General features: G+C 43.3%; 9 protein-coding genes, 1 long non-coding RNA gene and 2 pseudogenes across 34 annotated transcripts; 8 read left to right on the top strand and 4 right to left on the bottom strand.

Annotated features, from left to right (window-relative positions):
* Positions 1–10,981: 10,981 nt before the first annotated feature.
* On the top strand, positions 10,982–14,341 carry LOC141570757 (disintegrin and metalloproteinase domain-containing protein 25-like). The gene has a single exon (XM_088796403.1). It carries the CDS (start codon positions 11,187–11,189, stop codon positions 13,197–13,199), a length of 2,013 nt encoding a protein of 670 aa, XP_088652529.1. The 5' UTR covers positions 10,982–11,186; the 3' UTR covers positions 13,200–14,341.
* A 15,633-nt stretch (positions 14,342–29,974) lies between these two features.
* Positions 29,975–32,113, bottom strand: LOC109439724 (disintegrin and metalloproteinase domain-containing protein 21-like). Its single transcript, XM_019719985.3, has one exon. It carries the CDS (start codon positions 32,111–32,113, stop codon positions 29,975–29,977), a length of 2,139 nt encoding a protein of 712 aa, XP_019575544.2.
* Positions 32,114–55,481: 23,368 nt separating this feature from the next.
* Positions 55,482–58,395, top strand: LOC141570758 (disintegrin and metalloproteinase domain-containing protein 21-like). The gene has a single exon (XM_088796402.1). The coding sequence runs from the start codon at positions 56,119–56,121 to the stop codon at positions 58,354–58,356; it is 2,238 nt and encodes a 745-aa protein (XP_088652528.1). The 5' UTR covers positions 55,482–56,118; the 3' UTR covers positions 58,357–58,395.
* A 19,289-nt stretch (positions 58,396–77,684) lies between these two features.
* On the top strand, positions 77,685–78,504 carry LOC109448228 (large ribosomal subunit protein eL8 pseudogene; annotated as a pseudogene).
* A 9,199-nt stretch (positions 78,505–87,703) lies between these two features.
* On the top strand, positions 87,704–120,204 carry SYNJ2BP (synaptojanin 2 binding protein). The gene is made up of 4 exons (XM_019733543.3): positions 87,704–87,896; positions 105,157–105,293; positions 114,891–114,986; positions 115,758–120,204. Exons 1-4 carry the CDS (start codon positions 87,833–87,835, stop codon positions 115,896–115,898), a joined length of 438 nt encoding a protein of 145 aa, XP_019589102.1. The 5' UTR covers positions 87,704–87,832; the 3' UTR covers positions 115,899–120,204.
* Positions 120,205–127,913: 7,709 nt separating this feature from the next.
* COX16 (cytochrome c oxidase assembly factor COX16) lies at positions 127,914–143,412 on the top strand. Of its 3 annotated transcripts, none has more exons than XM_019733544.3 (4): positions 127,916–128,143; positions 130,379–130,450; positions 135,261–135,323; positions 143,130–143,412. In XM_019733544.3, the coding sequence occupies exons 1-4, from the start codon at positions 128,075–128,077 to the stop codon at positions 143,244–143,246; spliced, it is 321 nt and encodes a 106-aa protein (XP_019589103.1). In that variant the 5' UTR covers positions 127,916–128,074; the 3' UTR covers positions 143,247–143,412. The 3 variants fall into 3 exon arrangements, with proteins under 3 accessions (XP_019589105.1, XP_019589103.1, XP_019589104.2); XM_019733545.3 differs by lacking the exon at positions 127,916–128,143 and adding an exon at positions 128,758–129,322; XM_019733546.3 differs by lacking the exon at positions 130,379–130,450 and having other exon boundaries at positions 127,914–128,143.
* A 10,845-nt stretch (positions 143,413–154,257) lies between these two features.
* Positions 154,258–321,166, top strand: SLC8A3 (solute carrier family 8 member A3). Of its 13 annotated transcripts, XM_088797386.1 has the most exons (14): positions 154,258–154,492; positions 155,500–155,631; positions 157,454–157,652; positions 167,631–167,740; positions 195,320–195,571; positions 198,192–198,323; positions 198,456–199,221; positions 217,501–219,346; positions 302,250–302,356; positions 309,985–310,002; positions 314,005–314,129; positions 314,654–314,753; positions 316,480–316,755; positions 319,060–321,166. In XM_088797386.1, the coding sequence occupies exons 8-14, from the start codon at positions 217,563–217,565 to the stop codon at positions 319,434–319,436; spliced, it is 2,787 nt and encodes a 928-aa protein (XP_088653512.1). In that variant the 5' UTR covers positions 154,258–154,492; positions 155,500–155,631; positions 157,454–157,652; positions 167,631–167,740; positions 195,320–195,571; positions 198,192–198,323; positions 198,456–199,221; positions 217,501–217,562; the 3' UTR covers positions 319,437–321,166. The 13 variants fall into 13 exon arrangements, with proteins under 13 accessions (XP_088653512.1, XP_074183382.2, XP_074183380.2 ...); XM_074327281.2 differs by lacking the exons at positions 155,500–155,631; positions 157,454–157,652 and adding an exon at positions 167,314–167,472; XM_088797387.1 differs by lacking the exons at positions 155,500–155,631; positions 302,250–302,356 and adding an exon at positions 304,908–305,011 and having other exon boundaries at positions 154,259–154,492.
* A 7,369-nt stretch (positions 321,167–328,535) lies between these two features.
* Positions 328,536–469,078, bottom strand: SMOC1 (SPARC related modular calcium binding 1). 7 transcript variants are annotated; one of them, XM_074327290.2, is made up of 14 exons: positions 468,685–469,060; positions 405,012–405,177; positions 403,756–403,868; positions 382,166–382,265; positions 380,051–380,098; positions 372,639–372,704; positions 365,271–365,327; positions 363,245–363,325; positions 347,504–347,696; positions 346,859–346,941; positions 344,956–345,061; positions 335,741–335,985; positions 331,097–331,150; positions 328,536–330,582 (listed from the first exon to the last, which is right to left on the bottom strand). In XM_074327290.2, the coding sequence occupies exons 1-14, from the start codon at positions 468,781–468,783 to the stop codon at positions 330,566–330,568; spliced, it is 1,428 nt and encodes a 475-aa protein (XP_074183391.1). In that variant the 5' UTR covers positions 468,784–469,060; the 3' UTR covers positions 328,536–330,565. The 7 variants fall into 7 exon arrangements, with proteins under 7 accessions (XP_074183391.1, XP_074183392.1, XP_074183393.1 ...); XM_074327291.2 differs by lacking the exon at positions 372,639–372,704 and having other exon boundaries at positions 365,271–365,360; positions 468,685–469,059; XM_074327292.2 differs by lacking the exon at positions 331,097–331,150 and having other exon boundaries at positions 468,685–469,058.
* A 4,325-nt stretch (positions 469,079–473,403) lies between these two features.
* On the top strand, positions 473,404–473,973 carry LOC109448218 (armadillo repeat-containing protein 10 pseudogene; annotated as a pseudogene).
* A 20,399-nt stretch (positions 473,974–494,372) lies between these two features.
* Positions 494,373–511,312, bottom strand: LOC141570818 (uncharacterized). Its single transcript, XR_012495271.2, has 4 exons — positions 510,872–511,312; positions 507,707–507,829; positions 502,976–503,085; positions 494,373–494,587 (listed from the first exon to the last, which is right to left on the bottom strand). It is a non-coding gene; the product is annotated as an uncharacterized LOC141570818 (long non-coding RNA).
* A 5,771-nt stretch (positions 511,313–517,083) lies between these two features.
* Positions 517,084–532,657, top strand: SLC10A1 (solute carrier family 10 member 1). The gene is made up of 5 exons (XM_019733652.3): positions 517,084–517,571; positions 521,990–522,200; positions 528,448–528,626; positions 530,118–530,314; positions 532,146–532,657. Exons 1-5 carry the CDS (start codon positions 517,216–517,218, stop codon positions 532,247–532,249), a joined length of 1,047 nt encoding a protein of 348 aa, XP_019589211.1. The 5' UTR covers positions 517,084–517,215; the 3' UTR covers positions 532,250–532,657.
* A 2,991-nt stretch (positions 532,658–535,648) lies between these two features.
* SRSF5 (serine and arginine rich splicing factor 5) lies at positions 535,649–540,467 on the bottom strand. 5 transcript variants are annotated; one of them, XM_019733644.3, is made up of 9 exons: positions 540,325–540,464; positions 539,534–539,873; positions 539,290–539,434; positions 538,900–538,970; positions 538,677–538,775; positions 538,326–538,395; positions 537,027–537,100; positions 536,548–536,658; positions 535,649–536,466 (listed from the first exon to the last, which is right to left on the bottom strand). In XM_019733644.3, the coding sequence occupies exons 3-9, from the start codon at positions 539,413–539,415 to the stop codon at positions 536,193–536,195; spliced, it is 825 nt and encodes a 274-aa protein (XP_019589203.1). In that variant the 5' UTR covers positions 539,416–539,434; positions 539,534–539,873; positions 540,325–540,464; the 3' UTR covers positions 535,649–536,192. The 5 variants fall into 5 exon arrangements, with proteins under 5 accessions (XP_019589203.1, XP_019589202.1, XP_019589207.1 ...); XM_019733643.3 differs by having other exon boundaries at positions 540,200–540,436; XM_019733648.3 differs by lacking the exon at positions 539,534–539,873 and having other exon boundaries at positions 540,329–540,467.
* Positions 540,468–542,394: the final 1,927 nt, after the last annotated feature.

The raw sequence follows: 542,394 nt of genomic DNA, 5'->3' as shown, positions 1-542,394 counted from the left end.
GACAGAGCACACCCATCCTTGGGTGAAAGCACTTATTTCATGACTTTGGAGAGAGCATGATAAGCAAAGACAAAACCACACATACTCAGACTTATAGTAGTAAAAATTAAACAGCTTGAGGGAAACAGAAAGTCCTTAACAAATGCAGAACAGATTAGTAATCAATACTGGATGTGAAACAGATATGAACCAATACTGGAAAAGGGGAGAAAGAGAAGAAGAATGCTACAGGGCCCACACCTCTCATGCTTTGGTAAACAGGTTACTGAAACAGAAACAAAATGATGCTCCTCCTAGGAAGATACTACTAATTGCAACAGTTGTGTCTGAATCAGCAAGAAATAACCGTGTTAGTAAATCGTCATCCAGCCTCGATTTTTGTAGACACTGGTGACAATTGCGAATGCAGCACCCATGTTTGATAAGAGGATAGTAACCAGGGACTCAGACCTATCCTGGATGAAGATAGAGGTCCCCTAGCTAGGTTACCTAGACAAGAAGTGCTGGTTAAGAGAACTCTATAAAAGATGGATAAATTATGTCTTAGGGTGGCGATCCCATTGATGCTCTACTGCTGCGTCCCTCCCCTCCCTTTGGTGGCTGCCCCCATCTGGACTCCATATTTTTAGAAAGAGATTTGATCTGAGGCCTGAGGCATCTCAATAGCACAAGTGTAACATCACTTCTCAGAATTTGTTCTAGTGCCGTTTCTGAAGTGATCACTTCTTTTACCTAAATTTTTGTCTTTCTACGTATATCAGACAGTCAGTTCCATTTGGTAATGTATAGACAGGCTGTGATTAGTCAATTTCTGAGATGTTTTAAATGTGAGATACTATGACTTCAAAAACCAGAGGCCTTAAGAAGTGATATATCCGTGATCAGTGGCTCCTTATGTGATAGTTTTACAAGAAAGATGTAATGCTGAAGTCATCATACTTGGAAAACCCCAGGTTTAGCACTACCAAAGAATAATAATGAGAATAAGGAGAATAGTAGAGTTAGCATTATAAGTGCTTATAATGGGCAAGCCCTTCTTAGATGCTTTCTTTGCTCATCATAAAACCTTAGAAAAATAGGTTACATCTCTGAATGTAATGGTGAACCTTGAAAGCCTAAAATTCTAAGACTTCTTCCAAGATCACATACCGAGCAGGTGGTTGCATTATAGTTGATATTCACATGCCTAGGACACAGAAATTTTTGATCTTCCTGCTGTATCTGTATCTGTCAAAGAATTCTTTTTATGCTTATTTTTTTCACACTAGCAATAAAATGAACACATAACAAATCTAATATATAACCAATTGGGAACAAGCTTCTTAAAATTGTTAAAACAAGTGCATGCAAGTGCAAATAAGAATTTCTACAGGGCCTCTGCCCATTTAAAAATAGGATTGTTTATTTTTGTTGTTGAATAGTATGAGTTCTTTATATATTTTGGATATTATCCCCTCTTAAGGTATCATTTGCAAATATTTTCTCCCATTCAGCTGACTGCCTTTTTGTTTGTTGATGGTTTCTTTTGCTGTGCAGAAGCTTTTGTTTGATATAGTCCTATTCATTTATTTTTGCTGTTACTTCCCTTGCCTTTGGGGTCAAGTTCACAAAACCCCATTGAGACCAAGGTCCATAAGTTTAGTATGTCTCTTCTATGTATTTTTTATAGTCTCTGGTCTTATATTCAAGACTTTAATCCATTTTGAGTTAACTTTTGTGTGTGGTATCAGATAGCAATCTGGATTTATTCTTTTGCATGGAGCTTTCCAGTTTTCCCAACACCATTTATTCAAGAGGCTTTCCTGTCTCGTTGTATGTTTTTGGCTCCTTTGTTGAAAATTAATTGCCCATATATGCAATTACTTCTGGGCTCTCTATTCTATTCCATTGATCTAGGTCTATTTTTATGCCAATACTATGTTGTTTTGATTACTATAGTTTGAAATCAGGGAGTGTGATACCTCCAGCAGAATTTCTTTCTCAAGATTGCTTTGGCTATTTGGGGACTTTGTGGTTCCATACAAATGGATTGTTTGTTCAATTTCTCTGAAAAATGCCATTGGAATTTTGACGGGAATTGCATTGAATCTGTAGATTGCTTTGGGTAGTATAGACATTTTAACAATATTAATTTTTCTAATCCATGAGCATGGAATATCTTTCCATTTATTTGTGTCTTCTTTAGTTTCTTTCATTAACGTCTTACGATTTTCCAGTGCACAAGTCTTTCACCTCCTTGGTTTAATTATTCCTAGATATTTTATTCTTTTTGATGCAATTGTAAGAGGGATTGCTTTCTTAATTTCTCTTTCTGATAGTTTGTTGTAGTGATAGAAACACAACTGATTTTTGTATATTAATTTTTTTCACTATTTGATCTTATTTATTCTTGCTCCTTCTCCATGTTTCTTTTTTACATCATAACCACCAGTTATTTTTTAAAATTTATTTGTTTCAGATGTACAAAGCAACATACTAATTAGACATTTAAACCCCTCATAAAGTGATAACCCACTCCCCAAACTACTACCCCTCTTGATATCTTACATAGCTGTTACAATACCATCAACTATCATCCCTATGTTGTACTCCACATCCTGTGACTATATATACCTGTATATTTAGTTATAGTTGACATTCTGTATTATTCTAGTTCAGCTTCCGGTGTACAGCGTATTGGTCAGGCATCTACACAGTCTATGGTGTGATCCCCCTGATAAGTCCAGTGCCCATCTGGCACCTTACATGATCTTTAAAACATTGTTGATTATATTCCCCATACTGTATTAACTATCAATTTGTATTTCTTAATGCCTTCACCTTTTTCACTCTGACCCCAAGCCCATTCCTATCCATCACCCTGATATATCTAGTACCTATCTGGCACCATACCTAGTTATTACAATATTATTGACTAATATTCCTTATGCTATACCCTACATCCCCATGACTACTGTATAAAAACCAATTTGTACTTAATCCCTTCCCTTTCACCAGTCCTTAATGCCCCTCCCATCTTAAAGAAGTCCCTCTAAGATTCCTTGTAATTCTGGTTTGGTGGCGATAAACTCCTTCAGCTTTTTCTTGTCTGGGAAGCTCCTTATCTGTCCTTCAATTCTAAATGACAGCCTTGCTGGGTAGAGCAATCTTGGTTGTATGCTGCTTTTCATCACTTGGAATATTTCCTGCCACTCCCTTCTTGCCTGCAAAGTTTCTGTTGAGAAATCAGCTGACAGTCTTATGGAGGCTCCCCTGTAGGTAACTGACTGCTTTTCTCTTGCTGCTCTTTAGATTCTCTCTTTGTATTTAACCTTTGGCATTTTAATTGTGGTGTGTCTTGGTGTTGGCCTCTTTGGGCTTATCTTGTTTGGGACTCTCTGTGCTTCCTGGGCTTGTATGTCCATTTCCTTTACAAGGTTAGGGAAGTTTTCTGTCATTATTTCTTCAAATAGATTTTCAATTCCTTGTTCTCTCTCTTCTCTATCTGGTCCCCCTATGATGCGAATGTTGGTATGCTTGATCCATACCAGAGGCCCCTTAAACTCTCCTCAGTTTTTGGATTCTTTTTTCTTTTTGCTATTCTGGTTGAGTGTTTTCTGCTACCATATTTTCTACATCGCTGGTTGAATCCTCTGCTTTATCTAATCTACTGGGTTCTTTTTGTTTTTGTTTATTTTTATTTTTTTCTCCAGCACTTTTAAAAAAAATTAGTTTCAGGTGCACAAAACAAAGTAATACTTAGACGTTTATCATTTATATCCCTCACACTGTGTCAGCCCCCCTCCCCCGATCCACTATCCCGCTGACATCGTACACAGCCATTGCATTTCCACTGTCTCTATTCCTAATGCTGTACTCCGCTTCTTGTAAGTATATACATATATATGTGTATATATATATATATATATATACACATATATATGTATGTGTGTATATGTATATATATGTGTGTGTGTATGTGTGTATATATATATATATATATATATATATATATATATATATATATATAAACTTGTAGTTGACATTCATTATTGTTCATCTTCAGCTTCAGGTGTACAGTGCAGTGATCAGGCATTTACATCATCCCTGAGGTGGTCTCCCTAATGAGACAAGTGTCCATCGGATACCCTACAAAATCTTTACAACATTATTGATTATATTCCCCAAATTAACTTTCGTAACTCCGTGGCAGTCTTGTGGTTACCGACTGCTTTCTAATCCTCTCACCTTCTCCCTTATCCCCACGCCCCCTCCCATCTAGCAACCCTCAGTTTTTCCTCTGTCTCCAAAACTGTTTCTGATTAGTTCATTCACTTATTCTCTTCTTTAGATTCCACATATAAGTGAGATCATATGATACTTGTCTTTCTCTGTCTGACTTATTACACTTAACATAATGTTCTCTAGGTCCATCCATGTTGTTGCAAATGGTAAGATTTCTTTCTTCTTTATGGCTGCGTAATACTCCCTTGTATAAATGTACCACAGTTTCTTAATCCAGTCGTCTACCAATGGGCATTTCGGTTGTTTCCATGTCTTGGCTATTGAGTATAGTGCTGCGATAAACATAGGAGTGCATAAATTTTTTCGAATTAGAGTTTTGGATTTCTCCAGATAGATAGCTAGGAATGGAATTGCTGGGTCATAAGGTAGTTCCATTTTCAGATTTTTGAGATACCTCCATACTGTTTTCCATAGTGGCTGCACCAATCTGCAATCCCACCAGCAGTGCACAAGGGTTCCATTTTCTCCACATCCGTGCCAGCACTTGTTGTTTGTTGATTTATTGATGCTAGCCATTTTGACTGGGGTGACGTGGTATCTCGTTGTTTTTATTTGCTATCTAATCTACTGTTGATTCCCTGTAATATATTCTTTGTTTCCATTATTGTATCCTTTATTTCTGACTGATTCTTTTCTTATGGTTTCCATCTCCATTTTTGTGCTTCCTATCTCTCTGTTGAAGTTCTCCCTGAGATCATTGAGCAGTCTTATAACCAGTGTTTGGAACTCTGCATCTGATAGATTGCTTATCTCCATTTCACTTAGTTCTTTTTTGGAGCTTTTATTTGGGAAATGTTTCTTTGTCACCCCATTTTGGCTGCCTCCCTGTGTTTGTTTCTATGTATTAGGTAGGGCTGCTATGTCTTCCAGTCTCAGTAGAGTAGCCTTATGTAGTAGGTGTGCTGTGGGGTTCAGTGGCGCAGTCTTTCTGGTCACCTGAGCCACACACTCCAGGTATCTCCCATGTGTGGGTTGTGTGTGCCCTCCTCTTGTAGTTGAGCCTTGATTGATAATTGCACATCAATGTGAGAGACTGACTCTTGGACTCACTGGTTGTGAGGACTCGCCTTGACTACAGTGGAAAAGTTGTTGTGCAGGGGCTGATCCTACGGAGCAGGATCTGCCTCAGCAGGACTCTGGTGCCTGCCCCTTGGGTGTGTTGTATTTGGAGGGAGCTGGGTATGCTCTGGCTCATTTTGAAGCTGGCCACAGATGAATATGCAGTAAAACATATGTATTCTTGCAGGATTTTTCTGAGCTCCAAATTGTCTGGTCATTTTTCCCTTGGAGGGTGTTCGCTGTAGGTCTATTTCAGCCACAGCCTGTGCCCCACCCAGGGTCACCAGTGGGAGTCAGAAAGAAATCCACAGATGGCTGCCATCCTTGCTGTGCTTGGAAGTGCCTTGAGAGGCCAAGCTGTGAACCAAGGCCGGCTGCCACTAGTGCTGGCTTAAGGCTGCTCAACCAGAGGTACAGGACATGCTGAAGCCAGATGCTGCTTGTCTGGGTTCCATGAACCTTTGAGAGTCTAGGAAAGTCTGCAGCTTGAGCCAAGGCAGGCGGTCTACACTGAAAAGCCATTGAAAACAGCCTGGGTGTGCCCAAAAGTTGGGCGGGGCCAAGGTCTCTAATCGCCAGGGCGTGGCGAACAAAGGGCTGAGACTCAGATATAGTGGCCGCCTGTGTTCCCACGCTAGGAAGGGGGCAAGCTCAACAAAGAAACGATGGCCTCCGCCAGCTCCCCCGTCCAGGAGAAAGCCATCTCTCCAGTCCCCGTCCCAAACCAGACAACTCCCCACCATTTGTCCCTGCCACCTCTCCAGCTGCTGCCCTACTGCTGGAACACATAGCCAGTGATTCTAATGGTGGGTGAGTCCGTGCGCGGTCCCTTTATGAGGAGTACCTGTGAGTGCAGCTGCACTCCATCTCACTCAGTCACAACCTCCGCTGGTTTTCACAACCAGAAATTATGGGGACTTCTCTCCCCGGCACTGGAACCCTGGGCTGGAATCTCTAGCTCCTCTAGTGGATGCGGAGGGGACTCCCACAGCCGAAATAGCCCTCCTGATCTTTAATGGTCACACACGGGTGTGAGACCAGCCTATTCCACGTCTCTGACCTTCCAGTCTGGAGGTGACTTCTGCAACTCCTTAGTTGAAAAGCTTCAGTTCAGCTTGACTTTAGGTGATTCTCAATAATGGTGGTTTTGTAGATTAGTTGTAATTTTGATGTGGTTGTGAGCGAAGGTAAATACAGCGTTTACCTACTGTGCCATCTTGGTTCCCTGTATATTTTTATCCTGCAACTTTACTGAATTTATTTACTAGTTCTGACAGTTTTTTTGTGAACTCTTTGGAGTTTTCTGTATATAGTGACAGTTAAATAAATACAAGTCCTCTTTTTGTGCATATAAGAATTCCTGCCATAACTTATAATTTACGTGATATATATATTCACATATATATTCTTATATGTATATGTAACAATATGAGCAGACATGAAACGTTAAGTGAATGTAAACACATTGGCCCTTGATAAATTGCCAACTCATTTTATTTCAAGATGGCAACCATCTTGAATAGCTATTGGATCATGTAATTATCAGAGTGATTATTGATCATTTGCTTCAGTAAGTAACATTGTGATTTTCATCATTTTGTGGGTTAGTATTTATGCAGATTAAACTAGTCTGAACTATTCTGTTGTATATGTGAAACACTTTCAGTGAATGAAACCAGTAAGGGAATTATACAAACACTGAAGTTAGTGCCTCATTTATATTAACAAGTCTTACTGCACAACTACAATATTCTTGGGCAGTTGGAGGACCCGTATCTATTCTACCATCTGATCTTCTGTCTTCACAAGATGATGGTGTCCAACCACACTGGCAGTGACAATATTTGCTGTTGTTGAACTCCCCTCTGAAATTACATTTCTTCACAGCACATTCATACTCTTAATAAAAAAAAAGTACCATTCTGTTGAAAACAGTATTTTCCTGGGCCACATGTCACATTATACACTACATGCCCCATTTCTGGCTGTTATGTCCCATGATGTACACTGTATCCAAAGCATTTTTGTCGTTAACTTTTGTACTATTATAAGATGTGATGTAGTGTGCGCACCTCCACTAGGAATTTAGTTCAAATTATCACAGTGTAACATTCCCCCCAAAACATGATTGTTTGAACCTCTCCTCAGTTTAGAAATTGGTCACCTATTATATTCACTTTTCGATGCAATGCTGATGAAGCATCCCTTACTTTGTAGCCAAGGGATCGGAACTACATAATCAGCACTCCATTTGAAAAGCTGGTATCATAGTGGATTAAATAATCATCAGGTATTTGCTATCTACAAGAAAAACATGAAAAACAAAGTAACAGAGAAAAGTAAAATGATATGGAAAAGAGGTATTATGAATACACTAATCAAAGAACACTGGGAATGGGAAATTAATGTTTGAAAACTAGATTTCAAAACAAGGAATGTTGCCTGGGATAAAGTGAGAAAATTCATAATGACAAAGGGTTTAATTTTTCACGATATAAGAATTCTGCATGTATATGCAACTACTAATAAAACTGAAGTTATCTGAAGCAAAATCTGAAAATCGAAGAGGAAATAGATTAGTCCACCATTATAAGTGAATATTTTAACATTCCTCCCTTAGTAATTGATAGGACAACTGGACAAAAATCACGTGTAAGCCATGACCAACATTACCAATTGACCTACTTGACATTTGCACAGCATGCCACACAATGACGGAACATATGTATATACCGATATGTATTTTCTAAGGTGCACACAGACCATTTTAAGACTGATCATGTCCTGGGTTATATAACAAAAGCCAGCAAATTGAAACAAACTGAAACCATTTCAGTTATACCCATTTAATATAGTGGAATCAAACAAGAAATCAGAAGTAGAAAGCTTTTTGGAAAATCCACAAATACTTATAAATTAAGCAACTTGTTTCTAAACAAAAAATCCCCAAAGACACAGGAAATATTTTGAATTGAATGAAAGTTAAAAAAAGCACATCTACATTTGAAAGATGCAGTAAAACAGTGCTGAGATGCAAACTTATGTCATTAAAAGCTTATATAAAAAGGGAAGTTATGTTTCAAGTCAATATCAGAACTTTTACCCTAAAAATCTAGAATAGACTATTAAAAAAACAAAGTAAAGTGAAGAGAGACAATAATGAACACTATAATGGACATAAATAAATAGGAAATAGACTATAGAAGAGAAAAACCAAAGAAACTGAAAGGTGGTCTTTGAAAAACATGAATAAAATTGACAAATGGCTAATCCGACAAATCAAGAAAAAAGAAGAGATAGCTAATTACTGTTACCCACAAAGAAAGGCTACATTAGCACAGATCCTTATCTTATTAAAATAAGACAATACGAACAAACTGACAACAATAAATTCAATTATTTTAATGAAATGGACTAATTTCTTGAAGACAGAAGCGTTCATAGGTCACTAAAGAAAGACAACTCAAATACTTATAATAATAATCTAAATATGTGCATATATTATATGAAAAATAATAGGTTTTAAAATATAAGTATATGTAATTTTAAATTATATACTTACTATGTAAGTATAATACATACTTATACATATATGTGTGTGTGATATATATGTAAAGGAAATTGAATGTATACTTGGGAACCTCTGGTCCAGTTTCTTTCATCAATAATTATACCAAAATTTAAATTATAAATAATATAATAATACCAAATCTGTACAAAGTCTCCCAGGAAATACCAGTAAAGGGAATCTTCTCACCACATTTTATGAAGCCAACATCACCTTATCACCAAAAGCAGACAAAAATATTCTAAGACAAGAAATCCCCAGACCCTTGTCCCTTAAGAATACAGGAAGACACATGCATTAGCAAATCAAATCCAACGACATATAGAAAGCATACTACTTCACCAAGCGGGGTTTATTGTGGGGAGGAAAGGTTTATACCAGTCAAAATTCAATCACTGTAATTCACCATTTTGAAAACTAAAAAATGAAAACCATGCAATTATCAAGTGTGGTCAACCTTGCCTTAAAGGTTAAGTGCTTCCATCCATACCCCATCATTCTTAGTAATACTATAGAGCTCAGTACTGTAATATCTCTGATCCTTTGGCGTCAGAACCCGCAGTAGCTGGTGGAAAGGCAAAATTACAGAACTGGCCAAAAGGAACCCCGAGGATATGGGCAATTGCTACCCAAGGTAACTAAACAAGAAGCCACGTTTGAAAGTATAGCAGTAAAACTGGCCCCATCTTGGGGCCTCTTTTCTGCTTGAGACCCACTGGTGTTTAACCAGTTGCACCGGATCACACGAAAATCTCGTTGTAATCTGAGTCAACTGTGTCTCTATGGCAAATTTTAAAAGCATAAATAGGTGCGATAGCCGTGAAAACATTGAAAGTTTCTACTGACCTAAAAAACGAATGTTAGGCCAATCACAACACATTGCTAGGAATGGCATAGGAATTTACAACTACTCATTTTGTCACAGATGGCCCCTTATTCCTGTAGCCCCACATGGCAGAAGGGCTGAGAGATCCCTCCGGAGCCTCTTCTATAAAGGCACTAATCCCATTCATGAGGGCTCTGCTCCCATGACCTAATCACTTCCCAAGGCTTCACCTCCTAATACCATCCCCCTTGGGGGTCAGGAGTTCAACCTATGAATTTTGGCGGGACGCAGACATTCAATCTTTAGGACACACCAATCAAGATACGTAAGTTTCCCATCACACCAGGAAGTTCATTCCATTCCTCCATTTTCACATCAGGAAGCTACTGATATAAATTCTATTGCCATAGCTTATTTTGGACTATTTTAGAACTTCATAAAAGTTAAGTCATATATCAAGTTCCTTTGGTCCGATTTCTTTCTGTCATTATATCTGTGAGTTCTATCCATGTTCTTAACGTATGAGAAGTCTGTTCTGATGTACTGAGGATTACTCCACTGGATGAATACACCACTTTGTTTATCCATTGGATTATTAAGCACTGGTTGTTTGTTTCCAGCCTGTGGGATACATTCATGGACAAAGCTGCTCTGAACATTCATGTACAAGTTTTAGTGGGATATTTCCTGGGACTGGAATCACCAGGACATAGGGTAGGGATAAGTTTCCCTTTACAAGAAACTATTATCATACACCTTAATTTTTCTACTCATGACATCTATTCACTCTTTCTTTCCATGAATCACCCCTCACTGCATTCAGTTTCTACAAAGTATGAGAGAAGCGACTTCTCTCCTCAAAATTCTTGTAAGAAGAAGCTTCCACTTTCCCCTCCATTCTTTGTTTTAATTCCATGTGGATGCCTTATCTCCTCTAAGCTTGAGGAAAAAGAAGCCGCAAGGTGTCTTCAAACTGCACCAACCCCACTTCTTCTTCCCCTGTGATTTCTCCAGGAGACCAGGGGACCTTTCAGCCCAGGATGCCCACCTCACTGAGCACAGCCTCCCCTAATGAGCACACCATTGTTATGTAATAGCTCCCCCTCCTTCCTCCACCTCTCTGCTCTCCTCCTGACTACACTGCTGGCAAAGCTGCTGTTTCAGAGTTGGTCTTGCCTGCCTCCCACCTGACTGCAGTTTCCTTGGTCATAGGCTCCCTCACTCATGGGGCCTGCCTGGGCCCGGGCCCACTTGACTGGTGACCTCTGGCTGCCTCTGCTCTGGCTACTGCTGTCCCAGGTGTGCTGCTCCCATGCCCTACCAGGATGGCGCTTCACTTCCTCGGAAGTTGTGATCCCCAGGAAGGTGTCCCACAGGGTGGTTGGAGCTGGGCTGCAAAACCAACTCTCCTACAAGATTCCCCTCAGGGGCCGCAGACATGTGGTTCACATGAAGGAAAAGAAGAGCTTGCTGCCCAGACGTTTTCCTGTCATCACCGACAACGACCAAGGCGCCCTGCAGGAGGACTACCCCTTTGTCCCTCGAGACTGTTACTACTACAGCTACCTGGAAGGGGTTCCTGGGTCCAGGGGCACACTGGACACTTGCTATGGGGGTCTGCGTGGCATGCTACAGGTGGATGACTTCACTTACGAAATCAAACCACTGGAGGCTTCTTCCAAATTTGAGCATGTGGTTTCTCTGCTTGTGTCAGAAGCAAGATCAGCAGAGGTTGAAAGGTGTAAGATTGAAGGGGAAGACACCAGTCAAGCCTATGGAGAGGCAGGACTTGCTGAGACCCCTAGAGCAGCCCCTGTGTATTTGTGGTGGCCACACCGGAAATATTTAAAACTTCACTATACAGTTTCTCATTCATTATATAAGATGAGGCCTAATACGACAGAAGTCATAGAGCGTATCGTGATGTTAAACAGCATAGTACATACCATTTACCAGCATAGTCATCTAGATGTCATCATACGTGTTTTGTGCATCTGGGAGCATTGGGATTCGATGGATTTATCAAACAAAAATGTTTACAAGCTTACAGAAAATTTTGGGTTGTGGAAAGTGCACAGCGTTTTTTATCACATTTATCATGACACTTCACTGCTTCTCACAGGACATAAGGTCGGTGGATCACTATATTATGCCTTTTTCGATGGAGTATGCAACCCCAACTGGGGTGCAATGTATCTATATGTAGCAAATTTTCATGTATTTTTAGCTGCTACTCTTTCTGCACATGCATTAGGTCATAATTTAGGTATTAATCATGACGGACCTGATTGTAAATGTTTCCGAAGAACCTTCTGTGTCATGGCTCCTACGCCTAGTGTTAATGATATGCTGAGCAATTGTTCTTATGAGCGACTGCTTGCTCGGACTCATGGATCGGCGGATGTTTGTTTAAGTGTGTTTAATCAACCATACAGTAATTTTCCTTATGTCGCTCCTCGTTGTGGTGACAAGATCATAGATGAGAGGGAAGAATGTGACTGTGGCCCCTTAAAAGATTGTGCTGAGGATAAATGTTGTGAGACCAACTGTTCCCTCTCCACTGGCTATAAATGCAGTGAAGGAGGTTGCTGTGTGGACTGTAAATATGCCCCACCGGGATGGATTTGCAGAGACACGCTCGGCATTTGTGATCTACCAGAATACTGTAACGGACAAACACCTGTCTGTCCAAGTGACTCTTATATCCAGGATGGAACCCCATGTTCAGCATTAGCTGTTTGTGTGAGAGGAAACTGTACCGACCGTGACGCGCAGTGTCAAGCCCTTTTTGGCTACCAGGTAAAAGATGGTTCACCAGCATGCTATAATCAATTGAATATAATGGGTGACCGATTTGGCAACTGTGGGGTGAGGACTATCCGAGGAAAAGGAAGACCTTATCGATGTGAAGCAAAGGATGTCTTTTGTGGAATGTTGCACTGTAGACATGTCCAAGAAGTTCCTGGAGGGGGCGAGCACACTACATTTCGTCATATAATAGTAGACGCTGTGCGACAAGAAAAATGCTTTGGATTTGATGCACATTTTGGGGCAGAAGTGCCAGAATTCGGACTTGTAGTGGATGGGGCCACGTGTGGGCCAGGAAAGTACTGTTTTAATCAGAATTGTACTTTTTATCAAGATATGGGTTTTGACTGTGATGTGAAGACGTGCAGTTTCAGAGGGGTGTGCAACAACAACAAACATTGTCACTGTGAGAAAGGATGGAGCCCCCCGCTGTGTAATAAAGGAGGATCAGGTGGGAGTATCGACAGTGGCCCACCACCCGGCAAAGAACTAGGTGTCCGCAGCAAAATCGTTGTTAGTGTAAACCATGCACTAGTTCTAATGTTCACTCGTTCACTACTTGTAGTACTTGCAATCATTGTTGGAGGCGTTTCACGATTAGTTACAGTTGAGGAGCAGAAAAAATTAAACCTGGCAAGAAAAAGAATCCCTTGAACCTGCCTGAGTGCTAACTGGTAACTGCACAATGGAGAAAATCACATTGGCACTTACTGGTAGAAATGATCAATAATCACTCTGATCATTGAATAATGCTATAACTCTTCTGAGGTTGTCATCTTGAAATAAAATGACTTAGCAATTTAAATTCATTTAACATTTCATGTGTGGTTATATTGTTAATATTCTTGCGGATGATAGTAGGACATTTTAGATTCACTAACAATAGGACCTGTACTTATTTAAGGTGTTGATTCTAAGGTTTTATAACTGCGCCTGTAGCAAATCTCGTGTGTACCGCTACGCACTTTTTCATAAGTTTTCCCGAAATGGTTAGGTCCTAGATTTTTGTTATTTGTTCATTTAATTGCTAGTGTTAAAAAAATAACATAAAAAAGTAACCAGTGGCAGATATTATAGAACGATCTAATTTTCTGCCATTAGCCACTTGAATTTCAACATATGTACAGCTTGCTGAGTTTATGATCTTAAACAAAATCTTCGTCTCTCAAAGTTTCCAGATCTAAATGCTACATTGAGAGGTGAAATGTACTTTTCTGGGGTTTTGTGATGATAAAAGAAAGCAGCTAAGAAAGGCCTGGATTTTTTTAGGCAGTTAATTCCTGCCAGCTGCTAGCATTCTCATCATTCCTGGTTGTGCTAAACCCAGGTATTCGAAATATAATGACTTCAGCATTTTATCGTTAGTCTAAAACAGTCGCATAAGGAGCCATATATTACTGATATAGTTCTTTATTTTATTTTATTTTATTGGGTAGCAGTGTGTTTTTTACAGGACGCATCAGCTCCAAGTCAAGTCATCCTTCAATCTAGTTGTGGAGGGTGCATCTCAGCTCCAAATCCAGTCGCCGTTTTCAATCTAGTTGTAGGGGGCGAAGCCCACCGTTCATGCGGTAATCAAAAGGGTAACCTTGCTGATAAGAGCATGTGCTCTAACCAACTGAGCCATCTGGTCGCCCACAGGCAACTCAGTGGCAGCTCGTTGTCTTCAATCTATTTGTGGAGGGTGCAGCTCTCTGGCCCATGTGGTAATCAAACAGGCAACCTTGTTGTTAGGAGCATGTGCTCTAACCAACTGAGCCATCCGTCCGTCCCCGATACTCTTCTTAAGGCCTCTGGTTCCCGTGTTTCCCCGAAAATAAGACCTAGCCAGACAATCAGCTCTAATGTGTCTTTTGGAGCAAAAATTAATATAAGACCCAGTCTTATTTTACTATAATATAAGACCGGGTTTTTATAATATAATGTAATGTAATGTAATATAATATAATGTAATATAATATGATAATATATAATACCGAGTCTTATATTAATTTTTGCTCCAAAACACGCATTAGAGCTGATTGTCTGGCTAGGTCTTATTCTCGGGGAAACACGGTATTAATGTCATAGTATCTCATTTAAAATCTCAGTAATTGCCTAAGCACAGTAGGTCTATAAATATATGATACTGACCGATATATGTACAGAGACAACAATTTACGTTGAAAGAAATAGGAAGCAATCACTTTAGAAATGGGGCCCGGCCCGGCCCGGTGGCTCAGGCAGTTAGAGCTCCATGCTCCTAACTCCGAAGGATGCCAGTTCGATTCCCACATGGGACAGTGGGCTCTCAACCACAAGGTTGCCAGTTCAGTTCCTCGAGTCCTGCAAAGGATGGTGGGCTGTGCCCCGTGCAACTAACAACGGCAACTGGACCTGGAGCTGAGCTGCGCCCTCCACAACTAAGATTGAAGGACAACAACTTGAGTTGGAAAAAGTCCTGGAAGTACACACTGTTCCCCAATAAAGTCCTGTTCCCCTTCCCCAATAAAAGCTTTTTTTTTTTTTTTTTTTTTTTTTTTTAACGAAATGGTGCACTAGAGAGGGTCTGATAAGTGATAAGTGCAATGTAGATGCCTCAGTCCTTGGATCAAAACTCATTTTGAAAATGTGCAATCCAGATGTGGGCAGCCACCCAAGGGAGGGGAGGGATGCAGCAGTAGAGGATCAATAGGATCGCCACTCTGCGGCCCTGTGTGGTGTCCATACAGCTCTCAGGACCAGCGCTTCTTGTGCAGGTAGCTTATGTGGTGGATGGGTCCGTATCTCCATCCATGACGGGTCTGAACCCATTTACTATGCCCTTGTGAAATATGTGTGAATGCATTTACACTTGGTACCACAATCTACTAAAATTGAAGTTGGATGACCATTTGCTAAATGATTAGTTAGTGTTAATCCAAAGGCAATTGTGGAAAGTAACATGTGTCTTCCCAGTAGAGTCATTTTGTTTCTATTTCAACAACCTCTTTGCCAAAGCATGATAACTGGACTTGTAGCCTTTTTCTCTATTTACTTTTATCCAATCTCTGTTTATATCCGTATTAATCTCCTGCGCATTTGTGAGGGAATTTTTGTATTTCCTCAGGCTGTTTTAATTTGTAGTACCATAAATCTGAGTTTGTGTGGTTTTATCTTTTCAACATTGTTGCAGGAACTGAACATGGATCATGATTTTATATTGGTGCAATCATTCTTATCTCCTGCTCCTCCATTGTTGCGTTCTGCTGATTGTAGATGTTAAGCAGCCCACTCTTTGGCTACTCATCTATTTGCCACTAGAGATCCCATGCTCTGTTCCCACCTCAAAAGTCCCTACAGGTAATCCCCTAGCTGCCTCTCCAACCCTGACAAATTTTCGGTGATGGTGGTCCCTTGGTTTGGGGCTGTAACGTGCAGCCACTTGGCCTCTTATTTTGTAAGACCTCATTATCCCCAGAGCTATTAACAAACACTGATCTGTGACAGTCTGTCCCACCATCAAACTGGCCTACAAGAGGAGAGACACAACTGAACTCTTTAGAGAATGATTCTGTCTCTGAGACCAGTGCATTTTTTAAAAAAATTTATTGGTGTGACAGTGTTCAACAAAACTACATAGATTTCAAGTGTACAATTCTATAATACATCATCTATGTATTGCATTATATGTTGACTGCCCAGATTCAGCTCTCCTTCCATCACCATATATTTGCCCTCCTTTACCCTTTTTTACCATCCCCCCTTCCCTTTCCCCTCTGGTGATCACTAGACTGTTGTCTGTTTCTATGAGTTTTTGTTTCTTTGTTTGTCATCTTCCTTTGTTGCCTTCAGTTTTATATCCCACATATGAGGGAAGTCATATGGATACGGTTCTCGACTGTCTCTGACTTACTTCACTTAGCATAATAATCTCAAGATCCATCCATGTTGTCGCAAATGACAGTATTTCATCTTTTCTTATGGCAGTGTAGTATTCCATTGTGTACATATATCTTGTTTATCCAATCATCTATTCAAGAACACTTTGGTCATTTCCATGTCTTGACCACTTAAATAATGCTGCAGTGAACATTGGAGCACATATCTCTTTATGGATGAATGTTTTCAGAGTTTTTGGGTAGATACTCAGGAGAGGGATTGCTGAGGTCATATGGGAATTCTATTCTTAATTTTTTGAGGAACCTCCATACTGTTTTCCATAGTGGCTGTACAAATTTCCACCCCCACTAACAGTATATGAGGGTTCCTTTTTCTCCACAGCCTCTCCAACATGGATTATCATTTGTCTTGTTGGTGATAGCCATTCTAGAGGTGCGAGGTGATAGCTCATGGTGGTTTTGATTTGCATTTCCCTAATAGCTAGTGAAGTTGAACATTTTTTCATACATCTTTTGGCCGTTTGCACTTACACAGTGGAAGTTCATGAACGTAGTTGTGTCCGTAGTTAGTCGGACAATTCTTCCCCTAACTCTTATTGGGAGAAGTTTCTGTTCATGTCCTCTAGCCCATTTTTCAATTGGATTACTTGTCTTTTTGTTGTTGAGTTGTATTAATTGCTTATATATTCTGAGTATTAGCCCCTTATCGCAGGAGTTGTTTGCAAAAATCTCCCATTCGGTGGTTGCCTCTTTAGTTTGTCGATGGCTTCTTTTGCTGTGCAGAACCTTTTCGTTTGATATAGTCCCATTCATTTATTTTAGCTTTTACTTCCCTTGTGCTTGAAGTCAGATTCATACAATCCTCTTTGAACCCAAGGTCCATAAGTTTAGTACCTATGGCTTTCTTTTATGCAGTTTGTTTCAGGTCTTATGTTTAGGTCGTTGGTCCAATTTTGAGGTAGTTTTGGTACATGATGACAGCAGTCTAGTTTCATTCTTTGCATGTTGCTTTCGAATTTGCCTGGCACCGTTTATTGAAGAGGCTGTCTTTTTTCCATTGTATGTTTTTGGCTCCTTTTTCAAAAATGACCTGTCCATATTTATGTGGGTTTATTTCTGGGTTCTCAATTCTATTCCATTGGTCTGTGTGTCTGTTTTTCTGCCAATACCATACTGTTTTGATTATTGTTACCCTGTAGTACAAGCTGAAATCAGGGAGCGTCAGACCTCCAGCATTATTGTTTTTTCTTAGGATTGTGTTGACTATTCGGGGTCTTTTGTGATTCCATACAAATCTGATGATTTTTTTGTTCTATTTCTTTTAAAAATGCCATTGGTATTTCGATGGGGATTGCATTAAATCTGTATATTGCTTTGGGTAATATGTTCATTTTGACTATGTTGATTCTTTCAGCCCATGAACACGAAATGTCTTTCCATTTCTTTGTGTCTTCTTCAATTTCTTTTCAAAATGTCTTATAGTTTTTAGTGTATAGATCCTTCACATCCTTTGTTAGGTTTATCCCAAGGTATTTTATTGTTTTTGTTGCAATTGCAAAAGAATTTTTTTTTTTTTACTTTCTTTTTCTGAAATTTCATTGTTAGTATACAGGAATTCAATGGATTTTTGTGCATTGATATTGTGGCCAGCAATTTTACTGTATTAGCTGATTGTTTCTAATAGCTTTTTGGTGAAGTCGTTAGGGTTTTCTGTATAAAGCATCGTGTCATCTGCAAAGAGTGACAATTCAACTTCTTCATTCCAAATCAGATGCCTTTCAGTTCTTTCTCTTGCCTGATTGCTCTGGCTAAGACTTCCAATACTACGCTGAATAGGGGTGGTGCTATGGGACAACCCTGTCTTGTTCCTGAACATAGAACGAAGGACTTCAGTTTTCCACCATTAATTATGATAGTAGCTGATGGTTTGTCATATACGGCCTTCATTTGTTTATTTTATTTTATTTTATTTTTAAGGAAACTGTGTTTTTATTTTTTAATTTTTGTTGGGGAATATTGGGGGACAGTGTGTTTCTCCAGGGCCCATCAGCTCCAAGTCGTTGTCCTTCAATCTAGTTGTGGAGGGTGCAGCTCAGCTCCAAGTCCAGTCGCCGTTTTCAACGTTAGTTGTAGGGGGCGCAGCTCTCCATCGTATGTTGGAATTGAATTGGCAACTTTGTTGTTGAGAGCTCGCACTCTAAGCAAGTGAGCCATCCGGTTGCCCTATATGACCTTTATGATATTAAGGTATTTTCCTTCGATACCCATTTTATTAAGTGTTTTAATCACAAATGGATATTGTATCTTGTCAAGTGCCTTTTATGCATCTATCGATATAATCATGTAGGATTTTATCTTTTATTTTGTTTATGTGGTGTATCACATCGATCGATTTGTGTATGTTGAACCACACTTGTGTCCCTGGGATGAAGCCCACTTGATCGTGATGTATAATCCTTTTAATGTATTGCTGTATTTGATTTGCTAGCATTTTATTTAGGATTTTTTTCATGTGCGTTCATCAGAGATATTGGTGTGTAATTTTCTTTAGTTGTATTATACTTGCCAGGTGTTGGAATTAGGATAATGTTGGCCTCATAAAATAAGTTAGGCGGTATTGCCTCTTCTTGGATTTTTTGAGGAGTTTGAGGAAGACAGGTGTTAGATTGTCTTTGAACGTTTGGTGGAGTTCTCTAGTGAAGCCATGTGGTCCTGGACTTTTGCTTTTGGGAAGCTTCTGAATGACTGAATCAATTTCCTTATTGTTGATGGGTCTATTTAGATTTTCCGGTTCTTTGTGATTCAGTCTAGGAAGGTTATATATTTCTAAGACGTCTATTTCTTCTAGGTTATTGAATTTGGTAGCATACAGACCTTCAAAGTATTCTTGTATGATCTTTTGTATTTCTGTGGTATCCATGGTACTGTCTCCTCTTTCACTTCTGATTTTGTTTATTTGCGTCTTTTCTCTTTTTATCTTAGTGAGTCTAGCCAAGGGTTTGTCAACTTTATTGACCTTTACAAAGAACCAGGGCTTTGTTGCATTAATTTTTTTCTGTTGTCTCATTGTTCTCTGTTTCATTTACTTCTGCTCTGATTTTTATTATTTCCTTCCTTCTGCTGACTTTGGGTTTCATTTGTTCTTCTTTTTCTAGTTCTTTAAGGTGTAATGTTAGGTTGTTTATCTGGGATTTTTCTGGTTTGTTGAGAGAGGCCAGTATAGGTATAAATTTCCCTGTTATTACTGCTTTCGCTGCATACCAATAATTTTGGTAGGATGTATTTTTATCCTCGTTTGTTTTTATGTAACTTTTTGCCTCTCTCTTATTTCTTCTTTGACCCAGTTTTCAAAAGCATGTTGTTTAATATCCATATATTTGTGTTTTTTCCTGTTTTCTTTTCGCAGTTGGTATTCAATTTCAAAGCCTTGTGATCAGAGAATATGCTTGTATGATTTCAATCTTCTTTAATTTGCTAAGTCTTGTTTTATGTCCCAATATATGGTCTATCCTTGAGAATGTTCCATGTACACTAGAAAAAAATGTATAGCCAACATTCTAGGATGATGTGCTCTTTAAATGTTAGTTATGTCCACGTTGTATAATGTGTCGTTTAGGGCTGATATTTCCTCATTTATTTTCTGTTTGGATGACCTATTCATAGCTGACAGTGATGTATTTAGGTCCCCTACTATAATTGTGTTTTGGTCAATTCCACAATTTAGTTCTGTTAGTGGTTACTTTGTATATTTCGGTGCTGCCTGATTGGGGGAATATATATTGACGAGTGTTATGCCTTCTTGTTGTATTGTCCCTTTTATCATTATGAAATGTCTATCTTTGTCTCTTGTAACCTTTTTTATCCTGAAGTCTGTTTCATCTGATAGAAGTATGGCTAAACCTTCATTTCCCTGGATATTATTTGCTTGGAGTATTAATTTCCACCATTTCACTTTGAGTCTATATTTGTTCTTATAGCTGAGATTCATCTGTTAGAGACAGTATATGGTTGGGTATTGTGTTTTGATTCAACCTGCTATCTGTGCATTTTTATTGGTGAATACAATCCATTTACATTTAGGGTGATTATTGATATATGAGGATTTCCTATCATTCTATTACTGGTTTTCTGGTGGCTAGGTGTCTCCATTGTTTCTTTGCCTTTTTGTTGCTCTCTGTTATTTCAGTGTGGTGGTACTCTATGCTTTTTCCCTCTGTTTCTTCTTTTTTTACGTTATATATCTCAGTTCTGGATTTTTTTTGAGTGGTTACCATTAAGTTTATGTAAAAGAAAGTTTCATATTTACAGTAGTGCTTTTTCTTCAGCATGTTTCTTCTCTCCATTCCCCATTTGCAGGTTCAGACCTTTACTCTCTCCCCATTTATGTTTTTGTTGTCTCCAGTTATACCTACTTAGACCCTGAGTTGATTTCTGGGTTGCAGTAGCAAGTTGTCTTTTTCCTTTTTTTCTCTCTTTTTAAAATATTATTTTCTTCTTTACCCTTTATGTTATGTTTAAGTGTATAGTGTCCTAGTTTGTGTAGGGGTTGTCATTTCCTGCTTCTGTCTGTCTGCTCGTAATACTACTCCTGGTTTTGTATTCTTTTGATTTTTTGTTTCAGGTCAAATAGCCTCCTTCAGTATTTCTTGTAATGCCGGTCATGTGTCAGAAAATTTCCTCAGTTCTGTATGTCTGGAAAGGTCCTTGTTCCTCCTTCATATCTAAAGGATATCTTTGCTGGATATATTATTTGTGGCTCATAATTTCTCTGTTTCAATAGTTTGAATATTTAATTCCTGTCCCTCCTGGCCTGTTGAGTTTCTGCTGATGATTCTGATGATTCTGATGATTCTGATGATAAGGGTTTCCTTTGTAGGTTACCGTCTTCTTTTCCCTGGCTGTCTTGAGAATTCTTTGTCATTAATTTTTGATAGCTTCAATACAATGTACCTTGGAGATGGCTTCTAGGGATTGAGGTAATTAGGTGTTCTATTTGCTGCTTGAATTCCAGGATGCAGTTCTTTCCACAAGTTTGGGAAGCTCTCTTTGACTATGTGTTTGAATATACTCTCTGTTCTCTTCTCCATTTCTTCTCCTTGCTGTATGCCCATTATTCTTATGTTGCTCTTTCTGATGGAGTCAGAAAGTTGTTGTAGAGTTCTTCCATTTCTTTGAACTCTCAAGTTTCTCTCTTCTTCCATCCGTGTCATTTCCAGATTTCTGTCTTAGATATCACTAATTCTTTGCTCCATCCGGTCAGCTCTACTACCTAAGCTGGCTCTTTCCTTCTTCATTTCTTTTATTGAGTTCTTCATCTCCAGAATTTTTATTTGGTTCCTTTTTAAAATTTCAGATCTGTTTGGTAAAATGTTCATTCTGTTCTTTGATTGTGTTTCTGAGTTCATTAAACTGCCTACCTGTGTTTTCTTGCATCTCGTTCAGTTTTTTTAGAACTGCAATCTTGAATTCTCTGTCATTTAAGTCACATATTTCTATATCTGTAAGTTCAATTTCTGGAGAGTTTTCATTTTGTTTTTGAGCTGTGTTGATACCTTGGTAATTCATGGCAACTAATGACTCTTTTCTCTTCCTGGGAATCTACAGGAGTGGGTTCTGCAGTAGGTTGATATAAAGAGGTATTTCTTTTGCTTTCCAGTATGTGTTGCTGGAATGGTTCATTTTCTCTCCCACTGCAGCCTTTAATTTTCTCTCATGCTGTAGCGTTATATTTTCTTTTGCAGTGTTCCGGCTTCTCACGCAATGTGCGGTTCCCTGGAAGGTAGGCGAGTTCTCCTCTGTGAGCAGGTCCCCTCAGTTTCAGGGTACGGCCACCATGGGAGCATGTAGAGGGCGATAGAGTTCCGAGCTTCTGAAGTCCCAGTGCCACCTCTGCAGCCCGATGCGGAGCCTGTGTATCTCAGTGGCTCTGGTTGCCCCAGCGGGGATCTGGCCTGAAAGGTGGGGGTGGATGGGCTGTGAGAGGGGGGCTGGTGCATTTGTGTCTCTGAGCAATGGCTACTACCAGCCCACAGTTGTCTTGCCCTTACAGTTCCTTCCCTTTCGCCGGGATTAGTTGCGCTGTGAGTCTGTGGCTGCGGGATTGACACTGCAGTTCCCAGGGCTCTAGATATTCTGTTCTTTAATCTGACACTGCTACCGTTTCTTCAGGAGACCGCTTCTAACACTGGGAGGGTGGGGGAAGGCAACCAGGATCCATGTCTTTGTTTTCTGTTTTCAGCGTGGCAGTGAGGGCATAAACCACAGTTCTCTCCCGAGGTCTCTGCCCCAAACGCTGGCTTCAGCCATATTATATGCTGATCCCTCAGGCAGGACTGTGCTACAGGGAGTGCGCCTGCAGCCTGGATTCTTCTCTTATCCGAGAGCACAGTGAGCTCCAGTCTGTATCCTGTGGCCCCGTGGCTGGTGTCTCTGCACTTCCCCATTCCCTCTTGCCCCGCTTGCCGGACTTGCACCCTTCAGGTGATTGCATATGGGGTTCGCTCAGGTGTCCTTGTGTGTTGCGCAGGGAATCCTTTGTGGAATTATAGCTGTTCAATTTGGTGTAGCTTCCCGGGGAGATTTCAAGAAGCACTCCTCACACTGTCATCTCCTTGATCCTCTATCCAGTTGCCTCTTGATGGACACTTAAATTGCTTCCACGTCTTGGCTATTGTAAATAGTGCTGCAGTGAACATAGGGGTACACATATCACACATATCTTTTCAAATTAGTGATTTGGATTTCTTCAGCTAAACACCCAGAGGTAGAATTGCTGGATCATAAGGCAGTTCTATTTTTCATGTTTTGAGGAACTTCCAAACTGACAAACAGCACTTTTGGGTCATTGTGTTTCCATTTTCATCTGTCTCAATGTATCTTGATTTCTTTGATCTCACTGTTAAGCCATTCATTGTTTACTATCATGTCATGTAGGCTTCATGATTTGTGTTTTTCAATTTTCTTTTTTCTAGTTGATTTCTCGTTTTATACTGTTATGATCAGAGAAGATCCTTGATGGGATTTCAGTCTTCTTAAATGTATCGAGATTTGTTTCGTTTCTCGTTTTCTACTGTTATAATCAGAGGAGATACTTGATGGGATTTCAGCCTTCTTAAATGTATTGAGATTTGTTTTGTGGCTTAACATGCGGTCTGTCCTTGAAAACGTTCCATGTGCATCTGAAAGTAATGTATATTCTTCTGCTTTTGGGTAAAATATTCTAAAAATATTAATTATCGATGTGGGCCTCCTTGGGTTCATCTTCTTTGGGACTCTCTGTACTTCCTGGACTTGTATATCTAGTTCCTTCACCAGGTTAAGGAACTTTTCAGTCACTACTTCTTTAAATACATTCTCAATCCCTCGTTCTCTCTTTCTTCTGTTTCTGGTACCCCTATGATTTGAATGTTATTACACTTGATGTTGTCTCAGAGTTCCCTTAAACTATCCTCAATTCCTTTGCATTCTCTTTTATTTTATTTATTTATTTATTTATTTGGGGGGGCAGACAGGGCTTTATTGGGGAACAGTGTGTACTTCCGGGACTTTTCCAAGTGAAGTTGTTGTCGTTTCAATCTTAGTTGTGGAGGGCGCAGCTCAGCTCCAGGTCCAGTTGCCTTTGTTAGTTGCAGGGGGCGCAGCCCACCATCCCTTACGGGAGTCGAACCGGCAACCTTGTGGTTGAGAGCCCGCACTCCAACCAACTGAGCCATGTGGCCACCTGGGAGCGGAGCGGAAGCTCATTGACTTCAATGTCGTTGCAGAGGGCGCAGCTCGCTGGCCCACGTGGGAATCGAACCGGCACCCCTGTTGCCCCAAGCTCATGCTCTAACCAACTGAGCCACCCGTCCTCCCCTCTCTTTTCTTTTTGATGTTCTTATTGGGTGTTTTCTGATTTGTGTTCCAAATGAATGATTCGATCCTCTGCTTCATGTAATCTGCTGTTGATTCCTTCTATTGTAGCTTTCGTTTCACTGATGGTATTCATTTCTGATTCTTTTTTATGGTTTCTGTGTCCCTTTATATGCTGACGGTCTCTAGTTGAAGTTCTCAGTAATATCTTTGAGCATCCTTATAACCAGTGTTTTGAACTCTATTTCTGGGTGGTTGGTTGCCTCCATTTCGTTTAGTTCTACTTCTGGAGTTTTCTGCTGTACTTTCATTTGGGACGTGTTTCTGTTTCTTCTCATTTTGGCTGCCTCTGTGTTTGTTTCTATGTATTAGGTAGATCTGCTAGGTCTCCCAGTCTTGCCAGGGTGGCCTTATGTAGTCGGTAGGTTGTCCAGTAGAGCTCAGTGACACAGTTTCCCTGATCACCTGAGCCAGGTGCTCCAGGAGTGTCCCATGTGTTGGTTGTGTGTGCCCTCCTGTTGTAGTTGATCCTTGATTGATGTTGGCGTGTCAGTGGGTGGGATTGACCCTCAGGGTGACTGGCTGTGTGGATTGGCCACAGTCAAATCGTATGAGCTCCTATGCGGGTCTGACCCCATGGAGCATGATTCACCCCAGGCGGGCTCTGGTGCTTTCCAGACCAGCTTTGGGTGTGCCACTTGTGGGGCTAATTGGGTGGTGCTCTGTTGTGGTTTGAAGCTGGCCACTGAGTGTGTTGGTTCTGGGGACTCTTGGGAGGGTCTCTGGAGCAGGACAATTTTTGCTGCTGTCTGTGACCAGCCTGGGGCTACCTGGTAGGAGCTACAAAGCAATTCGAGGTTGGTAGCTTCCTTTGCTGGACCTGGAGGTGCATTGGAGAGGTCATGCTGTGAACCAGATCTGGCTGCTATTAGTACCTAGCCTGTGGCAGCTCACCAAAAGTAACAGGGCACCCTGAGGCCTGACCTAACCCTGCCATCAACCCTGACCTACAAAGACAGCCACCACTGAGGCTCCAATGATGACTGCTTTCCTCTGACTGACTACTCATGTATTTCGTGTGCTTGAGTGAAGACATTGTCCTCTAGGACCTCCAGAGACACAGGGTCAGCAGTGTTTTCTCTGGCCTTTGTAATAAATCTGTTGTAACTTGCCCGCTTCCCTGAATATCCTGACCCTCAAATTTACTTGTCTGCCAAAGTAGTTCTAGCATCTCCACCTCAATTATTGTTGTCCGTCAGCATTTCAAATCTTAAAAGATGCAATAATTCCAGTAGCACATTAGGATAAGCTCTGGGCATCTTTGCAATGATGTTAAATCCTGAGCACCTCTGTATGAAAAAGCTTCCCGCTGTATAATCTTATATTCTATTTCTCCTGATACAGTATCCCAGGATCAATTCCTACACATGTTCTCTTAGCTTGTGATGGCATTTATTAGGCAGCTCCCAAAGCTCTCTTGACCAGTGATCCAGTTACTCTCCTACTAATAATGGTACTAACCCTAGTTAGTGGTCTAGATGCAATGAGGGGAAGTTAAGAACAGATCTTCAGGAAGATAAGCATAATCTTTGGTGAAACAGGGTCTCCAGGTCATGAGAGGCTTCTGTCTTTTAGCAAAGGGTAAGAAACAAGTTCTGGTGGTCCAAGGTGTTCACGAGAATCTCAGAATTCAATTTTTTAAGTGCATCCACTCAACTGTCCTCATCCAAAATCTCAGGATAGCACTTCTTCCCTAATAGGACCTCTGATTTTTACATAGGAAACATACTAGAGCTCTGAATTCAGCAATCGTTATAATCTTGCATATTTATGAGAAATCTTGGGTATTATTTTCAACACGGTCTATAGGATGAGATTCTCTTCAAACGGTGTCACAGAGATCTTATGACTTTCACACCATGCCTGAGTTATTTGACCCGAACCTCTCATTTTCTTTCTTCATGTCTTCTTCACCAGTTAACTAACTTCATCATTCTCATATTCCTAATTCAAGTACGAGAGCTATTGTATAAGCCAGGGCAGCACTTCTATGTGTACCTCATCCTAACACACCACAAGTGAGTCTTAGCTTCTGATGCTGCAGCGAATCTTCTGGCTGCACTATGAGTCCTAGTTGCCATCTGACAATTCACTGACCCAGTTCTAGAGTCTCACATCCTATGGATCTGCCTTTTAAGGATCACTTCTGGTCCCAACGGTCCCTGACCCTGAGGCCCTGAGACAGGATTTATCTGTGACGAGTTTATTTGGGATACAATTCCAAGATGTGAGTGCATGGTGATGAAGTAGGAAACCGAGACTGGAAATGGTTAAAAGCAAAGCAGGTATAGATTCATGGGTAAGTGACCATGTGAGGAACCAGGATTCAATTCTAATGTGGCCTGAGAGACACTGTCAGATACCTCAGAATTGTCCCCTGAGGACAGAGGAAGCTGTGAGATGTATTCACAAAACACATCTTGTTGGTTAAGAGTTGCTTCCAGATGTATTCACTCCGTCTTGCTCCCAGCCTGTTCCATGAGTGGACCAAACACACTCCTATAAAGTAGAAAGCCATTAGTGTTGGTAGGAATTGTCACCCTTACAACAGAAGATATATTTGCATTTAATCCTTACCCCAGCATCTGTTTTCTAGGGAACCTGGGTTCAGTAGATGCCGATGGTTCACCCTACACCCCCCTGTCCAACCTGAGTTCACTGGCAGCTGTAATAGACAGTGTCCATTCCTACTTCAAGTGTTGAATCTCCCTTCTTTTCCTGACAGCTTTCTCCTTCCCCAAGGAGGAATACTCCGAGTTGGGTTCTCAGAAATTCTTAGAGTCCACAGGGGATGACCCCAGTAGCTCACAGGGGAACCTTGCTCATTAATATGCTCTTGTATGTGCTTCCAAAATAAACTAATCCCACTTAAATCCTGGAGTCAGTATCTGCTTTTTGGGGAATCCAGATTAAGACAGTACGTAAGACTATGTTTGTCATAAGGGGCTTAATCCTACAAAATTACAAAAAATATAAAACCCAGTATCAAAGAATATTAGATTGATATATTTGACTATAATCAAATATAACTTAATGAAAAAAAAGCCAAACAAATTTCAAAAGAGAATCAATAAATTGGAGCAGCTGCCTTTTGTCTCCACACGGACATATACACTTAAAACACGTGGATCTCAGGTAAACTGGGATCTTTGTCCCAGTTTAATCAGATTGTGTTCTTGATTCCCGTTTCCCTGTTTCTATGGCTCCACTAGACATCCTTTTCTTCTTTCTGTCCCTTGCTGGTACATTGTGAGACTCCTCATCTATTCGTAGAGTGCCTCAAAGGGATGTCCATATAGTGACAGGAGCACACACGTAGAACACATAACATTTCACAAGGAAATGCTTTTCCAAAGATATGATGTTTGAGCTCTATTGAGAGTAAAATTGGAATTTTCTACGGCAGGGGTGGAGTGGGTGTGGGGGAGGGTGGTAAATGTAGTCACACAACCGCCTAGCCAACTGTCCCCCCGTGTCTTTCCTTAAGGAAAGAAGAGTCTGTGAGACTGTGCCTTTCTGGGACTCTGTTCCATCCTTGTGTTTACACCTTATGTCTCTCTGTCTGGTCCCCAAAAGATGGTTTGCAGCCAAAGACAGGTAAGATAGCTCACGGAAGATACAACCTAAGCCAGGCGGAACCGAGTGGGGACCCCCAATGAGCTGCCTTAGAAAAATATGGGAAGGAGCCTTGCCTCCCCTTCCCCCTGCCTGGGAAAAGCTGTTGCTGGCTCTGGCTTTTCCCTTACACATGTTTGTGAGAGAAGTCATGAGGAAAACAAAGATCAGTTCTCTCCACTTGTCTCAATGGAGCTGTTACAATAGGAGAGACTTGACCCTGAGAGGGTACATACCTTAGGTAAGACATCATGGGACCTTGTGCTCCGGCTGTTTACAGACAAACGGTGATTGGAATAAACATTTTTCTGCTATGATGTATGAGTCTCACAGACCGTGTAAGAAACAATGTTACTTTCTTGTATTTGTATATCTATCAATAAAAACCTTCAGTCGGCCTTATTCTGGGCTCCAGTCCTCTGAGACTGAGAGACCCCTGGCCTTCTGAGAGATTTAACTGCATTAAGTCTCTGTTTGTTTTTTTCTTAAAAACTTAACCCAAACCGCCCCTTCTCGCACCCTCACTGCCCGCGTTGCGCTGGATGCGACAGGTAAACAGCGTTTTGGGAATAGGAATTGCCTGTACAGATGTGTAGTTGCAAGACACAGCAAGTATAGTCAAAACAGAAAATAGCCAGAGGATGCAAAGTGTGCAAAGCATAATGGAAAATGTATCAAAAATGTTGCTTGACTCAGTTTACAAAGGGTGGTGTTCAGAAATTATGTGGACCATATAGAGAGGTTATCTGGTTAGATACGTGTTTTCAAGAGACACGATTTCCAAAAACACTGAGAATAGACTGAGGAGAAGACAAACTGGGGACACAGAGACTGACGAAGGGGAAGTACCAAATGGAGCATTATAAATACACATGTTTTAAGGTTTCAGTGTTCAATTTTGAGCAATAGCTGTGATAGTTTTAAAAACAGGAGGAAGGTTTATTTTCACTTTTCCTAATAAATTTCATGCAATTAATAATTCATTTATATTAATTCATTGAAATATTTTTGTGTATTAGGCAATGTTCTCGGTATTGGATACAACAGTGAGCACAACAGATAAAAAGAACTCTGCCCTTAGGGGGGGAGTATATTCTGGTATTCAAAGAAAATACTCCAAGAGGATATCCAAACGGCCAAATTAAGGCAAATAGAGCACACAAACCTGGCTAGAAAGCACAGAGGGAACAGGGTCAGGAGTTTTCATTAAACAAACATCAGTTTGGTTACATCTTGACGGGAAGTTCTCTCTTTTTTTTTACTTTTCTTTTTCTTTTTTTTGGTTACCAAAGAAACCCAAGAGGTTCGTTGGGACAAGCAATATTATCATCTTCCTTTTCAGGATGTTAGAAAATTTAATTTTCCCATCTTCCTTACATCTTTTGATAGCAGTAGACGATGTCACTGCAGGGAATCCCATCCCGCACATATCCGTCTTCTGGGCACTGATGAGATGTCCCATTGCACCACTCTGGAAGGTCATGTTCATGACCTGATGTCTACAGAGTTCCCCCGGTAGCATGAACTTGCAGTCTTGGTTTGTTCTATGCTTATCATTGGGAAGATACTTCCATGATTCCAAATTCCAATCCCAATCAAAATAAGTACCCAACTGCTGATAAATGGAATCCACTATGGGGACAAGAAATGTATCGTCTGCACCTTTGAGAAGTTACTCTGGGAGTAAGTAAAGAGAGGCCAGACTCACCCTGGGAACTCCTCATATGTCCGTCTCCTGCCTTTCCCATGAGTCCCATCTGCGCTCAAGAAACACAAGGAGGACTAATTCAGAGGGAAAATGGAGCTTTATTTGCCGCTTACGACAATGAACAGAAGTTGGGAAGATGTTAGGAATTACTTTTGCTTGATGGCAATGTTTGTCATACTGACAAAAGGAAGGTCTGTTAATTTTTCTGTAAACTGTCAGAAATGTGCTCAGTTTCACCCATGTCAGATTTCTACCTCCAAGAAACTAAAAGTTAATAATGCATAGGACATTAAATTAGAAGCATTTTCTTAGTCTGAAGGGTGAGCCTTGGTCTCCTAGAGAGCAAAATGTTTTTGAAGGTACATAAATGCAGTTGTCAACAGCAAAAGAAAAATAGACAAACTGAGAATTATAACTAGTGGAAAGAAAACTCCTCTTCTGGCAGGTGCTGGGCCACTGTCAATGCTACCTCCATAGCCTCTGTTTAGGCAGTAGGGCGGGGACCACCCATAGCCACAGTGGCAGTGATGTTTATTATTGCAGACCCCCTTCATGTTGCAGGTCTCAGGCAGGCAGACTTGTGACAGAAGAGAGAGACTGACACATTTCTTGTGTATGCAGATCTTTCTTGAACCACACACAGTGCCATCTTTCACTTCACCAACCTGAGGTGTGTGCATCCCTAAATGGTACCCGATTCCCCAGCAGGAGACACCATTGATGTGAGTGTGCTGCAAAGCAGAGTGATCTCTCAGGTGGGGAATGTCTCCCACATTCTCACACTGAACTCTCCCACAAAAGGTATCTGAGGTATTGCATTTTAGGTATGCCGTGCCATTTATACCACAGTGGCCAAAACGGTTTCCCTGGGAGTTGATTTCTTTATAGCAATTCTGAGATGCACTCCTTGCACCTTCACCAAAAATCTCCCTGCACTGTTCGTCATGGTCATTACACCTCTTTTGATAGCAGTAGGCATTGTCACTGCAGGGAATCCCATCCTGCACATATCCATCTTCTGGGCACTGATGGGATGTCCCATTACACCACTCTGGAAGGTCACATTCATTGACCTGATGTCTACAGAGTTCCCCCGACGGCATGAACTTGCAGTCTCTGCAACAAAGCCCAAAAGCACAGGCAGCCCCAGGCCTCAGAGTGCAACTCAACAGACAGCAGGGATCTTGTTCACACTGCTTTGTAGATCCACAGTCACATTCCTCTTCCCCTTCAACCACACCATTCCCACAGCGCTTCAGCGTAAGGACTTCCCCGAGACTGGGAGGAGTGTGCAGACACCACCCCTGGTTTAAAGTGGTCTTTGTAAAATCTGCATAACTACAGTTAGTGAAGCTGTCTGCTGGCACTCTGACAGCATTCATGATGCAACCCCTTTGCCCACACAAACAGAATTCTTCATCATGCCTCATCCCCAAAGTGTGACCTAACTCATGGGCCACGGTGAGGGCAAAAAGAGACCAGGGGTCTCCTTGGAAATTGTTAACTCCACAATCAATAGGCGGACGACATATTCCGGCAACATAGGCTATCCCAAGTGTACTTATAAGTGGATTTTTAATGAAAATATGTGCAGCGTCATACTGTAGCCGGGAAAGACTGATGTGTTTCCACTGAGCAAAATCCTCCAGAACCTGCTCTATGCTAATCATTTGGAAAACATTTCCGTGATTCCAAATCTCCACCCCAATCAAAATCACGTAAGTGCCCAACTGCTGATAAATGGAATCCACGATGTTGACAACAAGAACTACATCCTCCTGCACCATTGAGAAGTTACTTTGGGAGTAAGTGAAGAAATTTTGATCTACCACGACAACCAGCTCCAGAAACCATGAGTGGGTCCACCGGTTATCAGTAGAATTTTGTCTCAGAGTCATTTCCTTAGCTTCTTCAAATTGTAACTGCTGGCGTGCTATTTCCTTCTTTGTTAAGCCACATCTAATAGGTGGGAATTGTGTCTCACTGGTGTTGATCTTATAAACCCAGTGTTCAAATGTAGTAGAGTGCGTGATGGGCTCGATTTCATAAGCAAGGTCATTTATTTGTAGCATTCCTCGAAAGCCCCCAGAACAGGTACTGAGGGCAACCAGGGACTCGGGGACCCCCTCCACATAACCATGATAGAAGCAGTCGTCAGGAACAAAAGCCTGATCCTCATGGAGGGCACGCTGGTCCGTGTAGGTGAACACCGAGAGGTGTCTGGAGACCAAGAGCTTCTTGACTCTCAAGTGGACAATATGTCTCCATCCCCCAAACTGAATGCTGTAGGAGAGGCAGCCTGGAGCCTTTGCACCTCTGCCCCTGCTGGTCACCTTCAAGGGGATCACCACTTCTGGGGAGCTGAGGTGTTGGGAGGGCCTAGCCAGGGAGAGGCCAGAAGGGGGCAGAGACACCCCAAGCCAGAGCAGCAGGAGAACAAGTTTCACTGACACTCGGGCCTCACCAACTACCATTATGGAGTCATCTATCCAGAGCAAAAGAGTGGGAGGCACTGCTGTTCTGACCCCTCCTTCTGAGCTGCTCATTGTGTAGATCTGACCTTTTAGGAGCTGAGTCCTGGCAGAACTGTCCATTAGAGCTGCGGTGCTGAAATTGAAAATAAAAAGAAGGGTGGGGAAGGTGGTGGGATTGGGTGAGGAAAGTGGGAGAGGGAAAGAAGTTAGTGGAGAAAAAGTGATTTTGAGTCACGATAGTGCTTTGGATTTGCTTTCACTAGATGGGGGTGGGAAGTTAGAGGGTTAAAGATAAGACAGCATTGGTCATATGTCGATAATTATTGAACTTGGATGATAGGTACTTGGATTTTCATTTAATCTGGGAAGGCTTGCATTAGGAGATATGAAAATGAAGATGCCTGACCCACTACCAATAATCTGGACACTGAATCCATTCCTAGTCAATACTTCCTTTACCCTGATTCACATTCCTCTATATCATACTTCTTTATGGAGCTTTCTATACCTACTTACCTTATGGAACTTGAGCTTCAACAGAATTTACTGCTTTTCCTAAAGTTCACCCAATTCTCAGAAACCCTGTGTACCTCTCGGTCCAGAGGCGGGGTTCCCATTCTTCACAGCCCACGAAGTCGTTTCCGAATCATTTATCCTGCTACATTTGACTGCGCTGATTTTCAAGCTTTCTTTCTCAGTCTTCCACTAACCACTCCCCCTCATTCTTCTATAAACTGAAAAGCCTTTGACACCTGACTGAGAGACTTATTCTTCACCGAATGTCCTACCTTTATCATGAAAACTGCTAAGAAGCATATCAACAACTCATCTGAAAACCAGAGGGGTTTTCATCATTTTTTAAACCTGTCCAATTCATCTTCAATGCACTTTAGATTACCCACCCACAGTTATAATATATACCTTTTTCATCACCAAACCAAACCAAACAAAACCATTTCTTACATCCTAAGCAATTGACCAGTCATGTTAATCCTTCCAGTTTCCCTTACTCTTGCTATGCCTATTTCTGAAACTCAAAGAACCCAAATACTTTTTTGTCTTTCATTATCTTCTATTTCTCTGAATCTCATGCCCCTGTCTTCAATTCCATTCCATTTGAGACTGGGCAATCTGGTTTTTTCACTTAAACCACCTTATGCCAAAACCTTTAGCTCCCTAAAGCTCAACTATAACACTAATTTGCAAGACAAATAAACCAGCAAACAAAACTGGATTAATTCTGCCACATACTTTTCCCACTTCTACATCATAACTACCATACACCGCTTTGGTGGTGGGGGTGGGGGCGGGGCAGCAGAATCTCCAAACAGTGTGTCTGTGAAAATCTTAAAAAGTCACGAACAATCGGAACTGGCAAGGTTTATGTTGGCTCCCCATCCTGAGGGACGGAGGCAGGAAGTCAGCTGATATTTCAAACGCTCCTATGTCTTACTGCTCTTCATTCATTATCCTGGACATTACACAGCCCTAATATTCTGAATTCCTCATTTATAGTGCCAGTACATTCTGGTTGCCTTTCAATCTCAAAGTCAAGTAGTTAACCAAATAGACTTCGTCTTTTCCTTTCTAATGTACAGCATTCAAGTTTATAATTTACCCTAGATTTGCTATGTGGGTGCTGGGAGGTGGAGAGGACTTATTTCAGATATACTGAGTTAACCCGCCTAGAGAGCGTGGATCTATCTGAGCACATTCCATTGCTAATGGATAGGCACTTTATTCCAGGTGCAAGTAGCTTACAAGAGAAAAGCAAAGTTCATAGACAAATTGAACTATGTAAAAACGTCCAAGGACAGAGATCTCTAAATTGGGTAAAATCCTAACTTCTTGATTTACTCTCTGTATCTCTTTTGCTATGTTTGCTACGTATCATGGAGTGAGAGTTGTGGATGAGAGGGTGGAAAGTTGAAAGGGCTAATAAAAATAGCCCTTTATGATAAGCTATATAAATGATGTTTTCTTAGAGCTCATGTTGAGAGTAGGCAAGAACAGGAAAATGCTTCAAAGAATCTTTGAACCACACTCTTTGCCTTCATTATATTATTCCTAGGATCCCAGAGACCCAAATTCCTAAAGGAACATCAGCCTACTGTCAACATTATAAAATGGTGCCATTAAAAATCCATATGCTCTAACATTATTGCAATCTTGAAGTAGACAACATCCCTCCTCCATATGTTTTATCAACTCTTCCTTCTTTCCTCACAGCTATTTCAAATTCCTCAAGACCTCTACATACCCCATCTCTCCTCTTATTCTATCATGCTCAAATGTACTATTTTCCCATCTGTCTCTCACTAATATTGACTCATTAGCAAGTCATGAAATCTGTTTAATGGATCATGAACTGCATATTTTTCTTTAAGGAAATCAAATAAAAATATCACAGGTCATTCCTACAAATTCCTTAGCAATTCTTACCCATATAGTTTCAAACTGGGGGGCCGGGGGGGTGGCGGCGATGGTATTTGTGTGTGTGTGGGCACTGGGGCACAATATAAAATGGATTTCTTATCCTGGAACATGGTAAAAAACCTATATCAATAAGTGATGGCAAATTCCAAGACAAAATGATTTCTAGGATTTTCACCATTGCAAACCTATCTGAATTCATCCCAATTTCTACCTCTCCTCTACCCCAGTCCACATCCCGGTTTCACTGGAAAAGTGATCCCCAGATTCAGGCTGTATCTCCTCATATTATGTTCCTAGATCACATCTCCTACCTACTAGAGGACTGATCCTGTCAATTTTCCCTATTCTCAACTCTGTTTTCTCCTATTTTACCTGTTCTTAACTGGCAATTAGGGTAAGCAGTTCATTCTGGTTTGTCCAGGACTGTACTGCTTCCTGGTTTTTAAACTGCAAGTCTTGTATCCCAGCAACCCCTTCAGTTCTTAGTGGTTACCAGAGGGTAAAGGGGAGGGGCAGATGAGGGTCAACGGGGTCAAATGTATGGTGATGGAAGGAGAACTGACTGGGTGGTGAACATGCAATGTGGTACATACAGGTGATGTATTACAGAATTGTACACTTGGAACCTATGTAACTTTACTAACCATTGTCACCCCAATAAACTTTAATTAAAAAAAAAAATTGGAACAGTTAGTCACCCTACCTGCGACAACTTATCGCACACATACTCAAGTCTGTCCCATCTTTAAAAAGGAAAACAAAACAAATATTAAGGAACTTCACATTATTCAACATACTATTCTGGCTACCAACTTATACATAGAGCCAAACTTGATAAATGGCTTATCAACAGAAGAAACAGTAGATTCCATGGCCTTTTCTTTCCAGATGGTTTGTACTACACTTACCAATGAACAAAGTTGGTAGTTGAGACTCACATAACAAAGGGAAGCTTAAGCCCACCCCCTTTTGTCTCTCCGGTGATGAAGTTCTAGATTTAACTGCTTAGCAACAAGATCTTTCCCTTGTCCAGAAACAACAACTGGCTCTCAAGGATATCTTGCTCCAGCTCCCCCATTTCTGTAGAACTTTATGTGTGACTTCAATATAATTGGAATTGGATAGCCTCCTCAACTCCATTGTATGTCTTCCTACAGTGTACATTCATTTCTGCTTCAAAATTTTGCGCATGCTATTGCATTGGCCTGCACTGTTAATCGCTTTTCACTATTGGTCTAAATTATAATAACTTTCTAGGTCAAGATCAAATTCTACATCCAGCATCAAATCTTTTTAAGAAATCAAGACAACTCTGATATTCTGTAACTTGCTTTATAATTGCCACGTTCAATGGATTTTTGTATTATACAATTTGTAATGTTGCTATTTTGTCTTATATTACAAGTTTAAAAATTGCATTGCCTCTTAAACGAAAATGTTTTTGATCAAAATATGCTCATAATGGTTTGGTTGAGAATTTATAGTATAGTATTTGGCAAAAATACTTACCTTTAAGATTTGAACTGTGTGAATATTGCATATGATAAAAGCTAATTCAGCAAAATATTAACTCTAACTCTGGATAGATTCTGTTTTAAAGGATTCATGGCTGATGAGCCTTGCCACCTCCTAATTTAACTAGTAGATTCAGAGCTGTGTGAGATAACTATTAATGGGAAGGATTTTTAATGGCAGCCCCTTTTGTTTCCTCTCAGAAAACGTTTCTTCTATCCATGCTGGTTTCCTCAGAAATCTGTTTGGGAGGTTCCGTTTCATAAAGTATTTTGTTCACACAAGCAGAACTAGAGACACCTCTTTCCTAGGACTGGGAGATTTGGAGAGAAAAAAAAGAGGTCTGCCTGCAGCTAAACTCTGTGGACAAAATCTACTATACCAGAGATGATTAACAATGAAGAAAACATACCCCAAGAAATGAAAGAATGGGAAACTACAGAGCTCAATCCTGAAAAAGTTTTAGTAGCAAGCCAGTAGCACCAGTAAGAAGAGGAAAGAAACTCAATCCAGGAAGATAGATAACTGAGAAAGACTAAAGTGCCTGCTCCCCATCGGACAGTATCCTGAGAGATCTAAAGGTGGGAAAAGATCGAAAGCTTCCAAAAGTAGTTTTGGCTTGTTCTCTCTTGGTTTAAGAAGGAATAATATTTATTTGTTTTTAAAATAGCATTAAGGCTTTTTGGTTCCAGAAAAGAGAGAATAAACACTCTTATCCCTATTGCTCCTGCTCAATACAGGTTAAATCACTGTATTTTATATGTAAAATAAACACAAGAACGTTAAAAAAATGTGGAGCAAAGAATACAGACCAGTTAGGGACATTTGGACTTAAGGAACAACATGGTGGTGTCTGCATTTTCTTTTACTCTCATTGCAGTCTGGATAAGCCTTCAATCCTGAAATGCAATGGACAGATTTTCAAAAGGCTCCAAGACAAGTTTTCTCTCTCTACTCAACGGACCAAGAAATGAACAGCCTGATAAGGCAGAAACCTTTTAGAAAAGCACTGTCCTACTCTAGCGAAATGTGCTGGGAAAAATTGTAGCCCCACATGCATCTTTACCAGCAAAGGCCACATGGAAAGCTTAGACTTCCCATCTCACCCTGCTCTAATGAGGTGCCTCATCCCCCACAGTAGAGTGGTGTCAGTGAAGGTCAAATAGAGTTCTGGGTCTTCATCCTCATCATGTAGTACTGAGGCCCCATTCCACAATGTTAGTGGAGGCCATTTGGGCAGCGGTAATGAGGCATCCTTCAATTTGCCAGCCAGGGTGGTATCAGCAGAGGCCAAGATCGGGAGAATGAACTTCCACACCTTACACTATGAGGTTCCCCTTCCCCCTAGCATGTCAACAGACACTGAGTGGAGAACCTGGACATGTACCACCATCCAGCAATAACAATGCAATGCTTTTGTTTCTCTGGTAGTACAATGTCAGAGGGTGCCTGATATTTAAATAAGATCTAGAGCCTCAAAATATAACACCAAAATTTTTTTTAGAATACAATGGAAATGCACCTGTCATACAAACAACTAGGAATGTTTTAACTTGAATGAGAAAATACAATCCACAGATGCCAACTCTGAAATGATGCAGCTGTTGGTATTATCTGATAGGGATTTTGAAACAGCCATCGTAAAAATGTTTCAATGAGCAATGAGAAATATGAGTGAAATAATTCTTAAAAATAGAAACTTGCAGAAAAATAAAGTCTCACCAAATATATGTGATATAAAAATGAAAATAATGGAAATTTTGTAAGTGAAAAGCACAAAACCCAAAGCCAGAAAGTCACTGGATGTGCTCAACAACAAAATAGAACAGAGAAATTAATCACAGAACTCAAACATTGAAGAAGAGTTATCATCAAATCTCAAAAGCAGAGATAATAGACTTGAGAAAATATGAAGAGACTCTGGGTCCTGTGGGACTATAACAAAAGATCTGACATTCAGGTTATCACAGTCAATCAAGGTAGGAGAGAAGAATAGGGCAGGGCTGAAAAGTACTCAAAGAAATAATGGCTGAAGTTTTCTTAAATTTGTCAAAAGTTATAGCCTACAGATTGAAGAAGCTGAGAGGTCCACAAACAGGATATATCCAAAGAAACCCACGTCAAGACACATCATAATCACATTTTGAAATCTAAGGGCAAAGAAAAACAGTCTTGAAAGTGCTTGAAGAGAATGAACATCTTGCCTAATCGTACCTATGGGGAGAAACATTTGAAAGACAGATTTCTCATTAGAAACCACAGAAGCCAGAAGGAAGTAGCAAAATATGTTAGAAGAGTTCAAAGAAATGTCAATCCAGAAATTTATATCCAGTGAAAATATCCATCAGGAATGAAGAGGAAATCAAGGCATTCTCAGATGAAGGAAAACTAAGAGAATTTGTTACCTGAAAACAATGGCTAAAGAAAATTCCTAAAACAAAAGAAATTATAAAACAAGGCATCTTACAATGTTGGGAAGGAAGGAGGACAATGGAAGAGTCAGCTCATGGGTAAGTACAATGTACTTTTCCTCCTGAATTTTCTAAATTACGTTTGATAGCTGAAGCAAAAATATATTATTGCCTCAGTGTATGCAGTGTATGCAGAGGAAGTATTTAAGACATTGATACTATAAAGAAATGGCAAAGAGGCTAAAGGGAACTCAAATTTTAGGCTTCATTTGAATGAGAAAAAATTTTCAGAATTAAAACCACAGGAGCCAAAATGAAGGAAGAGTGGAAAACAAAGAAACAAAGAACAGAGCAAAGAACAGAAGACTTTTAAAAATATGGTAAATATTAATCACATATCTATAATCACCTTAAATGTGAATGGTCTAAATAAACAATTTAAGAGGCAGAAATTATCAGGGCATACAAAGTACAAGACCCAACTATATGTTGTCTACAAGAACCCTACTTTAAACCTACAGATGGATTAAGAGTAAAAGGATGGATAATGATATGCCAAAACTAGTCAAATTTATGCTGGAGTGGCTGTATTAATTTCAGACGAAGCAGAATTTAGAGCAATGCAAATAATCAGGGATACAAAGGATCATTAAATAATCATAAAGTGGTCAATTCTCCAAGAAGGTATAACAATTGTTAATGTGTATGTGCCTGACAGCAGGGTGGCAAAATATTTAAGGTGAAAAATTACAAACCTGCAATAAGAAATGGATGAATGCACAAATATTTGGAGACATCAGCAACCCTCTACCAGCAATCGATAGACCTAGGAAGCAGAAAATCAGTAAGGAAGAATATAGCTGAATTCGACAGCACCATCAATCAACTGGATATAAATGACATTTATAGAATACTGCATTCAACAACAACAGAATACACATCCTTCTGAAAGTCACATGGAACATTTACTAAATAAACATGTCCTGGGAAATAAAGCACGCTAATAAATCTCAAAGACTGGAAATCCTACAACTTATCAAACTTTGTGGGGTGCAGCAAATCAATGTTTAAGATAATTTATAACGCTGATTGCATATATTAGAGAAGAAAAATCTTGAATAAATAGTCTGCCATTTAATTTAATCAAAAGAAAGCAGGAGAAGAAATAATAAACATTAGAGCAGAAAACAGTGAAATTGAAAACTAGAAGACGGTGACAGATAGCAGTCCAGTTTCTCTCTCTTGCACGTGGCTTTCCAGTTTTTCCAGCAGCGTTTATTGAAGAGGCTGCCTTTTTTTCCATTGTATGTTTTTGGCTTCTTTGTCAAAAATCATCAGTCCATATTTATATGGGTTTATTTCTGGGTTCTAAATTCTATTCCATTGCTCTGTGTGTCTGTTTTTCTGCCAATACCATGCTGTTTTGATTATTGTTGCCCTGTAGTACAAGCTGAAGTCAGGGAGTGTCAGACCTCCAGCATTATTCTTTTCTCTTAGGATTGCATTGACTATTCAGGGTCTTTTGTGATTCCATACAAATCTGATGATTTTTTGTTCTATAAAAAATGCCATTGGGATTTTGATGGGGATTTCATTAAGTCTGTATGTTGCTTTGGGTAATATAGCCATTTTGACTATATTGATTCTTCCAGTCCTTGAACACGGAATGTCTTTCCATTTCTTTGTGTTTCTTGCAAAATTTCTTGCAAAAATGTCTTATAGTTTTCAGTATATAGTCTTTCACATCCTTGGTTAAGTTTATTCCTAGGTATTCTTATATTTTTGTTGCAATTGAAAAAGACTTGTTTTATTATTATTATTATTATTATTTCCTCTTCTGTGATTTCATTGTTAGTATATAGGAATGCAATGGACTTTTGTACATTGATTTTGTAGCTGGCAACTTTACTGTATTCATTCATTTTTTCTAATAGCGTTTTGGCAGTGTCTTTAGGATTTTCTAGATATAGCATGATGTCATCTGCAAAAAGTGACAATTCAACTTCTTCATTCCCAATATGGATGCCTTTTATTTCTTTCTCTTGCTTGATTGCTCTGGCGAGGACTTCCAATACTGTGTTGAAAAGCAGAGGTGATAGGGGCCAGCCCTGTCGTGTTCCTGAACATAGAGCAACATGCTCCACTTTTTCACTGTGAATTATGATAGTAGCTGAGGGTTTGTCACATATGGCCTTTATTATGTTGAGGTATTTTCCTTCTATACCCATTTTATTAAGTGTTGTAATCATAGTTGTATCTTGCAAATGCTTTTTCTGTGTCTATCGATATAATCATATGATCTTTGTCCTTTATTTTGTTTATGCGGTGTATCACATTGATCGATTCACGTATGTTGAACCATTCTTGTGTCCCTGGGATGAACCCCACTTGATCGTGATGTATACTCTTTTCAATGCATTGTTCTGTTCGATTTGCTAGAATTTTGTTTAGGATTTTGTGTCTGTATTCATCAGAGTTACTGGTGTGTAATTTTGTTTTTTGGGCATTATCCTTACCAGGTTTTGGTATCACGGTAATGTTGGCCTCGTAAAATGAGTTAGGGAGTATTGTCTCTTCTTCAATTTTTTTGAGTAGGACAGATATAAGATCTTTGATTGCTTGGTAGAATTCACTAGTGAAGCCATCTGGTCCCAGACTTTTGCTTTTGGGAAGGTTCTAGATGACTGATTCAGTTTCCTTACTGTTGATCACTCTTTTTAGATTTTCCAGTTCTTCGTGATTCAGCCTAGGAAGGCTATATGTTTCTAAGAACTTGTCCATTTCTTCTAGGTTATTGAATTTGGTGGCATATAATCCTTCATAGTATTCTTTAACAATGCTTTGTATTTCTGTGGAATCCATGGTAACTTCCCCTCTTTCACTTCTGATTTTGTTTAATTGTGTCTTTTCTTTTTTATCCTAGTGAGTCTAGCCAAGGGATTGTCAATTTTATTAATCTTTTCAAAGAACCAGCTCTTTGTTGCATTAATTTTTTCTATTGTCTCTTTGTTCTCTGTTTCATTTAGTTCTGCTCTGATTTTTATTATTTCCTTCCTTCTGCTGACTTTGGGTTTCATTTGTTCTTCTTTTTCTAGTTTTTTAAGGTGTAGCGTGAGGTTATTTATCTGGGATTGTTCTTCTTTCTTGAGATAGGCTGGTAATGGTATAAAGTTCCCTCTTAAAACTGCTTTCAATGCATCCCCACAATTTTGGTAGGATGTATTTTCATTGTCACTTGTTTCTATGTATCTTTGGATCTGTCCTGTTATTTCTTCTTTGACCCAGTCGTTCTTTAAGAGTATGTTGTTTAATCTCCACATATTTGTGGTTTTTCCTACTTTCTTTGTGCTGTTGATATCCAATTTGAAAGCCTTGTGATCAGAGAATATGCTTGGGATGATTTCAATCTTCTTAAATTTGCTGAGGCTAGTTCTATGTCCCAATATGTGGTGTATTTTTGAGAATGTTCCAAGTACACTAGAAAAGATTGTATAGTCTGATGTTCTAGGATGAAGTGCTCTATAAATGTCAATTACGTCCATTCCATCTAATGTGTCAATGAGGGCTGATATTTCATGATTTATTTTCTGTTTGGATGATCTATCTATAGCTGTCAACGATGTATTCAGGTCCTCTAGTACAATTGTGTTTTGGTCAATTTCTCCCTTAGTTCTGTTAGTGGTTGCTTGGTATATTTCGGTGCTCCCTGACTGGGGGCATAAATATTGATGACTGTTATGTCTTCTTGTTGTATAGTCCCCTTTATCATTATGAAATGTCCATCTTTTTCTTTTGTTACCTTTTTTATCCTGAAGTCTGTTTCATCTGATGTCAGTATGGCCAGATGGGCTTTTCTCTGAATACCATTTGCTTTGGAGTGTCAGTTTCCACCCTTTCACTTTGAGTCTATATTTGTCCTTGTAGCTGGATGTGTCTCTTGGAAACAGCATATGGCCGGGTTTAGTTTTTTGATCCTATCTGCTACTGTGTGCCTTTTTATTGGTGAGTTCAGCCCATTTACATTTAGGGTGATTATTGATATATGAGAATTTCCTGTCATTCTATCGCTGGTTTTCTGGTGGGACTGTGTCTCCATTGTTTCTTTGCCTTTTTGTTGCTGTCTGTTATTTCAGTGTGGTGGTATTCTATGATGTTCCCCCTTATTTCTTCTTTTTTTATGTTGCATATTTCAGTTCTGGATTTTTGTTTGTTTGTTTGTTTTGAGCACTTACTGTTAAGTTTATGTAAAAGAAAGTTTCATATTTAGAGTCTTCCATTTTCTTCAGCATGCTCACTTTCTCCATTCCCTTGTGCTGGTTCAGACCTTTACTCTCTCCCCTTTGATATTTTTGTTGTCACAAATTATCCTTATTTATGCTTTGAGTTGATTTCGGTGCATAGTAGCAAGCTGTCTTTTCCTCTTTTTCTGTGTTTTTTGTTTGTTTGTTTCCTTCTTTATCCTGTATGTTATGTTTAAGTGTATAGTGTCCTATTTGATGTAGGGGTTGCTATTTCCTGCTTCTGTCTGTTCGTAATACTAGTGATGGTCTTGTATTCTTTTGCTTTTCTGTTTCAGGGTGAATAGCCTCCTTCAGTATTTCTTGTAGTGCAGACCATGTGTTAGAAAATTCCATGAGCTTTTGCATGTCTGGAAAGGTCTTTATTCGTCCTTCATATCTAAAGGATATCTTTGCTGGATATATTATTCTTGGCTCATAATTTCTCTCTTTCAATAGTGTGAATATTTAATTCCACTCCCTCCTGGCTTGTGGAGTTTCTGCAGAAAACTCTGATGATAATCTAATGGACTTTCCTTTGTAGGTTACCATCGTCTTTTCCTGGCTGCCTTGAGGATTCTGTTTGTCGTTAATTTTTGACAGCTTCAGTACAACGTGCCTTGGAGAAGGTCTGTTGGGATTGAGGTAATTAGGTGTTCTATTTGCTTCTTGCATTCGATGATCCAGTTCTTTCCACAAATTTGGAAAGTTCTCATTGACTATTTATTTGAGTATACTCTCTGTTCATATACATTGTATCCAAAGTATTTTCTTGGTGACTTTTGTACTATTATATGATGAAATGTGGTGTGTGCACCTTCACGAAGAATTTGGTTGATATTATCACAGTGTAACATTCCCCCCAAAACATGATTGTTTGAACCTCTCTGCAGCTTTGAAATTGGTCACCTAGTTATATTCACTTTTTGATGGAATGCTGATGAAGCATCTCTTTTTCTGTAGCTGAAATTGGATCGCAACTACATAATCAGTACTCCATTTGAAAAACCTGTATTATCATATTGGATTAAAAAATCACGGATCAGGTAGTTGTTATCTACAAGAAAAACATGAAAAATAAAGTACCAGATGAAAGTAAAATGATATGGAAAAGGGCTATTATGAACGCACTAGTCAAAGAACACTGGGAATGTGAAATTAATGTTGAAAAAGTAGATTTCAAAACAAGGAACATTGACAGGGATAAAGTGAGAAAATTCATGACAAAGGGTTTAATTTTTCACGATGTAAGGATTCTGCATATATATGCAACTACTAATAAAACTGAAGTTATGTGAAGCAAAATCTGGAAATTGAAGAAGAAATAGATTACTCCACCTGTCATGTGGGGCGGCCTGCGGGGTGTCAGCTCCCGTTCCCCATACAAGAATGCAGGATACGGTGAGGCCAAAAAGGAACACCCATGGAGCCATTTGGTAGGGGAGTCATACCACTATATTCTCTCTGGCAGCTGGGTTGGAGACACAGGAAACAGGAGCCACACGAGCCGCAACCCTCACTCCACTGCTTGCTAGCTCAGCCACCATCTTCTTGCTAGCTCCCATTTTTTTTGCTAGCTTAGCCACAGCAGTTATATTAATGGCCAATGGCTCACTGGTTACAGCTGACAGTCAACTAGCCACAACTGATAATCATCCAGTCACAGTTGGTGGCCATTTACTACCTGAGTGAGCACCTTTGCACATGAGGCAAGAGCCTGGAAACTGCACTCCTGGCTCTGCCTCCACACTCCACCCCTACAGGCTCTCGCCTCACAATCTACGCGACAAGCGTCTTCTGCGAGGGGCCCTGTGCGAGGAGCCTGGAGGTGAATGCAATATCCTGGATGCAGCCAGGCTCTCTGGGCACAGCCAGGGTTCCTCAGGGCACCATCAGTCCTTCTGGGCACAGCCAGACTTCCTGGGCTTCTTAGGATACCACCAGTCTCCCCCGACACAGTCAGGGTTTCTCAGGGCACTGCCACTCTCTCTGGGCCTCTCAGGGTACCATTCTGGAACAACAGCGACTCACAGTCAATGTGCTTACATATTCTCAATGGCGGCCGGTCAAAACACAAAAGCAGATAATAGGAATGGCGGCAGCGGGGCACACTTTTTGAGTTCTCCGGATCTTATCACAAACGGGACATCTATAACCCATCAAAGGACTCTCCGCTCATCACGCAGAACAGCTAAGAGACTCATGCAAGAATTACTTGAAGGTGGGCAAATTGGGTGAACAAGGGAAGAGGGAAGGGAGTGGAGTGGAGACCTGGCCCGCATCTGCAGCGGTGGAAATGCAGTCCGCATCTGCGGCGGTGGAAACGCAGCCGGCATCCACAGCGGCAGAGACATAGGGGATCCCAGGACGGAACAGAGAACACAAAAGCCAGGAGGTGGGCTCTTTCCCTGCGTCCCACAGCTGATCTCTCCCGCCAAGGGGGCAGCATATCCAGCATTTGAGGTAATAACCTCAGTGAGACCTGCAGTTGGGCCCTAGATGGACAAAGGACACAAACTCCATACCTGGGCCCCTCTCCCCGCTCTTCCAATCCTACCCCCACCCTTCCAGAGACTTAAACTGGCCCCTGAATTGACGAATAGTGTCAGATTACAGAGGAGCCTTAGTGCTCAGGCTCTGGGAAGACCAGTGTGCCGCTCTGACCCAGGGAAGAGGCCGGGAAGACTACAATTTTTGCTGGGCTAGGGGAGAAGAGACTCCTCCACCCCCAGCCACCATCTTTTGTGGCCTGCGGGAAGAGTGTGACATGGCTGACCTGGGAGAGAGAAGACCCTTCCATCCCCAGCCCCCACCCTTTCTGGCCTGCCTAGGGCGGGGCAATTACAACTGCAGAGGCACTCCCAGGGATCAGCTGTAAGCGCAGATGCAGCTCTGGACTTTCAGCAGCTCAGAAATCTCCCACCCGCGCCCACCCCCCACCCCCCACACACACGGAAGAAGTGCCCTAAGACTCAGGAGAACTAGACACAGGGCTGGTGGTGCTACTCTCAGTGCGCATATGTGCAGGCAAGAGTAGAAACTGCACTGACTTTGTAGAAACTACCATCCAGATCCCTCAGCCCCACGCAACTAAATCTGCAGTTCCAACGTCACTCTGGGCACCAGGTGACCAGCTCTGCCTGCACAATACGCAGAGGACTCTTTGGTACAGCAGAGGAAAACCTGGAGATTACTTGGTGGGCTTACGCCAAGACTGGCGCTGCTTTTTGTTTTGTTTTGTTTTGTCTTTATATCTTTGATATCTTTGTCTGTGTTGAGTGGGGATTGTCGGTTGTTTTTACATGTGAAGGTATTTGATTTTTTCTTTGTTGTTGTTGTTGTTGTTGTGCTTGGTGATTTGCTTTGTTCTGAAATTGCCCTACCAGGGCTCAGCTTAAGAGGCACAAGATTCAACACACCCAGAAGCCAACTCCAGACCAAACCAGAGTACAACCGGGTTTGACCTACAACTGACACACCCAGAGGGAATTCTCTACAGGCACAAGAGCCCACCGAGGCCAAACCACATTTAAGTGGTCAACCCTCAAGCAGCAGAACGCCCTGCAGTGGGCAGAGCCAAGTCTCACAACTAATCAGCCTAGGAGTTAACCCCACCTACTCACAAGCGAAAAGCAATTAAAGATCTTCTTTAACAGGACAATATACACAACACAAGAGTCACCTTTGGAGCACATGCAGAGGAGAAGAATGAAGTAGTGCAAGTCAAATATAAAGGGCACATACTACATAAGATACCCCAGCAAGAAATAAGAACTCTAGGAGATCTGCCTAATACATCGAAGCAAACACAGAGTCAGCCAGAATGGGGAAACAAAGAAATATGTCCCAAGTAAAAGAATGGAAGAAACCTCCAGAAATGGAACCAAATGAAACAGAGGTAACCAACCTATCAGAGACAGAGTTCAGAACACTGATGATAAGAATGTTTAAGGAGCTTAGAGACTACATAAAGAAGGATGTAGAAATCATAATGAACAACCAGTTAGAACTAAAGAACACAATTACTGAAATAAAGAACTCACTTGAAGGAATTAACAGCAGTTTAGATGAAGCAGAGGATCGAATCAGCCACTTAGAAGACAAGTTAGCAGAGATCACCCAAACAGAACAACAGAAAGAAAAAAGAATAAAAACCAATGAAGATGGTTTAAGAGACCTCTGGGATAACATCAAGCGCAACAACATGCACATCATAGGAATACCAGAAGGTGAAGAGAGGAAGTAAGGGATTGAGAACATATTTGAAGTAATAATGTCTGAAAACTTCCCTAACCTGATGAAGGAAACCAACATACAAGCCCAGGAAGTGCAGAAAGTTCCAACCGGTATAAACCCAACAGGCCCACACCAAGATACATTATAGTTAAAATGGCAACAGTTAAAGACAAAGAGAGAATCCTAAAAGCAGCAAGAGAAAGACAGAGGGTTACATATAAGGGAACTCCCATAAGACTATCAAATGACTTTTCTACAGAAACATTGAAGGCCAGGAGGGAGTGGCAGGAGAGACTCAAAGTGATGGAAAAAAAGGCCTACAACCTAGATTGCTTTATCCAGCAAGGCTATCATTTAAAGTTGATGGAGAGATAAAGAGCTTCCCAGAAAAGAATAAGCTAAAGGAATTTATTACCACCAAGCCAGCCTTGCAAGAAATACTAAAAGGACTTCTGTAAATAAAAGAAAGATGAAAACAGTCTAACTAAAAATTAAAAAATGGCAATAACTATGTACCTATCAATAATCACTTTAAATGTAAACGGATTAAATGCTCCAATCAAGAGACATAAGGTAGCTGAGTGGATAAGAAAGCAACACCCTTGTATATGCTGTATACAAGAGACTCACCTCAGATCAAAAGACACACACAGGCTGAAAGTGAAGGGTTGGAGTAAGATATTTCATGCAAATGGAAATGAGAAAAAAGCTGGAGTTGCAATACTTATATCTGACAAAATAGAATTTAAAATGAAGAACATATTAAAAGACAAAGATTTGCACTATATAATAATAAAGGGATCGATCCGACAAGAGGACATAACCCTAGTAAACATCTATGCACCCAACATAGGAGCACCTAAATATATAAAACAGATATTGACCGACATAAAGACAGAGATCAACAGTAATACTATCATAGTAGGGGACTTCAACACACCTCTGACAACAAGGGACAGGTCTTCCAGACAGAAAATCAATATGGAAACAACAGCGTTAAATGAGACATTGGACCACTTGGATTTAATTGGTATTTTCAGAGCATTTCACCCCAATGCTGCAGAATACACGTTCTTCTCAAGCGCACATGGAACATTTTCCAAGATAGACCATATGTTAGGCCACAAAACAAGTCTTGATAAAGTTAAGAAAATTGAAATCATACCAATTGTCTTCTCAGACCACAGTACTATGAAATTAGACATGAACTACAGGAAAAAAACCGGAAGACACACCAATTCATGGAGGCTGAATAACATGTTACTAAATAATGAATGGGTCAACCAGGAGATCAAGGAAGAAATCAAAAGATATCTCGAGACAAACGAAAATGAAAACACGACGACCCCAAATCTATGGGATGCCGCGAAAGCAGTCCTAAGAAGGAAATTCATAGCGTTGCAGGCCTACCTAAAGAAACAAGAAACATCACTAATCAACAGTTTATCTTCACACTTAAGGGATCTGGAAAAAGAAGAGCAAAATAAGCCCAAAGGTAATACAAGGAAGTAGATAATAAAGATCAGAGCGGAAATAAATGAAATAGAAACCAGAAAAGCAATACCAAAGATCAATGAATCCAAGGGTTGGTTCTTAGAGAAGATAAACAAAATTGACAAACCTTTAGCCAGACTCATTAAAAAAGAGAGAGAGGGGACCCAAATTAATAAAATCAGAAATGAAAGAGGAGAAGTGACAACAGACACCACAGAAATACAAAAAATTTTAAGAAATTACTATGAGCAACTATATGCCAACAAATTTGACAATCTGGAAGAAATGGACAATTTTCTACAGGCATACAACCTTCCAAGGCTAACTCAAGAAGAAACAGAAAACCTGAATAGCCTGATTACCACCAGGGAAATTGAATCAGTAATCAACAATCTCCCAACAAACAAAAGCCCTGGACCAGATGGCTTTACAGGTGAATTTTACAAAACATTCAAAAAAGAATTATCACCTATTCTCCTCAAGCTCTTCCAAAAAATCCAGAAGGAGGGAAGGCTCCCAAACACTTTTTATGAAGCCACTATCACCCCGATCACAAAAGCAGACAAAGACACCACAAAAAAAGAAAGCTACAGGCCGATATCTCTAATGAACATAGATGCAAAAATCCTCAACAAAACATGAGCAAACAGAATTCAGCAATACATTAAAAAGATCATACACCATGATCAAGTGGGATTCATCCCTGGTATGCAAGGGTGGTTCAACATCCGCAAATCAATTAATGTGATACACCACATTAACAAAATGAAAAATAAAAATCACATGATCATATCAATAGATGCAGAAAAAGCATTTGATAAAATCCAGCAGCTATTTATGATAAAAACCCTTAAGAAAGTGGGAATAGAGGGATCATATCTCAACATAAGAAAGGCCATATATGATAAACCCAAGCTAACATCATACTCAATGGGTAAAAGCTAAAACCATTCCCCTTAAGATCAGGAACAAGGCAAGTATGGGGGCAGAGCCCCAGAAAGTAGTTTCCAGGCTCTCGGCCTCACATGGACAGGTGCTGGCTCAGGTAGTAAATGGCCATCAACTGTGATTGCATGGCCGTCAGCTGTGGCTAGTTGGCCGTCAGCTGTATCCAGTGAGCCATTGGCCACTAATATAACTGCTGTGGCTAGGCTAGCAGAGGATGGGGGCTAGCAAGAAGATGGTGGCTGAGCCTGCAAGCGGAGCAGTGAGGGTTGCGAACAGTGTGGCTCCTGCTTCCTGTGTCTCCAACGCAGCCGCCAGCGAGAATATAGTGGTATGACTCCCCTATGTATGGCTCCGTGGGTGTTCCTTTTTGGCCTCACCATGTCCTGCATTCTTGTGTGGGGAGCAGGACCAGAGACCCCACATGGCACCCTGCACAACAGCAAGGTTGCCCACTTTCTCCACTTCTATTCAACATAGTGCTGGAAGTTCTAGCCACAGCAGTCAGACAAGAAAAAGAAATAAAAGGCATCCAAATGGGTAAGGAGGAAGTGAAATTGTCATTATATGCAGATGACGTGATACTAGATCTAGAGAACCATAAAGACTCCACCAAGAAACTATTAGAGCTGATAGATGAATTTAGTAAAGTAGGAGGATATAAAATTAATATTCAGAAATCAGTTGCATTTGTATATACCAATAATAAAACATCAGAAGGAGAAATTAAAAAAACAATCCCATTTACAATTGCTCCAAAGACTATAAATACCTGGGAATAAATTTAACCAAAGAAGTAAAAGATGTGTACTCAGAAAATTATAAGACACTGAAGAAAGAAATGAAAGAAGATACAAATAGATGGAAACACACACCATGTTCATGGATAAGAAGAATTAATATAGTTAAAATGTCCATACTGCCTAAGGCAATATACATATTCAACGCAATTTCTATCAAACTACCCACGACGTTTATCACAGAAATAGAACATATAATCCTAAAGTTTATATAGGACCATAAAAGACCCTGGATAGCCTCAGCAATCTTGAGAAATAAGAACAAAGTGGGAGGTATAACAATACCTGACATCAAATTATACTACAAGGCTACAGTAATCAAAGCAGCATGGTACTGACATAAAAACAGACACATGTATCAATGGAACAGAATAGAGAGTCCAGAAATAAATCCATGCCTATATGGCCATTTAATCTACGACAATGGAAGCAAGAATGTACGGTGGGGTAAAGACAGTCTATTCGATAAATGGTGCTGGGAAACCTGGATAGACACATGCAAAAAAATGAAGCTGGACCACCTCCTTACACCACATACAAAAATAAATTCAAAATGGCTTAAAGACTTAAATGTAAGATCTGAAACCATAAAATTCCTAGAAGAAAATAATAGGAAGAAACTTCACAGACATTTCTCGGAGTAAGATTTTTACTGATATATCCCCTCACACGAGGGAAGTAAGAGAAAAAATAAACATGTAGGATTACATCAAACTAAAATTTTTTTCACAACAAAGGAAACCATCAATAAAACAAAAAGGGATCCTACTGAATGGGAAAAGATATTTTCCAATGATATATCTGATAAGGGGTTAATATCACAAATTTATAAAAAACTCACTCAACTCAACTCCAAAAACACAAACAACCCAATTAAAAAATGGGCAGAGGACATAAAGAGACATTTTTCGAAAAAGGACATACAGAGGGCAAACAGACATATGAAGAAATGCTCACCCTCACTAACCATCAGAGAAATGCAAATGAAAACCACAATAAGATGCCACCTCACCCCAGTCAAAATGGCTATCATCAATAAATCAACAAACAACAAGTGCTGGCATGGATGTGGAGAAAAGGGAACGCTTGTGCACTGTTGGTGGGATTGCAGATTGGTGCAGCCACTATGGAAAACAGTATGGAGGTATCTCAAAAATCTGAAAATGGAACTACCTTATGATCCAGCAATTCTACTGCTAGGTATCTATGCAGAGAAATCCAAAACTCCAATTCAAAAATCTTTATGCACTCCTACGTTTATTGCAGCACTATACACAATAGCCAAGACATGGAAACAACCGAAATGCCCATCGGTAGATGACTGGATTAAGAAACTGGAGTACATTTATACAATGGAGTATTACGCAGCCATAAAGAAGAAAGAAATCTTACCATTTGCAACAACATGGATGGACCTAGAGAACATTATGTTAAATGAATTAAGTCAGACAGAGAAAGACAAATACCATATGATCTCACTTATATGTGGAATCTAAAGAAAAGAATAAGTGAATGAACTCATCAGAAACAGTTTTGGAAACATAGAGGAAAAACTGAGTGTTGCTAGATGGGTGGGGCGGGGGGGATAAAGGGGAAGGTGAGGAGATTAGTAAACAGTCAGTAACCACAAGATGGCCACAGGGTTTTGAAAATTAATTTGGGGAATGTAGTCAATAATGTAAAGATTTTGTAGGGTATCCGATGGGCACTTGTCCCATTTGGGAGACCACCTCAGGGATGATGTAGATGCCTGATCACTGCACTGTACACCTGAAGCTGAACAATAATGAATGCCAACTATAATTTTATATATATATGTATATGTGTGTGTGTGTGTGTGTGTGTGTGTATATATATATATATATATATATTTATTTATTTATTTATTTATGTATGTATGTATGTATATACTTACAAGAAGCGGAGTACAGCATTAGAAATAGAGACAGTGGAAATGTAATGGCTCTGTGCAATGTCAGAGGGATAGTGGATAGGGGGAGGGGGGTTCACACAGTGTGAGGGATATAAATGATAAACATCTAAGTATTGCTTTGTCTTGTGTACCTGAAACGAATAAATAAATAAAAAAGCAAACATCCACCAGTTCCACTACATGGTGACATGTTCCCAAGCAAACAGTCAAGTGGTCCATTAAAGTAGGGATAGAAGGCAATTCCCCATAGTCCATAGTCATTTGAGACGACCTTGACCTTACCCTCATCTCCCAAGGAGGACTCAGCAAGCTTTTCCTCCTGGGACTATAAGTCCTGCGTCCGGGCTGCCTCAGCAAGAACTTCCCAGCCCACAGGGTCGCAACAACCTTCGCTTTCTCCGGCCTATGCTGGTTGGGGAACCGTCCATGTCTTTCTACCGTTCCACAGGGGTCGAGCCCTCCGGCAGCCGCTTCTGGTCTTCCTGAGACTGAGTGTTCATACGCACAAACTGCTCCAGCGCCCTTCCGAGAGCTTTGGCCGGCACCGTACCCTGCTCGCTGCACCATTTGTCATGCGGGGAGGCCTGCGGGGTCTCTGCTCCCGTTCCCCACACAAGAACGCAGGATGTATGGCAGCTGGGTAGGAGGCACAGGAAACAGGAGCCACACGATTCGCAACCCTCACTCCGCCGCTTACTAGCTCAGCCACCATCTTCTTGCTAGCCCCCATTTTTTTTTGCTAGCTTAGCCACAGCAGTTATATTAGTGGCCAATGGCTCACTGGTTACAGCTGATGGCCAACTAGCCACACCTGATGGCCATCCAATCACAGTTGATGGCTGTTTACTACCCGAGTAAGCACCTTTCCACATGAGGCCGAGAGCCTGGAAACTGCACTCCTGGCTCTGTCCCCACACCACCATTATAGGTGAATATTTCAACACTCCTGTCTTAGTAATTGATAGGAAACTGGACAATAAACACATGTAAGACATGACCAACATTACCAATTGACCTACTTGACATTTGCAGAGCATGCCACACAATGACGGAACATATGTATATACCGATACGTATTTTTTCCAGGTGCACAAAGAACATCTTAAGATTGATCATGTCCCGGGTTATATAACAAAAACCAACAAATTGAAACGAACTGAAATCATGTCAGTTACACCCATTTAATATAATGGAATAAACAAGAAATCAGTAGCAGAAAGCTTTTTGAAAAATCCACGAATATTTATAAATTAAGCAACTTGTTTCTAAACAAAAAATCCCCAAAAGACAGAAAATATTTTGAATTGAATGAAAGTAAGAACAGCAAACCAACATTTGAAAGATGAAGTAGATGCAAACTTATGTCATCAAAAGCTTATATTACAAGGGAAGATATGTTTCAAGTCAATATCAGAGCTTTTACCCTAAAAATCTAGAAAACATAGAGTATAAAAAAAATCAAAGTAAAGTGAAGACAGACAATAAGGAAGACCATAACAGACGTAAAGATATAAATAAAACAGGAAATAGAAAATAGTAGAGAGAAAGCAATGAAACTGAAAGGTGGTTCTTTGAAAAAGATGAGTAAAATTGATGGCTCGTACGACAAATCGAGAAAAAAGAAGACATAGCTATTTACCGTTATCCACAAAGAAAGGCTACATTAGCACAGATCCTTATGTTACTAAAACAATAAGAAGATATTAGGAACAAACTGATCTTAATAAATTCGATTGTTTTAATAAAATGGACTAATTCCTTGAACGACAGAAATATTCATAGATCACTAAATAGACAATTCAAATACTCATAATAATAATATAAATACAATGTGCATATATTACATGAAAAATATATTACAGTTGTTAAAATATAAGTATATGTAATTTTTAATTATATACTTACTATGTAAGTATAATGAATACTTATACGTATATATGTCTGTAATATATATGTATAGGAAATGAATTTTATAGTTGGAAACCTCTGGTCCAGTTTCTTTCATCAATAATTATACCAAAATTTAAATTATAAATAATATAATAATACCAAATCTGTACAAAGTCTCCCAGGAAATACCAGTAAAGGGAATCTTCCCACCACATTTTATGAAGCCAACATCACCTTATCACCAAAAGCAGACAAAAATATTCTAAGACAAGAAATCCCCAGACCCTTGTCCCTTAAGAATACAGGAAGACACATGCATTAGCAAATCAAATCCAACGACATATAGAAAGCATACTACTTCACCAAGCGGGGTTTATTGTGGGGAGGAAAGGTTTATACCAGTCAAAATTCAATCACTGTAATTCACCATTTTGAAAACTAAAAAATGAAAACCATGCAATTATCAAGTGTGGTCAACCTTGCCTTAAAGGTTAAGTGCTTCCATCCATACCCCATCATTCTTAGTAATACTATAGAGCTCAGTACTGTAATATCTCTGATCCTTTGGCGTCAGAACCCGCAGTAGCTGGTGGAAAGGCAAAATTACAGAACTGGCCAAAAGGAACCCCGAGGATATGGGCAATTGCTACCCAAGGTAACTAAACAAGAAGCCACGTTTGAAAGTATAGCAGTAAAACTGGCCCCATCTTGGGGCCTCTTTTCTGCTTGAGACCCACTGGTGTTTAACCAGTTGCACCGGATCACACGAAAATCTCGTTGTAATCTGAGTCAACTGTGTCTCTATGGCAAATTTTAAAAGCATAAATAGGTGCGATAGCCGTGAAAACATTGAAAGTTTCTACTGACCTAAAAAACGAATGTTAGGCCAATCACAACACATTGCTAGGAATGGCATAGGAATTTACAACTACTCATTTTGTCACAGATGGCCCCTTACTCCTGTAGCCCCACATGGCAGAAGGGCTGAGAGATCCCTCCGGAGCCTCTTCTATAAAGGCACTAATCCCATTCATGAGGGCTCTGCTCCCGTGACCTAATCACTTCCCAAGGCTTCACCTCCTAATACCATCCCCCTTGGGGGTCAGGAGTTCAACCTATGAATTTTGGCGGGACGCAGACATTCAATCTTTAGGACACACCAATCAAGATACGTAAGTTTCCCATCACACCAGGAAGTTCATTCCATTCCTCCATTTTCACATCAGGAAGCTACTGATATAAATTCTATTGCCATAGCTTATTTTGGACTATTTTGGAACTTCATAAAAGTTAAGTCATATATCAAGTTCCTTTGGTCCGATTTCTTTCTGTCATTATATCTGTGAGTTCTATCCATGTTCTTAACGTATGAGAAGTCTGTTCTGATGTACTGAGGATTACTCCACTGGATGAATACACCACTTTGTTTATCCATTGGATTATTAAGCACTGGTTGTTTGTTTCCAGCCTGTGGGATACATTCATGGACAAAGCTGCTCTGAACATTCATGTACAAGTTTTAGTGGGATATTTCCTGGGACTGGAATCACCAGGACATAGGGTAGGGATAAGTTTCCCTTTACAAGAAACTATTATCATACACCTTAATTTTTCTACTCATGACATCTATTCACTCTTTCTTTCCATGAATCACCCCTCACTGCATTCAGTTTCTACAAAGTATGAGAGAAGCGACTTCTCTCCTCAAAATTCTTGTAAGAAGAAGCTTCCACTTTCCCCTCCATTCTTTGTTTTAATTCCATGTGGATGCCTTATCTCCTCTAAGCTTGAGGAAAAAGAAGCCGCAAAGTGTCTTCAAACTGCACCAACCCCACTTCTTCTTCCCCTGTGATTTCTCCAGGAGACCAGGGGACCTTTCAGCCCAGGATGCCCACCTCACTGAGCACAGCCTCCCCTAATGAGCACACCATTGTTATGTAATAGCTCCCCCTCCTTCCTCCACCTCTCTGCTCTCCTCCTGACTACACTGCTGGCAAAGCTGCTGTTTCAGAGTTGGTCTTGCCTGCCTCCCACCTGACTGCAGTTTCCTTGGTCATAGGCTCCCTCACTCATGGGGCCTGCCTGGGCCCGGGCCCACCTGACTGGTGACCTCTGGCTGCCTCTGCTCTGGCTACTGCTGTCCCAGGTGTGCTGCTCCCATGCCCTACCAGGATGGCGCTTCACTTCCTCGGAAGTTGTGATCCCCAGGAAGGTGTCCCACAGGGTGGTTGGAGCTGGGCTGCAAAACCAACTCTCCTACAAGATTCCCCTCAGGGGCCGCAGACATGTGGTTCACATGAAGGAAAAGAAGAGCTTGCTGCCCAGACGTTTTCCTGTCATCACCGACAACGACCAAGGCGCCCTGCAGGAGGACTACCCCTTTGTCCCTCGAGACTGTTACTACTACAGCTACCTGGAAGGGGTTCCTGGGTCCAGGGGCACACTGGACACTTGCTATGGGGGTCTGCGTGGCATGCTACAGGTGGATGACTTCACTTACGAAATCAAACCACTGGAGGCTTCTTCCAAATTTGAGCATGTGGTTTCTCTGCTTGTGTCAGAAGCAAGATCAGCAGAGGTTGAAAGGTGTAAGATTGAAGGGGAAGACACCAGTCAAGCCTATGGAGAGGCAGGACTTGCTGAGACCCCTAGAGCAGCCCCTGTGTATTTGTGGTGGCCACACCGGAAATATTTAAAACTTCACTATACAGTTTCTCGTTCATTATATAAGATGAGGCCTAATACGACAGAAGTCATAGAGCGTATCGTGATGTTAAACAGCATAGTACATACCATTTACCAGCATAGTCATCTAAATGTCTATATACGTGTTTTGTGCATATGGGAGCATTGGGATGTGATAGATGTAACAATCGGAAGTGCTTACCATATCACAGAACATTTTGGTTTGTGGAAATGGCACGGATGGTATCTCAGCATTCCTCATGACACTTCACTGCTTCTCACAGGACATAAGGTCGGTGGATCACTATATTTTGCCTTTTTCGATGGAGTATGCAACCCCAACTGGGGTGCAATGTATCTATATGTAGCAAATTTTCATGTATTTTTAGCTGCTACTCTTTCTGCTCATGCATTAGGTCATAGTTTAGGTCTTTATCATGACAAACCTGATTGTAAATGTTTCCGAAGAACCTTCTGTGTCATGGCTCCTACGCCTAGTGTTAATGATATGCTGAGCAATTGTTCTTATGAGCGACTGCTTGCTCGGATTCATGGATTGGCGGATGATTGTTTAAGTCTGTTAAATAAACCATACGATAATTTTCCTTATGTCGCTCCTCGTTGTGGTGACAAGATCATAGATCAGAGGGAAGAATGTGATTGTGGCTCCTTAAAAGATTGTGCTGAGGATAAATGTTGTGAGACCAACTGTTCCCTCTCCACTGGCTATAAATGCAGTGAAGGAGGTTGCTGTGTGGACTGTAAATATGCCCCACCGGGATGGATTTGCAGAGACACGCTCGGCATTTGTGATCTACCAGAATACTGTAACGGACAAACGCCTGTCTGTCCAAGTGACTCTTATATCCAGGATGGAACCCCATGTTCAGCATTAGCCGTTTGTGTGAGAGGAAACTGTACCGACCGTGACTCGCAGTGTCAAGCCCTTTTTGGCTACCAGGTAAAAGATGGTTCACCAGCATGCTATAATCAATTGAATGTAATGGGTGACCGATTTGGCAACTGTGGGGTGAGGACTATCCGAGGAAGAGGAAGACCTTATCGATGTGAAGCAAAGGATGTCTTTTGTGGAATGTTGCACTGTAGACATGTCCAAGAAGTTCCTGGAGGGGGCGAGCACACTACATTTCGTCATATAATAGTAGACGCTGTGCGACAAGAAAAATGCTTTGGATTTGATGCACATTTTGGGGCAGAAGTGCCAGAATTCGGACTTGTAGTGGATGGGGCCACGTGTGGGCCAGGAAAGTACTGTTTTAATCAGAATTGTACTTTTTATCAAGACGTGGGTTTTGACTGTGATGTGAAGACGTGCAGTTTCAGAGGGGTGTGCAACAACAACAAACATTGTCACTGTCAGAAAGGATGGAGCCCCCCGCTGTGTAATAAAGGAGGATCGGGTGGGAGTATCGACAGTGGCCCACCACCCGGCAAAGAACTAGGTATCCGCAGCAAAATCATTGTTAGTGTAAACCATGCACTAGTTCTAATGTTCACTCGTTCACTACTTGTAGTACTTGCAATCATTGTTGGAGGCGTTTCACGATTAGTTACAGTTGAGGAGCAGAAAAAATTAAACCTGGCAAGAAAAAGAATCCCTTGAACCTGCCTGAGTGCTAACTGGTAACTACACAATGGAGAAAATCACATTGGCACTTACTGGTAGAAATGATCAATAATCACTCTGATCATTGAATAATGCTATAACTCTTCTGAGGTTGTCATCTTGAAATAAAATGACTTAGCAATTTAAATTCATTTAACATTTCATGTGTGGTTATATTGTTAATATTCTTGCGGATGATAGTAGGACATTTTAGATTCACTAACAATAGGACCTGTACTTATTTAAGGTGTTGATTCTAAGGTCTTATAACTGCGCCTGTAGCAAATCTCGTGTGTACCGCTACGCACTTTTTCATAAGTTTTCCCGAAATGGTTAGGTCCTAGATTTTTGTTATTTGTTCATTTAATTGCTAGTGTTAAAAAAATAACATAAAAAAGTAACCAGTGGCAGATATTATAGAACGATCTAATTTTCTGCCATTAGCCACTTGAATTTCAACATATGTACAGCTTGCTGAGTTTATGATCTTAAACAAAATCTTCGTCTCTCAAAGTTTCCAGATCTAAATGCTACATTGAGAGGTGAAATGTACTTTTCTGGGGTTTTGTGATGATAAAAGAAAGCAGCTAAGAAAGGCCTGGATTTTTTTAGGCAGTTAATTCCTGCCAGCTGCTAGCATTCTCATCATTCCTGGTTGTGCTAAACCCAGGTATTCGAAATATAATGACTTCAGCATTTTATCGTTAGTCTAAAACAGTTACATAAGGAGCCACTGGTATATTTCTGAGGCCTCTGGTTATTAATGCTATAGTATCTCTCATTTAAAATCTCAGTAATTGCCTAAGTACAGGTCTATAAATACAGGAAGCTGACTGATACATGTACAGAGATACAAATTTAGGTTGAAAGAACAGGAAGCAATCACTTTAGAAATGGTGCACTAGAGAGGGTCTGATAAGTGATAAGTGCAACGTAGATGCCTCAGTCCTTGGATCAAAACTCATTTTGAAAATGTGCAGTCCAGATATGGGCAGCCACCCAAGGGAGGGGAGGGATGCAGCAGTAGAGGATCAATAGGATCGCCACTCTGTGGCCCTGTGTGGTGTCCATACAGCTCTCAGGACCAGCGCTTCTTGTGCAGGTAGCTTATGTGGTGGATGGGTCCGTATCTCCATCCATGACGGGTCTGAACCCATTTACTATGCCCTTGTGAAATATGTGTGAATGCATTTACACTTGGTACCACAATCTACTAAAATTGAAGTTGGATGACCATTTGCTAAATGATTATTTCTTGTTGATCCAAAGGCAATTATGGAAAGTAACATGTGTCTTCCCAGGAGTAGAGTCATTTTGTTTTAGCTGCCTCTCCAACGCTGATTACCAAATCCAACAGAATTACCAAATTTTATGGTAATTGTGGTCCCTTGTTTTTGGGCTGTAAAGTGCAGCCTCTTGTCCTCTTATTTTGTAAGACCTCATTATCCCAATAGCTTTTAACAAACACTGATCTGTGACAATCTGTCCTACCATCAAACTGGCCTACAAAGAGGAGAGACACAACTGAACTCTTTAGAAAATAATTTTGTCCCTTGCACTGGTGCATTCTTTAAAAATTTTACTGAGATAATTGACGTATAACATTATATTCATTTCCGGTGTACAACATAATGGTTTGATATTTGTCTATATTGTAAAATGATCACCACAATGAGTCTAGTTAACATCTGTCACCATCTATAGTTAGAATTTTTTTCTTGTGATGAAAACTTTTAAGATCTCTTGTCTTAGCGACTTCTAAATACATAATACAGTATTATTATGACTATAGTCACTATGCTGTACATTGTACCCCCATGGCTTATTTATTTTATAATTAGAAATTTGTATCTTTTGACTCCCTTTATTCATTTCACTCACCTCCAAACTTCCATCTCTGGCAACCGCCAATCCGTTTTCTGTATCTATACCAGTGCATTCCTGATGGGTTCTCTGTTTTCACATAATTTATGCAATGAGCATGCCTAATTCTCTCAGCTTTGTTCTGCTAACTTCCATGAAAAATTAGGCATTAACACTTTTCCCAGCATGGGCTATTGCTTTCTCCATGCTTCTATGAGTCATTCTAGAAGTGAGTTTGCCCCATCTCTTGGGATGGTGTCCTTGCCAGGGTGATTCTTGATGCTACTTCAGTGCGTAATCTCATTCCTTTCATAACATGGCTTATACATGTCTAGCCAGGTTATGCTCAGTATGGCACAACAGCCAAGTAAGGGAGGGCAGCCAGGAAGAAAAGTGGGGACAATTCCTTGTGGGGGACAAGCTATGAGAGGGTTCACATGGATCCGCAGAGCTAGTACCTTCAGAGTGACCTACCCAGATGTCACCATCTCATGTTTAAAGTTCCTGTGTTTTCCAAGCATGGCAGACTTGCTCTGGATGAGCATGTAAAAGTCTCTGGAGTTCTTGGACTCTATCTAATCCTGTGGTTGCTCCTTAGCTACAATTTCTCTTTCCCTATCTCCCCCCCCCCTGCTCCCCTCCCCCGTTATCCCGGGAGATATGGGCTGTTTGTAAGCAACCAGAAAAGCTTTCTGGAATTCACAAAAAGTGTTTCTTGTGTGTGAATTTTGCTTTTTTATTTTTCCGGTTTCGTTAAGGTATAATTGAAATATAACGTTGTATATGTTTAACGTATACAACATAATGATTTGATGTATTATATATTATGAAATAATTATTACATAAGTGTATTCAAATCCATCACCTCACACAGTCTCAAAAGTTTTCTTGTGGTGAGAACTTTTAAGATCTATGCACTCTCTTTGCAAATTTCAAATATACAATACAGTATTATTAACTATTAAACCATTCATATATAGTCAACTAACATCTACATGGGAACCAAGAACACTCTATGGTGAAAAGACAGTCTCTTCAATAAGTGGTTATGGAAAAATTGGATATTCACAAGCAAAATAATGAAACTAGACTTCTATCTTACCCTACCCACAAAAATTAACATGAAATAGACTAAAGACTTAAATGTAGTACTTGAAGCCATAAAACTTCTAGCAGAAAACTGGGGAAAAGCTCCCTGACATTGGTCTTGGCAATGGTTTTTCACAAAAAGCCTTTAACTTTTAATAAACTAGGGAAGTTACCCTAGTTCTCATTACCTTTTTCAGGTCATCAACACAACTTAGTAATAACCAGTCAACTTTGCCATCCTGTAGACATTGCTGCCTCCATATCTTTCAAATGCCTACATCATTACACATGAAAGAGTGTTGCCCTCTTCCGGGACCTTTTCCTAGGTGGTCAGTGGTAAATTCTTCAGCACTGGGCTCCACCTTGTGCTAGGGATTATCTTTTACCCACAATCCTCTTTGATAGGGTTATCCTTGCCAGCTGAGTGTTGATTGAACTAGTCCCCAAACCTCATCTCACTGGTTTTGTCAGGCCACTCTCAACACCACTTGTGTCATTTCAGGTTCTTTGAGAAGCAGATGTCAAGACAGAATTAGACATTTAGGAGGTTTATTGAGGGAAATGTCTATAATAATAAAGAATGAGTAGGAGTAGACAGAAGGAGAGTTCAGGCTGTAATGCCTTTCCTGTGAAAGGAGGGAGAAAAAAATAAGAATTGTGTTGGAAGAGTCTCAGACTACAGAGTAGGTCTGAATCAGGTTCATCCAGGCCAGTGAAGAGCCCTTAAGCCAGAGTGACTCATTACATTTCTTATGGGTAGCAATGGCTCTGTTCAAGTCCTACCATGCTCAAACATGTCTGGAGCTTCCCAAGAGAAACATGGCTTGGAGTGAATGTCTCCATGGATTCGAAAGTGCAGGAACTGCACTTTTGGACAAGACTGAAGAGTAGATAAACATTGTACTCACCTTCTTCCATGACCACATCAAAATTATAACTAAATTATAGAAAAACTGAATTAAGCAATACATTAAAAAGATCACATATCATGATCAAGTGGGATTTATTCCTGGGATGCAAGGCTGGTTCAATATCTGCAAATCAATTAACACGATGCACCACATAAAGAAAATGAAGGATAAAAACCATATGATCATATCAACAGATGCAGAAAAAGCATTGACAAAATCCACATCCACATTTATGATAAAAACACTCAGTAAAGTGGGGATACAGGGAACATACCTCAACATAAAAGCCAATATGACAAACCCACAGCTAACATCATACTCAATGGTGAAAAGCTGAAAGCTTTTTCTTTAAGATCTGGAACAATATAAGGATGTTTACTTTCAGCAATTTTATTCAACATAGTATTGGGAATCCTAGCCACAACAATCAGACAAGAAAAAGAAATAAAAGGGATCCAAATTGGAAAGGAAGAAGTAAAACTGTCATTATTAGCAGATGATATGATATTATATAGAGAGAAACCTAAAGAATCCACCAAAAAACTATTCGAACTGATAAATGAATTCAGCAAAGTTTTAGGATACAAAATTAACATTCAGAAATTGGTTGCATTTTTATACATCAATAAAGAACTATCATAAAGAGAAATTAAGAAAACAATCCTGTTTACAATTGCATCAAAAAGAATCAATTACCTAGGAATAAATTTACCTACAGAGGTAAAATATCTGTATTCTGAAAACTATAAGATATTGAAGAGAGAAATTGAAGAAGATACAAATAAATGGAAGGATATATCATGCTCATGAATAGGAAGAATTAACATCATTAAAATGTCCTTAAAGGTGTGGCCAGTTAACTCAGTTGGTTAGAGTTTGATGCTAATAACACCAAGGTTGCCGGTTTGATCCCCACATGGGCCACTGTGAGATGTGCCCTCCTTAAAAAATATATATGTATAATGTCCTTACTACCCAAAGCAATCTACAGATTCAGTGCAATCTCTATCAAAATACCAATGGCATTTTTCACAGAAGTAGAATAGTCTTGAAATTTATATGGAACCACAAAAGACCCTGAAGAGCCAAAGCAGTCTTGAAAAAGAACAGTACTGGAGGTATCACACTGCCTGATATCAAACTATACTACAATTTCTGAATGTTAATTTTGTATCCTAAAACTTTGCTGAATTCATTTATCAGTTCGAATAGTTTTTTGGTGGATTCTTTAGGTTTCTCTCTATATAATATAATGTCATCTGCTAATAATGACAGTTTTACTTCTTCCTTTCCAATTTGGATCCCTTTTATTTCTTTTTCTTGTCTGATAGTATAGTAATCAAAACAGCATGGTATTGGCATAAACACAGGCATGTAGATCAATGGAACAGAATAGGTATCCCAGAAATAAATCCACATCTATATGGTGAATTAATCTATGATAAAGGAGCCAAGAATATACAATGGGATAAAGATAGTCTATTCAATAAATGCTGTTGGGATAACTGGACAGATACATGGGGGAAAAAAAAGGAAACTAAACCATGTTCTTACACCAGAGACAAGATTAAACTCTAAATTAATTAAAGATTTAAATGTGAGACCCAAAACCATAAAACTCCTAGAAGTAAAAATAGGCAGTAAACTCTTTGACATCGCTCTTAGCAATATTTCTTTTTGGATATGTCTCCTCATGCAAAGGAAACAAAAGAAAAATTAAACAAATGGTACTACATCAAACTAAATAGTTTTTGCACAGTAAAGGAAACCATCAATAAAACAAATGACAACCTACTGAAGATATTTGCCAGTGATATATCCAATAAGAGGTTAATGTCCAAAATTTATAAGGAACTCATGCAACTTAACACCAAAAAACTCAAACAATCCAATTTAAAAATGGGCAGAGGACCTGAATAGACATTTCACTAAGGAGGACATACAGAGGCCAACAGACATATTAAAAGATGCTCAACATCACTAATCATCAGGGAAATGTAAATTAAAACCCCAGTGAGATATCACCTCACACCTGTCAGAATGGCTATCATCAATAAGTCAACAAAGAACAAGCGTTTGTGAGGATGTGGAGAAAAGAGAACTCTTGTGCACTATTGATGGGATTATAAATTGGTACAACCACTATGGAAACTAGTACAGATGTTTCTCAAAAATTAAAAAAGAACTACCTTATGACCCAGCACTTCTACTTCTGGGTATTTATCTGAAGAAATCCAAAATGCTAATTCAAAAAGATATGTGAACCCCTGTGTTCACTGCAGCATTGTTTACAATAACCAAGATATGGAAGCAACCCAAGTGTCCACTGATAAACTACTGGATAAACAGGAAGCAGTACATATATGCAATGGAATATTACACAGCCTTAAAACAGAATGAAATCTTATCATTTATGGCAACATTGATGGACCTAGAGGTATTATGCTAAGTGAAATAAGTCAGAGAAAGACAAATATCATATCACTTCTCTTATATGTGGAATCTAAAAAAAGAATAATAAAAAATAAACAAAACAGAAACAAACTCATAGATACAGAGGATGGTCGACAGATTGGGGGTGGGGTGGGACGTGGGTGAAAAAGGTGAAGGCATTAAGAAGTACAAATTGGCAGTATAACAATAGTCATGGGATGTAAAGTACAGCATAGGGAATATAGTCTGTAATATTGTAATAAATATCTATGTATGGCGTCAGATGGGTACTAAGTTACCAGAGTGATCACTTCATAAGTTGTATAAATGCCTAATGACTATGTTGTATACCTGAAACTAATATAATATTTTCTGTCAACTGTAATTGAATTTTTTTTTGAAAAGGCGGGGGGGGGATTATGATGGTTGGAAGCTGTTGATCAGCCATGCTCCCTCAAATGAATGGATTCCCCTGATCAGTGTACTCTGTGGTCCACAGAATAAGCAGCTGCCTGTAACCAGTAAGGTTTTTTTCAGGGGCTGCACAGAATTTTAAATGGTAATATAATATGGACCACCAATCTTAAACCCTTGAGGTAAACATTATCTCTGCAACTTTATTATATATTCCTCCTATGTTGGTGAAGGAGGCAGTTTAAGGGGCTTTCTCTTGGATTTTGCTGCTTTAATTGTTATCATAGAGTGGGCCCTTCTCGGAGCAATGTCCAACCTTGGTTTCCACACCAGGGGTTGAACTTGGTGGTATCCAGGCTAGATTCCCAGACCTGGGGTTGAACCCGGCCCCCCGTGCAAAACTGGGAATCTTAGCCATTACAGCTTGGCTCTCACATGGGGCAGGGTGGGAGGAATGGGGGGGTTGAACCTGGTGTACTCTGGGCGGAGTGTAGGCTAGCTTCCCACACTGGGGATCCAACCAGGGTGTGGGGACAGAGCCCCAGAGAGTAGTTTACAGGCTCTCGGCCTCACGTGGAAGGGTGCTGGCTCGGGTGGTGAATGGCCGTCGGCTGTGGCTGGTTGGCCGTCGGCTGTGGACGGTTAGCCGATTGGCTGCTGGTATAACTGCTGCGGCTACGAAGGATTGCAGAGGATTGCCGAGGAGCCAAGCAGAGCCGAGCAGAGCCAAAGAGAGCGGAAGAGGAGGGCCGAGGAGAGCGGAAGAGGAGAGCCGAGAGAGAGGAACAGAGGAGAGAGTGGAGAAGAGTCGTCGGTCGGTTGGCAGAAAGGCGGACGGCAGGTGGGCGTCCGGTGGGCCCAGCCTCCAGTGAGACCATAGTGGTATGATTCCCCTACCTATGGCTCCGTGGGTGTTCCTTTTCGGCCTCACCATATCCTGCGTTCTTGTGTGGGGAGCGGGAGCAGAGACCCCGCAGACCGCCCCGCCTGAAAGATGGCGAGGCGAGAAGGCCTCCGCGCACGACACGGGGCCTTGGGGAGGAAAACTGGGAAACTTAGCTGCTAAATTACCAAAGAATGGGCCCTCCTTGATGCTGTGTCAAGGTTCTTGGCGACTCGAGCAAAGAATTGAACGAGACATAGAGGTAAAGTGGTAAGAGAAAAGTTTATTAGAACAGACAGTACACTCCAAAGAATTAGGAGCGCTGAGAAAAGCGGTTCAAGGTGGCTGTGGGGACAGAGTCCCAGAGAGCAGTTTCCAGGTTCTTGGCCTCACGTGGAAAGGTGCTGGCTTGAGTAGTAGATGGTCATCAGCTGTGAATAGTTGGCTGTCGTGTCCCGCACGATGAGGGTTGTGGGGAGCGAGGAGGGTGGTACAGGGTTAAGAAAAGACAGTAGACATGAATAGAGTTTAAGCTTCAAGGACTGGACGTCCAGAATCGGGCCCACGCATCAGCTTTTATTAGTTAGGTGGGGAAGTAAAGGAGATAAAGCTTGTCAATCTCAAGATCTGTGAATCCCATACATCATAATAGGAAACTGATTCAAGCCAATCACCCTTGCCTGCAGGCAGCTGAACCGTAAGTCTCAGGGTGTGTGTAGTTTCTCAAGGGACAAAACCTATATGCATATTGTTGTCACACAGCAGCATAGCAGACTGTCCCCCCCCCCCCCCCCCGCCCCTCCGTGTCTTTCTTGAGGAAAGAAGAGTCTGTGAGACTGTGCCTTTTTGGGACTTTGTTTTATCATGATGTTTACACCTCATGTCTCTCTGTCTGGTCCCCAAAAGATGGTTTGCAGCCAATGACAAGTAAGATTCCCCACGGGGGGGCGGAGGGGGGACAACTCAAGCAAGGTGGAACTGTGTGGGGACCCCCCCCAATGAGCTGCCTTAGAAGATCTGGGAAGGGGCCTTGCCTCCCTTTCCCCCTGCCTGGGAAAAGCCACTGCTGACTCTGGCTTTCCTCTCTCACCTGATTGTGAGAGAAGTCACGAGAGCAATAAAGATCAGGTCTCTCCGCTTAGCTCAACGGAACAGTTTCAACATGAGCGGCTTGTCCCCAGGGATGTGCATACCTCACCTAAGTCATCATAGGGCTTTCTGCTCTGGCTGCCAGTGGACAGGGATAATTGGTTTGATTCACTTTTGTGACATGATGGATGAGTCTCACAGACTGTGTAAAAAACAATACCACTTCCTTGTATGATTATCAATAAAAGCCACCTGTTGGCCTGATTCTGTGCACCAGTCTCTTGTCAGATTGTGAGACCCTTTGGCCCTCTGAGATTTAATTGCATTAAGTCTCTGTTTCTTTCTTTCTTAAATCTTAACCTAATGCTGCCCCTTCTCATTCCCCCACTGCTTGTGTTGCGCTGGACGCGACACATATGAATAGATAGAGAGCACATCATTGAATCACTTCCCCTGCAGGTTGTGGGAAGGAATGCAGCCACAGAGGCAGAGGCTCTCCTTACTCCTTAGCCGGGGGAAAGTGGGGGGCTGTGCCCACCTCTATGAACCCTGTGAGTTCTCCAGTGGGTCCCCACTCGACTGTGCCTGTCTTAGGTTGCTTTCCATGTGGAAAGTCGTGACCGTCTTTGACTGTCCAGTCATCTTTGGGGCCAAACAGGGAGACATAAGGTGCAAGCACAAAGGTGAAGCAAAGTCCCTGAAAGGCTCCGTCTGACAGATTCTCCTTTATTTAGGGGCATGTACAAGGAGACAGACGGGTAGGCTGCTGCATGGCAACAGTTGGCCATCAGCTTTACTGGTTAGCCATTAACCACTAATATAACTGCTGTGGCTAAGCTAGCAAGCGCGGAGTGTGGATTGTGGATTGCAGAGAGGCAGATTGCAGTTAGCATGTAGGATTGCAGTTAGCAAGTGAGGTTGGTTGACAGAGAAGCAGACGGTGGGTTGTGGATCGTGTGGCTCCTGCTTCCTGTGTCTCCAACCCAGCTGTCAGCGAGAACATAGTGGTATGACTCCCCTATCTATGGCTCTGTGGGTGTTCCTTTTTGGCCTCACCATGTCCTGCATTCTTATGTGGTGAGTGGGATCAGAGACCCTGCATGACAGCCTGCATGACAGTGGCATTATTAGGAGAGAAAGTACATTCCAAAGAATTTGGAGTGGGCCCTGAGCAAAAGCAAGGCTCAAGAGGGACTCAAAGCTCAAAGAGGCTCAAAGCGCTCAAGGCTCATTATTAGAAGAAAAAGTATACTCCAAAGAGTTTGGAGCAGACCCGAGCAAAGGTAAGGCTCAAAAGGGGCAGGGGCTCATGGGAGCCTGGGGGTTTTATCTTTTTTTCTCTGGGATGAGCTGCTCCCCTCCAGATGCAGTACCACTTGATTGACACCTGTGATTGATGTGTGATTATTACCTCATCCTCTTAGACTGCGCAAGTCTCTGTCCAGAGTTCAGTCTGTTTGTCGTGCAGGGCGGCCTGCGGGGCCCTGGTCCCGCTCCCCACATAAGAATGCAGGATGTGGCTAGGCCAAAAAGGAACACCCACGGAGCCATAGGTAGGGGAGTCATACCGCTATAGTCTCACTGGAGGCTGGATTCACACAACATGCGACCTGCCGTCCGCTTTCTGCCCACCGACCGACTCTCTCCTCGACTTCAATCCCTAACACAGCCATGGCAGTTATATTAGTGGCCAATAGCTCAAGGGCAACAGCTGATGGCCATCTACTACCCGAGCCAGCACCTTTCCACATGAGGCCGAGAGCCTGGAAACTGCTCTTTGGGGCTCTGTCCCCACACTTCACCCCTACAGGGTTTCACCTCACAATCTACGTGAGAAGCGGCTTCCGCGAGGGTCCCTGTGCTATATTAGCCTATCGGCACCTACGGGCGAAAAGAAACAGTAGTCTTAAGAACCAACAATGGCAAATCCCTTCCATCTGGGAGGATACATGCTAGCTTTTTATCCTGGGAAAGGAGGGTCGCTGCCACTGGCACCTTTCCCAGTTTGTGGTACCAGACCTTTATGGCAGTGCTTGGGGTCCCTTGCATAGTTTCAACGTGTAACAGAACAGGGGACCCCATAATAGGCCATAGTGAGAGCACATAGGTTCCCCGCAAAATCTTCCTGGTATCGGGACCTCCGAATACTATAGTTACTTGCGGTGGCCACTCAGTCACCATCCTTAGTGTCACTTGCAAATCATGAGTCAAACCGGACCCCATGGGGCTATCAGACCCAACCACCGACAGTGGGGGCTTTTGACCTGCCAGGGTCAAGTCCATTGCTGTCATTCCCCTGCTTTCAAGCATGTGGGTGCTGGCAGCAAAATGTTTCCATTTCTGCCATAGCTTGGCTTTAACAGAGTCTCACTGGTGGTAACTTGTAATTGAATGGGAGCAGCCGCCCGATGTAGCAGAGCTTCTACTGGCACGGGCCCTCCCTTCCATGGTCACTCATTCAGGACTCTCAGGCCATCCCATAGATGCAAGGCCCAGTCACGCATCGGAGGGTGTTTCGACACCCGGAGACTTTGCTTCAAAAGGCCATTATAGAATTCAATCATGCCAGCTGCTGTGGGTTATACGGAGCATGAAACAACCATTGCACGTCCATCCTGGCAGCCCAGCGCGGCACTTCTTGCCCCGTAAAATGGGTAGCTCTGTCACTTTCAATGACTTCGGGGCGACCATAGAGGGCGCACAGCCATGTAAGAGTGACTACTGTATGCCGCTGATCTGCAGCTGGACGCAGCCAAGCAAACATCAACCCCGTAGCAGTATCCACTGCTGTGAACACGTATATTGCATTGCGGGCCTTAGGCAGGGGTCCAATGTAATCCACTTGCCAGCGAGTGAGGAGCACCCTCCCTCGCGTAATCTGCTATGTCTCCCAGGGGAGCCTCCGCCTTTGGGGGCTGCCCTGGGCACAGACGGCACAGTCATAGCAGGCATCTGCTATCTCCTGCCATTTCAAAGGCAGACGCCAGCATCTGCTCACCTGCCACATGGTTCGGCTTCCAGCGTGCTGCAATTTCCTATGCAGCCAATGGGCCACATCAGTGGCAGGAGCCTGTTGTAACAATCGGACCCGTGCTAGGGCATCTGCTTCATCATTGCCTGGGGACACTAAGGGGGAGTGACCTGTGACATGCATCCTTTCTCTGCCTTAGGTCCCAGAGGTCCTGCCACATGGCTTGACCCCACAGTGGAAGGTGTCCCACCAACCAGTCTTGGTGTTTCCATGTAGGGAGCCACAACGTTAGGCCCCGGAACACCGCCCAGCTGTCAGTACAAATAACTAGGGGCCCAGGCTCGTGGCTGCTTACCATCCACACAGCCCGTAATTCAGCCCACTGGCTACTCTGGCCCATCCCAGTATCAAACCAAATGGTGTCTGTTTTGGGCTGCACACCAATAGCCGTCCAAACAGCTGCAGCCCCTCGGCTAGAACCATCGGTAAACCAGGCATCCTCAGGTACTGGGGGCTGTCCTTCTTTGTAGGACGAGGGCTCCAAGTCCTCCCCTCTAGGCAGAGTGCTTGGCTCAGCCTGAGCTACAAGCTCCACAGGCCCCAGGACCTGTTGTAGCTCTGTGCTCAAAGGGCTTGAACTAAGGGTGTGATGTTGCTCCAAGTAGGCACCTCATTTGGCGAGGATGGTGGTCTGTGCCACCCCCGTTTTGGGTCCCTGGGTCCACGTACGGACCCACCCCTGGACAGGATGGGTTGTTCGAACCAAAACCCATGCCATTCCTGTGATGGCTTCTGTGGCCACTAGGACTGCATACACAGCGGCCAGTTGTTTCTCTATTAGAGAGTAGTGGACCTCCGCTCCTTTCCATAATTGGGACCAAAATCCCACTGGCAACCAGAGATGCTCATGCCGTTGCCAGAGGCCCCATCCGTACCCCTCTTGGGTTACGTGAACATCAAGTTCAAATGGGCGGCCGGGGTTTACTACTTGCAGAGCCTGTGCCTGCTGCACTGCCCATTTTGTGGCAACAAAGGCTTGCTCTATAGCCTCTGTCCAATCCCATGAGACCCCCCCCTTTTTTTTATCATATTGTACAAGGGCCTTGCCATTTGTGCCAAATGGGGTACAAACACTCGCCAATATCCTAGCAGTCCCAAATACGTCTCCAATTGGGAGACCTTGGTCGGCGGGGAAAGGCTTGCATCTTATCAATAATCGCCTCAGGTATGACCTTTGTCTTACAAGACCACACAACAGCCAAAAACTTGACGGATAAGCCAGGGCCTTGGACCTTTTCCTCATTCACCGCCCAGCCGTGTGACTTCAGGTGACAGAGAAGAGAGGGAGCTGCTTGCTCTAAATCAGAAAGAGAATCTGATGTTAATAGAATATCATCGACATAATGAAACAAGGCCACAGAGGATGGGCGATCCCACTGTGCCAAATCCTGGGCCATGAGCCCGTGGCAGATAGTGGGGCTGTGCAAGTATCCTTGTGGAAGGACTTGAAAAGTCCACTGCCGCCCATCCCAAGTAAAAGCGAACTGCTCTTGACACTCGGGTGCAATGTCAATGGAGAAAAAAGTATTGGCCAAGTCCACTACATAGTGATATGTCCCCAGGTGGACAGTCAGATGATCCATTAAATCGTGAATTGAAGGTACTGCAGCGTGCAAGGGTGGCGTCACCTTATTTAACTCCCTATAGTCCAGTCATTCGCCAGGTCCCATCTGGCTTCTTGACAGGCCATATTGGGGAGTTAAAGGGACTGTGCTTTGGCCTCACAATATGTGCCTTCTCCAATTCCAATATTGTACAACCAATCTCCTCCTGCCCTCCTGGCAGGTGGTACTATTGCACTGTAACCACGCGCCAGGGCTGTGGCAACACATGGGGAGGGAGGTGAGCATGCCCGCATGTCACCGCTTTCACCACCCGGATCCGGAGACGGAACTCTCCCACCAATGTCTGTAAGCTGAGGCCATGTAGCATGTCCACCCCTAGAATATACTCCAGAACGGGGGAGACATAAACCTTGTAGGTACGAGGGGGAAGCCTTCCTATACCCAGTGGTAAGGAAATGGCTTTCACAGTCACAGTCTTTCCCCTGTAGCCATCAATGCAGATTGCTGGTCCGGGGAACAGTTCTGGGTTCCCATAAACAAGACTGCAGTCGGCGCCAGTGTCAACTAGGGCCAAAACCCTCTGCATATTAGAAGGGGACCAATGTATGGACAGTTCCATGTGGGGCCTCCAGTCCCTGCTTGTCCCCTCTGACCGGATACCTTGGCCCCACCCCTAATCAAGCTGGAAGGAGTCGGCCTCAAGCGGATGCATGAAGTCCTAGAGGGACACAGGTCGCGCTTTCCCAGACTTCTCCTTTAGGCTTCTCCGGAATTGCTGTTCCTGATGCAACTGTTTCCAAAGTTCCAGCAGGAGTGCTTTGGGTTGTTGGTCTATTTTCTTCCAATCGACCCCTGCTGCCATGAGATCACACCACATCTGTGTGCGTGTTACTCTCTGAGGCCCGCGACCTCGCCCCTTTACCTTTGGTTTGGGCTTCCAGGTCTCAACTGTGCGGACCTCCTGTCTTAACTTCCTTCACCTCCGGCTTTCAACATCCCCTAGGGTGGCCATGGCAGTTGTAACTTCATGGATCCGCCGCCCCACATAGGGTGTAAGAATAGGATCCAAAAGCACTCGCAGGTGCAGTGTCCAAAACCAGATCTCTCATGCTGGCTATAAAAAGCTCATCATCCCGCCCATGCATGTTAAGGTTAAAAATAACATGTCTCATACCCATTTCACGGATTATTTGCGTAAGTTCCGTATATGACTGCCATTGACTCACAGTGTCTGGCAGCTCGCCAGCCTGTCCCCATACTGTGCGTACCGCAGCCGTGAGCCACGCCATTAGAGAATGGTTGCCCTGGTCGTGGGCCAACCTATGGCAGTTCTGTAACCTTTGTCGCAGGGACGGATGCACTGTCACGAAGGTTAGCTTTTCCATCTCGCCTGGGGAGCAGAGAATGCTGTCTGCTCCCTCATCCCATAAACGTAACAGCCAAGCCGAGACTGGCTCTCCAGGGTTCTGTCAGTACCACCTCCCCAGCTCCTGCAACTCAGTGGGAGTGTATGGGGTGTAGGTAGTGAACTCAGTCACAGCTGGGTTGCCGGCAGCAACACCCCCAGGGCCCAAAGGTGGCTCATGTTTTACCCTTTGCTTCAAGATTGGCCGGGCTTGGAGGTTGGGAGCTACATTGTCTCCACTTGCTTCCTCCACCTCTGCCTCAGAGTCTCCACCTTGGGGCCCCTGTTCTAACAGGCGGACCCGGGCTTCCAGCACTTCCAACCGGAACACCTGGTCCGGGACCTGTGCTATTTCATTAGGCGCGTTTTCCGTGTTCATACTCAAGGCCGTGAGGAATATCCAGCCCACACGGCCGGCTGTAGCCTTCTCCTCCTCCGGCAACCGCTCAGCCAGAGCCTGCAGGGCCCTCTCTACACTGGCCAGAGAGCTATCCATGTCCTTCCACCCCTCCTTGGGGGCCCTACTCCTGAGAACAGTGGCCACCGGACACCACACACTGTGTGGGGGCCACACATCCTCCTGCCCAGAGTCAGACACCATTCCTACCTGGCCGGAATCTTGCTCACTGTGCCAGGTGTCTGAGTGGGTGGAAGCTTCAGTGTAAGATGTCCGCAACCCTTGGAACCTACAGCACCAGCCCACCAAAAAGCCGGTGATGCCTGCTATGGCCAACAGGGCAGCATGCCATCCGGAGGCTCGAGAGAACCACCAATTCACCGAGGGGTCAGGTCTCTCCCAGGCAGACTGCACTCCCCGTCTCTGGTGCAGCTCCTCATGGGCTTCCCAAGACTGCGTTTTCACATGCACAAACTGCTCCACCATACCTCAGAGAGCTTTGGCTGGCGCCATACCCTGCTCGCTGCGCCATTTGTCTTGTGGGGTGACAGGCAGGGTCTCTGGTCCCGCTCCCCACACAAGAACACAGGATATGGTGAAGCAAAAAATGAACACCCACAGAGCCATAGGTAGGGGAGTCATACCGCTATAGTCTCACTAGAGGCTGGATTCACACGACGTGCGACCTGCTGTCCGCTTTCTGCCAACCGACCACTCTCCTCGACTTCACTCCCTAACGCAGCCACGGCAGTTATATTAGTGGCCAATGGCTCAAGGGCCACAGCTGACGGCCAACTAGCCACAGCTGACGGCCATCTACTACCCCAGCTAGCACCTTTCCATGTGAGGCCGAGAGCCTGGAAACTGCTCTCTGGGGCTCTGTCCCCACACTGTTATAATAATATTAATGAACTGCCGGGCATGTGTGTATTATAATGATCGTATAATGAGGCTAGGGTGAGGTTGTTGTGGCCTCTACCAGTGGTTAATGCTTAGGGCAGATAAGCGAAGAACTTGGGAGGTCTCCAGGCGATGCTGCCCATAGATTGTGTTGGACGTGCAGGAATGCAGAGACCCCATTACCTGTTTCTGACTGCCTGCTTTATTTCTCCTGACAGACGTGATCCCCATAAATCTCTGTGGGGAGTTAAGGGACGGGAGGTCTCTTCTTCTGTATCTGCTTCAAGCTGAGAATGGGGGTAGAGCTGTCCCTACCTCATGGGGATTCACAAAACTCTCACCCTATCTGATCTTAGATAATAAAAAGGAGGTCTTTTCTTCCTTGGTCAAGGTGCACCGGGAGCTTCACTGGGACATAATTCGTATCCTTACGGCCCTTAGATGAGGAGAGACAGATATTAGTTAATAAATTAAAAGTGCTGGCTCCTGGGATGGGACTCAAAGCCTATTTATCTTAACTTTACCCAGGGGTTAGGTATGGACTGGCCTGGAGGAGTGTGAAAACTCATTTGGTCTCTGGGATGGCATTTATTTATCCGAGAGTTAAGTCTGGAATGGCTTGGGAGAACGCTGGGCTATAATGATTACAGTTAACAAGCTTAAGTCACAGGTTTTTAAGTAGTTATCTGAAGCAGTGATTAGAAACATTTTGTGATTTAGGCTGGGAGCAATCTTTAGTTTAGATTTAGAAACTGATTAGAAGAGTGATTAAAACCAGGGGCTGAGGAGCTAAGAAACTGGGGAAGAGACTTAAAATTTCTGTAGTGAGGGGGCTCTCCAGTATCATAATGACCCTTATTCCGTTTATCAGGGAACCACTGAGAGCATTCTGCCAGCTGCTAATTATGTCCATCATTGTTTCAGTGAAGGACCAGAAAAATTACAACAGACAGGTCTGTCAGCCTTTGCATAGATTGGGAGGACTGTGCCAGCAATCTTGCCTTGCCTCCATATGTGCCCACACTAATGGAGGATCATGATAACATTTTGTTTCTCTTGTTATCAATGTCAGGTCAGACCCTGTATGTGACAACACTAGGAAGATCTGAATATCTGCCTTTCTCCAAGATCTGAGTATCATTTGAGGAAGATATGGGAGAATGGGTTCTAGAAATACATTTATTATTGTCTTCAGAGTCTTTCCTTGAGGAGATCCTGCTTCCACTTCAATCAATGGGTCTGAGTCTGAGAACTAGCTCAGGTCTTGCAGCTGGGTGAGGGGTCACGATTTTCCACTTTGGCTATTAACATCATGCCTTAGATCTTTTTACCTACTTAAGTCATGTTACACCCTCACTGACTTCCTATCTCTCTCTCTCATAGGAATATCATGTTCTATTAGACATCATCATAGACCCCTGTGGGTCAAAGTGTACTGGGTTGACATTCCAACCTTATTAATATTACATTAATTACAAAAGCTTTGCCTTTGATGATTGAATGCAGTCATCTAGCACCTGCCATTCTGGAATCCTGTCATCTCCAATGAGACTAGGAAGCCCAGTTCCATAGCAGCATCAACCCATGTCTACAGAAGATAGACACTACTGAGCTTCTCAGAAGTGACAGAGCCCCTTTCACTAGCCCATTCCTGATAGATTTAGTGAAGGGATGCCCTCGGGGCCCTCCCAGGCAACATGTCCAGCTGGCAGATTTTGTAGTCTTACACACTAAATTCATTCTAACATGCCCACCTCTCTGAGCGTTAGGCCTGATTTCCATCACAATCTGCCTTCTTTCAGCTGCAGGAGATGAGTCCCTCTTTAAATGGAGGCTTTCTGGGTTTTATGAGATACTGCAGCTTGATAGCTGGCTGATTTGAACCACCATACAGGGATTCTATGGCAATTAAAATAGGCATACAATTCACAATTATTATAGTTACCATTGCTCCAGGACTTTTGAGAAATAGAGCTCTTATTTAAACCATTGCATCTCCTTCCACCTGAAACCTACGTGAATCCACCATAGGTGACGGAAGTAGTTAATACAATGGCCCAGGTATTATCATCACCCCACTTCCTGCCATAAAAGGGTCCTTCAAATGGCTATTGAGTGATCCAATTTCAAAATGTCATACCTGGAATCCACTTCCTAGGAGCACTTCTGGTACTAATTATCTTAGGTAGCTTTTCTCCTGAGGCAAACTCAGAGAAAAAGACTTCAGTTCAAGTAGTTCATTTAAGCGATGCCTCCAGGAAGTACAAGTATAGTAGTGGGAAAATTAAAAAGGGAAGGGAAACAGGCAATGCAATGTATGTTAATGAGAAGACTATTGCCGTGAGCAAACCTGTCAAACATGCGTCAGAATTGTTCAGTATGAGGAGTGAGGATCCTGGTTTATCTATGAACTCCTACCAGTCAGTGGTTGCCGGCTGCTACTGGGAGCACTGACTCCATAGCATTGGCTGGCTTGTCTTTCATGCACACTGAGCAATCTTCTGTAGCTATAAAAACAAACAAACAAACAAACAAACACCCAAAAGACCCAAGGCAGAGAGTCACAATTAGATGTCTGCATGCCCTGGAAAGATAAGAAATAAAACGCTAGAATGCAGCATAGACCTAATAGATCTTTAAGAATTTTCTAGCTGGTTTATATTAATTTTTTATGTAGACTTTACAATCAAATCATCTAGCTCTAGAAAAGTTATTGATTTTTCTGTTGCGATTGTGTTGAATTAATGTCTTATATTTGGAAGAAATGGCATTTTATGGACTCAGAAAATGCTGTCTAAGAACAACAGATGTTTGTCTATGTTGAACAAGTTTTTGTTTCATAGGATTTAAATTTCAACGCATATATGTTGACATATCTCATTAAAAGTGCTCCTATCTTTCATATTTGGTGTTGCTATTGTAAGTGGGAATTTCTCTTCCATTAAACTTTGTAAATAGTTCAGAGTTCATATATATGGAAATCATATGTTTTGGGGTTAACTTTTCTCATGCTGAATAACTGAATTCATTGCTGTTTGTGTTTACTTTTTAATCATTGATTTAATCATTAATTCCCCTGGGGTTTCCATGTAGACTTTGACATCAATTGTCAATAAGGATGTTTTCATTTCTTACTTCCTAGTTCTTCTGCTTCTCACTATGTAATCTTGCCTGATTGCTTAGGAAAATAATTTTTTAAATGTTAAATCATGTTGAAGATAATGAGCACCTAAGTCTTTTTCCTGTCTTTAGTGGGAATGCCTCCACTGTTTCCGCCTTTATGAAGATACTGGCTTGACATTTCCCACAATTCTCTTTTCTTTCTCACTCCTTCCACTACCCAAGATGCCGAAAGGGAAGAAGGCTAAGGGGGAGAAGGTGGTGCCAGCCCCTGCTGTCGTGAAGAAGCAGGAGGCCAAGAAGGTGGTAAATCCCGTTTGAGAAAAGGCCCAAGAATTTTGGTATTGGACATGACATCCGGCCCAAAAGGGACCTCACCCGCTTTGTCAAATGGCCCGGGTACATTCGGCTACAGCGGCAAAGAGCTATTCTCTATAAGCATCTGAAAGTGCCTCCTGCCATCAACCAGTTCACCCAGGCCTTGGACCGCCAGACAGCTACTCAACTGCGTAAGCTGGCTCACAAGTACAGACCAGAGACAAAGCAAGAGAAGAAGCAGAGGTTGTTGGCTCGAACTGAGAAAAAAGCTGCTGGCAAGGGGGATGTTCCCACCAAGAGGCCACCTGTCCTTCGAGCAGGGGTTGATACTGTCACCACTTTGGTGGAGAACAGGAAGGCTCAGCTGGTGGTGACTGCACATGACGTGGATCCCATCCGAGCTGGTGGTCTTTCTGCCTGCCCTGTGCCGTAAGATGGGGGTTCTCTACTACATTATCAAGGGGAAGGCCAGGCTGGGGCGTCTAGTTCACAGGAAGACCTGCACCACCGTCGCCTTCACACAGGTTAACTCGGAAGACAAAGGAGCGCTGGCTAAGCTGGTGGAAGCTCTCCGGACCAATTACAACCACAGATACGATGAGATCCGCTGTCACTGGGGAGGCAACGTCCTGGGCCCCACGTTGGTGGCTCGCATTGCCAAGCTGGCAAAGGCAAAGGCTAAAGAACTGGCCAACAAGCTGGGCTGAGTGTACACCGTTGGTGTTTTCTGTACATAAAATAAAAACTATCCTTTAGAAAAAAATACTGGCTTTAGGGCTAAGATAAGATTGACTATTGTACTAAGGAAGCATTAATCAATTGCAATTACGCTGAGGGATTTCACTTTTAAATCAGGAATGGGTATTGAGTCTTGTCAAAAACATTTCAAGGGGCCGGCTGGGTGGCTCAGGCGGTTGGAGCTCTGTGCTCTAATACCAGAAGGCTGCCAATTCGATTCCCACATGGGCCAATGGGCTCTCAACCACAAGATTGCTGGTTGGACTCAACTCCCACAAGGGATGGTGGGCAGTGCCCGCTGCAGCTAACAACTGGCAACTGGACTGGAGCTGAACAGGGCCCTCCACAACTAAGATTGAAAGGACAACTTGACTTGGAAAAAAGTCCTGGAAGTACACACTGTTCCCCAATAAAGTCCTGTTCCTCTTCCCCAATAAAATATTTAAAAAAAAACAAAAAACAAAAAACATTTCAATGTCACTGAAAGTAATTGTATATTTTTATTCTTAGATATTTTAATATATTGAATTATATAATACTAATGTGTCTCATAATATATAATCATCTTCACATATTCAGAATGAAATCTACTTGATCATTCTGTATTATATTTTAATAAGCAGTTGGTTTCAGATTGCTCACTATATATGTAATTTTTGCATCGATATTCATAGATTAGGCTGTATTTCCTTTTGTGAACATTTCATCAGGTTTAGCTACTGATGTTATATTTACTGTTTATTTCATCAAATGAGTTAGGTATAATGTACATAAAATAAAAAAGATATTTCAGCATCTAGTTCTGTGAGTTTTGAAAAAAAATATATACTCATGTAACAACCACCCCACATGAGATAAAAAAATATGTCTATCACCCCCAAATCTCTCATTCTCATTTTCAAGCAATCACCCCACTCCTGACCCATACAATTACTGATGTCTTTTATGAAAGATTAGTTTTACCTGCTCTAGAAGTTCATATAAATGCAATAATACCATACCATATGTAATTATGTGTGTCTAGCTTCTTGCATATAACCTAATGTCTGTGAGATTCATCCATATTTTTGTGTGCTTCTACATTTGTTCATTGTTATTACTGTGTAATATTCCATTTTATGGGTATACAGTGTTTTGTTTAGCATTCCATTTGTTGATGAACATTTGGGTTGACTCCAGTTTTTGTCAATTACACATGGAGCTATGATAAAAATTCTTGCTTAAGATGTATTTGGAAATAATTTCCTATGGGATGAACTGCTGGGTCATAGGGTCATATAAGTTTGACTTTAAAAAAACTGCCAACTCTTTCCAAAGTGATTGTACCATACTACAATCCCACCAGAAATGTACATGAATTTCAGTTGCTCCACATCCTCACCCAAACCTAACTAACCTTAGGCATGCTATGGAATGGCAAGCAATATCTCATTCTGATTGTAATGTGCAGTTCCCTGATAACTAATGACGTTATGCATCATTACTATATTTGTTGGACAGTTCTATATATATCTTTTTTTTTTTTGAAGTGCAAGTTGAAGTCTCTTTTACCCATTTTTGTTTGGGTGATTTGTCTTAGTGTTATTAAATTATGAGAGTTCTTCATATATTATGGATACACATTTCTTTGTTCTTATGTGTTTTGCAAATATTTTCTCCCAAAGCAGTAGTTCCAATTAAAGAACACAAACACAAATCCTAGCGACTTAAGAGATGGAAACTAAAGGGACAAGTTCCCCAAAAGAAATAAGTTCTCCCTTACTTTACAGTTTTGTTTTGTTTTTTTAAGCCAACAGTCTGGCTAGAGCTATTATTTATTTATTTATTTATTTTTAGATTCCAATTATGAGTGAGAGAGTGAGATCATACAGTGTTTGTCTTTTTCCTATCTGGCTTATTTCACTTAGCATAATGTTCTCCAGATTCACCCATGTTGTCACAAATTGCAGAAAACAGCATATTTAAGAAGCAAGTGGTAATACCTCTGGGTGTAATATTGGAATAACAAGATTTTATCTGCCAACAGCAGCATCTGATAAGGCCAATTACCATGAAAGCATGAAATGGTGTCTGTAGAGACCAGAAGCAACAAGTTCTAATTTTAAAGAGACTATTGCCAGTGTACATAAATGCTGCAAACAAGCATGCAGAATATATACTTTAACCAGTTGTTAGCAATGGGACAAAATTTTCTTTTGACAGTCTGAAAATAATGAGGCTGCCTTTTGGAGGCAAAACTTCTGGATTCATTTTGAGGGCTTCAGCAACATTGGTGGGAACAACTGAAAGGAAAACAGGCAGCAGAGCTAGGACACAGAGCTAGTGGGAAAAGCAGGGGATGAGAGCAAATGACAACTACGGTGTGACCTTCAGCAAATGACTGAGTTTAAGTTTCATCATCACTGAAATACATTCGTTGAAGTCCTGCTACCAACTTTTCTAGGTAACAGAGATAAAGCACTGAACAAGAAGCAGTGGGAGTAGATGGGACAGGAAATGCAAAGGTCTAAAGCAAAAACAAATTTGTGTGAGGAATAAATAAAAGCCCAGGGAATATGCAAAGTAGTGAGTGGGGGAAGAGGGTTGTGGTAGTAAATGAATGAGAGAGCTAGATGGAAGCCCCATCATGTGGGATCTTGTGGGCAATATTAAGGACTTTGACTTTTATTCTAAGTCAGATGGAGTTGATTGAAGGATTTCAAGCAGGTGCATGGCATGATCTGATTTAGTTTTGCAAGATTGCCCTAACTTCTATGGGAAGAATGGATTGAGGGTGGGCAGTGGCAACAGGGCAAACTGTTAGAAAGAATAGCAGAAGTCCAGGCAATAAATATTGGTGATTTGGAATAAGATGGTAGTAGCAGAGATGGTCAGATACAGGCTATGTATTTTTTTGTCTGTAGAGACAATTGTACTTTCTGATGGGTTGTATGGTTGGTGTGAGGGAAAGAGTATGATCAAGAATGATTCTGGATGTTTTTCTGTCTGACTTATTTCACTTAGCATGATAATCTCAAAAATCGAGAACCATATAACTTCACTCATATGTGGATATAAAACTGAAAACAACAAACAAAAACTCATAGACACAGACAACAGCTTAGTGGTTATCAGAGGGGAAGGGAGGAAGTGGGTAGTAGATGAGGGTAAAGGGGGTCAAATATATAGTGATGGAAGGAGAACTGACTCTGGTGAACACACAATGCAATATATAGATGATGTATTATAGAATTGTACACTTGAAACCTATATAATTTTACTAACCAATGTCAACCCAATAAATTCAAGTTAAAAAAAGAATGGTTCTGTAGATTTTTATTTTAACTGGGTAAATCAAGTGACCCAAGGAAGGGGAAAGACTAAAGGAGATATAGGTTTGGAGACATGGGGATTAAGAATCTATTTTCATGATAATTTAAGAAAATTTTGTCCTATTGCTAGCCAAATTTTGAGATAACAGGTAGACAGCTGGGTTATACAAGACTGATGCTAAGTGAAGAGGTGAGGGCTGGCATATTAATGGCATTTATAGCCATGGGAATAAATTAAATTTCTTGTGAAGAGGATGTGTGTGTGTGTGTGTGTGTGTGTGTGTGTACCAAGGGTGCCAAAAAAATGTATACACATTTTAAGAACTGTTATCGATGCTCAAGCAGTAGTTTGCCATCATCAGAAGTGTCTGGAGGTTGATGGTAACCACTTTGAGCACCTCTTGTAATTGCAGAAGTCAAACATGACTTGTATTCATCTTTTGTTATTGGTATATATTGAGTATTACAATTAATACAGTTTTTTCCTTTCTTAAAATGTGTATACATTTTTTTGGCACCGTGTGTGTGTGTGTGTGTGTGTGTGTGTGTGTGTGTTCAAAAGAATGAAGAGTACCAATTAAAAGGGCTGCTATAAGGTGAGATCATTGTAAATACCTTGCTGGTAATTGCTGTTATCAATAGTTAAGGTCTGCAGTGCAATTTTCCCCAAGAACTTGGAAGTTAAAGAAATAATACTGCTATCAGGGTTAAACTGTAAAACCAACTTGTAATAGGCTGGAGCAGATATGCAGTACCATCTTAAAGATATTGAGCAGTTCTAAAGTCTGTAAGACTTCACTGTAATCTGTTTTATGGGATAAATTGTGTCCCCACAAAATTCATATGTTAAAGCTCTAACCTTCACAATATAACCATATTTGGAGATACAGTCTTTTTTAAAAAAAAGTTTATTTAATTTTTTTGACAATATTATTTTATATTAATTTCAGTTGTACAGCACAGTGGTTAGACATTTGTATAATTTTATAATTTAAGAAATGATCCTCCTGTCTAGTCTAGCACTCACCTGACACCATACATAGTTATTACCATATTATTGACTATATTCCCTATGTTTCACTTTACATCCACATGACTGTTTTATAACTACGAATTTGTACTTCTTAATCCCTTCATCTTTTTTATCCTGCTCCCACAAACCTCCTCCCCTCTACCACCCTGATAAATCTAGTACCTATTTGATACCATACATAGTTATTACAATATTATTAACTACATTCCTTATATTCTACATACCCATGATTACTTTATAACAACAAATTTGTACTTCTTAATCCCTTCCCCTTTTTCAAAGTCCACCCCTTCAACCCCCCTCCCATCTGGCAACCATCACAATGTTCTCTGTATCTATGAGTTTGTTTCTGTTTTGTTTGTTTATTTTACTCTTTAGATTCCATATATAAGCAAAATCACATTGCATCTGTCTTTCTCTGTCTGACACTCCACTCAGTACAGTACCCTCCATGTCCATCCATGCTGCTGCAGATGGCAAGCACCCATTCCCTTCCATGGCCTAGCAATATTCCATTGTATATATGTACCACCTCCTCTTTACTATTCTTCCATTGACAGACACCCAGGCTGCCTCCATATCTTGGCCATTGTAAACAATGCTGCAATGAAAATATGGATGCACAGGTCCCTTTGAAGTAGCATTTTGGGTTTCTTCAGAAAAATATCCAGAAGTGGAATTATGGGTCCTTCTTTGTCTCGTTATAGTCTTTGTTTTACAGTCTGTTTTGTCTGGTATAAGTATTGCTAACCCAGCTATTTTTTCCCCCATTTTCATGAAATAATTTTTTCTATCTGTTAGGTAAGCTGCGGGCATGGTCAAAGTGGCCAAAAGCCAAAAATACCCCTCTGCTAAGTCAGACCCCTCCTTGCATGATAGAAACTGGGACCCCTGGCGTTTCCCAGAAAAGGCAGCAGACCCTGGTGCGATAAACAGCTCCAGATGCAGCCGCTCGCGCCCGATCTGCGCTGGGGGTGCCTGCTCATCTGCCACCTCACTCAGCCAACCCCCACCCCAAAAATCGCATATATAACTCCCTCCCTCTACCTTGGGCCCCGACTTCACTGCCACCGTCCGTGGACCGGTGAACCTCGCCCGAGGCGCAGAATAAAGCACTCACTTTGCTCAACCCACTTGACTCTCTCAGTCTCATTATCTCACCGCAAGCCATACACTATCCCTTTACTTTAAGTCTGTGTGTGACTTTCTATCTGAAGTCTCTTGTAGGCAGCATATGTAGGGGTTTTGTTTTCTTATCCATTCAGCCACCCTATGTTTTTTTATTAGAGCATTTAACCCATTTACATTGAAAGTAATTGTTGATAGATATGTAGTTGTTGCCATTGTATTATTCATAGTTTTGATTTTTTTTTTTCCATCTTAAAGAAGTCCCTCTAATAGTCCTTGTAATACTGGTTCAGTGAACTCCTTTAGCTTTTTCTTGTCTGGAAAGCTCTTTATCTGTCCTTCAATTTTAAATGATAGCCTTGCTGGTAGAGTAATCTTGGTTGAAGTTCCTTGCTTTTCATCACTTTGAATATTTTGTGCCAATCCCTTCTGGCCTGCTGGAGATAAGGTCTTTAAAGAAGTAAGTAAGTTAAAATGAGGTCATTAGGATAAGCCCTAAATCAATATGACTGGTATCTTTATAAGAATAGGAAATTTGGACACAGATCTGTACACACACGGAAGATCATGTAAACACAGAGGAAAAAGACAGACATCTACATGCCAAGAAGAGAAGCCTGAGAAGAAACCAATACTGGTAATACCTTGATCTTGGACTTCTAGTCTCCAGAACTGTGGGAAAATAAATTTTTATTGTTAAGTCACTCAGTGTGTGGTATTTGTTATGGTAGCTCTAACAAACGAATACAATCTGATTAAATGTAATAATACAACAAGTAAAAAAAATGTGTCAATCACAAAGGGGTTTAATCACCTAAGAAAGCATAGAAAAAATAAAATATGTAAGAGTTTGAAGACAAAGAGGTCAGTTATAGGGCAGCAAATTGGAACTAATGCCTATCAAAGGAGAGGTGGTTAAGTCCTAAATACAAACACATCCATGAGTTAGTCATCAAGAGGTTGATAGAATAAAATATTGAAGTAGGAGGGGGTAGAAGCAGACAGGCGATTGGAAAGACAAAGTGAATACATGATATGAAATGTGCAAAAATAGAGCAAGTTATGGGTAAAGAACCTCAAGGTATGAGGTAAAGTTTCCACTAATCTTGTAAATAGTAGGCTGAAGTCACCAAGTTTCATAATTTTTATGTACCTCAAGGTCATAAAGCCTTAAATAGAAAGGCTAATTCAGACAGAAAGTGTCTCTTTGTGTGTCAGAGACTACCAATAGCCTCCCAATATCCGTTCTCACCCTTTAATTTATAATAGCAACCCTGATTTTAATTTTTTTTTTTAGTTGGCACATTTCCATTCCACTAAAATATATCCTAGGCCTCCCTTATAGTTACATATAACCATAAGACCAGGCTTCTGGTTAATGAGATATAAGAACTGCATGAAACTTCCAAGAGGTCTCCATTAAGGTATAGAGTGAACCTTTCTTTGCTCTTTCTTCATTACTTTCTTGGAATGTGAAAATGATGGTTGAAGTTCCCAAACCCATCTTAACCATCTTGGACCATGAAGCAAAGGCCACACTCCAGGGATGGGGCTGGGTGGAGACAGAAAGGAAGGAACTTGGACCACAATGACTGAGCAGCCTCAATATCAGGCCTGAACCATCTATTTCCAGAGTTCTTTAATATGAGAGAAACAAACTTCCATCTTAGCATATTGCATATAAAATTAAGTGTATATTTCTGCATACACTTCCGCCACAATCTGTTTTCCTCCACAATCCATTTCTAGCCTAATTTTTCAGTGTCATTACCTACCATCCCATTCTGCTTTTTCATCCATGAACTCTATTTGCTATTCCTTAACTACTCCCATCATTATCCTCATTCCATAATTTTTGTCAATTGTTTTCTCTGAGTGGAAATCCCTATGTCCTGTTTTCTGCTTCTCTAAATATTAAAGTTTCCTCATTCTTAAAAAAACTATACTTACATTAAGATATAAAGGCAATTTACACACCTAATCTGTCACTCCACTTACAGCCAGCATTTCCTGAACTTATTTAGTATCTATTTTCCTTTTACTGCCCTATGTGTTTCTGCTGAAGCTGTGTGCCCAGGTGAAAAGGGCACTCTTCCCAGGTACAGAGTAGTGATTTCCCCCTTAATAGTCTATAAAAAACTTTTTTCCTCCAAATTTCTTCATTGATGACTTTCTTGATTTTCTTTTCTTATTTCTATTTGATCTCTCCTCTCTTGGTATTCCAATGTTCCTTAGTTATACCTTAGTTTTGTCACTTATCATACTCTGCTTTTCATTATGATCCTGTTATTCACTCATTCAACCAATATATGTTGAGGAGGGTTGGGAGTGACAGTAGTAGGAATATGAGTTTGAAGTCGAGACATAATTTTTAAACTTCTGTCTCATTTAATCCTTTCAGCAACCCTTTAAAAATCTGTATTATCCCCTTTTTTCAGATGGGGCAACACAGGAGATATTATGTTCCCTGCTCAAAGCCTGACAACTGGAAGAAGATGGAACCAAAACTTGAGATCAGGTCTTCTGACATTACCTCCTGTGTTCTTTCCACTATTCCATATTAACTTCTCTCAAGATTAGCAAATAAGAGGCCTTCCTGAGGAATCTACCTCTTTCTTGTTTTGTTGCTAAACACAGTAGCTTCTGTTTTGATTATTTAACCTGAATTTGAATTGCATTCATTGGAACTGCACTTTTTGGTCCTCCAAGGTCCCCACCACTTCCTGTGGTCTATCCAGGTTTCTTCCCACATTTAGATCACCTTCCTGGCCCTTAAAGCTTGTAAATTTTTGACCCTTGACAGTTCCTTAAAGCCCTGTTTTGGAATTCTACCTCAAAAGTCAGGAAGCTGGGTTGAAGTCACAGCTAGTTCATCCACTAGTCTTACTGTAAGGATTAAAAAAAAAAAAAAAAGATTGACTTTGCCCTGTTACCAAAATAAAGAGACCTCTACCCCTTTTCCTTTAAAGGATTTGCTTGAGCAAATCTGTAATTATAAATCCTTCCACTGTCCCATTGATATGTCTATAAATCTTTTTTTAAAGTTAAACAAGCCTCTAGTCAGGGACAACTCAGGAAAGTTTTTCTCAAAGTCCTGGGAGCCAACTCTTTGAAATGTAACTATCAGGGAAGATACTGCTCCACCCAACTTTACTATAGGAGTTACCCTAGATGCCATGCTCCAAGCTGTATGTACCTGCTTGTCATAGAGATAGTTTTATTTCCTTTCTTTGGATAATGTCAAGTAACAGATTGTAACCCCAAGGGCGACTTACCAAAGAATGTATATAGCAAATGGTGTCGTTAACTCTTCTTACATGGGAATATGCACGTAATAGATTGTTCTGCTTGGCTACATAAATGGGCGAGAGTTCTGTCTTTGTAATCCCATTAGCGGATTTCCTGAGACACCCAAACCAGGCTGGTTTAATGCTTACTGAATAATAGAGATTTTGTCTTCTTTTTTTCTTTTCTTCATTTGTGGAGATTTTCTGAGGTGGCAGGAGAGTTTATTTTTAATTTTTCCTCAACAATATCAATTTATTTATGTCTCTTAGTTTTACTGTCCTTCCTTCCCCCACCCCCAAAGCAAATTAAAAGGGTATCTCGCTCCTCGCTCACTTCACAGTTCGCTTTGAGGACCGGGTGAGGTAACGCAACGCGTTCCGCGCCAGAACCACGACTCCCAGCATTCCTGGCGCTCCCAGCGCTCTCGGCTTCCTCTTCCGGTCCCAGGGCAGCTGAAATCGAAAGTGGTGTGTTTTGGGCGCCGCGCCGAGATTGATTCACCTTCACCTGTGCGAGCCCTAGTTGACCCAGGTGGGAAGCCAGACAGGCAGTAAAACATGAACGGAAGAGTGGATTATTTGGTCACTGAGGAAGAGATTAATCTTACCAGAGGACCCTCAGGTATGTGCGGAACAGGTCATCTTTGGTGGTAGGTGCTTGAGGTGTAATTGCAGAGCAAACACCTCTTTTGCTGAGCCAGATTCTTTTGGCTTTGGAGCAGGCAGGCCCCAAGCTAGAGGTTTCCTGCAACGCTTTTAAGCACGTAGAAGAATATATTGGTATCCATCGTTAGCCTGAGGATCTGAGGAATCCACCTCAGTTTTGAGTCGGATACCACATGTATTTATAGTCATGACGGGTTTTCTTTTTGCTAATGGTACCAGAAAATCCTGGGGGAAAGCCTGCTTTTTAGCCAGCATACCGTGAACACCACACCCCTCCTTCCATTGCCTGCTTTATACCTGTTCCTATGAGAGACTGTTTAGTAAAAATTGGAGCATAAATGGTGTGGACTGTAAATACTCAGCCGTTTTCTTGGTGCTTGTATCCCTGCTCCCCTCTTGTTTCTGGGAAAATGTCAACTAGAATATTAAAACAGAAAGAGGTCTCAGTGATCTATTAAAGCAGTTCCCAAACCTGGTTCTGCCTCAAAATTACCCAGGGTTTTGGGGTTTGCTTAAAAAAGCACAACAAAACAAAAAAACCCAGCAACTTAATTCCTAGATCCCATCTCTAGGAATTTGGACTCAATGCAGGTGTTTTATGGTGTGGGTTTTTTTTTTCCTTTTTCTTTTTTTAAACAAGTGCATATGCTCTGGAGTGCCAACAGTTTTCTGTTTCTTGACATGGATAGTGGTTACCTGATTCTGATATGACCAAATCCTCATTTACCCCTACAGTCCTCTTACCCCTGACTACTCTTCACTCACTTAACATTACTACATGATAACATGTTAACATTACTACATGCTTCCTGCCTAGAATTTTGTGCCTTTCCTTTACAACTCTCTAGTGTATAGATTCAGAGCTTTAGCTTTGGGATTATGTAGGTCCAAACCGGTACCTAATCTCCTACTAGTTCTTTGACATTTATTCTTTGACCAGTTTTACTGACGTAATTCTTAGTTTCTGGTCTGTAAAATGTGCATGATAATACAATGCACTTCATGGAGTTAGGAGAACAAAATGAGTTAATCTGTGTAAAACATGCAGAACATTGCCTGACACTTGGTAAGCACTACATAATTGCTACTGTTGTTATTATTTTTAATAGATGAATGGCTAGATAAACAGTAAATCCCACTAAATACTGTTATTCCAAGAGTCTCCAATAAGTCGTCAAGTACCATGAGCTCTATCTCTGAAATGTTTCTATAAACCTTCCACTCCTTTCTGTTCCCATCACCCCTACCTGGAACAGTCCATCATCTTTTCTCACATCAAAGATTATCTCCATAAAATATGGCTTTCAGAATCATCCATACTTTGCCTTCTTTCTTGTTATAAAACATTGGAAGTTGACTTTATTTATGAGAATATAATTCATTGCTAATCTGCATGGTTTAGTGTCATGCTCCGTATGAGCTCCTAAACTTTTGTCAAAAGCTCTTATTCCCGTCTCTTAGATTCATTTTTTTCCGATTTTATGTAAATTTCTCCTCTCACACTTAATTTTTGTTGACTTTACAGGCGAATATGGAAAATTATTGTTAAACCAAAATCTGTTTTTCTATACTTTTCATCCATTGGTGCTTGTTTTCCTAGGGTCCATTAAAACAATGTGAATACATTTTCTGGTTGCCTTGCAAATATTTAATGGCATTTAGCTGTTCTTCTCCTGTTTTGTCTCTTTCTTCTATAGCCTAAATATGCCTAGTTATTACATTAGCTCTCTTGTGATGTGGTTTGAGGTTTGACTCCTAGGAATTTAATGTACTTTGACAGAGTCCTTTTGCTGTGGTATCCAGCAGTATTTCCAGGATCTCCTAACTAGAGCAGAGCAGAGCTCTGATATTATTTGCATGTTCTAGTCACTAAATATTTTTAAAGTTCAGTAGTATCACTTCACCTTTTTTAGTATTTACCTAACAGTGTTGCTTAATGTTCAGCTTACCATTTACTAAAATTTCTGATCCTCTTGATCTTGCAGACCTAAAGTTCCTAGTGTTAGCATTTTTCTGAAGCACTGGAGTTAGAACAAACTTCAAAGGACTAATTAAGAAAAATAATTGTACTTAGCTAATATATTTCACCCAGAAGCTGTTTAATTTCTGGATTGTACGTGCATTTATTCAAAATGAATGAATGGATTTATTCACTAGGTGACTTCTTCAATTTTCCCAAGCACGTTCATGTCTTACTCACATAAATTGATAAACTTGAGTTTAGGAGAGTAGAGCCACAGATTTTGTATTGAACTTGGATTAAAACAGTCATTTGACGTTTGGTTGGTTCAGTTAACGGGAAACGATATTAAGTTTCTGTTTATCACCTCACAGCTATTTACCAGGTATGTGGTACTCCTAAGAAGGCTCACAGTCTAATTCAGCTTTTCTTCATTGTGTTATCATGGAGAAGTCAGTTATCACCACTAGAAACTTCCAGTAATTTTGATAGTTTTATAGAAATCTTTATTTTAATAGAACTATGAAAATCCTTTTGTTCTCAGTATGCATTTCTGTTTGTAGAAAGTATTGTCACTGTTTGTACAACTTCCCATGCAGCGACCTGATAGTTTAATCAGGTAACTGCAAGAATGTATATACCTTTGTTTTTTGTGCCAATGTTGTCAGGGGCAAGAGTGTTGTATATTTCCAGTATTTGGGCCCATTTTACAAGGCAAATGAACTACTCTTTCTGATCTTGCTTACCGCAAGGAAAATAATAAAATCTTAGGAAAATTGGGACAATGAAGTGAGTATCTGGGGAGGCAAAAAGAAGCTTGGCATAAGCTTTGACTTCTCTCCTGTACCAACTTCCTCAACTGAACAAGGAGAGACTTAGGCCATATGACTTTGGAGGTTTTTTGTTTTTTTTTTCCAAGCATTCAGGATCCTTTGGCACATTTTACATGTTATTTTATGATTCCTGCCATTTTGGTCCAACAGTGGGTGCTCAAATGCCTTCAAGGGTTTGAAGCATTCATCTTTTATGCTTTATGGAACACTATTTATCTTTTCTTTTTATAGGAGTCCAGCTTGATTATAGTCTATAAGCCTCCCACTTTTTCTTTTGTCAAATTGAATTCTTAATGTTAGAAAGATTCAGTTATTCTAAGAAATATGACAAGAATCTAAACTAGCTTTTTTTCCACTGTAGCAGGTAGAGATTGTCCATAAAGACAACGCTACTGTACACTGAGTATTAGAATTAGAATTCCTTTTTCCTGAGGCATCAGTAGGTTTTAGCAAGGAGCCTGATATACCAACTTTAAAAAGGAAAGAAAATCTCTATTTTTCTACTCTATTTAAAGGAGTTTCAGAGAATAAATGGGTTGATATAATGTTTTAATAATGAATAATTAAGCAAGTGTTATCATTCCGGCACTGTGTTAGTTACGTTATATATATGTATTAACTCATTTAATTTTCACAGCAACCTTGAGTGGTAAGTGATTAATCCACATTATTAGAGGAGGAAATTGTCTCTTGGAGAGGTTAAGGATTTGCCAAAATTCTAAAGCCAGTAAGTTTCAAGAGTCAGGAATTTAACCCAGATTTATTGATTCTACTATTCCATATGCTACCTCCCATTATAGTAGCCGTATCTAAGAAGTTGACTGACAACCTTTCTCCTGACCTTTATTTTGTTACATTATACCTTATTCCAGGAAGGATTTGGGGCATTTTAAATGACTCACATAATCTGCAGTGGAAAGTTTTTATAGTTTGCTGTTGATAGAGCTGAGGGCATATCAAGGTGAGAACCTAAAAACAAGAAACCCTATTAAGTCCAAGCATTTAAGCCTCTACAGACCTGTCATGGGCTCTATGTTTAACCCTGAGATGGTTGTTAGCAGTTTTCTGATCTGTTACTTCATGTATTAAATAGATCTGAGACCAAAATGCTGTATCCTTGTGCTGTTTTCTCTTGATTACATGAATTCTAGCCTCCATGGAAATTACGTTCCAATGGAGACATGGCATTCACATGTAAAAAGTTAAATCTCAGTGCAAAGGTGCAGATTAAGGTTATAGACTATGACGGGCATGTATGTAGTGGGAGGGCAAAGGAAGTGTGGAGGGGAGTGTGTTAATCTGCCCCTGTGATGGAAAAATTCAAAGAATGGAGCTGTTGCTAAGGGTTAGACTAATCAGTTACAAGAAGATAGAACGTATGTTTGTTTTATAGACAGGCTTTAGGCTAGTGTCAGGAACAGGGATCGATATGGCCTAAGCAGTAATAGAGAAAATAAAATAAGCACATTCTGAGGTCAGTGATAAACCAGCCTAGATAGAAGAAGAGTTAAGGGGGAGGAGGTTGCTGAGAGAGGTAGAGACTGGATTTTGAAACTTTCTCAATGCTACTCTGGAAATTTAACCTTTCCCTAAGGTTCCATCTTGATTCCTTCCCCTTCCTTTTCATTGGTTAAGACTCAATTCAAGAGTCACCTCCTCCAGGAATCCTTCCTGACCCAGGCCAGATGTCCTGTTATGAGTATCAGATACCTCTTACTGAGTGCCTCTCATGTATTTCCGTATTAAGCACTTTTGTCTCGTCTACTCCCAACAAGGAACAGATGAAATCATTATTATCCCATTTTACAAACGAGAAAACCTTGATTCTCATGTCACATAACTCTTTAGGTGGTAGAGTTGAGAACTGGATCCAGGTCTGCCTGTGTGACTTAAAAATCGAGGTTCTCAACCATCATAGAAATTTTTTTTCTCCTTTTGCTCCCAGAGGGCTCTGTGCATATTCCTATCTTAGTGTTTATTTTTATATTTGCTTCCTGACTTGTGTCTCTTCCCTCTATTATGAGCTCTTTTGATTCAAAGGATATGTATTTCATCTCTTGTTTTCCTAACACCTTGCCTGGTACATGACATAACATGTTCAGCAAATGTTTATGAAATGACTAGGCATGTTGTTTTCATCTAGTAACATGTGTTTTCATCTTTCAAAAAATCATAAACAAGGTTCTTTACTAAATACAATTTAAGAGTGAAAGAATGAGTTTGGACATAATGTGTAATAATGAATAGGAAACTAAAAATACCAGAAACAAGGAAATGGAATAGATGGAAAACCCCAGTGAGAAGAGTATATGGTACAAGTCTTTAAATATTGCTTCAAAGATCAGTCTTATTAAGGTGTTTTTTTTTTAAAGACAATCCTTAAGAATAACTATAAAGTGTAAAATATCTAGGAATTACTCTGAAGAAGTAGAAAGCAAGCTGATAGATATTCATCGGTAGAGACATTATATAAAGCCATGTGACTAGACAGCAAAGTAGCCAATGACTATATTTGAATAAATGAAAAATTATTTATTGAGGAAAGAAATTTATACTTAGACTATAACCTGAGAACAAACTGTTGGTTTCAGGAGACTCAAAAATGAAAGGAAGCTTCATAAATATTCATTTAATGTTTACTTTGTGCCTATACTATGATTAGGAATCATGGATACTAGAATAAAAAATGAGAAATGATCCTTATTTTTAAGAATGTTGTAGTCCAATAGGAAGGCAATTATGATATGTGTTAAGTACCTTTAAGAGGCAGAATAGTGAAAGAGCTATGGACCTTTATAAGCTATGTTGTGTTCCTTACAGAGTCAGACTCAGTGGACTATTTCAGGCAAAAAAGACCTAATAAAATACTAAATGCCTTTAGGAACTGTTTGGGAAACAAATTAGATAATGTCATTCTCCCCTTGTACAAAATGAAGGCATACAAGGTATAGTTTACCATATGTTGTGGCAAGAAGCAGTAGAGTAAAAGAAAGTTGAAAAAAGGGCAATGAAGGGGGTAAAGATTGTAATATGAGACACAAATGAAGAGATTGAAACACTTCAAAAGCAAGGGAGCAAATGAAGACATGTATTAGTAGAGACCAGGCATTTACCTTCAGTGCTTGAATAAGGGCTTATTCTGGAATGAGAAAATAAGAATGCCTACCTAGATATTTGAAAGAGAAGTTTAGAAACAATAGTAAGAGCCCTGGTACACATCCTGGCGGGCACTGCCTGAAACATCTTTGGTAGGCCATATTCTTTGTTGCCCTCATCAGATGAAGCACTGAGATGGGGAGGGACTGACCATGGTCATAATACATTTTCTTTTTTATTGTTGCATTGTCTTTCTGTTCCTTTGAGGTGAAATATTTTCCCTCTTTCTGCCTTGGTATATTTGTTACTGTCTTTTGGGAGAGGTAACAAATGACAAGTGACATATTTCATGTTTGGACCAGAGATTTTCTCCAGAGAATAAATAGTTTTGGGTGAAAAGATGCCGAGTCAGTTAACCTCTGGAGTCACTCATTTGACTCATTCAGTCATTCTCTCAATCCATACATATTTATTGAGCAATGAATGTAGGGCAAGTTTCTGTGCTAAGCACTGTGGGTACAAAAGAGAATTGAATTTTAATATATTGCAGTGAGCAGCAGAGCCTAGTGATTAAGAGCCAGTATGTCTCAGTTACTAGTGCTGTGACCTTGGGCAAGCTACCTAACTACTCTATACTTCATTTTTTCTAAGCTATAAAATGAGAGTATTAATAGAACCTACTCATAGAGTTGTACAACTTAAATTGTGTTTTGTTATACAAATACTTTTATTTTGTTGACTGTATCAGGCACTGTTCTAATCATCTTACCAAAAGATAACTCAATTGATTAATTTAAAGTGCTTAGATAGAGGCAGTCTGGTGAAGATGGCAGAGTAGGTAAACTCTGTTAAACTCCTCCCATGGTCACATTAAAATTAAAACTAAATTATAGAACAATCAACCTGGAGAATCATCTGAAAACTAGCCAAACGGAAGTCTTATAACTAAGGATATAAAGAAGACACCCCATCGAAACTGGTAGGAGGGGCAGAGATACAAAAGAGGGTGTTGTATCTCTGCCCCTGTGTTGCCATGTGTTGATTGAAAATCAGGGGGGATATCTCAGCTGCAGAGGAGCAATGGATGTCAGCTCCACACTGGGCTCCCCAGCCCAGAGCACCAGTACCGGGAAGAAAAGCCCCCACATCATCTGGCTATGAAAATCCACAGGGATTTTGTTTGACCAGGTGAGACAGAAGGCTGCTGGAAACCCTGGCATTCTCTTAAAGGGCCCACACACAGACTCGCAGGCACTCATCCTAGGCTGCAGCCAAAGGGCAGCAGCTCAGGGGGCAAGAGAGACATACAGGGAGAAACTCAGTTGTATGGCTGCAGGTCGAGGGCTGGAAGGATAGCTGCTGTTGACCATGTGTTGAACCTTCCTCCCACACAGTCGGTGAGTGGGTGCCATATTCCTATGTAGAACCCACTCCCCAAACAGCCAAATCTGAGTTTGCATTAGCCTGGTGAGCGCCACTTGAGCCACCTTGAGTACTCCCTGAGGCCCTGCCCCATCCAGCACAGCTACCACTGGAGGCTCTTTCAGTGGTGGGTGACTAGCCTCAGTGTGGCATGTCCTTCTTACTGAATGGCTCCAGGCTTGGCATTGGCACCACATCTGAATCTGCACTAACTGGATGAACACCACTCACGCCACCCTGGTGACTCTCTGAGACTGTACCTCTGGAATACTGACCTAGGCTCTTTTAGTGGCTGAGCCTTATGGGTAGCCAGCAGGCAGCAGCAGGCCTCGGGGTGCCCTGTGCCTTTTGCTGAGTTGCCCCAACCTAGGCACTGGTGGCAGCCAGCCCCAGTTCACAGAGTGGCCTCTGCCATTCTCCTCCAGGTCTGGAACAGGCAGCTGCTAACCTCAGATCACTTTGTAGCTCCTACCAGGTAGCCCCGGGCTGGTCACAGGCAGCAGCTGACCTTGGCCTACAAGGGAGCCCTTCCCAAGAGGCCCCAGAACCAACACGACTGGCGGCTAGGTTCAAACCACAACAAAACACCCAATGAGCCCCACAAGTGGCACACCCAAAGGTGGTCTCAGCAGGCACCAGAGCCCGCTAGGGTGAATACCACTCTGTAGGGCCAGCCCTACACAGCAGCTTGTAGGCTGTGGTTGTGGCCAATCCTCACAGCCAGTCACCCTGAGGGTCAGTCCGACCCACTGATGTACCAATAGCAATCAAGACTCAACTATAACAGGAGGGCACACACAGTCCACACAAGGGACTCTCCTGGAGAACTTGGCTCAGGTGATAAGAGAGACTACACCATTGTACCCCACAGGACACCTACTATACAAGGCTATCCTGCCAAGACTGGGAGACATAGCAGATCTACCTAATACATAGAAACAAACAGAGAGGCAACCAAAATGAGCAGAAAAAGCAATGAAAGAACGGGAGAAAACTCCAGAAAAAGAACTAAATGAAATGGAGGAATGCAATCTACTAGATACAGAGTTCAAAACGCTATTATAAGGATGGTCAATGAACTTAGCGAGAACTTCAACAACGAGGCAGTAAGCATGAAAAAGGACATAGAAACCATAAAAATGAACCAGTCAGAAATGAATAGAATAACTGAAATGAAGGATACCCTAGAAGGAATCAACAGCAGATTACATGAAACAGAGGTTCAAATCAGTGATTTGGAAAGCAAGGTAGCAGGAAAACACCTAATTGGAACAGCGAAAAAGAAAACCCAAAAAATGAGGCTAGTTTAAGAGACCTTTGGGACATCAACTGTAAAACATTTGCGTCGTTGGAGTACCAGAGAGAAGAGAAAGAGCAAGGGATTGAGAACCTATTTGAAGAAATAGTGACTGAAACCTTCCTTAACCTTGTAAATATACAAGTCCAGAAAGTGCAGAGAGTCCCAAACAAGATGAACCCAAAGTGGCCCACACCAAGACACATCATAATTAAAAGGGTAAAGATTGAAGTCAAAGAGCGAATCTTAAAAGTAGCAAGAGAAAGGCAGTTAGTTACCTACAAGGGAGTTCTCAAAAGACTGTCAGCTGATTTCTCAACAGAAACTTTGCAGGCCAGAAGGGATTGTTACACAATATTTGAAGTGATGGAAAGCAAGAACCTCAAACCAAGACTACCCAGCAAGGCTATCATTTAAAATTGAAGGTGTGATAGGGAGCTTCCCAGAGAAGAAAAAGCTAAAGGAGTTCATCACCACCAAACCAGTATTACAAGAAATGTTAAAGGGACTTCTTTAAGAATTGGGGGCATAGGGAGGGAATAAATATGAATAATAAAATGGCAATAACTACATACCTATCAGTACCATTTTTAATGGATTAAATGCTCCAATCAAAAGACATAGGGTAGCGGAATGGATAAGAAAACAAGACCCATATATATGATGTCTACTTCACATCGAAGTAGACCCATTTTAGATACAAAGACACACACAGACTGAAAGTAAAGGGATGGAAAAAGATATTTCATGCAAATGGAAATGCAAATGAAAAAGAAGTTGGGGTAGCAATACATATATCACAAAATAGACTTTCAAACAGAAGTTATAATAAAAGACAAGGATATTTCATAATGATAAAGTGATCACTAACAATAGGATATAATCCTTGTAAACATTTATATACACCAAATAATAGCACCTAAATATATAAAAGAAATACTGATGGACATAAAGGGAGGGATCAACAGTAATAGTAGGGGACATTAGCAACCCATTGACAACAATGGATAGATCTTCCAGACAGAAAATCAACAAGGGAACAGTGACCTTAAATGACACATTAGACCAGATGTATTTAATTGATCTTTTTAGAGCATTTCACTCCAAAGTAGTAGAATGTATGTTCAAGTGCATGTGGAACATTTTCCAGGATAGACCACATGTTAGGCCACAAAACAGGTCTCAATAAATTTAAGAAGTTTGAAGCCATATCAAGCCTGTTCTCTGACCACAGTGATATGAAACTAGAAATCAGTTACAAGAGAAATGAAAAACATTACACATGGGGGCTAAGTAACATACTACTAAACAGTGAGTGGGTTAATGAAATCAAGGAAGGAATCAAAAGATACCTTGAGACAAATGAAAATGAAAACACAATGAGTCAAAATCTATGAGACAGTAAAAACAGTCCTATGAGGGAAATACGTAGCAATACAGGCCTACCTCAAGAAACAAGGAAAATCTCAAATGTACAATCTAATCTTACACCTAAAACAAAACAACAACAACAACAACAAAACAAACAAAAACAAAACAAAACAAAACTAGAAAAAGAACAAAGAAAATCCAAAGTGAGGAGAAGGAAAGAAATAATAAAGATCAGAATGGAAATAAATGAAATAGAGTGAAAAAAAAATACAAAAATCAATGAAACCAAGAGTTGGTTCTTTGAAAAGATAAACAAAATTGATAAACCTTTAACCAGACTCATCAAGAAAAAAAGAGAGAGTACCCAGATAAATAAAATCAGAAATGAAAGAGAAGAGACAACTGACACCACAGAAATATAAAGGAATATAAGAAAATACTACAAACAGTTATATGACAACAAATTGGACAATCTGGAAGAAATCAATAAATTCCTAGAAACATACAATCTTCCAAGGCTGAATCAAGAAGAAATAGAAAATCTGAACAGACCTATTAACTACTAACAAAATCAAATCAGTGATCAAAAAAGTCCCAACAAACAAAAGTCTGGACTAAATGGCGTCATAGGTGAATTTTACCAAACATTCAAAGAAAATTAGCACCTGTCTTTCTCAAACTATTCCAAAAAATTCAAGAGGAGGGAAGGCTCCCCAGCTCATTTTACAAGGCCACCATTATTACCCTGATTCCAAAACCAGATGTTTATGGTTAGATGATTTTTGACAAGGGTGGGGGAAAGGACAATCTTTTGAACAAACGGTGTTGGGAAAACTGGATATCCACATGCAAAAGAATGAAGTTGGATCCTTGCCCTGTATCATAGACAGAAGTTAAAAATGCATCAAATACCTAAACGTAAGAGCTAAAACTGTAAAACTCTTAGAAGAAAAGATACGGAAAATTTTTTCATGACACTGGATTTGGTAATGATTTCTTAGATATGACACCAAATGCACATGCAACAAAAGAAAATTAAGTTGGGTTTTAGCAAAATTAAATTTTTTGTGCATCAAAAGATACTGTAAAGAGAGTTAAAGATAATCCACAGCATGGGAGAAGATATTTGCAAATCATTTATCTGATAATGGACTACTATACAGAATGTATAAAGAACTTTTACAACTCAACAACTACAAAGCCAATTTGAAAATAAGCAAAGGACTTGAATATAAATTTCTCCAAAGAAGGTATTCATATGGCCAATAAGCTCATGAAAAGATGAGTTCAATATCACAAGCCTTAGGGAAATGCAAATCAAAACCGCAGTGAGATACCACTTCACATCCATTAGAATAAGTACGCGTATTATCCAAAAAAATCCAAAATACAAAAGGTGAAAATAAATGTGAGGATGTGGAGAAATTGGAACCCTGGACATTGCTTGTTAGAATGTAAAATGGTGCACCTGCTGTGGAAAACAGTTCCTCAACAGTGTGGGCAGTTCCTTAAATTGTTACATAGAGTTACCGTATGATCCAGCAATTCAATTCTGAGATACTTACCCCACAGACTTGAAAGAAGGAACTCAAGCAGATACTTACTTGTACACCAATGTTATAGCAGCATTATTCGCAATAGCCAAAATGGAAATAATCAGATGTGCACTGACAGATGACTAGATAAATAAAATGTGGTATATACTTACAATGGAATATTATTCAGCCTTTAAAAGGAATGAAATAATTCTGATACGTTACAACAAGGATGAACCTGGAAGACATTATGCAAAGTGAAATAAGCAAGATACAAAAGAACCAATATTGTATGATTCCACTTATATGAGGTACATAGAGTAGACAAACTCATAGAAACAGAAAGTGTAACAGAGGTTACTAGGGGCTGGGGCAAGGAGGAGTGAGGAGTTATTCTTTAATGGGTACAGAATTTTTGTTTTGTATGATAAAGGTTCTGAATATGTATAGTGGTGATGATTGCATAACGTTATGAATGTGCTTAATGCCACTGAATTAATGTCACAGACTTAAAAATGGTTAAAATGTTAAATTTTATGTTACATATGTTTTACCGCTAAACAAACTGAGTGTGTGTCCAATGCAGTTTGATTTTTATGTTATGTATGTTTATTTTATCACAAAATAATTAAATAGTGTCCAATAGAGTTGGATTGCTGTCTAGGGGAAATTAGTAAGATTATCTTGGGACAGAAAAAGCCTGCAAGTAGATAGGGGGAAAACAAGGTGTTTGTCGATCTGGTGTTTATAACTCAACAAGTAGCTATCATCATTGATGTTAATTGACTGTTTTGTTTCATTTATGTCAAGAATTATTTCCAGAATAACAGATTGTTGAATGCTGGTCTTTTATTTTATAACTTTTAGATTTAATAAACAAAAATCTGAATGAAATGAAGGGTTGTTCCTTCTCTGGCCTGAAAGTAAGCACTAGGGACCCTGACTAAGGTGACAGATCTCCAGAATGACCCAATTCTTCCTTTGGAATAGATTACCTACCCTTTGGGGCTGTTCTACAGCCATTATCCCAACTTTACTTATTCAGAGCCATCCCAAAGACAAATGGACTCCCATGATACCCAGCAGTGCTTTGCAGACTTTTTTTTCTCAATCAGTTGTTCATGTTTTTTACAAAGATACGGTATAGCAAAGTGGTTTAAAACTCACACTTTGTAATCAAACATCCTGACTTTAGTGTCTTGGCTTTGCGCGAAGAGCTAACTGTGACCTAATCTCTTTATGCCTCACCTTTTAAATTCATCCCTAAAATATGAGCAATAATCACTTCATATGTTTGTTGAGAAGATTAAATGAGATAATGATGTCAAGTACATAGCATAGTACCTGGTACATATTTAATGCTTGGTAAATCTTAGGTGTTGCTGCTGCTCTTATTCATAAAGAAGCCCGAGGTCCAGGCCTGGAGACAGGAGGCGTCCGCAAGAAGGCATTTCTTGTTTAAACTTTCCAAAGCTCTTAACTTAGGCTCACTTTCTTTCTTTCCCAGTACTACGGAGAAGGAGGTGTCATCTTTACTTTTCGTGTGTTTAGACTTCTCTTCTAAATTAGAAACTAAGCAACCCATTTCAATCTTGCCACTATAAACCAAGTTAATTTTAGACTAATAAAGAATAAGAAGTATTTATATAGCAAAAGAAGCTGCAACTCGGGATACATAGGTGGCAACCTAAATTGTGCTCGGGGAGAACAAAGAAAGGCAGAGTTCATAAGGGCAAAAACCACAAAACGTAATTCTTTCATGCAAATGAAGGATTATTGTCTAGGTTAGTTCCAGTATGCAAACAAGGGAGGCAGAAACTACCAAAAAGAGGTAAAGTCCCTATGTGTCCATGTAGCAGTTGTTGCAGGATGTTTATGGCTTAGCCTTGAGCTGAGTTTAGCAACAGCTTTAGCGCTTCATAGCAGATCTGAGAACTGAGGCACAGGACTCACATAGGCTGCAGAAGCCCCGCTTTCTTAACCGCCTCCTGACTCCATTTTTGGGTCCCCTGATATTAGTGACTGTTTTAGATATTTTGGTTCACACCACATTTTAAAATTTATTTTTTAAAAAGCCTGTTGAATCCAGGTCTTTTCCTTTGTCCTCTCTCATCAACGCCTTCTGGATTATAGATGCTGAGGAATGAATTAATTACATTCTTTCGCTCTATAATATTGTCATCATCAGGACATGCAAAGTCCCTTTCTGGTTTTATTTTTACCCTTCATTCCTCATCCTGTATCCTTCCCCCATAGTTACCCATTCTAATGGGTCTTTACATGTCCTTAAATATGCATGCATTTTTGTAAATAGGTAATATTGTTTTGTGTGTATGGGTTTTAATTTATAAGAAGATACCGTGCTATTAATATCAACGCTACATTTTAAAACTTTGTTATTTTACACATGATTTTTCAGTGCTCCTAACTTTTAACTATATTTTATTTATCCCCCAAAGAATGGATGCCTGAATTACCATTATATCCACACTATTACAAAATGTACTGCAGTTAACATATTTTTACATTATCGTTTATAGATAGGATGATCACATTGGTCCAAACTGAAATGCTTTTGAAATTGAAAAGGAATATTTTGATTACACAGGGACAACAAGGGTATATTAAGACTCCCAGACAAACCAGGATATGTGGTCCAACCTGTTCATGGAATGTCCTAGAATACAACCCATAATTAGCAGATATGTACTGGGATAGCCCTTCTGCTTCTGGTTGTTTCCATCCGACATCTGTTGCAGTTGGTTGGTGCATGTGCTTGACTGATTGCTGCTTATTTTAAATACCACATTTACTAGAAACTACTAATGAGGGCGGATGTCTGGGTCACAGGTTATAGACATACTTAATTTCAATAAATTTGAGGTCTGGTTCAGTCTTGTCCTATTAATAGATGGACAGACTTTTTAATCTCTTTGTCTTCCTATATTTCAGGACTTTTCACACTTGTACTGTGTAGTTATTCATCCTTTCTCCATCAAACTATCTGGTTTGCGGCTGTAGTCGGTATTGCTAGTTTATTGGCAACTACTCGTAGTGCGGCTACTCAATAGAGCAACCACTATGTAGTTTATAAAGATTTTTTCAGATTTTATGTAATTGGACCCTAACAATTACCTTCTGGGGTAGAGTGGGCAGCATTTGTAACCCTTATGTTACAGAAAAGGAAGCTGAGGAGCAGAGGTACCCTGACTTGTTTTAGGCCACATATCTCATAAGTTATGGAATTAAATTTGTGACCAGGTCTTCTGACTTCAGCGTGCTTCTGCAAAATTTGAAAGGGACAGGGAAAAGGGTAAATTTTTGTTCATGGTTAAAGCAGGGCATGTCCTGTTTACCTTTATGCCTTTCTCAGATCATAACACAGTCCCTGACACATAGTAAATGGTCAGTAATTTTTAAATGAACAAATGAACTAGGGATTATGTAGGTAACCAACCATAGGGCCCAGGTTTGAATTGGTAATGCTGCTCACTCAGTGCCTTGGTGATTACGGTTTATTACAGCAATGCTTTGAATTATAAGTGAATTCGGTTCTATAAATGTTCTGGCTGAAGAAAGAGATTTCACGTCAGTCCAGGAGTTCTTATGTTAAGTGGTGTGGTTCATTTACATCTGAAGTAGCAGTAGGTTATAAAAATGCCTATGTAAAGTGATTTCTCAGGGAAGTAGAGTGCATTTGTTTATAGGAAATTTCGATAAGATTTGTTCTACTCTACTTTTTTAGACACTGTTCTGTAGGTTTAAATAACCAGTAGCAAAGTTTCCTCCTTCTAACTAATATATTACATTCAACTGCTGAACACATGCTTCCTACCCAAGGTCCCAGGGGCAGCTGTAGTGTTTGGTGAGGATGTTGGATTTCATTGAAAGATTTTCTCCAAATAGTTCGTCCCAGTATTGAAAGAGGCTGCTTGGCCTCAGCCACTTTGCTCAAACCTGTCACACTTTTGAAGTCATTTCAGAAGCTTCCATAATCAGGTTCCATCTATCTTTCCATCTTATCTCAAATAACTACGCACCATCCCCTTTCCAAAACCTCCCACCCACTATAATACAAATTAAGTGTTCTAAGAGAAACTATTTAGTAACTTACATTTTTCATACCCTACCCTTCAAGGAAGTTGAAATAGTCATCTTCCAGAAGTTGTTCTTTCTATCGTATCTTAAATCCCTCTTTTCATTCTCTAGCTGCAAATACTCTGTGCACAATGTGTGCTATTTAAGTTAAATGTCCCCTGCTGCTTCTCTCTTTAGCCATACGTTTCTTTAAAACACAGATTGCTTTGCTAGTGCTTGTATTAATACTATGAGCTTTTCTTGTAAGCTTTCAGCCCCCCAATGGGGAGAACTTTTAGAAAGTCCACATGTCTCTGTAAGTATGTTTTCTATTGAAACCAGTATTAGTCTAGTGATTATGGCTGTTCCTTCCAGTTGTGCTACCAGATTTTTGTTTTTTAATTGTTTTGAAACTATCTTTTTTTCTCTGCAATCTGGCTGTGAATTCTACAGTAACTGACATAAAGAAAACCCTAGAGAAGTTCCTTTTTTCCCCCTTTCTTTTTAATGCATAGGTAAAATCTCTTTATAACAATGGTTTTAGTGAAGTGAAATTCTTCCCACAACTTAGTGGTTGGTCCATGGAAATAGTACTTTGGTAGTCAGTTTTAATTTTTTTTTAATTTAATTTTATTATGGTAAGAACACCTAAATGATATTTACTCTCTTAACAGATTTTAAGTGAACAGTACACTTTCTTATCTATAGGCACAATGTCCTAAATCAGATCCCTAGAACTTACTAATCTTGAATAACTGAAATTTTATGCCCATTTAAAATAGTCACTCTTAGAAGAGAAAAATAGAATGGTAGTTGCCAGGGGCTAGGGAGAAGAGGAAATGGGGAGTTGCTAATCATTGAATAGTCAGTTTTCTACCATAAGTAAAATTTGGCAATCACTATACCCAAGTATGTGGTTGTTTGCACTTGAGGTAGAAAAGTAAGGAAGATTGAATTTGGTGACTTAGTCCGACTATGAAGCATCAGTTACCTTTCCATTTCCCAGGTTTCCTGCTAACACCTACACTACTGCCCCCTCAACTCAAATTAGAAAAAATAAATGAAACTCGCACGACCGTTTCTTCCAAAACACCACATACACAAATTCTCCCAAAGGTTTGGAGAAGTATGGAGGGGAAGGTTTGGTTAGGAATCTCTTGTCCACTAAATTAGGAATAGTACATTTGCCAATTACTTAAAAGCATGGCTTCTTCTCATGAACACAGCTAACCCTCTTATATTAATAATAGTCAGGAATTATTGGGTCCTCTTAATGGCACCAACAGAATCAGAATCAAGTGTGAGCAGAAGCACACCTGACAGGAATCACTGTTCTTTCACTGAGTCAGTATAGCTGTTTTTTGTTATACTCAACAAACCATGATGATCACTGTGTTTGTATTTCTAGTTCTACCTGGTCTGACAGGGCATCTCTAGGTGCTCTTGACCTCTGTTGGCGGTAGTACACACTGACCTTGCCATGACTGTTCACCAGCTGCATCACAGACTGACTCACTAGTCTCCCCTCTCCACCAGGCCTTTCCTCTCTCTTCATCCTACTCTGCTCGGATCCCTTTCTTTCTCTTCACCCCGTCTCCTTCACACCTCCTCCCCGATTTTCTCAGGGCTGGGCTTCAACATCATCGGTGGGACAGACCAGCAGGATGTCTCCAATGACAGTGGCATCTACGTCAGTCGCATCAAAGAGAACGGAGCTGCGGCCCTGGATGGGCGGCTCCAGGAGGGTGATAAGATCCTTTCGGTGAGAACTGGCTTCGGCCTCCCACACTGTCCCTTGCTCCCTAGACCCTCGTTCCTACTCCTCGCCCTTCCTGGGGAAGATTCCTGCCTGCCTTTTTGGTTCTGGAAATTCCAAATTCTAGAATTCAGCGGGAGGGACCTTGATCATTCACCTTTTCCATCCCTCCCATAGAGTATGGAGGATACTACCTCACTTGATAGACAAAGCAAATTAAGTCCAGAATGTGAAGCTACTTACCCAAGTTCAAAAACATGAAACAGGGAAAGCTGAGGGACTGGCAGGTCAGTGGAGGCATTTAAAACCCACAATTTTTGTCATTCTTCTGTCACACTTTTATCACCTCCCTATTGTCAATGAAAACACTAATATGCCTTCCTTTACTCCAAAAGTGGCAAAAAAAGGAAGGTAGGAATTGTTCTTTTTAGACTTAGAGCCCTTTTTTACCCATTAAGATAAAGAATTGGAATGCAGTCTGATTTGGGTACCTGCCCACTGTGCTCCCGTGTCACACTGCTAATGTACCTAGTGGTACCCTTACTACACGGTCAGCATTCGTTTATTATTTTCTGGAAGTTCCTCAAGGGCAAAAACCAGATCGTTTTCTAACCTTTCACCTTCTAGCACAGCGCTCACTATATATTTAACAAATTGACAAGTTAGTCGTTCAGGGAAGCTCAGCAAGCTTGGCTGATCCACTTTAGTCCTTCTCACTGACCATTTTGCCTCTTTTCAGTCCATTAAGCTTCTAGACCCCTGTTAATCTGTTGACATAGAGGCAGTGATAATCTACCTTTTATTTCTAAGGATATGTAGAAGTTAAAAAGCAGATTATTTCCTATAACTCCTAGGAGAAAGACATTCTACAAACATGAAATCACCCTGAGTGGTACATTAAGGAAAACTTGAGAATGGGTTGTTACAGTAAGGTATGGCATGTAGTTAGAAACTATGCAGCCTAATACTTTGACATAAGAGGGACTCGAAAAGTATAGGGGTTAAGACGGGAGCCATATTCAAACAGCTTTGGTTAAAGGTAGATTACGGGAAAATGAGAATGGGTAGAAGTTTTTGTGAGCTATATGCTAAGCAATGTTCTGAGAACTTTAAACTTATTTAATATTGTAGTAATTCCATAAGGTGGGTACAATTATTATGCTTATTTTGCAGCTAAGGAAGCTGAGGCTTGGTAAGGTCAAGCAGCTTGCCAAAGTCACATAAGTTGTGAGTGACAGAGGACTAAAACTTTGGTCTGTCTGAATTTGGAACCTGTACTCTTAACATACCATACTGCCTCATAAAAAGTAAATGAGGAGCTAGGATTAGTTACCCTAAACAGAACGTTGCATGGTGAATTAATAGTAGATTTTATGTAGGTTTTATATAAAAACTGAAATTAGTGTTTCTATGAAGGGTAGAATTAGACAGGGAGAAAAGGACACAAACCTCAATGCGAGAGAATTTATTAGACATAGGCTGAGATGAGGAGCCTTTCTTCATTGCCTCCTAGAGAAAGAAATTATTGAAAGGCTACTCAAGTTTTTAAAAGGGGTAGGAGATAAATGTCAATGAAGAGAAAAGTAGATGTCTAAAAAAACTCAGCTCACTTGACCTTAACATTTATAGCAAAGAGGATTTCACTTTATCAAAATACAAGAAATATTACAAAGACCTATACAAGATATTAAATATTACAAATATGTATATAACACATTACAAAGAGTGATTCAAGTTTATGTTCTGGCCAATTAAGGAAAAGACGTGTGAAAGAAGAGGAGAAAATGCAAGGCAGATACAGAGAGAAAAAAAAACAGAGAAAAAGTTGGAGCATCTCTTGTGTAGAAGAGAAAAAGCTCAGCATATCCTCTGCATTCTATCTAGCACTACATTCATTGACTCCAGTTTCCCTTTCAAGGGTTTGCTCCAAAATTCTTTCTAGATCCCATTCCTTAAGAAATAGTGCCCCTGTTGCCTCACTCACCATCCTATTCCCTCTCTACCCTTAAGTGAACTTGTTAGGCATTAAGCATTAAACGGTTACGTCCATGCTTTAGCTTACTTTATCCCTTTTATGTACTTAAGCATTCATTTATTATTGGCTTTGGAGTCTCTGTAAAATGATACTAAAGTATTGATTAGCCTATATTCCCATTTATTCTTTATGGGCTTTCCTGTTCTCCTCACGTGGAGAATTTTTCCATGTTATAAAATATGCCCCAACTCTTTCTTTTAACTTTTGCTAGATAATCAAACTAAGAATATGTCCCTTCCTTAGCATATACCCATTTTGGATAACTAATAGAAGTATCATTAAGTGATCTAGATTTCCTGGGAGTTGTTACTATTAATGTAATCTTTCCATTTCTCCCGAAATACCCATGTTTTGTCTTAATTTCTAGTTCTAAAATTAAATAACTCCATGATTTATTATGCGGTTTTCCCTTTCTCATCAAAAGTGAAATTTAATTTTTTGTAATCATGGTGGATGATTTAAACTAAAAAAGAAAAGAAATTTCTTTAATGAATGTAAATGACATTTAAGGCCCTGTTATATCTGACAAGCATGAAACAAAAACAGATATTACCAATAGCAGAACAGACCTGAAGTTGAGATGAGGGCTGGAGATTCCTCACCCAAAGTTCATTTTTTGTGTGTGATGGTGAAGATGGTTTAACATTTGTATAGATTATCAGGGAACCTGGGGAAATTTTATTTTTGTGGGAAAAAAAACTAAACTGTCTAGTTTTCTCATTCCTCCCATATGTCTGCCTAAATGAAGGGAGGTGGATAGTCAAGAATAATCCATCCTCGGTCACTGTACTTATTATGAAGCTCAGGGTGATGGGAGCTGGTTATTATGCTGCACAGATGAACGTTCCATTTTGACCAAACCCCTTACATAACAAAAATGGCACAGATTGGGCTGTTACTCAGCTGCATTTAATATTCTCTTCAAATACAATTAGTAACTTGGTGAATGAAAGAGTTGAGTAGTCATCAACATTTATCAACTATTGTACTTGATGGCCTGCAGAGCACTGTGCTAGGTGCTATGGAAAATTAAGACTTGTCTCTGGCCTTAGCTAAGAAATCAATGGGAAAGACCCACTAAAAACCCTCATCCAATCAGCTGCAGAGACATTGAAATATACGGACCCCTTTAGACAGTGTACCTCTAAGGAGGAGCCTTTGTCTTCTCATCTCCATATTCCCAGCACAAAGGCCTGTAGCTGGCACAGAGTAAGCATCTAGTAAATTAGTTGTTCTGTGAATGAATTATCGCATAACTGACTTTTTTGGTTGGGCCTGATTAATTGGAACTGGATCATTTTATTTCTTCTTTCAACTTTGATGAAAAAAGAGACCCCTCCCCCCAAAAAAAAATTGCAGTTCATTTCAGCATCTTCGTTAAAAATTAAAATATCCAGAATGTAATCTGATCAGTGCTTATTAAATTGAACCGATTCTTTCTCTACATCTTACACATCTGCATTTATATTATCCTATAGTTAGAGCTCTTGCAACGCTAACATTATCCTGAGATAATCTTAGATTATCCTGAGGCAATTCAAAATTATTGATCATCAAAGAAAATGAATTTAAACTCCGTTTACTCATTTCTTAAGGCAGGAAATAGGAAATGCATTTTTAAAGACTGCTAACAACCATAGTTAAGGCAAAAAAATTGTATGTTTCCCCATCAGTTAACTAGAACACAGCCATCCCAATTCTCTGAACATTTAATCCGCAAAATTGTCTAGCATATTGCAAATTTGCCATATCTCAGGTTCAGTAAAAGTTACTATTCCATAAGTTAAGGAAGCTGAAGTAGCAAGTTTAATAGTGTTCTAAGATTTCTAAGTTTAGTAGCTGAAAATGCGGTCTAAGGACCATCTGGCCATTACCTGGGAGCTTGTTAGAAATGCCGAGTCTCAGGAACCTTCCCTGACCTGCATTATAACAGGATCCCTGGGTAAGTGTGAATAAAGTGAGAGAAGCACTTCAGTAGACAAGTGTCTTTCAAACCTTTTAAATTGTGGCCTGTAATAGGAAGTACATGTGTACATACACACACAACACACACACACACTTGAAACAAGGTTTAACAAAATAATACTTATTTCTTCTATATGTGATGCCTTCTGACATGTTTTGTTTTCTTCTCATTTCATTTTAAAACAATTCAATACTGGTCTTGACCCACTGGATTGACGTCACTATCTTTTGTAATGGGTCACCAGACCGATACCTGAAAAATCACTACTCCAGTAAATGGAAAATCATTGATGAAATCCGTGGGTGCACAGAATATGTATTAAGTAGGGAAAGTAGGCTGGATACGGGGACCAGTTAGAAGACTGTTTCAGGCAGTTTAGGTTAGAGCTAACTCAAACTTCAGAATCACCTGGAGGGCTTGTTAAAACATAGATTGCTATGATGGGGCCTACTAATTTTCACTTTGAACAAGTTCCCAGGTTAATGCTAATGCTGGTGATTTGGGGGCCACACTTTGAGACCCTCTGGTCTATGTTAGTAAAAAGATGGTAATAAAGAGTGGATTCCACATATATTTAGGGGTAAAGTCTACAGAACTTGGTGGTTAGTCAATATGAAATGAATGTGTAAAAATGCTTAGAGGAGGTAAATGTTGGAGAGCAAATTTGGCTTTGGAGTAGAGATGACATTGTGAAGAGAGAAAGAATCATGATTTGTTTTATGGGGCTGGTTTAAGAGGCAAAGTGAGAAATGGTTCTTTAAAAAAGAAATTCCCTTTGCATTTCTAAAAGGACTCTTGTTTGGGTTGTATTTTTTTAAAAAAAAAAAAAAGCAATTAGAGTAACAGTCCTTATATTAGAATACCTTTCGGCTTAACTGGGAGGGTTGAAAGGCATAACTGGCATAATTTGCCTGTGTCCTGTATAGCACCTTCTTTTTTTTTTTTTTTTTTTTACCTGATGTCACCAATGTCTTTCTTCCCTGTTAGCAGAAGGAGGCTCAGGTGAGGAACAAGATTACACACTAGTCATTGGCAGGTGAAGCTGCCGATGGCGTACAGGCCTTTCAGCTCTGTGTAACACTGAGAATATGGCCATCAGGCTTTGTGTAGTTAAGGTTTTTGCATGGTGTACTCTGCAACCAAACCTCAGGAATCATGTGACATTTATTATACTCACGTCTTGTTCAAAGCACTATTCAGGTATGATAGGGGCCATAATGATGAGTGGAGATACAACCTCTCCAGGTTATTTACGGTAGAATGTAAAGTGGTGTGGTGTAAGGCAGAGTTCAGCTTGAACTTTAAGATGGTTACTTAGCATGGAGATTCAAAAACGCAAATCAGTCACATCCAGTGGAGTTTTCTAGAAAGGCCTTGTCAATGAAGTGGCAATTAACTAAATTGCTTTTTTTATTTTAATGCTACTTCAATATATACAAATAAGTAAAAAATGTTAACATATAAACACCTTATATTTTTATACAACTCTGAAAATTTTAAATGTGTTACGTTATATACAAATTAAACTGCAAAATCAGTAAAAATTCAATGTACAGCATTAAAGTGTTGGATAGTGGTATGTTACCAAAATAAAATCCTAGCTTACAATGAAAATTTCTATAATTTAGTGTTTGAAAGTGAAGGTTTTGGGGCTGGATGGCTTGAGTTTGAATCCTGGCTTTGCTGCTTTCGTTCTGTATGCCCATGCACAAGTCGCATAGCCTCTCTAGTTTTATCACTTATAAACTGGGGATTCCTAACTTCTATGACTATTGTGAAGACTAAATAAGATAGTGCATGTAAAGTAAGTATCAGCTCCAGACATAATAAATACGCAGTGATTGCTGGCAATTATTACTGACTACTATGGCAAAGATTATTTTGAACTCAGTATTCCTGCCATTGAATGTCCTATTAGTGACTCAGTTACCCCACTTGCATTCACATTACTTTGAAACTTGGCTCTGATATTGAGCGATGACATCTTGGCATCCGTTGACATGACGGCATCATTAACTTACTTGTCTGAGAGAAAATAAGTACCTATTTCTCTGCAATGAGAAATGCAGTTATCACATGGGTTAGGTTAGTTAAGTGAGTATTCTTACTACAATCAGCAATCTCATGCCTCTTCTCTTCCCCAGGAACTAACTAGAAAATTGAGTCATTGAGAATGACTCAGTTGAGAGAGCCTAGATTTCTTTCCCTGTGGCATATCTATCAAAACAACAACAACAACAAAAACAAAAACAAAAAAAAGCGCATCCTATTTAAGATCAACCTTGGAAGATAAATACAGTTTTTTAAAAGAAAAGTGTATTCAGATGGCAGATACAGCTTAAGCACAAGTATGAAAATAAGAATATATGTTTTTTTATACCACAGGGTCAGTGAGTTACATGATTTAGCTACAGCATAGGATATATGAAAGGAAATAATGAGAGATTAAATTGGGAAGGTAGATTTCAGTCATTTCCTGGAGGACTTTGCATACCAGGATGAGAAATGAGGTATGCACTCTTTCTTCCCCTGCTCCTACTTTTGTTTTTGTTTTTGAGCCATAAAGTGGTATGAACAGAATTATACTTGGGGAAGATTGGCCTGGAGACATAGTGTTGAATAGGTTAGAATGGGGGATTACAGTAGTTCAGCTGAAAGTATCCATAGCCTCAAGGGAGAGGTAATAGAAGGAACATAGCACCTGAGGACAGTCATTATGTTAGACCACAGGGTTTGGCAGTATATTGTATGTGAACATTGACAGAGTGGAAAGAGTTTTAAAGTATTATCAAAATTTTAGTTTGAAGGAATGATAGTGGCAATAAGAAGGAAGTTGGAGTAGTCTGGTTTTGTGGGAATAAATAAAGAGGCTGTGGATATGTTGAATTGGGGTTTAGCAGAATATCCAAATACAGGCACCCAAGCGGATGGCAAATCCAGAAGTAGAAGTAGGGATAAAAATTTGAGAGTGGTCTTGCAGATTATAGTTGAAATTGTGAAAGATCACCGTGGAAGAAAAGATACAGAGAACAAAGAACAACTGACATTGAGGAATATTTACTTAAGAAAGAAGGAAGAAAAAAAGGAGTCAGGAATAGTTCAAGAACTAAGAGAGCTATGTATTCATAAGCTAAGACAGGAGGTAACTGCAAAAGGGAGGAGATGGTCTGGAGACTGGAAAGGGCTACAGGACTTGGTGATTGGCATTTACTGCGACCTGTGGGACAGCATGCTCTTCCCCTCCCGCTTCATATATTATGAGATTACAAGGGAATAAAGAGTGAATGGGTGCTGAGGAAGTGGAGACAGTGTGTACAAACAGTTCTTTCAACAAGTATTGCAATGAACGAGGAGAGAAGATGGCCAGGAGGTAATGGTGCATTCCAGGAAATATTTGGATTGTTTTCTTAATAGATGAGGATAATTTTAGTTGCGACGGAGCAGAGGGTAATAATAAGTAAGGAATCAAGAAGAGTAAGTGACTACTTAAGTCTATAAGGAGACTAGAAGGACTATGATCTAGAGCACTAGGGGACGGTTTAGCCTCGATAAAGGAAATTGATCTAACTCCGAAACAAGGGGGACGGAGCAGTGAGAGGCTATCAAGAAACTTTGAGGTGGGGGGAGAAAATGGAGAGCATTTTTGTAAGAAGTTCTCAACATTCTCAAGAAAGATAAGACAAAGGAATCTGATGAGAGGAGAGATGGGCTTTGAAGTTGGGGTTTGCTGGTAGAAAGGTCCGGAGCGGCTGCCACTGCGTCCTTCCTAGAGAGTTCATCAGATGAGCGGGAGGGTTGTGAGGACGTAGCGGGCGTCAGCTGGCACGGCTCCGTGGTGGAGAGTGTGACTGTGTATTTGTCTCCAGGAACATTAAATTCAGTGCTAACAAGGAAGGCCTGGAAAGATGGCAGAAGATCATGGAGACAAGGAATTCTAATAGTTTACCAAGTGCTTGTTGAAATAACAACAGTGTGTCTAACCACTATGCTGTACACCTGAAATTAATATAAAATAATATTGGGGGAATAAAAGCAGAACAAAAACGTAGTGATCTTCCAATAAAAAAAGAACAGAAAAGCAATAATAACAAGAACTCCTAGATAGATAAGGATGCAATTAAAGTCTAAAAAGTTTAAAGGCTTTGATGAGAATAGAGGCTCCTCAGAAGAGGAACCGGAAATGTGACGGGAGTAGAAATTGTGGTTAGTTTTTAAGAGTTTGAGATATTGGAGCTGAAGCATGCCTAATGTTGAAGTCCAAGGCTTATGCCAATTGATGACTAACATGGATAGAGCTGGAAACTTAATTTGGGAAGGCAGACAATCTGTAAGTCCAGAGTGTTGGTAGATTAATTCACAAGGATATTGGCAGGAGATAGAGTGAAGGGACTATTATGAGCCTGTAGAAGGAAGACTGACAAGGAAGTCGAGAGGCTGAGTAAGACAACTGCTTGAGTTTCAGCTGAGCAGAGAATAGTTGGTGGGTTAAGGTGGAGGAATAGTACAGAAGGAACAGTAAAACGCAGGGCACTTTGATCTTCCTTCTGGTATTTTAAAAACCCTAACCCTAGCTCCTACACGTACTATGCCTTTTGGCAAATCACCTAACCTTGCTAAGATTCAGTTTCTTCATCTGTGAAAACAAGATAAAAGTAATGTCTGCTTCATAAGATTATTGTGAGAATTAAGTTAGATAATTTATAATGTAAAGCATATAGCACAGAACCTACTACATAAATACATTCGATGTCCTTGCTGCTGTTGCTGACATTGCCATGTGTAAAAGATAAGTAGAGCTTACATAAAGTGGGTGCTGCCGTGTCACTGAGTGCAGCGTAGGATAGATAGCACTTGTGGCCAGTGTTACTCCTGACACTAAAAAGTATTAGGTTGGTGCAAAAGTAATTGCGGTTTTTGCAATTTTTTTTTTAACCTTTTAAACTGCAATTACTTTTGCACCAATCTAATATTAATACCAGTAGTCCTTCCCATCTCTCACTTCTAAGCCTGACCTACACTGAAACATTTTTTAGGAGTTTGTATCATCACAGAAATAATGATTTTTAGGAAACTTGAGGAGGATAGGAGTATCCATGGAATCACGGGAAATTGTTCACAATAGAACAAGACCAATAGAAGGGGCTAGTAGATTTGTACCACATCAAAATAAATTGTGGGTGAATTTCATAGACTTATATTTCTAGAATTGAAGGTGGCAGTGTCAGGCATTAGGAAGAAACCTAGAAGACCATGTCAACTACAGGGAGCCAGGCTGATGCTTGTGGAAGACATACGAATACAGTAAGCATAGCCCAAGTGCCAAAACAAGACAGGCCATAGGAGCTACTAAGATGAAAGAAAAAAAACTTAGGTGCTCTTCAAATAGCCCACAGAACCTCAGTTCTAGGAAAACATAGCTTTGAAAATGAAAAAAGTTACATTGGGTTCTAAGTAACTTTACCCATTCTGCTAACTCTTGGAATTTGCTCTGTAGGAGTTTGGGTTTTTTTTTGTTTGTTTGTTTGGTCACATGAGTGTAAATCTTGGACTTAAGAGAGTTCGTGTTCTAGCTCTTACTGCTTTTCCTTGCTGGTTTTGACAGGTGAATGGCCAAGACCTAAAGAACCTGCTGCACCAGGACGCTGTAGACCTCTTTCGTAACGCAGGCTACGCCGTGTCACTGAGAGTGCAGCACAGGGTAGGTGTCTCTGCAGCCAGCAGCCTGGCTCCCGGCTTCTGTGCCTTCTTGGGAGTAAACCCTGTGGCGTAACCCTCAGGGGTGTGTTTAGCTTCTTCTCCTTTTACTTCCACTCTTTTGAAGAGCTTGTCTGGCATAAGAAACGGTCTTCTGGGACTTCTGCTTATCATTAAAGGAAATTCATAACAGTATGCTTGCAACCCAGGTCCTCGCTTCAGGATAATGTGCCTTAAAGTTAAAGTTTGACAACCAAATTAAAATAAAGGGGGAAAAGGTACAACCAGAGTCTTTTTTTTTTTTTTTTTAAGTAGGGAAGGAAACATGTGAAACATGACTGATAATCTTCCTAAGTAAGCATTTCTAGGAAGATGGATGTCCCCTGCCACACCGAAGAATTTCCAGGTTTCCTGTAGGATCAATAGGCTTCATCTCATATCTTCATTTTCCTGATATGATTGATACACAATAGGTTGGTGGAGGTAGTACAAAAACAGAAAGTGAGAGGTTGTCTGACTTACCTTCAGGGGTCCCTTTAGGTCCGAAGCCCAGTAAGGTTAAATGCCTCCCCATCAGACTTACTTTGTTTCCAAAGAATCGGTGATACTGATGTTGTCAACTGAGGACAAACAGACAGGATGCCCTCTGCTAGACGGTGCTTGGGTCTGCAGCTTTGGGTGGTCTAGAGACTCCAGAGCCAGGTAATGTGTCAGCTGAACATTTCAGTTGTCAGCACATATTGTCACTAGAGTTAACACTTTCTTTCCCTTCCAGCTACAGGTGCAGAATGGGCCTATAGGACCTCGAGGTGAAGGGGAACCAAGTGGTATTCCCATAGCCATGGTGCTGGTGCCAGTGTTTGCCCTCACCATGGTGGTGGCTTGGGCCTTCATGAGATACCGGCAACAACTTTGAAAAGCGTCCTTTCTTCCCGCGCTCCCGATGAAGACACATTTCTTCCTTCTCTCACGTCCTCCCCTGCCATTCTTCCGTATCTTTCCCTCTCTCTGCACAAGCTAACACATGATTGAAAGAAATTCCTTCCCATCCAGACCTTGCTGTTCAAAATCTCCAAATCCTCGTATTCTAATGGGAAAGTAAAGGCATTGTTTGAAGGAAAGCTGAAGAAAAGACTTGCTTAGAACAAATGAGCAGTTACACATGTTACTAGGACTGCCAATAGAAGTTCAGCTACAACCCAAAGAGGGAAAGGTCCAGTCTTCCCATCACCACGAGTGATACCAGTTTTCTTAGCTGGCATGCCTCAAAGGCCAGTTGTGTGATATAAGAGGAAGAGAGGATTTTTCTTTTTAATGATCTTCCTCAGGAAGTTTTTGTGGCCTTTATTTACTTTCTAACTACATACTTGGGTGCCTGTATCAAACAAAAGATAATGAGGAGAGCATTTTTACTTCTTTAAAAAACATATATACACACATATGCATATATGAAAGTATAATAGTAATGCCTTATGGAGAATTAAAGATGTAGAAAGCTATTCTGGTTTCTAGGTTTCTGTGAGGTATGATCTCAAAGTATGATGTAAGGTATGATCTTAATTGAAGTATTTGATACATAGTGGGAGTAAGAGACAGTGAGCTTTACAGGATGCCCCATCTGAGTCATTGAAAAAAAAAGAAAATCGAAGCAACTAATTTAAAATCTTAGAAATCTTATTTTCATAATATTAAGGTGAAGTTGAGGTAAAATGCCATAATCCAGCTTTGCACAAGTCAATCTGTTAAAAAACCTTTGAGATTTAAAGATAAATAAATCTTACCCTAGTGACTTTTTTGCTACCTCATGTCCTGTGAAAGAATCAGCTGGAATGATTGTGGTCAAAACTATAGTGATGGGGCCAAACCAACCCAATGAAAATACTCTAAAAAGGAAAAAGTGTCTCCGTGGGGGCACCTGAACCCTCTCAGGCTGTCTGCTGGTCTTCTCGGGTTCTAATAACAGGCAGAATCCAAGAGAAGGAACTGCTCCCTGGCAGGATGGGCATGACATCTGCCTTGCTTCTGGTTCAGTTAAGTTTAGAGGGTTTGGATTGCTAGTTTTTGAAAAGCCTCTACGTAAGGGTTATGGCTTTTAATGAATAAACCATTTTGTGGGAAAAGGGGGGAAAAGAGTTTTGTTTGCTTTAGGGGGTAAGGAAGTTTGGTGGGTGTTTCATAGGGAAACCTTGAGAGAAGGATACAGATGAGTGGGTGCTAGGAAATACTAAGATTATTAATGAGATGGGAATTGAAAGTTGGTTTTCAAGCACTAATGGGGGCTCCCAAGGCTAATTTTCTGGCTTCAAGAAAATCATTTCCAAAAAAAAAATTATTTTCATCCTACAAACACACTGGCAAGACTATAGGCCTTATAGAATCTTGACAGCAAGAGTATGAGGTAAGGAGTTGTGTCTAATTTTTAGCAAGGGTTATCTAGTGAGTATTTTACAAATGTCAATTGCTTATCAGCTTTGTTAAGACATTTTTGCAAAGAAGTGAAATACATATAGCCTCCACCCTAATGGGGTTTTTGGTTCCAGTTGGGACAAGAAAACTTACACATATAAAAATGAAATTAGCTGTATAGGCAGGGCAATGTAAGTTGGTGTCGCATTTATATTGCCGACAGCAAAAGAGAATGGTTACTGAATTTGAGACACTTGAGAAAGTTCCATGGAGGAAGGGGACAAGTTGAGGACCCTTGAGCTCACAGTCTAGTAGGAGAGTTCATAAATAGATGAAAAATTAAAAGTATATCATCAGATTAAATAAAAGTTGAAAACAATAAAATAAATGGTACAGAACACGATGCAGCAGCAAAGACGTGCAGACAACCATCACTTTTTTAGGAATTCAGAAAAAGAAAGCTGTCAGGTAATGACATGAGGCCAGAGTAGAAAGGGAAGGCTTTTAAAAATAAAAATCCCAGAAAGACTTTGCCCTCTTAGTCAACTATTCGTATAGGGAGAAACTTGCTTTAAGCAATCCTGATGTGACTTACGCCTTTAGACCTGAACTGTTCAGTGCCTTTGAGATTCACTCGGACGATTGCGCTTGTAGGTTCCACAGAGAAATGCTGACAGTATTCTAGTTCCCACTGCAACCCGCCCCGCTGTGGAGGCACAGCCCGATGCCCTCCCTGTATCTGGAGGTCTGTGCAGTAGCTTCTGCAGTGGGTCTGCTGCTTCCAAGATTCAGCTCAGGGTCTGGACATTAACTCCTGAGAGGACCCGACACGTGCAAAATGAAGCACAATGGCAAGCAGGAAGGAATGCTATTTAGTTTTTTATTTGTTGACATGTATGTAAAAGAACACCCATCCCATTGTCGGTGGAAGTTTTGATTTGGTTAATAATAGGGATTCTGATGCACTTTAATAATTTAGGTTTTTTCTGGAATTGAATAGCATTTAAAGATCAACATACTAAATTTTTAGGCAGATATGCTATTATATTATTTCTCATTCTCTAGAAGACTTATAGATAAGATATCGGAGTCCATTGTAGGTCATTAAAAACATTCATGCTCTTTATAAATTCAATCTAATATTTCTGGCACTTTATAGATTGTATCTTATATTCCTACCACCTAAATTACTGTATTCAAAGTTTTAAAAAATGAATGAAAGTATTTTTAAGACGATATACTTAAAACACTTCTCTATATCACATTGCTTCAATCATCTCTTTCCTTCTGCCAAGTTTTAATCTGTGCTATTGATTTAACTTAATCACAGCATCTAACCATGTATAATGGAAAAAGGAAATTAATATTTGTTACTGCATTCTGTGCCAGGTACTGTACTAAACCCTGATTGGTAACACTGTTTATGCCTCACAACTCCGATCTAAGTATTGTTATAAAGACACTAAAGAAAAGATAAAATTACTTTCCTAAGGTTACATCAGTGGTAATAATAGAATCAGGATTTAAACTCAACTTCAGGTGCCACCATCAATGATACTTCCTCACTGGCAGTGGTTGTCAAAGTGAGGTCTCTGGACAAAAGTATCAGCATTATGTGAGGACGGGTGGCCGGTTAGCTCAGTCGGTTAGCACGCGTGCTACTAACACAAAGTTGCCGGTTCGATCCCCACCTGGGCCACTTTGAGCTGCGCCCTTCTTTAAAAAAAAGGGGGGGGGAGCATTATGTGAGGACTTGCTAGAAAAGCAAATTCTTGGGCTTCACCCCAGACCTGAATCAAAATGGGGAGGGCACCCACCAATCTGTTTTAATAAGCCCTCTAGGTGACTGATTCAGCTAACGTTTGAGAATTACTGCTGTATGCCAGTAATTGTCCCCTTTTCCTCAGGTTGGAATTATCTAGAGAGTTTGTAAAAATTCTCATGCGTGGGCTGCACCTAGATGAATTCAATACAATCTCGGGGATGGGACTCGGGCCCTAATAAAATTAATTTCATCACGTGATTCCAGTGTGCAATGTCAGTAAAAAATGCTGTATGGCATTTAAACCTAGACACTACATAAGTTACAGACAGTGCTCCAGCCAAAAATGAAATTTCTCTAGGGCCTTTTTTAGAGACCCTCTCTTCGTGAGCTGCTTTCCCAAGCATAGGTGTAGAATAGGAAGTGGCTTCTGATTTGCTAAGGACTGACCAACCTCCAGCAAAATGTATTAGTGGGTGTTTCAGGTTGTGCATCTGTTAACGAACCAAATGTAGAACATTGGCGTCAAAGGGAACCAGAAAGATTCTAGGATGAATCTGTCCTAGAGATGAGAAAATCAAGGCTCAGAGAGGTGAGCTAATAACCCAGAGCAAAGACAGTTTGTTGCAGAGGTGCTCTTTCTGTCTCATTTATGTCTTGAATGTGTCCACTACATGATCATATGCAAAACTATCCTTTTTATCTTAGTCCATTTCCATCTTCTCTCTTTGGACCTTAAATAAAGACCAGGAGAACTGATTGACAGCTTAAGTGTACTGCAAGCATCATGCAAAATTGGGAGATGCCACAGAATAATCTGAGGAAGACCTAAGACCAAGTTCAATTAAGTGAGCTCTTCTGAGACTAATTCCAGTAGTTCTAATCTAGAGAAGTATGTTTTTTGATGTTCGACATTGTTTTTATTGTGTAAATAAGCAACTTAAGATGTATTTAAGAAATGAAACAACATAAGGAATATTAAGCTGTCAAGTATGTATGGGAGTGGAGTTTATGTAATTTCATGTGGAGTCAATAAAGATTTTATTCTACTCAACTTGAGTTAAAATTTATCTTTGGACGGGTGAGGGTTTTTCCTTCATTCAATAAATGAGTGCGTACTATGTGCTGGGTGTTGAGGATACAAAGATAAATAAGATATAGTCACTCTAAGCTGAAATAGCTCATTATCAGAAGGTGGTGGAGTATTTGTTGGTAATCTCGATGTTAAAGTATTTTTCTAACATCATCTAGAAGCAGAAAGTTGAGTGATGAAGCTCTCTACCTCTCACCTATAATAGGTTTAGAGTTGATTATCTTGGGGTAGGGCTCTTTGCTGTTTCTTTTTAATCGGCAAATCTTTCAGACCAGCACTTACATTCCAAAGGGCAATTGTGATGCAAAGGAAGACAGTATTAAGGAATTATGTTCTGGTCAGAACCAGGTTCTTAACAGCTGTAGACTCCTGATGTTGATATTTGTATGTGTAGACTACGTAGCACTTGATTTGCTTACCTGATGCACTTGATGATACTGTAATAACATCCACTATAAGAAAGTATTGCTGTGTCTAAGGAATCAAGTTAGAGCAAACACTGTGTCTTGTTTCTAAATTTTGTCCTTACTGTTCATAACCACCTTTTCGCATGGGGAAAGGAAAAAGAGAAGGCTGAAGTATGTTTTCAAATGCAAGTCAATCATTAACGAACAGAGTCATAAAAGAACTTTGTATTTACCGTAACCATTAAATTTGTTGATCAATCACAGGAAATGGGATGATCCTTCTTAGTTTGCAGATTTGCAAATGGAATCACAGAATCGAATTCCATTTTAATTCTGTGTCTGCAATTCTGATTTGAATATGAATTTCTTATTACTGGATATATGTCCATTTTACCCCTCAGCCATGTTAGTTCTTACAAGATTATTTTCCTTATGAACCTTGTTTTGCTTCCTTTCTACTTTGATCCTAACATTGCATGCTTGGATCTAAACAGCAATCTGTTTCTCAGACCAAATAGATGCCCCATAGCAACTTGGAAGACACATGGGCATAAAACCGTATTATCACTACAGATTACATATGTTAATGATGCCATGAAAATAGATGATAATTTCCTAAACTTTGCTATTTGATACTAGATACAACAAATGAGATAATAGTGTGTCTAAATGTGTCTAGCTCAGTATTCACATTCAATAAAAAGTTACTGCATTTGTCAATAATCTTTGCAATCTTTTTTTTCCACCTTATTTTGGAGATTGATGAATAAATTTTTTTTTTTGCCAACCTCTTAGAGTAGCACTTCTGACAGAACAATGGAAAGAGGAAAGAAATCTGATCAATTTGAGGCTTAGCTTCGCCACAGGAGAACAGTAAGGACAAAATAAGGGCACTATCACGTACTACTACTACTAAGAATTGACTAACAATTATTGAACCTTATCAATATTTCAGCTACTGTTCTAAGCATGTGGTCAAGCCTCACAGCAGCTGCTGTCATCATCCTCATTTTACAGATGAGATAAACAAGGCATATAGCGATGAAGTAATTTGCCCAAGTCACACAGCTATTAAGTGCCAGAGCTGGGATTTGCATCCAGGCAGTCTAGCTCCAGAACCTGCATACATAACCATGGCACTACTGTCCCCATTCTCCATGGTGGCAGGCACTTAACTTCACTGGGGTACCCTTTTGCAAAACTAATGTCGACAAATTCTCACGCAAGACAGTATCAATAATCCTATTTTTCTAGATAAGGTAACCCAGGTTTTAAAGAGGTTAATAACTTGCTCAAGATACATAGCTAGTTAGTTCCAGACCTGGGAATTCAAGCCAATGAGAAGTCCACTTCTCAGCATTCCAGAAAAATTGAAGTTTATTATACTGAATTTGGTTCATGCTAGCCCAACCTTTCATTATGGATAATAGGGAATTGACTATATGAGGGACAACAATAACGGTAACAGTACCGTTCTGTATTTATATACAAAACTGGAAAGCAATTGCCAATCTTTAGTATCGTACTGTGGCCCCAAAGCCCTACAAGATACATAGAAGGCAGAAGTGGGTTTGTGCCACAGGATGAAAAAGGACTTGTCAGAACTGAATACTGACCTTTTGCTGAAGTTAGTCAACACATAGCTGACTTGGATATGAAGAGAAAAAGGCAGTTTACATTGGTCATCATTGCTCTGTCATGCAGCTTAAGCAAAGTTCAGATCTAGAGTCAAAGTGCTAGTCTATAGCGTGTACAAAATGGCCGTTTTCTCCCTTGGTGGGCAAAGAAAGTATGTCAATTACCAATTATATAACAAGCCGCTGCAAAACGTAGTGGCTTCAAGCAACAATATTTTAATAATTTTTAAAGATCCCATGGGTTGACTCTTTCTCCTGATATCCCCTGGGGTCACATGCATCTGCATTAATCTGGTGGCAGAACAGGGGTAAGTCCTAGGTGGCCTCTCGTCCCTGTCTGGAAGTTAGTGCTGGCTATTGGCTAGGATGCTTTGGTTCTTCTCCACATGGCCTCTCATCTTCCAACAGACTAGATTGGGCTCTTCACAGCATGGGGGCAGGGGTGTCTTAGGGAAGTGTTCCAAGAAGGCAAGCCCCAGTGTGGAGAGCACTAATCAAGCCTTTGCATTTGTCACATTTGCTGATGTCTTATCGGCCAGACCGAGCCAGGGCCAAGCCCAGAGGCATTGTGGAAGGGCACCTAAACTCCACCCCTTGATGGGAATAGTGCAAAGAATTGTGGTCATTTTTAATCCATCACAGAAAGAAACCAGAATTTAAACAGCAAGGATCAGGGGTCAGCAAACTTTTTCATAAAGGACCAGATGGTAAATATTTTAGGCCTATGGGCCTTGGTTCTTTTGCAGTTATAGTGTGAAAGCAACCATATACATATATACATATATACATATATACATATATACATATATACATATATACATATATACATATATACATATATATACATATACATAAATATACATATATATATCCAAAAAATGTATACACATTTTAAGAAAGGAGATAACTATCAAAAGTGTAATAATCAATATATAACGATAACAAAAATGAATACAAATCACATTTAACTTCTGCAATTACAAGAGGTGCTCAAAGTGGTCACCATCAGCTTCCAGACATTTCTGATTATGGCGAACTACTGCCTGAGCAACGCTGAACAAAGTGTCCACTTGTATACATTGTTTTGGCACCTCTGGTATATGCAAAAGTGTATGGCCGTCTTCCAGCAAAGCTTTATTTACAAAAACGAGTCCCTGCTGGTTTATACTAGTTTGAGGACTGCCAACAAAGACTATTGCAGGTTGAGATGAACTTTTAGGAGTAAAACTGAAAGGACAAAGCTCCCAAATGTTGATCCCTTTGAGTTCCAGATTGAAGAGCATTGACACATTTCCTAGGAATGAATTTTTAAAAAATCTCTTGTCCTCTAAGAAAGAGAAGCCAGGGAAAATCCAATAAATATTTACCCTGGTGCAATTTTGGAAATTAGTTGAAGAGTGACCATTGTCAGACTTGACTGAGCACCTATCATGGCCAGGACACCACCTGAAATGCAGGATTCACCTAAAAATACTAGTGATATTAAGTACTCGCCAAGCACTTTACAGTAGAAGTCCCTAATGCTTAAATAATCTTATTAGATTGAAATTCCCCCATTTTCAAGATGGAAAAGTAGAACTTTAGAGATGTGAAGTGACTGTCCCCAGTTAACGTCGTTAGGTTTTAACAAGAGTATTTTAATCTGGCTTTTGTTGGAGAGGGGTGCTGGTGTACAAGGTGCTGGTGTTTAAAGAAATTTAACAGCATCACTACAGGAATCATTTAATGTTTGTCTTGGCCAGAAAAATGTGAATGCCAGATTGCTGAGATAAGGAAAGTATAAAAAGCTTTTTCTTTATCTCAGCATTATTTTAAAGGGTCAGGAAATTTAGACTTGAAATAAATCTGGATTTTCTGTGGGTGTGTTAAGCAAAGGTTAATTTTTTTGGATAATGAGTATGAGATCATAAAGTATCTTTCCGATGGAACTTGTGCTGTGATGAATGTTGAGAAATAAGTAAAATATATTTTATTCCCACTGTTAAGCCTTGTCCAATGTACTCACTCTGCTGTTTGCTAAAAAGACCAGTTTTTCATTGGACTTTTGAAAGATAGTTACGATTTGGTTCACTTACGATGAATGTTTACTCCTGTGTCACAGTCAAGGGCCTCTTCCTAGTGGTAAATTTCTGATTTCCTTAGTAATTGATATAATATGTATGACTTTTAAATGATCATTTAGGTTTTATCACAAAACCATGAATTTCTCTAGCTAGTCATTGTTTTGTAATGAATAGAATTTCAAATTCTCATATAATCCCTTTTACTTTCTTATATATGTTTTTATTTTCGGTATCATTCCTAACAAATTAAAATTTTTGTCTTAATATAGTAATTCTTTCTAATAACCAGCTTTTAGCTTTATATTAATCCATTCTTCTGATATTGTTTGTTTTCCACTTCTTTTATTTTAGCTTTCATTTTGACTATAATTCTTTCTTTGTTTTTTTGTTTTTTTTTGCGGGGGGTGGTCTTTCTTTTTTATAAGTTGAATATTTATTTTTTGTTCTCTTAAGTCATAGGATTTCATGTGAATTTTTTTCCCTTTTGATAATATTAATTGCCATATAACTTATCATTTTTATTTTTATATCCTTGATTTGGGTGTTATTCAAAATAGTGTTACTAATAGTGTTATAGTAGATCTTGAAAGTTCTCATCACAAGGAAAAAATTGTAACTATGTGATGTGATGGATGTTAACTAAATTTACTGTAGTAATCATTTCACAATATATACACATATCAAATCATGTTGTAGACATTAATTTTACACAATGTTATATGTCATTTTAATTTGTAAAACAGTGTTACTTGATATTGATATTGTAAAACTTGTTACTTTAGGAGGTAGATTCACCTTTGAGGTGTCAAGTTCTAGTTGTATTGGATGTGCATTGTTTTTGTTTTTTTTTCATTAAATTTGTTGGGATAATATAGGTTAATAACAGGTAAATTTCAGGTGTACAACTTTGTAATAGGACATCTGTATACTCTATTGTGTACTTGCCACCCAAACTGTAGTTTCCTCCCATCACCATATATTGGACCCCTTTACCCTCTTCTTCCTCCTCCCACTCCTCGGCCCCTCTGATAACCACCATTCTGTTGTCTGTATCTATGAGTTTTGATTTTTTCTTTTCGTTTAGTTTGTTTGCTCGTTTGTTGCTTTTTGTTTTATATCTCACATATGTGTAATCCTTTTCCATCTGACTATTTCATTTACCGTATTTCCCCAAAAATAAGACCGGGTCTGATATTAATTTTTGCTCCAAAAGGCGCATTTCCAGGAGGTGTCTTATTTTTTCATGTACAACAATCTACATTTATTCAAATACAGTCATGTCATCTTCTTCTGAAACATCGTCATAACGTATTAAATGTGTCCGTCTGGCTGACTATCATAACCCGGGCTTATTTTCGGGGTAGGTCTTATTTTGGGGGAAACATAGTAGCATAATACTCTTAAGATCCATTCACATTGTTGCAAATGGCAATATTTAATACTTTTTTATGGATAAGTAGTATTCTATTGTATATATGAACCACATCTTCTTTATCCAATCATCCATGGAGGGATGCATTGTATTTTGATTTATAGAAACTTTACATGTAGAATGATATTTGACATTTTTTTAACCAGTGACAGACAACAGATATTACTCAAGCACTTAAAACAAAGCAAAACATACACATGGACAGGCCCTGCAGGGCCATCTCAAGGTCCTCAATAAATGCTTATTTGAATGATTGAACAAATGAGTGGCTGAATATATGCTCATCTGAAAAGGGTAACAGATTACTAGCTATAGCATTACCTAGAATATATGTATATTATTTAATCCATTATTAACTACTAGCTGAGTATAGGGCTTTATTGGAGTCAGATCCAGTAAGGTGATGTTTTAAGTAGTTAAAAGATAGGGAAAGGTCCAGGCTTTTAGAATAGTGCCCTTGGCATCCAGCATATGACGGAAAATGGGAGAAATAATTCACTTAACTAACCTGGATGCTGTATGAGTTCTGAAATATCAAAAGGAGATGAATAAAGAGAGTGGCAATGCCAAATTTTGCATACCTCATATACATTTTTAAATAAACTTTATGGCCCTATATGGTTTCTTCTCTGCACACAGATTAGTTAAACACATAACAAAAAGCATAAGTCAAACAATCAAAAATAAAGTACAAAAGCATCACAACACTAAAGGAGATCCTATTTATAAACCATAGCAACCCTGTTTATAAGCCCATCCTTCTAACCCAAAATTTCTCTGGCATTCTACAAATGCTCCACTCTTTCTCATAAATCTACATTATTTTCTCCCAGCACTCTCAACTTTGCAGACTGACTTCACTTCTCATGTTAAGTTCTCCCACCTTTCTTGCTGCTCCAGTCCTTAGGTTTGCAAGGTGTCTTCTTAGAGAGACTGGAGTGAGGGAAGACTGGAAAAATAGGGATAAGGGAAAGAATTAGCAGTCTTACTTTTATGAACCTTGCCCTGATTATTTCAAAATCTCCGTTGGCTAAGTTTAGGTGATGCTTTTTTGGGGGGTGGGGTGTGACTCATTTATTCAGCCACAGAATCAAAAAGAAAACCCCAAGTTTCAAACTCAAAACAAAATAATCTTCCCACTCTCCTATCTTCATTTTGTTTATATGCTATTTGGAGCAACAATGACTTTATACACTAAAACTATACAGTGATCGTGCTCTGTGATATGCATTAGTTAAAGGCTGCTGGAGCTCCCAGCGAGGAATAATTTGCATTGCCTGTCGAGTAAGGGAGACTTCAAGAAACTGGTGTCCCTGAAGCTGCATTTTGAAAATGTGGAAGTTCATGGAATACTCAGGGAATACTATCTCCTCCAGGGTGGAGTATGGAGTGAATGAGGAAAAATAGCAGAAAAGGCAGGCCAAAGTCATATTACAATGGGCCTTAAATTCCTTGCTAAGAAAGTTGGGAGTGACTATGTAGTACTTGGTAGGTGAGGCTTCTCTGACTCACCCTGACAAATGGCCCTGGGGTGGGGAGGGAGGGGGGGAGAGGGGAGACGTTCCAAGCCATCACAGTAGTTAGACACACATTCATTTGTGTACCCATTCGATTGCCAGCTTCTATAAGGCAGGGATATCTTTTCATCTATGTGTTGCTGGAGCCTTTTGTAATGACCAGTAAAAAGGTGTGCTGGATAGCTTGAGTAAGTGGAAAATCGACATTCATAAATGACTGAAGATTACAGGCCATTTCACAGTAAAAGCATCAGCATTGAAGGTTCCATGATAGCAACACATTGCACTGATAACCATTCAACCTAACCTTGGTGGCGATTTATTTCTAAAAATCTTTATTAAGCTGGTAAACTCTCCATCCATAGAAGCTAGCACCAACCTATTTTTTTCCTTAGCTGATTTTATCGACCGGCTATGTTCCAGGGAATGTTCTAATAAGATGTTGATCAAAACCCAGAACTAGGGAGGTACCGGTTACCATATGACTGGACGACGAGTACAAACACGATTTAAATGCCTAAGTCCCTAGCACAAGCCAGCGGCCGGAACCAAAGCTCCGACACCTGAATTTCTGGGCGGACGCGCGAGTATGTGACGATGGATCGATTGCTTCTGCCTGGCGGAGGCCTATCAGGAGCGGACCAAGCGCAGCGGGGCCAACAAAAAGGAGTCAAGTCTCAGACGTCTTGGTCTACGAGGGCGCTTGAGTCACTGAGCTCCGGAAGGCCAAGCTGCCTGTTTGGCGGGGCGTCCAAACGGGTCTGAGAGTTCAGTCATGTTTACACACGCGTTGACGCGCGCCTTGCGCAAGAACAAGACCCTTCGCTACGGAGTCCCCATGTTGGTGAGTGCATTGAAGAAGAAGTGTGGGGGCGGGATTGCGAAAGGGGTGGGACCTCAAGTTTGGCTGGGTGGAGACTGCGGGGAAGCTGTCATGCCTGAGGTGGGGCCTGGGCTAGGAAAGGTCTAGCGATAGGTTGAGAGCCTCCTAGCCTTCTCTGGTTGGTGGTGGTATCTTCACTCCCCTCTGACCTTCCCTGGTGCTTCAGAATTATGTCAGAACCAGATTTTAACCCAAGTCTGGATGGTTTCTAAACTAGCCCCCCCAACCCCCGCCGCTACAGCTTGACAGTGCTCCGGATCATTGGAACTAGGTGTAATTGCTTAATTTAACTGTACAGTTTCGAGCATCTCCATATTTCAGCTTCCTAGTTTGGGAACCAGCTTAATTCTTCCAAGGTTGCTGTTGAGTTAAATAAAACCTTGTGAACTGAGTGTTTGGCACGGCTCCTGCCACATCGTAGCAGGGGGGAGAGGGGAGATGTTCCAAGCCATCACAGTAGTTAGACACTGTGATGTAGTAGTTAGCGCCCTCAAGAGGTCGCTGTATTGTAGTTTATATTTTTAAAGCACTCAGGAAATTCCAAGTTTACTAAGAAACCCGGGACAAAGGCTAGACGATGTTTTTTAAATGTAACATGTGGGTACTGTGATGGCAGTAGTCTAGGGAAGCGATGACAATGGCCTGGACCACAGTATTAGAAGATGATATAGCCAGAAATTGTCAGATTCAAGAAATATTTTGAAAGTAGAGGTGACAGAACTCAGGGATGGATTAGAGATGTGAGCTATATGAATGAGAGGAGCTAAAGAAGACTCCAAAAAAGTTTGCTTGTGTAATTGTATAAAAGTAATTGACATTTACTGGGATGTGAAAGATTGTTTAGGGGCAGATTGGGGTAGAAAGAGTGTTGGGATAAAAGTCAAGAAGTTTTTCTTATGTTAATTTGTATGTACCTGTTAGACTTTCAAGTGGAGATTTCAAATTGGAAGGCGCATCTTTAGTTCACTAGGATATTTCCTGTTGAAATTGTACATTTGGAGGTTGTTGGGTTATAGAAGCTATATTTAAATCCATAGAAATGGATGACATAACCTACGGACTCAGTGTTGGTTGTGAATAGGTGGAAGAGGTATGAAGACTGAATCTTTTGGGGTACTCCAACATTTCAAGGTTGGAAAGGTGAGGAAGAATGAATAGAGGGAAACTGAGCAGGAGTTAGGAAAACCAGAGGTGTGTGTTTTCATTGAAACTAAGAGACAAGAGTTATTTCCCTTTATAAATAATTCTTATATATTGACATTGCAAGTATTAGCTGCTTGTATATAACAGAAATTTGCCTGATTGGTATTGTCTTTTGATTGTTGTCTTTTGATTTTATGTTGTTTTTAGTTCGTTTATTTGTCAGAATAGATGTTTTAAATTTTTATATGGTCAGATTTGTTGGGTTTTGAAATTCATAGCCTCAAGGTTTTGTTGGTATTCCAACTTCAAAATTATAAAATTTTATAGTGTTTTATATCTTTTTGTATTTACTTATGTGGTAATATTAATGTATTGATATAAAAAAGGAAGGTAGGGATCAAACTTAATGTTTTGCCAAATTGTTAGACTTTTGCAGCTTTAGGATGAGGAATTAAAACCCATTAGATTATTGGAGGAGATGATAAAGCAGCAATGACAGTTTGAGAGCTCCTTTAAGATTTACCACATACTTAAAAGTGTGGCATATTTCATAAGATTCTTTTATCACTTGGTAAGAAAATGAAGAAAAATGCTCTCCAATTGATTTATTTTGTAAAATCATAAAATTGAAAGAATTTTGGTCTTGAAGAAACAACGCCAGAATTTTATTCCTGGCTTTAGCCAGGGTAATTATGGACAAGTCATTTAGTTGGCAGTGCTTATAGTTCCTCATCTATTAAATTGATTTTTTTTCCCTTAGCTCATAGGCCTTTTGTAAGGATCAACTAATATAATGCTTGTGATGATGTTATTTAAACTATAAGGTCAAGTACAAGTATGGGGTACTGATTTTGGTATTTGGTAATGTGCTAAAATGTTTCCCAGTTTCAGTATATACTGCATCTACTCTGAAAGATGAATGGTAACTAACCAGGAAAAATAATCTATAGAATTTTGTATAATCTGTCACTGTTGGCATTTAGATAAGTAATCTATAGATAGACTGAATTCTGCCCTTCTATTTTGTTTAATTGTTTCCTTTCTTTGTTTCAGTTGTTGATTGTTGGAGGTTCTTTTGGTCTTCGTGAGTTTTCACAAATCCGTTATGATGCTGTGAAGATTAAAGTAAGAACTGTACTTGGAGTTTGACGTGTGTGTATTCTGGTTTAGAGATGTGTATATTCAATATGCTAAGCAGTCTGAGTTTTGTCTTGCTTTTCATAGCTGATACATGATCTTTGGGCTCTTTTTTATTCTTTGGAATAGCATTAAAGATCACATGGAAATGTATCATGAAATGTAAATAATTTAGTAATCTTTCTCCTAATTCACTAGAAAATTTGTAATATTGTTAGCTTTCTGCCACAACATATGCCCTGGTGTAATTGTTTAAAGAACATGGGACTGCAATTTCAGTCCATTTTATTACTTCCATTATAAATTAGCTATTTCATATTAATCCCAGTAATTTTATAAATTACATTATCTTTAGTAACTAGTACTACAAGAAAGAAAAATTATTTTTCATTATAAATAGTGATACCTATCTTTTTATAGGTATCTTTTTCATAGGTATGCCTTTGTGGTGGGACTATACTGATATCTGTCTATCTATCTATCTATCTATCTATCTATCTATCTATCTATCTATCTATCTTTATTTTACAGGTGAGTAAACTTTCTCATCCTGGATCTGTGGTCATAAATCCCATGGCTATTTAGGGGTAGAGCCAGTACTCTCACCCTCTGTGATTACACAATTACTGTCAAATTCAGGCCAGGTGTACGTAAAAATTCTGGTTCATTCATAAGTATGTAGTTTTTGTTTGTGGAACACATTTGATATTGGAGATTTTTTCCCAAGTAACATATGTATTTCATTAGCAGACCTCAGTAAAATGTGTGGTAAAGAGTATTAAAGGCCTATTCAATTTTCTCAGTTAATTTTATAGTTTAAGAGAAACACCAACTCCAGCTAGTCTTAAAGACAGTAGGTATTAGAATAAAAATTACATTTAAAAAGAATATGTAGTTTCTGTGAGGGAATAAAGCAATTATCAACTGAGTTTAAAAGTTTCTGTTAGCATCCCAATTATTTCATTAAGAAATTATTTCCCTTTTGCTTTAAGATGAAAATTATAATAATCTGACTTGTGGAAGAGGGGTGACATGTACATATTTAAAAAATAATTGAATATTTGTTATGTTTATTGTGGTAGATCCTACAGATAAAGATTTAAGAAACTGGTTCTTATAGAGTTTGTAACATAATCAAGGCTGGAAGACATGTAATATAAATATGTACCAAACACATAATATAACAATGCCCAATAAAGTGCTATATTAGAATTTTGCATAAAACATTACAAGAACTTCAAGGAGAGGCATACAGTTTAGACTTGGAAGAGGGGTATCTGAGAAGCTTTGCGAGAGTTATCAAACTTTGAATTCAGGCCTTAAGAATGAGTAAGAACTAAATGGTGGAAATGATTAATATTCTAGAGGGAGTATATACTAGGAGTATGAGGCATATGGTCAGATTTTCATTTTAGAAATGTCCCTCTGGCAACAGAGTACCGGGTGGATGGGGATTGGCAGAGCAATGTAGGAGGGAAGAGATTGGAGGTGAAGAGACCTTTTAGGATGCTTTCTCAGTAATACAGATAAACAGTAATGGAATGTGAAATAAAACATTTGCAGTGAAGACAGAGAAAAATAAATGGGTTCCATAAAAATTTTTAGCAGTAAATTGATAGTATTTGATGACTAATGTGATGTATATTATATAAAAATATGAATAAATCTCAGATGACTCAAGGTTTGGGTTTTGAGGACTGGATAAATGGTGGTGGTAATCACTTAGTTAAGAAGAAACAATCAGGGACATTGGGATAACAGGATAAGTCTAGAAGATGGGTTTAAAATAAGAGAACGAAGTTAGGCACTAAGTTTAGAGAATGAGGTTGATTGAAGTTGAGATGACAAGGTCAGTTAAAATCAAGAGACCAAGGTTGAGAGTTATGGTTGGTCAAGGTCTGTGGAAGGAGGCTGAGAAGACAAAGTTCAGGTGAAAAGGGTCAGAGGGCAGGACCTACTGAGACAGAGGTCCAATTTGGTTGATGTTGAGAAGTCAAACTCAGGTGAAGTCAACAGTCAGTGTTTGGGTGAGGTTGAATTCAAACAGGCTAGAGAAGATGAAGTGGACTAAATCTGAGACGGATTGAGAGGTTAAGATTGGTTGAGGTTGGCAGGGGTTATAAGGCTTGAGAAATTGGGATCTAGGGGGAGTTAAGAGAGCAAAATTTCTGAGGTCAAGGGGGTGGGGGTCAGGACGGATTGAGAGGACAAATTTGGTCGAGAAGGAGCAGGAGAGGGTAAATTCAGTTGAGAAGTTTTGAGAAGGATGGAGAAAGATGGTATTGATTCAGAGTGACCAGCCATCTTAGTTTGCCTGGAACTGTCCTCATTTTTAGGACTGAAAATCCAGCATCCCAGGACACACAAATTCCTGCTTTTCAGTCATGTGTACAGAAGGTTGAAAAGAAAGTACAGAAACTGTGAGGTGGGCTAAGAAAATAAACTGAAAGGAATAGTTTTCAATTTTAGTGTGAAATAGCTATGACATAGTTTGTCTGCCATCCTTACTGGCCATTGCTCTTTTTTCTCCTAATGCTGACAACCGTGGTTCCACAATAATAGGTCATCCATTGTTGCATCACCCCAAGTAACATGATGTAAATGTGCAGTGAAGTGTGTTGTGATCTGGAGCATTACCAGTCTTTTTTTGGTTTTGCTTGTCTGTTGTACTTTGCAAGGAAATAGTGCTAGTTTAATTTTTAACATTGTAAATACTCATATTGTGACCAGGTTTTCTAAGATTCAGATAATGGAAATGAGAACAATTACAGTACCAATGTCAGTATGATCCAGACATCACTGAAAAAGAAAGCTAAATAACTGTGTTTATTTTAATGATAGATGGAAGGACACATACAACTGGATTAGGCAGTTAAATAACCAAAACAGATCATACTACAAAATATGTGAAAAAGAACTTGAGATTGGGCATGGTGGAGACAGGGATGTGAAAACACAAATGAAGACTGTATCTCACGGGTCCAGGATGAGAGAGGCAAGTACTTGTAAATCCATCCAGTTTACTTGTCTCCCCTCAAAACATCAACACTCAGTTGAAAATAGCAGTTGCTGAGTGACTTTGTGTATATCACACAAATGAGAACATGCATTTTCATACTATGTCCTTGATTGCTCTATGAAACTGAGCACAGTTACGTTTTTCTGATCTAGAGGTTAAAACTGAAATAATCCTGTGGGCAAACAATAGGGATAATTTCGGTAACACAGCTATATCGACCCCTTACAATATGGAGCTGATTCTACTAAGTCTTACCAAGGATCGTGCTTTCTATAGTGTATCAAGTGATGAATTAAATCATGGCAACAAAAATGTTCATCTTAGCTCTTTAAGTACTCTCATGTGAAAATGGAGTTTCAAATTGTCTTCTTATTTCTTTGAAGATTTCAATAAAACTGTGAAAATATAAATAAATTGTTACTCTCTTGTCAGATGTGGCTTTTGCCCAATTTCTCTCTGCTTCCTTTATGGAATTCCAATCGAGATGTATATTATGAACCATGTCCAACATTTCCATTATGCTTTTTTTTTATTATTATTGGGGAAGGGGAACAGGACTTTATTGGGGAACAGTGTGTACTTCCAGGCCTTTTTTCCAAGTCAAGTTGTTGTCCTTTCAATCTTAGTTGTGGAGGGTGCCGTTCAGCTTCAAGTTGTTGTCCTTTCAGTCTTAGTTGTGGAGGGCGCAGCTCAGCTCCAGGTCCAGTTGCCATTTCTAGTTGCAGGGGGCACAGCCCACCATCCCTTGTGGGAGTCGAACTGGCAACCTTGTCGTTAAGAGTGTGCGCTCTAACAAACTGAGCCATCCGGCTGCCCCTCTTTTTTGTTTTTAAGAGAAGCATTCTATTTATTAGTATTTTAATAATGTTTCTATATAATATAATTTAGGGTGGTGGATAATAGCATGGCAAGATTCAGAACCAAGTTCTGCCTCTTAGCAAGTTATTCACACTCCCAGTGTCCTATTATTCTTAGTTGTGATCATAATAATAATACTTATCTCATAGGTTTTTGTGAGGATTCAAAAGGTCAAAATGCCTGGCACATAACAAGTGCTCAGTAAATAATAGCTGCTGTTAGTGGTGGTGGTGATGATGGTGGTACTGTGTTAGTTATCATTATGCAATTAGACGATGGATGGTGGAGGTTTTGCCATGTGTTTGTAATCTACCATACCATCCCAGCCATCCTCTGTATAACTTTTTATTTTTTTTTACAGAAATTAAATTTTTTTTTAATCTGTTGGTTTTGCTTTTTTTTTTTGAGTAGTTTTTTTGTTTTGTGTTTTTGTGTGTATGTTTTTTAACAGGACTTTATTGGGGAACAGTGTGTACTTCCAGGCCTTTTTTTCCAAGTCAAGTTGTTGTCCTTTCAGTCTTAGTTGTGGAGGGCACAGCTCAGCTCCAGGTCCAGGTGCCGTTTTCTAGTTGCAGGAGGCACAGCCCACCATTCCTTGCGGGAGCTGAACCGGCAACCTTGTAGTTGAGAGGACGCATTCCAACCAACTGAGCCATTCGGGAGGCAGCTCAGCTCAAGGTGCCATGTTCAATCATAGTTGCAGGGGGCAGAGCCCACCATCCCTTGTGGGACTCGAGGAATTGAACTTACAGCCTTGTGGTTGAGAGCCCACTGGCCCACGTGGGAATCGAATCGGCAGCCTTCTGTGTTAGGAGCATGGAGCTCTAACCGCCTGAGCCACCGGGCCAGCCCTGTATAACTTTTTAAAATGACAATTAAATCCAACAGACTTATGTAAGGTTCCTCTTTATTTTTTTGCAGATCGATCCTGAATTAGAAGAAAAACTGAAAATGAATAAAGTGTCATTGGAATCAGAGTACGAGGTACAGTATGTAAATATAGTCTCTCTTTTGTTACACTCTTCCTAGTCAGTGACTGGTTCTGTCTTCCTTAAGATAAACTTAAATTATTAAAAGTGCAGAAAAAAAATTTTACCTTAAACAAATGGTGTTGGAACAACTGTGTAGTCATTTGAAATCAATATGGAGAAGTTCAAAAATTCAACAACAAGTTGATCAGTAGGAACATGGGCAAAGCATGTAAAGAGTTCAAAGGAAGGGAAATAAATATCTTTCTTAAACATATGAAGAGATGTTCAACTTATAAGAATGTTACTTAAAATTATAATGAGCTGTCATTTCTCACTCATCTGAATAGCAAAAATCAAAGAGTTTAATAAATGGCACATTGTATTATAGAATGTGGTGAGAGAGGATGTTCTGTATCTCTTTTAGTTTGTTCATTTTTTGGCTATGTATTATTTTTTTCTGTTTCTTTGTATGTTTGGTCATTTTTGATTGAGAGGTGGATATTGTGAATAATACATTGAAGAGATTTGAACTTTTAGTAGGCTGTTCAATTACTGGCTGATCATTTTGAACTTGATTTTGTACTTTATAAGGAGGAACTGTGGACAAGCTTTGGAGTTTCCTCAGCCCCTCTTTGTGCATTTCATTCTCCAAATCATCTCCCCAAAGGATCTTGTCAGAGCTTGGTTTTAAGCTTTCTTGGCTTAGTCTCAAGTAGGTCCTATTCTTGGCATAATCATTACTCTTCAAGAGCAGCCTTCTTGGTGTCCCAGCTGGATGTTAAGGTAGCAAGTAGGTGTTAAGTCCACTCTGATAGGACTGAAAATCCTCAGCACTTGTTGACTCTGTTCCACACTCAGTTCTAAAGCAGTTGGCTGATACTGAGTAAGCCGTAAGTGGTCTTGCCCAGCACATGGACAGCCTAGTCTTCAGAGACTCTGCCTGGTTTGCAGAATTCTACAGGGAATCTTTCTGTCACCAAAGATCTCTGAAGACTGGACCATTTTTACATGAAGTTGTTCTGCCAACTTCGCATCCTATCTGAGAATTATTCTGTTTTTTTTCTCTTTGAATTAAAGTTTATTGGGGCGACAATTGTTAGTAAAGTTACATAGATTTCAGGTGTACAATTCTGGACTACATTATCTATAGCTCACATTGTGTGTTCACTACCCAAGTCAGTTCTCCTTCCATCACCATATATTAGACCCCGTTTACCCTCTTCTAGAGCCTGGCTCTCCCCTCCCCCCTTACCCTTTGGTAACCCCTAAACTATTGTCTATGTCTATGAGTTTTTGTTCTTTCAGTTGTTTGTCTTGTTCTTTTGTTGTCTCTGTCTTATATACCACATATCAGTGAAATAATACGGTTCTCTACTTTTTCAGCCTGACTTATTTCGCTCAGCATTACACTCTCAAGATCCATCCATGTTGTCACAAATGGTCCTATTTCATCTTTTCTTACCGCCGAATAGTATTCCATTGTGTATATATACCACAACTTCTTTATCCATTCATCTATCGAAGGACATTTTGGTTGTTTCCATGTCTTGGCCACCGTAAACAAGCTGCAATGAATATTGGAGCACACGTGTTTTTATGTATAAGTGTTTTCAGATTTTTTTGGGTAGATACCCAGGAGAGGGATTGCTGGGTCATATGGTAATTCTATTCGTAATTTTTTGAGGAACCTCCACACTGCCTTCCATAACGGCTGCACCAGTCTGCATTCCCACCAACAGTGTATGAGGGTTCCTTTTTCCCCACAGCCTCTCCAACACTTGTTACTGTTTGTCTTGTTGATGATAGCCATCCTAACTGGGGTGAGGTGATATCTCATTGTGGTTTTTATTTGCATTTCTCTGATGATCAGTGACGTTGAGCATTTTTTCATATGTTTATTTGCCATTTGTATGTCCTCTTTGAAGAAATGCCCATTTTTCAATTGGGTTGTTTGATTGTTTTCTTTTTGAGTTGTATGAGTTCCTTGTATATTTTGGATATTAGCCCCTTATCGGAGGACTGTTTGCAAAGATCTCCCATTCAGTTGGTTGCGTCTTTGTTTTGTCGATCATTTCATTTAGTGTGTAGAAGCTTTTAAGTTTGATATAGTCCCATTCATTTATTTTAGCTTTTACTTCCATTGCCTTTGGAGTCAAATTCATAAAATGTTCTTTGAACCCAAGGTCCATAAGTTTAGTACCTATGTTTTCTTCTATGCAGTTTATTGTTTCAGGTCTTACTGCTTAAGTCTTTGATCCATTTTGAATTAATTTTGGTACATAGTGACAGATAGCAGTCCAGTTTCATTCTTTTGCACGTGGCTTTCCAATTCTGCCAGCACCATTTATTGAAGAGGCTGTCTTTTCTCCATTGTATGTTTTTATTTCTTTGTCAAAAATTACCTGTCCATATTTATGTGGGTTTATTTCTGGGTTCTCAATTCTATTCCATTGGTCTATGTGTCTGTTTTTCTGCCAATACCATGCTGTTTTGATTATTGTAGCCCTGTAGTACAAGCTAAAGTCAGGGAGTGTGATACCTCCAGCATTGTTCTTTTTTCTTAAGATTGCTTTGGCTATTCGGGGTCTTTTGTGGTTCCATATAAATGTGATGTTTTTTTTGTTCTATTTCTTTAAAAAAATGCTGTTGTGATTTTGATGGGGATTGCATTAAATCTGTATATTGCTTTGGGTAATACGGCTATTTTAACTATGTTGATTCTTCCAATCCCTGAACACGGAATGTCTTTCCATTTCTTTGTGTCTTCTTCAATTTCTTTTAAAAATGTCTTATAGTTTTCAGCATATAGGTCTTTCAGATCCTTGGTTAAGTTTATTCCTAGGTATTTTAATCTTTTTGTTGCAATTGTTGCAAAAGGAATTTTTTTTTCTTCATTTCTTTTTCTGAGATTTCATTGTTAGTGTATAGGCTTGCAATGGACTTTTGTACGTTGATTTTGTAGCTGGCAACTTTACTGTATTCATTTATTGTTTTTAGTAGCTTTTTGGTAGAGTCTTTAGAGTTTTCTATGTATAGCATCATGTCATCTACAAAGAGTGACAGTTTAACTTCTTCATTCCCAATTTGGATGCCTTTTATTTCTTTCTCTTGCCTGATTGTTCTGGCGAGGACTTCCAACACTGTGTTGAAAAGCAGAGGTGATAGGGGACCGCCCTGTCCTGTTCCTGAACGTAGAGCGAAGGGCTTCAGTTTTTCACTGTTAATTATGAGATTAGCTGAGGGTTTGTCATATATGGCTTTTATTATGTTTAAAGTATTTTCCTTCTATACCTATTTTATTAAGTGTTTTAATAATAAATGGATGTTGTATCTTGTCAAACACTTTTTCTGTATCAATTGATATTAACATATGATTTTGGTCCTTTATTTTGTTTATGTGCTGTATCACTTTGATGGATTTGCATATGTTGAACCATCCTTGTGCCCTGGGATGAACCCCACTTGGTCGTGATGAATAATCTTTTTAATGTATTGTTGCATTCGATTTGCTAGAATTTTGTTTAGGATTTTTACATCTGTATTCATCAGAGATATTGGTCTGTAGTTTTCTTTTTTTGTGTTATCCTCACCAGGTTTTGATACCAGGGTAATGTTGGCTTCATAAAATGAGTTAGGGAGTATTGTCTCTTCTTCAACTTTTTGGAACAGTTTGAGTTGGACAGGTATTAGATTGTCTTTGAAGGTTTGGTAGAGTTCACTAGTGAAGCCATCTGGTCCCGGACTTTTGCTTTTGAGAAGGTTTCGGATGACTGATTCAGTGTCCTTACTCGTGATCGGTCTATTTAGATTTTTCCAATTCTTCATGATTCAGCCTCTTTGTTTCTAAGAACTGTCCATTTCTTCTAGGTTATTGAATTTGGTGGCATATAATCCTTCATAGTATTCTTGGATGATCCTTTTGTATTTCTGTGGCATCCGTGATAACTTCCCCTCTTTTATTTCTGATTTTGCTTATTAGTGTCTTTTCTCTTTTTATCTTAGTGAGTCTAGCCAAGGGTTTGTCAATTTTGTTAATCTTTTCAAAGAACCAGCTCTTTGTCACATTAATTTTTTCTGTTGTCTTTTTGTTCTCTATTTCATTTAGTTCTGCCCTGATTTTTATTATTTCCTTTTTCTGCTAACCTTGGGTTTCATTTGTTGTTCTTTTTCTAGTTTTTTAAGGTGTAACGTGAGGTTATTTATCTGGGATTTTTCTTCTTTCTTGAGATAGGCATGTAATGATATAAATTTACCTCTTAAAACTGCTTTTGCTGCATTCCCAAAATTTTGGTAGGATGTATTTTCATTCTCATTTGTTTCTATGTATCTTGATCTGTCTTACTTCTTCTTTGACTCAGTTGTTCTTTAAAAATATGTTGTTTAATCTTCACGTATTTGTGGTTTTTCCTGCTTTCTTCTTGCAGTTGATATCCAATTTCAAAGCCTGTGATCAAAGAATATGCTTGGTATGATTTTAGTCTTCTTAAATTTGCTGAGGCTAATTTTATGTCCCAATATATGGTCTATCCTTGAGAATGTTCCATGTGCACTAGAAAAAAAATGTATAGTCTGATGTTCTAGGGTGAAGTGCTCTATAAATGTCGGTTATGTCCATTTCATCTAATGTGTCATTTAGGGCTGCTATTTATTTATTTATTTTTTGTTTGGGTGATCTATCCATAGCTGTCAATAATGTATTTAGATCCCCTACTCTAATTGCGTTTTGGTCAATTTCTTCCTTTAGTTCTGTTAGTAGTTGCTTGGTGTATTTCGGTGTTCCCTGATTGGGGGCATAAATATTGATGACTGTTATGTCTTCTTGTTGTATAATCCCCTTTATCATTATGAAATGTCCATCTTTCTCTCTTGTTATCTTTTTCACCCTGAAGTCTGTTTCATCTGATATCATTATGGCTACACCTGATTTTCTCTGGGTACCATTTGCTTGAAGTGTCAATTTCCACCCTTTCACTTTGAGTCTATGCTTGTCCTTGAAGCTGAGATGTGTCTCTTGGAGACAGCAAATGGTTGGGTTTAGTTTTTTGATCCAATCTGCTACTCTGTGCCTTTTTATTGGTGAGTTCAGTCCATTTACATTTAGGGTGATTATTGAAATGTGAGGATTTCCTGTCAGTCTATCTTTAGTTTTCTGGTAAGGCTGTTTCTCCATTGTTTTTTTGCCTTTTTGTTGTTGTCTATTATTTCTGTGTGGTGTTATTCTATGATGTTTCCCTGTTTCTTCTTTTATTACATTATATATGTCTTTGGATTTTTTTTGAGTCGTTACTATTACATTTATGTAAAAGAAAGTTTTATATTTAGAGTATTCCATTTTCTTCAACATGCTTACTTTCTCCATTCCCATATTCCGGTTCAGGCCTTTACTCTCCCCTCTTTTATGTTTTGGTTGCCACATATTATCCCTATTGATGCTGGTTGAATAACCTCCTTCGGTATTTCTTGTGTTGTGGGTTGTATGTTAGAAAATTCCCTCAGCTTCTGTATGTCTGGAAAAGTCTTTATTCCTCCTTCATATCTAAAGGATATCTTTGCTGGATATATTATTCTTGGCTCATACTTTCTCTCTTTCAATAGTTTGTATATTTGGTTCCACTCTCTCTTGGCTTGTAGAGATTCTGCTGAAAAATCTGATGACAATCTAATGGGCTTTCCTTTGTAGGTTACCGTCTTCTTTTCCCTGGCTGCCTTGAGAATTCTTTCTTTGTCGTTGATATTTGCTAACTTCAATACAATGTGCCTTAAAAAAGGCCTGTTGGGGTTGAGATAATTAGGTATTCTATTTGCTTGGATTCAAGGATCCAGTTCTTTCCACAAGTTTGGGACGTTCTCGTTGAGTATTTGTTTGAATATACTTTCTGTTCCCTACTCTCTTTATTCTCCTTTTGGTATGCCCATTATTATGTTGCTCTTTCTGAGGGAGTCAGAAATTTGTTGTAGAGTTCTTTCATTTATTTTAAGTCTCAAGTCTCTTTCTTCTTCCATCCATGTCATGTCTAGGTTTCTATCTTTGATGTCACTGATTCTTTCCTCTATCTGGTCAACTCTACTACCTAAGCTGGCTATTTCATTCTTCATTTCTTTTTTTGAGTACTTAATCTCCAGAAATTCTATTTGGTTCTTTTTTAAAATTTTAATCTCTTTGGTAAAAATGTTCATTTTGTTCTTTGATTGTGTTTCTGAGTTCATTAATCTGCCTGTCTGTGTTTTCTTGCATCTCATTGAGTTTTTTAAGAACTGCAATCTTGAATTCTCTGTCATTTAAGTCACATATTTCCATATCTTTAAGGTAATTTTCTGGAGACTTTTCATTTTCTTTCTGAGCTGTCTTGTTGCCTTGGTTATCCATGACAGTTAATGATTTATTATTTCTCTTCCTAGACATCTACAGGAGTGGATTCTGCAACAGGTTGATAGAAAGAGATCTTTCTTTTGTTTTCCAGTAGGTGTTGGCAGAATGTTTTATTTTCTCTCCGACTGCAGCCCTTTATTCTCTCTCACACTGTAGTGTTATGGTTTCTCTGAACTATTCCGGCTTCTCACACGATGGGAGGATTCCCTGGAAGGTGGGTTTCTCCTCTGTGAACAGTTCACCTGGGTCATAGTGTGCCCCCTCTGTGGGGGGATGTGGTGAGCTTCTGAAGTTCCAAAGCTCTTCCTGCACCAGATTCAGAGCTGGTGTGTTTCAGCAGCTCTGTTTACTCCTGCAGGGATCTGCCCAGATAGGTGGGGTCAGGGGCGGGGTGAGTTGTGAGAGGTGGCCCAGAGCAATGGCGGTGACCACCACCACAGCCAGTCCTGCTTCCACAGCTCCCTCCCCTTTGCCAAAACTAGTTGGGCTGCAAGTCCGTGTCTACAGACCACAGTTCTCAGAACTGCAAATATTCTGTTCTTTTGATCTGACACTGCTAGTTTTCCACTTCTAGCACTGGGCAGGTGGGGGCAGGGCGAGCTCTGGGAGGGTAGGGAGGGGGCGGCTAATATCAGTGCCCAAGTCTTCCTTCTGTGCGGCAGTGAAGGCTTAAACCACCATTTTCCACCTTCTTCCTCAGTCTTTGCTCTGAGGTCTCTGCTGTGAGCATTGGGTTCAGCTGTGTTATATGCTGTCCCCTCAGCCCTGTGGGCCATAAGCGGAGCCCTAGCAGTCCGAGTTCTTCCCTCACTCGCAGCTGCGGTAGTTCTGGGATGCAGCGAGCTCGGAGCACTGAGCTAGGTCTGCGTCCTGTGACCGAGCAGCCCTGTCTCCGCACTTCTCCCTTCCCTTCTCCCCCGCTCGCAGAATTTGCCCGCCTTTAGGTGATTTCAGTAGTGCGCCTCTTATTCTTGTCTGTCTGCTGCGCAGGGAGTCCTTTGTGGAGTTACTGTTCAATTTGTTGTAAGTTCCAGGGGAGATTTCAAGGGGCTCACCTCTTGCTGCCATTTTTATGATGTCACTTACTATAAGGATTCAAGAATTATTTTTAAATTCTCTTAGGCTTCTCTTTCTTTGTACTCTCAAAAACAGCATGTAGACTCTTTTTTAAAAGAATGGTTTTATTCTGATAGGGGAAAAGATTGACATTAACATCAATAGCAAGCAAGAAAAATTCAAAATCCTAAGAAATATGTCATTTTTTCAATTATTGTGCTTGATATGCAGTTGATTTATTTGCTAAAATTATATTGAGGACCTATTTGATTCTTTCCACTCGCTCATTCATTCATTCATTCATTCATTCAGTGATGTCCTAATCAAAACCTCAGGACTCCTAATCCTAGTATATGTACTAATACATATACTTCAATTTTTGTGGCTCTATAGAAAATAAAAGACTCTGCTTTTGACGATTGGAAGAATATTCGAGGACCGAGGCCTTGGGAAGATCCTCAGCTCCTCCAAGGACGAAATCCAGAATTCCTGAAGACTAAGACAACTTGACTATGCTGATTTCTTTTCTTTCTCTTTTTTTTTAAAAACAAAATGTTATCAACTGGAATGCCCACTGTATACTGACTCCTCTCCAATGGAATGAAAATTCCAGACCTGCAGAAGCCTGGATGTGAATAATTTGATAACAGATAATCTTAATAAAAAGTCAAGTACAGGTCTTTATACTTCCTAACTCTCCCATTTGCAGATGAAAGTAACAATGTAGACCACACATATTTTATACCATTCACTAAAAATCTGAACACTGCTACTTAAAGAGTGTCATTTATTCCACTCTCAACTACCCACCCATATTCCTTTTCTACCAGCCATTGGGGCAACATTTTGATACTTCAGTCTGATTCTTAATGACAGTAGTAGGTCTGGATCCAAATTCTCATAGTAACATCAAACAGTGATTTTATGTCACTGTTTTAATTGCCAAAAGTTATAAATCCACCTACCTCATCCCCAATGAAAATCCCTATTTTCAGTGCGTTAGTGTTAGCAAAAAGGAAAGCAAACTAATTATCTAGTGATGATAATTTGTGATAGAGGGGATTCATAAGACTTAGTTATCTGAGGGAGCAATTGGATTTCATAGGGAAAAGAGAAAGAAAAGAAAGACCCTCCACCTAAGCTTTCCTCCTTGTACAAAACTAACTCCAAATGGATCAGATTTAAATGTAAACATAAAACTATAAAACTTTTAGGAAAAAAACAGTCTCTAGGATCTAGTGTATAGTTCTTGATGAATAGTTTGTACCAAAAAATTCATTAAAGAAAAGCTTGGTAAGTTGGACACTTCATCAAAATTAAAAACCTTTGCTCTCCAAAGACCCTGGTAGAAGAATGAAAAGACAGTCTCCTGACTGAGAGAAAATACTGTAAACCACATATCTGACAAAAGACTCATATCTAGACTATGTAAAGAACACTGAAAACTCAACAGTAAAACAAACAATCCAATTAGATGGGCAGAAGACAGAGACGTTTCACTGGATGGCGAATAAACTCACAAAAAGAATGTTTGACTTCACTAGCCATTAGGTAAATATAAATTTAGACACATTGAGAAATCAGACACCTGTTAGAACAGCTAAAATTTAAAAATTGTGACAATACCAAATGCTGGCAAGGATGTGGCGAAACTAGATCTCTCACACTTTGCTAGTATAATGTCAAATGGTACAACCAGTCTGGAAAATTGTTTGGCAGTTTCTTAAAAATCAGCATAGGAGACTTCTGGTTTCCAGTCCAACATATAGGAACCTTGGAAGTCATAACTCCCATCCTAACACAAAGAAAAGCTGAAAAATGGAAAATTCATGACAATTCTTTGATCTATGAGAGAACTGAGGTCACAAGACAAAACCACTATCCTGAACATTTGAGGCAAATACCAAAAATCAGTTTACCTGGAAGAGAAACCACCTGGAAACCACCACGGGAGCCAGCATCAGGTAGGAATATTAAAGGATAATTAACTAATTACTAGAGACTGAGCATGGACCAAGTTGAGAGTTAAAAACTGGAGACTGGGCTGGGAGCACACTTGTGAGTTTTACTTCCTGGAGTCCCACCAGGTTCTCACAGTATCAGAGAAAAATTTCCTTGTGTACCCAGCAATGGGAGGGGAAAGTAACCTTTTAGAAATATGCCTCCCAAATTCTGTTCTCCTTAAAAGCCTGGCCTCAAAGGAAATTATTTTGCTAGAGTCAAATGACATTGGGTTTTACCAGAGCCTGACTAAATGGGGTGAGGGAAATACCCAACTCCAGCTCCCTCTAGCCTTCCTGTCGCACCTAAATAGAAGTGGTGGGGAGGAAGACTGAGAAGCAGTTGTGAAGGTCACATCCCAGGGGCCCATGACCACTAAGACAGACCAAGTCATAAGACTGTAGACACATTATTGCCACATCAGTAAAGTCCTATTCACTGGAGTTTCTTGTACCCAGTCCACCTGGGTGTCATGTCCAACTTTGAACAATAACAGCAAAAAACTACATACGAAAAGAAAAAGCACAGTTTGAAAAAGCAAAGCAAACATCAGGATCAGATTCATATATGGCAGGGATGTTAGATTGTCAAACACAAAATAACTGACCAATGTGCTTAGAGCTCTAATGGAAAAAGTACGCAACATGCAAGAACAGGCAGATAATTAAGCAGAGAGATGGAGGTTTTAAGAAAAGGAAATTCTAAAAATAAAACTAACGAAGAATGTCTTTGATGGGGTCATCAACAGAGTAGACATGACACAGAACAAGGAAGGGAAGGGTGGGTGGAAGAAAGGAAAAAAGGGGCAGGGGCAGGGAGGGAAGGAGTAGTAAGCTATTTAATTTCAGGCAAAGCAGACTTCAAAACAAGGGAAGCTCAGGGATAAAGACGATACAGGAGTGATAAAGGAGTCAGTTCTCCAAGGAGACAGAACAATCTTTAATATGTTCGTACCTAATGACAGAGCAGCAAAATACATGAAGCAATGAAAACAAAAGTTTAAAAAAAGATTGACAAAATTGACAAGCTTTAGCTAGATTTACCAAGATAAAAAAAGAAAACTTACTAAAATCAGGAATGAAAGAGGGACGTTAATAGAATCATTACAGAAATAAAGAACTATCGGAATTCTATGAAAAATTATATGCCAATAAATTAGATAGATTAAATAAAATACTGGAAGAACACAGACTATCAAAACTGACTCAAGAAGGAATATCTGAATAGACCTATAACAAGAGAAGAATTAGGGTTTTAAAAATACCCACAAGAAAAGCCCAGACCCAGATGGTTTCGTTGGTGAATTCTACCAAATATTCAAAAGAAGAATTAATACCAATTTTCGCAAAATTTTCCAAAAAATAGAAGAGGACAGAACACTTCCCAACTCATTCTATGAGGCTAGTATCCTAGTACAAAAACCAGGTAAAGACATGATGAGAGAGTTACAGACCAATATCTCTTATGAATGTAGATACAAAAATCCTCAACAAAATACTTGCACACCAAATGCAGTAACATATAGAATATGTTATGCATCATGATCAAGTGAGTTATCTCAGGATTGGAAGATTGATTTAACATTCAAAAATTATATAATAATAGATTTAAGAACAAAAACCACATGATTATATCAAGATGCAGAAAAACATTTGGAAAAACCTCAACACCTCTTTATGATAGTAAGAATAAACAGAATAGAAAGAAACATCTTCAACCTGATTAAAGGCATCCGGGTGCACGCACACACACGCACACACAGCTAACATACTGAATAGGCAAAGAATGAGTGCTCTCTTATGATGAGAAAGAAGACAAGCATGTCTGCTCTCACCACTTCTATTCAACATTGCATTGGAGGTCTTAGGACTATTAGGAGGGGAAAAAGGAAATAAGAAGCATCCGTGCTGGAAATGAATAAGTAAAACTATTTATAGTTGACACGATCCTGTACATAGAGCCTTCGATGAATCCACTAAAACTATTATAACTGGTAAATGAGTTCAGCCCTGGTAGGTGTATTAGACCCTTACGGAGTGGCATTAGGATTTGGTAAGACTGTAAGCCTCAAGGGCAAAGATTGTTCCTTTCAATTCTCCTCTCTCCTGTCTCCACCACAACACTAAAGACAATGCTTTCTGAGCTGACTTAACGTGGAGTCTTTTTCCTGGTCTTTCCTGGTAAAAAGTGAATATATTTAAGACCTTGATATCTTTTGCCTTTGAGAATCCATGGGAGCATTTCAGTTTACAATGCAGTTGATTGGTAATGTTCTATCATTGTCTTTGAGTTCCCCACCCTAAAGAAAACTCAGCTTTCTGACACAAAGTATTAGTAATCAATGTAAACTTTACTGAAGACTTCGTAGAGAAGAGAAGGTTTGCACTGCACACCATACAATGACTACCTCAAGAAATCCCTTTCCTAAATTTCCCATGAAGTCCATCACAGGCACCCCACGTCCTTCGCACTTGGCCATTTCCCTACGAGGGGCCCAGCCTCCAAGGGTCCCTATTTTTCTGTTTCTGGATCGTCTCTTGCTCTTAAACAATACCTCCCAATGCATACCCTTCTCTCCCTCTCCCTCATACTCATTATTTTCATATGCACAGCAAGTTAGCTTTTCCCCAGCTCCTGCAAACCAGCGCACCCATCCCCAAATGCTCTGCAAATAAGCTCGTTTCTGTCACAAGGAAGTAGTGAGGAATCCTAGTGAAGAGCAGGATAGTCTATAAATTAAATATGCATGTATTATCTTGGGAAAATTATTTAGCAACTTGGTGCTTCAGTTTCCTCGTGTGGAAAATGGGAATAATAACAGTAATGACATCATATAGTTAATGTGATTTAATTATGTAAAGTTCTTAGAACAATAACTGGCATAGAGATAGAACTCAACAGACGTTCGCTATTATTAAGTAGGAAAGGATCATTAGTGAGAACAAAAGTTCTTATAAAAATGACGCATCTAAAATAGCATTGCTCAACCATCTCTTAAGTTAGTAGCAATTAATCCTGAGTGGAAAGACCTATCAGAGTGATCTTTTATGTCTCCTACAAACAGCAAAGTTCAGTGGGAAAAACATGCAAACTGATAGACCTGAATTGGAATCTTGTCTCTGTCAGTTTGTCAGATTATAAACTGTGTAATTTACACAAATTATATAACTCACTCGAGTCTCAATTATCTCATCTCTGAATTGGAGTTTTGTATAGCTGTCTGTGTCAATTAGCCTAGGTGAAGTATGCAAGGAAGTCAGTGAAGAAACAGGCAAAGAAAAAATAGATGATAAAAGTAGTGGCTATTATTATTGACTAGTAGATGAAAAACAATCTGTTTCCAGATGATAAATATTCTGTACTAAGTCATTGCTTCAAATAATTCATTGAAAAATTTTTTTTCTCTGGTTTGTTTTCTGTCTTTTGATCCTTAAACAATGTTTAACCTGCGGGAAGCATTACCAAATGATAGAATGAAAGTGGGCAAAAGGTTTCTGAATGGGATTTTCAATTTCCTTTAGATGGTGAGAGTAGAGACTAGACTTTGAGGACAAAAGGATTGAGAGGCATAACTTTGGTTTGTGGTGCTTCTGAAAGAAATCATCCTGGTGTGGGAAAGCCTTGGAGACACTGCCTGACACCACTAGGGGGCGTGCTAAGACCACACAACACTGAGTTTTGGGGGCGCTACCTCTTGGATGAAGTCCCCCTCTGGCGTAGGGCCGCACTCTCCACAGGGCTCCCACAATCATGAATCCTGGCCTGTTCTCTCTCTACATTCTCCTTTTAGATACTGTGCGGCCAGGTGATTCCAGGCTGGGTGGATCCAGTCCTCTGTGCAGAGCTGCCTTCCCAAGGAGAGGCTGATGTCTGCAGCCCAGCAAACCACATCAGTCACCTGGACTCCACAAAGAGGAAACATAAGAAACTATAGATGAGAAAACTCTTCCACATCTGGTGTTTTGAGGAGCTGCCACGCTCCTGTCTCTGAGCTCTCTTTCTTATGTCCTTCTGCGTCCATGCTTCTTGATCAGCTTTCTCCTATTCCTTCTCAGCTCCCTTTTCCTTGCCCAGATGTATTAACCACAAGAAACCAGGGCATAAGGTAGCTCCAGGCACTAATGATCAACTCCTCTTGCTGGTCCTTCGAACCTGCTGCTTCACAAACATACTGACACACGTGTACACACATGTGTACACACATGGGCACACAAGCCAATTTCCTGATAGTGGGTGCCTGAGTGGGAAGGGGCCATCTGGGACAGCCGTCTGGGAGGTAGCTCTGAGGCCTGCCTTCAGCATAAGTTGCCAGTCTGTATCATACCCCCAGGGGGTGTGTTTGCCCCTGTGCACTGAAGGGGCAACGTCCTTGCAAAGAGCATTTCTCTTGACTAAGAGTCTCTTGGCAAATCAGAGTTTTCCTCAGCCATTGGGAGAACAAGACAAGAAACTCCAAGCCCTCTAAATGGACACTGAATGTGAGAAGATGCCCAACTTTGAGGAATTCCAGCACTTCACCAGGAACTGGAAGTCCAATATTGCGAAGACCCCGAGGGCAGCCTTCTCTCCCTCCTGGCTGGCTTCCCCTTTCCTCCCCATCACGGGAGGGCAAGAGGCTACCACCGTTTTTCCCCCTTTCCCTTCTTTGCTGTGCTATGTTAGCTACTTTTACCATGAGCTTTCTCTGAAGTTCTGGTGTGTGAAGAGCAGAGAGGCCTGCTAGCCAAGTTCTGTAATATTCCATAGGCTCAGGCCACAGTTCCTGAGTCAGCCCCCAAAATATAATACTACCTCCTACAATTCACTAGAAAATAAATCTAGGCTCTTCATCAATTTCCCCCAACTAATAACCTCAACTTTTCTTAAATGATATAGGGCCTACATTTATTAAAGTGTCAGAGAATTAGAGAATGTGAAATTGAGTAAGAAGCTTAAAGATCACCCATCTTCGACTAACACCCTTATTTTACAGAAGGGAAAAATGAGGCCAGAGAAGAAAGGCAACTTGTCCAAGGTCACGCAGCTGGTTAGTGGAAGATTCTGGACTGAAATCCAGTTACCTTGACTACTAGTTGAAGACAGTCCTTCTGTTCACTCTCAGTTTAAAGGGCTGGGTAGGAACCACTATTCTTTTCCAAAGGTGATAAATTCTGCGTGTCTCTATTTGTGAATGTGGGTGAGGACACAGACCTGAGAGCAGGCACAATGTTTTCAGCCTCTATAACAGTGTTAGGTGAATACATGCTAAAACCCACTTATTGAATTAATGGATGGATATGCATGAACAGGCAGATGGAGAGTAACCATATGCACAGTGTTACCCATGACTCAGTAAAAGCAGACAAGTCAGGGATCCACAGGTGTTAGGGAGTGTGTTGTCCCCTGGGTATGAAGTCTGGGTGAGGGAGAGCATATCTGTGTTGAAAGGATGTCTGTAAGCGCCAGGTGTACTGAGAGTCCAGTCTGTGATCCTGGGATTAGATTAAACCTCCTTGGGCTCCACTTCTTTATCTTCCTTAATATAAGAAACTACAGTAAATCTTAGGGATTGTCCCAGATCTGTGTATGTCAGACCACAGGTCTCAAAGAGGGAATGGATTTCATGGGAAGGTCATTTCATCTTGTGACACGGTGGTGTGTGTGTGTGTGTGTGTGTGTGTGTGTGTGTGTGTGTAGGGGGTTCTTCCTGGAACATGTAATTGGTAGAAAACCAGCCTTCCCGCCTTTTACCTTACATCTGGCTCCACTCCCAAATCCCAAGCCCCATTTCTTTATGATAAATGAGAACTTGGAAAGGAAAAGAGATAGAGGGTTTCATTTTGATGTAGCTGGCGAGAAAATCTTGAGACAACCTGTGCGCTGTTTAATTTTTTAGTATCTAGTTGGTCATTTATTTCATTTCATATCCTAGTCCACATCCAGTGAAATCAAAGTCCTGTAACCACTTATGCTTCTTTTATATATCATGGAAAATGTTCCAGAAAACCCCAATGGAGTTGGTTTCATACTGCCATCCTCAGACCACCCACCACCCCTTTGAATAGGTCTGTTCCAAGGCCCCAGTGCTGCTGTATTGGATGGATAATGATGCAGGCAGGAGAGGACAGGAAGAATACCAGCACAGAAGGGCTCTTCTCATTTGGAGACTAGGCACTTGACAAGTCAGTCAACGGGAGTAAGTCTCTGAAGGTTCACCGAGAAGACTGTGGTCCACCTCCCGTAGCCGAGCGGGCTTAGTTACTCCAGGTCGGTCTCTGATCCCTCACATGAGGAATTATATTACCATGGCTAGAGGTCATCACGGGTGCAAATTATAATCTGTTTCTCTAGAAATGAGAATTAACCTGAGCTTCATTCCTATCTCTGTAAAATAAACATCAGATGAATTGAAAGGTTAGATACCCTGGCTCATTACTGAATTTTGTGCAGGAAATGGGCTCATTTAAGTTGTCTTTGATCTCAATAACTAATGGATATCAGATTTAAATTCAGGTTCCAGCCTCTTTGCTCAAATCAGCTTTATGGTATGTTGCAATGCACGAAAGCACCCATGGGCACTAGGGGTTAGGTTCCTGATAGGTACAAGGGTTACAGTGGGAAAATAAGTTCTATGAAGGAAAAAATACTAGAAATGGAAGGACTTATAGTTTGAGGCTGGTGACAATGAGGATGACTTATATCTGGTTCCCAGTTACGGAATAAAAAGCAGCCAGTGATCAGGTTTGTTTGTATCACGTTAGAAGCCTAAGGAAAGGCACAGAGTGCTTTGTTGGCAACAAAAACATTACAGATCCTGGACTGTAAAATGTTAGGAGGTCACCAGTCAGGCAGATCAGGGCGTTTTCCATTATGGACAAATTCTAGCAAAGAAGAGATGGCAAAGATTAATTCATGTGACAACTATTTATTGAGTGAATACTATGAGTCAGGCAACAGTCTATCATTTGGAATACAGCAATGTTAACAACAGAAAAATATCCCTGCCTTCATGGACCTTGTATTCTAGCAGCCAGATGTAGACATTACATAATAAGCAGGGAAATAAGTAAATTCTACGGTATGTTAGAAGTTGATGAGTGTTATAGGGATAAAAATAAAGAAATATGACAGAATTTGCGACTCTGTAGAAGGGACAGCAGGTTATACTTTTAAATAGGGTGCTCAGGATAGGCCTCATTGAGAAGATGACATTTGAGTGTACATCTGAAGGAATTAAAGAAGTATGCCATGTGCATATCTGGGGTAAGTGGGCTCCAGGCAGAGGGAACAGCCAGTGCAAATGCCCTGAGGTGGGAATGTGACTGGAGGTATATAGGAGGCATGTAGGTAAAGCCAAGTGAACCATGGGGAGAGTAACAGGAAAGATGAAGTGAGAGGTAAAGAGAGGAGGGGAGGAGTAGATCATAGGCTTTGTTGGCCATTTTAAGGCCTGTGGATTTTCTCTGAAGGGACTGGTGAGCTATTAGAGAGTTTTAAGCAGAATGATATGATCTGACTTACATACAAGTATCTCTCTAGTTGCTGGGTTGAGGCATGGATCTGATCTGACTTGAGCCAAAGGCCTCTTTCAACTGTTCTTACATTTCACATCTAGATAAAGAAACAAGCAGGTGAAATACAGAGATGTGGCACAAGGCAGCAAAAGAAGTGAAGTTAAAGGCAGCTAGGAAGTCAGTGATGAAGAGGATGGTGATGGAATTCCAGAAACATTTCCCAACACTTATTAAGCCCTTTTGCAGTGACTGTCCATTTTTGTGCCCTAGAGAATGTGCTTACTCCAAGTGTGCAACTCCAAGGTTGTTGAACAGGCCCCACTTGGTATAGTTCAGGCTCCTGTAGTGGGCAATACAGAGCCAGAGGTCCTAAAACTTTGGCTCACCTTCTTTGGCTCACTCCAGCTGCCTTTTAAAAAAAAACAAAAAAAACCCCCCAAAAACAGGGAAGAAATCACATTTGAACAAAGTATGCCTCATAACTCCTTCACAGCCTTAACTTGATCAAGACAATGGCACAGAAGACTTTTATTAAAATCATCTATGTCATAAAAAAATTTATTCAATGTACATTAAGCACTTGCTACTAGCGACTTTACTAGATGCTGGGAATTCAAACAGTAAGACCCTCTCCTCTTTTCATGTTTCTCATATTCTTATATACGGTCAACAACACTGACTTTATATGTACATTAAAAGTAATAGACTATGATAAATATAAATATAAATGTATATATGTATATATATGTGTGTATATATATATATGTGTGTATATATATGTATGTATGTATGTATATATATAATTCTGAGGAGGGATTAACTGACATTGCCTGTAGAATAGGGGAGATTTCATAAACCTGGTTTTCCTGGAGCTGCATTTTTGAAGTTGTGCAAGTTCATTGAATACTCAGAGAATGGTGTCTGCTCTAGGATGAAGTATGGAGTGAATAGGGGACATTAGTAGGAATCAGGCCAAAGTTATATTACAAAAGACCTGAAATTCCTTGCTAAGAAAATCAGAATGAACACTGTAGGCAAAAGCAGGGGAATCCCATCATCACTTATATCTTTTAGATAACGTTCAGCAGTGTCAAAGATAGACTTGGAAATTACAATGAAGTTTCTTCCCTGTTTTTTTTTCTTTCCATATTTGACCCTGTAGTCCTGTAGACATGGGTGTTAGGAGTTTCTCCTGTGGAGACCACTTAGGGGCTACTTTAATAGATGGAAAGATAATAAGAGATTAAATCAGAAATATTTTAGTGGCAATAGAGAGGCAAGGGCAGATGGAAAGATTTCAGGATACCATGGGATACGCTACTCCATGTCATCGGCACTCTATACTATTATGTCAGCTCAAATAATACTTGATAAGTGAGGCTTTCTTTGCCTCACCCTGGTGAATGGGCCATGTGGGGGCTGTTTCCTAAGCTACCAGTGTACTTTAAGCACACATTCAGTTGTGTGACAATTAAATTGTCAGCTTCTTTAAGGCAGGAATAATATCTTTTAATCTCTGTGTTCCTCCAGCCTTCTAATGTCCTACAAAAAGTGTGTTGGATGGTTGTTGAATGAGTGGAAAATAGGCATTTGCAAATGACTGAAGATTAAAGGCTACCTGGCACTAGCATTAAAGGTTCAATGATAGCAAGACAGTATGCTGTTTACTACCACTCAACCTCACCTTTCGTAGCTCTTAATTTTTTATTTATTTATTAAGCTGATAAACTCCCCATACCTACAAATAGCCACAGAGACTAGAGCACTAGCTTCAAAATAACTTTTTTTCTTGGCTGAGTCCATCGAGCGACTATGTGCCAGGGGGTGATCTAAGAAGACCTTAGTCAACAACTAGAACATGGGAGGTACTGGTTTCTCTATCAGTCTGATGGCGAAGGCGAACCCAATTCAATTCTCTAAATCCCAAATGCACGCCGGCGGGCCGGAACCAAACCGTTGGCGCCGCAATTTCCGGGCGGATACCTGAGTATGTTACGATGGATCGATTGTTTTTGCCTGGCGGAGGCCTCTCGGGAGAGCACCGCGAACTTGGGTGTGCGTCGAGGCACGTCCTGGGCTGGGGAGCTTGAGGTCTGGGGTGGCGGGAGTCGCTGAGACTCGGAAGGCCGCGCTGGGCCTGCGTTAGAGGGCGTCCACGTGAGTCGGGGAGTTCAGTCATGTTTGTACACGGATGACGCGCGCCTTGCGCAAGAACAAGACCCTTCGCTACGGTGTCCCTGTGTTGGTGACAGAGTGGGAGAGGTGAGAGCCGGGAGGCTTGAGGAGAACGCGTGTTGCAGCGGGATTCCGGAAGTGGCGGGGCCGCCGGCTTGGTGGGATGGAGAGCGCGTGGTACCTGTACTACGTGAGGCTGGGACCCTGGCACTAACCGGGCGGTGGGTATATTGGGAGGTCTTAGTCCTACTCCCACTCCTGAAGGGTGAAAGGCTTGCAGGAAGTAACAGAATTAACGTCCATCAGAGCCAGATTTTAACCCAAGTCTGGCGATTACAAAGTCTGCATTCTTTTACTTACTATATAGCATGCAGCATCTCAGGATCACTGGAACCAAATGCGGTTACTTAGTAATTGTACAATTTGGGGCATTTTCCTGCATCCGTTTCCTAGTTTGTGAAAAGGGCTTAATTCATGTTTCACGTGGTTGTCAGGATAGATACATGTTTTAGCACAATGTCTGTCGAATGGTAGAGACTCACAAAGTGGAACCTGTGTGCTCCTTTGTGTGTGTGTAGCTCTTTGTACGTACCCTTAGTACATTGCTACTCCCAGGATACTCGATGGTGTTCTTTATGTGTTTGTGTCCCATTCTACACTGAGTGCCCTGAGAATGGGGACTGTGTCCATTGCTCAAGGAAACCGGCGTTAACGTTGGTATAACAGTGGAAGGATTAGGCCTTGAAAGCCATTAGACCCGAGTTGGAACCCAGACAACTTCCTTTATTGGCTGTGTGACTTTAGGCAAGTTTTTCCTTTGGCAATCCTCAGTCTTGTCCATAAACAGCATAATTTGGAGAAAGCTTTGGAACACGAGATAGGCCTACTGTCTGAGTTAAATCCCACTTCATTTTAAACATAAAATAGTCTGGGGGAAGGATTATAAGTCTTATCTCTGGTGGTCTGTCAGATATCCAAATTGGCTTATGGGCACATTTGGAGTCAGGCAGGCAGAAAATATATGGACTCAATGCTCTTACACCCAACAAAACTACTGGAATGAACTCAAGTAATATGTCCTCTTTCCCATGTAGGAATGTTATGTAAAGAACATCATTTTATTATATATCCCATAGTTATCATACTTCTTCAAGGTGGATTATTTTCTCTTGATAAATATTAGTAATCTTATGGAACGACGTACGGAGAGGATTTTAAAGTACCAGGTATACACAACAATTTTCTCCTTTCCTTCTCTGATAAACCTCCCCACAAAATAATGAATTTGCTGCTTGAAATTCTTCCCTACGCATTCCCTCAATTTCCTTGGCTGTTATCATCAGTGACCCACTACTTTCTAAATCCAGTGCTTTCACATCTTTATCCACCCTGATGGTTCTATAGTATGTGCTAGCAATGCTGACTTCCTGCTTTTCAAAAACCCTGTTGTCTTACATAAACCCATTGTGCTTCCATTTTTCTTTTTTGCTAGCTTGCAGCTCTTTCTCATTTTCCTTCCTGGTTTTCTTTGGTGTGTCCGTTAATCTGTTTTTTTCAGTTGGAAATTCAAAGGGCCAAGATTTGCCCAAGACAGTAATTAAAATATATGAGCAAGGATAGAAAAATAGACAAGATTAAAAATAATAGAGATTCCTGGGGAAAAAACCTCATGTATATCAATACCTGATTTATGGAAAAAAAATTAAGACATTATGAAGTACTATGTAAAGGAAGATCTTTTAAATATATAGTGCTGGGACAGATAAATATTCGCATAGCAAAAAATAGAATCCTCTGTCCCACACCACAGAAAATCAATATGCCATTAACTATACATCACATTTAAAAGATTAAACAATTTTTAGATAATCAGAGCAGAAAAGTAATTCTTAGATGGGATATAAAAGTCTTTATAAAGGAAAATATTAATAAATTGGACACTTAAAATTAAGAATTTATATTCATCAAAAGATAAATTAAAAAGAAAAAAGTCAAGCTTTAAACTGGGAGAAGGTATTTGCCACACATACAATCAATAAAGGGCTTGTGTCCAGAACATAAAATGAACTTCTTATAAATCAGTAAGTAAGAGGATAAAGCCTTCACAAAGAAGGATATCTAAATGGCCAATACAAATGTGAAAAGGGCTCAGCCTCATTAATAAGAGAAGGAAATACAAATTAAAACTACAGTGAGATACAACTACGCATCTGACAGAATAGCTAACATTTAAGAAGGAGGAGAAGAATAGCAGGAATTGACAAGTATATGAACAGTTACAACTCTCACACACTGCTGGTGGAGTATAAATTGGTACCATTAATTTGGAAACAGAAATGTGTGCCTTTGCATCAAGATACATATGTAAGATTGTTCATAGCTGCATAATAACGTAATTCATAGCAGTAAAAAACTAAAATCAACCAAATATCCATTATCAGCAGAATGAAAAAATATTTGTATAATGGAATACTCTATAACAGTGAAAAGCAACAAACTACAGCTAGATGTAGTAACATGTAGATATGTAGAACTTCACAAATATAATATGGAGTGAAAAAAGTCAAATATGAAAGAATATGTAATGTACAGTTCCATTTATGTAAATATCAAAAATAAACTGTTTAGGGGTTCATGCTTCAGTGTTAAAATAATGAAGAAAAACAGCAATTACTATATATCACAATAGTGAGAGAGGTAGAAGATAGTCGTTAATTATGGGTTATTCAGGTATTGGGGTAGGTTAGGGGTCTGCACATTACCACCCACAGGCCAAATCTGGCCTGGCTCCTGTTTTTGTCAGTCAAGTCTTACTGGAACACATCCATATCCTTTTGTTTACTATCATCTATCACTACTTTTATGACAACAGAATTAAGCAGTAGTGACAAGAGTCTGTATGTCTGCAAAGCCCGAAACATTTACATCTGGTCCTTTACAGAAAACGTTTGCTAACCCTTGCTCTGGGTGACGGTTACGTGAGTGTGCTTTGTGATCACTGAGATTTATGGTTTTCACGTGCATGTTTTTGTATTTTATATATCGCAGTTTTTTTAAAGGAAAAAGATAAGCAGTGGAATGTAGTCGGTGCTCTAATGCAGACATTTCCAAATCACGGTGAGGGATCAGCACGCTTGAAGACGGAGAGTATGAGGAGTCCCAGAGAAAGCGATTCTGAAGTTGAGGCTGGAAGCGCGAATGAGATTGTCCCAGCTGCCTGCAAGGAGGAAGGGCATTACCAGCGCAGGTACCCACATGTGCGAAGGCAAGAGGTGTGAAAGAAGAGAGCACGTGTTGGAGAACGGATGTGGCTTGGCAAGGTGGCATGGGAGGAATGCTAGGAAATGAGGCCGGAGAGGCAGCTGGGACCTTGACATCAATTGATAGGGTCATTTTTACAGGTTTAGAATTGACCTGGTGGAGTGGTAGGGACTAAAGGGCATCAGGCAGAGATGTGAAAAACTCAAGCTTGCGTTTTATTGAGATGATTTTGGCAACAGTGTGGAGGATGGGTGGGAACAGGACAGGACTGAAGGTGGGGAGAGGCAGCTAGAAGACGGGGGTTGCCCAGAAAGCAGCAATTTTAATAGGCCCCTGTCCCGGCAGCTTAAGCCAAGGCCATTTAAAAACCACGTTTGCATTCTGCTGTTACTGTGTTCCCTGGTGCTGTACTGAACTGTGCTTCACAATCTGTCCCTCACATCTTGCTCGATTTGGCTTTTAACTCATTCAGTAACTAATCTTTACCTTGCTTCTCAGATTTGATGTATTAACTTGACTTCTCAAATATGGCTTTGATGCTTCTCAAAAGCGAAACTATTAATAGCTTAGGTGACACTCCACCAGGGTTAACCTGGCCACCAAGGCCCTCACATCACCCACCCTCCCTTCGGCAGTGTTCTCACCTGGCCTTTCTGACTGAAATAAGACAGCAGTACAACAGATGAGAGAGAAATGGTGAGGATGCTGGCGGAGGCAAGCAGCGACAGAGCAGAATAGAAGAGAGAGTCAAGAAAGATTTAAAAATGGAACTGACCAGATATGGTGGCAGAGCAGATGTGGCAATGAGGAAGAGGGAAGAACTGAGTGAGGTTCTAAGGTTTCTAAGTTGTGCTGGTACCAGTAAAGGGGAAAAAGGAGACAGAGCAAATTTATGCACACACACAAGTGTATGGATTTATGCATTCAGAACATAACTGTACGCCAGTCCTGACAAGATCATCTGAGCAGTTTGTTCCTTGGTCTTCAACAGCCCCCGTCTGGCAAATGGCCGGACCTTAGGCTTTCCTCATTCATGTCTCTTAGGTGTCCCCAAAAGGGCAGGGTCTTGGTACACAGGTCAGAACTTGCACCAGCTCTGGAGGACATCGGCTTAGACTGCTGGGCTCGGGCCTCTGCTCTGCATTTCTGTCCTGGGGTCATCTTGAGTCTGTCAGCTCTCACCCGTCTGTACATCTCTGGTCTTCGGTTGACCGACCAGCTCTCCCAACATTCCTGGTGTGGTGGTGCTGGCTTGCTGTCCTCCAACTCTGGGTGGGATTTGGGCACCAGCTATTCACATTGCTGTCACCTGCAGCTACCCACCTCTGCATCAGCTCCGTTTATAAGGAAATACTTGCATTTGTATTCAGCTCTTTTGGAAGGGGAGTTGCTTAGACCCTGGTGACACAGACTTGAATGTTTCCCACAGTCCATTCGTCTCGCTGGGTGCACAGGTGCTTGCTTAAAGGAGTGGAGGTCACTGGGTGAAGGCATGTTCAAGGGGAGACCCATTGCCATTGCCACTCAGATATCACTGCTGACTCCACCATAGGATGTCTTGTTCCTTTATCACTTATGGGGGACCTGCTTTTCCTCCCTATAACTTGGGTACCTAAACCATTGGGGAGGTATTGCTATCTCCCACCTGCAAGTATAAACCCTAAGAAGTTATTTCCCATGGGTCTTAGAGCCACCCTCGAAGCCAACAGTGGTTAAGCCTGTGTTGCGTATCCTCATCGATTCAGTGACAATTAAGAAGCTTTGTTGGGAAGTCCCTTTTAACTTGACGCTAGTCAACTACCTAGGGTAAGTTGCTTAATCACTTTGGGTCTCGTTTTTCTTTACTGGTGAGGGTGAAAACAGAAAATACAGATAAAGCCCCTAGAATGACGCATCTCATTCAGAGCTGGCGTCTGATCCAAGTAAGGGGTATGTGTATGTATGTAAGCACATTTGTATGCGTCATATCAGACATTTACATACACTTCAGTGGAAAGATCCTTACAGAAGTTAAACTGGAGTTTCAGTGAAGATATTCTCAGATACTGCCTCTTTCTTTCATTTATCTTTCTATTCCTGGAGGCCCAGAGTATGGGTGCTGCCTGCAGGAAGATTCTTCACTCTTCTTAACCAGGAGAGAGAACGCAAGGGACATTGGGGCAGGAAAGCTGGCTGAAGAAGAGAGGCAGGGAAAAGTGGAATGCTTGCGGCCTCGGATTGATCTGTTTGAGATCTCCATCTCACTTTGGACCTTATCTGCAAGGTTGCTTTCTGCACGTGGACACCATGTGGTGGGAGTAATGAGGCCTTTAAGAGGTGGGCTGACACCTGTGGCAGATAGCAAGCGACCCCTCTGAGGCAGAGACTAAACAAAAAGTATCAGTATGTAACCAAGGAAAAGCACAAAGAGCCTCATCTGGGGCTTTCTTCACATGCGAAAGATGGATAGAACCAGAGCTCTAGGTAGAATGCAGAAGTGTTTAGAAAGTGCAGACGCTCAGCTTGTATTTGCTTATTAATTCTCAGAGCGATGAAAATCAAACAACTTAAAATTGAAGCAGGTGTGTGTGTGTGTGAGAGAGAGAGAGAGAGAGAGAGAGAGAGAGAGAGAGAGAGAGAGAGAGAGAGAGACGGAACAAGCTGGGATGATCCTATCCTTCAAGATATGGCTAAGACTGATAGAAAGCCCCCCATACTTGAATTATGAAAATACTAAATTTCTCCCTAATATTTCTGTGAATTTCTAGAAGGGTCCAGGTCCCTCCGGACCCTCACTGACCCACACTTCTCCCACTGAATGCATTCAGTTATAGATTATTTCCACACCCTGTTTATCAACCTGCCTAAGTTGGAATCCAGTTTTGCCTCTTAGCTGCTACATGACCTTGAACAAATTACTTAACCTCTTTGTGTTTTTGGTGCCTCACTTACAAAATGGTGAAAATATTACTGCTTACCTTGAGTGTTATTAAATAAGTTAATTACTATAAAGCACTTAAATACATTAGTGTATATTAAGAGCTTAGAACACCACTTGGCACATAAGTATTTTTACAATACTACAGTTATTCTGACCTGATGTTATTAATCATATCAGATGTTGACTGCAGGCTCTTTTCTCTTCCCGCCCAAAATAGCCCTACTCAAAAGAGTGCTTGTGTGTGTGCCTTTTCTAAAGATTGGTGAGATGAAGGAATTTGCATTTCATTTGTGCCAACAACTTAAAATTTCAGGATATACAGTTCTCTTCCTAAAAGTTCCTCAAATGTTTTCAATTTGAATTTACTCTCCTCTTACTCTCCACTTATCCCACGTTTCTGATCATCGTGAATGCAGCATAATTTAGCTGTTTCTTTACCTTTAGCTCTACTGACCTATGATTTCGGGGTCTGTTTATTAAGAATCTTCTTAAGCATAGATATTTCCTTCTTCTATGAACATATATCATGCAGTAGATAGAATCCCTAATGGTTCTCAGGAATTTAATACTGAAGTACTCATATGTTGGAAGCAATCTGATTAATTATTTTATCATTTGAGCTATCAGTCTGGCTATAGGTTTTGTGTAAATCCACATTTTCACATTTGAGACTGCAAAAGTAATACAAGAGACTGTGAGCCCCTAAACAGCAGAGTTTGAATCTTACTCATCTTTATAGCCATAGCGGTACCCAGTAGGTGGCTCAAAAATGGATGTACACTTGTAATTTGTCGTCTGTCTCTTTTCAGTAGGAATGGAATACTTTCTTGTGGGAGAAGGCTTGAAGCTGCTGTTCGTTTGCAGTTAGTGGGTGTAAGTTGCAGAACTTCTTCACTTCCATGATGGTAAAACAAATGATTCCTTTTGGGGTCAGAGACCCAAACGATATTTATTCCACTGCATAATCCTAGGAATTTTTAAACATCACGAGTAATTCTCATTCTGTTCCGTTCACAGGACTTGATATCTCACTTTTTATGTTATTGTAATAATCCCTCTTGATGTTCAGTTTCTTCTGTGAAATAGTAAAGAATTTAAATTTTCTACCAAATTTAACAATTTGATTAGTTATTCCTCTGGTGGGGTATTCCTGGGAGAAGAAAGAATGGGAGAAGAGGAGTAAATGGGAGAGGTCACATTCTTTTCTCTGCAGATGTGTTATTTCTAAAATGGCAGCTATCCTTTTGTTTCCTATACAGTTTTGATGAAAATACTTTTGTAATAAAGAGTGTGACTCTATTTTTTGATGTTTGACTTATATCTCATAAGGCTCACCTCTCTTTTCACCCTTTGTCCCACATGTGGGCCCGCTGATAAAGCCCAGGTGATACTTCCTTTGTGTCTGTGGAAGTTCAAAGCTCGCACGGGAACCTTTGTTCTAGTCACCCTCCCTAGTCACATACAATTCCCACGCCAATCTTCTTTTCCTGCTCTCTCAAGCCATTTCTAGGCCTGCTTGGGAGCTACCGTGCTCTCATTATATGAATAATAAATCTTTCATACTTTCTTGTGTGTGTGTGTGTGTGTGTGTTTGTGTGTGTGTGTGTGTGTGTGTGTGTGTGTGTGTATGTATGTGTGTATGTCCAAACCAATTTTGAATTGGGGTTCATCCTGACAATGTGTCTGCAACAATTTTATTAAGTGTTTAATACAAAGGAATATTTATATGTTTAAAGTATAAAAGTTAACAGTTTTAAGAAGTTCTAGACCTATCTCCCAACCTAAGAAATAGAACACTACGAATATGTTTGAAGTGCTTTTCCCTGATTTCATGCCCTACTCTCCGAAAAGCAGTCCCCCAGCCCAGCTAATCAGGGGATTAATTACCATGGATATTTGATTGTTTATCACTCCCCTTATTTTATTTTCACATTTTAACCACAGATGTAAGTATTCCTAAATTATATATTGTTTTGCATTTATTAACTCAGTATAGATGAAATCATACTGTGTATACTATTTGAGTACTTTTCTCAATATTTGAAAGATTTATTCATATTGCTGTATGTATTTATTTTCTCTACTATATTGTATCTCCATTGTATGAATATATTACAAGTAATTTATGGATCCTCCATTCAGTAGAGATTTGGATTTTCCCCCTTCTCTTTTGATCTTACAAAAGATAATATTGCTGTGAACTTTCTGGTATATAAGCTCTAATGAAAATGTACAAGAGTTTCTCTAGCATGTTTGACTGAGCAGATTTCTGGATTATACAGTATCCACAGTTTTAACTCTATTTGATGGTGACAAATTGATTTCCAAAGTGGCTGCAAAAATTTACATTCTAATTTTATATCTATTTGGATAAACAATTTCCCAGCACCATTAACTTAAAGGTTCTTAACCCACTGATTCATGTTATCACCTCTGTCGTAAGGCAAGTTTGCATATACAGGTATTCCTCGATTTACCACGGAGTTATGTTCCAATAAACCCATTGTAAGTTGAAATTATCACAAGTTGAAAATGCGTGTAATATATCTAACCTACCAAACATCATAGCTCAGGCCTAGCCGGTTTCTACTGAATGCGTATCACTTTCGCACCATCATAAAGTCAAAAACTCCTAAGTCTAATTGTCTGTATGTGTGGTCTGTTTTCTGAGTTCTCTATTCTGACTGATTTATTAGTCTGTTTTTGTCTGTTTCTGGGCAAGTATAATTTTGGCTTGTGAATATAGCTTAGTTATAAGCCTTGATATCTAATAGAACAAGATTCCCACTTTATTCTTTTTCTTTAGGAGTGTCCTAACTATTCTTGGTCCTTTGTTCCTCCATAGAAATTTTAGAAACAGCTTTTTGAACCACCAACAAAAAACAAAAACAAACCCAAATTGGGATTGAATTTAATCTATAAGTCAATTTGAGGAGAATTGACATATTTGCAGTATTGAGTCTACCTATATATGAATACGGCATTCTCCCCATTTATAGAAGTCATCTTCATTGTTCTTCAAGTATTAGTTTTCCCAGGAAGAGTGTGCACATTTTTGGTTAGGCTTATTCTGAGCTACTTCACTTTTGTATGCTATTGTAAATGCAGTCTTTTTCTAAATTAGGTTTTATATTTAAACAGCTGTGTTTTGATGGTATATATAAAAGAAATTGACTGTGTATCTTGGATTTGATTCCAAATTCAGTAACCTCATATAACTCTCATTCCAATAATTTCTCTATAAATTATTTTGATTTTTCTCTGCATCTCTAAATAGTAAACAGTTTTAATTCTTCCTTTCCTATCCTGGTACTTTTAAACTCTTTCTTGCTTTTAACTGGCTAGAACCTTCAATACAGTGTCCTGATTGTAAAAGTGAAACTTTTACCATTAAGTAACTATGTAGACTCTTTATAGATACTCTGCGGTGACTGATGGCGATCCAAGGAGTGCCCTTTGGTTGCCTGACAATGAAATAGTTGGGACTGGCTACAGTGCCTCTCCCCAGCTAGGCAGGAGGGATAAGCCTGAATCTAATTCCACCAGGACTGGAAACTCTCCTTCCTCGAGGTGCCTGAATTCAGTTTCCCCAAGATCATCAGTAAAAATGAAAACATAATGACCATACAAAGGCTTGGACACAAATTTTCATGGCAGCATTTTTCATAATAGCCAAAAAGTGGAAACAAGCTAATGTGCATCTACTGGTAAATGGACAAACAAAATATGGTATAGTCACACAATGGACTATTTTTGGTCAATAGAAAGGAATGAAGTATTGATACATGCTACAATGTGAATGAACTACAAAACCATTATAACTCAGTGAGAGAAGCCAGTCACAAAAGAACACATTGTATGATTCCATTTATGTTAAATGTCCAAAAAAGGCAAATCTATAGATAGAAAATAGGTCAGTGTTATCTATGGGTGGGAATGGGAATGAAAAATGGCTGAAAAGGACATGAAGTTTCTTTTTAGGGTGATGGAAATGTTCTAAAATTAAATCGTGGTGGTGGTTTTACAACTAAAAATAAAATTCATTGAATGATACAGTTAAAATGGGTGAATATTGTGGTAGGTGAATTATTATCTCAATGAGGCTGTTTAAAAATTAAAAGAAATCAGTAAAACAGCTGGTGTTCCATGATAATTATCTGACTGGTTTCTAAACCTAGCCCCTTTGGTATCTAGGTCCTGACTGATTATTACCTCCCTACATACAAGGCTGCTCTGCTTCCACAGAAGCTAGAATAGCAAAGAAACAGGAGGTCATCACAAATGAATCACTGAACAGCTGCCATCTATTCAGATAGCTACCTAAATCCTAACTGTGTTTCCTACACCAAAGGCCACTCCTACTCTTAAACAATAATAAGCCTTGTAGCAAGGCTACAGTACACGTATCCCTCACCCCCAGGACAGAACCACACCTCCATCCAACAGTCCTCTGCTTTGGATTATGAGAAAAAGGAGGAACTGGGCCTTATCTTGCTGAAATGTTCCAAGTTTCCCCCTAAAACAAAACAAACAAACCTGTTCCATACTTGTATACACGTATCACATGTCACCGTAGTGTTTTCCTTCACCTACTTCCTAGTTTGCCCACAGTGTCACTGTGGTGGATATTGAATATTGAATGATTGAAATTTTTTCCCATCTACAGAGGTGATTATGATATATTTCTCCTTTAAGATGTGAATGTGAGTTACATAGATTAGTTTTAGATTAATTTTCTAATATTAATGCAATCTTGCATTCATGAGACAAATCCACCTTGGTCAATGTAACAGACACCGTTGGTGCCCCGCCCAGATCCCCTAGGATCCTCTTTCCCAGTTTGGCATGCCCATCCCCCAGCTACTGCAGGTGATGCTAACAGGTCACGTCCGCATCGTTCTCAGGAGACCTGCCCTTGTTCAACTGAAATTGCCTCACTAGAAGGTACTTACTTAGAAGTTATACTCTACAGTGATCCTAGAGATGTCTGTGGTTGAGACACTATATGGGGATCTAGAAAGCACCAGAAGGAGATTTGCATTCATTGGTCACAGTGCTGACGTAATGGGCTCATGAATGGAGTAGCCATGACGGCAGAGATGAAGGCTACGCATGGGCACAAAAGCATTGCATCCCTCACCCAAGCTGACCTTGCTGCTGCCTCTACCCTACCTGTCAACAACAGAGACTGATGTTGAGCCCTTGATAGTGCATGACTTTTTGAGGAGACCAAGCAGCCACTTACTGGCATTTGATTACATAGGACTCCTTCTACCATGGAAAGGGCACCAATTCATTTTGACGAAGATAGACATGTTTTTTCAGTATGGGCTTACCTTTCCTGCTTGCATTGACTTGGTCAGCACCTCTATTCAGGAGCTCACAGAGTGTCTGATTCACTGATACGGGATCTTCCACATACTGTCACTGCAAATCAAGGGACCCAATTTATGAAAAAATTGGTTCAACAGTGGGCACATATCTGTGATTTCACTGGTCCTGCTATTAACTTGGTGCAAAAGTAATTGCGGGTTTTGCAATTATTTTTAACCTTTTAAACTGCAATTACTTTTGCACCAACCTAATACGTGCCACTTCATTTTCATAAGCTGCCAGCCTGATGGAGCAATGGAATGGCCTCTCAGAAACACAGCTGACGCAACAGCTTGGAGATGATACCCCACAAGATGGAGCACTGTCGTTCTGAACACAGAATATATATTAAAGCAGAGATTCGCAAACCATGGTGCAAAGGCAAAATCTGGCTTGCTGCTGTTTTATAAACAAAATTCTTTGGAACACAACCACACTCATCATTTACATGTCCTTGGCTTCTTTCATGCTACATTGGCAGAGTTGAGTAGTTGCGTCAGAGACTGTATGATCCACAAAACCTGAAATATTTATAGTCTGGCCTTTACAAAATTTGCCACTCTTGCCTTAAACCAACGATCATTGTATGGTCCTGCGTTATGGTCCCACTGGGAACCAAGGAGTGGGAAGGAGGACGGCCCTGTTCCAGCGACCCACTTGGGAAATGTTTGCTTGTAGTTTCTGAAGCTTTAGGCTGTTTTAGAGGTCCCGGTTTCTACAAAGGGGACACTTTGACTAGGGGACATTAATAGTTCCACTAAACTTAAGGCTGTGGCTGCCATTGATCATTTTAGGCTCATTGTGCCAGTAGACCAGCAAGAAAAGAAAAGAGTTACCATTTTTGAAGGGGTAATTGATAATCATGAGGAGGTAGAGTTGCTGCTACATAATGGTGGCAGCGAAGAATATATTTAGCATTCATTGTGAACCAATGGGGTATCTCTTCGTACTCTGAATCCTAGTTTCCACTGTAAATTGGCAAGTAGACCCCATCTGTCCAGACAACAGCACAGTAACCAAAATCTCAGACCCCTCAGGTGACACCACCAGGCAAGCCACCTAGACCAAGAGAATGCTGGCGCAGGATGACGGGAAATAATATCATTTGCAACATCAGGACTGACGGCAGCTGGGGAGGATATAGTTTCATCCCACTAACTTTTCTATTAAGTTTTCCTAGAAATTGTGATCAACCAGAATCCTGGAGAAATTGTAAAAGAATGGAGTGAACCTAATGTGCCGAGCAAGTGGACCTGAGTGGTACAAGGGAAGGAGCATAGCAGGCACTGTTGGTGCTCTATCCAGATCTCCTGGGTTTCATTTACAGTGGTTCCGTGTACTCATTCCCCTTCAGCTGCCACATGTGGTGCTCCTAATGGCTCACACCTGCAACATTTTCAAGAGCTTGCCCTTGGTACACCGGAGCAGCATCCCCAGGAGGTGTCTGGAAGTTGTGCACTGTTCATCGCTGTAACAGTCTGTAAACAGTGACTGCCTAATGCTTGATATAAAGGTACAAATCCTCACTCTCTTGTAATGTGGGAAAGCCCGTGAGGCAGTGTGTACACCAGAGCTCTTGGAGATTTTAGGGTGAGGCTACACTGAGCTGAAACTACAGTCTTACTTTGCTTCTTCCCTTAACCTCTTCTGTTTTCCCTCATTCCATTACAGATTTTCTTTTTTAAAATACAGTTATGAGGATGGACCATAAAATATGTTGTTGATATGGTGACTGACCAAAACAGGCAGCCCAGGGATGTGTTTGGCCCAAGATTTCTCAGGTAATTATGTAATTTCTTCCTTAATAAAAACTTGATTATATCTTTCCTACTTTAGTAAAGTTTATTTTTTCCCTAACGTCTAAAGTTGGAATGCTTATTTCATTAATTTTGAGCCTCTTTTGTGCTTACTTAGGAATACGCAATTGTCCATTGTCCTCAAAATAAGACTTTAGCAACATTTCACAAGTATTGAATATGACTTTTTAAAAAGATTTTTGTTAAAAATATAGCCAACATACAATATTATATTAGTTTCAGGGGTACATAATAATTATTCAACTTTTATATACCTAAAAAGGTGACCACCATGATATAAATCCAGCAACCATCTAACACCGTGCCACACTACCACAATATTATTGACTATATTCCCTATGCTGTACATTACATCCCCATGACTTGTTTAATACCTAGAAATTTGGACCTCTTATTCCCCTTCAGCTTCGCTCCCCCTTTTTAATTTGTCAATTACAGTTGAAATTCAATACTATTTTGTATTAACTTCAGGTGAACAGCATAGTGGGTAGACATTTATATAATTTAAGAAGTGATCCGCCTGGCTAGTCTAGTACCCACCTAGCACTATACATAGCTATTACTGTATCATTGACTATATTCCCTATGCTTTACACCCCCATGACTATTTTGTAACTACCAATTTACAAAATAGTAAATAGTACTTCTTAATCCCTTCACCTTTTTCACTCTGCCCCAACCCCCTCCCATCTATCACCCCAATAGATCTAGTACCCATCTGACACCATACACAGTTATTACAATATTATTGACTATATTCCTTATGCTATACCCTACATCCCCATAACTACTTTGTAATGACAAATTTGTACTTCTTAATCCCTTTCCCTTTTTCAAAGCCCACCCCTTCAACCCCATTCTCATCTGGCAACCATCAAAATGTTTTCTGATCTATGAGTTTGTTTCTGTTTTGTTTGTTTATTTTGTTCTTTGGATTCCATATATAAGCTAAATCACATTGCATCTGTCTTTCTCTGTCTGACACTCTACTCAGTACAGTACCCTCCATGTCCATCCATGCTGCTGCAGATGGCGAGAACCCATTCCCTTCCATGGCCTAGCAATATTCCATTGTATATATGTACCACCTCCTCTTTATCTATTATTCCAGCGACAGACACTCAGGATGCTTCCACGTCTTGGCCATTGTAAATAATGCTGCAATGAACATATGGGTGTACATGTCCCCTCGAAGGAGTGTTTTGGGTTTCTTTGGATAAATATCCAGAAGTGGTATAACTGGGTCCTTCTTTGTCTCTTCTTATAGACTTTGTTTTAAAGTCTGCTTTTTCTGGTATGAGTATTGCTACTCAGGTTTTTTGTTTTTATTCCATTTTCATGAAATAATTTATTCTCATCCTCTTACTTCCTGCCTGTGTGTGTCTTTTGATCTAAAGTGAGTTTCTTGTAGGCAGCATATGTAAAGCATTTGTTTTCTTATTCATTCATTTCTCCGATGTCTTTCGATTAGAGCATTTAAGCTATTTACAATGAAAGTAATTGTTGATAGATATGTAGCCATTGCCATTTTATTAATCATATTTTTGATTTTTTTTTTCCATCTTGAAGTCCCTCTAAGATTCCTTGTAATATTGGTTTGCTTGGCAATGAACTCCTTTTGCTTTTTCTTGTCGGGGAAGCTCTTTATGTGTCCTTTGATTTTAAATGATAACCTTGTTGGGTAGAATACCCTTGGTTGTAGGTGTGTGCTTTTCATCATGTTGAATATTTTGTGCCAATCTACTCTGGCCTGCAAAATTTCTGTTGAGAAATCAGCTAATAATCTTATGGGGGCTCCCTTATAAGTTACTAGTTGCCTTTCTCTTGCTGCTTTTAAGATTCTTTCTTTGTCTTTAGCTTTGCCATTTAAATTATAATGTGTCTTGTTGTGGCCTGTTTGGGTTCATCTTGTTTGGGACTCTCTGCGCTTCTTGACTTGTATGTCTTATTTCCTTCTCCAGGTTAGGAAAGTTTTCAGTCATTATTTCTTCAAATAGGTTCTCAAATCCTTGCTTTCTGCCTTCTCCTATTACACCCATGATGCGAATGTTGTTATGCGTGATGTTGTCCCAGAGGTCTCTTAAACTCTGCTCATTTTTTAAAAAATTCTTTTTCTTTTTGCTATTCTGATTGGGTGTTTTCTGCTACCTTGTCTTCTGGATTGCTTATTTGAGCCTCTGCTTCATCTAGTCTGCTGGTGATTCCTTCTAGGGCATTCTTCATTTCCGTTATTATATTCTTCACTTCTGACTGGCTCTTTTCTATGGTTTCTATGTCCTTTTTGGTGCTCATTATCTCTTTGTTGAAGTTCTCACTAAATTCCTTGAGCATCCTTATAACCAGTGTTTTAAACTCTGTCTCTGGTAGGTTGATTGCCTCCATTTCGTTTAGTTCTTTTTCTGGAGTTTACTCCTGTTCTTTCATTTGGGGCGTATTTCTTTGTTTTTTTCATTTTGGTGGCTTCTTTGTGTTTGTTTCTATGTATTAGATAATTCAGCTGTTACTCCCCATCTTGGCCAGGTGGCCTTATGTAGTAGGTGTCCTGTGGGGCCCTGGCATAGTTTCCTGTCACCTGCTCCAGGTGCTCCAGGAGTGTCCCTTCTGTGGGTTTTGTGTGCCCTCCTGTTATAGTTGAGCCTTGATTGCTATTGGCATGTCAGTAGGTGGGATTAGACTTCAGGCTGATTGTCTCTGGGGTTTAGCCACATCCACAGCTTATGGGCTGCTGTGCTGGGGGCTTATCCCACTGAGAGGGATTTGCCCCAGTGGGCTCTGATGCCTGTTGAGACCACCCTTTGTGTGTGCTCCTTGTGGGGCTAATTGGGTAGTGCGCTGCTGTGGTCTGAAGCCAACCTCCAGGTATGTTGGTTCTGGGGCCTCTTGGGAGGGTCTCTGGTGTAGTCCCAGATCACCCACTACCTGTGACTGGCCGGAGAGTACCTGGTAGGAGCTACAAAGTGATCCATGGTTGTTCACTTCTTGTGCTAAAGTTGGAGGTATGTGGGAGAGGCCATGCTGCAAATCGAGGATGGCTGCCACCAGTACTGGGGCAGGGGTGACTCTGTAAAAAGCCAGGACACCCCAAGACGCTGCTGCCACCTGCCAGCTCCCTTACGGTTCAGCCACTGATAACGCCTCATGGGATATGTGAATTGGGTAAGGCAGGATCTCAGGGAGTCACTAGAGTGGGAAGAGTTGTGGTCACCAGGTTAATGTAGACTCTTGTTTGTTACTAGTGCTGAGACTTGAGCTACTCAGCAAAAGTCTCAAAGCACACCAAGGCCGCTCACCTCCCACCTGAGGCCCGTAGACTGATAGTTTTTCAAGAAAAAGTGCAATGTTGGTGGGGCTGGCTACTCCTGAGAAAGTGCCTCCAGCATTGGAGCGGGGTCCCAGCGGAGCTCACCACAGTGGAGCAGCAGAGCTCACCAGGCCAATCAGATTCATATTTGGCTGTGTGGGGGAGGGCTCAACACAGGAAAGAAGGCACCCAGCTGTCGGCTGTAAGGGAGAAGTCTCCCTCACAGGGAAAATGGCAACTGTCTTCCAGCTCTTGCCACAAAACCACACACCTCAGTCTGCCCCCCGTATGCCTTCAATGCCCCTCGAGTCACCATCCCTCCGCTGGAGCCCAGGGTGAGTGCCTGCGAGCAAATGAGTCTGTGTGCTGGCTGTTTAAGATGATGTCTGGGTTTCCCGCAGCCTTCCATCCTACCTGGATGGTTGGAATCCCCACTGTTTTTCACAGCCAGATGTTGTGGGTGCTTCTCTTCCTGGCACCAGTACTTTGGGCTGGGGTCCCTTGCTCCTCTTGGGGGAACCTCTGTTGCCATGATATCCCTCCTGATTCTCAACCACCACATGGAGGTTTGGGGCCAGTCATTTCATGTCTTCTCCACTTCTATCAGTCTCAATGTGGCTTCTTTATAACCTTAGTTATAAAACTTCTGTTCCATGAGACTTCATATGGTTCTCCAGGTTGATTGTTCTATAATTTAGTTGTAATTTTAATGTGTTCATGGGAGGAATCCAGCACAGTGTTTATCTACTCCACCATCTTGGATCTGTCCCCATGACTTTCTTTATCATTCAGTTCTAAGAGTTTTCTGATTTCCATTATGACTTTTTTTAACCAACAAATAAAAATTTAAATTTCCACACTCGGAAGTAGTTCTACCTGTCTTTTTGTTATTGATTTTTAACTTAATTTTATGGTTGTCAAGTAAGTGTTCTATATGATATGAATTCCTTGAAATTTACTGAGGCTTGTTTTACAAACTAAAATAAATATTTTGTGCTTGTAAAGAATGTATATTCTGAAGTTGTTGAGTGCAGTGGTCTATACTTATCTTTTTTTTAATTAAGCTTGTTAATTGTGTTGTTCATATTTTTTATATCCTTATTTTTTGGTCTGTTTAATTTACTGTGAAAAACTAAATCAAAATCTTCCTCTAAGATGGTCAATTTGTCCATATATTATGAAATTATGTTATTAAGTGCACAAAGTTTAGCATTCTTATATTTTACTGATGAATTGAAGTTTTTATTATGATGCAGTGTCCATCTTTATCTCTAGAACTTCTTTTTTTGTTGTTCTAAAGTCTATTTTCTATGATACTAGTATAGCTACACCAGATTTCTTCATTTAATTTTCCTAGTGTATTTTTCCCATGTTTTGACTTTCACACCTTCTCTGTCCCTCTGTTTTAGGTGAGGCATTTATAAAGAATATAGAGTTGCATTATTTAATTCAGTCTGACAACCTTTGACTTTTAATTGGATAGTTTAGACAATTTCTATTTATTGGGATCAGTTTTATTTTTGACATGGTAGATTATTTTATTATAAAAATATTCATTGATCCTTCCTACAGCTCTTCCTTATGAAGCCCTTTCCTTCCAGAGTCCCTGTTAAAATATACTTCTAACCCATTAACATATAAGGCTTGGCCACGTGAATTGATTGATTGATTGATTGATTGATTGATTGATTGATTTTTAATCAATTAAAAGTGAATAGAAGTAAATGTACCACTTTTGAGTAGACACTTTTAGAGTCACCATACTGTTCTGAATCGTTCTCTGCCACAATATTTGTGGTATTCCAGTCTGAAGCTATTCCTTTGGTCTGGGTCCCAGATTGAATATCTAAAGCTAACCAAAGACTGGCATGTAAAGTGAGTGAGAAATAAGTGGTAGATTCTGTAAATCACTGATATTTGGGAAAGACTTATTAATGTAGTATAAACTTACAAGATCTGATTAATATATTAAAATGTTTTCTACCATATTATTGCTTCTCTCTATTGCTTTTTCTCTGTATTCCTTTTTTTCTCCTGTTGTGCTTTATTCTTGATTGATTTTTCAATTTTTTCATTCCTTTTCTCCCCTAACAGTTTGAAATTACATTCTATATTCTTTTAAGTTATTTCCCTATATATTTTAACTTGTATACCAGTATCCATAAAATAGACTATATTATGCACTGGGAATAAACAATTCCAAATTCTCAGTGGCTTAGAACAATAAAGGTTTCCATGCTTTCTCTACAATATAGGCTCGTGGAGGATCTACCATTTGGGGACATCAGTTGTAGAAGCAAGATGAGCAAATAGATAGTTTGCAGGGGTGCTTAAATGAATCTGTCTTGGATCATTTTTCATAATTTATTGGATAAATCACATGACCACCGCCAAATTCTTGAGAACAGGGAAGTACAATTCTCCTGTGTGAGTAGAAGAGGAAAGCTTGAACTATTGGTAAGGAGATATAGTGTCTACCACAGTTTGCCCTTCTGTTCACCAAATATTTGGGTGACTCTTTCTCCCAGGTAGATTACACGTATTCCCACCTCAATGGAGACAGCCCCAAAGTGCCATCTAGTTAGAAAGTTTAGCTGAGTCAGGTTTCCTCTTTGTTGTGGATGCACAGCCATCTCTACAATAGATTTTGATGTGGTTACTCTTGACACAAGCTAATTGAGCCAAAAAGACAAACTGTGTTCGTTACATACTCCCAGTGTACAATGGTGAAACAGGCACAGCATAACCAGAATAATACTCCCATTTGGAAAAGAAGAACTCTGTGATACATAGCAATCAATGGTCCACAGCAATTTTGATTTGAAATTCTAATGGGCAAATATTGGTAAGGCCCTCCATCTTTGAGGTGGGAAATGTTCAGAGAGTGGAGGGGCTTCTTTTTCCATTGTTCTCTGTGGCCCTGACTACTTTCTAGAAAGTTCTTCCTTCTCTATTATCTTCTTGGCCATATCTGAAATAGAGGGCAACAGAACCTCCTTGTAGGTCATGTAGTTTCCTCAGCCCTTTTCTTGCCCTACTTCCTCTGGCAATAAAACTCACCAAAACTTAATAGACCTCCTGTCTATTTGATTCCAATCAGCTGTATGTGCCAGTATCCAAATACACAGCTCTTTAAAAGATGTGCTTTCTTAGGGTGTTATATTTCTCTTTTCTTACACACATGTATTTCTATATCCCCAACCCCTTTAATATCAGGTAACTTGAGTCTATTACATGTCACTGGGAGAGATACATAACTTTAGTTCTTAACTCTGAGTTATTTTATCTAAATAAGCAATTTTTGGATACTACATCTTAATTGGCTTTTTTGCTCTGAAGTCCTTAATCCATCCAATGGTTTTCACAAAGTTATAATGTGCACAGCTTTAATTTGACCTCTGCCTCAAAGCTGAATCATAATTAGCCTTTGTTCCTCAAAGATTTTCTTACATTTAATTTTTGCATTTTGGGGTGGTGAGATAGTTTTCCATCTCTGAAAGTGCATGAATTTTTATATTCTCTCTACTCTCTTTATTCCTGTTTGTAAACATACAAATTCTTTCCTGAATTCAGCAAATAGTCAAATGCAGTCAATTGTTACCAACACTCACTAGCAAAGTTTTGTTTTCCAACTTCTTCCCCTAGATAGTTACTGGCTCTAAAAACTTGGACAAGTTACTTAACCTCTCTGCATATTGGTTTCTTCAGTTGTAAAATTGAGGTAATAATTGTATATTCTTCATAGGTGTTTTTGAGAATTTAAAGTAATAATCCAAGGAAAACCTTAGAACACTCTTTGGCATGTATAAGTGTTTTCTATTATAATTATTATTACCTGTCGTAGTGTAAGCACTTCAATTTGTATCTCCTGCTGTAGACGAAACTCCATCCCTCCACCTTTAGAGATATGGCTTCAGTCAATCAGGTCAGACCACAATAACATAGCAGTTGTTGCTTTCTGGGTTATTCTGCCCTAAGTAATTCCACACATGAACATCAATCATCCAGCCCATGTTCAGCTCAACCATGGCCAGTACGATTACTTTTTATAGTCTCTGTTCTAAAGGGAAGATCCTGCTTCACATCCTTCCTGCAGTTTTCAGTTTCCCAGCTCCAGATATCCTGCACATAATTAACCAAAAAGGAACAAGCAACACTTGGCAAGGCATTGCTCTCTAAATTCACACAGGCAAGCAACATTTTTTCCACCTTCACCTTAAACCTCACCCCAAAGAAGTTACATCTCAGAAACAGCTCTAATTCAAGCACACTTGAGAAGGCGCATTAACAAACAGGATACTGCCCACTCAATCTAAATCATCTGAATCAGGTTAAGGGTCACTCCCTCACCCCCACCCCCCAAAAAAGGTGAAATCAACTCTGCATCTTTCAAGACTGAAAAAAAAGCTGGCAATTTTTAAAAGCTCCCCAAGGAATCCTAAAGTCTGGCTTTAAATAATTATATCTAGATATAAATATAGATGATAAATATAATTTACATATAATTTTAGCAAAATAGAGTCTACTGTCCATAATATCTTAAAACCTGACCTGCTCTTTTCACTGAGCACTGTATTACTAATATATTTGATGTCAATATGTTTACTTTTACAATATTGTTTTTAGTGGTTTTATGGTATTCAGCTGTATGAATATAACAGGTCCCTATATGTGGCCATCTGGATTGTTTCCTGAGGTTCCCTAAGACAACAATGATGTGGTAAACACCCTTGTAAATTAAATTTGGAGAGCAGCTTTATTTGTTTACCCTGGGAGTGTTTTCTAGATATGTTTCCTGCCTACCTTTGGAAATAATCCATTTGTAAGAAAAAAAATCTTAAAATATCTTAATTTAAATGTGCTATTTTCTGTTAGACCCTAACTGGCACAGAAGCTACTACTTATCAATATCTACCATGTGTCCTATACTTTATATTCCTCACTTAAATCACCCAGCAGCCTTTTGTGATGTGCATTATTATCCTCATTTAAGAAATGAGGCTCAGAGAAGTAAACTAATCTGTCCAAGGTCACAACTCTTAGTATCTAATGGCAGAAAGTTTGAATTCTTTTTGGTCAGACCTCAAAGTTCAGGAACTTTTCCTAATACCATATTCCTGAAGAGATTCCATAATTAAATTTTTGTATAGATCCAACAATATTTTAGATGCAGTGAGGAAGATGATCATTTAAAACTGTCAGTGCATTAATTTGCAAAATGGATAACTATTCACTAAAAATTGATGGAAATTAAAATGTTTAATTACAAGGTAACTGAAATCAAGAGGTACTTCTAATTTCCTTTGGTCCTAAAAACAATTTGTACTCCCTGCTCTGAGATGGGTGCACGCTCAGGCTAAACTCTATGCTCTTCCTTAGTGCCAGTCCGAAGCTCTTAGAGAAGTCTCTATTCATGAGTCTAACTCTTTGTTCTTATACTGTGTAGGTTAACTTTTCTCCATTAAGTGTTGTCAAAAATGTAAATACTAATGCCGCCATGTTTTAGATTTAACAGAGAAAATGTTTAAAGAGTATGCCACATTCCCTATACTTAAGGTATTGTGGGATATAGAGTCTGGTTGGTTCCCTTTTGCCCACTCTTTGATCTAAATCTGTCCATCATCTGGAAAGATCAGCTTCTACCTGTTGAAAGATAAATGTATTTTGCTCCCCCAGTTGGTCCACTCCAGAAATTGAATTTGTTGCTTTGTGGTTTTGCAGTTACTACAGTATTGAGGCTAACCTTCAGAAAAGTTGAACATCTCACTCATTGGCCACCCTTGGCATGCATCAGTTAGGATAGGTTCACCTGCAAGAAAGCGTGCCTTAAACTGTAATACAGTTTCCTGTTTCTTAAGAAAGATCTTCAAAGTGAGCAGTTGCCAGTTTTTTATTGACAGCTCAAAAATGTCATCAAGGATCCACTTTTTTTTTATTTAAAGTTTATTGGGTGACAATTGTTAGTGAAGTTATATAAATTTCAGGTGTACAATTCTGTATTATGTCCTCTACAAATCCCATTGTGTGTTCACCACCCAGAGTCAGTTCTCCTTCCATCACCATATACTTGATCCCCTTTACCCTCATCTCCCACCCTCTCCCCCCTTACCCTCTGGTAACCACTAAACTATTGTCTGTTTCCATGCTTCAGCTTTAGCATGCCAAGCTTGCTGTCTTTTCATCTTCATGCTTCTCACTTCTCTGTCACAAGATGGCTACCACAGCTCTAGGCATTAGGTCTTCACACTATGTTTAAAGATGAGGAAAAAGTGGCTAAGGAAAACACCTTTCCTATTCATCAGGAAGGAACTATTTTCTAGATTTTCTCCTATGCCCGTAATGGAAACTAAATCACATGGTCATTGCTAACTACAAGACATGCTGAAAAGTGAGTATTTGGCTATGGCATTTAAAAGTCCTATGATTAGCTTAGGCTGGCCACAGTTTATGTTTATTCAGCCTTTTAATTCCTGCCTTTGTAGTGCTTTCTCTGATCTTTCACTCTTACAGTGGCCAAAGCTGAAAAAAAAAAAAAGACTGTTGCACAGGGAGCTCATGTGATATGGATGTGATATGGTAGGTCATATGATCCTTTGTGCTCTGATAAGTAAGAAAGAACAATAGGGTTACCTATACAATAGGCTATGATTAGGGCTGGCCAAGTAGTGGGCTTGGTCAATGCTTGGCTCTGGCAACCTTGGCTATAGTAAGAATGAAAAAGATAACCAACATTGTAGGAATACAAAAATCGTCCATAGGCTGAACTCATTACGAATACCATTAAGAGGCTCAGCTGGGCCAAAAATAAGGAGGCAACGGAAATTGTGGTTTCAAGTCAGGCCCAGAACAATCTCTGATAGTATCTTTGCTGAAGACAGGTCTTCTTATCACTTAAGACTAGGAATCAGCCAATTTTTCTAGTTAAAAGGGCCCACTTATTAGGGCAAAAGTCAGGATGTGTTTGCAATGATATGGGCAGTCAAAATTATTTAAAATATCATTTGTGTGGGTGTGTCTGTGTTATGTTCTTCAGCAGCGCGTTATGGATTGAAATAAGTCTGATTGGCAGCTACATACCAAATAAAATAATCTGCTCTAAAAACCAAGTTTTGGTCTCTGAGTCTCCCTGTCCTCTTTGTATGAGACCCTCTTATGAATTGGAGAGGAGAGCCAAGAAGTTGCCTCGGTTGTAGCATGGTGGTGATTACCTCAGAAAACAGCTGCATGGGACATACATTTGGCTTTTGCCAACCCCAACCTCTCTGCACTATTTCTCTTGGAATCACTACAGCTTAGAGCCCAGTTTGTGGAATTAAAAGGTAGTGTCAATGGGAAAGTAATTCCTAAATTATGCTAAATTTAAAATTAGGATACAAAATTATAGCTACCAAATGACCTCAGATATACCCAAATATATATTAAGGGTATAATTATACAAAATTCAAAACTTAGCTATCTCCAGGTGGTGATATTTTGATGATTTTTCTTCATACTTTTCTGCATGTCTAATTTCCCAACAATAAATATTGTTTTCATAATTAGGTACATATCATTTCTTCCCTCTTTTTAAAATCAGTGTCACAGAGGAAGATGCTATTAAAACAGCTGGTTCTGATCACTAACTAGAGAAGGAGCAAACCTTTCAAGTGGTCTTTTCATTAAGAAGTGCATTTCTCACTGGCGAAAGGGAGAGTAATCAATAAATCAACACCAGAAGTTTTGTGATGATTTCTCAGGGAAGAGACTGCCTGTTGGGGACCTGTTCTGTCTGTCTCCCTGCTGCTCCTGCTGGCTGCAGAATTTAGCAGATTAATCATGGTGCTCCATCAAGACTGTTAGTTTTAGCTCTGTTGACTTCTAAACCGTAGACAAACAAACATGCAATAGACAAAGCACCTTGCTGGTGGGCAGTGGAGCTTCCTGGAAGGAAAACAGCCCTCCATTAGGAAGAAGACTACTTATACCAAGAGGAAGAATGATATGGTATCTTAGGTAGAAAGTATTTAAAGAGATGAAATCAAGCTAAAATCCTCAGGGATTCCAGCCTGCCTGGCTTCACCAGCAGCCAGCGCTGTAGGTCTTCTCTCATGGTCTGCTACTCTCCCCTACCATCCATGAGGCTCTAGCCAAGGTGGCTTCTTCTTCCTCTTTGAACACAGCCATTGCTCCTCTGCCCCCAAATCTGCACATGGCTCACTCCTTCACTCTGTTGCAGTTGCTACTCAAATGGTACCTCTCCTGAGAGACCTCTGAGAATTCCATCTAAATTGCTACTGGAAGATTCCCACTACAGCCAGTCTAACCTTTCACCTGGCTTGAGTTTTCTTCATCTCACATATTCTCATCTCAAATGTTATAAAATGCACCCTAGTTTACTTGTTGATTATCCCCCTTCTCCATTATAATAGGAGCACAGTGAGAATTGTTGACTGCTGAATCTCCACAGGTAGAACACTGCCGTGTACAGTCAGTTGGCTTTCAAGAATAATGATGTCATCAATGAACAAACAAACCATCCCCCTCACCTCACTTGTGAAGCTGATTTTGTGGCAGCTTTACCACTCCTCACTACTGTGCTGTAACTCCCAGTCTGATGCTGAATGTGTCTCCCTTTTGTCTCCCTCCCTCGTGATGGTCACTGAAAAAAACACATCCCTGTCCCTTCCCTCACTTTCTTTTACTTTTACTTACGTCTGGTTTGTTTCCTTCAACCTTTCCTCTGCGGAATCCTCTTAGAGCCTCAACTTTTTCCTGGGTTACTCCCTGTGCTCTCTTTTTTTGCCAGCTTTATTGATGATTGACAAATAAAAATTGCATAGATTTAGGTTGTACAATGTTATTTTTTAAAGGTGTGCAATGTGATGACAATATACGTATACATTTTTGAGTGTATAGTGAGAACACGTAAGATCTACTCTCTTAGCAAATTTCAAGTACGCAGTACAGTATTGTTAACTATAGTCACCATGCTGTACATTAGATCCCCAGAACTTATTCATCTTATAACTGAAAGTTGGTACCCTTTTTTTTTTTTAATTTTTTTTTAAAATTTATTGCGGTGACAATTGTTAGTAAAATTACATAGATTTCAGGTGTACAATTCTGTATTACATCATCTATAAATCCCATTGTGTGTTCACCACCCAGAGTCAGTTCTCCTTCCATCACCATATATTTGATCCCCCTTACCCTCATCTCCCACTCCCCACCCCCCTTACCCTCTGGTAACCACTAAACTATTGTCTGTGTCTATGAGTTTCTGTTTCTCATTTGTTTGTCTTGTTCTTTTGTTGTTTTCGGTTTATATACCACATATCAGTGAAATCACATGGTTCTCTTCTTTTTCTATCTGACTTATTTCGCTCAGCATTACACTCTCAAGATCCATCCATGTTGTCACAAATGTTCCTATATCATCTTTTCTTACGGCCGAATAGTATTCCATCATGTATATATACCACAACTTCTTTATCCATTCACCTATCGAAGGACATTTTGGTTGTTTCCATGTCTTGGCCACCATAAACAAAGCTGCAATGAACATTGGAGCACATGTGTCTTTATCTATAAATGTTTTCAGATTTTTTTGGTAGATACCCAGGAGAAGGATTGCTGGGTCATATGGTAATTCTATTCATCACTTTTTGAGGAACCTCCACACTGCCTTCCATAACGGCTGCACCAGTCTGCATTCCCACCAACGGTGTATGAGGGTTCCTTTTTCTCCACAGCCTCTCCAACACTTGTTACTATTTGTCTTGTTGATGATAGCCATTCTGACTGGGGTGAGGTGATATCTCATTGTGGTTTTTATTTGCATTTCTTTGATGATTAGTGATGTTGAGCATTTTTCATATGTCTATTTGCCATTTGTATGTCCTCTTTGGAGAAATGTCTCTTCAAGTCCTCTGCCCATTTTTCAATTGGGTTGTTTGCTTTTTTGTTGTTGAGTTGCATGAGTTCCTTGTATATTCTGGATATTAGCCCCTTATCGGAGGCACTGTTTGCAAAAATTTTCTCCCATTCAGTTGGTGGCCTCTTTATTTTGTCGATGGTTTCTTTTGCTGTGCAGAAGCTTTTAAGTTTCATATAGTCCCATTCATTTATTTTAGCTTTTACTTCCATTGCCTTTGGAGTCAAATTCATAAAATGCTCTTTGAACCCAAGGTCCATAAGTTTAGTACCTATGTTTTCTTCTATGCAGTTTATTGTGTCAGGTCTTATGCTTAAGTGTTTGATACATTTTGAATTAACTTTGGTACATGGTGACAAATAGCAGTCCAGTTTCATTCTTTTGCACGTGGCTATCCAATTCTCCCAGCACCATTTATTGAAGAGGCTGTCTTTCCTCCATTGTATGTTTTTAGCTTCTTTGTCAAAAATTATCTGTCCATATTTATGTGGTTTTATTTCTGGGTTCTCAATTCTATTCCATTGGTCTATGTGTCTGTTTTTCTGCCAATACCATGCTGTTTTGATTATTGTAGCCCTGTAGTACAAGCCAAAGTCAGGAAGTGTGATACCTCCATTATTGTTCTTTTTTCTTAAGATTGCTTTGGCTATTCGGGGTCTTTTGTGGTTCCAAATAAATCTGATGATTTTTTGTTCCATTTCTTTAAAATATGCCGTTGGGATTTTGATGGGGATTGCATTGAATCTGTATATTGCTTTGGGTAATATGGCCATTTTAACTATGTTGATTCTTCCAATCCATGAGCACAGACTGTCTTTCCATTTCTTTGTATCTTCTTCAATTTCTTTCAAAAATGTCTTATAGTTTTCAGCATATAGGTCTTTCACATCCTTGGTTAAGTTTATTCCTAGGTATTGTTGGTACCCTTTGACCAACATCTCTCCATTTCCTCCAACCCCCAGGCCCTGGCAACTACTGTTCTACTCTCTGGCTCTATGAGTTCAACTTTTTTAGATTCTACATATAATTGAGATCATACAATATTTGTCTCTCTGTGTCTGGCTTATTTCACTTAGTCTAATGTCCTCCAGATTCATCCATGTTGTTGCAAGTGGCAAGATTTTCTTCCCTTGCACTCCTCATCATAACAGAAACCTGATCTTTCTCATCTGGACCCAGCCTCTGAATCTCAGAGATTATAATTAGCGTCCAAGGGAAGTGACCTACAGAAGCCCACAGTGGCATCCTCGTTGCTGCAAAAGTTCCTCTGAGACCTATTTCATCCCTGACACCTAATTCAGCACTGTGAATTCAGCACGGTGATAACTTTTTCTCCCCTAATAAAATGGAACAGGTCATCCTTCATTAAAACTTCTTACCAACTCAGGCGCTTACAAGCCATGACGGGGAAAGTCAACATGCCAAGGACAGTTGAGTAGAAAGGTCTTAACATCCATCATCCTTGATGATGTTACTGAGCTGCTGAATTACCCTGAGATCACTTTCCTTTGGACTTCTTATGCTTTAAACTGATGTTGGTTAGATACCCTAGTACTTAATCTATGGAAGAAATCCTAACAGGGTTGTGGGATTGAGCAAGGATTTCTTTAAGGATGGAAGATAATTGCATAAATGAAAGATACTTGCATTTATTTACATAAATCCATTCATTTTTTGCTACCTAATGATTTTTATCATTATTATATCATTATTTGGAAACATAACTCTTTATCCAATTACCAGTATACATTTGGGTTTACCTATAATTTCTATTTACAACAGTTCTATTAAAATCAGGACCAAGACAAAAATGCCTATTATTTCTTCTGTTATTCAACATTGTTTTACAAGTTTTAGCCAATACAATACGAAAATAAAATGAAACAATTACTGTAAATATTGGTGAATAGTAAAATTTTTCATTTTCAGATTAGAAGATTGTTTTCCTAGAAAAACAATTTCCTAGAAAAATTATACTTTAGGTCTCACTTTTCTCATCTGAGAACTGATATAATAGTATCTACCTTGTAGAGCTATTATGAGGATTAAATAAGCTAATACATGTAAAAGACTTAGAACAATGCCTAGCCCATTGTTAGTTCTCCATAAATGTTAGCTTATTATTGTTTCAATATTTGAATAAGGTGACTGGATACAAAGTTAACATACTTTTTAACAAATTAGTTTTACTTATTTATTTTTATTATTAGCTTCATGTGCATAAAACAACATAATGATTATACATTTACACACCTCACAAAGTGATAACCCCAACAAGTCAACTACCCATCTGACACCGTTCATGGCTATTACAGTACCATATTCCCTATGCTATACTTTACATCCTGTGGCTATATGTATTTTTTAAAATTGTAGTTGACATTTAATATTATTTTATATTAATTTCAGGTCTCCAGCACAGTGATTAGGCATTTAAATAATTTATGAAGTTATTACCCCTGATAAGCCCAGTAAAAATTTTACTTGTAATGAACAAAAATTTAAATGTGAGGAGGAAGGAAATCCCACTTTTAATAAAAACCCAAATTATAAAATGTCTAGAAATAAAATTCACAAGGCAAAGATCTACATAAGTAAAACTATAAAATCTTATTAAAATGTGAAAAAAGAGATCTAAATGGAGTAAGAACTTTCTAAAGTAGAATGATATAATGTCATAACAATGTCTACCTTTTCCAAATTAATTTATATATTTAATGAAATTTTAACCAGAATCCCAGTTTGTTATTTTTTTTACACCGCATATGATGATTTTAAAGATCAATGGAAGAATAGCTGAGAATAATAGTCAAGTCAATTTTTACAGAGTCAAGCCAATTTCTACTAAGGCAGTAATGACCTGAAGGACCAAAAAACATGAGGAAAGTGAAGTTCCAAAAAATGAGCTGAAATTCTTCAGTGCTTTTCTCCTTGAAACATTCATAGATCCACAAACGGTGGTCTACTGAAAAGCTAAACAAGACATAGAAACTAAGAGATTGAGAAATTACATAGAATTTTGAGCAGTCTAATCTATGTGGAGACACAAAGATTGAGTTGGAAGAACATAGCAATGAGAAAGTCTTCAAAGGCATGTAATTCAGGGCCTCCTCTTAAAGAGAACTTTTCTGTTCCATAGAAGATGAACAAAGTTCTTCTATCCTTTTGAGTATTTTCAAGGTCATAGTGCACTGGGAGGAAAGGGGAAGGATGTGAGGGCTGAATCAAGACAAAAGAACCTGAATGAATAGAGAATTTAATGACCAAGAATATTTTCTTTTAAATTATTATTGTGAAAACACAAGTCTTTTCACTGTTCCAAAACGGAGGTGAGCTGCTTTCGTGTCTTTTATGATTTTACTTAGAACATAGATAATTATTTGACATTTATATAGCATTTTACAATTTTTATTATGTCCATAGCTATGATATCCTTAGAAACTAATAATAACCCTCAAAGGTAGAGGTTCTCCAATTTGACAGATAAGCAAACAGAGGCCCATAAATGATTAAGCAATTTACTTAAGGGCATATGGTTAGTGGGAATGTTGGGACCAGAACATATGGCCTCTGATTTCCAGCTCAGGGTCCTTTCTTCCACTACATACTCCTTTCTGTAGAGCTTTTGTTCAGTTTTTGGTATTCTATATTGGTTGAAAAGAAAGTAAATAAACACAGTCCCATTAAAAAGACCATATAAGCACTAACCAAAAGATGAAAGCTAGAGCTACGGTAATATCAGACAAACACTTTAAAAGAAAGAAGCAATATAGAGATAAAAAGGGAAGATAATAGCAGTTCTAAATATATATGCACCTAATAATGTAGTCTCAAAAACATATAATGAACAAATTGTCAGACCTAACCCATAACCATAGATATTTGAACATATTTCTCTTAGAAACTAATAGAACATACAGATAGAAAAATACATTAGAACAATACAATTAACAAATTTGACTTAACTGAAATATAGAACAGTGTATCCAATAGTTGCAGAATACACATCCCCCCCCCCAAGGCATATGGAACATATGAACTTTCAATACATTTGAAAGACTTAAGTCATACAAAGAATGTTTTCTAAACACAGAGGAATTAAGTTAGATATCAATAACAAGACAAAATCTCCAAATGTTAGAAATTTAGAAGTACACTCCTAAATAACACATGGGTTAAAGAAAAAAAAAATCATGGCGGAAATAATAAAATGTTTTTAAATGAACGAGAAATAAAATTACAACCTATGAAATGTTATGAAATAAAGCTAAAATGGTGCTTCGAGTGAACTTTATAGCTCTATAGGCATGGACTTAAAAAGAAGAAAGATTGAAAATCATTGGTAAAGTATCTACCTCAAGAAATGAGGGGAAAAACAGTAAATCAAGCTAAAAGAAAAAATGACAAGTAGTGGAGATAATAACAACAGTCAATGAAATAGACAACAATCATATTAGACAAAATCAGCAGATCTAAACATTGTTTCTTTGAAATTTTTAAAAAGACAAATTATAAATCCTAGCAAGTCTAATCAGGGAAAAAAAAGGAAGTGGGCATAAGTTACCTATATCAAAAATTTAAATAAAACTAAGCATTTAAAAATGCAGATCCTTACATTAAAAACATTAAAAGAGGGCCAGCCTCGTGGCTCAGGTGGTTGGAGCGCCCGCTCCTAACGCCAAGGATGCGGGCTGGATTTCCACATGGGCCAGTGAACTGCGCCCTCTATAGCTAAGATTGTGAATAACAGCTCTCCCTGGAGCTGGGCTGCTGTGGGCTGCCATCAGCTGTGGCAGGCTACCCTGTGCCGGCAGCCAGCGAGAGCTGCCGTGAGCGGCTGACCAACAACTGGTGACCGACTGCCTCAGCCATGGGGAGTGCAAGGCTCATAATACCAGCCTGGGCCAGGGAGCTGTGTCCTACACAACTAGACTGAGAAACAATGGCTTGAACAGGAATGGGGGAGGGGAGGCTGAAGAAGGGGGGAAAAAAACATTAAAAGAGGACATCATAGGAATGGCGGCAGCGAGGTGGTCTTCTTGAGTTCTACAGAACTTACCACAAATTGAACATCTATAAGCCATCAAAGGATTCTCTGCTCATCACACAGAACAGCTAAGAGACTCGCATGAGGATTACCTGAAGGTGGGCAAACTGGGTAAGCAGGGGAAGAGGGAAGGGAGCGGAACAGAGACCCGGCCCGCATCTGCAGCTATGGAGACGCGGGGGTGGGGGGGTGGGGGGAGTAGGACAGAACAAAGACCACAAGAGCCAGGAGGTGGGCTCTTTCCCTGCGTCCCACAGCTGATCTCTCTTGCTAAGAGGTATCCAGCTTTGGAGGCAGTTACCTCAGCTGAAACCTCCAGCTGGGCCCTAGGTCAGACAAAGGACTTAAATACCTTACCTGGGCCCCTCCCCACAGTCTCCCAATCCTACCCCCACCCTTCCAGAGACTCAAGCTGGACCCTGAAATGAGGAGTAGTGTCAGATTAAAGAGGAGCCATAGCGCTCAGGATCTGGGAAGACCTGGTTTGCTGCTGTGACCTAGGGAAGAGGCTGGGAAGAGTGTGACACTGCTGGGCTGGGAGACAGAAGACTCCTCCATCCCCAGATCCCACCTTTTCTGGCCTGCTAGGGCAGGGCAATTACAACTGCAGAGACATACGCAGGGGTTAGCAGCAGCTCAGAAATCTTGCCCACTCCACAACCCCCGCACACACATGCACACAGAAGAAGTGCCCTAAGACTCAGGAGACCTGGGCACAGGGCTGCCTGTGGTACTCTCAGTGCACATATGTGCAGGTGAAAGCAGAAACTGCACTGACTTTGTAAAAACTACAAACCACACCACATAGCTCCAGTCATTTAGAACTGCAGTGCCAGGCTCTCTTGGTGCTAGGTGGCTGGCTCTGCCTCCACAAGGTGCAGAGGACTCTTTGCAGCAGAGGACAGCCTGGAGATTACTTGATGGGCTTAAGCCAAGACTGGCACTGCTTTTTTTTGTTTGTATTTTTGATATTTTTGCCTGTGTTGAGTGTGGGTTATTGGTTGTTTTTACATGTGAGTGTATGTGGTTTTTTCTTTGTTGTGGTGGTGGTGATGGTGGTGGTGCTTGGTGATTTGCTTTGCTCTGAAATTACCCTACACCAGGGCCCAGCCCAAAGAGGCACAGATTCAACACACCCAGAGGCCAACTCCAGACCAAACCAGAGTACTACCAGGTTTGACATATAAGTGACACACTCAGAGGGAATTCTCTATAGGCACAAGAGACCATAGGGGCCAAGCCTCATTTGAGCGGTCAACCCTCATGCACCAGATCATCCACTGGGGGCAGAGCCAAGTCTCACAACTAGTCAGCCTAGGAGTCAATCCCACCTACTGATAAGCCAAAAGCAATTAAAGCTCAACTTTAACAGGAGAATACACACAACACAAGGGTCACCTTTGGAGCACACGCACAGGAGAATAGGGAAGTGGTGCAAGTCAAATATAAAGGACACATACTACATAAGATCACCCAGCAAAGACCAAGAACCCTAAGGGATCTACCTAATACATCAAAGCAAACACAGAGAGTCAGCTAGAATGGAGAAACAAAGAAACGTCCCAAATAAAAGAGCAGGAGAAACTCCCAGAATTGGGACCAAATGAAATAGAGGTAACTAACCTATCAGAGACAGAGTCCAGAACACTGATGATAAGAATGTTTAAGGAGCTTAGTGACGACATAACGAAGGATAGAGAAATCATGAATGACCAGTTAGAACTAAAAAATACAATAACCGAAATAAAGAACACACTTGAAGGAATTATCAGTAGGTTAAAAGAGGCAGAGGGTTGAATCAGCGACTTAGAAGACAAGTTAGCAGAGATCACCGAAGTGGAACAGCAAAAAGGAAAAAGAATAAAAAACAATGAAAATTGTTTAAGAGATCTATGGGATAACATCGAGTGCAACAACATGCGCATCATAGGAATACCAGAAGGTGAAGACAGGAATCAAGGAATTGAGAACATAGTTGAAGTAATAATGACCGAAAACTTCCCTAACCTGGTGAAGGAAACCGACATACAAGCCCAGGAAGTGCAGAGTTCCAACCAGGATGAACCCAAACAGGTCCACACCAAGACACATTATAGTTAAAATGGCAAAAGTTAAAGACAAAGAGAGAATCCTAAAAGCAGCAAAAGACAGCAGGTTACATACAAGGGAACTCCTGTAAGACTATCAAATGACTTTTCTACAGAAGCTTTGCCAGCCAAAAGGGAGTGGCAAGAGGTATTCAAAGTGATGAAAAGCAAAGGCCTACAACCTAGATGACTTTATCCAGCAAGTCTATCATTTAAAATTGAAGGAGAGATAAAGAGCTTCCCAGAAAAGAATAAGCTAAAGGAATTCATTACCACCAAGCCAGCATTGCAGGAAATATTAAAAGGGCTTCTGTTAGCAGAAGAAAGATGAAAACAATCTACAAATAACAAAATGGCAATAATTATGCACCTATGAATAATCACTTTAAATGTAAATGGATTAAATGCTCCAATCAAAAGACATAGGGTAGCTAAGTGGATAAGAAAACAAGACTCTTGCATATGCTGTATACAAGAGACTCACTTCAGATCAAAAGACACATACAAGCTGAAAGTGAAGGGTTGAAGTAAGATATTTCATGCAAGTGGAAATGAGAAAAAAGTTGGAGTAACAATACTTATGTCTGACAAAATAGACTTTAAAATGAAGAATATATTAAAAGACAAAGACAGGCACTACATAATAATAAAGGGATTGATCTGACAAGAGGACATAACCCCAATAAACATCTATGCACCCAACATAGGAGCACCTAAATATATAAAACAGATATTGACTGACATAAAGACAGATATCAACAGTAACACTATCATAGTTGGGGACTTCAACACACCTCTGACAACAAGGGACAGGTCTTCCAGACTTAAATATGGAAACAGAGGCCTTAAATGACACATTAGACCAGTTGGATTTAATCAATATTTTCAGAGTATTTCACCCCAAAGCTGCAGAATACACATTCTTCTCAAGCGCACATGGAACATTTTCCAAGGTAGACCACATGTTAGGCCACAAAACAAGTCTCAATAAATTTAAGAAAATTGAAATCATACTATTTGTCTTCTCTGACCACAGTGCTATGAAATTAGAAATCCACTACAGGAAAAAAAAAAAAACACTGGAAGACATACAAATACATGGATGCTGAATAACATGTTACTAAATAATGAATGGGTCAACAATGAGATCAAGGAAGAAGTCAAAAGATATCTCGAAACAAACAAAAATGAAAACACGATGACCCAAAATCTATAGGATGCCGCGAAAGCAGTCCTAAGAGGGAAATTCATAGCAATGCAGGCCGACCTAAAGAAAAAAGAAAAATCACAAATCAACAGTTTATTCTTACACTTACAGAATCTGGAAAAAGAACAGCAAAATAAGCCCAAAAGGAGTACAAGGAAGGAGATAATAAAGATCAGAATGGAAATAAATGAAATAGAGACCAAAAAAACAATACAAAAGATCAATGAATCCAAGAGCTGGTCTTTAGAGAAGATAAACAAAATCGACAAACCTTTAGTCAGACTCATCAAAAAAAAGAGAGAGAGAACCCAAGTTAATAAAATCAGAAATGAAAGAGGGGAAGTGACAACAGACACCACAGAAATACAAAAAATTTTAAGAAATTACTATGAGCAACTATATACCAACAAATTAGACAATCTGGAAGAAATGAACACTTTTCTACAAACATACAACCTTCCAAGGCTAACTCAAGAAGAAATGGAAAACATGAATAGACTGATTACTACCAGGGAAAACAGTCCCATTTACAATTGCTTCAAAGACTATCAAATACCTAGGAATAAATTTAACCAAAGAAGCAAAAGATCTGTACTCAGAAAATTATAAGACACTGAAGAGAGAAATTAAAGAAAATACAAATAGATGGAAACACATACAATGCTCATGGATAGGAAAAATTAATATCGTTAAAATGTCCTTACTGCCTAAGGCAATATACATATTCAACACAATACCTATCATACTACTAAGGATGTTTTTCACAGAAATAGAATATATAATCCTACAATTTATATGAAACCGTAAAAGACCCCGGATAGCCTTGGCAATCTTGAGAAATAAGAACAAAATGGGAGGTATAATGATACCTGACATCAAATTATACTACAAGGCTACAGTATTCAAAACAGCATGAAACTGGCATAAAAACAGACAAATAGATCAATGGAACAGAATAGAAAGCCCAGAAATAAATCCAGGCCTATATGGTCATTTAATCTATGACAATGGAAGCAAGAATTTACGGTGGGATAAAGACAGTCTATTCAATAAATGGTGCTGGGAAAACTGGACAAACACATGCAAAAAAATGAAGCTGGACCACCTCCTTACACCATATACAAGAGTAAATTCAAAATGGATTAAAGACTTAAATGTAAGATCTGAAACCATAAAAGTCCTAGAAGAAAATATAGGAAGAAAGTTTACAGATATTATCTGGAGTAATATTTTTACTGCTATATCCCCTCAGGCAAGTGAAATAAGAGAAAAAATAAACATGGGATTACATCAAACTAAAAAGATTTTTCACAGCAAAGGAAACCATCAATAAAACAAAAAGGAATCCTACTCAATGGGAGAAGACATCTGTCAATGACATATCTGATAAGGGGTTAATATCCAAAATTTATAAAAAACTCAACTCCAAAAAAACCAAATAACCCAATTTAAAAAATGGGCAGAGGACATGAAAAGACATTTTTCTAAAGAGGACATACAGATGGCAAATAGACATGAAAAAATGCTCAACCTCACTAATCATTAGAGAAATGCAAATAAAAACCACAATGAGATACCACCTCACTCCATTTAAAATGGCTATCATCAATAAATCAACAAACAAGTGCTGGCGAGGATGTGGAGAAAAGGGAACCCTTGTGCACTGTTGGTGGGATTGCAGATTGATGCAGCCACTATGGAAATCAGTATGGAGGTATCTCAAAAAACTGAAAATGGAAACTACCTTATGACCCAGCAATTCCACTCCTAGGTATCTATCCGGAGAAATCCAAAACTCTAATTTGAAAAAATTTATGCACCTCTATGTTTATTGCAGCACTATACACAATACATGGAAACAACCGAAATGCCCATCGGTAGACGACTGGATTAAGAAACTATAGTACGTTTATACAATGGAGTATTACTTGGTCATAAGGAAGAATGGAATCTTACCATTTGCAACTATAAGGATGGACCTAGAGAACATTATCTAAGTGAAATAAGTCAGACAGAGAAAGACAAATACCATATGATCTCACTTATATGTGGAATCTAAAGAAAAGAATAAACGAACGAACAAATGAGAAACAGTCTCAGAGATATAGAGGAAAAACTGAGGATTGCTAGATGGGAGGGGTGGTGGGAAGAGGGAGAGGTGAGGGGATTAGAAAGCACAATTGGTAACCACAAGACTGCCACAGGGATATGAAAGTCAGTTTGGGGAATATCGTCAATAATGTTGTAAAGATTTTATAGGGTATCTGATGGACACTTGTCTTATTAGGGAGACCACTTCACGGATGGTGTAGATGCCTGATCACTGAACTGTACACCTGAAGCTGAATAATAATGAATGTCAACTATAATTTTATATATATATATATGTGTGTGTATATACACACACACACACATACAGTCACAAGTGGAGTACAGCATTAGGAATAGAGACAGTGGAAATGTAACGGCTGTTTGCGATGTCAGAGGGGTAGTAGGTTGGGGGAGGGGGGGTGTTATCATTTTATAAGGAGTATAAATGACAAATGTCTAACTATTACATTGTTTTGTACACCTGAAACTAATAAAAAAAAACATTAAAAGAGCATATTATGAACAACATTATCCCAATAAATTTGACGATGTATATGAAGTGGAGTAATTCCTTAAAAAACACAACTTATACTGAAATAAGAAGAAATAGAAAATCTAAATATATGTTAAATTTAACTAAAATATCTGTGCAGTAGACAGAATAATGGCCTCCCACAGGTGCCGAAGTCCTAATCCCTGGAACCTGTGAATAAAGTTACTTTATATAGCAAAAGGCCCTTTGCAGATGTGATTAAATTAAGGACCTTGATATAAAGAGATTATTTTGGATTATCCAGGTAGGCCCATTCTAATCACCATGGGTCTTTAAAAGCAGAGAACCTTTCCCACTTGTAGTCAGGGAAAGATGTGACTAAAAAAAGAACAATCCGAAAGATGCAATATTGCTGGCTTTGAAGATGGAAGAAAAGGGTCATGAGTCAAGTGAGTCACCTTAGGAAGCTGGAAAAGCAAAGAAAAGGATTCTCCCTTAGAGCCACGAAAAAGAAGTGCAGCCCTGCCATACCACTGAGAACCATATTTGATGTCTATCCTTCAGAACTGTAAGATAATAAACTGACATTGTTTTAAGCCACTAAATTTGTTGTAATTTGTCACAGCAGCCATAGAAAGCTAATATAATTTATTAAAGAACTTGAATACCTAATTAGAAAATAATTTCACATTAAAAAAACTCCAATCCCAGATTTGCTTCACCAATGTCACACAAACTCTTCCAGAAAATAGAGAAGAAGAAATACTTCCCAACATATTTGATGAGGTCAGAAAACCTTGATACCAAAATCTGACAAGAACATTACAAGAACAGAATATTACAGACCAATTTCTATCATGAATATAGATACAGAAATCTTAATACATTGTAAGCAAACCAAATCCAGTAAACACATAAAAGGATAGTACATCAAAACCAATATAACTTTATTTCAGGAATGTAAACTTAGTTTAACATTAAAAAAAATGAGTCCATATAATTTACCACTTTATTTAATTTACCAGATTAAGAAAAAACATAATCGTCTCAATAGATGAAAATAACGCATTTGATAATAATATTCAATACAAGTTTATGATTAAAAAAACTTAAGGAACTAGAAATTAAAGAGAACTTCCTTAATATCATAAATATTTCCTATAGAGAATATATAGCAAACATGATATTTAATGGGAAAATGTTGAAAGCATTTCCATTAAGATCAAAAAAGAAACAGATTCTCACTGTGTCCACTTCTATTTATCATTGTATTTGAGATGCTAACAGTACAAAGAAAAAAAAAAAGAATTTGAAAGGAAAAAATTTTCAAACATGGTGATATATGAGAAAAATGAACAAACAAAAACTACAAATAAACTATTAGAATTAAAAGTAAATTTAGCAATGTCACTGTATACAAAGTCAGTATAGAAAAATCAATGTATTTTTATTTACCATAAAAAACAATTTAACATGAAATTTTGTTTAACAACAAAAAGAAAACAGTACCATTTACTTGGCATCATAAAACCTAAATACCTAGGAATAAATCTAAAGAAATATGTGCAAAACCTGTACATTGAAAAATTTAAAGCAGTATTGGGAGAAATTAAAAACAATCTAAATAAATACATAATTTATGTTCATGGGTCAAAAGACTCAATATTGTAAAGATGTCACTTCTCTTTAAATTGATTTATAGATTCAGTGCAATCTTAATTAAAATCCCAGCAGGCATTTTTGTGAAATCTGACAAGCTGATTCTAAAATTTATGTGTAACTGAAAAGGGCCAAGAATAACCAAGATGCTCATGAAGAAGAACAAAGCAAAAACACACATTCTATTAGATATCAAGAGTTCTTATAAGCTACAGTAATTGAGACAGTAGGATGTGAATAAAATAATAGAAAAATAAACCAATAAAACAGAATAGAGTCCATAAACAGACCCATACATACACAAATACTTGGTTTATATCAAATGTGATATTGCAGGTGAAATGATCTCTTTTTAACAAATTGTACTGGGTCATTTGTATATCTATATGAAAAAAAATGAAATTTCACCCCTACTTAAAGTTAAATACAAAAATGAAATTCCAGGAGAATTCTAGATCTAAATTTGAAAGATTAAAAACTAAGAATTCTAGAAGCTAACAAAGAAAAATATCTTAATGACCATGGATACACAAAGGAACAGGAATCATAAAGCACCTGGGATAAAGAAAAAAATGATAAATGTATTATATGAAAGTTAAGAATTTTTATTCATCAAATGACATAATTAAGAGAATGAAAAGGCAAGCCAATATCTTCTCCAATGAAAAGAAGATAGATATTTGCAATGCATGTAACAACAAAGGTCTCATATCCAGAATATGTAAAGAACCTCCACAGGTCAATAAGAAAAAGACAGACAACTTCATAGAAAAATAAGCAACAGACTTGAACAGACACTTAACAAAAGAGGATATCCAAAAGCTAAATACATGTATGAAAAAGCTATATACATGTATGAAAAATTTCCCACTTTAAAAGTCACTAATAAAATGCAAATGAAAATCACAAATTAAAGTTAAATACACACCCACCAGAATGGGTAAAATTAAATAGATTGACAATACTAAGTGTTGCCAAGAATATGGTGCAACACTGCTGGAGAGGGGAGGTGTAAATTCAGTGTACAAACAACTGAAAAATGTCATTATTAATTAAAACTGCAGATTCACAAAACTTTTGAGCCAGCGAGTCCATTCCTAGGTATATATACCCAAGAGAAGTGAGTACATATGTGAAGCAGAAGACATGTATGCAAATGTTTATAGTAGCATTATTCAAAATAATAAAAAATTGGAAACAAGTTAGCTGTCGATCAAGAGCCGAATGAGAAGTGGTGGCATATTCATTCAGTGGGAACACTACAGCAATGAAATATAAACTGTTACTACACACAATATGGATAAATCTTACAAGTATAATGTTGAGCAGACACAATGATACATTTTATGCTTCCATTTACATGAAGTTCAAAATCACATCAAGAAATGGTTTTAGAAGTCAAGAAAGCAGTTACCTTTGAAGAGAAGGAGGAAGTGTGACTTGTCAGGGCATCAGAGTATATGGGACACTGGTAGACTTATTGCTCTGGGTGATGATTAAGTGAAATGTATTCAGTTTGTGAAAATTCTTTGAGTTTATACTTAATGACTCGTGCACTTGTCTGTATATGTTCTACTTGAACAAACAATTTTATTAAAGAAAAAATAGGAAAATAATTAATGACAAATTTTGGAAATAAAAGTTATAAGAAGGTTAAAAATGATATAACATACAGGGAGGAATTATGTCTCACTAAACTACCCTAATATCAAACTTTGCTTATGAAACTTTTGTCTCCCCTACAGAGCTGCTCCAGAACGTAAACTTCAACTTGATTGTCTGCTCCTGCCTCCTCTTAACTGCTGTCAGATTATACAGTCCTGGGGCGGTGAAATGCTGGCACCTGGGTACAGCGGCACCTGTGACCAGTAACACTATGGCTTGTGTGGAATGAAGAGCGAATGGTGGCAAAAGCAGTCAGGGCTGCTGCTTGGGAAGTACCTGAGGCCCCACGTTTGCAGAGGCACCAACTTATGGAGTCCTGGGACATAATAACGGTAAGTAATGGGGAATAACTGAGAAGCCACATGGCATGTTCTATTATTATTATTATTATTATTATTATTATTATTATTACATGGCCAGTTCTTAACTATTCATTCCATCAGCCCCATCAACTGGCAGCCTCTGGAGACAGAAGGGTTTTACTACTTCCTGTCTGTATGACCTTAATGGGAGTCACTTGACCCATCTGAGATTTCTTCTTCTCTAGATAAAGGTGCAATATGCTCTTCTCCATGTGGAGGTGAGTGCTAAATAAAATAATTTTTCCTGAACAGGTCTGATAGACTCCTATTTGAGGGCCTTGGCAGCTGCTGTTCTGGAACCGTCTTCTTTCAAATGGTTCCCTCCCCCATCTCCTTTGGGTTCTTACACAACCATCACTTTCTCAATGAAGCTTCCAGAACAAACTCCCCAGCTCTCTTTAATTAAAAAGTCTAACAATGTCCCCTCCCTTCCTCAGCTGTCCTTGTCCTCCTTATCCTTCTCTCTTCATTTTTTTTTCCATAGCACTTACCATTTAACATGCCCCCTGGATTTTATTTTTTTTATCATCTGTCCCTTCCTTTAGAACGTAGGTTCCACAAGGGCAGGAATTTTTATCTTCATTGTTCACAGCTGTGTCCCCAGCACTTAGAATACGTGTTTCCCTGAAAATAAGACCTAACTGGGAAAATAAGGCCTAGCATGAGTTTTCAGGATGATATCTACTGAATATAAGCCCTAGTGTGTCTTTTGGAGCAAACCTTAATATAAGACCTGGTCTTACTTTCTGGGAAACACGGTAGTACGCAGCACCCAACAAATATTTATTGAGTGAAATAACACATGTAAAAACACATAGCACAGTGTCATAGCGGGCATTCAATAAAGCTGCTTTCCTTGCTTCCCTTTTGTTAAATTGTAAAATCCAGGATGCTTCAAGGTTCCAAATAACCCTAGGTAACTCCTTGAAGTTGGACTATAACAAGGACTCACAGATCAGCCAGAATACTTGGATTCTGTATTAGTTTGCTAGGGCTGCCATCACAAAATACCACCAACTGGGTGGCTTAAACAACAGAACTTTATTTTCTCACACTCTGGAGGCTAGAACTTTATTTTCTCACACATCAAGGAGTCAGCAGGTTTGGTTTTTCTGAAGCCTCTCTTCTTGGCTTGTAGATGGCTGCCTTCTTGCTGTGTTTTCACATGGTCTTCCCTCTGTCTGTGCACTAATCTCTTCTTATAAGGACACCAAGTCATTCAATTAGGGCCCATCCCTAATGGCCCCACTTTAATTACCTCTTTGCAGCCACATTCTGAGGTACTGGAGGTTACTGCTTTGATATATACTTGGGGACGTGGGGGAGGAGGGCACAGTTCAGTTCATAACAGATTCTGTCCCTTGCTGAGTTCTGTGATTGGGTCAAATCTCCTCACTTCCTTCATTCCAAGTTTCCTCCCAGCTTGAAAATGAAGTTTGTGGCTCTTGTTCCTAATACTAATGATAAATATCTTGCTTGCTGGCTTTTCTGTGAAAATCTCCTTGACTTCTAGCACAATCAGAAATAAAGGAATAAATAATGGAAGAAACTGAAGGTAGGTTGTCATCAAATTCACTGTCTTCCATCCCTGCATGCATATAGTGGGGTGGGGCGAAAGGAAAGTGATACTCTAATGTTCAAAGGAGAAAAGTCAGTTGTAGAACTTACAGTGGGAGAGAAGCAGGGTTGGGAGGAGAAAGAAAATTAACATACTGTATTAACATTTGGGAATTATACCAGAAACTGTAATCTCACTGAATCCTCACAACTCCATGGGATGAGTATTATTATTATTGCTTGCATTTTATAGGTGAGGATTTGGAGGCTCGGAATGCAGAGTTGGGTTTTGTTATTTCAGTTTATCTAAAACTCAGAGAACCCACACAAGTCCCTCTGCCTCTAGCAATGAACATATTCATTAGCAGGGCGCCTGGCCCTAAGAAGGTGCCGATACTTCTAAGCATTATTTTGTTGGCCCCTCATGTTTGGCTTTAGGCAGCAGAGGCTGGAGAGGAACAACTTCCCACCCTTACATTCTGTCCCAGAATCTACACTGGTGTCTTTACAAAAGGCCAGCCACCACGATCATTTTAGATCTGCCTAATGCCATGGATAAACTAGGGAAAGCGAAACCCCTTTCTTAGGAGAGGCCTGCCCACCTCTCATGCCTCCAGGACCCAGCCAGACAAATATAGCAGAAATTACAGTCATTTGATTTAAGACTACATGTGTACACTTCGCCTGAGCCAAGCCCCAAACCCTAGTTCTGCTACTGCTTCAAAGGACCATCTCTCTTCCAGGCTCCAGGCCCAGAGTAAGCAGCAATTTGGGAGACAGCCCCCTCTTATTTTTAGCCTTAAAAACCTAAAACCAACATACCAGTGCTCACCCAAGCGTCTCTCACAAGCTGTTGTTTCATTTGGGTTGAGAAAATGACAGAGTTCTGCACCAACAACAGAAGAAAAAAAGAGGGGGAAAAAGGGAGTTTTATTTTCCCTCCACTGCCAACCTCCTTCCCCCTCAACCCCTCCCCTAGGCCTGGGTGGACCCTGCCTGGGTAATCGTCCCCTGCTATATTTAAAACCCACAGATGTGTTTGGTGGAGACTCAGTTTCGGAATTGCAGGCGGCGTCTCCTGAGGACAAGGGGTGCCGGTGCCGCGCGCCCTCCTGCCTGCCCTCCCCGCCTGCTGCCCGGGAGCTCCGGACTCGGCGGAATCCAGGTCAGGACGTGCCGCGGTCTTGGAATTGCCGCTGGCCGGCCGGCGCCCGGCGCCAGGCTCCAACGATTGGGTGGGTGGCCGCCGGCTAGGGGTTTGGTCTGCATTCGGTACTCGGGTCTCTCTGGACTCCAGGAGGTGCCGGCTCGACTTCCCCGCTGCTGATCTGAAAACTCCCCCCATCTACGGGCGAAGATAAATACGCGCGGCTTGTCATTCCGTGCACCTCGCTCTCTCCCAGCTGATAGGGTGACGTTCGGTTTGGAGGCTTGGAGATTGGCTTTTTGATTTGGCTTCTTGCTGCAGCTTAGTGGGCAAAGCTCTCGGCTCGCCCAGAAACCAGCCCCTCCGCGCGCGGCGAGGCCGAGACGTCGCCCGCGGTGACGGCGTGCGAGGCAGAGAGCCGGCGCTCTCCCAGCCCCGGGAAAGCCCCCGCGAAGCGACTGCAAGCCGGGGTCCCTCGGAGCCGCCAGGGCGCGCCGGGCTGCTCGCCTTTCTGCCCCTCCCGGCAGGGATCCCCCCGCTCCCGGCGGCCGGGACTCCGGGTCTCTCCCGGGCTTAGTCCCGAGTCCGTTCCCCCGGTCAGGGATTTCCGGGGGTCTTCGGACAGGTTTTCTCTGCTCCTAAAACCGGCGCCGAGGGACCCCTTCCTAGGCCCCACCCCCCGCCCTGGCCCCAGCCCTCGCGCTCCAGATGCGCTTCCCCGCAGCTCCCTGATAGCTGCGAGCCCACAACCGGCGGGCAGCGACGGACTGACATGCCCCCGACGCGGCTGCGGCCGGCGGGCAGCCCGCGGGGGCGATGAGCCGCGGCGGCCGGTGAGAAGCCAGGTGGCGGGGGCTTCGCGCACCTACCTCACCACCTCACTTGCCCACTCCGCTCGGGAGACCGAGAGGAAACGGTGAGTAATGAGGTGAGCCTCCTGCCCTTCCCCCTCAGCGGGCGGCCGAGACGAGGGAGGCTGAGGTTGGGGGCTTGGGGGTGTTCCCCAAGAGGGTTCCTAGTTGTGAATAATGGTGTCTATTAAGTTAGTTCTCAAGATCGTTAATATAAACTGCCTTCCTGAGGGCTTAGTGTCTGAAGAGGTGGGGGGAGGGTGCCCCGGAAAGTCTACGTGGTGTATGCGGTTCTGGAGGGGAGGGTGTTGCGTTCTGGCAGAGTGAGTGTCTCGCAGGGGGTTGGTGAGGCGGGCGCAGAAAGAGATGCCTGGGCATGTGTGTGTGCAGTCGGGTCGCGGATTTGCTAGGTTAGCGGCGGGTGCGCATCGGGAAGGCTGACTGCTGTGTTGCGTGCTGGATGCATGTGTCCGCTGGCTGTGCCAGGGCGTGTTGTGCTCCTGGGCTGTGAGTGCCCACCGGGTGTGGGGACTAGGAGGGCAGCGGGTTTTCACGAGGCGCGCGCCCGCGTGCGCACAGGCACGCGCGCACCCCAACGTCCGGACGCCACCGCCGCGGGTCAGGAACTGCAGCCCCAGCGCATCAGCCCGCGGCGGCCAAGGGGCGGGGAGGAGGGTTTCTCCTGTTCTGTGCTCTCCAGACCGCGTTGCTCTGGGCGATCTGGGGCCAGGTGGCAAGAAGCGAGGGATGTAACTACCCCCCCCTTCCGCGCGCCGACAACCCCCCTCACCAACCACACACACACACACACACACACACACACACACACACTCACACACTCTCACACGCCCTCATTCAGAGGTTGGAGCTGCTCCAGCAGACTCTGCCTGCCCTGCCCTGAGGACCCGAACCACTGGGGGAGATAAAGCTATTTGCTCCGGGAGGGAAAAAGCAGCTTTTGGTCTTTATTCACTTTTATTTTTAACCGTGTCGGGAGGGGGGGCTGGTTAAATAGGCAAACCCCTTTAATGCAGTGCCTTCAATTTACTCATTTGCTGCCCGCCTTTACCCCCATATTTCCTCTCTCTTCTGACGATTAGAAAACCCAGAACGTTTGGTTGTTTGGTCTCTCGGGCAGATGGATTGAAACGGGACAGGTTTTCAAAAACGCAGGCCGCAGCTGGGAGCAAGGCGTGGAGCTCCTGGATGGTCAAAAAACACCCCAAGCGGAGGGAGTTGTGAGTGAGTTACGGGAGCACATCCGGCCTACTGGTGAGGCACCAAAAGGGAAGGAAGCCTCGGGCCTCTGGTAACCTGGTGACTTGCAGCCGTGTGTTATTAATCTTCCACAGCTGTTGTGCCCCGTCCACTTGAGCTAGCTCTTGTTTACCTCGATTTTCAAATATAGCTGCTGGGCCGTGCTCTTCCTGAAATAGGGGGATCACTTCACTCGGTGGTATGGCCCTTGGCCTCTCGCTGGCCCTTCCTTCTGCCAGCCGCACTGGATCCAAGTTTGAGAGGAACTTGCCCCTACAGGCTTTGCAGTTCTTCAAATGAGGATGGTTGATGATCAGAGAGCTTGGGGTGACTGGGTGGGGGCTGATTACCCCAGCCCCTCACTGCAATCTACATTTCTTTTTCCTATTGGCAGTCCTCACACAAAAGTCCACTCAATAACCTCATTTTTCTTGAAATAAAATATAGTTATTGGGTTGAGAAGAAGCAGATGGTGCCTACAGAACTGAATTTGGTTGAAGTGGTTCTTGAACTTAACGAGGATAGGAAAGCTGTTCATGCAGTTTCCTCTACCTGGAACTCTTTATTGTTCTTCCAACACTCCCGAAGTCCAGCCCTGTCTGTGTCTATTGTCCTCCTGTTCGCCCTTCAGTTCTTACTTCATCAGTTACTTCCTTAAGGAAGTGTTCCATACCCTCCTTGCCTAGGCCAGATCCCCCTGTGTTACATACCCATAACCTGAACCGGTTATTTTTGAAGTAATTTAAAGATGCACGTTTAAGTTTATTTAAGTGATTGAATAATGGCAGTCACACATGTAGATAGTAAGCTGCGTGAAGGCAGGACAGATAGACGGTAAGTTTGTTCACATTGTATCCCCAGGGCCTAGCACTGTGCCTGGCATAGAATAGGCACACGGTAAATGTTGGTTAAATGAATGGGCTTAGAAGGACGAGGTACCTCTCCTCTCTGCTCCTGCTCCTCTGATCTCCACTTCAGCATCTCTTGTACTGCCCTCCACAGCCTCCTGGGCAGAGAAGGGGGAAGAGGTTTGTCAGATTGACCCTGTACAAACATTCCCTTCCCTTGGGCTCCTCCCTAGGCTGGGACCCTAAAGCTAAGGCAGTGTCTTGTTGCCCTAACCCTGCCCTGTCCCTGTGTAAGGCAGTCCCTGGTACAATATCTGGGCATAGTTTCTGGTATTGTCCACGAGTAGTCGTTGTGGGCATTGTTCCCCTGTCTGAATTGCCCACAATCTGGATTTGGGGGAATGTGTCACACATCTTGGCTTCTTTTCAAGCTACCAAGGTCAGATCAGAAGAGAAGAGAACTCCCTTTTCACTCAAGCCTGGTGGCTTTGCCGAGAGTTTCAAATATTGGGTTCAGAAATACGTTGGACTGCAGAAGAAAAAACATTCGTTATTTATTCAGCCAGTTATTTATTCAATAAACGTTTAGCAACAACCTACTGTGTCTGGAATTTGCTAGGTACAGAGACAAATAATAATGACAGTGATAATAATAATAATAATAATAATAATAATAGTAGAATGGTCCCTTTCCTCCTAAACATACATTCATTCCACCAGGGATAAACAACTAGTGAACAGACAATTACCATCCACATAAGGTGATTCCTTTCAGTGGAGAGTAGATCCCAGGTGCAATGGCGGCATATAGGAAGGTCACTTCTCTAGAGGAGGACTCCTAGGGACAGCTCATCCCAGAAAGAAAGGATGGGTAGGAGTTGGCTTTGGTGAAAGCAGGGAGAGGAGCCGTGGGGAGAAAGTGTTATGAGTGAAGGCATCAGTATATAAATGCTTAAAGTGGATGAGAGCTCTTTAAATGACTGAAGACAGAGGCTAAAATTCGGGGAGATGAGTTTGGAGAAGCTCTGGGGGCCAAACCTTGCAGGGCATGTACTCCACACTAAAGATTTCCGTTGAGTTTCCAGTGGGGCTTAGGAAGGTTTGTAGTACTGAAGTGTATGGTCAGATTTGCATTTTAGATAGTATGTGGAGACTGAACTGTAGGAAGAGAGAGTCAGGGAGTTAGGAGGCTATATTAGAAACTGGGGTGTATCACTGCCCTGGTCGCTGGTGAGGGAGGGGTCAGGGGTTTCCTCTTTCTGTTTTAGCATACAAACCAGAGCTGCCCTTCTAGGAAGAAGTTCCACTATTTTCTTTAATGAGATTGGTTTATGTTTGGTTGTCTATTTAGTTTTTGAATGGGTACTCTAAACCCAACACTGGGCAGGGCACCTCAGGGGAAAGGAAAAGCGGCTCCAGCAGGTGTAAAACACACTTCCTGACCTACTGAGCTGCAAAGCAAGGAGAACCCCAGAACATGGGGAAGGTCTGAAGAAGAAGCCTGGAGGGGTAAGGATTTAGATCTATATTTAGATCCATAGAGACCACTGAGCAAGACATCTAGATAGAAAGAATCGCATGTGTATGTATATGGGTATTTTTTTGATAATGTGCAGAGTGAATAAAGGCTAATTCCAGAATCAATGGTATTTGGATATGGTATACAGAATCATGTTTACTAAGGAAACAGCTCTATTTCATCCTGGATATAATTTGGAATGGCCCAAGTAGCACTGACTGAGTTGATATTTGGAATGACAAATAGTGCTTTCCTGGTTGTATGCAAGAACGCTGGGTCATGTGGGGACTGGACCCAGAAGTGAGAATGGAAACAATAATCCTGCCCTGGCGCCCATGTGGTAATTTCCAAATGACGAGAGGAGAAGACCTCGTAGTCCCGCACTGCTGTGTTCGCCCTAGGGAATGAAGCCAGAGAGTGTGAGCTTGGTTGATGTTCTTCCTTTGCACCCTGACCTCCCCACTTTGTTCTTCATCCTTCCCTGTCACTAGTCTCAGAGTGAAAAAGATCTCCCTTTTCCTCCTGTATGGTGCCCAGGAGTCACCCGTGCCCTGCCGTCATCAACTTGCCCCGGGCTCTTTCTCCTTCAACATTGAATCCCTCCCTCCAGTTGTAAGCACGCTCAACAAACCCCATCCTAAAAAGTGCATCACTTGTCCAGTTCCTCCCACTCCCATCATTCTCTCTTCCCATCTTGCTTTCAATAAACTCTTGCAGTTTTAGAGTAATCATCTGTCTCTATTTCCTCATCACTCATTCATTCATTTAGCCCCTTGCTTTCCCATTGTTCCCCACCTTCTGCCCAAGTCTCATCCACCAAGGACTTCTCATTCCCCAAAATGTAACTTATTCCTGATGTCTATCTATAGCTCCCCCCTCTGCTTACCCCCATCAGATAAGATTGACCATTAGCTCTTAAAACTTTCTGCTCTTGGCTTCTGTCACACTGAATCCTCCAGGTCCCACTAGTCCTCTAGGTGGTCCCTCTTCCACTTCCTCTCCAATATTTTCTCCTTTCTCCCATCTTCTCCTTGTCCGTTAGCGCTCAGCAGTCTCTGCAGTGGTTTGTGCTGTTTCTCCAGGGCGGATAGTTCAAGTCGATGACTCGAGCTCTCCAAGCCCAGTGTCTTGTTTCCAGCCACTTTCACAGTGTCTCCAATAGGATGTGCCACCAGCAACTCAAGTGGAAGTTTCACTAAACTGACCTCATCTTTGTGCTAAGGAGTTGTTCCTCCTGACTTCCTACTTTTCTATTGATGACACCAGCCAACTTCCGGTCACCCTGGCTCCCAAATCCCCAAGTTAATCTTGGACTCCTCTCCCTTGTCCTTCAAGTATCATGAATGTTGGTTAAGTCCACCCCCCTCTTCTCTATCTGTACTTCTACAACCGAAGTACAGAGCTGATAACCTCTTACAGAATAGCAAAGATAATAATATTTACTACTATTAAAGCAGCCAACATGTGTGTGTTTACCACCTGTCAGCTACTCTGTTGCAAAGTGCTTTTCATTGATTTTCCCACTGAATCCTTACCTACCTGTGTAAAGTAGTTACTACGATACTGTGACAAATTGCTTTCTAACATCTTCCCAACTTCAACCTCCTCCTCCTTCAATTCATTTTAATGCCTGTGACAAGATTCCTCTCCTAAAACGCCCTTATGGGCTGGTCATTTTCCTACACCAAAAACCTTTGAAGGGCCTCCCATTACTTGTGCCAGTCCAGCTCCACCGGGGCCTGATCTACCACTCATGTCTAGTCTCACGTTTTACACCTTCCATGCGGGCACCCAGGTAAACTTGTCCTTTCCTCTTCTGCGCTTTTGTTCGTGGTTTACCTTTCTCTAAGAATCCTACCTGTACTTTAACGTCCAATTCAAATGCCTCTTCCTGATGGGAAGGCTTCCTTCCTCTGAATTTTGATAACACAGCATCTGTTTTTCATGAGGCCCTTATACTTATTAAAGTGTGTGTGTGTGTGTGTGTGTGTGTGTGTGTGTGTGTGTGTGTGTGATTATTTTGTTTTTTGCATGTGACTTACCTCCCCTCCTGGACCAAGTGCTTTTTCTCCCTCTACTCTCTGTCGCATGATACCTGAAACACAGTGGGTGTTCAATGAAAAATGAATGAATTAGTAAATGAGTAACCTGCCTCACTTTTGAGGCAGGTGAAACAAGGTCAAGAAAAGGGGGTCTAACCCATTCATCATAAAAGAAGCTGTGGTGGAGTCAAAAATCAAACCAGGAGCAGGCAACATTATGGAACAGAAGCAGCATTGAACTGGTGGTGAGAAAGGTATATTTTGGTTCTTGTCACTTATGACAACCACAGGCATGACCCACTTCTGTGCCCCGGGCCTCACATTCCTTATCCATCAAAGAAGGTTATGTTGCATGTGTTGACTTTTAAGCTACCTCCCTGGCCTGACAATTCTGTATTATGAGTCTTGTTCCACACCCTGTGGATTGCCTCCTGCTAAGAATATTTTTAGTACTGACAGTATCTTTCATTTCAGAATCTTCTAGCTACAGTTTGAAGCCCCCAGTGTATCTGTTGTCACATTGGCTCTCTAGTGGTCAACATGACCAGCCAACTCTACTCTCTGGATGTCTGGCTTGCGAGGCACCCTGAGCTGGTTGAGTGCCCTGATGGCCCTAGGTTGGCACTTCTGTGTGGAGTCACGTCCCACTGCAACACTCCAGGGCATTCATAGAATGACAGGCAATGCCCTTGGCCCTCAAATGCTCCAGCCAGTCCTGTCTCAACTCCTGCACTTCTACCATTGCTTTTCCATCCAGGAAGGATGTATTTGAGCCGTGTACGCTCTATTGAGAATCTCTGTGGAATCACTCTGCTCAGTGGCTTTCCAGAGGCTCTGCCCACCCCCTACCAGACCACTGGACTCCTCCCCTCACCCCCACTATGAGACCAGAAGAATCATCCTGAGCCTGTGCCTTCCAGCCCCTCAGAAGGAATTAATGGGGGAGTCAAATTTGAGGGAACTCATTAGAGAAGTGGGGGGAGAAAACACAGCTGCAAAAACAGTGGCTGGATCCGCTGGAAGTCCTAGGCATCTGCTCCTAGCACCCTCTTGTGGAAGGGGGACCCAGAGCACCCCCAGAGCTGATATTACAAGAGAATTCCGTAGCACACTTCAGAGAGATGACTTTCACAGCTTGCCAGAGCCTGTATTTCCTTCAGTCAGGCAACAATATGAGTTAATTCCATATTTCAACATTTAAAAGTTAAGAGAAATTAAATGGCATTAAAATAAATCAGGCTCCTGGAGAATGAGCTGAGGGAAAGGGCCCTAAAGGCAGCTAATCACCAGCTTCCCCTTGATGGGTGGGTCACAGGGCAGGAGGATGTCAGCCCTCTCTCCATGGGGAACCCCAAAAGATAGGGCCCCGATGCTTCTCTCTGGGGAACAGGCAGGGGCAGAAACAGTGCCCCCTCAGCTGCCCTGGGCTTCTCACTCCCCTGACCCAGCCCTGATTTCCTTTCAGTGGCAGGGAATGTTTTCTCTTGGTCCTTGCTGACATGACACTCCTTCCAGCCTGGTAGAAGGACACCTCTGGCAACCATAGGACCAATGTTTGGTTCTGGCTCCATTACTTATTGGCATGGAAACTCTTGGCAGTTCTCCGAGCCACAGTCTTCTTCATCTGTATGAATATCCTCACAAGCAGGATTAAATGAGATCATATGAGCGAGAAGGCCTTTGTAAGCTGCTGGCACGTAGTATTGCTTAATACTTGTTGAATGGTGCACTATAAATGTTGGTCATCATTATGTCACACACTGGAGAAAAAGTCAGGTGCCAATGAGAGGGCTATGGTAGAAAGAAGGAATTTTGTTCAGAAACAGCCTCACAGGGGTCGTTCAAACACTATGTGGTCCTGTTGGTTCTTTTGAATGAACAAATCTGCCTGTTCTCTGAGACCATTGGCTTTAACCATTTACCTCTCTACCCAGGAAGTTTGAAGTCTCTCCTCACAGGTGCATCTTTCCACACTGAATCTTGCAGATTTATCATTGATCCACTCAACAAATACTGACACTCAGGTCAGCACCTTACGAATACTGTGGTGAACAACAAGAACAGGTTTCCTGCTATCCTGCAGTTCATATTTTATGATAAACCAATGATCAAACAAACAAAAACAATGATGATTTCAGCAAATGCTATGTGCTAGAAAGAAAATGAAAAATGATGTGACAGATTGTGCTGGAGGACAGGGACATGACCACTGTTAGTAAGATGAGCGGGGAAAGCACCTGAGAAAGGGGCATTTGAGACCTGAATGAAATAAAAAAGTGATCTTTTGGGATCTCTAGGGGGAGGGTATTCCAAGCAGAGGGAACAGTAAATGCCAAGATCCTAGGGCCAGGTCCATGCTTGGCGTGTTCTAGAAGCTTAGAGAGCTCCGCCTTAGTTGGAGTGAAGCGTGGAAGCAGCAAAACAAAGTGTTGGGAGTTAAAGGCAGTGAGTTAGAAGTCAGTAAGGAAGCAGGAGTTTCTGTAGGAAGAGAAGATTGCAAAGAATTGGATGATCTGATTTACATTTTAAAAAGACTTATTTGGCTGTGGAAACTAGACTGTAAGAGATGGGGCAAGATTGGCAACTATTGCAGTAGTCCATACAAGATATAATATTGACTCTCCAGTAGCGAGAACAGAGTGTGACACATATTTAGAACTCAATAAATGTGAGAACATATCCAGGCAGAAATAATCCTCAAAGAACCTACAACTGTGGTGGGCATAGAGTAAAGTGCTCAACAAATGAACCAATGAGCAGAATCAGGCTTTTCTCTGGTCACTCTAGGATATGAGTTTATCTCAACATTTTGGAATTTTTAAAAAATACTTTGTACTTTTTTAGCTAGCAGTATTTCCTTGGGACAGTGCATCATCCCATGAGTTAATTTTCTTTTATGTGAAACTGCATTTTCATTGGACATAGACATGAGAAATCCAACTCCGCTCCCTCCATGATGCTCTCATTCCGTGTTCATGAATCCCAGAAGCCTTTGCTCACATTTACATACTGATCTTCTGTACTTGTCTCTGCACTGCTCCACAGCAGGGACCAGACCTGCTTTATCACTACATCTCCAGAGCTTATCACAGTCTGGACTGTTGAATCCACAAATAGTTACTATGTTGACTCTGGTGCCTTGGTTGAATTCCAGGACCTTCCTGATCTCTTTCTGGAGAGCCCAGAACTCTCACTGGCCTCATTTGTCTCACAGGCACAAGATGTCCCTAAAACTAAGCATGTGTCTAAATTCAATGGTTTTGTGTTGACTCCTTTAACTTCCATTTCTTTGGGCCTGTATATCCCTGAATCAGGAGGAACTCTGCAGGGCCAGTGGCTGAAGAAGGTGCCTGATGTGGTTTGGTCCTTGCTTTGCCTCTTCTTTCCTATCATCTATTTTCAGTTAGTATCCAACATGTATTGAAAGAACTCTTAAATCCACACCTTCCCCAGCAGGCCTACTCTCCTTGCCTCTCATCCCATTCTGATCCCCTCTCACTCAAATGCCTGGAGAGTCTCTGAACTAATCCTTCTGCCTCTAGTCTTGCCCTGCTTTTGTTCATTTATCCAGTTTCCATGTTGTCATCACTCTAGCTCTGCTATCCAAAGGAAAAACATTGATCTTGTCCCTCCTATGATAAAAACTTCCAGCGGTTCCTTAGTGCCTCCAAGATAATGCCCCAGTTTCTTAGCTGGGTGTACGAGGCCTTTTACAAGCTATTCCTCACTCATCTGTGCAGCTTCTCTCAAGTGCCCTGTTTTTGGCCACATTGCTCAACCTTCTTTAAACAGACCTGCTCATTCAAGGCTGCCATGCTGTTTAGCATCAGCTTTCTGTTACCTTTGTTGGACATTCGCTGGCTTTTACCCAGTTACCTCCTGTTCATTCTTTAAATCCTAAATCTAAAGTTGCCTGGTTCATGAAGCAGGCCCTGAGGATCCCACGCAGCACACACCTTGCATCTTCTGTGCTTCTTGCACACTCCACGTGCTTCCAAACCTAGTACTTGTGTTGTTATAATTATTTCATTTTCTGTCACTGTTCTCCAGTGAAGTATGTGCTCCTAAAGGGAGATTATATTTTGTTCATATTGCTCATATTTGAAAATCCTTGCTCATAGCATCCCTGACAGATGGGATGCTTCATTTGAACACTGCCAAGAGTGGGAGAAATCACTGGATATTATGCCTTCTATTTTTGCACATTTATTCAGTGTATCAATTTAATCAATACATACCGAGCACCTACTATATGCCAGGCACTGGTATAGGCACTGGGGATACAGAAATACCAAACAGATAAAAATTCCTTCCTTCTAGGAACTTTTATTCTCTCTTTCTTTTTTTTAGTGTGAAAAAAAAAAATGAGTTGGGTACAGATCAGAGTAATCTTCTCACCATAATTTAGTGAAAGTCAACCTGTGATACATAGACTGGGTTTTATACAAATGCATGCGTGAGTGAATAAATGCACAAATGAGGCCCTGAGGGAACGTGTGGACACAGTCACCTAAGCTCTCATCACTGAGAGGGAAAACAAGTATAAACATGTCTGCTGAAAATGGATCGGTAACATCATTTTCCTGTGAAGATAAGGGAACGCTGGATCTTTTACATTTCCTTAGTAAAAGTGTAAACCAAGCAGGCAGCGGGTTAGGGAGAGAGAAAAAGGGAAGACCTACTTATGTGGGTAGGGAGTTGAAGCTAACTATCCTTGGCAAGGTATGAAAGTAAAGGAGAGTCCAGGAGGGTGGGGTGTTTGTCGAGTGTATAGGAAGGCTTTGTGGTACCCACCTGTGAGTCAACGCATGATACCCTGAGTCCTTCTCCTGGTCCAAAGAAAGTCCCTATTGGTTGAAATCTCTGAGATGCAAATATCATTGTCAGGCTATGTTCCTTGTCTTCTTTCCCAGGATTCTCCGCCTTGGCTGTACCTCAAAATCAACTAAAGAACTTAAAAAAAAATCCCCCCAAAACACCTAAATATCTAGGCTCCACTCCCAGTGAGTTCAAAACTTAGGTCTGGAGAAGGATCCAGATGTCTGTACTTTTTAGATCTCCAACGTTGTTCCAAAGCACAACCCTCTCTAGCACGTGGTCCTACTTCCATTATTGTGTCTGCCTTGGGGAATGACTTAAATGCAGGTGTAGATCTAGCAGTGGGAGAAGCACAACTTAAGTGGGCAAAGCCCTTCCTTTTCCTGTCTCTCAGGCCCACTGTCATTGTTTGTGACTCCGCAGATCTGTCAAGGAGTTGCAGAGGGCAAAATCCTCCGGCTTCATAGAGTCTGGTAAAGAATCAACAAAGCCTTAGAATAATAGAATCCACAAGCCTTTGAATCATAGAATTTTAGAGGCAGAGAGGATATCAGAAGGCAGGTCCAACCTCTGAGCCCTATCAATAGATTTTCACCGAGTGTGACCACTTTTGTTCCTCTACCCCTCCCCCACATAAATAAATAAACAAACAAAGCTTCCCTATATTGAATTGAAATCTCTCAGGGAGTTTACATGAGTGTAGACAATGGACATATAAACAGAGAAGCCCAGGTCAGTGTGACAAGTGCTTCAGTGGTGATCAAAGTGCTAGAGGAACACAGGGCAGTAAATGACTCATTTGGAAAGTGGAGGAAGAGGGTATTATCAGGGAAGGCTTCCCAGAGGAGGTAGAGGTTTCTGGGACTCTAGATGCTTGACCTCAGGGCTCTGGATTCCTACCCTGCTCTTTCACCTCCCCTTTCACTCCCTGGGGTTGAAAAGCAGACTTTGGTATTTGACACACCAAGTTTCACAGCCCAGCAGTGCCACTTGCTCAGCTACTGGACCTTCAGTGAATTATTAATCTTGGAGCCCAAGTCTCCTCATTTCTAAAACAGGTAGCAAGACCTGTCTCATTGTGGGGTCCTTACATAGTAAATAGCAGCTATAAAAGTGCCTAATGCAGTGCCAGCCATAGAGTAGATACTCAATGAATAGATGTGATTATTGTTGTTGTAATTTTTGAAGTCCTTGGTTCATATAAAGCATGAGGAGAATGAGGTGTGTTGGTGCCTGGACTGTCCAGAAGGCTTCCTCTTCTTGTGAGATAGTGCCTGGGAAAATGTCAGCAGGTTTCATGAAGTTATCATACGGTTTGGGTGTTGTTAAGGGCTTGAGGGGCTTCAGGGAAGGCAAACTGTGACAATCGCATGAGATGGAGAAGCAAGAACAGAAGACTACTGTTACCACATACGACTGCAGGATTCTCTCACAACGCTGTGCTGCATTGCAGCCGCTGCCCACATGGTTTAAGGAGCTGAGTGCTTAGAGCAGAACAAGAAGAAGATATTACTTCCCATGACATCATTGTAATCCATGATGTCTCTATCCCTCAGAAGATAAACTCTATAAGGTTGGGGGTTTGGTATAGCTCGGCCATGGCTGTACTCCCAATCACTAGCACAGTGCGTGACCTAAAAATGGTCATTCAAAGAGCAGTTGTTTAAAAAATGGATTTAATCCAAGGTGCTTTTGGTAAATCCAAAATGTAGGCTCGCCTTGACTTTCTCTTGGGTTTGTTTTCCTGCCGCCCTCCCTTAACTTACTCTTTTATCCTCTGAGATCTCCTTGGGAGTCTAAATTTCGTGCGCAGCTCACACTACTTGGGCCCAACCTAACTCAAATGTGTCCCTTCACTTCTTTGCCTTTTGAAAGACAGGCCTGCCTGCAATCAAAGTATCTTTGTCTTAATGAAACTTTGGAGATCATCCAACCAACATGAATTTTCTGGACGGGGAAGCTAATGCTCTGAGAAGTTCACTGACTCTTCAGAATCTTACAAGTCGTTGAGGCTCAGCTAGGAAGAAAGTTCTTGCCCCTGCTTTCAAATTTGGGGCGCAACAACTGCTCCAGGCTGCCCTGGTGTATGTAGCACCTCCAAGCTTGTGGTGAGGGCTCCATGTTCAGAAAGACTCACCCTGCCCTCCCTAGGCCCTTGCTCAAAGGGGTCCCCAAACCCAGGGTACATACCACGCACAATGGTTACCCCTGTGTGCTCCCGAGTCAGGCTTCCGGAATTCAAGTGCCTATTTTTCTACTTACTAACTGTGCTCTTGGGCAAATGCATTTTAATCAGTTCAAATTGGCTTATCTGCAGAATGGGCATGATGATAATAGTACTTTCCTCACTATGGAGATTCAAAGAGGTAATGCATGAAAAACAGCATCATTATGTTTTCCTCCTGTGATCCAAGTTCCAGTTGTGACAATCAAACTGTCTAAGCAGCTGAGGTCACATATTTCCTACTCTTGAAGTGCTGGGAATTTAGTTCCTGTGTTTCTTGGGGGGGTGGGGGGAGAGCATTGCCACAGAGAAGCCTCTGCACTGCCTCTCATCCCCTGTAGGCAGAGGAAGCACAGGAGAAGATGCCGTGCTCTTGGACTCGAGTGAAACGTTGGATCCAGTGCAGCTTGGCTGCACCTAAAATTTTAATGTAAATTGGCTGTGATGCCTGTGCAGGGGCCCAGATTTAGAAGCAGAGCAGGACGACTCTACCCAGGCTGGTGACAGGCCCGGAGCAGTGTTCCCATTGGAGAAAGTGGAGGGCGTAGCAGGAGGGAGAATTCGCTCCGTCTGGCCTGGTGGCACTGTTTTATTAATGATCTGGAAGAGCAGCGGAACAGTGACTTTAATTAAATTTGCCAGTGATATTAAAAGATGTCAGGAGCCACTGCTGAGGACACAGACACCTTGCAGATGGCCCTGGGGGTGTTAGGAAAATAGTCCAGGAGAGAGATGAGAGGCTGTGGGCTGAGCTGGGGCTTCAGTTTAGCGTTGGAAGAGGAATGTGACATGGGGACAGAGGGACATCATATGCAGAATATACCCTAGGCCCATCCTCTTTATCTGTGTCTGTTCTGTTTCCAACAGATTTCTAACTGATCTTCCTGCTCTGGTCTTGTTCCTTTTCAGCCATCCTAAGCCCTTTAGCCAAATTGCTTTCTCTGAACTACAAATCAGACCATGTCATTCTCCTGTTTAATATCCTATCATTGACTTTCCACTGTCCCCAGGATACAATCCGACCTTCTCAGCCTGGCATATAAGACTTGCCATAAATTGAGTCCCCGCTACATGTCCAGTCTTCTGGACGCTTATATTCTTCCCCTCCTGCCTCACACTCAATTCCTTGTAATCCCATGCACACAGCGGGATGGTCCATGTCTCTGTGTCTCTGCTTAGGCTGTTCTTTTTGACTCGAATGCCCTTCCCACTTCCTTTCTTCCTCTTCCTCTTCCTCTTCCTCTTCCTCTTCTTCTTCTTCTTCTTCTTTTGACTGAAGTTCACTCATGCTTAAAGACTCATTTCCGGGATCACCTCCTCCGGAATGCCTTCCTGACTCCCCAGGCTGGCTCAGTGCCCTCTTCATGTTCTCTCAGCTTTCTGCCCTTACCCTCACATATTATAGTAAAAGTGAAGCAGGAGGCAAGACATGTTTCATTTGTGCAGCTGTCTACCTTTGCTAGGACCGCATCTTCGAAAGAGAACGTTGTGTCTTGTTTTCCATTTTGCCCTCGAGCAGCAGCTAATACCAGGCCTGGCGAATCACTGGCTTTTGTTAATTTTTGTCAAACTGAACTTACGGAAGGAGAATATTCGGGGGGGAGACTGCATTGGGCAGCGAGGACACCCCCAGTAAGCCTGGGGGCTAGAAAACTTGACCAAGTGGCTAGTCTCTCCTGTTAGGCTGTGTGGGGCAGTCATGGTTCCTAAGTCCACAGAGGACTGGACTGGGGGTCATGGATGTTCTGTCACAAAGTGGGATGTCTTCGTAAACTGGAGTAGTTAAAAATCATACATTTTATGTCATCTGTGTGTGAGTTCTGGCTTTGCTACTTCCTTGCTTTATACTCTCACTTAACTTAGTTTCTCAAAACGTAAAATAGGGATTAAAAATAGTACTGCTCTCATAGGGTTGTTACGAAGATTAACTGAGGAAGTACTTAGCATTACCTCACAACAAATGCTTCCGAGTGTTAGCTACTATTCTTAATATCTGCATTTTTTGGGGGTGGTTCTGGAAGTTTCAAGCTGAGTCATATCCGAGTGTGCCTTAGGGCTGATTTAGAGCCTTCTGGAAAGATTTGGGTATCTAAAGCGCTGGGGTGGACCCCCAGGAGGTTGGGCTCTGTCTCAATTGGTATCTGGGGCTGGGGCAATGGCACAAGAAAATGACCCTTGGCTTGATCATCAGCGGTGTCCCTCTCCCTCTAAAATCTCAGAAAACATTTCCTGGCAGGGCTGGAAAGAACAACTGGGAATTCACAGGTCGTTTTCCACCTTCAATTCCAAAAACTTTGTGCAAGCACTTATTAGCCTTCTTCTTACCTTGTTTTCTTTCATCCTGTCCTTCCGTTCATTTGTTTTCTCAGGGAAAAGTCTTCTTTGACTGGCCTCTGATTCTGACCACATGATAGCATATTTCCCATAGAAAACCTGTTGCCATAGGTATTTGTGAGGCTGAGGAGAACAAAACCTCCTTAGTTATCCTGCTGGGCAAGAGACGCAGGAGTCTTTGTCCCCATTAATCAGGATAATTCCATGTCCTTTAAGTGCAGCAGGCCAGCCCTCATCCCTAACCTGTGGATAGCCCACCTCCTTGGGGTTGGCTAACCCATCCATGCAGCTGCCACCTCTTGTCACCATCTTGGCTCTTGATCAAAGAGCTGCTCCAGCTGTGCCCACCTTCTGTCTCCTCCTGCCTGGTGCTTATTAGAATCCACAAAGTGTCAGGTTTTCAGAGGTCAAAGCAAGGTGCCAAGATCCTTCTCTGTCCATGTTTCTCCAGGGTGCCAAACCTGTGAATGGGGTCTCTGAGTATAGCGCACATTATGAGAGCTTTGTCCACCTTTGAATATCGATGCTGGGCATCGCCTTCCTCTTCCACAGTCATCCTCGTAACCTTTACTTTCCTGAGATCAAAGCCCCAGACACCTGCTGTGATGACCCCCAGTACCTGGAGTAATGGGGAATGTGGGCCTCAGCACTTGGCTGCCATTCTGGGGAATATGAAACCAAGCTAATCCCCAGAGCCCTTTGGGAGGAAGGCCTTCAAGATTACAGTACGCACCAAAGCATACTGTGTCCCAAAGAGAATTTGTCTTTGAGGACAAGCCTTGGGAATTTAAAGAGGTCCTACAGAGCCTCTAAAATCAAGTCAAGATTTGTTTATGAGATTTATATATTCTTTTTCTCAAACAAATGGCTGTAATTCAGACATAAAATGACTTGAAGAAGGCTGATGTCAGAATGTGTTAGTCTGCTCAGGCCGCCATCACAAAATGCCATAGACCGGGTGGCTTACACAATAGAAGTGTATTTTCTCACAGTTCTGGAGGCTAAGATGTCCAAGATGGAGGTGCTGGCCAGTTCGGTTTCTGGTGAGTGCTGTCTTCCTGGCTTGCGGATGGCCACTTTCTCACTGTGTCCTCACATGGCAGAGCGAGTTCTCTCTTCCTCTCCTTGTAAGTCCAACAATACTGTCAGCTTAGGACCCCACCCTTATGTCCTCGTTAAACCTTAATTACCTCCTTTTTACCTCCATATCTTCCAATACAGTCACGTTGGGGCTTAGGGCTTCAACGTACGAGTTGGTGGGGGAGACACAATCCATACCACTGAGGAAACTTCCTTTCTGGCTGCGTTTATTTATTTCAGAAGCATACATTTACTGAGCAGCTACTGACTAAGTAGTTACTTAGGACACCATGATAAACAGAATAGACATAGTCTTTGCCTTTATGTCATTCACAGTTTAATGGATGAGTTTGACATTAAACATATAATCTCACAAATTCAAAGTTTATAAGTGTCATGAAGGAAAAGTAAAAGAGTGTGGTGAGAGGACATAACAGAGGGAGTTGACCATTTCAGGGGGTGAGGACAAGGTTTTCTGAGAAAGTGACACTTAAGCTGCAATCTAAAGGGTTGTTGAGAGTGGGGGTACAAACAAAAAACAGTCATTCCAGCATGTATAGATGATGTCATGTGCAATGGTCCTGAGGTGAAAAATGACCTGATACGAAGTCCATTGTTGCTGAAAGGTAGCAAGAGGGAGAGTGCCGGGAGATGAAGGGGAAGAGGAGGAGGAAGATAGCTCCTGCAAAGCTTTCTAGGTCATGGGAAGGAGTCTGGTCTTTATATTAAGAACAAGAGGAAACTACTGAAGGGTTTCAAACAGGGAAGTGATAGCATAGGCTTCGGTTTTTTAAAAAAGATGAGTGTGGCTGTGTGAGGAAATGGCAAAGAGAACAGCAAGAGTTGGAGAGGTGAGTTCAGTCTGGCAGTTACTGCACAGGTTTATCAGGTGAGGAGTAATGGTGTTTTGGGCTATGATGGTGGTGGTAGAGATGTAAGGAGAGTTGATAGGATTTAGTGTTGGATTGGATAAGGAAAAGGTGGGAGAAGAAGGCTTGCAGACTAGCAAAGACCTACCTTTTGGCACGAGTAACCGGGTGGGTGGAGGTGCTATTTCCTGAGATGGGAAGCCGTGGAGAAGGAGGAGCAGGTTAGGAGGTGCAGGACCTGAATCCTTTAAGATGCTGTACAGGTGTCAATCAGCATTCTTCTGTTACTAAAAGTATCCCACACGTTTACAGCAGAGGGGGGGAAATTGGCAAGTAGTTTTTGGTTTGTTGTTTTTAGCTATCGCGTGGTTATTTGTATTCTCATTCTAGCTGAAGGAGGCAATGAGTGGAAAGATGAGACTAGTTTCCGTTGAGTTTCTTTCCATGCTTCTGAATTTATGCTCACCTGTTAGTGCTTTGAGGCTAGGAGATGAGGCTGCATTTCACCCCCAAATCTTGTCTACAGTTAAAAATAAAAACTTATTTGAGAGCCACTTGCACGTCTTATTAATAGTGATTTCTACCACTTGGCCCTCTCAATGTTTGGGTCTGGAATTTGAGTGGCTGACTGAGCTTCGTTTTCTTGTAACTGGATACCGAAACGGTTTCATAAGCATGTGTTGCTGGAGGGCGAAGGGGTGCTGTGGACATAGCTTCCAGCCCTTTGGTGTAGCTACACGGTAGGTAGCATTTACTACAGCATTAACTTGCTTCCTCTCCTAAGCAATCTCAGAACGATAGCTCACCTGCACAAGTTTTGCATTGGGGGAAGGAGTTTTTCCCTAGGGGGCTCAATTGCACACAGACAACGTGTTCTGTTTTGGGGGTTATCTCATGATAACAGTTTAATTCAGTATGTGCTCTTATAAACCCATGTTATACAAAATTCTTGAGTATGATGATAGTGAGGTAAAGAAGGCTGAAAACCCTAGAAATAGTGTAAGTGGTTGAAAATTCAGACCATTCTTGGCCTATTTTAAGCTGATTTTTGAGAACTCTCACAGATAACAGTAGGTTTGGGAGACAGGACTAGACGGGCATCATTTGTTTCCATTACCAATATCCCCAGCTATTTTAAGCCATTCTTCAACTGAGTCTCCAGCAGATGGTCCTGAGGACAGACCAGCTATTTGTGCCTCCCACTAACATGTATTTTTCCAAGTGAGAGACTGCCCCATATGGTAGTGCAATATGTCACTCGAGGTGAAATATCAGTTTGTATTGGTGGTGGAAACCTGCCATTTGCACCTCCCTTTTCCTCATGCCTTTTCCTGCCTCTCTGATCTTTTTTAGGTCTCTGGCCTGTCAGGAGGACCATTGGTGCTGCAGTGGAAGCCAGCGGCTAAGTCTTGTGTATGGCGTGGTTAAGGTTGCAGCCTCTCACCTCTGCCTTCCTCCATTTTGGGCTGATTACCTTTGTGCTCTTCCTGAATGGTCTTCGGGCAGAGGCTGGTGGCTCAGGGGATGTGCCCAGCACAGGGCAGAACAATGAGTCCTGTTCAGGGTCATCAGACTGCAAGGAGGGTGTCATCTTACCAATCTGGTACCCGGAGAACCCTTCCCTTGGGGACAAGATTGCCAGGGTCATTGTTTACTTTGTGGCTCTGATATACATGTTCCTTGGAGTATCCATCATTGCCGACCGCTTCATGGCATCTATTGAAGTCATCACTTCTCAAGAGAGAGAGGTGACTATCAAAAAGCCCAATGGAGAGACAAGTACAACAACGGTTCGGGTATGGAACGAAACTGTCTCTAACCTGACCCTCATGGCCCTGGGTTCCTCTGCTCCTGAGATCCTCCTCTCTTTAATTGAGGTGTGTGGTCACGGGTTCATTGCTGGTGATCTGGGACCTTCCACCATCGTAGGCAGTGCAGCCTTCAACATGTTCATCATCATTGGCATCTGCGTCTACGTGATCCCCGAGGGAGAGACTCGTAAGATCAAGCACCTGCGAGTCTTCTTCGTCACTGCCGCTTGGAGCATCTTTGCCTACATCTGGCTCTATATGATCCTGGCAGTCTTCTCTCCTGGTGTGGTCCAGGTTTGGGAAGGCCTCCTCACTCTCTTCTTTTTTCCAGTATGTGTCCTTCTGGCCTGGGTGGCAGATAGGCGACTGCTCTTCTACAAATACATGCACAAAAGGTACCGCACAGATAAACACCGAGGAATTATCATAGAATCAGAGGGTGACCACCCCAAGGGCATTGAGATGGATGGAAAAATGATGAATTCCCACTTCCTCGATGGGAACCTGGTGCCCCTAGAAGGGAAGGAAGTGGATGAGTCCCGCAGGGAGATGATCCGGATTCTCAAGGATCTGAAGCAAAAACACCCAGAGAAGGACTTAGATCAGCTCGTAGAGATGGCCAACTACTATGCTCTTTCTCATCAGCAGAAGAGCCGCGCCTTCTACCGGATCCAAGCCACCCGTAAGATGACTGGCGCAGGCAATATCCTGAAGAAACATGCATCAGAACAAGCCAAAAAGGCCTCCAGCATGAGCGAAGTACATACTGATGAGCCTGAGGACTTTGTCTCCAAGGTCTTCTTTGACCCGTGCTCTTACCAGTGCCTGGAGAACTGTGGGGCCGTACTCCTGACAGTGGTAAGGAAAGGAGGGGACACGTCCAAGACCATGTATGTGGACTACAAAACAGAGGATGGTTCTGCCAATGCAGGGGCTGACTATGAGTTCACAGAGGGCACTGTGGTTCTGAAGCCAGGAGAGACCCAGAAGGAGTTCTCTGTGGGCATCATTGACGATGACATTTTTGAGGAGGACGAACACTTCTTTGTGAGGTTGAGCAATGTCCGCGTAGAGGAGGAGCAGCCAGAGGAGGGGATGTCTCCAACAATACTCAATTGTCTTCCCTTGCCTCGGGCTGTCCTGGTGTCACCTTGTGTGGCCACAGTCACTATCTTGGATGATGACCATGCAGGCATCTTCACTTTTGAATGTGACACTATTCATGTCAGTGAGAGTATTGGTGTCATGGAGGTCAAGGTTCTGCGGACATCAGGTGCCCGGGGCACAGTCATCGTCCCCTTTAGGACAGTAGAAGGGACAGCCAAGGGTGGTGGTGAGGATTTTGAAGACACGTTTGGGGAGTTGCAGTTCAAGAATGATGAAACTGTGTAAGTAACCTTTTGGAATTCGGTCCCCCTCCATCCCTTGCCATATCCTTCTACTCCCCTCTTTACAACTTTTCCTTGTATTTGTGTTAATGTCAAACTTTGGTTCCATCACAGGTGTGCAGGATCAGCAGACGCTACTGGCAAATTCTGCTTCCAAACTGTCCTTCAGTTTTCTCACTTTACATTGTTTCTGGGCAAGGAATCCTGTAGCAGGATCTAAGGACACAGATTTTGCCCACCGAAACTCAACATGATGGCTGGTGGAGGTGTGGGGTGACACAAGTTTTGATACCAACTTTTGGAGAATTCTTGGGACTAAGCAAGAGCTAGGAGACCACTTGGATGTCTCCTTCCTCCTCTCCTCATACTAAGGGCTTATATGAGCTTTGAAGCCAACCCTTTCCATTCTGAGACAGTGATAGCCCAATCAGGACATCCTCAAGAAAGCAATTGGCATTGGCTTTTTTCCCCCCAGTGCCATATTGCAGTTGTGTAACATGACAGATTTCAGGCACCTTTCCTTCAATTTTGAAATTGCAAAATTGATTGAAACTTGGCAGTCTGTTTAAATGCCCACAGGCTATTTCACGAGGCTTGCCCGGTCTAGGTGAGATGAGTCAGTATGGCTTGGGTACTGGATGTATCTTGGAGAAGCAGAGCTCCCAGGGCAGCAGCCACCTGTCTTTAGTCACAGGTCTAAACTCCACAGTCTGGCTTAGCAGTGAAGGAGAAGCCTCTTAAGAATTGTGGAAGAAAATACATCTTCTGTGTGGTCATCTCTTTTTATAGTCCAGAATTCTCCTGCAGTAGTTCTCACGTCACTGCCCCATTTAGTTCTTGTCACACTGTGAGTATTGCACTTGTTTGGCCTCCATAACTCTAAGGCCTCCCTCCATTAAACCTTCTTGTAATGGGTGTTCTGTCCCTTTCTCAGATGGGTAGCTTTGAAGAAGAAAGCAGAATTACTTTCCCCAGGATTCCCAGCTTATGAGAGGGGAGACTTTCCAGGGTGGCCAAGAAGGATGGGGATGAGAAATGGGAAACTTGTCTCTGAATTCCTGCTCATATCCAAGCAATAAGCAGTAGCAGGAGAAGGTGTGACAAACAAAAGGGGGATATCAGAAGGCGGGATGAGAACATGCTAAAAATACTTTCAGTGGGAAATAAAACCATACAACTTCCAGAAGAGGGAAGGAAGGCGCTCATGGAAAAGGGGGTCCATAGAACCGAGGGAGAGAGATTATAGAAGTGCTTCTTTCCAGGTCCAGCCTTGGGACAGAGCTCAAAGGGAGTTCGGTTCTGATGACAACAGAGCTGAGTGAGTCATTCAGGGGACTCTGCTCTTGTCCTTCCTCAATTTCTTCCTAATAATGTGACTTTGGGCAAGTCATTTGGTCTCAGCTCTGGAACTAAACTGTCTCATCTGTAAAGTGAGAATAACGATACTTTCCTTGCTTAGAGGCAGAGTTGGATCTTTTTGTAGTTCCTCTTAGCTCTAGGATTTTCTGAGCCATAGACATAGGTGCACAGTGTAGGTCATATTTGTGCTAGCCAAAGATGGAACAGGGGATATTGTCTCCTAAAGTGAAATAGCCATTGACAAATTGATGTATTAGAGCTCTGTTTAGTCATTTTGTTGGGAAGAATAGTCATTTGTTAATGTAAATAGAAACCTGTGCCTTCTAGAGAATACTATCGTTTATATGTGCTCTGGGGAGAGTGTTCATTCATCCATACAAATGAAGGACAGGCCCTCTCTGGGAAGACAAACTCTGTGAAATTTCCTATACGTTTATGCAATGTCAGTATATAAGCGCTTATTGTCAGGCATTAAATGACATCAAGACCACAGCATCGGCCATGATTTAACAGACATGCGGTGCCTCCTGTTCAGTACCTATCCTACCGAGGGCACTGAAGGGTAGTTTTTGAGAGATCAGAGACTTGGCTTCCAGTTTCTTTGTCCCATTAATAATCAGTCGTGCACCGAAGATTTCTGAATATGCTAAACCTTCATATTTGTGCTTTCAGCTTGGATAATACCTCAGTGTAAATATGCTTTATGAATGATCACTTCTGGGTGATATTGGTTCTAAATGTATGTCAACCTCCCCATGACTGAAATTCTGATCCAGGTATTCTAGGGTTGGGTGAACAAGTCTATGTTCCCAGCTATTCCTTTGTTTTATTTTTTAGACTTCAGTAGACTCAGACTACCCTTTTGGTCTTCTTCATTGCTGGAAAATGAGTTCAAAATCTGCTGGTCTCTCCGTACATCGGTTCCCTACACTTGATACTTTAAATTGTAATTTTACAACTAGAGGCAGTATGATGTAGCAGGAAAACCATGGACTCTAAATATTCTGGGTTAGATTTTGGCTCTACTACTGAGTTGATCATGTAGTTTGGGGGACTTATATTAATGTATGAGATTAGTTTCTCATTGTCAGAATGGGGACAATAATGTCTCTTGCAGAGCAGTTATGATGATTCAAGATATGGTATATGATGTTCCTTGTACATGGTATACGCTTAGTAATTGAGGCCATTAATAGTATTAGGTTGGTGCAAAAGTCATTGCGGTTTTTGCAGTTATTTTTAACCTTTTAAACTGCAATTACATTTGCACCAACCTAATAATATCGATGAAATAGCAATATTCTTCAAAGATATCGTTAAGAGGATCAGGTCACTTGGCTCTGTATGTGACCCTATTAATAAGCATGCTAGTTTTTTGGTTACCATGAGGATTCCTAATCTAAACTCATAAAATATTAGAACCAGAAACGACCTTAGAATATCTTTGAGGCATGTTTCTCAGATTTTAATGTGCTGATGAACCACCCACGGATCTTGCTAAAATGCAGATTATGTTACAAAAGGTCTAGAGTAGGGCTTGAGATTCTGCATTTCTAATAAGCTCTTGATGCTGCTGGTCCCAACTGAGATTTGAAAGGCCCGAAAGCTCTTGACTAAACCATGAGACCCAGGAAGGAAAGTGGCTATTCAAATGACTCACTTAATTGAGTCATGAATGCTTGCTTTCCAGTTCCACCTGAAATTGCAAGCTCCAGTCCGATTCAACTTGAGCTTAGCTAGAACCCAGTTCTTTCCTGAGACCCTGCTAATTGCGGTACTAATCTGGAAACTGGCACTGAAAACCTCAGGGTACCTATGTAGAAGTTGTGTGATGCCGGGAACAAGTCCACTTTCTAATCCTCCTCTCTTTGTGTAGTTTTCTTTGCCTACCAAGCCGGGTAGCAGTACCCATTTTGCCTTCACCATACTCCTCTAAATCTATTAAGGTTGAAGCCAAGCCGATGCTCTCGCAGTAATATTGGGTCCATGAATTCACTTATTTGGTTTTATGCTTTGCTTCTTCAAAGATGGTAGGATGGCAAAACACGAACTTTGGAGTCTGACGAACAGACGTGAGTTCTTCACTCACCAGCCGTGTAACTTTGAACAAGTCACTTCACTTGTCTTAATCCCAGATATGTTGTTGGAATAATAGGAATAATAATATCTATCCTGCTGCTGTGTGACCAAGTGCTACGTACAAACGCAAAGAAAATGCACTGTTAACACAGTGCCTGCTCGTGAAGGTGCTCAGTCATTCAGTAAACATTAAATGTCATAGTAGGTACAGTACTAGGTACTGGAGATAAATAAATAAGAAAAGCTGGCAACTCAGCTCTCAAGGATCTTCTCCGGTGGAGAGGGTGGAGAGGACACAAGGGTTACAGACAAATCAAAACACGTGGGAGAAGTGCTATGGTTGAGAAAAGTTCAATAAAAGAGGAATGAAATCTCCTTGCTGTGTGTATGGCACCACTAAAGTTTTTAAAGCAGCCTTCGTTTATGGTGTAGTGGTGAAGTAGATGACGTGGGGGTGGGGACATGATTACTTTAAACCCACATCACAATCAACTCTTGACATTTGATTGGGATGCTATTGACAACTTCAAGATCTAGAAGAATCCCCACCTTTGTGACTGCAGCACATCACGAGAATTGTGGCCTTTGAGCCTGCTGCCGGCAATAGCAAAACCTCACGGAGATGTGGGTTCTGCTGGCACGTTCATCTCACTCACCAAACACGTGCCTGGCTCCTGTATCCCAGGCTCACAGCACGCCTCTGCAAAATAACAGATTATTGCAGCTGATGGACCTTTGGTGTCTCTAGGACTACTCAAAGTCACCGATGTCGAGCATGTAAATGCCAAGATCTACTATACTTAAATAGCACAGGCCTCCTTCGAAGAAGAATGGAATATTAGCTATGCAACAGATTTCCCAACAAAATTAGAATGTTAAAGCTGGAAGGTATCTGACCTCCCATTTTTACAAATTATGAAGCTGAGATTCAGAGAGGGAAAGTGACTTGTCCAAGATCACACAGTTGATGTGAAATAAAGTTGGAGTTGGAAAGGGCTTTCTAAAGGCTATAGATTTGATATCTCCTCCTCCCTGTTTGAATTTTTTATTTTTCTTTTTACCCATCAGGAAAATGTTAACTTTGGAAAGAACATGGAAATTCTTGGGTGGAAGATGCTCTGGAAGTGCAAATCCAAGAGTATTATGTGGCTAATGACTAAGAATAATAATGTATTATGGACTATTTTTAATCCCTTGGTTCACCTTGAGACTGTTGAGGAAGGAAAACATTGAGCAGGTAGAAAAAAACAACACACAAAACCTTTATTTTAATGATCTCTTACTGAGGAAAGGTGACAAGCAGAGCTGGGACATCTTTCAGGCAGTGCTGGCAAACTACAGATAAGACCTTGTTCCATGAAATAATGAATTTTTTTCCAAAATGTTGCAGGCCATTCTCTTCCAGGGGTGCTTTCTCCGTAAAGTTTCAACCCCAAGTAATCTTTCCGTCAGAATCTATAAAAATCTGGAGTGCTCCAGGGCACAATGTGCACATCCTTCAATTTGACTAAAACACAGTAGGCCTTTTCTTTTTCCTTTGGCTCAGCAAAGTGTTAGGATAGTCTCTTTCCTGCCACCAAGGGAGATTGTTTGCCTCCAGAATGCCTTTGCTGTGATTGAGAAAAGTTACAAGGTGCAAGCCTAGCAAGGGTGTGAGTTGGGTGGAGGTCGTGATAATTCTCCCTTAGCTGGCATCCCTCCCTTTCTCTTTTCTTCTGCCTTCAGTGCCTGACTTCTAGTAACAAAATGTCTCCCCAGCTTTAGGTAAACAATCAGTTACCAGGGCCCATGGCTTCATGGAACTCCCAGTGGATCTGTGTACTTGCTCAGGGTTCCTGAAGAAGGGATTCCATATCTAAGCCAGTTGTTGAATGGGGGAACGAAACAGTACAGTGGAACATTTCAAATAGGTTGTTCAACTACAATTCTCCCTCTTCTGGACCCAAAGGAGTGACTCAAGACTACGTGGCCTTTTTAGCAAGAAGCCTTTGATATTTTGCCCACAAAAGCCCCATATCCCAATGATTTTTTTCTTTTCTTCTTAATTACTGAAATTACTGAAATTATTGTCAAAGAGTATATCAAAGAAAGACGTATTTCAACTCTAGGATCCATAAAGCACCCAAGTCTACTTAAACCTTACATGTCTGCAAAAATCTCCCAAAGTCCAGAGCCTTCCAGGTTAACTTGCTTTGGGCCTAAAGGTACAGTATCCCCTGGTAACACCCCCTCTACCTGATTTAGTCAGAGCATCAGTGTGTCCAGCCTTGGTATTCTCATGTTGGTTTGCCCTCCAGAAAACTCAGTGTTACAGGGATGGAGATTCCACCAGGGAGAATGTCGGGATGGTTTTAGGAGAAAGGCACATTGTGATTGGAGATGATCACATGACTGTCCAGTCAGAAAATGAAAGTCTTATCCTCAAAGCAGGTTCTCCTGTGCACTCCTTGGAGAGGTGCTAGTTGGGATACTGATGGAGAGCCTGCCACCGCCTTGCTTCTTTTGTCTCGACTTCTGGCTCTTAAGGTCAAAGTTTCCTCATTCAGTCACAAGGGCGACAGAAAGGGACACTTGGGCCACGCGAGATGGGTGAGTGGGGAGGACTCTTCCATGTTGTCCAACCTGTCATCAGCTTCCCAGACGCATTGGGTGGTGCGTCAGCACTCACTGCTTGTGTACCCTTTGGCTGTTCCCCGTCAACTGCACAGGAAGGTAGAATTCAGAGCTCGGTCTTCAGCTTTTTCAAGGTGTTGTTTTCCTTTTTAAAAGAAAAACTAAGTTGTGCTTTGAGAACGCAGTAGGAAGCCCTGGCACAGAGTCAGTGGTTAGAGGGAGGCGACTCCTTGTTCTGCAAATAGAGCAAAGTCCCCCTATTTAACTTCTGTGCAGTCCGGAAGCATTTTGCAGGAATCAGTGCTTTGAGAGTTTTGCCAAATGACCATGAAGGAAAGCACATAGGAAACATTCTCAGCTGGCATGATAGTTATCATTCATAGGAATTATATTCCCACCACTCCCACCTACCAGGTACTCAAGTAGAGAACAAGATAAAATTGAAAGTGGAACTTACTCATTATGGAAAATTACGCTTTTATGAAAACTGAGTCATCACTAGGTATGTGCGTATAGGTCAGTCCAGCGATACACGGCAGCATCCTGACCCTTTCCCGCTACGGGCCAGCAGGCACAGACACAACCTGGTTAACGTGTCCCGGCCTGAGCCCAGCTCACTTCCCACTTGGTGGTTAGGGCTCATGGAGAACCCGTTAGTTATGACACAGACATTTGTCCCTAGTAGTCCATCTTTTTCAGAGCTCCTGGTCTTGATTTGTCTACCTTTTGGTTTTCTCCTCTTGCAACCCACGAGTTCTCTTTGCGAACCCCACTACCACCTGCCCTCTCTTCCTGAGCTGTGGTGATGTGGGGTGTACTCTGTCACCGTCACTAGGGCTAACCATGGCCCTGGCTGCAGATTTTCAAAAGCGTTCACTTTACTTTCCTGCTCAGACCTTATTTGTTGTTTGTATACTCTTCTCTTACACTTACTCTCTTTTCTAAACATCCTCTGCTGCATCTTTCCTTTCTCTACTGCATTTGCTGCTGGTACTGCAGACACTGGTGCTGTGGTTTCCACTCCTGCTCACACGCAGTGCCTTCCTCCCCGTTTCTGTTAGTCCCGTCGTCTCCTCTTTTATTCTTATCCTATTCCCTATATCCCCTTCCTTCACACTGTTGGCGTCTGTACTTGGATTGCCTTCTGTCTGCTGTTTGATCTACAGTTTCTTTGAGTGATCAAGAACGAGCTGTGTATCCCTTAAGAAAGCCTGTCATTCGGACAGAAAGAGCTAGTTCACGATAATACCAAGAAGACAGATACCTCCCAGGAAGCAAACCACTCACTGTGGTACTCTTTTCTCCTTCACCACAAAGGGTTTGCCTGACTGTACGTTAAGACAGGAAGGTTGAATTGTAGGGATCCAGCACAGCCTGGAACTGGTATCAGGAAACCAGCAGAGGCTGAGGGAGCCCTAGGGACTACCTTCTCTTTCTGATGCTCTCCCTCCTGGGCCACGTGGACTCTGTCTCTTGGCATCTCCGCATCTCTCTGTGGCCATCTCCCTTATTGCTTCCAGCTTGCGATGATACCTCATCGACCAGTGGTCCTATCTCATGGCTCCATTGTCCATATATGCTTTCAGCTCCTACTTGAAAAAATTTTTCTGTTTTTCTAGCTCAAATTCTCAAGAGAGAGAGAATCTGATGGGTCCTCTCCACCCCTTTCCCCCCATCTTGGCCCTTTAACAGCCACTGGCTAGATGCATGTTGGTTGCCCTGTGTCAAGCCAAGCTCCTCTCCACCCCAACAGTTAGTCAAGCCAAACTCCTTCCACCCCTGGAGAGAGGGGTGGAAAAAGGAACTTGCCATGGGGATTCCATGGTAAGCTTCCCTCAGCAGTCGTGTCTATACATGGTGGGCAGTGTCACTTAGAAGGAAGTCGTCTGTCACCTCAAAACTGACAGTGTCTGAGGTTTGCAGTGCCTCAGAGAGAAGCACTGATTTTACGGTGGTCTGTTCTGAGGCAGTAGGCTGGAGAATAGGGGAAACAGCCACCTCTGGAGCCCCCAGCCCTATCAGATTCATCAAGCTGACCACAGACTCAGCAGCCAAGATTAAGCTGGACTCTGCCCAGATAAACAGAAAACATTCTGAGGGGCTGATGCTCGGTGACACAAATCTCAAGGCTACCAGGGTCATTTCTCCCCTTTACCCTCTTCTGCTCTGTCCTCTCCAGGACACTAGCGTCAGAAGTTAATCTGCTATCATTTTCAGATGCACTATTTGTGTACTGAGTCACTTTCAAAGCCTCTTTCTGGGTTTGGGTTTCCAAAACAGCCCGTGTTCCAGACTGAGACGGAAAGGTTCCCTGCCACTCATGCTTACCAGGGATAGAATGGCAGCCTTTCCCACCCCTCCCCTCCCCTGCTGGACAGCCGGTCAGTTGGACTGAGCTGGAGCCAGCAGGCACCTTTATCTTTGGGGCTGTAACTTGATGCCTTTCCAGGAACTCCTTGGAAGCCAGAGCATTCTCATCTCCAGGTGGCACAATGTGTGACTCTGTCAGGTGCCCATGTCGCAGAGCACAGGGCTGGGGTGTAAAATAGGACTTCTTTTGTGTCACCTCCAGTCAGTTAGTAGTGACTGTCCAGGGGCCATCTTGGAAAGGATTGTTGAGGCTGTATCTGGGCTCAACTGTGGTTGTGAGCAAAACACAACCAAATATCTGTCAATGCTAGCTTAGGTATGAGAGATGGAAAGAGCCTCATGGGATAAAGAGACCAGAGTCTCCATTTCACTAGGGTGCATTAGCATGAAGTAGCCACTCTCCCTCCAATACTGGGCTAATCCTAATAGGAAAAACTCATTAAATCACTCTTCTTCATCCTACATAACACAGAACCTTCTTGTATTCCCTGGATGAAGCCACAAGGACACACATTCCCATTGGACACATGAAGCAGATCATTCCCTTATTAGACCAGAATCTTCCAGAGACCCTGTTGACCTAATGGGTTTCATAAAGTTGACCAGTGGTTCCCAAGCTGATCCCTACCATAGGCCATTTTACTTATCTGCCCCTCCTCATAGAACCTGTGGTTTAGAAGATTACTAACTGAAAATTAATTAGAGTTCCTTTTACCCCCCATAAAATACAGCAAAAGATACCTAGTGTTACAACAGTGAGTTAATATAATTCTAGCCAAAGCAGAGAGAAATGACATTTTAATTAACCTATGTGGACGGTTCGAAGAATATATACTTTTTCTTTTGGAGGTTGGGGGAAAAGTAGAAGGAACATACCCAAGGGCCAACTTTCAAAGGAACTAACTGATGGAAAGTGCTTTGAAAATACTAGGCACTTGTTGTTTAAAGTTGTTTTGATGACAGTGACCGCGTGGGAGATCAGAACATTCTAGAGAACATGTGAGAGTATAGGGCACAGTGTTGGTTACCTGGGCTTCACCATTGTTCAGACCTTGGGGAAAGAATACTATTGCTGTTATTTTTCTTACACAATAAACTTCTAATATTTATATGAAAATATAAAAAAGTGTAAGAATATTGTCATAGCTTTAGGGTTACTATTACTACTTTCTTGAGACTAGGTAACAGAGTCTATGAAATATTAAGTAATTTACCCTAGAACACAGAGCTTCTAAGAGTATGTATCAAAACCTAGACCTTTTGATTCTAAATCACCCCTTCTTCCTACTGTGTTACATATTTCAGCATCACAATAAGATCATAACACTGAAAACAGCAGGCTTTCTTCTCCTCATATGGAAGAAGCTAAGAGAACATTCCACATTTCTTCCTTAACAGCAAGAGTTGGCTTCTTTCTTTTTAATTCAGGGGGAACTGGGCCCAGGCCCAGGGAGTTTGGCAAAGGCCTAAAAAACTCCTTAACGCCGCCTGCCCTGCTCAGAAATCTGGATTCGTCACCCTTGACCTCTGGCTCAGACCCACCCTTGCCCAAGCCTGTGCACAGAGGATTCCTGTTTGTGTCACTTCACCATCAGGAACTACCAACAGATGACACTTTGGCCGGCTGCCTGGGGAACAGGGCAAGGCTGGCTCAGGATCCTGTGTTCAGATGCAGGGAGCCTCCTTTGACACTGTGTACGTGGTGTCTGAGGGCATCTAAGATCAAGGGTTAGAGGGCCTGATGATGAGAGAAAGCACGTGGCTTTCATGGCAGCCCCTGGGGAGCCTATGAGACCCCCAAATCAATGAGGCTGGAAGCAACAAGAGAGCGGAGACCGGGAGGCAGGTGTTGGTCGCTCAGCATACAGTTAGCAGACATTTTCTGAGCTCATGCTGTGGGCTGAGCACAGTGAGAAAAGGTACTGTCCCTGTCTTCAGGGAGTTCCCAGTCTGGAATGTGTGTGAGAGTTGCTATAGAAAAGGGGACCTCCCAGGGCCGTGGCCACATAGAGGCACTGTCCCCTGCCTTTTGTTGGTATTCAGTTTGGAGTCATTAAAAGTGACTTGCACACCCCCTCCTCCAGTCAACTCCGAAGGACTTGTTAAGAAAAAATGGCTGATTGGCTTTGGCTTGTGGGACACACACAGCTCTAAGAAGTTGGCCTTAGGAGGAAATGGTCCCCAGGCCAGAGCAGCACCCGGTTCTTCCTGGTGTCTGTCAGATGCCTCACCCATCGTAGGGACACAAAAAACGTCTGTTGAATGAATGAATAAGTGAGTGAATGGAGTGACTTCCTGGCATGTCCTCTGGCTCTGTACCGGCTCCAAGTTGCAGCAAGCCCAGGGGGTATGGGACTGGAACACTCCCCTCAGGCACGAGGCCTAGGGCGTGCCCGCTATCACCCACTTTCCATGCCTTCCTCCTCTTCTCTTCCCATTTCAGGAGATCCACGGAGCCCCATGGCCTTGGGGATCCCTGAGCTCCTCCACAGGCTCAGCCCTGCGCTGAACCACCTCCTCACAGGGTCTGTTCCCGGGCTGCTGCTCGGCCACCTCTGAGCACTGGCTTCTTTTGATGCTCAGGAGACACCCTGTAATTCAATTAGGAGCTCCCTCCAGGAAGCATGTCATTATGTCCTATCTGGTCCTTGTAATGACAGCCCCCTGCCACTGTGCCCTGCTCAGCTGCCCAGAACCTTTCTCTGCAAGGGAACTAATCTGCTTAGCCCAGATTGGATGCAGTTCTGCACAGCGTTTCCTCGAAAGCCTCAGAAATGAGTCCCCACTAGCAGAAAGGGCCGCCTGGGGGGACCGTGAGGGCTCACTCGGTGTCACTCTGCTCTTTGCCAGGAGCTGGGAGTGGCTGAGTGGGGGCTGAGCAAGCTCCATTCTTCTCTCATGGCCAGGTCCCCGGGGTGGCCCCCAGCCTTCCTGGGGGTTAGAAGGGAGATGAAAGGAGGTTGAAGGTATTTGCCTGTTTTCCATGTTAGCTTGGGGGAGCGGGTATAAGATGATTAAGTTACCTGGCATTTTACCTACATTAATTCAAATGTTGCACTTTGGGGGAAGTCCGGCTGCTCTGTTTCGAGCTATGGGGGAGGTTGCCTTAGTTGTCTGCGTGACTTTCTTGACTCCTTTGGGCTTAACTTCTGTGAAATGTTTTAGATGCAGGGGCAGTGCCTCAGTCTGCCACGGACACCGCTCAGGGTGGCCTCTCCCCGATGCCTCCCTGCCTGCATTGAGGTTTACGTGAGCCCTCGTCTTGAGGAACCCAGATCCTCTCTTTGCCATTATGTGGGATCTGCCAGAAATGCCACTGACAGTCTGTACTGGGTTGAATAGAGGCCCGCTGCCAAATTCATGTGTTCCCAGAACCCAGAATGGGACTGTATTTGGAAATAGAGCCTTTGCAGATGTAATTACTCATGATGAGGTTATACTCAGTTAGATCCTATGGCTAGCATCCTTATAAAAAGGCATGTGACCACAGAGATGAAGATACAGAGTGATGAATGAGCTAAGGGCCTCCAGGGATTTCTGGCAAACACCAGAAGCTAGGAGAGAAGCATAGACTAGATTCACCCTCAGAACTTCTGAGGAAGCCATCAATCCTGCTGACACCTTGATTTCAGGCTTCAAATCCCAGACCATGAAAGAATACATTTCCGTTGCTTTCAGCCGCCACGTTTGTGGTAGTTTGTTACAGCAGCTACAGGAAACTAATACCCAAGCTCTGCATAACGCTGCGGTAGACTTCCGTGAGTGGGGGACCACACACTGACGGTCAACACACTGGTAGAGAAGAGCACTGCCTCTGGGGTTCACTGTCCTGAGGGAAGTTAGAGGCAGGAGGAAGCCAGCGCTCATTTAACAGCTTTGTTATACACGGGCTGTGATCATAAACCTTTCAATTCCTCTTTGCAACTTAGACGAGGATCCAAAAAAAATAGAACGGCCGCTTTCTCTAAGCCACATACTCAAATCAGTTTAGTTACGTTATTACAGGTTTTTTAATGGCCTCTTACCTTCCAGTGTCCTTAGTCCTGGTCCATTGACAACTGCCCAGGGGCTCTAGCTGATGCTCTATGAAGCACAAGCCCATTTCTCTTTCCCAGCCTTTCAGTGGCTGAACTCTGGGCCATTGACAACAATGCCCTACTGTGTAGTTAGGAGTGTTTCATCTTTTGACTGGGGAGGTAAGCGAAGGCCCCATTCTCTAGATCCTGTCTCCCTTTGGAGTTCCCTGGTGCCTGACAGCTGGTCCTGAGATGCAGGTGTGTTATCTGTTTGTCCTGAAATGCAGGTATGTCACCTGCTTCCCTCTGCAAAGCTGCTGGCTGTGCAACGATTGAAAATGCCGTGGCTGTTTGTGATGAAAGGAGGGGCACTGATAGGTGAGTAGGTGTCACTGAATGAGCGTTGGGCAGCTGGAAGACAAAACTTTGCTTTATCATTTGCACAATGAGATTGCCAGTGACCGAAGTGTGAGAGCAACAGTGTGAGTAAAAGCCGGGTAAATAGGGCGGGGTGATGGAACGCTCGGACCAGGTGTCACACAGACCAGGTTGGAGTCCCAGCTTGGTTACTGATTGGTGACCTTACTGATTGGTTAGGTTACCTAACTTTTCACTTTATTTATCTATATCACGTGGATAATAATAGTACCTACCTCATAGGGTTGTTGTAACAATTTGACTATAAGACATTTAACGTAGTACTGAGTCTAAATTACTCATCAAGGGTATTATGTGCTAGTTATTAGTTAATTAATAGAATCCTAGCTATATTACAGCCACACTGACCTATGAGGTCTGGCGTTTTACTCAGTTTCCCCATTAATAATTATATTCCCTCCCTGAGCCCAAGGTGAGCTTTTAGGAAGAGAGACTGATCTAAAGATAGAAAGTCAAATAAGTCTTGTCTGGGGGAAGGTGGAGGGAAATATTCCAGCTTTCTTTGACGATGTCACAGAACATGACAGGCAGCTCTCCAAGGAGAGAGCAGCCCCAGGCCGGGATAGAAGGTGACCTTGAGGTTGATTCCTCTGCATCCTGATGTGGCCTCTATTGGACTTGTTTGGGGAAAGAAAGAAGTAACATGGAGAGAGAAGGCGAATCAAAGGAGAGGGAGGAAGGAGGGCTGGAAGGAGGGTGGGTAAAATCTTTGTCTCAAGGATAATTACATGTGAAATCACTTGCCAGTGGGACTCTGGGGCTGGGACGACGATACTAATTACAGTACAGGATCCGAGGGCCCTTGGGCCGTCTCTGAGCAGCAAGCAGGCGGTGTTGAGGCCTCTCGCGCTTGATCCGCGTCCCAGGCCCCCGGGAGTACCATCCACCCCAGAGCCTCCTGCTGATCAGGACGCCGACACAGAACAGTTACCCTTTCAGAGTGGACTTCCATCTGTGGGCTCAGGTGATGAAAACCACGGCCTGTGGGGCCTGGACTCCTCTAGGTGGAGAAGCCTGTTCTTGACGGTCAGGTGACCTGGAGTCAGGTGAGCAGCTCTCTCATTGTGCTGTCCAAGTGGCTGTCCCTTCTCCCCCTGTGCTGCCCAGAAGAGGAAGTTCCGTGACCGAAGAATGAGATCTTTTCCAGCCTCATTCTAGTTTTCCCAACTGGGGCCTCATACCTTTTTTTCTTCTTTAATCCTTGTACTTGGAGATGACTCATCCCTGCCTTCATCTTAGCAAGCAAGGCAGTTTTCTGACATCTAATGTGAACGTGGTAATGGTCATACGGCACAACTAGGTTACGGGGCAAAGGTGGAGGGATTTTGCAGGTATAATTAGCGTCCCTAATCAGTTGATTTTTAAGCCTTGACTTTAAGGGAAATTATCCTGGTGAGCCTGACCTGATCAAGTGAGCCCTTTAAAAGAGGTGAGTGTCTCTCTCCTCTTGGCCTTGAGGAAGCAAGCCGTGAGTTCTGCAGGGGCAAGGAAATTAATTCTGCCAACAACCTCCGGAGTTTGGAAAAGGACCCTGAGCCTCAGAGAAGACATCAGCCTCAACTGCCACCTTGACTAAAGCTAACTTGTTTCTAAACTTTTGATTCATGGAAACTGAGAGATAATCAGTGTTGTTTTTGGTAATTAGTTAACCCTGCAATGTCTGCAATTTGAAATACCCAGACAGCCACTCCAAGTAGTCAAAATTATGCCCCACAGTAGTCAGTTCTCATTATTTGCAATAGTTGTGTTCCATGAAGTCACTGAAAACACTGAGTGAGTGAATACTGAAGCATTGCCGGGGGCGAAATACGGAGTTAGGTTTCTGTGAGCCTCTGCTCACAACCTTTCATCAACTGATGAAACCTTGTTTTAAGTGTGTTTCTGTTTAAAGACACCTTGCTTAATATATGCTGTGGACTAACTAACATTAAACTCACAGCAACAGCACTATAGATCACGCCGGAACAAAGCTCATCTAACATGCATGTTTTCTCCGTAGGGCACCTCACGGCCTTGCTTTTAGGAACACGTCAGCTCTGTGCTTGGGGACCATTTTAAACAGCAAAATCACCACCACCACCACCAAGAAAACCACCAAAATGTGAAAAGAGGGCAGGAAGTAGACTGCAATAGGCACTTGTTTACAGTATGAGATGAAGCAAGAAGGCAGAGCATCCCCTGTCAGCCTCACCTGGGAACGTATAGTCAGGTGACCCAAATTTTAGAAACGTGTGTGTGTGCGTGTGTGTGTATAAAACAGGTGGGTTATTGTTTTCCTCAAATCTTTTTCTAGTGTTTTTTCAATGACTTCACTGAGGAGCTAGAGAAGGATCAGAGGTCAGGGCCCTTCTCCCTTTTTCTCTGTGGGGCCCCTTGAGAGAACATTCACCCCCCTCTGTGAAATAGATTTCACAGCTCTTCTAGGGCACTGTCGTAGTGTGGGGACAGAGCCCCAGAAAGTAGTTTACAGGCTCTCGGCCTCACGTGGAGGGGTGCTGGCTCGGGTGGTGAATGGCCGTTGGCTGTGGCTGATTGGCCGTCGGCTGTGGCCGGTTAGCCGATTGGCCGCTGGTATAACTGCTGCGGCTACGAAGGATTGCCGAGGAGCCGAGCAGAGCCGAAGAGAGCGGAAGAGGAGGGCCGAGGAGAGCGGAAGAGGAGAGCCAAGAGAGAGGAACAGAGGAGAGAGTGGAGAAGAGTCGTCGGTCGGTCGGTCGGTCGGTTGGCGGAAAGGCGGACGGCAGGTCGGCATCCGGTGGGCCCAGCCTCCAGTGAGACCATAGTGGTATGACTCCCCTACCTATGGCTCCGTGGGTGTTCCTTTTTGGCCTCACCATATCTTGCGTTCTTGTGTGGGGAGCGGGAGCAGAGACCCCGCAGGCCGCCCTGCCTGAAAGATGGCGCGGCGAGAAGGCCTCCGCGCACAACAAATGGCGCAGCGAGCAGGGTCTCCCGCACGACAGGCACCATTAAAAGAGGGAAACAGAATCACTACTGATAAAAAAAGCAAAAACAAAAACAACAACACAAACCACATTTGTTTATCACACTGTACTAAGAAGCACACTGTGCTAGCGGATCCTTTGGAAAACAGAAATTCAGTCCCCAGCCCAGCCTCTTGTAGACTCAGGTATTCCTGCCAAAGGTAGTTTGGCTGGAACTTCCTGGCCATGGCATGGTGGATGTTACAGATCTTCTTCTGCCTGTAGTGGTGAGACATCCACAGTAGCCATTCTATTTTGAAGAATGCTGAAGGGGTGAAGCCCGAGTGGCTGGAGCTGGATGTGGGGCAGACACACCAGACGCCTTTTCCTCTCTTTCTCCTGCCTGTGGTGAAGGATTGCAACCAGCCCTGGCTGGTGGTGGCTGTGAGACACACGTGTAGTGCTGCAAAGGACGCCTTATGCATAGCCTCTAATTCCGACATTGGGACACACTGACTTCCGGCTCTGCCTTCTTTATACTCACCTGCTTTAAAACGAGCTTTGCTGAGCGCCTGTCTTCACGCTTCCTCATTAGTGACACAGGAGCCCTTCCTTTCCCCCTACCCTGCTAACTGTAGCTCATTAGAACTCCGTAGCATCAACTGTGTGTGCTGGGCAGCAGCAGCTGTGAAGCCAAAAATGGGGCTGGGATTTGGTATTGGGCAACAGGGCGGTGGAATGATTTTCTGGGGCAGGTGAGCTCATTTGTTTCTTTTGTCCCCCCTCCCTCCCCACCCCTACACTTTTACTGCACCGAAGGAAAACAGAAAACAATGATCTCTTTGGCAACGTGGCTGCCTTTGGGTACCGAGCCTGCCATCTGCAGGGGACCCTCCTCTATCATCAGGCAGCAAAACAGAGCAGAACCCTGTGCTTTACAGCTGGGACAGCAGAGCAGCCTCTCCACTGAGGGGGCTGGGGAGTCTGTTGCTTTCACTAAGAAATTAAATAGCAGAGCTGATTCCATACTTAGAAGTCATAACTAGGTGCACGTGTGGGTGTGCAGGCACCAACCAGCCCCGCCGGCACCACTGTCTTTTATCTGCGGTGACTTGTTGAATTTAATAATGAAGATGTTTGAAATCCAGAGTGATTTGAACTGAAGGTTTAGGGGCTTTGTGTAAAATTGATATGAAAGGGATTTGGAAGTGGATTAGGGATTCTTCCCTGATACTTCTATTCAATTTCGGAGCCAAATAAGCATTTACAAAAAGCGAAAAAAGAAACCTTAAATAAGCTTTAATCTGAGAATGCCTGTGTATCGTATGAACCACCTCTTATAATAAGAATTCTGCTTTTTCACTTCATACCCAGTCAGCAACTATGATTAGTGAGTACCTAGTAAGTTCAGGGCACTAGGCAAGAGGGGTTCCCAAATGTCCCCATTTAACAAAGTCCGCTGGGCTCCTACCCTGTGCCAGTACACTGCCTGGGGCTGCCCTCTGAAGAGCAATGTCAGGAGTGCCGGGCCTCAGAGAGCTTACCGTTTGTCAGGAGATCTCCAATAAGGGAGCCAACAAAATGATCTACCATCTTAGGGATAGTCCCTAAGTTCGTGGAATTTACAGTCTTGTTAGAAAGGTAAAACATAAACCTATGCACATTATAAAAACAACGATTGAAGATAGTAACAGAAGAATGCAATTGACAACTGAATTATGTATACTGTAATGACTATAAAAATTCACTAAAAATAATTATTACAAGCTGGGGACAATTTCTTTTTGGAGATAGATTTCGAACAAAATCTTGAAGGGTGTATTGCTTTTGTTTTTTGCTTCCTATAAAGTCTTTGTGTCAAATGGAGGTGGAGGGAAGGAGAGTCTATGGCAACAGAAAGAGAAAGATCTCTCTAAAGATTTTTCTGATATCAGAATCCAGCTCTTCAGGTCTGAATGCATTCTTTCAACCAACATTGTTTGAATCCATCCTCTGTGCTAAGAGCTGCATGGCACAGGGGGATACAGGGACAATTCAGGCACAGCCCCACTCCCTGTGTAGCTCACAGTCCAGAGGGGGAGACAGACATATAAGCAGATGGTGACAATACGAGATAAGTACGAAGCTTATGATCATGGTGGTGTGGGGCCTCACAAGAGGGAATGAGTAAGTGTGGAGGAGGGACAGTGAAAGGGGCATGGGTGCAGGGGAAGAATTCACAAAGGGTAAGTAAGCCACTGGGTGCTGTGAAATGCGTACACAGCTAACTGCCATGTTCCATTTTAGAGCCCAGGTAGGACGGGATCGACCTACCAGTTCTCTGGAAGGCAAAGGTAGCCGTGGGATTCTAGAACAGCAGCAGCAAAACCAGCAAGTTACTGTTGCTGTTAGACCTCACATCAGCTCTGGGATCTTGAATCCAAACACTCTCCTAGGCATGAGTTCAGTTCTTTCCTGTGGGTGAGTGGTCCTTTGCCTGGCTTCTCATTAGAATGACCCAAGGAGCTTAAAAGAACATTGATGCCTGGGTCCCCCCTGCAGAGATTCTGATTTCATTGGGCTGAGGTGGGGCCCGGGCATCAGTATATTTTAAAAGCACCCTAGGCAATTCTAATACACAGCTAGGATTGAGAACCGTTGCTCTAGAATACCTACCTGCACTGCAGAAGTGCTCCCGGACCCACCTCTTCCTGTGTTGACAGGCTCTTTGCAGTAGCAAATGGAGAGAGTTCTATGCCAAGGCCCTGGTCCGAGCACACCCAGATTTGAGACTTCATGCCACCACTTAGTGACCTTGGGCAAGTTATACTACCTACACTTTATAAATCCTTAATTTGTAAAATGGGGACAGTGATAGTGCCTCCTTATAGGATTATTGCAAGGTTTAAACAGAATAATTCCCAGCTCACAAATAAGTACTCAACACACGTCCCATGGGCTGTCCTTAGCACTTAATGTTTTAAACCAGAGGAAACAGCTAGACGGAAGGACTTCCGTGCCATCAAGCCAAAAATCTGTGACCACTGTTCAGAAGTAAAAACCTGTCTCCAACAGTTCTCCTTTGGGGGATGTGTGAGCTGCAGAGGGAAGAGTAAGACCCACAGGGTTACCTGGAGGTGGCTGGGAACAGAACGAAGCTCAGGAAAACACTTGAATGTCACTCATATCTGTGCTCAATGACAAAATAATGATATGAGTACAGATCCTAGACCAACATTTTTTGGTGAGGCAAAGTCAATGAGTTAATTTTGCATCCATTGAAGAAAAAGTCTACAACTGTGATTTTTTTTTTTTAATTGGGGAGCAGAAGAATCTAGATTATATTTAATATAAGTCAATGCATGGGACAGAGTCTTGCCCTCTAGACTTGATGGGGAAAAAAATCAAATGAGAGCAAGAACAAAAGGACCAAAATATTAGCATTCAGATAAGTGCTTTTGAGTTAGGTCTCCTGGAAAGTAGGTTCCATTCATAAATGAATAGATTTCTATCCAGTCCAATCATCAGGAGACAATACTGGATTTAAATGTGATTCCCAGGAGAAAATCCAAAGTCATTCCTGTGTTTGTCTTTGAGAGACAACAGCGGGCCTATGCAAGATTAGATGGGTCGGTGGGATACTAACGCTAGCAAGAATTCATGAGTACTTGTGTGGAAGTGAAAGCATATTTCAGGGAGTCCTGTGGTCGAGTGAAGAATCTTTCAGATACACTAATGACTGTCTGCTTCTCCGCCCCCATCTACCCCTCCCTACTTACACATGAATGGAATGCTCACAGAGTTAGCGTTCTATTTTGTTTGTTTGTTTATTTTGCCCTTTTGATTCTACATATAAGTGAAATCACATTGCATCTGTCTTTTCCTGTCTGACATATTTCACTCAGCACAATACCCCCCAGTTCCATCCATGCTGCTGCAGATGGTGAGAACCCATTCCCTTCCATGGCCGAGCAATATTCCACTGTATATATGTACCACTTCCTCTTTATCCATTCTTCCCTCGATGGACACCCCAGGCTGCCCCCACATCTTGGCCATTGTAAACAGTGCTGCAATACAGTATGTGGATGCATAGGTCCCCTCAAAGTAGGTTTCTTCAGATAAATACCCTGAAGTGGGATTGCTGGGTCCTTCATTGTCTCTTCTTATAGCCTTTGTTTTATTTATTTTTATTTTCATGTTTTTTAATATGCCAGCAGGTTTTATTAGTGATAACATTCTCAGGAAGAGAACTGGCCTAGCTGAGTTGGGGGAAGGGAAAACGGGGAGAGGGGAAGAGGGGGAGAGAGGAAGAGGGAGAGGAGAAAGGGAGCGGTGGGCGAGAGAGCTGGTGCAAAAAAAAAAAAGCTTATAGCCTTTGTTTTAAAGTCTGTTTTCTCTGATATAATTATTGCTGCCACAGGCTTTTTTTGTTTTGTTTCCATTTCCATGAAATAGCTTTTCCCCATCCCTTTACTTTTAGTCTCTGTGTGTCTTTTGACCTGAAATGAGGCTTAGAAGAGTTCATTTTGAAGTGCCCAGAGCCCAACCTGGAATCCCCAAATCCCTCTGCCCTTTCTCCAGGACACACAGTGGGCCTTCATATAGGAGAGGCGCTTAATACCAGTTCTGTTATCGTAGACCTTAGGTGACCCCCGCATATTCCTTGCTGCACTCTCCTCTCTGCCGAGACAGCTCTCTTCTCCCCCTGCCCTGACATAGTCTGCGGCTCCACAGCACTTCGTGACTTTCTCAGGAAAGCCGCCTCTGACCAGATCAGATCTCTGCGGTCTGCTCCCCTCTCCTCTGTAGCTCTTACTGCAGTTTGTAATTCTATATTTGATTTCTATCTACATCCCCCTCGAGAAGATAAGGTCATTGACGGCAGCAATTCTTTTTCACCCACCATCACACCCCAGCACCCTGCTCAACACCTGGTCCACGGTAGAAGCTCAATAAATATTAGTCTCCATTTCTATGTTTCCTATCTCTTTGTTGAATTTCTCCCTGAGATCATTGAGTATCCTGATAACCAGTGTTTGGAAGTCTGCGTCTGACAGATTGCTTGTCTCCATTTTGTTTAGTTCTTTTTCTGGAGCTTTGCTCTGTTCTTTCATTGGGACACGTTTCTTTGTCTCCCCATTTTGGCTGCCTCCCTGTGTTTGTTTCTATTAGGGAGGGCTGCTATGACTTCTGGTCATAGTAGAGTGGCCTTGTGTGGTAGGTGTCCTGTGGGATCAGTCTGAGTTTTTGAAGGTTTCTAGCTCCTTTCTGGGCTCTGCAACAATGGGGGATCGCATCTCCCAAGAAAGCCCAGGGTTGATTGTCTGGGACAGATTGGAAGCCTGTCTGTTCATAGCTGTAACGTGAATCACTTGAAGTCACTCTACATATCAGACCCGCTTCTCTCTTGGGGTTTCTGAGTCAGCCCAACTCAGGAATGAGCAGCAAATGATTTCTCCATTCTGACTCAGGCGGGGCTGCATTGGTCGTTAGGCGCTGTCTGGGCTCCGTGGAGCTGGGTTCTGTGACAGGGCTCTTGTCATTGGTAATAGGGAGGCCATTGGGAAGGATCTACAACTCCCAGGGGTAGCAGCTAGTTGGACACCCTTTTTGGAGAAAAGAATGGATTACAAGGTGAAAGAAAGTCACACTGTGAGGTCACCAGGGAGAAAGAGAGAGAGCAGGTCTAAGAAAGGTACTGAGTCCCTGGGTTGTAAGAGGAGGGCATCAGAGATGTCTCTCTGGGATGGGAATATTCCTAAAATGATAGCCTTTAACGTCGGCTGGTGTACATTGATCGGTTTATGATCAATGGAAACGAGGGCACATGGCCTTCGGGTCTCATTCAGAGCCTCCCCAATCTTCCCACTAAGGAGAAGAGCTTGTCCTGTTGACAAGTACAAGGGATTAGGAGAGGCCCCCATAAACTCTTTTGTCCTCTAGAAGAAGTCCAAAGATTGAAGCAAACAAATGTTCCATTTATGAACTGCTGCTTTGGAGTCCTGTTTCTGCTGCCAGACATTGGACCTGACGGAGTCCTAGAGTCAGGGAGTTCAAATCTCCAAACTGTTATTTATTAGCTACATACACTTTACCAAATCACCTAACCCCTCAACACTAGAACACAGGAGTTAAGACTGGAGACACGTTTTCAAGGATTTGAATCTTAGATCTTTCATTTTCTAAGTACATGACTTTGAGCAATCTATTTAACCTGTCCATGCCTCTATTTTTTCTACCTATAAAATGGGCATAGTAGTATTTGTCATATAAACTTGCAGTAAAGTCTAAATGGAATAATACACATTGAATACACTTTGAACAGTGTCTGTGCATGTGGTAAGCTCTTGCTAAATGTGAAAGTCCACCAACAAGCTAAAACTTTTAGCCGGGGTTGATGGAAGGAGTCCATGAGAGAATTCAGTTAAAGCACCTGGTACCATACCTGACGTAGAGTAAGTGCTCAATAAATGAGTTGTTATGATCAGTATTATTATCACCATCCTCTTTCCCCAATGGAGGCCTCGGTTTTTCCTAGCTGTTCCACAGACAAATAGCTCAGCAGAGGCACGGGTTTAGCGGAAGCCCTACTTTGTGTGTGGCCAGATGCTCTAGAGCACACTGAGAAGTGTGACTTGGCCCCATCCTTAAGTAGCTTATGGTCTAATTAGGAGGCGATGATGTGATCAGATGGAAAGGAAACTAAACAGATGCACAGCAGTTTGTGGGAAGTGCCTAGTGGTGCAGGTAAAGCATTCAGCTGGAAGATTTTACTGATGCTCTCGCTAGGAGACAAAGGAGAAGGCTTTAAAGATGCGCCTTAAGCTAGGTTTTCAAGAAAAGGGCTGAAAGAACTCGTTATTAATGTGCACCTGCATTTCCTGCCAGGCCCTGTGCAAAAATGGTACCAAAATGATGGTAGGTACTATGCCCATGTCATAGAGGAAGAAAGTGAGGCTCATGCTCATTAAGTCGTTTGCCCGGAATTCCAACGACACAACGCCGTTGCTGCCTCGCCCCCAATCCACGCTCTAAATCCCCCATAGTGCCTGCCTGTGAACACGTCTGGAGCTCAGTCCACAGGGAGGAACGGGGAGGCGCTGATACCTACTCCAGTGTGGCCCTTGGCAAGTTATTTTACCTCCGTGGCCCCCAGTTTCCTTGTCTGTTCAATGAGGATCGTATATTACATCTTAGATAGTTGCTGTAAGTATGCAGTGACATAATTTATGTGTAACTAGTTTACTCGGCAGTCTGAGCTCAGAAAGCATATGGGGCAGTTTTATTATTTTCCATGCATTGTCTCCAAAAGCCTTACATTGAATTGCCCTCCCTCTCGGGGGCGTGCACCTTAAGCTCATACTTTAATGGCATCTTGGACAGAATCCACAATTTCCTGGAAACTTCTGTTGTTGAAACGATTCTGTGCGTCTAGTTTACAACACTAATCTCAAATCTCATGTGAAGTTCCCTCCTCCGATGTTAGTCAGGTCCATGACTCCAGGGGGACTGCAGGCGGGACCCACGTGGGATTCCTCCCCCCAGCACACTGGGATGTGCTGGCACCAGGGCCCCCTTCTAGGCTGCAGCTCCTCTGCTGTCTGGGGTCAGGGAGGGGGACTGGGAAAAATGTCTGGGGTTGTCACTCACTCTGGCTTCTGTCCTCTACTGACAGCCCTGCAGTCACCATGGACCCTCTAAGGGAGGGGCAACTACACTTCCCTTAGGCCAGGCCCGTTCCCCTAACCCTCTCCTGGGGGCATCACCTTGATTGATCCAGCAGCTGCCTGGGTAGCCTCACAGCTCCTCCCCACTCTCTCCTTTCGTGGAGCCACGGGAGCCGCTAGATTCCTCTTTCTTACCCTCAGACCCAGGGCTACCTGGAGCAAGGGGAGCGACATTAGGACATTGCTCTTCCTCCTCACCTCGCTGGCTCCGTGGGTCCCGCAGGCGTGAATCCCTGAGTTCTCCTATACCCCTCCCCTCACCCTTGTGGTCTCTCAAATCGCTGCTCTGCTCGTTTTAGTGGCAGCACCAGAGAGCACATGCACATTATCGCCTAGGGGTGAAATAGCAGTGACCCCCTTTTGGAGGCACCCCGAATATTTCTGAACAATTTTCTTGGTGCCCCTTCACTTGGCTTGGTGGGGGACGTGGGGGCAGGTGGAGAAAACACTTTTTCCTGAAAGGAGAGTGAGAAGCCCCAAATCTCCCCAGTAGACAACCGCCTCTCCTTGTCTCCTTCTCTGTGTTATAGACCAGAAGGGGTGTTCCGGGAGTGGTGGTGGGGGGAAGGCGTGGCCAGAGCCACTTCAGCTGCCTTTTGCAAAGTCCTAAGGGTGGTATCTGGCCTCAACTGCTCTCTTTAAATCTGGGGAGACTTAAGGCCTTTATGCCTCAGCTCTGCACTCCAAGTGCCAATGTTGGGACAGCAGGAAAAGTTCCGCCCAACATCCTGTTAAATATGTAACGCATATTAGCACAGGGCCTGGCACTGGGCAGGTGTTTTCTAAGTGGTAGCCAACAGGAGGCCTACTGTATGATTTTCCTCTTTGCTTAGCCTCCAAGGTGGCTGTGTCCCGCATAGCAAGGTAAACAGAGCACTGAGACTGGCGCTCTCTGCCCCGTGTCCTCATCCCACCCGGGAGTCTGGAAGGCACAGCGGAGACATGCTCATTCCGCAAGTAGCTGTTGGAGCCTGCTCTATGCAGAGCACTGCACTAGGCCACGGAGACCATCTTTTCTGAATTCCAAGTCAGGGCACATGGTTGGATAACTTCAAATATGGGGACCAAGGAAAGAGATGGTTGTTGTAAGCAGAGCTCCCCACCTTTCAGGAGCTGATAGTTGGTGCAGTGATGGGAGGGGTTTGAACCAGGATTCAATCTGCTTGATCTAGATGCATGGTGGGCAGTGGGCAGAGCTATGAGCTCAGAGCAGGAAGAAACCACTGGTTCAAAGAAGGGTCTGTCATATTAAGCTACTTTATATGGCTGGTGGGAATCATGCATGATCATTCATTCCTTCTTTCTTTCCTTCAGTCAGCAGCAGTGAGCAAAACAGGTAAAACCCCTGCCCTGAGGAGCTTACATTCTAGAGATTGAAAGTCCTGTTCTCAGTGGCCGTTCTCTTTATTGGAGAAAGCACAGGCTGTTCTCCTCCTGTCCTGGGGCCAATTGCTCCAAGAGTCACACAGACCATCAGGAAACTCTGCCAGCCAGCCAGCCACCCCCTCAAGGACAGGGGCTGCAGCTACTGGCAATATTAGCAGGGCCACCCCCTCCCCTGCTGCCCCCCTCTCCTGAAAGCAAGGTCTCAGGGAACATCTGCCATCCATTTCCCCTTCCTGCAGAGCGCTGGGAAAGGTGTGTGAGGGGATTGAGAGGCATGATGAATTGAGGCACCGTGGAAGTGAATCATTGCCCAGCACAGAGAACAAGGAAACTGGCTTAAAGGACAGCCCATGCTAAGTTATCCATTGTTCTCTCCCATGGAGGTGAATTGAAGATCCCATTTTCCTCAAAGAGTCAAATTAACAAGGCACTGGAAGATTTCCAAATTGGCAAAAAAATTGTCACCACCAGCTCTCAAATCAGACAGACTGTTGGGTTGCTTTTTGGAGCAGATCATTATATTTGGCATCCAACCCTGTAAAAGGGGCGACAGCAAGGAGTGTGTATTGAAAATGCATCCACCTCTGAGCACGTGGCACAAATAAGCATCACGGTGTTTTCAGAAGCAGGAATCACGGTTGCAGCTGAATACCAACCACCTCAATAGTCACAAAGCTGAGTTTTCACCAATTGTGAGTTAGGAAATCGCTGCTCATTTTACAGATTGGTTTACCTCAGGATTCCCTTTAAGTGGCCAGTTCCCTCAGTACTTTTAAAATGTGAGTTGATTTATAAAAACTTTATACATAACGAGATTGTTATGGTAGTCTTAGCATGAGCTGGTAGAAGTCTTAGTGGCTGGGTTACTGATTCTGTTTCTGATTCCCACAAAGGTATGCTGTCACCTACACTGATTAGCCTTCTGTCTTCATAGTGGGAGATAGAACAGGATGTGCCTTCAAGGTAGCATTCATTCATTCATTCATTCATTCATTCATTCATTCATTCATTCATTCAAAACATACTCAGTGAGTAGCTTCCATGTTCCAAGCACTGTGTGAAAAGCCAAGGTTGTATTGGCGAACGAACTCTTTCAAGACAGTGACAGTGAGCTCAGCTTAGATTAACAAGCCTACTTTAATGGTCCATACCCTTATGCAGTTAATTAGTGGACGAGTAGGGAAACAAATAGCTAAAAAAAAAAAAAAAAATTAACCATTTTAGGTCAAGATTGGTGCTGTGAAGGAAAGACGCAGGCTGACCTGGAAAGGCCTCTCTGGAAGTGTTGACATTTTAAAGACCAAATAGGTAAGATAATGCCAGTTACATGAACAATATTCTATGGAGAAGGACTAGTACATGCAAAGGACTTACAGGCGACACGGGCTCACTGTGTTTTAGAAATTGGGGGAAAAAGCCAGTGTAGCTGGAGTAAAGGTGAGATGGCATAAGAGGAGTACGGTGAACGAGGCAGAAACCTCATCACACAGCTTCTTAGGAGCCGTGGGTATTAGCTTCCTAGGGCTGTTATAAAAAAGTACCACCAGCGGGGTGGCTTCGAATAACCAAAATTTATTGTCTCACAGTTGTGGAGGCTAACAGTCTGAAATGAAGGTGTCAGAGGAGCCGTGCTTCCACTGTAGAGGAATCTTCTTTGCCTCTTCTTAGCTTCTTGTGGGTTACTGGCAGTCTTTGGCGTCCCTTGACTTGCGGCTGTGTCACTCCAACCTGCCCTCGTCATCCCATGGCATTCTCCCTGTGTGTTTCTGTGTTCGTATGGCCATCTTCTGATAAGGACACCAGGCATCTTGGATGAGGGGCCCGTCCTACTCCACTATAACCTCATCCTAAGCTGATTACATCTGCCATGACCCTATTTCCAAATAAGGTCACATTCTGAGGTACAGGACCTTAAGACTTCAACATATGAATTTTAGTGGAACATGATTCAACCCATAATAGTAAGGACTTTGAATTTTATTCTACATGCAAGTCCTGAGTGGTCTTAAGCAGGTGGATGGCATGATGTGATTGATGTACATCTTAAAGGCTTCTGTGTGGCGATAGACTGGTGGCGGTGGTGGTGGAAGGGTGGTGAGGATAGACATTGGTGACTAGCTAATGACTTGGAAGAAGTGGTCCAGGTGTGAGGTAATGATGGCATGGACTTAGGTACAGCAGCGAAGGTGGGAGAAGGGAACAGAGTTTAGCTACTGAAGAACAGAAAGAATGACAGGACATGCCTGTGGATTGTATGTAAGATGAGGAAAAGGAAGGGCTTGGGGATGGTGTCCAGGTTTTTACGTTAATTGTGAGGGGGTCATGGTACCACTTACCTTGTTTGGACAGAGCTGGAAAGGACCAGGTTTGGGGCTGCAAGTGGTTTGGATGGGAAATCAAGTGTGGGAAAAATGCAGGGAGGAAAATTAGAAAGACCTGCCCACTCCCAATCCCTACCATCTTGCTTTTGTCTGAAATATCATAAGTAAAAAGAAAAAGCATTCTTTTGTCAGAAAGTTCAATCTGCTGTTAAAACGCAAACATCCCTGGGAGGAAACGCAGTCAGTCAGAGCACCTTTCCCAGACACAGCTGGTGACTGTGAGATGAGACTAAGCAGCTAATACGACACGAGAGAACGTGTTCAGGAAAGAAAGAGCCATGAAGGTCCAAGGCAAAGTTTCTCAATGTGGCCGTTTTGCCTCAGACTGGCTGCAGGTGTGTGTGCTTAGTTTAATTCCATCTCAGTGCTGGAGCAGGACCAGCACCCAAAAGCAAATTAGTCAAACGTGCCAGCAAAATGGCATAATGTGTAGCGAGTTTCCTCCACAGGAACCAGCTAGAAGAAGGTAAGACAGTGGTTTGGAGGTGGGGACAGTAAGAGAAGTCCATAACACTGAGCAATGGGGCTGGGAGTAAAACGTAGGCTGAAAGCCAGGCTTTTAAAAGAGGACTGTTCTCTGGGTTTGACCCACCATCACCATGGCTTTCTCTTGCCTCGATTATTTTTGATACCCCATCTTCTTCTGCATTCCCAGCTCTTCTAAACCCCAGAATTTTGCTTCTACTAGAGCTGGGTTTTGTTTGCTCTGTTTTGTTTGAATTCCTGTCGGATCAGCTGAATTGGGCATCTGGGATGATACCATCAAGAGTGGCCTCCTGGCTTTGGCACCTAGCATAGCGTGACCGCGTTGGTCCCCACCATTTGAGGTGCTCTTGCCCCATCCTGGGTTCTCCCTCTCATACGTGGACTTAACGGGAAGACATGTTGAGGCTCAGCTCCCCGCCAGCCTCAATGCACCTTACTCTGAATAGAATTTTACCCTCCAAGACAATAGTAGGGCATTTACCTATACTAGAAGGGATCCCCAGCCCTCTTGTCGCTTTTTCTGGGTGACCAGGAAGGAAAGGGTGGCTGCAGGGTCTACCATCTTTGAACAGACCACCTCAGAGCCTGTTATCGGGACCACTTGACCAGCCTGTTGAGTAGAGGTTATTCTGCCTGAGCTGGGAGCACAAAAGGGTTTTAAGCATCACTTACATCCCATTGTTTCTTTGCTGTTTTCCTTCAAGGCCTTTTTTTTTCTTTTTTCTTTTTTCTTTTTTGGCTTGAACAAATGGCAAAGCCCATTCCATTAAAGGTGCCAAGCAAATGCTAGGTGCTATTGCCACACTAGTGGGGAAGGAAGCTCCCCTCTCCCTTGTGTAACTTCAAAAGACATTTATTTGGATGATTAGAGGAGGGGGCTGTAGCTGAAGGAAGGAAGGATTCCTAACTCAGGTTTTCTTGGCTTTTATTATATGTCAATCCTGGCAGTAAATTAGAATCTGAAGACAGCAGTCAGTGACAAGCAGAGGCCGAAGGTGTTGCCAGGGGCAGGCAGCAGAGACAGGTGAATTGCTGGCTGGCCCCACGAAAGGGATTTGAGGGTCTCATTCTGTCCTGTGGTGAATCCCCAGATGCCCGAGGATGGGCTGAGATTACCTGCGCTCCTGCATCCACTGTCTCATCTCACCTCCCTTGGGACTGACGAACAGCACACACTTGTTCACAGAGGCCAGGTACTGAGCAACAAAGCAAAGAGCTGAATTTATCTGGTCAATCTAGATAGCCCTCTCTGCATACCACGTGGTTACCAGGCTCATCACCTCATAAGGCCGCCATGAGAGGTAACTGGAGAATGGGACAAAGGGCTTCCTGTTTCCTCCACATTTGCCTTCTGAGATACTGAGAGCAGCAAGTTAAAGCTGCTAGAGCTCCACTTGCTGGACCACACTGCACACACACAATGGCCTTCCTGTGGCTGGAAGTCTGAACATCTCAATTCTAGTCTCAGCTTGGCCATGGATCCCCTGTGTGTCTGGCAAACCGTTTTCTTCATCTGTAAAATGAGTTGGCTCTTCCATAACTGGTTTTTATTTTTTTTTAGCACTAACATGCTAGGAGTCTCACTAATAAATTAAAAGAGTACATAGTGCAAGAGGGTGGGCACCTAAATATTACAGTGAAGCCTGCAGCATTTCCTGACTTCGCCATTTTCTCTGATAGGAGGGTTTTCATTTCTTACTTGGTTTCTTCTTTCCCATTCCAACCCAGCAAGAAGGGGTCACCAAAAGGGGAACTCACCAAAACAAGACAAACGAATTCTTTCGTTTTTGATTCATTTCAACCAAACAGATGCCATGGAAAGCGGCAAGGGACCCAGGTTCTAGCTCCAGCTCTACAATTAACTGTGTGTAACCTTTGTAAATCAGCTGTTCTGGACTCCACCTCTTCCTTTGCATGACAAACAGGCGACCGGGATGATGCTATTCACTGTTACCCTCCCTCCCTACAGATGAGAATTGGTTCACTTGGGCACTTTCCCATGAGGCTTAATGCCAGGGGATGTGACCTCCTCCTATTTAAAGACAACTCTTGACCCCACCCTCTCCTTCCTTCCCTGTGACCTTGTTGCATCTGCCATCTTGTTTCTCTTTCTTCAGTTGTTCTCTCACTGTGCTTACCTGTTTCGAACTATCACTGTGATCTTTATTTTCTATTGTTCCTGAACTTCAACCTGATTTTCACAGAGTGCCTTCCTAAACAACTACAGACTGTTTCACATTCTGTAACTGACATATCTCTCTTCATCAAGTGCAATGATTTAGGAAACCCACAATTTCTCCCACTTTCATCAAGAGAAATTAGTGGCACTTGAATTACACAACCTGACATTATTAGGGCCAATGTCTGAATTTGTCCTATCTGTCCCTATCACTTCTGTTCTCTCCTTTAAGAAACGTTTTCTATGAACCCGTGTCCTCCAGCTCTATTTATTGAGCACCTACTACATACCCTATAGTCTAGCTCTTATTATTGCTCACCTTCCTAATGAAGAAACAGGACTGGGAGATAAATTATCTACTCTGGGCCACAGAGTAAGGGAGCTGAGTGTCTAACTAAGCCCCGTCTGACTCCAAAGCATCGCAGAAGCTCCACGCTCTGCCTCCTCTCCAACATCTTCTCTGCTCCTTCCCTCACTCACCTCCAACTCCCATCCAGACTTCTCAAATGTCTCAGTGTGTCTGAGCCCCCTTTTCCCTTCACTCCTTGGCCCTCTGCCATCTCTGACATCATCCATGGCTTCTCTGCTGTATTGGACACTGTTGATCACTGGCCTTCCGGAAGCTCCTTACTCCCATACACTCCACAACAGGGCATTGTCCTGCCTCTTCTCAGTCTGTCTGCCTCTTTTCCTGGTAGCTTGTTCTCCATCACACCCCATAAATATTGGTGCTCCTCAGGGTCTCACCTTTGCTTCCTTGCTGTCTAGTCTCCTTGCTCTATTTCATCCCCCCAGGTTTTGTTCACAGTTTCTGTACTGACAAGACCCAAATCTATATCTTTAGCCATATATCCCATTATTTGCTAGACATCTCTACCCAAATATCTCCCAGGCATTCCTTACAGTTATTTTCCCCTTGTAACTGCCTCCTCCTCAATTGGTAGCATCATCCTTTACCTTGTCACTGGAGCTAGGAACCTGGGATTCTTTCAAGCCATCGTACTTTGCTCTGCATCCAAGCAAATCCCATGTTCTTCTTCCTAACAACTTTTTCTCATAGACCTACCTCAGGATGGTCTCCAAGAATCCAGCCCCTTCTTTCCATGTACCTATCACTAACCCTACATCAGGCCTTCGTCAACTCCATTTCTTAACACTACAATGGCTTCCTAAATTGTCTCTGTGTCTTTAGCCTGTCCCCCTCCAAGTCCATTCTCCACATGGTCACCAAAGTAAACTTTGCTCCTAGGAAATGACAGAGCCTGGACTGCAGACTGGAATGCAGGCCTGTCTGATTGCATTGACACTGCTTCATAGTCAGGCCTCAAGGCAGATGGAGCGAATGCATAGGAGCAGAATGGGGGATGAGCTACCAAATACCAGGAAACACAACTCCAAGTATGAGCCTTATAGATGATGGCTGCATTGGTCGGGATAGGCTGGAGTGCGCTACAGTAATGAAGAAACCCTGAACTCTCACTGGCTTAACACAATACCCTTCTACTTCTTGGTCACTAGAATGCAAAGCCCAGTGCTGGACCTGTTGCCCTCCTTTATCTCATGCCTACTCCATCTGGAACCAGTGGCCTTCAAGATCACCATTGAGAGGCAGAGAGAGGAGCCACATAAAATCTTAACTGCCTTGACCGTGAAATGGCACATTTCACTTTAAATTATATGTCATTGTCCAAAACTGGTTACATGGCCCAAGCCAACTGCAAGGGAGTCTGGGAAGTTTAGTGGAGGGCATTGGTATGGAGTGAGCATTATCTCTGCCAGTGCTTCAGTGGCGTCTGCCTCTTATCCCCAAAGACTGTTAGAAGATGTGACTTGTTAAAAGACGGTGAGGGTATGAGCTCGGCATGCCTCTAAATCTCTCCAGTGCAATTCTCAGGGCTCTTTCCTCCTTTGTGAAAGTGAATCCCGTGTGAAAGAGAGACCAGGAAGTTCTCAACAGGACAAATTAGCAGATGCCCTTTGGACCTGGTGCCCTCTGGTTCTGGGTCTTGTGAAACTCAACGTCATCCATTTGCCCTCCCAGGAGAGAAAATGCACTGCAGTGAAGCCCACCTATGAAATGCACGGCCATATCTTCATTGCCCAAGAGGCAGAAAAGAGGAGGCCTGGAGATGGGGTGGGGAAGTTTTGGAATGGTGGGGGGAGTGAAGACAGGAGGGGGACTCCAGTTGCCCTCAGCCCACGGCTGGATTCAGACTCCACAGCAGACAGCAGTCCTCTTTTATTAAGGCATAGTGCCTCTTTCAAAATAATTTACAGCACATAACCAAGCCCGCTGTGCGACATTATAATTTGTCATTAAAACTCCATTCCTCTTGCCAGAGTAAATGAGCCATTTACAGCCAGGGCGCCAAGATGGACTGTTGTTATTTTTTCTGCCTTTGTTATTACGAATGTTCATAGCTCTTCTCAGACAAGCCCCTGGGGATTCCCAGAAGGCTTGCCTTGCCATTCATGTCAGTTAGTCAGGCATGGGTGTGGTGTCCCAGATAGAGGTATCACCTGTGCAGAGGACGCCAGGAAACCAGACCTGGCTTCCTCCAGTGTGGATGGTGAGCCTGAGAAGTATTAATTCCTTGTACCTACATGTGCAATCGCACACACACACGAGCTCACATGTGCACACACATGTGCATACACAGGACAGAAGCAAACATGGCAAACCCAGTATCTCCTCCTTCCCAGCTGTCAGAGCTGTGGGCCTCCATCAAGGGTGGGAACATGGGGATTGGCAGGTGAATTTCAGGCAAGTTGAGCATCGTTAGCCCAGGAACCTGACTCTCGGTGACTGAGGTTACAGTGTAATGGTAGCCTCTAGGGGAAGTTGTCTCAGCATGATTTCCCCCTCCTTTACGTCCATGAGTCCAGCTCAGAATGGTCAGATTCTAGGACACCATGTTTCCTGTAGGCAGTTCCCTAGGAATAGAAATAAGGTTATTTGGGTTCACCTGTGCTCTGTTGAACTCTCGTCTTCTACTCACAGGCATTGAGTATGGCCTTTCCAAGCTTGAGAAGGGTGTGATGTGAGATTGGTTTGAGTACAGAGGGGAAGTATAGTTAGGTTTACCTTGTATAGGAAAATGTGCCTCCCCAAGCTTTGTTGGGCCTAGTGTAGAGGAATTACACGTGGGTATTTAGGCCCAAGCCAACAGTGGGACCCACTTCATACGTGCAGCCACCTCCTACTGTCACCACCACAATGGCTGTGCCTATAACTACAACAGAGGCGAATACCTGGTGATAACATTGACAAATGTCAAGGCACCTAATGTTCACACTTCCTGGTGCTCTGCATGAGCTTTTAGACTGGTAAGGAAGGAAAACTGCTATTCTGACACCTCTCATGAAAGACAGATGATGAGAGCTAAAATAGAGGTACGTACAAAGGAAAAATTACAGGGTAGAAGGATTGTAACAGCCTGTGGCCTGGCCTATTGATTGGGAGAAAGAAAACATGTTAAAAGAGGGCACCCTCTAACCACCTTCTCCAGGTTTTTCATGGTTTTGCTTTTTGTACTGCTTCTTCTAACATCTTTTTATTATAGTCTTAATAACCAGCATGCCATCAGTTTAACTTTAAAATGTTAAAAGTCATCACTCTGGGAGAATGTGTGGGATAGGAAGTGAGTTCATTACAGAAGTGACTCTTAAAAAAGAAGTAGGGTTTTGTTAAGGTGATATGGAAGGAAGGACATTTCTAGTCAGGAGAAGGAATTTCAGGGTCTATTAGGAAGGGATGAGTAGTGAAATGTGGCTGGAACAGGGTGTAGAGGGAAAGCACTTCAGAGTACGAGTATGGCCAAATTGCAGAGTGCCTTGACAACAGGCTGAAGGGTTTGCACACTACTGCATAAGTCATAAAGCAACCACAAAAGCTCATTTTGATTAAGAGAATGACATGACAGATCTGTGTTCTTGCAGGGTTAGTTCTTGAAGGGCAGCATTATAGAGGACAGATAAGGGGCAGATGGGGAGAATCCAGAAAGAGGGCTACTAGTTAAGAAACTATCACAGTACTGGTGAAGGATGGTGGCGCCTGGGTTGTGTCTATTGAAATAGATAGTAATAGATGGAATAAGGCATTCTATGCTGAGAACCAATAAATTCAGAGATTGAGTGGCAATATAGAGGGGAAAGAAGAGGGTGGAGTCAAAGATGACTGCCCACTTTCAACCCAGCATGACAGAATGGATAGGATTGCCCTTAGGTAAGATGGAAAATCTAAAAGTGGGGAACAAGTTTGTGAGGTCTTTGAGGGCTAATGATGAATTTCATTCTGGGTGTGTTGTTTTTGAGACAGTAATGGGACCTCCATGGGAAGATGTTTTAGACACATGGAAATATGGACCTGGCATTCAGGGTAGGTTCAGGGCGAAGGTCACTAGAGTAGAGGTGAGACTGAAGCCAAGAGGGTGGATGAGATCACCAAAGGGGAGAATTTAGAGTTTAAAGAAGAGGCCAAAGGCTACCTCTGTGGTGTCCTTGTGCTTCGTGATACCTTCAAACCTGAGCAGAACCCACCCGAATGTCATGATGCTAAGACCACCTAGTGGGGGACCGTGGGCAAGTAGTAGAAGGGCCTGACTTCCTCAGCTGGGAGATCGGCGGTTGGGCTGGATGGTCCACATTCTCGGAAGCCATGTTTGGAGAGAACGTAACAAAGCGGCTGCTGTCAGAAAAGGCCATTCTGAGGCAGAACTGAGCAAAGAAAGTCTAGCATAGGGAAGACACTTGCTGGTGCTGGTCCCAGGTAGGCAGGACTCTGCTTAACCCATCACCATCACTATCTGCAGCCTGCAGCTAGGTTGGTGCAAAAGTAACTGTGGTTTAGAAGGTTAAAAATAATTACAAAAACCACTATTACTTTTGCACAAAGCTATCCTACTGATGACACTCACAGAATGAGAAACGATGAGAGGTGAGAGTTAAACCTTGGGAGATGGCCAAATGACACTGGTCTGTAAGATGTGTCAGTAAAGCACTACAATACCTGGGAAGGCTCAGAAAGTGCATGCTCAGTGCATGGTGCCTTTACCAAGTCCACATTCACCACATTTTTTATGGACCTAGTCTTGGCACCATCCAGGTTCTGTTTTCAAGGAAAAAACATCTGGTTGTCAATTGTAGGTATCTGGGATTCAATTTACTTTCTGTCTACCCCATGACCCCCAATTCTTTCTTCCTCCTTCTAGTCTAATTTGCATGTAAAATACTTGGGAATGAATTTGGGAGCCATTATAGGGGACTAGAAGGCAGAGATGATGGGAAGGGTGGAAGATGGCTCTTGCTACTTCCTGCTGTGCTCAACAACTAAGAGGAATCCTGGTAGTCCCTTCCTATGTCCAGGGATTGGTCACGGCATGAATCAACTTGATTGTAGGTTTGAGATGATACCAGCACTCTTAAGGTCAAAGAGACATAGCTTGGAATGGTGAAAGGAACATGGATCTTTTCCTTCCATTGTAGTACATGAAAACTCTTCCTGTCAGGACCCTGTATTTAGTTCTAAATTGTGTGTGTGTGTGTGTGTGTGTGTGTGTGTGTGTGTGTGTGTGTGTGTAATGTTCTTTCCTCAGTTATAGTCTAAGTTTCTCAGAACAAAAGTATTTCTTTGTACAATAGTCCCCCCCAACCATGGTTTTGCTTTCTGTGGTTTCAGGTACCCATGATCAAGCCATGGTCCAAAAATATTAAGTGGCAAATTCCAGAAATAAACAATCCATAAGTTTAAAATTGCACTCCATTCTGAGTAGATGATGAAATCTCCCACTGTGTTAAGTGGCTGTAGGGAAATTAGACTGGGGAAGAAAGGCAAGGTTATGGCCTAGGTGAGCTTCAAACTAATAGGAAAGACAAGAGATCAGAAGGGAATGCCATCTTCTGCCACCCCTCCTCCCCATTGTTCTGACTGGCAGATTTGGCTCATTGATTTTGGCACCCTTTTTCCTGACCCAAATATGGTCTCATAAGCCTTTTCAACCCAGGACGCTAGGCAGACATCACTTTTTGATCTCTTAGCACCGGAATAAACCCATTTACTCTTCTTGGACAGGTCATGCATGTATGGATAGAGCTGAACACTAAGTAGGGAAATAAAAATTTAAGGATTATAAGTTTAGGAGATAGAGAAGGGTCTAGTCTGTCAGGCATTAATTTTAAACTTTGTTTTGTAGGCAATCAAGAGCAATTGTGGTTTTTGGGTAAAAGACTGTAAATAAGATTAACCTGGTTACTGTGAAGAACAAAGAGATTGCAGTTAGTGAGACCAGTTGGAAGGCTATTGCATAGTTGAGTCATCAGGACATATAAGAGGCAGCAAGGGGTCTGAACATGAGGGGATCATAGTGGAAATTGAGAAAAAAGGGACAGTTTGAGACATTGAAAGAGAAGAGTTGGTCGGGCTTCATGATTAATGAAGTGCTGGAGAAGAGAGTGAGGGAAGTCCGATGATTATCAGGTTTGGGGACTGGGGGAGTGAGGAAACGGTAATGCCATTGCTGAAAAGAGAGAGGCCGGAGGAGTCACTAGGTTTAGTGGAGAGATCATTCGCTTGGGGTGTCCAGACGTTTCACCCGTCGTGCAGTGGCACCGGCATACCTGGGTTGAAATTCCTAGCTCCATTATTATCTACTGAATGAAATAGAAATGGAGCCTTTTAATTCATCTCAGTTGTTTCTTCTGTAAAATGGGGGTGATGATGCCGATAGTCATATCACAGGGCTATTTGGAGGATTCAATAAGACAAGTGTGGCAGAGCTTTGTAGACAGGAATAAGCCACAAGCAACTGATTCATTGTGGGTTCTTCTGGCGCATCCACATGGATGTAAGCTGGCCCAGGGGGACAGAATCTGGCAGGGAAGTCAGGCCCGGAGAGGGAGACTTGGAAATATTCTCAGTGGAAGAGGTAATTATTAAGTTAGGCGATGTTTAAGACCTCAACTAGATGTCAAAAAGAGAGTAGAGATCACATGGAATGTTGAATACTACCATGTTTTAAAATATTTTATTTTTATCATAAAAGAAAAAAATCATTCCACATAGTCTCCAACCACCAAATACACTGTTCACATTTTATTGTATTTCTTTCTTTGTTTTTAGCATAAATAATTTATAGAGGAGACTAAGAAAAGGAGAGAGCAAAGAAGACATTTAAAACATAGTTGAAATAATCCTAACCATGGAAGAGAGTCATAATACACTTGTTTTCAAGAAGTGGGATAGAAATTGCAGACTCCTACAGTTGGGAAAACTGTCAAGGTCATTTAGTCTAAACATTCTTTTTTTTTTTTTGCCAAATCTACATTCTTTACATTGGCATTATGCTCCAAGTCCTCAGCTAAATGCTATCCATGCAATGTCATATAATACTCCCAGTGATCCTATGAGGTAGATAGTATACTACCCATTTTACAGATGAGGAAACTGAGGCTCAGAGGCTTAGTATTCTGACTGGGTCACAGGGCCAGGCCTGTCTGACATCAGAACTCACGCCTTTAACCACTGTGTCATCAGAGCCCTCCCCACTGTCCTTGACCCAGTAAAGCTGGAGCTCTTCATAAGGGACATGGCTCCCAGGGGTGTGTCTGAGTCAGAAACAGCTGGGAGTGAGCTGAGAAATTAGTCTTCTGTGAAACAGAGTGAAAGAAAAACTGGACAGGGACCAATCATTGTCAATCTTTGTGTGAATGTGTGGTGTGGGAGTGGGGTCATAAAGGATTCCGAAGTCACATCGAAGAGACTTGTGGCTGCTCACTGTCTCCATTCACATTCCTGCTCCCCACCAAAAGCTTCTCTGACACGGTTCTCTTTCTGGTTATCTTTGGCTTCTTCAGACAAGGGGTGCCCAGTCATCCTGTCCTAGTGGGACTGGGAGGAGGGTTGAGGGGGGACAGTGATACGGCTGTACCAGTGGAGATGAAGAAACCTCTCCTCCTCAGTGAGTTTGAGTCTTTAAACAGAGAACCTGACTCTATAATTATCTGGAGTGAGCCTTGGGCCATGGCCCCTTTTCTGGCGATGTTATGAAAAAAGATGCCCGAGGGCTAGAGGCGGGGGTACCTTCCCAGCCCCTGCAGGAGTCAGAAGAGCTGGCAGGATTGCTTTTTCACAAACAGCCTTCCTCCCTCTTTGGAAAGAAAGCCCTCTCCCCAGCTCCTAGGCAGCCTCCTGCAGAGCATCGATAGCATGGCTGAACTGTTCCCATGGCAACAGAGGAAGGGGCTCTTTGTTTTCCTCAGAGGGTTGAGTCTTTTCAACCAGAAGGTGGCTGTTGGCTCTTCTCCCTATTCTACACTTCACCCCTACCCTTGGTTGGTTGTATGACCAGTTTTGCATTTATGGAGTTTTAAGCATCATTGAAACAAATATTCTATGTGGAAACTGAGGCTGAAAGGCTTAAGAAGGCAACTGGTCTGGAGATTTCTCAGCAACTGCATGTCAGAGCTATGGATGTTAGACCTGATTAGAGCAAGACTCGTCAGAATCTGGGGGACGGGCATCAGGAGGCTCCCAGCTCCTTCAATAGCATCCATGAAAGGAAGCCAGAGGTTTTCAAAGCAAGGAATCGGCGCGGTGTTACAGTGGGAAACACTCACCTGGCCTCTCCATGGGACAGACAGTGGAGATGCTTTTTCAGATTCTCCTTCCTTTCCAAAGCCGACTCAAGATGACTGGCATAGAGCGTCTGGGCCTGATCTTGTCTTCAGATCAGTGACCTCACATGAGCTATTCAATCTCTCTGGCTCTAAGTTTCCCTTGTAAACGAGGGAGTATGAGTATAGGCTCCGTTGGGGTCTAAAAATACAGTCAGTGCTTTTGAGTTGTTGGGGGGTGGGGGGAAGAGACTTCTGAATTGTTGCCATGTTGCAGATTCTGGGCTGTTCCAGAACGAACATCTTTCTTAGGGTACTAGCCTTGTGCATAGTCCTTATCCCTTTCCTCTTCTATTTTACACCAAGGTGAACGAAGTCTCTAAGTGGCCACAAAGGCAGAGCACACTGCACAGAGACCACCTCCATCCTGCCTGACTCCAGGACAGGCCAGGCCTCTCCAGACCGAGGGCACGTTGAGGCCAAAGACCGTATCTTAAAGCTCTTTGTACCTGCAGCACCCAGCCCGGTGCTCAGTGAATGTTGGTTGAGTGGATAAACCTGTAAAAGCCCCAGATCATTAGAGCTGAACGGATCCTTTGAGATCCTTCAGTCCCACGTTTTATAGATGAGGAAACGAAAGCTGAAGACGTTGTGTGGCTTGGCCAAGGTCACACAGTAAGCTAAAGGCAGAGGGAAGCCCAGGCCTTGCTGCCACCCTTCCTGCAACGTTTCTAATTCTTTTACCATTCCTGCGAGGAGCACACTGCCAGGGCTGACATCATTTAGAATCTTCTCACCACACTCATCGGGAAAGCTATGTCAGCCCCCAGGCAGGACAGAGCTGCTTGGACTCTGTGTCTTTGCCCTCTGCTGTTTAATAGCAGGAGAATTAGGTCTTTGAGTGTGAGGATTAGTGTAAACTGCAAATGCTCACCTTTCCCACCTTCAAACCCAGAAGGTGTAGCCAAGAGTCACTCTTTTTCCTTTTCACTTTTCTCAAACACTAATTTTCCTTTTCACTTTTCTCAACACATGTCCTACTTTCGTAATAATAGAAATAACATATTAGTCAGGGTGCTTCATGCTAGCCGCCGTGACAACCCCCAAATCCCATTGACTTACACAATAAATGTTTGTTTCTTACTCATGCAAAGTCTAATATCCTGGTCAGGCAGTTCTTCTTCAAGCCATTACTCAGGGTCACAGGCTGTTTCCATCTTGCTCTGCTGTGTTGGGGCTACAGAGCTGCTCTGGCATAATCCAACCGATAGAGGAGAACAGACTTTGTCCCTGTCACTTAATGGCCTGGCCCAGCAGTGGCACACATCACTTCTACCTGCACGCAGGCGTGTGGTCCTACCTAATGCACGAGGGACTGGGAAATGTAACCCCTGGCTCTGGCTGGTCAGCCACATCCCAGCAGTAACTCTACACTCTAGAAGGGGTGCTGAATCCTTATTGGTCTCCACTACAAGTAGCTGGCATTTATACAACACTTTTTATTTGCCAGGCAATGTGCTAAGTATTTACTTTATTTAATCTTCACACTCTACAAGGGTATTATCCTCGATGTACAGATGAAAAAAACTGATTGTCGAGATGTAACATAACTCTGTTATAATTCATAATACAAGGCTACACAAGCAGTTGGTGGCAAATCTAAAATTCAGGCTGTAACTCCAGAGCCCAGGCTCACATCTGCTACATTCCACTGGCTTTAGCTTCTGGCCTGAGAAACGATATCAGACACTAAGTAGCCTGTGTCATCTTCAGCAATTTACTTTTACCCTCTGACCCTTGGTTTCATCCTGTGAAGTGAGAATGTTAAACTGGATGAGGTCAGCTGGGACATCATATGATTCTTGGGGTAAACAGATCAGGTGTGTGTCTTAGTCAGCTTGGGCTGTGATAACAAAATACGAGAGACTGCGCACAACAAATATTTGTTTCTCACAGTTCTGGAGGCTGGGAAGTTCCAGATCAAGGTGCCAGCAGATTTAGTGTCTGGAGAGGGCCTGCTTCCTGAGTTGCATAGTCACCTTCTCACTATATCCTCACATGGTGGACAGAGAAAGCTCTGGTCTCTCTTCCTCTTCTTATAAGGGCACTAATAAGTGTCATCCTGGATGTTCCACCCTCAGGACTTCATTTAAACCTCATTACTTCTCCTTTAAACTTCTTAATAGTATGACTCGGGACGTTAGGGCCAAGTCTGCAAAGTGCATTTCACATCAGCCCTGCCTGGTTATGACACCTGGTTATGACACCTGGTTATGACACCTAGGGAGCGGCTGAGATAAGGAAGCGCCACCTTTCCCACTCTTTGGAGCAGCACCTCGCTAACAACCCCCCACCCCCACCCCCGGGAATCTGTAGGTCTGCTCTATAGGTCTGAGCTCCTCCACGCAGAGCATCTGCGTATTCCAGTAGGGATTCGGCTGTCCTCTCAGGTTTTGGTATGATAATGCCTTCAGTTGAGGGCTTATATAATTTGCAGAATCAAGAATAATCTCCAGGCCACTTTCAAGTCAAAGCTATTTTTAATGGAATTGCCAAAGGATGGCAGGGATGGGGGCAGGGAGAAGACATGTTTAGAGAATGCTTTTTTAAGCCCATAAATCTCCCCAAATTTCAGCCCTCGCATTTCTGAACCTGCATTTCCAGGAGGGGGATTGAAGAAGGCCAATTAAATCATAGCAGATATATGTAAGAACTGGGTACATGTTCCTGCACCTCCAGTTTTCTTTCGGATGCTGTTGCATAGAGTAGAAAGACGACTGGGCCAAGACTCAAGATCTGAGTCTATTCCCAGCTCCGCTAAAAGCCCTTCATGTGTCCTTGAGCTCGTTACTTCCCCTGTCCATTTCCTCATCTGAAAAATGAGAAGGTTGAACTGAATGATTTTTATGTCCCTTCCAACTCTAAAGTCCTAGATGATCCTCAGATGACAACAGTGCTAAAGCCCTAGAACTGAAATGTCATATGGTCCACAAAGGCTTGGGTTCCTCCTGTTTCACTTCTTTCCTCCACCCAAGACTTCTCAGTTACGTTTGTTGATACAACCTCATCGGTCCTCCTAAGTATATAAGCCCAATATAATATTGAACGTCAACTGTAATTGAAAAACTTAAAAAATGGAAAGAAACAGACAAAAAAGAACTTAGGGCTTTGTTTTATAAACTTTCTTGGGGAAGAAGGCAAGGTTTTCCTGGGTTATGAACATTGTCTAGGAAGGGTGTGGGGGGTTCATGGGGCTTCAGAGAAGAAAATTTTACCAACACCTAACAACAACAAAAAAGAAAAACCCAAAAAACAAAAAAAACACCCACAGTGTCCCTCTGCTATGGTCATGTTAGGCTGCTAAATTCTGCTTTGACCTCGAACTTGTTATAACAGAACAAGACAGACAAGTGAGCTAATGAAACGCTTTAAAATGTGTTGCTTCCATTGGCACAGAGGTGGATTTCTGAACCAATCAGGGGCAAACCTGCTTCTATCTGTGCATGTTGATTTAGCCTGTGGTTGTAGTGCTAACAATTTAGTAATTTGCCTCATTTTTAATCTCCCCTTCCCTTTAGCAGGATCATTTTCCCTGTTAAGGGATTAACACTGAGGTAAGAATAGCTAAATAATAGCTCTTTCTGGACTACAAATGACTGTATAAACAAAGGGTTATAAAAGGAAGGAGTAGGAAATGCTCTCGGCTCTCCTGCAGTTGGCAAGTGCTGTTCGCGTTCTCCCCTGTGCACTAGGCAGGCCGGTCGTAGCATTGTGAGTTCAGGTCTAGACACTATATTTCAAGGTTATCCCCATGCTTGAGTCTCCACAGGGCACACAGACCAGTGTACTTAGTTGAATAGTGTTCCCCAAAAGTTCATGTCCACCTCACAATGTAACCTTATTTAGGAATAGTGCTTTGCAGATGTATTAAGATAAGATTCTACCAGAGTAGGGTGAGTCCTAAATCCAAGACGACAGATGTCCTTATAAGACGAAGAGAAGAGACAGAGACACAGAGACAGACAGGGGAGAAGGTCATGTGATGACAGACAGGGATTGGAGTGATGCATCTACAAGCCAGGGAACACCAAGAATTGTTAGCAACCCCCAGAAGTTAGGAAGAGGCAAGGAAGGAGCCTCTCCCCTGAAGCCTTCAGAGGGTGCATGGCCCTGCTGGCACTTTGATTTCCAACTTCTAGCCTCCGGAACTGTGGTACCATAGGTTCCTGTTGTTTCAAGCAACCCGGTGTGTGGTCTTTGTTATGGCAGCCTTAGGAAACTAATACAGGATAGAGTGCTGTCTCGAGTCACATGAGAACAAACTGAGTCGGAAACCCTCAGCCTTCGGTAGTTCACTGCCCATTTCCTTCACTCCCACTTCCAGGCTTTGAGATGACAGGAAGTTGTTAAATCTGCTGCTGATCTCGCTGCAAATCCTTCTTTCTAGTCCCAGCCAGACTACCACGGCTGTGCAGCAAGCAAGCCTTTTATTCCTCTCTTGTTGGCTGCTGTCCCATCCCCTCAGTGACCATTCCAAACCTTCCTCACCTTTCTCAAGGCTCCAAACCCACCCACCTGCCTTACTCTCAATGGATGATTTCCTCGGAGACATTGATGAGAGCACTTTTCACTTCTCTCTTCACCTCAGAACCCCTCTATGCATCTTGAGTCTGAGGGAACGTCCGCAACTCTGGCTTGTCAAAGAGACTGTCTTCATCTGTGCTCTTGACCCCAACCCTTTTGGCAACCTCAGGGACCTTACTCCAGCAGCTCTTCTCATCCTGGCTGCTGGTCTCAATCTCTCCCTCTCCATGCTTGCCTCCTCCTACCCCCCAATTCTCAGTGCCTTTTAATAAGCAGGCTTAGGTCTCTCTTAATAAAACCAAACCAAACCCACAAACAAACACAGTCCCGAGAGTACTACACCCTCCATCATAATGGCCCCGTCTGACCCCACTCCTGTACCATCTAGCACTACCCATCAAGATCCAAGACATGCTTTAAAATTTGTGTCCCACGTCATCATTGCTGTCATCACGACTGTCACCTTGTTTTATGTTTGAATAGTATTTCACAGTTTCCAAAATGTTTTTACATGCATTTCCCCAATTGAGCCTCACAAAAGCCCTCTCCCTGTGAAAGGGGAAATACTTATTACTCCTTTGACAAATTGTGGAAACAGATCAGAACAGGTAAACTGTCACTGTTCTTGGGCTCCTTTTTCTATTTCTCTTCTTCCCCATCACCTGTTGCCTCCTATTATGATTATTTCATACTGGTCATCGCTTTCATTCTATCTTGTGAATTATAGCAGATCTAAGAATAATGTCATTTCGTTCACTTTTGTTTCATTATAAGGTTGATGAGATGATGTAGGAACTTCATTCTTGTTTATGGCAATTAGCCTGTGGTAAAATTGGTTTCGTTATACTTTGTTTTGCGTCAAGTAGCAGAGCCTATTGAGGACATTAATGATGAAGAAAGGACATAGGCCGTAGGATGCAGCAGTATTTTGGATTGTCACAGTGGCTTAAAAATCTAGCGCTTCAAAACTCTGACTGATGGAAGAGCAAGAGGTGTCTTAGTTTATGTGTCCCCATATTGTAAGACTCACACCGGTCAGTGGACTTCAGAGGGAGGGCATTGTGGGCTTGACGTAAAAACAACTTGTTTACACTCAGAGCAGCCTCACTCCGAAACTGTCAGAAGACGCAGTGAGCTTTGTATTCTGTCAGGCATGTTACACAAGTGATTTCTGCATTCAATATTTATTGAGAATCATCTATGCAGCAGTAACTGTGCGAGGGGATGAGAGTGCAGGGGTAATAAAAAAGAAAAATCCCTCCTCTTGAAGAATTTTCAGCTCCCTAGGAAAGACTGATTTAAGTGATAAATAGTTATATAAATTAAAATTTGTGAAAGTAAAGGGTGCTAAGATGAAAATAATGGACACATTTTATATTGAGAAGACCCCTGGAGAACAATCGTTAAGGTGTAGAAGTTAAACAGGCCGATATTGAGGAAAGAACAATCCAGGCAGAGGGAAACATCACATGCAAAGGCTCCAAGGTGGAAAAGGGCCTGGAGAAGAAATGAAAATGAGGAAGGCCCGTATGGCAGGGCAACGGTTAAGTGCAGAGCTAGGCAAGGCTACTAGTCCACAGTAACTAGTAGATTTTTCTTCTTAATGGGAAATTATAAGGTACTTTTGCATTCTAAAATAATAAGATTGCTGTTTAAAAGCGAATTTATCTAAGGATGGCAGCTTCTTAAATAAACTCTGGCAACTTGGACTACAACACCATGAGTGGCAGCTGTTCTAATTCAGAATGGATCCTTGTGCCAAACACTGTGCGAGACAGAACTCTGTATTCATAAAGGGGGCATTTTACTCTGGGAGGAACCCAGTGATCTGTCTGGTCTCAGAGGAAACAAGACAGCAAAGGAAAACAGCCTGTTGTGATAGGGATATTGTAGGACAAAAAGAGGAAAGGAGGTACTGAGTCCTTTCCCCTAATCCACAGCCTTCAGTTGGTCACACGGAGGAGCCTGTTTTCACTGTTTCCATTCAACGGCTAGAGAGAATTTGGAAGAGAATCTCAGAAATAACTCGAGCGGCTCATGCACTTTGTTCAGTGACTTTTATTGAGCTTCTACTATGTACCAGGCCTTAGAGATATGACAATGAATCAGACAGGCAAAGCTCTTGCATAGTAGTGGATATGAGGGGATGCAAAGCAACCCCTTAGGAAGTCGTTGTTAGCATGTCCAAGAGAAGAAGGGCTAAGGGCAAACACATCCATTGATGCCAAACATCTGTCAGAGGCAAGAGAGAGAGAGAGGGATATTTTAAGACCTGACCTAAATGACGAAAGCAGGTTTTTGGAAAGGAAAATAGAGAGGAAGAACAAGGGAAATTACCTGGGGAGCAAAATTTATCTGCTGTGGTACCTCAGTCTCTCTCTAATCCTTTTTAACCCCAGCCCCAAATTTGGAAGGATTGCAGGAAGCATCTGCGGGAGTCATTTCTGGGATAAGCAAATGTGCAACAATAAAAACTTCTGTCCTGAGTTTGCAGACGTCCTCATCTCTCATCCCCATTGTATAAATCAGCTTATATAAAGGGATATGATATGGCCCTTTGCACTGTTGTGATGTTAGGATGCCTCTGAATGGCATTGGCATGAATTGACCTATTGCAGTATCGCTACAAACCAAGAGGCTGACTTCTACTGGAAATGTCCCAAGGGTTTTTGCACAGGGCAAGCCAAATGTCTTCCCACACTGAGACTGGAAATGCCCTGGGTGTCCTTGCTGATAAGATCTGAAGTCTAGATGTATGTCCACTAGCACTCAGTGGATGCTGGCAACATTTATTACAACCTGAGTGTGACATGTGCTAGTCTGTTCAAGGAGTCTGATAAAATTTATCATCCACAGTAGATGTATAAGGAATCTGGCTTCACCGTGACTCACTTCCTATGTCTATACCACCTTTAATCTGGGGACCAAGCAAGAAGTTGCTTACCAAATGAGATATAAAACAGTCAAATTAAATCATATTCTGTTGAGGTCAGACCAACTGGAGCTCACCTTCCTTACCAGCCTCAATGCCTATCTTTTCTCTGTTACTCTTTATTGCTCCTCCAAACTATACTACCTGTGGGACCCTGAACGTGTCATCTTTGTTCAGTCTGGTCCTTTAGCCAGTATGCTCTTTGCCACCAGGGGCGTTTTCTGGCATCGTTTGTGACCCAGCTGAAATCTCAGTGTCTCTGAAAATTCTTACTGCTTCTTTCTTTTGGGTTCCATAGATCAGGTCATGTGCTTGGCATTGGGGGTACAAAGTCAAGTAACATAGCGTCTCTGTCCTCAAATTCTCACAGTCTGGCAGGGGGCAGACATAAGTAGATACACCATATGCAACTTGCTATAACAAAGGTATAAAAAGGATATAGAGTAAAGAATTGAATCAAATCAAGCCAATCAAACGTGGGCCCCAACGCTGAACTTTTTCATCATTGTGAAATTCCTAGTTTGCTCTCGTGATCTCACGATTCCATCCTGGCCCTCTTCTGGGCACATTAGCCTCCTTCCTATAAAGGTAATTACCATTCTCATTGCGATCAGCACCATCCTAATAATAAAACCACCATCATAATTTTAAAACTAATAAAACAGAGTTAACAAGATGTACTTTCCAAATCAAAAATGTATGGGATGATTATTCATATCATAAAGATGATTCTTCATTTTCTAAAGGCATCTCTGAATAAAATTTAAGTTAAATTTGCAGAATTGAATATACTCTACTTTTTTCAGAAATATTTCTTAATTTCATGAAATAAAATTTGGAATGCATGTGAGAGTATTAGCACAAAGGGGTTGCAAAATAAATTTTATCTACAGGTATGAAATAAGATGCACATGCATTGAGAATGGGAATAATGATTGTCACTGTCATATACGTAACACTGATATATCCCTTTCAATGTTCTTTGTAGTATTAAGAGTTATATATGGTGATGGAAGGAGAACTGACTCTGGGTGATGAACACACAATGGGATTTATAGATGATGTAATACAGAATTGTACACCTGAAATCTATGTAATTTTACTAACAATTGTCACCCCAGTAAATTTAATAAAATAAAATTAAAAGAAAAAAAGAGTTATTGCACAGAGTACCAACTGTTCATGTGTATTAGTGGCTTTCTTCTTGTACTTCAGCTAACCTAATTATCTTAGAAAAATTTTAGGTATCATCCATCCATCCATCCATCCATCCATCCATCCATCCATCCTTAATGGAAACTAGAATTCACTCTTCTGTCACATCAGTCTGGCTATCCTTAACCAGCACTACACTGGCTTAATTACTGTGGTGTTTTAAGTAAGTAGTGTGAGTTCTTCAACTTTGTTTTTCTTGTTCAAAGATTATTTTAAGTCCTTTGCAATTTCCATATGCATATTAGAGTCAGCTTACCAATTTTTATTGTAAAAAACCAGTTGTTTCTTTGTTTGTTTGTCTTGTTCCTTTGTTGCTTTCAGTTTTGTATCCCACATATCAGTGTAATCATATGGTTCTCGATTTTTTTCTGTCTGACTTATTTCACTTAGCATAATAATCTCAAGATCCATCTATGTTGTCGCAAATGACACTATTTCATCTTTTCTAGTGGCAGAATAGTATTCCATTGTGTATATATACCACATCTTCTTGAAACCCATGTAACTTTACTAACCATTGTCACCCCAGTAAACTTTAATTAAAAAAAAAAAGGACAGTGTGATTATAATTGGAAATGTGGTGTTGAATGTATAGGCCAATTTGGAGAGAATTGAAATCTTAATAATATTGAGGCTTTCAATCCATGAATGTGATGTAGTTCTCCATTTCTTTAGATCTTTAATTTCCCTCAGGATTGTTTCATAGTTTTCAGTGTAGATGTCTTACATATATTTTCTTAAATTGATTTCAAAGTATTTTTTGTTTTTGATACTATGTTAAATAAAATTTTAAAATAGTTTTTTAATTTTCATTTTCCAATTGTGTGCTAGTGTGTAGAAATACAAATGAGTTTTGTATATTGGCCTTGTGTCCTGTGACCTTGCTAAATTTATTTACTAGCAACTAATAGTTGTTTTATATTGTTCTTAGGATTTTTTATATAAACAGTTATGTTGTCCACAAGTAGTTTTACTTCTTTTCTATCTTTATGCCTTTTATTTCTTTTTACTTGTTTTATTGTACTAGTCTCCCATTCTGTGGGGTTATTTCTAACCTTATAAGGAAAAATGTGTACAAAGCATAGTCCTCTTTTTGAAACAGGTTTTTCAGTTTTTCAGATTGGAATCATGTTGGCTTTTGAGGCCCTTAAAAACATCAGTGAGCACAGAGGAAACTCTATGTCGGTTACAATCATTTTCTCCTATCAGCTCTCATACTGAACACTTTCTCCATGTCCATTCTTGGCCCTGGGGGACTCTTTGCCATCCGGTTACAATTTAAAGTTGCTTGGGCCTTTTTGTGGCAAAAATATATCTCAAAAATTCGAATGGCTTTTAAAATTCAATAAGCCAATTGAAAACAGGGCCAACAGTCAGCCAACAATCTGGAAAGCCTATGGTCATTTGCATGCTTGATAGAGTCTGCGCTCTCCATCTGGCTACTTTCTGTGACCAGTGTGGTAGTCGCATGACACCTTGCTGGAAATACCATCTGAATTTTTGACCGCACAAGGCTAAATGGGTGATCCAGGTTTAATCTTGACCTTCTCAGCACTACTTTGGCTCTGTAGCTCAGTTATTTAATACAAGGGATAAACAAACAGAGCGTTAGTTTCTCTTGGGGGCTTTTCAACTCATTTATCTATTTCATCTTTTATAAAAGATGAAGACGAGGAGAAAAAGGTAGGCCAGAGGAGTTTTACACTATGAAAGACTGTCTGATTTCTCACTGCACGTTCTTTGCCACTTTTCTGCTGTTGCACGATTCTGAAGACCATGGTTAAGTCAGCCCAGGGATGTTCCCGTGATGGTGTTGGCTTTAGTAGGTCTTGTGCATAATAGGACCAGACTTAGAGCGCAAAGCTGTAAGGTAATGATTTGGCTGAGGAGCAAATTCTGGCTTTAGGTGTCCATCATCAGAGCCATTGTCGAACTCGTGGCCCCAAAACCCTGTACCCATGGAACATCTTAGAACTCTGGGAATTCTAATTCCTGAACCAATTGTGAGGATGCATATCTGATGCGTAGTCCAAACCAAGGGGCAGAATATTTGCAATTGGAGTAATCCTGGAGAAGAATCTAGGTCATTTTCCGCCATACTTCAAACATACTTTTTCATCCTTCCCAATGGTAGTGCTAACTACCATTTCTAGAACATTTATGCGACCAACACTGCTAAGCTGGTATCTTCATTGTCTATGAGATAGGTACTATTAGCCTAACTTTACAACTAGGACAACTCAGACACAAAGAGATAAAGTAAATTCCATCAATTAATTGAGCTAGTCCATGGAGGAGCTGGGATTTCAACCTAAATCAGTCTGTCCGATTCTATAGTCTTTGCTCTTCATTAGGGCTTGGCAAAGAATTTCTGTAAAGAGAAGATAGTAAATATATTTGTAGGCGATAGGTCATCTCTGTCACGTATTCTTCTTTCTTTCTTTTACAACCCTTTAAAAAACTGAAAGTCATTTTGAAATCACAAGCTATACAAAAACAGGTCATGGGCCAAATCTGGCCCAGATTTGGCCTGCAGGCCGTAGTTTGCTGACCCCTGCCTTTAATCAGTACACACACTATTTCCCAGGATGTGAAAACTCAGTGTTTCCAGTGGAAAATGGCCAGAAAATCCAAAGGGCCTAGGAGAGGTAGAAAGATTACAGTAGGTGTTGTCCTTGCTCTGGTGAGATGAAGTCAGGGGTCATTTAACCGCCTGACAGCTGTGCCGTGGAAGAGCTTACCTTTCCCTTTGAGATTCTCTCAGGAGCCTCATGCCTCCAGCAGCCCAGAGAAGCACAGGCTGGAGGGAAATACCTCCTCCTGGGAAAAGGAAACCTGCAGGGCAGAAATTGTCTTCACATCTGCCTGACCCTTCTCAACCTTTCTCCTCTTCACCCTCTTGGTTATAATCAGAGCACTGTCGGGAACCCTAGAGCTTTTGATGTTTATGTTGTAATTTATTTCTTTTCAGCTGCCAAGTGTTTGACTGTTTAAGGGACTCCCATGGTAAATATTTATCTCCAGCCTGGAAGAAGCTGGAGTTCCCTTTGCTGAGCTCACACAGTGTGGCCCTTTGACCGGGACAGCTGATCATCTCTGGTGGGTAAAGTCCCAGCTGTGGACTGAACCCCTTCCAGAAAAGGCTGGAAGGCCACCACGCTGCCTGTGACTCCCCAGTGCTCCCGTCTAACCCGCATCTTCATCTCCTCGCCACACGTTTCCCCGCCTGCCCCCTTCTCCTGGCACAGACACATCTTCTGCCTGGCACAAGGCGCCTGGTTTCCATGGAAGCCTCATTAAATCTGCATCTTGCTCAGTTTGGGTTTGATCAGGGCCGCCAGAAGTATTTTTAGCGCATGCAGTTGCGTAATGAGATAGGGACTAGGGGAGGGACAGCGGACAGTATGGATAGAGAGAATAAAAATAAAAGAAGGAAAGAAAAGAGGTAGGAAGGGAAGGGAAATCTCAGGAAGAGAGGGTTTCACCAAAGTGGGGAAGGATGAAACACTGCTCTTGGGCGGCTGGGGCCGCTGCTCCTGGCTAGCTCCATCCCACTGGAAGGCTGTGGACACTTGCCACGACAATTATCCTGGTCACATGGCAGGGGAGCCTCTAATCTCCCTTTCCATGAGCTCAGTTGGCCCCAGCCAGGGTGTCACTTAAACCAGGGAGTATGACTGACTGATGGGGCTGCTCACGGGGTTTCCCCTCCCAGGGGGCGGGAGGGGCAGGGAAGGGAGCATAGCAGAGCCAGGGCCAGTGTTCTCGTGGGTTCTGCGGCGTGTAATGGCCACAGAGTGACAGCGGAGGGGAGAGGGCGTCTCAACACACTGGAGGTTTACACCCAAAGACAGGATTGGGAGGTCAGAGAGGGCATGCGGTGTGATTGATGCCGGAGCCTGATACCCAGTCCTCCCCTTGGCTGCTCAGGCTCTCAGAACTTTTGCTTCTGCTCTTCAGACAGGCTGTGCCCTCACCCTGCCCCTGCACTTGAGAAAGCTCTCGATAACTAGGTCAGTTATTTGCATTGCAGTTGTTGAAGTGTGTGTGTGCGTGTGTGGTGTGCGTGTACACATCCATGAGTAATACCGCATAAAGAGACAAAAACTACAGGCAGAGATAATAGCTAATGTACATCGAGTCCTTGCTGGGCCACACAACATTTTAGGCATTGTATCCCTGTTAACTCATTTTTTCTTTCCCTAATTCTCCACTTACCGTCTCTATTCTACAGACAGGGAAACTGAGGTACAGAGAAGTTCTGAAATTTCCTCAAGGTCGTTGAGCTAAGGAGCGAGGGCCGACTTTTGTGCCCGAGTCACCTGCTTTGAGGATCTGCGGTCCTAAATCAGTAACGTATCATTGGCCTGTCATACATTTTCAACAACTTTCTGTGCACAGACCCGTTTATAGTAACTGTATTGATGAGCTGAAAGTAGTCTGCAGATGTGCTTCTGGGATTTCATTCATCCTCAAAGACTTGTTTTGGGTTTTTTTTCTTCTTCACAGGTTTTCTGAGGGTGGTATCCAAATTCATAAAAATCTTTCCAGTCAAGATTTTCACGAGCTTCATTCTGACTCTGCTGCATTGCCTTTCTTCCCACATTTCCAAACTGGTTTTTATTGCCTCCTTTCTCTTGAGCCCCGGTTGCCCCCCACCATGGCTGTTGGTCTGTGCCCCACCTTCAATTCTCAGGCAGCTGGGGTTCCTTCTCATGTGGCCCCACAGCCCAGCTCCCCCCCGCTCAGGGCAGCACTTCATTTCCCACTTTTCTCTCTGGTTGCTTCTCTGAGGGGTAGCTCTGGGGCCTTCCTCGAGCTTGGCAAGCTCCTTCCCTCTTTGCCTGCCAGTCTCTTTGTTTTTCAGCCTCTGTATCTTCAAGGACTTAGTATTCTCTAAAGTTACCAGCTTCCTTCCATATCCCTCACAAAACCAAAGTGGAGCTGATGAAACCAAAATCCACTCACAGCCCACCTGCCAAAGCCTCTCTTCTAAATGCTTTCCCTGTTCTGTTTAGGATGTGAAAACCATAGGGGACATGTACTGAGGTTTTATTTATTATACTGTATGCCTCAATCGTTACAGTATCCCTATGGGGTAAGGACCATAACCATCCCCCACTTTACAGAGGAGTAACCTGAAGCACAGAGAGAGAGAGTAACTTGCTCAAGGTCACACTGCCAGTAAATGGTTGGAACTGGGATGCAAAACTGGGCAGTGTGGCTCCAGCACCTGTGCCCCTAATCACCACTCTGTATTGCCTCCCACTTGGGAATATCCAAGGAAAAGTTTGAGATAGGTCAGCGGCAATCTTCTAGCACCGTAAAACAGGCCGGCTGTCCTGGAGATACACTGGCCTGACTGTTCATTGTCAATGGCTTGTGTTCAGTAAATCCCAAGGTCTTGCCTGGGTATCTGACAACTGGGAACCACTAGGAACAATCGCTGACTGTGATTTCATCAGCAATGTAGCCCATCTAAGGTCAAGGTCAAGAGCACACATATATTATCCTTGTTGCTCACTCTCTTTTGGTTACCAGAAGCAGGAACCCACTAAAGCTAGCTTATGTTAAAAAAAAGAAAATAAGTTAAATGCATAAGATACAAGGGTGTCTTACAGAATGGAGCCAACAGGCCTGAGGTGCTGAAAACCAGAAGTGGGACCCTGTTAGTGCCTCCCTGTGTTTTCCTCTGGAACCCAGTGTTTTCTTACCTGCTTCTATCTGCATCTCTGCCTCGTTTCTCCCCATCTCTTCAGACCACCTGTCATTGAGTCATCATGCACACGGAAAAACCCGCATCAACACTCCCAAGTTTACGTATCAGGCAGCTCTATGTCCGTAAAACCTCACATTCCAGACAGAAAGCACGGGACGGGGGCCTAGCTGAAGGGCAGGGAAATGGAGAAAAAGACACAGCTGCCAGGCCCATGGGCAATAGGGAGACCAGGCAGGACGCTGTTGTCAGGGCCCAAGGGACAGTTTAAAGGGTCAGCGCAGAAGTCAGTCACAACCTTTTCACAGATGGAGAAACGAAGGCGCAGAATGAGCCTGATTGGGGACTCAGAGCTCTGCCCTGTGTGTCAGTACCTGGGCCACTGGGCATGTTATCCAATCCCAACAGGAAGTGTGTTTTCTCTGCTTTGACCCACAGCCACCCACAGCACTGGGTGGCCAAGGCATCTTGGGGCCTCTTAGGATAGACTCAGTTCTAGAGCCCCAGGAAAAAAGCACCGAAAGAGAAGTTCTAGGAGAGTGCCGGCTCTGGAACAAGGACACCTGGGTCCTGGGAGCAGCTCTTTGCTGATCTGCCGTGAGGTGCCCTCGCGGAGCTAGTACCTCGTGCTCCTGGGCTTAAATACAAATCTCTGGAGCCTCTCTTCTTTGTACCAGGTGATCAACTGTCTTAAACCTCACAACAACCCTATGAGACGCGTGCTTTTAGACCCATTTCACAGACAAGCAGGTTGGGACCCAGAGGGTCAGCAGCTAGTTCAAGGTCACACAGCTGAGCCAGGATGTGAACACAGCTCTGTCTGATTCCTAGGAGCCACTCGTGATATTCTGTTCCCTGCTTCATTTCCTTGTCTGTCAGATGGAAATGATAATGCCCATCTCCCATGGATATTGTAGGGGGAAACACAGAAGAAAGAAGATAAAATGCTCTGAAAATGTAGCAGCCCCTGCGGATGGAAATTATTCTTGTTGCTGTCATACATATGCCAGCCCCGGGGCTTGGCTGAGCTGTACCCAGCATGGAGCTCCTCCCACCAACAGCAGGTGGGACAGTCCGTCTTCATCCTGAGACAGGCTGACAGAGTGAGGCCCACTCCCCCCCTCCATGCCCAGGAAGGAGTGGAGCTCGTGCTGTGTCCTCTGTTGTTCGGGAGATGGGGGGTGCAGAACCAAGAATTTATGTCTCCGCAGGTTGAGGAGATAAGGAGATGGATTCCCCCCTGCCACCACCACAACAAAAAAAAACTTATTTTTAAAATATTTTTATTAGTGGATTCAGGTTTGCATGCACAGTTCTGCCAGAGATATGAGATATCCCAGTGATGGGAACTGTTTTATACCTGAGGGATGGGAAAGGAGACGTCAGTTCCTGAGAACCTACTATGCACTGGACAGCTATACTGGACAGTATAACTTGGTCATCCTTGCAATGTAATATAGGTTTTATTGTCCCCATTTTCCAGACTGAAAATATGACCCAGCAAGATTGTGTTCTATGTGCTGGTTCTCATGGTGGTGGCAGGGGTGGCATTTGAACCCAGGTCTCTAAAGCCTCTGTCTTTCTACCACAGTCTCCCATTGGAGGGAAGGTTGTCAGCGATGTCCCTTTCCAGTCAAGCAGACTGGGAACCAGCTGGAAGCTATTTATGCAAAGGTCAGCAAGGAAGGAAGCAAAGTTGGAGCTGGATGGAGCCCCCAGGCAGCTGGCCCACACCATCTGGCCAGCTGTCATCACAGGGTCTTAGACAGGACTGGCATTCTGGATATTGCACAAGCTGGTGGGAGCCTGTGAAGGAACAGTCTGTCAGGTTTCACAGAGGTTCAGCCCAACTCGTTAGCTAGGGCACATACCTGGGGGCATGTTCCAAGGGGTGGAACAGGTAGGCGGGAGATTCGGGATCTATTTTCATGGCCAATGGTGAGCTGAGGGGGTTTCTGAGCAGTGGCAGAAGGCGAAGTGTCCAGAAGCTTTGTTTGGCACTGGAGCCAGGAGGAGGAGAAAGAAAGAAAGAAAGTGGAAGTCGGACATGAGGGCTCACCTCAGCTCCTTGATGAAAGTACACTGGGCCAGCTCTCGAAGCAGTTGACCCTGCCTTAGGCCATGTGTTTATCAAAGTAGACCTGTCAGCCCTGCAGTGGCCTCTGTGTTTAGAGAAGGTCCTAACACGATTCCTCTAGAAAGGATTTGACAGCAATAACAAAGTGCCACCATGTGTGTTTTCTCGTCTCATCCTCTCAATAGTCTGGTGAGGGCTGTGAGGCAAGTCTCTTCACTTGGTGAATGGGGAGAGCAAGGCTCAGAGAAGTTAAGATGCTTTTCCAGAGCTACACAGCCGGTAAACAATGTCCATCTCAGCTATCTTCTCTCCCACATCCAATGGTCTGTGCACCATGCAAATAAAAAGCCAACTGGGTAGCCATCTAGCCCACCATTGAGTATGCATACTACCGTCTCCCTCATTTTTGTCTTTCAGGGCTGTATCATGGAGCTAATTATTCTTGGTTAGGCAAGTAATAAGTAGCCAACACTTCTGTAGGATGGTTGATCAAATACCAATAGAACAAACTCAAACCCAAATAGATGCTCAGAATGTGTATGGAGTCACCTTTTCACCACTATGCAGCTCTTAGGTGTGAGTCTCATATTCCTATCATAGTATGGTGTGTGTTCACTCTCACCTCAGTCATGGATTCCACATGACAACAAACACGATTTCAGGCTTTGAACTGACAATAGCTAGGTTTATGGAGCCCCTTTTGAATGCCAATCCCTGAGTCAACAACTAGAGATAGAAACATTAAGGTCGTGAATATTACTTTACCTATCTTTTGAGAATTTGGGTTTATGAAACTCAACTTGCATTCGCTTTAGAGAAAGAGGGATTCATTTGCTTAGGTAAGCAAAGCATGAGAAAGGCCATCCCAAGGACGACCACAGCCAGTAGTTCACATTCCTCCAGGCTTCATTCTGTCTTCTCCGTTAATGCCAGCTTTCTTCTCTCAGGCTAGTTCCCTCTATTGGGCTGGGAATATGGCTGCAAGCAGCCATCAGGCTCACATCTTAAGCTCAAACATTGGAGATGGACTCTCCTTCTTGTGTCAGAGATCGCTTAGACCATTCACTCCTCCGGGAGGTAGGATATGTAAGAAGATGGCAGCTCCCATTTGAACCACGTGGTTAGAATTAGAGGGATGAATGTACTCCAAAGAAGAGGGCTGGAGGAAGGAAGTCTGCCCTCTAGGTGACAAATAATTCCCAGTCCTTGACCTGAAGGAGCTTTCAGTCTAGTGGGAGATGTGGGCACAGACAAGTAAATCAGCAGCTGTAGCAGGTGCCAGCTGTAGCGGGTACTCTCTGTGACACAAGAGCCTTGGGTGAGGAGGGGCTTCAGGAAAGCATTACAGGACAGCTAAAGGACACTTGATGACTAGAAATCATCCAGTATACAAGGGAAGAAGAGCTTTCCATTCAGAAACAACCACATTAGCAAAAATCCAGGAGAGTGTGAGAAGCTGGGAAAGGCAAATCGCTGAGTCTTGTTGGAAGCCCAGGTACAAAAGGCAGGGCGGTAAGAATATGATGTTAAGGATAGAAGTTTCTTCGAACATATTTGTGGAGTTAGGATCTCAGGAACCCTGAAAGGATTTGTTTAGAGTAGAATCAAAGAACAACCTGAACAAAGTATACAGGTTGGGAGGTATTGGATAGCAAGTAACATGGTGGGAAATGTTGGCTTGAAAACTGTATCTGAAACATGATGATGTTTTCGAGGATTTTCCTTTGGAAAGAGAGAAAGATCTCAGATTGTCTCAGTGCATAACGAGCTTCCCTGTACATATAAAATCTTAGTAAATGCATTTATGAGGATGAGGGTGACATAGGCAAAGTTGATCACGGCATAGTTTGTAATTAGTGATTACTAAGTTGGCACATTCTTTGGATCATACTTTTAAACATGATTTTGAAAAAGTAAAGGTGCCAGGCTGCCCCTTAGGATTCAAGGGAATGGTGTGCAACCCAGAAATCAGATATGTGCTAAGCCATATGGAATGAGATAAATACCAGACATTTGAAAGATTGGGACTGATATAGAATTTTCAGGTGCCAGCTTCAAGAAAATGAAATGAAATCTAATAAAGGCGAGTAGAAGTCAAGGGAGTATAATATATTAGAAAAAGTGAGGAGCGAGGCTTTTGTGGGAAGGAAGCAGGATGAGGCAGAAAGAGCAGCTCTTTTAATGCAGGAGTCTCCACCTCTCCTCTCCCTCTTGCTAAAAGGGGGGTTTGTTTTTGCTGAAATGACTATAAGGCAAGTTTTTGTTTAGAAAAAGGAGTTCTTTTGTGCTGACTTCCATCGTGAAGTCAGAGATCTGCTGCCATAAAATAAAATCTCCTAATAGAATGGGTATAAAACGTGATATCCTGCAGAAGGAAAGATGGCAGCCCACTCAATGCCATGCTGGGCATGGTTGTACACAAGCCATGCATCTCCTGCTGGGAGTTGTAGCTACTTCCCAGCAGTTCACATTTTCATTGCAGCTGTTTTCTGCGCATTCTGAGGTTGCTGAAATCCCTCTCCCATCAACAATTGATCTTTAGCTCTTAGTCTAGGGGTTATTAACCTGGAGACCAACTAGGGGACCAATGGCTGGGTTTTCATAGGGTCTGTGAAACCTGAGATTATATACAAAACACTGTTTGTGAGTGTGTACAACTTCCTGGTAAAAGGCACCTGAATTATCAAAGCAGTACATGGCCCCCAGAAGGCTAAGACCCATTCCCTAGAACAAAGAGTTTTGCTACACTTAGAGACTTCCAGATTTGACCAGAGTAGCTCCCACTACTGGGATGCACTTTCACACTTCGATAGCAGCTCTGTGTCTAGCTGTAGAAATTCATCAAGGCAATATGGTAGTAACTCTATAAGAATCAGAAATTTAGAATTTATTTAGAATAAGGAGCACTATATACAAGACCAAAAGACCAAAGATTCTTCCCTTGGCCGGAAAGAACATTATCAGATTCTTGAAGTTCCCTTGTATTTATATGTCAACCCCCCACATTAATTGTGGTTTCACTAAATAAAACCTTTACACTTCAAATTGGAAAATGGTGGCTCATTTTGGCTTCTAGGGGTAAAATGCAACCCTTGGGCAGTGCAAATGTGCTGTACTGTCATCCACTAACAGGACTGAGCTTTTGAAATTGACAGGTAGGCGTAAAGATGTGCCCATATTATACGACATGTTTACGGGACCACACATATTCACTTGAGATGGGGGAGGAGAAAATTCAGAGCATGGACTTTCTTATTGAAAATCCACTTGGAGGAGGCAGGAGGTAGAGTGAGCGAGAATATTTCTGGTAAAACGTGAATAGATCAATAGCCAGCCAATGTTGGTCACATAAATTATCTTTTGGCGGAAAATAGTAGAAGCCAATTGAAGAATAATCACCATGCTGTATAAAAACAGCCAACATAACGCACAATGACCTGGTTATATAATGAGGTAATTAACAGCTGGAGTTAGCAAAATATGCTCCAAACAAGAGAAAGACTAGTTGGGGGCGGGAGAGGATACACACAGAGTAGATCTCAGAATCAAAAACAATGGAGACAATTATTCAGAAAATTAAGGAAAAAACTCACTTAGACCTGAATTATCCGGGTAATTGGTAAAACTTCCTTCAAGAAGAAGCCTCTGTCCTCTGCTCTTCTCTTTATGAATTCTACATTGAAGACATCATCTGTATAGATTGCTTCAAAGATACCTTCTTTGTGTATAAATCCCAAATCTGTGTCTCCTGGGCTCTGTTCCCTTGTATACACCCATAATCTTCCAGGCAGCGTGCTCAGATTGAAAGCATCATTTGCATTCACCAAAACCAGCTCCTCTTCTAGACGTCCTTCTTTCTGTCCATTGCTCCATCACCCCCATCTTCACCCAGTATGAAATGTTAAATTTATCTTTTACTTTGTTTTACCTCCCATTTAAGGATTCAAAATGTTTTCTCATACATCCCTTCATTCATTCCTTCATTCATTCATTTATCCCTTCCTTTGTTCACTGCACAAGCATTTATGAGCTGCTACATTCTGGAAACTGCTTGGTGCTGGAGATGGTCTTGTAAACAAACAATTTCAATTGAGTGTGACAAGTGTCATCACAGAGGCAAGCACAGCGTGCTGGGGGAATGCATGAAGGACTCACCAAGGCAGTCCGGGGAAGTGAGGAAAAGATTCTCAGAGAAGGTGGTGTCTGAAGTCTGGAGGATGTGTGGGAACTAGGCAAGAAAGAGGGCAAGTAGTAGCATTCCAGAACAGGGCCTTTTACAGCATGCTAGGAAGTTTGGAGGACAGTGAAGAACCATTAAAAAGGGAAGGAGCGGCCTAATGAGATTTGCATCTTGGACAGATGGCTCCAGCTGTGTTGGGAGAAGGTCCTGAGTGGGCAGGAATTAGGTCAGGGAGATGAGTTAGGAGACTGTTACTGGAATCCAGGCCAGAGGTGATAGCAGCCAATGAATATGAGTTTTATGGGAGAATGGAAAGAAGAAATTGTAGTCACAGGCTGTCAGTAGGTAGAAACAACAGGATCTGGGGGCTGATTGGAAGCAGCAGTATGGCAGAGAAGCATCCAGGACGCAGGAGTGAATGGACAGTGGTATGATCCACTGACATGGGGATTAAATGAAGAGAAACAGCTTTGGTAAAGAATGTAAGTTCAGCCTTGGGATGAGTGAATTTGTATTTCAGAGATGGAGCAGTTGTAGGGGATGATAAAGCTTAGGTCATGGACTTGAGAGTGGATGGCTGAAGCAGTGGTGAAGGTCACTAAAGATCAGAAGGTCAAGGGACCACGGCGCAAGGATTTGGGATTAGTCATCTAGGGACCACTAACATCACCTGGGATGCTGGTGGGAAAACTGAGCCAGGTACTAAGTCTTCAATGTTGAGGCAACTGGCTCAGATGTCAGCAGACAGTGGCAGGAAGCAGCAGGAGAGGGTTCAATAGCCTGCTGAGGAAGGCACCGTGACCTGAGGATACAGGGAAGACAGGATTATCACTGGCTGATGCAGCTCTGAGGGTTATGCTTCTCAGCCGATCTTTAGGAAAGAAACAGCAGTATCCATAGGAGGTGGTGGGCACTGGGTTCCCCAGAAAACCTGCCTAGATGGATTCTATTCCTAAGGGACTCCTAGCCAGAGATGAGGTTTTGTTGTTTCTCAGAATATCACCAACCAGATATATATGTCATCACTTTCTTGTTCCCATAAGACTTCTGCTCTGGCCACATGGGTCTACCCATGGTCTGCTGAATGCACTTTGTGTTTTCTTCTTTCAGTGCTGCGCTGTTTGTAACCTTTACCCCTCATCTTCACCTCACCTACCCAAACCTGTGTGTTCTTAATGAGCACCTTATGTGTTCTTAATAAGAAGTGATGATCATTCTTTCCACTGCCCACACTTCTGTGGCACTTGTTCTGTAGCTATCAAACACTACTTATTACGCACATGTATTGCAATCTCTTGGCAGACGGAGAATCGGACTTGTAATTTGTCAATTTCTAGTACATTTCCATGCATACAATGCACATACATACATGGATGCACCATGAATATTTGGAAAACTAGCTAGGTAATGCCTACTTGGAGATTACAGAGGCTGCAAAACTCTGGCCCGTGTGTTTCTTTTGTAAAATAGGAATGATAGACAGTACGTGGAGCTCAAATTCAATGAAGCAAAAACATGTAAGAGAGATGGTGCTGAATTTTTTTTCCCCTTTTAGTTCTTGTAGCCATTGTTTTGAATTTGTTTGATTTGTCTAAGAGCTGGAATTGGGAATGGCAGCTCAAGGGATTTTCTGTACATCCAGAAAATGGAATTGAGTATTTGATAGAGAGTAACCGCTTAAGACAGGAAAAAGAAGAGAATGCAGCGCTCAAGATTTTTTTTTTTTAATAGCAGAGCAATAAAAAGTAAGTGAAGATAAATGAGGTCAAGTGGCAAGTGTCTGAAACTGTTGGACATAAGCCCCTGTGGCCATTGATGGACGGTGTTTATATGACTGCTGGGCCATCGATAGGTAATGTGCATCAGTGGCCAATGTTCCAGGAAGTTTAAGGAGATGAATGGAAGTTGCACAGCAACCCAGGACTCCTTCAGAGCGCCATCTGCCTGTTCTCTCGTCTTCACATCAAACTGTCTTCCTTTCCTCATTTTTATGATGGTTATCTGAATAAAACTCTAGCCTGGACTTGGGCCAGGACATCTAGAGATAGGATAATCCTGAATTATTTTTCCCTTTGAGCAATGATTTCTAAAATTTATTAGATGGCTGGAGATCCTTGAAGAATTTCTGTTTTCTTGAATAGACATCAAAGGTGGTACCCGTGGAAGCTGGCATCAGGAGTAGCTCCCAGGCTCTTGTCGGTCAGGACCTTTAGAACTGCAGTTCGGCTCCTCAGCTGATCCCCCATCCCCTTACCTGCAGCACTGCTAACTGGGCACTGGCTCCGGGCAGGACAGGGTCTGGTTTATGGAATCTGATTCAGACTCAGCAAGAGGTGGATACCAATGCATTTCTAGGGTAGAGGGCTTGGCATGGCTGGTCTTAGGCTGAGGGAACTAGAGAAACGTATCCTATGGTTCTTGAAACTCCAGAGTTTCAGGAGGTCGGTCACACCATCCAGTCTGTAACAAGGTGTACTGCTAGCACCTGCCTCTTCCAGTTGTCATGAGGGTGGAAGCAGGTGTGCTGAGAGAACTTAGCACACTGCTTGGCATATAAGGAACACTTGATAAATGCTGGGTGTAAAGAAGCCAGAGAGATCCAAAAGTGACAGTGGATGACAGAGGCCAAAATCTCCTTCAGTCTCACAAAGCAGCTCTAATTATCTCATTTGAAGGGCCGTATAGTAGATGGTTAAGGGCATGGACTATGGACCTGATCACCTCAGTTCAAATTCTATCTCTGTCATTTATCAGCTGTGTGACCTTAGGCAAGTGACAACCTCCCCGTGCCTCAGTTTTATCATCTTTAAAAGAGGATAACAAATAAAATAACAGTTCCTACCCTGTTGGGTTGTGGAAATTTAATGAGTTAATACATGTAAAACACTTGAAACAGTGCCTGGAACATATTAAATTATATGTATTAGCTGCTATTATTATTATTATTATTATTATTATTATTAAATGATGAGTGTCTTAGGACATATAGGAACGTCAAAGTCTTTGAGTCCCTCCCCAGTTTCATAAACCAGGCTGAGTTTACAGTGTAAATATCTGCTGACATGTTTGCCTTCCTCATTGGACTGTGAATTCTTGAAGAGGAGGCCAACTTATTCATCTCTGTGTAGCACAGTGTCTTATTATGCTGTGACATTTATGACATATAAATGCCTGACATTTCCTAGTTGCCAAACACATTCAGTCATGTTGGTCAATGTAGGTGGGGGGGTGCGCAGGTTAAAGGTGAGAAAAGGGCTTCAGGAGTATCACAGTAAATAATCACAAACACTAACTACAAACATTGTTATCCGGGATAAGTCAGGTCAATATTTCACCTTAGTTTCAACACCAAAAAAATGCCTAAGGAGGATGTGTGGGAGGAAAGAGAAAATTACGATCTGCTTGCACATGTCTTAATATTATTATTACTACTATATGGTTTTGTGTGTGTGTTTATTTGGGCGTGCATGGAAAATGGGGTGCTGATCCACTCCCCTTCCCAAGACTAGAGCTCAAGAGAAATTGCCACAGACAGGAATCTGTAAGCTATGAATTTGGCCGTGAGGGCTTCTAGGTCACTCTCAGCGTTTGTAATCTGCGTCATGCCAAGCTCCTTTGGGTAAAAAACAGTGTAACTCTTTCAGCCCCTAACGCTTATGACATACTTTGTCCATAGATGCTCAGTAACCATTTATAAATGCAATTGAATTTCTGAACTCCAAGAAGCCCTCGCCTTTTCTCATCTCTCCCCTACTACAGGGTTCGTCCAGCCATATCTTCCCCTTTATCCTCTACCTTATAAACAACATGTAAGTATTTCCCAGGCATCTTCTTCCTCCACTGCTTTTTGTCTCTCAAAAAACTTCAAGTGCCACTTGGGAAACAGAACTTGAGAAATCTTTGCAGACTCTGCTATCCAGTCTGCTGACCTGAGGCAGGTCCCTAATTTCTCTCCCCAACTCCATTTCGCCTCTTCCTCAGTGACTATTTTCTGAGTCCCCATGAGGCATATAGCAGTTCTGGAAAACATTCCAGGTTCCCTTCTCTTAAATGCCATGCTCCTGGACACCACATTCCCTCTAGAGACTGAACGCTGGAGAGAGATGGAAAAGTACTTTGAAAGCGTGTGTGTGAGGAAAATGCTAAGTGTTCTGTCTGATCGCTTCAATGACAAGTTTGCTTCTCTAGAAACTTGACTAGACAGAATGTGAGGGAAAAAGTGAAAAGGCAGCAATGTGTTAAGCTTGGCTGAATAATGACCAGCAGGGTGAAAAGATAAGATAAGCACCTACTCACAGGATTGCTATCCTCAAGCCCCAGAAACGATTGACAACAGCCATTGAAACTACTTAATAGAGGGTATGCTAAAAAAGCAACTTTACAGCCAGGAAGTTTGTGACACAGAGAGGATGAAGCCTAAGCATGTGGGACACCACTTCCATCTTGGAAAATAACCAAGATGAGAGGCTCTTATTCACGATCATTTAATTAAAACAGGTTCATTGGTTAATGACAGTGTTGGTGTCAGCGATCACAACAGCAGTGAGTATAGATGGAGCATTTTGTGGGAAGCCATTTGCAGGAGGACACCTCACTCAGTCCTCATGTCACCCTTTTACGGATCAGAAAATCGAGGCTTAACAAGGTGATTTTCCCAGTGGTATCCAGTGGCAGAGCTGTCAGTCTAACGCGTAGGTCAGTCTAACGGCAAGATTGCTCCTTTCTTATGTTATGATATACCCGATCAACTGTTAGGGACCATCTTTGTGCACTGCTTCTGTTACCTTCAGAATGCTTAAGTATGGTGGGTAAAGCTCGTAGGCAGGGAGGAAGAAAGAGTACTGAAAAGATCCTTGGCCTCATTAGCTGAAGACATGAGCTTGACCCAGGCAGTACCAGTTACCAGCTGTGTGACCTCAGGCAGATCCCTTCATTCCTCCCTCCTCAATTGTCACACCCCGAAAATGCGAGTGATTGTAACTCTGGAAACCTCACCGGGCTGTTGTGAGGATAAAATGAAGTAAACAGAAGTGCCCAGTTTCAATGCAAAGGGTCGTTGGCACTTCCTAGCCTTCAGGTATTAGACATTGTTACTAAGCAACTGGGAACATGAAACATGGTCCATTGTCTGCCAACTGGTGCTATAGTTAATTCTGGCTCCTCTCTTACTCTTCCTTGTCCAAAACTTAAGACATACACTAACTGCCTTTCCAATAGGTTTTGTTTTCCTTTGGGAGAGAGGAAATCAACCAAGATGCCCCAAAATTAATCTCATAATTCCGTTCTCAGCAATAAATAAAATGGGGTCCCTGATAACTGCCCTGCCCACCCCACAAGGTGGTTGGGAAGCTCTTGAATGGTCATGAATGAGACTGCATTTCATAAATGGTATAAAGCGCTATCCAGAGAGAAGAAAACTCAATCAGAGGGCTCCGTGCTTGAGGGATGGATTCTTGGAAAACTAATTACTCTACATGTGGCCGGAATCTGAAGGTGGTGATTCTGGGGAGAAGAACCAGGTCAGTCTCCAAAATGGAGAAGCAGAAACCAGTCATGTTGAATCTGAACTTATGAAAGCTTTAGAACCAGAATCAGCCATCTTCCTTTGGACCATGAGCTTGTGTCATGTGTTATTGCTAGGTCATGTTTATTTCCTGCCCCTATTCCCTTCTTCCTCCTAATCCCTCCTGGGCCCCAGGACAAATGATAAGTATAGTAGATTATGACCCCAGGGAATTGTACAAATGGGAAAGGAAGGAGTGTATTCAAGAACATTTCCACTTCTGTTGAAACTGCACAGGAAGCTGGTGAATTCAGGCTGCCCTTCCTCACCTTCTGCTGTGCGCACAATTCTTTGGCCTCCTTCAATGTCAGTTTCCCTTTGGTTCAACTTCCTGATCCTGTGTGAATGTTTGGTGGTTCAAGCCAACCTCACTCTCCCAAGTGCTGGAGAAACAGAGAGGTGTACAACATGGCCATGCCGCCATGGAGCTCACAGGACAATAAGGATGAGAGAGAGAGAGACTGTGGGAGATGGATGCCAAGTGGTTGCTACAAACTGGAAATGGGACGAGGCTCAGAGGACAGAGAGGCTCTGTAAGTGAAGTCACTGCCAGGGGGGAAAGCTTCTGGAGGACATGGGACCTCAGCTCTTCCTTAGAGGCAGGACTTACATAACAAATGTGCTGCTGTCCTTTGTTGTTGGGTTTTTGAGGGGCTTTTTTTGTAAATAACATTTTAAAGACAATTTAAAAAATGCAATCTGCTGAAGGAACAGGAAGCAGAAGGGAGAAAATTGGGAAAATGACCCTCTTGGAGATATTCCTTCACTTACTCGGTGCTGGATTACCCAAAAACATCAGCTAAGTAGGGTTATCCCCCTAAAAAAATTAGGAAAAAAATTGAAATAAATTTGGGATTTTTAAAAAAATCTGATCATGGAAGTTTAATTGGTGTTGATACACTTATTTTACGGGTTTGTTTGGGGTGAGAGTATACATAAGCCTTGGAATCACACCACTGGGATCAAATCCTGCCTCTGTCACTTACTAGCTGGGTAACCTTGAGCAAAATTACTTGTCTTCTAATAGTCTGTTTCCTCACCTGCAAAACAGAAGAGCTAATAGTACCTCCTAGGGTTCTGGGAAAGGTTAAATGAACTATTGTGTAAAGCACAGTGTCTGACCTTGAGGACGCTCTTGCTGATGTGTCGTGGGTCATCATAAGGTCTTCAGAACTTGAAGGAGCTAAAAGCATCATCCAGATGTGACTGCCCCCTTCCACAGCAGCGTCAGAACCTCCTTCCTTGTCGTATAGTTCCCTCAAACCTTCCATGAGTGAGAAATAAGCATTGACATTCTTATATATGTTTCCAGACTTCATGGTTGGCCAGTATATATATTTTCAGCCCAAATATCACATGCCCTTTTGGGACTTTTCACCTGAAAGACATCCCTTCTGTGCTCTTGAGTAAGGTAGCCTTCCTCCCTGCCCCCGCCCCAAGCGACCTTGCACGGTCAGCTGCTCCGTTAGGCACTGTGGTGACTCCACTCAGGTCACACATGGCTGTGGCCTCATCTGGACCCTGATGGCCAGTTTGTAGACTAACTTCCCAGAGGGCAGTTAGGAAACTAAGAAAGAGTTCAGCCTGATTGTTTTGGGATGCTTGACCTCCAAGTATATGGAGTTTTGCACATGCATAAAGGACCTTCTCTTCCCTTCTGCCCTTGTGCAACTTTGGTTGCCCATGGACTGAATTTGTGATGAGACGGGGTCGTAATGTGGCTTACTGGACCTCGTGGTTTCTTCCTCCAAACCCTCAGCGCTGAGTGGCACAAGAGTTTCCCCCACTTTCTTCTTGGAAGAAGTCTGGTTTAAGCATCTTCCAAACTCCAACATCATGATGTCATTCCTCCACCCAACCCCATTTGCTATCTCCTGACTTGATTGATAGAGAAGCCATTTGAGGAAGGCTCCAGGAGCAAAGGATGTGGCGGGGCCAGGGGAGTGAGCAGCTTTCCGCAGTCAGTCATCTTTATTGTCTCTTTTCTTAAGAGCCTTTACTAGACAGGGCCTCCTCCTAGCTCTTGGTGGCCTCTCCTGACAGCATGCACAAGCAAGCGTCCTCAGGAAGCACCAGCTCACCAGGAACCATCCCCAGCCCGATCTGCTGATCTTCATGGCTGAGCTCCATCCTTCCTTTCCGGCCGTCCTCCTTGCTTCCCTCCCAGCCGTCACCATAGCAACACAGTGGTATAAAAAATAAAAGAGCCAAGGCATCTAAATATAGTCTGAGTCTCAACACTTCCAGCATGGAGCCTAAAACGTAGGGGGTGACAGCTAGAAGTATCCGAAGGATGAACGGCAGCCAGGAGGGAGGATGAGTCAAGGAAGGGTCGAGGCTAGAAGGGAAGGACAGGGAACTGTCATTTACGGGGCCTGGTGCCTGTGTCTTCTCGTTTAGCCCCCACACACTACCCAATGTGGATGCTGTCTTGTCCATGTTCCTGCTGAAGATCCAGAAACTCAGAGGCTAGGAACGTGGCCAAGGTCACACAGCTGTGAGCGATAAAGCTCAGATTTTAACTCGCATCTCTGGGATCCCAAAGTTTGTCTTTTCCCCGCCATACCACGTATACAGGTGTAGGCGAGAGAGTTCGCTGGCAATGCTGGGTTTTGTGAGGTCAGATAAGCCGAGGCCAGACTTCCACTAAACCACTGGATGAGACTAGGCCTAGTGAGGTGGGGCCAGGGAGAGGAGGCTTCCGCTTAGCAGCCCTTGTGTGCTCCCTGAGGGCCGGGAGAATGAGGGGGTGTGTTGGTAAGACTGCATGATGGTATGCAGTGGGAGTGGAGGCCCTTACAACACCCTGAAATGGAACTTAAGCAGTGAAAAAACGGACACAATTAGGAGCTCTAAACCAGAGAATGCTCAGTGGGACTCATACCGTCACTCATTCCCTTATCTATTCAGCCAACAAATATTTTTATTAAGCATCTGACATGTGCTTAACTCCGGAGATACAGAAACAATGAAAACTAATATAGCCTCGGTCCTTGTAGAGCTTAGGACAGTGGGAAAGACAAATAAGGAAATAATCACACACTTGATTGATTCTTTACAACCGTGCCACGTGCTGTAAGTACAAAGCAGAAGAACACCTCCTTGATGGTATCAGTGGAAGGGAAATACATGAGCTCTTACAAATGAAAAATCCACTTGGTCTATTTTAAAGGTAATGTGCATTTTCAAGGTGAATAGAGAGACTCGACTAGTATTTTAGCCTGGACCATGGGCCTGTGTTATCAGTGCACCCTGTAAAACCATTCCCTGCTTTGTATCTTCGTAATAATCGTGAAGTCCATCTGCTATCCATGCAGATGAGGCTTTCACAACCCAACAAACTAGACCCCAATGCAATCTGGCAGGAAGGAAGTGTGTGATGGCTCCTTCCTACACTCCTTGCTGTCAGAGGCGTGAAACCCAGTGTGTGATATGTAGGAAGGTTAGTCAGGCTGTGGTCCTGACCCTTTAGGGTGAGCAGGAGCAGCACTGAGAAATACCTGTAAATTAAGCAGGAACAGGAGGGGCAGGAGTAGTCATTAAAGTTGTGAATTTCTGTGGATCCAACGCTTTTCCAAACTACCTGCAAGGCAGCAAATATAGGGGATGCTGTATGAATGGGCTAGAATTAGATAATGTGTGTGTGGAGCTCTTTAGCTCTTCAGAAAAATGCTGTCTAAATATATATGTTCACGTCAAAGCTAACGACACAGCACTCTGTTTATAGTGCTCTGCTACCTACCTGCCAGCTCTTTCCCAGGGATGTGGTACAGATGAATGGGCAAGAGCTGGGGAATGTGCTTGGAAATCCTTGATTAAAGTCCCTCCAGGCAGATGTAGAATTTTAGAGGGATTATGTTATTGGCATTGTCGTTATGTTTTCTTTTACCACCCTGGAGTGTCACCGCCTTCCATTTCAGGTGAACGACTCTGCCTGACTGTTGCGAGCTCTGAATGTCATTGGAAAGGCAGCAGCCCACAATGTGCAGTATAAACAAACATGTTTTTCAATGAGGGTCCAGGGTGTTTTGGGCTGGCTATCGCCTCTCTGTTGAACCCTGGCTTTTCCAAGCTCATTTTATTTCCACCATTAGGACAGAAATATGTAAATGTCGTGCTCAAAATGAGTATTGACTACAAACCTTCTGGCCCTGAACACAGTTCAGAGGTGGCAAATGGAGGAAGGGCAGATGTGTTATGAAAGGGAAACAGACGCTTTCCACACCTCACCAGCTTGGCCAACAGAGTAAGAGAGCAGCGCTCAGAAGTCATTGAGGTGAGGGCTGGATGGAAAAGGAGCTTGAGAAATTGGCACAGAGTGGGACACAAAATCAGATTCTTGCATCACTGGGAAATGGAAAGGGTGTGAATGGGGGTGTTTATCTGTCAACAAGAGAACTAGGATCAGGCTAAAAGGAAGTCAGTTCAAATGCTGCTCCCACCCGCTGGGTCTCTGTAGAGATCTCCTCCTCCAAGGTTGAGGAACCTTTTATAGGATAAATTAGTATCATTGGTTCTTCCACACATACTCCCTTCTGGAGATCAGAGAGGATCTTTGAAGGCCCTCATCTAACCAATGGGATGAAAATATGCAAATAAACTGCCTCTGCAACCACCTCTGAGCTCCCACCCTAGGAAAGAACACAGAGCAGTTTTGGATAGTAGAGAAGGTTACTCTCTGAGAGGCATGCAGCTAACATTAGGGCAGCAGGTGCAGGGGAAGATAATAACCATTTCCAAACAGACTTCCTAGGACAGGCCAAGGTCAATATGCAGTGAGATGAAAATGAGGAATGAAATGCAAGCCCTCTCTAGGCATACCCCTGTGTCTGTAATTCTTCCTCAGGCCAGACCATGGGGTTCAAAAAATTCCCTGCTTGGTTCCAAACTGGCACTTGTCAATCTCCCAACTATCTTGCCCTCTTTGGACCCTATCCTGGAAACTAGGGAAAGAATAATCCTTTTATTGGTTGTTCTAGTTATAACTTAAAAAACAGACCATCATCAAATTGACATTTATGACTGCTTATTTTTTAATGTTTACATATTTTATGGAGATAATTGACATGTAACATTATATTAGTTTCAGGTGTACAATATAATGATTTGATATATGTATATATTGCAAAACGATCACCACAATAAATCTAGTTAATGTCCATGACCACACACAGTTATAAATTTCTGTTTTTGTGGTAAGAACTTTTAAGATCTGCCTTAACAACTTTCAATACACAATACAATATTATTAACTGGAGTCACCATGCTGTGCCTTACATCCCAGAATTTACTTATTTTATAACTGGAAATTTGTACCTTGTGACCCCTTTCACCCATTTTGCTTAGCCCCCACCCCCACCCACTGTCTCTGACAACCACCAATCTGGTCTCTGTATAGATGAGTTCATTTTTTCCTCTCACATGTAAGTGAGATCATATGGTATTTGTGTTTCTCTGTATGACTTCTTTTATATGCCAGTTACTATTCTACAAGTTTTATTCACATTGTCTTACTTAATCCTCTCAAAACCTTATGAGATAGGTTTAATTATTATACCCGTCTTCATATAAGGAAACTGAGGCTCACAGAGATTAAGTAGTTTGTCAGAAGTCCTAAAACTCTTAGGTACTGAATCCAGATATCCCTGATCCTGGGGCCTATGCTCTTAGTCACTAAGTGACAGAATGGATAATTATTTTCGTGGCATCAGTCACCAGAAGGAACAGTGGAAAATACGCTTAACTGGAGTCATGACTGAATAATTGAAGTGACAGCAGAACCAGGTTGGTTCTAGCCAAAGGTGACTCCTTTTATGTGTCTTTTGAAAGCCAAAGGAGCTTAGATTTGTTTGGAATGGGAGAGAGGAGTGATTAAAGTGATATTTTGTAAGAGTAGTCCAATAATAGCACTGTAAAGGGAGTAGCATGGCTGAGAATGGAGTCGGGAGACCGTCCCGGGCCTGCACAGCACACCTGCCGGTACAATCACACGTTAAGTGTTAGGTTAGGTTCTGCAGTCAGTGACTCGTTCAAATCCTGGCTTCACCACTTGGTAGTATTCATGCATCATTCACTCTTTCATTGAATAAACACATATTGGGTGCTGTCTATGTGCCAGAGATTGTTCAAGTGCTGATAAATGAGACAGTCATGGTTTCTGCGCTCAAGGAGCTTGTGTGCTGGTGTGGAAACAGACCATATATAGATAAACAAATACATAAGATAAAAACAAAACAGGGTGATTTGATGGAGAGCAGCTGAAGGGACAATCAGATTGGGCGGACAAGGAAGTAACATGTAAGCTGAGACATTTAAAAAGGACCTGGAGATAAGACTATGTGGAGGAGGAAAGTTCCAGGCCAAGGAAACAGGGGTGCCAAGGCTCTGAAGCAGGAATGCGGTGGGTGCGTTAGAGGAAACAGAGAGGAGGCAAAGACAGCGAGGGCCGTGGATGGAGGCACAGTGGTAGGCCATGAGCTGGGGGCAAGCAAGGCTGAGCTCTGCAGGCTCATCAGGTTCTCAGGGTGGTTCCTGGACCAGCAGCCTCAGTGTCACCCGGGAACTGGATCAAAATGCAAACTCTTGGGTCCCACCCAGACGTCCTGATTCAGAAACTGGGGATGGGGCCCAGCGTTCTGTGTTTTATCAAGCCTTCTACGTGATTGTGAATGTACTGAAGTTTCACAACTTCTGGGCTCGATTACATGGTTTTAATTTTATCCTTAGTGCAAGGGGAACCCACTGAGGGTTTCAATGCGGGCGTGGCATGTTACGATTTTCTTTAAAGAATTTTAAAAAGCACTCTGGCTGTTGAGAGGGAAATGGACTGAAACAGGACAAGAGAAATGGAGCCAGATGCGGTGGCTATGGAAAGGGTCCTGGCCAGAGGTGACAGTGGTTACAGCAGGGTCGTGTGGCCCAGAGGAGAGATGGACCACTCCTGACAAGAACAGGGAGACAGAAGCCAGAGCCACAGAGGACTGGCTGCCAACTGTTCAAAGCACAGTTCAAAGGCAATGTCCTTAGAGAAGACATTCCACCCTCCCCGTCTCTGCCCTGTTGTCTGATAATAGAGAGATCTGCCTGTCAAAAGGAGGGGGGTGCTTCCTCTGTGGAGGAGGAGGGGCAGGTGAAGAGTGGAGGGCGTGTTGAAGGGATGGACTCTGAAACATTGGCTGGTTTCCTGAAAGGCTGAAAGGGTTTGCCCTGAAGGGTGAAGTAGGGTCCTCCTTACATCACACACACACACACACACACACACACACACACACACACACACACTCAGGTGAGTAAAACCTGCCGTGTCCGAAAACAAGGGTTGTGGGGTTTTGCTCATATCACTACTCACAGAAATCCCAAGAAAGAAAGAAGGGCTCTCCTTGTTAGGCTCAGAAAGGGTAACCGGCTTAGCGAAGGCCACGGTGAGAAGCAACGGCAGAACTCACACTCAGGTCTTTTGCCTTTTTGTCTGACGTCCTCTCCATTATATCTCAGGCACCAAATGACCCCTAGAGGGGGTTAGGATTGGGTGAAGTGAGTCGTGCAAGTGCAGGTTTGGGTCCTGTCTTGATGTAAAATTTTGATATTTCGTCGTCCTGGATTTTTTGCATTCATTCTGATTTTTGAAAATATTGCATTAGACTAGTATTTGTCTTAATTACTGAGTAGTTGGTGTGCCCTTAAGTTTCGCACACATGCCTCGCTTGCCTCACCCTGGTTCCGGCCCTGGATCTCTTACTGTCTGTATCAGCCTCTTCCATCAACCACTTCAGACCTTTAAACACAAAGCAGATAGAATGGTCATCCCCCTCACTGCTGTGAAAATCTCAGCTTCTGCTTTTAGTGTCTCCGTTCCCCAGGAGGTCACCAGCTCTGTGGAACCAGTTGCAGGCTAGATTCTCGCATTAGAGCAGAGGATACAGTGCTCAGCACTCCTGTAGCTGAGCGGGGACCTAGGTCGCAGCCCCGCTGGCTCAAACCCCTCACAGCGGGTCCCATTGTGTCTCTAGGTGGCGCAAAACAAGAATTTGCCCTTTGGCTGGGAAGATGGGAAGAACCCTGAAACGGAAAACAGATCATCTGGAAGTCTCCCAGGCAGAAATTTCTGACACCTCCTTTGGGACCCACATGACAAGACACCTAAAATGGCAACAATGGCTGACACACCATCCGCAGGCTGCCCTTTCAGCCAAGGCCCCTGCCCTGCACAGCCCCACATGAAGCATTCCCGTTGACGTCCACATAGATGGAGCGCATTGCAGCTGTGCAATGCTGCTGTGCAATGCTGCAGCGCTGCCTGTTTCGTCCTCATTGATTCAGTCAATCAAAAGTCTACAGAATCAGCTAATATTCCACATAGTTAAGTCAGTCTCTAACGGAGGATTTTCTCTGCCCAACCCAAGGACAGTAATCTTTCCTGGCCTTGCTGTTCCCTGGGATCTCTGGAAATTATCCACCAGAAATAGGGGCTTCGTAGTGCCCCAGGGCCCAGGAAATCAAGGGGGAGGCAGCAGCTTGGGCTGCTGGAGTCAGGTCCTGGGGAGCCAGCTCTTCTCTCTCCATAATTATTAGAAGGTTTTTCATGGACCTGAAGTTTCATGCCTATACAATGTAAACTTCTTTCTGCTTGGATCAAAAGCATTCTTAAAAAATGAGATCCCCAGCAGAAAGAGAAAGCAAGACAGAGAGCCCCAACATCTCCAAAGCCATGAATCAGATAACCAGCCATTTATTCTCCTCGGTGCTGATAGCAGACACACGGTTAAATAAAATGATTTTATAGATTATTTTCATTGCCTTCCCAAGAAGGGGATTTATCACCTTCAGGGCACTGAAACTGTTTCTGCCCAGACCATTGGTGTGTTTTTTTTAATATCCCCTCTTGACTTAGATGACAGAAAGAATTGGAGCTATGTGTCATCCTTCCTTTCCCACACCAACTCCCTCGAGGGAAGGCAGGGCAGACTTGGGGTTCAAATAGGGTTTTAAAAAACTGAGTTACATATAGATCTGACACCTGCAGAGGCCCACTGCTATGGGGATTGGAAAGTTAACTCCCGTTTGGGAATAACTAGTCAAAGCTCCTCCAGATAGCACTTTCAGGAAGCCTAGACTGTCCCTCTAATGTACAGTGGACTGTCCCCAGCCCTCGCCCCATGCCTTCATGCCCCCATTCACATGTATTCACATTCAATCAGGAATATGAAGCCCTCCCCACCATAGGGCAGCAAAGAGGAAGGGAAATCTTTATTGTGGCTAAAAGAAATGAGAGCCCTCTTGTACTAGCAGAAAAATCATAGTTAGACAATGGGTGTGCACCTTAATTTTCCCATGTGCGTGACCACACACACACACTTTTATCTCTGTGTGGTGCCCATAAGCAATAGTCAAGCGTAGGAGCTTCTTGTGGTTTGTGGTGTCCTTACACCGAGACTGATGTGAGCTGCCTGAGGAGTGTAAGTTGATTCCCTCCGTAGAGGTGCTGAATTTCCTAGAGCTTAGTATTACTCCCTACCCTGTGCAAGTTCCACAACGCAAACAAAGGGGAGTGGCCAAAGGGATGCTTCCTGTACATGTTGACACCACTCAGTTTTCAGTTTCATGATAACTGGAACGTGCTTCTAATAAACACCATGTTTCCCCGAAAATAAGATTAGGTCTTATATTAATTTTTGCTCCAAAAGATGCATTAGGGCTTATGTTCAGGGGATGTCATCCTGAACAATCATGCTGGGGCTTGTTTTCTGGTTAGGTCTTATTTTCGGGGAAACACAGTATGTGGGTGGGTGGGTGGATGGATGGACATTACAGAGAGCTTACAATTCCTGGGATGAAGGGTTTAGTCTTTATCCTCCATGAAACGGTGGAGAGGATAAAAATTCGCGATTTAAAATCTCTTCTAGCCTGTACAGCTGCCCTGCAAGGCATGATAACGTCCAAAAGGGAGGGTGCTACGTTAGAACACTGCTTGTCTAAGGAATAAAAACGTCCCTCCCTTTACCCTGACCTTTGGGAAACAATGAGTGGCCTCTTTGGGGTTTTTGATGCCACTTTGCCTCTGACCATATCTTGAAGCCTAGGTCCGTAATCACTCAGGCGTCTCAGATGCCCTTTTCCCTTTAGCCGCAGGTGTGAAGCTCTTCAGCCGTTGGGAAAAGGGATATTTAGGACAACAAAGGAGTCGATCACGTGCTATGGTGCCAAGGAATGATCCCAGACCTTCTGGAACAGACAGAATGAGCATCAAGTCCTCAGACACATGGGTGTGTGCCCAGGGACAGGCCCAGCAGTCAGGTCTTCATTGTTAGTGGAGACAAACTGTCCCTACATTTTGCCTAGGAGTAGCCGCGTCCTTGTGGGTTTTCTGTGATCATCTCAGCTAGTCATAGGGATGGAGAAGCTGCAAGCAGCGAGGTCTTATCAGAAGGGTCCAGAGTAGATGCCAAAGGAGCAAAGATCACACTCCTCCAGACACACTCAAACACCCTTCCCTCCCTCTTCGTGCCTCCCTTCCTACTCATCCTCCCACCCATCTGACCACTCCCCCACCCCCCAAGTTGCAGAAAGTTCTTCGGTAAAACTCATCTCTCTGCCTCAGCCTATCCCATATTCCTGTTGGTTCAGCGCGTATGTCTGGAATAGTGACTCAGGCAAGAGTCTGCTAAACAGGGCTGCTGCTCCCAGTTGTACAGGTTGTGCACTGTGTGAAGACCTCTGGGTGGAGGCCCAAATGCAGCCAGTGCTTTCTACGCCAAGCCAGAGGAAGGCACCTTGTCCGTGCCAAGCGGTCTATCTCTAAGGCTGTATCTTTTCTCAGCCTTGCACAAAGGTGCTGTACATAGCCTAGCAGTGGCCCTGCCACCAGGACAGAGTATTCTGCTTACAAAATAGATAACTGCAAGACACTTCCAACAGACCGTGTTGCTCAGTTCCTGGCTTCATAAAGTCAACAAGCCTCCCGTATTATTATAGTCAGTCATTGCTGAGTAACAAATTGTCACAGACTTAGAGGCTGAACACAAGACCCATTTATTATCTCACAGTTCTGAAGCTCAGAAGTCCAGACATAATGTGGCTGGGTTCTCTGCTCTGTTCTCACAAGGCTGAAAACAAGGCCTTGGTCAGCTGGGTTCTTATCTGGAAATTCTGAAGAAGTGTCTGCTTCTGAGCTTGTTAAGGTTATTGGCAGCATCCTGTCTCTTGCGGCTCTAGGTCTGAAGCCCCATTCTGTGATGTCTGTCATCCAGGGACCACTCTGTTCCTAGAGGCTGCCTACACTCCTGCTCATGTGACACCCTCCATCTTCAAGTCAGAAAGAGCGAGCTGAGCCCTTCTCATGCTTTGAAGAGGTTCTGGTTCCCCTTCTTCTTCAGCCAGAAGGTTCCCTTTTTTCAGCCAGAGGAAGCTCTCTGCTTTTAAGGGCCCATGTGATTAGATCAGGCCCACCTGGATAGTCTCCCTATTTTTAAGGTCAACTGTGCCGTATAACACACCATATCATGTAACATTGTGGGAGTGATATTTCGTCATAGTTAGAGGTTCCAGGTATTAAGGCAGAACATCTGAGATGGGACATTTTAGAAATTCAACTTAACACAGCTTCCTCACCCACCCACCACATTCCTTTTGAAAGCCAAATCTTTGAGCCTTTTTTCCCCAAAGACTTGTTTGATTAAGCATATGCATGCCTTACTTTATCAGATAGTTACCCATTTTGCGCACATGCTAGTAGTATGTGGTAAAATAATTTGTAAATCCATCAGAATTACCTTTTCTCATCATAACCGCTCTCAAACATTTTGGTGGAATCCGACTTGGTCAGTGGTATGTTAGAACTGGCTCCTACTAGTTCACAAGAGCGATTGTTAAAAGTAGTAGTAGCTTGAAATTGACTATAGTGGGAGTATTTAACACCATGGTAGGCATACACCCCAAATCAGAGTTCCTTTTTATTCTCTCTCTCCCAAACAGCTGGTTTACCAGCACACCACTGGGTATAGACCTTTACAGGTCGTCTACTTGACCTCCTGTAGAATGTAGGAATCCTTTCCATGGCTGTTTTCATACAGGGTCATCCTACTTTTTAATACCACCAGGAATGGGGCGATCACTCCCCTTATAAGCCAATTCATCTCACTGGTACGTGAGAGAGTTGAAGCCTGCCTCCCTGCCAATGGCCCCAGGCCTTTGGAAGCAGCACTTGTAACAGCCCCAGAACCATTTGGAGTGAATGCCATCTACCCCTGCAGACAACTCTCCTCTGGATACACATCAGATCCCAGTTAGAAGCATAGTCTTTGGAGCCACACTGTTTGAATTCAAACCCCAGCTCTGCCACTTATTTAGCTGTGATCTTAGGCAAGTCTCTTAACTTTTCTTGGCATCTGGTTCTTTATCTATAAAATGGGGTAAAGATAATACCTATCTCACCAGTTATGGTGAAGATTAAATGAGATAACACACGCAGAGAGACTAGCACCTTGCCTGCCATGTTCCTACCTCACGGGTTTGTTGTGAGGATTAAATTAATATTAGTACAGTGCCTGGCACAAAGCAAGCACTATAGAAATATTAGCAAATTCAGTTAAAATGTGGTTTATAAATTCTTCATCATACTAGTCACACTATTCCGGGTGCACTCTAGTGTCTAGTGTCCATCTTAATAGGTAGTGTCGGAACAGACCTAATCACGCCAGCCTTTGGCTGAAATGCTAGATGTTAATTCAGCCTTCTTTCTCTGACTGGCAAGAGCATTTGAGCTGCCTTCTTTTCCCTAAGTTTTTAATAGAGTCAGAGACACTTCTCCAAGGAATGTTGGGCCCTGGACCAGCAGTACAGGCAAAGCCTGGGAGCTTGTTAGAAATGCAGAATCTCAGGCCCCACCCCAGACCTGCTGAGCAGAATCTGCATTTTAACAAAATCCCCAGGGGGCACATATGCACACCAAAGTTTAAGAACGACTGTTTTCGGGGACCCTATTTTCAAGAGAAAAATAAAGAACCATATGATTTCACTGATAGGTGGTATATAAAACTGAAAACAACAAAAGAACAAGGCAAACAAATGAAAAAACAAAAACTCATAGACACAGCCAGTAGTTTAGTGGTTAGCAGAGGGTAAGGGTGGGGAGGGGTGGTAGATGAGGGTAAAGGGGATCAACTATATGGAAGGAGAACTGACTCTGGGTGGTGAACACACAATGTAATATATAGACGATGTAATAAAGAATTGTACACCTGAAACCTACATAACTTTGCTAACCTTTGTCACCCCAATAAACTTTAATTTAAAAAATCAATAAATGAAGCACCCTAAGCCTCCTCATGAGACGAGCCTTTCCCGCAGACCTTGTAGAGTCAGGGCAGTGTCAGTGTTGGCTGTCCGGGTATGGTTGGAGGTGACAGGGGCTTTCCTGCCCCAGTTCGGAGCCAGAAACCTGCCAAGGCTTGATGAGATGGGGGCTACTAGTGCCCAACTGTGGAGATAAAGACTAACAAAAGAACCCAACACAGAAATATGAGGCTGCTGAAAGCTCCCACAGAAAGGCTAAAAGCTCCACCACCAGCTCTATTCCATAGTCCCAGGTCAAGGAAGCTTCTTGAGCATTAGCTGGTCAGGAGCAGCCAGGATAAATTTAGAAGTGATGAAAAGGAGCCCTTCTTGATATGGTGAAAATGCATTTAGTGGGAATCAGGCGGGAAGAGGTCACTGAGTCAGAGATTATTTAGAGAATGTATCTAGCAAGGGACAGCCAACGGGTTAGGATACCACCTACTCATAGCACAGTGCAGAGGCAGATCCACGTATTATCTGCCTGTGCTGCCTGAATTTAAATGGGAGAATTCTGTGGTTCCTCACTGTGGCCACGACTTGGGAATGGCACTCAGAATTTGCCTGCCTGCTTGTAAGACATAAGCTGTAGGAGTAATAGGAGACATATGCTAAAATCCCAGCTCTGCTGCTTACTATAGCTGTGTGACTCTGGGCAAGGTACTTAACCTTTCTGAGCATCTGTTTTCTTCTCTTTAAAGTAGAAATAGTAATACCCATGTTTCACATTGGAAGTAAGGATGAAATAAGCAAGTTCTTCTCAGGGTGATGAATGTAAGATGATGTTATGTTAGATTCTTTTCTCGCATAAAGGGTCCTCCTCCTACGTAGTACTCCTTCATCCACGCAACAAATGAATGCTGCTTCCTTCCCCTTTCACCCTAGAGGAACTCAGTGGTTAAAGATGATCTTTCTCTTTGCAGTACCCTGAGGACCAGAGGCTTAATTTGGAATTGGGTGTCCTCGAAGCAAAGAAATGTTCTGAGAGGCCAGCCTGATGGCCCAGGAATGTGTTCCCTGTTCCCTTCTGGGTTGTTGGTGGGAGATCTCCTGGGAGCACCTTTCCCAAGCAGCACAGCCGGGCCTCAGCTTTGACATGTCCCTCCGCAGAAGGCTCAGGAAGGGGCAGGGCAAGCCTTGGAATCTCTGAAAGCATTACTGGCTCTCGGAACAGCTCGTCAGGTTAGGGTGACCCCATAACCATTTAGGAACCGCTACTGGGCCGGAAGGAGGAATTGGGAATAGGAGAGATGTAGGGTTCAGAGTCCCTCGCCGAAACCCGTGAGGTAGATCTAGGCTGTTGTCAGAAAGCTCTCCTGTGGGCTGGACCATAAAATAGGCTAATAAGCCGAGGGTGTAGTTCAATGACGTCGGGCTTCTGGTCTCTTTGTCTCACTGAGAATCCTCAGGCATTCCATCAAAATCGCCTTCAAAATATTTTTTTGTCCCTAATGAATTATATTTTTATGCAAAAAGGCAGAGCAGAGTGATTTCATGTAGCCTCAGGTGTGTTAGGAATTCACGATTAGTTCCTCAGTAAGTCACGATGGAGGCCCCTCTGCGCCAGGCACTGGGATGACAGTGGCAAATAAGAGACGAGTTTGCTGTGCTCATGGAGCTTACAGTCTAATGTGGACACACAGACTATAAACAAGTAAGTTCATAAGCTAACCAGCTAACTTCAGGCTGTGATTAGTGCACTGAAGGGAATGAGCAGACGGAACAAGATGGAACGTGACCCACGATGCAAAGGTAGAGATGGTGGGGAGGAAAGAGATCCAAGGAGATAATGTGGCCATGGAAGGCCTCTCCGAGGAGGTGATGTATATGTGGAGACTCAAAGGATGAGGCTAAGCACAGACCCAGATACAGAAAACACCCGGGATGATGCCCTAAGTGGGAAAGGACTTGATTGGAGGAACAGAAAGACCAGTCTGTCTGGGACCCGCAAACAAGGAGAGAACACTGAGTGGAGTCAGTGAGGTCAACAGCACCTGGCTCATATAAGACCCTATAGGCCGTGTGAAGAATTTGTATGTATCCAATTACAGGGGGTGTGATTGGACCTGGATTGCATTTTTAATAGATAAACCCCAGTTGTTGTGTAGGGAAGGGTTTATGCAGGAAGAGGGCAAAAGCGAGAGCAGGAAATCTCTTAGGAGGCCATTGCAAAGTCCAAGTGAGAAGCAATGGTGCTGTGATCTTGGTCTTGAAAGCAGAAGGAAAGATGGTGGTGAGTTAAATGGATTAGGGTTGGAGGTGGGAGCAGGGAAGGAGGGAAGAAAGATAGGAAGGAATCGGGGTGATTCCAGGTTTGGGGCTTGAGCAATTTGATACTGAATTGGGGGAATTAGTTTGGAAAGAGAACTTAAGACCTGGCCGGTGACTGAATACATTTAAATGTTCTTGGGCCTCATCTGTGGCTTAAGCAGAACTGAGAACTTTCTCAGTTTTCAAGATCTGGAAGGGCTTTCTCTAGCTCCAGGCAAGGTGACGTCTTAAGTTCAAACCGATGTGATACCTTCCCCATAAATGATCTCAGTAAGGGGATCTCACACCTGCCTCCGCCACTAGTGGCTCCAGCTCACTCAGCTAAATTCCTCCTGCCACTCTTTAATGTCTGCCCTTATTTCCCTGTCTTCAGTAAGTTGCCGATGGCTTCTCTTATTCTGTTTATCTGTTCACTAAACTTCACAGCAAGCACCAGTCATGCTATGTTTTATGACATGTCGTCTGTTCAGCCCAGAGCTTGTTGCTGACAGGGGCACAAGGCCAGACTTCAGGAGAATATGAGAGTTGCTCTCCCTGTTACCACCCTCCGCTTTCTAAGCCCCTCAATAACCCCTTTGGGATCTAGCATCCTGTTTCAGCCCATGCTTTCTTGACCTGACTTCTGTTTCCAGCCCCTACCACCGCTTGGGTCACCAGTTCTATTTATCGATTTCCCCTTTTTTTCTGATGTAATGACTGAAGATCGTAAGACTCCCTCATATATTACTCTCAAAGCACCAAATGGATCATACTGCTCTTAGTAATAACGGTTGCTGTTTATTACACACTAGGGAATAAGTACCCTGCCAAGGGCTTTGTGTGCGTTATCTCATTTAAGAACACTATAAAGTAGGTCCTCGTATTCCACTTTACAAATGAGACTGGGAGAGCTCTAGCAAGTGCCCAAGGTCACCCGGCCAGTGAGAGGTGGGGGGGCCGGATTTGATCCCAGGCATCGGTCGCCATGACCAGTGCCACTGCTCTGAAGGCAGGAAGGCCTTTGGAGACTGAACACTCTCCTTTCTATGGTGGCTAGCCGAGTGTTTCCATGACGGGGATGGGGATGGCAAGCGATGAGGCTGTGGAGTCTTGGTTTTTGAAGCAGTGTGTAGTGGGGGCTGGGGTGTGTCAGTACCAGCTGTTGCATTCACTTCAAGAATGATGGGTCCACATCTGCTTCTACAGGAGCGACAGTGTGGACAGAGTAGCTCCATAGGTGTCCATCTCTAACAGTGACTTGAGAAAGCTCAGGAGAGCAGAGAGGTGGTCCCAAGTCAGAATGTAAAGATAGTCTTACTTTATTAAAAAAAATAAAGAGCGTTGCTGAGGACCTCACTGTCCTCAACAAAGGGCAGGGCTCCGGGCACCCCAGTCTGAAAGAAGGTGCACCCACAGGCTGCTGAACAGGCTTCTGCTGGGTCCCTTCTTTCCTAGGGCTGAGGGCTGAGGGGAGGCTCAGCTCCATGCCGCTCTTCATCCAGCAATGCCTCACATCCCCTGGGAGAGGCCGAAACAGCTTGACTGGGGTCTGGTCCTGAAATGTCCCCATCACAAAGCAAAGGTTGGGAGAGGCTTGGCCCAGTTCCATCTCCATTTTTAAAGCTCCTAGTAATAGTAAAAAGAAGAAGAAATGCAAAGCAGGGTTACTAAAATGGGCTTATAGTTTTTTCAATGTTTAAATGAACAGAATAACACCTTTTAACATAAAAAAACAACATAGATGTGCTAGTCACAAGGTCACTATAGGATTTATAAACTAATAATAAATTCAGACTTAATATGATCTGGTCAGTGTATGCCTGTGACTACAGAAGTTCGCTTGGAGAGCGCTTCAGCAGTTTCTGAGGCCCGTCGTGAATGACAAGAATGTGTGGCTTGAGCCAGGTGGCCCTCCTGGCCTGCCTGTGACAGTCACTGCCACAGAGAAAGAGAGAAGTCCTACTATTCCAGGCAAGACTCCCGCAGGCCTACTTGCCCCGCCCCTTCTGCCCTTTCTATAAAATAAACATTTCAGATCAACATCGGCTGATTTTAAAAGTCAAAAAAAATTTTTTTTAAATCTTTCTTGTCTCAAAAGTAAGAGGAATAAGGAAGCAAACATTATGGGAGGACCTAAATCTCTAAGGCATTACATGTATCATAGATTATTTCATGCTCTCAGAACTGTCCATGTCTGTGTAGCGGCGAAATTATTCGTCCAAGGTCACATAGCATGTCCAGGTTCAGAACCCAGACCCTTTGACTGTGAAACCTGTGCTATTTCCTATCTTCAAGTCTGGCCATGCCATGAAGCCACAGGAAACCCAGGAGGAGCCGAGGCTGGAAGAGGTCAAAGTAGCCCCTCTCCTCCCTGCCCCTGTGAAGTTGGGGCGAACTTGGACCTTTCTGGACTTTTCCACTGTCTCCTTCTCATTCTGTTTCTTCTCCTGGCTGGCTTGCCCTCCCACTCTACTCCTTGCTTATGACACTTATTTTTCCATCCACAGCAAAACAATTCACATCAAGGTAATTGATGATGAGGCGTATGAGAAAAACAAGAATTACTTCATTGAGCTGATGGGCCCCCGCATGGTGGATATGAGTTTTCAGAAAGGTGTAGTACCCTGTCCCCACACTAACGTTAACTTCTTCTCTTCTGTTTCTTCCTTTCCCCAGTCTCTTTGCCTCCTTCTCCTCCCCTTTCGTCTACTTATCCAGTTCACTTTCTCTTTGTTTTCTTTCTTGTTCTCTCTTTTCCTCTCTTTTCACCACTCGCTCTCCTCTCTTCACTCCCAGCTGTGTCCTAACATCTGCCAACCTGTCACATGGTATCCATAAGAGGGGTGTGCAAGAGCCAATGGTAATTTTTGTAAGATGGGGAAATGGATATGGGGAAAACCAGAAAGAGGGGGAGAGGGAGAGAGAGAGGGAGAGAGAGAGAGAGAGAGAGAGAGAGAGAGAGAGAGAGAGCGCTACAGCCCTGAGACTTTCGTATACGAGGCTCTCTGCCTCTCCTGAATGGTTTAATACACAGAAAAGAAAGACCAGATAGCACAATGCAAATCACGACTTGGAAACTCGCCCAGGCTCTCAGCACAGATTTCCAGGCAACAGCTATTCTCAGGGCTAAACTATAGTCCCTGGGCATTGAGAATCAATGTATTTAGATTTGGGTTCTGTTTGTGGCTCATCCCATTGCCCAGAGCAGGCCTTAGGCTCCATCTTATCTGCCATATCCCTGCTATCAAGGTGTGTTTCTCTCCCCAGCCTTGGCTGAGCTGAAAATACAAGTTTGAAATACAAGTAGGTCTAGGTCAGAGACCTACCGACAGTATTCTGTCTTCCCCGTGAAGAGCGCCTAGATGTGGAGGCAGAGTGTTACAACAGTGGGAGAGAGATTCTGACCTGAGCAGATGCTTCTCCAAGAAGTCACAGGACCCTCAGATTAGATAGAGCTTTTGCCTTCAACTTAAATGACTCTATACCCTCCAGGCCTCCGATAAGCAAGTCAGAAAATCCTCTTCTGGATGGAGGACACTATGGACGGGGGAGCTGCTAGGATGTGAGGCAGCAGTCCTTCCCTGGCAGAGCTGTCAATCATATCACTGCAGGCCACGCCCAAGGTCTCAGAGCAGCCCTTCCCATCCGACAGCTGAGTCCCTGCAGTGGAAAAACAGGCCAGGCTCACATCTCCTAGACAGCCCCAGGGCCTGGCACCTCGAGAGCAATTCCCAGAAAATGTTTCTTGAAATCAGTGAGCTTTGTCTTCTCCTCTGAGCAAGGTGTCCAAGAAAGTGCCAGAAAGTTGACCAAAATTATACTCGTAACACACACACACACACACACCCCACACAAATGCACAGCAAGTCCTGTGCCCAACAAACTATCTCAGATCAATCTACCACCTCGTACATAGCAAAGCTGAGCCTGCTTTTAGAATGGAATAGATATATCAGAGGCTCTGATTAGGCTGAACATTTTAGGCTGTTTTTTGTTAGCATTTCTTTGCCCTTTCAGAGAACATTTAGGTCCCAGGCCAAAAAGCAGGGGGGGGGGCGGGGGGGAGAGAGAGAATGAGAATAATCATCAGGGTTCACTGTTGGGACCCACCGACCGCACTGTGGTTCCATGAAGGACCGGGAGAAGCCACACAGGGAGATCCAGGCCCACACAGCAACTTCTCCGATGACCATAGGCCTGAGCCAGGCTCATGTCTGGAGGGGAGTGATTTTTCAGGGAACTTTGATTTCCTGATGATTTGTTTTTAAAAGACACTGCTTCATTGAGATACCCAGAAATGAGCAGAAACCTCCATCACCTTGTCCCTTGGAGCCTTGCTAATCAGCATTGAGGGAGGCCAGCCTTGGGACATCGCCCCGATACGATAGACGTCGAAAGGGCGGTTTAGAATTTCATGATTTACATCGTTTTCTTCACACTTTCCCAGGAATGCGTCAGCTGTCAATATCAAAGGAGCCCTATGTTATATTGTGATTAATACATGTGTATTTCAGTTTCCACCATGGAAGCCCTATGAGATAAAGAATGAAAATGGTAATAGAATTCCACTTTCCTTGCTTTCTCTCTCTCTCTCATTTCCCTTCCTCATAAATACTTTCCTTCCAGATTTTTATTTATGGGGCTCACATGAGAAGTGGGTATAGACGCAAGGAAGGAAAGCAGTCCCTAGTTAGGTACTGTTGACATATTTTCTGTTGTAGAAGGACCGTGGACCAGTAGTTTATCTGCTGCCCAAAGAAGTGCCACTGTTACCATGTGACACCCAGTGGAATGTGCTGCCCAACTCACTTCCTACTAACCTTCCGCAGGATCTAAAATGACTCCTCCCCACCATCAACCCCTTCTCTCTTCCATTTCCCGGCTGTCCTCCTGGATCCCTTCCTTTGCCCACTTTTCTTTGCCTCCTGGCTCCCTTTCCCTCTCACCCATAAGAACAACTATGACCAAGGAAACAAGAAAAGCTAAGACTATTTTTTAAAATATAAGAACAATACAATCCACCATAGTCCTGTCAAAGCCACCATGGCGGGACTGGGCTGCATGTGCCAAGAGTGATGGGGGATGATGTTAAAGGCTGTGCTCCAAGTGACCGACCAATCTGCCGACCCAGTCGACACACACTCTCTCTCTTGTTGTCCCTACAGGAAAACCATAAGGGTTAAAATAGTAGATGAGGAGGAATACGAAAGGCAAGAGAATTTCTTCATTGCCCTTGGTGAACCGAAATGGATGGAACGTGGAATATCAGGTGTGAGATTCTTTAAAAAAAACGAACAAAATAAAACAACAAAAAGAACGAAAAAATTTAAACAAACCGAAAAGCAACAACAACAAAAAGCAACTATATTTTTTCTCCCCCTTTTTCGTCCCTTTTCCTTCCTCCTTTTGACCAACAGACTTTTTTTATTCTTTTCCCTCCTGTATTCTCGCTCTCACCCTGTTTCGGTATCATCTCTGCCTTCTTAGCCTTAGCTTATTTCCAAGTCCTCCTTTCCCACCTTTTGGGCAGCGCTGCAGCCTCTTCATTACCCTCACGAGTTACTTCTGCCTTGTGCTCCAGTTATCTAATGACCACTGTCCCCTGCACTCTCCCGCACAGCCCACACACATACACAATAACCTGTAAATGTGGAAACTCCTTGGTGGGTGGGGAGGAGAAGAAAAAGAAAGGAATGTGATGCAATGCATGCCGGTGCCCCTTCCCTGCTTTCTTCCCCTCCCACCCCTCACTCTCGAGCTTGGATTGAATGGGGGATGGTCTGGAATGGGGGCTGGGCCCATGTTGCAATGATGCTTTGACAGTTTTCTGCTGCATTCCCCAACCTCCTCCGTTGCGTGCTTGCCAGGTTATTCACTTGCAGTGTCCCATAGGCCCCTCTGCCCTTCATGGAGGTAAGTGTTTTATCTGGCTATTTCACAGTTGGGTAGACTGTGGCATGGAAAGGTATACCATTTGTCAGAGGCCACAGCTTCTGAAAGCTGTCTGAGAAAGAGCTGGATTATGTGGCAGTCGTGTAATTTGCAATCCTGAGCTATTCTTCCTCCCCTTAGCATCCTACCCCGTCGCATTCTACCTCTGTTCCTAGCCCAAGGTAAGTTACTTTATTCAGGCTACTTTAGGATAATGCAATCCCTAAAGCAGAAAAATGGAGAGTCTGCAAAAGGAAGGAAGGAATTTTGAGTATGGAAATCTCCCTAGCCAGAGGGCCCTGGAAAAGGACTGACATTGGGCAGCCCCAGAGAATTGACTTACGAGTTTTTCAATTGGAGAAGGGACTCTGAATGCTATAGTGGGTATTAGTCCTTGGGAAACAGGTGTTGGATGGTTCACAGAAGCCTGCCTTCCCTTCACATTTGCAAATGAGCACATCGCCCAGACCCCAAAATAACACATCATCCCACACCAGAGAAATGGCCTCATCTCCTCTTTTCCTCCGGACATTCTTCTTGGAATACCTTCCAGGGTTTCATTCCTGTGGGACTGATTATGTTGCAACCAAGAGAGATGAAAGGAAAGATTTCTTCCCTTGAAGAAAATGATTGGAAGCCACTGCTTTGAAAGTGGTGGAGGAATACATGTGGGAATTGGTAAGGGTGCACTTGGGAAGTACCAAGCGGAGGACATTCACACTCCCCTTTGGGAGATAAATGCTGCTGAGAGCCTCATGGAAGATGAAACAGTGAGAGCCATTTGTTTGTCAAAAAGGGGTGATTATTCTGCAACCACTTCGTATTTACACGGCAAAGAGCATCGTAAAGACTTTCACCCAAGGACAGATCTAAGAGATTCAGCAACTACACTCCCAAAGGCTCAGCAACAGATCTTCTCAGACCCATATGACTGAGCAGTTCTCATTGTCTTCTGTGGACTGTCTCTGCAGACCTGACCAGTTCTATACCACACTGGTTTCAACACACCTGATGTTCTAGAAGCAGAAGTCCCCTCCATCCTCTATTACTCATCCTCTCCTTGGCTACCTAATAGGGTGCTGCCATGAACCTGACTGCCAAAGAGTGCTGGAAGAAAGAAAGAGAAATCTGTGGTTCCATTGCTTCCCAGGCTGTATTCTTGCCAGTCTTCCAGCTTCTGCCACTGAGCATATTCTCAGAAATTATCTCAACGTCGGCGCTACCTCATTCCCACCTCCCTTTGCATTGACTCCACATCTTCATGATTGGTTGGATGCAGCAGACACCTAAGGTCATTGTAAACCAGCTTCATCAATTTTCACAGTCCCAACTACTTAGGCGCCAATGAAAGCAGCACAAAGAATCATACAGGGTAGCTGGAAAGAAGGCAGTGGCTCCGGATAAGAATAGGTTGGAAGTCTGTCCATGACTTTATTCCACTGGTAAAAGGGCTCTTCTTTCCTGCCTCTTCATCAAACCCCTAGGACAGAGAGTGACCTAAGATAAACCTTGTGCTCTTCAAGAGGGTTGGTCAAACGCGAACACCTATGGCTACTCCCCATTTGAGGACTCCTTTTTGCTGTACTGAATTCTCTGTCCAAGAAGATATCAGCAAAGCCCAGGTGGAGCCTGGTCCAGAGGGAGGGCACAGGTAAGAAGACAAGGATGTCATCAAGTCATTGGTGTGCTCTGCCCTGCAGATCTTCCCAGGACCAAGATGGAAGGTGTCAATAGGAAATGTGTCAGTAATTTTCAGTTTCTTCAGGTCTTCCCATATTTTGTCATCAGACCGTAAGGTGAAAGGTCTTAAAACTTGATTGTCTAGACTCAGAATCAAATGAAAACCCATCCTGATTTCCAAATTCCCTGCTGTTCTTGGAGTGAGAAACAGTACAGTGGAAATTGCTTTTCATTATCACTGCTGCATGGGAGCGTCGTAGGCATTCAGCACAGCAAAGTCTCTGCATGGCCAAGATGACAATTGCATTACAAAAAATAAAAATAAAAAAAGGAGTGGATTTGAAATAGGAGATTCTATTCTTGGTAAACAAAAGAGATTTCAGAAGTGAGATTAAAAGTTTTGGACAAGCTTGGGCGGGGAAAAGGGAGGATGATTAGGAAACGTGGTTATGCTGGAGTCAAGTAAGCACTGGGGTCTAGACCTGGTCTCCTAAGAGCAACACTGATGGCAGAGTCAAGGCTGTTAGGCCTGGGCATTGAAAGTCTCGGGGGGAAGGAAAGAACTCTCCCCCAACGATGGGGTCTTTTGGTTCCTCCTCTTACCATATCCATGGGCTCACCCTGACAAGATGCTTCCGATTATTTACAGATCTATGCTGTTTCCTTCTTGTCCCAGTGCAATCTGAGCAGGGATAGACGACTCTTGCCTGACCCTGAGGATCAATATAGGGGAAGGGTCAGCTCCAGCTTCTCTCATAATCAGTAGCAGGAAAAACTCCCTGGAAGTATCGCGTCACTCAAAGTTGATCCAGGGCTACCTGGATCTCACTGACCCATCTGTAACTGCTAGGTGGAACAGCTCAGATTCATGCAGACACTGAGCGGAGAGTGGTGCCATTCTAGCTGACTGCAAGCCCTCTCACTGTGCTAGGATGCTCCTGGTGTTGGGAGGTACGTCTGAGTGAAAAACAGGGCAGCAGGGACCTTTCGGAAGAGCTGCCCCTTGTCTGGCCGACCTGGGTACATTGATGCATTTGGGTCTCTGGTCTCCACTAGAAGTTGGGGTCAAGATGGAGCTCTTCCATGCAGATCCATAGAAGGAGCAGAATTAAACAAGCTCTTTTGCTGTCATCTATCTATCTATTGATCTATCTATCTATCTATCTATCTATCTAGTCTGTCTCAGTAGTAAGGAGATCCATTGATCCATTACGCCTTGTAATTCTATATAGGAGAAACCAGAAAAAGTCAGTTGCTGCTTATATACCATAAAGATTCTGGATCCACATATGTCTTCAGTGGCTGTGAATATGGGATCACAGGCCTGAGTTGCATTCCTAGATATTTTTAGAAGAAACGATTCACAGACACCCCCCCCCACTCTTTCTTCAGCAATCTCTACCAGTCACCAGCTACACCAGGAGTATGTGGAGTATGTTCCTAGACTTGTATTTGACAAGAGCCAAGGAGTAAGGGGATGTACTAACCACCGAGATGAAAATGTAGTATGTCACAAGAATGTTTTATTTTGGGACCTTGAAATCTGAAAGAGTTTAGCGTAAGTACACATTTAGGGACTGGGGACAACCGATGTTGGGTCCATCTTTAATTCAGCTTCCCTGTCCATGCAAGGACCTTGTATGTGTCATCTCCCATCTATGAATAACTCTCAGTCTATTTCAGTCTATGAATATGAGAGCCTCTCTGGTCCAGAATATCTGGGTTCTGGTTTAGCCTGTCCTTTCTGGAACAAAAGGCCAACGATGTAGCACTACAGGATTTGTGAGAAACACGATTGCCAAAATTGTCAGCAAATAACAAAACCTTATTGAACAACTACTAGTTGCAGTGATTTAGCTATGCACACACGATACAGAATGGGACGAGTGCGTGGCCCTGACCTCCAGGCTATATCTATAAAAAGATAAACCATTCAAAGAAAACATTCTGCAGGACTTACCTTTTCACTGGGTCATTCTTTTCAGGGAACTCAAAGTTCTAGCCGACATGGTAGCCACGAAGCCCTTTATGGCCAAGGAAGTGTTATGGGCCCTGGGAGATGTGAGCATGATCTGATTTAAAAATTAAGGATAGAAGACATAGAACTGGGCACTGTTCCGCTCTTGTACACCATGGCTCAGTGCCCAGAGCTCCTATTCAAGCCCCAGGGTCAGATTCTCCACCGATAAGCCAGCTATTCAGGCTGGGTTGCAACCTGTACAGTTTTCAAGGTAACTGATTCTCCTTTATAGAATGGATGTGATAACTTGATTCCTTAGAAAATCACGAGTGACCAACTTCTGTCTCCGCTCCACCTCCTTGGTTCCCCTATCCTCATCCCTCGCTCCCTAGCCCTCAGAGTCACAGGGAAGGTGTGGGGAACACTCTCATAACTGCAGGGACCTGGTGCTCAGCAGTCTCTTCAGTGGCCCACCCCTCTTGCTGCTGCTGCTGCTACTGCTGCATGCTTTAAATGCTGCCTTTCGCATGTGGCTGCAGAGCTCTCACCTACTAAGCTCACTGCTTTCCTTATGCTGCTGCAACCACAAAGCCTGGGGACACTTTCAAGATGGGACCTTAATGTTCTTTCCTTTTCTTTCTTCCCCTTGTCTGGTATCCATTTGCAAACAGCGCTCCTGTTGTCTCCAGGTAAGAAGTGTCTTGCCCCCTCTTTTCTACTTCTTGCCAGTGCTGTTACTTAGTTTAAGACCAAAGTCCTTTGATTTATTTAATATGAACTGTAAGCTCAAGTCAACCTGACAAGTTCTCCTAAAGCCTAGGAGGCTTATTTCCCACTTGAAGTAATCATGAGGAATAGACAATTCCTTGAGCACCATTTTAATCAGTGGATGTGGGTAAAGGCAGAAGCTGGTCCTCTCTGGAACCAGGAAGGGAACTAAAACTTACCAAAGAGATGGTGGGTCATAGACTTCTCCTGAGTTAATTCATCTGTCGTCTCATGTTGTGGGGCAAGACAGGATGAGACTCAGAGCCGAATCTCCTAATGAGAGGATTTGAAGGGAAGTTCTATGATCTTGCGCAATCCAGGGGAAAATAACCAGGAGCTGCTGTGAGGACACGAAAAGCAATTGTTAAAGAATCTGGAATTTTACTGATCCTGGAGATGTTCCATCTTATCAGCTGAGGTCTAAATTGCCAGAACTTTGGTTTATTTGTCACTGAGACTTGAAGTCCCATGTGCCATGAACAACAAGAAGAATGAGGATATTGTGGCAGGTGGAAGTAATCATCTGGCTGGAACTAGAAATGTTAGAGAATTTATTTTGGAGAGATGCTCATGCAGAATCTAGATCGTGTTGTGGGACAGACACCTACCTTGAGCGTCTGCCTGCATCAGTGGAATCCACTCAAAAACAACATCCAACTTTGTGAGCAGATAGCAAAGCACGTCCATCATATCCAGCAATACTGTAGCTTTTGGTGCAGGCAGAGTGAACTCTATAAGACGTCTCAACATATTTTAAAAGAACATCTTACATTTCATAAGTTCTTTGAGCATATTTAAAAAATTAAGATAACTTTTAAGAGGCAAAGCATCTTACATAATTCATTGGTGTTCAAAGTCACCTATAGGTTATACCCTGGGTTTGAGAAGGGGCAGTGCACATAGTAAGGACCTTTGCCTCCTTGGAGCCTCAAACAAAAAAAATGTAGATAAACCCCTATATTTTCCCTTTCTGAAAAAAAATTACACCAGCTTCCTTGGCCTCTTGCTTCCTCTTTATAACAACAGGGTAAGGGCTACCTCCAACCCATATATTCCACTATTCTCCCTGGGTATCTATGTCTAGCCCTGGGTGTTCCTTCTCCATTTCACTCATCCTCTTGCCTGAGAAGGTATTTGTGCGTCTTCATTCCAACTTTTGCTTCCTCCTCCCACCAACCACATACATCAAAGATTGTGATTTAATTTAAGCTTCTTTATATTTTCAACATATTTGCACAAATACCAATAGAAGACGCTGAAAAATAAAGAAGGCATCATTTCCTAAATATTTCAATCTGTAAACCTTTAATTTAGGTGTCCTTGGTTAGACTTTAAATTCACTGGAAATTTTAAATCCTTGTTTGAATTTTCCTGGGTGGACAGTCAAACGTGATTAGCAATGCCTGGTGGTGAAAGATGAGGAGTAAGTATGTTCATTCTGAGCCACAGCACAGAGTTCAGGGACCTGGGAGTGAGAGCTGGCTGCATCGCCCCACTTCTTTCTGAGGGTGTCGGTATTGCATTCATGGCAATTTATTCCTGTCTGGTCTGGAAAGCTCTTTGTTCCTCCAATATTTGCTCAATCTTGCATCCTATTCTCTCTCTGTCTCTGTCTCTCTCTCTCTTTCCCCTCCACCTCTCTTTCTCTCTACCTCTGCCTCTTTTTCTCCCCCCCTCCTTTTTTCTAGATTTGAGTTTGTTTAATCAGTCTGAATATCAACATTACCTGCCATTTATCCTCTTTACTTAAAATGCTGAAGAGTCACATAAACAAGTGGTCAGAATCACTATGGTCTTTTAGCTTTGAGACTGATCACTCTCTCAAGAAATTAAACTTCATTTGAATTTAAGGAATGATTATTACAAAAATAGAAAAAAGAGAAGAATTACTACCAAACCAAGACACCAAATCAGAGTTGATTTAAATGCAATAAGTGAACCAGATATATAGATATGAAACCTCTCTGGGGCTGAGGGAGATTCAAAGATAGAGGACTGGTCATTTGTCAAAGACATTTCTGCAGAAAAGCTAGATGGAAAAACTGACTGTCACCACAGGGGTGGACAGGTCAGCAGGTTGATCAATATCCTGCCAGATGGAAACAGTGTTAGATTGATTGCTAGACAAGGGGTTAGACAGGTACATTTATATGTCACTGGAGAGCTCATTATATTGGTATAAAGTTCTTGTGGCACATGTAAAGTATGACATGGGGGAGTTCGAGATGGGGATGGATAATAGTGTCGCTGCTAGGATAGTCATTTAAATATGGTTCCAAAACCCAGAGGTAGAGGAAAAGAGTACCCATGCTTTTAAGGAATCTATGTCTTTTTCCAAAGGCTTTTTCTCAGAGTGGCTTGTAGTCTGGCTTCTAGGATCACTGACTTCATAGCTAGAATCCTGGATATACCCAGATTTACTTTCAGCATTAACTAATAAGAGACTCAGAATTAATTAATTAAATGAAGGCAGGCTGTTAGAGGGTGATTGCTAACTTAGAAATATACAGAAGAATGTAGAACCTTGAGAAATCATTGTTTCTGAAAGCCGTCTCCAACACTAACGGGAGGACAGCACCACGGACAGCTCCCAAACATTTTGGGATTGCCTTCTGTGTTTGGTGCCAGAAGCACTGAGTAAAAACAGCCAGCTCAGGAATCCTCTGCACACTGTCTTACCATCTTCATTCGGGCCAACTAAGAAAATCCGTATATAAAATAGGCTCTCTGCTTGGTAAATTTCCACCCTTGGCTTATAGTCCTTTCAGTGAATTCCTTTCCTTGCTTGCAACCTCAAGAACTCAAGTCTCACCCCTCCACATGCTTCACCAAGTTCCCAAGATAGAGAGAAAAGAAGACCTTGGCCTCTGACCCAATTTGTCCTTCAGATTATCCAAAGACTAGAGGATTTCCCTAGGAGATTCACTGTGTGGAATGAAAGCCATTAAGGAGCCGAATGAAAGAATTAATTGCATGTCAGAATGTGGACTTGGATGGGAAGATACTTAGACAAGCCCTGAAAGAAACAGGCTGCCAACAGCAATTTTCAAATCAGAGGGGAATAAAAAGATTCAGCCTCTATTTCACTGTAATCCAGAAAACATGTCTTCATGGTGAAGTGGTCTTAAAATGGACTCACCAGCCAAAGTGGAAAAAACTTCTAACTGTCCAACATGAGAAGGGACCACTGGCAAATGAGTCAAGACGCGGAGGGACACAGGGAGTGCCTCAAAATAAAGTAAAGGAATCTCTTTCTTTGGTTGTTTTTCAACCAATATTTGTATTTCAGAAGAAATATGCCTGCTTGCTGTAGAACTCCTTGGGATCTTGCATTGGGAATTCATAAAATTTGGGGGGAAATCTTCCAAGTTACTTTCTTATTGTGAGGGTAATGTTCACTGCTATGAAATGTAGATATTCCTGGAAATATCCCCCCTTTCTCCTTTATAAAAGGAGTAGTGCCAAGGGTGTTGGCAATAGATGTTAATGTGAAGCAGTGGACATTCTCCTTGAATTAAATGCACCTCTGACCTCCCAGAACTCTTATCTGAAGTAGCTGAGCAGTCAGACGCAGCGTTTAACATAGCTAATGATCAAGAGCTGTGCTCCCAGCTCTCCAATATCTCACCAGATGACTTGGGGACTTCATTTTGTAGTATTTCTCAGGTTTTGGGGTCAGGTTGCTCACCAAGGTATAAAACGGAAAGAGGAATATTTATTCCAGGTCTACAAGGAACCCTTCCATGGTCTGGTGGTCATAAAGTGTTCAGCGCTTTATAGAAAGAGGCACTAAAACGTACACAAAATCCCCACTCCCAAGAGCTATTTGCTTTATGCCCACTGCCCAGGCCTAATAGTCTGATCTTTAGACTTTTAGGGAATGGAGAATGTGCTAAAGCTAGTCTGATTTTGTTTTGTTGCAGAGGTGACAGACAGGAAGCTGACTGTGGAGGAAGAGGAAGCCAAGAGGATAGCAGAAATGGGAAAGCCAGTACTGGGCGAACACCCCAAACTAGAGGTCATCATTGAAGAGTCCTATGAGTTCAAGGTCAGGCCATGAGTGAGACCTAATTGAATAACAGAGTAATAGGGTGGGAGGCAGGAGACCTGGAGTTTTGTTCCAGTTTTACCACTGAATACGTGAAGTTGAAACTGAACAAATCACTTACCCACCCCAGTCTCAGCTTCCCCACTTGTGACATGGAATGAATAGCGCTGGCCATTCTGTATCTGAGGAATGTTGTCAGGAAACATAACATAGCATATGTAATAAATGGGCTATAAAGCCCGTAGCTGTGTAATTGCTATGGTTTAACTGTATTTTAAAACAAAGATACTAAAATTCACTACGCCAGGGCAAGGTTTATTGATATCATTACCATTGTTCTCTATTGTCAGCAGTCAAAACAAGGGTTTCCCAGAAGATACCCCCCAAGGCCATCCCATGCATAACTTTCAGAGCACAGGGAGCCCCTGAGATGCAGGGTATCTTTCATTCCCTTGAAACACCAGACTCCTCCATGGTTCTGAGCATTCTAACCTCATGGTTCCAAGTTTTTATCTCCCTGACAGAGTACAGTGGACAAACTGATCAAGAAGACAAACCTGGCCTTGGTTGTGGGGACCCATTCCTGGAGGGACCAATTCATGGAGGCCATCACTGTCAGTGCAGGTAAGAGGGTCTCACGATGGGCACAGGCTTTGCTGGGAGAAGCAGGTGACACCGGAAAAGGAAGAACACAGCCACACCAACAACCCACCAATTTCTGGGAAGGCCTCAGTGCCCAGAGCTCCCCAGCTCTAGTCTTTGATGTCTGCCTATTTCACTCGGTCACTTTGGAAAAGAATCATGGGGTAACTAAAAGAGCATGGCTATCTCTGATTTCAAATCCTGGCTCTGCAGTGTGAACTGGGACAAGTTATTCTCTCTAGGCCTCCACTTCCTCATCCCAAAAGGGAACTATTGCTACCTTTCTCAGAAAAGTAAGTAGAATGTTGCAGAGTCTGGTACCAAACATGAACTCAGTACATTCTGGTTTCCATCCTTCCTTCCTCTCATTAATTTGGTCCTCATTTTTGTAAAATGGAAAACTAATTTAACTTAAAGATGTGGGGGTCTGGAGTTTATAAAATCTTTGTACTGCTTGACAGATCCCCACCCTGTATGCTTCCCAACCTCTCCTTTGGCAGTGACTGACAGGGTCCCTCAGTGGGGACCCACAGCCCAGCCAGTGTCCCAGAGGCCGCAGGTGTGTTGCAGGGGGATGGGAGGCTCCCACCGCCACCACCCCCGATATTACTTCTCAGTACCACTGAGGCCCCTTGTACTGCAGATCACTACCAGCCTTGTCTCTTTTCATGAGGCTTTGTTGTCATAACAACGCACAGGGTCATATCCTCAAGGCCCCAGAGCCACTACAAAAGTGCAGCCAGGAAGACAGGACTGCTGCTGCTGCTGCGGGTGCCCCACTTTTCACATCGCCTGCTTCAGATACTCCCAGTTCTCCCTCTGATGACCTTCCTTTGTCCCTAAAGAGACAATCATGGAATGTAGGCCACATAATCGAATGCTCTCCATTTTCAAATGAGGGAACTGAGGTTCAGACACAAGAGGTGATTTACCCCAGGCTACAGATTCTCTTCATGGCAAAACTGAAATGGGAACCCAAGTATCGTGACTCCTGCTTTTTTTAAACCCAGCTGCCATAGGCTGTGTCAAAACATTACAGCGGTTGCCCTTGATGAGACACCAGCATGCTGCAGCCCATCCTTTCCTCCTGGGCTGCTGAATGGGCAAGTCTGCCCACATTTCCTGACAAGGACAAATGGTGCTCATCCCTGCTCTGTCCCATGGGATATTTGGAGGATGGCACTGGCTCTCTGGTATGCTCACATGATTTGGAATGACAGCCATCCCTCTGGGTATGGATAATGACCAGACTCACGAGGTTATTGCAGCCGTCGTGTCAGGAAAATTAGAGAAGCACCTCCCTGGCATCTAGTGAGGAGTGGGCACACCGCTGATTTCGCTTGTTTTCGCCTGGGCAACCAAATGCAGCCTGCTCCACCCTCCTCTCGCTCTCTACCACTGCCCTGTTCCTCTTGTGGTCCCCCATGCTTTCCCTTAATCTCTTTCCTCTCTTCGTTATTCTTTGTCCTCTCTCTCCCACTCTCTTTGGATGCCCTACATTCACATTGATCAGTGGGGCACCCCAGCTTGATTCCCATTTCACAGCTGTTTTCTGGTGCCCACGCCCTGGCCTGTCCCAACTGTCCGGGGGGAGAGCAGGAGCTTCCTTCCATCTCATGACGTTCGTGATGTGGGTTAGACTCCATTTATTGGAGAATGGGGATCTGACCTCACTGCCCTTTCCTGGGCCTGTTTATGTTGCCTCCAGCAGGGGACGAGGATGAGGATGAGTCAGGCGAGGAGAGGCTGCCATCCTGCTTTGACTACGTCATGCACTTCCTGACAGTCTTCTGGAAGGTGCTGTTTGCCTGCGTGCCCCCCACAGAGTACTGCCATGGCTGGGCCTGCTTCTTCGTCTCCATTCTCATCATCGGCATGCTCACAGCCATAATCGGGGACCTGGCCTCTCACTTTGGCTGCACCATTGGCCTCAAGGACTCAGTCACAGCTGTTATTTTCGTGGCGTTTGGCACCTCTGTGCCAGGTGAGAGCGAGGGGTATTTGGGTGTGCAAAGAGAAGAGTACTGGGTTTAAGTGACCCCTATACTTTGCTTCATTATCTCCCTCACCATCCAGACTGAGCTTAACAGCCTCTCTGCCCCAAAGGTACACAAAAGTCAGTCAACGGGATTAATGATGGCTAACATTTCTTGAGCACTTTTAATGTATCAGGCACTGTGTCTGCTAAGCAATTTACATGTTTTATCCCTGTGATGCTCACCAAAACCCTATTCAGTAGGGACAGTTATTATGCCCACTTGACGGAAGAGGATACTGAGGCCCACAGAGGTTAAATTACCTCCCCAAGTAAGTGGCCCAATTTCTTAGCCTACACATTATATGAATAGATATTGTTCTCCTTCCATCTCCCTCCGGCAGTCTCTGAGAGGCTCAGGATGAGCCGGCTTGAAGATGTCATAATAGAAATGCCCACAAGCATTCTTGCCTCCTCTACTTAGAAGGACACCTGTGAGTACAAAGTGTCTCCTAGCAAGACAGGCAAAGAAAGCTTAGTGAGCTCTTGTCCTTTCATGTGATGAATTACATTTTTTTTTTTTTCACAAACACCTAAGGATGAACAGGCATGAGCGCACATTTATTCATTCATTAGACAAACATTCACTGAGCCTGGGATAGTCCTGTGCTAGTTGCTGGAGCTATACTCTGAGGCAACACAAACATGCTTCTCCTCTCCACATGGAGTTTATAATCTAGTGATAGAGACGACACTCAACTACTATAATGAAAATCATCTCAATGAATTCTATGAAGAAAAAGTGCAGGTGCTATGCAAGTGTAAAACGGGGACCTGGGCTAGGCTAGGTCAGGGATGGCTTCCAAGGAAGGTTCCATGTAAGCGGGGCTGGAATGAGGAGTCTAGGTTAGCAGATGGAGAGGGGCTGCAGTAACTCAGGTTCCTTACTTAGTTCAGTTGGGATCTCTAGGGCGTCTCAACCCTGAACTCCTGCTGGCCTTCCAGTTGCTACAGAAAGAGAGCGCATCCTTCTACAAAAGGATTAGGCTGAATCTCATCAAACGACTCTGCTGGCTGGACCCGGGGAAACCATTCCTGGACCAAGAAAACAAATCCTCTGAAGAATAACCGAATCTGCGTCACACTCTAGGAAAACCTCTTCCCAAGACCCCAGCACTGACCAATGGGATTGATTACTTATACATTATTTATTATATCTAAGAGGTTTGGTTATTACAGAAATGCATCGGGTGGTAGAAAATTAAATGGATGATTCAGAAAAGGCTTTGTGGAGGACATGCCCTGTGATCTCTGTTCTCCAGGCCTCAAGGGACGGGAACTATTAGAGAGGAAGGAGTAGATATGGGGAAAAGGAACAGACGGAAGAAATTGTAGAGGGTCAGAGGCAAAAAAAAAAGCCAGAGGTTTTCTCTGGGAGAGCTGAGAAAGTTGGCAATGAGGAGGCAAAGCCGGGCCGCGGGGGGAATGCTTGGGGCACTTCCAAGTCCTTGCAGTTGATCCAAGGAACAGCTGGCAGCCTTTGGGGCTGGAAGAAGGTTATGCTGTGGTCTACTCAGCTGATTTGGGGCTTTGGCTCAAACTCTTTGGATGCAGGGCATACAAAGGACTTTCGTGTGAGGGCTTTAGGGTCAAATCTCTTGCTAACTTCCCATGTGACCTTAGGTAGATTCCTTGACCCTTATTTTCCTTCGCTGTGAAATAAAAGGGTGGCTCGATGCCCCTGCCAGTCCCTCCAGTGCTCACAATCCATGTCAACATCTAACACCGAGCAGCCTCCCGGGCCCATGTACTAACTGCAAAGGCAGAGCCCCTCTGTCTTGAGTCCACAACTCACCCTGCAGGCCCTCCCTGAAAACCCAGCAGCACCTAGCACAGTGAGGAATTGCTGAGGCATTGAGCAACAACTGCCTGTGTGACGTGAGTAAAATGCCCCCATGTGACAGCTACAATCAGCCACCTACTACTCTTAAGGAGCTTCCCAGGATGGCAAGACTCCCTGGTGAGATATTACAGAATAACAAACTACCCTCACTTAAAAAAGAAATAGTCAAAAGGGAACAGTAAACCCACCCGGTAAATATCGACCAGAAAAGCCCTTAGCAATCTTTCAGACTCTGCATGGGAAGCTCAGAGAAGTGGAGGTGACTGGTCCAAGGCCACACAGCTTGTGAACGGCGGCTCGCCTCTCCTTCCTGGGCTCCACCTGCTGGCCCCAGCGACCTTTTACACTCAAAGGTAGGCCCTCCACGTGTCAGCTCCCGCCAGCTCCCGTTTGTGTCTGCTCTTTTCCAGATACATTTGCCAGCAAAGCCGCCGCCATCCAGGACGTGTATGCAGATGCGTCCATTGGCAACGTCACGGGTAGCAACGCCGTCAACGTCTTCCTGGGCATTGGCCTGGCCTGGTCCGTGGCCGCCATCTACTGGGCCCTTCAGGGACAGGAGTTCCATGTGTCCGCCGGCACGCTGGCCTTCTCTGTCACCCTCTTCACCATCTTCGCGTTCGTCTGCATCAGTGTGCTCCTGTACCGCCGGAGGCCCCACCTGGGCGGGGAGCTCGGCGGCCCGCGTGGCTGCAAGCTCGCCACGACTTGTCTCTTTGTGAGCCTGTGGCTCCTCTACATACTCTTTGCTACGCTGGAGGCCTACTGCTACATCAAGGGGTTCTGAGCCACAGACCAGGCCTCCAGCAGGGCAGACCTAGGACCTCTCCTGAGAGAAGGGCACTCCCCTCCAGGGACCTCTCGGGGATCAGCAGCCCTGGAGAGGCAGCTTCGGGACTCGAGCCCCAGGAACCTCGCCAGACCTGGCAGTGAACTGAAAGGGCAGAGTCTTATTCAGTCAAACAAAATGGAGGAAGCACCCACCTTCCCAAGTATTTAATTCAATACAAACCAACAACAGCAACAGATCCACTTCCACCCACATCCCTGACCTATAGCAAAGATCAGACCCTTTCGCCATCTTCTATTTCACCTTTTCTGATTATTCCTGTGCTTCTACTTTCCTTGGGGGCAGGGTTTCTCCTGTCTGTCCAATTTGATGCATCACTGTTCTCACTCAGCTGGTAGGGCTTGAAAATTAGTCATAGCCATGTGGCTGGTTTGGGGTTCTCTTTTCATTGTAATCGTTATTGTGGTTGCTTTCTTTTTCCATCAGGTTTTGTTCATTGTTTGTTTGTTCATTTTGTATTTTCTTTCTGAGGTTAGTAACAAAGGTGCTGTGAAGGAATTCAAGGTCTGAGCCAACGGATAGAGGCATTAATTTTTAGACACATACTCTCCCCCTCTTACTGGGTAACAGCTGTTTCTTGCCTCCGTCAAGGTCCTGTTCCCTATGTCCTTTTTTTCTATGAATTCTTAAGTAAACTGATGATGTTTGGGTGGAAGTAAGTTTGCACATTCACACAGGGCACTAAAGAATGGGGTGGGGGTGGGGGTGGCAGTGGCTGGAGCAGGAGGAGCTTTATATGCTTAGGTCAAAATCAAATCTAAAAGAAAAAGTCATTGTTCTGTTCCCTGCCCAAGCCTTTCAAATTCTGTCCCGTGGTGTCAATGTTTATCCTTCTTCAGGAAGAATCACCAAGTGGGAGAGATGGGACAAAAATAGGAATGGTGATGACAGAGGGCAGCTGGGGAAACAAAGGGACTTTTGCCTTCTTGAGTATCTTTGGCTTTGAATCTGAGGCAAGAGAGAAGGGATGTCCCACTAGTGAGATCTTTAAGGGGAAAGATTATATTTAAAATGTCAGTGCTCCTGAGAAAGGTCAGCTGCACCACCTCTCACTGTCTGATGCACCATATTAAGAGGTCTGACTACATTTCTTGAGATAATACAAAAACTTAGAGGTTTATAAGAAAATAAGGGGCTCCTTCCTCTCTCTTGGACCCCCAGGTCATGTTTGAAAGCATTTTCACAAGATAGGAACTGGAATTCCTCATCTCTCCCACATTCCTGCTTGTTTTTAAACCTCCTGAAGCTCTTTTTCCAGCCTGTGGGCTATTTCTTGCCCCAGTAGGAGGAATCTTAGTTGCCATAATATCATGGAACCTGGGTTTGAGAAAAAGAGATTGCTGTGCCCTACAGACCTTTTCCCAATAAATTTTGAAGGGACCTGGCTTTAAAACACACACACACACACACACACACACACACACACACACACACACGAAATCACCACCAAACTGCCCACAGATCTTTAGGCTTTCTGCATTGACATAAATGCATTTTTTAAGGGAAAAAAATAAAACACCTGTTTAATTTTAAACACATTTTATAAGAAAAAAATAACTAAAAAAGAAGCAGTGCTCATGTCATAAGCTATGTTGACAGTTGCCAGTGGAAATGTTGGGTTGGTTTAAAAAAAAAATAAAAGCTATACTTATATCTCTCTAAATACAGCTTGCTTCTCCCCATGTTTCTTCAGGAAAAGGTCTAGGGGGCCACCTTGGGTTTCTTCTGGAGCAGATGCGGTTGAGGCGAAGCTGTCATCTCCTATTTGTATCTTCTATTTGTATCTGTCGTCTCCTCAGATGCCAATGTGCCAGACCCAGTATTTTTAAAGCAAAAAATACTTCAGGGAAATTTCACTTGTGAAAATGTGAACTTTAAGACGCTGGAGGACATAAGCAGTAAAGCTGCAGTGCCTAAAGAGGAAACAGCTTTTTGTATTAGAAAAGCACGGTGGTGCAGGGTTCCAACTAGGCAAACGGTGCCCTGTATTTGTTACCAGTAGGCATATTCATTCATTTGTATACTCATCATTCACTCAACAAATGTATTTGGAACACCTTCCGTGCTTTGAGCTACATTCTGGTGATATACGAAGACTAAGAAAAAGTTCCTAACCTTCAGAAACTCGCAGTCCAGAGGAAGAGGTAAAACATCTTTTAACCAAGGCTCTTTTGGTTACAAGAAGCAGAAACCCATTAAACTAGCTCAGGCAATGGAGGGAAGCCATACTATGCAGGCCTGGGGTGGTGTCCTCTGGAACCCGAAGCAGGAGGCACAGCAGGCCACAGGGGCCTGCACACTCTCAGGGACCACGGCCGCTCTCCCCTCCCCAAAACCACTGTCTCCCGCATCCCTGCTTCCTTCTCCCTGTGGGCCTATCCCCTTCTTCTCCCTTCCAAGGTGCTTCCTGGGCTTTGCTTGTCTTGCACATGGCCCAGCACAGCCACCACCAGCCCCGACGCTGTATCATGACCTCACGGCTCCATTCCCAACTAGCTGGACCATCCCTTTTTTCCCCGCTGGGTGCAAATTCTCAGTGAAGACAATGTGCCCAATTCCGCATCCCCAAAGGGCCATTCCCGAAAGGTAGAATCCTTTGCTGAAGGCTGTGTCCTGGTGCTTGGGGTGCCTGTGGACTGGTTGCTTTGTATCCACTCCTGGTCTGAACAACTCAGGTAAGGAGAGGAGGATGGCAAGCACATCATATGTCCTATTGCCCTTTCCAAAGGGTAGTGGCAGAGGCACACATTCATAGAATAATTCATCCTTTTGTAGGATAGAGTGGTCACTGGGAGGCGGCTGCCCAGCCAGGACTGTAGTTCCCAGTCTCCTTTGCATTTGGCTGGGTTAAAGGGACCAGCTTTCACTAATGGAATCTGAACACAAGTGACGAGAACCACTTCAGAGCCAAGGCAGTTAGACGTGTGTGTGCCTTCTTTAGCTTTCCTCCCATCTGTGGCTGAATGAAGAGGACTCCCAGGCTTCAGAGAGTGGCAGAGTCGCAAAATGGAAGGAAAGTGAGTTCCTGGATCACCACGTGGAAGAAAGCCACCCGCTGGCTGGGACCATCCTAACTGGCTTACTACATGAGTGAGAAATAAGCTCGCATTTTGCTAAGCCACTGAAATACTATTTATGACAGCAGCTAACCTTACTCTAAGTAACAAATGAATCCAGGGGCGGAATGGTGTGGCTCAGTCAGTAAAAAGTGCTGAAAATGAACACGTACACAATGGCTGGCAAGTTCTTTTTCACGCTGACTAATATACAGGCCATAGGGCCAAGGAATTGCAAAAGGACCTCGGCAGTGCTCTGTCAGATAAGGTTGACAAGCAGTTTGATTACACACACACACACTTTTGTATGTATCATCTAGAATCCTAGTGTTAAGCTAGACGTAGTGGGCTTCAGAAGCCATCTATTAAAACCTCATTTGTGGATCAGGAAACTGATCCAGAGAGGAGACGGCAGAACTAGTTAGTGGTGGCATCTAGATTAGTACCCAGTTCCTCTCTTCAACCCTCTTTCCCATTCTCTATGGTTCATCCCAGCTTTTCTTTGGACAAAACCTGACATCTGAATAACCCAGAAATGACCCCCAAAAGAGGATACATGGGCATAAATGGATTTCATGATTTTGTATTTACCATTTAATCGCCTAAACGGCATTTTTCATTTTCAACTTAGTTGCTGGCACAAAAACACTAAAGGAGCCTTTTAGCAGAAGCCTCTCCCAGCCTGCGTTTTTGTGCTGCTCCCCGTGCTGTTGAGCTCCATGCTCCGGCCACGCCCACTATTGTTACTCTGTGACTGTGCCACATCCTCACTCCCATCGCCTTGGAGCTCTCCCTTTTGTCTTCCTTCAACACCAAGACCCCTCACCAGGGCAAATCACTATTTCTTCTTTCTTCAAGATCTTCCTTCAATGTTACATTCTCTGTGGAGTCTGATTCCAGGCTGAGTCAGTGTTTCTTTCCATTGTGTTCCCATGGTGCTCTGTTTATGCCACGCTCAGCGCACTCGTGACACAGAGCTACTGCTTTTATTTGCACCTTGGTGGCTTGCATACTCCAGAGGCTCTTCCCCATTAAAGGCAGATACTTTTAATATCAGTGGCCAAGAGCAATGTGACCTGTACCTATGAGGAGTTGTGTCGTTTACAAATAGCCTTCCATATGCATGTGTTTTGGTTGGGTGAAAATAACAGGGGAGACCTGACATCTTCCCCAAAGATAACATGAAACTGGAAATAGCTCTGCGACTAGCCACCCAGCCCCCATCCCAATCTATAAAAGAAGGTTGGCAAAGAGATAGGAGGGGGAGAGGTAAGAACCCCTGGCCTGCTTGCTGCCCTCCTCCTTGAAGCCGAAAAAGTGGGGAGGCTCTGAGAGAATTGCTCCGAGGGATTTCGGCTGGCTGCAGGCCTGGCATCTCATTTCCCAATTGGACATCTGTGAAGCCGCAGACTTGCTGACCAGCTTCTTTTACCTAGTGATGCAAGAGAGAAGACAGAGAGAGGCAGAGCCAGGACAGGCGGCCTTGAGGATCAACCTGGACCCCACCATTAGGTGTGGCAAGGCTGTGTGAGTTTCCCATGGATGAATGGGTGAGTCAAGCATGAGCCAAATTACAGGTACGAAACCACAGGCAAGGTCCTTAGAACAAAGTGGATGTGGGGTATGTCGGCGTGGGGAAGCATGGAAGAGCTCGAGCCTGAGCTGCACTTCCCACAGAAAGGTCCTGTGCAGTGCGGAGGCCCCACCCGAGGACCCCACATGGGTCCCATATGAGAGCCAGCATTTGGGCACCTACAACAGAGAGAGAAGCCAGCACTGTCTGAGGAGCTGCCACATGTGAAGAGGACTACAGCTGCTTGTTAAAGACCCTCGCGGTTTTTCTTCCCTCCTCCCTCCCCGTCACCTCAGAAGAGCTGAGTCTTGCTTGATAAATGGGGGAGGCATTGTCTCAGAGCCTGGTCGGAGTACCCCTGCTCTCCTGCAAACAGTCAGGGTGGCCAACTCAAGATGGTGCCAGGGCAGACAGGAAAGGAGGAGCCCCATCAAGCTGGAGACTGAGGTTTGTCCTGGGATGGAACTGAGCTTGTAAATAGCTGAAGTCACCAAGAAGTTAGGGGACCTGCCCAAGTTGTCCTAGGGGATCCACCACACAGTGGAGGACAATGTAGCCGAGCCCAGCGGAAAGTAATGCCTGCAGAGGAAACGTTTCATATTTGTACCTCAGTGCGCTCAGATTCCTCATCCGACTATTTTCACCCAGAGGCTCCTGTGGGGACAGAGTCCCAGAGAGCAGTTTCTAGGCTCTCGGCCTCCCATGGAAAGGTGCTGGCTTGGGTGGTGGTTGGCTGTCAGCTGTGGCCAGTTGGCCAATTTGCCACTGATATAAGTGCCGTGGCTGCACTGGTTGGTTAGTTGTTGGTAGGTTGACAGAGAAGCAGATGGCAGATTGCGCATCAAGTGGCTCCTACTTCCTGTGTCTCCCCGGCTGCCAGCGAGACTGGGGTGCAGGAGGACCCCTTGTTGGGGTACTGGCAGACGTTTTCTTCTGTGTCTCCAACCCAGCCGCCAGCGAGACTATAGTGGTATGAACCCCTTATCCATGGCTCCGTTGGCGTTCCTTTTTGGCCTCACCATGTCCTGTGTTCTTAGGCGGCGAGCGGGAGCAGAGTGTCTGCATGACAGCTCCCCCCTGCCCTCTCCAAGTTCTCCAACACTGGGGGTGTGACCAGTTACTGCAGGGCCACAGTTGCCTTAGATATAGTTTCCAGGTGGGGTCTGGGAGCTCACAGGAGGGCAGGTGCATTTTCCTGGGTGGGAGCAGTAATTCTCATAAATGTGATAGGTCTGTCAGAAGTAACGTACAGAAAATATACCATGTAAACTGTGAGAAGCAAGTCTTTTGGTTCTTGGACAATGTAAAAAGAGCAAATTTTCACTCAATATAGAAGAGAAAACGCAAAGATAATCTACGTTGTGATAGTCACCAGAGTTGTTCACCAAATATTCTAGTTCTGGATACTTACCAGCTGCCTTTGAGTTAGGTGGGACCATGTGATTCGCTTTACTTTAGTCATTGAAACGTGAGTGAGCAGTGACATATATCACTGCCAGATGGAAGCTTTGTTTTTGGACCCTGCAATCATGGAAGATGTGGAAGATGGAGCCTCCCTCCGCCTGGGTCCCGGAATGAGAACAATAAAGAGAAGCGCCCTGCTGACATGATGGATATGTTGCACACGATAGATATGGAAGAACACCTTTGTGATGGAAGCCATTGAGGTTTGGGGAGTGTATGTTACGCAGCCTGTCCTGGTCTCTCCTGACTGATTCTCATGAGGCCCTTAGGAATGTGCCCATCATCTTGTGGAGAGACCCCATCCAAGTATTCCACCATCAACCATGTGAATGATCAGGGTCACCCTGGTCGGGGGTGCCACATACAAGATCGTGGACCATTAGCTAGAGTCAAAGCTTGGGCTAGGAAGACGCCAGGCAAAGGGACCTCCCCCTTGTTAAAGAGTGCACCTCATTAAAGGAAAAACAGGTAGCACAGACAGGAGGGCTGAGGCTGCACTGATGAGGTGTTGGGGGGGGGGGCAAAATACTCTCCCAGAGGTGGCAAGAAATGACAGTCGATACCTGTGCCCTATCCTTAGCACAGGCATTTAGTGGGCTGGCATATAACCGAGGTCATGACCCTTCTCCGTATCAATTCATGAAGTCACACAAAGGGGAGTAGTGATCCACGCCCTAGCATTGAGGGCTTGATTTGGTAGCACTCCATGAAGGAAAAGGTCAAGTTTTGCCTGTCCTCACTTGTGCAATGGAACAAAAGCCAAATACCACAGACCAGAAGATCAGGGTGCCTGAGAAGATCAGCCTCCTTGGTGGGCACACCTGTAACCTTATGGGTCATTCAGGAACTTGGGAGCAAGTGGCCAGAGAACCACAGTAGCTCTTTGTGAGGACAGAGTCCCAGAGAGCCATTACCAGGCTCTCGGCTTCACATGGAGGGGCGCTGGCTCCGGTAGTAGATTGTCATCAGCTGTGAGTGGTTGGCCATCAGCTGTAACCAGTTAGCCAGTTAGCTACTGATACAACTGCCATGGCTGTGCTGGTTAGTTGGTTGGCTGGCAGGCAGAGAAGTGGACGGTGGATTGCCGATCATGTGGATCCTACTTCCTGGTCTCGCCCGGCCGCCAGTGAGACTAGGGTGCAGGAAGACCCCTTGTTGGGGTACTGGCGGATGTTTGCTTTTGTGTCTCCAACCCAGCCGCCAGCGAGAATACAGTGGTATGACTCCCCTATGGCTCCGTTGGTGTTCCTTTTCGGCCTCACCATGTCCTGCGTTCTGGTGGGGGGAGCGGGAGCTGAGACCCTGCATGACACTCTCTCTGGGCTTTTTTCTATAAGGGGGGGTGGTGCTGCCAGCTGCCCATCCTACCCAGCTCCTCTTGGGAAACAGAGGTGGGTCCTGGCCTGGAGGCCCCTCCTCTGATAGCATCATTGGGGTTCTGACAAGATGCCTGGCCCCAGAAGCAGTCATCGCATGACATCCTGGCTGAAAATGTCCCCAGTCTCCTCCCCAAAGAGGCAAGGTGTGGCTCAAGAGCTTCTTGGTGAAAGAAGAAACAGGATGGACCTTGCTTTCACTTCTCCTTGACTCTTGGTCTTACTATGGAGAAACGAGCTCTTTTTGGAGAAAGCAGAGGAAAGCCAAATGGGGGCTGCCGGCTGGCTCTGAAGTCAAGTGTGAACTCAGACCTGCCTCACACCACATTGGGTCTCTCTGCTGAAGACTAGGTCCACCCTGAGTCATTCCCTGAGGTCCTACGTGGGCAAATGCCTCCCTCATTTCTCTTCCCCAAATTCCTAAAGCCTATGATAGGCCCCTGCAAATTAGCGGCTTTTAATAAGACCCTAAACTGTGCAGAGAACAAACGCACTCACGGCTGAATGAAAGCACCTGGGGTCTGAGCTGGAAAGACGGGAGAAGGTTGCTGTTCTAGTCCCTTCAAGGAAGGCGGCTGGGGGAGTTGGTACAGCTCTGGGCCTGGACTCAGAAAATCTGAGGGTGATTCCTGGCTCTGCCTTTCCCAGCCGGGTGCACCCAGCAAGTGGCTGAACTCCTGAGTTTGAATCCACACGTCTGAATGGGGCTGCCTGTCTCACTGCGCTGGGGTGAGTATTAAATATGACAGATCCTGTGACACATCAAACAGCGTCAGTCAGCACTGGAGGAGGAGGGACATGTGTGACCACATTCAAGGGATGAGACCCTTTCCCAGGAAAGCCTCGCTGGAAAAGAGGCTGGGGAAGAATTCTTCAAGGGGCATTGCCTTCTGTTCATCTGCAAAGGACAAGGGCGTAGAGTGTGGCAAAGGAATGTGGAGGAGGTTCTCAGAGGCTGGTGAAGAAGCCACTTCCTGAGACAGCTGTGTGTGTAGAGAGAGGGGGCAAAAGAAAAAGAGGCCAAGATCATTGGAGGAAATCTAGAGCGTCATCCCTGCTGCCAGTGCTCACCTGAAGTCCTCCAGCTCTGAGAGTCAGGCCAGCAGCCTCAACTTGCGTATGTGTCCCACAAACCTGGGGCACAGATGGCATGAACCCCATTGGGGGCCTGCTCCCCACCTACAGCTGCTTCTCAGCCTGGGGTCTTGTGATGTGGGCTGGGGCCAAGGTGCCCACTCCCACCAGCCTGAAGCCATGGAATGGGCTTCCCCCCAGTCCCGCCCCCGAAGTGCTACCGGAGACAGTCCAGTGATGGTATGGGTGGAGGTAAGCGGGAGAATTACACAGAGGGCACAAACACTGTAGGCAAGGGCCAAGAGGATCAATGTCCTCACAGCAAAGCACAGTGCCACCTCGTGGCCACATTTGGCTTCTCTTCTGGTCCAGCAACTCGGACTTCCTAGGATCAGAGTGGAGGGAGCCAAGGAAGACACCTAAACCTTGTAGGGAATGAAGTCTTTCCTAAAGGCTTCAGAGGAAGCCACCCAATGAAAGAGGCAACAGCCACCAAGGTTGACGCATTTTTATTTTTTATAAAACAAGCTACAAATAGTCTCCCTCCCTCTTCACAAAGGAAAACCACACAACACAGCCTACACACGAGAAAGAAGATGACTAGGGGAGAGTCTGATTTCTACAGGAGGTGCCTTCTCTATGTTGACACGCTTCCCCCAGGCCAGAGAAGGGCTTGGGGTCTCCTGGGAGGTCCATCCAGCTCCAGCACACAGTTTTTTGGGCCAGGCTAATGGGCGAGGGCTCCCTTTTCACCTTAGTAGGGGGCCTCCAATCATCCCCAAGACAAGCACTAGGACTTTCGCCAGGACAGCAAGAACTTTCAGATCAAGTCCCAGAAAGGCCATGCTTGTCCCTGAGGGGCCCTCCCCAGAGCTGGGCCTTGAGAAGGCCAGTGTTCCTGGTGCCAAAGCTCTCCAAACCAGGGCGGGATATAATCCTGCAAGGTCATGCACTTATGGGGACACCAGGAGGGGCGACAATGTGAGGCCACATTCCCAAGAGCAAACTGACAAGGGCACCAGTCCTGGGGTCCCCACCCTCCCTCCCTGCTGCCATGGCTGCTCATGGGAAGAGGCGCTAAGTGTCACTTGTTGCTCTCTGTCTGAATAGACCTTGTCACCTGGGCAGAGGAAGCTGTGCATCTGACCCAAAGGCTGGGCAGCCCCCATTGGAACCCTGGTAAAACGTCTGTGGAAAGACAGGCCAGGATTTCCCCCTCCTTAGGTTATCATCTTTGCATTTCCAGGGGAGGCAGAAATAGGAGGCCCAAAGTCAGGGCTGCTCTGGAATTGACCTCAAGCCTAGAAGCCCTTACGAGCACTGGAGGGAACAGGAAGAATGTCAGTATTGGGTTAAACAATCAAACCAGTCAGTTACCAACAAGGTGACTGACCCAACTCCTCCCTCGGGCTTGTGTTGACCACAGCGGAGTGCGGGTGGCAGTGGGGGGGAGGGGAGGAGGAGGACGTGGAGGTAAAAAGCCGTATGACCTGGCAGCCTAGGTCTCCGAAGCCTCATCTGTGGGAGACTTCTTGTGGGCACCGCACTCACCAATAGCGCTTTCTTTCCTCTTCCCTCTGCTGCTTAAACATGAAACATCTACAGATAAAAGGCGCCACTGTGTGCCTTTTTCTTCTTTGCCTCCCCTCTCATGCTTTACAGAGTAGATGCTAAATGTGGGTAAAAATGTTTCAACTGACCTAATGCAAATCTGCTGAGGATATTTGCTCTGTGTGTCACTAGGGTCCTGGGGGACCCCCCCTATCCTGGGCCACCTGGGGGTCTGGATAACAGGAACACACGGGAGTGGGAGGCATGGTGCCTGAGCTGGCTACTGCCCTCCTTCCAGGGCGACTCCCATCTCTCCCCCAACCCAACCTCCCTTGAGGAGGCCAACCGTTACTGGCTTGTCAGCCTTGGTAGCTATGGCACAGGGCAGTACCCTACTCCACCAGGAAGGAACTGAGGGAGTCTGCAATATCAAAGGGCTCCCGTCCATATACACACAGGGGGCAGTTTCCAGACATAATGCAGGTGGGCTGGGGCTACAGTCCTGGGTTCTGGAAAGCTGGGCTGTGTGTCCAGAACTCCCACAACCCAGAGCAGGGTGAAGGAGGGGAATAAACAAACAGCAATGCCAATGCCTGTACAAAAGAACTATACAATTTACATATATATTTATATACAGTATATAAATCTCTTTCTTCTCAGTCCCAACAATATCCTCCCCCCACAAAAAAAAACCCTAAAAGTTGTCAGTAGCAGATCCAAAAACTTACAATAAAAGAGAAAATAAACAGTCTTTCTTCCCTTTCCTTTTCCCACTGTGGTATTAGATATTGGTGTTTACAAGTGAAACCAAAAAGAAAACACGCAGATAAGAGTTATTAAAAGTGCAAATACAGTGGGCACCACTCATGTTACATGGGCTTTGGCTGGGCCACGGGCAACGTCGAAGGTTAGGTGTCTGATGATTCGTCCTGCTTCCCTGGTCTCTCTGCCTGCCCTGTGGTTTTCTGCTCCTTAGACGAGGCGTCCTACTGAGAAGGCGAGGTATAAACAAGAAGTTAGAGCTGGGTTTAGGTTTCAGCGAAATCCAACTACATTTATCAATTTTCCCCAAAGAGCAGTCTTTTCCACCTGCTGTTAGATATGGGGCTGGACGGGACACAGCTAGCCTAGACTTGCAGATAAGCCCATGCTTTACCTGCCTATCTCTTACCACCAGGAGACATCATAATGGCAACTGGAACAAGTCTGGCATTCCAGAAAACAGGCTTTGCCTAGGAAGCCCATTGGGGGCGTGCACTCTGCACAAACCACACTTCTCCCAGATGCCAGCCTTTCAACCTGGGGCTGGAGCAGAAGTGGCAGCTGCTTGTTTACAGGTGGGGATGTGAGGCTCCTCATAGCACTAACCAATCTTTCTCTTGTATCCTGAGCAAAAATTAAAAATGGGAACCTAAGTAACTCGGCCAATCCCTCCACACCTACTGCACTACCAAAGCTGCATGAGGGGGCCCAGAGAGGGGACCCCAGAAAGAGGCGACTTACTGAATGGGTTTGTGCCTGCTTGTTTTCCCTGGGGGAAGCTGCCAAGACTACGACCTGCAACAAACAGGAACATACGACACTCGAGTGGCCCTGACCCAGGGAATTGGTAGAGCTTCTATGCCTTGGTCCCTGTCCCCTTCAACCTCCAGAATGAAGAGTTGCCTTGGGAAAGAGCCAGAGGTTGTGGGTCGTGCTTCCTGTTCTGTGGGTGTCAGTAGCCCTGTTCTGCCTGGGGGACCCATTGCTACCCATCACTTTGAAACAAAGTCCCTTTTCCATGAGGCAGGTCCCCACTGGGGCCTCTTTGGTGCCTCCCCTCAGCTACTAGACAAGAAGGGCTTTGGTGCTGATGGACATTTGCAGAAACTTCTGGGATCTGGTTCTCCAAGTCACAGAATGTCAGAGGCGGAAGGAATCTTAGCGATCTTCTGGTCCAGCCCCTTTACTTGACGAATCTGGAAAGTGAGACTCAGAGCAGTTGAGTGACTTAACCAGGGTCCCAGGTGTGTTCTGTTGACACCTACTGCACCCCATAGGGAGGCACCTGCAGGGCCCAGGTTCCTAAAGGAAGGAGGAGGAGCAGGGGGGCAAGCACATCAAGAGCCGGGCCAGCTCCGGTGACCCCTGGAGGCTGTGTGGCTTTGGGCACGCCCCTTAACCTCTCTGGGTCTGTCTATCGAAGGGAGCTGGGATGACAGCTGTGCTGCTTCTGCTCTGCCTCTGTCACAGGATTGCCTTGAAGACTGACTGAATTCATGGAGGTGGACAAAGGGCCTTTGAGGGGTAAACAGTGTTGTGGAATCCACGCCCACTCACTGGTCACGTGAACCTATCGCTCAGTGTGCCCCAGTTATGCTAACCTTCCTTAAGACCTGAGAGAGAGAGAGACAGAACATGCGGTGGGATGGGGTGCAGGGTAGATATCAGTATATCCAATTTTACAGAGGAAGAAACAAACTTGGAAAGATAGGCAGCTGAGAAGTGACAGAGCCAGGTTGCCTGGCTCCAGATCCCATCTTCACCTGCTCCATCCAGCACCTGCCTCTGTCCATGGTGAGCAGACAGCTCTAAGCACATATAGAGAGGGACCTAGCACAGCACTGCCCAGGAGCTGAGACTCGGAAAAGAAAACGGCTCTCCTTCGGGAAGGCTTCGTGCACTAATCCCTTTACCTGAGTCACGTCAGGTAATCCTCAGAGCAATTGTATACGATCGTTATAAAATGATCAAATTACCCCCATTTTATGATGATAAAACTAAGGCTTGGAGATGGCACAGCTTTAATGTGGTGAAGCAAACTCAGACCTGGCTCAGCTTCCAGAACCATGTTTTAACCACCAAGGAGGGCAGGAGGGACCCAAGCCTGAACCCAGGGCAGAAAGCATCCTTGGGCAATTCAAAGGGAGAGCTGGCTTTTTTTTTTTTTTTTTAATGGAGGAATTAGTATCCACCCTGCCTCCATCACGGGACGGTGACACTAATCCTGATGAAGGTGCTTTATAAACTGGGAAGGACCGATTAAGAAAGAGGCCCCAGCCCGCAGAATGTCTGGCCTTTTCATGCTGCAGAGAACTTACCTCCCCAGTGAGGAGTCTGGTTGCTAAAAATACCTGTGTTCAGGAGGCATTTCCAAAAAATTAGGTCCCTCAGACAAAAAGCTACATTTACCCCCAAACACCATGTCCTCCCTGGCCCCCTTCTGTCCCCCCTCCTGGCATGCAAGCCCTTCTCAGCCCACCAGAGGGCACTACATGATACCAGATGACCAAAGCATGGGGTCCATTCCCTACATACCATCTACCCAAGTGGCTTTCTGCCATTCCCCAGAGCAAGGGACCAAGGGGACCTGCCTGTAGCTCATGGGTATGTTCCTCTACTACCACTAATTTGCTTTTGTGCATTCACCATGCACCCGGTACTGGGCTAAGTCCTTCACACGCACCATCTTGTTAAATGTTCGCACCAAATCTGTCAGGTAAATAATATCTCTTTCTTGCACATGAGGAAACTGAGGCTCAGAGAGTTTAGGCAACTTGCACAAAATTACAGAGCTAGTAAGAGACAGAGCTGGGGGAGACCTGGTGCCCGGCAAGGCTTCCAAGGAAGGTTAGGAAGCCTCCCAAAGCTCTGTGGACCCAAGGTAACCACACTCAGCCTCCCCTGAGCCTGTGTGCTGCAAGAAGCAGAACTACCAGCACGGGAGAGGACCGATGGCAGCGTCTCTGTGAATTCATGCCTGCTCAGACCAGAAGTCCTCCTGGGTAGGCCTGGGGTCTACACTAACACTAGGTGGTCTCTTTCCAGTATTGGTCCCCTGCCTGTGCTCTGAGATAAGCACAGGTTCCAAGTGTGTTAAAGTGTGCTGTCACCACAAGGGGCAACCCCTCATCTCATGGGTTGCTATTAGGCGCCATGCACTGTGCTAGGTGTTAGGGATTGAAAAGACAGCCCATGGCTTCAAGGGGGAATCAGAAAAATAAACTGCAATACGTTGTGATAAGCGCTGCTGACAGAGGCAATAATCTTATGAAGAATAGCAATATTGAAATTTTATTGAGTTTTTCCAACATCTCGGGCACTATGATAAATGCTTTCACTCATTGTCCCCCTGACTCAGCACAAGAGCCCTATGAGGTAGATACTATGGTTATTCCCATTTTACAGATGAAGAAACTGATGTCCAGAATGGTTGAGTAGCATGTATGTGGCACAAGAGCTAGTCTGTGGCAGAGGCAGAGTTTAAACCACGATGTTGCACTATGTCTCAGGGACTCAGAGTACTGTGCGAACAGAGAGGCATCCTCATCAGACAGGGGTGCCCAGAGCAACAAGGTTGCTCAGCCCAGAACCCAGCCATAGAGGGCGCAGATCTGAACACTGCGTACCTTGTGGTCACTAACCTCTGCCCATGCTACCCTCTGGGATTACACGGCCAACCTAGGGTTAGAACAAGGAAAAGCCCTCAGGTCTCTTCCTAAGCGATTCCAGCTTTTCCAAAGCTTCCGTTTCACACAAGTCAGCATCACCCAAATCAATATCTTCAGCCCAGAACCTTCACCTGCATGACAGACCCACTCATCCTTCGGGTGCTTCCTTTAGGCAACTTGATATGTTCTAACCACACTCATGTTCTGCCACGTACCCTCCGCCCGCTCTGCTCTCCCTTCCATGTTGCCATCCCAGGGATCCACCCTTCAGTTGTCCAAACCTTCATCCCTATATCCACTCAGTCGCCGAGGTCTGCAGTGCTACCATCTCTTTATCCCCAGATGTGTTTTTCTCACACGTGGCCCCTATTGGATACTATGCCTTGCTCATCTCCGCTCTATTTCCGATAGTGCAGCCAGACTAATTTTTAAGCAAAACTGATCCTATAGTTTCTCAGACTGGACCCCTTCGACAGCTTCCTACTAACCTTATAAAGTCTAAACTCTTTCACCTTGCCTCCCGCACCCTCCCCTCTCCTGCCATCCTCAAATACGCACTTCAGTCATACTCACATCTTTCACTTCCTCTAAAACTCTGTTTCCTCATCTCTACATCTTTGCTCTTCATTTGCCTCAGCATAGAACATTCTTCCCTGGCCTGACCTCTCTGCTTCGCCATCGCTTACTCATTCTTCAGGTACTGGTTTAGATCAGGATTGGCAAACTTACCTGTAAAGGGCTCGATGGCAAATATTTTAGGCTTTGGGGGCATGTACAAACTCTGTCATTTCTTCATCTTTTTTAAAAAAAATTACATTCCTTTAAAAATACCAAAACCATTTTCTTGCCCACAGGCCATACAGAAACAGGCTATGGACTAGACGGGGCCCACAGCCAGGGTTTGCTGACCCCAGGTGTAGATATCAGTTCCTTCATGAAGTTTTCCAAGCTGATTAGATGCCTCTACATATGTCCCTACAATACTCAGCACTTGCTTGCCTGTTGAGCAGAATCCATGCTCTCCTCCTCTTCCAGGGCTCCCAGCCTTCCTTACTGTTGGGTGTGGTCTAGTGACTGAGTTCCAGCCAGTGAAATTAGATCATGTGTGTCACTGCCAGACTGGCTCAAAACTCCCCCACACGTACTACTCCATGCTTTACTCCAGCTGGCTGGCTGGGGATGAAGATGACCCCCAGGGTGACCTTGGAAGTCACATGATGAAGATGGTGGAGTTACTCTTAGCATGGATCTCAGAGTGACTGCACAAAGCAATCCCCACTCCTTCCTCCTATCCCCACACACATGCACGCACGCACACACACACACACACACACACACGCGCGCGCGCACGTGCGCGTGCGCACACACAATGACCTAGAATCACACTGAACTACTACACGGGCAAGATGAACAAATCTCCACTATGTTGAGCCATTACCTGTGCAGGTCTACTTGTCACTGCACCTGGCCTATCCTCATACACTCTCATAGCACTTACCACAATGTATAGAAACACTTTCCTATGTGTCTCCTCAGTAGACTGAGGAAGGATAGGGACCTTGCCCTTCAATTCCTCCACTGTACCAGGCATTGAGCACGAAGCATAACACACTCCAGGAAATAGTTGAACAAGTGAGTACCAGGGGTGCCATGTGTTGGGCCCTGTGCCTGGTGGGCCGCGTACTGGAAGGCCAGGAGCACAGGGACGAGCACCCACCTTCTTTGCTCACACCCAGGCAGCCCTTCAGCTCAGCCAGCGAGATGACCTTGTCTTTATTCAGGTCGCAGTAGTCGGTGAAACGCCGGGCGCACTTCTTGGGCTTGGCTTTCTTCTTCACGTAGCGCTTGAAGGGCTTCATCTCCCGCTTGTTGATGTCATTGCTGCTGTTACTGTCCAGCTGGCTGAAGTACCAGTGCACAACTCGCTCCTCCAGGGTGTGACTGGGGTCTGGCTCTGAGAACCTGGGCCATAGGCAGACACCCCGCCCCAGAAAACACAGCTCAGGCTCCTGCAGGAACTGCCAGCCCCACCTCGGTTTCCTCACCACCGGTCAGGTGCCTGGGCACTCGTGCTGGGCTGCTGGCGGCCAGTTAGAAATGGCTCCTCCAGCCAGACCTCCCAGACCCGCCTGGCCTGTGGCAGAATCAAGCCATCCTCTGCAACGTGAGCCTCAGGACTGGATGATTCATTTCTCAGGGGTCGCCAAGCGGGCAACTCTTATTACATGAACCTGCCTCACCCTCTACATAGCTTGGAATGTTTTTATACAAGATGGGTGCTCAAGATCTATTGGCTGGATTTAATTCACCTGAGAAAACCACAGCTGGGATCCAAATTGTCCATGTCCTGGCCTAACTTCAGTGCAGGAAGCTGTTCTCCACACATGAATGTGTACACTCACATCAACGAGGCCATGGGAAAGTGTGCTCTGAGCGCACGCCACACACCCAGCCCGGGCCAGGTCCTGGGAGGGCTTCCAAAGTCAGAGGGGAGCCCCGACTCAAGCTGCTCACTGTCTCAGCGACACAGAGCCCAAAACGTGAAACCAGGCAGGGACAATTCAATGGGAAGTGTGAAGTTCCCATGGTCTGTCACTGTCAGCTACTGAGTGCAGTAGGAATTGAGAGACGAAGGCAATTGAGATGGATACAAACAGAGGTTCTAAAACTGACAAGTCCCAGACCTACGAGAGGTGAGTCTCTCCAAGACGTTTTAAGTCCGGAGGTCTAGGGTAGGCGCAGGAAGCCACACGTTAACTAGAACCCCCAGGGGATTCTGCTGAGAAGCACTGGACTAGAGTAACCAAGAAAGTTTCCTGCTGTCTGGATGCTCTGTAATGACAGGGACTAACACAACCCACATGTGTGTCGTGACCCTACAGTGACAACGTCTACATGTGTAACTACACATGTCCTACCTAGCCATTTTCTTTACTTATGCCTCATCTTTCCCCAAAAAGGATTCAGGGTGCTAGCTAATACTTAAAACTTTTAAAACTAATGATGGACCTGGGGAGTCCCATGGCTCCCGCCCCCAGAGATTGACACTGAGTGAATGTGGGCCAGGCCCTTGTGTCCAAATCCTGGGCAACTTTCCCTTGGGAGGGGGAGTAAGACTGAGCTTGGGAGCTCCATACATTCTAATACGTAGCATGCAGGGCACTGGGACAAACCACGTGACTGCCACGCTCACAAGTGTGGCAGAGGGACTTGCTGCTCCACAAGGATCCGAGAGCAGTGGTTCAGGGCCTGAAGCTGTACCCAGCAAGAAAAACACTCAAGGCACTCACCAGTGCCTTGGGGTTCTTCCCTGGGGCTTGCTGAGTTTTCCAGAGGGGAGGGGACCCTCCCTCCCCCCTCCCCTATGAATAAGCCAGCAAACTCCCTCCTCTTCCTACCCCCAAGTGACTTCAATGTTTAGGGAACAAGAAGTTTCAATACCAGAAAGAGCCTGCTAAGTGCCCAGGGCTCATTAAGCACATTGCAGTCTTAGGCGGGCCCCCCTGGGTACCCTGAACTGATTCCAGGAGAGTGCAATTAGTGGACCTGCCAGTGGGACCTCATCCTGACAGGTTTAATGCAGGGAGGACCTGGGGAAGGCGGGAGGGACCGGCTGCTTCTGGCTCTTTGGGAATCTGCTTCATCTGTCATGGAAATCAGGCTTGGGGGGCGGGGGTCTTTGTAACAGGCAGGCAGTTATTCAACGCGCAGTTCAGATTTTTGTCTCTGCCAGTACACGGGTGTCTTTAAGCGTCCTCTATTTTACCTACAACATTCACTGTCAAGCCTGCTCCTGCAGGGTATACCAGGTGGGCTGCAGAAAATCCCCTATCAGGATGCTCGTGGCGCAGGAGCACCATGCCTGCCTCTGCCTTCTCCTAAGCTTGAGGGAAGACCCTCAAGTGGAGGAGAGCCAGGAGGAGCCCAAGGGAGCTGCTTCAGCTATTCCCACCGGAGGCTTTCTAAAGCAGCCAGGAGTGGGGGTTGGGAGGAGAGGCCCCCTCCAGTCAGGGGGCCATGAGAGTCCCAGGCAAAGGCAGCTAACCTTTAGGCTCAGCATAGCGTAATGTCTACCTAGAGGCTGGAATAATAAAGCCTCAGTCACTGAGACGGGAAGGGATGAGGTCATCCGTTTGGACGCCCTGCCAGGAGAGACTCGCTGCCTCCAACATGTATTCCTGGGGCTCGTGCCTGCCCAGTTCTCAGTACCCCCAGTGATGGAGCTCCCTGCACCTTCCTTTGGGTTAGTTTGCAGCAAGAAGCCTCTCTTCTCCCCACTTTGCAACCTCTAAGAGTTTCCTCCCACATGGAGTGACTGTCATCTGGCTCCTGCTCCCTTTTCCCTCCCTTTCTTCTGACTCTCTTCCTGCCCTGTCTCTTTCCCAGAGAACCATGTTCCTGACCTCCTTACTCCCAGCAGGACCTCAAGCCCAGAGCACCCGTAAGTTCTGACTACTGGCCTCCTCTCTTCCCCTCCTGACCCGTCTCCTGGGGGCTCCAAGGACACTTCCCCAAGAGGGGATCTCGGAAGCCTCTCCAAGCAGTGCCTCTGGATCTCTCTAACACTGACACAGCCCACAGCCCTCCCTGTGGGGCCTGAGAGGCTTGCCTCTTCCCCAGTTAGGGTAGGACTCTCTGCTCTGAATGCCTGTGACCTCCAGAAACCCATCTCCCCACCCGCACCTCCCCCCGTAACAGAGCCCAGCTCCACGCGTGAAGCTGGCAATGCTAGGGTCCTACTTGGGAACCCAACATTTTGTTCAGGGCAAACTCCAAATGCATTTAAAGCAAGAATTTCTTAGCTTGGGGGGATCACGGACCTGTCTGAGAACCTAAACAAGCCATAGTCTCTCTCTAGAAAAATGCACACACACAAAGAATTCTGCAGACTGTAGAGGTTTAATGGACCCCCTAAACTTCAGCCAAGGTCATGGACTCAGGTAAAGAACCCTTGATTTAGAGGAAAGGAGATTCTTGCCATGACCCAGAAGAATGTTTAAGCATGAACCTTCTGGAAGAAGATGGGGTGAGACAAAAGACAGGAACCAGGAAGGGTTTGGGGGAGGTTCCCATATTTCCAACAAAATGTAATAGAAGAAAGGAAACTCCTGAAAGCATCTGGTTTAAAACTCTGTAAATCAAGTTTTTGGTTTGATTTACAACAGTCTTAAGTCCAAGACCTACCATGCTTCGTATAAGATCAAGGTAAGACTGAGATCTATTGGGAGTCCTGGTTTACCAAGGACTGGGCATGTGTGAAAGAAGACACAAGAGGCCTCTGTTAAATAAGAAGCCACGACTTTCCTGGGAAGCGCTGGATGGGATGGGGCAGGAGGCCCTCCCTGAGAGTTTCCAGGAATCTCTCAAGCAACCTTGACTAGAGTCCTTGCCATCACGGTTAGCTTCCCCAAATTTATTCCTGACCTCAAAGCCATACCCCACTGATCCCTCCAGCTCTTGTAGCTTTCTAGAAGGATCCTTTAAACACTTCGGCAACTTTCACTCGCAGCTCTAGGCTTACACTGGCATCAAACTTCCAACCTTCCCCTCACACCTGCACACATAATCCCCACTGGAGACCAGGACTGCTGGAATTCAAAGCTGGTCATCAGGCAAGGGCTGGGGACCCTACATTAGAGGGTGCAATGGTTCCTTAAGATAACTTAACCGTGATTCACTGGTCCATGCTACGGGCCTCCCTGCAGGGGAAGTTCCACTCCTACTAAAAAGGCTCACTGGGTACATAGAGCATCCAAGTTTCCTTGGCTATGGTGTGAAAGACACAGTAAAATATTGGTGTCTGCCCTTCCACTGGGCTATTTGGTGGCTGTCCCGTTGACTCCTGCCTCCAGGGATAAGGAAACTGACTAGAGCCAGGGCCCCCACTGGACTGGCCTCCCTGAGTCTTCTCCCAAACTGAGAGGTGGCAGGTGCCGCCCTTCTCCTGTAGCACTTTCAGTTTTGCTTCTGCAGCCTGAACCCCGCCAGGCCTTGGCTGCAATGCACCGCTGGAGAGCCAACCCCATTTACCACAAGGAAACTTGCTTCAGCCAAGATCTTGGGCCCAGTTCTGCTGTCTCAAGCAGTTTTAAAGAAGGTGAGGTGTTACGGCCTAGAGGCACTAGCCAAACCAAGCAGACCAACTGAGCTCCATCTGGACTCGGGTCCAGGCCCTGCCAGCTGTGCGGGAGGGTGGGGCTGGGAAATGCCAAGTCAGCCACATTCCAGCCTCTTCCTTGCAAGGCCATCAACAAGTAACCAGTAACCACACTGGGCAGGAAGGAGGAAGCCACAATACAGATGGTCTCTCCTTGGGGAATCACGTGAAGGGCCAGGAGGTTCTTATGGCCCATCCCATCTCCCCTCAAAGTTGCCTTTCTCTAGGGTGAGTGAAAAAAGGGGAGGATTCCCCCGCTGAAGAAGATTCTTCCAGCTCATATCTCAGAACTCTTCCTTTGGGACTGATAAAGGGTACAGAATTGTACACCTGAAATCTATGTAATTTTACTAATAATTGTCACCCCGCTTAAATTAAAAAAAAAAAAAAAGGCTAATGGGTACCATGAGACGACTGATTCAAGGGAGAGCTCTTCCCTGGTGGGAAGGACTGAAAGGATAATTCAGTCATCCAACAGATCTTCATTGAGAATGGCTGCCATGCAGGCTGCCCTCGCCATGCACCAACCACAGATGGGTCTGTGGACACCCCATGCTACTTTGCCTATTTTTAGATTTGGGTGGCACTGCTTTCCCTCCACCCCCACCCCAAATCAGGCTAGAAAATCAGAAAAGGAAGTAGATACCTTACTCTCTTCCATTCTCTCCATCTAAGAAGTCTTCAAACCCTATTGATTTCATTACTGAAACTTCAGGAAATCATTCCTTCCCCCATAGCTTTAGTCCATGCTTCCTCGCCTTTCACTCTGACAATTGCTGCAGCCTTCCTGCCTCACCTGGTTCCCCTCCCGTCTGGCTTCCGTAGGAGTGCCCATGGAATCACGTGGCCCCCTGCTGCCCTCTCTGGCCTGAATCACAGGGCCCAGCATGACCTGGGCGCTGTCCAACTCTACAGCCTCTTCTCCTGCCTGTCCACAGCCTGCCTCCCAAATAGAAACCACACTTCTTGCAACTCCTTCCATAGGCCGTACCTGGTTCCTACCCCACTATTCCCAGGGCCCCCTCTGCTGGGATGCCCTTACCCCTGGTCCATCCAGGTCAGGTCACTTTCCTGTTTGTAAGTGAAGCTGTGGCTTAAATGTCGCCTCCTGTGTAAAGCTTTCTCTCATAGGCCTTACCTCCCCCGAGTCTCTGTAGCACTGATTCTACGATCATACTGACTATAGTGCAATCACTTGATTAGATCTCTCTTCTTCCAGGAGCTCCTCCAAGCCAGAAATTATGCCTTTGTCCCCAGATGTCTCCAGAACTCAGCACAGAGCTTATATAAGGGGAGGGTGAAGATATAAGAGTTTGTGCAAAACTAAAATCTCCATGGCTGAAAGGGGGTAGGTAGAGGGGAAGACACCCTCTTTTCTGCACTGCCCAAACATCCTCCCTGTCCCTTCTTCCCATGGTCCCTGGGTACGACAGTTTCCCACTGGCCTCAGCTGATGTCCAGCTTTAATTGCCAGACCTTGAGAGGATGCAAGAGGGACTAGAATTGGCTTCCTTGACCCTCTCACGTGTGCCAAGATAAAGAGGTCTTATCAAGACACATATCTCTATCAGACAGTGATCCATCCACCTATCCACCCATCCTTCTAGCTGTTTATTCAGTTCACCAATATTTATTGAGCATCTACGATGGGCCAGGCACTATTCTGAGTTCTGAGAATATAGCAAGGAAGAAGGCAGAAAATGTTCCTTCTCTGATAGAACTTCAATTTTCATCAGGTGGCGTGAGACACACACTAAATAAACAAAAGAGCAAAATATCAGACAGTGGTAAGCCTTAGGCTAAAGAATTGAACAGCGGTGTGGCGACCGAGGGTAGCTGGGCGGCTCCTTTAGACCGGGTGGTGTCTGAGAAGGTACCATTTAAATGGATAAGCAGGAGCCAATCACGGGAAGATGGGGAATGAGGGTGTTTCTTTGTCACCAGGGCTCTAGAGTTCCAGGCTGAAGGAGCAGCTGGCATGGAGGCCCTGGGGCAGGCAAGAGCCTGGCCTGTTTGAGGAACTGAGGAGGGCCAGCTGCTAGAATGTAATGATGGGAGGGAGAAGACTATGAGAGGCGGGGGCAAGGCCAGCGAGACCATCCTGCAGGGCCAGGTCAGGTCAGTTAGGGCTTCCTCTGACTATAATGGAAAGACCTGGGAGGGCTTTGAACCCAGGAAACCTGGTAACCCTGGCCAGCCACCTCCTCTTTCCCTTCCCTCTTACCCCTACCCACCCCCTTCCTTGCTTCCTAAACTATTTCCTGGTTCATCTTGTCTACCTTTTAATTGCACGAGGCTATCCAGCCTCTAGATAACACAATTACCAAATGCAGGTCAACCCTTTCATTCTCACCAAAACTAAACACGGTCAAATCATATGAGCTTAAAATGAAAAACATGTTTAAGAAAGATCATTTTTTTTAAACTTCTCCCAATTCTAAATTACACCTAAAAGGTTTTTGTTTTTTTTTAAAGAAAAATATCCCTTCCCTAAGGACACACTGGTATTTAAAGCATTTGTAAACTTCTTAGTTTTTATTTTCTGTAAAATCCCTGCAGCCCACGATTCACGGGTGAGGCCTCATCTGTCATAACCACCTCTGGGCCCCTTGCCGGGGGGTCAGCTGCACTCTTGGCCCCACCGGCCCCTCACCTGCTGGCCCAGGACTCACGTCCTTTCCCGGCACCCTCAGCCTGCCTGGAGCAAGGCCACGCAGGACTCCAGCTGGGCTCCCCAGGAAGTAACTGTGATGGAGCTTGAAGTCCTGTCTCCTTAGCACGAAGCCTAAGTGCCAGGAGGCTCCCCAAGTGGCTGGCCAGAGCCAGCAGCCCTGCACGGGTGGGAAGCACCCAGACATGGAGGTTGTAAGCCCATGCTTTTTCCCCTTTTCTGTTTTCTCTCTCTTCCACTAAACATAAACATCTCACATCCATTTTTGCATGAAATGACAGGTATTTTTTTTCATATTCCAAGCATAAATAACATAAAGGCACATAATACTGAATACGCCTTTTCAAAACTCACACCTTCTTGGAGATCTGGACACAAGCCTCTCTGTTTTAGACACCTCGTCACCGAGCATCCTGGGCTGCGCCCAAGCAGTCCCCATCGGCGGGCCTGTCAGACCCTGTCTCCACCGCTCCTCACGGAGGAGAACTGGCCCAGCCCACAGGGTGAGCAAAAACAGAGCCAGGGCCAGGAGCAGCCTCAGAGCTCCCAGGACCATGAGGCTACTGAGAGCAAGCACCCTGGACAAGCATTTCCAAGAATGGCAACCCATGAGGCAAACACTGTGCTCACTTTGATGCGACATAAAACCGGGTTTTCAGGATGGCTGCCTTTGTGAGCCTGGGGACGCAGAACCACTGGCCGCTGTGCTCGCGGTCCTGGTCCCACCCACCCGAGACACAGGCTCAGGGTCCTGCTGGTGGCCGCTGAGGCAGCTGCACTTGGGCCCTCTCCGGCCCTGGGGGCCTGGGCCTGTCATCGTGGTGGCACTCCTTGCCTTGTTGACAATAGTTCTGCTTCTGGGCAGATGTGGGGCGACTGGCCCCCTCCTTGGTGAGCCAAACAAGCTCAGAGGCAGGCAGGCTGTCCATCCCTTTCTCCGCTGCTGTAGGATCCACAGCACTGCCCACACCCCTGTTGTGCCTCCCACCCTGGTTTCATCATGGGAAGCAGCCTCACGGGCCCTTAGAGACTTGGTTCCTGCCCGCCGGCCTCTTCTGTCTCCTCTGTTGCCACCCCGCTCTCCCCTCCGCGCCCTCACCACCCACCCCAGCCCAGCCTTACTGAACTATGCACGTGCACTTTCTTGAAGTCACAATACTCCTTCCTTTTAACCGGGATGGCTTTCCTTCTTTTACTGGCTAAGTCCTACTTATCCTTCAAAACTCAGCTCACTATCTTGTCCTTCCTTCTCGGACTCCTCCAGTCTGAATGAGCACACCCTTTTCTGTTCTACCACCCCTGTGTTAGCACTTACCACGCAGCTTACTGGTCTCTGTCTACAGCCTAGTATCCCCATGAGGTTGCATTCTTTGAAGGCAGGGACATGACTCAGATCCCTGGATTTTCAATCCTTAGCCAAGTGCTTGGCATGCCATGCACATTCAGTAGGTGCTAAGCAAATGGATGGATGGATGGATGGATGGATGGATGGATGGATGGATGGATGGATGGATGGATGGCTGCTCCAACCAACTGACCTAATGGGGCCAAATGAGTGAGCCCCGCTGATGCTGGTCACTGGGGAGCACGTGCATTTCGGCTTCATGTCAACATATCAGCTCCTGATATGGCTATATAAGTGTCCAATCCCACTGCCCAGAGCCTGTTGGGATTCTCAGGAAGCCAAAAAGGCACATGGTTCCTGCTGTCTCAGAAGAGAAGAGAACCAAGTACTCTGCACTCCCTCCTTCCCCTCCCTGTCCCCATAATATGTCCACTACCCTTTCTGCCATTCAGGACTCACACTACAATGCATCCACCTCTGAGACTAAAATGCTGGAAGTCTCCAAACACTCCTGGACTTGCCTGTAATCAGGTAACTACAAGCTACAGACAAGCAACTCCCAAAGAATAGGGACGGGGCCAGGGCAGGGAGATGTTTGATGGAAGATGGGACAAAGCGTAGCTATCTGGTCTCAGGAAAACAATTAACTTCCAGCACTGGCTCTACCTCACCCTTCCCTCTACTCCCAGCCTCCCACAGCGTCTGAAAAGTCCGGGGCCCCACATTCCCCACGGGCCTGAGTCCTGCTCACATTCTCACCTCCCACCTCCAGTGGGCGCTGCTGAGTTAATGGCCTGTACCATGTCAGTGGTGAGGGCATCCAGTAGGCTGGTGATAAATTCCATTTTCTTCCCTTCTGGACAGCCTGAAAGATAAGGTGAGATTTGAAGGCAGATGCCAGGTAAATAGTGAAGTAAACAGTTTCCTCAACGACCACCATTTCCCAACCTCTCTAGATCCTTCTTGTATAACCAAGTCCACTTAGGAGAGCATTTACTGCTCAGACGATTCTCATAAAACCCCACAGTTCCTCTCTATCTGTGGCCCACAAGGGACCATCAGACCAAAGGGATAACAATGCTTTCAGTTTTCATCCATCCCACAAATGTTTGCTGAGTATCAGCTCAGACACTGTGTTAAATGTTAGGGATATAATACGGGGTTATAGGGTCCTTGTCGTTGGAAAGTACACATCTGCTGGGGAGCTCCAGCTACTTCTGGTATAGTACGGCCAAGCGGTCACACTAGAGTATGCAACTCTAGAGGTAAGGACGAGGTACTGAAGGGGCATGAGGGACAAGACAACCCGCAGGGGTCAAAGTTGACTCAAGTAGACCTATCAATTTATCCATCCAAGAACCTCCTCCTTTTTTCACTTCTCTTCTCACCCAGCTTAGATTACAATGATCAAATCTCCCTTATAAATGCTCTCAAATCCTTTGTTTCTCTTTTCCTCCACTGCACTATTCTAGCAAAACCCCAAGCACGGATGAACCTTCTCACAGACGTGCCCTTTCCAAGTCTACACCCATGTAGCTCAGCATTGCTGGTGTACACACCACCACTCACTGGACACATGGATATCCCTGTAAATTCATGATAGCCGGCCCCACATGGACCCTCAACATTGCCTACAGTCTTCTCTGCAGCGACTATTTCAATCTCTCCGCAAATCCTCCAGGTCTCTATTTCAATGCCACCTTCACAGAGAAGCCAGACTCTGCAGTTGACTCTCCCTACCCTTCTCACAGCACCTTGCTCTTTCCCTTCAGAGTGCCTGTCACCACTGTGTATACGTTTGCATTCATCTGTGTGTATACTCTCTGCCTCTTCCACTATGTAAGCCTTATGTCAGTTTCGGTCACTAGATTATACCCAGGGCCTGGCATATCTGAATTCCCATTTGCTAAGGGGGTGGCTAGAAGGAGGTATCCAGCCTCCACGATTTCATTCTTGTGACAGGGTGATTTCTACATACCTCACTTGGGAAGCCCTTGACTTTCCTCTGTTTTCAGCTCTCCCTTTGGAGTCCTGATGGGGAATGGAAAGGTGGGCCCAGCTCCCACCAACACTGATCCACATTTATGTTAAGATTACAGTATTCCGAGCTATCAACATTTAATAATCTTCTTGTAACTCACTGGCAGAGAACACTATAAATAAGGGGAAACCCAGCACAGAGGCCATTTAGAGATCCGGGGTCCCCTGCTTGTGAGTCTTGAGTCATTCCCCAGTGACAGTTCTGGATCACCAAGGATCATTGCAAAAGCACTCTGCAGGGCAGGCAACAGACACTGCCCAGGCCCCTCAGGACAGCCCCTCCCCATAAGCTGTCTTCTCTTCCGTCTTGGGTAAAAGGGCTCACCGCCCCCAGAACATCGTCCCAATCCCCAAAGAATAAAGAAAGAACTGTAGGATTGCAGGGGTAGGAACTACATTTTAAAGACAAAAAGTAAGGGCAAGGAGGAGAAACAACGTGCTCTGGGCACAGCACTAATTAGAGGCAAATCCCAGACTGGATGCAGCTCCCACAGCTCCTGGCGATGCCCCTGCCCAGCTTACAGACAGGAAACAGGCCCTGAGGAGGGAACTCGTCATATGATAAGGAAGGTGAGGAACAGAAAGAGGTGAGGTGCCGGCAAGGGGCAGCTCCGCGTCCCACCTGGCAGCTCCCTGTCCTTGAAAGGGTCATCCACCTCCGCACTCTTGGCCCTGGCGTCGCTCTCACAACTGGGCATCACGTAGCTGCAAAGAGAGAGAGAGATGGGGTGTGTGGAGGGGATGGGAACTGAGCTGACTTCAGCCACTACTGCCAGCAACGATCTGTGTTGTCACAAAGCCTAGAGCTCCCAGGGCTGGCAGCAGAATACCTCCTGCGCTGTCCAGCAGCTACAAGGCAATCCCAGCATCAATGTTCCCACGGAGACATGTTCAGGCGTGTCCTTTTAATCACTCAGGCATACTGATGTCACCTACGTCTGCACATGGCCTCTTTTCTGAGAACCTAGTGACTCAGGCAGAGCACTAACCCTTTCATCAGAGAACTGTGGTTCAGAGAGGTTAATTACTTTTCCAAGATCTCCCAGCTGGGAAGGCACAGACCAGTGACCATCATCCAGGACCCAGGTCTTTCTACCAGAACTTCATCTGCCCGTGAATGGAAATGCTGTTCTCCTAGTGCCTCGACTCCTACCAGCCAGGACAGTAAAGCCGGGAGGTGTGAGGAGCCAGCCTAACAGGAAGCTGGTTCTCTTGCCCCAGGGTCCAGCTGAGGGGCAGGACAGGCTCGGGTGGGAGGGGGACGTACCGCGTGGAGGTCCCAGGCAGCGGTCGCCCCGTGTCCACCAGCACACACCAGCAGTAGCCAGTGGACTGGTGGCACTGCACTGGCTTATAGAGGCCCCCAGGGGCACACTCTGGGATGACAATGCCCTCACGAGGATTCTGCCGGGCCTCTTCCAGGGCACTCTGCCTCTCCTGGTCACACGAGTGGACTCTCTCTGCAAGAGAAGACACACACAGCCTGTGGTGACTGTTACTCCAGTGACTTATCAGTGCCGCCTTCCCTGCAAGGACCTGGCCTGGCCCCCAGGAACCGAAGGCTTGGTTGGTGACTCAGCACAGAGAGCTCTGTCCCACCCCTGCCCGTGGAGAGTGCTGGAGGCCCAGAGCCATCTCTGCTGCCCGGTTCATCAGCATTCACACCCAGCGGGCTCTGGCTGGGGACTGAGGGCTGCTCCTTATCAGAGCAGCGGTTTGCCTCAGGGCTGGATTTCCTGCCTTCTGAGTGGTTCCTGCTGATCGCTGTCTGCTGGCTTGGCAGATGAGGGTGCAGGAGCCTGACTGCCCTGCGAGCCCTGGGAGCTGACTCGCTGACGCAGGAATGCCTGTGTGTGGACACTCTCCCAAGCCCAGACACAGCAGGACAGAGCTGCAGGCTGCCAGCCTCAGGGGGAGTCATGGTCAGTGTCCAAGAGGAGCAGAAACGAGGCCCTACCCACCCCACTGCTTCCCAGCCTCCAACAGGGCCGGACAAAGTAAGCTGAATGGGCTTTATCCTATTACACAACACGGCTTCCATCCAATGGGAGAGAGAAACGGGCCCACAGGAAGGTCTCTGCACTCAAGGGCCTCAGGAAACATGTGAACGTGTCTGAACAGCCAAACTTGGTTTCCCAGAGCCAGGCGCAGGCTGAGGCAGTGTGTGGTGCCCCGTGCCAGGCAACGCCAGCTCAGGGGCCCTCAGACCCACACGCCCCCTGACCTGAAAATTCTACCCAGTCCACCAGTCAACCTGCCTCACTTCCCTTTCTTATTCTCTGTTGTTGTACTATACTTTCTCACATTTTGTGGGGTTTTTATTATTATTATTAAAGATAAATAGCACTGGGTTTCTTTTCTTGTTATAAAGAAAATTTTGAACAACCCATATCCCATCGAAGTTAAACACCACCTTCCATGTGCTTTATTATATTATTTCGTTCATGAACATTATTCTAGAACTTTCCTCTTGATGAAGATGACAGGAATTCAGTTTTGGACATGCCATGAAATTTTCACACAAAAATATCATTCTTCGGGCCAGGAATTTGAATCAGCGATTTGGAGACTCGTGCGGCTCACTGAACAGCACAAATGATCAAAATAACAGAAACTGGACTCAAAAGGCGTTGAAATAATGGGTCTGTTAATGATATACACATGAACAGTACAGATGTTGTAAACTGTAGGTGTGCACAGAGACGCAAAGCAGCTCAACACTACTTTAGAGAGAAGTCAGATGATGGGAAATGGTTCTTTGTCTCACGCTGACAAAAAACGCTGAAAAGCAATAATGGCCCAGTGATTCTCACCGCATGAGCAGAATATTTCTTTAGGGGCATAAGAATATCTGCGGGTCAGGAGACAGGTACATATGGCACAGTCACTATTAAACTATAAACTTCAATTTGGAAAACAAAACAAGTACTATTGTTTTCATGATGCAAACACAGCAAAGCTAAACAGAATCTCCTTGGCTAGAAGAACAGGAGCTTTCAACTGGTGACAGACATTAGAGGAGGGATTCTGGACCCAATTGTAACTGCCACCAGAACAGCCTCTAGAGGCAGCTTAAGACGGAGACATAAACTGATGGGTGAAACCCAGCTTGAAGACCTAGAATTTTCACTTGAGCCCCTGGCTGGGATGGAGCCATGGCACCTTCCAGGGGATTACACAAGAGTTTTTCACCAGCTCCCCAACCCCAATTTGGTAGCTTTATTTTCCTACCTCGTATTTCATGCCATAGAGAAGGTGACAGAGGAGCAAAACCAAAGGAAAACGGCTTTTGACTGGCACCACATTTGTGCAACAACCTCTGACAGAGGCTTTAAATTAAGATCCTCCAGGCCAACATTCTAGAATAAGCCATAAATCAGACCCAAAGCCAGACGCAAAGAAGTGGGGGAGGAAGCTTCCCCAGGGGCAGAGCGAAAGATGAACCTGACTTCACAGCATTGGGAATCCTGAAACTGCAGAAATGTGGAGAGGAGCCATCTAAGAAGTGGGAACCATGGTTTGGGGGCTGTCGACAGATTTCTGGAAGTCCTGAAGGCTGTTCTGAAACACTTACAGCCAGCTTCCATAGATGCTGCACCAAGTTCAATGGAGAATAAAAACCATACAAATGAGAGAGCTCGCTAATTTGGAAAAAATGAGGGCTAGCTAGCCTGGAATTAGAGAGAAGGTTAAATGCAGGGTTTATTACCCTTTTTGTTTGTTTGCTTGCTTGCTATTACTTTATGACATTCCCTACAAGTCTGGGTGCCCCTCTAAAAGAGAGAAAGGAAAGGTTTATAACAATAGTGCTAACCGTTTGTGAACAGTACACAGAGAATTTATCTTCCAACAGAAAGAAAATCGCCCTTAAAACCGTCTTTAAACTAATAACAGTCAAAGCAAATATTCACCGAGTATTACGTGCCAGGCGATAGACTTAAGGGCTTTACCTGCCTAATCTCTTCAACTGTGTGAGGTGGGCACTATTATTCTGCCCAATGTGTAGATAAGGAAGCTGGGCCTTGGAGAGATCCATACATTTTCCCAAGTTCACACAGGCTGGAGAGAGGAGGGCTGGGGTTCCTTCCAGTAAAGGGCTTCTGAGAATCAAGCCTGTCTTGCTAACCTCTAGACAGTCCTGCCTCTAATCATTTGCTCTCAGGGACAAATATATTTATTTTTATAGTGTAAAGTTTTTCCAGGTCAGTCACTTTGCAAACTACTCCAAATCTGCTGCCTTCAAAACCAAGCGTGTCAAAACACATACTTCCCCATTCGACACAGACCAGCTTCTTCCGAAATGATTTTTCTCAGCTTAAGCACTCTATAAATCTTGTACCAAGTATTTTTCCCTCTTTGTCTGAGAACTGAAAAACTTAAAGCCAAACCTGTAACTCACCCGCCATTACAGAAGAGTAAACTGAGTAATAATAACTGACATCTATTTGAGTGTCACATCTACTTGAGCTAACAGCTATTCGGTACTGGCACTTTACTTGTATTAACTCACTGTCAACTCATCACAAGCCTCTGAGACAGGTGTTACTATTTTCCTCACTGAGCAGAAGAGGACCCAGGAACACAGACCGGCTGTACGATTTTCTCAAGGTCATACAACTAGGGAGTTGCAGAGGTAGGATTCCAGTCTAGGCGTCTACTCCTAGCCTGTGCTCTTCACCTCTCTGCAATATTGTCTCTCACTGCCAAAGGCAAAGCTGATTTTTATTCTAACTTGTATTTTTCTTTTACTTGGTGTGGCAGATCATTACAAAATGGTCCCAATGAATAGCACCTCCCTGTATCCATGCCCTTGTGTAGACCCTTCCACATTGACGCTGATGTGCTTTGACCGATGGAAAGGGCAGAGGTAATAGTGTGTAAACTCCAGTCCTAGGCCTTCAGAAGCCTTGCAGTTTCCACTTTCACTTTCTTGGAAGCTACCCTGAGACCACCACATGCAGCAGCCAGTGTAGCCCACTGCAGGATGAAAGGCCACACATGGAGAGAACCAAAGCAGCTCAGCCCACATCCAGCCCGAACTGCCAGACATGTGAGTGAGCTCATCTTGGACAGTCCAGCTCAGCTGACCCTCTAGCCGGATGAGTCCAGGAGCAAGTTCAGGTAGAACCAGACAAGGACTGGTTCCACCTCTCAACCCACAGAAACATCAGAAAGAAAAAATTATTTTGATTTAAGCCGTTAAGTTTTGTAGTAGTTTGTAAACATCAACAGATAATTGCAACACTTAGATTTGCTCAACTCTTTATTGATCAGTTTACCCCGTGTTTTTGTAGCCCTCTCAGACCCTTCAGCCAATCAATCAATCAATCAATCAATCAATCGATTATTCTTGCTTTTCCAGAGGTCATGCAAATACTAATAAGTACATAGCAAAGATGAATGGAAGAATTAGGAGAGATCACCGAGAGCAAAGATGTGTCATTAAAGACCCAGACTAAGATCATCCACAGTCTCGTATTCCCAATTATTACGCATGGATGTGAAAACTGAACAGAGAAGAAGGCTGATAGGAAAAAAATTGATTCGTTAGAAATATGCTTAGCTCAACAGATACCCTCAACTGCCAGAAAGACAAACAAGTGGGTCCTAGAGCAAATTAAGCCTGAAACATCGCTGGAGGCAACGATGACAAAACTGAAGCTGTCCTACTTCGGTACATCGTGAGAAGGCAGGTTCTTTGGAAAAGACAGCAATGCTGGGGAAATAGAAGGCAACAGGAGAAGAGGAAGACCACATAGGAGATGGACTGACTCCATCAAAGAAACTATACACACGAGCCTGCAGGGGCTGAGCAGGGCTGTTGGAGACAGGGCATTGTGGACACTACATTCATAGGGTCGCCAGGAGTTGGAGCCGACTCAATGGCACATAACACACACACACACACACACACACAGACACACACACACACACACACACACACACACACACACGTACACCACAAGGGGTATAAGCTCATTCTGTATCTGAGGACCCAGAAGCCAATCCCATTCTTGAAGACATTTTCACTCTCTACCCTTCTGAGTCCCCTCCCAAATGAATCTTATAATTTCTAACTATCAGTTTTCCTAGATACCAAGAAGTTGCCTTCCAAACTACAAGGCAGGGACTCTATCTCAGGGGTCTCTTCATGACCACTGGGTCAGAGAGGGAGCTCTCCAGAAGTGAACACTCACTGTTCTAAACCACTCGATCTCTGCTTAGGAAAGTTCAGGGAAGAGTGACAAGATTAGGTCTGGCCTGATAACTATGAGAATGGGCCAGGGCTATTTGTAAACACTTCAAAGACGATACGCATCAGGGAAGAGGGAACAATCAGGCAGGGCTGTCTAGGGGGCACGGGAATATGTGATCACACATTCTTACACACTCAAGAACACCCGTCCCTATAATCCTATCCCAGGATGGTGCAGAGAAGAAAGAGGTCACATTCCCCACCTAGCAATGGGTGGTTTAACCTCTGACTGCCTAAGAGAAGAAACACAACAGAAAAGCATCCTGTGGAAAACATGAGAACACGTCCCAGCCCTTGCTACCAGAAAACACAGAGCAATTATACAGAGCACCAGAGAGAAGCAGGACTGAACTGGGACGGGAGTGGTCATGGCGGGGGACAGGAGAGAGAAAGACTGAGCTGAACCAGACGAACAAAAACCCTGTCTGTAGGCCCAGGGCACCGGTTCTTATGTGTCCAGCCAGGACAGGAGAAGCATGGAGAACAGCTCTGTGTGCCCTGGCAAGCCCAGACCTCTGTACTTCTCAATTACTTGTGGTAGTTAGGAGCAAGGGGAAGGTGGACAACCTAAATCCTCAGCTAATCTCCAATCTTGCTTTTAGCCCAGAGTTTATCCCTTTGTTCTAGGAACCTTTTCTCCTTTATCATCTTTTTCCTTTTCCTTCTTTACTTATTAAAAACAAAACAAAACAAAACAAAAAATAACGGCTAACAAACATAAACATTAGAGGATTCCAGTTTCAGGTCCTTGCGTTGCTGCCTTCCAGAGAAGGAGCTGCTGAAGGAATGAGCAGACAGCAAAGCTGAGATGCTGGGTAACCCAACACCTGACCCAGCAGATACAAGTGAGCCACATGTGGCGAACTCTTTGAAGAAAGAGCAGGGGAACCTCATGGTGATGGAGGAAACAAGGTGTTGGGTAGAGAGAGAAGGCAGTAGTCAGAGAAGGTCAGTAGCAGTCAGGGTTCTCTAGAGAAACAGAACCAATAGGAGAGAGAAAAAGAGGAGAGATTTATTTTAAGGAATTGGCTCACAGGATCATAGGGGCTGGCAAGTCTGAAATCTGTAGGACAGGCCAGCAGGCTGGAAATTCAAGCAAGAATGATGGTGCAGTCTTGAGTCCAAAATCAATAGGTCAGGCCAGCAAGCTGGAAACTCAGGCGGGATTCTATGCTGCAGTCTGGAGACAGAATTCCATCTTCTTCAGGAAATCTCAGTTTTTGCTCTGAAGGCCTTCAACTGATTGGATGAGGCCCACCCACATTGTGGAGAGTCATCTGCTTTACTTAAGTTCAACTGATTTTTAACGGTAATCACATCTCAAAAATACTTTCACAGCCACATCTGGACTAGTGTTTAACCAAACTGGGCACCGTAGTCCCACCAAGTTGACATATAAAATTAGCCATCACAAGGACCATATGACAAATGAGAGCAAGAGAAAAGCCCAGTCTTACAGAAAACTATCCACAGACGGACCAAGAAAAATCACAGGCCATAGAAACACGTATTGGGAAGACTACCTCCATGAATGATGCAATCTTTCCAGAGAAAGAACTAGAAGCTCTCCTAGTGGAAGCTCAGTCAGTAATTAAGGGCAGCTGCTCAGGCCACCCTGACCAAGAGTTGCTTACAGTAGAGCAAGGGGAGTGGGAAGCTGACCGGGTGGCAGGCAATGTCCTCAGAGAGGAGAGCGCCCCTGAGTCTCAGATCGAACCTGGGATCCTGAGAAACGCTTGAGATTAAGGCCCCTGGAGAACATGCCTTCGGGGACCCAGGCTCTCACCCAGCTTGGTACTGGGTGTGGGCTGGCACCGTGTCAGGCTCTGGACACGTCAGAAAAGTTTTGTAAAACGTAGGAAGAAGAAAGAACGGGCCATGTGATCTTAAGCCTTCCTCCAACCCTGAAGCTTACCCTGAAGGCTCCAACCTAGAGTGGCATCTCCCTCTCCTGAATCTATGACTGAGTATCCCTCATGCAGCCCAGTTTCCCTCATGCACCCCTTCCCCTTAGTATTGTGACTTGACCAGACCATAAGCTCCTGAGGGCAGGGACCCTGTCGCATCCTTCCTGATCCTTTACCACACCCATCCTTGGCCCCCAGCTCCATATTCATAGGAGAACGATGGAATCTCAGGTTTAAAGCATCCACAAAGAACATGTGGTCCAAGAACCCTGCCATTGCTTGAATCTGGCTACGCCATCGCCAGCCACAGAATTCTATTCCAGCCTGAATTCAGAGGTGGGGCCTCCCACTGCTCAGTAAATGCCAAACAGTGGCGATGAGACCACAGAGACCGAAAAAAGAATGTCTGTCCCTTTAAGCCATCCTGGGAAATGAAACACTCAACCTCTAGACTATCAAGTTCTGGATTTTCTTAAGGGAAAACAAAAAAAATCAAGAAAAGGTTACCCGCCTGAAAAACAAGAAGAGCTTATTTATGTTTCATTGCGAAAGGAATCATCCCACCAGGCCAAGAATATTCAGGAAAATACTAATGTTGTGTCGCCTACAGTTACCCTGAAACCCCTTCAAATACCTCACACCCACCTAGCCGCTTATCAAAAATGAATGAAATGCTGAATGATAACCCAAAATAACAAACTGTGTGTTAAAAACAACCTTCCCTAAATCACAACATGAAATTCCAGAGGCGTAAGAAATCGTGTGGCTCCTGCGTCAGGGTTCTGTGTGCAGGCCTGTGAGTGCGGGAGTGTGCTGTCAGGATGTTTGCAGAGAATCTGGCCCAGGAAGGGAAGGCAGAAACAAAAGGAGGGAGAGGTAGGACCAGGCTTGAGGGCACCGACTCTTGTTTTTTGAAGGGCCAACTCAGGGACTGGAGAGGTCTCCAGGGGAGCAGATGCTGTGGAGACCCCAGTCTTTGGGAAGGATTTATAGACCATCCCTGAGCAGGCCCTTTTTGTTTATTCAGCCACTCAGGGTTTTAGCACTTAGGGTTTCAAGCCAACTATGTAAAGGGGTTATTTTTCTTGCTTGTGGACTTTGCACTTTTTCACGGAAGGGGCCAAGTGGCCCCTGGAGAACCATTTTTCCAAGCACCATTTGCTGGACTGGCTCTGCCCTTCCACCATGGACTGTCTATCACATCCAGCACCAAACTGTCATTCAGCCATCACAAGTTCCCGAGCCTCAGAGCCATCCAAGGTACTCCAAGTACCCCCCAAAGAAGAGGGGAGCACATAGAACTGTTGCTCAGGGCTCCCTTTGGAACTGAGGACAGACAATAGGCCTAGAAAAGGAGAGGCCCAGAGGAGAGCCCTGCCAGGGCAGCGAAGGAGCAGACGCACTGACAATAGGACAAAGTCAGCCCCTGAAATAGTGCTCAGGTATGTATCAAATAAGAGGAGAGTGGATAGGATAGAAACAAAATATGCACACATTTCAAACATTCATCTTTTCCACTGGAATGGATTTCCCCATCTCATTTCATCTAAAGGCCCTTTCCCCATAGAGTAGGCAGCCAAATGGCGTGAAAAGGATAACGTCATCCCCCAATCTTAACCTACAAAGGGACCTTGGACCACATCCCTGGAGGAGGGCAGCCCTTCTGATGGACTAAGTAGCCAAGAGAAGAGGTGCTTTTAGCTCCAGCCAGGAGGATTAGTGCGGATAAAATAAAAGCTCAGCAGGATGGTTGTTGCCAGAAGCCAGAGGGAATTCAGGGCAGTCAGAGGGAAGATGTCCCAGGAACAGGAGCGGGGGCTAGGTGGGGATACCTGGGCTTCCCTGGCAAGGCTGAAAACAACAGTAAGTGCCTGTTACCCTCCTCCTGCCGATGCCACCCCAGGGCCTGGCATGTGGAAGGTTCTGTCACTGTTTCATGGAAGGCAACAACAGTTGGAATAAAGGCAGTAGAGCGTGGGGGTCAAGTCATGGGCTTTAGGGTCAGATGGATCAGCTTCTACCTCTTGTTAGCTCTGTGACCTTGGGCCTAGAGGGTTACTTAAACGCTCGAAGTCCCTGGTTCCTTACGTGTGTGAGAAGAGTAACAATAACACACACCTCCCAGGGTCATGGTGAGGCTTAAATGCAGTCAACCTGGCACTACAGTGAGTTGACTGAGGGTAGATTATTAGCTGGTCTAATGTAGCAGCGTCCCCAGCAAGTGTGGAGTAAACCCGGATGTCTGACCCCTCCCAGTGAATGACTAGTCTCCTTAACTGGACTACAAAGGCTGACCACAGGCAGGCAGTGGGCACAGTCTGCTCCAGCGGCAGGCAACAAAGGGGCACCACACTGTAGGTAAACTAAAAAGTGATAATATAACTAAGAATCAGCTTGCTTTTTATGACCATCATGCCAGCAACTCAAAACCATGTCTGTGATAGAATATTCCCCCCACTGGGCATACACTCCACTGCCTTTGGCACACCACTGCCTTCCCGTAAACTGCTTCCTCAGATAGGCCTTGCAATTCTTCCCTTGGCCTCTTGGCACTAAGTAAAGGCCTTAGCACATAGTGCTTGATGGGCCTGTGACGCTGGACAAGGCCCCTAAGTAGTCTGCGCTCCTTTTTCTCATTTAAAATGAAGCAATGATACTAAACGAGACCACTTTTATGGCCCACAGTCTAACACATTAGACAGGGTCAGGTGCAATCCCCACAGCTCAGGGGCCAGAATCAAACTCTGCATCCCACATCCCAGTGGGCCCCAAGCACCGGGAAGGGGCAGAGGGACAGGCCAGGCTGCTGGGCGCCTTCGGTCTTCCTGAGTACCTCGTACTGCCCTCCATGCTCGCGCTGCGTGGCCCACACTGCTGTGGCTCAGAGGCTCCATCTGCTGAACCAAAGGAACAATGCCCATCTCACATGCCAATGTTAGCTGAGAGCACCTACTCACAGGGGTGTTTGCAGTGGGCTCTGTAAACCGGGCATGTGGCTGGGATGAAGAGCTATGGGTGAGGAGGTGTAAGGGAAAATTACAAACCAACCAGCCTGCTTGAATAATTTCTGTGAAACCTAAAATGGCCATGCACAGTGCACCATTGTCTGAAGCAGTGACCTCTTCCTTCCCACATAGACAGAAACTGAAGAGTGAGAGAAAACAAGATATAAATTCTACTGGGGATGTTTCTCTAGGATAGATTGTCCCAATATAGCACATAGGCACTTTCTTATAAAAAAAAAAACTTTTTCCCCAAAGCATCACTGACTCACAACCACTCAAATTTTAGACAAGGCTCTATCTCTATCGACTCATGCCATTAAGTGAGCTCATCCGACCCTTCCACCAAAAAGAATATGAAATGCTTCACAGAGGTTTTGCAATGAGAGATGGCAAGCTGTCTTCCTTCTAGTTTATCTCAGTAACTCATTGACCTTGACCTGACAAGCTCTGTCCTTTAAGGACAAGAGTTCCTAAATAAAAATTCAGGGGAGAAGGAAGCAAGCGTCACAGGCCAAGGACGAGCTGGGAGAAAGATTTTTTAATTTGTCAAAATAAAGTACTCTAACTTCACTCTTCATTCCCCCAAAACACTAATGCTGCATATGTGAGTGTGTTTATAAGATCTATATCCTGCCTACTTCCAAAGCCGTTTTACAAATAAACACAGAATGAGGACCCTCAGACCAAAGCAGAAACCATAGCTGACTTCTGGCAAATTGGAAGGAGTCAATTGAAATACCTCGGCAGGACCTTTGATTTCCATTTCTTATCAACAGAGGCCAAAAGGAAAACATACGGACATGTGGTTTTGCTATTAACACCAAAAAGCATACAAACTCACCTACAGAAAAAAACAGAACCTTTGCTGGTCGAGCAAGTTCCAGAGGCCAGGTCATACCCCCACAACCAACACCACTACACTTCTGTTGCAAGCAGACAAAGTGGGGTGAAGGCACAAGGCAGCTGGGAAAGCTAGTTTTAAAACAAGGTAAAAATGGACTGCGGGGCTAGGCTGTCTGGGGCCAGTGGGTTTACGGCTCCTCTTTGTAAAGGGAAAACTTGAGAAAGGCCTTTGTTTTCCGAGAGAAAGCCATAGGGATGACCACCCATCCCAAGCTCTCTTCTATTGGCCCTAATTGACCGAGACACCTGCATCAGATGAATGGGCAGACATCCAGAAGGCCAGTTATAGAAATAAACATCAAGGGTTTGTTTTTATATAGATATTTTAAATGCACACAAGCCCAGACCAGTCCGCGGCTGCTAACATTAGTGGATTACTCATTCTTCCTTCCAATCACGTCATGTGCGAGGTTCCAGGTGGCTATGGGGTATTTGCTTACAACGGCTACCGCTGGTTTCCCTGAGAGCTGTTTATTTTTCCAGGCCTTAGGTCATTACATCACCCCGTGGTTTCTGGGCAGGCCGAGTGCTGGTTTGGGGGTGGGGGAACCAGCCAGGAGATGCAGTTCCGTTGGTGACCCCGAAACCCAATCATAGCAGTAGCTATCTTGGAAGGAGCCTCCCCAATGAGGGAGGAGCAATCCAAAATGTGGCCAAGGGGCCCCGAGCAGGCGTATGGGAGAAACGCCTTGCCACCCGCAGGTGAGGGCAGGATGCCGAGGTCAGCTGTCCTGTGACATGGATGGGAAGTTAGGCAAACTCACTCATGAATGAGGAGAAATGGGCCATTTCCATGGCATAACTTAAAAAGAAATGCATTTCCACCCACATCCCCGCCGATGGCTCTGTCTCTGGGAAGCAGTTACCACGAGCTGCTGCTGCCACCAGTGCACGGAAGGAAGATTGCTGGGTAAAGAGCCAAGAAAGAAAAGGCATGGTCTTCTTGGATTTAACCCGCAGGGCCAGGTTCTAGGGCCTTCCTGAAGTCCCAGATCAGATCCTGAAAGAAGTTAACTAGAAAAGATGAAGATAAAGGAAAGAAAGGGATGGGGAAGAAGGAAGGCAGGCCAAATGACCCCACAGAGGCTGCAGGAGTCAACCACTGAGGCTGTGGGAAAGGGCCTCCCTGCCTGGAGGTTATTGCCATCATGCTGCACAGACACAAGGACTAAGGCTCAAACGACTATATTTCCTGACAGATAGTATTTTCCCAGAGGAGAAAGCACCGACTTTTGTCATACAAGAAAAAAAAAAAAAAAGACTTACAATCACAGCTGTAGGAAAGTATCTGCATATAGTAAAATTAGAAGCAGTGGCACTTGGGATGAAGAATGAGATGAAGCCTACTTTGGGTCATTTCTTTCATCTTTTTCTTCTATAAAACGTAGATGATTTTAAAAATTGTTTTAATTCTAATTTTATTAAGAAATGCCTTGGTAGCTAGCCCCCAACACAAAAACTCAGCAAGAGCTCCTTATAAAAGCAGAATAGAGTCTCTGGCCAACACTCACACATGAGAAGACACCCAGTCTCAAGTTCTAGATGTTAGCTGGCCAGGTACATGGTCTCCCTAAACACAAGAACTCCTGGTACAATGGAGGCAAGAATCAGAGAGAAGTCCAGTGAGGCAAACCTGTCAACACCGAACTTGTCAAGTGCTCAAAAGGTGATACTGATCGTGGTGAACACACAACAAAGCCTTCAAAACAAGGACCAAAACCTCCAGGAGGAGCAAAGGAGACAGGATACGTCTGCAGGCATATGTGTCATGTTATTGCAAAACTTCAGCTGCCCAGTGGAACCCTTCCAACATCAACAGTCCCCAGGCCAGAAAACAAACCTGGCGTCACAGGGTCTGAGTGTGAAAGAAGGATGCTTGGGGTGTACGAGAAACTGGGATGGACTCTTTGCCTCTGGGACAGAGAGCTGAGAAGGAGAGTTCTCGCTCAGTTGGTTTTCTGAGTCCCACATCAACATCCCCAGAGAGGCGGGCTGCAGCTCACCAGAACCAGAATCTTTCGGCAAACTCTAATGGGAAACTGTCTCAGGGGCTTGACCCAGAAGCTCTAGTCCATACCAGAGCCAGATGCCCAGACATGAGTTATCATTTAAGTATATCTGACTTCTCATCAAACTAAGTGAGATCATGTGAAAAGTGACTAGCCCAATACATAAAGATACTCCATCAAGAGAAGCCATTGCTTTTATCTCTCCCCCAACTATCCTGTCCTATGCACTAACCTTACAAGCATAACCTCACAGACATAACTGGATTTCACAAGGGAAAAATTAGGGCGGTGGGGTCACTCCAACAAAAGGAAGGTGATTATACCAGCCTGGAAACCATTTCTCAACATGATTCCATACTCATCCAATTGCAAACTATATAAGAGAAGCAGAAATGGAAAGCAGAAGAACTTCAGTGGAAGCGAACTTCATCAACTATAGTTCTTTAGGGCCTGACTCGGACTCACTGTGAGGATTCTGATTTTACCGATAAGGACGATCTTTTCTCCTCCATCCTTCCCCAAAGCAATCAAACACCTTGAGCTAGATTCCATAACAGATGTAGAATAGGCAATAAAGCCCTTGTTCTCGCAGAGTTTATAATCTAGAGAAATTAACCACTGGTAAACAAAAATGAAGCAATTCATGGAAGCAATTGCTAAATGTCAAACGAGTGTTCTGGGCAAAAGGTGTTGAATAATTTCAGAGAGAGCTCACCCTCATGTTGACCACTTGGTCACAGAACGAGAACGAAACCTCCTACTGGGGGCTCAGGGAATGGGTCGATCATTTGCAGCTGTTGTCACTTCCAGGTACCACAGGCACCAAAACCACCTCTTTTTTTATCATATTTGCTTAACAGTGAGGGGGCGTGGAGGAAGGTTCTAAGAAGAAGCTTCCTAATAAATGCTTTTGCTTAGAGTGACAATCACAAATTCTTTCCCGATTGAATAATTCTTACTACAAGCAGTATCATTAATATTCCCATTTTCCCTACCAATAATGAACAAATACATGTACTTATAATTTATCATGCATTTATTATTTATCACTTAGCCAGGCATCTGTTAAGTACCACACAGACATTAACTCAGTTAATCTTTAACCACAGTCCTTTCAGGGGGAGATCATGATCCCAGATGAGAACTGCGGCTCAGGGGGATTATTTGATCTGAGTGGGTCACTCACTAACTGTTGAAGCCAGAAAGTGAACCCAGATTTTGCTGATTCCAAAGCCTATGCTTTAGCCACAGCCCTCTTTTGTCAGAGAATCTGGCCCATGGGTGTTCACATGGTCTCCTTCCCACCCACCATCCCACAGCTCCTCCAGGTTTTATCTAACAGGGAACCAGGCACATGCTGAGGCACTGACCAGCCCAAGTCACAGAAGAAATCAGCAATGCTGCATAGATTCACCTCGTGGTCTAAATATATCCTGCATGCTAGTCCTCACACTACCACCTTTCGGACACAGCTGGCATATAGATAAACCTAAAAGGGTCTAGGACAGCACACTCATTAACTGCTGGTCATGTAAAATCTGCCTGCCAGTTGGAAGGGGTGTGTCTTTGTTTATAATCCTTGCTATCTGTAAATAAAATGTGGGGGAGGCGGGATGGCTCAGTTGGTTAGAGCGGGAGCTCTCAACAACAAGGTTGCCAGTTCAATTCCCGCATGGGGCAGTAGGCTGTGGCCCCTGCAACTAAGATTGAAAACGGCGACTGGACTTGGAGCCGAGCTGCCCCCTCCACAACTGCATTGAAGGACAACGACTTGGAGCTGATGGGCCCTGGAGAAACACACTGTTCCCCAATATTCCCCAATAAAGTTTATATATATATATATATATATATATATATATATATATATATATATATATACACACATACACATGAAAAGAGAGGCAGCCCGGTGGCTCAGGTGGTTCGAGCACCACGTTCCTAAAGCCAAAGGCCCCGGGTTTGATTCCCACATGGGCCAGTGAGCTGCGCCCTCTACAGCTATGACTGTGAACAACAGTTCTCCCTGGAGCTGGGCTGCCCAGAACAGTCGGAGGTTGGTGTGAGCTGCCGTGGGCTGCTATGTGCTGATATGTGCTACCGTGAGTGGCCGGCAGCTGGCATGTGGCCGGCAGTCTGCACGAGTGGCCGGCAGCCAGCGTGAGCAGCTGGCAGCTGGCAAGAGCTGCTGTGAGCTGCTATGAGCAGCCAACCGGTGACTAACTGCCTCAGCCAGGGGAGTGCAAGGCTCATAATACCAGCAAGGGCCAGGGGGCTGCACCCTACAACTAGACTCTGAAACAATGGCTTAAAAACCAATGGGGTGGAGGGGGATTATGCCAAGTGGCATTTCTCACAATAAAGTCTTAGACTGAAAGAAGAATGATTCCCCCTGATAGAGATACAGATTAGGTCTGTTAATACATCTCCTGTTGATGGACATCTGGTCTTTATTGATGGTAACTAAATTTTACTGACTTTGGTCAGTACTAAAACCTGACCACTCTCACAGGGCCCTCAACAGATCAGATCAGAAAAGACACAACCGTAAGCAGCTGTTTAGAGCCTTAAAAACACAGACCCAAGGCTCTTGAGGCTTGAAGTCCAACTTCTCTTTGCCCAGCCATTCTTCTTTCAAATTCTTCTGCAGAGCATATAGAAAGTCAATTAAAATATTAAAACATATGGTCAAAAATTTGTGTGTGTTTTTTTCGCTAAAAGTGTCAACTACTCATGAAAGATGATCCCTGAGATAACTGAAGACAAAGTTAGAAGGGATTAACTCATCTCATCTCATTTTACAGCTGTAGACATTGAAGGCCAGACAGGTTAAATAACTTGCCCAAACCCACACAGGAGGTTGTCACGGAGGAAACATGGGCCAGCCATGGACGGATCGGGTATGTATATAACGCAAGGCAGATTACTTACCTGAATTTCTTACACTAGTGTTGTTCAGTTTGGAGTCCTTGATTACCAAGTGCTTAATCCATAGAGTGGGAGCTGTGATTTCTGGAGGGGAAAAAGGAGAAAATAAAGTCTGGGCAAAAAGAGCATGTCAGTTGGAGGGTAACCCCCAGACTGTATAATGGCTGTGTTTCTCCAGCCTGCGCCATCGAGGCTTGAGCTGTCATCTCCCTCATTCCACATTTACTTCGTCCCAACTCCCTCTTGCTTCCTCACCACAAAAGCTCCTCTCCCCACCAGCTCATAGGAGCCAATGAAGGCCTCCTGTGCAGGGAGGCAGAGTGGTCAGAGTCCAGAAGCACTGAGCCACTCCATCCAGGAATAAAAATATTGTCCCAGGAGGTGAGGAACATGGGCCAAGTTTCTCTCAGCTGCTTCCTGGGAAGGAGATTTAAAGGGGATAAATCAACACATGAACGCCAAACAAACCACAAAGACCCATTTTGGAGGAAATGGCTAAGCCACAACAGATTTTAGGTGCTGAGATTCTGCTCCACGTGGGAAAGAAAGGAATGGGTCTAATGTGCGCTTCAATGCCCTTTCTAAAGGTTTCCCGTTGAAAAGAGGCTGCCCTCCATCCAGAGAGCTCTGGGGTGCCTCTAGGCTCTCCAGGGCTTGAGTCACCCAGAGGACAGGTGGCATGTGAATCCAGGATAACCCTGAACACACTGTAGAGGGACAAGACCTTCAGTGGGGGTGTTGGGGCATCTCCCAAGCTAACATGGTCTCTATTCCCCACCCGATCCCTCAGGGTCACAGACTTGCCAATGATAAAGGCAAGTGAATCATAGAAGCATTTGAACTTCTAGGCATGAATACACACATGTTCCACTAAAGGATCAGTTGAAAAAATAGCTCACATCTCAATCTCTCTCTCTAGAGCTGAGGCGGTGCTAAGGACATCCCTAGCCACGGTACCAACCAGTGGCATAATTTATTTTTATTCCCCTAGCTCACCTTCCATTCTCATGATCCAGCCTGGATACACTTGGCTGAAAGCTGCTAAAAGGTTGCTACATATTATACTGAGAGCTGAACCTCAGTGTCAGACGTGGCACTGTGCCAAGTTTCCTGCTTCTCCTCATGGGAACCTGGAGTGCTTAGGAAAGCACGCTACAAAACATAGGCCCTGAATAATTCAAACTCACACTGAGGCCAGCCTTGAATCCCAAGCTCCCCCTGTATACTCCTTATACCTCCAGGGATATCCAACCTCTATTTTGCCACCAGCCACCGCGATTTCTACTGACCTAGAATTTCTCCTCTCCCAAATGTCTTGCCTCAACTTTCAAGGTCCCTACAACTTAACCAAACCAGCTTCACTAACCAGTCTCTTTCTTGCTACTTTCCTGACTGTACCCCATCCCCACAATTTGTCATGCCAGTCTCCCTTCCTGGAACGCCCTAATTCTTCCTCCCCACTTTCAAGATCCAGCTCAAGTCCCAACTCTTCAAAGAATCTTTTCCCAGATCATTGTGATCTTTCTTTTATAAATTTCTACTACAATAAAAATTGAGACGATATAATTGGACACAAAAAGCTCTCCAATAGTTGCCGCTGTGGTGAGAGCCACGGCTTGCTCTCGTCAGTTTCCCGTTTGTCTCCCAGAGGCCTGGTACTATGCAGGGCCCAGAGCAGGAACTTGTCAGTGCTGGTTCGTTTCCTGACGGGACAATGCCGGCCTGACTGTCTTTCTCAGCCATGGCTCCTTGGTCTTGGCAGCCTGAAGGGTCCATCCAGGCTCTGTTATTATTGGATACCAGCAGCCAGGCAGGAAGCTTGGCAAGAACAGAGGCCCTTTCCAGAATTGGAGAGTGTACCAGTTCCTGGGAGGGTTTGCATTTTTTAAAAGGTTAAAACAACCCAGCTTAAACTGGGAAAAATTAAAATTTAAAAAGAAAAAATAATAATAAAGCTTAAGCAAACATCCGAAGGAAAGACCTGAAAATGGGTGGAGGAACGTGAGTCAGAAGTAATAGCAGAGCTTACCATCCCCGTCGAACACCGGCTGCGTCTCCATCGTGGGTGTCGGCTTAGACCCGTCATCTGAGTTGAGGGTTAAAAAGAATCGAAAAGAGACTACCATCATTGAGGTAAATACTATCTACTCTCCAGCACTGTTGAATGGTTTGGGTTTGCACATGGCCCGGCCAAGTCCCAGTGAAAAGACCAAAGAGAAAGAAAAGAAAGAAGAACAAGAAGGAAAAGAGAACCACAGAGAGACACCAACAGTAAGACAAATCCAGGTGTGTGCTCACTCTTCCAAGGGAGGAACAAAAGCAGCGAGGCTGTCATGGCTTTCGAGGAGCCTTCTTCATTAATCTGAGTGTACCAGCATGAATGTCAGCCCTTGTTCCTCCCCAACAGGAAAGCTGGGAGGACTGTCTTCCCCAGAAACCCCAAGTTTGGGCCAGGCATGATAAGACAAGGTCGATACACATTGTGGCATCAAATTCTGGTGTCCCCAGTTCCTTCCTGCCTTCTTGTGAAAGGTACCAGCCCATACCTTTCTTAAGGGAAACAAGAGACTGTGGTGCTATTCCCTCCCAAACATCTAGCTACATCTCCATCCTCATTTGAAAAACAGTCACGGGGAGAGGGAATATAGTCAATAATATTGTAATAACTATATATGGTGTCGGATGGGTACTAGACTTATCGGAGTGATCACTTTGCAAATTACATAAACGTCGAAGCACTATGTTGTACACCTGAAACTAATATATTATATGTTAACTTTAATTGAAAAATAAATTAATATTTTTAATAAATAAAATGAAAAAAATAAAAAGAAGACAAGCAGGAAGGGCCGTTCTCTCTCCAGCATGCTAAACTGAAGAGAGTTGGGAATCCTTAGAATAGTAACTGTGAAACAGCATGCACCCCAATTCCCTGTGAGAGGTGGGGGCAAACAAAATGGGAGGGGAAATGGGAAACTGTGCCCTGGATTTGCTTTCAAATTTCTAACACAGCTGATGGGACCAGGGAGTTCCCAATAACAAACCCTAATACTTATCGTCCTAGTCGTGTTGGCAGGTCTCTGCAGAGCAAGAACCTCTGCAAGTCAGGAACGAGTGCAGATTTTATCTACCTTTCAGGACTCAGTTATTTCACCAAAATAAAATCTCAGTTTAGATCAGTGTTTTTTTTAACTTTTTTTCATCATAGCCCATCTAAGGAGCATTTTTAGACCTTTTCTCCTAATCACCTTCCTAATGAAACAGATACACTGTATATCTGTTTATGTACTGTGTGTATATCTGTGTTTTATATGTAGAAAGATCAAGGGTTCTTTTGCTCCCCCACACACACACCCAAGAACCAATTTTTGCCTCCTTGGTGAAAGCTGGGAGCAGGTATCTTAGCCCCCATTGAGAATGCATAGTTTAGCGAAGTCTCTGTTTTCTCCCTTGACGGAGGAAGAGGAGGAGGACACTCTGGTCTCGGTTTTATGATTACACCATCCCTCTCTTCCCAAGACCCCAGAGGTCTTTTAGAACTGAACACTACATTCTCCGAGCATTAACTGTTAATGGAGAATGCAAGTTCTCAGACAGCCTCTGCGAAGCCAGTTAGCTCATCAATAACAACAACTCTGCACCATTTAGAGCTCCCGGAACCTTTGGCTGACTTCTCTGCATCTTATCGAGAGAGCAAAACAGAACACAGAGTCCTGATCCCTTTCTTGAGCCAACACCCCTGCCCCCCTTAGGATCTTAAGATTGGAGAGCTATGGAGACCCTAGCCCTTGCTGGAGGCTGAGGCCAACAACCCGACAGTTGTGTGACACCTGACACTGCTGTTATTCTCATGTGCTGACACCAAAACCTAACTTCCACAGGCACCAAGACGATCCAGAACTATCTGACGATCATCCCAAGGAAGGAGATGCAGCAGGGAGAGAAAAGTAACTATGCTGGGTATCTTATTTGCCTCCAACTGGAGTCCCGAACAGGCATCTTGGATGCCAACCTGGGTAAGTTTGATCTGGAAGTCATTGAGGGAGAATAAACACAGAGCAAAGCCACACAATGTCATTTTTTTAATAGCATCACTTCCCCTGATTCTATTAACACCTCTTTCCATTGAATTCAACGAGCTACTGAATGAAGTCTTTTGGCAGCTTCAATGCACATTTGGTTGCCGCTGCCGGATGCAGGGTTCACAGTCTAAATAGCCCAGCACAGTGTGCTCAGCCACTTCACACAAGGTGACTTCATTTTAGGATTCTTAAAGGTAACAAAGGGAAGGTGAGAAATCAAACACTGCCAGAGGGACAACTCCAGGTGACAATATGAGGTGTGATAAAAAATGATGGTGAATGTTTAAATTTTAAAAAATATATATTACAGCATAAGACAAATTGCCATTAATCCCCCTCAAAATATTCCCCCTCACTTCAAACACACTTATCCCATCACCCTTGCCACTTTCTGAAGTTGTTGTGGAAGTCCTCTTTCCTGAGTATCTTTAGTTGCACTGTCATGGCTGCCTCGATATCCTGAATCATTTTGACTTTGGGGAAGAGCCAGAAGTCGCACGGTGCCAGATCCAGTGAATAAGGTGGATGAGGACACACCCTAATGTTTATATTTGACAGATATTGCTGTTTACCAGACACAATGTGTGATACAGAGTGTTGTCATGATGGAGGATGTAGTATAGACATTCATGAAAGGGACTTCCAAAATCGCTTCAGAAAGTAGCAAGAATGATGGGATAAGTGTGTTTGAAGCGAGGGGAGTATTTTGAGGGGGATTAATGGCAATGTGTCTTTTATTGTAATAAATTTTTCTATTTAAACATTCATTGTATTTTGTGATCACACCTTGTACAAGTAAAAAACGGCTTATGTAATATTTTAATATTCAATTACAATCCTCCTACATTCCAAGAGCTGTATCTCTCTCTGGAGTAGGACAACAGAAAGAATTGTTTATTTCTCTCATCATCTAGATGAGCGTCGGGGACTGACCATCTGGTCCAGCAGTCAGAAAATGTCTGTTGCTCAAGGAGAGGAAGAAGGGTTTCCAGTCTCCCTGGGAACGTTTGCACTTCTGCAGGTCGAGCACCTCCACAACTGCCCAGATGCAAGCCTGGAAGCCCAAACAGCATGAAGCCACAAGCAGGCAGGGAACCTTCCTGCAGGGTAGGGTCACCGAGGGTGAAGAGATACAGCTGCACTGCCACAAGGGAGGTCCTACATGGAAATCTTTATGAAGTGAGAACAGACAAGATGCCCCGTTGCCAGGAGAGCCACCTGTGAAATCCAGCATGCCCAAAGGTTGGGAAGCCACGCCAAAGCCAACAGGACCCTCTGACCATCATCTCCGGGCACCTGGGCACATGGCTTCCAACCCAGCAAACAAGCGCTCCCTTCCACCAAATAGTCCAAGGCCTGGGTCCAAGGTTCACATGAGTTATGCCTCCTGGCAAGCCATTGGGCAACACCAGGCCCCACACTGGGCCCTGGGGAGAAAGAAAAGCTTCCACTTATGTTCCTGGCCTCCCAGTCTCCAGTTGAATTGCACTCCAGATCCAGGCATTATAAGCAATAAGTTGATAACTAGACGGAATCCCTCACTTTTCTTTTCTGGGCAGTGATGTCCTCTTCTAAAAATGAAGAATGCCTGCCTCCCCAGACTCAGGACACTGTATTGGAGAAAAAGACTTTAAAGACCTCTTAAAGGAGGTATAATAGTACTAAAGCATCTTACCCAACGGCTTACTTTTAAAATTGGATTTGCAAAATTAAAATCCTATCAAAGTTTTTAAATTAAAACCTAAAGTAAACCTTACAACTCAATAAGACAAACAACCTGATTTTAAAATGGGCAAAATATTTTAATAGACATTTTACCAAAGAAGATGCATGGACAATTAATAAATACATGAAAAGATGCTCATGTCATTAGTTGATAGGAAAACACAAATTAAAACCACAATGAGAAACCACTACATACATACGAGAATGGCCAAAAATTTTTTCAATTGACAGTATCAAGTGTTGGCAAGGATATGGAAAAACTAAAACACTTGTTCATTGCTGATGGGAATGTAACATTGGGTATCCACTTTGGAAGAGAGTTTGGCAACTTCTTTAAAAACTAAATAGCTATGCACGATGTCAGAGGGGTAATAGACTTGATGGGGTTATCATTTTGTGAGGGGTTTAGATGTCTAATCATTATGTTGTTTTTGTGCACCTGAAACTAATAATTAAATGAAATTAAATTAAAAAAAAACTTACACATAAACTTAGCATTCGACCCAGAAATTCCACTCCTGGGAATCTAGCCAAGAAAAATAAAAACATGTCTACCCAAAGACATGTATACAAATATTCATAGCAGCGTCATTTCCAGGCTCAAACTGGTAATAATTTAAATGTTTGTCAACTGGTAAATAGAAAAGCAAATTGTGATATCTCCATATAATGGAATATTATTCAGCAGTTAAAAGGAATGAATTACTGATACATGTGACAGTATAGAGGAACCTCAAAAACATTATACTAAATGAAAGAAGCCATGTACAAACACGGCATATTGTACGAGTCCATTTATATGAAATGCCTAGTAAAGGTAAATCTATAGAAACAGGGCTTGGGGTGGGAGTCGGTTATAACTACAAATAGGTACAAGGTTTCTTTTTTGGGTGAATAAATTGTTCTCTGGTAGTGGTTGCACAACTCCAGCAACATACTAAATTCATCAAATTGTACATTTACAGTGAGTAAATTTTATGGCATGTAATTGTATTTCAATAAAGCTGTTAAAACAAAAGGAAAGGTAGTGCCAAAGTCTTCACAGAAAAATCATCAGGCAACAGCCGCTAGATTATCTGAGTGATCCTTAATTTGTGGGGAGACGTTTCCATATATTTTAAAGAAAAATATATCTGCATCTCAGTTGACATTTACGTATATGATAATTTGATGCTTGTTCTTGGTGATTCTTTTGGACCTCAAATAGTAAGACTTTATTTCTTTTAACATAACATGCTTCCGGACCAAGGGGAAGCAGATAAAACACTGAATAAAAGCCAATTGAATGACTTGTCTCACAGGGAGAAAAAAGTAAATCTGGAAACATTAAAAAAATAAATAAGGCAAACTTGAGAGACTTTCTCAAGGCTGATGTCAAGATCAACAGCAGCAATAATGTTACCCCATTTTGCAACACTCAGAGTTTCTGGCAGGTGGCTTTCCTCATCTATTCTCACCAGCAGCCAGGGTGGAGGAAGTCCCCAGGTGCATAAAAAGAGATTGGGTCTCAGTAAGAAAATTATTTGCTCAAGGCCCCAGAGGCGGTGAGCAGCCTTGGAAACTGCTGGGACCCAGAGCCATGGTGTCTGGCTTTCCAAGATTCCCCAACCCCCAACCACGCCTCCTCGCAGGTGCAGCCCCAGAAACTCATAGCCCCCGCACAGGCTCTGGGAGCCTAGACAGACAGTGGGTTTGTGTGACAGCACAATTCCTTGCCCTGCGAGAAGGCCTGGCCCACGCACAAACAGCTGGAAGTAACTTCGACCCCCGATGACACCGTTCAAAGCCTCCTCTGTTTGGCTTTTTGATTCCTGATTGACATTCGCTGGCAAGTGGAGATAAATGCCCGGCTGAGGACAATGTTAGTCCGCTCTGACTATTCTCAGGGAAAGACTTTTCAGAATAACAAACAAAACAAAACAAAAACCCAAAAACATTGGTGTGCTTAAGGGACTGAATAGAGCCCAAGAGGTCCAGGGAAGCAGGGCCGGGCCTTTCAAGGGTCTGGCAAGTCCATTGAGGAGTTAATTGTTTGGGTGTACAATGAGTTTATTCTGACCACATACAAAGAGCTTTCTCTTCCAGGTCCTTCAAAAGCAAATGTGTCAAAGGGGCCAGAGGAGGAATCCGTATTAATAGCATCTCTTGGGGTCTCCCAGACTAAGGAGCCTTGGAGAATGAGGGAAAAAGAAACCACTACCCCCATCCTGAGATTTGGATGGTCTCTCAATGATCCCAAGTCCCCTTCCATTCTTGGGCTCTGCCCAGCCCATGCCCATCACTGATCACCCTCCCTCTTACATTCTTTTAGGCTGCCGTTGGCCATCTTTTTCAAAGACACGGAGATAAACTTCCGCCTGGTAGAAGTGCTGGCAGGTTCTTGCTTTTGAAAGGCCACATTTGCGCCACAGCCACCATCTCCTTCAACATGTGACTCAAGGACCCAGTATGGAAGTGGAGATCACTTAGGCTGAGCATCATAGGGAGACAACCATGCCTATTTGGGTCCCTTAAGAACCTGGCCTGAATTACACCAGGAGGAGGATGGAATGCTCGCCAACTTCAGCATTCCCCGAGATGCACATCCCCTGACGAGCCAGGCTCGGAAACGTACTGTGAGCTGTCCGGACTCCGACCTTTGAGAGCGGAAGCTATCTGAGCCCTTGAGGTCCTTCCCAGAAAAAGACATCAACACTTTTCATTCTGTCTACCCACCTGCACACTCCCTCCCAAAAGAAGTGAAAACAAACTTAAAGGTATCTTTTTGCGTGCAGTTGCCTGCGTTCTCAAGCCCCACATTCACCTGAATAAGAGCAAAAACATGAGGGTGGTGAAAAAGGTAGACGAGAGGAGGAAGAAGAGGAGGAGCACAGGGAGGAAGAGAGGGAGAGGAGAAGGAGGGGGAAGGAGGAGGAGGTGTGCCCGCAGCACAAGAGTCCGCGCAGGGCTAGGTGCACACAGAAAACTGTGCTAATTTTTTTTTAACTTCTATTTTGAAATGGTTATAGATTCACAGGAAGTTGCAAAAATAATACAGAGAGATCCTATGTACCCTTCACCCAGTTTCCCACAATGGTAACATCTTTATAATTAAGATAATTCTATAGGTAACATAATTATATAGGTAATATCATTATAGGGCAATATCAAAATCAGGAAATTGATACTGGTATAATTCATGGAACTTATTCACATTCCATCAGTTTTACATGCACTCATTTGTGTGTGTGCAATTTTATGCAATTTCTACGCAATTTGATCCACGTGTAGATTCATGTAACTACCACCACAATCAAGATACAGAGCTATTCCGTCACCACAAGGATCTCACTCGTGCTACCCCTTTATAGTCATACTTCCCTTCCTCCGCTCCATCCTTCACCCCTGCCAACCACTAACTCCATTTCCATAATTTTCAATTTCTAGAATGTTATATAAATGGAATCCTGCTGCATATGATCTTTTGAGATTGGCACTTTGCATTATGCCCTTGGGATCTATCCAAGTTGTTGCACAAATCAACAATTTATCCCTTTTTATTACTGAGTAGTATTCCATGGTATGGATGCACCACAGTTTCTTTTACTCACTGAAGGACTGCTTTGGCTTGTTTCCATCTTCGGCTATTTCCACCTTTGGGTTGTCTCCATCTTCGGCTATTACAGATAAAACTGCTGTGATCATCCATGTACAGGTTTTTATGTGGACATAAGTTTTTCTTTCTCTGGAATAAATGCTCAGGAGTGCAACTGCTAGATTATTTGGTAAGTGTATAATTAGTTGTTTCATTTTTTAAGAAACTTCCAAAGTATTTTCCAGAGTGGCTATATCGTTTTACATTCCTTATCAATAATGTATGAAAGATCCAGTTTCTCCACAACCTCACCAGCATTTCGTATTGTCACTATTGTTTTATTTTAGCTCCTCTAACAGATGTGTAGTGGTATTTTATCATGGTCTTAATTTGCACGTCTTTATGGCTAATCACGTTGAACATCTTTTTGTGTGTTTATTTGCCTTCTGCCTATGTGCTTTGGTGAAATGTCTATTTGTGCATTTTGTTCATTTTTAAATTGAATTGTTTTTCAACTGTTGAGTTTTTGAGAAGTCTCTCTATTTATATATGTTCTAGATATAAGTCCTATGTCAGATATGTGGTTCATAAGTATTTTCTCTCAGTCTATTGTTTTTTCATTCTCTTACAGGATCTGTCACAGAGAAAGTTTTTGATTTGGATTAAGTCCAACAATGTATCCTTTTTGGGGTGGGGGGATCATGTGTTTGTTGTTCCAAGACAACAAAGCTCTAGGTTCACCTAGTTAGAGGTTCTCAAGATCATGTCCTACGTTTTTTCCTAAAACTTTTAATAGCTTTATATTTTACATTTACGTCCAAGATCCATTTTGAATTAATTTTTGTAAAAGGTATGACGGTCTTGGGGGTTTTGTTTTTGCCTGTGGCTGTCCAGTTGCTATAGCACCATTTACTGAGAGTAATATCCTTCCTCCACTAAACTGCTTTTGCACTTTTGTCAAAAAACAACTTTCCCTACTTGTGTAGTAGGCCTTTTCTGGGTTCTCCGTTCTGTTCCATTGATCTGTGTGTCTATCCCTTGGCCAATGCCACTCTGTCTTGATGACTGTAACTTTGTAAGTCTTAAAATCAAATAGAGTATTATGATTTCAACTATGGAACATTCTGGTAAAAGCAAAACTATGGAGACAGTAAAAAGATCAGTTGTTGCCAGGGGCGGGGGTTGGGGGGTAAGAAGGAATGAATAGGTGGAGCACAGAGTACTTTTTCAACAATTAAAATACTTTGTCTGATATTGTAATGGTAGATACGAGTCACTACACATTTGTTCATTCCCATTGAATGTACAGCGAGAGTGAATCCAGTATCAGCTGTGGACTTTGGGTGACAAAGACGTGTCAATGTGGATTCATTGATTGTAACAAATGTACCATCTGGTGAATGTCGATAATGGAGGAGGCTGTGCATGTGTGGGGACGAAGGGTTATATGGGAAATCTCTGTGCCTTCCTCTTCATTTTGCTGTGAACCTAAAACTGCTCTAAAAAAAAAAAATGTCATTTTTTAAAAAAAGAAAATGAAATAAACATGTAAAAGAGGGAGCTACAGCATTTGTTCAGAAGAACAAAGGAAAGCATAAATTAAAAATTCATCAAGGGTCATGAGGGAGTAAATACTCACAATATCTTGGTTTTAAAAAAATGAGATAGAGTGATACCCACCACTTTATTATCCTTTTTAAAAATTAGCTGTCCTAGTTGTATTGCTTTCCATATAAATTTTAGAACAAGCAGCTCCTTGACTCGCACAGCTTTCTTTCAGCAGGCACAGAACTGGTACAACAGGACCCAAGAGTGACAATTCCTCAGCCTTTATCAGAGGAGCTCATGGAGCTGGGAGCTGCAGCGAGGGGTCAGAGATGAGGCCTTTTCACCCACATGCCAAAAGCCCTGCCTCCCTCCAGGTTGTTGTGCCACACTTGGAGTTGAACTCAGTCAGTCAAGGAACAGTGAGCAAGTGAACATATTCTCAGTAGCTTGACAAGCTCTGAACTACCTCACCTGGACTTCAGGGACCCCCTCACAGGTAACAGGCAGAGGGATCAAGAACTAGCCAGTGGGCCATGCTCATCCCAGGTAGCCCCCTCCAAGGGTGTTTCCTTAGAGGCTCTGGCCATGGGAGAGACCAACCAGGGCTGTTTGGAGGATCCACCTGCCTTCTGTTCCCAGCATCTAGAAGTCTGCGCTCCCCTGGGAGGCTTTACCTCCACCTGAAGACAACCTCTAGAAGAGGCTAAGAACTATTAGAATGTGAGCTCCACAAGGCAAGGCCAGGGCTCTCCACCATTTTACTTGTCACTCGATCCTCAGTGACTATAACAAGCCTGGCACTTAGTAAGTTCTCAATAAATATTTGTTGAATCCAAGGGTAAGAGAACCACATATGAAACACCAATGGTCACTAATTACACCAGGGACGCATAAGAATCTATGACTAGGAGGCTTTTCCAGATCCCTAAACCCCATCTCCTCTCCAGTCCTTGGATATGGGGGTGTGGCAGGGATTCAGACTCTTAGTTTAGTATCCTCCATGCATAAACTTTCTTTTGGGGATCCTAGAATAGATAAAGGGCAGGGGGTTGGGAGAGTTGTGGGACGCAGGGACACGTGGTGCATGCATGGGCGCTCAAGCACACTCATGCAGACCCCTTCTGCAACTGATCTCCTCAGAGCTGGTATTCTGATATGCCAGGCTTGGGCAGGGTGGCTCAGAGCACCAGAAGGCAGCAGCAACAAGCATACGGAGAACAAAGAGATGCCTCTCGTGGCCTTGGAGCTGCTGAGGCTCCAAGTTCTGTTCAGCAATCATAGTATCAGAATGAGATTGCTTCCCCATAGGGAAATGCAACATGCATGGAGGCCAACCCGTAGAGGTCATCAGCTGCCTGTCTCCATTCAAATCCAGGCCAGACTGGTAGGTAACCAGATTTTTGCCATCTGATGGCAATGCTGACACATCAACTACTACTGATCTAGCCTCCCCTTCGGTGCTGGGAGGAGAGTAAAAAGAGGTAGCTAGGAAGAGGTGAAAATTCCATGAGCAGGAGTATGTTCCATGTGGAGAATGTCCCGTGACAGCCAGCTTAGTACACCTCAGCCGGGCTTGGGGCAATGAGTGAGGGCTGAGGCTGCAAGCCACACAATCCCCTTCCTCGGGGATGCCTGCCATCCATCACCCTTGCCTTAAGCACATCCCTCAGCCCTGAATAAGGGTGCTGCTTAATCCTTCACCTGAGCGACAAGATCTCCAAGTTGGTACCAACCCTTAGACCAGGCTCCAGGAGAAATTCTAAAAATAGAGACCCAGAGAGGGAACTTGGAGAAATAACTGTGACCCACTGTACTTGGAGCACATACTATGGAGAAGTGAGTAGGGGATTTTTAAAAAGTCTCTGCAAATTAAAGTTAGTTGGGTTTTAGAAATTCAGCCCCTCTCCAAGACTGGCTTGACAAATACAGAAGCCCATGTAGAAAATGTCAGCAGAGTCTGCTAATGTTTTTCTTTCTTTTTTTTTTTTTCACTTTCCTTAAACAGCTAATTCCCAGACCTCTTACGAGAAGGGAAAAAAGCAAACTGCAAAAAACTCGTGATAACCCTACACTTTCACTTGCCATTTATCAAAGCATCACCCTGGGAGCTCTAAGGTCCTGGATACTCGGAAGAAAAAAGCTCGCAGAGAACTGCCAGAAGTCACTTCACAAGCGCCCTCCCGTTATTCTCTCATGTGATCATCCTTCACCGTCACCCCACTGGAGTCTGGGAACTTCCCTCCTGCACCTCACAAACAATGAAGCCCAGAACCAGTCCCTGTCTCTGTTTGGTTATCCTGGAATCTCCCCCAAATCATCCACATTTATTAGCATCAAGACCCTGAGAAGAAGCACCTCAGGAAAATCCACAAGACTTGGTCAGCCAGGAAAAAGACACTCAGGGTAAATTCAGAATCTCTAAACACATTTGCTTCCTAGCCACTTTCTTTCAGACGGCTTCAGTTAAGACTAAAAATTCATCTCTGCCTAAACGTCTGCAGTCTTCAACTGTTTTTAGCAGCAGATCGTCAGAGCTTTAGAGGCTGCTGGGGGCCCTTTCCTCTCTTCTGATATTCCTCTGTAGCATCAATAAAACACATGTGGATGCATGTGTGTCCCCCACCCTCCAAATACACACAGACCCCTTCCATCTCTCTTCAAGGGCGAGGACCAAAGAAGGGGAGGGGTGGCCAGGATGGGAGTGCCCCAGATCAATGGATATTTGAAACTCAAACACATGGCCAGGACCTACACTGCACGTGTTAATTACCACACATGTGCCCGTAAAGGAGTCCGTGAAACACAAGGGGCCCAAAGATCAGAGCGAGGCAAGGACATTCCAAGGGATTAAATAAATAGTCTGAAGTTCTGACCCTCCTCCTTCCCAGAGCACATGCATCTGGGTAAGATAACAGCGCCTCCCTCCCTCTTTACCCCCCTTCTCCCCTCGGGCCCCACACCTGTGGACCCAGGAGCCACAGCAACCCAAGCTTTCTGTCCTGCCAAACGGCTGTGACCTGCTACCGCCTGGCCTCTCTCCCTCCTCCCTTCCTCTTGCTATCTCTCTGAGCCTCCTCCCCCAGCCTCCTCTTGCTCTGCCTTTCTCCTCCTCTCCTTGCGAGGACTAATTCCTGGCTGGCAACCAGACGCTCCATCGTCGCACAATACGCCTTTTCATTCCTTCCAGGCAGAGAGAACCGATCCCTCCAGCCCTGTCAGCGTTCAAGACGGCAAGAGCGTGGGGAAAGAACCAGCTGGGACCGCTGCTCCCCCGCCACCCCCCACACACCCAGCCCTCAGCCCTCACCTCCTTTCTGGCCGTACCCCTCACCCTGCACAAGGGTCCAGGCCTGGCATCTGTCTGCAGCAGGCCTCCGAGCTGCAAGCTTTCGCTCTGGGGAGATGCCTTCTAGGAGACCCCACATGTGGGCACGAGCTCAGACAAGAGGCCTTTGTGTCTTCCCACCTGCTGCCCTCCGGAGCACATTCCATTCTTAAGTGGCAGCTGAAAGAGGGACCTTGGTGGGCCGACACAGGATATTACGAATGCCCTCTCGCACCCTGTCCCCATTCAAACCCCAGCTTCCTGGACAGGTGTGACTTCAGGTGGCCCTTCCTACAGGTGGCCCAAACCTGCTTTTCACTGCACTGCCCACGGCAGACAAAGAGAAGAGGATTAGCACCTATGTTGATCCTCCAAAGTAGAAGGAAAGAGAGCCCACTGGGCAAAAGTTCAGTCTCCAGGGGAAAGGGAGCCCAAGCATTCTCCTCCCCCGACCCCAGGCCTTTGCACCAAAGAGGAGGCTGCAGCAGAACCATCTGGATGGGAGGAACCCATCTGGGATAGGAGAGCAAAAAACTGGGAATTGATGGCAAGTTATCTTTGAGATGAGGCTTCAGACTCCAACCTCCCTATTCCCTGCACCACCCCTGGAGGAATCAGGTTCCCTGCCCTCTTCCAGCTGGATCCATGAGATCCCGCCGTGACAACAGGTCTGTTTCTTATTGTCATCCACAGGGTGCAAAGCCACACCAACCTGGAGAGTACTTCTCTGTGCAGTTTAAGAACCCAAACCCCATGGTTGGCCTTTCCTGGTGCGGGTGGTTTATTCAGCGTCATGCACTCAGTTCCCTTTGGTGGGGAAAATCTGAGTGGTCACTTTTGGTTGATTGCCAATTTTTTTTCTACCACCAGGACCTCATGCCCAGAAATAAAGCTGTTGTTCTGAAGACTTCAGCTACAACAAGCATAACTGAAAGCAGCTTTTTCAACTCCAATCAACTGCAGACAGATACACGCCATTCACAGTGTTGATGATTTCAGATCTTTGCAGAAAGAAGTGTTCATGCCCCTCTCCCACTCTCCCACCCAGAAGGGAACCACCAACACTCATGGCTGTCTCCTCTATTCTGGGAAGGACCTGCAAAGGCCCTTGCTGTCTTCCTTTCACCCACTTACTCATTCCTGCTTGCAGGAAGGGGAGCAGCCCATCTGGTCAATTGGTCCGTGTTTTCTAGTGGGTGGTGGTGTCACCATGCTTTACTTCCACATCTTCTTGGAGCACCTGCATTTAGGGGCAGCATGTTCTCTGGACTCTCATCTCCTGCATCCAGGCAAGGTAAACTGGCCTCCTCTTCCCCATGGAAAGCACCTGGGGCAGGGTGCAGGGCCTTGCTTTGGTTTCCCTGTTGGGGCGTGGGTGGAACAAACCTGTGCACCTCACACTGATTCTCAGCAGACCCAACTCTCATGTGGACTCTTACGAGCACAAAATTCCCAAGGCCCAGATTCAGGTGAGAAGCCTCAAACTCAGCCAAGGTCCCTGTATGGGTTTTACCTAAGAGCCCAAAAGGGGGCTTCTGGATTGCTTGTTCATGCAATGACACTGACATTTGTTTTCTATGCAACTTCAACTCTCTGTGTTTATGTCATCCTGGAGCTAAGCAGTGGTGAATCTGTATCTGACATACTGGAAATGATGGTCAGCATATCCCAGAGACCCATTCCTCATGGTGACTGGTCTGCTAAATAGCTCTCAGACAAATGCCTTCATCAGGGTTAGCTACATAATTTGTGCTGAAGTGAAAATGCAAGGACCTTTATATAAAAAGCAGGAAAAGTACCATTAAGGACATTAAAACATAAAGTTTTAACCTCTCTTCCATAATGTCTCCTTAACTTGTCATGGTCGTTTTTAATTTGCTACTTAATGTTGTTCTAGGTAAAGTAAAATTCTAAGCACACTATAAAAACTCTGTAGCATGCATCACAAAAGCTATACACATGCACGTGGTGGCCAGATATGCACTTTGCAGGTATTTCTTCTGCTCAGTGCTCCATTGTTCCACCTACTTTATGTATTTACAAAACGTAAGTTCAAAGATAAAATAATTAAGAATTTCATGACAACAACTGCAGAGGTAGCAAGCCCAGGAAGCCAGCAGAGTTTTAAAGAGGAGAATCTGGATGAGCTGGAGCAATTATTATGGATAATCAGTGAGGGGAAAATGCTCAAATGCGTGTCCAAAATAAGAGTCAGGGCAGACTTGGGCACACCTACTTTCATACTCCTTCTTGGTTTAATGTTGGCTACACAGGTAGATGACTGACTGAACTTCCCAGAGACCAAGATTCTCAGGTCCCTGCCAGCTCTGTGCTCTGTACTTGCTTACCTCCCTCAGAAATTCTGGGAGCTCGGTCCCCACTACCTGTGGGACTTACTTACCTCCGGAGCTTCCGGGAGGAAACAAAGAATAAGAATGGAGATTTTCTGTGGGGTACTTTTAGTTTTCACCCAGTTTCTTCCATCTGGTCCAAGAATTCCTGCTTGGACTGGCTTTAGAAGCAAACATTTCGATAAAGCATAAAACTCTACTCACCTTTCCTTCCTGAGTTACCCTGGCTCAAGGGCTTGTCGGTGACTGAACCTTAGGTGAGAGGGGAAACAAAAACATAGACATTCAGAATGCATCGCAGTTGGTTCCTTGCAAAGAGCTGGCAAAGCCTGATGTTATGAGCATATGGTTATGTGTATGTATATAGTATACACATCTAGGGACGTTATATACAAAGTTAGTACGTACATACATGTCGAGTGGGGTTTGTTTAATGTCAATGTCACTGCTATCACAGCACTGTTGAGATGAACCATGATTTCCAGGTTCCTTGGCAATAGTCTTGGCCAGATTTTGACAAAATTCCACACCCATCTAATTCCCTCATTGAACATTCCAATCACTGCCCCTTGCCTCCACTCCCCATCTCCCCCACTTCCCACCAACTCCATGTTCTGAGCCACACCCACTCAGTAGGGCCAGCCAACAAGAAACCCCTCTTACTGCAAATGCAATGATTGACATCACTTGCTGGCAAGGGCAGGAAATTGTCAATTTTCCATCTAAATTAAGTAGAAAATTGTTAGCCCAATTGTATTGAATGGGCCAAAATAGTCTGAGGCATGGAAACAATTTTCTACATGCAGCCTGTTCCTCAAGGAGGGGTTAGTGTGCGTGTTTGGCCCAACACTTTGCCCTGCATATGCTAAGATACCATGTGCACCCATTCTACAGTCGGGACCCTGTGGCACCTGTCTTCTCCCCGAAGACCACACAGGCAGGGCAGCTGTGGTGGTCCCACCCAAAAAGAAAAGAAAGTATCCATATTTTCCCAATCTATGCCATATCCCTTCTCCATATACTAATTTTATGAGAATTCAATTATCTTACCCTGCATGACTTGTTTCTAGTGCATTTGTTTGCTTTAAGTGAAACTTTCCAGGTCATTTGCAAGGAGGGCTCATTCCTGCCCCTCCCCACACCAACCCCAATTAAGGTTTCCAGTTTCCATGTAAACCACAAATAAAGTAAACTTTCCTTTTTGGCCTGCAAAACTTGGTTTCCTAATGTAGATACTTACTGACCTTCCCACGTACTTCTCCCTTTATATAGCAAGGCCAGTAGAAAAATGAATGTATTTTGTGAAAAAAGAAAAATGTTAGGCTAGCAGGACTGTTAGCCTGGAAATTCCCATAGGTTTCAGAACAATGTTTTATATTTTGCTTGCACTTAAATATTGAGAATAAGTAAATAAATAAAACCTCATACACATAGATCTGGAGAAAATAAAGCAGTTAATGGTGGGATAGGATTCTTTTGAAAGAGGCCTGAGCTGCATAGTGAATGGAGGGAATGACTCTCAAGTCCCTTACCATCTTACAGGAAGTGGAAAGTGTGAGGCTTGGTAAATCCATAATTCACAATGCCGTGAAGTTGACCTAAGAGCAAAATGTCTCTATGCTTATAAATTGGAAATAGAAAGGGCTTAAGTTTTGCCATGGACTGACCCAAAGGGTCACTATTATGCAGTGGTTCCCTCACTTGTCTAATGATCAGAACCACCTGAGAAGCCTCGTAAACACTCCAGGTCTCACTCCAGACCTGCTGGATCAGAATAACAAAAAGGGGCATCAACAAATTCCCCAGGCACTGCTGATGACAGCCAGATTTGAGGGCCACTGTTGTGAAAGCTTTCCATCACTTTGGATCACATTGTTCAGGGGTAGAAAACGTATGGCACATAGGCCACTACTCTCCTCTCCTGACAGACATCACTAATTGATCATCAGAGCCTTTGATGTTGAATTCCCATGCAGTCTTGAACTTCATCTCAATGAAGTGCTTCCAGAGCCACTAGCAACCAGAGTATGCAAGTTAAAAATGTATATGCCATGTTCTAGTTGGTTACAGATAATACTCGGGAAAAGAACTTTGAAACAGAAACCTAAACTTTAAACAATAAATATATGCACACAGGTATATACTGATCCTATCACCCGGCTGACTACAGAGCAAGTGTGTTTGCATGGAATCCTCCCTGACCTGGAGGATGGCTCATAACCATCAATCGTCTTTCAAAGATTCCCCTACAAAACGCAGGAGACAGCCAAGTGGTCTCTCGCCAACCTTGTCCTTTCTTCCCGCCCCTCTTTACGGTACCTGAACATACAGGAGTTTTATTCTGCACAGAAGAGCCACTGATGGGCTTCCCATCTGGGGTGACACACCAGCAGTACCCCGTGTAAGTGTGGCATTGCACCTGTACAGGGAGATCATAAGGGGAAAAGAACCGTAAGTCTTGAGTCACAAGATCAACAGTCATGTCCCACCCCTTTCAAAGCTTCCCCGGTATGGTGGGTGAGCTCCTTCCACCTCTCACCCCAGCATCTGTCCCCAGAATGTCTCTTGCAGGTGGGCTCATCAGTCGTCAACATTGGTTATGTGTTTTCTGCGTGACTCCCATGCACACCACAGCAATTTATCTACGTTGTTATGACTTTTATATTATAGTTAGATACATCCACTGTGTTGTTCCTGTGATGGTTCTCACCAATACCCACACATTTTTCCCCCCAAGCACTGGCATACACTCCTATCCAGTTGTAAAAAATTCTGATTGGTGAACTAATTTGGCAAGTACAAGTTGGCATGTCACCACTGTAGGTTGATATGACCCTTCTTTAACAAGAAGAGACAAGCAGTAAGCTTTTCTCCTTTTTCTAGCTTTTCCCAGCTGCTCATACAGTCAGCCTGCCTATTGCTCAGGTGGCTCTCCTGAGACAAGGGCACACATGATGGGCGTAAAGTAAGAATAAGGTCACGTGTGCCTGCAGGTTCTAGTCTCGTGGCCTCTTGCGTCACTGTGTGATCTTGCTCACGCCTCCATGATCCACTCTGACTGGGAATCGTAAACGAAAATAAAGCTGTTCCTTCATTCGGGGTGACTCTTCTTTTTCTGCCAATAATTGTCACTCTATCCACCTCCTGCCACCCCACCATCCTCCTCCCATCCACTTTCTACACGGAGTTCCTAAACACAAGTCAGGGCATCACTCCCCTGTTTGAAGCCCCTCGATGATTTGGTGACTGGCCGTAGGACTTAGGATGGAGATTAAGCTCATGATCACGCAGGACCTAGAGCACCACGCAAACTTGCTCATTTGCATGGTGCTCGAGGTCTCCATGACCTGCCCTCTTTGTTCCTGAAACCTCATTTTACACCCACGTCTCCACATACACACTCTCCTTTCCAGCCACGATGAGCCCTTTGAAGTTCACAAGCACATCCCAGTTTCTCAGGCTTCGGGACTTTGTTTGCTCCAACTGTTCAATCTGTCCAGAATATCACTCCCCAACCCATCCCCAGCCCCCTCCAAATCCTTTGCATTCCCACCCTCTTCATGATACACTTTCTCTGCAAAATGGTCCCGGCTTCCTCCTCTCCCTCCTTCCTCTGACCCTCCATACACCCTGGCTTCCCACATCCAGAGCTCTTATCACAAACAGCCACAACTATTGAGGCTCATCTAGTCTATTTTCCCCACCCCCACGCCCCCAGACTGTAACCTCCCTAGGGGCTGCATATTGGTTATTTCTGTATTCCAACATCTAGCATAATGTCGGACATTTATTATAGGCATTTGATGAGTTGAATAAATGCATGAATTCCCCTATTTCCTCAATTCTTGATCTCCATCAATTCTAAAAAATATAACATCAACTTAAACAGCCCCACCACATTAAATGTAGACCTCATCTACAAGATGTGTACCAATTGCACAGATATTAAAGTGTCAAAAAGTGTACCTCTTGGGATCAAGGACATGTTGAAATTGAGGATAAACAGTAACTGCATACAAACTGAGTGCTGAGGCCTCGGAGGGGTACAGACGTAAAAGCAAGACCTGATGGCCTGGGTAAAACCCAGAAGTTATCACTAAGTCAGAAAAGCCACAGAAAGACTTCTGCTTTTGTGTGGATATCAAACACTGTAGTTTCCCCCAGGACGAGTTGTTTCACTGTGGACCTACCCCGAGAAATCAGGACAAGAACAAGATGGAGGGCAACTTGTTCCTACCAGTACGATGTCTCTGCACAAACAGCATTTCTCTCTCCTGTCCATGCCAGGAAGTGATATTCAATGCCTTTACCCCAGTGCCATATTCCACTCCGTCTTCTCATGGAGACAGCCCATAAGCCCCATGGCAATGGTGGCTACCCAGATGCGTATTCAAGATCAGAATCTTGGGTTGGGTCACTGCTACCTTCTGAGGAGGCATTATGGGGGAATGGAAAGACAGCTAGACAGATCCGAGTTTGAATCCCTGGCCAGCCAGTTACAAACTGGGCACTTTATTTAGCTCTTTGAGCTCCGTCTATAAAATGGGGATAACAATGCCAAACCTGAGGGCTCTGGCCAGGAAAAGACACACTGTGAGTCCAGTACCTGGCATGGGTGACGGCCGGATACAGGGTGGCTGTGGCAATGATTGCTCTCAGCTCTGTCAGAAACACCTGGCAAGCCAGCCTTCTTCTGGGCCACAGCTCCCCTAGTAACCTCCAGCTTGGGTGGGAAATGCGGCTGGAAACTTGGAGTTTACCCCCTTCAGATTCTGTCAGCCCGGCAGGGGATAGTTCCTAGAGGCGATTCCTCGCCAGTGACAGCATTTTAATGGGGCCTGGCTGGCTGCTTTCTCCTCCTTAGCCAATAATCACCTCAGGGAAATGTGTCCCAAGGCCGGGCAGCCACCCTGGCTCACTCCCGGGCCCCTTGGCTCCCATGGCCAAGGCTGGCCTCCCTCTTCTTGAAGATGCTACTGCCCAAGTCCAGCACCTGAGGCTGTGCCTCTGGCCCGGTGCTGCCTGCTAGAGCCAGGCAGTGTGGTCAAGCAGGCCTCAGAGAACTGCTGGATGGAAAGCCCCGCCTCCTGGGCATGCAGAGTCCCATCCAAGCCTAGAGGGGACAGCACCAAATGCATGAGTAACAGCCTAAGCCCAAAGCTTTGTTTCAGGGGATATAACCTACCTCTGGGCTCAGCAGGTCCCAAGGGCCACATGCTCACTGTGTGTGCCCACTGTATCCCAACAGACATATGGACACTGCCTCCCAGCTTCCAGCCAGGCCCAGAGGCCTAAATACAGCCCCTTTCTCCCCAGGGCACTCAGCATTTTCCTCAGACCAGGCTCCAAGGAATAGACTCCAGATTACAAAATCCTTAGGCTGCTTCCAAGTCCTAGAAAACTGGAACCAAATGAAGAATTCTTGCCACATTCCTCCAAAGCCTGGAGTACCCAGTAATGGGCACACTTGCCACAGGTGTGCTGCCGAGGAGGGGCACAGGTAAGCAAAAGAAGACACGGATTACAGGAAGTGCAGGAGGTGCCCAGCAAGGTCGCTTCCCTTGCTGAAAGAGCCCCAAATAAATTAACCCATGATCCTCAATCAAGAGGATGTTCGTAGGTTGGCTTCTTGAGTTTTCAAGATGTCTTCTTGAAGAAAAAGAAGTTACATGGCAACAGAAATCAGTGGTTATAGAGTCAGACTGCAGCCCACCTTCCTTAACTAACCAGCTCCACCATTTAACGACTGAATTTTCCAGTCTTCAGTAGCCTTGGAAAGGTTCTTAGTCAAACCAAGCCTCAGACTGCCCAAGTCAACTCAGCTGGTGAGAGGACTAAATTAGATAATGTAAATAAAGCACTTAGTTCACATGGTAAGTGCCCAGTGAAGCTATGCTATTTATTATGATTGTGTTTTTCAGCATACTATCTGCACACTCAAAAAGGGCACAGCCAGATTCTATGATGGGAACAAAAGAACACCCTATTCTGACCAGCGCAGGGGAAGGGGCAGTCTGAAATCAGCAAAGTTTGAAAAGGTTTGAATGGAGGAAGGGGACGTTTGTTTTCATATAGCAACAGTTTTACTACAGTCAGAGGAGAGAAGCAAAGCTTCTTGCAGAAAAGCAACCAGAATCTAAATTCTATAGAATTGATGGTTTATATATACATCGAGATGTAAGTTAAAGATGTTTGGCTTCAAGTCCTTTGTGTTAATAGCCCAGTGGTATATTTCTGGTCAACCTCCGTCCCAATTTAGACAAATGTGAAATTATTTTAAGCCAGTTAATCTCCAACTCTTGGACACCTGGCAGAATGTGGGAGGCTAGCACTCCCAGCGAATGCAGTTGAGCGAGTGATAAGCAGAGAAGAGCAGAGCAAACACCAGCTCACAAGGCAGAGCAGACTGAGGACCGAACGGAGAACAGCACGGAGGAAAACGAAGGAGACAAACGGGCTATGCATATAGACAAGGGTCACCCACAGGTGCCACGCCCCAAACGGAGAACACCACCTTCCCCTTCTCCAGCAGCTTGTCAGTCACCACCAATGATCTAGGCATTATCGCATGTGGGCATCAGTCACCCCATGTGCATGTCTTTTATGGGAGAGGCACACGGAGCAGCGGTTATTGGTTCAAATGTTATAGCTAGTTCATAACAGCACAGGAATTCAAATCCCAATCTCTAAGCTCTCATAACATTTCAGAACGGACAGAGCTGGAGAAAACCTTAGCGAACACAAACGTTTGACAAATGAGGAAACCGAGGCCCAGAGACAGAGAGGTAGCCTGATTGCCAGCACCTAGTAGTTGTGGCAGGTGGCAGTCCCCAGACCTGGAAGGGAGACTGAGAAAGGCATTGTTCCCCACGCGGGCGTCTGAGGGAACAGACTGCGTCTCTTTGTGCCTGTAATTCTCCAGCAAATGGAACTCTTTGCAGGAGGCAGGCGGCAGCTGGAAGACAGTCTTTTGCTCCAGTTTGAGTGAGAGACCATTTCTAGAGTAATTTTGGGAACAGCATGGGGGCCTCTACTGCCCACCATCCCCCTCCCCACCGCCACCACCCTGCTTTCCTTTAGATGTTCTTGGCGAGGGGGTGGTTCTCTGACAGGGATCCTACCTCACATCCCAAAGTTGCTTCTCCTCGCAAGGGTTCCTGCTTCCCTAGGAGACCAGTGTCTCCTGCTGGTGCCCACTTTCCCTCTTTTCCCCTGGAACGTGAAAGCAGCTATTCCCGATACCTTTACTTCTGTCCTTTTGCTATAGTGATGAATGCAGTTCGTACTCTATGGGGTGTGACTAGGAATTATTGGGGCTGCGGGGGTTCTCTAGCCAAATAACTTTGGAAATCCTGGTTTAAATAAACAAAATTAAAAGATGTCTTGCCTGCAGAACATCTCAGAGCCTTAAATCAAGTCATGATTGAGCTTTAAAAGGAAGAGATCATTTGCAGCAATTCCTAAACTTAGTTAAATATGGGACTCTCCCTTAATTTTGTGCAGGGAGCATTTCATGGTACTAGTGTTCTCTGAAATGTGCTTTTTTAAAAAAAAAAGGCAGTATAATGAAGTGCAGGGCCTTGCTGTATTTCTTTACTTTTCCCAGCCTTACCTTCTTACAGTCTGGGTATCAGGCTCTCATTTTGTTCACTATTCTTGAAATAATCCCCTCTGGCAAACCCCCACCTCCTTTTTTTGTAATGCGTTCTCAAGCTCTGTATCTGTTAAGAAAACCATCTTGAACTGCCTCAGGCCTTCACTGACAACTGGGATCCCCTCCAAGGCACAGCAGCACCTTCTCACCCTGTGGCTTCATTCCCTCCCCTTCCCCCCCCCCCATTTCTTTGTCCTTCTTTTCTAAAACAGAAAATGTGAACCTTATGCAAAGAGACAGGCTTAATTCAGCATTCTTCGTAGCAACTACCGAACTTGTAATGAAATGACTACTAATCTGCCAGTTGTTCCAAGTCAGTTAGGAACTGATTTGGATTAAGCAGTTTCTTTGGATTAAGCAAATGCAGTGAAAGTTTCTTACTGCTGGTCCAATTGATAACTTGGTTTCAGGGCCGTCTTATTTTCCTTTGGTCGGCATTCTCTATAGGATCTCTGAGAAAATGTGTTTTTCATGGGTGTCATGGCCCTGGCTGGAAGACCAGGCCAATTGAGCTTGCCACGTGTACCCCCAGAATATCTCTCCTCCATCAGAAGCTGCAGAAGAATGTTTTATTAATGGGGTGTGCATTAGATTTACCTGGAAAGCTCAGGAAAACAGATGGCGGGGCCCCACCCACAGAGTTTCTAGATTCATTGGGTCTGGGGTCAGCCAGAGAATCTATATTAGTAACAAGTTCCCAAGTGATGCTGTTGCTGCTGGTCCAGGGACCACATTTCAAGAACCACTGTTTTAAAGGAAACTTCTCACTCCACCCTTTCTGGCACTTATCATGAAATATTCAAGAAACAGGTACTTTTCTAAGTGGGAATTTGGGACCAAGGGGCCTTGTGACTGTACTTCTTTCCAAAGTTTTTATATTCCAGTTGTTCTGACATGTGGTCTTTTAATTCATGGGTCTAATGATTGCAGTATTAACTCTTATGGGTGATTTCACACATGGAAGAGAGTTTGAATGCAATGAAAAGGGGACTTGTGGAGAAAGGGATAGTGTAATCCTTTTGGTCTGCCGAGCATGAGTGTGTTTTTTCCTCATTTTGGAAAAGGTTATCCCACAAATGTCCTACTCATCTTCAGCCAGGTTTGGCTCAGAAGCAACAAGATGCAGAAGGAAAAATAAAGCTCTAGAGTCAAAATGACCTGGGTTTAAATACCATCTCACCCACAAGCTGTGTGACTTTGGCAAAATCACTTAACCTCTCTGAGCCTATCTATGAAATAAGGCTAACGGCACCAACCTTGAAGGTTATTGAGAAGACAAAATGAGACAAGGTATATAAAGCATCTAAAGTAGTGTCGGCTGTAGAGTATGCGCTCAGCACAAGCTGATTTCATCTTTTTCCCCCCCGTCCCTTGTGCGGGGAGGACAGAGGCCAATGCTTCAAAGCACAGCTATTCCTGTTGGCTGTAGACACTGTCCCCTGCTTTGTGCCAGGTCTAGGGAAGACTGTCTGCTAAGGAATGAGGGATTTTCCTTTTACAGTATTTACCTCATCCTCCAGAATTTAATGGATGAGATGCAGGAAATGAAGATAACCCTTCCATTTAAAATCCTCCTATACATGGGAGTCTTTGTTGATTACGTCTTTTATGAGTTGATGGTGTAATGTGGCTGCCAACACAATATTAATGAGAAGTGGTGTGTTTAGAACGAGAGACAGTCCCATTCTTCCCCAGGCTGTTTACGACCACATTTGAAATATTGTGTCACGTTTGGGGAAGGACACTCTATAAAGCAGGGCCAAATTCAGAAGAAAGAGGCCAGGAGGAAAGAGAGACATAATCCTTATGATATAGGGTCTAGTGATTGAACTAAGGACTTTTGCCAGGACAAAAAGAAATATTTGTTGGCTAAAAGATAGGATTTCACAAGGACATAACGATGTCTGTTTTCAAAACTTTCTGTGGAAAATGGGATTCTGTAGATTCTGTAAGAGCCACAGCTAGGACTGGAGTCATCTGTTGGAAATTACAGGAAGACAGCTCTTAAGTCATTGTAGAGAAGAACTTTCCAACTAAATTGTCCCAAAATGCATTATGTATGTTGTCATTGCCTGTAACAAGCTTCCTGTCCCTGGTGGCAATCAAGCAAAAGCTAGATGACTGCTTGGTGAGAAATTATAAGTGCAACCTGAGCCTTGGATTGGGGCGGGGTACGGAGAGTAAGGAGAAGATGAACTAGATACCTCGGAGGTCCCCTTTGATCCAAAAGTTCTGTGATTCTAAAACCCTGCTCTAAATTGAAGTTTTGCTGCTTAAGACTAAGGTGGAAATTTATAAACTAGTTCCTAATTGTCAGAGTTAAGACCACTCTTCCAACTATATGATGAAGAACATTTTTTTTTTTTTTTTTTTTTTTTGGTATTTTCGAAAAAGTATGACCACCAACCCTCCAACACACACATAAAGATGTTTTTAAACCTGGTGTTGGGGCTTCAGGGACACAAAGAGCTTTATTTTTTTGACTCCTGCCCCTCTGTTTGTTGCCTAGAATGGCCCAAGTTTTGTAAACAGCAAATACAGTACCTGTTGTTTATTCACTTTTATTTCCATTTGATGGGGAAAATCAAATATGTTTTTATGTTTAAAAAAAAAAATACCCAATAAAAGTCCATCTGTGTAGGAGCTTTGTTTAGATCAGAACTGTGAAAATCTGGCCAGTGCTGGGACAAAGGTGGCCTGCAACAGTGGGAGCTCCTTCTGGTTTCCCATATCTAACTTCACTTTTAATGAAACTTCTTTGCCTTCATACTTCAGGCCTGTGTTCCTTTTTCCTTTCTCTACTTTGACATGGGGGGAAAATCTGATCCCTTTAATTTTGCAAAAGAGTTTAGATGACTGGCCTACAGAGTCACCTCCTAGCGTGTGTTATATATACACACAGTAGAGTGGCAATAGCCCTAAATGTGGACCTACTGTGTGCCTGCTCACCTGGTTGAACATTAGCTACTGTCTCATAAAATCCTAAAAAGTGTGGACATTATCTCCCAGGGATCTTCAATTCAGTTTAACCTCCTACCAGTGCAGTGGGACTCCCTCCCCACACCCAGAGAACCCCTGCTCAGTGCCCATTCAGTGCCCCCTCACCCATTCTCTGGGATGGAAAGTTAAGTTCTCTTTGAGTCAGACATTCCATCTCTGGATTGCTCCACTTGTGAAAAGTGCTTCCTTGTTTTGAGTCAGAATCTGAGTCATTATATATTTTACTCAGCGATCCTGTATTAGCTCTGTGAAACCAATTAGTGAAAAGCTAATGTCATCCACAGACAAAGGCTTGAAGACGGCTCTCAGTATCCCTGTGGTCATCTCTTTCCCCCATCCTTTGGTTCTTCTCTTCTCCAAACTAAACATCTCTGACTCCTTTGAATATTCCTCACGTGACATAATTTCTGGACTTCACTCCCCTGAGTCACCCTGCTGGTTATGCTCTAGTTTGGCAACCTCACTTTAAAAGATGCACCATCGTTTAGCGAGGCAGAGAGTAGTGACCGCTGCAGCCAGGCTATTGGGTTTGCATCCTGACCCTACTACTTGCAATGTATATGACCCTGGGCAAGCTAGTTAGCTTCCCTGGTTCCGTTCCCTCATCTATAAAATGGGAATATAATAGTGTCATAGGTCGTAGCGAGGACTGAATATGTTAATATGTGTCAGGCACTTATAAAACAGCCTGGCACGTAGTGCTATATAAGTAAGTGTTTTTGTTACCTTGAAAAGAAAAGAACAGCAGAGATAGTGACTGAAGCAGCCCATCACTGAGCCGCCCCTTTCCCATAGGCTGCAGGAAGGCCAGAGAAACAGGCCTCCACTCTTCCCTCCTTCCTAAACATACCCCCTTGCAGAAGGGCAGCTGCAGATAAGATACCACCTAGAGCTTGCTTCTGTCATTTACACAATAGACAAACTGTAGGGACAGACTCGCCAAGGGCTATGGGGAGCTCAGATGCCCAGCTGGGAGCACCCAGACCCTGCATGCTTGCCCCAAAGCAAATGAGGCCAGCCAGTCTGGAGAAAAGCAATTGAACAGTAGGACCGAGCAGTGGTTGGGGTAGGCACATCCCCACAGAACACAACAGATACAATGTCCTGAGCACAAAGCATGTTTCATCCACCCTCACCTTACTACACATGTCTGTACCTGATGGGCGACCCAGAGGGTCCCAGTTCACTTATTGAAAAGATAAGAGTAGTGGCTCCCACCGTGCATGGGAGATTAGGTGAGTCACTTGCTAGGCAAATCCTTCCTGCACATGAATAGACCAGGCCCTGTCCCTGCCGTCATTTACAAAATTAAAAAATTACTATCACAGCTACATCACTTAGATTGTATATTCACTGCAGATTCTATGTCACCTAAACCACCCACAGTAAAGCAGTAAAGACAAAGTAGAGCCCCAGTGGGCAGCTGGCTGCTGGCTGTTGCTCGCCAGGGCTCTAGCTTCTCTACCTTTCCAGATCTTGATGTGCTGAGACCCTTGAGGACCACAGAGACTGTGTCCGTGTAGGGAAAGGAATGAGCACGAACCCAATGCCTGACTCACGCAGGCAGCAACATCTCCTCTAAGGCATCAAATCTCGCTGTAACCCACAGTTTCTCATTTGAAAAAGAAATCCCTTTTCTGCTTGTAGATTCAAAGAAGAAATACCGGCTTGCCAAAGATTGAGAGCTCTCTGGTGATTCTAGACTTTCTTACACCCTGATTTGCACCTTTCTCTCCCCACCCTTCCCTTCCCTTGAAAATACCAAACCAAGGACACTGACACTGGTCACAAAACCTAAAACTGCAGCCCAGGCATCAGGTGCCTGGGCGTCCCATCTCCTCACTCTCCTGCTGATGGCAGTGGGCATTAACCCCACACAGGGGTACAAAACAACCCTCACCTCCTTGTTCATTTAAAAAGGAGAAAGATTGCAAAAAGAAAGCAGGAAAAAACACAAATACATGGAGATTAAACAACATACTTTTAAAGAACGACCAGGTCAAAGAAGAAATTAGAGATCAAAAGACACATAGAAACAAATGAGAATGAAAATACATCCTACCAAAATTTTTGGGATGCAGCGAAAGCAGTTTTAAGAGGGAAATTTATCTCATTACAGGCCAATCTCAAGAAACAAGAAAAATCCCAAATAAGTAACCTCATGTTACACCTTAAAGAACTAGAAAAAGAAGAACAAATGAAACCCAAAGTCAGCAGAAGAAAGGAAATAACAAAAATCAGAGCAGAACTAAATGAAATAGAGAACAAAAAGACAATAAAAAAATTAATGTGACAAAGAGCTGGTTCTTTGAGAAGATTAACAAAATTGACAAACCCTTGGCTAGACTCACTAAGATAAAAAGGGAGAAGACACTAATTAACAAAATTAGAAATGAAAAAGGGGAAGTTATCACAGATGCCACAGAAATACAAAGGATCATCCAAGAATACTATGAAGGACTATATGCCACCAAATTCAATAACCTAGAAGAAATGGACAAGTTCTTAGAAACATATAGCCTTCCTAGGCTGAACCATGAAGAACTGGAAAATCTAAACCGACCAATCACCAGTAACGAAATTGAATCAGTCATCCAAAACCTTCCCCAAAGCAAAAGTCCGGGACCAGATGGCTTCACTAGTGAATTCTACCAAACCTTCAAAGAGGATCTAATACCAATCCTGCTGAAAGTCTTCCAAAAAATTGAAGAAGAGACAGTACTCCCTAACTCATTTTATGAGGCCAATGTTACCCTGATACCAAAACCTGGTAAGGACAGCACAAAAAAAGAAAACTACAGACCAATATCTCTGATGAATACAGATGCAAAAATCCTAAACAAAATTCTAGCAAATAGAATACAACAATGCATTAAAAAGATTATTCATCACGACCAAGTGGGGTTCATCCCCAGGGCACAAGGATGGTTCAACATCCTCAATCCATCAATGTGATACATCACATAAACAAAATAAAGGACAAAAATCATATGATTATATCAATTGATGCAGAAAAAGTATTTGACAAGACACAACATCCATTTATGATTAAAATACTTAATAAAATAGGTATAGAAGGAAAATACCTTAATATAATAAAGGCCATACATGAGAAATCCTCAGCTAATCTCATAATTAATGGTGAAAAACTGAAGCCCTTTGCTCTACGTTCAGGAACACGACAGGGCTGTCCCCTATTACCTCTGCTTTTCAACATAGTGTTGGAAGTCCTTGCCAGAGCAATTAGGCAAGAGAAAGAAATAAAAGGCATCCAAATTGGGAATGAAGAAGTTAAATTGTCACTCTTTGCAGATGACATGATGCTATATATAGAAAACCCTACAGACTCCACCAAAAAACTATTAGAAACAATCAACAAATACAGTAAAGTTGCCAGCTACAAAATTAACGTGCAAAAGTCCATCGCATTCCTATATACTAACAATGAAATCTCAGAAAAAGAAATACAAAAAACAATTCCTTTTGCAATTGCAGCAAAAAGAATAAAATATCTAGGAACAAACTTAACCAAGGATGTGAAAGACCTATATGCTGAAAACTATAAGACGTTTTTAAAAGAAATTGAAGACGATACAAAGAAATGGAAAGACATTCTGTGCTCATGGATTGGAAGAATTAACACAGTTAAAATGGCCATATTACCCAAAGCAACATACAGATTTAATGCAATCCCCATCAAAATCCCAATGGCATTTTTTAAAGAAATAGAACAAAGAATCATCAGATTTGTTTGGAACTACAAAAGACCCCAAATAGCCAAAGCAATCTTAAGAAAAAAGAACAATACTGGAGGTATCACACTCCCTGACTTTAGCTTGTACTACAGGGCTACAATAATCAAAACAGCATGGTAGTGGCACAAAAACAGACACATAGACCAATGGAATAGAATTGAGAACCCAGAAATAAAACCACATAAATATAGACAGATAATTTTTGACAAAGAAGCAAAAAACATACAATGGAGAAAAGACAGCCTCTTCAATAAATGGTGCTGGGAGAATTGGATAGCCACGTGCAAAAGAATGAAACTGGACTGCTATCTGTCACCATGTACCAAAATTAATTCAAAATGGATCAAAGACTTAAGCATAAGACCTGACACAATAAACTGCATAGAAGAAAACATAGGTACTAAACTTATGGACCTTGGGTTCAAAGAGCATTTTATGAATTTGACTCCAAAGGCAAGGGAAGTAAAAGCTAAAATAAACGAATGGGACTATATGAAACTTAAAAGCTTCTGCACAGCAAAAGAAACCATCGACAAAATAAAGAGGCAACCGACTGAATGGGAGAAGATTTTTGCAAACAGTGCCTCCAAAATATACAAGGAACTCATGAAACTCAACAACAAAAAAACAAACAACCCAATTGAAAAATGGGCAGACGACCTGAAGAGACATTTCTCCAAAGAGGACATACAAATGGCAAATAGACATATGAAAAAATGCTCAACATCACTAATCATCAGAGAAATACAAATAAAAACCACAATGAGATATCACCTCACCCCAGTCAGAATGGCTATCATCAACAAGACAAATAGTAACAAGTGTTGGAGAGGCTGTGGAGAAAAAGGAACCCTCATAAACTGTTGGTGGGAATGCAGACTGGTGCAGCTGTTATGGAAGGCAGTGTGGAGGTTCCTCAAAAAATTACGAATAGAATTACCATATGATCCAGCAATCCCTCTCCTGGGTATCTACCCAAAAAATCTGAAAACATTTATCCATAAAGACACGTGTGCTCCAATGTTCATTGCAGCTCTGTTTACGGTGGCCAAGACATGGAAACAACCAAAATGTCCTTCGATAGGTGAATGGATAAAGAAGTTGTGGTACATATACACAATGGAATACTATTCGGTGGTAAGAAAAGATGATATAGGAACATTTGTGACAACATGGATGGATCTTAAGAGCATAATGCTAAGCAAAATAAGTCAGACAGAAAAAACAGGGAACCATATGATTTCACTGATATGTGGTATATAAACCAAAAACAACAAAAGAACAAGACAAACAAATGAGAAACAAAAACTCATAGACACAGACAATAGTTTAGTGGTTACCAGAGGGTAAGGGGGGTGGGGGGTGGGAGATGAGGGTAAAGGGAATCAAATATATGGTGATGGAAGGAGAACTGACTCTGGGTGGTGAACACACAATGGGATTTATAGATGATGTCATACAGAATTGTACACCTGAAATTTATGTTATTTTACTAACAACTGTCATCCCAATAAATTAAAAAAAAAAGGAGAAAGATGATTCAGAACTTACTACAAAGCTATAGTAATAAAGAGCGTGTGGCACCAACATAAAGACAGACATGGAGATCAATGGAATAGAATTGAGAGTCCAGAAAGAAACCCTCACAGTTATGGTCAACTGATTTTCAACAAGGATACCAAGACAATTTAAGGAGGGGAAGAATCGTCTTTCCAACACATGGTGCTGAGATAACTAACTGGATATACATGCAAAACCTCACACCATATATAAAAATTAACTCAAAATAAATCATTAACCTAAATGTAAATGTGAAAACCATAAAACTCTTGAAAGAAAACACAGGAGTAAATCTTTGTTACCTTGGATTAGGGAATGGTTTCTTAGGTATGACACCAAAAGCACAAGCAATATTTTTTAAACGTAGATAAATTAGACTTCATTAAAATCAAAACTTTTATGCAATAAAGGACATTATCAAGAAAGTGAAAAAACCCAGAGGATGGGGGGAAATATTGATAAATGATATATCTGATAAGGGTCGTGTATCTAGAATGTATAAGGAACACTTACAACTCAATAATAAAAAGACAACTAAATTTAAAAATGGACAAAGGTTCTGAAATGACATTTCTCCAAAGAAGATATACAAATGGCCAAAAAGCACATGAAAAGATGTTCAATGTCAATAGTCTTTAGAGAAATGCAAATCAAAACCACAATGAGATACCACTTCACACCCAACCAGATGGCTATAATAAAAAAGACAGATAGTAACAGGTGTTTGCAAAGATGTAAAGATATTGGAACCTTCATACACTGCTGTTGGGATGTAAAATGCTGCAGTCATCTTGGAAAAGTCTGTCCGTTCCTTAAAAGCTTAAATGTAGAGTTATAAAACCCAGCAGTTCTGCTCCTAGGTATACACTAAGAAAAGTGAAGACATACTGCCACACAAAAACTAGCAATAGTTCACAATAGCCTTTTTTTTTTATGATAGCCAAGAAATGAAAACAACCCATGTGTCCATCAGCTGGTGAATGGATAAACACAATGGGGTATATCCATGCAGTGGAATATTATTTGACAATAAAAAGGCATAGAGTACTGATTCGTATTAAAACATGGATGAACCTTGAAAACATTATGCTAAGTAAATGAAGCCAGTCACTAAAGACCACATACATATTGTATGATTCCGTTTATATGAAATATCCAGAATAAGCAAATCCATAGAAATAGTAAGTAGGTTAGTGGTTGCCAGGGTTTGAGGGGAGGGGCTAATGAGGAGTGACGGCTAATAGGTACAGGACTTCTTGGGTAATGAAAATCGTCTGGCATTAGATAGTGGTGATGACTGCACAACTCTGTGACTACACTAAAAGCCACTGAATTGTGCACTTAGAAGGGTAAATTTTATGGTATGTGAATTCTATTTCAACAAAGCCATTATTTTAAAGAACAAAATCAGGTGGCCAGCCCATAGGCCACAGTTTCCTGACTTCTGGAAGAGCTCATCTAGCTCTCCCATTTTACAGCTGAGCAAACTGAGAGCTGAAGACGAAGAAAACGAACATTTACCAAACTGCAGTTATGTGCTAAGCAGTGGGCATTTTCATATAAGTTATCACATGCAATATCTGGTGATTTGGAACAAAAGCAAATCAATGAAAAATACATGTAAAGCAAGTAGTAAGGTGCCCTGGACATGGTAGATATTCAAATTGTAACAATAATAATGTGTTTATTGAGCACTTAACAAAAAAGGAAAAAGAAAAGCAACCATTTGCCCAACAGTGGGTCTATTGACCATTATGCCATCTATACATAAAGGATGGAATTGGATTTTTAACAGTGTGGATTTAAAAAAAAGAAATTGTTGATGGCTGGAGAAGCTCAGAACACTCCAGTTTATGGATGCAGCGAAGGTCTTAGTACTAGAATGTTCTGAGCCTGTGGATTCTTTTTGGACCCCTAGGCTCATCAAAGATAAGATAAATCCCTTCCACCCTATAAGGATGCTCAGAACTCCAATCTTCCCATGTTTAATCAGCCAAGACCAACAAAGGCTCACAGTCCATGCAGAGCATCAATACCTTCCATACTTGTTGGGCATCTGGAAGCGGGAGGCCCAGACGGGAAACCCAGGTGTTCCCAGGGCAAGCCAGACACAGAACTCAGGCCTGCAGGGGTGACTTCAAGAAGCACATTTCTGTACTGTGGTGGCGAGCAGGTGCGAGAAGCTAAAAAGAAACATCAAGACCTGCTCCATAGCGCAAGCCCAGGCACTTAGGAAGTAAGTTGTAGTTCCCTTGGTTTGGGCAAATACAACAGTAAGAACTACAGAAATACTGACAAGGGAAGTTCACTGTCTTTGCCAAAAAGCCACAGCATTTTGTCTTTGTGCTTCAACTCCAGAACAAACAATCATGAAGAAGAAAGTACCCCAGGCCTCTATATGCAAAAAAAAAAAAAAAAAGGCCTCAGGAAATAAAAGAATGTATATATAAATATAAATATAAATATAAATATAAATATAAATATAAATATAAATATAAATATAAATAAATATAAATAAATAAATAAATATATATATATATATATATATATATATATATATATATACACACACATTGGTGGTGGAACAATGATTAGGAGCAAAACTGGGAAAAGTGTCGGTGCCAGACAGCTATATCAAGAAAGATGGTTACTGGAACATGGAGCTCAAAGATGGGAAACATAATACATTTTTTCACATAGAAGTAACATTACGAATGCTGTTTTATATTCTATAGTGTTATTAGAACTATAATCCATCTACACGAAAAATATAAAAGGCTTGGGAATGTATTTGATAACAACCATTAATCAACAGCATTGTTATTCAACAATATGGAAGGCAATTTGGTAGTACGCATCAAGTGCCTTAAAAAATGCATGTCTTTCTAACCCAATATTCACCTTCCACAAATTTAATCCCCCAATTTCCCAGATTCATGGTACACTCATACAAGGAAATACAATGCAACCATTTAAAAATTGAAGTAGAGTTATATGTAACCTAGAAAAAGTCCACAATATAATTTGTTTAAGAAAATGTTATAAAATGATATATAATATTATACCATTTCTTACCCAAATAATGATAAGTATACACACACAAAGAAAATAAATCTAGAGGGTTATAGACTTACTTGTTCCTAGTTCAGGAAAATGAAATCACTGGCTGTAGCTTCCTACCTTATGTATTTCTGTATTGTTAGAATTTTTTTTACAAAGTGTATATAACTTTTGTATTTAGAAAAAAGTGAAAATAGTTCTCCCTTTAATTATTTGATTAAGTAAGTCCTTAACATACATCCAGACACATATATGTAAAATAAGCCTCTATAACCCATCATTTTACAAGCTGCATAGTGTGGCTACGTCATAATTTGTTTAAGCAATTCTCTATTGTTGGATATTTAGGTAGTTTCCCAATTTTTGCTACTATCAGCAAAATTTAGATGGAAATCCTTATGGCTACATATTTGCAGATATTTTTAATTATGTCCTTAGAATAAATTCATAGAAGTAGAATTTCAGGCTCAAGATGTAGGCCCAATTAAAATCTTTTGAACCATATTGCAAAATTATCCCATAAAAACTCAGTGCCAGTTTACTTCCCCAACTACCATGTGAAGGTAGCCTTTTCCCTTCACTCAAGCCTGAATATTTTTTCTAATTTTTACCAATTTTCTAAGCAAAATAACACATTATTTTTGTTTGTATTTATTTAATTGCCAAGGAAAATGACATCATTCATATTTGCTGATTGGCTATTTGTTATTATTGTGTGACCCGCTTTTTGATATCTCTTGCCCACTTTTCTACTAGAATCTTTTTCTTTCTGATTTGTAAGAGTTCTTTATATAACATTAGCCCTTTGTCATTAAGGCTAGTATATGTCATTTGCTTTACAGTTTTGTTTAAAGTATCTTTTTACGTTCAAAATTGTTTAATTTGTATATATTTTCTCAACAATAAAGTGCACTCAGGATTCCAAATTAGCATTTGAAATATAACCAGTTGTATACATATGGTCTTGAATACTAGCTACTTCATCATGTTTTCTTATCTTTTCTGTATATAATCTCCTTGAAAGTACAAGTCATGACATTTCTCAAATTCCCCCATAGCAGCCAGCACACAGCCCAGAACATAGCAGAGCTCCAAAATGTCTGAGATGAAAAAAATATTGTGTCTGGGATTGGCTTTGAAGCAATCCAGTTTGGGGTGGGAGATGAAAATGGGATAAAGATGAAACAAAATCAGCCACATGTCAATCATTGTTGAAGTTGGCCGATGGGTACATGGAGTTCATTATACTACTATTTCTACTTTTTTGTATATTTGAAAATTCCCATAATCAAAAAGATCTTTTTTTAAAATCTATTTTTGATTGATTGGTCTACAGCATCCAAGAGGGGACTTCTGGAATAACAATGGTGATGAAAATGAATTACATTTACCTCAAGGACCCTTGTGTAGCATAAAAGAAAGTTAAGGTCTTGAAATTAGGCAGGACTGGGTACAAATCCTTTCTAGCTTAACAACCTCAACCCCTCTGAAACTCAGATTTCCATTATAAATAGGGGTAGTAATAACTACCTCAAAAGGTCCTCGTGAAGATTAATGGGTGTAAAGCTCGGTGCCTGGCACCAAGTGGCACTCAATAAAGAGTCACCATCATCATTATTCAGTGATACAAGCTTGACAAGCCCCAGCCAACATTTCCTGGCGGTGGTGATCCAATACCTTTCTACTACAGCTGTGATTAAACTTGGGCATTGGACAGCTGCTTGGCAGGGGACTTGGTACAACAGATGTCAGGAGTCACATTCCTGATACCCAGAAGAGAAAACAGATAAGGCCACAGTAGAGGACAAAGCCCCCAGCCCCCGACCTTACTCAACAAGTCACCAAAGAGCATGAACTGCACATTCTAATGACGCAATGAAGAACAAGAATGATGAAGGCCTTACAACGGTGGGCCCATTCGCAACTCCGACCTAACACTGGCATCTTCCAGGGAGTTTGAAATAACACAATGTCTGGGTCCCACTCCCAGAATTTGATTTAATGGTCTGGGATATGGACTAGGTATCGAGATTTTTAAAAATCAAATGTGATGTAATGTGTACCAACCACTCTGCTGTGTGAGTTGGGGTGGGAGGTACAGAGGGAAGAGGACAAGGGAAAACAAAGAAGAAAACAGAGACCATTGTGTCCCCCATTAAAGCCAATCCAGTCATGTGGTCCCAAGCTGTGTCCCGTGGCAGATAAATCTACTCCCATTCAGGTCCCTTCACTCCTTCCATAAACTTCAAGAGTGTGTTATTGTAATAATTCACAGGGCCAAAATATATTATTAACACCAAGATACGTGCATATCAACATTCTAAAGAATATTAAAGCAACATAGCTGATCTCTGCATTTTGGTCTTAAAAAACAGAAACTGTCCAGCTAAGTGACAGCAGAAGTTGGGGGAGGGAGAAAAGCATTTTGTCTCATTGCCTTTTGGCAGCCTGTCAATGCAACTGAAGCACACTCAAAGAGGCAGCTTCATTTTGTGAAGTTATTGCAGTGTCTTTGATCAAGGGAAAAAGCACATCCATTTCAATCATTGTAATGGGGACGGGCCGCCTGTCTGGCTGCCTGGCCGCCCACAGGGGTGAGCCAGCCTTGAGCCTGAAGACACATGGCAGTGTTTAGTGTGTCAAACCAATGAGGGGTTCTTGACTGTCTACCCAACCTTTGCTGAACCTCAGGGGCCCTCTCACTTAGCGATTCTGCCCTGACTAATCTGGAAGTTCCTCTCCCCAGCAAACACCACCTGGCCTGGCCTGGCCTCGCCAAAACAAAAGCTGGCCAGCAGCTGTCTGTCACGAGGCAGCAAACACTTCAGAACCAGGAGGGCAAGGGTCAACCGTTCTCATAAGCAACACACTCGGGATTACACAAGCCTAGAGAAAGGAGAAATAAAAGATTTTGCCTCCTCCCCACTACCTTTACCCCTGTCTCAGCCCCAAACTCAGCTGAGACAGGTCTGCTTTTCTCTCCCATATATGAATTCTCAGCAGAGAGGTTTCAAATCCATATACAAAAATCACCTGCATTGTTTTCACCACAATAAATAATGAAACATCGATGAGGGATCTCATCAATTTTCAGACTTGGGGAGGTTTAGCAAAAGGTTTTCTTTTCCTTCAGTGACATCATCCATAAAATCTGGGGAAGACTTGAGTAGCAGAACCAGAGTAGAGATGGGGGTAATGATGATGATAATGACATATATTTATACAACAGTTACATGTCCCAAGTGTCTTACATGTGTTAGCTCATTTAATTCTCATCACACCCTTATGAGGTAAGCTATAGTAATACTCACTAATAACAATAGTAATAATAATAGTAGCATAATATGTGTAATATAGTGATTATTATTATATATGATATTGGAGATAATCTCCATTTTTCACGTAAGGATATTGTGACCCAGAGAAGTTCGGTGGCTTGCTTAAGGGTGGGGGCTGAGTCACGCTCAGGCAGTGTGGCTCCAGGATCCATGCACTAACCACAGCACTAGACTGCCTTCTGCCATTCCACACCTCAGAGTCTTCTTTAAAGCTGCCAGTTCAGAGAACAGCAGAGTACGGAGGTCTTTGGAGCTAGAGGGAGCTGAGCTTGAATCCAAGTTCAGCCACTCTGGTTGCATCGTCTATAAATGGGGATAATAGCACCTACCTCACAGGCCTGGGGTGAGGCTTAAATGAGAAAACGAATAAAAGCACCTCTCCTAGGGTCACAGCCAAGTTTAATGCCATCGCCTCAGTACAGGCTAACATTTGAATCAGCTGGGAACTTTTAAAAACCATGAGGTCCAACTGCAACTCCTCCACACTTCCACTCTGGCCATAGCAGGGTCAGCCTGAAATCAGCCATCCCCTGGGCCCAGCCCCGAAATGAAACCTGAAAGTCATGGGACCAAAGGCCAGCTCACAGCCTTTGCCCCGTTGATTCAGAATTATAGGGAAGTTTTGAAACCTCTGAAGCCTCTGCTTGCATCCAGCTCTAAGGTAGTGATGTCTCCCAAATGCCGTTCTCTTCTACAAAGGGGGCTGAGGCACCGGGACCATCCCCAACCATGCAGCTGACTCACTGTTGTCCAGTGACCTTCTCCACTGTCATCAGGAAGGGTCTTCATCCAGCCACCTTCCACCCACTATGGCCCTACCTCCAGCCTAAAAGCTTATGAAGGAACACCCTATTGTCCCTATTGTCCCCTGCTGCCTGTGTTTTAGAAACACTTTGTGCCAACATCAACGTAGCCAGTGTTACTTTTACACAAAGCTCTAAGCCGAGACCATGCAGGATGACAGATGAGACTGCCTGAAAAGAAATTTTAAAATCTGCGTGCATGCATACATATGACTGTGCAAGCACATGTGTGTGTGCACACACATACACAAACACACACAAACACACACACACTACATACACACTCCAGGAACTACAGTACCGTCTGTACTCAAAGGGATCACTGCTTCATTTGAGGACTAGGAGTAAGCAGAAGGGGAACACAGAGGGGTAGCAATAAACAGTGAAGAGAATACCAGGGTTGCCCATGGAAATTGGCAGGGAGAAGAAAAAATAATCAGCCTACATTTGACAGAAGAGAAAAATGGAGACGGCCAGCAATGAGGATGGGGACCAAGCAATGCCAGTTTCCTGGCTCAGACTTCCATACACCTTTTCAAGACCTACTGCCAGCTGGCAAGGGGTAGTGAGGAGGGTCCAGGAGGGGGAACATAGGCACCAGAAGGTAGCACAGAGGGTGTCAAAGAGCCCTCAGCTGCTTCCCAGAAAGTCAAGGCTCTGAGCAGCCCTCCGGCTCTCAGGCACCTCCCCTCGGCCACAGTCCAGGCCATGGGCCTGAGAGACCTGGCCAAGTCCTCACCTGGGTAAATGAGCCATCCTCACCACACTCCGGGACAAACACTGCCTCCTGGGGCTTCTTGGCTTGCTCTAGGGCCTGAGCCCGCTCCAGGCGACACTTGCTCTGGCCAGCGTCTAAAAGAGAAGAGGAGCAAGCATATTTCATACTTCACTTGGATTCCACACAGGAACTATGGAACAAAATGGCTGCCTGGTTGTAAGAATGCTGACAGAAAACCACTCCACCTGTGGGTGGGCCCACACACAACCAGGGGCTTTTCTAACGACACAAGGGCAGTCAGTGGCTAGTGAGTACCACTTGGCCTCAACCTCCTCTTCAATGTTACTCTTAGAAAAGTGGGCTGTTGTATTTATACCGTGTTCTGCTTATTTTTTTCTCCCAAGTACCCCCACTCCCTCCCAGGGGGGGAAAATGTTCTACTTCTATATTTTTTCACTGAGTTAATTCAAAAATGTGAGAACCCAAGGGGCCTCAAAGATGTTTTACAGTTCAAGAACTGCAAGCACTTTCTTTGGAAGACAGAGGCTCTCGGACAGCCTGCTTAGCTTCCCACAATGGCTTTAAGCCATCCAAGGGTCACAAACTCAAATCTTTACAGGGTGTGGAAAAATGACATAAATTAGAGAAGGGAACTGGGTATGCAAAGAATGGCATTCAGGCTGGGGACACCATAGGGAGTGCTGAGGATTGTGGCAAACTGGAGAACAGGCTCCCCTTTAAAGGAGGTAACTGCTACTCAGCTCTAGCCATGTGTTGCCATGTGGGTGGGAACACAGACCTAGTATTACCAGAGCTTCCAATTTTTTATAAGAAATACCAAAATCCAGATTTGTGTGTTGAATCTCCCAATTTTTAAATGTTGTCTCAAATGTTCTTAATATTTTTATACATCTGAGCAGACCAAACAAAATATATCTGTTGGCCAACAATTTGGAATCCCTATTCAGGAGCCAACGATAATGCCCTGCCATTTTAAGCATCTCCACTTACAAAATAAAAATAAATAGCAGTAGCCACATAGCAGCACATCTCTCTATGCCTTAGCCTGGTGGCAGTGTGTGAAAGACAGAAAAATACGCATTCTTTCAGGCACACCAGCCCTCTTCATAGAAAGCCCTGGTAGAAAGGATGGGGGACTAGGATAGCACATCAAATCAACAGACTCGTTCTGAGCTCCCCCAATGGGGAGTGCAACATACAGGAAGCTGTGGTGCCCAGGTGCCTCTCGTCAGCTGGGCAGAGATGCACACACTCACCTTTGCATCTCCCTCGATGTACCACTCCCAGGGTCGGGTCTCTGCACTTGGCTCGCTGGTACTCACACATGGACTCATAGGACCGGCCGTCGGAAGCACAAATGGGTTTGGGTTGAGTCCTGGAGCAGTGGAGGTTGCACTGAGGGTCACGGTCACTTATGAGAAACTAGGTTGGAAAGAAGTGAAAAGGTACAGAGGTTACTTTTACAAGACAAGTATGGATGAGTCCATGACTTACAATACTGGTTTTCTTGAGCAAGTCCAGAATAAACCTAAGGTTATTAAAATCTAGAAGTGGAAGGGAACTGAGCAGTCACAAAGTCTAACCAAGGAAGATACCTGTACTAAGTAATTCACATGCAGGATCTCTTTAATCCTCACAGCAGCCCCATGAAATAGAAACCATCGATTTTGTAGATAAGGAAACTGAAGCCTAGAGGGAGGCAACTTGCCCAATGTTAAACAGCCATAAGTGGTGAATCTGAACCAAGATTGGCCAGAAATCAAATCAAAGCTTTCACGACTGGGACATTCAGCCTCTCCATCCGTGCAGATGGTCATGAGGCCTCTATTTTGGTATTTTCCCAAATTAGGAACTCCCTAACAATTTCTAAATTCCATCTTTGGAAAGTTTTATTTATTAGAAAGGAATATTAAGCCCCCAGTCTAATACCCTTTAATATCTGCTCACTGCTCTCTAGCAGAATACAAGTTAAATGGTCTTTATGAGAAAGGGATTTCCCGATTTTAAAAATAACAATAATCTAATACATGGTGATGGAAAAGCAACTGACTCTGGGTGGTGAACACACAATGTGAGATATAGATAATGTATTACAGAATTGTACACCTGAAATCTATGTAACTTTACTAACAATTGTCACCCCAATAAACTTTAATTAAAAAAAAAAGTCACCCTGCGAGGTGTAACAAAAATAATAATAATAAATAAATAAATAATAATAATAATCAGTTTGGAAAATGCTGAGTTATACAGGTTTCCTTACTGCCACACTTCTCAGACTCCTTGGATACACTCTTATGCACTGTGAATCTTCCAGACGTACAGTAAATTAATGATAGCTGCAAACTATTTGCTACTCTTTCCATTGAGCTGTGGAGTCTAATTCCCTCCCCCTTGAATCTGGACGGGTCTCAGTAACTTGCTTGACTAATCAAATGCTATGGAAGAGATGTTTTGAGACTTCTGAGCAAGTTCATACAAAGCTTTACAGCTTCCTCCCAGGCCTCTTATAACACTCACGCTGGAAAAAACCAACTGCCATCAAAGAAGCCTGACAACCCTGAGACCACCATGCTATGAGGAAGCCCAGGTTAGCACGTGGAGAAACCATGTGAGATGGAAACGCCCAACCCACCCAGATACAGAGACATGTGAGTGAAGCAGCCTTCAGATGAGTCTACCCCAGCTATCATTTGATTGCAACTAACAGAAATGAAAAGAAGGAACTGTGTGAGAAACCCCAAGTGATAACCGCCCAGCTGAGCCCAGTCAACTCACAGAAGTATGAAAGATAATAAATGGTTCTTTTAAGTCATTAACTTTTGTGGTAGTTTGCTACACAGGAATGGGTAACCACATCAAGGGGCATATACGATGCTGCATCTCCCAAACGTATTCGACCATGAACCCCTTTATCAGTGAGCCCCTCTTAACAACTATAGAATACAGTTGGAAAACAATAATTGGTCCATACAATCCTTTAGCTTCTGTCGACTAACACATTTAAACTGTATGGGCCTTGAGAGCTGGGCCCTCTCTCATCCACCCCCATAGAGCAAAGCTCTGGCACTCTTAAGGCTCTTCATCAGTGGGGGCTGAGGGAATAGATATCCCACAATAATGCATGGCAATGTCATGAGCACACATCTAGCCGTCGGTGATGCTAGAGTTGACTGAATAATCACACCAAGCTCACAGGGTTTAAGGAATGTGTGAATACAACCCCCGTTTCAGATATATCTGCAGGTCCTCTGTGTGAAGCAAAAAAGAGGAGAACGTGTTGACCCTTTTCCAGAACAGCAGAGGGATGTCCAGAGGCAGTGCCACGCTCACCAAGGGAGCACCGGAGACACACACCCTACTGGATACATTCCGAGAGTCCAGGCCTGTCCATTACTAAGCACACTGCCTCCCAGCTGTAAAACCAGTCCCTGCCGCCACCCTGACCTCATGCCTGGGTGCTGGCTGTTCAGCACAGGGAGGGAGCAGCCAAGGGCTGACACCACTGCCCAGGCCTTGTCAGGATGGGCAGCACAACTTGGCCCTCTCTTCAGATCCCCAGGGCTCCCACCCTCACGGGTCCAACCTGAGTCCTGTCCAAAGCCCAGAGGGAAATGTCCTGAGAGTGACTCATGACAGAGTCTAGTGTTCTGGGATAAAAATCAATACTATGTAGAGTCATGTCCAGAGGAAGCCCGCACTGCCCAGGCTGCCACACAGGAGGGATGAGCTGACGGAATAGCGGGAAAGGACAGTGTCATCCACACCTCAGCCCTGCACAGGATCTCCCGCCTCAACTTCCCTCGGTTTGCCCTTGCTTAAAGCCCTTGAGCGGTATCCTACTGTCCTTGGAGACCTTCACACGGTCTCCCGGCCTGGCAGAATCTGACCCCAGGGCCCCCTCTCCAGCCTCAGCGCTTACCGCTCTGTCCCCACCTTGCTTGCTGCTAGGCACACTGGCCTGCCTTCCATTTCGCAGATGAGCTACATTTGCTCCCACCTCCAGGCCTTTGGAAACACTGCTCCTTCTTCGTTCCCTTCCATCCCTACTTCAGATTTCAGCTCCCATCATCTGCTTTGGGAGGCTTTCCCTGACACTCACAGGTGAGAAAGGGGGCCTTCTGGAATAACCTCGCACACTCCACTTTTCTTTCATGGCCCTTCACACAGTTTGTGAGGATAAATTGATTTGTGTGATTTGAGTAACAATAGAGCCCCAAGAAGACAAAGGTAATGTCTCTTCTGCCTGTGAACACATCCCCAGCACCTAGCTGGGCACTCGATTCTTTGTGCGATGATTGCATCTCTGCCAGGGCATTTCCCACACAGCATTACCTCAGAACCAGCGGGTGCATTGGGATAGGCCTGGCTTCCCAGGCTCCTGCCACACCAGGGGATCACTGGGCCTTTTCACCACCCCCAGGCTCTGAGCTTTCCCCTTCTCTCCCGCATGCAGGTGGGCAGAGGTGGTCCACAGCTTCCTGCCCTAGCTTCACCTCAGAACTTACATTATCTCTGAAGCTGAGAGGTGGGTCTCTCCTACCCCCACCTCAGGCCCCCTGCCACTACAGCACTCCCAGCCTACAACCAAATGTGCACCAGGGAAAAGTTGGGGCCCAAAGGTCCCGCTGAATGAGGCAGGCTGGCAAAGCACTGGCCGAAGGCTTCTGGATAGTTACAGGACACAGGAGGCTGCAAAGAGCAAAGCTAGCCTCTAAAGTCTCTCTTCTTCCTTTGTTATGGCCCCTCAGATCCATTCCTAATCTGTCTGCCGCCTAGAACTGCAGCCAGACCTGGCTCTGTCATTCTCCCCGATGAGCAGCAGACACCTGGCCAGAGGGCAGGATCAGTGTCCTCACATGCAAGCTTCTGGGCCAATCGGTGGCCTCAAGGCTGTCCAAGAGCAGGTCAAGGTACTGCTATTGTCATATCACTCTCTCCTTATTCGTGAAAGTCAGGGCTACTTACGTGAAGTAATACCCTGATGTTTAAGCCCTATGTGGTAGGTTATTTTGCCACGTAAATAAACAGGAGGCAAGGAACAACATGCCCTTTGTTCTCATGATCACACAAGGATCACATCTGTACCTTCTAACACCTGGGAAAACCAAGGAACTCATTTTTGGTGACATAGAGATCCAGTAGCCAGACCTAAAGTCTGAAAAGTAATAATAATAAGAGCTGATAATTATATATCACTTATGACACGTTAACAATTTAATCTTCACAATGACTATGAGACAAGATGTGTTACGATTCTCAGTTTACACATGAGGAAACTAAAGCCCAGAGAAGTTGGGCAACTTCTCCAAGTTTAAACAGCATATGCACGTCCATGCTGGGATTGACACCCATGGCCTGGCTCCAGAGCCATGTTTCTAACCACTAAACCACAATGCCTTTTACTACTACAGAGTGATGCTGCAAAGAGAAATTCTGACCCAATTGCAAAACGGATTCACAAAGTCAAAAACTGTTTACCAAGGCCTACTGTGTGCCAGACACCAACTGCTGAAGGTCTAGATAAGACATGCCTGCCCACTTTAAGCCTACTGTGAGACGCTTCTCAAAGGGGTCTTGTTCACCTAAAAAAATTAATAAAACAGGGATCAAGAAAGTTTCTTTTCAAACTCAAGAAGATTGCCCTGTTATCTCCTCCTCAGCTCACAGTGGAAGAGAACTGCAGGTGTCACCATGGCATTGAACTACAGGCCAGAAATTTGGTTTGAAATGACCTTGTCTGGGACAACATAGACACCACAGTGGCAGTGCCAGAGTTCCCCTTAACTAGCGGAACATTCTGTCTACAAACAGACAGGTTAAAGAGCTTCAGAAGAAGCCCCACCTACTCCATCACATGGAGACCCTGCTGGCTTTAGAAGAGCTCCCGAAAGGTTCCATCTAGAAATTACTGGTCCCGGAGGCCAAACATAATTTTTAAAAAAGTTCTAAGATGCACAGAGCCATTGCTAAAGATCATCTTCAATCATCTGCGCTGTCTCATTTTCATCTGTTTTAGGAGTCTGTTTGTGATTGTTTTCCCAAATAAGGCCATGAGTTCTATAAAATAGAGCTTTAATACCGTGTATCCCCGAAAATAAGACCTAGCCGGACAATCAGCTCTAATGCATCTTTTGGAACAAAAATTAATATAAGACCTGGTCTGATTTTACTGTAATATAAGACCACGTCTGTAATGTGATATGATGATATGATATGATATGATATGATATGATATGATATGATATGATATGATATAATATGATATAAGACCGGGTCTTATATTAGTTTTTGCTCCAAAAGACGCATTGGAGCTGATTGTCCGGCTAGGTCTTATTTTGGGGAAACACAGTAGGATGACCATGCCCTAATAGAATCACCCAAACTTCCAGGGTCCCAAGGGGATTACTTCGGGTCCACCAACACCACACACAGCTGTTCAGCTGCCCATTCGTCTACTTCTGTCCTCAACAAGTGAGTACTATGGTGATGAGCCCAGCACCACAGGAGGCATGGGAAGCAGAACACAAGCAGGGTAGACCTGCCCTCAATGAGCTTTCCTCTAGGGTCAAGACAACAAGCAAGCTGACAGTCACCATACAGCAAGGGAACGGGATACCACAGGACCAAGAGAGGATTTAATCCTAGGGACTCTGCAATGTGACAGAGCCACACAGTCCAACAGAACTTTCCGCTGTGATGGACATGTTCCCCATCTGTGCTGCCCAGTATGGTGGCCACCAACCACATGTGGCTACTAAGTACTAACATGGAGCTCATGCAGCTGAGGAGCTACATTTTTAGTTGTCTTTCATTTCAGTTAACTTAAATTTGCACAGCCACATGTGGCTAGCGGCTACTATACTCAAGAGCACAGTTAGAGAGGGGCGGGGTGAGAGGCTCATCTTCACTGGCGTTTCTCTTAGTTGTGCCAAGTTCAGATGGCTTGGACCAAGAGGGAGAGAGAAGCAGCTCCTGAGGATAATTTCCACATGCTGAAACTGGACATGAAATCAGTTCATTCCTTATGGGTCAACAGCAGGACATGCCAGGAGTTCATCACAGTCCACCTGAAGTCACAAAGGCAGACGTTTCCTCTCTTCTGGAGAAGATAGGAGGTACAGGCTAGACGTCCCCAGCACCAGCCTGTGGCCGAGGTGAGTTCTCGCAGCACACAGACAAAGCTCAGAGTCTGAGTCAACCTGCTGGGACCTGCACCCCCTGAGCCACAGAAGTCTGTTATGGGCTTAAGAGCATCTGCTGTTGGTGGAAATTTTTGGTATTGGGCAGGGGCAAACTGTCTCCCCAGTGAGGCAAATGCTGAACCATTTCCCTCTGTGGAAAACAGTATTTTCATAAAAATCCTCACATACATTCCCTCCCTTCTTCCCAACCAAAAGACAACAAAAACAAAATAATTATGTTAAATATGATTGCGTAATACGGAAACGAAACAAAAAGGGGCTGGGACAATTGTGCATTTACAATCTGCTCCCACCCTCTCTCCTTGGGGAGTGAATGATTCCAAAGCAAACACACGACATTTTGTGGTCTGCTCACATTTGCAAAGTAGGACAAGCACTTGAAATACATATAAACAATCCATTCTTCCTACTGGAATAGTAAGCTACCGAAGGGGGGCTGTCTTCACAATAAAAAAGATGGGAGTAAAAGAAATCAATGTTAGATTAACAATCCCTTCTGTCTCTCTCTCTCTCTCTCTCTCTCACACACACACACACACACACACACACACACACACACACACACACACACGCTGAGCCTGGCACTGCAGTCTCCAGCTGAGGAGAATGCAAACCCTGCCACAGCTTTTGCTCAGAGACCACTCCAATACCACACGCTGTGTTAGGTTTGACTGACCGCCAAGTTTCCATGACAATACAGGGAATAACAGAGGCAGCCTAAGGTTCCATCTGAGAGATGTTTGAGTCTTTATAATATGGAGTTGGTTTCAGTCTTAATTTCCACCTGTTCCATGCTGATTTAACCAATATCTAAAACTCCACACATGCATTTTTCTGGTAACATGCATATCTGTGCATGTTTCCCAGGTGCAGAAGCAGGGGTAGGAACCATGCTAAACAACCAGGGCAGTGACCCATCCACTGGGTTTGGAAGTAAGAGATCCACAATTGGCAGCAGCAAGAGGCTTTCCCCTTTAGGATGTCAGCCTCAATCAGGCCAAAATCAACTAATTTGAGGTGTTTTTTGTTAATAAATTCATGTGTAACACAGTTTCGGGTACTCACTTTTAACAGTTTTGCTTCACTCATCCATTGCTATTAATACAAACCACCGCCACACTTAATGGTTTCAAAAAACGATTTATCATTTCTCTCAAGTCTGTGGGTTGGCTGGGCTCAGCCGGGAGCTTCTTCGGTTCCACACGGTATCAGCTGAGGTAACATACTTGGCTGTATTCAGCTGGGAGCTTGGCTGGGGCTAAAACATCTACTGTGACTTCACTCACTGGTGTCTCAGCTGGAATGGCTGGGGGTGGCTGGGCCTCTCTCTCTCTCCAGCTGGCTTTCCTCTCTTATCCATGATGACTTCATTCAGTCCTTTATCTCTTGCCTAGATGTTTGACGTTTTGCCCCCAATCTTTCTTCCCCATTCCAGTTCAAATTCCATACTGCCACTAAGGTTATCATCCTAAAAGGCAAATGCTTTCATGTTTTAAACACCACCATTAGCTTCCTTGAACCTCCAGCTGCATTGTGTTCATACTTTTATCAAAACCCTTAATATATTGTATTGTCATTTATGTGTTTACACATCTAGAAAAGACTGTCTTATTCCTCTTTATATACACAGGGCATAACAGTGCCTGATCTAAAGCAGTTGTTCCATACATGTTTGAAGAATGAATGGGTGAATATCAAATCTCACCTAAAATATATCCTAGATAAGAAGATCCTTTTTCTATCACTTACTGGGAAAAAGAGATATTCTTTGTACAAACACCACCAAAAGCTTAAAACTCTCAAATACATAAAGTAATGGAAGCAGTTTGTTCCTTTTTTCCTTTCAAGAAACATCTATTAGATAAGGAAAACCATACATCAAACACAGTATTTTCCCCTTGAATTAAAGGAAAGGGGGGAAAATCCCTAGGCCATTGAAGAGAATGTACCAGAGTGGCTGAGATAACACCCATATACCACAGCAGATAATCTCACTAAGTCACCATGGAATCCATTCCTAAGGAGGCTGGCCTTAGCCTGAGACTCTCCTCACACAACCCTCCAGGAAGCCCTTCCACCACCCTGCAGATAAGTCACGTCGCCGATGAATCAGGCAGTAATCTGAGATGTCCAGGTTTCTCAGCCTGAAATGAGTATAATTTAACAGTCAATGTGACTAGCACTCTCGTTTTTCTGACAGCTGCCATATGCATGCACCTGAGTAAGACCAACAGCCAGATGATGAAATCGATTCACTTATAAGTCAGATTTTTCACACCCTGAATTCATTTTTTCACAGAATTAGGGTTGTAAATAATGGTGAGTTTCCGAGGCCCATCCACAAAAGCCTATTTGGAAGGAATGGGAAGGGGCATGTGTGTGTGCCTGTGAGTAGGGTGCAGGCACAGTAATGGTCCCTGATGCCCGAGCCCCCAGCTGTGTAGGTAGAAATCCTTAGCTCCACTGCCCTGTCAGACTTGGCATGTGCTGGCCCTTCTCCCTGGACTGTGCTTCCACTCATAAATCCCTATTCATCCTTCTAATCTCAGAACAAATGTAGCTTCCAGGGGGCATTTACTTTCCAAGTGGGTCAGGACCCCTATGATGAGCTTCCATACACTCTCTATTTTCCATGATGGCCTATGTCACACTTGGAATTAAATGACCAGCTGTTTAATTATGTTTCTTGCCCATCCTCCCCAATAAGCTGTGAGCTCCCTGCAGGCAGGAACCAAGATCTCCTGAGTGCCACACTGCTGGGTCTCAGTGCCCAGTAGGGGCCTTGCCCAAACTAAGTGCTCAACAAATATTTATTGATTGAACAAATGAGGAGGAAACTGAGGCTCAGCAGGTTGAGCTAGCGAGTGGTAGAGCATGCCTTGACATCTGACTCTGAGGGCCCAGGTTCTTCCTACTACACCACATTGCCTCCTTCAGTGCAGGATATCCAGCACTGAGTCCCAGAAGCTAGCGGAGGGGTGAAGGGGGCTCTGTGTTAGCTCCGGTGGACAGGAGAGGAGAAGGGCTCTGCAAGCAAAGAGACCTTTCCTAAGGGAGGGATCCTTTTCTCACCATGTTTGTAGATCAAAGTCCAGCTCAAGTTTTCAGACCTCAAGCACTAAAAGGCATTTCTGAGAGGTAAATGTGCCATTGAAAGGGGGGAAAGCCACTCCTGGAGCCGGTGTCTGGAACAAAAGGTAGAGAGCCACATTCCAGATGTCTAGCTGCAGCTCGGCCTCTTGCTCTCCAACCTGGGACTGTCCGCCTCCTGTCACTTGCTTCCCCATCTGCAAAACTGGACTGTGGCCTTTTCCTCTGGGGCCCACATCTTTGGGAACGAAGAGCAGTTTCCCATTAAAACATCACTCACCCACCCACTATCTAATCCATCATCTACGTTGAGAACCCACACCCGTTCCTGCCAGCGTGCTCTCACCCTTCCCTGACCCCACAGCCACTGCATTTACACAGGTGCAAAGGGGGGCCGGGGAGCAGGGCCGCTTCAGAGTGGGGCTCGTGAAGATGGAGGAGGGCAGATAAGGGAGGTCAAAGGGAAGGGGAGGTCTGCACTACGAGGCTCTGCTCTTCTTCTACACACCTCCACTGTCGGGCCTGACAACAGCACGCCCCGATTAAAGGGCTTTTCACGCTGCTGAGGGAAAGCAGACATCCCCCTCCAGCTGTTCAGCAGCTGGAACCACTTCTGTTGTTTTAGCCAGGAGAAGCCTGACCTTCATCACCCCACTCCCGCCCCCTCCCCAAGGGAGGAATTCAGCGTTCACCCCACCTCATCCACCCAGCTCCCCTCCTCCACTGTGCCCCCCACAGCTATGGGGATGACTGGTCAGGACCCAGGGGAGAAGGCAGGCTTACACCTGGTGCCGTTGTGGGGGAGAGGAAAGGAAGGGAGAGTGAATGGGTTTGACACAGCAGCTAGGACCCTGTTCTGCAAAGGTAGAGCTTCCTTCCAACTCACACAGACCCCGTCCACAGCCCCAATTCATGCCCCCGACCAATCTACTAGAAAGGCAGGTGCAGATAAAGTGTGGGTTAGGGTCCTGGCCATTAAATTTCCAAAATATGAAGCATTATTCTAAGTGAAAGGAGCCAGACTCAAAAAGCTACATATTGCATGACTCCATTTAGATATGATACTCTGGAAAAGGCAAAACTGTATGGATAGATATCAGGTTAGTGATTGGAGGGGTTGGAGGTATGGGGACAGGCATGAGAGAATGGGAGTGGTGGAAATATTCTCCGTCTGGATTATGACGGTGGTTATACAACTATATACATTTGTTAAAATTTATAAAAGTACACACTTAAAAAGGGTGAATTGTACTGCATATAAATCATACATCAATAAACAAAAAGGAGAAAAGCATAAAACTAACAGAAAATAATTCTAAAGAATGTTTGTTTTAAAGGGTACTTCAGACCTCACATAGGCCCTCAAAGAGATTTCTAGAGATTTCTCTGCCCACCCTCTTCAATTACCAGGCATCATGCTAGTATATTGGCGGCGGGTGAGGGGGGGTTATGAAAATAAACAACAAAGGCTCGGCCCCTAGAAGCTGAGCTCTTTGCAAAGACTGACGTGCATAGCTAACTCCATAGAGACGACATTTTCAAAACCAGCAACCAGGAAGCAAAGTCTAAGTCACAAATAGACAAAAGGGTAGAATATTTGAACATGGGATGCCAGAAAGTCCAAGATGTGAGGTGGCTAACTTTTAAAAAAAGAGGGGCGGGGGAAGGGAGGAGAGCGGAGGGGAGAAGGAAGGGGAGGGGCGGAAGAAAGGAAAAAGAGGTATCCATTTAGCAGAGAACTCCTGAGCATCTATGATGCCCCAGGGCTATCCTGAGTGCTAGGGAAAGAGCAGCTGACCCCGTGTTCTGTAGGGTCAGAGTGAGAGGTTAATTCAGACTGGGCAGATCCGGGAGAACTTCTCAGAGAAGGGGCCATAAACTGGGCCATAAAGTATTTGCACAAGCAGGAAGGGATGTCTGAAGGGCCTTCTAAGCAACAGCAACAGGTACATGGAAGTAAGGAAACAAACTAATTTCAAAACACAGTTTAGAAATGACCGTTTATGGGAGAAATGAGGCTCTAGGGCCAGGCGAAAGGTGAGATCATGAGGGACTTTGAACATTTCCAACTGTCTTTTTTTTTTCTTTTTCTTTAAAAAATTGGAAGCCAGTGGAGGAAGTAAAAGACAAGACCAGACCTGAGCACTAGAAATCTCTGGCAGGGGGTATGACAGACAACAGAGGAAATGATTGGGCAGTTGGTATAGTTGAATATAGCAGGAGGATTGGAGAAAGAAGGGGGACATTAGGGCCAAGGAAGCAGCTAGGTGAGGCAATTGGATGAGATAAAAGCAGAAAGAATCACACAGCTGTCTATCGGAACGGGACTGCTGCCACATGGGAGATGGTCTGTGCATTCCATCGCAACCCTGCAGGACTGCCACGAGGCTAGGAAGGGAAGGGTGGGATGCCACAGGCATGCATGTAGGCAAGGAAGAAGAATGAAGAACCAATGGGGAAAAAAAATGTTTCTTTGAATAAGTGGAGTCCTTCAGCTTAACAAGCAGCTAGGTTTTAGGCCTCCTTCCTCACCCACAGGGCGTCAGGGCTTTCAACCAGAGGCGGAAGCATTTATTTTTGTTTCCTGCTTGTACTCTCTGTCACTAACAGGCAATAGAACTCACAAAGCGAGGGCATGGAGAAAGTCACTCGCCAGTCCCCCATCCCTCAAACTCTGCCACCAGTGTAAATAAAAACTCCTCTGACTCCAAATCAAATAAACAGAGTGCTCTCCAGGACCCAGAACCCAGATTTTTTCAATTCTCTCAGCCCACTGGCACTGGGGGAAAAAAAATAAAGGTTAAGTTGATGGTATTAACAAGGAGGAGCAAAGTGGTTTTGTTTGGGAAGGGGGTGCATCCGAGAAATTGTAGATTACGAGAGAACTCAAATGGGGTGTAAAGCAAAGAGAGCAGGGAAGGTGTTCTTAAGTACCATTTGGATTTAAGAGCCTGGCCTTCATCCCAATGACACACGCGTCTGGTAGTGAGGGTTTGCTAAATCAGCACTATCTCTCCACCTGGCAGGAGCAATCTATTCCTCCAAGACTAGTAGCTCCTTCCAAGATTATCCCAAACTCTCCCACAGACCCCACCCGGCGACACGCTCCAAATTTTCACTGGGTGTTACTAAGAACAGCACTATCTAACATGTCACTGAGCATCCTGGCTAGTGGCAATGGGGCCAGATACTATTGCTGCACACCCTGACTCTGTCCCACCACCACTAGTAGCACTTTTTGCCCAGTGACATGTGACATGTGTTTTATAACTGGGGAAAAGAGCGAGGAGATTGGTCAGGATTGGGGCTAATGACTATATGGGAGATGACCAAGGAGAGTCTTGATCCAGCTAGGTGCTGCGTGGTGACCCAGCCTCTCTGTCTGGAAGGACAAGGTCTCAACACAGAATGGTTTTCACAGGAGACTTGGTGAGATTCTGGGCAAAGTAGGAGGTGCAGAATCTGAAAACAGTGTTCAAGAGATTCAAGATCACTTTGAGAGCATCTAGACACATACACAGCCATTTCCGAGCCTAAGAGTCACAGAAATGAGGCAGGTCTTTTCCCTACCTCTGCACGAAACCCAGCCCTGCTCTGGCAACTAAATCAACAGCTTTGGCAGCAGCTGGAGATAATTCCCTTGGCACAGACTCAGGTGCCAATGAGGTTCCCTTGGGCACGGGAAAATTATGACTAGTTCATGGAAATATTTAAAGCACCTCAAAGTAAGAACTAAGGGGGGTTGCTGTCTGAGCAGATGAGTCATTGTAATCCATAAAGGTGAAAGTGGCATCATTTTGTAATCACAGACAGAAGAGGCTTGGAAATACCAGGTATAAGAATAGATGCTAATGGGAGTACAGGTCCACTGAACAGGCGGTGGGAGTCAAAACGAGCAGCTCGGAACTCAGGAAGAATTTGCAAAGGCCAATTGAAGATCCAGAGATTGATTTTCCAATATGGCGACACTGGACATGGTTGCCAGGCTCCATGGCCAGTCAACAAAATGCCTCAGTAACTCATAATGTGGCTGAAATAAAACTAATAACATTGGGGGGGGGGTGCGGGTAGGAGTTTGATAGTCCCTCAATAGAAAGGGCCAGTCAACTGAGTCTCTTCAAGAGCTGAGGCATGAGTGTGCTCATTGTATGGACACTTGCGTATGTGTGTACACAACACACTCTTGGAACAGTCCTTAGGAAGTATCTTTTGGGGGGCACAATCATTAGCCCTTGTCCAAGAATCTAGGGTCACAAACATTGGAGAAAGCTGCTAGCTAAGTTACTTCAAAACCAATACCACTTGAAGTCTTTGTTTTCCTTTCCTCATAGATTTCCTCTGCCCTGTCAGATTAAGTCCTTCGACACCATAATATGTTCCCAAAGGAGGTGAATGGAGACCCTATTTAGTGAACCAAGGGAAGTCATGACCAGACACTCCTAGTCCCTCCAACAATGGCCAGTTGTGCCAGGCTGAGTCCCCATGCCCCAGCGTGCTTCCTGCCCCCACCCCTCACACCAATAGCCCTATAGGCTCCTGGGTGATGGCAAAGCCCCAGAGCCGCGCCACTTAACCTGAAAGACAGACCCATCTTGGCTGAGCCTCTTTTCTCATTTTGCTAGAGGGCCACCTTTGAGCCCTCATGAGGCCACATTTGGGATTGTTGGTGCGCCGCTATAACTTTTCTAACCTCAGAAGATATTTGCCCACTCACATACTTTGCACTGAGTCCTCCAGCCTTTGGCAGTTACTGCTCCCCTTATCAACACAAAGGGGCCCAAAACAGCCTCACCATAGCCCATCTAAGAAAAAAGACTTTCACAGTTTAAACACAGCAGGAAGAAGAGGCAGGAATAATTAACCTTCCCAGGCCCTGGGAATTAATTCATGGCTCCATAATAACTAAATGGAGAAACTGGTACACTTTCAATGTCATGGGATTATCACGAAGGAAGACGTCGTTTTCAAGGCCCATTTTATTTGGGCCACATACGGTGGCACACATACAGGCTCATCGTCCTACCCACGTACACAGCGCAGCAATTTACATTGACAAGGGAGGTAACAGAGGAAGAAACGCTTTATCTGTAGCACTTGAGGAAATCCACTCCCTTACAGCACTAAGCCCTGGGGATGAAAGCTGAGCAAGTACAGACTAAAACAAACAGAAAAGGAAATCCCAGTCTTGCTATGTCATCGAATTATGTTGAGGCGGTGTGTGCTTCAACTGTGTGTTTCCTTTTATTGGGATTTCCACTGTCATCTCGAGATCCTGCTGTACTGCTGGTGGGCTTCAGATCACAAAACACACGGCATATACATTAACGCCCATGAGTGCATGTGCCTGCACGTGCACACACAAATATACACACGCGCGCACACACATACCCCTTGAAAGTCACTTACAGACAAAAGAGAAGAAGAAAGAGTTTGACCCCTGTGGGACTGCCATGTGCCATGTAAAACCTGGTGCTGTCAGACCATCTTGGGCTGAAAATCCCCACTGCGTCGCTTAGACAAGGATTAATTACTGCTGTCCAGAGCCCGGGCTCACATCTTACTTCACACAAGTGTGAGGCTGTTCTGGGCAGGAGAGAAATCCTGTTGACCAAAACTGGGCCAAGGAAAAGTAAATAGAACCATGTCAAATTCTACAGGCAGGAATGGAAGGTTAGTGGAAAACCAAAGCAAGGCCACTCCTGAGGGAGAGAAAGAATGGTTCTTCATTTTCCAAACCTTTTCGTTCCTGGACACAGAGAAAGTCTTTCTTTTTAGGATAAAAACCTGCATTTGACTTTTGAGGATCTTTTACTTCTAGTCCAGACATTTATAACCCTTAAGTCCAGATTTCCCTGAAACACTGACTGAGAGGACACTTACCTTTACAGCAGCGCCCACCTGGTAAGCAAATGAGACAGCAGGGGGTTGGCTGAATCTATTCAGGAAAGTTTTCAGGGCATACCCTGCAAGGCTGCCTAATCCGGAGGAATGGGCTTCTCTGGCTTTCTAATGTGAGACAGTTCCCGCTAAGACTTGACACTAAAGACTTTTATTCCAGGCTCCAAAGGGGTTCTCAAGACTTTTTATTAGCCAATGAAATGCTCATAATATAAAGTTAAATAAAACCAAAGCAGAATATCAAATATATATGTGTATAGATAGATAGATATACACACATATATGCACAAACATACACACACACACACACACACACACACATATATATATATATACATACACATATATATATATATATATATATATATATATATATATATGTATGTATGTATATCTTCCTCCCATGCCAGAGAGAGAGAGCGAGAGAGAAAACAAAAGATAGCAGGAAATACACCAAAATATTAACAGTAGTTATCTCTAAATGGTAGGAATATAAATGGGTTGGTTGGTTGGTTTTTTCCTTTGCATTTTTCTTTATTTTCCAAGTTTCCTACAATATGCATGCTTTAAGGGGATTGAGGGTGAAGCACATACAAAACGCCAAATAGATTGACCTAGATCCGCCTCTCAAGCAAAGTTGCCTCCAAAGCTCTACCCCGAACTCTAGTGTCACCTTGAGAACATCAAAGCCTGCGAGCCAATGGCCCCCACACAGCCAGGGACTAGAAGAAGCTTGCCCTGGCTTGAAGTGGGAGGGGCAGGGTGCCAACCCTGGGGATAGTGGTGACCAGGAGTTCTCCTGTTCCTGTGGGCATGCTGCCACCATACAACTAACTGTGCACCTGGTCTCTGGTTGGTGAACAGTTCAGGTTTCAGATAACAGAACGGCAAAGGCACTCTTTGGCTCAGGCCTTCCAGGAGAGGTGAGTGCTCCGTGGCTTTGGCCCTAACAAGGCTGGTGCTATGTGCCTCCCGCTCCCTTCTCCTCCTACCCCTTGAATGTACTTCAGTTACGGCCTGACTGTGGCTGGGTAACAGGAGGGCAAGTAGAAAAAGCCATGAGCCAGTGATAAGATGAGAAGTAGAAAGGCAGATTCGGTCGAAAATCTGGAGTGTAAACTGGAGGCTAAAACTAGAGGTTGGCCATGTCTTTCTTTTCTTCCCTTTCTCTACATAAACCTTGACGGCTGCTACCACTACCCACACACCCAGGCAGCATTTCTCAGAAGAATATTCTGTGATTTCTTAAAGATGTTCAAAGACCTGCTAGCACTGCTACAACCTTCCTCAGCTGTCCTTTCGCAACATCTCACTGCTCTCTGGAAATCCTGCAATTTAAGTTTATTTCCTATTGATCGACTCAACAATTATTTCCAGAGTACCCGTTAGAGGCCTGACCCAGAGCTGCGCTGGGGTGTTAAAGAACGTGGTCTGGCTCTTTCCTTCCAGAAGCCAATGCTCTGGTTGAGGAGACAAGATCCACAAATAAGAAGGAGCCATGCATTGCCTGCCTCATTGCCTGATTGTCAAAAGCAGGATAGCAAGTGGGGCTACAGAGTTTCAGAGAAGGACAGGTTGAAGCAGCTGAGGTAACTGCACAGAGGGTGTGGGATGTGGGCTGCTCCTTGAAGGGTAAGTACAATTTCTGCTCATGGTTGAGAGGAGGAAGAGAGAGCACCTTGAACAGAATGACCGTGCACATGCAGGATACAGAGGAGAGACCAATTTATCTGCAGAATGTCTGTGTGAAGATGGAGTGGGGTCCCTCAGTCCTTCGGGCCAAAAGGAACCCTTGGAGGCTTGGGTAGGAAAGTCACTTCATAAAACTGGTGTTTTTCAGCTGGTGATTCTGGTTACCGTGGATAGAGGAAACTGAAGGAGAAAGAGAATTAAATGCAAAATGTTAAGAGGCACTGGCAGAAATCTAGGTCTGAGGTGTTGACAGGGGCCTGGGCTACCCAGTGGCAGTGGAGATGGAAAGAAAGAATCAATATGGGAGACGGTTTAGAGGAAGATTCTGGAAACAGCTGTCACCATCTTCTGGATCCAGCTTACTTCAGTAAATGTGATGTAATTAGGTCACTTCCTGCAATCCTTGCTCCAGGCCAAGAGCTGCTTCAGGCACTGGGGTGAGTGTCCTTGTGGGGGGACAAGCTTCAGAATGCTCTCGCGCCAACCAGGCTCCTCTTAGGACAGTCTCTCCAGGTCGTCCCTGGAGAGGGAGCTTTTCCAAGGCCCAGCCCTGGAGGCCGGCAGCTCTGACTCCCTGACTCATTCCTTTAGAATCCCCAGGGCCTCTCTTCACACCTCTGACCCTCCGAACTCCAGCCCAGGGACTTGGGGGCTGGCTCCTACCGAGGGGAAGTGTTCGGAAGTGACGGACTGAGTGGTGCTACTCTGCACCTGTCGGCTGCCAAAGGGAGAAAGATGTCTTCCCCAAAACCACAGTTTGGTTCAGGCAATTTAAACTAATGTTCCACAAAAAGAGAACTTGGTATCCCCTGACCCTCCTCCCAAGAGCACATCCATCTGTCCTCAGAAATGTTTTTGGCACAAGGCAAGTACCACATGGGCCTCTCTAGTGGAGTGGCCGAGCAGCTGATTCATGGGACCCCCTGTGTGGTCACTCAGTAACCCAGCTGGAGATGTACAGAGACGGACAGGGGCCTATCAAGAGTGTCAATCACAAGGGGTGGAGGGGAGGTGGGCGGCAGAGGCTGGAACAGATCCAGGAATGATCCAGAAGCAAAGCAGCAGAAGCATGTGAGGATGTTGCTGCCCAATCTCTGAGATGGACTGGAGGGTCGAGCTGCTCTTCCAAGGGCTAAGACACCCCCTGGCCCACCCCCCACCTCCTTAGGGGAGGACCACTGTGGGCGTGAAGCTGAGCAAGCCCTCGTTGAGTTCTGCACCAGACCTTACTTGACCCTCCAGAGGAGAGACTGTCTCCAGCCTGGCCCAGACACCAGGAAGAGGTTTCCTTGTAAGTAAGCTTCTCTCCTCTTTCATCAGCCTGTGGCCCCTGGGCCTGCCTTCTTTCATGTCCACACTGAGAAATAAGCCCCAAGGCATCTGGCCAAACTCCCAATTACTAAGAAGTACCACCTGTGTTTAATTCTGAACCAAGCACTCTTTATTGACTTGTACTTTTCCCCTGGAGAGTTCATCTTCCTCCCTCCTCGCCCCACCCCCCCGCCTCTGTGGGGGCTCAAATTTTTAAAGAAGCCTCCAAGATTAATACCCTGGGTCCAGGCTTAACTCTCAAATGGCTTCCAGAACATCTCTTTAGAACATACACCCCAACATCCTGGAAAGCACTCAGTTTCTTATGAATCTCTGTGGCCAGTGTAGAGCAATATTTAAGAGCATGGCCTTCAGAATCAGACAAACCAGGTTTTCAAATCCCAGGTTCACCACTTACTTGCTGTGTGACCTTGGACAAGTCACTTAACCTCTCTGAGCCTCAGCTTCCTCATCTGTAAAATAAGAACAATGCCCGTTCCATGGATTTGTCATGAGGACTAGCAAGACAATGAATATAAAGCACTTTAGCACAATGCCTGGCACACTGCAAATACTCAATAAATGGTAGTTATGTTTATCGGGACAACTCTACAGCCCTCAAACCAAAATTGGATGGGGGAGGCACAGGGAGCAGAGAATGAAAGAGAAAGACTCAGCACATGGGATGGCTCCAGCTGGCTCCTACGTCTTTCTCCTCTAACAGGTCAATGTAGAGCCATCAGAAACCTCGGGTGTGGTGGATACTGGCCTCAGGAAGGTCTCTTGCTGAACAACTTGTGAGTTTGTCTCTTCTGGGATGCTCCACTCTGTTCAAAGACACCTTCCCTAGAGATCCAGGTGCTCTAGATCTAGGTACCCTGAGTTGCCACTCCAGGGTAGAGAGACTTCCAGATAGTGGTTCCTTCTCCAGAAAGATTTCTGTCCACATCAAATGTCCCAGCACCCACATCATCTAACACTTGGGGGCGTCAAGAGATATGCTTCCTCACCCACTCTTGGCAAATGTATGATAAAGGTAGAAAATGAGAACAAACATAAGCATAGGAAGCATAGATATGCATGATTTAACTATTTAGGCTCTGAAGATACATAATGTTAGTAACTCCACCCAGACAGGCTAGATTTTTCTCCCAAATTGTTATGTGAGGCAGGTTCTGGTTTCACTTTCACTCTACAGGCTCCAGGCAGCAGAAAAAGGGCCCACCGAACAGCACCCCCAAGTAGGGCACATAGGAAACCCAAGGCACATAGCCACACTACATGCACCAAGGATCAGAAGGATCCAGAGCCGGAGCCACACTGGAGTTTGCAAATCCAGCTACAAAGCTGTCTGGACTGGGCTGGACCCTCACCATGGGCTGGCTCTGGCTCTGGCCTCAAACACACTGAGCCTGCATAAACAAACAGGGGATTACGCTGAGCCAGGCTGCAAGGAGACTGCATTTTTGCTTTCTGAAAAAGTTGCGATTTGCCAAGAAAAACTATCTCTGATACAGACGAGGCAAATCTGAAAATAAATCAGAGCTGCACACGGGCACAGCACAGCTGGGAAAGCCTGCCTGCTTCCTGGAGGAGGAGGCCAAGCAGAGGTCAGCCCAACCTCCTGCTCCCTAACCTGGGTGCCAGCTGCAAATATCCACGATATATACAGCCTCCTCCAGGTCTTGCACAAGTCTCTTCTCCAATGTGGGCCTCAGGTCTGAAACTTCCTGGATTTACTCAAGGCATCTCTTCTCTTTAGCAAGAATCCCACTGCATCAAGCCCAGGGGTCCTCCTTACCCTCCTTGCCCAGGTCCTTGTCACCTTCTCTTCTCCGCCCTGACCCCCACCTGTTTATTCCCCTTCTAGTTCCCTCAAGGGCTCCCTCTTAGCTTCACATTCAGGACAGAAGGAAACTCTGCTTGATTACCCCTGGCCGAAGTGGCTTGGGAAGTCCTGCCAAGTACTTGGTTCAAATGTGGGCAGGGAAGAAGGACCAGACCCACCCAGACCCGCTCCAGAAAGCCAGAGAATGTCTGGAGAGTGGCCTCAGCCCAAGCAATCCTGCACCTCCTCTGAGGGTTTCCAGCCTGGGTGAGAGGTTTCCTCGTACCATTTCACTGAGCCCTGCTCCCTCTCCTGCCAGCCCCCTCACATTCTCAAGCAATGGCAAAGCCCGTCCTGTCTAGCATTTGTGGGTCCCAGCACATACACAGAAAGTGCTCAGATGTTGATGACTTCCCAAACCAAACCCCAGTCCTGGACCTTCTGAAGCCTCCTTGGATGTATAATACTGAAACCACTGGTGGTTAGCCAGCACTTTACAAAGCACGTTCTGCATGTATTATCTCAATCAGTCATGTGAAATAAATGCATGCATTCAATCCCTAGCTCTAGTTTGTGGCCTTGGACATGCTATGGAAGTTATCTGTGCCTCAGTTCCCACAGCTGTAAAATGGGCATGATAACAGAAGCACTGCCTGTGGACGTTGTAAGCAAAGTGAAGTACAAGTGAAGACATGTGAAGAATGTAGAATCATGCCTGGCACAGACCGAGTTCTCAGTGAATGTGTTGTCATCATCATAACCATGTTGAGGTTCTCACAGAAACTTGTGAGCCATCCTGGGCGGAGACTAACTGAGATCCAGAGAGGTCAAAGTCCCCACGTAAAAAGTGATAGAACACAGCTTTTAATGAGGTCTTCTTACTTCCACATACTTTCCACCATTCAACATCCAAGAATGGTTATTTGGTGCCAATGTACCATTCTGCCCCTGTGAGGAGCAGAGTGTGAAGAGAAGAAACTGGTTTGGGAGCAATTTGACAGGATTGGTCAGAGGTGCTGGCTGAGGAACAGAAACAGGACCAGCTGCCTCTGAAGAAAAGGCCATTTGATCCCATGCAGACCTCTAGGACTGGAGGCCAGGCGAGGCAGATACAACAAGAGAAGGAATCTGAATCTCTCCTGCACCCACTGCCCGCCCCTTGAGCCCTGTTTTCTCCACTTTCCCTTCCCTGTACTCTCAAAGTTATCAGGACCAGCAGTCTGTCCTGTCCCACGCCTGACCCAAAGCTTGAAGCAGGGAGGATGGTTCAGTTTTCTCCGGCCCCCGGCATCAAACACTAAGACCCAACCTGCTGTCTGTTGGGGAGCGATGGGTCCCAGCACTGAGCATTCTCCTTCCAAAACTCCTCAGAACACAGTTCAGAGGCCTGACTGCCTGAAACTCATTGCTGCCCTAAGACCCTCCCATCAGGAAAATCCTGCCTCTTAGTCTTCAAAGTTATCATCCAAAAGAAAGTAGTTCATTGGTGTTTGTTCCCTGGACATGCAACTTCCAGACTTCGTCAGGGTTTTGGTAACACCAAGTCAGGAGATGGAAAAAAAATTGTAAAGCCTGTGATATTAACCAGCTCCACAGGTCTCAGTGCCAGATGGTTACTCAGATGAGCCCCCATGAGGAGGTGAGCAAGTCCCTGGGGAGGTGTGTCTTCAGTCGGGAAGAGCCAGGACATCACTTCAGTATGTGCTCAGATTTTTCCAGATTTGTCTTTTTTTCCTGGTGGTCTGAGGTATAAGCAGGAAACTGGGTCTCATTTCCTGCTCTGTTTATTTTGATAAGAAGAAATTTGGAAAAAGAACAACTTCTAACCTACAATGAACTTTCTAGATAAAGCTGCCTGACCTTCAACACGCCTCTGAAGATACCAGAAAGCTGGCAGCCCTCACGTCTCTTTGTTCACATCTCCTCCCAGTGTTCAGTCATTCAGTCAACAAATATTTGACCCTACTATGTGCCCAGCCCTTTCTTAGCGCTGAGGACATGGCCCTGAGCAAGATACACGAGGCCCTGCTCTCGTGGGCTTTACATCTCGGGTGGTGGGGCAGACAAGTACATAAATAAACGGACAAACCATTTCAGACAGTAATTTGTATTCTGAAAAAAATAAAAGAGTGATGGCACAGCAAGCGACTAAATCATGTGGTCAAGGAAAGATTGTGAAGAGGAGAGCATTTGATCATAGGCTTGAATGTCAATCATGGCTCCTCCCCTCAAGAGCCTCTCAGTCTAGTGGAGAAAAGATGCACTAACATGGGAATCACGTCCTACCTTACCTATCTTACCACATCCTACCTGATGCAGGAGACGGGAGAGGGTGGGGGAGGTGGCAAAAGTCAGATTATGGAGGACTCAACACAGGCCAGGGTGAGAGTTTGAATTGCATCTTAAGCGCCATGAGAAGACACTGAAGAGTTTTACACGAGGGGATGATATGATTTGTTACACTTTTTTTTTTTTTAAGATTCACCCCTAATGAGAAAATGAACAGCCCATTAAAAAGTGAGCCAAAGACCTTAACAGACATCTCACTAAAGGAGATAAGCAGATGGCAAATAAGCACATGAAAAGATACTCCATATGTCATCAGGGAAATGCAAATTAAAACAACGATGAGATACCATTGCATGCTTATTAAAATGGCCAAAATTTGGAACACTGGTAACACCAAATGCTGACGAGGATGAGGAGCAAGAGGAACCCTCATTCATGGCTGGTGGAAACGCAAAATGGTACAGTCATTTTGGAAGACAGTTTGGTGGTTTCTTACAAAACTAAACATACTCTTACCATGCAATCTGGCAATTGCACTCCGTGGTATTTACCCAAAGGAGATGAAAACTTATGTTCATACAAAAACCTGAACACAGATGTTTATAGCAGTTTGATTCATAATTGCCAAATTTTGGAAGCAACCAAGATGTCCTTCAGTAGGTGGATGTATAAATAAACTGGCACATCCAAACAGTGGAATATTATTCACAACTTTCGATGAGGTCTTCTTACTCTATTAGGTCATGAAAAGACATAGAGAAAAGACTTAAATGCATATTACTAAGTGAAAGAATCCAATCTGAAAAGGCTATATGTGGTAAGATTACAATTATATGAAATCCTGGAAAAGGCAAAACTAAAGAATTGGTAAAAAGATCAGTTGGGTAGAGGTGGGGAATGAACAGACAGCACAGAGGATTTTAGGGCAATAAAAATACTCCATATAATGATGGATAAATGTTATTATACATTTGTCCAAACCCACAGATTGTATAAGACCGAGATTGAACCATAAGATAAACTATGGACTTTGAGTGATAATGATGTGTCAATGTAGGTTCATCAATAATAACAAATGTACCCTCTGATGGGGATGTTGATAATGGGGGAGGCTGTGCATTGTGGGGCGAAGGGGTATATGGGAAATCTCTATGCCTTCCTTTTAATTTTGCTGCAAACCTAAAAAAGAAAAAAAAAAGAGATTCAGCCCAGCTGCTGTGTGAAGAGGACAAGAAGCAGGAGGATCAATACTGAAGGTGTTGAGATTTTTCAGGCCGTTAAGAATAGGGTGGTATAAGTAGAGAGAGAGAACTCAATGCAGATTGGATACAGTTTGCAGGAAGACTCAACAGATTGACTGATGGACCAGATGGTGGTGGTTGAGGGGAAAAAAAGAACCAAGAGTGATCTCTAGATTTTTGGCTTGAGCAAATGGATGAGTGGTGGTGCCATTTGCTGGGACAGGGAAGTCTGGGGAGGACTGAGTTTGCACGAGAAGAGCCACTTACGGCGTGTTAAGTTATAGGTGCTAACTGGACAGCACGAGTAGCTACTGTTGGCACCCCACCCAGGTCCTCTATTCAGGCTGCTGCATCCTTCCAATTGCTGAAGGTACTGCAGAGCTTCTCTACAGAACTGCCTCGATGAAGGCAGCCACGCCACCAGGGGACACCCGGTAAGGTATATGCCCCATACATCAGGCCAAGGCCAGACATTACCTGGCACCACATCCTTCCCCCCCCCCCCCAGCTTCACTGAGGTATGATTGACAAATAAAAATTGTACATATTGATGGTGTAGATGCCTGAGCACTGCACTGTACACCTGAAGCTGAAGCTGAATAATAATGAATGTCAACTATAATTTTATATATATGTATGTGTATATGTATATACAGTCACAAGAAGTGGAGTACAGCATAAGGAATAAAGACAGTGGAAATGTAACGGCTGTATGCGATGTCAGAGGGGTAATAGATTGGCGGAGGGGGGTTATCACTTTGTGAGGAGTATAAATGTCTAACTATTACATTTTTTGTACACCTGAAACTAGTAATAATAAAAAAGTAAATAAAAATAATTGTACATATTTAAGCTCTACAACATGATTTGATGTACATACACATTGTGAAATGATTACTATAATCAAGCTAATTAACATATCCATCACCTCACACACTTACCTATTCTGTGTGTGGTGAGAACTCTTAAAATCTACTCTCTTAGCAACTTTCAAGGACACGATACATTAACTATAGTCACCACGCTGTACATTAGATCCTCAGAACTTATTCCTGTTGTAACTGGAAGTCTGATCCTTTGACCAACACCTCCCCATTTCCTCCACCCCTGAGCCCCTGGAAACCACCCTTCTACTCTCTGGTTCTATGAGTTTGACTCTTTTAGATTCCACAGATAAGGCACCTCATCTTTGGTGGGCCTCTTCCCCTGTCCTATCCTGCTTCCCTTACTCCCTTTCCCCCAAGAGCATGCCCTCAATAAACCCCATGCTCCAGAATCCCCGTCTCAGCATCGGTCTGCAACCAGGGCACCCAAGACAACACAAAGATGTCCAACAAAGGTGAAGATGCCCGATGGGCAGTTCTCAGAAGAGCCTAGAGGTAAGGGCGAGAGACGGAAATGTGAGAGTCACTAGGGCATAGATTACAAGTCATGGGACTCATTCATCTGGAGGAATGAATACAGCTGGAGATCGAGGGTCCAGGACCACGGCATGGGGCAAATCCCACGCTGAAAGGGGGTAAGTGGGAAGAGGCAGCCAAGAAGACAGAAGGAAAACCCAGTGAGATCAAAGGAGAGCTAGGAAGTCACTTGTTCCTTCCAGTCTACACCAGTCGCCCCATGCACTTCAACCCCTCCGGCCCCCAGCTGCGCCTGGGCTCTAGAACCAATGAGAGGAAACTCGTGTGTGCATGAAAATGGTTCGCTGCATTTACTCAAACGTTTGTTGAGTCCTGTGGTGAGCCAGGTAGTGAGCTGATGTGGAATATGCATGGGAAAGATGGTCCAGACCTTGGCCCAGGCGCTCACCTAGGAGAGGAGCGTGTTAGCAGGTGAACCAAGCTAAGTGTGACAACCGATGGGAAGCAGAAAGTCAGAGGTCAAGTTCTGCTGGTTTTCAGTTGTCTCCTCTGCTCCCTCCCCTCCTATCCGCTGCTCATATGTACCCTCCCCACCACACCAAAAATAGAGTGAGGGCTCTATCCTCACGAGCTGATACCACGTCAAGCAGGCTTCTCGCACTTTCAGGAGCATACGAATCACCTGTAGGTCGTGTTCACCCGCAGATTCCCATTCAGTGGGTCTGCAGGGGGCCTAGGATGCCGCATTTCGAGGTCTTTAAGTGATGCCACAGATACTGGCCAGCGGACCACACTTTGAGCATCAAGGGTGTAGAGAACACATTACACCCAACAGCAATAGTCAAGGGCAACAGCAGGAGGTCATCCTGAGCCCTGACTTTCCCCAGCAAAGCCACTTCCTGTAGCAGGAAGGGTTCGGCTAACCCTGGGCCACATTCCAGCATTCCAAGCAGCGGCAAGTACTGTGCCTGAGCAGATAATGATGCACAGAACACCCTGAAGCATGACGGCAAGAGGAAAAGAAGCAGGCAACAACATCCACTGCTGTTTATTGAGCTTGCTGACGTTATGCCAAACACTGTGCAAACGACGCTGAGTGTGTTTGTCAGTCTACCTGCCCAGCTTACACTTCTCTATTACCAACGAGAACACTCTAGAGGTCACGTTACTAGTCCAGGATGACCCAGCCTGTATCCAGGCAGTCCTACTCTAAAGCCTGGGCCTCTGCATCGTGACAACTGAGCTGCCTCTTCAATGAGCTAATGGAGTATGAAGCCCACCACTCTGAGCTGGGGCACTGCCTGATTCTGTAACAGATCCCTGGGTGCAGGAGGGTGGCAGGCGGGGCAGATGGGAGCAGTGGGCCCAGGCAGGGCATCCCAGGACTACAGCCAGCCTAATTCACCCAGAGCACCTCAGGAGCCCTGGGGTAGGAGAGGCCTCCTTCCCTCAGCCTCCCCTGCCCCCATCTTGATGCCTCGCCTGCTGTTTCTGGTTGCCACCACAAAGTACTGGAGGCTTCAAGACCCTCTGAACCATTTTATAAAAGGAAAGAAACACATGAGAAACATCAGCTCATTTTCCAGCTGGATCCAGTGAGACCACCCAAGTTAGGGCCCCAGCCCAGCCCCTGGGAATGCTCTCGTGTTGGAAACAGAAAACTAATAAGATTCTCCTGGGGTTTATGTCAGCCCTCTCCCTCCCCAGAATACAAAGCGCTGCACAGATATGGGATTTCATTCACCCCTCTCGCAGACCAGTCCAGAGAGGGGGAGGGAGCAGGTATTGTCACCAGGCTGGGAGCCCCCAAGGAGAGGGGGCAGAGCCTGTTCACCTCTGAGGCCCCAGGACACAGAAGCCAGGGACTGGGTACATGACACATCAGGGCTGTGCAATAAATGTTTGTTGAATGAATTGATGTCTCCTGCTCTACTGGGAAACTTGACCCAGAACAGAGAAGAAATCATCACTCTAAATTTTGCAGTGAGTAAGTGGAAATGACAAACAGGGCAGGCTCTGCGCCTCATGTCCTGGGAAGGTCCAAGCGTACTGTTTGAGACATGAGGGCTGGTCAGGCCAGCACCCTTTCCCACCAGCTTGCAAGCTCTGGCTCAAGATGTACTGACCAAGGCAGAAGTCTGCAGAGCTGGGGCTGCAGATCAAGCTCACCCCACTCCCTGACCCCAACCTCCCACACTGTCAGGTGGGAGGCAGAGCTCAGGAGACATCTGGCCAGCCCCACGGCACAAAGGCAGTGTAAGAGAGGGTAGTTCATGGCCAAGTGTGGGCCCTCGCCCTCAAGGACTGGAGTGCCTCTCAGGAGCCAGGGTGTGTCAAACACCCTAAGAAACCCAGTGCTAAGGAGCACCGAGCAGGGCTCCCCATCTGAACAGTGATTGTGAACTGGCAACTGGCTTGAAGAACGGGTGGAATTTCAACAGGCCACCTCCAACTACTATGCTTTCCCTGTGCTGTGCTCTCTGCCCAGGGTGCCTCCTTCCTCTCTTCACTGAGTGAGCCCTCCTCTTGCTCCAGACCTCGCCTGGGGCATCACCCTCCTTCCTACCTGACCTTCCCGATGGTGTCAAAGCCCCGGGGCCAAGCCGGTCTCCTCTGTAGCTCCCCCTTCATGGAAGTTGTGTAGTTTTGTGATGATGTTATTGCTTCTCCCACTATGGGTAAACTCCACGGTGGCAGTGGCTGTATCTGTTTGGCTTGCAGCATTGTATCCTCAACTGGGACTGTGTCTGGCATGGAGCATAAGCTCAATACACTGTGATGTGCGGAATGAATGTTAGAACAGGGTTGGGAGGACAGAGTACCAGCATTTCAGGAGGAGGATAGCTTGCATATGGCAGGAAGCTGTGGTGATGTGCAAGCATATGAATTACGACTCTAAGTCCCAGTGCTGCAACGTCCCTTTACCAATAATAGCCTGGCGGCCGCCTGTCCCCAGTGAGGACCCCCACATCTCATCTGCACCTGCCTAATTTGCATATCCATAAAACCTACGCCAGAGCCAGCACTGACACTAATCACATCCAGGGTCAGCACATTAGGGTACATTCACTCGTTCGCAGAGTCAGTCAGAGCAAAGCCCTGGAGAAACCAATCACGGAAAGTTTCCCATGACAGACACTAAGGGCCCAAGGCTGTAATAAGGGCCCGAAGCTGTCACACTCTCTGGCACTGGCCCCACGGCAGGGGCCCATGCTGTCCTGCCTGCAGCTCCAGTCCGTGCTTGCAGCTCTGGGCCTGGCTCTGATGAAACCACTTAATCCAAATCCATTCCACGGCAGCAGTCTTGGCAGCCACCAGGGAGGGAGAGCCCACCCACCCCCCCCCAGAAGACCGTGGACATGGCAGCACCCACCCTGGCACTAAGGTCTGATGTGTGCGTGCCTCTCGTCCCTACTCTAGGGAAATATACGTGTGGAGGAGTGGGGGCTATTTGTCTTAATAGGATGATTTAGTCCAAATGGTTATGTTAATTCTATGTTGGATAATCCTCCAAATTTATGTTGAATAATTTTATAATAAAAACACATTTTTTTGAAAAATCTACCTTTGGCAGGTTTCCACTGGTTTCGTCAAAGCCAGGAATGAACAAAGTAGGATTCCCTGCAGGTCTTAGGCCCACCCACCCTCATGGCAGCTTTGAGAGCTGAGTCAAGAGCATGAGATTTGAAGTCATGGTCAAGAACTTAGGGCCCAGCTTTACATTCACAAGCCAAGTGATCTTGCCCTTAGGCTTGGGTTTGACACCCCAGTTTCCTCTACACACCCATAAAATGTAAATAATCCCATGAAATGGTATGATATTACATGTCCTGGCACATTCTAGGTCTCTGTAAATATTAGTAGTAATAATTGCTGTGGTTAAAATAATAATCATTATCATTTTTTAAAGTACAGAAGGCTAAAAAGGTTTTGGGTACATGTGAGAAGTAGAGTAACTTCCCCCTTGGCTGGAAGGCAAGCTGGAGGATGGAGACATGACTGGGGAGGTAGAGTCCAAACTGGAGACAGGGGCTGGGAGGGCTGCACCAGGAGCCTGGCTGCTATTCTTTACCACCCCACCCCAAGGAACACTTGGGTTTCTGAGCATCCTCCCAGAACAGGAGACAGTTGCTTCGTCCAACTCTTCCCATGGGCCTGACTTGGCTGCACGAGGCAGCAACAGGGTTCCCCGGGGGGAAACCAGCCCCATGAGAAGAAAGATTCTACCCCTTCTATAAAAAAAAAGAATAACCCTAATTCAGCACTTTTCCACCCCATCCCAAGTACATGCACCCCCAGAGGCAGCAGAGAAGCAAACATATGGCTTAAAATCCAGAGAAGCAGAAATTGAGACACCCCAGATCACTACCCGCTTGATTATCCACATTAACAGAAAGAGGACGCGTGCTTATTCCTGTATCATTTGCCTGGTTGGGTTTGATGTCCTGAGAATTAGTGGAAGCCCCTCAAAATGCTGCAATTCAGAAGGGGGGCTTTGTTCAGAGCTCAGTATCCTGCGGTCTTTGTTAGCTGAGCAGCTCTGAAAAGTATCACCTCTCAGAATAACAATAATAACAACGGCAAACTATTTTATTGTCAGGCCTTGTTCTAAATGTTTAACATGTTAATTCATTTAACCCTCAAAACAGTCCTGTGAGATAGGTACTTCCTACAGATTTTAAAGAGGAAGAAACTGAGGCACTGGGAAGTTCTGTTCCTTGGCCAAAGTCCCCAGCTAGTAAGTGACAGAGCCAGGAATGGAATCCAGCCAGTCTGACCCTGGGGTTCATAGTCAAAACCACACCGTACAGGCAGAGACGAAGGTAAGGCAAGGTTTTGTTTTTTTAAAGAGGACACTGCATGTCGCCTTCCCTTCTGGCTTACGCTTTGTTCATTCAACATCTAAAATTCATTGTCTACTGTGTGCTTAGAAGCTATCTTTGGAACCATCCCAATGGCCCTTTGGAAAAAACACCCAAGTTCACTAACCCGATGCACTCTGCTCAGTGGATTTTATTCATATAGAACCCAAAAAAACAATGTTTGGCATTTTTAAAGAGAGGGTTAAAAGAATAAGTCAGAACAGTTTAACTGTTATTGAAACCATTTTTAAAATGAACAACTGATGTGTTACTGTCCAAATTTTAACACACTGAATATTGACAACACATTTTTCTTGTGCTTCCGAGGTTTATGCACAACACTCAGTAATAAAACTTCTCCCTGGCCTTATCTCTGTAAGTATTTAAATGTTTTCTTAATATGTCATTCGTTGATTGAGAATCTATAGTTGTATGTGTTTCGCTTTGTTGTTTTTTGTTGTTGTTTTTAATTGAGGCTGTACATGTCTGTTCATGTGAAATTCTACAAGCAAGTAAAGTTCACAGGAGCACATGTGCACTATAGTCAAATGCTCAGGCACGTACACTCAGCAAGTATTCTCATCAAAGTGTTTTGGTCAATTGCTTAAGAACCCATGAATGTATAACTTATTACATCATTGTAACAGCCTGTTACTGACAGTTTGAGACTTTATTATAAATCTGGATATTTCTTTCGTGACTGGTGAGAGAGAGAGAGAGAGAGAGAGAGAGAGAGAGAGAGAGAGAGAACTGTTGTTAAATACTGCTAATAATTATCCTTTGAAATAAAAACATCTTACTATCCATCCTTCAAACTTCTGGGTCAGTTTAACTCAAAAGTATTCTGCTATTGCAAAGTAAATCAGGATTTTCTCAACACTCCACAAAAGGACAACAAAAACAAGGTTAAAAACTAGATAAATTTAAACTGATCAAATACCATTGATATCCATCCTACAAACTGAGGAGGTTCCTTCTAAATTTGAGAAAAGAATTATCCTGTTTTTTAAAAGTTTGAAGATCGCTGCCTTATTAGAATGCAGTTTAAGGGAGTCTGAGAAGTGAGAATTCATTCATTCAGCATGCTGCCCACATGTTTTAGCTTTCAGGCACTGTTCTAGGCACTGGGGCCCCGCTTACATAGGGAGGACACAGCTAATAAACAAGTAAATAGATAATCTAGCAGGTGGTGATGTGTGTTAAGGAGAAAAATAAAGCAAGACAAAGGGTAAGTGGTGTAGGAAGCTTGGGGGATGACAGTTCTTATCCACAGGTTGATGGGGGATGAATCTCTGAGAAGGCCACATCTGAGCAGAGGCCTGAAGGGAGTGAATGAGTGAGCCAGGCAGTTTTCTGGGGAGAGAATGTTCCTTACAAAAGGAACAGAAAGTGCAAAGGCCCTGAGGTGGGAATGTATTTGGAGTGCTCAGGGAACAGCCAGGAGGCAAGAGCAGCTGGAGCAAAGGGGGCAGCAACATCAGGAGGTCGGATCAGAGGGCAGCAGAGGAGGAAATCATGTGAGGTCTTGGCAGCCACTGTAAGACTAGAAGCAAAGCAGTAACTCATCTGATCCTTGTTATAGAAGGCTCACTCTGCTGCTGTGTTGACAACAGAGTGTAGGGCGGCAAAGGCTAAAGAAAGGAAACCAGTATGGCAGTTATCACCATAATCCTGTTAAGAGGTAATAATGGCTTGGACCAGGGTATAGCAGCGGAAGGGGTAAGAAGTGAGTAGATTTTTGATACATTTTGAAAGTAGAGTTAATAGGATGTGCTGATGAATATGATTTGGGATGTGAGAGAAAGGTCAAGGTGACTCCAAAGGTTTTGTTACCTGCAAAGGTGGCGCTGTCACTGATCGACATGGAAAAGACTACAGGGTAAACGGGTTTGGTAGGGTTGTGGGGAAATCTGGGGTTTGGTTCTGGTCATGTCAGCTTTCAGATAACTCTTAGACACCCATGTAGAGAGGTTGAGTAGGAAGCTGGATATGTGGCATGGACATATCCAGACCAGAGATGGAGATGTACATACAAGATGGCTCTGCATATAGATACAATGTAAATCATAAAATCAGATGACAGCAGCAAAAGAATGAGTATAGACAGAAAGGAGTTCCAATGGCTGAGCCCTGAGGAACTCCAACATTTAGAAGTGGGGACTTGAAGATGAGGAGGAACCAGGAGATGAGACGGATTGAGAGCCTCTGGGAAGGTAGGACAAGAGCTGAGAGAGTAATGTCCCAGAAATTGAAGGAGGCAGTGAAGAAGTGTGGCACGTGCTGCAAAAAGCCTGGTAAGATGAAGACTGAACATTGACCATGGAATTAACCAGCTTGGAGGTGAATGAGACATTGACAAGTTGTTTCAGGGAAGGGATGGAGACAAAAGCATGATAGATGAAAGCTCAAGAGAAGATGGAGGCAAGGAATTAAGGAAAGCTTGTATTGACAACACTTTCAGAGAGTTTGCTCTCAAGGGGAGCAGGGAAAGGGGGAGGTAGCAAGAAGGTGACACGGGAGAAATTATAACAGGTTTGATACTGAGGAAATGATCCAATAGAGGGGGTGAAACAGGGATAGAGAAGACAGAGAGGCAATCGCTAAAGTAATGCCCTCGAGTAGGCACATGGGGATAATATCTAGTGCAAAAGTGGAGGGTTTGTCTTGGGTAGATGCAATGGCAATTCATCTGCAGTGACAGGACAGATGGAGTATTTGGGGACAGAAATGGGTAGATGTGGAGATGTAGTAATGGCAGCCTACAGAAGTTCTCTCCTCTTGCCTATACTTTCTCAACGAGAAAGGAAGCAAGGCCATCAGCTGAGAGCAAGGAGGGAGAACGTTGTGCTGGGAGGTTGAGGAGAGAACGCAAGAACTAGTCTTCTAGAACAAAGGGACAGTGAATGCACTAGAGAAATCTAACAGGACTGCTAATTAACAAGGATAAACAAGAACAAGTTCCCAGTAGGAGCAGTCTGAATGGTCTCATTAAATGAGCATTCCAGTTGAAACAGGGTAAGACTTACAGATGGACAAGGACACTTGAGTCACTGGGCCCTTTGAGAGGAAGCCTTCGCAGATGACAGCAGCTACTCCGCCAAACCCAGGCAGCTGTTTTGTTTCCTTTCTTCCTTTTGGTATCACCTTCTTCTGTTTGTTTGGCTTTTTAGGAGCATTTCACATCTATCAATGACTAGAAGAGGCAAGTAACAAGCAAGTCTGACTACTCTGAAGAAGTCTTAGTGTTTGCAGGCATTACAAACTACTCAGAAGAGACATCTGGCCCAGCTCCCCGTTTGTGTGAATAGAAAGGCTTATTTACTTTATAACACAGCCACACCCATTCTTTTACATATTGTTTGTAACTGTTCTTGCACCACAATGGCAGAGTTGAGTGGTCGAGTCCCTATTACTCTCTGGCTCTTTCTGGGTTGCCTACCCCTGATTTAAAGCAGTGGTTCTCAAACTTTACTTACCATACCTAGGATTATTAAAAACAGAATGCTGCGACCAAGGCTAAGAGTTATGGATTCGTAGGTCTGGGGCGGGGGCCCAGATTTGCATTGCTAACAAGTTCCCAGGTGACACTAATGCTGCTGGTCCGGGGGCCACACTTTGAGAACCACTGTTCTAGAGAAAGCCCTGAATGTGTCACCAAGGACCTACTGTGCCCACACCATGGGGATCTTATTTGTGACCCTGTAGTGAACTTGAACTTTTCTGTTTTAATTCTAGGTTCAAATGCATAAATAGATATTCATGGAAAAGAAATACAACTCTTTATAATTAAAAAAAAATCTCTAAACGGACAAGGGATGAGCCAAGGAGATAAGGGAACATAAACCTCATATCACCCCTCGGTTTCGTGAAACCCTAGCCAGGGTTTTTCTAAGGGCTGCTGTATTAACTTAGCTTCTTAGCAGCTATGGAAAGGAAAACCTATTTTCCCTTGCTTTAGAAGAGCATCAGAAGTCCCACACTCAGAGCAAACTTAGATCAACAAATTTTCCACCCTTGTGCCAGGATTAAGCATGTTTCATTCAAATCGATTCTATCCCACCAGCTACGTTAGGCTGAAAGGAAATCAGGGCCTTCTTTTGATACACATGCGCTCCAAGTAGGGTTGCCAGATTTAGCAGATAAACATACAGAATGCCTAGTTAATTTGGAATTTCAGCAAGCTGTGAATAAGATTTTTAGTATAAGTATATTCCGTGCACTATTTGGGGCTACTCAGACCAAAAAAAAAATAATCATTGTTTATCTGAAATTCAAGATTCTCCACAGCAACTGATCATATTTCACTTTATTTGGTCTTCCTAGAAAGCTGGCAAGGAGTACATAATTCACATGTATAAGTACACAGAACATTGACTATAGGTGGAAAACCCACTACGTTCCTGCCCTTAGGAGAATCAAGTCTAGTTGAAAGGAAAGAGGTACAGAAATTGTTTTGTTACCCAGCAAGCCAACCCTACAGGTGGAATTACACAATCAAGAGGCCAGAGGTGTTGAAGCCTGCAGAGCTGTTTGCCCCTACACTCGATGGCCTTAAGCGGTTATCTCGCTTTGTTCTCCTCTTTCTTCATTGTCAAACTGTCAGAGATCAGCATCTCTATATGCCAGCCTTTAGCCATCCCTCCTCCAACTTTCTAACTTGATGCTTCCAATTTTCAAGTGAATTTTAATAGGTTTGTTCAAATCATGCTTAAACTGAAAATAAACAGACCCTAAGGGAAAGCCTGGATATTTCTCCTCTGCAGGGAACAGTAACACATACTAAAGGATAAAGACCAACTGGAACCTGAGCAAGTATGCCACCAGGAGGGTGAAGAAATGCACGTGTCCACCATGAGAAAAAGCTGAAAGAGCCTCCTCCCCTCTCTCTCTCCTGCCTTAGGTACTGTTATAGCTAGAGCTCCAGAAATCATCTTGTAACCCTGAGAAAGGAAGCCACAACCTAATGATGATGGCACAGAAAGAGAAATAACGTGGGTTCCTGATTGTTTTTTGGAACCACCATACCAGCTCCACATCTGGAATTCTTTTACATGAGAGAATAAACCCAGATATAATTAAGCCTCAACTATAGTTGAGTATCTGTTATTGCAGCCAGACACCATTCATAAATGCTACAAGCTCAGGGTATATTAAAAAATATTAAACAAAAAACAAAAAACACCAAAACAAGATTACCAAAATCGTGTTAAATTTTAAATGCAGTTGACCTGTGAATAACATGGGAGTTAGGGACACCAACCCCCTGAGCAGTTGAAAATCTGTATAACTTTTGACTCCCTCAAAACTTAACAGCCTACTGTTGACCAGAAGCCTCACCGATAAACAGCCAGTTAACACATATTTTGTATATTATATGTATTATGTACTGTATTCTTACAATAAAGTAAGCTAGAGAGAAAAAAATGTTACTAAGAAAATCATAAAGAAGAGAAAATACATTTTCAGTATTTATTGAAAAGATCCATGTATAAGTGGACCCACCTAGTTCAAACCAATGTTCAAGGGCCACCTGTATATACACTTGACAAATGAATGAGGTTTTTTTCCACATACAAAAATAATTGTGCTTCTTTCAATCCTGAACATTGTGACTGTATGTGTTTTGTAACCTCATTTGGAAACAATGTCCAAAACATTTCAATAGAAATGCAATTTAAAACCACCATGAGATGCCAACATACCTATGCTGAAAATAAATATAAATAAAATGTAATGACAATACCAAGTGATGGCAAGGATGCAAAGTAACTATAGCCCTCATACATTGATGACAGGAATACAAAATGGTACAGCCACTCTGGACAAAAGTTTGACAGTTTCTCACAAAGTTAAGCATACACTTATCCTATGACCCAGCAATCCCACTCCTAGAAATGAAAACATATGTTCATACAGAAACTGCACCTGGATTTTTCTAGTAGCTTTATTCATAATCTCCAAAAACTAGAAACAACTCAAATATCCTTCAACTGGTGAATGGAAATACAAACTGTGATATATACTCAGCAATAAAACTATTGATACATGCAATAACATGGATGAATCTCAAATGCACTATAATATATGAAAGAAGCCAGACTCAAATGACTACATAATTCCACTTATATGACATTCTGGAAAAGGCAAAGCTATAGGGACAGAAAACAGATCAGGGGTTGTCAGGGGTTAAGGTAGGATGGGTCGATTAAAAGGAGCGACACAAGAGAATTTGGAGGTGACAGAACTGTTCTATATCTTTACTGTGATGATTACACAACTCCATGCATTTGCCAAAACTCATAGATGTGTACACCAAAAAGAGTATTTCATTTACTCTATGTAAATTGAAAAACACATTTTTGAAAAGTTGAAATGAGTGCCCTTCAAGAAAATAGTCCTGGGCCACATAGCTTTCCTGGGGTGTCCACCTTGACTCCAATCTCAGTGTCTGCCCCAATCTATTCCATCCCCACCTCCTACCCGCAGGTACTGTCCAGACATTCTTCCAGAATCTAACACAGTGGTAGGCAGAGAGGATTCTCTGTCCAAATCCTGGACATATTTTAACACCAGCCACTAACTGGCACCCCCGAAATGCGGAACAATAGCCATATTGTATGCAGCTCCATACAGGCCACTGCATAAACATTAGCAACAAGTTCCATGGTGACTCCCTGCTACTGGCCTTTGCAGCTGCCCAACTACGAGGACTTGACGATCTGCCCAGGGTAACAGGGAGTCTGGATGCAGTTCAATGTGTCAGTCTTAAATCTATAGTTCTAACAGTCTCAGTCCTTGGGAACTCCCTGGTAATAATACAGACAACAGACCCACTCCCACCAAAGTCCCCAGTTTCAGGCTTCCTAATAACGTATCCCTGATGATCTCCCGAAGAGCACAGTACCCTACATCTTTGAATGTCCAGGGTTAATGCCTGAGAGTCGGGCCATGGAAAATCCATCTGTTCGGGAGGGATTCTGACCAGGGTGCATTTGCTTTGACACCTCCTTAGCATAAGCACAGTCTGTCTCTCTTGACCTTATGCAGCTACTAAGCCTGGTTTATTAAAAACTGAGTATCCAAGGCTTATTGCAATAGGGGCATTTTTGTCGACCAAAAAAAAAAAAAAATCCTTCAAACATAAATCATTTAAGGCACCCTCCACATTAGCTGGCATGAAATAAACAGAGCCTGTCTTGTGGGTAGAAGGTGCCAGAATGGCTTTGCCAGCTTCAAACCTCCTGCCTGGCCATCATAAACTCCACCCTAGATGCTCGAAATATAGTAAAAACCTTCACAGAAAGGTTTCTTCCCAACTATTTCTTTCCACCCACCTGTGCTGGGTAACCTGAACCCTGCTCTAATGTGCTATTAACACAGCATGGGGTATTGGAAAACACAAGGCGTTTGTAACTAGACAGACTTGGATTCAAATCCAATCTCTTCCTAGGAGCCCTGAGCATTTTTTGTCAATTCTCTGTACCTCAGTTTGCTCATTTATAAGTGGGGATAATAACTGGTCCCCTCTGCAGGGCTGTCAAGTGAAATAAATGAGAGTATGCGAAGCACCTAACATGGGACTTAACTCATAAAACATGCCCACTACATTTAACTCTTTCTCTTCCCTATGTAATTTCCTCTATCTGGAGGAAAAGCTAACACAGAAAGGAGAAGGAAATGATCAGTGAGCAGGAGGAAGCCATCTGCTCCAAGCTGGGGGACCTGGTTCAAAGGAGTGACCCATACGTGACTGAAGAAAAGAAACTTGGTTTCCAATTGTGTCACCTTGACTAATCACCAAGTGGGGTCGCTTCCTAGGGAGTGTTAGACCAATAAACCTCTGCTCTCTCAGCTCCCTCAATCCTCATTCACACCCAGTTGGAATTCTTTTTGGCCCAAGAATCAACGAAAAACAAATTAAACGGCCAATGTCCATCAGAATACAGATTTTTAAAAAAGTGTTTTAACTGCTCCTACCTCCTAGGGTGCTCTTGGAAAATGCCCTGACATTTTCTGGAAACTTTTTACACAGCATAACTTAAAACCCAAGATTGTTTTCCAATGGAAAATAGCTCTTCACAAAAATAAGAGACTGAACATTCATTAAAGATACAGTCACAATTTTGAGAAGCTTTTACATAAATCCTCGCCAGAAACCATGTTTTCCCAATGTTACATTCTGAACTAAAAGCTGTCTCCCTCCCCAGCCAGACCTTCTACCTCCTAGACACTGCAGTGGAAACTTTGTAAGTCAGTATTCAATGCATTAGTCTGTAAAATCAAAGTCAAGTCCATCAGAGGGCATACAGTTGCTTAGAGAAGTTTACCACAAACAGGGAAGACCATTAGCCAACCTGTTACCAGACGTATTTTATTACATGTTCAGACTATAAGTAGATATTTTATACGCTAACATAAAATTACATAACATATAGAGCGAATATGTCCTATGATTCAGGGACACAGAAACTCACATATGCATAATAGAATGCTGGTTGGTGCCATTGCCAATAGATGATTATTCAGCACTTGATACATGTTGGGCCCTGGGAATATAGAGACCGAAGAAGGTCTCTGTCTTCTGAGTTCTTTTGATGGCGTTGATAACATGGGGTTCCTGCCTTCAAGGAGCCCACAATGTAGTGGGGGGAAAAGATAAATGTACAGTGAACAAACCAATCCATCACCATGGAGGGCTTTAGCAGACATGAGTATAAAGTGCTAGGGGACAGAAAGCAAGAGGAGAGGGACACTATTTATTTATTTATTTATTTATTTATTTATTTATTTATTTATTTATTTATTTATAGGACATAAACATTTATGTGATTTTAACCATTACGACAGAGTTCAGAAATATCTCAAATGTTACATTGATGTCATCAGTAAAGAGCAGCAGAGAACCAGCGCACACACCTAGAGCAGACCATGCTTCTTTCCTTCAACTGCCAAGGTATTTTCGCTAGTAAGCACCCCTCCCCCTTGCTTTCCTTCTCAACTTTCCCTAACCTGCGTTGAATTGTGTACTTAAGCCTCATCCTCACCCTGCTCCTCCTGGAACACCCCCTGTTCATGGGCCGCGGCATCCCGACACTGCTGGTACTCGGACAGCAAGTCATCCGTGCTGCTCTGGGCCTCGGTGAACCCCATCTCATCCGTGCCTTCGCCCACGTACCAGTGCAGCAAGGCGTGGTAACCAAACATGGCCATGAACTGCTCCAAGGTAAAAGCGGCCGATATCTTCAGGCCACATAGCAGGATATCTCACATGGCCGTGAGAGGAACATTATTTTAAAGAAACAATCTAGAGAGTAGACCTCCAAAATAAAATTCTCCCAAAAAAATAGGTAACAAATACACCTCTCCCTCTCTCTCTCTCTCTCTCTCTCTCTCTCTCTCTCTCTCTCTCTCTCTCTCACACACACACACCCCAATACTTAGCATTAACAGGAAAGGGGGAAGTTATGAGAAAGAAAACAGAAAAACAACTCCCCTGCACTGTTTCAGCCCAACTCGATCCAAGTCCTAATCGTACCTGGGGAGGTCACCACAATAGAACCAAATGGTCTCCCCTTTCAGCCTCCAACACTAACAGGAAGAGGATCAGAGGGCACCGGAAGGCCAGCGCAGCACCCGCAGAACCCAAGGCACCGTCATAATTAGAGAATCATCCAAGATATACATATTTGTCCAAAGTAACGGGACAGAGGCCAGATGAGAAGGAAGGCAGAAAGGATGCTGAGGCCCAGGCACTCCAGTTCTGGCTGGCAGATTCCCAGGGGGTCTAGCTGTGCTCTTTCCTTTTCTGCATTTAAACACAGCCTGTCCTATGGCCAGTCTGTCTGTTCCCACCACCCTCTGAGCAACAGCCATCACAAAGGCACAACATGGCGTTATTCAAGGGGGCAAAACGTCAGGAAGGGTAACAGCCAGAACTTACCTTCTTGCATATAAATAACTGTGCAATATCATTGGTCAACTTTGACATTTGAAATGAACAGACAAGCAGATTCAGCGGTTGCTTCATTTTTACTAATTGCATTTATACACACCAGAAATGCATGTTCCCTTTAAATGGGGAAAATTAAAATCTCTAGTATCCCAACACCCAGGAAACTATTACCATTTTAATGTATATTATTTTTTCTGTGCATGTTGATCATTTACAAAATGGGACTCTACAATACAATACATAATGTTTGAGCCTCCTTTTTTTCCCTGACACTAAGTCACTGAGAACTTACCCATGTCAGAAACAAACCACCATTTTTTCAGATTGTGTCATAACTTAGTCACCTACTTTCTATTTAGGTTCATTCTTAATTCTTCTCTTCTGTTTCTGTCTTATCCCCCTTCATTTCTACTGAATGTCACTGAACTAGAGGCACACTGCCCTTCCATCCAAAAAATAATAGTCACCTTAAATCCTGGGTTCTTACTTTTGTTCTCTCTACCCTTGGTTAATTGTAAGATAAAATGGGATCTGAATGTCTATTGTTTAGCTCTGAAAGGAGAACTAGGACCAAAGGGGAGAAGCCTCAGAAAGGTAGAATTACATTTAAGGGAAAAAGTAACCATTATGTACTTAAACAAGAAGATAAATCACTAGTAAGGGTGTTTTAGAAGGAATTTAATGATAGCAGAGGCGAAAAGATACCTAAGATTCCTTGTGGTGGATTTCACCTTTTACAAAGTGAAGTTAACTAAGTTCTACTATCAAAACAATAATACAATTCCTTAATGATAAGACACTAGATGGAATAGTACTGCTTCCTGTGGTTGTCAGTCCCTGAATTCTAAGGCAACGTCTGTTCCACAAAGTACCTCATGGCAGCCACCAGAAGTAAAAGCAGTTATGATTCCCAGCCTCAGATACTATCTCCTCCGCCACCATTAAACCTCCTTCACTCTTCACCAGAGGTTGTTCAAGACCATTTCCTCATGAATGTGGTTGCTTTCATCCAACCACTCCTATTTCCTTCAAGATTCCTCCAATAACTGTTCTTTCTTTCTGTATCTCCAACCGCTTTCTCCTCTCAAATCTCTCCCTACCAACTTTTAAAGAAAATTCTTTGACCCTGTATCTTCATGTAATTATCACCCTTCCTACCCCATGTTACATGGCCAAACTTATTGAAAAAGTGGCCTGCATTCCATTTCCACTTTCCTCTTTCACAGCAATATGACTTTGGCCTTCATGATACACTGAAAGTGCTTCTGCTGAAGTTGCTAATGGCTTTCTAGTGGCCAACCTACTGGACATGCCCTATGTCCTAGCTGTCTGGACCTCTTTTACGCTTCCCTCTCTGTCACTTAACTTCTCACTTCTCTTGACTCTTCCTTGTTCTTGTTCTGGTTCTCTAATTATCTATTCCTGTATAGCAAATTGCCTCATGCCATTGTCAGTTCAGACTACTGTAACAAAAATACCGTAGACTGGGTGGCTTCACCAATAACCATCTATTTCTCACAGTTCTGGAGGCTGCCATGTCTAAGATAAAGGTACCAGCAGATTTGTGTCTGATGAGGACCCATTTCCTGGTTCCTAGACAGTGTCTTCTCACTGTGTCCTCACATAGTAGAAGGAGTGAGAGAGCTTACTGGGACGTCTTATAAAGGCACACATCCCACTCATGAAGGCATCACCCTCACGACCTAATCACCACCCAAAGGCCCCACCTCCTAATACCATCACATTGGGGGTTAGGATTTCAACATATGAACGAGAGGATACATTCAGTCCATGACACCCTAAAACTTAGCAATTTAAAGCAATAATTGTGTCATGCTCACAGAGTCTATGGGTCAAGAATTTGGAAAGGGCACAGTGGGGATGGCTTCTCTCTGCTTCATGAAGGACTCCAAGGCTATGGGTTGAATTTACAGCTGGATCAACTGGTGGTGTCTTCATTCACACATCTGATAGTTGGTACTGACTGTCAGCTGGGACCTCAGCTAGGGCTGTTGGCCAAAATACCCACACTTGGCTCCTCCCTTTGGCCTGAGTTCTTCAAATCATGGCTTCCTCAGATGCTTACATGGTGGCTTAGGGCTTCAAAGGAACCAGTGGAAGCTGCATCCTCTTTTATTACCTAGCCTTGGAAGTCACACAGCATCATCCCCACTAGAGTCACAAGTCTGCCCAGATCATAGGAAAGTAACATAGACACCCCTCTCTCTGGGAGAAATGTCACTGTCACACAGTAAGAAGAGCACGTGGGATGGAGGACACTGTTGCAGTCATCTCTGGAAAATGCAATCTGCTACAATCCTCTTCCATGAGTTTTCTTCCTATGCCCAACTTAATAGGTGCATTCTTCAGAGTTTGAGCAAACATTTTCCCAGGACAACTTTAGCCACACCTATGGCTTTGACTGTCATCTACATATTGGTGGCTCCTCAGTCTACATCTGATCTAGAATATATCCTGAAAACCTCACCTGGATTTGAGGTACCTCAAATTCAACAAGACCAAAACAGCCCCTCCTTGCCCCACATCAAGTCTGCTTCTTTTCCTATACCCACCAATGTGATTTGTGGCACCACCTAATTTCTGAAATCATCTAAATGATGATGATTTCTGAAATCAGGCCTTCAGCTAGCAGGTGCCAGAGCCAGCCTTTGAGTCCACATATGTCCAACTCCAGGACCTGTGCTATTTCACTGACTCCACCACCTTCCGTCATCTAAAATAACTGATGCTTCACATCTCCTGGGCATTTTAAGGACAGATCAGGAACCCCAGAAGTCAAACGTGTGAGAGCCTACCAACTTCAAGGAGTCATCTTGGAGAGAACTTCTTCCAATGAGGTGGAGGAATGTCAAGTTTCAAATCACATAATTGACCTGTAGAAAAGAGCTGTTGAACGGTCTCCCTGCAGGTGCATGTGCTGAAGAAATCCACCTTTTGGGGGACAGTGGCATTATCATTCAGATAAGTTCCACAAACATGACCAAGAAATAGAGTCCACCAACAAGTGAGTTTACACATGCACACCTGACAAAGTAAAGCTCTAGCTAGAGAGAGCTGATTTCACTGACTCCGTGGCAAAGGTGGGACAAAGTCCCACGAAGGTACATTTCTGGTAAGGCTTAGTTTATTACATAAGTGTATCCATCAGAACTGTTGCAAATCAGTCTCAGCTGCAAATGACAGAATATAAAATCAAACTGACTTAAGCCAAAAAAGGAGTGTATCAACTATTTATTGATATGTAACAACCCACTCCAAAGTTTAATGGTTTAAAATAACAATTTATGATACTGTGGGTTGATTGAGTGCTACCTCTGATGGTTTCACCATTCGCTCATAAAGCTGCATTCAGCTAGAGGGTCCATTAGCTGGAAGTTTCCAAGATGGCCTCACTGACATGTTGGGCAAATGGTGCTAGCAGTTGGCCAGGACACTTCAGTTCTCCTGCACATGGCCTCTCATCCTCCAGTAGACTGACTTTCTTACATGGTGGCCTCAGGGCAGAGTTCCAAAAGGGTAAAGGCAGAAGCTGCAAGGCCCTTTGAAGGACAGTATCCACAACTCAAAACTCATACACTGTTGTTCCCACTACGTTCTATAAGTCAAAGCAACTCACAGTCCAGCCCAGATTGAAGAGGTGGGGAAACAGACTCCACCTCTTAACAGACGGAATCACAAAGAAACTGTGGCAATATTCAATCTCCCACAGGAAGTTCCTGGCATGTATATGCATAAATGGGAGATACAAGGGAGCTTTAAGCATAGCTGCACCGAGAGGCACACAACATATTATAAGAAATCTGTCTCTTCATCTCTTAGCTTGTTTTATTCTATGTTGGCTTTATTCTCAGGCAAGCTTTTCATTCATAGTGACCAAGTGACCACCAACCACTATAAACCTACATCCTCACAATGTCTCAACACTAGAGCTTCTCTTCCCCAATAGTTGCAACAAAAAATCCCAGAATTGAATTTATTGGCCCAGCGTGGGTCACATGACCATCCCTGATCAAAGAGAGAGCACACACTCATTGACTAAGCTCGGGGTCACACACTCACCCGACAAGTGGGAGGTGGGATCAGTCCACTTAAGTTAGGGGGACTGACAGTGAGGGAGGGATTTTCCCCCAAAGAAAGTAGAGAATCTATTACCAAAAATGAGAGAATAGATACTAGGCAAACCAAAGCAACAGATGTTTACTACAATAGGCTTTTCAAGATGGTGACAGGGCAAAGAGCTACCACAGAATGCAGTGAACTTTTCTCTCTCAGTACATCATATAGCTGACAAGTCCCAGTTTCCCAGTGGGGTGGTAGGCACACCATTGAATAGTTCGTTGTGCATTTGAAAAACAAAGACATAGGACAAAGCATTTTGCAACAAGCACTTGCACAATTCTTCCATTTGGCAAAAGATGTCCTTTCTCGACATTTGTCACATTGCTCCCAAAGATACCCCTCCCTAATAGGAATCAGAATGCTCTTTGTCTTTTAACTTAGTGGTTTTCCTGGATCAGCTACAATGCAATTTCCTCCTTGCCTCCCACAGTCCTCTCAAAGGCCAACTCATAAATGAATAAATTAAAGAGGGAATGAATCAAAATGCCTGTCCCTAACTAGAGCTGTGCTCAAACCCAAAACCCCAGGTACAAGAGGCAAAGATAGTCAGTGGAGCAATCCAATCATCTCTTTGCAACCTCTTAGAGTCCAATGTACCAATTTACATTGCAGCACTTCTTTTCATCTTCCTGAACATTTCCTGAGTGTGCGACAAAGGGCTGGGAAAAGAAATCTTCATTTTAAATTTCATCGCATGTGCAGTTGCACATGGCCCTAAGACTTGGTCTTCCACAGAACTGGACATCACCCTTTTAGAACTGCAGCTCCCCAGCTAAGATGCTCAATTTCATGTCAGTACAGGTAAGATATCCCACCACCCTCAAACAGGAACATAACATCCGGGAGAGTAGAGGCGAGAGACTTCCAGCAGCTCCCTTTCTTCCAAGGGAGCTTGTCTTGATATATGTAAGTAGCTACTGGCAAAAGCAAAGGGAATTTGCATTCATTTATGATCTTTTAATTCACAGATTGCATAGGCCATGGGTTCTAGTCCTTGCCTGGTAGATTTTATTCCCTTCTACAATTTTAGCCTAAAAAAAAAGTCTCAAACTACAGTGTGCATGAGAATCACCTAGAGTGCTTTTTAGAAATGCAGATTCCTGGACGCAATAGCATCTCAGGTAAGCTACAGACTATACTTTAGGAAATACACTCTTTGAGAAATATAAAATAGGATGTAACAAGATTCTTAATTGCTGGTTCTCAGCTCCTTAGAGAAAAGTCAAATTTTGGTTTCTAACTAACTGTATGTCCAGTTACAGGCTGGGCTGATTAAAGGCTCCATGCACTGGACCAGGCCATTGTGGTATGTGGTCATGAGCCCAATCAGCCATGGTGAGCTGACTGGGTAACAACCTCCATTGGGATGCATAACTCACTTGCTTTAGCATTGAGGAACACTGGTTGCCAGGTTTCTCATTATTAATACAAGGGGAGAGCCTTTGGGTATTGGAATAGGCAAGAATATGTACCAGAGTCTCACAGAGAATACCAGAGAAAAATCCCCCCATGCTTCCAGCAGGGGGAAGGGAAAGCAGCCATTTTGAAATAGCCAGAGCGTTCTGTTCTCCGTAACAAGGTCTCCCCTCAGAAGAAACCATTTTACAGAGCCTAACTTAGTAGGGTTTTATCAGAGTCTAACTGACCTGGAGGAAGGGAAATATCCAACTCTAGCTCCCTCTGGCTACCCTGGCTCACTTAAGCGGTTGAAAACACTGAGAAGCACTTGTGAAGTTCACAGTCCAGAGGCCCAGGCTCACTAAAAGACTGAGACGTAATCACAGGACTATAGAATGCTTCCCTGCCCCCCATACCTCACTACTATGTTACTAAAGGCCCATTTATTGCATCCTTTTACCCAGTATATCACATCTGATTTTTAATTTAAAAATTACAAAGCTTACTAAAATGCAAGAAACATAATTTGAAGAGACAGAACAAACATCACAACCAGATTCAGATATATCAGAGATGTTCAAATTCCCAAATCAGAAATTTTTTTAGACTCTGATTAAACGTAAGGGCTCTAATGGAAAAAGTAGACAACATGCAACACAGATGGGTAATGAGGAGAGAGATGGAAATTCTAAGAACGAATCCAAAAGAAATGCTAGAGATAAACACTGTAACATAAATGAAGAATGACTTAGATGGGCTCATTGGTAAACTGGACACAGCTGAAGAAAGATTCTCGGAGCTTGAGGATATATCAACAGTAACTTCCAAAACTGAAAAACAAAGAGAAAAAAATAATAATATTCAAGAACTGTAGGACAACTACAAAAAGTGTAAATACATGTAATGGGGATATCAGAATGAATAAAATGAGATAAAGGAACAGAAATAAAAATATTTGAAACAACAATAACTGAGAACTTCCACAAAATTAATGTCAGACACCAAACCATATCACATATCCAGGAAGCTCAGAGAACTCCAAGCAAGATAAAAGCCAAAAAAACTATGCCTAGGCATATCACATTCAAACTGCATAAAATCAAAGATATATTTTAAAACTCTCAAAAATACCAGAGGAAAAAACACCTTACCATTAAAAAAGCAAGGATAAGAATTACATTGGGGTTCTCTTCAGAAACCATGCAAGTGACAAGAGAGTGAAGTGAAATATTTAAAGTTTTGAGAGAAAAAAAAGAATCAACCTAGAATTCTGTATCCTGTGAAGTTATCCTTCAAAAGAAAGATGAAAAGAGAAATTTCTTCAAAATTGAAGGAGAAATAAAGATTTTTGTCAGGAAAAATAAAAACCTTAGGGAATTTGTTGCCAGTAGACATGCCTTATAAGAAATATTAAAAGAAGCTCTTTCAGAAAGAAGGAAAATGACATAGGTCAGAAACTTGGATCTACATAAGAAAGGAAGAGAGTTAAAGAATGAATAAAAACTTATTTTTCTTATTCTCATTTGATCTAACAGATAACAATTTGTTTAAAATAATAACCATATATTCAATGATTACAGCTTATATATGAGAAATAAATGACAGCAATGATAAAAGGGACAAGAGGAATACTATTATTATAAGGTACAGTTGACCCTTGAACAACACGGGTTTCAGCTGTGTGGGTGGGTCCACTTACATGTGGATTTTTTTCAATAAATATACAGTCAGCCCTCCATATCCCCGGGTTTCACATCCATAGATTCAACCAACTGTGGATGGAAAACAGTATTTTTGATCCACAGTTGGGAATCTTCAGATGCAGTGGCCCGCTATATGTATCATTCTACTTTATATAAGGGACTTAAACATCTGCAGATGTTGGTATCCTCAGGGGGGTTGGGCACCAATCCCCTGCAGATACCAAGGGGCAATTGTAGTCAAGTTTTTGGGAGGTCAAAAGTTATAGGCGGGTTTTCAAATGTGCCACCCCTAAACTCCATATTGTTCGTGGGTCAACTGCACTTACACTACCCATGAAGGATAGAGAGTCATTTGAAAGTAGACTTGAATTAGTTGCAAATGTATATTGCAAGCTCTAGGGCAGCTACTAAAAAAGAACTCTAAAAAGATGTATAATTGACATACTAAGAATGGAGAGAAAACACAATCATATAAAATGATCGATTAACAGCACAAAGACAGAAAAATAGTGGAAGACAAAAACAGGAACAAAGAACATGAACAAGTAGGAAACAGTATCGAATACAATACACATTAATCCAACTATATCAACAATCACCTTAAACATCAACAGTCTTCATACACCGATTAAAAGTATTTGGAAGGGGGAAAATGTAGATGTGTTTGGCACAAGCCGTCTTATCTGGAAATATCCCTCCAGGAAGTCATGCTAATGGCAAGGGGCTTTGCTTCTGAAATGCTCTAAAAGCAGCTTGAAGACAGTGTGTGGGCCCACCCACAGGCCCCACTGTAATTGCTTTCGAACCCCAGTCAAAGGAAGGCTTGGCATGCGGTGAGAGGAGGAAGAGGACTAGGAAAACCAGGCACTGCTCCTCCAGCTCCATGGAATTGCCTGGGGCCCAGATCAGGGGACATACTGGGCAGTCACCGCCGGGCCCCCAAACCCAGAAGTTATGAGGAGGACACGTTGGCAGGGCCTACAGGTTGCCTCCTAAAGGCAAAACTACTTCTCACAGTCTTAGAGGCAAAAGGAAGGTGATCAGACTTACTCGAGCTTCCTTCAGATGCTAAACTCAGGAAAACATCCTACCTACTGTCCCAGGCAAAGAAAAACAAAAGACTTCAGGATGGAGAGAGTGTACGGTGCCTGGAGAAGATGCAGCTGCATGGCACATGGAGAAATCACATTCAAAGAGCATCTTTCTTTCCATTTAAGGGGCTCCTCCTGACCCATAGCAGGTTGGGAAACAGGAGGGATCTGATTTATTGCACAGAAAACTAGTTTCATTTTAAACAAAAGGGAATAGAACCACAGATGAGAACTTTTCCATATACTGGAGAAAAACTAAGGGAAACAAAACAATTTTGTGTTTTTATATGAATCTGTCATATTTTCTTATTCACCTGCTATTTTTATAGAGTTAACATTTACTGAGCATCCTGTCATTATTTCATTTAATCTTCACAACAACCCAAATGAGCTACATGATGTCTTAGGAAATTAAAGCTTAGAACTTTGTTTGTATGCCCAAGAACACACAGCTAGAAAGTGGCAGAGCTAGGACTTAATCCTAGGTCTTTCTGGCCCCAAAGCACTAAGTACACTCCTTTTGGATGGGCAAGAAAGCAGGCAGCTAGCCAAATGGTAACAGCTCAAACTTCAAATAATGAAACTGAAATAATGACAGCACCTAGCCATGAGGACGGAGGTACACTTCATCAATCAAGGTAGATGTGGTTTGAAGGAAAGAAAAGGTACAAAACTGGGAATCAGCAATAGATGGAACCTCGGCTGTGGGCCCAGCCTTTTTCTAAGCCTCAACCTTGAAAGGAAAAGAAAGCATAATAACACACCACCAGGAAAGGGCATGTGACGCTCAAAGACAAGGAGAAATGAGGTGGATGGAAGTGATGCATCTTGTCCTCTGTTCTGCCCCTGACTTCAGGCTGCCTGGGCCAGTGCTGCAATTAATTTGCCCCAAGGTTTTCCAAAGTCACTGCCAGAAAAGCAGGGAGAAAGTATCCACAGAGGTAGAGCCCTGGACACTTTCAGACGCTCTTCAACAAATACAAAGCGTTTACACTTCAATCCTCAAATTGAGTATTGATTTTAAAAGTTCTCCCAGGAATATATGATGCCAACCATAAGCCACGCCCCCTGTGCTCCAGACCATTTGCCATGTAATCAGTGTACATCTGCACTGACTGCATTGCTATTAATGAGCATTAAGAGTCTGACGCCAAGTTCTACCTCCACTTCTTCAGACTATATCACTGGCTACTTGTTCTACCTGCTCTGCTGCACATTTCCCAACTGAAACCTCCACCATTTGCAAAAACCAGGAATTCACTTCTTTTAGGGACTGTTTCTCAGAACCCTACGAAATGGAAGGTATAATGACATCAATAGTCGGGGCAAGAATGGTGAGGATTCCCCATACCCTCAGTTGTTCGGTTCCAATCACTGGACATTGGTGACTTAGCCAAGGGCAACTCAGAAATAGAATCCTTTACTAAAATTCAAGCTATCCTCCCCTTGGCTAGACTTGTGCTACTTTCCAAACTCTTCAGGGCATCTGTGAGTGGAAAAGTCATGGACAAAGCAATGGAGGTGAAGATATGGGTTCTGGCTCTGGCTCTGAACTGTGGCTGGTTAGCTCAGGGCAGCGCTTACCTCATGAGTAACAGGAAGGTGGCCCTGAGATTTCTTCCAATTGTGGATCTATAATCGTGTAATCACGCTCTGCTCGTTTTAGAAGGCCTTCTGGAATCATCTTCATTGGCCTATTTATTCTTCTCTGAAAGTGTCCAAACTCTTCCTACGTTCCATTTTTCCTATCAGCTCCTAATCTTGGAATGTCTGTGCTGGTAGTAACCTAGGTTATTCAATCTTCCTTTAATACATAAAGAAACTGATCACACAGTAACAGATCTCGCCCTCTGGGCTCTGACCACCACTATCCAATGCACTTATCACCACACATCCCACTCCCCATTCTGCTGGTCTACAAATGTTATAGATCCCAAAACGGACCTAGTACAGCTATGTGGTCAGGAGGAAGGCGGAGGAATAACCTGACCCCCAGCTCCAGAAATGGGTATCCTATCACCTACCCCACCACAGTGACTGGTCTAGGGAATCTAGGCCTAAATCACTCACAGCATGGCATTCCTGGGCCAAAGGGATTGGCTAAAAGAATGGACATTCGATCCAATTTAGATCAATAAGCTAAGAGCCAGAGTTTTCTGAGAGCATCTAGGCAAGGGCTACTGGGAGCCAATTCTCTCTTCCCTCCTCTACAAAGTGTGATGTTTAGATCTGAAGCATGGAACCACTGCAGTGATTTCACCACCATGAAAAATAAGGCTTCAGATTAAACAGACACCACAAAAGGCCGAGGGGAGAGACATCAATTCACTAAGTGTTTGATGACACCATGAAGCCACTGAATCCAACCTAATGTCTGTACTTTCTATTACTTGAGCCCTTCCTTGGGTAAGCCAGTTCAAAATACAGTATTTGTTTCTTATAATATAAATTCCCAACTGAGGTACACAAAGCAAAGATCACACACAAAGCAGATCTATGACTGCACTTTAAAGGCCTCCCGATGAGCACTGGGGAGTAAAACCAGCTCCCTCATGCTCTCACTGCTGGCACCCGAAACCGGGGAGACTCCCCTTCCTTGGCCACCGACCAAGAACTCAGGCAGAGCTTCCCTCTCACAGCCCTGTAGTCACACAGCCTCCCCACTGAGAGGCTGCTGCTGGGAAGGGAACGTTGGCACCTAAACCCCCTTCCTCTGAACCCCTCCATGGTAACACCAGAGAAGAAAGATGGCAATGCCACACACAAAAGTTAGAAGCCCTTTTCATCTAACCTGTTACTTGTTTAAAAATCAGTGACAACTCCTAACAAATTAATAGGTCCCAAAGTGATCGTCACCGGGTGCTAATATCAGAGATGTTCCATGCCTCCTGATGGATGTACATACTGACTCCCAGGAAACATACTTGCCAAAAAATATATCAAATCCATTTCTGATCAAGCCTCCAGATCTAACTATCACTTCACAGGAAATGCAAAGGACACAGGAACGTGTTACACAACACTACAGGAATGCAATTGGCAAATATCTAGTGTGGAAACCCCTAGAATAAGCTGTTTATTCAACAAATAAATTACTAAATAAGAAGGAGGTGGAGGGAAAACTCATAGACTAAAAGAGATTCAAGATACAGATAAGCCAATATACGGACCTTATTCGAATCTTGATTGAAATGAACAGAAAGGCATTTTGAGTGATAATCAGATCTGAATGTTGACTGAATTATATTAAGAATTATTAATTATTATAGTATGAATTATTAATTAAGAATTAATAATTAATAATAATTAATTAAGAATTATTAATAATTATTATTAATATTCTTTGGTTGTGATATGGTATTGTGGCTAGGTTTTCTTAATGAGTCTTTATCATTTAGAGATATATATGAAAATATTTACAGATGATGAAACACAATGTCTGGATTTCCTTCAAAATAATCTGGGGTGGGGACAGAGGGGGGTGGGTGGGATTAGGGGGATGGGTGGAAGAAATGAGATTGGCCAAGAGTTGTGTTGTTGAAACTGGGTGAGGTTTCCATAGGAATTCATTACATTATTCTCTCATTTTTTTGTTTTTATTTGGAAGTTTTCATAATAAAGTTTTTTCAAATGAAAGGATTCAAAGATGAAGGAGAGTCTAAACTCTTATAATTTCTATAATCTTAGTAGAGGAAGACCTTTCTCATCCTGACACCAAAGATAGAAAACATAATGACAGATTGGCTGCATAAAGATGTAAAATTTAGTAGATTAAAACCATTGCTTTCATTATGAAAGGCATTTGCCAGACATGACAGAAAAACAGATTAATACCTTAGTATTAAAAAAAAAAAAAAAAAGTCTTCCAAGTTAGTCATTGAGATTGAGGTATTGAGGTGGGGGGGGGGAACTACCACCCCTACTTTATTTATTTATTTATTTACTTATTTTTAGGGAGGGTACAGCTCATAGTGGCCCATGCAACCTTGGTTTTATCAGCACCATGCTCTAATTGAGCTAACAAGCCACGCCTACCATCCTTATTTTAAAAACTAGCAAAATATCTGTCTAGATGATTCCCAAAAGAAAAGGAACTAATGTAGGATTGCCAAATACAATATAGGATACCCAGTTAAATGGAAATTTCAGATAAATAACGAATAATCTCTTATTTGGACCACAGTGATATGAAAACATGATTTGTTGCTTATCTAAATTCAAATTTATGCAACTGGCATTGTTTTACATTACATCATTCACAATTTACACTATTCACTGACATTATTCAAATTTACAATTTAGGCACTCGTACATTAGTATTTTTATTTGCCAACTCTGGCAACCCTAATGGCCAATAAATTTGAGAACATGATCGACCTCATCCCTAATTATCCAGGGAGAGCAAGGCAGAGAGGAACGCTGGCACCGTGAGGCGAGGCCAGAATAGGAACCACACCTGCACCGGGCCCTGCACTGAGGGCAAGCGTGGCCTCAGGGCCTCAGGAGGGCAGCAGGGAGGTGGCCAGCACTTGCAACAATGGTCACAAGTGTGGCTGAACTGAACGTCCCTAAGCATGTTTTTCTGGGAAAAGAAAATCAGCAGCACAGAACAGGACCTCTTACAGAAGCATCACTTTTATTATTTGCTCTTGAAACTTTGTTGTGACCGAGCCAAATGCATTTTTATTTTTATGGAAAACTTCATGATGTATTATGTTATACATACAAAAAGGAACTTAAAAAACCATGTACTCACCTCCCATTTGAAAAACACAAAACATTACCAAGTGTTTGTCTCCTTCCCGCCCTCACACCCTAGGTAACCACTCACCTGAACGTCAAAGTTATCACTGCCCTTAATCGTCTCATACATGTTTTACATGTGCAGGTAGCCCTAAACAATATATAGTGTTTGCATGCTTTCCACCTTTATATAAACAGCAGCATAATGTATGTATTCTTCTACAATTTGTCTTTTTTCTCTGTATTTTTATTATGAAATTGACCCATGGTGAACACACAATGGGATTTATAGATGATGTAATACAGAATTGTACACCTGAAATCTATGTAATTTTAGTAACAATTGTCACCCCAATAAATTTTTAAAAAAATGAACCTTAGGGGGAAAAAAATTACGAATAGAATTACCGTATGACCCAGCAATCCCTCTCCTGGGTATCTACCCAAAAAATCTGAAAACATTTATCTGTAAAGACACGTGTGCTCCAATGTTCACTGCAGCTTTATTTATGGTGGCCAAGACATGGAAACAACCAAAATGTCCTTCGATAGATGAATGGATAAAGAAGTTGTGGTATATATGCACAATGGAATACTATTCAGCGGTAAGAAAAGATGAAATAGGACCATTTGTGACAACATGGATGGATCTTGAGATTATAATGCTAAGTGAAATAAGTCAAACAGAAAAAGCAGAGAACCATATGATTTCACTGATATGTGGTATATAAACCAAAAACAACACAAGAACAAGACAAACAAATGAAAAACAAAAACTCATAGACACAGACAAGAGTTTAGTGGTTACCAGAGCGTAAGCGGGGAGGCGGGTGGTAGATGAGGGTAAAGGCAATCAAATATATGGTGATGGAAGGAGAACTGACTCTGGGTGGTGAAAAAACAATGGTATTTATAGATGATGTAATACAGAATCGTACACCTGAAATCTATGTAACTTTACTAACAATTGTCACCCCAATTAACTTTAATTAATAAAATTTAAAATAAAAAAAGAAATTGACCCATAATAATGAGTATAGTTTTAGATTTGTCATGTTCAGTGCTTTGTAGTATTCTATTATTTGGATATACCGTTATTTATATTTCTAGTTTCAGTTGATGGGCATTTAGCTGGTTTCCAATTTTTTATTACTAGCCAAAAAATGCTGCTGTGAACATCCTTAAACATGTCTCTTGGTATATATTTAACTACATTTTTTAGGGTATATACTGGAGTAGAATTACAAGGTCAAAGAGTATGTACAACTTCAACTGTAATTCTATATAGTGATCTTACTAATTTATATTCCCACCAGCAGCAATAAATACATTTTTTTTTACAGTTATAGCCTGCTGAGGTTGAAAACTCTAAATTGAAAACTCTCCTTTAATGTAGACTGAGTTAAGCATGCTGGAAATGAGTAAGAGGTCTGGTACTAATAGTTACTAACCCTAAGAATCAGTTCAACACGAGCACAGGCCAACTGTGTCAGATGTAGACTGAATTCAAGGGTGACTTGGGGCTCAGGCTGAATTGAGACAGGTCTGGGGCTTTTTTAAAAAAAAATCATGCATGTTTTAATCTTTATTACTTTCTTCTAAGATTAAAAGATGCTCATTATAAACAAAATTATTGTAATAATTACTAAGATGCATGTCATAGAAATGGAATATCACCATGATAACCACCATTAACAGTGTGACATATAATCCACCCAATTTTTCTATACAATAACCAACTTTTTTTATTACACAAAGGGGATTATACTCATATAATATAACTGATTTGCAAATTACTTCTTTTTACTGTTCAATATTTCTTTACAAGGAAAGAAATAGTCTACATTTGTCAAAAATTCTACTATTCAATAAACATTCACTAAGCACTGTTCTTGGGCAGGATGGAGTCTACAAAGAAAATCAAACAACTCCACCATTAAGAGACTCCCACTCTAAAAGGAAAGGAATGAATAGAAACAGGTCCTAATAATGGCTCCTGTTTATCACGCACCTATGAACCAGGCACTGTATTAGACCCTTAATGAATGTGGTAGACAGAATAATGGCCCCCCTCTGATGCCCATGTCCTAATCCTAATATTGCTGTATTACCTGGCAAGGAGGAATTTAGGTTGCTGGTGGAATTAAGGTTGCTAATCAGCTAACCTTCAAATAACTGGAGACCAGTCTGGACTCTCGAAGTGGGCACAATGTAATCCATCACAAGGGTCCTTAAATGAGGAAAAGGGAAGCAGAAGAGTCAGAACCAAAAACAGACACACAAATGGAATAGAATTGAGAACCCAGAAATAAACCCACATAAACATGGACAGATAATTTTTGACAAAGAAGCTGAAAACATACAATGGAGAAAAGACAGCCTCTTCAACAAATGGTGCTGGGAGAATTGGAAGCCACCTGCAAAAGAATGAAGCTGGGGCGGCCGGGTGGCTCAGTTGGTTAGAGCACAAGCTCTGAACAAGGCTGCTGGTTCAATTCCCATATGGGCCAGTGAGCTGCGTCCTCCACGACTAGATTGAAGGACAATGACCTGTAGCTGATGGGCCCTGGAGAAACACACTGTTCCCCAATATTCCCCAATAAAATTAAAAAAAAAAAAAGAATGAAGCTAGATTGCTACCTGTCACTGTGTACCAAAATTAACTCAAAATGGAAAATTAACTCAAAATGGATCAAAGACCTAAACATAAGACCTGAAACAATAAACTGCATAGAAGAAAACATAGGTACTAAACTTATGGACCTTGGGATCAAAGAGGATTTTATGAATTTGACTTCAAAGACAAGGGAAGTAAAAGCTAAAATAAATGAAATGGGACTATACGAAACTAAAAACTTCTGCACAGCAAATGAAACCATTGAAAAAATGAAGAGGCAACCAACCAAATGGGAGAAGATTTTTGCAAACAACGCCTCCGATAAGGGGCTAATGTCCAAAATATATAAGGAACTCATACAACTCAACAACAACAACAACAAAAAAAAAAACAATCCAATTAAAAAACAGGCAGAGGACCTGAATAGATATTTCTCCAAAGAGGACATGGAGATGGCCAATAGGCATACGAAAAAATGTTCAACATCACTAATCATCAGAGAAATGCAAATAAAAACCACAATGAGATATCACCTCACCCCAGTCAGAATGGCTTTCATCAACAAGACAAATAGTAACAAGTGTTGGAGAGGCTGTGGAGAAAAAGAACCCTCATACACTGTTGGTGGGAATGCAGACTGGTGCAGCCGTTATGGAAAGCAGTGTGGAAGTTCCTCAAAAAATTATGAATAGAATTACCATATGACCCAGCAATCCCTCTCCTGGGAATCTACCCAAAAAATCTGAAAACATTTATCCGTAAAGATATATGTGCTTTGATGTTCATTGCAGCTTTATTTACGGTAGCCAAGACATGGAAACAACCAAAGTGTCCTTCGACAGATGATTGGATAAAAAAAGATGTGGTATATATACACCGTGGAATACTACTCTGCCATTAAAAAAAGTTGAAATAGTATCATTTGTGACAACGTGGATGCATCTTGAATTGAGATTATTACGCTAAGCGAAATAAGTCAGACAGAAAAAGTCAAGAACCATATGATTTCACTGATATGTGGCATGTAAAACTGAGAACAACAAAAGAACAAGATAAACAATTGAAGAAACAAAAACTCATAGACACAGAGAATAGTTTAATGGTTACCAGAGGGTCAGGGAGGAGGGGGGAGGTAGATGAGGGTAAAGGGGATCAAATATATGGTGATGGAAGGGGAACTGCCTCTGGGTGGTGAACACACAATGTGAGATATAGATGATGTATTACAGAATTGTACACCTGAAACCTATGTAACTTTACTAACCATTGTCACCCCAATAAACTTTAATTTAAAAAAAAAAAAAAGAGAACCATAGAAATGCAACATGAAAAAGATTGAACCAGTTATTGCTGGCTTTGAAGGTGGAAAGAAGCTACAAGCTCAAGAATGTAGGCAGTTTCTAGAAACTGGAAATGGCAAGAAAACAGATTCTCCCCTAAGAGCTCAGCTTCGCGGATTTTTTAACCCATTGAGACCTGCTCATCAAAAACTCTTCTTTAATGTGTGTTGTTTAAGCCACTAAGTGTGTGGTATTTGTTACAACAGAAGAAGAAGCTCAGACACCCCACTTCATTCTTCCCACCGCTTTAGAACGTATTAGGTTGGTGCAAAAGTAACTGCAGCCTAAAAGGTTAAAAACAATTGCAAAAATTGCAGTTACTTTTGCACCAACCTAATAGATGCTGAGCCCTCAATTGGACAAATCAGGGATGGAGGACCCAAGAGGTTAAATTATTAGCCCAGACTCACGGTGGCAGAGCCAGACTCACCTTGGATCTGTGTACCTCCAAAGCCTGTGCTAAGGCTGCCCCACTACCGTCCCTCTGATGGCCAGCTGGATCACAGGGAAGATCCAGGAATAAGCAAGGCACAGGGGCTGAACTCCGCCTGCAGTGAGGCTGGGAGGGCTCTGTGGAGCCAGCTGAAGCTCTCCAATGAAGGGCAGGATTTTGACAGACACAGATTGGGGAGGGAAGGAGCAGTCAGGAAACGTGACATGGTTCAGTACAGTGGAAGTCTGGGGCATGTGGGGATATCTAGTTGGAAGTAAGGCTGGGCCCGTTAGAGATCAATGCTGTCCAATAAGATAGCCATTAGCCACAGGTGGCTATTAACATTTAAATTTAAATTAATTAAAATCAAATTAAATTAAAACTTCAGTTCCTCGGTTGTATTAACCTTATTTAACACTTCATTAGCCGCACGTGTCTAATATTGGACAGTACGAGAACATTTCCATCCTGGCAACAAGGTCTATTGGCGGTCGTTTTTAAGCACGGCAGTGGTACTGGGTCCCTGAAGAAGTGATTCATGTCCTTTCATAACACTCTTCACCTCACTTACTTACTGTCTACTTACATACTAGCTACTTGTGTGCCCTTTCCCTGGGGGCTTTGCAGAATTTTTCAAGAATAGATGCACAATAAACATCCACAAAAAATATTTAAAACTCTCAGTACTGTCCTAGAGAAGGCTATGTAATCCTAAAAAGAAACCATCCGGAGAAGTGGGTCCAGTTTTTCTCCACTGTCAATACTGTTTAAAAAAAAAAAAAAATTTAGCCCTTATCTTACATATAAGTAGTAATAGTTGTCAGATCAACACTGGAGTGTGAAATGATTTTTAAGGGGGACGGGCATGTCACTCACATCTGTAGAGTATTTATCAGGTTTCAAAGCCCCTGACACATTATCTCATGGAACCTCACTCAGTGCTGGTCCTCCCTGCTGGTGGGAGGGGCTCCCCTGAGACTCCAGCTCTCCTGTGTGGCCTTCCCTGCTTTGTAGAGGCTGCCTCTGGTTCCAAAACCAGGAGGCTGAAACCCACCAAGGCAGCATCCAGGAAGTACACAGAGCTCCACAGCTAACAAGCTTAAATGTCTGCCACAGGTCAGATTAATTGTGATTTAGCCATGAAGTTTAGAGGATGTCAGTTGCAAAGGGAAATCCAATTAATTGCAATAATGCCCAATGTCGCTTTGGGGTCTTCACAGGGCTATTGGGAGTGCTCACTGAGATCCAATCCTCTTACTCCCTGGGTGACTCAGGATTCGTGCGGAGCACGTATGTACAATGCTAACCCTGTTTGGCAGGCCTCAGACGCAAGTCCGATCGATTTCTCATCCGCAACTCAACCCTTGTCCTCTCCCAAACAGCTCCACAGTGACAAATGCTAAAGGAGGGGGCCTCTGCACGGACATCCCCCACCACCAACAGCAATGCCAGGAACTTGGCTGCTTAAACAATAGATCTCTATGTGGTCGGGAGAGAAAGGGTGCCCTGTACCTGCTAAGCAGAACCACGCCCCCTCCCCCAGCCTCTGCAAAGGGGGGCCAGGGAGGAGGTCGGAATGAAGACGGGCCTCAAACCAGAAACACGCCTCCCCCACTCCACACTGGCAAAGAAGGCTTCTGACCCAGGCCTCAGCTAGTGAACTCTTCTGCTCTGTAGGGCTGGGCGCTCAGATGTCCAGAGCTGATTCCCCTGAGCAACGGAGAGGGAAGATTGCCCACCGCCAGCTCAGCTTTACACAAGCCCTTTGGCCAGCTGGTGTAGATATTTATGCCAGGGCTCTGGGTCTAACTGGCTAAGAATTGAAACAAAAGCCAATAATCACTCCCCAAGGTGGTATTTTAGGTAGGGCCACATGCACATCTGGAAAGAGGGCAGAGGGAACAGAAGGAGGCAAGAAAGGAGTCCCTACTTAGGGAATTTTTGTTGGTCTGACCTCAAGTGCAAAAAATTGGATTAATCATAAACTTTGGTTCATGATACACTCAACACTGGTCCATGCAGGGCTCGCTTTTATTTTTTATTTGATCAGCTATTAGATCTTTACTAATGAACAAATACCTTCAAACCCATCCTCCCACACACACACACAAATAGAGTTAAAGTACTGACACTAACTTCCGCTAACCCCATGATTTCCCCCACCAATCTGTCCCCCTGCCTCACCCTAACTTCCCCCTGAATCCTGTGCGCATGGTACCTTGCTTTTTTCTTTTTGCAGTTTTATTGCTGCTATATGTATTCCTAAAAGTTTTTTTCTTTAATTTAACTATTCATTAAGTGTATAAAAACTGTCGTAATGCATCTTTTGGTACATTTCTTTTACTTAATATCTTATTAACAAGATTTGTCCATATATTTACATGTGACTGTTGTTCATGTGTTTTGACTGCATTTAATTCTCCACTGAGTGAGTACATCTCAGTTTTCATCTGCCCACAAACTGATGGGCATGGGGGCCTTTACCAGGCTCATGGTATTGTGATCATAGTTGCATATGTCTCATCTGGACATGAGCTGCTCTTGGGCATATATACCTAGAAGTGGAATCGCTGGGCCATAGAAAACTGAATGTTCAACTTTAGGAGATAATGAGACAATACCAAAGTGTTTTCATTTGATTGAATGTCCTAGAATTTCTAAGATGATTATTTCCTCTTCCTGCCTTCCTCCGTTTTTGTTTCTTTAAATTTCACATGTCAGCTCTGTCAAAATGATTAAACCAGGTTCTTAGCCAAACATCTGAGTAGCATCTCTGATAAATCCCCCATGTGGAAAAGAAGGCTTCTTTTCGGGCACACAGACAATAAGAAGGGCATCTATACAGACACAAGGACCCACCCTGGTCCAGACACTGAGGCAGGCCAGTCAAATGCAAGGTAACTGTCTAGAAGCTGCTTCACATTTGATAAATAGAAGGTAAAAAAAAAAAAGGTTTAGGGGAGAGCTAAAACCTGCTCCCCATCCAAGTTTGCTTCCTCACTCTCTCCTTCCCCAAACCTCCTATAACCACCATATATACTTATTTTTAAACAAAGAACAAAAGCCTAAAAATGAGTAAAAAAAAAAGTCATTTTGTAAGTAACCAATTTCAGATTTAAATGAGAGCAGGGTGTCCAGCTTGGAAATCACTGTACAGTCCAATTCATTTCAATAAATATTTACAGAATGCTTTGCAGTGTGACCAATATAAATCTCTATTCTGCCCTCAAGCGTTTTCAAGCTTGTTCATTTAACAGAACAGGATCATGCACGAAGTGCCAAAGAGGCCAGTTAGTGCTAAGAAGATGAAGATGCTGGCCCAATTTCAAGATGCTCACTGTAGAACGATTAGCAAAAGTTAGAACACAAGTGAATCAGATACAGAAGTTGTGCGAAGGTGAGAGTGATCAATTCTAACCAATAGGGAGTTCTGCAGGAAAGTTCCTAGAGAGGGATGCTGGAGCTGGGTTTTGCAGGATGAACCAAGTAAGCAACAGGAGAGAGGACAAATGAAGTATAGGTCTGAAACAATTAAAAAATCAAATTTCTTACTCAGACTTCTTGACCTGCCCATTTCTCCTATTTACCAAATTTCTTAAACTCCTTCTGTCCTACAGTCCTGCTGAAGCACCAAAAAAGTGGTACTCATGGATCACTGTGAAACACACATTATCAGCACTTATTTGTTCATTCCACAAACAGCACCGAAGTCAATCCCCTGTGCTGAGCTCTGGGGATACACCAACGGATAAGATGGACACAGTTCCCACCCTCACCTAGCTAGCAGTCGTCAAGGGCAGACAGAGGATTAAACAAAGACAGGCAGTTGGCTTAGCTTGACCATCAGCCAGACTCCATCCGCCCAGGAGAGCCCCTCCCCCAACCCATCACACCCCTGAAACATTTTCAGTAAATTGTACAGGATTAAAGAAATGGCTGCCTCCTCGGTAATTAAAAGGATCCTGACCAGTGTCCCAGGTAGCCACGCAGCTGCTGAGAGCTGAGAGACTAAAAACTCAGGTGCTTCCTATATAATAGCCTCCAATCTGATACTTGATCGCTGCTGGTTTTCAGAGTCAAACAAATGTCAGGAATTTTATGAAGGCAGGAAGCAAATAAGGGGGCAAGGATTGGGGTCTAGGCCTCAGGGGAGCTCAATTAGTGAGCCAGATAAAGTTAAACTGAAAGGGCATGCTCTTGGTTTCCTAGAAAGCCAGCTGGAAAAGATGCCAATCCTTAAGCCTCTGTCACTCAAAAGATTAACAGAAGAGACCCAGGGGTGCCCAAGGGAATACTGCAACAAGCCAGATGTTTCTGCTCCTCCTACGACACTGCCACTCACCACCAGTGCCACACTTCAGAGGCCACCAAGAAGCCACAGAAGAGAACTGGAGTCTTTGGGGATAGGTAGGAACTCAAAGACCCTTTAGTGAGACAGACAGACACCCCAAAATAGCATTAACTCTTTCTGACAAACTCGCCTATGCATCTGGGTTCTGTATTTTCTCATTGAGCCACCTCTTCCTTTAATAGCAAAGGCATCCCAAGGTGGATAAACATTCCCTACAGCTGCTTGGTGGTGTGGCAAACACACAACCTGTAAATCCATATAAACTGGGATTTGGCTCACGTAGCTGCATATGCACCATAAGTGTTTCAAGCAAGCTGTTTAGCCTCCCTGAATTTCACTTGCAAAATGTTCTTATAAGCATAAACAATCCTGGAAATGCCTAACCCACGTGTTCATAAATGGTAGCCTTACTGTTGCCTATAAATGCACTCAGGTAACCACAAGCTCAAGCTTTCTAAACACACACACACACACACACGCACGCGTGTGTGTGTGTGTGTGTGTGTGTGTGAGAGAGAGAGAGAGAGAGAGAGAGAGAGAGAGAGAGAGAACGCAGCTGGGGCACATAAAAAACCTATTTACATGTCCTGTTTATGTTCTATCACTTCTGTCAAATTAAAAAACTAAAGAAGCTGAAGGGAGACTTAACCAATGCCCCTATTTTCCCGCAAAGTCCCTAGATTTCCCTGAAAAGTTGCTTCCTCCAATTTCAGGAAAGGCAGGGAAGGAGAGCCATATGGCTTGAGACGCTAGACATGCCCAGCAGCAAACGAGACCCCCACCATTTGTCTCTGGGCCTCTCCTGTGGGCGGGCATCCAGATTTCAGTCGGGGGTGCTCTGTTCTGCGTCTCTGTCTTGACTGTTCCTAATTATTGGAGAGAACACCATGGCTCTCCTGACCTCAGAGTTTAAGAGCTGTGAGTCCTAATATCAAACCAAGCAGCTTCATTTAAAAGGCATCCTCATCTGCATCCATAAAAGTCACTCCCGGAGCCCCTACTTGCCCCAGCTTTGAGAATGCCTGCTGTCGAGGATTTATGACACGCCCTGGATCTAATCTGCCGCACTTTAACTGCTGCTGTTGCACATCTGGTCATAAAAGCAAGGGCCGGCCCAACACGGGGACAAACACTTTTCTTTCCTAAGTGGCTGCAAATCTGATCTCACAGTGATAGCTGGGCTCGGATGTAATCAGCCGGCATCTGGGCAGTCATTAAGGCTCGTCAAACTTTGCAAGGCTTTTGCTCCACACACGACAGCTATAAAGATGATTCTCATATAGCAAGCGCAATGAATAAAGAACCTGCAATCTGAACAGGTGGTAATGAGGCGAGGCCCAAGGATAGCCAGCAAAGCACACGTTGGTTAAGCAGCCAACTTTGTTTTTACAAAGATCCCACTTAGCTACTTCCATGGACTCTCACCATGCCTTCGGGTTGAGGCAAGCAGCTACCCTGAGAGGCGATTGCCCTGACATAAACTAATTCTTGGCCAGAGATTGTCTGGATAAGTTCAGTCAAATGAACAACGAACGAGGTAGTTTAACAGAACATTTTTTTAAGGCAGTGGAATCCTTCATTAGATCAATTGTGGGGGTTAGGGGGAGCAATAATCTAGACCAGAAATGAACAAAATGCTGTTGGTTCCAGGAGAGTTTACAATGCCCTGGACAGCCTGTCCTGTGTACAGAATTGGCACGTTTCATATCGTTCAGAAACTCCAATCAGACCAAGGTTCAACAAATAGTCCATGCTCCCAGCCCCGAACCCAGGGGAAGAGACCCTTGCACACTGCGCAGCTCCTCTCCACCACCTCTTCACAGCCCCCCACCTCTACCCCTCCTCCAGGACTGTGCGCAGCAGGAAAGAGCATTAAAATTATCTGCTGTGGGTTTTACGAGCAGCGATCGCTTTTTAAAACAACAACAACACAAGGTCCTTGTGTGGCTCTCGGGTAACCTAAAACTCTGGAGGCAGAGCTGCCCCCCCCGCCGCCTGCCAAGAACGCCAGCGCTCCGGGAGCGGGTGCAGTGTGAGACCACAGGGCAGCCCTACTTGAGCGGAGAGCTAGCCTCTCTCGGACGCAGGAGGCACTTCTAAGGGTCTTCGAGCAAACTGCACTGGGAAAAGGCATTGGGAAAAAAACCACCAGTGACAGTTCGGGGGGATTAGAGCGTAGGCAGAGTCGGTGCTGCGAGAAAGGATTGGGGGTGGGGGAAAGACAATGGGTGAAATTTTTATTTCAGCAACAGGCGACTGGGTAGTAGGTGAAGAGGGGGGACAAAGTCTGACACCTCCCTTTCCCCTCCCCCCGCCCCCGAGGATGTGGGCGAGCGACCTCGGTCTTCCTCTGCAGGTGGGCACGCGGCTGGGGGCGCACTTACCCGGGGGCCCGTGGTGCGGTGGCCGCGAGCCGGGGACAGCTGCACCAACATGAGCAGCAAGTGGGGCGTGAGCAGGCGGGCGCAGCGCGCGGGCAGCATGGTGCCAGCGGGCTGCGGGCCGGGGTCGCGGGCTCCGCGGGGCGCACAGCTGCGCCTGCCTTGCTGCTTTCCTTCCCTCGGGGGCGCTGGCGGCGGCGGCGAACAGCCGGCAGCGGAGGTGCGGCGCGGGCTGGAGGCTGCGGGCAGAGCGCACAGTCATGAACCGCGAAGGAGGGAGCTGAAGTGAGAGCGTGTGCTCCGCGCGCGGCACTCGCTGGGCTCGGCCGGGCCGCAGCGGCAGCAGGTTGGATGCCAGAGCCCGGGCCATGGGAATTCCCGTTATAAATCCCCGGGAGGGGCGGGGCGGAGCCCGGCGGCCCTGATTGACGGGCCGAGAGGCCCGTAGCAGCCGCCTCTCTGGCAGGTGAAAGCCAATGGGAGAAAGGAAAGAGGGGCGGCTCGCGGTCAACCCCACTGAGGAGCTACACACGGTTGCTCCGCAGCAGTGGACTCCCCGAGAGACTGGGGTCAAGAGGAACTTTCTGTCTGAGGAAGCCTAAGAGAGCTCCATCAGCCTTAACCTACCAGAATAACAACCCGGCTAATAACAATGCCTTAAGCATGTATAGGTTTCATTTCAAGTACATGAGTTGTCGCAACAGCCCAATGAAATAAGCAGGGAAAATACTCCTAGCCCCATTTTTAAGATGAGGGTCCTAGGTCTCAGAGGCGCTAAGAAATCCACTTCCCACTGCATCAACACCAAGAACTGGGAAGTCGTCAGATGACCTGCACCTTGCAGGCTGTGATCAGCGTTGAGGGTGGGGAGCTTCTGTCAAAGAAGCTTCCAGAGGGTGACACCCCAAGTCCCACAGCGGTTGCCCCAGGAGAAGTGTCGAGGAAATAAAGTGAAGCACTGCTAGGCATCTGCCTGCTGGGAGGCGGGGGAGAGGGGTGCCTGTGGGTGAGTGGTAATGCCCACTGTGGCCTGTAGTGAACCTGGAATTGGAACCCAGGCTTCTGGCTCCCTGCCTTGAACTATAGGGCCAAGGGGCAGCCTGTGTGTGGCCTAGGAGCCCTGGGGAAGGGGATCAGAGGGACCCTGGTCTTCTAGTGGGGGAGAGGGAGGAGAAAGCATCCATGGGAGGGAAAGTTATGGGAGCAAAGACCCCAGAGATGGGTCAGAGGAGGAAGGGGAAACCTCTCCTGTATGCCTGACCCACTTGTAGATGACAGCACAGCAAAGGGTCCAGTCAGGTGTTGGAGGGCTCTGCCCAGGGTGGTCCCCAGAGGGCCATCTTGTAAATGATCACAGCCACATCACACCAGCTCCACAACCAGAACAAGGTGGTCCACTACATTCATCCAAGAGAACCATGGTTTGTCTTCTTATGTGGAGTACAATCCTTAGAGTTTACCTCCATTAACGTGGACCACTCACTTCAGGAGGAAGAATTCTTTTCTCCAGCCAGATTGGAAGCAACGTGGCACTTACCTCCTGCTCCCTGTCTGGACCTGAGAGGTCCTGACAAAGGTTAGCACTGCTCCCTTAAGACTTCTCTCTGGGTTGTATGAACAAGCTTCCCACCCAACTCCAGCATTCAGTTTTGCCCACTCCCCTTGCCTTCCCCATCCAGCCTCTACCCTGCAGTCAGTCATTCTTCCAAAGAGCAAATCTGAATCTACCATCCCCTGTTTAAAATGCTTCAATTCTCCCCAGTGCCCTCAGATTAAAAAGCCCAGACTGGATCCTGGAACACGAACAAAGTACTTGTGGTTCTCCAAACAAAAATGAAGACCACCTCTAGGAGAAGTGCCTAGCTTCCTCTGCTGGGAAGTAGTGCAGTGGTCAGAGCAGCTCTCTGGAGCCAGACAGGATGGGGTCAAATCCTGGGTCTGCCACCTAGTGGTATAACCTTGCAAAAGTCACTTTACTTGTGTGGGGTCCAGTTTTCCCCTCTGTAAAATGGGGATAAAAATACCATCCACTTCATGAGTTGTTGTCAGTACTAAAAGAGGTGGAGTATATAAAGCCCTTAGAATGGTTACATTAGAAATATTACCATCTGGCATACAAAGAGGGCAGGACAAATGCCTCATCTCACTTCATCCTCAGAATGATCCTGTGGAGTAGATAGATCCAACTTCACTGAAAGGTAAATGGATACTCAACGAGATTGTGACTTGCCTGGCCTCATTTGGCTGGTAAATGACATCCGAGATTCAAGCCCAGGTTTTCAGAGTCTAATTCTGCCTCTGTCATGTGATGACTGCTATGTTTCATCTCAAACACCATAGGGTTAGACATTCCCTATGTGCTCGTAGGGAATTTCTTCAGTGGCTTGCAAAGGAAACGAGACTTCTGACTTCACTGAACTTCAGGGGAAGAGCGTGGAAACAGCAAGGGTCAGCCCTTCCTGAAAACAGCCCTTGTGATCTGGCATCCTGGGGATTTGCCCAGCTGGACTTGTGACACTTGTCCAGTAATACTGTGCCTCATGCAGCACTTACATCAATTCCCATGTGCCCACCTAAGTGCTTACCCACCAAAGGCTCGGCAGGATGGAAATGTTACCATCAGGCTCAGCAGCCTGACACTGAGTGGTACCACCTGGTCACATGCACCCCATCAAGCTGGTCAACTTCTTTCTGTTGCTGGAATTATTGAGAAATCTGTTGAAGTAAGTAAATATGCTTGAGATGGCCCCCAAGTATCTGGCAGCATCAAATGCCCAGGGAAAAGGCATTGCAGTAGTCCTTTCCATCCATAACACCACATGCTGCTTTCCAGCCAGAAAGCTTATTTCCAAGTGTTCGTTGGTCCAAAAGTCTACATTATTCTGGATTTCAACCATGTAGTTTAGTTTAAAATATGAGCAACTGCTTTCCAGTTACTTTGCTCAGCAAGTATTTTCTTTCCCTCTGGTTGGCATGTGGGGCCTGTCGTAACCATGACCATCATTCAAATGATGCATTTTCTTCTCCCAACTCCTCCCAAGCCCTGAAAAGGTTAGAAATTCCAGAGAACTATTAGTCCCAAACAGTGTCTCTTTGCCAGGCTCAATCTTCAGATCCAAGCAAAGAATGAAATTGACAAGTTCCTTCTTTCCCTGGAGACCAGGCTTATCATCCAAAAATAAATCTAGCTATCCTGGCATCTGGTCTGTCCAGTTTCAGCCATACGCCTGGTCCTGAGAGACTTCTATTTGCAAGGGGATATTTCAGTGGAAGAAATATAATACTTCATATCCCATATTGAGGCCTGAAAGCCTCAAATATTTAGTACTAGCTAGGAACGCCTGTTTCAAATATATTTGTATTTCTATACAATCCAGAGGAGGCTTGCCTTGTCTCATATTCAAAATGGAACCTTTCCATTCATTTTAACAAGCACTTTGAAGCATTTCCTTCTGTGCCCAGCACAATGCTCGTCATTATGAGAAATCTTTGGATGCACACCCTGCCCTCTGAGAGGTTAAAATCTAATTTAAGACACAGAGCTCACAGCTACCTGGAGACCATATTTAAGAGCAGTCTGCAATGTGCATTTGGGACTCAGAAAGCAGGGACCCACTTATAGACCTAATGGGCATAGAAGGTCTCATGAAGAAGGTACATCTTAAGTGGAGTTTTGGAGAAAAGTGCTTCTATAATATAAATATACCTTGATTTATGTTTGGTTCACTTGTGACAAGGTAGCAACAGAAAAAGATGAGTTGTGTCTGAGGTCCAGGACTCATTTCAAATACACTACTGAGCTAGGAAGCCTGGGTTCTGTTTCTGGATTTATGACTAACTAGCGGTAACATTAAGCATTGGGCTGACGTAGGTATTAATAGTCCCATTATGCAGATGAGATTGATCTACAGAAGTTAACCTTACTAAGGTCAGTCCCGAAATTTTAAATATAGACAACAATTCACAAGTAAATAAATACATAAATAAATAAGGTGATGAATGTGTTAGTTAACTCAATGTTGGAATCTTTTCATAATGTATACATGTCAAATCATCATGTTGTACACTTTAAATATCTCGCAGTGTTATGTTAATTACACCTCAATAAAACTGAAAAAAATACATATATCAAAAATAATTAGGGTGACTTCAACAATTTAAAAGCTTATTTCTTCTCTCTTTTGTACATGAATTCCATTCAAATTTTAGGGTAGATCCCTCTAACCCATATTCCTTCTAAACTCTCTCTAACACAGATTCCTTCTAATGTCACTCTGGCATTCTTAATAAGCAGCTTCTACCTCGTGTTCCAAGATGGCTGCTCATGCTCTAGCCATTATATCTGTTTCCCAGTCAACAGGGGCTTGGGGGGGGAGTAAAAAAAGAAGAACATGCCTCTTTCTTTAAGGACATTTCCCAGAAGTCACATTTCATTTTATCCATTGGCTAGAATGTAGTCATATGACCACATCTAGTATAAAGAAGCTAAAAAACAGGTAGTTGTAGCTCAAGGTGGCAAAAGGTGTCCAACTGAAAAATCAGGGTTTATGTTATAAGGAAGCATATAATACTCGGGGACAACTAGCAGTAGGGGCTATCATCATTATGATACCGCAAGTTGACAAACGAAAGAACCATGGATAATGCAGTGGAGTCCAGAGTGTTCAATTGTGGCTTCCCTCTAGCTCTGCATGTCCAGCTCCCTCAGACTCAAAAGTATCAATGGCCATAGCTTTAAATACACTGAATAACCTGAGTGTGAATGTCAAAAATAAAATCAAGATAAAGGTCTATATTAATCCAGGCTGTGAGGATGTCTTCTATGGTCCCCTCAACTCCCCAGTGCAGCTCATCAGAATGAGATTGTTAACAAACATGACGGTTAGCAATGACCACAAGCACATGCTTACCAGTTACATTGCAGACCTTTTCCAAGTGTTGTTTACAGGAAAAGGAAGCACCAAGTTTCAAGTTTTGAAACTGTTTTTGAATTTGTCTGAAAATCCAGCCATAATAGAAGGACTACTTGGTGACCGAGTGGATTCATCATTCCTGGCCCTTTTTGATGGCCATGTGGCAAAAGAGATTCTGCTTCGAGTTCTTATTTCTCTATTTCAAAATATAAATAACTGCCTCAAAAACGAAGGTCATTTAGCTACTCAGCCTACTTTCACTAAAGGTTCACTGTTTTTCCTGTTAGAGGGGAAAGACTGTGCCCAGAAAATGAGAGCTTCAGTTAATCACTATGATGTGGAAGTGAGGGAAAAGGTAACAATAATACCCAAATTCTAACTGGTTGGTCATATTTTTCCAAAAAGTAATGCAGTCTGGAAGTAATGCACAGAAACTTATTTTTCATCTTCCTTACAAAGGGATTCTTTCAGCTGCAGGATTTAAACAGTAAATATCATGTTTCATCATTTACACAGCTATAACTTGCCATGGTCTTCTGGTTTATTTTGGACCATTTTATTGATACCAAATGAATATAACAGCTTGTTCTGAAATATTTATTTCTTTTTACTATTTGCTGAGATACTTCGATTAGTTCTCTATATGAAGTGACAGTGACTTTATTATACATAAGCTACCTTTCTAGTGTTTGCTGTGATTTGAGAGCAATCGTTAATTAGTTGTTTCAGAACTGCCATAGGAATAACTCCTAGCAATGAGATCCTGTGCTCTCAGGTCCATCCACCTGCCAGCCTAGACATACTACTTTCAAAATCTATTCTAATCATTGGAATCTAGTGTAGTCAATGAAAATTGTAAACTTTTAGGACAGACATTTCCTAGTACTCACACACTCCCATTCAATGTGCCAGTATGTAAAGATGCTGGGTATAAAATACAGAGATCTATCAAAATGTCCATCTATAGGCAATTGGTTAAATCAATTATCTAGTCTTAAAAAAATGAAGCAGTTCTGAATGTGCTAATGTGGAAAGACAACCAAGAAATATGGATGTATTTTTTAAATGAAAAATATTTATGCTTTTTTATGTAGTTTTTAAATGAAAACTATTTATAAACAGAACACTTTTAAAATGATACCCATACTTCTGGGAGTGGGACTGGGTAGTGAGGAAATGATTTTCCTATGTATACCTTCTTCTATTGTTTCAAGTTTTTACTATGGCATAAATTTTATAATAATATATATAATAATATATATATATATATATATATAAATGGCTTTAGGGCCCAACACTCACTTTTCTTTTTTTGAGATATAATTGACATATAAGATTGTGTTAGCCCAAGGTGTACACATAATGCTTTAATATATGTATATATTGAGAAATAATCACCACAATAAGTCTAGTTAACATCTGTCACTTCACATAGTTATATATTTTTCCCTTATGATGAGAACTTTTAAGATTTACTCTCTTAGCACCTTCAAATATGCAATGCAGTACGAGTATTATTAACTATAGTCACCATACAGTACATTAGGATTTATTCATTTTATAACTGGAAGTTTGTACCTTTTGACCATCTTCACCCATTTCACCCACCCCCACCCCCCACCTCTGGCAACCACCAATCTGTTCTCTGTATCTATGAGCTCTGTTTTTTTTTGTTGTTGTTTTTTTTGTTTTGTTTTTAGATTCTACATATCAGTGAGATCATACTATATTTGTCTTTCTCTGTCTGATTTTTTTCACTTAACATAATGCACTCAAGGTCCATCCATGTTGTTGCAAATGGCAAGATTTCCTTATTTTTTTTTTTTAAGATTTTATTAGGGGAATGGGAACAGGACTGTATTGGGGAACAGTGTGTACTTCCAGGACTTTTTTCCAAGTCAAGTTGTTGTCCCTTCAATCTTATTTGTGGAGGGTGCCATTCAGCTTCAAGTTGTTGTCCTTTCCGTCTTAGTTGTGGAGGGCGCAGCTCAGCTCCACGTCCAGTTGCCATTGCTAGTTGCAGGGGGCACAGCCCACCATCCCCTGCAGGAGTCGAACCGGCAACCTTGTGGTTGAGAGGATGCGCTCCAACCAACTGAGCCATCCGGGAGGCAGCTCAGCTCAAGGTGCCCTGTTCAATCTTAGTTGCAGGGGGCGCAGCCCACCATCCCTTGCGGGACTCGAGGAATTGAACTGGCAACCTTGTGGTTAACAGCCCAGTGGCCCATGTGGGAATCGAACCGGCAGCCTTCAGAGTTAGGAGCATGGTGCTCTAACCGCCTGAGCCACCGGGCCAGCCCTCCTTATTCTTTATGGCTAAATAATATTTTGTTGTACATGTACCACATTTTCTTTATCCATTCATCTATCAATGGACACTTAGGTAATTTCCATATCTCTGCTACTGTAAATAATGCTGCAATAAACATGGGTGCAGATAGCTTTTCAAGTTAGTGTTTTCATTTTCTTCAGATAAATAACCAGAAGCGGAATTACTGGATCACATGGTAGTTCTATTTTTACCCAGACTCTTGATGCCACAAAATTTTATTTCTGGTATTTCCCTCTCTTAGGCACCTTCAAGTGGGAGGAATATACTGTGGTGAAATGCAAGCCATTTGGTGCCAGGGGATGAGAAAGGAACCCCCTAAAGAGACCAGCGGTCAATTATGATCACCAGAAATAGTGCACACCTTTGTGAAAATATTCTCGGCAATCTTCTATATTCACCTGTTTCTCTTTCCCTCTCTCTTCCACCTACAGGGGAATCTCTTTTCACATGGTTACTTTTCTGTGACCCGTTCTTAAAATTAATAAAAATAATAGTAATAGTAACTAGGAGAGCTTAGCAAATGCCAAGCACACAGACGCGGCATTTACTCTACGAAGTAGGTGCCATTATTTTCCTTTTTTTACTAAGGAAGAAACTGAGACTTTGGAAGGTTACATAACTCACATACCAGTAACAAGTAGCAGACTCAGAACTTGAACCCAGTTTACACTACTGACAGCTGAACTTCTTGCTAAACACTTTCATTACATGATCGCATATCCTCAGGCCCAGCCTATAAGGTCAGTATTATTAGTCCTATTATGAAGATAAAAAACTGAGGCTTAACCATAAAGGTTAACCTTATCAAGGGTTGTCTTGATATTTTGCATGCACATCAAAAGTTTTGGCATCCTCTTAAATCTATTAGTTTTAAGAGTCAGAAGCACATGCTATATTTGCATGTGCAATTTTGTGTATTACTGAAAGTTAACTCCTATTTCCAGGTGTATGAATTTTCCCCACTCACCTCCTTTATCCTTCATTTGCCTGCTTTATTGGTCTCTATTATTTACGCTAGAGCCCTTTGGTCAAGGAGCCTTTCCCATGTCTTCAGACCCATAACTACCATGCTAGAGTGCTCCAGAGAAAGCTTTGTTACAAGGAGCTTGTGCAGATTAGGGTTTAAGGTTTCATTGCAAATCATCAGCATTTAGTCCTAACTGATTGGGATTAGGGCCCCAATCAAATTTTATTGCATCTCTCCTGTGTGCCTAGCACTGCACTAGGCACTGGGTATACAATAGGAACAAAGGGACAAGGTGACTAACCTCAAAGAGTTTACAGATTAGTGGGAAGACAGACATTAAGCAACTAATTATCAACAATTAATTCACTAATTACAAATGTTCACAGTACGGCAAAGATGCATAGGATGTTTGGGGAGTTATTAAAAAGGACGCCTAACTCAGTCTGGAGGCTGAACTTCCCTGAGGATGTGATGTTTAAGCTGGACAAAGGGCCGGGGGAAGAATTCTGGGCATGACAAACAGCATGTTCAAAGGCACTGAGGCAGGAGAGAACATGGAACTAAATTTGCAACTAACTGAATCACTCTTATCCCTTTAACTCTCAGTAGCCCAGGAAAAATAGTTATCACCATTAACCATCTGGGTCTGATGGACTCCTTTTATGTTTTTATATTTTTAATTCATCATCATCTAAAGAGTCATAGGTTAAAATTTCTCTTAATAATCAGTTTCACCACCATCATTTGCTTATAATCTACAGTGCTACTGCCTCTTTGTATTCATCTTCTGATTTATACAATAATTGTGAAACCTCTTCCTCTACATCTCTTTGCCATTATAAGTAAAAAATTAAACTTCAGAATTTTCAGTTGTATCCAATGAAACTAAAAGCAGACCACGAAGGTGGTGGCTCCGGTCTTCTTCTATATCTTCTTGGAAAATGACATAATACTTTAGGCAATGAATCAAGAAAATTGGAGGATGACAAAATACTGATGACTTATTATACTATTGCATTATCCTTCTGGATACGTCCATCATTCTTCAGTTTTCTTACTATGTAAGTCTTTTTCAGCATAGTGGAAATAATTGATGACTAATGATAAAATAATTCCTAGGATGACAAAATAACTGTTTCAAGACATAAAAAAATAATAATAATAAGATCTCACAATATATCTTACCTTTGTAAAAGGGTACCCATATCATAATTGAAAGATAGAATGAGTTATATTCTATCTTTAAAAAATAAGTAAATTTTACCTCTGTGCTTTGGAAGATATCTTAAAAAGAATAAAAGTTAAGAAATAGTGACGCTTTATGAAAGTTACAAGTGCTTTAAAAAATAACTAAAATTGGGTCCCGTGGACCTGGATGGTATTAGTACAACTGATCTAGTGGATTGGGGAGAAGTGGCACCACTAACATGCCGTGAAGCTGACACTATTCATGTCCCACACACATCCCTTCAGCCCACAAGTTTCCTTGCAGCTTCCCAAACTCACAAGGCCTCATCTTTGTCCCCAAGGGCTTCCTCTGGCTATCGTTGCCCACTCATCCTATGCAGAGGGCTGGAAGAACCTGGAAAGTACTTAATACCCCCAGGAAATACCCTCCACCAATGAGGAACCAGAATTGGTGGTAAATTCCCCAACCTCCTCGTCCCCAAGCAAGACAATTCGCAGGTGTGTTTCATGGTCTGTTGGTGAGTCCCCAGAGGATTAGCCCCTAGTTGTCCACAGCAGTAACCCTCTCACTGAGGAATGTTAGTGGCCTTTTCTCCCTTCCCTGTTGCACTTCCCCACTCCCTCACTGTTCTCCCTTGGATCACCTCCAAATAAACTGCTTGCACCAAAATTCTTTTAGAGTCTGCCATTGAAAAAGAGAATCCTACACTGGGAGAACCTAAACCAAGACACAAGGTGAAACCACATCACAATAAAGCAGCTGTAGCTCCAAATATCAGCAGTAGGCCTATTCTTGCTCTACCTAGAGGCCTCGCGGTGAATACCATCCACCCAGAAGGAGAAAAGTGGACTGACGTAAGTAAACCAAGCAGCAAGGAGACTCGTTAATGGTGAGGGACTGTGGTATAGGAGAAATAATGTTTACAGAGGTCATCACGACAAGGAGATGTACAAAAACCATCAGAAACGCTTTCTCCATTTGATAAAAAGTTGGAACGGGTTCCCTGAGGGTGGGAGATGGGTAGTCTGATCTCATTTAGAAACAGCCTGGGGCAGTGGAATAGCCCTGGGCATGGAGATGGAGGACTTGGATTCCCATCCAGACCTCTTGGCCTTCAATTGCCACCTCTACCAAATAGGATAACCGTGTTTCCCCGAAAATAAGACCTAACCAGAAAATAAGCCCTAGCATGATTGCTCAGGATGACATTCCCTGAACATAAGCCCTAATGCATCTTTTGGAGCAAAAATTAATATAAGACCCAGTCTTATTTTCGGGGAAACACGGTAATAAACTCTTCACAAAGTTACTGGGAGTGATAAATGAATCATGAGTTACAGTAGAAAGTTCTGTGTTTTTTATCTTCTTTAATAAGATAATTTGCCGGCTACCCTGGGGGGTATGTAGGCTGGGGCAGAAACACCTCAAAGCAGATGGGCCTTATTTTAGAAGTCACTTGAGTCCCCTTTAGTCATGTAAATGAAGGCTCCATAGGCATCCATGTCCTGGGAAAAGTGTATTACCAGCCATTTTTTGTGCTGCAAGCAGCTTTGTGCCTTTAGAGAAATTTGGTCCCTGGGAAGAGAGAGGGACCCTACCGCAGTGGCAGATCTGGGTCTTTCTGGTTCAAAACCCTCCTGAAACTGCACACTGGGAGTGGCTGTGTGAGTGAACTAAGACTGGTGGAAAGCTGGACACTGGGGCTCAGATCTAAGGGCGACGCCCCCTCGATTGTGTGTGGCTGGGGGTGAGGAGAAGGCACCATTCCTTGAGACATTTCACTGCCTACAACAGCAGCAGATCAGAAGATTACACCGCTCCTCCCCTCCCCCCACTAAATCTCTGCCTTCCAGTTTAGAGGATTCCTTCACCAGCTCAACTAGTACACCCCCTCCCTCTGGCCGCCAAGAAAGAGACACTTCACTGTGTTGTCCATGTGCCACCTCACTGCAGGCCATGGACAACAGCACCTGACCTCCTAACCTCCCAGGGCAGCATTCTGGGGATTTGACCCATAGGGATACCTAGAGCTTACCCTCTTCATGAGGTTGGTCCTGGCTACCCTGGCAGCTTGGTCACTCACTGTCATCCATGGAGAGGCATGTGAGGCAGGTGGGACTCCTCCACCAAGTGAGGGTTACAAGCACCAAGGGATGACTGATGCAGAGTGAGGAAGGGGCAGAGAGCCCTGCCCTGGAGTTTTGCATCTATTCCAGCAGGTGAGGGCTTGTGTGGCACAACCTCAGCATACTATCCATATTCAAAACTACTAACACACCCAGAGACCGAGCAAACCCTCTTCCACCCACACATGCCCTGCCAGTGTTTAGAATGTTAGCTCTCTCCCTGTATCAGTTTCCTATGCTGCTGTAACAAATTACCACAAAAGTGGCTTAAAACAACCCAAAGTTACTATCATACAGTTACAGAGGTCAGAAGTCCAAAAGAAGCCTCTGGGCTAAAATCAAAGAGTCAGAAGGGCTGCATTCCTTCTGGAGGCTCTGGAGAAATCTGTTTTCTTGCCTTTTCTCTGGACGCCACCTGCATTCCTTGGCTTGCTGCCCCATCCTCCATCTTGAAAGCCAGCAGCATAATATCTTCCAATCTCTCTCTGACTCTGACCCTCCTCCCTCCCTCTTATAAGGCCCCTTGTGATTACATCAAGCTCACCCAGATAATCCAAAATGGTCTATCTCAAAATACTGGATTTAATCACATTTGCAAAGTTCCTTTTGCCATATAAAGCAACAGATTCACAGGTTTCGAGGAGTAAGATGTGGACATGTTTAGGGGGAGGGAACTATTAAGCCTACTACATTCCCCCACCCCACCCCCGACCCATTTCCCCTTCTGATTCTCTCCGACCTTTTCTTTAATGGAAGGGTCACTAACTCCAGGGCTTCTAGTGATCTCCTCCTACATTCCGTCCCATCATTGGGGGTTCGTCACTGTCATGGTCTCAGTGCCAACTTGTGCTTTGGTGATTCTCAAAGTAATGCCTTCAGCCCATGTGCCTCATCATAAACAGAGTGCATGATCTCTTTGCCACCCCCAAAATCTCACCTCACCCCCGTGTCCCAACCACGACTCATAGCGCCTCCAGACACCTGGTCCTCTGGCCTCAAAACCGCTCCCACCCCACTTATTCCAAACTCTCCCATGTTCCCTCAGCTTTGCAGTCACCAGATTTGTGGTCCTCCACTCTGCCATGTGGCTTTCCAAGCTTCCAGTGTATTTCCTGAAAACAAGCCATCATGTCTCCATTGCACCATTCTCCTGTTCAAGGATTCTAGTTATCTGTATTTTTGTGATAAGGGGAAAGTAGTATTTAGAATATAAAAAGGAAAGATCAAATCCAATCTTCTCTGCCTTCTCCACACACCAGTCCATAAACGTCCATACCCCTCACTCCCATGGTTCCTCGTCAGGAGGCCCCATTCCCACTGAGATGCCTACTCATCAGACATTTAGTGAGCACCCAACCTCATATGACCCAAGAATTCCACTCTGAGTATAGACCCAAAAGAATTGAAAGCAGGGACTTCCGAACACATATATGCACTCCCATAGCAGCCTTATTCATAATAGCCAAAAGGTGGAAGCAACCCGAAGGTCCATCGACAGATGAGTGGATAAATAAAATGTGGTCTATATATACAATGGGATATTATTCTGTCGTTAAAAGGCAGGAGATTATGACACAAGTTAGTTACAGTATAGATAAACCTTGAGGACATTATGCTAAGTGAAATAAGACAGACACAAAAGGACAAATATTGTGTAATTCCACTTATATGAGGTACCTAGAGTAGTCAAATTCACAGATACAGAAAATAAAATGGTGGTTGTCAGGGGCTGGAGGGAGGAGAAAATGGGGAGTTATTGTTTAATGGGTCTAAAGTTTCAGTTTGAGAAGATGAAAAAGTTTTAGAGATAAATGACGGTGATGATAAATATACTTAATGCCACTGAACCTAAAATGGTAATTTTTATGTACAATAGAATGTTATTTAGCCATGAAAAAGAATGAAATCATGCCACTTGCGATAACATGGATGGACCTTGAGGGCATTATGCTAAATGAAACAAGTTATACAGCGAATGATAAATACCATATGATCTCACTTACATGCGAAATCCAAAAATGAAAATAAAAAACAAGCTCATAGATACAGAGAACAGATTGCTGGTTGCCAGAGGCAGGATATGGGGTGTGGTTCAAACAGGTGAAAGGAGTCAAAAGAATGGTGACTCTAGTTAATAATACTGTATTGCATATTTGACAGTTTCTAGAAGAGATTCTAAAAGTTCTCATCACGAAAAATAAAGAAGGAAATTCTGTAGCTATGTGTGGTAATAAATTTTAACTAGACTTGTTCCAGGGATCATTTTGCAATATATACAAATATCGAATCATTGTGTTGTATACCTGAAGCTAATATACTGTTGTATGTCAATTATAACTCAGTTTTTTAAACAGGTAAATTTTACGTTATGTACATTTTACCACATTAAAACAAAAAGTGCCTTCCCTATAGTTTTATTGGGAGGGCTAAATGGATTAACACTGGTAAGCAGATGACAATGCCTGGCCCGTAGCAGGGGGTGACTAAATTGTCGGTATCACCCTCATTAGCTTTAGTCCTCAGAACCAGTGGCTGATGGGTGACCAACCCAGGGCCTGCGAGTAGGACTGAACAAGGAAGAGTAGACAGGTTACAGATACCCCAGACTGAGACCTGAGAGGTTTATATTGAGACAGAATGGTAGAAAGACAGCAGGGCCCCAGGGAGACCCAAGTCCCAAAAGCACCCCAGGATGAAAAGAGGAGGCCCTAGAATGACCAGGAGAGGAAAAGACCTGCGGGGCCTCATGTGAAAGTCGGCCAGAGTACAGTTGCCAGAAAAATACAGGATGCTCTGTTAAATTTGAACATCAGATAAACAACAAATAATTTTTTTGTAATAAGTATGTTCCAAATACTGCATAACCTGTTTTATCATATGGGGCATAAGGATTTATTTGTTGTTTATCTAATATTCAAATTCAGTTGGGCATCCTGTATTTTTATTTGCTAAATCTAGCCCAAAGGCACGGCTCATCTTGCAATACTTTATACTAAGTCATTTAAGAGTATTATAGATCCTAGAATATCCTGGTATCTAAAAATCTGGACGGGGCAATGGCAGGGGAGCACAGGATGGGATAGGATTCTTTGCTTTACAAATTTATTCTTTCACGGTTGAGGTCCTAGAAATAGCAAGCTTCCTTAACCATCTTAATATAGAAATTAATTTTTAAAACTTAAATTTTGAAAGAGTCCACCTGTTAAAACTTAAGTCCGTGCAAGCCACAGCCCCAAATCTGTGGTTCGCCTGGCTTCCAAGAATAGGGGAGGTGGGTAACTCATACCAAGGTCTACAGAAGACAGAGTGGGCTGGTTGATAAAGGCCAAACCGCCACCCTGTGCCCCGAGGGTCTGGTCTCCTTCCCCCAGACCCTGGCTTTGGAACAGCCCCAACACCTTCAGCCCAGGCTGCCCTGGCCATTTGCATAAAGGACAGTGAATTCCTCTGAAAGCAGAGACCTAAAAACAGGGCTTTGTCTATGTAAAACCAAACGCAATTCTCTGGCCTCAGCCCTAAACTGATTAAAAGCTGGAATCATTTGTTTTGTTTTGAGAAGTGCCAGGGTTTTATGCTCGAGGTCCCCCTTCCCTCCTCACTATTCCCAGCTGCTGAGGCACACCAGTGTGAAAGACCACACACCAGCAGGCCCAGGGTGCAGAGGCCTGGCAGAGATTAAACCCCGGCCTGGGGAGGCCCCCCCTTCTCTGTGCAGAAGGGGAACTGAGCATGGAGAGGGGAGTTCAAGGACAGAGCCCTCCCTGCCGACCTGGATCCCTATTCAGCCCAGCCAAGCCTCTGGTCCACCCCCAATCAGACCAGAGAGGGGTCTAAGGTAGGTGCACAGGAAAAGACTAGCACGCTGTATTGAACAGGCCTTTCTTTCAACTTTTCTTTAACTTAACCAAATTTATTCACCACATAACAAACTTAATTTGGGGGAAAATCTGGGGCAGAAGGGGAACCAAAAGGAGGCATCGTTTGGGTTTTCATTCCAGCTCCACCAGCTAACTGGGCAACCAGGGGCCATTTTGTCTCAGCTTGGCTGTCAGCCTCCCTTTCCAACCAGACTGAACCAAGACTGAAAATCAGGTAGATGTGTGATCAGATCATTTCCCTGCTCCCACTTAGGATAATCTGAAGGCGTGTGCTTGTTTGCTCACTTTGTTTATTGTCAGACTCACCCAACAAAACATCAGAAGCTCAGTGCTGGAAACCTGGTAGCTAGCAGGTGCCAGCCATCAAATCAGGGCTCCAGAAGGGTTTTTAGCGGAATGAATCAAGTATGAAAGGTGTACTGATGAAGGAAGAAAGCTGGGCGTGCGAGCTGCCCTTCCCTCCTGAGCAAACCTCTTCTCTTCCCTGTGATCTGTTTTCTGGGGATCAGAGGGGACCTTTCTGAGAACCCAGGGTTCCTTTGGCTATTTTTCTCACACCAAGTTCTGAAGCAAACGGAGGTTAAATGTATGGTATTGAGCATTGAGATTTTACTCTTTTTCCTTCGCCTTTGGAACCCAGTGTCTTCATCAGCAATGCCAAGGGGCTCATGAGGGACATGGCAAGAATGTCCTTTCTGAGGCCACAGCAGGGGACTTTCAATGAACACCTTTCTGATCATACCTGCCAAGTTTCCTACCAACAGAATGGGGTTGTCTGGGGTTAAAGAAAATAAAGATGAGGCAGAAGGTACTTGAGAGAGGAGGCCAGAGTGCCTGGTGGGCCCCAGAATAGAAACAGTCTTGGGCTCCCTGTCACACAGCCATGTGCGTCCTGGAGAGGGCTGGGAGGACATCCCATCCCCACATCAGACTTTTGTTGCATGTTCACTCCCTTCCTCCCCCTCTCCCAACTCCCCACCCTAATGTCATAATGAAAAATTCATGTTAAAAGTTTCCCATATGATCTGATTTTCAACACTTTAATTGGATTAATAGAAGCAGGGAGTATAGAGAGCCCATAGCCTTTCCTCCCCAGGGGCCACCACCACCACCTCCATTTCCCCCTCCTCCTTGCTCCTCCATGCTTATCTGTCTCTTCCTAGACTCATTGCTTTGGCCCCCTTCTTTCTCTCTCCGCACTATTCTCCCATCCATAGCTGCCTTTCTCACCCTCCTGCCAGCTCACTCCCAGCGGCCTCTTCCTTGCTTTCTGTGCCCAGCATTTTTTGAACTCCAGGTAAATTTTCTTTTTCTTCCCCTGTGAGGGGAGAGCAGTTTGATCACTTAAAACCCTGATGAATGGAATATTTCTAAATACCTGGCAAATGGAATGTGTCTACAGAAGTTTGATTTTATTAGGTTCTAGAATATGTACTATCTACTAAGACAGTTACAGGCTAATAGCACTCAAAGTCTTGAACAGATAGGAATTAAATATAATAAGTATATTGGTTATCAGCATGCAAATGTTACGGTTAAGAGCCCTCACTCTCGAGGTGACTCATATTTCTCAGACACAATCTGGGCCTTGGCACTGTCACCCTATTTTTTTATATAGCTAAACAACAGAGAGAAAAGAAAAACATGAAAACACGCTCTAAGATGTTTCATTGATGTGAGGGGCTAGATCCTTAGCAACAACAACAACAAAATCCTGTTCAGCTAAAAAGTTCTGGATAGGCGGTTACCTGAGTCCCGGTGCCTATACAGGACCCCAAGAGCAACTCAGTGAGACCTTGGTCACAAAACGGCTTTATTCCTCTGCCCTGTTACTTCATCTGTGCAACCAGGCAGTCGGGATGGGTAGGCTCCAAACTACTTTTATCATATGCCTCTATCAGTGAAAGCTTCTTGAGCATTCATCCCCACTATGTGTGTGTATATATATATATATATGCCCAGGGTGCAGAGGCCTGTACTATTAGTATTAATATATAGTACTATTTGTACCAATATTTTATGTACACAACATACAGAAAATTGTAAGGGCTAAGAGAAACATTAAATAAATTATGTTTTTGTGCTTTCCTAATCACATTGGCTTCAATTTATCACTGGCTAATATTTCAAGGCAACATATTTACTTATGACAAGACTCTTCATTGAGAGTTACTGGAAGTCCATATTTCAAATAGATGTCAAGATAATTTCCATTTGTTTTTGTCACTGATTTCTTGCCAGATCATTGTTTTACCTCATAAAGTGGCTGCAAAAAAGAACTCATAAAAAAAATTAGAGACGTGTCAGCTCATCTGCAGTCTTTGTTTCTGCTTGCAAAACAATATTACATTATTATGTAATGTGTTATTATTAATATTATCTTTAAAATTCCAGAACCTTTTTTGCAGGAACCTTTTTAGGCTGCCTGTCTACTTTGTGAGGGTAGGTGTCAGTTACACCTAAACAATATGCTGTGTAAATCATAATTAACAGGCACACACACATCCGGCATGGCCCGTGACATCTGATGTATGGACCGAGTGAGGGAATAAGAGTCACTTTGTGATTACATTCTTTAGATTCTTGTCTTTAGACAGACTACAGATAGAAGTTCTACCGTTCTCTTCCCATCATCCAAGGGACTGTGTTGGGCTGTCCCTTGGTGACCACTACGATCCCTTTATCAGGAAAGTTCTTTGACTCTCCACTGTCTCCACAGATGGGAACTTTCTCAGCTCTGCAGCCCACCTGCTGCCGCTCAGCACTCCCTCTGTGTGAGCCCAGCCAAGGTAACTGCTTGCATGGAGGCCTACGCATCACGCAGGACTGTGTGGTCTGCAGTTGGTCAGCGGCATGTAGTGCCCTTGGGCGGAGCTGGGCCCCAGACCTGAGCCTCACACAGTGGGCCAGAGTATGGCTGCCCACAAGACTGCTCCCCTTCCACCTGCACAACCACTCCCCATGCCCAATAGTCCCTCCCTTCACCAAAGCATGGGAGCCCTTCCTCTCTCCTCTTTCCCTACCCAGGATCCCAGGTTTTGCTTAGCCAACCCCTCTTATCCTGCTGGGAGAAATGAGGAGAGTTCCCAACCTCCTAGGGAAACTGAAAAATAAGACTCAGATGTGTCCCTCCTGACTCAACTGTTTGGCCTCTTTGAAGGGATAGCGTTTACTCTGGCATTGGACAGAAACCTGTTCTAATTTGAAGAAGAATCAGATTCCTTGTCAAGGTGATAATGACCCAAATACTGCTTGGGGACCTTCTACACCAGCTCTTCAAGCTCAAGGGATGAATTCAGGGAGGAATTTGTGGTCTTTCTGCATCTACCTGACTATGTGATTGGCAACCAAGTGCAAATTTTAAAAGTAAGAGAGCAGAGGAATAGAAGCAGCAAAACAGGACTTGGCTCGACCACCCTCCCCTCAAGTGTTATTAGTTGGGGGAGAGTATTTCAAAATGAAAGTCTACACTCCTTTTCATCCCTTTACTTCATGGTATTGACAGGTTTTAGATGAGCCCCACTCTCCGTTACGGGGATTCTTGGCATCAAGACAATGAAGATGACTACACCAGGAGGACAATGGTACAGTGTTTGTTTGACATATATTTTGTGCCAAGAATTATCATAAACACTTTTCAAACATTATCCCAATTTACCCCACAGTCCTTTGAGGTAGCAACTATCATTATCTTCAGATGAGGAAACTGAGGCTCAAAGGTGTTGGCTGTGTGATTATCCCAAATTCACATTGCTATTGAAGAGTAGAGCCAAGATTTGAATCCAGATCTATCTGACTCCAAAGGCTATGATCTTAACCACTGCTCTAGGAACCCCAAGTTGGAAATCAAAGAAAGAAGGGCCACCCTCTTACAATGCATTTATCCTGAAGTAACTTGACCCAACAAATATTTAAGGCCAGGTATTCTCTTCCTGTTAGTTGATCAGTGTCACCACCCCTCATCCATTTAGTCAGTAAATATTAATTGAGCAGCTACTATGTGCAAGCATTGTTGTAAGTGCTATGGATACAGCAATGAACAAAACAAACAAGTTCCTATCCTCATAAAACTCAGAATATATTATAATAAGAGAAGATAGGTAACAAACAAATCAACTAGTATGTAATGTGTCAGAGGGTGATTAAGTACAATAAGGAAAAATAAAGCAGGTAAGGGAGATAGAGAGTGATGGGGTGGTTTCTCTTTTGGATAGGGTGCTCAAGGAAGACCACCCTAACTGCATGGGTGACGTTTGAGCAGAGGCGTGAAGGTGTTAGGGACATTGCCCTGCAGAGGTCTGGGAGAATCGCGTTCCTGGCAAAGGGAACAGCAAATACAAAGAAGTAAGGATGAGAGCATGCCTGGAGGCCAGGTTTGCTCTGCTTTGTAGGATCTCAAGTCTGCTTTCCCTTTTGCTAATTTCCAGGGCAACACTATCCTTGCTGTAAGGAAATCATAGGCCTACATTCAGAAAGTTCTTCTCACTGGTTTCACAGACAGAGGAAACGGAGGTAACTTTTGTTGCATTTACTTACATGAGCTTATTTATCCTTACAATGGCTCTGAAAATTAGGTATATTGAAATTATGGTCTGCTGGCTCCAAAACCTCTACGCCCTTTCCCCCATGTGACGTGAACCACATGACTTCGGGCTGATGTAATTCCTTCTTAAGAGCTCAGAGCACCTGGAAATCAGAACTTCAGGTCTTCAACCATCCATCCGACATCAGCTGGGAGCCTCCTGGGGGCCAGGCTCACGCTGGGCGCTGTAAGGATACAGCAATGAGCAAGACAGACATGGCCCCTCCTCCCAAGGATGGCTCTTCCTCCCAAGGATGGCTCTGACCACTCAGCAGGGCCACTTCCAAGACACACATCCTCAGTGTGTCACGTGCACTCTCACCCACTCTCCAGCCCAGGAATTCCTCCCATCCTAGCTCCGAGAGGGAAAATGAATCCTGCGCCTCTGGTCCTCAGCCAACTTTGAGCGACCAGGAGGGGCTCAGTCTCTGCCACCCGCCCCACTGGCTCTCCACCCTGCTCTGTGAAGTCCTCCTAGCTAACAGAGAGCTCGTTTTCAAGCTGAACTCTCCAGTTCTTGTCCACTGACTGAGTAGAGAGGTAACTAAGATCCTGTCCCTTCTCAAGGGATGGAATCCCATAGGGTGGGCCAAGCCATTAGAAAATCCAAGACGGGTTTGGGGGTTCAAGACAGGATCTAGCCAGTTCTCATTTGATCCAAACATTAGGCCTGACAATAAGCCCACCACACCCCCAGCCTCCAAAGAAAATTAAACTCCATCAAGTGTTGCCAGGAACACATCTCTCAAGTTCTCTCACAGAGGGATTAACTTTTAAACCCAGTGGATCAACAAACAGATCCAGGGACAGCCCACAGGTGAGACATGAGTCTGACAGGGGCTGTCAAAGCTTATTCAGAAATGGGCCTATCAGCCCACCACTTCCCTCCATCCAGAAAAACTAAAGAGGGTGGTTGGAAAGAAGACTTAGAGGGATAGCAGAGGGGAAGAGTGTTAAACTGCAGCTGAAATCCACCTCCCCCAACCTCAAGGGCTTCTCCTCCAGTGTCAACAAATATGCAACCAATTAATGTAATTGTAGAGTTATTTATGGTGCCCAGCAAAGTGTAGCTGGATCCTAAAAGACAAGCGTGGAAGCAGAGAAAAAACTCTTTCTCAGTTTTTGGTGTGCAGTTTTCTTGGTTGGATTTTTTTTCCATTTCCTTTCAGATGTTTCAGTCCACTTGTGGTACCCACGTGTCTGCTGGTCACGGCCCCTTCCAGTCGTTTTGCAGGTGTTCCTGTCTTGGGGGAAGAAAAGGGGGGGAACTAGAGGGGAAAAGCTAAAGGTCTTCAGATTTCAAACTGTGACCTGACATAGAAGACTTTTTCAAGGTTCCCCACTCTGACTGCACCCCTCTCCTAATCCTCTCCATCGACCCTTTCCATGACAACCACCACCAAAAATTGCAGATAGAGACTTTTTTTCCCCATAGCTCTGTTACGTGACTGTTTGAAATGACAGCTGTGTGGCCATTCAGCGCCCCACACAAGACAGGTTTTAATTAGAGTTATTGAGGGGTTTGAATTGGCACAATTAGGACTAGCATTAATGGGGTCTCCATGTGTTCTTTTGAACAGTTTGGCCCTATTTTTTTGTCCCAGGGCAGGAGGGGGTTGCAGCTAATGAAGTTGGAGAGTGCAAATTATCTCAGCCAAAGGAGGACGAGTGTGAACCGCCCAGGGGAGGGGGCATGCAAAGAAAGCAAGCAGTCACATATGGTGGAAACACATGTTTGCACATACTTATTTTTGTGTCTTCCTTTTTTAACATGGTCCTTGTAGAAGGAAGTTGTGGCCACCAAAGGTGTAGCATTGGCTAAGAGGGGAAACAGAAAAGATGTGTATCGTATGCCACACTAAGGCAAACTAAGGAGGTGTGTGTGTGTGTGTGTGTGTGTGTGTGTGTTACACTCATACATGTTTTTACACTTGCCCCAAATACTTCTGGGCATATTAGAGGAAGGGAGAGATACAAACTTCTATTATAAGAAGTCCTAACCCTTCATTATCTGAAATATTGATTGCTCCGTACTATCCTAATTTCCCATGACCTTTCTTTCCAGATGCCTGTCCTCCTCTTTAAAGTCCTGAAGCCCTTACCCTCTATGGTCTCTTAACAGGTCTCAGTCAAAAAAACATAAATTCTATCCCCAAGTCTCTGAGCTCCCACCCCCCGCCCCGGCCCGTGAACGGTAGCCTCCAAGGGTGGGTACTGAGGATACTGGGCTAAAGCTTAGTAAGCCCTGACATCTCTGATTTCCCTATGGACCTGACCCTCTTCCCAGAGGGGCCTTTTGTTAATAGCATTTCCAGTAAAAAGTCAGTACAGCCACTTGGGTGGTAAGCAGATCAGAATTAGAAAAACAAATATGATGGAGCCCAGTTATCAATCAACTCTAAGTGAGAAAAAAGCAGTTGAACTGAAAAAGGCCTCAGTTCAATGTGGACCTAGAGCCTATGGTTGGCTTTTGAGTGACCCAAGAAGCTTTGGGGACTGGAGCATGGAACCATTCAGTAAGCTAAAGCAGCATCAGGCCACAGCAGGACAAGGAGATGGTGGAAGGGTCACACACAAGCTGCAGTTAAAATGTTGTGCGCGCTTACTTGTGAAAATCAGTTTAAAGCCCTTCCCATCATTGTGGGGCTGGTTGCCTGCCACAAGGTTTTATTTCACAACAGCCTCGGGCTCCATTTTGCATGGGTGATACCGCCTTCCTTCATGCTGCCTTCACTGGCCACGTTTCCTGATGTTTTAGCTCTTCCAGCAAGTGGCCAAGGCAACTCTTGGCAGAGTGAATGGAGGAGGGAAGTTGGCTCTCCCTCTGGGACCGTCTTGGCAGAGAGAAATGGGGAGAGTAGTTGAAGAGACGGGGGGCCACTCCAGAAAGACAGACAGATACCCAATTCAAAGTGCCCTCAGCATTCAATGTAGCTTTGGGTTCTGGTGTCCAGACAATTTGGCCTTGTCTGATTCAGCCAACTCTTCTTCTGCCACACCCTCTACAAACCACGGGGCTGACCTTTATGGAAAGAGTCCTACATTGCTGGTCAAATTGGTTTCCCCAAAAGATCAAATACTGAGCCCAGCAAAAACCAGCCTCCCAGCACACGCAGCATGCCACAGTTGCTTTAAAACAGTATTTCTCAAGGGGTGGGGAGTAGGGAGCTGTGCTACTGGTATCTAGAAGGTGATGGCCAGGGACGCTGCCATCCATCCTGCAATGCACAGGACAGCCCCACAACAAAGTTACCAAAGCCAAAATGTCAACAATGCACAGGCTGAGAGAGCCTGCTTTAACCTCAGACAGACCTAGGTTCAAACTCCAACTCTGCAATCTTAGCAAGCCAATAACCTCTCTAAGTTTTGGTTTCTACACCTGTAAAACAGGGATGTAAATACCTCACTCCTAGATAAAGCCTTGTAAGGGGGAGAGAAATACCCATTCTTTCCTTTTTTTTTTTTTTCTTTTTTGTTGTAACTTATGAAGAATGTTCAGGACTATCTTTATTACAATCACTGAAAGAAAGTGGCATTTGGTAATCACTGCTGAAGTGTTCCAGGCCTGACATTGTCTTTTACACTTGCAGCTGTCACCTGCCTTCTTCCTGAGGTGTATTTCTCCCACAGGAACTAGAAGGCTGGGCGCCCAAGCCCTCTGGGGGACACCTTCAGGACACCTAATATTCTGAGCCAAAGCAACAAAGGAAAGGATTCTGCAGGCGCGTGTCCCCCTCTTTGCCTGAGGCCACCTGCACTGTGGTCCCGGCTGCGCCCCCAGAGACCGACCTTGGCAGGGAGGGGTGGTCTCATTTCCGGTGGAAGTGGACTTGAGGAGTTCGGCCTTTTCTTTTGAACCACTTGGCAGCCAAACGTCAATTAGCTGAGCCCTGAAAAATGAGTGCACTCTTTGCGCTGGGGGCGGGCGCCCCAGCCCGGCCTGGGGTGGCTGCTCCATTTCCCCTATTGTGCCACCAACAAGAGCGTTTTATTGAAAAGAGCCGAGTGCATCTAATGCAGTTATCCGTGTCCGCCCCATCGGGCCTGGGCTGGGGGCAAGGGCGCAGCTGCCACCGCCTCACACGCTCCAACAAAGGAGCCGCTTGGAGAATGTTCTCCCCTTTGAACGGCTCATATGGTTTCCATTTTTGAAAGGTCCCCAATCTTCACTTCCACCCAGCCCCCGCCCACCTGCACCCTCCCTGCTCCCCTCCTCTGTGCTTTAGCTGTGCACACACCCCCACTGCTGCCCCATGTCTTCATGCCTCACCCTCCCACCCCCACCCCAGCTTGCGTGTTCGAGGCATGAACTTCCCCCCACTCCAGCCAGGGGCAACATTGCCCCACTGGACCCAAGTACCTGGCTTCACGGCCAGCCTCAGTTTCCCCACCTTCAAAATGCTGTTGTTCGATGCCACCTTGTGCCTTTGAACTCCAGTGGTCTGTGAGTCAACGAAGTGGTTTGTAAAATATGTGGCACACACATAATAATATTATAATTAAGAAATTTTAAATTGTAAAATTTCACAGCCTGGAGATAACCACTATCGACATTCCAGAGTATTTTCTTCTAGCCCTTTTTTATGTGTAATAAATCATATATAAAATTATCATTGTTTAACCAGGATCATGTTGTGTAAACAGTTTTATCTCCTGCTTTTATTTTATCTGGAGCGTTTTCCTCCGTTAGTAGTCCTTGAAAATATTTTTAAACAGCTGCAAGATTACGGCTTGTACCGTAATTGATTTAACTGGTTCCCCCATTGTTGGACATTTAAGTGGTTTACTGTTTGCTTGGAGTTTGTTGTTTTGTTTTGTTTTTTTCCCCACTGTTATAAATTTAAGGCGATTTTTTTTTTAATAGAATTCTCAAGTGGCTTCCCAAGTTGACAGCTGGGACTAACCCCCTGCCCCACTATAAATCAAAGGCATAAGGCAGGCACTTCCACTTCTTCCTAGGGCTAGTATGGAGGGGAAAGGTCATCACTGGCCTCCTCCTCCCCTCCCTGACACCTCCAGGCACCTGCAAATTGAAAACTCTCAGTGTGAATCATGGCCTCTGTAAATTATGGCCTTGGGGCAAGTTGTATAAACCTCAGAGTCCTCAGCTACATAATGAAGATGCAATCATTCCAACCTCAGAGGGCCGTTGTGAGAACTAAATGAAATATGATACTCAATGTGCTTAACTGACGCCTGGCACCTAGAAGTCCCTCCTTGTTAACTGAGGTGAAATCCCCAGATGACTTTCAGGCCCCCCAGGCTGGTGGGGACTGGAAGAAGAATATGAGAAGTGGTCCTCAGAGCTCTCAAACCCTGCCCACAGAGCAGAGCGTGTGACTAGGACACAGATGCCTGGCTGCCCCATTTACTGTGTGACCTTGGGCAAATTTCCTAATCCTTCTGTGCCTAAGTTTCTCCACCAATAAAATGGGGAGTTGTGAGGATTAAATGAAGCAACACGTAAAAAGTACATGAAACATTGCCTGGCACATACTAAGTGCTCAATACATTTAGCTATCGTTATTGTGTACCTACTTCCTGCCCTGCTGGTGAAGGGTAAGGTCAGTCTCCCCCAGGAATGAATTTTCTCTTCCGTCTCCTAGGGCTAGCCCCTTCCGAACTCTTACCAACACAGGCTCCTGCCTAAACTGCAGGCCCAGCCTCACCTGAAGAATCTCCAGTCCTCGTGGAAAACTGGCCCCCCAGGCTCTGCTGCTGGGACTTGGCATTCCAGCTGGCTCAGAGAAAGAGGCAGGATGGGAGTGAGGAGGTTGCCTTGCCATGATCTTGAATCCCCTCTCTCGCCCTTTCAGGATGTTCTGTTCATTGGTCCACTTAACAGTAACATCGATGGCAGCCACCACTGAGTGCCCACTAGATGTCAGACTCACAGCTCATTTAATCCACACTGAAACCCTGTAAAATGTCGTAATAGCATCCATGAATTATCCCTATTGCAAAATGAAGTGTGGAAACTGAGCTCAGAATGGTTAAGCAACTTCCCAAACTGGTGGAGCAGAGATTTGAACTCATGAGAATCTGACCACAAAGTCCTGCCCTTCCCAGGACACCACATGGCTCAGGTTCCTTTTTTGGTGAAGTTGCAGAGTCACTTTCCCTGGAGAACATGCCCTGAGGAACCTAAAATGTGAGAACATTTGGGGTAGGGTTGCCAAATTTCGCAAATGAATCTGGATACCCAGTGTCACGCAGGGTCTCTGCTCCCACTCCCCGCACAAGAACGCAAGATATGGCAAGGCCAAAAAGGAACCCCAACAGAGCCATAGATAGGGGAGTCATACCACTATCGTCTCCCTGGAGGCTGGGCTGGTTGGCAGAGAAGCAGAAGGCAGAGTGCGGATCTTGTGAATCACTTCCTGTGTCTCACCCGGCCACCAGGAAGACCCTTGTGGGGGTACTGGCAGAGGTTTGCTCCCTGTGTGTCCAACCCAGCTGCCAGCGAGAATATAGTGGTATGACTCCCCTATCTATGGCTCTGTTGGTGTTCCATTTTGGCCTCACTATGTCCTGTGTTCTCGTGTGGGGAGCGGGACCAGAGACCCCGCCTGACACCCGGTTAACTGAATTTCGGATAAACAATAATTTTTTTAGTATAAGTGTACCTACTCCATGCAAGATTTGGACCATACACCTAAAATTCTTCATTACAAACCTGAATTCAAAGTTAAATGGGTGTCCTGTATTCTATCTGGCAGCCCTAGTTTGGGAGCTTCATACACACTCCCCAGCAGCCAGTTCAGCACATGAGAGGCACAGCCTGGGCCTGTGGATCATGTCACAGTGATGTGATGTTACTTTATCCCCTCTCATGTCTGAGCCGCTTCTCTAACGCAGAGGTTACACACACAGTCCCAATCTCCCGAGCCTCCTGCTGTTATTACAGTGCTTAGCGAAATGGTTGCCACCGCCCAACGGAAGATCTGTGCTTTCCAGTGTAAAATTGGAAACAAACATACAAAGCAGCTCGGGAAGCAGACCGAGTGGTTTATAGAAGTACAGTGTTTTGCAGAGGGCCTGGCACATGGTAAGAGCTCAATTCAGCTGCATTGACATAAGAAAAATATTGTGAAATTTTCATCAAGTAACTCAACCTAAAGACTTTCTCTTAAGATTTATTCAGAATCTTTTGGTTACAATGACAGAATCTTTGACCTAAACTTGACTTGGATTAAAAAGGAATTGATGGATTATGTCACTGAAAAGTCCAGGTGACCATAATGATCGCAGCCAACTGAAAGATTTCCCAATGCTCAAAGCCAGAACAATTTGAGCAACAAAATAAAGTATATTGGATTATATCTCAAAGTATAAAAGAAATACATAGGAGGCCATACTTATATAAATAAATGATTGAATAAATAAATGGGGGGGAAGAGGCAAATCTCCCGTGCAGAAGAATTCCAAATAATTTATGTAGATACCTCATCCTCAAGGGGAAGGAACATAAAACCCCACTCCTTAAGCATGGGCCGCACATAGTGACTTCTTTCCAAAAAAGTACAGTGTGGAAATGGGGATAAAAAATAACTTTACAGTGGAGAAACATGACAAACCCAATCTCAGCCAGGTGATCAAGGTCAACATCAACACTGATAATTCATGTTGACAATATGTACCCTTGATAGGATGTGATAAGAAGAGCAGTTTGCTTCTGTGGTCTTCCTCCAAAAACATACAACCCCAGTCTAATTGTGAGAAAAACATTAGACAAATCCTAATGAAGGGGTGTTTTACAAAATACCTGACCAATATTCCAAATGTGTCAAGGTCACAAAAAACCAATCTGAGAAATTTTCATAGCCAAGAAAAGCCTACATGTAATATAATATCCTGGATGGGCTCCTGGAACAGAAAAGGGGGTTGGGGGAAACTAAGAAAACCTGAATAAAATGTGGACTTTAACCAGAGGGTGAAGGGGGTGGGGGGTCAGAGAAGAGGGTAAGGGGGGTCAAATATATGGTGATGGAAGGAGAACTGACTCTGGGTGGTGAACACACAATAGGATTTATAGATGATGTAATACAGAATTGTACACCTGATATCTATGTAATTTTACTAACAATTGTCACCCCAATAAATTTTTTAAAATATTAGAAAAAAATGTGGACTTTAGTTAATAATAATGTACCAGTATCAGTTTGCTAATTGAAATAAATGGGCCATACTAATGTAAGATGTTAATAATAGGAAAAACTTGGTATGAGGTCTATGGGAACTCTCTGTACTATTTTCACAATTTTTCTGTAAATCTAAAACTATTCTAAAATAAAAAGGTTGTCTTAAAGAAAAAAGCCAGAAGCTTCAAGCATGCCTGGACTTGAAGCTCTAATAACATCCTCATATGTTGACTCTGCCTTCTTCTGTGTAGGCTTCAGGCTCCAAAGACAGCAATATGGTGGCACCTCCTCCACCACTGTGTTCTCTCAGGTTGGAGCTCAGCAGCAAGGAGCAACTGTTTCTTTCCCAGAATCCCAGTAAGGCTCTTCGTGTCTCACTGCATCTGGTTGAACCACGGGTTCACTTGCTAAGGACAGAGAAACGAGCAGCCCTAATTGGCTTATACCTGGCCTGTGCTTCAGCTCTGAGTCAGGGGCTGATTGTGAGGGAGAGATAAATGCACCAAAAAATTGGGGGCTGTTACCTAAAGCAGGTGAATGGATGTTTGGTGGTTAAAACTCATCAATGTCCAATGCTTCCTTTAACATTTTTGATGCTAAAATGTCCCTGTATGAAATGATGGTGACTTTTCTTTCTTTACTATCCCGACTTGCCAAAAGAGTTAACTACTCTGCATTCTTCATCCATGTGTTTTTACCTGATTCAAGCAATCCCAATATGAAGGAACCACTGTTCAAGTCTGATCCACAGAGCTAAAGCATCTTAGAGGAAAGAGTGGGAACAATGAATTGGCAGACCATCCTCACCTCCCTTTCGGATTTCATCTTGAGAGCCCAAGAAATTGATGTGACATCCTGTACAAGGACCAATGGGGCAGAACAGCCAGACGGCTCCCCAAGAAGAGTTCTTCTTGGGAGGAAGTAGGAAAGGTTAGGAAACCCCTAGTTGTCACAATCACATTCGTGACGCTTACAGTGAGCCAGACATACTCCTGAACAGGTACATGCATGAATGCCTGTGACCCTCGCAATAGTGCCCTGCAGTTAGTGTTATCACACCCATTCTATGGGTGGGAAAGCTGGTATCTGATCCCAGGCTCTGCGCTGGAAACCATTCTTTTAAAACAAAAATAGGAAAATGACCCCAAAATACAGATAGCATTCAATGTCCAGCTTCTCACCCCCCAGTTTTTTAGGCTTGGGTTACTGTTGACCTTCCTTTGGTTGGAAAGTCACTTCAGTTTTTAACCTTCAGGGCCCTGAACTCCGCAGAGTTAAAAAATAATTCATCCCTCTCTCCCTCTCTAAAAAAAGGAAATAAAAACAAGCAGGGGGAAGGGACTGAACAGGCTACCTGTGGAAAACACAGATTTGCAGTCTTGAGCTCAATTTGTGTGTTGAGCTGCATCTGTCTATTGTTTTTCCTTGGCTTGTGCATGAGATATTTGAGAGCCAACTTGGGTTTTTTTCCCTCTTCTTAGTCTGTCACTAGTTTGCATAACCAATTCACCCTGCCTGCTCCCCAGTTCTGGGCCTGGCACCCAGCAGGTGTTCAGAATGAACTGGCATTCCCTGGCAGGAGCACTCCCTCCTAGGAACACAACCTGGCCCAGGCCCGTGGTTAAAGTAGACGTGGGGACCCAGCATGCTGACCCTCTTTCAGGAAATTCCTGTGGGACTCTTCTGGCTCTTGGTTCCTCACTATTACCAGCCTTGAGTCCACAGTAATCATCAGAAAGAAAACCATCCCAAATCCAACTCACCATCTCCCACTATGAACCTGCCCTCTGTCTGTCTGTGTTCCCTGCCAGGAACACAGATTCTGCTGCCACCACCTAGCCAGTCATTCAAACCAGAGCCTAGGGCCTTCACACCCCAAAGCCAACCAGAACTGAAGCATGAAATAAACAGAAAAGCAGCTCATGAAGCAGACCTAGTGGTTTATAGAAGTACAGTGTTTAACAGAGGGCCTGGCTCATAGTAAGAGCTCATATTAAGTAACAGTAATAATAAGCAGCATTATCATTATTATGGAATATTGTGTGCCCAAATCTAGCGGCGCTTGCTGTAAGTGGGTCAGGCAGATTCCAGGAACCAGCTGTGGCTAGGCAGAGAGCCTACCCCAATCCTACACAGTCTGGGCCTCCCTTTTTACATTTGCCAGGTAGAGACTGTTTGGAGAAGAAGCTCTGGAGTCCCTGGATGAAAGATGTTCAAATATTCAGGCTTTGCTGGACTTGTCTCTCAGCAGCTCTTCAATTCCTCAGAACGCCCACCACACTCCCACCCATGTCAAGCGGGGTGTCTCTGTGCTGGCTCAGGAGAGGCCTCAGCACCGCCTGGCCCACTGCCTGGCCTTCCCCAAGAGCATCTCCTGGAGAGAGGAGAAGGCCTGCAGGAGATCCCTTGCCTTCTAGGTCACGATCTCGGGGCGCTCTCTCCAGTTTCCCTACAGCTCACTTTCTTTGCCCTAGGCTGGCTTTCTCAGCCGCAGGGCCAGTCCCTGTGCTGCACAGGCCCTAAACACTCAGCTGTTATTAGAAGTCCAGGCTTGCTTTCCAGAGAGCCCATGTCTTGTCCAGAGGACTAGGCCAGACTCAGGCAGTGCGTGTGCACACACACCCCACAATTCTTCTCCCAGTCCTCTGCCCTTCCAGCCCCTCCCCCACCTCCCCTCTGCTCTCAGCCACTTGTTGTGTTCCAAACTCCAATACCCCCAATGGTTTCCCAACTGCTGCCACTAATCTGGTTCTGCACGGAGAGAGGCAAGCTAGAGCTCCTGTGAAAACAGCCCCGACTGGCCCCAGCCTCTCACACCTGCACACTCCATTCATCCCCACTGTTTACACATTGCCATCCACAATTAATGCTTTCCCAGCAACTGCAGTGGGCTTATTGCCCCACTGTCACATAGGGACCCCATTCTGAGCCCTTGTGTCTGTTAAATTGAGCATGGGGCCCTGTGATTAAATTAAGGTTTGTGGCTCTGCCACCCTGGCCCCCACTTCATCCCACTCTGCCTTTCCTCTTCCTCCCCCTTTTCCTCTTATCCCCCCTCCCCCTCCCATCTCCCTTCCCATTCATCACAGGGCCTCCTTGCAGTTTAATGGGGGGAGGTGGGCAAGGGGAAAATGGCCTGGCCCCTGGACAGGGAGGAAAAGTAGATGTCTTCCACTGACAGCAAGGATAAAAGGGGATGCGTGATCTCTTGGTGAGAGGAGACAGTGCTGGGACTAGAAAGAAGAGGGTTGTGTGGGGTCTTTGCTAAATTAATGAATCAATTCCTAGAACCAACACGGCGGAGTGATTAAGAGTATAAGCTCCAAGGTAAGATAGACTGAGTCTGGGTTTGATTCCTGTCTCTGACCCTTTGTACTTCTGGGATCTTATTCACATTATTAAGTCTTGGTTTCTCTGTGCTGGGCAGAGGGATCAAAATGAGCAAAGAAATATGTACCACCATCTATGAGATAATCCTGCAAAACAAAGAACAAAAATAAAGCAAAAATCCCTAAAATGGACCTGACTTCAAATCTAACTTTAAAAACAAAGGGGACCGAGGAACGTGTTAAACAACACCACAGTTATGAAATCAGCAAAAAGGAGGACATTTACAGGGCAAAGAATTAGTTTCTTCAACAACAAAAACAACCAAATTATGAGCAAAAATAGAAATGAGGAGGGAAACTACAAGTTAATAGAGTCATAAGAGCCATATCAACCAATTATAATATACAAGCCTTTTAAATCCTAATTCAAACGAACTTATAAAAATTATAAGACAATCAGGGAAATGTGTGTACTGCTCATTGATGATAATAAGGGATTATTAATGTCTTTAGGTATGAAAATGATATTGAGGTTATATTTTTAAGTCTTTAACTTTTAGAGATACATAATGAAATATTTACAAATAAAAATGATATAATGACTTGAACTTGCTTGAAAATAAGGGGAGTGGGGGAATAGATTAGGTATAGATGAAACAAAGCCAAGTGATGGGCACACAAGTTCAATAAACTATTTTTTCTCCTTTTGTGTATGTTTTAAATTTTTCATTTTAAAAAGTGTAAAAAGAAAGATAAATTGGGGACATGGTCAGACAGAATATCTGCCAAGATCTCCGACAATTACACTTCTATGATATGAGGTAATTATTAATCTATTCCAGTTACAATTATGATCAACGATTCTCCCAGAATTCCTCTGTTGACTTACGCATAGGTAGCTCTCTATCCATAACCTATGAAGATGAGGTAAGATGTAACACTAAGATCTCATGACCTGGGTCCTGGGCTTCACTCCTCACCTTCGGCGACCATTTTGCCTCCATGGTAATTCCGTTACTTCCACTTCAACCCTTGTTCCACTCTATTTTCTATCGATATTTATTGCCATGATACGGTAAGATCTTTGGAAACTTATTGAATACATAATTTAATTAACACATTAAATCTCTCAGAAATTTTAATTTAAATTATCAACAAAGAAAATACACAAGTGAAAAAGAGAGCAAGTAAGGGGAGGGCAGTAAGGTAGGAACTGTGAGACCAGCAGCCTGGAGGGGCCATCAGCCTGGACTCGGAGGTGGCTCAGAGAGGATGATGAAAAGGAAAACTGAACTGACCATCAAGGCATAATCTAGAATGTCTTCTAGGATCGTCTTCTGCCCCACCCAGAAGGGGCTCTCACCCACTGCTGCCTAAATGCAAGTCCGTGGTACCCCCGGAACACCAGCATTAGACACTACCTTAGTCCGTTCCAGCTACTGTAACAGAAATACCATAGACTGAATGGCTTTTAAACAACAGAAAGCTATTTCTCACAGTTCTGGAAGCTAGAAGTCTGAGTTCACGGTCGGTCGAGTTCTGGTGAGACAGCTTGGAGACTGCTATCTTTTTATTGCATCCTCACATGGTGGAGAACAGAGAGTGGAAGAAGACTCTCTCGTGACTCTTATAAAGGGAACTAATTTCATTCATGAGGGCCCCATCCTTGTGTCCTCATCTAAGCCTACTCACCCCCCAAAGGCCCCCACCTCCTAATACCATCACATTGGAGGGTAGGCTTTCAACATACAAATTGGGGGCGGGGGGCGGGGGGCGGGGGGCGGGACACAAACATTCAGCCTGTAGCTGACACCAAAGCTCAAGGCAGGTGCTCAGCAAGTACAGGTTTCCACACAACCACTAGGAGTCACAAGTTTCCTGGTCCCGCTGTGATCCACTGGGAGCTGACTCTTCCTTGGTGAGCCTGCTTTACCCCACACCTCTTCTCTGCCAGATGTAACTAATCCAGTCCCACAGCCCCAGCTATGACTGTGTGTGAAGAAAGATAGAAGAGAAGCCACATGGGAGAGAAGTGGGGGGCCAAGGGGGTTGGCTTCCTAATCCTCCCTAATGGGGGTTCATTGAAGACATTGTCTTAATGTCTTCAGTGCCTAGCACAGATTATGGCACCCAGATCAATACACACACACACACACACACACACACACAAGCATAGAGAAACCCTTGACCCAATGATATATGTGGAAAATGAACTACAAAACAGATTTACAATAAGAGTAAAATATTAGGGAGGTTTTCATGTATTACTTCTGTCATTAAATATAGATTTTTTAAAAGAATATGGGAACACCAGAAATCCCAAAGTCCCTGGACCACTTTTCTTTAACCATGGAGTAAGTGGGTCTTTCTTCTGTACCTCATCGAGCCACAACAGCTCTCTAGAAGCAAAGCTATCTCCCAAGTAGAAGGGACCCCAAATCTCCATGAAAGGGAAAGTGAACAAACAAAATTGTCTGCTTTCCACAATCCCTCCCTTCCTTCCTTTCTTTCTCTTCCTTTTTTTTCTTTCTGTTCTTTTCAAGAAAACATTGTATCACATTTCCATTACACAGCTCATACATACTCATTATAGAGCAATCAGAAAAAAGATCTAGGTTTATCTGTACATGGTAATAATATGCAGCCGTTGAAAGGCATGCATGTTTTTAAGCATAAGGTTGATCTATATGTATTGACAGGGAATGATGTCCATGACATATTGTTTAGTGAGAAAAGCAAATTACAGCACAGTGTATACAGTGGGATCGCATTTGTATTAAAATATACATACATGTGTTTATATGTGCGTTCAAATGTCTGAAAAAATATATACCAACCTGTCCACAGCAGTCCTCTCTGGGGAATGATGAGAGGGAAGGCACGTATATACTTCTGTCTGGTTTGAATTTCTCACAATCCTGTAGTACCCATGTAATTCTTTTTTAATCTAAGAAAGTAAAAAAACAAACAAACAAACAAAAAAGTCACTTATAATCCTTATTCCTCTTTCCCTGCCTGATATAATCACTGTGAATGTTTTCTAAGCATGTAATGCACACACTATTTTTATTTACACAAAAGGGATTATATTATGCATATCATTTCCATTTAACCTGCTTTTCTCCCCTAACGACATAGCATGAACATCTTTCCAAATCAATGAAAATACATCTCTCATCATTTTAAATGGTCATATATCTATTTAGGTTGTTTCCTCTTCATACCCCTATTTTTTAAAAAGGCTATTGTCAACATCCTGGGCAGTGATATCTCTGCGCACATCCGTTGTTCTGTCTTTAGGATAAATTACTAAAAGTGAAACTGCCGGATACAAGGATGTGCAATGCTTGTTAAGGATTTTAATCTACGACACCAAATTGCCTCCCGGAAAGACCTTGACAATGCTCCCTCCCCCAGCAGCTTGTGGGCCAGCCTAGTGTCCACATCATCTGTCCCCTCCATGAGTTGAGTGCCACTCTGAAATTTGTGTTCATTTGGTAGTTGAAAAAAATGTGATTTCTGTGCTGTGTCATTTTAATGATCCTTCCTTGGGTTACTGCTAGGACTGGACATTTCGTAATGTTTCTCAGTCATCCACTTGTCTTGTTCATGTGTTTTTCCAATATTCCCACTGGGCTGTTTGTCTTTTTCCTACTGATTTGTAAAAAGCTCCTTATATAGTAAGGGTATATTGATCACTGTCTTTATATATGTCATTTTTCTACGCATGTCACTTTCGTTTTTAACTTTGTTTTTTTAACACAAAAAAAGTTTTTAGACTTTGAATTAAATGTATCAGTCATCTCCTTTATAGTGTCTGTCTTTGGTGTTACACTTAGAATATCCTCTCACTCCAAGACTATGTAAATATTTACCAATACTTCCTTCTAGTGTGACATTAAACTCTTCAATCCAAAAAAAGAGAATGTAGGAGGAAATCAGAGTGCCATTTTTTTGTTGTTGTTCAAATGATTTTAATTATTGGCATGTATGATGTTCTTAATATGTAAATAAAGTTTTAAAACCTGAAAAAAAATTAATTTCAATTTATACAAATAATTTGCAGATATTATGCAAATACCCCTGATTATTGACAATCATAAACCAAGACTGGGGCATGTGCGCCCTCACCCCTACCCCTCCACCTTCCCCAAGCCCCCAGGGCTTCTTGGCCAGGGCTGGCAGCTCGTAGCTGGGCTCCAGCCATGCGGAAGCAGCAATTATCCTTGGCAGCAAGACCCAGGCTTGTGACTGACCAAAGGAGGTCTGAGAGTCATTTCAGTGTGAATCTCTCAAACTCCTTTTTTTTAGGCAAGCTGAGAATGGGGGTAGAGATGTGCCTAAAGTTTGAAGAAACCTTAGTCCCCATTTTGTTTCCCTACCTGGCTCATGCCAAAAACACATCCAGAGCTTTCCATGCAAACTCCAGGGAATTTGAGGAGTTGCTCCTAATGAGAGAAGGAGCCCAGGCAGCAGGTCAGCAAAGCCTCTGCTTTATCTTGGAAGTGAGGAGGGCTAACTGTTGGAATCTGAGTGAGTCTCTGTAATAGAAAAAGCCCACACCTGTGGGGCTTCTCCCACTTGAGGAGACAAAGAGATCCATAACCTGCCTCTCACGTCCCATCACAACCATCTCCACCCTGCACCAACGCCACCTGGCCAGAGGATAACCAGGAGTTTCACAGCCCACGTTTCTAAAAATCAATTTTAAAAAAATAATATGGTCTGTGGGGAATAACCGCTTAATGGACATGGGATTTTATTTCAGATTAAATGTTTTGGAACTAGACAGAGGTGGTGGTCGCACAACATGTAAATGTGCTACATGTCACTGAATTATTCTCTTTAAAGTGGTTAATTTTTATCCTATATGAATTTTACCTCAATTAAAAAAAATAAGATGGTTTGATGCAGTGGATGAATAGAAAATTAACACCCAAGAATCAGTTACCTTGACATAGAACAGAAATATCCAGGTAGAAAAGGAAACTCGAGGGAAAGTCCACTTTAATAGCAACCAAAACTATGAAATACAGGATTAAATTTAACAGAACTGGCATGAGATCTGTGCATTTAAAATTATTATACTTAATTTAAGGGTAGGACAGACATAATTTGAATATAGATGGAAAGATTTGCCAGAATCCTAGACAGGAATCCTGAATATTGTGTAAATGGTAAATCTACCACGGTGTTTTATAAATTCAATGCAATCTTAATCAAAATCCCAAATTTTTTTCTGGAAGTTGACGGTTTTACTATATATAATTCATTTAAAATATAGAAAATACAAAGTGTAATCCCTGTAATTTGCCCATAATCCTAAACGGCACACATAACTTCTTTCAGCAGTCTTATTGTATCATCTTACGCGTGTGTACGTTTTTGGAAAAGCTATAAAAGACAGTGGCAGAGCTCTCAGGCACTGTCAGAGTTGATCCCAAACTCTGCAGCTTACAGTTGTGTGTATGATTTTTAGCCAGATTACTTAACCTCCCTAAACCTCAATTATCTCTTTTGCAAAATGGGGAGGATATTAATACCTACCTCATAAATATGAGGATTCGATGAAATTATCATGTCTGAGTACTTAGCCTAGTATTTCAGGCATAATGGATCTCAGCCTCTACACACTCTATTTACTCCCCCACGCCCAACCCCCAGTAGTCACTAGGTGTTGGGCAATACCATAAGAAGTGACTTACTGCCATCTGGTGGCAGAATTGGTAAGGGCAGCTAAGATTTTCTCCATTGAAATGATTCAGGTAAACACAGAATGTGATCTACCGCACACAGAGCAATCATTTTTTCTCTTTTATTGAGATATAATTGACATGTAACATTGTATAAGTTTAAGGTGTACAATGTGATGATTTGATACATTTATATATTGCAATCATTTATCTAACAACGCTCTAGGAGCTGCAGGGAATGTAAAGCTAGATCATTTTTTTGGCACCTCTGTATATGTTATAAAGAATAAAACATATACATAAGTATGCATTTCCCAGATCAAGAAAGAGAACCTTGACAGTGACTTTTAAGGCTGTATCTCTTCCCCACCAAGAGGAATCCAATCCAATAATGTTTTGCATCTTGTTTTGGTCAGAATGCATGGCTGAAAACCACAGAAATCTACTGTGATGGTCTTAAACAAAAAGGGAGGTTGTTGAAAGAAGAGAGGAGTTCTCACAAAACTCATAGAAAGCTGAAGGGTCAGATTAGATTTAAATAGGCAGGAACCAGCAGGGCTGGAGGCTGGCCTGCCACCCTCAACACTGGGTAACTTCCCCCCACAATAAAAATCTATTTTACCTTTGCCTTTAAGGCACCCTTCACTCACAATAAAACAGTTTTCTAAACCTGGGTCCTGTGCCTACAGCAGTCAGGGTGGTGGCTTCTGGGAGTTCAAATCCTGAAAACTGTCCATTGTCCTCGAGTGCCCCAAAGTTGCCTGGCTGCTCCATCCAAACCTGTTTCTGTCCTCCATGAGATTTCTGTCTGGGAGGGAAGCCATGCAGGCAAATAGAGAACTGAAGAGTGTGTGCAAAGTGTCCTGTGATGTTGCCAGATATTTACTGAGTGCCTCCACTGAGTACACACAACTGTGACAAACATTCAGGGAGGCGGAAAATACTTCCCTCCAAAGAGAGCTGAGCTCCTACAGGATGGGAAGGATCCCAAAATGGCGTCAGGTCACGGAAGATCTTGTATGTCTTCCTAAAGACCTTGGATTTTAATACTGTGGGTGTGAAGGTCTGCTAAATGGTGTGTGTGTGTGTGTGTGTGTGTGTGTGTGTGTGTGTGTGTGTGTTGAGCAGAACTGTATACTGGGAAGGGTATACTGAGGATAAGACTCAATTCAAGGAGATCTGTTGGTCATAAGGTTGAACTGACTCAGTTTGGCCACTGCTTGGATTCTCAGAAGAGAAAGGCAAAGGGAGGTATTGGGGCATCTCTATTCTCACGGCTTTGGTGTAATTCTCCTGGCCCAGCTCCCTCCCCTCCCCTCATTCTCTCTCCCCTGAGAATATACAGTGACTCAGCTGAAGGGTAAGCTTGGGATAAGGAGCCAAGGGATGTAAGTCAGCCTTTTCCTGCCTCCTTCTCTGGGGAGCCAGCTTCCAGCAGGCAGCCACATTTAAATCTGAACTTCCAGTTCGTGAGATTTTCAAGGAGTTTTGATACCACCCTCTCCTGGGTTCTGCTGCCTCACTTGTCATTCTTTCTGTCTTCTTTGTTCGACCTTTCTTCTTTTCCCCAACCCTAAATGCTGGGAAGCCTCAGAGCTCTGACGTCAGACCTTTGCTCCGTATCCATGTTCATCTTCTCCACAGTCAGCATCAGAAATGCCGTCCATACACTGGTGACTTCCAAATGTGTGTCCTGACTTTTCCTCTAAATTCCAACTCCATATTTAATTCTTTGGATGACAAAGAGACCTCTCACTCAACATTTCCAAAATTTATTCTTGAATTTCCCCTCCCCAAACCTGTGCCTTTCTCAGTGTCCCTCATCGCTGTAAATGGTACCACCAATAAACCAGTCACTCAGCCCTCACGTCTTACCTCTCAGACCTTCCACTGAGGCTCAGGCTCTGGTCAGCTCTGCTTTCAGAATCCATGCAGAATCCAATCAGGTCTCGCCGCCCCCAAGGTTCACACTCTAGCTCAGTACTGTCCAATAGAAATCTAGTGCAAGTTGCAAATGCAAGCCACATATGCAATTTTAGATTTTCTAGAAGCCAGGTTTTAAAAGTCAAATGAAGCAGGTCAGATTAATTTTAATCACATATTTTATTAACCCAACATAGTCAAAATATTATCATTTCAACATGTAATCAATATTTTTAAAAGTTATCAATGTGACGTTTTCTTTTCTTATCTTTGCAGTAAGTCTTCAAAATTGAGTGCATCTTTTACTCTAGTGGCATATCTCAATTCAGACTACCTACATTTCAAGTGCACAGCCAACATGTGGCTAGTGTCCTCCATGTTGGACAGCCCGGAGATAGCCTAAGAACCTTCATCTGTAGTCTGGATTATTACAATAGTCTCCTGCTTCCGTACTTGTTCTGCTGAAGGCATTTCCACACAGCAGCCAGATCTGACAGAGTCAGATCGTGTCACTTCCTTTTTTAAAAACTTCAGTGGTTTTCTACCATTCTGAGAACAAAATGAAGGACCCTTTCCATGTCTGACAAACACCAGCATGGTCTAGCTGTGGCTTCCTCTCTGTCCTCATCACTTACTCCTGGCTCCCTCCCTTGGTTGCTTCACTTAGAGTCTCCTTGCTGCCCACCAAGTCTGCCAAACAAGGCCCCAGCCCAGGCGCTCTCCACTTGCTGTTCCCTCTGCCCAGAACACACTTTCTGCAATCATGGTCTGTCTGTGCACCTTACTTCCTTTCATCCCAACCATGAAGTCCTTTCAAACCCAGCCAATCACATGCCCTTAGGACCACAGGAGTCTCAGAGAAGGGGAGTTTGTCAGCTTGTGCCCTCTCTGCTCAGATGTGCCACCCTGCCATCTCCACGCGATTGCTGCTGGCCACAGCAGGGGACTCTAGGATCTCAGTCCATTCCCCCAGACCCCAACTGGGAAGGAGAACAGGTCCACTCAGCCCTAAGAACCCCCCAATTTATTACGGTGATTGAACCCAACCCAGGGTCGTGACCCTGAGTGGGGTAGAGGCAACAGGGTACAAGCCATTTGATTGGCTTCGTTTCTCTCTGGCTTCCTCTCTGAATCTCTTCCCTCCCCCTCCCAGACCTTGTGAAACTTGTTTAGGCCTTGGTCTTAAAAGCCAGCAAGATGCTTCTCTCTGCTTTGAGTTTCAAATAAAAAACTGAGTATCCACATGCTTCTTTATCTCTGCATTTCTGAAATCCTTCTCTGAAGATCTGAGACCTTACCAGCCAGGCTGGGGAGGGGCACAGGATGTGGGCAGTGTGGATTTAGGGATGGGGAACGTTAATAGTCAGCATTATCATTCTGCCACTAATTAAAAGGTATTTCTACTATTGCAAGACACCTCAATCATAAAAATAAAAGACTGGTGCTAAAATGATCCATTATATGACGTAATGACACCAGGATGGGTTACAAATTCTCTTTTTGTTGCACAGCCCATGATTTCCCCAGGAGGGAAGGTCGGTGTGTGGAAAGGAAGGCCCTGAGTCTATAATCCAGAAACACACTGTGTGTTGCCTTGGTGTGTGCTCCTGCATGATTTCCCATGGTACACCTGGAGGGCTGCAGCCCCCAACCTGCCGACCAAGGCACGTGCATGACGAGTGCAAGTAGGTGCCTAAGGAGGCAGGAAGAGCTGGGTTCAAGGCTGGCAGAGAGAGATGCACACATCCCTAATCGGTGGTCTCCAGGAGGCTGTTGCTCCTCTGAGCTCACCTGCATGTTGTTTATTGCAGTGTTTATCTGGTCCGAATCTCTTACACTTCTTTGATTAAATTCTAACTAGCCTGTGTGGAGACTTAGAAGCACCTCGACAGAATCCTGGGTCCTCTAGGCACCCAGTTGGATATATAAAACATTAACCATGCTTATCTCTGGGTGGTGAGATTTTTGTTTTCTTCTTTGTGCTTATCTTTATTTTCTGCCTACTCCAAAATATACCCTTGTGACTTGTGTAATTTTGTTTAAGCTTTAAATAAATCAATGTTATAAAGGACTCCTGACCCTGTGAGTCCCCAGCTTTCCACCTGGGGCTTTTAGTCTCCCATGCACTTTGCTCTCTTCTGCCCACAGAATATTTGCTCACATTTGCAAGCAGGTGAGAAGTGCCTCAGGGGATGAAGCTGACCTCCTCTCCACCAGCCTCACCATTTTCTTTTTTTCTTTTTTTTTTTTAATTTTTTAAATTTTATTAGTTTAGACGTTTATCATTTATATCCCGCACACTGTGTGAACTCCCCTCCCCCATCCACTATCCCTCTGACATCGCACAGAGCCATTATACTTCCATTGTCTCTATTCCTAATGCTGTACTCCGCTTCCTGTAACCATATACATACATATATATACATGCATATATATATGTATATACATATACATATATATATAAAATTATAGTTGGCATTCATTATTGTTCAGCTTCAGGTGTACAGTGCAGTGATCAGGCATCTACATCACCCCTGAGGTGGTCTCCCAAATGGGACACGTGTCCATCGGATACCCTACAAAATCTTTACATTATTGATTACGTTCCCCAAATTAATTTTCAAAACTCCATGGCCATCTTGTGGTTACCGACTATTTTCTAAACCCCCCACCTTCCCCTTACCCCCGCCTCCCTGCCCATCTAGCAACCCTCAGTTTTTCCTCTATGTCTCCAAAACTGTTTCTGATTAGTTCATTCACTTATTCTTTTCTTTAGATTCCACATATAAGTGAGATCATATGGTACTTGTCTTTCTCTGTCTGACTTACTTCACTTAACATAATGTTCTCTAGGTCCATCCATGTTGTTGCAAATGGTAAGATTTCTTTCTCCTTTATGGCTGCGTTATACTCCCTTGTATAAATGTACCATTTTCAGTATGAGTGGTGCAGGAACCACAGAGAGTGTGGCAGTAAGCCCAACCTGCATGATTCTGGGAGGACACTGAAGAACGTCTTCAGGAAAAGTTGTACGACGCAGGGAGTTGTCTTCCCCAGCCCCCATTCTAGCTCATCGTAATCATCAAGTCTGTGAAAGACCTAATGCCCTCCTCTTACCCGCGTCCGCCTGACTTCTCAGTTCTCAGAGATGCGCCAAGTTCTCTATTATCATATCACCGTGACCACCTGAAAACCTGCTGAGACCGCCCACTATGCAGCCTCAAATTCAGACATTTTGCAGATGTGTTTGTAGCATATGAAGAGTTGTACCCCGGGACTGGTATCGCTGTCTTCAGCCATAGGAAGAGCGAGGAGCTGTGAGCTGTTCTTTCAACAACCCCACTTCCAGCACATTTTATATTTATCTTGGAATGGGATCAATATTCTGAGAGTGCATGAAAGAGAGCACTTGCTATCTTTGCTGATTTAGCAGCTTGCATACACATTTCCCCACCGCGTGTTAGAACAATGAACAGGTACCATTTTGCTTTAATCTCAACAGATATATAACTTACAGACAATGCTTAGGATCGTGTGAACCCCTTATGATCCCCCTTCACTAACATATCCCCTCCCGCAACTAATCTAACCCTAGAATCTCAGATTGGAAAATAACATGATAGTCTCCTTGTCCAGCTCCCCACCTGATGCTTGAGTCCCCTGAAAAATGGTCATCTCTGCTTAAACCTCTTCCACCCATCCAAGCCCCAGTGATAGGCCCTTCCAAGGTACTTCATTCCTTTTTTAGATAGTGGGAAGTTAAAAGTGTTCCCTATGTGGATGCAAATACAGATTCACCTTCCCAACTCTGCAATTCCCAAATTCAAAATGTTCTGAAATCTAAAAATTTGTTTGTAACTCCATTGACAGCAAACCCTATTCTAAACTGGTATGAGGCAATTTATAGTCTTTATTTACTCTTCATATGATTTACTGCAGAAATATTGATGTGTTTGATTATGGTACCAGGCCCCAGTTGGGATGTTAGATAATATACTGTATACCCTCTTGTCAAACTTTAAAAAATTATGGGAAGGTTTGAATAAGAAATTGTAAACCTGTATCTGTTTCTCTAAATATGATATTTTGGTCTTCTATATTCCAATTTATTTTTTCCATATCATCTATAATTGATTGAGAGAGATGAATTAAAGTGTCCTATTTATTTGCTTGTCTGTTTTTTTCCCTTTGGCTCCTGTGACTTTAGCTTTATGAATATTGTGCTGTTACTTGGTCCATAATTTTTCATTGTCATTGTAAATTGCATCTTTGAGCATTTTAAAGTGACTTTTTTCATATTCACCTTATGTGATATTAAAATTATGACCTGTGCTTTCTTCTCTTTGCATTTGCTTCATATGCCTTTAAACATACTTTTGTTTTCAACCTTTCAGAAAATACTTTGTCATAGATGGATCATTTGCTTAATAACAGTATAAAGGTGGGTTTTGCCTATGGAAGAGTCTGAAAATCTTTTTTTTTTTTTTAATAGGTGAGTTAAGCCTATTTCAACATTTATTGATATGTTACATATGTTAGCCTTAGTTCTATTATATTAATTTTATACTTTCTGTTTTTATCATTTTCATAAAGCTTTCACTATGTAGTCTTTGTTGCTATAATTCTTCTCAAATTTAAAAAGGTTTTTATTTTTGCTGTAGTTGTTACTTTTATAACAAAAAATTTAAATAACACCTCCAGTTTTCTATTATCTAACAAATGTCTATTAGTTCCTTACTATGAACAATAAAAAAGTAATCACATTTCCTCTTCTTCCCTTTCTCTCCTCTTCTACCCGACTTTAGTCAATAATATCTTTCTCAGAGTTAATCTTTGTATTTTAAAAGTGCTTATTGTATGACTTGGTTTGTCAGCATTGAGGAATGTTTTTTGACCCCCCGTTATTACAGATGTAGCAATTAGTAAACTTTACCTCTCATCTACTTTCCCCCTCCCTCTACCAATATTTGTTCATTGTTTATATATTGTCAGGACACATCATTTTTACATTCTTCTCAATCACTCTAACGTGTAGAAATATTTCAGCTTTAGTCCACAGTAATTGTATACAAACCTTGCTGCCAATATTTTTTCCATAAGTTTTTTTTAATTATCTCTTAGTTGACTGACATTCATCCACTGGTAGTTTCCTCAAGAAAGGTTCATAGAATTAACATTCTCTGAATTCTTTCATGTTCAAGACTATCTGTAGTCTTTATAGTTGAATCGTAATTTAGCTAGATATAAAATCTTTGGATAACACTTTTTTTTTAATAAAATCCTTGGATAACACTTTTGTTTTCCTGGAACATCTTTTAAGGATTGCTGCACCGTCATCTGGCATTGAAGGTTGTTGTAGAGAATTCTGAGGCCAGCCTGATTTTTTCCTCCCCTATAAGTGACTTGATCATTTTGCTTGATTGATCATCTTTGAAATCTAAGAAATTTAGTAAGATGTATCTGTAGGTTGACTCTTCTGGTTCAACTTTTTTCTGATACATGGTATAAAGTCTTTATTTCGGAAACTCATATTCATATTTAATCTGTTCTATTGTTTTGCTCCTCTTCTACAGAGACTCTAATTATGTATATTGAATCTTATTTCCCTACATTCTGTATCTATCATTTTATCACTACCCTTTTTTTAACTCTTTATTGCCATTCTATTTTGTTTGCCTTTCTCACTTTTCTCTTCCATGTCCCTTACTAGGGTTTTCTTAATTGTCTATTATTTGTATTCCTTCCATTTCACCATTAGCTGTCTGATACTTTGTTTTTCCTGAGTTCTCCTGTTAGCTCACCATCTCTTTCCTGTGTTCTTCCCCCCCCCCCCCCGCCTTTTTCCACTTCCACCCTCCTCCTCCCCAGTTCAAGCCGTTGTTTCTCAGTCTAGTTGTGTAGAACACATCTCCCTGGCCCAGGCTGATATTATAAGTGTTGCGCTCCCTCCCCATCCCCCCACCCCCGGGCTGAGGCAGTCAGTCGCTGGCTGCCAGCTGGCTGCTCACAGCAGCTTACAGCAGCTCTCGCCGGCTGCCAGCCACTCACACTGGCCACTGGCCACTCATGGCAGCACACGGTAGCCCACAGCAGCACACAGCAGCTCATGCCAACCTCCGGCTCCTCACAGCAGCCCAGCTCCAGGGAGAGCCGTTGTTCACAATCTTAGCTGTGGAGGACGCAGATCACTGGCCCATGTGGGAATCGAACCGGCGACCTCAGCGTTAGGAGCTCAGCGTTCCAACCACCTGAGTCACTGGGCTGGCCTTCCTGTGTTCTTTTTCTCTTCAACTGTTTATTTTGAAAAATTGCAAACTGACCAACATATTGGAAGAACAATACAATGAGTATCCATGTATTCTACACATGGTTTCACCAATTGTTATCATTGCGCCATATCTGCTTTTGCTTTCTCTATGCACATACACAATACACAGTTTTCCAAACCATTTTAAAATACATTGCAGATTTCATGACACTTCATCCATTAAGACATCAGCTCGCATCTCCTAAAATGAGAACATTATCCTATATAACCGCAATACCAATTTAATTAATTCCACAATATCATCAAATATATATACTCCTTATTCAAGTTTCCCCAACTACAAACATTTTTTTAAATGTTTTTAATTATCTTTTCAATCCAATATCCACTCATACATTTATTTCATTTGGTTATGTTTGTTTATTCTTTTAATGTAGAACAGACCCCCAACTTTTGTTATGGCATTTACTTGTTTAAGAGTATGTGCCAGTTATTTTATAAAATGTCCCATATTCTATATTTGTCTGGTTAGTTCTCTATATTCCATTTGTTTTACTAACTCTTGTATTTCCAATAAACTGCCAATTAGGCCAAAAGGCTTGATGAGTTTCAAAGTAAACATGTTTTACTATAATTATATTGTGTGTTTCATGTTGCACTCCTTCAGGACGCACATGATTTCAGGTATCTCACTATTAATAATTCCAAGTTTGATCACTTGGTTCAGGTGGATAACTTTCAGGTTTTGCCAATGTAAATGTACCTATCTTACCTCTATAATTACTAATTAATCTATATGGTGAATGGTGATACTTTATCACCACATGAATGTCCCATTCCCCAATTACTTTTTACCCAAAGATTTACCATCTACTGATGATACTTACCTAAATGAGCTATTACGTTAGGGGTTCCAAAATGGTGATTTGTTTTAAAAATTTTTATTTTTGTTCTTGTATTTCTGTTTTGTGGTCCTCTTTCATAGAAGCAGTTGCATTCACTTTTTCAAATTCAATGGCATGTTTGGACAGTTTTCATCTGTTCTGTGGCAATGTTTTCCTGGTGAGTATTCTTCAGTTGTTGGAAGCTTTTGCTATTCCTTTCCTCTTTAACTTTATAGTGGATTTAATTTGATGCTGTGTATTACTCATTATCGAATGGGCTAGTTTGCATCCAAGAGGCTCCCACAGAGGAGGCCAGAGTAGCCTTCCAGATTTCCAGCCTTCCATTAGCCAGACACAGGCTGCTTCCTGTGACTACTGCTCATCCACCGGATTCTTTGTGTGGCCCTTTGTGGAGATTCCTGTCACCAAACCCTTATTTACGCAGGATTCCAGAGGCCCATGGGGCCATTGCTGTAGAGTATTCATCTCTAGGTGGTTCCTCATAGCAAGCCAAAATCCATCCCCACCCCCACCCCAGAGTGCTTCACACCCTGGTCCCTGTCCTGCCCTCTGGAGTCCCACACAAAAAGCCTTATCTCCCGTTTCAGCAAATATGAAACTATGAGACCCCCTCCAGGCCTGGTGCATTCCAACCCAGCCAGGAGGCAAGTGTGTTTCGGAAGACTGCTCCAAGTCTCCCACCTCTGAAGGTACTACCCTGCTGCTGGGATGGGCGGAGGGAGGCTCACAGGATATGCACACACTGCACAATTGCCCCAGGCGTGCTTATCTTTGCCTGTCTCTCTCTCATGCTGTTTGCCCAAAGCCCAGCTCCCAGCCTCAGACACCCAGGCATAGAACAAAAGTACAGCTGGGGAAAAAGTATAGCAGGAAATTGGAAAGAAAAGCCTGTGCATCCCTGCTTCCTGCTCAGCAAGTTTCCCAAACTCGGGGGAGGGGGGGGTCCCCAGGCAGCTCTCAAGGAAGAATGGACACAAACAAACCTTCCCAGCCAAAGTGCCCTCAGAGCTGTCCTTTGGGGACCCCAAGCTTCCCGAGAGCCCCTCAGCCATCCCCACAGGCTTTTCCCTCCGGAGGTGAGTGTATTCTCACGAGACCTACACCATCTTGGATTGGGGATAGAAGAAAGGTTTCCTCAGCACAGGAGAGAAGGACACAGGCACCTCTCATCTCCCAGGAAAAGAGTCATGGACACATCTCCTCCTAGAGGCACCTACATTGTCCCACTGAGACAGGTTAGTCAGCATGTTGTTAGGCAGAAAGGAAGGTCCCTGGTGGAATAAACAAAAGGCAGCCATATCCTGAAACTCCAAGTTCTGGAGTAACTCCTTCACTCCAGGACAAAATGTAACAGTGCTTTGAGGTTAATAAATTATCTCATAAAATTCCTTTTGTGGGACAAATGGAACAAATCTGATACATAGGAATGGGTTATTTTGCTAAGCCCTTCAGGATGGGCAAACAGAACAAATCTGATAGATGAATTCCATTAAAAGGCACCAGCCCTCTTCCCCCCAGGCCAGGGAAGGTATAAAAGTAAGAACTTTTGCGTCAGTCAGGGGGCATCCCATTCGGGAGCCTCCTCCCGCTCAGGAGCCGCATTTCTTTGCTTTTTAATAAACTACCCTCTTTTACAACTCCTTGCCTCTCCTTGGTCCACGCTTCCATTCTTCGGTTTCACGAGACACAATCCCGGCACTCACTCACTCACACAGAAAAAATCTCCTATATCACCACAACCCCTCGGGATATACCTATATTCCAGAAGGAAAAGTAACACTCTTTTCACTCCCAAGGGTTTGGAGGAAGATGGAAGTGACCTGCTGGGCGTGGCGAGAGCACCTCGTGAGGCATCCAAGACTGAGCAGAGTATGAGAAGGGCTGGACCTGGACTGCTGCAGGCCGTGGACGGGGCCTCAGGAACAGAACGTCCGTGGGAGGGCTCAGTGTGGGGCAAAGGAAACAAATAAGTTCTCTTGTCCCAGAAGCAGCTAAGTGGGAAAGGAGTGTGAGTGGCACCCAGAAGAGATAGAGCAGGCCGGGCAGACGAAGCTCTGGGCGCTCTCCTGTTTGGGGCCACAGCCAGTTGCATCATCCTTCTATTTGCATTCTGGTCTTGACCACCTGCCAGAGTAGGACATATCAGACCTGCTCCAGCTCCCTTTGTCCTGAAACTCTGCCCTGGAAGGTGATCGAAGAAGGTGCCCTACAAGGACTGAGCAGGGGAGGCAGTCAGCAGGCCAGCCAGGCTGTGCAGGTCTCTCGGCCTTCTGCTGCCGCACGGGAGAATGGAAGCCCACAATGGGTCAGCCCCGCTCAACTTCACCCTGCCACCCAACTTTGGCAAGCGCCCCACCGATCTGGCACTGAGCGTCATCCTGGTGTCCATGCTGCTCATCATGATGCTCTCGCTGGGCTGCACCATGGAGTTCAGCAAGATCAAGGCTCACTTCTGGAAGCCCAAGGGGCTGGCCATTGCCCTGGTGGCACAGTACGGCATAATGCCCCTCACCGCCTTTCTGGTGGGTAAGATCTTCCGGTTGAACAACATTGAGGCACTGGCCATCCTGATCTGCGGCTGTTCGCCTGGGGGAAACCTGTCCAACGTCTTCAGTCTGGCCATGAAGGGGGACATGAACCTCAGGTAGGCCTGGGAATGAGGGCCATATTGGAGATGTCACAATCAAGGGGAAGAGCTGGGCTAAAGCCAGGAGGAGTGAGTGGGGGCTGGGTGGATACTAGGGCAGGGGGTGGCAGGCATTTTTTGTCAAAGCTTATGCTGGGCTGGGGGCAGGAGCGGGGGTATGTCTTGGGTTAAGCAGCAAGCCAAAGGGGGTCCGGGCATCCTGGAGACCTCCCTACACCCAGAATCTCAAGTGGGACATAACAATCGTCTTGAAGGAGTACTGATTTAAACCAAAGGGGCCTGTGGGGAACTTCACCTGCCTGCAACGGTAGGCAAGTTGTCTGCTTTGAGGCCACGTTCCAGACATCTCCATGGAGATCAAGGGGGCCCCAATCCCTGCAGAGCAAGCAAGAACTTCCAAGCTCCTATCCAGGCAGATGGAATGTCTCCTCTTAGCTTCCCGCACACCCTCCCATAAGACGCAGGAACACTTCCATGCAAAGACACAACCAGGTAGATCCGAGAGTTTCCCAGCACCAGCCAGATTATTCTGGGCCTAACCTCAGCCAAACTGGGGTGTTTGGGGGGTGGGGGAGTCAGCAGCACTCCCTATGCTGACTGAGGAAACTCACCTGCAGAAGCTCCTGCCTTTATCTAAGCCTTGTCTCGGGCCTCAGTGGAGATGCTTTTCTATTCCAGGTAGGGCTGTGGATTCAGACAGTCCACCTGTGTGTCTGTCAGCACCCCACTCATTGTCAAACTTTACTGAGGAAATGAGCCAAGAAAGGACTCCCCTCCCGGTGATGCCAAGTGAGGTTAGGGTCGATTTTTAAATGAAAAACCGAAAGCGATAGTTGGGGTTTACCTGGACCTGCCATTTGAACTGCTCTGGACTCGCCACCAGATTCAGCCCTCACTGAGGTCGTTGATGGGAAGAGAGGGACACAGAGGAGGTTGGCTTGTATAGTCTCCCACGGGAACATATTCAATGTCCAACCACCTCACTGTGAGGAAGTTCTTCCCTCTGTCTAATCAAAATCCCTCCTGCTGCAAAGCAAGCCCTCAGTCTTGATCTGGCCTCTGGCCAAGGCTCGTCATGGCTTCTGTGTCCTGAGAAACCTGGGCTATATCTTAATTCTGGTTCAGAAGGGATGCAGGAAGTCAGGTGTCAGGGAAGGGGTGCTCTGAGGGCTTTGTGGGTCTGCAGAAGCAGCAGAGCAGAGTGGGACCACGTAAAGGGCAATGTGGGAGTTTTTAAGTGTGAGTGACCAGATGTCTCAGCCGCTGTACCCGGTGGGTGCTAATGAGACCTCTTCAGTCATACCTGCATTTCCGAGGCTCAAGGCCCATCCCCAGCAGGCCTCCAGTGACTCGGGAATGTGACCCCCCAACATGTTCTCCTGCTCAGCCTCCTTGTCTGGGCACCTGGGGGCTGTCGCTTCTATCTAAACCCCACAAGAGATAATGTTCTGCTGAATGTCCACCTTCCACCATAAAGCCCCTTCCCACAGACGAACCACCCATGAACATTCCGCCATGCCTCAGACCGCACGGGCAGAGCGTGAATCTCATCATCGCCCATCATGTGTTGCCAGACTTCCTATTCCAATTTGAGTTCCATTAGGACAGCTTGTCAAGTGTATTATAATTGTGACAATGATACTGACAAGAGGAAACAGCCAGGCTCTGTGCCAAGCACGTTACATGAGCTCCTCATATAGCTTCCTGTGAGGAGGTGCCCTGTAAGAGCACCATTTGAAGATCAGGAAACTGAGCCTGGAGGGCTCCAAAGCCTGTGCTTTTACTCAAATACCTTCAGGGCCAGGCGCACACATAAATGAACAAAATGGCTGAAGGCTGATTGCCAGCTTCAGAGGCACGGGCCTCCCTAAACAGGGCAGATGCCATGCATCGCCACCATGGGTGTCCCCTGGGAGCGGGAAGCCACCACTGCCACAGCTTCCCACTTTTCAAGAGAAGGTAGAAACTCCCTTTTTATGTGAAATCTCCAAATTTTTAAATATTGGTAACTCATGCAAAATTTTTAAAAACACTACGCAAGCCAAACCATACATATCAGAGGGCCAGATGTCACACAAAGGCTGCCAGTTTGAGACTTCTCTTTAAGCACAACACTATCCTATTTCCCATTTAGAGTAGGGAGGAATCTTCAAACCCCAATTCCACTCTAGACATGAGAAAGCTGAAATCCAGAGACTTGCCAGAGGTTTCCCAGAATTGATGAGAAAATGGTGTCTAGAGCCAATCCTGGGCTCTCTCTTCCCAGTGACTCTGCCTCACAGCTGGAGTGAGTCTGGGGCCACCTGCCATCACAGGCAGGCAGGAACATTCTGGGAGGCTGGACCACCAGGTGGGCCTCTCATGCCAGCCAGGCTCCTTCCTCAAGGATGCCACTTAGACAAGCTCCAAAAAATGCAGTGACCTTCAGGCAAGAGACAATGTCCTCAAAGAAGCAAGCTTGGCTTATCAGGGACAGAGAGTGCCAGAGGGAACTGGGCCCCTCTGACAACCTTTCAGTTCATCTGCTCTTCCCGACCCAGCCCACAGCAGAGACCAGAGCCAATGGCTGTGGGGACAACAGACATGGACACAACCCAAGGCTTCCCAAAGGCCTCCCCACCATGACATACATAGGAGGCCTAACCAGGATGAGACGGAAGCCATTTGGGTTCCCAGAAGTTTCCGCTTCACCACAGAGATTCTGCCGGGTCCCCTCAGTTCCCTCAGCTTCTGCCTCCAGTGCCTCTATTGACAGTGTCTCACAGCCCATCCGGCAAACACAGTGTATGGATATCCAGAAGTAGGGTCTGTGCAGTGCTCTGAGAACGTAAGCAGGGAGGAAAAATAAAAAAAACCAAATGTGTTCCTTTTCCCCTGAGCCCCTGAGAGGTATCCGGGTCCATAGTGTCACTATGTATGACGCAGGTTTCAGTCTTGGAACTAGCATCTGGACCAGTCACCTCCCATCCCTGTCCTTCAGTGTACACTGAGGATCGTGACAGTCACAGATACCAGCACGTTAGGAGGTGGGCGTGCGTCCCTGACCAGTGTCCAGCATTTACACATGTGGAGGAATTACCTGAAGGTCTAGCAACCTGGCTCCCACACCCCCCTGTGCACAAAGCACACCAAGTCCTAGAGCAAATTCCAGAACTCCTGACATGCCAAGCCAAAGTAAGCATGACTCCTCTGCCCAAGGACATCAAAACAAGCACACCCGTTGTGTGTGGCCTTTCTCCTCAGAAAAGATCAATAGCTAACACTGCAGTCTCCACGGGCCCCACCCCGATCTCATCCCCCTCTACCCGCCCCACAGGGAGCATCTCCCAGAATTTAGCACTGTTATAGTATCATTTCTACTATTTATACTACTTATGTACCTATCCATAAACAACACATACTGTTCTATTTGCATGTTTTTAAATTTTGTTATCAATGCTGTCATGCTGCCAATATCATCTCACAATCTGCTTTTTTGAAATATGGACATATAAATAAAATAGCTACCTCGTGTGTTTGAACGGCTCTATAGGTTACTTGTATTGATCCATCCTCAACTTATCGTAACTAATGTAAGTACAAACCAGAAAGTAAAAAACATGAGAATATCGGTGTTGGGGACGAGAATAGTAATCAAGATACAAAGCAGGTGTGATGACCAGGTAATCCGGTCACTTAGTAACAATGGGTAACTTGCTGCCTTCTCTCTTGCACCACCGTTATGATCCTTCAATTATCCTGTTTCTACTGCTTTGCTGCTATTTTTTATAGTCTTTCTGATCATGGCCTCTGTTTACCTCTTTTACTTGCATGTTTTTGGCTTCTGTCTGACCATCCCTCTCATGCTGCCCACTCTCAAAGACTCAGCATTCTGTCACTGTGTCTCACATTCAAACTCCCCAAGAGAGAAAGTGCTCTTCATGTAGTTAATCCTTGTTACCTCAGGCGGACACAGCCAAGTCCAGCCGTCGCCTAGGCTCTAAGGCAGACACTCTAAGGTCGGGCGCTATTCTGTGATCCAATGGGATATAGTCAGAATGGTGGGCTCACACAGTTAGCTTTCTTCCGAATGGGCGGTGCTTATGGCAAATGCTCAGAACAAAAAAAGTTCTTTTACAAAGGCGATCAGAATGGTTCCTTCCACAGGGAATCACACAGGGATTGAAGCAGCTAGACAGACCTGGGTACAAATCCTGCTTCAGCCATTACTCCCTGCGTGATCCTGAGCAAGTCACAACTCTTCTAGTCCCCAGCTTCTACATCCACCAAAGGGAGACAGTATGCTCACCTCCTGAGGCTACTGGGAAAGGAAATGGAGCAATGTATGTGAGTTGCCAGGCACACAGCCGGCGCTCAGCGAAATAGTCTCTATTAACGGGCTTTCTCTCTGCGCTCTTCCCATGTCTCCCACCCAGCATCGTGATGACCACCTGCTCCACCTTCTTTGCCCTGGGCATGATGCCCCTCCTCCTGTACATTTACAGCAGGGGGATCTATGATGGGGACCTGAAGCAGAAGGTACCCTATGGAGGCATTGTGCTGTCACTGGTCCTGATTCTCATTCCTTGCACCATAGGGATCTTCCTCAATGCCAAACGACCACAATATGTGCGCTATGTCATCAAGGTAAGAACCCGGGGTCTGGGCAGGGGGAAAGAAGACCGCTTTCATCTCAGTGTGTGGCTTGAGGCAAGTCATTTGAGCTTTTTTGTGTTGGTTTTTTTTCCTTATTAACAACAAAAAAAAGTCTACTATTGGAGTACCTACTTCATGGGATTGTAATGTACCTAAGAATACTTTTGAAAAGTCAGGAGGAAAAAAGTAAAACACCATTATAAGATATAAACATTATTTTAATAATAAAATTAAACTTTTATTATGCACCAACTAGATGCTAAGTTTTGTGCTACACTCTCTGAGGATTCACTGTCCACAAAGAGTTTATTTGCAGAAAGTGAAGTTAACACATGAGAAACAAGACTCAACACACTATACAATCAAGCATTGGCAGAATGCAAGGGGGTGAGTCTAGTGAGGGCCAGGTGGTCAAGGAAGGCTTCCTGGAGGAGACGGTCTTGAGCCAGACCATGAAGAAAGGATAGGATTGGGGTAAGCCTGGGGAGAAGTCTGAATGGAGGAGTTCAGGGGAGGACCAAGGGCAAACGTGGCTGACTAGACAATAAGCCCAATGGGAAGACGTGGTGTGTCCACTCCCAGCATTTCAGGAATGGGATGGGAGGAGCATGGAGTGAATAGGACCCCAGAGCAGTTAGGGGAGCGCTGTGGTCACAGACAGGGCATCATGCCACTGTCTTGCCCTTGGAAGGATCACGGACTCTTGGAGTGCAACCATGGTCCCGCTGCCAGCTTTTGTGACCTTAGCGCTCCGTCCCTGTCAATCTCCACTCTGGCTCACTATACATTACTGCTCAGGAAGGACTCTGCCTCCTGACATTCTGAGGTCCTGTTTCCATCCTGCCCTGGATCCACGCCCTTGGCCCAGTCTACACAGCATGCTGTTATACTTGCAAACTGAAGCTTGGCAGCAGCTTGGCCCCTAAGACCAAGAAGCTGGGTTTTCAGGGTCGTTTATTTTCACACTACCATTGTCAACACTAGTTTTCGCCCTGTCCTGGTACAGTCCTAAGAGCGTGGCCACAGCTCCCCTTCCCATCTGTTGGAAGACATGGACATCATTCCTCCTCCTGCCGTGGCTGATCCCCCACTCTGTTCTCGATGGCATCTTCCATCCTCTCCATCCTTGCTTCTCAGAGATCTCCTTTTGATCATGTTCCCTACCTTTGCAACCTTCCCCATCTCATTCTCATTTCTAGAACTTCTCTATATTAATTCTTCACAATCAGCATGATACAGGTCACAGCTCTCCTATCTTTAAAAACAAAGCAATCCCTCACCTCCCATCCCAGCCAACACCTCTCTTTCCTCCCTGCTTCCAAGCCAGGCTTTGGGAGACAACCTTCCCCACACTTTCCACTTCCACACACGGCTACTGGGGCTGCTCTCACAAGTGACCAGGCCCCCAACAATGAATCCTGCTCTTCTATCCTCCTTGGGCTCCATCCACTCAGCATCTTAATGACCACTTACTCCACTTTCTTCACCAAAACTCAATTCTTCCTTGACCTTTTGGCAGCTTTCAGTATGGTTGACTTTCCATACCAAAAGGTACGGCCTCCTCAGAAGCCTTCCCCCTCAACTTTAGTGGCTCGAGCACTCCCATTTTCCTACAACATCTCTGGCACTTCTTTTCAGACTCCCGTGTGAGTTCTTCTGGTAAACGTTACTTCTCTGCATTCAGCTCAAGCTTCTGCTTTTCTTGCCAGGCTTCCCTAAGCCCAGGATCTCCTCACCATGAGATCTCATCCATCTCAACAAACATCTACAAGTTGAGATGATTTCCAGAACTGCATCGTCAGCCCTCAACTCTCCTGACTCCAGAATCCATTTATTAACTGAGAAATCTTTCTACATGAATATCCCTCAGGCATTTAAAACACACTGTCTTTCATTAAAATCATTTCCTCCCCAAATCTGCTCTTCTCCCCCGATTATCTCGATGAATGGCATTCAATGGGCCCAACTGCCTGAGCCAGAAACCGGAAGTGATTCTCAATGCCCCTTCTCCCTCCCCACTCACACTCATCGGTGATTGTCAACTCTACCTGCTTCTGCTTGAATCCATCCTGCGTCCACTGTCTTCATTCCGGCCACTATCCTCTCTCACTAGACAACTGAGCCTTCTAACCTGGCTCCCTGACCGAGTTTTACCCTGAAGGTGGAAAGTACAAATTGTTGTCCTGTCACTCCCCTGCTTACAGCCCCTCACTGGTTCTTTACTCTCCTCCAGGATATAAACTCCTTAATGTGGTTCCTCAGGCCTTTGGTCTCAACTGACCTCTCCAGTCTCAGCTCTCTTTTTTGCATGCCATTCCCTCCACCTGGAACACTCTCCCCTCGCCAAGTCCCACCTCACTCACTGGGCTCACGCCTATTCACCCTTCACATTTCAACACAAACAGCACCTCCTCCAGGAAGCTTTCCTCAACCCACAAACCTGGGTGGGATTAGGATGCTGGTATTTACATGCATAGCACCCAACACTGGCCTGTTGCAGCATTTATCATACTGCATTATAAATACATCTCTGTTTTCGAACGTCTCTGTTGACGAACATTTCAGTTTACGAACGCTAGAAGTAAATGCTTCGGTTTTTTAACACACTTCGGAAGTCGAACATGTCATGTGGCTTCCACTGAGTGCAAGATCCTGAGGCCTAGCTGTCGGCTATTTTTGAACGTTTCAGAACTCGAACGGTCATCCCGGAAGGGATTACGTTAAAAAACCGAGGTACCACTGTACCTGTATGTTTTTATGCCCTCGTAACCTCGAGTTCCTCAAGAAGCAAGATCCTATGGCTGTGTCTTAACACTGAACCCCAGCACCTAGCACAGTGCCCCCACAGCCAACACCTGAGAAAAAAGGGCAAGTTCTGTCTCCCACATGTTAGCAGGGGGGAGAAAAGAACACAACAGAAACATGTTGTGTTCATCATTTCATTTATTCAAATAGTTTGTGGGGGTATAAGAATAAAGAAAAAAATCACAGAATGTAAAAATGTAAAGTGACCCCTGATATGACTTAATGGAACTCTGCCCTCCCCCATTTTATAGATTACCAAACCAAAAACTAGAAACCCAAGTGCAATTGATATAATATATGCCTCCTTTTTACCTCGGAATAATTTTAAAGTGTTCTGAGGACACAAAAAGAACCTCAGGTCTTAGAGTTGGAAAGGCCTTCAAGATGAAGTGCAGTCTCCTGCCTTATTCCTATTTTATAGGTAGAATAACTGAGGCCTGGGAAAGTTACTTGGCAGAGCCAGGATTATCAATCACCCTCCTGTCCGGTTGTGCTGCATATCCATTGCTCAATTCCACAGCAAAAATGGAGTCAAACTGACCCCAGAAAACATTAAAAGGGCTAAGATACACCTGGGCTGGAAAGACAGGGACTGGTAACAGAACCACAAAACACAGGTGTACACTGGACCCAATTTACCACAGCTAAACCTCCAAGGTTTAACAACCGGAGGCCAATAGCTCTATTTCTCAAATACTCCCAAACAGGAACCACTTTTGTGGGAATGCAGAGACAAATGTGAGGTCCCAATGCAAAAGCTGAGGTTTCCTTGCGTTCATGGCTTTGAGGGCCATGGTCATCCTTCATCTGCCTGTGCCATAAAATATAGTAAGTTATAAACTGAAAAATGAGCCAACAATCCTCCCAACCTCTTTGCACACTTAACCTTCCTAGAGACTTTCCAATCAAAATTATCCAATTTCTGAAAACTGGGTCTGGCAGGTTATCTGCTCAAACTCTGCTCAACCCGTTGCGCCCCCTAGTGGGAGGTTATATTTAGATGTGCCGAGAGATGATTTCAGGGACGCCGCCTTGGAAGGGCAATTCAAGTTAACACTTGACATATGCAAGGGCTTATTCAAGGCTATGTGGTCAGCTTGATGAACCTGAGCATGCCATGGCCCAGGAGCCACTTTTACCGTAAGTCATCACACTCTTTAATAAGTGTCCCCTGTTACATTGGCTCAACCAATCTGTTTGCTTTTCCTATACGTGCTGCTAGTGATGAACTGACCGGATTATCCCTTGTCACATGGCTTCTGCCAACTTGTGGCTCCTGCTACTCCAAGGCCTATCTTTTAACACTTGCTCTGCTCTCTGTAATTCTGCAAACTCCCACAATGAGAGGATCTGACTAGATGGGTCATTCACCAACCTGTGTAGGCCAACTTTGTAGGAAGATTTGGAGCCAGGTCATCTCCTGGGTCCAGCTGCTGGATTGGTTACACATGAATGAACACTCATCACAGCTTCAATCAGCTATGACAGGGCAGAGAAGTCAGGTGGTACAAAACATGGAGAAGCAACTACCTATGACCTCTGTCTCATTAGGCGGTTGTGGACATAAGATTTCCACAACTGGCAGGACTGAAAGTGACAGAATACATTGGGATGTTAATTTCCTCTCCTGTACTTATAAGTAATAACAGGAGCTACAATTTGGTGAGTGGTTCTTATATGCCCAGGTCCTGTGTTATCAACCTGAGAGGTTGAGTGACTCACCCAAATTTACATATCTTGAGACTGCCTGGGCCAGTTTTCACACCAGAGTCACACTAACGTCTGTGCTTATAACCACTCTACATCCAAGAGTGGGAGAACAAGAGTGAGGGAATGAGAGTGAATGCCCACACAAAGAAAGAGGGCATTTGGATTCATGGACAATTCCTGTAGCCCAATGTCCCCTACATTATCCATTATACTCTTTTGATGAGGTCAAAACTACTTGGTCATTAGGCAGAAGACAAATTCAAAAGGCAGAAATCCAAAAGCAGAAATCAATCTACAATGCAAGAGCAAACTGAGTAGCTCATCAGTTAAGTCTTTCAATAAAACTTGAAGGATGTGGATTATTGATGAGATCTGTCAAATTCCTTCCTATCCTGGCATGAGGCCGCTACTTGGTACATGTGATGTCTTGTATGACTACATCAGTTGGAACATGGATTTAAAACAGAAATGCAAAACTGGACGGCTGAAATTTGAGCAAAAATAAATAAATGTTAACAGGATATTGTAAATGTAATTAGTGCCACTGAATTATACACTAAAACATGGTTAAAATGGTTAACTATTATATTTTACCACAATTTTTAAAAATGACATTAGGAACATAAAATGCTACACATGTGAATGAACTGGAAACTGAGCCAATACATTTAATCATTACAAAATAAGATGGTAAGTTCAAAAAAAGTTCAGTGTGTGTGTGTGTGTGTGTGTGTATCTTTACTCAAAAGGTGAGACAGAGTGCCTTAAATTTGTGCATAAATTTTGTTTGAAGTGTGTTATACTCTAAAATGCAGACAAAAAAATGCTTATGTCGCATGCTGAAAAATCTTAACATTTTAATTTCACTGCAAATCTACCTATTGAAAATTTTAAATGGTAAACTGCAACTATAAAAAAATAATTTTTAAAATAAAAATATTGTCTTAATATTAACATATACTTAATATTATTAAAAGCAGTAAATGTTGCTTTCACAGCCTTTCCACAGCAACAGGGTGGTCCTGCATTGTTTCTGATGATGCCGTTATCACCCAAGATATTTCTGAAACTCCTTTTGGGAACTTCCTTCACATCCAATTTGCAGGTCCCTCAAGAAAGTAGGCTCCTCCCTTTACAGCTGTATACCATTTACCATCTAAAACCACATTACCTGACTTTATAATCCAACTTGTTTACCAGCTTCACTTCAAATGACTCTTGGCAACTTCCTGAAGTCAAATTCATCCTAAAATATATAAAGTCCCTGCCTGTAATGGAGGTATTGGAGACAAGTACAGATTCTAAAAATTACACGTAGTAAGTTCCAAAATATTTGGAGCAATGGCAGTACTGTAGGATTGTGTGTACAAGCTCCAGAGTTAATGACTTTGCAAGAAAACGTTTAATGTACAAGCTCCACTTCGCAGGGAGACGAAGTCATTCCTTCAGAGCCCCAGCACCTCCTGAGATGTCAAGCTGAAGCTGTGCTTGGCTGAGTCTTTAGTAACAAGTGTTAATCAGGTTTCTGTCCTCCAGTTTCCTAGCTACTGATAAGTTCAAAAAAGACGGGAAATAAAGGTCTTTTGTACTCCCTTCCACTTCAAATACCAACTTTTTAAAAAATGTTTTCCAGCTCAGTGCCCAGCGATGTTCCCCGCCCCCTCTGCTCTTCCCCTTCCCCACCACCCTTCTAATCGCCTTTTCTTCTTGTCCTCATTCGCAGGGAGGGATGATCATCACACTGTTGCTCAGTGTGGCCGTCATAGCGCTCTCTGCCATCAATGTGGGCAAGAGCATCATGTTTGTCATGACACTCCGCTTGTGGGCCACCTCCTCCCTGATGCCTTTCATCGGCTTTCTGCTGGGCTACATTCTCTCTGCTCTCTTCCGCCTCAGTGGACAGTAGGTATTGCCTTAGGTCTCACTGTCCCATGGGCCTCATTCTTGTCCGGGTTTCTCAGGAAAAGGCTGAGATCGGAGATCTGGGGAAGGCATTTTCTTAGCAATATGTTCAAATGCATCAACCGAACAAGGAACTTTGGACTGTGAGAAATATTGGAAACGGACGCAAGTGAATGGGTTAGGAACATAAATTGAGACCAAACACATCTAATCATCCAAAGAGCAACAACTCATGGCAAAGTCCTCCCTCCAGAGCCTAGATTCCATCTCCTGCCCAACTCCCTGGTAGCTAATGGCACCGGGGTAGCTCCGTGTCATGACAAGTGTTGATAATATTCTTCCTTTCCTTCTTTTCCTCCTTTTGTGCCTTGACAAGGACGCCACCAAGTGGCAGAGTAGCACTAAGTAGCACTCAGAACTGAAAGAGCTGTGGCCTCAGCTTTATAGTCTAATCCAATTCACAGACAGCTGCTCCTTTAGGGGAACAGGTGACTTGCGAGCTTGATGTGGGAACATCAAGCACCTCTCTATACAGAGCAGTACATTTCAGGAACTTTTTCGCTTTTCAGCCGTAATAGACAAATGCTTATGCAGGAGTCTATACATTAGCGGCAGCCTAGCCCAACCCCCTCCTCCACCCGAAAACTGAAGTGCTTTAAAAATACAATTTAAAAATCTTTTTGAAACAGGCTAATAAAAAACAATTACTATAGGATGCAACACATGGTGACATAGTAGTCAAAAGGCTGCCAATGACCACTCAAAGTCAATTTTCACAGAAACAGTGACACGCATCCCAACAGAATCAAGTGCCATCAAAGTAGTCTTCCTCATGTGCTGAGGCAGCTCTCAGGGGTTTTAGTAACAACTATTTTAATACACTAATTGCAACTCAATTTTTAAACTAAGTGTATTCAACATATTCACTAAGTGTAAACATCCCATTCTTTAATCCATAAAATGGAAAGCAAAACCAAGAGAATGTGTTCCAAAGACAGATAAATGGGGCTGAATTGAGGCTATTTTGGTTCCCCCCCCCCCCCAATCATGTTTTGGAGTTAAAGGTTTCCAAGCCAGAAACTTGGGAACAGGACAAGGTCCCCAGATACTTCAATCTTTTACTGCATGTTGAAGTTGTAACTGTTCTATACGTAATCCCAACCTAACAAGCCAATGAGTGATATTGGCTAACTTCATCCCCCACCAGCTGGACATTTCTCCAAATTTTAATTTGGTCGTTCTACAAAAGTAGAAAAACTGTAGATTTCCAAGCTAATAAAAAAATGATCTAATAAAAACTCCCTGACATGAATCTACTAGCCACCACTTTTCTACAGGGCTGGGTGAGTGATTTTAAGGAATGAGTCAGGCTCTCTCCCATCTTCCTGTCTTGGACTATTGAATGGGTCCTGGAGCACCTGGGAGACAGGAGACAGGCAAGTGAGGCTGCTCCTGTGAGGGCATAAGGGGCTGGTTGTGTTACCTCCACAGGTGCAGCCGCACTGTCAGCATGGAGACCGGATGCCAGAATGTCCAACTCTGCTCTACCATCCTCAACGTGACCTTCCCCCCTGAAGTCATCGGACCACTCTTCTTCTTTCCTCTCCTCTACATGATCTGCCAGCTTGGAGAAGGGCTTCTCCTCATTGCCATCTTTCGGTGCTATGAGAAAATCAAGCCTCCCAAGGGTGAGTAGACTTATTCTCAGCTCCCACATTGGAGCGAGTATCTGGCAAGGGCCTTTTGCATGGGACTATAACTCGTACCAAGTCACTAGGAACCAGGTAGCACCAAGTAGGGACCTCAAAGAGCCAAGGCTACTTCATTAACTGCATTCCGTTTCAGATGGAGTTTGCCTCATGGGACTGAGGCGATTTTGGCTGCTTTAACTGGGGAGACCATGTGTAGGGCTCAAGATGAGAAAGGACAGAACTGTCTTTGTCGTTAGATAGTTGTGAGATATGAGTTGTGCAAAAGGCCCCTTATTCACTAGAGTTCAGGAAGTTTGTATTTCAGAACTAGGTTCTCATGTCCTAGAACCAGATCAGAGCCCCAGCACCACTGGAACCTGTACATCGGAAAACATTAAAACAATGCAGCCTACTAACCCTGAATTCCAAAAAAAAAAGATTCCAATTCTGGTTACAAAGTAAACTTAAGCTTATTGAACAGTAGCTATCACAACAATCTAGTTTGATATGCCTTATACCTTAATCTGATTACTACTGGATTAGTACCATATTTTGCTGTGTATAATGCACTCCTGTGTATAATGCGCACCCACGTTTTTGGCCCAAATTTTCAGGGATAAAACTCTTAATTTTTTAATTCAAATTTTTATGTTTACATTTAGGTACTTGTTTTTTGTTTGTTTTACAAAGGAATTTTAGCATTTATTACTTTTAACTCATAAGTATAAATAAAAACTAAAAACATTTATATAGCTATGGAATTAGTACTATCCATGTATAATTAGTTCATCCTTATTTTTCTCTCACAAATTTGGGCAAAAAAAGTGTGCATGGTACACAGCAAAATACAGTAACTTCCTAGACAATTAACACCTATTTTCTAAGAGGCTCAGATCATTTCACTCTTCAAAATTTAATCAAATCTCAAGAAAGCTGAGTCCCTTCTTCAAAGTGGACTTTAACTCCAAATGTCTTTTTTTTCCCAAACCAGAGAACTCAACCTTATTTGGTAACATATATCAGTATTTTATATCTTAAACATCAAATCCTTCAACTCTTATTTACACGAACTTAACTGAGGGCTCTTTCAAGATCTTTTCTAAACCCCAAAGTTTGGTTTACACACCTAGGAGAAAGATATGACTTCCCCTGGTGGAATACTTATCTTATAGTATCGTGTTTCCCCAAAAATAAGTCCTAGCCGGACCATCAGTTCTAATGCATCTTTTGGAGCAAAAATTAATACAAGACCCGGTAAGACCCGGTCTTATTTTACTATAAGACCGGGTCTTATCTAACATACAGTAGCTAGAACACGGTATATTGAGGACGAGCTGCCCCTGAGCTTCTGGAGGGTGGTCAGATGGCTGTCGGTTAGAGCGCAAGCTCTCAACAAGGTTGCCGGTTCAACTCCTGCATGGGATGGTGGGCTGCGCCCCTGCAACTAGATTGAAAACGGCAACTGGACTTGCAGCTGAGCTGCACCCTCCACAACTAGATTGAAGGACAACTTAGAGCTGATGGGCCCTGGAGAAACAGTTCCTCAATATTCCTCAATAAAATTAAAGAACCAAAAAAACTCTACTGTATTGCACATATAAAGAAGTTGGGAGATGAAGTCATGAAGAGGAAATCCTCTGCTAATTTACTAGATCTTTTGTTACTAGTATTACCATTCCTTCGAGTTAAATCATGGGAGAGATGGTAGAGATGGAAAACCAAAGCACACTCTAGGGGTAAACTGGTATTTTTATCTTCCAGGTTGAACATGCTTTGTACTAATTCTTCCCTTTCTCCTTCCTCACCTGTGACCCTTTCAATCTTACAGATAAAACAAAAATGATCTACACAGCTGCCACAACTGAAGAGACTACTGTTCCAGCACCTCTGGGAAATGGTACCCATAAAGAGTGCTTCCCTAGCACAGCTTAGTCTTCCCCACAGTGGCCTGGATTCAGAAGGCAACCCAGAAGGCCAGTGTGGTAAACTACAGAGCAGAAAGATGAAAGAACACCAGTAGTGTCTGAGTCTTTCTGAAACATTTCCAGCAGTCACCATCAGGATCAAGCCTTGCCTTTAGGGTCTACCCTACTCATATATCCCCAGCTGAGAATTGGATATTTCAAAAATAAAAGGGCAGACTTTTAAATGACAACCCTATGAAAGCAGGAACCAAAACTGCCTTTTGCCCCTCCATCTCTAAAAAAACTACCCAATAGGTATATAAAAGGCACTGTTTCTTCGTTAGTCAGAAAATCGTTTTACCCTAGAATCAAACATCCGAATCCTGTTCCAAGTTTTGTGACTAAAAACGAAATAAATGTTCAGATAGCAGTAGGATTAGTAGACTCCAGAAATCCTAACCTTAAAAATTCAGATCCCATTCCTTCGCTTTTGACAGCACTACTGGGATTCAAGTTCGTGAGAACACAAACATGACACCAAGTATACAAAGCAGACATGATAAAATGCAAAAGCAATTGGTAAGACAAACTCAAAAAGTCAGCCATAATGAAACCAAACAATTTTGGAGAATACAATCCCAGAAATAGAGAAGGAAAACTTGAACAAGAAAAGCCAAGCAACAAAAACCAAAATTAAACAGAATTGTTTCACTTATCTAATGATCTGTCCCATCAGTTCATTAGGTACCAGTGGTTTTCACATTATACTAACTCAAAATTCCACATATTCAAAATTAATTGCCAAAATGAGTGGTTTCCCAATTCAAAGAAACTCAAATTAGAATTTTTGAAGTTCAAATTTCCTCCAATGAAATTTAAACATTTTGCTATTGGTCATGTGCAAACAAGCATTTAATGATTTAAGACAGTATTAAGACTTGCCAACAATTGACCATGCCTCTTTACTTGTGATTTTTCGTATCATTTAATGTGATGAGGTACAACTAACTGATCCCAAGACAATATTAAGGCATCAGTCTGGCAAATGTCCCGGACTACCATAGTCCCAGTACCAAACTTACGACACAGATTTGTGAAAAGGTCTACTATTTATGGTTACACACTATACCCATATTGACATATGTTCCAATTGTTCTCTAGTATCTGACATCTGCTAGGAATATCTAATATCTGCTAGGAAACTTGGTTAAGTACACAAAGTAATTATTAGCTAGTTTTTTGAGGAAGGGAAGGCTGGACTTGATATCCCTCAGTGAAGGTGGAGGGGAACATACAGTCATAATATTGTCGTCTGCGTAGTGACAGGATGATTGCTAAACTTAGTGTGATCACTGTGGTAAGGTTCATAAATGTTGAATCACTGTACTGTACACCTGAAACTAATGTAATTTGTATACCAACTACACTTAAATTTTAATATTGCAAATAAGATACATTACCCTCAAACTTTCCTTATAGATGAAAGAACTACATAAATACACAGAAAACAAAAAGTTGCCAATGCCCTGCAAAGGCTGGTCTTAGAACTGCTTTCGGCAGCCGGATGGCTCAGTTGGCTAGAGCCCGAGCTCTGAACAGGGTTGCCGGTTGGATTCCCACACGGGCCAGTGAGTTGCACCAACTAGATTGCCTATTCAATTCCCGCATGGGATGGTGAGCTGCGCCCCCTGCAACTAAAGATTGAAAACGGCAACTGGACTTGGAGCTGAACTGCGCCCTCCACTAGATTGAAGGACTTGGAACTGATGGGCCCTGGAGAAAGTTCCCCAGTATTCACCCCGCGTCCCCCCCCCCCCCCCGAAAAAAAACTGCTTAAGCTTACACCTAGATTCTCAGGTCCTGGATCTTGGAATTTAAGCTAATTTGTTGGTTCACACCAACTCCCAGTCATCTTTACCATTTGTTCAAAAAAAGGGTCTTTATTTATTGCCTCAGTGTATAATTTGTAATATTAAAATAGTAAGCCACTTGCCTATATAACTTTACTAACCAGTTACCCTAATAAATTTTTTAAAAAAGAAAATAGTAAGCCACTCATATTTCCTTTTTGAGTAAACAGGGGAGTGGGGGAGAATCAGAAGTCAACTGGTAAAATGTCAAAATACATACACCATTACCATCGAGTTACATTTTGAAGCCCAAGGAGAAAAGAATTGCCTCTACATTTGACAGCAACTTGGCTGATCTGTACAACCCTCAAACACAGAAAAAAAAGGAAAAAAAACTAGCTTCCACCGTTTTAAATAAAACCAGCCCTCCCCATCCAATTTAAACAAGTATACCTAATAAACTCTCCCTAAAACCAGCCTGTTAAAACAATCAGCTTTACAATTTTATGGCCGGAGTGCTAGTCTTGAATACAGGAGTCAGTAGCCTTCATGGCAGTATACCAAAAAAGCTTTCAAATCCACACCGAGTCCCCCTAGCTGATCCTCACACTTTGGGGAAACCAAAAACAATCTTCCTAGTGCTTTCCTCAAAATCCCTACATGACAGGGCAGGTAAATATGTAGCTTAAGTGAGGGGTTTAAGGATTCTGGAACTAGACTTTCTGGGGTCTAATACCAGTCCACCACTTACCTGCTCTCTTTGTCTCTGCATTTCCAACGGTAGTGGTTATTACATACCGGGGGGGTGCCAAAAAATGTATACAACTTGTAGTCATCTTTTGTTATCAGTACACATTACAATTTTAAGTTTTCGTTTAAAATGTGTTTTTTGGCACCTTCTGTATGTAACAGGTAGTGATGAAGATTCCGCAAACGTTATTCAGTTGCCAAATATTCACCTAGCCTAGTATTCAACTAGAGGACTAAAAGCTAACAAGTCTCCAAGACTCCTGGACTCCTGTAAGACACCATTAATCTCCTTACCTGCAGGGAGAGGGCTCTAACATTTTAAACATTAAAGATGGACACAGAACATCGAGCAGTTTTCACTATTGTTTTCTCCTTAACATATATTGTCACATCCACCTCAGGACTAAAAGATAAAGCTATGTGAAAGCCCTTTAAAGCATTTATGTGCACTGATTTAAAAACAAAGAAAAAAAAATACCACATGATCTCTGACCATCAAAATTATGTTACCACCTTTAAGATAGGCATGAGACATTAAGTGTTACAAAGGTGACCTGATGTCGACAGAGTAAGTCAGGGATGAAGGAAAAGAGCATGGGAGGGTCACATACTAGGGAAACTCAAACTGTTAGTCGTCGTTTTAAACAGTTCACTGCCTTCTTTGCCCATCATTTGACCAGCCTGGCAATGTCAAAAGTAGTATTTAAATTAAAAAATAACCCAACCAAACAATTTTAGGATTCTCTACAAGGCATTTTGAACATGTTGAATGTAGAAGAGGAGGGAGTAGTAAAGAGCATACTTCCTCAGACAAACAAGACAAAAAAGCAGTTTTATAATCTTTTATTATCAATAACAAACAGCTGCTTTACCGCCCTTGCCAAGCAGCTGTTAAAGGGTGAATGGGAGGACCCCCTTGACCCTAACAAGGAAAACTCAAATTAAGCCTTTATATACAAGCAAATTTAGAGCTCTTTTAAGTGTCCAAAGCTATTAATTAGTTTAACTGAGGCATTAAACTAATTCTGAATTAACATATTTGAATAACCAGGAACTAAAATGTTCAAAATTTTTCTAGTACAAAAAAATTAAATTTGCTTTAGTTATAAAAGAGCTCTGTCAATATACACAAACTATATACTTCAGACATTCACAAAAATGTGAGCAGAAGGCTTATCAAAAGACATTTAATACAATTAGTTTTCAACAACCCCTTGGTGGTCCACATCTACAAAGATATCCAGCCCAACCCAACCCCCCTCCAAATACCACCCCCACAGAAAAGCACATACTTACCAGAATTTTTAGCAAGTATGGTTTGGGAATTTTTTTTTTTTTAAAAAAAGGCCCCCAGGGCAAGTTATTTACAGTTTAATTGCCACTGTCAACTGATCTGGACCTGGACCTGGACCGGGACCTGGACCTCTGACGATCCACAGATGCTGGAGACTTAGATCTACTTGAAGAACCACGTTTCTGGCTCTTCTCAGGTGCAGGAGACCTACTAACAGAACGGGACTTGCTCCGGCTCCGGCTCCTGCTCCTGCTCCTAGACCGGCTGTAAGACTTCCGACTCCGAGAACGAGACCTGCTTCGTGACCTAGAGGAACTCCTGGTCCGGGAACGAGACCTGCTTCGTGACCTACTAGGAAGGGGGAAAAAATACAACTTAAGTGGCAGGCCCTACATATTTGCATAATAAAACTTTGACTTAAAAATTAGATACCTGTGCCTTTTGCTGCCTTCAATTAATTTGATTTTTCTCCCATTTATTTCTTTTCCAGAAAGTTTTTCAATAGCATTCTTTAAGTCACCATAAGAGGCAAACTCAACCACCCTACAATTAAAAAAAAAAAAACATTTGTAGATTTATATACATCTTAGTCTCACAAGTTATGGGAATCTAAATTTTCTATGTTCATTTTGCTATTGCTATAACCAAGTCTTAACTCTCAATGGACAATGCAGTATTCGAGTAAGGTTTCTCAACCTCTGAACTGTTGTCATTTTAAGCCAGACAATTCTTTGTTGTGGGGGGCTTTCCTGGGCATTGTAGGATGTTTAAAACTCTCCAGACATTGGCCAATCTCCCCTGGGAACTACCACTGCATTCGAACATGTGCAAATTTTAAGTACTCAGAAACATTCACAGTAAAATTTCCAAGATATTTTAAAAGGCTCTTATCATCTTCAGTACATACTTACCCTTCATTTAATTTAGGTCGATGTGCATCCGCAAAGGTTACTTCCCCAGCTTGTCTCATGAAATCTTTGAGATCCTTAACACAAGACAATTGTGTTAAGCAGAGAAAAGGAAACGTGACACACAAACAACCACATGGTATAAAAACAAGACTACTGAAAGAGAAGATGTTAGATAAAGTACAAACATGGCATTTACCACACTTGTATTCTATCAGAATTCAAAAATTATGTCCGGGCACGAAATAAGCAAATAGCAAATTGCTTTTAAGCAAAATGCTTCAAGAAAATTCAGATTTTAACATTAAATAGTATTAGTCTATACTGAGCTCAATACAAAAGGAAAACAAAGAAACAAAAAAAAAAAAAAAAACAGAAACAAAACAAAAAGAAACAATACAACTTTTAAAGACTAAAGTAGAAATTTTATATTTAAAAAACAGAACATTTACAAGACACCAGTTATTTTGTGCCCCATATGTCATTAAAAAAGTTTACTTTACCTTTATTATTATTTCCCTAGGCTAGTCAAGCAGCAAACCGTTAATCGGTCGAAGAAACCTTCATGACATATGCCCGACTGGCTCTTCGCCACCCACTTGAAGGACACTACCCAATCGATGGAAGCCTTTAATCGCACAGCCCTCCCTATTAGCAGACTACTGGCGGATGCAGACATGTTCTACTCTTGTGCAGTTACCAAGGACCACTTTACTGCGATCAGGATTCCAACGACCACCTAATTTCGTATCTTTCAACTCTTTTCGACCAGGACCTCTTATTCGGAAGCGTTACAGGAAGACAGCTCTCAACTTAAGGATCAGATCACGTTATCAGCGCTCTGGGATCGCTGCAACCTGGCACTTCAAGTAAGTGCCCCGATTACGTCTAGACCGGCAAACACAGATCTAGAGGTGGCCAATTGATCACTGTAGGAGCTGACTGGCAAAGTCAACCAGGCCCAACCAAGAGTGACCAAGACAACGATTAGGATAACCCACAGGCACTCCTCGTCATAAGGCCAACGACACAGATAGGCTGGCAAATAAAGGGTTTAATATTTGGTTAAAATTGATTTTAAAAACAAGAAAATATATCCTCAAAACATTTACATTTGATCACTAATATTAAAGTTTGAAATATCCCCCAGTTACATTTAATTAAAAATTTAAAATTACAATTAAGTCCATTAATTTAATTAAAAATAAAACTACTTTTAATAAAATATTAATAAAAAATTAGCTACCCATTAGTTTTTTAAAAATCCACATTAAAATATCTCAAAACTGAATTACAACAAACCTGCCAGCTGACTCTTGAAGATAAATTCTCAACTATAAGCCGATTTTCTGTCCTTACCGGTGGAGCATTTCTGAGGAAGGAAACAAGTATTCAACAATGGAAGAAAATGCAGCAATGTGTACTTATTTTGTTCAATTTTGAGCAAGTTTAAGCAGTCAGATATGACAAGTCATTCAAATGATCAACAGTTTCTGCATTATTTTATGACTCATTACACAGACTTATCAGAATTACTAGACTGACATAAGAATAACAGAACTATGTGGTAAATATCAGAATCACTTATTGCTAATAGTTCTTAATCACTAAATACCCCTGCAGTAATGAATGCTCAAAGAAGCCATCACATACCGTCTATCATTTCGAGGTCTGCGACTACTGAAACGGTCAGAATAGCGTCCTCTACCTCTTCCCCCTCGGGATCGAGCCCGAGCATGTTCAATAGTAACCCTAGAGAAGGAAACAAAAACCTTTATTATTCACCTAAGCAATAAGACCTAGAAAAATACCCAAAACCTAGAATGCTCCATATTACAATGCTAAATAGTCATAAAACTAAAAATAAGGTTCTCACCTTTCACTACAAAGTTCTTTTCCATCAAGTTCATATACAGCATCATCAGCATCCCTGGGATCCTCAAATTCCTAAAGTATTAGCATGAAAAAATGTAACACTTTACACAGTTTTCAAAATATATTCTACAACATATTAAGAGCACCAAAAACATGTAACAGAATGGGACGAGTATGTTAATGACAGTGCTATGTAGATAATAAGTCTAACTGAAAAGTGATCAGGCCCGGTTTCCTTCTGGCCAGCAAATTCTTTTGTTCACTGTCTTAAGGATACATAACATTTTCCAAAGATACCCTACCTGTTCTCAATAAGATCGAAAACGTTACTTATCAAAATCTTTATGAACTTAACAATAGATAGTTCAAGAAGTTCTAACTAAATACTTACCACAAAACCAAAGCCTCTTTTGAGATCGATATCTCTTATTCGTCCATACCCCTTGAAGAATCTTTCCACATCTTTCTCCCTGGCCGCTGGATTTAGCCTCCCGATGAATACTCGACAGCCACTCATAACGCCCGGCTAGCAGTTCCTGTTAGAAAATAATTCAATTGAGACACCACCAGTGAATGTCAAATGAATGCCTAATCAAGGGATCAAAAACATAAACAGCATAAAATAAAATGTTTACCGGGTGATGTTATAAACAAGATTGCCAAGAGTGCCTCTTATTAGGCCAGGTCCCTTGCAGACAAAATTAAAACTCGGCTCCCAACACGATCCTTCCCTGGGCCCAGAACACAGCAACCGCAACGCCCACTGCCGCCTCTGGAACTGCGCAGCCTCACACTCTCCCCGGCTCTTCTGGCCCCCTCCCATCTGCCGCAGTTAGGAAAGGCCGAGAAGTGCGGGCGGAGCCGGCCCCGCCCTCCGCAAGGCCAGCCCAATGACGACGGGCCGAGCGCGCGTCGCCGCCTCCCAGGAGCGTCACAGCGGGTAGAAGACGGAATCTCGCAATGCCACGGCCGCGCCTGCGCAGATGGCGGCGGGAGGACGCTAGGTTGCCACAAAATGGCGGCGGGGTAGCCGGCGGGGGGGGTGAGCCGCGCGTGCCAAATTCCCTTCTCTCCCCCTCCCCCGACTCCACTATTCCGGAGTCACCGTACCCGCCCTCAGAAAACCCGAACCACACCCCGAGCAAAGCTCTCGGCTCACTACTCGAGGGGTTCGACTAGTGAATCAGAGGCAGGGAGGGGCGCACAACCCCTCCAGGTAAAAACGACCGTAACCACGACCGCCCTTCCACCTTCACTTCCCCTCAAACAATACCCAAAGGGAGACGTGCCCCAGCGCCCACCTCGAATAAACTGCGCTCATTGGACGCCGTCCTCCGCAAAGAGAGCAGCCCTGGCCACTCGCGATCTGAGTAGCCATGAAGAAGCCTCGATCCGAGAAGCCATTCCCTCAAAGTGAGCCACTCACCTACCGGACAGGATCTTTGGCAGCTGAGACCCAAGAGAGGTCCGTAGTCTGCGACGGAGCCGTCTACCTCCCCGCAGACCAGGACTCAACTCGTCTACGTATCTCCACAACTGACGCACTTGGCTGCTGTGGCGTTCCACAAAATGGAAGGCGCGTCTTTACGTCACATCCGGGACCGCCCATGGGACCGCCCCCTTAGGTCCAGGGACGGAAGTTTCCGTGGGGCCGAGGCCTTTTTACGGTGACCGCCTGACCGACCTTCGCCCGCGGTGGGAGGGACCAAGGGGCGAGAACTGGCGTAGTTTCGGCCGTCAGGTTCCCGGCGCTGGAGGCATAGTCATTGAAGATATTCGCTTTCCTTAGGCTGCCAAGTTCTGTTCTTCCTTATCTCTAGTATAAAAATATGCTAAGATAAATAACGTCTCTCTTTTATCTGATTTTTTTTTTCATGGTGACCTGAAGAGTACTGGGTAAGAGAAACTCAGGCTTTGCAAAAAGTATCTGGCCATCCCTGACCTCTTCCTGCTGCTTGCAGTTTGAGGTTGCACGTTGGAGGACGCTCTTTGATGAGCAATGAATCTTTTAACCATCCCAGGGATGTGTTAAACCACACTCGTTATAGTAAGAAGACTAAGGAACTGCACTTTGTTTAAAATGGAAGGTTTTTCGCGTGATGAAATACTGAAATTGGGACTGCAGTTAGAAGGCCATCTTGAATGGAGTCCAGAATGCCGATGTCTGCATTTCCACTGCACTAGGACTGTGCCGGCTCTAAGAGGTTTCAGGCTCTTCTGAATCCAGACACATTTGGTTAACAACCCTCCCTGTTCAGGTTTCTGTAACGTAACACATGATAGTCTACATTCTTCAGAAACGATGTTGTGCTTTCAAAGTTTCAAGTTTATTGGCCAATGGATGTGAAATGTAGCCCCTCCACATCCTTAACTGCACTTTCGCAGTAAGGTTGTCAGGCTTAGAAATTTGGGCATGAAGATGGTGAGAGGCTTACTTTTCTTTAATACGTTTGAGTGGAACGCAAATCATCCCCTTTTTGAGAGCTGCCCAGAATCTAGGGTTGCTGTTTGTAACTAGAGTTACAGAGATAAAATAGTTCTAGGAGAGGAGCTACCTGTCCTTACTCTGACCTCCACTGACCACCGGGCATTTAGGAACTCGGGATTAGAACTTGGGTAGTTCATATAGCATGCGCTAGTCCATTCATGAATTTTTATGTTTATTTTAAAAAGAGCCTCAGCGGGTACACAGCAAAACAGTGAAGTTATCTATTGTGTGGGGGGATTTAAAAGGAAATACTTATTTAAGTTAAAGAAAACATCTTTAGCTGATAGCCTGATAAACATTGGCATTTGATCATGCACAAATTGTATCAAGCCAGTACTTAATTTGTTTGCTTTCTGCATAATTTTCAAAAAAATCAGTCTTCCCATTCATTATTTTATACATTTCATGTTGTTAACTGAAACAACAGCTTGTGATTTCACGCACTAAACATTTTTGCTGCAATAAGATATCTGGAAAAGGTTTTCTGGGGGGAAAAAACAGGAACAATGGTGCTGTACACCGTGTAAAAAGTTGGTGCCTTCAGCCCGTGCTGTTGTGATTTTCTTCGGGACTAATTTTTTTATAAAGCCTTTTCTCTTGATTACTGTTACAAAGTTTGTCATTTCCACAAAGGTAATTTTTCATCAGTATTCCCTAGTGACTTGATCTACTGTAATTTAAACCGCTTGTCTTCTGCAATGCTTGTTTTTTCCATGACAACTACATAGTAAGTCCCTACCAGATTGTTTCTTAACAATTTCTCCAATAAATACAAACTCATCTTCCATGCGCAGAATTACTCTCCCTCCTATGTGATCCTACAGTATTCTGTGTATACACCTATAATTCCTTCATCACTGACTTATAATAAGATATATGTTATTCATGTTTTTGTTTTCCAGAAATGCCTAACACAGAAAAGACTCAATATTTGTAGACCTGGGTTTTCATTAGCATTTTTTTCAGGTCATCTATAAGCATGTTTCAATGAAATGGCTTGGCATCCTT

Source organism: Rhinolophus sinicus, chromosome 3 (assembly GCF_057876585.1).
Source record: "Rhinolophus sinicus isolate RSI-liver-muscle chromosome 3, RSI-T2T, whole genome shotgun sequence".
NCBI lineage: Eukaryota > Metazoa > Chordata > Mammalia > Chiroptera > Rhinolophidae > Rhinolophus > Rhinolophus sinicus.
This window is presented reverse-complemented; position numbering and strand designations above follow the sequence as displayed.

Excerpts from the sequence above, each read along its gene's own strand:
- LOC141570757 (XM_088796403.1), top strand. The coding sequence starts at position 11,187 with ATGAAGGAAAAGAAGAGCTTGCTGCCCAGACGTTTTCCTGTCATCACC.
- LOC109439724 (XM_019719985.3), bottom strand. The coding sequence starts at position 32,113 with ATGGTAGTTGGTGAGGCCCGAGTGTCAGTGAAACTTGTTCTCCTGCTG.
- LOC141570758 (XM_088796402.1), top strand. The coding sequence starts at position 56,119 with ATGGGGCCTGCCTGGGCCCGGGCCCACCTGACTGGTGACCTCTGGCTG.
- SYNJ2BP (XM_019733543.3), top strand. The coding sequence starts at position 87,833 with ATGAACGGAAGAGTGGATTATTTGGTCACTGAGGAAGAGATTAATCTT. Across the intron at positions 87,897-105,156 it reads TCTTACCAGAGGACCCTCAG|GGCTGGGCTTCAACATCATC; the intron begins GTATGTGCGGAA and ends CGATTTTCTCAG. Across the intron at positions 105,294-114,890 it reads AGGGTGATAAGATCCTTTCG|GTGAATGGCCAAGACCTAAA; the intron begins GTGAGAACTGGC and ends TGGTTTTGACAG.
- COX16 (XM_019733544.3), top strand. The coding sequence starts at position 128,075 with ATGTTTACACACGCGTTGACGCGCGCCTTGCGCAAGAACAAGACCCTT. Across the intron at positions 130,451-135,260 it reads ATGATGCTGTGAAGATTAAA|ATCGATCCTGAATTAGAAGA; the intron begins GTAAGAACTGTA and ends ATTTTTTTGCAG. Across the intron at positions 135,324-143,129 it reads CATTGGAATCAGAGTACGAG|AAAATAAAAGACTCTGCTTT; the intron begins GTACAGTATGTA and ends GTGGCTCTATAG.
- SLC8A3 (XM_074327282.2), top strand. The coding sequence starts at position 217,563 with ATGGCGTGGTTAAGGTTGCAGCCTCTCACCTCTGCCTTCCTCCATTTT. Across the intron at positions 219,347-302,249 it reads TTCAAGAATGATGAAACTGT|CAAAACAATTCACATCAAGG; the intron begins GTAAGTAACCTT and ends TTCCATCCACAG. Across the intron at positions 314,754-316,479 it reads GGCCATCACTGTCAGTGCAG|CAGGGGACGAGGATGAGGAT; the intron begins GTAAGAGGGTCT and ends TGTTGCCTCCAG.
- SMOC1 (XM_074327290.2), bottom strand. The coding sequence starts at position 468,783 with ATGCTGCCCGCGCGCTGCGCCCGCCTGCTCACGCCCCACTTGCTGCTC. Across the intron at positions 403,869-405,011 it reads ACATCGAGGGAGATGCAAAG|ACGCTGGCCAGAGCAAGTGT; the intron begins GTGAGTGTGTGC and ends CTTCTCTTTTAG. Across the intron at positions 365,328-372,638 it reads CAAGCCAAAGCAGTCCTTCA|ATGACGGGTCTAAGCCGACA; the intron begins GTGAGTAAAAGA and ends CCCTCAACTCAG.
- SLC10A1 (XM_019733652.3), top strand. The coding sequence starts at position 517,216 with ATGGAAGCCCACAATGGGTCAGCCCCGCTCAACTTCACCCTGCCACCC. Across the intron at positions 522,201-528,447 it reads ATGTGCGCTATGTCATCAAG|GGAGGGATGATCATCACACT; the intron begins GTAAGAACCCGG and ends CCTCATTCGCAG. Across the intron at positions 528,627-530,117 it reads CTCTTCCGCCTCAGTGGACA|GTGCAGCCGCACTGTCAGCA; the intron begins GTAGGTATTGCC and ends TTACCTCCACAG.
- SRSF5 (XM_019733648.3), bottom strand. The coding sequence starts at position 539,415 with ATGAGTGGCTGTCGAGTATTCATCGGGAGGCTAAATCCAGCGGCCAGG. Across the intron at positions 536,659-537,026 it reads CGACCTAAATTAAATGAAGG|GGTGGTTGAGTTTGCCTCTT; the intron begins GTAAGTATGTAC and ends TTTTAATTGTAG. Across the intron at positions 536,467-536,547 it reads GAAGGCAGCAAAAGGCACAG|TAGGTCACGAAGCAGGTCTC; the intron begins GTATCTAATTTT and ends CCCCCTTCCTAG.